The sequence below is a fragment of the Taudactylus pleione genome, unplaced genomic scaffold (assembly GCF_031769625.1).
Source record: "Taudactylus pleione unplaced genomic scaffold, aTauple2 ptg000557l, whole genome shotgun sequence".
In the NCBI taxonomy this organism is placed as follows: Eukaryota; Metazoa; Chordata; class Amphibia; order Anura; family Myobatrachidae; genus Taudactylus; species Taudactylus pleione.
The window spans coordinates 1,351,481-1,928,196 of NW_028284959.1; the positions used below are offsets into that span (position 1 = coordinate 1,351,481).

General features: G+C 45.7%; 1 protein-coding gene across 1 annotated transcript; it reads left to right on the forward strand.

Moving 5' to 3' along the window:
* Positions 1-60,943: 60,943 nt before the first annotated feature.
* On the forward strand, positions 60,944-304,789 carry KLHL4 (kelch like family member 4). The gene is made up of 11 exons (XM_088452902.1): positions 60,944-61,648; positions 217,348-217,521; positions 230,177-230,313; positions 245,954-246,150; positions 265,415-265,627; positions 274,985-275,171; positions 282,730-282,954; positions 289,694-289,856; positions 298,203-298,415; positions 301,183-301,354; positions 302,575-304,789. Exons 1-11 carry the CDS (start codon positions 61,236-61,238, stop codon positions 302,632-302,634), a joined length of 2,154 nt encoding a protein of 717 aa, XP_088309028.1. The 5' UTR covers positions 60,944-61,235; the 3' UTR covers positions 302,635-304,789.
* The last annotated feature ends 271,927 nt before the right edge of the window (positions 304,790-576,716 follow it).

Consider the following 576,716-nt stretch of genomic DNA (forward strand, 5'->3'; position numbering starts at 1 on the left):
GTGAGGAAGTGCTGTGTAATGTGATGTATTACAGGGTGTGAGGAAGCGCTGTGTAATGTGATGTAGTAGAGGGTGTGAGGAAGCGCTATGTAGTGTGATGTATTACAGGGTGTGAGGAAGCACTGTGTAATGTGATGTAGTAGAGGGTGTGAGGAAGCACTTTGTAATGTGATGTAGTAGAGGGTGTGAGGAAGCAGTGTGTAGTGTGATGTAGTACAGGATGTGAGGGAGTGATGTGTAGTGTGATGTAGTACAGGGTGTGTGGAAGCGCTGTGTAATGTGATGTAGAACAGGGTGTGAGGAAGTGCTGTGTAATGTGATGTAGTAGAGGGTGTGAGGAAGTGCTATGTAGTGTGATGTATTACAGGGTGTGAGGAAGCGCTGTGTAGTGTGATGTAGTACAGGAAGTGAGGGAGCGATGTGTAGTGTGATGTAGTACAGGTTTTGAGGAAGCGCTGTGTAGTGTGATGTAGTAGAGGGTGTGAGGAAGTGCAGTGTAGTGTGATGTAGTACAGGATGTGTGGAAGTGCTGTGTAGTGTGATGTAGTACAGGATGTGAGGAAGTGCTGTGTAGTGTGATGTAGTACAGGGTGTGAGGAAGCGCTGTGTAATGTGATGTAGTATAGGGGGTGAGGAAGCACTGTGTAGTGTGATGTAGTACAGGGTGTGAGGAAGCACTGTGTAGTGTGATGTAGTACAGGGTGTGAGGAAGCACTGTGTAGTGTGATGTAGTATAGGGTGTGAGGAAGATCTGTGCAGTGTGATGTAGTACAGGGTGTGAGGAAGCGCTGTGTAGTGTGATGTAGTATAGGGTGTCAGGAAGCACGATGTAGTGTGATGTAGTACAGGGTGTGAGGAAGAGCTGTGTAATGTGATGTAGTACAGGGTGTGAGGAAGTGCTGTGTAGTTTGATGTAGTACAGGGTGTGAGGAAGCGCTGTCTAATGTGATGTAGTAGAGGCTGTGAGGAAGTGCTGTGTAGTGTGATGTATTACAGGATGTGAGGGAGCGATGTGTAGTGTGATGTAGTACAGGGTGTGTGGAAGCGCTGTGTAATGTGATGTAGTACAGGGTGTGAGGAAGTGCTGTGTAATGTGATGTTGTACAGGGTGTGAGGAAGCGCTGTGTAATGTGATGTAGTAGAGGGTGTGAGGAAGCACTGTGTAATGTGATGTAGTAGAGGGTGTGAGGAAGCGCTGTGTAGTGTGATGTAGTATAGGGTGTCAGGAAGCACGATGTAGTGTGATGTAGTACAGGGTGTGAGGAAGAGCTGTGTAATGTGATGTAGTACAGGGTGTGAGGAAGTGCTGTGTAGTTTGATGTAGTACAGGGTGTGAGGAAGCGCTGTCTAATGTGATGTAGTAGAGGCTGTGAGGAAGTGCTGTGTAGTGTGATGTATTACAGGATGTGAGGGAGCGATGTGTATTGTGATGTAGTACAGGGTGTGTGGAAGCGCTGTGTAATGTGATGTAGTACAGGGTGTGAGGAAGTGCTGTGTAATGTGATGTTGTACAGGGTGTGAGGAAACACTGTGTAATGTGATGTAGTAGAGGGTGTGAGGAAGTGCAGTGTAGTGTGATGTAGTACAGGGTGTGTGGAAGTGCTGTGTAGTGTGATGTAGTACAGGATGTGAGGAAGTGCTGTGTAGTGTGATGTAGTACAGGTTTTGAGGAAGTGCTGTGTTGTATGATGTAGTACAGGGTGTGTGGAAATGCTGTGTAGTGTGATGTAGTACAGGATGTGAGGAAGCACTGTGTAGTGTGATGTAGTACAGGGTGTGTGGAAGTGCTGTGCAGTACGATGTAGTACAGGATGTGAGGAAGCGCTGTGTAGTGTGATGTAGTACAGGATGTGAGGAAGCGCTGTGTAGTGTGATGTAGTACAGCATGTGAGGAAGCGCTGTGTAGTGTGATGTAGTACTGGGTTGGAGGAAGTGCTGTGTTGTTTGATGTAGTACAGGGTGTGTGGAAGCGCTGTGTAGTGTGATGTAGTACAGGATGTGAGGAAGCGCTGTGTAGTGTGATGTAGTACAGGGTGTGAGGAAGCGCTGTGTAATGTGATGTAGTATAGGGTGTGAGGAAGCGCTGTGTAGTGTGATGTAGTACAGGGTGTGAGGAAGCACTGTGTAGTGTGATGTAGTACAGGGTGTGAGGAAGCACTGTGTAGTGTGATGTAGTATAGGGTGTGAGGAAGAGCTGTGTAGTGTGATGTAGTACAGGGTGTGAGGAAACGCTGTGTAATGTGATGTAGTATAGGGTGTGAGGAAGCACTGTGTAGTGTGATGTAGTACAGGGTGTGAGGAAGCACTGTGTAGTGTGATGTAGTACAGGGTGTGAGGAAGCACTGTGTAGTGTGATGTAGTACAGGGTGTGAGGAAGCACTGTGTAGTGTGATGTAGTACAGGGTGTGAGGAAGCACTGTGTAGTGTGATGTAGTACAGGGTGTGAGGAAGCACTGTGTAGTGTGATGTAGTACAGGGTGTGAGGAAGCACTGTGTAGTGTGATGTAGTACAGGGTGTGAGGAAGCACTGTGTAGTGTGATGTAGTACAGGGTGTGAGGAAGCACTGTGTAGTGTGATGTATTATAGGGTGTGAGGAAGCACTGTGTAGTGTGATGTATTATAGGGTGTGAGGAAGTGCTGTGTAGTGTGATGTAGTACAGGGTGTGAGGAAGCACTGTGTAATGTGATGTAGTAGAGGGTGTGAGGAAGCACTTTGTAATGTGATGTAGTAGAGGGTGTGAGGAAGCAGTGTGTAGTGTGATGTAGTACAGGATGTGAGGGAGCGATGTGTAGTGTGATGTAGTACAGGGTGTGTGGAAGCGCTGTGTAATGTGATGTAGTAGAGGGTGTGAGGAAGCAGTGTGTAGTGTGATGTAGTACAGGATGCGAGGGAGCGATGTGTAGTGTGATGTAGTACAGGATGTGAGGAAGCGCTGTGTAATGTGATGTAGTACAGGGTGTGAGGAAGCGCTGTGTAGTGTGATGTAGTACAGGATGTGAGGAAGCGCTGTGTAATGTGATGTAGTACAGGGTGTGAGGAAGTGCTGTGTAATGTGATGTAGTACAGGGTGTGAGGAAGCGCTGTGTAATGTGATGTAGTAGAGGGTGTGAGGAAGCACTGTGTATTGTGATGTAGTAGAGGGTGTGAGGAAGCAGTGTGTAGTGTGATGTAGTACAGGAAGTGAGGGAGCGATGTGTAGTGTGATGTAGTACAGGTTTTGAGGAAGTGCTGTGTTGTATGATGTAGTACAGGGTGTGTGGAAATGCTGTGTAGTGTGATGTAGTACTGGATGTGAGGAAGCACTGTGTAGTGTGATTTAGTACAGGATGTGAGGAAGCGCTGTGTAGTGTGATGTAGTACAGGATGTGAGGAAGCGCTGTGTAGTGTGATGTAGTACAGGATGTGAGGAAGCGCTGTGTAGTGTGATGTAGTACTGGGTTGGAGGAAGTGCAGTGTTGTATGATGTAGTACAGGGTGTGTGGAAGTGCTGTGTAGTGTGATGTAGTACAGGATGTGAGGAAGTGCTGTGTAGTGTGATGTAGTACAGGGTGTGAGGAAGCGCTGTGTAATGTGATGTAGTATAGGGTGTGAGGAAGCGCTGTGTAGTGTGATGTAGTACAGGGTGTGAGGAAGCACTGTGTAGTGTGATGTAGTACAGGGTGTGAGGAAGCACTGTGTAGTGTGATGTAGTATAGGGTGTGAGGAAGAGCTGTGTAGTGTGATGTAGTACAGGGTGTGAGGAAATGCTGTGTAATGTGATGTAGTATAGGGTGTGAGGAAGCACTGTGTAGTGTGATGTAGTACAGGGTGTGAGAAAGCACTGTGTAGTGTGATGTAGTACAGGGTGTGAGGAAGCACTGTGTAGTGTGATGTAGTACAGAGTGTGAGGAAGCACTGTGTAGTGTGATGTAGTACAGGGTGTGAGGAAGCACTGTGTAGTGTGATGTAGTATAGGGTGTGAGGAAGAGCTGTGTAGTGTGATGTAGTACAGGGTGTGAGGAAGCGCTGTGTAGTGTGATATAGTATAGGGTGTCAAGAAGCACGATGTAGTGTGATGTAGTACAGGGTGTGAGGAAGTGCTGTGTAATGTGATGTAGTACAGGGTGTGAGGAAGTGCTGTGTAGTGTGATGTAGTACAGGGTGTGAGGAAGCGCTGTGTAATGTGATGTAGTAGAGGGTGTGAGGAAGCACTTTGTAATGTGATGTAGTAGAGGGTGTGAGGAAGCAGTGTGTAGTGTGATGTAGTACAGGATGTGAGGGAGTGATGTGTAGTGTGATGTAGTACAGGGTGTGTGGAAGCGCTGTGTAATGTGATGTAGAACAGGGTGTGAGGAAGTGCTGTGTAATGTGATGTATTACAGGGTGTGAGGAAGCGCTGTGTAATGTGATGTAGTAGAGGGTGTGAGGAAGCGCTATGTAGTGTGATGTATTACAGGGTGTGAGGAAGCACTGTGTAATGTGATGTAGTAGAGGGTGTGAGGAAGCACTTTGTAATGTGATGTAGTAGAGGGTGTGAGGAAGCAGTGTGTAGTGTGATGTAGTACAGGATGTGAGGGAGTGATGTGTAGTGTGATGTAGTACAGCGTGTGTGGAAGCGCTGTGTAATGTGATGTAGAACAGGGAGTGAGGAAGTGCTGTGTAATGTGATGTATTACAGGGTGTGAGGAAGCGCTGTGTAATGTGATGTAGTAGAGGGTGTGAGGAAGCGCTATGTAGTGTGATGTATTACAGGGTGTGAGGAAGCAGTGTGTAGTGTGATGTAGTACAGGAAGTGAGGGAGCGATGTGTAGTGTGATGTAGTACAGGGTGTGAGGAAGCGCTGTGTAATGTGATGTAGTATAGGGTGTGAGGAAGCGCTGTGTAGTGTGATGTAGTACAGGGTGTGAGGAAGCACTGTGTAGTGTGATGTAGTACAGGGTGTGAGGAAGCACTGTGTAGTGTGATGTAGTATAGGGTGTGAGGAAGAGCTGTGTAGTATGATGTAGTACAGGGTGTGAGGAAACGCTGTGTAATGTGATGTAGTACAGGGTGTGAGGAAGCACTGTGTAGTGTGACGTAGTACAGGGTGTGAGGAAGCACTGTGTAGTGTGATGTAGTACAGGGTGTGAGGAAGCACTGTGTAGTGTGATGTAGTACAGAGTGTGAGGAAGCACTGTGTAGTGTGATGTAGTACAGGGTGTGAGGAAGCACTGTGTAGTGTGATGTAGTATAGGGTGTGAGGAAGAGCTGTGTAGTGTGATGTAGTACAGGGTGTGAGGAAGCGCTGTGTAGTGTGATGTAGTATAGGGTGTCAAGAAGCACGATGTAGTGTGATGTAGTACAGGGTGTGAGGAAGTGCTGTGTAATGTGATGTAGTACAGGGTGTGAGGAAGTGCTGTGTAGTGTGATGTAGTACAGGGTGTGAGGAAGCGCTGTGTAATGTGATGTAGTAGAGGGTGTGAGGAAGCACTTTGTAATGTGATGTAGTAGAGGGTGTGAGGAAGAAGTGTGTAGTGTGATGTAGTACAGGATGTGAGGGAGTGATGTGTAGTGTGATGTAGTACAGGGTGTGTGGAAGCGCTGTGTAATGTGATGTAGAACAGGGTGTGAGGAAGTGCTGTGTAATGTGATGTATTACAGGGTGTGAGGAAGCGCTGTGTAATGTGATGTAGTAGAGGGTGTGAGGAAGCGCTATGTAGTGTGATGTATTACAGGGTGTGAGGAAGCACTGTGTAATGTGATGTAGTAGAGGGTGTGAGGAAGCACTTTGTAATGTGATGTAGTAGAGGGTGTGAGGAAGCAGTGTGTAGTGTGATGTAGTACAGGATGTGAGGGAGTGATGTGTAGTGTGATGTAGTACAGGGTGTGTGGAAGCGCTGTGTAATGTGATGTAGAACAGGGTGTGAGGAAGTGCTGTGTAATGTGATGTAGTAGAGGGTGTGAGGAAGCGCTATATAGTGTGATGTATTACAGGGTGTGAGGAAGCAGTGTGTAGTGTGATGTAGTACAGGAAGTGATGGAGCGATGTGTAGTGTGATGTAGTACAGGGTGTGAGGAAGCGCTGTGTAATGTGATGTAGTATAGGGTGTGAGGAAGCGCTGTGTAGTGTGATGTAGTACAGGGTGTGAGGAAGCACTGTGTAATGTGATGTAGTACAGGGTGTGAGGAAGCACTGTGTAGTGTGATGTAGTATAGGGTGTGAGGAAGAGCTGTGTAGTATGATGTAGTACAGGGTGTGAGGAAACGCTGTGTAATGTGATGTAGTACAGGGTGTGAGGAAGCACTGTGTAGTGTGACGTAGTACAGGGTGTGAGGAAGCACTGTGTAGTGTGATGTAGTACAGGGTGTGAGGAAGCACTGTGTAGTGTGATGTAGTACAGAGTGTGAGGAAGCACTGTGTAGTGTGATGTAGTACAGGGTGTGAGGAAGCACTGTGTAGTGTGATGTAGTATAGGGTGTGAGGAAGAGCTGTGTAGTGTGATGTAGTACAGGGTGTGAGGAAGCGCTGTGTAGTGTGATGTAGTATAGGGTGTCAAGAAGCACGATGTAGTGTGATGTAGTACAGGGTGTGAGGAAGTGCTGTGTAATGTGATGTAGTACAGGGTGTGAGGAAGTGCTGTGTAGTGTGATGTAGTACAGGGTGTGAGGAAGCGCTGTGTAATGTGATGTAGTAGAGGGTGTGAGGAAGCACTTTGTAATGTGATGTAGTAGAGGGTGTGAGGAAGCAGTGTGTAGTGTGATGTAGTACAGGATGTGAGGGAGTGATGTGTAGTGTGATGTAGTACAGGGTGTGTGGAAGCGCTGTGTAATGTGATGTAGAACAGGGTGTGAGGAAGTGCTGTGTAATGTGATGTATTACAGGGTGTGAGGAAGCGCTGTGTAATGTGATGTAGTAGAGGGTGTGAGGAAGCGCTATGTAGTGTGATGTATTACAGGGTGTGAGGAAGCACTGTGTAATGTGATGTAGTAGAGGGTGTGAGGAAGCACTTTGTAATGTGATGTAGTAGAGGGTGTGAGGAAGCAGTGTGTAGTGTGATGTAGTACAGGATGTGAGGGAGTGATGTGTAGTGTGATGTAGTACAGGGTGTGTGGAAGCGCTGTGTAATGTGATGTAGAACAGGGTGTGAGGAAGTGCTGTGTAATGTGATGTAGTAGAGGGTGTGAGGAAGCGCTATGTAGTGTGATGTATTACAGGGTGTGAGGAAGCGCTGTGTAGTGTGATGTAGTACAGGAAGTGAGGGAGCGATGTGTAGTGTGATGTAGTACAGGTTTTGAGGAAGCGCTGTGTAGTGTGATGTAGTAGAGGGTGTGAGGAAGTGCAGTGTAGTGTGATGTAGTACAGGATGTGTGGAAGTGCTGTGTAGTGTGATGTAGTACAGGATGTGAGGAAGTGCTGTGTAGTGTGATGTAGTACAGGGTGTGAGGAAGCGCTGTGTAATGTGATGTAGTATAGGGGGTGAGGAAGCACTGTGTAGTGTGATGTAGTACAGGGTGTGAGGAAGCACTGTGTAGTGTGATGTAGTACAGGGTGTGAGGAAGCACTGTGTAGTGTGATGTAGTATAGGGTGTGAGGAAGATCTGTGCAGTGTGATGTAGTACAGGGTGTGAGGAAGCGCTGTGTAGTGTGATGTAGTATAGGGTGTCAGGAAGCACGATGTAGTGTGATGTAGTACAGGGTGTGAGGAAGAGCTGTGTAATGTGATGTAGTACAGGGTGTGAGGAAGTGCTGTGTAGTTTGATGTAGTACAGGGTGTGAGGAAGCGCTGTCTAATGTGATGTAGTAGAGGCTGTGAGGAAGTGCTGTGTAGTGTGATGTATTACAGGATGTGAGGGAGCGATGTGTAGTGTGATGTAGTACAGGGTGTGTGGAAGCGCTGTGTAATGTGATGTAGTACAGGGTGTGAGGAAGTGCTGTGTAATGTGATGTTGTACAGGGTGTGAGGAAGCGCTGTGTAATGTGATGTAGTAGAGGGTGTGAGGAAGCACTGTGTAATGTGATGTAGTAGAGGGTGTGAGGAAGCGCTGTGTAGTGTGATGTAGTATAGGGTGTCAGGAAGCACGATGTAGTGTGATGTAGTACAGGGTGTGAGGAAGAGCTGTGTAATGTGATGTAGTACAGGGTGTGAGGAAGTGCTGTGTAGTTTGATGTAGTACAGGGTGTGAGGAAGCGCTGTCTAATGTGATGTAGTAGAGGCTGTGAGGAAGTGCTGTGTAGTGTGATGTATTACAGGATGTGAGGGAGCGATGTGTATTGTGATGTAGTACAGGGTGTGTGGAAGCGCTGTGTAATGTGATGTAGTACAGGGTGTGAGGAAGTGCTGTGTAATGTGATGTTGTACAGGGTGTGAGGAAACACTGTGTAATGTGATGTAGTAGAGGGTGTGAGGAAGCAGTGTGTAGTGTGATTTAGTACAGGATGTGAGGGAGCGATGTGTAGTGTGATGTAGTACAGGATGTGAGGAAGCGCTGTGTAGTGTGATGTAGTAGAGGGTGTGAGGAAGTGCTGTGTAGTGTGATGTAGTACAGGGTGTGTGGAAGTGCTGTGTAGTGTGATGTAGTACAGGATGTGAGGAAGCGCTGTGTAGTGTGATGTAGTACAGGGTGTGTGGAAGTGCTGTGTAGTGTGATGTAGTACAGGATGTGAGGAAGCGCTGTGTAGTGTGATGTAGTACAGGGTGTGAGGAAGCGCTGTCTAATGTGATGTAGTAGAGGCTGTGAGGAAGTGCTGTGTAGTGTGATGTATTACAGGATGTGAGGGAGCGATGTGTAGTGTGATGTAGTACAGGGTGTGTGGAAGCGCTGTGTAATGTGATGTAGTACAGGGTGTGAGGAAGTGCTGTGTAATGTTATGTTGTACAGGGTGTGAGGAAGCGCTGTGTAATGTGATGTAGTAGAGGGTGTGAGGAAGCACTGTGTAATGTGATGTAGTAGAGGGTGTGAGGAAGCGCTGTGTAGTGTGATGTAGTATAGGGTGTCAGGAAGCACGATGTAGTGTGATGTAGTACAGGGTGTGAGGAAGAGCTGTGTAATGTGATGTAGTACAGGGTGTGAGGAAGTGCTGTGTAGTTTGATGTAGTACAGGGTGTGAGGAAGCGCTGTCTAATGTGATGTAGTAGAGGCTGTGAGGAAGTGCTTTGTAGTGTGATGTATTACAGGATGTGAGGGAGCGATGTGTAGTGTGATGTAGTACAGGGTGTGTGGAAGCGCTGTGTAATGTGATGTAGTACAGGGTGTGAGGAAGTGCTGTGTAATGTGATGTTGTACAGGGTGTGAGGAAACACTGTGTAATGTGATGTAGTAGAGGGTGTGAGGAAGCAGTGTGTAGTGTGATTTAGTACAGGATGTGAGGGAGCGATGTGTAGTGTGATGTAGTACAGGATGTGAGGAAGCGCTGTGTAGTGTGATGTAGTAGAGGGTGTGAGGAAGTGCTGTGTAGTGTGATGTAGTACAGGGTGTGTGGAAGTGCTGTGTAGTGTGATGTAGTACAGGATGTGAGGAAGCGCTGTGTAGTGTGATGTAGTACAGGGTGTGTGGAAGTGCTGTGTAGTGTGATGTAGTACAGGATGTGAGGAAGCGCTGTGTAGTGTGATGTAGTACAGGATGTGAGGAAGCGCTGTGTAGTGTGATGTAGTACAGGGTGTGTGGAAGTGCTGTGTAGTGTGATGTAGTACAGGATGTGAGGAAGCGCTGTGTAGTGTGATGTAGTACAGGATGTGTGGAAGCGCTGTGTAGTGTGATGTAGTATAGGATGTGAGGAAGCGCTGTGTAGTGTGATGTAGTACAGGGTGTGAGGAAGCGCTGTGTAGTGTGATGTAGTACAGGGTGTGAGGAAGCGCTATGTAGTGTGATGTTGTACAGGGTGTGAGGAAGTGCTGTGTTGTGTGATGTAGTACAGGGTGTGTGGAAGTTTTGTGCTCTTTGCTTTACTACTTGGCTGAGAAATCATCTTCTTTTATAAAACATTGGCAGACGAGTGTATAAGTCAGTAACTGTAATTCCTCTTTGTCTTTTTTGATCCTTTAAGCTTTTTATAATGCAGAATAAAGTGACATGAAATGACTTTATGGTCTATGACACATGTAACTGCTGAGGACTATCTCGCAGAAGAGCGTCTCCGGATGTGCGCTCTCTATACCTCCACCGTGTGCTCAGTGCAGCTTTATTAGTTTTCTTGTTTGTAGTGATTCTTGTCCCTGCCGGCTGTCACTTTTATTATGGAAAGAAACTTCTCTTATTAGGATGCTGTATCCCCACTGGAGCCAGGCTGTAACTTTTACTGTTTAATTGAGGAAAAAATTATCTGGATAGAGAAAGAGAACGAATGTGCCGGCCGCGTAGCTGTAACCAGAGACACCGCCAGCACCAGAAACAATATCCGTGTATCCGTCTAAAGTCAGAATTCTACCTCATTATCTCTGTTAATAGCCTGGGAATAAGGAGAGATGTCTGGTGCGTACTAAGTTGTATACATCTGAAGTAGCATAATGCTGTCAACTTCTTATAGTTTTGAAACTTCTTTAATGAATTCTGTTCTTAAATATGATGAAATACAGCGCTACGTACAGATAGTTCCTGTTTCTTATTCCATGTCTGCGTCTATTGGCGCTCGCCTTTCTGTAACTTTATGCAAATGTCTGTACAGAGCCCTTCCCTGCTGTATAGCCGTGTGTACCAATGTGTAAGGACTGAGACACCTATAACCAGGGGTGTGCGACCGGTGTTGCTGCTCAGTAGAGTGGGTGGTACGTCACCACCGCTCAGCCCCTGCTTCTGGCTAGCATGGTGCCTAGAACATCACTCTGCAGCTAGAATCACTGCTGCGCCGGTTGCTAGACGCTCCAGACAGGCACCCGGCAGTGTGTCCAGCAGATCTGAGACGTCCTCAGGATGCTCCAAGTCAGCACCTGCACATACTGGGGCGGGCACTTGGCACATTTAAATCCTGTTACGTCCCTGGCCACCATCAATCGCACCATCGAAAACCTGTACTACCCCTATGGCAGGTACATGGCCTCCTACTGTATGTGAGCGATTGAGCATCACTATGTGTAACTACTATCAGCGTCGCGCCTGCGATGGTCCCATAACACGCCTAAAAGACGGGCCATATCCATGCGTCCACTAAGCCACCTCCCTGTCACTGACCAGGAACACCGAAGACATTTCTGAGACTGCGCATCTCCCATGTGCCTCCATCGCAACGCCAGCTCTGTGCGCACATTATCTAGACAAACGCTCCACTGCACCCGACATCGGCAGTGCGTGCTACTCAGGATCGGGGTCATAAGGACTGACACTCCCCAGATGCTGGAATATATTCTGGTGATACTGTGATATTCCTGTTATCACTCGTTACTAATCTTACATGCTGCTCCAACCAAACAAAAATGGCAGCTGCTCAATCAATCTAGCAGTATTAATCAGGTGCATGAAAGGGAGGGGTCACACTAAGTAGAAAAAGAAGGAGGATTTAACCCCCTATTGTACCTCAGCACACTGAATAATACCTGCAACAATATATGAAGACTATATGGTCATAGAAATTCAGAGATATTAGTTGCATGCATTTGCAAATACATGGGAGGCTGCTGGGCCACGTCACGGCTTCTCTGTTACCAGCAGTCCCTAACACTAAGGGGTTCACGTCGGGGCGCAGTGCACCCCAAAAAACGTCCAGCCCAGAACCCCCCCAGGGCATCACACGAAAAATGGAAAAAGAGTGACAGTGCAGTGTAAAGTATAGCTGTGTGCTAGATTGATTGAACAGCTGCCATTTTTGTTTGTTTGTTATGAGTTGCATGAAGGAGCCAGCATTAGTAGGGCATGCTGGTTCTAGTAGTGCTAGTTGGAGTTCCCAGGGGTGACTCCCAGGTAAGCTGGCTCTCAATTTGGATGCATTTATGTATGTGCCTTTATCATGAGGCCTTACATTCGCCAAAATTATATATGTGCCTTTATCATGAGGCCTTATAATTGGTATATTTTACATTTGGGGTGAGTGTTTGGGCGTAGGGCCCCCGGGACTGGTCTGGCTGGGCCTCCTCAGGGCATCACCACTTAATACACATAGTTGCTTTTCACATCACCTTTTATGTTTGTTTATTATTCATGTATTTTTCCACATATATTTTAACCTCTCATTCCACACTTAATGATTACTCACACACAGCTATACTTTACACTGCACTGTCACTCTTTTTCCATTTTTCGTGTGATGCCCTGGGGGGGTTCTGGACTGGACGTTTTTTGGGGTGCACTGCACCCCGACGTGAACCCCTTAGTGTTAGGGACTGCTGGTAACAGAGAAGCCGTGACGTGGCCCAGCAGCCTCCCATGTATTTGCAAATGCATGCAACTAATATCTCTGAATTTCTATGACCATATAGTCTTCATATATTGTTGCAGGTATTATTCAGTGTGCTGAGGTACAATAGGGGGTTAAATCCTCCTTCTTTTTCTACTATGCTGCTCCAACCAATCAGCTCCTAACTGTCATTTTTCAAACACAATGTAAAATGACAGTTAGGAGCTGATTGGTTAGATCACCGTTTAATATTAGTAACAAGTGATAACAAGAATAATACTTGTTGATAAATGAGGACCTCAGTTTCTCCTAAAAGAGCGATCCACCTTTTGACAAGTCCCCCTTCTAATGCCCTGCTCCACTCACAGAGTAAATACAGTATGTTGGGGTCCCTGCACTGTGTCATTACCTGAAACTACTGTAGGGGTCACACATTACTTCTCATATGAAGGTAGAAATGAACATTAGCCCTGGCCGTGATGTACTGTACCAACTGTGTGGTGTACATCCTGCCAGTCACCACAAAAATACTAATGGCATGTGTACTAACATATGCGATTAGAATCGCAGAGGACAGCTCTTGCGATAAGAGCTGTCCTTAGCGAAGCTGCCGGTGAGGGGTCTCCATGGATCTCCTCCCCCTCCTAGCGTCGAGCGCTTCCTGCTGGTGACCTCTGCAGGAAGTCCCGGGCTCCTTCTCCTCCTACTTGCATCCAGAAGGAGGAGATGGGGGACACAGGAGGAGAACGGGGCCGGCAGGGAGGAGGCTGAGGTAAGGGGGTTCCGGCAGTGAGAGGTGCGGGGCGACAACAAGGAGGCGGGGAGCAGGATGCACTAAGAAACCCATAGGCTTATATAGGGTAATGCCAGAAAAACCTGGCGTTACCCTCCGCATTGAAAATCTGGCGGCCGGGGCTTAGTACGTAGAAAATGCGATAAAAACCCTGACAACAGGGTTTTTACTGCATTTTCCCCTTAGCACATCCCGGCTGCATTTTCCCCTTAATTTTATGTGATGTTCCTATGTACTAATAGCACAATGCAGGAGATTTCACAGAAATCTCCGGCAAAGTGCTAGTTAGCTCTGCAGATCGCAGTCCCCATTATTATCAATGGGGACTATGATCTGACCCCCTATGTACTAAACTCCAATAAGCAAAGCTTTTCTGAGTTTAGCACTTGTAGTTTATACTAGGGGTGAGCGGGTTCGGATTTCTGAAATCCGAACCCCCCTGAGCCCCCCCGATCCGAGTCCGATCCGAGTCAGGCTCGACTTTTCCCGCCAGACTCGGATCTGAAATCGAGGCAAAACGTCATCATCCCGCCTTCCGGGTCTCGCGGGTTTTGGATCCTATATAAGGTGGGTTTTGGATCCTATATAAGGTACCTGCGTCGGCACCATTTTCTCACTCGGCTGTGGACAGTGAAGAGGGAGGGAGGGAGTTAGGGCTGGCTGGGCTGCGTAGTGCAGTGTAGTGTAGTGCAGAGTAGTGTTGTGCTGTGCTGTGCTGTGCTTCGTTGTGCTGCTGTTGTCCACTACTTCAAAGTCCATAGGGGCTGGCTGTGTTGTGCTGTGCTGCTGTTGTTAATAGGGGCTGTGTCCACTACTTCAAAGTCCATAGGGGCTGGCTGGACTGTGTTATGCAGTCAGTTCTCCATAGGGGCTGTGACCACTCCAAAATCCTGTGCAGTGTCCCAGTCCTAAAGGGGTGCTGTAGTGTTGTCCAGGGGGTGCTCTGTCCATCAGGGGTGCTCCCCCCAAGTGCTAAAAAAATAATATTTTTTGTGTGTTTGTGAATTGTGTGCGCAGTAGCCGCACGTGGATCAACAAAGTAGTGCCAAGCGTGTGCCTGTGTCATAAGTAAAGGGCCGGCTGGCTTGACCGTTAAAGGGTGCTGTAACCCCCGAAAGTACACTCCAGTCCAAACCAAAAAAATATTTATTTTCTGTGTTTGTGAATTGTGTGCGCAGTAGCCGCACGTGCATCAACAAAGTAGTGCCAAGCGTGCGCCTGTGTCATAAGTAAAGCGCCGGCTGGCTTGACCGTTAAAGGGTGCTGTAACCCCCAAAGTACACTCCAGTCCAAACCAAAAAAAAAATTATTTTCTGTGTTTGTGAATTGTGTGCGCAGTAGCCGCACGTGCATCAACAAAGTAGTGCCAAGCGTGTGCCTGTGTCATAAGTAAAGGGCCGGCTGGCTTGACCGTTAAAGGGTGCTGTAACCCCCAAAGTACACTCCAGTCCAAACCAAAAAAAAAATAATTTTCTGTGTTTGTGAATTGTGTGCGCAGTAGCCGCACGTGCATCAACAAAGTAGTGCCAAGCGTGCGCCTGTGTCATAAGTAAAGGGCCGGCTTGCTTGACCGTTAAATGGTGCTGTAACCCCCAAAATACACTCCAGTCCAAACAAAAAAAAAATATATTTTCTGTGTTTGTGAATTGTGTGCGCAGTAGCCGCACGTGCATCAACAAAGTAGTGCCAAGCGTGCGCCTGTGTCATAAGTAAAGGGCCGGCTGGCTTGACCGTTAAAGGGTGCTGTAACCCCCAAAGTACACTCCAGTCCAAACCAAAAAAAAAATTATTTTCTGTGTTTGTGACTTGTGTGCACTGTGGCTGCACGTGCATCAACAAAGGAGCAGCGCCAAGCGTGCGCCTGTGTCCCATAAGTAAAGAGCCGGCTGGCTCATTTCTTAAAGGGTGGTGTAACCCACAAAGTGCACTACTCTCCAGCAAAAATAAAAAAATATTTTCTGTGTTTGTGTGCGCTTTAGCCGGACGTATATATCAATATAACATAAATGGAGGACCAAACTTTCTCCGATAAAAATAAAATAGGGATAGATCAAGAACCACTTCCTCCTAGTGCTGTTGCTGCTGCTGGGAGTTGTTCATCATCCCAGAGAGGAAGTAGGAACATCACTACTTTTACTAAACAATTGACCCTCCAACAGTCCCTAGCAATGAGGATGAAGTACGACAGCAGTCATCCTGAAGCAAAACGTATAACTGAGGCCTTGACTGCTATGTTGGTGTTAGACGTGCGTCCGGTATCCGCCATTAGTGCAGTGGGATATAGACAATTGATGGAGGTAGTGTGTCCCCGGTTCCAAATCTCGTCTAGATTCCACCTGCATCCTCAAAGCAGCAGCGACAAGCATGCATCTGTCTGTTAAAGGGTGGTGACACCCTCAAAGTGTGCTACACAAACAATAAAAATATTGTTCTTTTTTTTTCAGTCTTTGTGAAATGTGTGGGCTGTAGCCGCACCTGCATCCTTAAAGCAGCAGCGACAAGCGTACGTCTGTCTGTTAAAGGGTGGTGACACCCTCAAAGTGTGCTACACAAACAATAAAAATATTGTTCTTTTTTTTCCGGTCTTTGTGAATTGTGTGGGCTGTAGCCGCACTTGCATCCTCAAAGCAGCAGCGACAAGCGTGCATCTGTCTGTTAAAGGGTGGTGTAACCCTCAAAGTGCTCCAAAAAATAAAAAACTATTTTTTTAATGTGTTTGTGACTTGTGTGCGATGTAGCCGCACGTGCATCAACATAGTAGCAGCGCCAAGCGTGCACCTCTTTCATAAGTCAAGGGCTGGTTTGGACATCTGGTCCGGACTGAAGGACGTGCCATCAATTTCTGACAAGTCTACTGTCACTGCATATGATACTGTCCTCAAAGCAGCAGCGACAAGCGTGCGTCTGTCTGTTAAAGGGTGGTGTAACCCCCAAAGTGCGCTCCAACCAAAACAAAAAAATCTTTTTTTCTGTGTTTGTGTGTGAAATGTATGTGCAGTAGCTGCACCTGCATCCTCAAAGCAGCAGCGACAAGCGTGCGTCTGTCTGTTAAACGGTGGTGTAACCCTCAAAGCGCGCTCCACTTAAAATAAAAAATTCTTTTTTTTTCTGTCTTTGTGAATTGTGTGGGCTGTAGCCGCACTTGCATCCTCAAAGCAGCAGCGACAAGCGTGCGTCTGTCTGTTAAAGGATTACATCGGTGACAGCATCCAAGTAGGCATGTCAGACAGTCCGTACCTGTACTGGCAGGAAGAAGAAGCAATTTGGAGGTCCCTGTACAAACTGGCTCTATTTTACCTGAGTTGCCCCCCCCTCCAGTGTGTACTCCGAAAGAGTGTTTAGTGCAGCCGGGAACCTTGTCAGCGAAAGGCGTAGGAGGTTGCTTCCACAAAATGTGGAGAAGATGATGATCATAAAATTAATTATCAACTTTTCCAGGGAGACCAGCCTCCAGAACGTACAGAGGGACCTGTGGTTGTGGATTCCAGTGGGGACGAATTAATTCTCTGTGAGGATGAGGATGTACACAACACTGAAGAGGGTGAGGAATCGGTGGATGAGGAGGATGAGGACGACATCTTGCCTCCGTAGAGCCAGTTTGTGCAGGGACAGATTAATTGCTAGCTTGTTTTGTGGGGGCCCAAACGAACCAATCATTTCAGCCACAGTCGTGTGGCAGACCCTGGCGCTGAAATGATTGGTTTGTTAAAGTGTGCATGTCCTGTTTTTACAACATAAGGGTGGGTGGGAGGGCCCAAGGACAATTCCATCTTGCACCTCTTTTTTTTTCTTTGCATTATGTACTGTTTGGGGCCTAGTTTTTCAAACTGCCATCCTGTCTGCCACTACAGTGTCACTCCTAGATGGGTCACGTGTTTGTGCCGCCCACTCGTGTCGCTTAGCATAGTCATCCAGCTACCTCGGTGCAACCTTTTGGACATAAAAACACTATTGTGAGGTGTGTGGTGTTCAGAATAGACTGGAAATGAGTGGAAATTAAGGTTATTGAGGTTAATAGTAGCATAGGAGCAGAAAAACCCACAAATTCTGTGATTTTAGCTGTTTTTATGCTTTTTTTCAAAAAAATACAGATTCAAAACACAAAACCCAGAACCCAAAACACGGAAGGGTGGTTTTGGCAAAACCAATCCAGATCCAAAACACGAAGAAAGATCCAGATCCAAAACCAAAACACAAAACACGAAAAGTGGCCGGTGCACACCCCTAGTTTATACCATCTTAAGATGGTGTAAACTACCGTAAGCCTAGCTCCTGACTAGTTCTGGAAGCTGATGCTGTGCGCATGTGCAGCATCAGCTTCCCCCAGGTAATTGTAAAAGACGTCCCCTAAATGCCAGGGATATAACTCACGGGGGCATCAGTTTCGCTGTCCCTGGGAGTTCCCCGTAGTACATAGCCGGGTTATTTTTATTAAGAATTAAAATATCCCCGGCGAGTTAGGTACATAATATTCTCGACAGTAACGCGATTATTAGTACCTAGACCCCCTAAGAGCACTATTTATATATATATTTTTCAGTAGGTAGTGGTGGGCGCCATGTGCCTTCATGGCGAAAATTTAATTTCCCCGGTGAAAATCTGAAAAGACCTCTGTTGGACTTAGTAGGTCCCGGACTTTGTCTCAGTAGAGCCCATGTGCGGGCAGGAGAGTTTGCTAATGTGCACTTAACTGAGACACATGTTCCACGTTGGGCATATGCAATCCGATAAGGCCACGTATGTCCAGCAAACATTTCAGTTTTCATTGCGCATGTGCAAAATGGAAAGCGTACATGTGCAGTACGCGGATCGCGGACGGGTAAGTAGAGCATTATACCATGCTCAAATGGCATTATACTTTCACCTACATCTGCGGTAAGCAAAGCCGTGTACTTGTGTCGGGATAAGTGACCTTTGATGAAAATTGGGATATTGCAGAGGTATCTCACTACATGAATAGTGCACAGCTGTGAGAAAGCCTTTCTCTCACTGACAGAGGTCTTTTCACAGCTTTTCACCAGAGCCCTGAGTGGTGATGTGCACAGTTACATTGTCATAGAGCCAGGGGCATATGTATCAAAGCTTGATGTGAGATAAAATTGTGAAATATATATCACCAACCAATAAGCTTCTAACTTACATTTCTTAAACACAGCCTGCAAAATGTAAGTTAGAAGCTGATTGATTGGTGATATATATTTCACAATTTTATCACACATCAAGCTTTGATACATATGCCCCTTAGAGGGTTTCTAGCTATCTAGCGAATAAGTCCTTTGCATTTTTGAAGGGTGCTATAAGGAGTATGTCCTCTCTCTGAACTGTAATAAGTAATATTCCATCTACACCAACTCCCTTAATGTATTAATCTATTTTTAAATTGAGATTTTAATGGTCTTTATAAGAAATGTCTTCATTTACACTCTTCCATAACATGTTCGGGGGTTATTAGAACAAAGTCAAGTGAACTGGAAAATTATGAGCTGATACTTTAATTTAAAATGCTATCTATAATATCCACAAAACGTTCCATTTAACTACATCTATCTACCAATGGGCACGTGGTTCCCCTTTGTATCTACTGCAGATTTGCGGTGCCCCCTGTGTCATTGTCTACTGCTCAGAAACTGCCGGCTGGGACACAGTATTGTGCATAAGTCTGATGCCCCTGTCATAGTACACGTCTCTCCGATTCTCTAAGGGAAGAGAAGTGACCGTAACCTCTGCAGGGTACAAACCTAAAAATAACACATCTCTGCTCCTAATAATAATACACAACTTCTACACAGTTGTTGAATTTAACAGACGGAGAGTGAATGTGTGCACTGTAGAATCTATATACAGAAGAAAACTGTTAATAAATAGATAAATGTAGACTGTCAGCTCCCAAAATGTCATGGACCTGGTTCTAAGAGATATCAATCCTGTCCTTATAAGCAATCAATTAAACCTGCGTGAGTGTGATACAGAATGAATAAAAAAACACCTACTCTGAAGTGATTACACTCCCTGTTACAGTATCTCACATACTCACTTTACTTCCCAATCTTTGCCACCACTAAGGTTGTTTCTTAAGCTATTCACTTCGGGGAAATTATGGAGAATAGGGAGATTTAACTGCTTCTTGCAAAACTGCAATTAGACCTAATGGTCTTTAATGGTATTTAATGTGTGGGTTTATAAAAGTGGAGTTGTTGCGCTAAACAACCAATCAGATTTTGCTTATCATTTATCTAGCACCTTCTAGAAGATAGTAGCTAGAATCTGATTGGTTGCTATGGGCAACAACTCCACTTCTATAAACCCGCACTTCAGTGAATATACCCCTGTTAGTCCCAGTTATCAATACCCAAATCATAATAATAATAATAATAATAATAATAATAATAACAACAATTACCTGTAGTACAGATATATAGTGTTGATTAGCAGAATCCACAGTCACAGTGGATCTGATAAGAATCACAGATAACAAACTTTTTAAATGAAGTTTAATATAAGAAAATACATTGCTTTAGGTATATATATATATATATATATATATATATATATATACACACACACACACACACATATATATATATATATATATATATATATATATTCACACACACACCAAAAAAATTACATACAAGGATAGTTGTTAAGGGATACTTATATTCCCTTTAATTCCTTATACTGTTCCTTGCTTTATAAAACCTAGTCCCCACTATGTAAGTCCTATCACCACATGAAATTATGTAAAACACCTACAGTTCTCTGTATAATATTAGTTTATCAAAGTAGGATTACACAGTACATACATAACCATGTTACAATTAACTACAAAACAATATATTCAATTACACACATAAAAATACAATATAAGGATTAATACTCATGTTCTTGGAGATCATAGGCCTGGCTTAGATGTTGTTCAGGCAGTAGTCTCAACACATGTGTGCTCACAGCCTTTGTTCTTTACTTAAATGATTCTGGCTGTAACCTGATCCAGTCTATGGGGGAAGTAATCTCTATTCAAAAGCTGATAGTGTGTGAGAGTGGCTAGTCTTAATGGACACAAGTAAAACTGGTTTCTATTCACAAAATGACCAGTATCTGAGAGTCCTAAATGGTGAATAATATATTTCTCCTATAACAAGTCCCCCTGATGGCAGTTGCCTGTTCTCAACAGATAAACTGACATATGTATATTATGTCACCATCTTAGTGTTTATATAAACATATGATGAAAGAAGGTATATTATGACAATGTACTTTTTACAGATCAGAGTAAGAAGTAATGAAAGCGTTGAAAATCAGCGTTTCTCTCCTATGACATAGGTAGATGGATAAAAAAAACTTATCTTTTGTGTTTATGCAAGGACAAAAAAAATCTTCCTATGTAAGCAGCAGGCCCATTCCTAGTTTCCATCAACCTTTGAAACTAAGAATCTATAGCTGTTTCTTTGATGTCATAATCTTCATCAAATGAGGTGGGGGGAACTTCTGAGCAGGAGTGCTGAGAGGGGGGGCACTGATTACCCGGGCCCGGGCATGACAGGGGGCCAGGGCTGCAGCATACCAGTGGCCTTTTTCCCATGTTTTTTTTTCCAATAATGCTTACTACAACTCCACGGGCGGCTAGCAGCAGTCAGGAGGTGAGGTTCTCGGTTACCTCACTAAAGTTACCACACAGACACAGTGTGAGCATGTTGCAGACTGCACAGCTGCCGGCCGCTGCGGAGCTAATAGTCTTGCGAGATGATGACATCATCTTGTGAGGCTCACTGTCTGGCGATGGTCAGAGACTGGGAGGGACAACTGAACAGGAAGGCAGGCTGGGTTACCACGGGTGTGGGCAGGTTACTGAGAAGAAGGGAGTCAGTGACAGTGAGGAACAGTGAAGACTGAGGGAAGAGACGAGTGAACCAATGACTGCTGTAACTGTGAGTCTTTTACACTGTGGGGCTGAGCTGATTTCTGAAATCTGAACCCCCCCGAGCCCCCCCAATCTGGGGCCGATCCGAGTCAAGCTCAACTTTTCCCGCCTGACTCGAATCTGAAATCGAGGCAAAACGTCATCATCCCGCCTTCCGGGTCTCGCGGGTTTTGGATTCTATATAAGGTACCCGCGTTGGCCCCATTTTCTCACTCGGCTGAAGACAGTGAAGAGAGAGGGTGGGAGTTAGGGCTGGCTGGGCTGTGTAGTGCAGAGTAGTGTTGTGCTGTGCTGCTGTTGTCCATAGGGGCTGTGTCCACTCCTCCAAAGTCCATAGGGGCTGGCTGTGTTGTGCTGTGCTGCTGTTGTCCATAGGGGCTGTGTCCACTCCTCCAAAGTCCATAGGGGCTGGCTGGACTGTGTTGTGCAGTCAGTTGTCCATTGTCCACTCCAAAGTCCTGTGCAGTGTCCCAGTCCTAAAGGGATGCTGTGGTGTTGTCCAGGGGGTGCTCTGTCCATCAGGAATGCTCCCCCAAGTGCAAAAAAATGAATATTTTTTCTGTGTTTGTGAATTGTGTACGCAGTAGCCGCACGTGCATCAACAAAGTAGTGCCAAGCGTGCGCCTGTGTCATAGGTAAAGGGCCGGCTGGCTTGACCGTTAAAGGGTGCTGTAACCCCCAAAGTGCACTACAAACCAAATAAAAAAATATTTTCTGTTTGTGAATTGTGTGCACTGTGGCTGCACGTGCATCAACAAAGGAGCAGCGCCAAGCATGCGCCTGTGTCCCATAAGTAAAGGGCCAGCTGGCTTATCTGTTAAAGGGTGCTGTTAACCCCAAAGGGCACTCCAAACAAAATAAAAAAATATTTTCTGTCTTTGTGAATTGTGTGCACTGTAGCCGCACGTGCATCAACAAAGGAGCAGCACCAAGCGTGCGCCTGTGTCCCATAAGTAAAGGGTCGGCTGGCTCATTTCTTAAAGGGTGGTGTAACCCACAAAGTGCACTAGTCTCCAACAAAAATAAAAAATAATTTTCTGTGTTTGTGTGTGCCTTAGCCGCACGTATATATCAATATATCATAAATGGAGGACCAAACTTTCTCCGATAAAAATAAAATAGGGAAAGATCAAGAACCACTTCCTTCTAGTGCTGAAGCTGCTGCCACTAGTCATGACATAGACGATAACATGCCATCAACGTCGTCTGCCAAGGCCGATGCCCAATGTCATAGTAGAGGGCACATACAATCCCAAATGACAAAGTTCAGGAGAATTACCTTAAAAAAAACATTTAAAGCATCTGAGGAGAAACGTAAACTTGCCAATATGTCATTTACGATACGGAGTGGCAAGGAATGGCTAAGGTCTATCCCTATGTTCATGACTAGTGGTTCAGCTTCACATGACGATGGAAGCCCTCATCCCACTAAAAAAATCAAACGAGTTAAGTTGGCAAAAGCATAGCGAAGAACTGTGCGTTCTAAGAAGATATCACAACTCCCCAAGGAGAGTCCAAGTGTGGTGGCGGTTGCGATGCCTGACCTTCCCAGCACTGGATGGGATGAGGAGGCTCCACCATTTGCACGCACTCTGCAAGTGCTGAAAGGAGCACCCACAGTCCACTTGCTGATATGCAAATTGAAGATGTCACTGTTGAAGTACAACAGGATGAGGATACTGGTGTAGCTGGCACTGAGAAGGAAGTTGGCAAGGAGGATTCTGATGGTGATGTGGTTTGTTTAAATCAGGCTCCGGGGGAGACAGTTGTTGTCCGTGGGATGAAAAAGCCCATCACAGTCATGCCTGGGCAGAAGACCAAACATTCCACCTCTTTGGTCTGGCAATATTTCTATCCAAAGCCGGACAACAACTGTCTTGCCATGTGTACCATATGTAAAGGTGAAATAAGTAGGGGTAGGGACATTAACCACCGAGGAACATCCTCCCTTAAACGTCACCTGCAGCGCGTTCATAAAAAGTTACTGTCAAGTTCAGAAACTTTGGCTAAAACCGTAAGCAGTCCAGGGATACCTAAATCCCTTTTTCCTGTTGTATCCAAGCACCTGCAAACCACACCATCAACTCCCTCCTCATCAATTTCCTCCTTAGCCAGGATCGGAAGTAGTCCTGCAGGCCATGTCACTGGCATGACTGACTCTCCTATCCGGGATTCCTCCGGAGGATCCTGCATTGCTACGCCTACTGCTGCCGCTGCTGCTGTTGCTGCTGGGAGTCGTTCATCATCCCAGAGAGGAAGTAGGAACACCACTACTTTTACTAAACAATTGACCCTCCAACAGTCCTTAACGAGGAAGGATGAAGTATGACAGCAGTCATCCTGAAGCAAAACGTATAACTGAGACCTTGACTGCTATGTTGGTGTTAGACGTGCGTCCGGTATCCGCCATTAGTGCAGTGGGATTTAGATGTAGGTTTGATGTAGGTAGTGTGTCCCCAGTTCCAAATCCCGTCTAGATTCCACTTCACTAGGCAGGCGATACCGAGACTGTACAGAAACGTCAGAAAAAGTGTCCTCAGTGTCCTGAAAAATGCCGTTGTACCCAATGTCCACTTAACCACGGACATGTGGACAAGTGGAACAGGGCAGACTAAGGACTATATAACTGTGACAGCCCACTGGGTAGATGTATCACCTTACGCAGCAACAGCAGCAGCGTCACCAGTAGCAGCATCTCAGAAACGCCAGCTCGTTCCAAGGCAGGCTACGCTGTGTATCACCGGTTTCAGTAAGAGGCACACCACCGACAACCTCTTAGAGAAACTGAGGGAAATCATCGCCCTGTGGCTTACCCCACTTAGACTCTCCTGGGGATTTGTGATATCTGACAACGCCACCAATATTGTGCGGGCATTACATCTGGGCAAATTCCAGCATGTCCCATGTTTTGCTCACACAATAAACTTGGTGGTGCAGAATTTTCTGAAAAGCGACAGGGGTGTGCAGGAGACGCTTTGGGTGGCCTGAAAAATTTCTGGCCACTTTCGCCATTCAGCGACAGCGTGCCGAAGACTGGAGCGGCAGCAAACACTCTGGAACCTGCCCTGCATTCACCTGAAGCAAGAGGTTGTGACTGGAACTCAACCCTCTATAGGCTTCAGAGGATGAAGGAGCAGCAAAAGGCCATTCAAGCCTATACATCCACCTATGACATAAGCAAAGGAGGGGGTATGCACCTTACTCAAGTGCAGTGGAGAATGATTTCCGTGTTGTGCAAGGTTCTCCAGCCCTTCGAACTTGCCACACGTGAAGTCAGTTCAGATACTGCCAGTTTGAGTCAGGTCATTACCCTCATCAGGCTTTTGCAGAAGCAGCTGGAGAAAGTGAAGGAGGAGCTACGATGGAGCGATTCTGCTCGGCATGTGGGACTTGTGGATGAAGCCCTTCATTCGCTTTGCCAGGATTCCAGGGTGGTCAATCTGTTGAAATTAGACCACTACATTTTGGCCACCGTGCTCAATCCTAGGTTTAAAGCCTATGTGGTGTCTCTCTTTCTGGCCAACACAAGCCTGCAAAGGTGCAAAGACCTGCTGGTGAAAACACTGTCAGCTGAAGCGGAACGTGACACGTCAACAGCTCCTTCTTCATTTTCTCCCACAACTGGGGCTGCCAGGAAAAAACTTAGGTATCCTAAGCAACCCGCTGGCGGTGATGCAGGGCAGGCAAGACCAAGTTTGGACATCTGGTCTGGACTGAAGGACCTGGCAACAATTTCTGACATGTCTACTGTCACTGCATATGATACTGTCACCATTGACAGAATGGTGGAGGATTACATCGGTGACAGGATCCAAGTAGGCATGTCAGACAGTCCCTACCTGTACTGGCAGGAAAAAGATGCAATTTGGACGCACCTTACATACTGGCTCTATTTTACCTGAGTTGCCCCCCCTCCAGTGTGTACTCCGAAAGAGTGTTTAGTGCAGCCGGGAACCTTGTCAGTGAAAGGCGTAGGAGGTTGCTTCCACAAAATGTAGAGAAGATGATGTTCATAAAAATGAATTATCAACTCTTCCAGGGAGACCAGCCTCCAGAACATACAGAGGGACCTGTGGTGGTGGATTCCAGCAGGGACAAGTTAATACTCTGTGAGGATGAGGATGTACACAACACTGAAGAGGGTGAGGAATCGGCGGATGAGGAGGATGAGGACGACATCTTGCCTCCGTAGAGCCAGTTTGTGCAGGGACAGATTAATTGCCAGCTTGTTTTGTGGGGGTCCAAACGAACAAATCATTTTAGCTGCAAGTGTGCATGTCCTGTTTATACAACATAAGTGTGGGTGGGAGGGCCCAAGTACAATTCCATCTTGCACCTCTTTTTTTTCTTTGCATTATGTACTGTTTGGGGGCCTAGTTTTTCAAACTGCCATCCTGTCTGCCACTGCAGTGTCACTCCTAGATGGGCCACGTGTTTGTGCCGCCCACTCGTATCTCTTAGCATAGTCATCCAGCTACCTTGGTGCAACCTTTTTGACATAAAAACACTATTGTGAGGTGTGAGGTGTTCAGAATAGACTGGAAATGAGTGGAAATTAAGGTTATTGAGGTTAATAATAGCATAGGAGCAGAAAAACCCACAAATTCTGTGATTTTAGCTGTTTTTATGCTTTTTTAAAAAAAAAATACAGATCCAAAACACAAAACCCAGAACCCAAAACATGGAAGGGTGGTTTTGGGTTCTGGGCGCACACCCCTAATATATAGTATATGTATGTGTGTCATACATATATATATATATAGATATCTGTATATGTCTATATATATATGTATTTATATTTTGGCAGTATGGAATAGTCATACAAGATATCTTCTGAAAGACCGTGCAGCAAGGCCAACCTGAAGATTTCACATGCGACCACAGGACTGCACAAATCGGTCCTACACACTGCATGATATGCCCAATTTGTCGTTCTAATTTGGCCTTATCTGGCCAATATTGTGTAGATGTGTACCCAGCGTATTAATGAATACTTTTGGCCCAGCTGCTGGGAGCTATGTCATGCTCCTGTCCTGTAAGTGGGTGCTACTCACATACAAGACATGCCCCCAACATGCTGTGGCCACACCCCCTCCAGGGGGGCCCTAGGACATTCCTGTACCGGGGCCCAGGATTTCTCTTGGCAGCCCTGCTTCTGGGGTGTATTCATCTTGGACATCTGTTTTGGATCATCTATGTCTTGATCCTTCCTATCTGTGTTCTGTCCGATCATCTTAGGGTCCATGCAGTCATCTGCCATCTGCTATCTCATCTGTCTACAGCTGGGCCTCATCAGCATCTAAATAAGAAATTAGGAGATATTAGTACTTTTGAATGTCTCCACCTTTCCTATCAAATCCGGCGTCTTGTCTTCCATCTGATCCACCTGCAGCCTTCAAATATCCTGTTGTTGGCTTGATTTCCCTATATGGACGAAAAACAAATACTCCGAGCATTAGCTGTCCCTACCCACCCACAATGATAATTTATAACTGTCCGCTCCATATTAGAGTTACCAAAAATCACACATCATTAACCTTTGCGAGAGTTACAGACTGAACTTTACATTGTTTTCTCCACTGGGTGGCATTCAAGCTCTTACAATGCCTTTGCACTTCTAATTTTTTTACATTTCCAATAGAAAATCTCCAAATTATCCATAATCTGGGAAGATCTAAATTTTTGTCATTCAAATAGTCATATAACCCCCCCCCTTTTTCTCCTGTCAACAATCTGTGTACTAATTGGCAAGGAGAATCAGACGTCTTGGGCTCTTTGATCTACTTTAGCCTGCTTTTCGATGTATTGTGAAAATAGAAAAAAATGTTAGCATACATCAAACTAGGTGTACCCAATCAATTAGTCATCCTGTGCAACCTCTTTAAATATTAGACCATTTTTAAACAACCTGCTCTCATTGGCCTGTAGGAGAGAAAAAAAACCCCGAAAATATGATTATACAGATTTCTTTCAAAAACTTATATACAACAAAATAGCCCAAAAAAATGTTTCCTTGTTTTTTTTTCAATAAGGTATGTGAACTCTATTGAGTGGAAACAGCACATGTACCCAGAATACCTTGCACCTAATTCAAAATTATTTTTTTGTTGTCAATGGTCTTTGTACTTTTGGCATATTCTCACCCATGACTTCAAGAACTTGATATAGCCCTTCCTAGTTTGCATCCCAAGGACCTGCTTTATGGAAAACTGTAACCATTGCTAAATCACCTACAGAGGGCATAGGTGTCTCCCCCTGTAGATAGGGTTTATGCAGCCGCATACCTGCATAAGGGAAAAGTCCCTTGAGATTATCTTGCACCTGTTGCAGGAACATATCTCTCACAAAAGCATCTTTAATTGTATTTGACAATTGTGGCTCATAAGGGAAACAAAGTGGCATTTTATGACCTGTTATGAGCTCAAACGGAGTGATCCCTGTGGCGGATGCTTCCATAGCCCTAATACCCATGAGTATTGCGGGTAAGGCTGTTACCCAAGAAGAGCCCTTCTGTAAGAGTGCCTTGGCTAACCAGGCCTTGATGGTCCAATTAATTAATTCCACAATCCCTGCTGATTGGGGATGATAAGAAACATGGAAGCGCTGCTTTATGTCCAGATGTTCACAAAGGGCTTTCATGACATTGCCAGTGAAATGGCTCCCTCGATCAGATTCTATGATCCTAGGGATACCCCAGCATGACAAAATCTGTTCCCATAGAACCCGTGCTGTAGTGGCTGCTGAGTCATTCACTGTAGGAATGGCTTCTACCCACTTTGAGAAAACGTCAACTACTACCAAGGCATAGCTACAATTTCGGTTGCCAGCTGATAGTGGTCCTATGAAGTCTATTTGTAAGGTTGACCAGGGCCCCTCTGCAGGAGGCACATGCTGTAACATTGGCTTAAGAGTTGGTGCCCGAGGGTTGATTTGGGCATACACCAAACACTGTTAGGTGACATTTTCTACTGTTTTGAACATTCCTGGCCCGTATAATTTGCTGTTTAAAAGAGAGAAAATTTGATCCCGGCCAGGATGTCCAAGGAGCTGATGATTGAGCTTCGTCAATTCCACCTGAAGATGTGAGGGTACTGCAGAGAGAGGTTCTAATCCTTCTCCTGGTGAGTGGCACAGTATACCCTGTCTGATAGACCAGGGATCTTGTGGTGAATTTCTGTGAGTCATAAGAACAGAGGACCTCATTCAGAGTTGGTCGTTGCAGCCGCACGGTCGTAAGGGAAGAGGGGCTGGATATGCAAATGATGCACTCGCAAGTTGCGTCCTTAAGATCGGATCATTAGCTGGCCGACCAAGGGGAGGATGCGGCCATAAGACAAAAAATATGCCCCCTTCTCGTACGCATTACACGTCATCTCCGGCCACATAAGGATTAATCGAGACCATTGGTAACCATCGGAACTGGTCGTAGAGCTTAAGGTAGACCATACCCTCTCTTAAGGACTACGATCAGGTCAGTGTACAAACCACCCATGTCATGTGTGCCATGACACTACTTTGTTAATTATGCACTCGCATAAAACGCCGTTCACATAATTAGGCACGCCTGTGTTTGGATCTCCACTCCCCCGTTTTCAAGCACCTTCCCCTGTAACCACCCACAAATGCCTCATTCTGTCACTCAAACTACCAATCTGGCTGTGTTCAAGGAGAGAGAAATTTCTGATCGTAGCAGCTAGTTTGTGCACGCGCATTGCGAACTTTACACATGCGCAGTTTAGCGAACATCGGTGGCGTACGACCGTGCGGCCACAATGACCGACTCTGAATGAGGTCCAGAGTCTTTTGCCTGTTCCTCTTCACATGACACCGATCCTTCTTCAAGGCCTTTTCTACGTACTGCCACCTGGACTGAGGACAAAGTTTTAGCATCCAGATCCTGAAAGATCCAAGATACTGCTCCCATTGTTGCTGCTTCATCTGCTGCATTGTTACCCAAGATTAGGGGATCACTCCCTTTTTGGTATGCAGGCACTTTGATGATAGCTGCATCATCAGGATGGGTCTTACCCATTCCCAAAGTTCCTTTAAAACTGAAATATGCACCAGAGGTTTATTCTGGCTGTCCATGAATCCACATTTTTGCCATGTCTCATATAATGTGGGAGACCGTACTACATATGAGCTGTCACTATATATAGTGCGTCTCCCTGGGGGATGGAGGAAGAGTGCTTCCTTCACTGCCTCCAATTCAGCATGTGGGGCTGACCGGTGACCTGGGAGTCTAACCAGACTCTGAATTCCTATGGTCTCATCCAAGACCACATATCCTGTCACATATGACCCATCCAGATGAAAGCATGACCAATCAACAATGATGATTTTGTCATCAGGGTGCACTACCTGTCTAAAGAGTGTTATAAAGGAATGTGTTACCTGACCACAATCATGCTCTGTTGTGTTTAACAACTGGAAAAGGACATACTTAGCCTTGTGACAGATTTTGATATTCCATCCAATAAGGTCCATTATCCATCTCCCAAACCTCTGTTGAGAGACTCCAGGAAGCGTGTCCCGGAGTATGAGGGTTAAAGAAGAGTGAGGTGTTTGCACATTGAGCTGCCTGAACCCTACAATTTGCTCAATCACTTTGACAGCATAATGAATGGCTGCAAGTTGCATTGCACACTCATCAAGACCTCTTTAAACTGGTGAAATACCCTAGTGGTCTACTCACAGATCCTACTTGTTGTAGCAGGTCTGCTGATATAGACTCTGGGCCAGTATGGGCCTGAAGCCATTTCACCTTCTGGGTGTGGAGTGGCTACCACTGGGGCAGTAACCACAGTCATTTTTTCTTTGGGCCCATAGTTCTGGGTATTGGTATCTATTGTGAGAGATCTCTGGCCATTTGTGTACTAACATATTAGCAGTATCATCAATTGCATTTATGGGTGGTGCTAGGTGATGTTGCTTTATCACACAGACCTTTGAGCTTCTCGGGCCTCTCCATAACGCAATTGCTAAATGCATAATGCAATTCACTAAATCTAAGATCCATCCATTCTGTGTCATTACATCAGTTCCAATGATGTTATCAGAACCAGAGTAATACCACAGTGGGTTTATTAATGTGAGGTCATTGCTGATTTCTAAAGTGACTTCATCAATTCTATGGGCTCTCACCCCCCTTTGTTGGTGATCAAATCCAATCACCACACACTGAGGGCTGTCTGGATGTAAATCAAGTTCAACATTGGTGATTGAAATTTCTGCTCCAGTGTCAAGCATCAATTTCATTAATTTGTTTTTTATTCTGGCCATTATATGGGGTCTCACTGAGGAATCCAATATGAGATCACATATTGGAGTCAGATCCTTAGGGACCCCTAACCATCAATCTGGTTGCACCAGACTTCCAGTAGGGACATCTGATTTGCGAACTGCTATTGTTGCCTTTTGTACTGTGCAGTTATTCACATGCTTTAGGAATTTCTGTTTGTTCTTGTAGAGGTCCCGATGTATGTGGCTGCACACAGGTCAGTTGTTCTACTTGTCCTGTGTGCACACCCACCAGTGCAATGCATTTTTGCATCTGGTCTATGAGCTGCATCTGTGTTTGAGTATGTGGGTTAACATAAGTTTGGTCTTCTACCTGTCTGTTATAAAAAGGCTTCTGTTTTAATCCATTATTATTGCCCAGGTTGTTTACATACTCTCTGTGTGCCCCTTGTGGACAATTACATTGTATATGTCCATACTTTAAACATGCATGGCAACGAACCTTATCCCATTTCTCCTGAGGTGGAGCTGTAGGAGTAGGATGTGTTTGCCTGTATGTGTTACCATAAGTTGTGTATCGGCCATCTTCTGATCTGCCATTTACCACAACATGGTCCCTGATTTTCAGTGATCTTTTGTTTTTCAATAAATCTTGCCTGTATTCTTCTATAACCATTGCTGCATCTGCAAGCGTTAATTCTTTTACCGCACTTAAGCAAATTGCTGTGTCAATGTATGTAAATCTTTCCACAAACATGTGTATCATGCCTTGTGGGACTTCCGTACTGTGATCTTTTGTCACCCTTCTATACATGGCTTTAAACCTACCACATAGAGACAAAGGCTCATCATGTATGGTAGATTTAAAGTTAGATAGAATATCTGCGGTTACTTCCCAATGACCTGTTGCCAATTTCATGAGAGCAGAAAGTCCCTCTTCTTTATCATGAAATATACCATTTTTGGGAGTAGTGTTCCCAGTTGTGGCATACCTCTGGTTAAGGTGAGTGGGTAACCATAACTCCATGCAATATTCTGGGGCAACGTTAAATGTTTCGCAGTGTCCCTCAAAAATAGTGGTAAAGGGGTTTATGCTGGGGTCATACTTTGTGATTTCCTTATGAATTTTTAACAGGAAGTGCGTCTTCTCCATACTATAATTTCTATAGGGAGTGTGCAATCCAGTTCCGTTGCTATGACCTGTTTGGAGAATAGGAGCAGACTGTACCATTTGCCATCCATTTGAGTCTAAAAACAGGGTCATCAACATGTGCATGAACATTAGATCCACTCCCAGTGGGTGAAGGAGAATAATTTAATGTATGTGCTACAGGGAACCTGGGGTCACCCACTGGGGGTATTACAACCTCAGGGGTAAGTATGGGCATAGTATATCCCATGCTTCCCATCTCACTGCCTCTATTTTCAGTTACACAGACTAGTTTTGTAGACACCATGTTAGATAAATCATTTATAGTTTTGTGCATATTTGTTATCATTTGGGTTTTGTTGCTTAAATTATTCTTTAACTCCACTATTAAAGCTTCATTGGATTCTGCTTTATCTTTGAATTCATTAATCTCTGTATATAATACTGCTAACTCTTTACCAACATCCGCATAATATCTCTCTTTTTCTAACAATTGAGATTCGAGCATACAAATTTCCCATCCTCTATCAATATTGATCAAATCTTTCTCTTGTAACTGTGATTCTAGGGTACATACCTATTTCATTTTCTCAATACAGCACTATCAATGAGAATTTGCATCATTTATCTGTTTATTAGCCAACATCTCAACATGTTCTGGTCTCCAAATTGTGTCCTCAAATCCATGTACCAGTTTGGCTAACATCCCAAAATGTTTTTTTTTTTATATTGAACACACTGCGCTTATTTATACATAAAGTATCATGTGTAAAAACCTGCTCTAGCAGTGTGTTCCATAGCATCTCAGCTGAGGTGTATTTGTTGGGAATTACAGGGTTATGAAATTTTGCATAATTTCTCAATATTAAAAAAATTCATACTTACCTGTTTATTTGTAGAACTCATTGACTGTCTGTGATCTGCGTTATCTCCCACCATGGTAAATCTGACCCCCTTTAGTCACCAAGACTTAACTTGCTGCATGCAGAGATCTTCTTTAAATTTGGGAGGACAAAGAAATAAACAAGTATCCAAGGAATTCTTATCTAGGTTCGCTGTAATTAATTCTATTTCTTTCTAGTATTCAAGCAAAAGCTTGTTATCTGTCCAAATTTCTAGAAAAGACACTAGTAACATTTCCTTCTGTGTACTGTGTTACCTATCCTTTTCTACCAAATCTTTGGCCTAAAGATCAACCCTGTTTCACCACTGTATCCTAGTATAAAATAAAAATTTCAACAGTAGGACTGGCTCACCAATGTTAAGGGATACTTATATTCCCTTTACTTCCTTATACTACTTATTACTTACTTTTTGCAGTACACGTGCTACCATTGGGTGAAATAATCAGACGCTATGGCCTGGTTTACCACTGCTATACAGATGATACACAGCTGTACCTGTCCTTTGCTCCAGGTACAAAGGACCCCATAACAACCCTTAATGGCTGCCTAGCTGAGCTTCAGGAGTGGATGAGTGCTAGTTGGCTATGACTGAACCCTGATAAAACAGAGGTCCTTATGATAGGTCACAGGACAGGGCTACAGCATAGCCAACCAACAGGAGTTACGCATGGGGGATCAGAATTACTAAACACTGAACATGTGCGGAATCTTGGTGTTGTCCTGGATAGTGACTTGACACTTAAATATCAGGTATCAGCCACAATCAAAGCCTCATTCTTTCATCTGAGGAACAAGCACTTAATTCCCTCAGAAGATCTGCCTAAAGTCATACATGCATTTATATCATCACGTCTAGACTACTGCAGCGCCCTCTACCTGGGACTTCCAGCAAAAGAATTGCGCTGCTTGCAGATGATACAAAATGCAGTTGCCAGGCTATTAACCAACCAGCCCGTAACAGCCACATAGCACCCATTCTCTACTCCCTTCACTGGCTGCCTGTCAGATGGTGAATTGTTTTCAAGATTGGATACTAACTTACAAAGCCCTTCATGACCATGGCCCAGGGTACCTAAAGCAGCTTCTGATTCCGTACTGTCCCACACGAGTACTGCAATCCGCTGATGAAGGGCTATTAACAGTACCTAGAATCTCCCAGAATTCATCTGGGGGTGGAGCTTTCAGTTTTGGGGCTCCAACCTTATGGAACTCACTTACTCGCACAGTTCGAGAGACTCAAGACTCACCTCTTCACCCAGCATTTCACTAATGTCCCTTGTTTAAGCTTATTTTGTGTTTTGTACTGTAAAAGCAAATGTAAAGCACTTTGAGTCCTTTAGGAGAAAAGCGCTATATAAATAAAATTATTATTTATTATTATTATTATTATTATTATTATTATTATTATACAGGCCTATCTTAGATGTTGTTTGGGCAGTAGTCTCAACACCTGTGTGCTCACAGCCTTTGTTCCTTGACTTATATGATTCTGGCTGTAACCTGACTGAGGAAACGGGGAAAGTAATCTCTATTCAAAAGATGATAGTGTGTGAGAGTGGCTAGTCTTAATGGAAACAAGTAAAACTGGTCTCTATTCACAAAATTACCAGTATCTGAGAGTCCTAAAAGTTGATTAATATATTTCTGCTGTAACAATAGTCTTAGGCAAATAATTTTCTTATAAACAAAAAAGGAAAGAATTAAAAGAAAAGTCTCACTTACTGATGCTGTTTAGGAGGAGACACAAAGAGATATGTTAGATTGGCACCCAAGAATATTGGTTGTTATGGTCACCTCTCCACTTTATCTCTCTCCAATACTTGATACATCCCATCCTCAATGTTTGTTCATGCTTAACTTGTTTTCATGTGGATTTAGAGATGTTCTAAATCATTCATTTTTTGTAGCTGTAGGCACTTCAGGAACACATCTAAGGCATGTTTTGGATTGTTGTGTTGTCCATCTTCGTTTCAGCTTTGGCTAGTTTACTGACATTCTAGAATCTATTGATATTTACTTGAAATCCCCTCCCCCAAAATATATATCCTGTGACTCTATTTGTTTCATCTGTCTGCAGAACATCCAAAAACTTTATCTCTTAATTATTGTTTTACATTTGTTAGTTGACATTTTGGATAAGGTCGTTAGAAATGTCCCCAATTGAGATTTCCACCTTGCATAGTATTTTTGTATAACCAGCTCTTTACTGCGGACTTGTGCACCATTACCCCAGTATCAAATAAGCCTTCCTGCAGATCTTTTACAGTTTCATGTGTCCTTGGACATCTGACTAACTTCCAAGCAGTTCTGTCTGAGCTTGCTCTGGGTCTTCTTGGTCTAGCCTTGACGTCAACGGTTCCCTGTAGCCTCCAATTGCTTGCCACTTGCTGGCAAGGTCACATCCCATGCGACCTCATCCTCCCCCCTCTGACCCCAGGCTGGTGTCAGGCACCCGGTAGCCATATATTTTGTTTAACTAAAATATTATTTACAAAGTTTTTAAATTTACTGTATATTATTATTAACATTATTAATAATATATATATTATTATATTATTTAATGAATCAAAAATTAGTAATTCGAAGATATTTTTGTAAAAAAAAAATATTTGTCTGTTAAGTTAATGATGTTTCTGACAGTGGAGATCTGAGCTTAAAGCATCCAGATGCAATATATTTCATATCCTTTTCTCGCTTTCTTACAGTAATTTCTCTTTATTTTCAAGTGCTCGTCCAGCTGCTTAGAAAAGTCTATTGTTTTCGAGAGGGTGCACTGATTCAGGAGATAAAAGAATAGAAAAATAAAAGGCAACTAATTAGGCATTTAATTTATAACTAGCAAAATATGCTTGGAAAAAAGTGTTAAACTGAGAATCAGAAGGATATAGATATATGATTCACCAGCATTTAAATGCTTCCTGCAAAAAATAGAAAATCCAATCGCTTATAAAGTAGCAATTAAAATTCAAAAGCCTTGTTTGCATATGAGTATGTACAGTAAGCCATCCCCCCACTTTTTCTTATGGGATACATATAAATAGTGAGAATAGCAACACTGAGTCACAATTACAGTATTGATGATTTTTAAACTGAGCGGAGAACTCCCAACAGTCACCAGGAAAACACTATCCCATCAATGCCCATTCTAATGATTACTGGTGATTGTTATTGATGTCAAAAAGCATCGACCTTTACTAGATCCCACCTCCCTTATTTCCTGCACCTCTCAGTTACATATATCCCAATGTTTCAGGATACAGGGACACAAATAGAATACACCTTTAATTCTCTCGGCCACACTTCTAATATGCCCAGTCACACTCACATTTTAATAAAACATAATTTAGACTAACAAAATTTCTTTTTTGTTTTTGGTGGAAGGTTTGTTCTCTAGTATATAATCTAAAACTAAAGCAAAAAAACAGAAATGCAGAACTGACTTGAAATTTTCATTCCAAATTTAAAAAAGTGCTTAATAGAGCAGATAATTTGCGTAGTGCACATATTTTTTATTTTTAAATCAAAAATTCAGGTCAGTTCAGTTTTTTTCTTCCAGATTTTACAAAGAGGAAAATTAGAGAGAGAAACTAAAAAAAATTAATTTAATTTCATTTCATTTCTTGGTACAGGTGTTTTGCTCAGTATTTGGGTGTTGAGATAAGGGTCTCTGTAAAGTCTATTTGGGTTAAAACAAACAAAATGATGCTTTAATATTGTCAGCATACAGCAACAGAAAATAAGAAGCATCTAAGGGCATATTCAATTGGGCGCGAGGTTTAGCAAGGAAAAAACCTTATGCCCAATACCGGGGGTATGCGTGCTCCAGGTACCCACAATATCCATTTAAAATAATATTGGTCACAGGGTTTTCAGCTCTGAAAACCCTGCGCCGTGTAAAAAAAAAAAAAAGCACTCACCTGCCCTGTGGTCTCCGCGGCTCCAGGTGGCCTCGCCTTTATCTTCGAGAAGGGACTGCTGGGAGTCTCAGGGGCTGCTGGGAGGCACCAGGGGCTGATGGGAGGGGCAAGGGCTGCTGGGAGATGTAGTTCTCCCAGCGCCCATTCCGGGGGGGAGCACACAGACACTGGGGAGACACACACCGGGGGCCACACACACACACAACACTCATACACACACACACACTCACTCATACACACACACACACACACACACTTACAAACACACACACTGACATACTCACATTGCAGCAGAGGACCCGGCTTCCGACACTGCAGAAGGGAAGTAATTATTGACTAATTAAGCTAATTGGAAACTTCCAGTTGCTTAATTAGTCCTAAGTGGGGGTGCCGCCGGGGTCCCAGAGCAAGTCCCAGTGATTTTTCCTAAAAACAACGGTCATAGTTAGCAATTCATGAGTGAGGTCTGACCTGCCTTAACTGCTTGTATGGGTCCGATGTTACTCGATGTTACTGATTGTTTAACTATGTTGTCAAAGTATACATATGTGTGTAAGGGGAACTGGGCATCTTTATATCAGGCTGTGATCGCAATGTGAATGCAAATATTTACATATCACCACTGATATTAGCAACTACATTGTGTGTATAAGCAGAATAGCGATCCATATGATATTATCAACTGAATTCGCATTGCGAATTCAGGCAATATCACAGGGATTTACTACAAATCCCTTGCAGGGACAGAGCTTGTGGGAAAGCTCTGTCCCTGCGAATCCCCTCCGCACTCTAGTCACGATATTTTCGCAAAAAAATACTGTTACTAGTGTCCCGCGCATGCGTCGACCGGCTGCCACTGCATACTCCCGGCGCTAAGCCCCACCCCTGAACTAAGCCCCGCCCCATGATCGCGGACCCCCTGCGATCCCCCCTCCCTTAATAACACTTACCTGCAGTCATCGGTGCTCCGGTGATGTCTTCCTTGCTTCCGGTCAGCTGATATCCCATACTGCACTGGGACCCAATCACCTGATGACCGGGCCGCAGTGCAGCATGGGAGACCAGCTGACCAGAGGGGAGTCATCACTGGAGCCCCGACCACCGGTCCCTGTAGTCAGGTAAGTTAATTTTTTTTTGTCTATTCTTTTGCAGTGTATCAGCTTGCGGTCTGTTTAGACCACACAGCTGATCACTGGAACCGGCTTCGGGCTCTGCTCTGCCTTTTAGAGCAGAGTAGGAGTCCAGTAACTGGGGGAGACCCTGGATAACGCCACCTCCAGGTGGTGTTATTATCACAAGGCTTCCCTCTGTATTTTTTTACAATTTATGTTTAGTAACTTTGTTCAGATCACATTTCCCATTTCAATTATGGGAAATGCGATCTGCTTACTGAAAATAAGTGATACTTAGGGGTTGGAGTAGAATTTTGCAAATTCTACTCCAATTGCACTGTAATAACTATAGGTGATACTAAAATAAAGTGAAAAGGGTGTGAAAACACCCTTTCTAACTTGATTTTAGTAAAAATAATGTTAATAAATAGAGCCCAAAGTCTCCTGCAGGTATGTACACTGACTTCCTTAGCCTGCAGCTTAGCTGCTTCAACATCACATGTACAGTCTGAAAGATTTGTGGTCCTACCTGCCTTCTGCAGGTCTGGAGTCAGGTCCATGGCCCTAATAGCTTTGCTTGGCTTCACCAGGCTTTCTGACTGCCAAAGTCCAAATTAGACGGTCTCCTCTGGCAGCCTGACTGTTCTGCTTTCTCATCAGCTGTGTCCACATGGCAGCCCCTAGGTGTGGTCAAACTTAGTTTTTCTAACCTGTGCGGGTGGATTCCTCCAGCCCCACACAGAATCTATGGTTCACTATCGCCAACTTTGGTGCTGATCTTTATATTAAAGCACTGAAACGTTGACGAACATAGTGCCAGACTTAGCGTGAGTTCATTTACCTGGAGTGCTGCACCATTTATATATATATATATATATATATATATATTCTACAACAGGTACAGCGGCACTCAGGAGACTTCACAACCAACATGTATTTATTTCGACGTTTCGGGGTACGGAGAACCCGTCTTCAGGAACATACAGATCAAACCGTTGTAATTCCTACACCGTTCACCTGATTTGGATGTAATTACCCTCAAATTAAATGTGAAAGTCTGCAGGTAAAGCACATCTTGTTTGTTTCATTTCAAAGCCATTGTGGTGGTGAATAGAGGCCAAAATATGAAAATTCTGTCAATGTCCCAATATTTATGGACCTGACTGTATATCTATCTATCTATCTATCTATCTATCTATCTATCTATCTATCTATCTATCTATCTCTCTATATATACACCTCAAAAAAAAGGACACAACCTTCAGAGGACACAATTCACAATGCCAAAATTGTAAGTGTATTGGTCAACATTTTAGGGTACCAGCCCTTTTGTCAGGACACACTTTAATACAAAAATGAACAAAAGAGCACACTTACCCGCTCTAAATACCACACACCATACACTGTCCACCGCTGTCTTCCTCCAGCGCTTCCCAGACCGGATGTCAGTCGGCAACACACTTTAGAGAATCTGGAGACCAGCATTGCCTAGCAAACATTGCCATGAAATGTTGACCAATACACTTTAACTTTTGGCATTGTGGATTGTGCCCTCTGAATGCTATGTCCTTTTTGGGTTAAATATTGTTATTGATTGATTCAGGCATCGGGGCCAAGAGTATATGTGTTATTGAGTGCCAGCAAATTTTATATATATCTATATATATACTTCACCGAAAGATGCAGCACTCCTGGCACGGAATAATCACAAATGCGTCAATGTAATAGACAACGTTTTAGTGCCTTTTTATTAATATTTGTGGCACTTTCATCAGGCCACAAATATTAATAAAAAGGCACTGAAATGTTGTCTATTACGTTGACGCATTTGTGATTATTCTGTGCCAGGAGTGCTGCATATTTCGGTGAAGTATATTATTTATTTACTTGCGGGCACCCGGCCTATTCACGCTGTGAAAGGAGAGCCGGACCTCTGCATATGGTTTCTATCTATATATATATATATATATATTAGGGGTGTGCACCGGCCACTTTTCGTGTTTTGTGTTTTGGTTTTGGATCTGGATCTTTCTTCGTGTTTTGGATCTGGATTGGTTTTGCCAAAACCACCCTTCCGTGTTTTGGGTTCTGGGTTTTGTGTTTTGGATCTGTATTTTTTTGAAAAAAAGCATAAAAACAGCTAAAATCACAGAATTTGTAGGTTTTTCTGCTCCTATGCTATTATTAACCTCAATAACCTTAATTTCCACTCATTTCCAGTCTATTCTGAACACCTCACACCTCACAATAGTGTTTTTATGTCCAAAAGGTTGCACCGAGGTAGCTGGATGACTATGCTAAGCGACACGAGTGGGCGGCACAAACACGTGACCCATCTAGGAGTGACACTGCAGTGGCAGACAGGATGGCAGTTAGAAAAACTAGGCCCCAAACTGTACATAATGCAAAGAAAAAAAGAGGTGCAAGATGGAATTGTCCTTGGGCCCTCCCACCCACCCTTATGTTGTATAAACAGGACATGCACACTTTAACAAATCAATCATTTCAGCGCCAGGGTCTGCCACACAACTGTGGCTGAAATGATTGGTTCGTTTGGGCCCCCACAAAACAAGCTGGCAATTAATGTGTCCCTGCACAAACTGGCTCTACGGAGGCAAGATGTCATCCTCATCCTCCTCATCCACCGATTCCTCACCCTCTTCAGTGTGTACATCCTCATCCTCACAAAGTATTAACTCGTCCCCACTTGAATCCACCACCACAGGTCCCTCTGTACGTTCTGGAGGCTGGTCTCCCTGGAAGAGCTGATAATTCATTTTGATGAACATCATCTTCTCCACATTCTGTGGAAGCAACCTCCTACGCCTTTCGCTGACAAGGTTCCCGGCTGCACTAAACACTCTTTCGGAGTACACACTGGAGGGGGGGCAACTCAGGTAAAATAGAGCCAGTTTGTACAGGGGCCTCCAAATTGCCTCTTTTTCCTGCCAGTACAGGTATGGACTGTCTGACATGCCTACTTGGATGCTGTCACCGATGTAATCCTCCACCATTCTGTCAATGGTGACAGTATCATATGCAGTGACAGTAGACATGTCAGAAATTGTTGCCAGGTCCTTCAGTCCGGACCAGATGTCCAAACTTGGTCCTGCCTGCCCTGCATCACCGCCAGCGGGTTGCTTAGGATACCTAAGTTTTTTCCTGGCAGCCCCAGTTGCGGGAGAAAATGAAGAAGGAGCCGTTGACGTGTCACGTTCCGCTTCAGCTGACAGTGTGTTCACCAGCAGGTCTTTGCACCTCTGCAGGCTTGTGTCGGCCGGAAAGAGAGACACCACATAGGCTTTAAACCTAGGATCGAGCACGGTGGCCAAAATGTAGTGGTCTGATTTCAACAGATTGACCACCCTGGAATCCTGGCAAAGCGAATGAAGGGCTTCATCCACAAGTCCCACATGCCGAGCGGAATCGCTCCGTCTTAGCTCCTCCTTCACTTTCTCCAGCTGCTTCTGCAAAAGCCTGATGAGGGGAATGACCTGACTCAAGCTGGCAGTGTCTGAACTGACTTCACGTGTGGCAAGTTCGAAGGGCTGAAGAACCTTGCACAACACGGAAATCATTCTCCACTGCGCTTGAGTCAGGTGCATACCCCCTCCTTTGCCTATGTCATAGGTGGATGTATAGGCTTGTATGGCCTTTTGCTGCTCCTCCATCCTCTGAAGCATATAGAGGGTTGAGTTCCACCGCGTCACAACCTCTTGCTTCAGGTGATGCCGGGGCAGGTTCAAGAGTGTTTGCTGGCGCTCCAGTCTTCGGCACGCAGTCGCTGAATGGCGAAAGTGGCCAGAAATTTTTCGGGCCACCCAAAGCGTCTCCTGCACGCCCCTGTCGCTTTTCAGAAAATTCTGCACCACCAAGTTTATTGTGTGAGCAAAACATGGGACGTGCTGGAATTTGCCCAGATGTAATGCCCGCACAATATTGGTGGCGTTGTCAGATATCACAAATCCCCAGGAGAGTCTAAGTGGGGTAAGCCACTGGGCGATGATTTCCCTCAGTTTCTCTAAGAGGTTGTCGGCGGTGTGCCTCTTACTGAAACCGGTGATACACAGCGTAGCCTGCCTTGTAACGAGCTGGCGTTTCTGAGATGCTGCTACTGGTGACGCTGCTGCTGTTGCTGCGTAAGGTGATACATCTACCCAGTGGGCTGTCACAGTCATATAGTCCTTAGTCTGCCCTGTTCCACTTGTCCACATGTCCGTGGTTAAGTGGACATTGTGTACAACGGCATTTTTCAGGACACTGAGGACACTTTTTCTGACGTTTCTGTACAGTCTCGGTATCGCCTGCCTAGTGAAGTGGAATCTAGACGGGATTTGGAACCGGGGACACACTACCTCCATCAATTGTCTAAATCCCACTGCACTAATGGCGGATACCGGACGCACGTCTAACACCAACATAGCAGTCAAGGCCTCAGTTATACGTTTTGCTTCAGGATGACTGCTGTCGTACTTCATCCTCCTCGCTAAGGACTGTTGGAGGGTCAATTGTTTAGTAAAAGTAGTGGTGTTCCTACTTCCTCTCTGGGATGATGAACGACTCCCAGCAGCAGCAGCAACAGCAGCAGCGGCAGCAGTAGGCGTAGCAATGCAGGATCCTCCGGAGGAATCCCGGATAGGAGAGTCAGTCATGCCAGTGATATGGCCTGCAGGACTACTTCCGATCCTGACTAAGGAGGAAATTGACGAGGAGGGAGTTGACGGTGTGGTTTGCAGGCGCTTGGATACAACAGGACAACGGGATTTAGGTGTCCCTGGACTGCTTACGGTCTGAGCCAAAGTTTCTGAACTTGACAGTAACTTTTTATGAACGCGCTGCAGGTGCCGTATAAGGGAGGATGTTCCTAGGTGGTTGACGTCCCTACCCCTACTTATTTCACCTTTACATATGGTACATATGGCAAGACAGTTGTTGTCCGGATTTGGATAGAAATATTGCCAGACCAAAGAGGTGGAATGTTTGGTCTTCTGCCCAGGCATGACCGTGATGGGCTTTTTCATCCCACGGACAACAACTGTCTCCCCCGGAGCCTGATTTAAACAAACCACATCACCATCAGAATCCTCCTCGCCAACTTCCTCCTCAGCGCCAGCTACACCAGTATCCTCATCCTGTTGTACTTCAACAGTGACATCTTCAATTTGCATATCAGCAAGTGGACTGTGGGTGCTCCTTTCAGCACTTGCAGGGGGCGTGCAAATGGTGGAAAGAGCCACCTCTTCCCGTCCAGTGCTGGGAAGGTCAGGCATCGCAACCACCACCACACTTGGACTCTCTTTGGGGATTTGTGATATCTTCTTAGAAAGCACAGTTCTTCGCTGTGCTTTTGCCAGCTTAACTCTTTTGATTTTTTTAGTGGGAGGAGTGCTTCCATCGTCATGTGAAGCTGAACCACTAGTCATGAACATACTAGGGATCGACCTTAGCCGTTCCTTGCCACTCCGTGTCGTAAATGGCATATTGGCAAGTTTACGTTTCTCTTCAGCTGATTTAAATGTCTTTTTCAAGGTCATTTTCCTGAACTTTGCCATTTGGGATTGTATGTGCCCTCTACTATGACATTGGGCATCGGCCTTGGCAGACGACGTTGATGGCATGTTATCGTCTATGTCATGACTAGTGGCAGCAGCTTCAGCACTAGGAGGAAGTGGTTCTTGATCTTTCTCTATTTTATTTTTATCGGAGAAAGTTTGGTCCTCCATTTATGTTATATCGATTTGATATATACGTGCGGCTAAACACAGAAAATTAATTTTTTTTTGGTTCGGACTGGAGTGTACTTTGTGGGTTACAGCACCCTTTAACGGTCAAGCCAGCCAACCCTTTACTTATGACACAGGCGCACTCTTGGCACTACTTTGTTGATGCACGTGCGGCTACTGCGCACACAATTCACAAACACAGAAAATAATTTTTTTTTTGGTTTGGACTGGAGTGTACTTTCGGGGGTTACAGCACCCTTAACGGTCAAGCCAGCCGGCCCTTTACTTATGACACAGGCGCACGCTTGACACTACTTTGTTGATGCACGTGCGGCTACTGCGCACACAATTCACAAACACAGAAAATAATTTTTTTTTGGTTTGGACTGGAGTGTACTTTCAGGGGTTACAGCACCCTTTAACGGTCAAGCCAGCCGGCCCTTTACTTATGACACAGGCGCACGCTTGGCACTACTTTGTTGATGCACGTGCGGCTACTGCGCACACAATTCACAAACACAGAAAATAATTTTTTTTTGGTTTGGACTGGAGTGTACTTTCTGGGGTTACAGCACCCTTTAACGGTCAAGCCAGCCGGCCCTTTACTTATGACACAGGGGCACTCTTGGCACTACTTTGTTGATGCACGTGCGGCTACTGCGCACACAATTCACAAACACAGAAAATAATTTTTTTTTAGGTTTGGACTGGAGTGTACTTTCGGGGGTTACAGCACCCTTAACGGTCAAGCCAGCCGGCCCTTTACTTATGACACAGGCGCACGCTTGGCACTACTTTGTTGATGCACGTGCGGCTACTGCGCACACAATTCACAAACACAGAAAATAATTTTTTTTTGGTTTGGACTGGAGTGTACTTTCGGGGGTTACAGCACCCTTTAACGGTCAAGCCAGCCGGCCCTTTACTTATGACACAGGCGCACGCTTGGCACTACTTTGTTGATGCACGTGCGGCTACTGCGCACACAATTCACAAACACAGAAAATAATTTTTTTTTAGGTTTGGACTGGAGTGTACTTTCGGGGGTTACAGCACCCTTAACGGTCAAGCCAGCCGGCCCTTTACTTATGACACAGGCGCACGCTTGGCACTACTTTGTTGATGCACGTGCGGCTACTGCGCACACAATTCACAAACACAGAAAATAATTTTTTTTTTGGTTTGGACTGGAGTGTACTTTCGGGGGTTACAGCACCCTTAACGGTCAAGCCAGCCGGCCCTTTACTTATGACACAGGCGCACGCTTGGCACTACTTTGTTGATGCACGTGCGGCTACTGCGCACACAATTCACAAACACAGAAAATAATTTTTTTTTTGGTTTGGACTGGAGTGTACTTTCGGGGGTTACAGCACCCTTAACGGTCAAGCCAGCCGGCCCTTTACTTATGACACAGGCGAACGCTTGACACTACTTTGTTGATGCACGTGCGGCTACTGCGCACACAATTCACAAACACAGAAAATAATTTTTTTTTGGTTTGGACTGGAGTGTACTTTCAGGGGTTACAGCACCCTTTAACGGTCAAGCCAGCCGGCCCTTTACTTATGACACAGGCGCACGCTTGGCACTACTTTGTTGATGCACGTGCGGCTACTGCGCACACAATTCACAAACACAGAAAATAATTTTTTTTTGGTTTGGACTGGAGTGTACTTTCGGGGGTTACAGCACCCTTAACGGTCAAGCCAGCCGGCCCTTTACTTATGACACAGGCGCACGCTTGACACTACTTTGTTGATGCACGTGCGGCTACTGCGCACACAATTCACAAACACAGAAAATAATTTTTTTTTGGTTTGGACTGGAGTGTACTTTCAGGGGTTACAGCACCCTTTAACGGTCAAGCCAGCCGGCCCTTTACTTATGACACAGGCGCACGCTTGGCACTACTTTGTTGATGCACGTGCGGCTACTGCGCACACAATTCACAAACACAGAAAATAATTTTTTTTTGGTTTGGACTGGAGTGTACTTTCGGGGGTTACAGCACCCTTTAACGGTCAAGCCAGCCGGCCCTTTACTTATGACACAGGGGCACTCTTGGCACTACTTTGTTGATGCACGTGCGGCTACTGCGCACACAATTCACAAACACAGAAAATAATTTTTTTTTAGGTTTGGACTGGAGTGTACTTTCGGGGGTTACAGCACCCTTAACGGTCAAGCCAGCCGGCCCTTTACTTATGACACAGGCGCACGCTTGGCACTACTTTGTTGATGCACGTGCGGCTACTGCGCACACAATTCACAAACACAGAAAATAATTTTTTTTTGGTTTGGACTGGAGTGTACTTTCGGGGGTTACAGCACCCTTTAACGGTCAAGCCAGCCGGCCCTTTACTTATGACACAGGCGCACGCTTGGCACTACTTTGTTGATGCACGTGCGGCTACTGCGCACACAATTCACAAACACAGAAAATAATTTTTTTTTTGGTTTGGACTGGAGTGTACTTTGGGGGTTACAGCACCCTTTAACGATCAAGCCAGCCGGCCCTTTACTTATGACACAGGCGCACGCTTGGCACTACTTTGTTGATGCACGTGCGGCTACTGCGCACACAATTCACAAACACAGAAAATAATTTTTTTTTTGTTTGGACTGGAGTGTACTTTCGGGGGTTACAGCACCCTTAACGGTCAAGCCAGCCGGCCCTTTACTTATGACACAGGCGCACGCTTGGCACTACTTTGTTGATGCACGTGCGGCTACTGCGCACACAATTCACAAACACAGAAAATAATTTTTTTTTGGTTTGGACTGGATTGTACTTTCGGGGGTTACAGCACCCTTAACGGTCAAGCCAGCCGGCCCTTTACTTATGACACAGGCGCACGCTTGGCACTACTTTGTTGATGCACGTGCGGCTACTGCGCACACAATTCACAAACACAGAAAATAATTTTTTTTTGGTTTGGATTGGAGTGTACTTTCGGGGGTTACAGCACCCTTTAACGGTCAAGCCAGCCGGCCCTTTACTTATGACACAGGCGCACGCTTGGCACTACTTTGTTGATGCACGTGCGGCTACTGCGCACACAATTCACAAACACAGAAAATAATTTTTTTTTTGGTTTGGACTGGAGTGTACTTTCGGGGGTTACAGCACCCTTAACGGTCAAGCCAGCCGGCCCTTTACTTATGACACAGGCGCACGCTTGGCACTACTTTGTTGATGCACGTGCGGCTACTGCGCACACAATTCAGAAACACAGAAAATAATTTTTTTTTTGGTTTGGACTGGAGTGTACTTTCGGGGGTTACAGCACCCTTAACGGTCAAGCCAGCCGGCCCTTTACTTATGACACAGGCGCACGCTTGGCACTACTTTGTTGATGCACGTGCGGCTACTGCGCACACAATTCAGAAACACAGAAAATAATTTTTTTTTGGTTTGGATTGGAGTGTACTTTCGGGGGTTACAGCACCCTTTAACGGTCAAGCCAGCCGGCCCTTTACTTATGACACAGGCGCACGCTTGGCACTACTTTGTTGATGCACGTGCGGCTACTGCGCACACAATTCACAAACACAGAAAATATATTATTTTTTTAGCACTTGGGGGGAGCACCCCTGATCGACAGAGCACCCCCTGGACAACACTACAGCACCCCTTTAGGACTGGGACACTGCACAGGACTTTGGAGTGGACACAGCCCCTATGGAGAACTGACTGCACAACACAGTCCAGCCAGCCCCTATGGACTTTGAAGTAGTGGACACAGCCCCTATTAACAAAAGCAGCACAGCACAACACAGCCAGCCCCTATGGACTTTGAAGTAGTGGACAACAGCAGCACTACACTACACTACACTACACAGCCCTAACTCCCACCCTCCCTCTTCACTGTCCACAGCCGAGTGAGAAAATGGCGCCGACGCGGGTACCTTATATAGGATCCAAAACCCGCGAGACTCGGAAGGCGGGATGATGACGTTTTGCCTCGATTTCAGATCCGAATCAGGCGGGAAAAGTCGAGCCTGATTCGGATCGGACTCGGATTGGGGGGGCTCGGGGGGGTTCGGATTTCAGAAATCCGAACCTGCTCACCCCTAATATATATATATATATATATATATATATATATATTATATTATATACATATACAGTGGTGGCCAAAATTGCGGACACTTTTTGAAATTTGAATGTTTTTCAACTTCGAATGCTTATAAAAACTATTACACTTCACACAGTGCAATGATTCATATATCAAATGAAAGGAAATGTAATTCTGAATTCAACACAGTAAACAGAGGTCAAATATTTGCAATACAAGGAAAGTTATGCCGTGAAAACAACACTTAGGGAGAAAATCCCTGTGTACTTATGAGACAGCAGCACAGCGACGTGGCATTGAGTCAACCAATGTTTGGAGCTCTTCCTTCTTTATTAGGTGGTGCCATGAGACAATTATAGCCTCAATTAATTGTCTTTTATTGGATGGATGCCTCAGATGTACCAGTTTTTTCAAACGGAACCACAAATGTTCTATGGGGTTCAGGTATGGGCTGTCTCCTGGCCATCCCAGCACCTGTATGGCATTCTCCGTGAACCACTGTTGGCATATCCGTGCAGTGTGTCAGGGAGTTTAATCCTGCTGGAAAAAAATGGGGCATTAACTGGAAAAAGATCCCTGATAGAAGGTAGAAGTTTTGGTTGTAGGATGGTGTCAGTGTACTTTCTGCTGTTCAGTGTGCCATCTATGACATAAAGGCGGCCTACAGCATCTTCTGTCATACGTGCCCAGATCATAGCACTTGTAGGATTCTTTGTTGTCGCTTGAATGCAATCTGGATGTACCTCTTCCCCGATGCGACATCTCACATATTTTCTCCCATCACTACCAAATATGGATATCTTAGTTTTGTCACTCCATATCACTTGTTTCCACTGACCTTCTGTCCATGCAATGTGTTCTTTTGCCCACTGTATTTGTTTCAGCGTTAAATTTCCTTTCATTTGATACATGAATCATTGCACTGCATGAAGTGAAAGTTTTTAGAAGCATTCAAAGTTGAAAAACAGTGTAATTTCAAAATGTGTCCGCAATTTTGGCCACCAGTGTATGTATGCATGTATATATATATATATATATATATTAGGGATGTGCAGGCTCGGATAGGTTCGAGTTTGCACGTGGAGTTCGGATTTTTCCCTCCAAAAAAACGGAACTCAGAACGAGGCAAAACGTCATCTTACATGGACGAACATCATCATTCCTGGTCTTTTGTCCAGGAATGATGATGTTCGTCCATGTAAGATGACGTTTTGCCTCGTTCTGAGTTCCGTTTTTTTGGAGGGAAAAATCCGAACTCCACGTGCAAACTCGAACCTATCCGAGCCTGCACATCCCTAATATATATATATATATATATATATATATATATATTAGGTGTGTGCACCGGCCACTTTTCGTGTTTTGTGTTTTGGTTTTGGATCTGGATCTTTCTTCGTGTTTTGGATCTGGATTGGTTTTGCCAAAACCACCCTTCCGTGTTTTGGGTTCTGGGTTTTGTGTTTTGGATCTGTATTTTTTTGAAAAAAAGCATAAAAACAGCTAAAATCACCGAATTTGTGGGTTTTTCTGCTCCTATGCTATTATTAACCTCAATAACCTTAATTTCCACTCATTTCCAGTCTATTCTGAACACCTCACACCTCACAATAGTGTTTTTATGTCCAAAAGGTTGCACCGAGGTAGCTGGATGACTATGCTAAGCGACACGAGTGGGCGGCACAAACACGTGACCCATCTAGGAGTGACACTGTAGTGGCAGACAGGATGGCAGTTTGAAAAACTAGGCCCCAAACAGTACATAATGCAAAGAAAAAAGAGGTGCAAGATGGAATTGTCCTTGGGCCCTCCCACCCACCCTTATGTTGTATAAACAGGACATGCACACTTTAACAAAGCAATCATTTCAGCGCCAGGATCTGCCACACGACTGTGGCTGAAATGATTGCTTCATTTGGGCCCCCACAAAACAAGCTGGCAATTAATCTGTCCCTGCACAAACTGGCTCTACGGAGGCAAGATGTCGTCCTCATCCTCCTCATCCACCGATTCCTCACCCTCTTCAGTGTTGTGTACATCCTCATCCTCACAGAGTATTAACTCGTCCCCACTGGAATCAACCACCACAGGTCCCTCTGTACGTTCTGGAGGCTGGTCTCCCTCGAAGAGTTGATAATTCATTTTGATGAACATCATCTTCTCCACATTTTGTGGAAGCAACCTCCTACGCCTTTCGCTGACAAGGTTCCCGGCTGCACTAAACATTCGTTCGGAGTACACACTGGAGAGGGGGCAACTCAGGTAAAATAGAGCCAGTTTGTACAGGGGCCTCCAAATTGCCTCTTTTTCCTGCCAGTACAGGTATGGACTGTCTGACATGCCTACTTGGATGCTGTCACCAATGTAATCCTACACCATTATGTCAATGGTGACAGTATCATATGTAGTGACAGTAGACATGTCAACAGTAGAAATTGTTGCCAGGTCCTTCAGTCCGGACCAGATGTCCAAACTTGGTCCTGCCTGCCCTGCATCACCGCCAGCGGGTTGCTTAGGATAGCTGTTTTTTCCTGGCAGCCCCAGTTGCGGGAGAAAATGAAGAAGGAGCTGTTGACGTGTCACGTTCCGCTTCAGCTGACAGTGTGTTCACCAGCAGGTCTTTGCACCTCTGCAGGCTTGTGTCAGCCGGAAAGAGAGACACCACATAGGCTTTAAACCTAGGATCGAGCACGGTGGCCAAAATGTAGTGGTCTGATTTCAACAGATTGACCACCCTGGAATCCTGGCAAAGCGAATGAAGGGCTTCATCCACAAGTCCCACATGCCGAGCGGAATCGCTCCGTCTTAGCTCCTCCTTCACTTTCTCCTGCTGCTTCTGCAAATGCCTGATGAGGGGAATGACCTGACTCAAGCTGGCTGTGTCTGAACTGACTTCACGTGTGGCAAGTTCGAAGGGCTGGAGAACCTTGCACAACACGGAAATCATTCTCCACTGTGCTTGAGTCAGGTGCATACCCCCTCCTTTGCCTATGTCATAGGTGGTTGTATAGGCTTGAATGGCCTTTTGCTACTCCTCCATCCTCTGAAGCATATAGAGGGTTGAGTTCCACCGCGTCACAACCTCTTGCTTCAGGTGATGGTGGGGCAGGTTCAAGAGTGTTTGCTGCCGCTCCAGTCTTCGGCACGCAGTTGCTGAATGGCGAAAGTGGCCAGATATTTTTCGGGCCACCCAAAGCGTCTCCTGCACGCCCCTGTCGCTTTTCAGAAAATTCTGCACCACCAAGTTTATTGTGTGAGCAAAACATGGGACATGCTGGAATTTGCCCAGATGTAATGCCCGCACAATATTGGTGGCATTGACAGATATCACAAATCCCCAGGAGAGTCTAAGTGGGGTAAGCCACTGGGCGATGATTTCCCTCAGTTTCTCTAAGAGGTTGTCGGTGGTGTGCCTCTTACTGAAACCAGTGATACACGGTGTAGCCTGCCTTGGAACGAGCTGGCGTTTCTGAGATGCTGCTACTGGTGACGCTGCTGCTGTTGCTGCATAAAGTGATACATCTACCCAGTGGGCTGTCACAGTCATATAGTCCTTAGTCTGCCCTGTTCCACTTGTCCACATGTCCGTGGTTAAGTGGACATTGGGTACAACGGCATTTTTCAGGACACTGAGGACACTTTTTCTGATGTTTCTGTACAGTCTCGGTATCGCCTGCCTAGTGAAGTGGAATCTAGACGGGATTTGGAACCGGGGACACACTACCTCCATCAATTGTCTAAATCCCACTGCACTAATGGCAGATACCGGACGCACGTCTAACACCAACATAGCAGTCAAGGCCTCATTTATATGTTTTGCTTCAGGATGACTGCTGTCGTACTTAAAGGACTGTTGGAGGGTCAATTGTTTAGTAAAAGTAGTGGTGTTCCTACTTCCTCTCTGGGATGATGAACGACTCCCAGCAGCGGCAGCAGGAGGCGTAGCAATGCAGGATCCTCCGGAGGAATCCCGGATAGGAGAGTCAGTCATGCCAGTGACATGGCCTGCAGGACTACTTCCGATCCTGACTAAGGAGGAAATTGACGAGGAGGGAGTTGACGGTGTGGTTTGCAGGCACTGGGATACAACAGGACAACGGGATTTAGGTGTCCCTGGACTGCTTACGGTCTTAGCCAAAGTTTCTGAACTTGACAGTAACTTTTTATGAACGCGCTGCAGGTGCCATATAAGGGAGGATGTTCCTAGGTGGTTATCGTCCCTACCCCTACTTATTTCACCTTTACATATGGTACATATGGCAAGACAGTTGTTGTCAGGATTTGGATAGAAATATTGCCAGACCAAAGAGGTGGAATGTTTGGTCTTCTGCCCAGGCATGACCGTGATGGGCTTTTTCATCCCACGGACAACAACTGTCTCCCCCAGAGCCTGATTTAAACAAACCACATCACCATCAGAATCCTCCTCGCCAACTTCCTCCTCAGCGCCAGCTACACCAGTATCCTCATTCTGTTGTACTTCAACAGTGACATCTTCAATTTGCATATCAGCAAGTGGACTGTCGGTGCTCCTTTCAGCACTTGCAGGGGGCGTGCAAATGGTGGAAAGAGCCACCTCTTCCCCTCCAGTGCTGGGAAGGTCAGGCATCGCAACCACCACCACACTTGGACTCTCCTTGGGGATTTGTGATATCTTCTTAGAAGGCACAGTTCTTCGCTGTGCTTTTGCCAGCTTAACTCTTTTGATTTTTTTAGTGGGAGGAGGGCTTCCATCGTCATGTGAAGCTGAACCACTAGTCATGAACATAGGGAAAGACCTTAGCCATTCCTTTCCACTCCGTGTCGTAAATGGCATATTGGCAAGTTTACATTTCTCTTCAGATGATTTAAATGTTTTTTTCAAGGTCATTTTCCTGAACTTTGCCTTTTGGGATTGTATGTGCCCTCTACTATGACTTTGGGCATCGGCCTTGGCAGACGACGTTGATGGCATGTTATCGTCTATGTCATGACTAGTGGCAGCAGCTTCAGCACTAGGAGGAAGTGATTCTTGATCTTTCTCTATTTTATTTTTATCGGAGAAAGTTTGGTCCTCCATTTATGTTATATCGATTTGATATATACGTGCGGCTAAGGCGCACACAAACACAGAAAATATTTTTTTATTTTTGCTGGAGAGTAGTGCACTTTGTGGGTTACACCACCCTTTAAGAAATGAGCCAGTCGGCTCTTTACTTATGGGACACAGGTGCACGCTTGACGCTGCTCCTTTGCTGATGCACGTGTTGCTACTGCGCACACAATTCACAAACACAGAAAATATTTTTTTATTTGGTTTGGAGTGTACTTTGGGGGTTACAACACCCTTTAATGGTCAAGCCAGCCGGCCCTTTACTTATGACACAGGCGCACGCTTGGCACTACTTTGTTGATGCATGTGCGGCTACTGCGCACACAATTCACAAACACAGAAAATATTTTTTGATTTGGTTTGGAGTGTACTTTGGAGGTTACAGCACCCTTTAACGGTCAAGCCAGCCGGCCCTTTACTTATGACACAGGCGCACGCTTGGCACTACTTTGTTGATGCACGTGCGGCTACTGCGCACACAATTCACAAATACAGAAAATATTTTTTTATTTGGTTTGGAGTGTACTTTGGGGGTTACAGCACCCTTTAACGGTCAAGCCAGCCGGCCCTTTACTTATGACACAGGCGCACGCTTGGCACTACTTTGTTGATGCATGTGCGGCTACTGCGCACACAATTCGCAAACACAGAAAATATTTTTTTATTTGGTTTGTAGTATACCACTAGTCATGAACATAGGGAAAGACCTTAGCCATTCCTTGCCACTCCGTGTCGTAAATGGCATATTGGCAAGTTTACGTTTCTCTTCAGATGATTTAAATGTTTTTTTCAAGGTCATTTTCCTGAACTTTGCCATTTGGGATTGTATGTGCCCTCTGCTATGACATTGGGCATCGGCCTTGGCAGACGACGTTGATGGCATGTTATCGTCTATGTCATGACTTGTGGCAGCAGCTTCAGCACTAGGTGGAAGTGGTTCTTGATCTTTCTCTATTTTATTTTTATCGGAGAAAGTTTTGTCCTCCATTTATGTTATATCAATTTGATATATACGTGTGGCTAAGGCGCACACAAACACAGAAAATATTTTTTTATTTTTGCTGGAGAGTAGTGCACTTTGTGGGTTACACCACCCTTTAAGAAATGAGCCAGCCGGCTCTTTACTTATGGGACACAGGTGCACGCTTGGCGCTGCTCCTTTGCTGATGCACGTGTTGCTACTGCGCACACAATTCACAAACACAGAAAATATTTTTTTATTTGGTTTGGAGTGTACTTTGGGGGTTACAACACCCTTTAATGGTCAAGCCAGCCGGCCCTTTACTTATGACACAGGCGCACGCTTGGCACTACTTTGTTGATGCATGTGCGGCTACTGCGCACACAATTCACAAACACAGAAAATATTTTTTGATTTGGTTTGGAGTGTACTTTGGGGGTTACAGCACCCTTTAACGGTCAAGCCAGCCGGCCCTTTACTTATGACACAGGCGCACGCTTGGCACTACTTTGCTGCTGCACGTGCGGCTACTGCGCACACAATTCACAAACACAGAAAAAAAATTTTTTTTTAGCACTTGTGGGGAGCACCCCTGACGGACAGAGCACTCCCTGGACAACACTACAGCACCCCTTTTGGACTGGGACACTGCACAGGACTTTGGAGTGGACACAGCCCCTATGGACAACTGACTGCACAACACAGTCCAGCCAGCCCCTATGGACTTTGAAGTAGTGGACACAGCCCCTATGGACAACAGCAGCACAGCGCAGCACAGCACAGCACTACACAGCCCACTCTCCCTCTTCACTGTTCACAGCCGAGTGAGAAAATGGCGCCAATGCGGGTACCTTATATAGGATCCAAAACCCGCGAGATCCGGAAGGCGGGATGATGAACTCCGAGTCAGGCGGGAAAATTCGAGCCTGACTCGGATCGGCCTCGGATCGGGGGGGGTTCGGATTTCAGAAATCCGAACCCGCTCACCCCTAATATATATATATATATATATATTTATATATATATATACACACACACATATAATGAGGCTCATCTACAGTTTGGCAGATGAGGGAAAGATGCAAGATGCCTCCAGCTGTACAACACTAGCTAATGTCTGAGGTTTACGCCACTAGTAACAACGATGCATACGTACAGTATACCCAGCAATAACATGAACAGTGTGGAGATGGAACCTGACAGTCTCTGAAATAAAAGTCACAGTTCTGTTACTTTATTTGAACAAATTTTAAGAATGCAATGAAATGTCATATACCCAATGGAGAATAGCATCTTCACATTGCTTATACATGTGAAAGGCACAATTACCATATAAAATCTAATTAAATGCAAACACACATATAAGAAATATGAATAAAATTAAATACTAATACCTGTTGTTTTCCCCTCGGGTATCTTCTTTCCTGCCGCAGTCCAAATGGAAAAAGACAATTGAGTAATAGGAATAGACAGCTGCAGCCTGATATAATATAACCTACTAATGGATGTGCCTGTGTCTAGTCATCATTATGTGATCACGCCCTTACGTACGCGGCCTACACCCGCCTTCCCCTTCCTTCCTGAATTCTGACACTCTGGTCACAAAGAGCCATAGATATAAAATGGAGTAAAATCTGCCCATGAACTTACACAGCTCTACATGAGCCCCAATATTTTCAGAACACTCACTTTTTCATGGAGTTTTAACATTTTTCTGTTGCCTATAATTAGTTTGGCTGAATAGTGCCATGGTATACGGAATAGGCACACCACTATTGGCTGTATAGTGTCATAGCGTACGGAATAGGCACACCAATATTGGTAGAATAGTGTCATGGCATACGGAACAGTCACAACACTATTGGCTGTATAGTGTCATGGTGTACGGAATAGGCACACCACTATTGGCTGAATAGTGTCAAGGCATACGGAATAGTCACACCACTATTGGCTGTATAGTGCCATGGCATACGGAATAGGCACACCACTATTGGCTGAATAGTGTCATGGCGTACGGAATAGTCACACCACTATTGGCTGTATAGTGCCATGGCATACGGAATAGGCACACCACTATTGGCTGAATAGTGTCATGGTGTACGCAATAGTCACACCACTATTGGCTGTATAGTGCCATGGTGTACGGAATAGGCACACCACTATTGGCTGAATAGTGTCATGGTGTACGCAATAGGCACATCACTATTGGCTGAACAGTGTCATGGTGTGCAGAATAGTCACACCACTATTGGCTGAATAGTGTCATGGTGTACAGAATAGGCACACCACTATTGGCTGAATAGTGTCATGGCACACGGAATAGTCACACCACTATCGGCTGAATAGTGTCAAGGCGTATGGAAAAGGCACACCACTTATGGCTGAATAGTGTCATGGCGTACGCAATAGGCACACCACTATTGGCTGTATAGTGCCATGGCGTACGGAATAGGCACACCACTATTGGCTGAATAGTGTTATGGCGTACGGAATAAGCACACCACTATTGGCTGTATAGTGCCATGGCGTACGGAATAGGCACACCACTATTGGCGGAATAGTGTCATGGAGTACGGAATAGTCACACCACTATTGGCTGTATAGTGCCATGGTGTACGGAATAGGCACACAACTATTGGCTGAATAGTGTCATGGTGTACGCAATAGTCACACCACTATTGGCTGTATAGTGCCATGGTGTACAGAATAGGCACACCACTATTGGCTGAATAGTGTGATGGCATACGGAATAGGCACACCACTATTGGCTGAATAGTGTCATGGCGTACAGAATAGTCACACCAGTATTGGCTGACTAGTGTCATGGTGTACAGAATAGGCACACCACTATTGGCTGAATAGTGTCATGGCGTACAGAAAAAACACACCGCTATCAGCTGTATAGTGTCATGGTATACGGAAAAGGCACACCACTATCGTCTGTATAGTGTCATGGCGTACTGAATAGGCTCACCAGTATTGGCTGTATATTGTCATGGCATACAGAATAGGCACACCACTATTGGCTGAATAGTGTTATCGCGTACGGAATAGGCACACCACTATTGGCTGAATAGTGTTATCGCGTACGGAATAGGCACACCACTATGGGCTGAATAGTGTCATGGCGTACAGAATAGTCACACCACTATTGGCTGTATAGTGTCATGGTGTACGGAATAGGCACACCACTATTGGCTGAATAGTGTCATGGAATGCGGAATAGTCACACCACTATTGGCTGTATAGTGCCATGGCATACGGAATAGGCACACCACTATTGGCTGAATAGTGTCATGGCATACGGAATATTCACACCACTATTGGCTGTATAGTGCCATGGCATACGGAATAGGCACACCACTCTTGGCTGAAAAGTGTCATGGTGTACGCAATAGTCACACCACTATTGGCTGTATAGTGCCATGGTGTACGGAATAGGCACACCACTATTGGCTGAATAGTGTCATGGTGTACGCAACAGGCACACCACTTTTGGCTGAACAGTGTCATGGCGTACAGAATAGTCACACCACTATTGGCTGAATAGTGTCATGGTGTACAGAATAGGCACACCACTTTTGGCTAAATAGTGTCATGGCGTACGGAATAGGCACACCACTATCGGCTGTATAGTGTCATGGCGTATGGAATAGGCACACCACTATTGGCTGAATAGTGTCATGGCGTACAGAATAAACACACCACTATTGGCTGTATAGTGTTATCGCTTATGGAATAGTCACACCACTATTGGCTGAAAAGTGTCATGGTGTACGCAATAGGCAAACCACTATTGGTTGAATAGTGTCATGGCATAAAGAATAGTCAAACCACTGTTGGCTGAATAGTGTCATGATGTATGGAATAGGCACACCACTATTGGCAGAATAGTGTCATGGCGTACGGAATAGGCACACCACTATTGGCTGAATAGTGTCATGGTGTACGGAATAGGCTCACCACTATTGGCTGAATAGTGTCATGGTGTACAGAAAAGGCACACCACTATCGGCTGAACAGTGTCATGGCGTACGGAATAGGCACACCTCTATCGGCTGTATAGTGTCATGGCGTACGGAATAGGCACACCACTATTGGCTGTATAGTGTCATGGCATACGGAATAAGCACACCACTATTGGCTGAATAGTGTCATGGCGTACAGAATAGTCACACCACTATTGGCTGAATAGTGTCATGGTGTATGGAATAGGCACACCACTATTGACAGAATAGTGTCATGGCACATGGAATAGTCACACCACTATCGGCTGAATAGTGTCATGGCGTATGGAAAAGGCACACCACTTATGGCTGAATAGTGTCATGGCGTACGCAATAGGCACACCACTATCGGCTGTAGAGTGCCATGGCGTACGGAATAGGCACACCACTATTGGCTGTATAGTGCCATGGTGTACGGAATAGGCACACAACTATTGGCTTAATAGTGTCATGGTGTACGCAATAGTCACACCACTATTGGCTGTATAGTGCCATGGTGTACAGAATAGGCACACCACTATTGGCTGAATAGTGTCATGGCATACGGAATAGGCACACCACTATTGGCTGAATAGTGTCATGGCGTACAGAATAGTCACACCAGTATTGGCTGAATAGTGTCATTGTGTACAGTATAGGCACACCACTATTGGCTGAATAGTGTCATGGCATACTTAAAAGGCTCACCACTATTGGCTGTAAATTGTCATGGCGTACGGAATAGGCACACCACTATTGGCTGAATAGTGTTATCGCGTACGGAATAGGCACATCACTATTGGCTGAATAGTGTCATGGCGTACGGAATAGGCACACCACTATTGGCTGTATAGTGTCATGGCGTACTGAATAGGCACACCACTATTGGCTGTATATTGTCATGGCGTACGGAATAGGCACACCACTATTGGCTGAATAGTGTTATCGCGTATGGAATAGGTACACCACTATGGGCTTTATAGTGTCATGGCGTACAGAATAGGCACACCACTATTGGCTGTAAAGTGTCATGGCATACAGAATAGGCACACCACTATTGGCTGAATATTGTCATGGCGTACGGATTAGGCACACCACTATTGGCTGAATAGTGTCATGGTGTACGGAATAAGCACACCACTATTGGCTGAATAGTGTCATGGTGTACGGAATAGGCACACCACTATTGGCTGTATAGTGCCATGGCGTACGGAATAGGCACACCACTATTGGCTGAATAGTGTCATGGCGTACGGAATAGGCACACCACCTTTGGCTGTATAGTGTCATGGTGTACGGAATAGGCACACCACTAATTAGTGTCTCTTTTTGAGTCACATTTCTTGGGTGCAGATTACATTTTTCTGGTATCTGCAGTTGCAGGCAATTTCTCACCTTTACTTCCTTACTGAAGCTCCCTCTAGTAATCAGGGTTTGGCTGCTGTTAAAATAAACAATGGAACTCCTGTGATTGATTAAAGGTCCCCATACATCAATTGATTGCAGCAATCGTGCAATTTGCAATCGATTGTGTATAAAAATCTTTCCCTTTTTCAATCGATTGCAGATTGCAGAATTGCCACAATCGATTGAAAAAGGGAAAGATTTTTATACACAATCGATTGCAAATTGCACGATTGCTGTAATCAATTGCTGATGTATGGGGGCCTTAACACTATAGGCTGCCTCCTGTAGGTTCCTATAACAAGCCATAGCCTAGTCAGTGATATGGGCGCTTCAGTAAGCTGTTTGAGAAATTGTCTGCCTCATGCACATGGTCACAATTTTATACTTGGTCCCACAAATCCCTTTGTGGAGCCAGGTGCTGCGACTCTTGGTCACCCCACACCCTAAACCTAACCCTCCCCCCTTAGTGCCTAATACTAACCCTCCCCCTTGTGCCTAACCCTAACCCTAACTCTCCTGTAACTCCCAATACTTACCTTCGGGATGCCGGCGGTTGGTATACTGGAGTCGGGATCCCGACGCTGTCGGGATTTCAGTGCCGGTATTTAGACCATTGGCATTGCTGACTACATCCTGTCTGGGAGTGCTGGGCACGCAGAGTGATAAAACCGGGGTTGTGTTGTGAGACCATGCCCCTACCTTATGAGACCTTGCACCCTTTCCAGAGGCAGGGAGACTATTTGGCGCACTGGGTGACACCAACCTTAGGGATGCCACTGCTGATAGGCTTTCTCCTATAACCAGAATATACACAATCGAGATAAGCAGCATTTCCTAAACAATTCCTGATATTCTGCCTCACTCCACATTTGGCTGCAAAGTTTTGCATATTTTTTTTTCTTTTATTGAATTTGGCATTATTATTATTAATATTATTATTATTATAGATTCCCACCAAGGCCCAATCTTGTGGAGTTTGTACTGTATGTTATCCCTGTGTTACCTTCTACTATCCAAAAATATATTGGTAGGTTAATTAGATTGTGACATAAAAATAGCGTGTGTGCGTGTTTCCATGTGGTAGGGAATAAAGGGCCTGATTCAGACCCGGTCGCAAGCGCTGAGTGTTCGCAACCGGGTCGATGGTGGCCCACAGCGCATGCGCACGATGGAGCCGCCTCCGTCATGCGCATGCGTGAGACCCGGCTAGCGAATGGCAATCCGTCGCTCCAGGTCTCGCACCAAAGGGGGCGAGCTGTCAATGTTGAGTGACAGCTCACCCCCTTTGGTGGGCGGGCCGTGGGGGTGGCTGCCCAAACGGAGGCGTTCCCATGTGTACGCCTGCTGTTTGGGGTGGCCCCACTGACATCACGAGTGATGTCAGTGGTGAGATTTCAGCTCTGTTAGAGCCGAAATCTCTCTGGGGCTTGCGGCCACGAGACCCTACCACAAGGGTCTCGTCGCAAGCCCGATGGCCACGATGGTCTTGACCGTCGCGACCATCATCATGGCCACTCGCTATAGCTGTGGGTGGTCACCCACAGCTATGTGACCAGCCAGGAGGCCCCTCTAAAAAAAAAAAAAAAACGCCCTGATTCAGAGCGAGCGCTCTTTCAGAGCGTCCGGCTCTGAATCAGGGCCATAGATTGTAAGCTCCACCGGGGCAGGGACTCATGTAAATCACAAATATTCTCTGTGCAGTGCTGCAAGATATATGTGTGTGCTATATAAATAACGGGTAATAATATAAATAATATGTGTATAAAGAGTCAACAAAATGACACAGCACTGTAAATTGTGGGGCTCATTTTACAACTGATTTACAATAACATGAAAGAGAAGGAAAGAAAATGATCTTCTCTTTGAAATAAAAAGTTACAGTAATAAGTGTCTCCCATGATTCCTGCTAATATCCTGCCTGGAATTCATACACAGCAGCATAAAATGAAGCTTAGTTATCCCAAACTGGCATTGACAATAATCTCCTTTTCCAGATCAAACTCTCTGAAAACCTAGGGAATAAATGAGTAATTTCTCCTGACTCATCAGAAACAGCTGCAGCCCAGGATGTGACAGGCTCTGGTGGCTGGCAGCACCCCCCCCCCCATTCAGCCTGGCAGGTATGCAGCATCCCCCAGCCTGGCAGGTATGCAGCATCCACCCCCCACCCCCAGCATGGCAGGCAAGTAGCATCCACCCCCCCCCCCCAGCCTGGCAGGTATGCAGCATAAACCCCCCACCCCACCCCCAGCCTGGCAGGCTTGCAGCACCCCCATCCCCAGCCTGGCAGGCAAGTAGCATCCACCCCCCCCCCCAGCCTGGCAGGTATGCAGCAGCCCAGGCAGCTACAACCCCCTGATTTGCTGCCTTGCATTCTCAATTGCAACCTGGGCTCTCAGGAGATGCTGTGAGCTGGGCTGTGTGTAGATGTCTGTGTAACAGATCTGTGTGTGAGCAGATGGAGCTACTTTCCTCCTGCACTAAGCTGATTTACTTGTTTAAGGTCTGACCTCATCCTCCTGTCAGTATGGGATCCCACCTACACAGTTACAGGAGCAGAGCCCAGGCAGCATGAAACAAGGACTGAAGCTCCAGTGTTAGCGGCTCCCAGAAATCCTGCTGCCAGCTGCCGGGGTGCCAGGGCTCCTTTCCTGCAAGAAGAAGATGTCAGTGTCTGGGAAGAAAGAGTTTGATGTGAAGCAGATTCTCCGGCTGCGCTGGAGGTGGTTCAGTCACCCCTCTCAGGGCTCTCCGGGATCTGGGGGGTACCTACAGGAAGGATATGAGCACAGGGGGACTCCGGTCCACAATAGGCTGAAGAGCCATTCGCGGGACAGGAACGGACTGAAGAAGAACAACAGCCCCGTCCACAATATACTGGCACCAGTGCCAGGTCCCACTCCAGCCTACCAGCGGGCTATCCCTTCCTGGCACCAGCAAAACCTCATCCAGCACCTGCAGGCGGGCGAGGAGCTCCCCAAAGCCAGCACAGAGGAGAAGCTGGGGAAGGAGGAGGACTGCCGGGCACAGGAGGTGCAGATACCCCCCCAGGAGCACCCAGCGGCTGCTACTGACAGGTAAGAGTCTGGCTGGGATCCTGGCTGGGGGCTGATACTTTGTAACCACCGCGGATCTCAACGTTCTGTTTACAGATACAATGCAACACAATGTAACAACAATGCAACACAGTGTAACAACAATGCAACACAATGTAACAGCAATGCAACACAATGTAACAGCAATGCAACACAATGTAACAACAATGCACCACAATGTAACAACAATGTAACAACAATGCAACACAATGTAACACAATGCAACACAGTAACAACTGCAACACAATGTAACAACAATGCAACACAATGTAAAAACAATGTAACACAGTGCAACACAATGTAATGACAAGGACTAATTGTGCTAAATATGGGCGGCTGGGGAATAACTACAACCACATTCCCATGGATCTCTATCCATACCTAATTAATAGCGGGGCCATGACTAGTTACTGGGGGTGGCTACAAAATACAAAGGGGGAAGATGGAGGAGAAGCAGATTGTTTGCAGCGATCTGACCACCCATCATTTATCTAAGGAGCAATTAACCTTGAACCATGTAAATAATGGGAGAATCTCTACTTAATGTTTCTAATTAGGAATTGTGTGTGTGTATGAGAGAGAAAGAGAGACAGAGATGCAGGTCTATTGAAATCCTACTTATACGGTGTATATATATATATATATATATATATATATATATATATATGGTATATATGTGCAGCTGTCTTGATACAAATAGGGAGGTGAATGATAAGACAGGGTTCTGTGTTGAGCACATACAGTAGGTTGAACTTGTGATTCTGTTCCAAGGTTCTATAGAGGAATGAGGACAGTCCCCTCCTGGGCAGGTATACAGGATTTCCCAGTGTACTATGATGCAGGGATATGCTGTGCACAGTGGTTAGACTCTGCTGGGACAATGCTGCAATGTAATGTTTGTGTAGTGCTGGAGTGTACAGGATGCAGGGTCAGCCAGGAAGAGATCGCACAATGCCTTAAGTTATCAATTCTTCATTCCAGCCAGTCCCCCCTCCCTGGATTTCTTCCTGGGGTGATGCCTGACAAGATCCCAAACACCAGATAAGGCTGCAACAATATTTCATGTGAAATAAACAGGGCTGATGGTAAAAATAAGGTTGTGAAGCTGCAGGCAGGACATTTTCACTGTCATTATCACTTGTCTAAGGAACGCTTGGCTATTTGTGATTTTGCCAATATTGGACAATACAACAACCACAGACATTACAAGTGTAATGCATTGACCAAGTTCTCAATAAATAAACAACACAGTATAATTGGGAGCAATGCTATTGCCAATATCATTCCTACTAAAGAAAATACTTCTGCAGTTTATATTGTTTTATTGGACATAAAACCTATTTCTGCAATCAGAACATTATACTGTCATTGTTAACAAAAAGTTGTTGATTTTTGTTTTGTGTTTTTTTTTTTATGTAATGGGAAAATTAATTTTCTTTATAAGCATTATAGGTCAAAAGAGGCCAATGACAGGTGATTTATACTTGTTTTAAGAATAATAACTACATAACATTGTACAAGTGTTAAATACAGGTTCATAGAAAGTGGTACTCATAGTTGTACTGTAAACAGGGTGACATTGTATGGGAGAGCCTAATCTAATTATCACTTGTTCATTAAACAACATGATTGGATACTGTTATTGAACAAGACCAATAGAGTTATATGATCATTGAGGTAATTAGCACGGTACAGAGTGCATTGGGGAATACTTTCATGTGCACCCTGCTCTTCCTAATTGTAAATTATAGTACAGCAAAAGTGAGTGCTCACTCAGCCATACTTAATAGAGCAGGAGTTTCCCAACCACGGTCCTCAAGGCGCATTAACAGCCCAGGTTTTAAGGATAGCCATAATTGAGCACAGGTGATTAATTAGTACTTTAGTTATTTTGATTTAACCATCTGTTCTTAAGCATGGATATGACTAAAACCAGGACTGTTATACCCCTTTTCCTCCGGAGCTAAAACCCGAGTTTTTGAAGGGTTAACCCGGGCAGCTCCCTGGTGTAAAAGGGGAGAGAGTTGGATCGCCGGGTCGAGTGACCCGGCAATCCAACCCAGGTAACTAGCAGGGCTTAACACGGGCGTAGCCCGTGAAACCCTGCTATGAGAACAGCGCACGCCGGGTCACGATGACCTGGAGTGCGCTGCTAGCCGGCCGATTGGTCCGGCTTCAGTGGCACTTGGAGATGACGTCATCTCCAAGCGACCACTTTCACTCCGCAAAAGCCGGGTCTATGCAGACCCCACTGCGATGTGAGCGGCGCTGACTCGGGAATATCCTGAGTCGGCACCGGCAAAATTCCTGGTCTGATCCAGATAGGAACTTTGGGCCTGATTCAGAGCCGTTCGCTATTTGCGGTCGTTCGTTCAAAAACAAGGGGTGGCTATTCAAATGATCAGTTCGCAAATTGCAGTCTGTTCACACCTCTAAGTCTGAATGTGCGAGCAAAACATACGCTCGTTTATTTGTTAAAAACGCCCCCTGGCCGCACGCACCATACGTCATGTCCGCTATTTATTAGATTAATCGAGTACATCGACCAGCGTATGAACTGCTCGCTATTCTTGTGGTTGGTTTTTGCTACCACAATCTTGCGAGCAGTTCTGGCTATAAAATAAACCAGTGACGTGGTCAATGACGCTGCTGTATTAATTATGCACACCCATAAAACACCCGTTTTGACCTTTAAGCACGCCTGCGTTCGGATCTCCACTCCCCATTTTCAAGCTCCTTCCCCTGTTACCACCCACATACGCCTCATTCTGTCACTCAAAATAGCAGGCATTCGCTATATTGCGAGCACATGAATTTCGGCCGCACTGACTGGTTCGCGCATGCGTATAACGATCCGTACGCATGCGCAGATGTGCGAACATCGCTCGGAACGAGCGTACTGCCGCTAGCGAGTGGCTCTGAATGAGGGCCTTTGTTCCAACTCCGGGTCGGACCCGGAATTTAGGTGGAAAAGGGGTACAAGTGTGCCTTGAGGATGGAGGTTTGGAATCACTGTAATAGAGTATAAATAGATCAAATGTTGGGCTTCCTAGAACATTAAGCGGGTCTCTTCAGCCAGAGTTCGGCAACCAGTATCTTGCTGGGACTTTTAGCTACATAACAGCTGTAGACCTGGAAATGTCATTCATTTGATGATATTTTTCTTTCTTTTAGGCTGGCTTGCATCATATTGTTTTCTGTGTATGTGTGTAATAAATATATATATATGTGTGTCACTGTAGTTTTAGCAGTATAAATGTTCCTTAATTTAATTCTCCCTCCTACAAACGCTTTTATCCACCAGCCCATAATAACTGCAGCAGCGCAGCCAGGCTGGCAAGGAGACGAGCGTTCTGAGAATTTCTCATTTCACTAGAGCTGTGTATTTTTTTCGTACACAGGAAGGTGAAAACAGGAAGGGGCTGGTGACATTAAGATTAAAGAGTGAATGCTGCCTTTGCTGATGGGCCTGGGGAATAGAAGTTAGGAGGTCTAGTGATTATGTCAGGGAGGCTGGAGATAGCTTGGATACTGTTATGCTACAGCCAGATAGTAAATGTCTGGTGTGTGTCGATAAGGATGCAGAACATTACAGAGCAGCAGGTTCACATCAGTTAAGATATATACATAGATTCCGTATGTAGTAGGAGCAGGTAACAGAGCAGAGACCGGCGGGTGAATCTCCTCTGTAACACAGGAGATCGGATGACACAGGGCATTCATAGTGGCTTGCTAGGGAAAACAGAGGTCATTTATCTGAGATGGAAAAACATACAGAACAAACATCAGATTATAAATACATTGCGCTTGTCGCATCAATAGGAGGTTACTGAGAAAGGAGATGTGTGATCTAGGGGTCTATTTACTAAGCAGTGTTAGGAGACAGAGTGAAAAGTGACAAGGTGCCAGCCAATCAGCTCCTAACTGCCATCTCACAGGCTGTGTTTGAAAAATGACAGTTGGGAGCTGATTGGCTGGTACCTTATCACTTTTCACTCTGTCTCCTAACACTGCTTAGTAAATAGATCCCATAGTCTGAGACACGTTTTGCACCTTCTGACACATCTGTTCAATGCACATTATGTTGGATTTTTGATATTTTTGTTAACCTAACTCCCAGTGCAGTTCCAAGGCCCCTCAGCAACCTGGACGAGCCCCCACATTAGTGCCCGTGTCGTCACAAGTCCCACATAGAGGAGGAGTAGGAAGCTGGGCTCCTGGCACTTTTAAAGAATATGCTGGTGGTGCCTCTCCAAATCGGCAGGTGCCTGTCACGGCTCCCAACAATATGCACACATGTGCCACTGGGGCATCCCCCACCTCTGCTTTGTACCATGGCACCAGCCACACCATAGTTCAAATGACCCTGATTCATTATGGATTGTAGAGTTCATTTTCCTGTGTGTGCATCTTTTAGTGTGGGAGTTGTCTGAGAGGACTAATCTGTATTTTGGCTTGATACGGGTAAATATCCTATCTGGTGTTATTATGAAATAATTCATCTTCATGTTACTAGGAAATGTTGGGTATATTTCATTATGTTTCTTAATTTTGGCCTAAAGTAACTGTAATAATCCTTACAGGGGTTTAAGAAGCTGTATTCCTGGGACTCTGTCACAAAGTCAAGCGACAGGGTCACAAGTGGGGGGTGGGCAAATGGTTTGAAAGCCAGTAAGGTCGTTTCCAGCATCCCTAAGGGCCTCCTGCCCTGATCGGAAGATTCATGGTCAAGGCCAAAAATGGTTCTATCAATTCCAATCAGATCATTATCTGTCATCACAGTGATAATGGAGACAATTTCTCAATATCCGCTGTAGTCCTTCATAGTTGTGGCCAGCATTAGGTGAGGGTTTTGTCTGACTATAGGTGATTCCATACATTTAGTTGTTCCGCTATGAAGAGGAGGTGGTAATTATATTGTAAAGATCTGGACATTTAAATGAAAGCAGAATGGACGTAGAGACAGCAAATAAGCAGAAATAATAGTGATTATTTGTTCATGGGACTTTGGTCTATTTAGGGAATAAAGACCATTACAAAAGCATTGTCACCAGTCAGTGACCTTCCCTTCTGTCTCCATGACAAATATCAGGAAATAATAAGATTTGCCTCCCCAAAACCGGAATATCTTTATTACTGATACACAGATGAAATTTATTGATTTGTTTGGATTGGGAACAGTTATTTTCATAACTGCCTGCAGCTTGCTGCAATTGTCAGCTGAAGTTCTTGCTCGTTTCTGACCTTGTTAATCTGTATTATCTTTGTCTGCTACCTGCCTTGACCCCTGCTTGTTTACCATCGAGCCTGCAGGCCGCCCCGTCTTGAACTCTACTTGTTTATTGACCATTTTTGTCTGCTGCCCACCCTGAAAGCTGCTTGTATGTCTGCTATTCTTGTTTGCTGCCAGCCTTTGCTTGTTTACTGTCCACCCTGTCTGCCATCTGCCCTGATCTCACTACCGTTTTCAGCCACCTGTCCCCCTGATGTTTGGTCTTGTTGGCTGACCATTAGTTGCAGTCCTGATTCAGCTTCTCTGCTAGTCATCTCCAGCATACCTTCACATATTGTACACTGCTCTGAGGTTAGGCCCCTGGATATCATTTTCTGCACCAGTCCCAATGTAAACCTTTATTACTATACACATGCAACCTGGGTGCACCTTAATTCTGTTGAGTATATTTTGCTCAGTGGGAAAGGGGGAAGGACACTGGTTGCAGGTTCTAAAGGTTTCTTAGGAGGCTTGTATCAGACATTGAAAGATGTTCACTTATTTCTTTCTTTATTTTCTAAAGAAACTTTGCCCCTAACTCAACTTTTCATAATTCCAGTTTCCTCACAGATCCAGCATCTGATGTTTTGAGGATTTCTGTATGTGGGTACAGGGGAGGTAATTACTGTCCCAGCCATGTAGTATAAGTCAGCTGTGCATTACTATAGAAATAATGAAGCTGTTGAGGGTGGTGGAGGACTTGAGAAATACTGCTGTAATTGATGATTGTAATTGAGTTTTTTGCAGCCTTAAGCTGCCCGTAAACCAGACCAACTTTCCTCCAACTATCCAACTAGTTGGTTGGTTGGCATAAAAATCCGGTAATGCGTGGGAGCAAATGACAATCAGCAATTTGCTTCCAAACACCGGAAAATGGACGAAAGCTGTTGTCCAGCCAAGTTGGTTATATCTGTAAATCTGTTTGATTTAAACGACTTGTCTGAACCACAGCTTTCATCCATTCTCTGGTGTTTGGAAGCAAATAGCTGATTGTCATTTGCTCCCACGCATTACCAGATTTCATTCCAACCAACCGACTAGTTGAATAAAATAAGAATGAAACTTGTGGTCATCTCTGCAGCAATAAGGAACCCTATTTGTCAAAGGGGTGAAGAGCCCTCTTAGCGCTAAAGGGGCCAATATCACATTGCCAAACACATGCGAGCGGTTACTGGCACTTGCCTACTTTGTTGATCTGCCTCGCGGGTGATCCTGGAGCGGAGACCCAAGTGGCAAGTGCGACCGGCGGCGTGATTTGCATCACTGTGTCCCTACGTCTCCTGTCAATTGACATGATCCATGGTATCGCGCATGTGGGTTCAGGGCTGTAATGGTGCAATTCACTACATATCACACCAAGCCCCCCCACCTGCCCTATACTAGGGAAGTTGGTGGGTTGTGGAAGGGACCCCTACTCTCCTAGATGTCATGGAAGGCTGTAATATGACCCCGGTATTTGCAGAATAAAGCATTTTTTAAATGTAAACATTTTGTGAGGACATGATGATGTTTTGAGAGCGTGCAGCTGTGCCAGGGTATATAACTCATCCCATTACACATGGTTCCAGCTGGTAATCTGCAATCAGGACACCCATCGCCGCCCAGTGTCAGTGCAGTGTGCTGGAGTCACAGAGCTGGCTTGTTTCCCCGTAATTGCTTTGGCAGAGAGCATGGAGGAAGCAGCAGCTCTAATACAAACCACAGACACGACGTGCAGCGCAGCAATATGACCCTTCCACCGTGACGGCAATCTCTCACTACCCCTGAACCTGTAACTCACTTATAAGTCTGCAGCTCTATAATGTAAGTAGGTCAGGAAACAATCAATACTTATAGAGGAAATACCAAGCTGTGATCATAGAAGTGGATGGATAATATATTTTCTGTGTCTTTGTATTACATTGTTATAGGATCTGCTAATGAACTGGGCTCCTGATCACTAAAGACTGTAAGTCTGAGTCTGACTCAGGGGTGGAGGCTGCTGCATCCGCTCCATAGGCAAATGCAGGGGAGGGGGTTCCGGATGCCAGGAAACGCCCCTCCCCAGCCCACATCATGACCACAATAGAAATAGTCATATAATAGAATATAATTAATGCTGCATGTTCTTCTAGGTATTAAATAATTAGCACCACCTGTGGATCTTTTAACATGTGCCAGCCAGTAATATACACCTGTGCATCAACTAGGAGATCTAGAAAACATGCACTGTTAGGGGTACAATGCTATAGACCATCAATAGAGTTCATTATTAATACCATATAATAATACACTATCCAGTGCATAAGGAGGACTTGCTCCCATGCTCTGGAATGGAGACCAAATCTGAAACAAAAACAATCACCTCTGGCAGGATGGCCCTATTGCCGCATTTAATGGCTTACTGTGATCGCTGGTCCTGTATATGCTGGAATTATGACACACAATACACTATGTATGACACATATAATGGGTTACTGTGATCGCTGGTCCTGTATATGCTGGAATTATGACACACAATACACTATGTATGACACATATAATGGGTTACTGTGATCACTGGTCCTGTATATGCTGGAATTATTACACACAATACACTATGTATGACACATATAATTGGTTACTGTGATCGCTGGTCCTGTATATGCTGGAATGATGACACACAATACACTATGTATGACACATATAATGGGTTACTGTGATCGCTGGTCCTGTATATGCTGGAATTATGTCACACAATACACTATGTATGACACATATAATGGGTTACTGTGATCACTGGTCCTGTATATGCTGGGATTATGACACACAATACACTATGTATGACACATGTAATGGGTTACTGTGATCACTGGTCCTGTATATGCTGGAATTATGACACACAATACACTATGTATGACACATATAATGAGTTACTGTGATCGCTGGTCCTGTATATGCTGGAATTATGACACACAATACAGTATGTATGACACATATAATAGGTTACTGTGATCGCTGGTCCTGTATATGATGGAATGATGACACACAATACACTATGTATGACACATATAATGGGTTACTGTGATCACTGGTCCTGTATATGCTGGAATGATGACACACAATACACTATGTATGACACATATAATGAGTTACTGTGATCGCTGGTCCTGTATATGCTGGAATTATGACACACAATACACTATGTATGACACATATATTGGGTTACTGTGATCACTGGTCCTGTATATGCTGGAATGATGACACACAATACACTATGTATGACACATATAATGAGTTACTGTGATCGCTGGTCCTGTATATGCTGGAATTATGACACACAATACACTATGTATGACACATATAATGAGTTACTGTGATCGCTGGTCCTGTATATGCTGGAATTATGACACACAATACACTATGTATGACACATATATTGGGTTACTGTGATCGCTGCTCCTGTATATGCTGGAATTATGACACACAATACACTACAGTCAGGTGCATAAATATTGGGACATTGACAACATTTTCATATTTTGGCCTCTATTCACCACCACAATGGCTTTGAAATGAAACAAACAAGATGTGCTTTAACTGCAGACTTTCAAATTTAATTTGAGGGTAATTACATCCAAATCGGGTGAACGGTGTAGGAATTACAACGGTTTCTATATGTGCCTCCCACTTTTTAAGGGGCCAAAAGTAATGGGACAATCAACTCAAAAGCTATTTCATGGACAGGTGTGGGCTATTCCCTCGTTATTTCATTATCAATTAAGCAGGTAAAAGGTCTGGAGTCGATTGCATTTGGAATCAGTTGCTGTCGACTCTCGATATGAGATCCAAAGAGCTGTCACTATCAGTGAAGCAAGCCATCATTAGGCTGAGAAATCAAATCAAACCCATCAGAGAGATAGCAAAAACATTAGGTGTGGCCAAATCAACTGTTTGGAACATTCTTAAAAAGAAAGAACGCACCGGAGAGCTCAGCAACACCAAAAGACCTGGAAGACCACGGAAAACAACTGTGGTGGATGACAGAAGAATTATTTCTCTGGTGAAGAAAAACCCCTTCACAACAGTTGGCCAAATCAAGAACACTCTCCAGGAGGTAGGTGTATATGTGTCAAAGTCAACAATAAAGAGAAGACTACACAAGAGTGAATATAGAGAGTTCACCACAAGATGTAAACCATTGGTGAGCCACAAAAACAGGAAGACCAGATTACAGTTTGCCAAACAACATCTAAAAAAGCCATTACAGTTCTGGAACAACATCCTATGGATAGATGAGACAAAGATCAACTTGTACCAGAGTGATGGGAAGAGAAGAGTATGGAGAAGGAAGGGAACTGCTCATGATCCAAAACATACCACCTCATCAGTGAAGCATGGTGGTGGTAGTGTCATGGCGTGGGCATGTATGGCTGCCAGTGGAACTGGTTCCCTTGTATTTATTGATGATGTGACTGCTGACAAAAGCAGCAGAATGAATTCTGAAGTCTTTCGGGCAATATTATATGCTCATATTCAGTCAAATGCTTCAGAACTCATTGGACTTCGCTTCACAGTGCAGATGGACAATGACCCGAAGCATACTGCAAAAGCAACCAAAGAGTTTTTTTTAAGGCTAAAAAGTGGAATGTTATGCAATGGCCAAGTCAATCCCCTGACCTGAATCCGATTGAGCATTTCACTTGATGAAGGCAAAACTGAAGGGAAAATGCCCCAAGAACAAGCAGGAACTGAAGACATTTGCAGTAGAGGCCTGGCAGAGCATCACCAGGGATGAAACCCAGCGTCTGGTGATGTCTATGTGTTCCAGACTTCAGGCTGTAATTGCCTGCAAAGGATTTGCAACAAAGTATTCAAAAGTGAAAGTTAGATTTAGGATTGTTTAGTTTGTCCCATTACTTTTGGCCCCTTAAAAAGTGGGAGGCACATATAGAAACCGTTGTAATTCCTACACCGTTCACCTGATTTGGATGTAATTACCCTCAAATTAAATCTGAAAGTCTGCAGTTAAAGCACATCTTGTTTGTTTCTGGTCCTGTATATTCTGGAATAATTACACACAATACACTATGTATGACACATATAATGGGTTACTGTGATCACTGGTCCTGTATATGCTGGAATTATGACACACAATACACTATGTATGACACATATAATGGGTTACTGTGATCACTGGTCCTGTATATGCTGGAATTATGACACACAATACACTATGTATGACACATATAATGGGTTACTGTGATCGCTGGTCCTGTATATGCTGGAATTATGACACTCAAAAGTTCAAAAGACTTTGTATGATGCATAATAAAGCTGGATAAGTGGTAATTATACCCTCTTCATGGACTGGCCACACTCGTAAAATCAAGCCTTTGGAAACCCCCCTTTAGAAACCCTGCATTTGCCATTGCGTTCTTCAGGGCCGGATTATAGAGAGGGCGACAGGGGCGGTTGTCCCGGGGTCCCCACAGATAAGCCCCCCCCCACTCTGTCCTCAGCACCATCACCAAGCTTATTTTTTTTTTTTAAATCTTTTAACGGAGCCGCAGCCCGCTATTAAGGTCCGCCCCCTGCATTTGGCTCTGCCCCTTATTCTGCTGCTAGCCTGCTGCCACTGAAGTAAACAGCAGTAATGTATACATCTAACGTATATATGTACAAATGTAATGTTTGTATCTGCGTCTGTCTGTAAATATATATATATATATAATGACACACACATCAGGCAGCCCGATGTATGTTTGCGTGTGTGTATGTATATATGCACGTGTGTATGTATGCAAGAGTTGTCTGTGTGTGTGTGTATGTATATATATATATATATATATATATATATATATATATGAATGAATGATAAACTTTTATCGATAGGGGCCCCCACACATTTTTTGCCCAGGGGCCCCCACAGTCCTTAATCCGGCCCTGGCGCTCTTGCATCTGGAGCCGGTAGATATGCGGCTGTGATAATATGCTAATAGCGGCCTTCCCCTGGTATAGTAATCGATCAAAAACCCACAGATAAAACCTATCTGTATTAGGCGCAAAAATATGTAGAAAGCAGATGTTATCTGTACTGCAGCTCCCAATTAATATCCTGGAAATACTAATTATTATCAATCAAAGAAACCCAATATAAGTACAAATAAAGCACTTAGGGAATCCTTACATATTCATTTAATAAGGTATAATTAAACATACATATAGATATATAACACTATAATGAGAAAGCCACTTAATCAGGATAAATAGTTGAAACAAATACATAAATAGATAAATGTCTTAAATCGCAGAATAATGTCCACTTTAGCTACTGTGCTCCGTTACGATAGAGATAATCCTCTGTGCATTGAAGTACTGTATAAATGAATCCCAGTGTTTGAGCACTAATACCAATATATGCCTCCAAGTACTAGTGTTATGCTCTGGGTACTTTTGCAGAGAAAGAGCCTCTTTAAATGAACTGATAGAAAAGTTCCAACAGTAGAAAAATATATCAAAAATGCGTCTAAGTAAAGATGTTATACTTAGCCCCCCACCATCAATTTAGCTCAGCGACAGAGTAAAAAGTCAATCACACGTTCCAATCCTGGTGTAACAGCGATAGGATGGTAGTTCCTCAGTGAATTACACTCCCCGTAGATATAGTACGCACCCACCTGATGTGATAATGGGGCAACGTCCTTGGGAGCAACACTGCATTCAATCCCAGTTTAGTGGCAGTGAAATGGCCGTTCCACAGTGAATTACGCTCCTCGTGGATATAGTAAGCGCCCACTTGGTGTAATGGTAGAGCGGCGTCTGTGGGAGCAACACTGTATTTAGACGGGGGAAGTAGGAAGATTCGAGCTGGTGCTTGATTGTAAAGCTTAGTATTTAGATCCCAAGATCTGAACCAATCGCCAGGAGCTTGTAGCAATTTGTGGAAAAACCTGTCAGAGGTCCTGTAACGCGTTTCTCCATTGTAGCAGTGTAACGGTTTCATCAGAATAGTAGGCTGCATCTGAAGGTGCAGCACAGAGATGCCCGTTGTCAGTACTCTGCACACTTTAACGCTGCCAATGGTTCTTGCCAGTGTTGGACTGGAGCATGGAGGGCCCACCAGGGGATTGCAGTGGTAGGGGCCCATGCTTTGGGGTGTGGTCAGTTACCACAGGGGATGAGGCCAGCCCCCACAGAGGGTTGGGTAGCCATTAGAGACCATGTAACTGACCCTCTAATACAGTAACAATGTATAATTCAAGTGCAAACTCTGGAACCTGACATTAGAGCAAATGTTGGGGCCCTCTAACAGTGGGGCCCACCGGGGATTTCCCCTGTACCCCTGTGGGCCAGTCCAACCCTGGTTCTTGCCACCTCACCACAGGCGCACCAATGACACTTGCACCAGCGTTATGGCAGGTGTCATTTATCTGTCTGAACATGGTCTCTGTGGTTGCGGATCTGTTACACCAATGACTCCTTTTTTTCCATTCACTTCAGACCGCCTACCAGTCACCATCCAGAAACGTCCATCAATTTGCCGCCCATTTCTCGTACCGTCTGTCCCAAGTGCAACAGAATCATTTATGAGCACACTCTATATAACGCGTGCGTGGTAGGGGTTTTCAGGACTCTTGGCGCATGCGCAGTACAATATAATTGCTCAACTATGGAAACATTGACAGTGCGTTCGATTTGCGTGCCCTTTTAAATCAGGCCCAGTAAATGCTGTGGTAATTTGGGGTGCCATTTGCTAACACTTGGACACATGCATTCTGCACCCCACAAGTTGCTTGTCATTAGGCTTCTTGACTTATTAGAGTGACTTTTCCATCAACTTCTCAGTTATAGTAATACATTTTATATTCTGGCCCCAGTACCCACTAAATACCAGCAATATGACATCAGGGGGTCTATTTACTAAGCAGTGTTAGGAGACAGGGTGGAATTCAATTGTATTCGCGGCCCGCATCTCCCGTCTAAAGTGACAGGAGTTTGCGGGCCGCTATGCAATTGTTCCAGATTTACGTGCTGATCGCACCCCGTAAAGCAGCTAAACCCGACCAAAGTCCAGGGTGCGATCGCGAAAAGTGATGTTTGGGCGCCCAAACATGTAACTTTTCGCACATTTCAGCTCTCACCCCCCTGGGGCTGCGAGCTGAAATGTAGCGCTGTCAGCTGATCGTGCCCGACAGGAGCAAGAATTGAATAGCTCCGTTGGGTGCGATGGGGGCAGGAATCAATTGAATTCCACCCACAGAGTGAAAAGTGATAAGGTACCAGCCAATCAGCTCCCAACTGTCAACTCACAGGCTGTGTTTGAAAAATGACAGTTGGGAGCTGGTTGGCTGGCACCTTATCACAGACGTATCACTTTTCGCTCTGTCTCCTAACACTGCTTAGTACATAGACCCCCAGGTCTCTAAGCTGCAATATATAGTATAGCCTGACCAAATAGGTGAGGATACAATCATCCACCGTCACTTGCTGGTCACACGTGTTATTGCAGCAATTGAGTTGAGTTTCTGTACCAGGGTTATGATTCTGTTCACCTGTTACTTTCCACTTTAAACTGGAATTATTGGAACCATGGAGGGTGTTAGTGATCCCACAAAGCTGTTTCCGCATCAACATTAATCTTCTTTTGTATTTTACTGTGGAATTTTCCATGTTTCTTTCTGGAAGAATTTGTCCCCAAGCACGATGCATGGTATTCCCGATGTAGGTGCTATTCTGCTCGGAATTAACACCCCCCCCCCCCCACCCCCCCCAGCCAGCAAATCACTAAAAACATAGACAAACACACACCTGTGTTCCAAAAACAATTAAAAATAAAATAAATGATATATAAAATATGATAGATATATAAAAATCAGAATTAATTGTCATAGTCATCGCCCCAGCTTTAGTTATAAGCAATAAATTCAGCCAGATGTGGAATGTCCAAAACTTTGTGCAGAAAGGTGAATTGGAGGCTCAGAGACTAAGGCCCTCATTCAGAGCCACTCGCTAGCGGCAGTACACTCGTTCCGAGCGATGTTCGCACATCTGCGCATGCGTACGGTTTTTAGTACGCATGCGCGAACCCGCCAGTGCGGCCGAAAATCATTTGTACGCAATATAGCGAGTGCCTGCTATTTTGAGTGACAGAATGAGGCGTATGTGGGTGGTAACAGGGGAAGGTGCTTGAAAACGGGGAGTGGAGATCCGTTCGCAGGCGTGCTTAAAGGTCAAAACGGGCGTTTTATGGGTGTGCATAATTAATACAGCAGCGTCAATGACCACGTCACTTGGTTTTTTTTAACTCAGAACTGCTCGCAAAATAGCGGTTGAAAAAACCAACCACAAGAATAGCGAGCAGTTCTTATCCTGTTCGATGTACTCGATTAATCTAATAAATAGCGGACATGACGTATGGTGCGAGCGGCCAGGGGGCGTTTTTATCAAATAAACGAGCGTATGTTTTGCTCGCTCGTTCAGACTTAGAGGTGTGAACAGACTGCAATGTGCGAACGGATCATTTGCATAGCCACCCCTTGTTTTTGAACGAACGAACGCAAATAGCAAACGGCTCTGAATGAGGGCCTAAGGCCGGAGCTTTACACCAATACAACATGGTCTGTCTGGGTGACAAATTAAATCTGCGCAAAATCTTTTCTGTAATATTAGGGAACGTTTCCTGCAAGCGTATAATTCCCCTGTATTGTAAAAAAGAATAAAAACATATATTATTCTTGGTGAAGGCTGAATATTCCTCACATACTGTCTCACAGTTTTGTAATGTGCAAGTGCTGCAGATTAGGAGTAGCTGAATAAATACCTGGAGGCCCAACACATTACACCGTGCTCTGTGCCCTGTGCCCTGTGCCCTGTGCCCTGTGCTCTGTGCTCTGTACTATTGTAATAGAAATGCGGAATCAACATTTATTATCTGACAAATTTCTACCTAGAGCATTAGTCAGTCTGTGAGAATTAGGTAGATGTTTTTTGCCATCATTAATCTATCTATCTATCTATCTATCTATCTATCTATCTATCTGTCTGTCTATTTCATATCTATCTATCTATCTATCTATCTATCTCATATCTATCTATCTATCTATGGGCCTGATTCAGAGCCGCTCGTAAGCGGCCGCTCGTTCGCTCCGAGCGATGTTTGCCCAACTGCGCATGCGTACGGATCATTATACGCATGCGCGAACCAGTCAGTACGGCCGAAATTCATGTACTTGCAAAATAGCGAATGCCTGATAATTTGAGTGACAGAAAGAGGCATATGTGGGTGGTGACAGGGGAAGGTGCTTGAAAACGGGGAGTGGAGATCCGATCGCAGGCGTGCTTAAAGGTCAAAACGAGCGTTTTATGGGTGTGCATAATTAAAACAGCAGCGTCATTGAGCACGCCACTGGGTTATTTTATAGCCAGAACTGCTCGCAAAATTGTGGTAGCAAAAACCAACCACAAGAATAGCGAGCAGTTCATACCCTGGTCGATGTACTCGATTAATCTAATAAATAGCGGACATGACGTAGGATGCGAGCGGCCAGGGGGCGTAGTTTCCCAAAAAATAACCGCAAGTTTTGTTCGCTCGTTCAGACCTAGAGGCGTGAACAGACCGCAAAGAGCGAACGGTTCATTTGAATAGCCACCCCTTTTTTTTTGAACGAACGACCGTAAATAGCGACCGGCTCTGAATCAGGCCCTATATGCCTTTATTGTACAAGTTGGTATTGTTTCAGGCACAAATGTTACTGTATATGTAGGAACACTTGAACAGGCAGCACTCAAGATCAAGTCCAAATGTGGAGTGCATGGGACATAAGAAATGATCAAGTTCACCAAAAACCCAGCACTCTGATAAATGCAATCCGTCACTGGTATGTGCCATCAGGGGGGGCAACTCACTGTATAAATAAGTTAAGCCCAATTATCTATGGACTGATTTAGATTTGAAAGTAGAGTTAAGGTTGGTACACACTAGACGATGTCAGGAGCGACGGCGCGACTGCGGGGGTCATGCTGTACGGCCCCCACTGACGATATATATGACTTCATACATAAAGTCATACATAGCTGATGGCGGCGTCTTCCTCTTGTAAACAAATAGACACAGTAGACACCTTGTCAAATCCAACATTTCAGTTGTTTAATAGAAATTTCATCAGGGACAATAAATGTAAAAGACAGTTCTTTCCCCTAAATACCAACACCCAGATTCATACATTGGGTGATGGTATTTACTCTCCAAGACCACGGGTACCACCAGCAGCTTTGTATGGTATTTTAGCAGTTATTTGGAGGGCAGCTTGGTGATTTGCAACCTTTCTATGTGGCGGTCAGGCAGTTGGTGTATTTGTGTGTGTATTATGTTATGATTTGGTCTTTAACACATCTGTGGCTGTTTTGCTTTTGTGTTGGAAGAACATTAAATATTCCTCACAAACCTCTATCCAGCCCTGTAAATACTGTACAGCTTAGAGGCCCTGTATATACTATATATACTGAATACACTGTACAGCTTAGAGGCCCTGTATATACTATATATACTGTACAGCTTAGAGGCCCTGTATATACTGTACAGCTTAGTGGTGCTGTATATACTGTACAGCTTAGAGGCCCTGTATATACTGTATATACTGTACAGCTTAGTGGTGCTGTATATACTGTACAGCTTAGAGGCCCTGTATATACTGTACAGCTTAGTGGTGCTGTATATACTGTACAGCTTAGAGGCCCTGTATATACTGTATATACTGTACAGCTTAGAGGTGCTGTATATACTGAATACACTGTACAGCTTAGAGAGCCTGTATATACTGTACAGCTTAGAGGTGCTGCATATACTGTATATAGTGTACAGCTTAGAGGTGCTGTATATACTGAATACACTGTACAGCTTAGATGCGCTGTATATACTGTACAGCTTAGAGGTGCTGTATATACTGTACAGCTTAGAGGTGCAGTATATACTGTACAGCTTAGAGGCGCTGTATATACTGTATATACTGTACAGCTTAGAGGAGCTGTAATAATGAATGCACTGTACAGCTTAGAGACGCTGTATATACTGTACAGCTTAGAGGCCCTGTATATACTGTATATACTGTACAGCTTAGAGGTGCTGTATTTACTGAATACACTGTACAGCTTAGAGGCGCTGTATATACTGAATACACTGTACAGCTTAGAGGCGCTGTATATACTGAATATACTGTACAGCTTAGAGGTGCTGTATATACTGAATATACTGTACAGCTTAGAGGTGCTGTATATACTGAATACACTGTACAGCTTAGAGGCGCTGTATATACTGTATAGCTTAGAGGCGCTGTATAAACTGTATATACTGTACAGCTTAGAGCGCTGTATATACTGTACAGCTTAGAGGCGCTGTATACACTGAATACACTGTACAGCTTAGAGGCACTGTATATACTGTACAGCTTAGAGGCGCTGTATAAACTGTATATACTGTACAGCTTAGAGGCACTGTTACAGAAAGGTTACATTCATGTCTCATAAACTGAGTAACATAATTTGCAAGGAACTGTTATTAATGTTTCTGAATTATGGATGAAATGTAGCATGCTGTTTTCCTTACAGTGTCTGCTCTCTGCAGCAGGAAGGATTTAGAGCATTTTAGCTTGAATATGACAATTTAGAATGATAACAAGTATCTGTTTGTCTGTTACAAACACATTTGAGGTTTAAACTTCATTTCATATAGAGTTGTGACTGACACCACATTCTTCCTGCATCAGCATGACAGGAATCTCAAATCTGTACTCTGTGGTGTTCATGAATCTTTCTTCCACTATATAACTCTCAGTCTGTGGCTTCCTGCTGCCTCCATTCCCCTCCTCACATCATGTCACTGCCCCTGTCACATGCAGCCCTGTCCTCACTTACACATCACTCATCTCCTGATATACTCTGTGCTGGTGGGGGACCCTGCTCCTCCCACTGTATGACTCTCAGTCTGTGGCTTCCAGCTGCCTCCATTCCCCTGCTCACATCATGTCACTGCCCCTGTCACATGCAGCTCTGTCCTCACTAACACATTATACATCTCCTGATATACTCTGTGCTGCTGTGGACCCTGCTCCTCCAACTATATAACTCTCAGTCAGTGACTTCCTGCTGCCTCCGTTCCCCTCCTCACGTCAGGGCTGAAGCCCTGATTCAGAGCCGGATGCTTTTTCAGAGCGCTCGCTCTGAATCAGGGCAGCATTTTTTTTTTTCAGAGCCGGCCTCCTGGCCGCTCGCTAAGCTAGCAACTGGCCAGGTGATGGTCGCAATGGTCGCGACCATTGGGCTTGCGACGAGACCCTTCTGGTAGGGTCTTGTCCATCGCAAGCCCCAGTCAGCTTCCGGCTCTAATAGAGCCGAAAGCTCATTACTGAGGCTGCCCCCAAACAGCAGGCGTTTCTTCGGGAACATCTCCGTTTGGCCAGCCACCGCCCCTGCCCGCCTCCAAAACGGGGTGAGCTGTCAATCACAATCACCAGCCACCCCTTTTTGGTGCAAGACCGGTAGCAAAGGAGCATCCGTCGCTGGCCCGGTTTTCTCGCGCATGCACACGCCAGAGCCGGCCTGACATGCGCAGTACGGGACCATCGACCTGCTTGCGAGCGATATGCACTTGTGAGCGGGTCTGAATCAGGCCCTGAGTCTTTTGCATGGATGTAACTGGCGAGTCTTATACCATCCAGCATTGCCGATGCGTACTGACGCATTTTTATGTATCTCCCCTATTCCTATTCTGAGTTGGAAATTTTTTTCCAACTGGATGACGACGATGACATCACACAGAACTGTACTGTCTTGTAGTGGTGTCATGACAATGTCGTGGGCATGTAGTTAGGGGTCTGCGCTATTCTGAGTCCTGTGTACGGAGAGAGGGGTCTGTTTCCGAAGAATCACCTGCATCCAACATGGGGCTGGTGCACGTGGCGATATTAATGATGGCGGATGAGGCTGTGGTCGGAGCAGAATCCTGCTAGAAGCCGCACAGATCCTCGCCGTAGCCCTGCGGAAAATGGCATTAGCATTATGTCACTTACAGCCTAATACATTGCTAGCGCTGCCCGGCACGGTATAGGACACAGGCAAAGAAGAACAAGAAATGAAGGTGTATTTTTTTAGTAATGTCATAATTGTCTGTGAGGGTTAATTATCTATAATTTACCCCGGCTCGTTATAACTCTGACTGATCTAATTCGCCTTTGCATCTTATCTCGGGAACATCAGAATGTCAGTGTGACCGTGTGTCAGAGCAGCTTATAGAAGAGGGTCAGTGGGACCTGCTGCCTCTGTCTATGAAACATAACACGTAACAGTGTAACTCAGGCACTGCGGACTAGGGCGAGATTTAGTATGACCCGTCCCTGGGGTGGACCTGGGAGGGGATTTACATTATTTTTTAAATTGTGAAAATAATAATAAGGAAAAAGACTACAAATAATTTTGCATTTAACTATCACAGCTCATCACAGCGTACCACAGCGTATCACAGCGTATCACAGCATATTACAGCGCATCACAGCACATCACAGCGTATTACAGCATATCACAGCGTATCACAGCTCATCACAGCATATCACAGCATATTACAGCGCATCACAGCACATCACAGCACATCACAGCGTATCACAGCATATCACAGCATATTACAGCGCATCACAGCACATCACAGCGTATCACAGCACATCACAGCGTATCACAGCACATCACAGCGTATCACAGTGTATCACATCGTATCACAGCGTATCACAGCGTATCACAGCATATTACAGCGTATCACAGCACATCACAGCGTATCACAGCACATCACAGCGTATTACAGCTCATCACAGTGTATCACAGTGTATCACAGTGTATCACAGCGTATCAAAGCACATCACAGCACATTACAGCATATCGCAGCGTATCACAGCGTATCACAGCACATTACAGTGTATCACAGCGTATCACAGCACATCACAGCGAATCACAGCACATTACAGTGTATCACAGTGTATCACAGCACATCACAGCACATCACAGCGTATCACAGCGTATCACAGCGTATCACAGTGTATCACAGCACATCACAGCATATTACAGCGTATCACAGCACATCACAGCACATCACAGTGTATCACAGCGTATCACAGCATATTACAGCACATCACAGTGTATCACAGCGTATCACAGTATATTACAGCACATCACAGTGTATCACAGCACATCACAGTGTATCACAGAGCATCACAGCAAATCAGTGTATCACAATACATCACAGCGCATCACAACGCATCACAGCGTATTACAGCTCATCACAGTGTATCACAGCGTATCACAGCCCATCAAAGCGCATCACAGCATATTACAGCGTATCACAGCACATCACAGCGTATCACAGCGTATCACAGCGTATCACATCACATCACAGCGTATCACAGCGTATCACAGTGTATCACAGTATATCACAGCATATCACAGCGTATCACAGCGTATTACAGCATATTACAGCGTATCACAGCACATCACAGCGCATCACACCATATTACAGCGTATCACAGCACATCACAGCGTATCACAGCATATTACAACTCATCACAGTGTATCACAGCCCATCACAGCATATCACATCACAGCGCATCACAGCGTATCACAGTGCATCACAGCGTATCACAGTGCATCACAGCGTATCACAGCGTATCACAGCATATCACAGCATATCACAGCGTATCACTGTGTATCACAGCACATCACAGCGTATCACAGCGTATCACAGCATATCACAGCACATCACAGTGTATCACAGGGCATCACAGTGTATCACAGCATATCACTGCGCATCACAGCATATCACAGTGTATCACAGCACATCACAGCGCATCACAGCGCATCACAGCGCATCACAGCATATCACAGCGCATCACAGCATATCACAGCATATCACAGTGTATCACAACACATCACAGCGTATCACAGTGTATCACAGCGCTTCCCAGCGTATTACAGCATATCACAGCGTATCACAGCACATCACAGCGTATCACAGCGTATCACAGCGTATCACAGCATATTACAGCGTATCACAGTGTATCACAGCACATTACAGTGTATCACAGCGCATCACAGCATATCAGTGTATCACAGTGTATCACAGAATATTACAGCTCATCACATTGTATCACAGCATATCACAGTGTATCACATCCCATCACAGCGTATCACATCACAGCGCATCACAGCGTATCACAGCATATTACAGCACATCACAGCGTATCACAGTATATTACAGTGTATCACAGCACATCACAGCACATCACAGTGTATCACAGCGCATCACAGCATATAACAGCTTATCACAGCGTATCACAGCACATCACAGCGTATCACAGCGTATCACAGCACATCACAGCGTATCACAGCGTATCACAGCACATCACAGCGTATCACAGCGTATCACAGCGTATCACAGCATATCACAGCGTATCAGCGTATCACAGCGTATCACAGCACATCACAGCACATCACAGCATATCACAGCTCATCACAGCGTATCACAGCGTATCACAGCTCATCACAGCGTATCACAGCGTATCACAGCTCATCACAGCGTATCACAGCGTATCACAGCACATCACAGCGTATCACAGCGTATCACAGCATATCACAGCGTATCACAGCGTATCACAGCGTATTACAGCATATCACAGTGTATCACAGCGTATCACAGCACATCACAGCGTATCACAGCACATCACAGCACAGCACATCACAGCGTATCACAGCACATCACAGCGCATCACAGCGTATCACAGCGCATCACAGCATATCACAGCGCATCACAGCGTATCACAAGTGTATCGCAGCACATCACAGCACATCAAAGCGTATCACAGCGCATCACAGCGCATCACAGTGTATCACAGCACATCACAGCGTATCACAGCACATCAGTGTATCACAGCACATCACAGCGTATCACAGCTTATCACAGCACATCACAGCGTAGCACAGCGTATCACAGCGTATCACAGCACACAAGTGTATCACAGCACATCACAGCGTATCACAGAGTATCACAGCACATCACAGCTCATCACAGTGTATCACAGCGTATCACAGCGTATCACAGTGTATCACTGTGTATCACAGCACATCACAGCATATCACAGCACATCACAGCGTATCACAGCACATCAGTGTATCACAGCACATCACAGCGCATCACAGCATATCACAGTGCATCACAGTGTATCACAGCATATCACAGCTCATCACAGCACATCACAGCATATCACAGTGTATCACAGCTTATTACAGCTCATCACAGTGTATCACAGCACATCACAGCACATCACAGCACATCACAGTGTATCACAGCACATCACAGCATATCACAGCATATCACAGCATATCACAGTGTATCACAGCACATCACAGCACATCACAGCACATCACAGTGTATCACAGCACATCACAGCATATCACAGCACATCACTGCGCATCACAGCGCATCACAGCACATCACATCACAGCATATCACAGCGTATCACAGCATATTACAGCTCATCACAGTGTATCACAGTGTATCACAGCATATTACAGCTCATCACAGTGTATCACAGTGTATCACAGCATATTACAGCTCATCACAGTGTATCACAGTGTATCACAGCACATCACAGCATATCACAGCACATAACAGCGTATCACAGCACATCAGTGTATCACAGCACATCACAGCGCATCACAGCATATCACAGTGCATCACAGTGTATCACAGCGCTTCCCAGCGTATCACAGCATATCATAGCTCATCACAGCACAACACAGCATATCACAGTGTATCACAGCATATTACAGCTCATCACAGTGTATCACAGCGCTTCCCAGCGCATCACAGCACATCACAGCGTATCACAGCGCATCACAGCATATCACAGTGTATCACAGCACATCACAGCGTATCACAGCACATCAGTGTATCACAGCGCATCACAGTGTATCAGTGTATCACAGCGCATCACAGCATATCACAGTGTATCACAACACATCACAGCGCTTCCCAGCGTATCACAGCATATCACAGCGTATCACAGCGTATTACAGCACATCACAGTGTATCACAGCACATCACAGCGTATCGCAGCATATCACAGCACATCACAGTGTATCACAGCACATCACAGCGTATCACAGCACATCACAGTGTATCACAGCACATCACAGTGTATCACAGCACATCACAGCGCATCACAGCGTATCACAGCACATCACAGCGTATCACAGCGCATCACAGCACATCACAGTACATCACAGTGTATCACAGCACATCACTGCGCATCACAGCATATCACAGCACATCACAGTGTATCACAGCACATCATAGTATATCACAGCACATCACAGTGTATCACAGCACATCACAGCGCATCACAGTGTATCAGTGCATCACAGCATATCACAGCACATCACAGTGTATCACAGTTTATCACAGCTCATCACAGCGTATTACAGCATATCACAGCTCATCACAGCGTATCACAGCGCATCACAGCATATAACAGCACATCACAGTGTATCACGGCGTATCACAGCACATCACAGTATATCACAGCACATCACAGTGTATCACAGCATATCACAGCACATCACAGTGTATCACAGCATATCACAGCACATCACAGTGTATCACAACACATCACAGCGTATCACAGTGTATCACAGTGGATCACAGCGCTTCCCAGCGTATCACAGCATATCACAGCGTATCACAGCGTATTACAGCATATCACAGCACATCACAGCGTGTCACAGTGTATCACAGCATATCACAGCACATCACAGTGTATCACAGCATATCACAGCACATCACAGTGTATCACAGCACATCACAGTGTATCACAGCACATCACAGTGTATCACAGCATATCACAGCGTATCAGCGTATCACAGCGTATCACAGCACATCACAGCGTATCACAGCACATCACAGCACATCACAGCGTATCACAGCACATCACAGTGTATCACAGTTTATCACAGCTCATCACAGCGTATTACAGCATATCACAGCTCATCACAGCGTATCACAGCGCATCACAGCATATAACAGCACATCACAGTGTATCACAGCACATCACAGTGTATTACAGCGCATCACAGCATATAACAGCACAACACAGTGTATCACAGCACATCACAGTGTATCACAGTTTATCACAGCTCATCACAGCGTATTACAGCATATCACAGCTCATCACAGCGTATCACAGCACATCACAGTGTATCACAGTGTATCACAGCTCATCACAGCTCATCACAGCATATCACAGCGCTTCCCAGCACATCACAGCGTATCACAGCGTATCACAGTGTATCACAGCACATCACAGCGTATCACAGTGTATCACAGCACATCACAGCACATCACAGTGTATCACAGCACATCACAGCGCATCACAGCGTATCACAGTGTATCACAGTGTATCACAGCACATCACAGTGTATCACAGCACATCACAGCACATCACAGTGTATCAGTGTATCACAGCATATCACAGCGTATCACAGCACATCAGTGTATCACAGCGCATCACAGTGTATCAGTGCATCACAGCACATCACAGTGTATCACAGTTTATCACAGCTCATCACAGCGTATCACAGCTCATCACAGCGTATCACAGCGCATCACAGCATATAACAGCACATCACAGTGTATCACAGTGTATCACAGCATATCATATCACAGCACATCACAGTATATCACAGCACATCACAGTGTATCACAGCATATCACAGCACATCACAGTGTATCACAACACATCACAGCGTATCACAGTGTATCACAGTGGATCACAGCGCTTCCCAGCGTATCACAGCATATCACAGTGTATCACAGCGTATTACAGCATATCACAGCACATCACAGCACATCACAGCGTATCACAGCACATCACAGCATATTACAGCGTATCACAGTGTATCAAAGCACATCACAGTGTATCACAGCAAATAACAGCACATCACAGTGTATCACAGTGTATCACAGCATATCACAGCACATCACAGTGTATCACAGCATATCACAGCACATCACAGTGTATCACAGCACATCACAGTGTATCACAGCACATCACAGCGTATCACAGCATATCACAGCGTATCACAGCGCATCACAGCATATAACAGCACATCACAGTGTATCACAGCACATCACAGTGTATCACAGCGCATCACAGCATATAACAGCACATCAGTGTATCACAGCGTATCACAGTGTATCACAGCACATCACAGTGTATCACAGCTCATCACAGTGTATCACAGCGCATCACAGCACATCACAGTGCATCACAGCGCATCACAGCATATAACAGCACATTACAGTGTATCACAGTGTATCACAGCGTATCACACTGTGATGTGCTGTGATACACTGTGATACGCTGTGATACACTGTGATGTGCTGTGATACGCTGTGATGTGCTGTGAAACGCTGTGATGTGCTGTGAAACGCTGTGATGTGCTGTGATGTGCTGTGATACACTGTGATGTGCTGTGATTCACTGTGATATGCTGAGATACGCTGTGATACACTGTGATGAGCTGTGATGAGCTGTGATGAGCTGTGATACACTGTGATGTGCTGTGATGTGCTGTGATACGCTGTGATACACTGTGATGTGCTGTGATTCACTGTGATATGCTGAGATACGCTGTGATGCGCTGTGATACGCTGTGATGCACTGTGATATGCTGTGATGTGCTACACTGTGATATGCTGTGATGCGCTGTGATGTGCTGTGATACACTGTGATATGATGTGATACGCTGTGATACACTGTGATATGCTGTGATACGCTGTGATATGCTGTGATACACTGTGATATGCTGTGATGCGCTGTGATGTGCTGTGATACACTGTGATACACTGTGATACGCTCTGATACGCTGTGATATGCTGTGATGTGCTGTGATACACTGTGATGTGCTGTGATACGCTGGGAAGTGCTGTGATACACTATGATACGCTGTGATATGCTGTGATACACTGATACACTGTGATACGCTGTGATATGCTGTGATGCGCTGTGATGTGCTGAGATACACTGTGATACACTGTGATGTGCTGTGATACGCTGTGATACGCTGTGATACACTGTAATACGCTGTGATACACTGTGATGAGCTGTGATGAGCTGTGATACACTGTGATGTGCTGTGATGTGCTGTGATACGCTGTGATACACTGTGATGTGCTGTGATACATTGTGATACACTGTGATGTGCTGTGATACACTGTGATACACTGTGATACGCTGTGATGCGCTGTGATACACTGTGATACACTGTGATACGCTGTGATGTGCTGTGATACACTGTGATGTGCTGTGATGCGCTGTGATACACTGTGATACGTTGTGATGTGCTGTGATACACTGTGATACGCTGTGATACGCTGTGATACGCTGTGATACGCTGTGATGTGCTGGGAAGCGCTGTGATATGCTGTGATATGCTGTGATACACTGTGATGAGCTGTGATATACTGTGATACACTGTGATGTGCTGTGATACACTGTCTCACAGTGTATCACAGCTCATCACAGTGTATCACAGCATATCACAGCATATCACAGCGCTTCCCAGCACATCACAGCGTATCACAGTGTATCACAGCACATCACAGCGTATCATAGTGTATCACAGTGTATCACAGCGTATCACAGTGTATCACAGTGTATCACAGCACATCACAGTGTATCACAGCACATCACAGCACATCAGTGTATCACAGTGTATCACAGCACATCACAGTGTATCACAGCCTATCACAGCACATCACAGCACATCACAGTGTATCACAGCTCATCACAGCTCATCACAGTGTATCACAGCACATCACAGCGTATCACAGTGTATCACAGCGTATCACAGCACATCACAGTGTATCACAGTGTATCACAGCACATCACAGCGTATCACAGCACATCACAGCATATCACAGCGTATCACAGTGTATCAGTGTATCACTGCATATCAAAGCGTATCATAGTGTATCACAGCACTTCCCAGTGTATCACAGCACTTCCCAGCGTATCACAGCACATCACAGTATATCACAGCGTATCACAGCGTATCACAGCATATCACAGTGTATCACGGTGTATCACAGCACATCACAGCGCATCACAGCATATCACAGTGTATCACAGCGTATCACAGCATATCACAGTGTATCACAGCACATCACAGCGCATCACAGCATATCACAGTGTAGCACATCACAGCATATCACAGCGCATCACAGCGTATCTCAGCATATCACAGTGAATCACAGCACATCACAGCGTATCACAGCGTATCACAGTGTATCTCAGCACTTCACAGCGTATCACAGCTCATCACAGTGTATCACAGTGTATCACAGCATATTACAGCTCATCACAGTGTATCACAGTGTATCACAGCACATCACAGCATATCACAGCACATAACAGCGTATCACAGCACATCAGTGTATCACAGCACATCACAGCGCATCACAGCATATCACAGTGCATCACAGTGTATCACAGCGCTTCCCAGCGTATCACAGCATATCATAGCTCATCACAGCACAACACAGCATATCACAGTGTATCACAGCATATTACAGCTCATCACAGTGTATCACAGCGCTTCCCAGCGCATCACAGCACATCACAGCGTATCACAGCGCATCACAGCATATCACAGTGTATCACAGCACATCACAGCGTATCACAGCACATCAGTGTATCACAGCGCATCACAGTGTATCAGTGTATCACAGCGCATCACAGCATATCACAGTGTATCACAACACATCACAGCGCTTCCCAGCGTATCACAGCATATCACAGCGTATCACAGCGTATTACAGCACATCACAGTGTATCACAGCACATCACAGCGTATCGCAGCATATCACAGCACATCACAGTGTATCACAGCACATCACAGCGTATCACAGCACATCACAGTGTATCACAGCACATCACAGTGTATCACAGCACATCACAGCGCATCACAGCGTATCACAGCACATCACAGCGTATCACAGCGCATCACAGCACATCACAGTACATCACAGTGTATCACAGCACATCACTGCGCATCACAGCATATCACAGCACATCACAGTGTATCACAGCACATCATAGTATATCACAGCACATCACAGTGTATCACAGCACATCACAGCGCATCACAGTGTATCAGTGCATCACAGCATATCACAGCACATCACAGTGTATCACAGTTTATCACAGCTCATCACAGCGTATTACAGCATATCACAGCTCATCACAGCGTATCACAGCGCATCACAGCATATAACAGCACATCACAGTGTATCACGGCGTATCACAGCACATCACAGTATATCACAGCACATCACAGTGTATCACAGCATATCACAGCACATCACAGTGTATCACAGCATATCACAGCACATCACAGTGTATCACAACACATCACAGCGTATCACAGTGTATCACAGTGGATCACAGCGCTTCCCAGCGTATCACAGCATATCACAGCGTATCACAGCGTATTACAGCATATCACAGCACATCACAGCGTGTCACAGTGTATCACAGCATATCACAGCACATCACAGTGTATCACAGCATATCACAGCACATCACAGTGTATCACAGCACATCACAGTGTATCACAGCACATCACAGTGTATCACAGCATATCACAGCGTATCAGCGTATCACAGCGTATCACAGCACATCACAGCGTATCACAGCACATCACAGCGTATCACAGCACATCACAGTGTATCACAGTTTATCACAGCTCATCACAGCGTATTACAGCATATCACAGCTCATCACAGCGTATCACAGCGCATCACAGCATATAACAGCACATCACAGTGTATCACAGCACATCACAGTGTATTACAGCGCATCACAGCATATAACAGCACAACACAGTGTATCACAGCACATCACAGTGTATCACAGTTTATCACAGCTCATCACAGCGTATTACAGCATATCACAGCTCATCACAGCGTATCACAGCACATCACAGTGTATCACAGTGTATCACAGCTCATCACAGCTCATCACAGCATATCACAGCGCTTCCCAGCACATCACAGCGTATCACAGCGTATCACAGTGTATCACAGCACATCACAGCGTATCACAGTGTATCACAGCACATCACAGCACATCACAGTGTATCACAGCACATCACAGCGCATCACAGCGTATCACAGTGTATCACAGTGTATCACAGCACATCACAGTGTATCACAGCACATCACAGCACATCACAGTGTATCAGTGTATCACAGCATATCACAGCGTATCACAGCACATCAGTGTATCACAGCGCATCACAGTGTATCAGTGCATCACAGCACATCACAGTGTATCACAGTTTATCACAGCTCATCACAGCGTATCACAGCTCATCACAGCGTATCACAGCGCATCACAGCATATAACAGCACATCACAGTGTATCACAGTGTATCACAGCATATCATATCACAGCACATCACAGTATATCACAGCACATCACAGTGTATCACAGCATATCACAGCACATCACAGTGTATCACAACACATCACAGCGTATCACAGTGTATCACAGTGGATCACAGCGCTTCCCAGCGTATCACAGCATATCACAGTGTATCACAGCGTATTACAGCATATCACAGCACATCACAGCACATCACAGCGTATCACAGCACATCACAGCATATTACAGCGTATCACAGTGTATCAAAGCACATCACAGTGTATCACAGCAAATAACAGCACATCACAGTGTATCACAGTGTATCACAGCATATCACAGCACATCACAGTGTATCACAGCATATCACAGCACATCACAGTGTATCACAGCACATCACAGTGTATCACAGCACATCACAGCGTATCACAGCATATCACAGCGTATCACAGCGCATCACAGCATATAACAGCACATCACAGTGTATCACAGCACATCACAGTGTATCACAGCGCATCACAGCATATAACAGCACATCAGTGTATCACAGCGTATCACAGTGTATCACAGCACATCACAGTGTATCACAGCTCATCACAGTGTATCACAGCGCATCACAGCACATCACAGTGCATCACAGCGCATCACAGCATATAACAGCACATTACAGTGTATCACAGTGTATCACAGCGTATCACACTGTGATGTGCTGTGATACACTGTGATACGCTGTGATACACTGTGATGTGCTGTGATACGCTGTGATGTGCTGTGAAACGCTGTGATGTGCTGTGAAACGCTGTGATGTGCTGTGATGTGCTGTGATACACTGTGATGTGCTGTGATTCACTGTGATATGCTGAGATACGCTGTGATACACTGTGATGAGCTGTGATGAGCTGTGATGAGCTGTGATACACTGTGATGTGCTGTGATGTGCTGTGATACGCTGTGATACACTGTGATGTGCTGTGATTCACTGTGATATGCTGAGATACGCTGTGATGCGCTGTGATACGCTGTGATGCACTGTGATATGCTGTGATGTGCTACACTGTGATATGCTGTGATGCGCTGTGATGTGCTGTGATACACTGTGATATGATGTGATACGCTGTGATACACTGTGATATGCTGTGATACGCTGTGATATGCTGTGATACACTGTGATATGCTGTGATGCGCTGTGATGTGCTGTGATACACTGTGATACACTGTGATACGCTCTGATACGCTGTGATATGCTGTGATGTGCTGTGATACACTGTGATGTGCTGTGATACGCTGGGAAGTGCTGTGATACACTATGATACGCTGTGATATGCTGTGATACACTGATACACTGTGATACGCTGTGATATGCTGTGATGCGCTGTGATGTGCTGAGATACACTGTGATACACTGTGATGTGCTGTGATACGCTGTGATACGCTGTGATACACTGTAATACGCTGTGATACACTGTGATGAGCTGTGATGAGCTGTGATACACTGTGATGTGCTGTGATGTGCTGTGATACGCTGTGATACACTGTGATGTGCTGTGATACATTGTGATACACTGTGATGTGCTGTGATACACTGTGATACACTGTGATACGCTGTGATGCGCTGTGATACACTGTGATACACTGTGATACGCTGTGATGTGCTGTGATACACTGTGATGTGCTGTGATGCGCTGTGATACACTGTGATACGTTGTGATGTGCTGTGATACACTGTGATACGCTGTGATACGCTGTGATACGCTGTGATACGCTGTGATGTGCTGGGAAGCGCTGTGATATGCTGTGATATGCTGTGATACACTGTGATGAGCTGTGATATACTGTGATACACTGTGATGTGCTGTGATACACTGTCTCACAGTGTATCACAGCTCATCACAGTGTATCACAGCATATCACAGCATATCACAGCGCTTCCCAGCACATCACAGCGTATCACAGTGTATCACAGCACATCACAGCGTATCATAGTGTATCACAGTGTATCACAGCGTATCACAGTGTATCACAGTGTATCACAGCACATCACAGTGTATCACAGCACATCACAGCACATCAGTGTATCACAGTGTATCACAGCACATCACAGTGTATCACAGCCTATCACAGCACATCACAGCACATCACAGTGTATCACAGCTCATCACAGCTCATCACAGTGTATCACAGCACATCACAGCGTATCACAGTGTATCACAGCGTATCACAGCACATCACAGTGTATCACAGTGTATCACAGCACATCACAGCGTATCACAGCACATCACAGCATATCACAGCGTATCACAGTGTATCAGTGTATCACTGCATATCAAAGCGTATCATAGTGTATCACAGCACTTCCCAGTGTATCACAGCACTTCCCAGCGTATCACAGCACATCACAGTATATCACAGCGTATCACAGCGTATCACAGCATATCACAGTGTATCACGGTGTATCACAGCACATCACAGCGCATCACAGCATATCACAGTGTATCACAGCGTATCACAGCATATCACAGTGTATCACAGCACATCACAGCGCATCACAGCATATCACAGTGTAGCACATCACAGCATATCACAGCGCATCACAGCGTATCTCAGCATATCACAGTGAATCACAGCACATCACAGCGTATCACAGCGTATCACAGTGTATCTCAGCACTTCACAGCGTATCACAGCACATCACAGCGTATCACAGTGTATCACAGCTCATCACAGTGTATCACAGCACATCACAGCATATCACAGTGTATCACAGCACATCACAGTGTATCACAGTGTATCACAGCATATCACAGCACATCACAGTGTATCACTGCACATCACAGCACATCTCAGCGTATCACAGCACATCACAGCGTATCGCAGCACATCACAGCACATCACAGCGTATCACAGCACATCACAGCGTATCACAGCACATCACAGCACATCTCAGCGTATCACAGCACATCACAGCGTATCGCAGCACATCACAGCACATCACAGCGTATCACAGCACATCACAGCACATCACAGTGTATCACAGCACATCACAGCACATCACAGTGTATCACAGCACATCACAGTGTATCACAGCACATCACAGCACATCACAGCGTATCACAGTGTATCACAGCACATCACAGCACATCACAGCGCATCACAGCATATCACACTGTATCACAGCGCTTCCCAGCGTATCACAGCACATCACAGCATATCACAGCATATCACAGCGTATCACAGTGCATCACAGCGTATCACAGCACATCACAGTGTATCACTGTGTCTCACAGCGTATCACAGCATATCACAGTATATCACAGTGTATCACAGCACATCACAGCATATCACAGCGTATCACAGCGTATCACAGCATATCACAGCGTATCACAGCTCATCACAGTGTATCACAGCACATCACAGTGTATCACAGCACATCACAGCACATCACAGCGTATCACAGTGTATCACAGCACATCACAGTGTCTCACAGCATATCACAGCATATCCCAGTGTATCCCAGTGTATCACAGTGTATCACAGCTCATCACAGTGTATCACAGCACATCACAGTGTATCACAGCACATCACAGCACATCACAGCGTATCACAGTGTATCACAGCACATCACAGTGTCTCACAGCATATCACAGCATATCCCAGTGTATTTCAGCGTATCACAGCATATCACAGCTTATCACAGCATATCACAGCGTATCACAGCGTATCACAGCGTATCACAGCGTATCAGTGTATCACAGCACATCACAGCGTATCACAACATATCACAGTATATCACAGCGCATCACAGCATATCACAGTGTATCACAGCACATCACAGCGCATCACAGCGTATTACAGCATATCACAGCGTATTACAGCATATCACAGCGTATCACAGCGTATCACAGTGTATCACAGTGTATCACAGTGTATCAGAGCACATCACAGCATATCACAGCGTATCACAGCATATCACAGCGCATCACAGCATATCACAGCATATCACAGCGTATCACAGTGCATTACAGTGTATCACAGTGCATCACAGCACATCACAGCGTATCACAGTGCATCACAGCGTATCACAGTGCATCACAGCACATCACAGCGTATCACAGTGTATCACAGCGTATCACAGTGCATCACAGCGTATCACAGTGCATCACAGCACATCACAGCGTATCACAGTGTATCACAGCTCATCACAGTGTATCACAGCATATCACAGCATATCACAGCGCTTCCCAGCACATCACAGCGTATCACAGTGTATCACAGCACATCACAGCGTATCATAGTGTATCACAGTGTATCACAGCGTATCACAGTGTATCACAGTGTATCACAGCACATCACAGTGTATCACAGCACATCACAGCACATCAGTGTATCACAGTGTATCACAGCACATCACAGTGTATCACAGCCTATCACAGCACATCACAGCACATCACAGTGTATCACAGCTCATCACAGCTCATCACAGTGTATCACAGCACATCACAGCGTATCACAGTGTATCACAGCGTATCACAGCACATCACAGTGTATCACAGTGTATCACAGCACATCACAGCGTATCACAGCACATCACAGCATATCACAGCGTATCACAGTGTATCAGTGTATCACTGCATATCAAAGCGTATCATAGTGTATCACAGCACTTCCCAGTGTATCACAGCACTTCCCAGCGTATCACAGCACATCACAGTATATCACAGCGTATCACAGCGTATCACAGCATATCACAGTGTATCACGGTGTATCACAGCACATCACAGCGCATCACAGCATATCACAGTGTATCACAGCGTATCACAGCATATCACAGTGTATCACAGCACATCACAGTGTATCACAGCACATCACAGCACATCACAGCGTATCACAGTGTATCACAGCACATCACAGTGTCTCACAGCATATCACAGCATATCCCAGTGTATCCCAGTGTATCACAGTGTATCACAGCTCATCACAGTGTATCACAGCACATCACAGTGTATCACAGCACATCACAGCACATCACAGCGTATCACAGTGTATCACAGCACATCACAGTGTCTCACAGCATATCACAGCATATCCCAGTGTATTTCAGCGTATCACAGCATATCACAGCTTATCACAGCATATCACAGCGTATCACAGCGTATCACAGCGTATCACAGCGTATCAGTGTATCACAGCACATCACAGCGTATCACAACATATCACAGTATATCACAGCGCATCACAGCATATCACAGTGTATCACAGCACATCACAGCGCATCACAGCGTATTACAGCATATCACAGCGTATTACAGCATATCACAGCGTATCACAGCGTATCACAGTGTATCACAGTGTATCACAGTGTATCAGAGCACATCACAGCATATCACAGTGTATCACAGCATATCACAGCGCATCACAGCATATCACAGCATATCACAGCGTATCACAGTGCATTACAGTGTATCACAGTGCATCACAGCACATCACAGCGTATCACAGTGCATCACAGCGTATCACAGTGCATCACAGCACATCACAGCGTATCACAGTGTATCACAGCGTATCACAGTGCATCACAGCGTATCACAGTGCATCACAGCACATCACAGCATATCACAGTGTATCACAGCTCATCACAGTGTATCACAGCATATCACAGCATATCACAGCGCTTCCCAGCACATCACAGCGTATCACAGTGTATCACAGCACATCACAGCGTATCATAGTGTATCACAGTGTATCACAGCGTATCACAGTGTATCACAGTGTATCACAGCACATCACAGTGTATCACAGCACATCACAGCACATCAGTGTATCACAGTGTATCACAGCACATCACAGTGTATCACAGCCTATCACAGCACATCACAGCACATCACAGTGTATCACAGCTCATCACAGCTCATCACAGTGTATCACAGCACATCACAGCGTATCACAGTGTATCACAGCGTATCACAGCACATCACAGTGTATCACAGTGTATCACAGCACATCACAGCGTATCACAGCACATCACAGCATATCACAGCGTATCACAGTGTATCAGTGTATCACTGCATATCAAAGCGTATCATAGTGTATCACAGCACTTCCCAGTGTATCACAGCACTTCCCAGCGTATCACAGCACATCACAGTATATCACAGCGTATCACAGCGTATCACAGCATATCACAGTGTATCACGGTGTATCACAGCACATCACAGCGCATCACAGCATATCACAGTGTATCACAGCGTATCACAGCATATCACAGTGTATCACAGCACATCACAGCGCATCACAGCATATCACAGTGTAGCACATCACAGCATATCACAGCGCATCACAGCGTATCTCAGCATATCACAGTGAATCACAGCACATCACAGCGTATCACAGCGTATCACAGTGTATCTCAGCACTTCACAGCGTATCACAGCACATCACAGCGTATCACAGTGTATCACAGCTCATCACAGTGTATCACAGCACATCACAGCATATCACAGTGTATCACAGCACATCACAGTGTATCACAGTGTATCACAGCATATCACAGCACATCACAGTGTATCACAGCACATCACAGCACATCTCAGCGTATCACAGCACATCACAGCGTATCGCAGCACATCACAGCACATCACAGCGTATCACAGCACATCACAGCGTATCACAGCACATCACAGCACATCTCAGCGTATCACAGCACATCACAGCGTATCGCAGCACATCACAGCACATCACAGCGTATCACAGCACATCACAGCACATCACAGTGTATCACAGCACATCACAGCACATCACAGTGTATCACAGCACATCACAGTGTATCACAGCACATCACAGCACATCACAGCGTATCACAGTGTATCACAGCACATCACAGCACATCACAGCGCATCACAGCATATCACACTGTATCACAGCGCTTCCCAGCATATCACAGCACATCACAGCATATCACAGCATATCACAGCGTATCACAGTGCATCACAGCGTATCACAGCACATCACAGTGTATCACTGTGTCTCACAGCGTATCACAGCATATCACAGTATATCACAGTGTATCACAGCACATCACAGCATATCACAGCGTATCACAGCGTATCACAGCATATCACAGCGTATCACAGCTCATCACAGTGTATCACAGCACATCACAGTGTATCACAGCACATCACAGCACATCACAGCGTATCACAGTGTATCACAGCACATCACAGTGTCTCACAGCATATCACAGCATATCCCAGTGTATCCCAGTGTATCACAGTGTATCACAGCTCATCACAGTGTATCACAGCACATCACAGTGTATCACAGCACATCACAGCACATCACAGCGTATCACAGTGTATCACAGCACATCACAGTGTCTCACAGCATATCACAGCATATCCCAGTGTATTTCAGCGTATCACAGCATATCACAGCTTATCACAGCATATCACAGCGTATCACAGCGTATCACAGCGTATCACAGCGTATCAGTGTATCACAGCACATCACAGCGTATCACAACATATCACAGTATATCACAGCGCATCACAGCATATCACAGTGTATCACAGCACATCACAGCGCATCACAGCGTATTACAGCATATCACAGCGTATTACAGCATATCACAGCGTATCACAGCGTATCACAGTGTATCACAGTGTATCACAGTGTATCAGAGCACATCACAGCATATCACAGCGTATCACAGCATATCACAGCGCATCACAGCATATCACAGCATATCACAGCGTATCACAGTGCATTACAGTGTATCACAGTGCATCACAGCACATCACAGCGTATCACAGTGCATCACAGCGTATCACAGTGCATCACAGCACATCACAGCGTATCACAGTGTATCACAGCGTATCACAGTGCATCACAGCGTATCACAGTGCATCACAGCACATCACAGCGTATCACAGTGTATCACAGCTCATCACAGTGTATCACAGCACATCACAGTGCATCACAGCACATCACAGCACATCACAGTGTATCACAGCGTATCACAGTGTCTCACAGCATATCACAGCGCATCACAGCATATCACAGCGTATCACAGTGTATCACAGCGTATCACAGCATATCACAGCGTATCACAGCATATCACAGCGCATCACAGCGTATCACAGCGTATCACAGCATATCACATCGTACCACAGCATATCACAGCGCATCACAGCGCATCACAGCATATCCCAGCATATCACAGCGTATCACAGCACATCACAGCGTATCACAGCATATCACAGCGCATCACAGCATATCACAGCGTATCACAGCGCATCACAGCACATGACAGTGTATCACAGTGTATCACAGTGCATCACAGCACATCACAGTGTATCACAGCGTATCACAGTGCATCACAGCACATCACAGTGTATCACAGCGTATCACAGTGCATCACAGCACATCACAGTGTATCACAGCGTATCACAGCGTATCACAGCGTATCACAGCGTATCAGTGTATCACAGTGTATCACAGTGCATCACAGCACATCACAGTGTATCACAGCGTATCACAGCGTATCACAGTGCATCACAGCACATCACAGTGTATCACAGCGTATCACAGTGCATCACAGCACATCACAGTGTATCACAGCGTATCACAGCGTATCACAGCATATCACAGCGTATCACAGCGTATCAGTGTATCACAGCACATCACAGCGTATCACAGTGTATCACAGTGTATCACAGCGCATCACAGCATATCATAGCGTATCACAGCACATCACAGTGTTTCACAGTGTATCACAGCGAATCACAGTGTATCACAGCATATAACAGCACATCACAGTGTATCACAGTGTATCACAGTGTATCATATCACAGCGCATCACAGCATATCACAGTGTATCACAGTGTATCACAGCACATCACAGCGTATCACAGCACATCACAGCGTATCACAGCGTATCACAGCACATCACAGCGTATCACAGCGTATCACAGTGTATCACAGTGTATCACAGCACTTCCCAGCGTATCACAGCACATCACAGTGTATCACAGCATATCACAGCATATCACAGCGTATCACAGCGTATCACAGTGTATCACAGTGTATCACAGCGTATCTCTGCATATCACAGTGTATCACAGCGTATCACAGTGTATCACAGCACATCACAGCGTATCACACTGTATCACAGCGCTTCCCAGCGTATCACAGCACATCACAGCGTATCACAGTGTATCACAGCACATCACAGTGTATCACATCACATCACAGCGTATCACAGTGTATCACAGTGTATCACAGCACATCACAGCGTATCACAGCACATCACAGCGTATCACAGTGTATCACAGTACTTCCCAGCGTATCACAGCACATCACAGTGTATCACAGCACATCACAGCATATCACAGCGTATCACAGTGTATCACAGCGTATCACAGCGTATCACAGCATATCACAGTGTATCACAGCGTATCACAGCGTATCACAGTGTATCACAGCACATCACAGTGCATCACAGCGTATCACACTGTATCACAGCGTATCACACTGTATCACAGCGCTTCCCAGCGTATCACAGCACATCACAGCACATCACAGTGTATCACAGCACATCACAGCACATCACAGTGTATCACAGCACATCACATCACAGTGTATCACAGTATATCACAGTGTATCACAGCACATCACAGCACATCACAGCGTATCACAGCACATCACAGCATATCACAGTGTATCACAGCACATCACAGCACATCACAGCGCATCACAGCGCATCACAGCGTATCACACTGTATCACAGCGCTTCCCAGCGTATTACAGCACATCACAGCATATCACAGCATATCACAGCGTATCACAGTGCATCACAGCGTATCACAGCACATCCCAGTGTATCACTGTGTCTCACAGCGTATCACAGCATATCACAGTGTATCACAGTGTATCACAGCACATCACAGCATATCACAGCGTATCACAGCGTATCACAGTGTATCACAGCACATCACAGCGTATCAGTGTATCACAGCACATCACAGTGTATCACAGCACATCACAGCACATCACAGCGTATCACAGTGTATCACAGTGTATCACAGCACATCACAGTGTCTCACAGCATATCACAGCATATCCCAGTGTATCCCAGTGTATCACAGCGTATCACAGCGTATCACAGCACATCACAGCATATCACAGCGTATCACAGCATATCACAGCGCATCACAGCATATCACAGCATATCACAGCATATCACAGCGTATCACAGAGCATCACAGCGTATCACAGCACATCACAGTGTATCACAGTGTATCACAGCACATCACAGTGTATCACAATACATCACAGCGCATTACAGCACTTCACAGTGTATCACAGCATATCACAGTGTATCACAGCGTATCACAGTGTATCACAGCACATTACAGCGTATCACAGCATATCACAGCGTATCACAGCGTATCACAGCGTATCACAGCGTATCAGTGTATCACAGCACATCACAGCGTATCACAACATATCACAGTGTATCACAGCGCATCACAGCATATCACAGCATATCACAGCGTATCACAGCACATCACAGCGCATCACAGCGTATTACAGCATATCACAGAGTATCACAGCGAATCACAGCACATCACAGCATATCACAGCGTATCACAGCATATCACAGCGCATCACAGCATATCACAGCGTATCACAGTGCATCACAGTGTATCACAGCACATCACAGCGTATCACAGCGTATCACAGCATATCACAGCGTATCACAGCATATCACAGCATATCACAGCGTATCACAGTGCATCACAGTGTATCACAGCACATCACAGTGTATCACAGTGTATCACAGCACATCACAGTGTATCACAGCACATCACAGCATATCACAGCGTATCACAGTGCATCACAGTGTATCACAGCGCATCACAGCGTATCACAGCGTATCACAGCATATCACAGCGCATCACAGCATATCACAGCATATCACAGCGTATCACAGTGCATCACAGTGTATCACAGCAAATCACAGTGTATCACAGCACATCACAGCGTATCACAGCACTTCACAGCACATCATAGCGTATCACAGTGTATCACAGTGCATCACAGCGTATCACAGCATATCACAGTGTATCACAGCGTATCACAGTGCATCACAGTGTATCACAGCAAATCACAGTGTATCACAGCACATCACAGCACTTCACAGCACATCACAGCGTATCACAGTGTATCACAGTGCATCACAGCGTATCACAGCATATCACAGCATATCACAGCGTATCACAGTGTATCACAGCACATCACAGCACATCACAGCGTATCACAGCACATCACAGCACATCTCAGCGTATCACAGCACATCACAGCGTATCGCAGCACATCACAGCACATCACAGCGTATCACAGCACATCACAGCACATCACAGTGTATCACAGCACATCACAGCACATCACAGTGTATCACAGCACATCACAGTGTATCACAGCACATCACAGCACATCACAGCGTATCACAGTGTATCACAGCACATCACAGCACATCACAGCGCATCACAGCATATCACACTGTATCACAGCGCTTCCCAGCGTATCACAGCACATCACAGCATATCACAGCATATCACAGCGTATCACAGTGCATCACAGCGTATCACAGCACATCACAGTGTATCACTGTGTCTCACAGCGTATCACAGCATATCACAGTATATCACAGTGTATCACAGCACATCACAGCATATCACAGCGTATCACAGCATATCACAGCGTATCACAGTGCATCACAGTGTATCACTGAACATCACAGCGTATCAGTGTATCACAGCTCATCACAGTGTATCACAGCACATCACAGTGTATCACAGCACATCACAGCGCATCACAGCGTATTACAGCATATCACAGCGTATTACAGCATATAACAGCATATCACAGCATATCACAGTGTATCACAGTGTATCACAGTGTATCAGAGCACATCACAGCATATCACAGCGCTTCCCAGCGTATCACAGCACATCACAGCATATCACAGCATATCACAGCGTATCACAGTGCATCACAGCGTATCACAGCACATCACAGTGTATCACTGTGTCTCACAGCGTATCACAGCATATCACAGTATATCACAGTGTATCACAGCACATCACAGCATATCACAGCGTATCACAGCGTATCACAGCATATCACAGCGTATCACAGTGCATCACAGTGTATCACTGAACATCACAGCGTATCAGTGTATCACAGCTCATCACAGTGTATCACAGCACATCACAGTGTATCACAGCACATCACAGCACATCACAGCGTATCACAGTGTATCACAGCACATCACAGTGTCTCACAGCATATCACAGCATATCCCAGTGTATCCCAGTGTATCACAGTGTATCACAGCTCATCACAGTGTATCACAGCACATCACAGTGTATCCCAGCACATCACAGCACATCACAGCGTATCACAGTGTATCACAGCACATCACAGTGTCTCACAGCATATCACAGCATATCCCAGTGTATCCCAGCGTATCACAGCATATCACAGCTTATCACAGCATATCACAGCGTATCAGTGTATCACAGCACATCACAGCGTATCACAACATATCACAGTATATCACAGCGCATCACAGCATATCACAGTGTATCACAGCACAACACAGCGCATCACAGCGTATTACAGCATATCACAGCATATCACAGCATATCACAGTGTATCACAGTGTATCACAGTGTATCACAGTGTATCAGAGCACATCACAGCATATCACAGCGTATCACAGCGAATCACAGCATATCACAGCATATCACAGCGTATCACAGTGCATTACAGTGTATCACAGTGCATCACAGCACATCACAGCGTATCACAGTGTATCACAGCTCATCACAGTGTATCACAGCACATCACAGTGTATCACAGCACATCACAGCACATCACAGTGTATCACAGCGTATCACAGTGTCTCACAGCATATCACAGCGCATCACAGCATATCACAGCGTATCACAGTGTATCACAGTGTATCACAGTGTATCAGAGCACATCACAGCATATCACAGCGTATCACAGCATATCACAGCGCATCACAGCATATCACAGCATATCACAGCGTATCACAGTGCATCACAGCGTATCACAGTGCATCACAGCACATCACAGCGTATCACAGTGTATCACAGCATATCACAGTGCATCACAGCGTATCACAGTGCATCACAGCACATCACAGCGTATCACAGTGTATCACAGCTCATCACAGTGTATCACAGCACATCACAGTGCATCACAGCACATCACAGCACATCACAGTGTATCACAGCGTATCACAGTGTCTCACAGCATATCACAGCGCATCACAGCATATCACAGCGTATCACAGTGTATCACAGCGTATCACAGCATATCACAGCATATCACAGCGCATCACAGCGTATCACAGCATATCACATCGTACCACAGCATATCACAGCGCATCACAGCGCATCACAGCATATCCCAGCATATCACAGCGTATCACAGCACATCACAGCGTATCACAGCATTTCACAGCGCATCACAGCATATCACAGCGTATCACAGTGCATCACAGCGCATCACAGCACATCACAGTGTATCACAGTGTATCACAGTGCATCACAGCACATCACAGTGTATCACAGCGTATCACAGTGCATCACAGCACATCACAGTGTATCACAGCGTATCACAGTGCATCACAGCACATCACAGTGTATCACAGCGTATCACAGCGTATCACAGCGTATCACAGCGTATCAGTGTATCACAGTGTATCACAGTGCATCACAGCACATCACAGCGTATCACAGTGCATCACAGCACATCACAGTGTATCACAGCGTATCACAGTGCATCACAGCACATCACAGTGTATCACAGCGTATCACAGCGTATCACAGCATATCACAGCGTATCAGTGTATCACAGCACATCACAGCATATCACAGTGTATCACAGTGTATCACAGCGCATCACAGCATATCATAGCGTATCACAGCACATCACAGTGTTTCACAGTGTATCACAGCGAATCACAGTGTATCACAGCATATAACAGCACATCACAGTGTATCACAGTGTATCACAGTGTATCATATCACAGCGCATCACAGCATATCACAGTGTATCACAGTGTATCACAGCACATCACAGCGTATCACAGCACATCACAGCGTATCACAGCGTATCACAGCACATCACAGTGTTTCACAGTGTTTCACAGTGTATCACAGTGTATCACAGTGTATCATATCACAGCGCATCACAGCATATCACAGTGTATCACAGTGTATCACAGCACATCACAGCGTATCACAGCACATCACAGCGTATCACAGCACATCACAGCGTATCACAGCGTATCACAGTGTATCACAGTGTATCACAGCACTTCCCAGCGTATCACAGCACATCACAGTGTATCACAGCATATCACAGCGTATCACAGCGTATCACAGCGTATCACAGCGTATCACAGTGTATCACAGTGTATCACAGCGTATCTCTGCATATCACAGTGTATCACAGCGTATCACAGTGTATCACAGCACATCACAGCACATCACAGCGTATCACACTGTATCACAGCGCTTCCCAGCGTATCACAGCACATCACAGCGTATCACAGTGTATCACAGCACATCACAGTGTATCACAGCACATCACAGCGTATCACAATGTATCACAGTGTATCACAGCACATCACAGCGTATCACAGCACATCACAGCGTATCACAGTGTATCACAGCTCATCACAGTGTATCAAAGCACATCACAGTGTATCACAGCGTATCACAGTGCATCACAGCACATCACAGTGTATCACAGTGTATCACAGCGTATCACAGTGTATCACAGTGTATCACAGCACTTCCCAGCGAATCACAGCACATAACAGTGTATCACAGCACATAACAGCACTTCACAGTGTATCACAGTCTATCACAGTGTATCATATTACAGCGCATCACAGCATATCACAGTGTATCACAGTGTATCACAGCACATCACAGCGTATCACAGCACATCACAGCGTATCACAGTGTATCACAGTACTTCCCAGCGTATCACAGCACATCACAGTGTATCACAGCACATCACAGCATATCACAGCGTATCACAGTGTATCACAGCGTATCACAGCGTATCACAGCATATCACAGTGTATCACAGCGTATCACAGCGTATCACAGTGTATCACAGCACATCACAGCGCATCACAGCGTATCACACTGTATCACAGCGTATCACACTGTATCACAGCGCTTCCCAGCGTATCACAGCACATCACAGCACATCACAGTGTATCACAGCACATCACAGCACATCACAGTGTATCACAGCACATCACAGTGTATCACAGCACATCACAGCGTATCACAGCACATCACAGCATATCACAGTGTATCACAGCACATCACAGCACATCACACTGTATCACAGCGCTTCCCAGCGTATTACAGCACATCACAGCATATCACAGCATATCACAGCGTATCACAGTGCATCACAGCGTATCACAGTGCATCACAGCGCATCACAGCACATCACAGTGTATCACAGTGTATCACAGTGTATCACAGCACATCACAGTGTATCACAATACAACACAGCGCATCACAGCACATCAGTGTATCACAGTGTATCACAGTGCATCACAGCACATCACAGTGTATCACAATACATCACAGCGCATCACAGCACATCAGTGTATCACAGTGTATCACAGTGCATCACAGCACATAACAGTGTATCACAGTGCATCACAGCACATCACAGTGTATCACAGCGTATCACAGTGCATCACAGCACATCACAGTGTATCACAGCGTATCACAGCGTATCACAGCATATCACAGCGTATCACAGCGTATCACAGCGTATCAGTGTATCACAGCACATCACAGCGTATCACAGTGTATCACAGTGTATCACAGCGCATCACAGCATATCACAGCGTATCACAGCACATCACAGTGTTTCACAGTGTATCACAGCGAATCACAGTGTATCACAGCATATATCAGCACATCACAGCATATCACAGTGTATCACAGTGTATCACAGCACATCACAGCGTATCACAGCACATCACAGCGTATCACAGCGTATCACAGCACATCACAGCATATCACAGTGTATCACAGTACTTCCCAGCGTATCACAGCACATCACAGCGTATCACAGCATATAACAGCACATCACAGTGTATCACAGTGTATCACAGTGTATCATATCACAGCGCATCACAGCATATCACAGTGTATCACAGTGTATCACAGCACATCACAGTGTATCACAGCACATCACAGCGTATCACAGCGTATCACAGCGTATCACAGTGTATCACAGTGTATCACAGCACTTCCCAGCGTATCACAGCACATCACAGTGTATCACAGCATATCACAGCGTATCACAGCGTATCACAGCGTATCACAGCGTATCACAGTGTATCACAGTGTATCACAGCGTATCTCTGCATATCACAGTGTATCACAGCGTACCACAGTGTATCACAGCACATCACAGCACATCACAGCGTATCACACTGTATCACAGCGCTTCCCAGCGTATCACAGCACATCACAGCGTATCAGTGTATCACAGCACATCACAGTGTATCACAGCACATCACAGCGTATCACAGTGTATCACAGTGTATCACAGCACATCACAGCGTATCACAGCACATCACAGCGTATCACAGTGTATCACAGCTCATCACAGTGTATAAAAGCACATCACAGTGTATCACAGCGTATCACAGTGCATCACAGCACATCACAGTGTATCACAGTGTATCACAGCGTATCACAGTGTATCACAGTGTATCACAGCACTTCCCAGCGAATCACAGCACATAACAGTGTATCACAGCACATAACAGCACTTCACAGTGTATCACAGTCTTTCACAGTGTATCATATTACAGCGCATCACAGCATATCACAGTGTATCACAGTGTATCACAGCACATCACAGCGTATCACAGCACATCACAGCGTATCACAGTGTATCACAGTACTTCCCAGCGTATCACAGCACATCACAGTGTATCACAGCACATCACAGCATATCACAGCGTATCACAGTGTATCACAGCGTATCACAGCGTATCACAGCATATCACAGTGTATCACAGCGTATCACAGCGTATCACAGTGTATCACAGCACATCACAGCGCATCACAGCGTATCACACTGTATCACAGCGTATCACACTGTATCACAGCGCTTCCCAGCGTATCACAGCACATCACAGCACATCACAGTGTATCACAGCACATCACAGCACATCACAGTGTATCACAGCACATCACAGTGTATCACAGCACATCACAGTGTATCACAGCACATCACAGCGTATCACAGCACATCACAGCATATCACAGTGTATCACAGCACATCACAGCACATCACAGCGCATCACAGCGTATCACACTGTATCACAGCGCTTCCCAGCGTATTACAGCACATCACAGCATATCACAGCATATCACAGCGTATCACAGTGCATCACAGCGTATCACAGCACATCCCAGTGTATCACTGTGTCTCACAGTGTATCACAGCATATCACAGTGTATCACAGTGTATCACAGCACATCACAGCATATCACAGCGTATCACTGCATATCACAGCGTATCACAGTGCATCACAGTGTATCACAGCACATCACAGCGTATCAGTGTATCACAGCACATCACAGTGTATCACAGCACATCACAGCACATCACAGCGTATCACAGTGTATCACAGTGTATCACAGCACATCACAGTGTCTCACAGCATATCACAGCATATCCCAGTGTATCCCAGTGTATCACAGCGTATCACAGCGTATCACAGCACATCACAGCATATCACAGCGTATCACAGCATATCACAGCGCATCACAGCATATCACAGCATATCACAGCATATCACAGCGTATCACAGAGCATCACAGCGTATCACAGCACATCACAGTGTATCACAGTGTATCACAGCACATCACAGTGTATCACAATACATCACAGCGCATTACAGCACTTCACAGTGTATCACAGCACATCACAGTGTATCACAGCGTATCACAGTGTATCACAGCACATTACAGCGTATCACAGCATATCACAGCGTATCACAGCGTATCACAGCGTATCAGTGTATCACAGCACATCACAGCGTATCACAACATATCACAGTGTATCACAGCACATCACAGCATATCACAGCATATCACAGCGTATCACAGCACATCACAGCGCATCACAGCGTATTACAGCATATCACAGAGTATCACAGCGAATCACAGCACATCACAGCATATCACAGCGTATCACAGCATATCACAGCGCATCACAGCATATCACAGCATATCACAGCGTATCACAGTGCATCACAGTGTATCACAGCACATCACAGCGTATCACAGCGTATCACAGCATATCACAGCGTATCACAGCATATCACAGCATATCACAGCGTATCACAGTGCATCACAGTGTATCACAGCACATCACAGTGTATCACAGTGTATCACAGCACATCACAGTGTATCACAGCACATCACAGCATATCACAGCGTATCACAGTGCATCACAGTGTATCACAGCACATCACAGCGTATCACAGCGTATCACAGCATATCACAGCGCATCACAGCATATCACAGCATATCACAGCGTATCACAGTGCATCACAGTGTATCACAGCAAATCACAGTGTATCACAGCACATCACAGCGTATCACAGCACTTCACAGCACATCACAGCGTATCACAGTGTATCACAGCATATCACAGTGAATCACAGTGTATCACAGCACATCACAGCATATCACAGCGTATCACAGCGTATCACTGCATATCACAGCGTATCACAGTGCATCACAGTGTATCACAGCACATCACAGCGTATCAGTGTATCACAGCACATCACAGTGTATCACAGCACATCACAGCACATCACAGCGTATCACAGCGTATCACAGTGTATCACAGCACATCACAGTGTCTCACAGCATATCACAGCATATCCCAGTGTATCCCAGTGTATCACAGCGTATCACAGCGTATCACAGCACATCACAGCATATCACAGCGTATCACAGCATATCACAGCGCATCACAGCATATCACAGCATATCACAGCGTATCACAGAGCATCACAGCGTATCACAGCACATCACAGTGTATCACAGTGTATCACAGCACATCACAGTGTATCACAATACATCACAGCGCATCACAGCACTTCACAGTGTATCACAGCACATCACAGTGTATCACAGCGTATCACAGTGTATCACAGCACATTACAGCGTATCACAGCATATCACAGCGTATCACAGCGTATCAGTGTATCACAGCACATCACAGCGTATCACAACATATCACAGTGTATCACAGCGCATCACAGCATATCACAGCATATCACAGCGTATCACAGCACATCACAGCGCATCACAGCGCATCACAGCGTATTACAGCATATCACAGCGTATCACAGCATATCACAGCATATCACAGCATATCACAGCGTATCACAGCGTATCACAGCACATCACAGCATATCACAGCGTATCACAGCATATCACAGCGCATCACAGCATATCACAGCATATCACAGCGTATCACAGTGCATCACAGTGTATCACAGCACATCACAGCGTATCACAGTGTATCACAGCATATCACAGCGTATCACAGCATATCACAGCGTATCACAGTGTATCACAGCAGATCACAGTGTATCACAGTGTATCACAGTACATCACAGCACATCACAGCATATCACAGCGTATCACAGTGCATCACAGTGTATCACAGCACAACACAGCGTATCACAGTGTATCACAGCACATCACAGCACATCACAGCACATCACAGCATATCACAGCGTATCACAGTGCATCACAGTGTATCACAGCACATCACAGCGTATCACAGCGTATCACAGCATATCACAGCGCATCACAGCATAACACATCATATCACAGCGTATCACAGTGCATCACAGTGTATCACAGCAAATCACAGTGTATCACAGCACATCACAGCGTATCACAGCACTTCACAGCACATCACAGCGTATCACAGTGTATCACAGCACATCACAGTGTCTCACAGCATATCACAGCGCATCACAGCGTATCACAGCGTATCACAGCATATCACAGCGTATCACAGCATATCACAGCGCATCACAGTTTATCACAGCGTATCACAGCACATCACAGTGTATCACAGCATATCACAGCGCATCACAGCATATCACAGCATATCACAGCGTATCACAGCGCATAACAGCGCATCACAACATATCACAGCATATCACAGCGTATCACAGTGCATCACAGCGCATCACAGCACATCACAGTGTATCACAGTGTATCACAGTGTATCACAGCACATCACAGTGTATCACAATACAACACAGCGCATCACAGCACATCAGTGTATCACAGTGTATCACAGTGCATCACAGCACATCACAGTGTATCACAATACATCACAGCGCATCACAGCACATCAGTGTATCACAGTGTATCACAGTGCATCACAGCACATAACAGTGTATCACAGTGCATCACAGCACATCACAGTGTATCACAGCGTATCACAGTGCATCACAGCACATCACAGTGTATCACAGCGTATCACAGCGTATCACAGCATATCACAGCGTATCACTGCGTATCACAGCGTATCAGTGTATCACAGCACATCACAGCGTATCACAGTGTATCACAGTGTATCACAGCGCATCACAGCATATCACAGCGTATCACAGCACATCACAGTGTTTCACAGTGTATCACAGCGAATCACAGTGTATCACAGCATATATCAGCACATCACAGCATATCACAGTGTATCACAGTGTATCACAGCACATCACAGCGTATCACAGCGTATCACAGCACATCACAGCGTATCACAGTGTATCACAGTACTTCCCAGCGTATCACAGCACATCACAGTGTATCACAGCACATCACAGCATATCACAGCGTATCACAGCGTATCACAGCGTATCACAGGACATCACAGCGCATCACAGCGTATCACACTGTATCACAGCGTATAACACTGTATCACAGCGCTTCCCAGCGTATCACAGCACATCACAGTGTATCACAGTGTATCACAGCACATCACAGCGTATCACAGTGTATCACAGCTCATCACAGTGTATCACAGCACATCACAGCGTATCAGTGTATCACAGTGTATCACAGCACATCACAGCGTATCACAGTGTATCACAGTACATCACAGTGTCTCACAGCGTATCACAGCGTATCACAGCGCATCACAGCATATCACAGCCATCACAGCATACCACAGTGTATCACAGCACATCACAGCGCATCACAGCGTATTACAGCGTATCACAGTGTATCACAGCATATCACAGTATATCACAGTGTATCGCAGCACATCACAGCGTATCACAGGATATCACAGCGTATCACAGCATATCACAGCGTATCACAGCGTATCAGTGTATCACAGCACATCACAGCGTATCACAGCATATCACAGTGTATCACAGCACATCACAGCACATCACAGTGTATCACAGCGCATCACAGTGTATCACAGCATATAACAGCACATCACAGTGTATCACAGTGTATCACAGCATATCACAGTGTATCATAGCATATCACAGCATATCACAGTGTATCACAGCACATCACAGCACATCACAGTGTATCACAGCACATCACAGCGTATCACAGCACATCACAGCGTATCACAGCGTATCAGAGCATATCACAGTGTATCACAGCACTTCCCAGCGTATCACAGCACATCACAGTGTATCACAGCACATCACAGCATATCACAGCATATTACAGCGTATCACAGCGTATCACAGCACATCACAGCATATCACAGTGTATCACAGCGTATCACAGCATATTACTGCGTATCACAGCACATCACAGCACATCACAGCATATCACAGCATATCACAGTGTATCACAGCGCTTCCCAGCGTATCACAGCGCATCACAGCATATCACAGCATATCACAGTGTATCACAGCACATCACAGCGTATCACAGCATATCACAGCATATCACAGTGTATCTCAGCACATCACAGCTTATCACAGCATATCACTGCATATCACAGTGTATCACAGCATATCACAGCGTATCACAGCATATCACAGCGCATCACAGCACATCACAGCACATCACAGTGTATCACAGTGTATCACAGCACATCACAGCGTATCACAGTGTATCACAGCTCATCACAGTGTATCACAGCACATCACAGCACATCACAGCATATCACAGTGTATCACAGCGCTTCCCAGCATATCACAGCACATCACAGCACATCACAGTGTATAACAGTGTATCATATCACAGCGTATCACAGCACGTCAGTGTATCACAGCATATCACAGTGTATCACAGTGTATTACAGCACATCACAGCATATCACAGTTTATTCATCACAGCGTATCACAGCGAATCACAGCGTATCACAGCGTATCACAGCATATCACCGTGTATCACCGCATATCACAGTGTATCACAGCATATCACAGTGTATCACAGTGTATCACAGCGCATCACAGCATATCACAGTGTATCACAGCACATCACAGCGCATCACAGCATATCACAGTATATCACAGCATATCACACTGTATCACAGCGGATCACAGCGCATCACAGCATATCACAGTGTATCACAGCTTATCACAGCATATCACAGCAAACCACAGCGTATCACAGCATATCACAGTGTATCACAGCATATTGCAGTGCATCACAGCGTATCACAGTGTATCACAGCATATCACAGCACATCACAGCATATAACAGCGTATTACAGCGCATCACAGCATATCACAGTGTATCACAGTGCATCAGTGTATCACAGAATATCACAGTGTATCACAGCACATCACAGCACATCAGTGTATCACAGCACATCACAGCGTATCACAGCGTATCACAGCACATCACAGTGTCTCACTGCACATCACAGCGTATCACAGTGTATCACAGCACATCACAGCGTATCACAGCGTATCACAGCACATCACAGCGTATCACAGCATATCACAGTGTATCACAGTGTATCACAGCTCATCACAGTGTATCACAGCACATCACAGTGTATAACAGCGTATCACAGCACATCACAGTGTATCACAGCACATCACAGCATATCACAGCATATAACAGCTCATCACAGCTCATCACAGTGTATCACAGCACATCACAGCGTATCACATCGTATCACAGCGTATCACAGCACATCACAGCATATTACAGCACATCACAGCGTATCACAGCGTATCACAGCGTATCACAGCATATCACAGCGTATCAAAGCACATCACATCACAGCATATTACAGTGCATCACAGCGTATCACAGCGTATCACAGTGTATCACAACGCATCAAAGTGTATCACAGTGTATCACAGCACATCACAGTGTATCACAGTGTATTACAGCGTATCACAGCACATCACAGCGTATCACAGCATATCACAGCATATTACAGCACATCACAGTGTATCACAGCACATCACAGGGTATCACAGTGTATTACAGCTCATCACAGCGTATCACAGCACATCACAGCGTATCGCAGCACATCACAGCACATCACAGCATATTACAGCACATCACAGTGTATCACAGCACATCAGACTGTATCGCAGCACATCACAGCATATTACAGCACATCACAGTGTATCACAGCGCTTCAGAGTGTATCACAGTGTATCACAACACATCACAGTGTATCACAGTGTATCACAGCACATCACAGCATATTACAGCACATCACAGTGTATCACAGCGCATCAGAGTGTATCACAGTGTATCGCAGCGTATCAAAGTATATTACAGTGTATCACAGCGCATCACAGCGCATCACAGTGTATCACAGCACATCACAGTGTATCACAGCGCATCAACGCGTATCACAGTGTATCACAGCGCATCAGAGTGTATCACAGTGTATCGCAGCGTATCAAAGTATATTACAGTGTATCACAGCGCATCACAGCGCATCACAGTGTATCACAGCACATCACAGTGTATCACAGCGTATCACAGCGCATCAACGCGTATCACAGCGTATCACAGTGTATCACAACACATCACAGTGTATCACAGCGCATCAGAGTGTATCACAGTGTATCGCAGCATATCAAAGTATATTACAGTGTATCACAGCGCATCACAGCGCATCAGAGTGTATCACAGTGTATCACAGTGTATCTCAACGCATCACAGTGTATCACAGCACATCACAGTGTATCACAGCGTATCACAGCGCATCAACGCGTATCACAGTGTATCTCAACGCATCACAGTGTATCACAGCACATCACAGTGTATCACAGCATATTACAGCACATCACAGTGTATCACAGCGCATCAGAGTGTATCACAGTGTATCACAGTGTATCGCAGCATATCACAGCATATCACAGCGTATCACAGTGTATCACAGCGTATCACAGTGTATCACAGCGCATCAGAGTGTATCACAGTGTATTGCAGTGTATCACAATGCATCACAGCTTATCACAGCACATCACAGCATATCACAGTGTATCACAGCACATCACAGTGTATCACAGCGTATCACAGCGCATCAACGCGTATCACAGTATATCACAGCATATCACAGCGTTTCACGGCGCATCAACGCGTTTCACAGTATATCACAGCATATCACGGCGCATCGCAGCGTATCACAGCGTATCACAGCTCATCACAGTGTATCACAGCACAACACAGCATATCACAGTGTATCACAGCACATCACAGCGTATCACAGCATATCACAGCGCATCACAGCACATCACAGCACATCACAGTGTATCACAGTGTATCACAGCACATCACAGCGTATCACAGTGTATCACAGCTCATCACAGTGTATCAAAGCACATCACAGCACATCACAGCATATCACAGTGTATCACAGCGCTTCCCAGCATATCATAGCACATCACAGCACATCACAGTGTATAACAGTGTATCATATCACAGCGTATCACAGCACGTCAGTGTATCACAGCATATCACAGTGTATCACAGTGTATTACAGCACATCACAGCATATCACAGTTTATTCATCACAGCGTATCACAGCGAATCACAGCGTATCACAGCGTATCACAGCATATCACCGTGTATCACCGCATATCACAGTGTATCACAGCATATCACAGTGTATCACAGTGTATCACAGCGCATCACAGCATATCACAGTGTATCACAGCACATCACAGCGCATCACAGCATATCACAGTGTATCACAGCATATCACACTGTATCACAGCGTATCACAGCGCATCACAGCATATCACAGTGTATCACAGCTTATCACAGCATATCACAGCAAACCACAGCGTATCACAGCGTATCACAGCGTATCACAGTGTATCACAGCATATTGCAGTGCATCACAGCGTATCACAGTGTATCACAGCATATCACAGCACATCACAGCATATAACAGCGTATCACAGCGCATCACAGCATATCACAGTGTATCACAGTGCATCAGTGTATCACAGCATATCACAGTGTATCACAGCACATCACAGCACATCAGTGTATCACAGCACATCACAGCGTATCACAGCGTATCACAGCACATCACAGTGTCTCACTGCACATCACAGCGTATCACAGTGTATCACAGCACATCACAGCGTATCACAGCGTATCACAGCACATCACAGCGTATCACAGCATATCACAGTGTATCACAGTGTATCACAGCTCATCACAGTGTATCACAGCACATCACAGTGTATAACAGCGTATCACAGCACATCACAGTGTATCACAGCACATCACAGCATATCACAGAATATAACAGCTCATCACAGCTCATCACAGTGTATCACAGCACATCACAGCGTATCACATCGTATCACAGCGTATCACAGCACATCACAGCATATTACAGCACATCACAGCGTATCACAGCGTATCACAGCGTATCACAGCATATCACAGCGTATCAAAGCACATCACATCACAGCGTATTACAGTGCATCACAGTGTATCACAGTGTATCACAACGCATCACAGTGTATCACAGCACATCACAGTGTATCACAGTGTATTACAGCGTATCACAGCACATCACAGCGTATCACAGCACATCACAGGGTATCACAGTGTATTACAGCTCATCACAGCGTATCACAGCACATCACAGCGTATCGCAGCACATCACAGCACATCACAGCATATTACAGCACATCACAGTGTATCACAGCACATCACAGGGTATCACAGTGTATTACAGCTCATCACAGCGTATCACAGCACATCACAGCGTATCGCAGCACATCACAGCACATCACAGCATATTACAGCACATCACAGTGTATCACAGCACATCAGACTGTATCGCAGCACATCACAGCATATCACAGCATATTACAGCACATCACAGTGTATCACAGCGCTTCAGAGTGTATCACAGTGTATCACAACGCATCACAGTGTATCACAGTGTATCACAGCACATCACAGCATATTACAGCACATCACAGTGTATCACAGCGCATCAGAGTGTATCACAGTGTATCGCAGCATATCAAAGTATATTACAGTGTATCACAGCGCATCACAGCGCATCACAGTGTATCACAGCACATCACAGTGTATCACAGCGCATCAACGCGTATCACAGTGTATCACAGCACATCACAGTGTATCACAGCGCATCAGAGTGTATCACAGTGTATCGCAGCGTATCAAAGTATATTACAGTGTATCACAGCGCATCACAGCGCATCACAGTGTATCACAGCACATCACAGTGTATCACAGTGTATCACAGCGCATCAACGCGTATCACAGTGTATCACAGTGTATCACAGCACATCACAGTGTATCACAGCGCATCAGAGTGTATCACAGTGTATCGCAGCATATCAAAGTATATTACAGTGTATCACAGCGCATCACAGCGCATCAGAGTGTATCACAGTGTATCACAGTGTATCTCAACGCATCACAGTGTATCACAGCACATCACAGTGTATCACAGCGTATCACAGCGCATCAACGCGTATCACAGTGTATCACAGCATATTACAGCACATCACAGTGTATCACAGCGCATCAGAGTGTATCACAGTGTATCGCAGTGTATCACAATGCATCACAGCTTATCACAGCACATCACAGCATATCACAGTGTATCACAGCACATCACAGTGTATCACAGCGTATCACAGCGCATCAACGCGTATCACAGTATATCACAGCATATCACAGCGTTTCACGGCGCATCAACGCGTATCACAGTATATCACAGCATATCACGGCGCATCGCAGCGTATCACAGCGTATCACAGCTCATCACAGTGTATCACAGCACAACACAGCATATCACAGTGTATCACAGCACATCACAGTGTATCACAGCGTATCACAGCGCATCAACGCGTATCACAGTATATCACAGCATATCACAGCGTTTCACGGCGCATCAACGCGTATCACAGTATATCACAGCATATCACGGCGCATCGCAGCGTATCACAGCGTATCACAGCTCATCACAGTGTATCACAGCACAACACAGCATATCACAGTGTATCACAGCACATCACAGCGTATCACAGCTCATCACAGTGTATCACAGCACATCACAGCATATCACAGTGTATCACAGCACATCACAGTGTATCACAGCGCATTAACGCGTATCACAGTATATCACAGCATATCACAGCGTATCACGGCGCATCAACGCGTATCACAGTATATCACAGCATATCACAGCGTATCACGGCACATCGCAGCGTATCGCAGCGTATCACAGCGTATCACAGCTCATCACAGTGTATCACAGCACATCACAGTGCATCAACGCGTATCACAGTGTATCACAGCATATCACAGCGTATCACGGCGCATCGCAGCGTATCACGGCTCATCGCAGCATATTACAGTGTATCACAGCACATCACAGTGTATCACAGCACATCACAGTGTATCACAGCACATCACAGCACATCACAGCGTATCACAGCGCATCACAGTGCATCACAGCGTATCACAGCGTATCACGGCGCATCGCAGCGTATCACGGCGCATCGCAGCACATCACAGCACATCACAGCACATCACAGCGTATCACAGCGCATCACAGTGTATCACAGCTTCGGTCGTAGTGACTTTCTGCGTCCATTTGTAGTATGGGGGCAGGATGGAAACAGTCTGCGTCCCTGAAAACAGGGGAGTGTCAGCCCCGTTTTCTGGGAGAACCGATGTCAGGGTCTGCGTCTTGTGATGCAGAATTCCTGGCCCTGACGGAGGAGTTGCTGCGGCCATTCTCAGTAAGCTTAAACGTAGGTGGTGTATGGCTGCCCGGTGGCTATCCGATGCTGCGTCCTTAAAAGCAGCAGGGAAACATAGAAGCCGGCAGGAGGCATCTAATTACACTGCGCTGGTGCTACAGTACATTCAGGGACGCTGCAGCCATGCTAACAGCGCAGAACTCTGAAATCAGGCCCAATTTAAATTATTCCAAGAAGTTTGTAAACTGGGTTTTTGGGGGTTTTTTTTTGGTGATTGAGCTATGAATATCCAAGCAGACTTTTTCTTCCATTTGTATCTAGACCAGTTCAGGGAGCGAAATGCGGCTCTGAGCATCATGCGTTATAATATCGCCTGGGTATACGCGGAGCTGACACAGAGCCTTTATTCTGAGCGATTCACTCTTATGTCACACTGAATGAGAGGCAGCCAGGAAAATGGTTCCTGTAGAGAATGGATCTAATCCCAGTAACTCTCTATAGAATGGCGGTGAGGGAATTATTCTCACAAACTTCCTCCTATTCGGCATTAACACCTACTGTACGCGACACCTTCCAGCCTGATAAAATAAATACACTGCAAATGTCCCATTTATCCCCACACCCTTGTTGGTGTCAGTCACTGCCTTAAAACAGCACTTGTCAATTATGTTCATTCTCAGATACATCCTTTCAGGCTCTCAGGAACCCGAAATAGGGGCCTGACCTCAATCTACAAGACTTAGCTGAATGGGATCCTCAGCTGCAGAGATAAAGGGGGAGAGAATGACATGCAGAGAGGAAGAGAAGGGATATTGGACACGGCGCATCGTGAGGTGTTAGATGGCCTCTGCCGCGAGCCTCCGCATCAAACGTGCCAAATTCACTCAATTCATAGGTATAAATTCTCCCCTCTCCCCAGGGCTGGAGGTGTTTGTGTAACGCAGCATCCAGGCAGCCCTCCGGCTGGGTCTGTGCATGGCGGTCTTCCATCCCCATTTGTGCAGTCTCAGATCCTTTAAAAGTCCCTGACACATGCCTGCCTACTGGAATCACTTCATCCCAATCTTCATTTTCAGTTACCTGTAATGTTACATACACTATTTACCCTGAGTGGTGTCGGCACTGAGGCACGGCGTCTGAGAACGACACCAGAGCTGACTGGTAGTAACCGTTTATCTTCTCTCTTCTCGGTTACTTGTTTAAGGGATTTCGTGCGCCATTCTCATGGCTGTCACTGTGGCAGGAAAGTGCCGGTCAGAATATTTATTTTGCTTCTGACAGATTCCATGAATATATGTGTTCTTTTTTTTAGTTGAGGTTGTTGGACTGATAGAAAACCAAGCTTACCTTGCTGCGCCCGGCATTCGCTTCCAGCTCAATACAAGAATTTGTCTATCAAATTTATATCGTGCCAAGGACCAGAGGACAAGTGGTCACCAGCTGCGAATGGAACAGGCAGGCTCGCCATCAGCGGAGATAGGGCTCCTTACTACACGGTGGCAAATTCACTAACGGGATTGAAAAAGTGGATTAGATGCTTTTGTTTGCAAGAGGTGTTACCTGCAGCTATAATTGGTAGCGGACATTTGGGAGGTGACTGACCTGGGAATCTATCCAAGTTTGCCATTAATTTTACCTACTGTAACTACAATAACAAATCTATTCACAGAAACTGTCAGAAGCAAAATTCAGCAAAATAAATCTCCAGACCTGCACATTCCTGTCACAGTGACAGTGCTGAGAACAGAGCACAGGGGGAGATTTATCAAAGCTTGGAGAAGGATAAAGTGCTGTACCTACCAATCAGCTCCTAAGTGTCACTTTTCAAACACAGGAGTAGATATACTATAGTACCAACCAATCAGCTCCTGTCATTTTTCAAACAGTCTGTAAGCTGACGGTTAGGAGCTGACTGGTTGGTACTTTATCTCTCTCCATGGCTTAGTACATCTCGCCCATAGGCTGTAACATGACAGTGAGGAGCTGATTTTATTTCTTTTATCTCTCTCTAAGCCTTGATAAATCGACCCCATAGGGGTCTATTCATCATCACTTAATTTATACAAAAGCATGTGAAAATTTACATTTTCACTTACTTTTGTATAAATTACATTTAGGGACCATTCACTATAAAGGTAACGCAGGAGATATCACAGATTACCTTCCAACCCCGATGTGGCCCGCTGTCCCCATACACTAGTCCCCTTACAAAGAGCTAAGGATCATATAGGGTTGGGGTTACCAAAAGGTTAAAAATGGGCAGATTAGATGGGCCAAGTGGTCAGGACCGGTGCAAGGTTGTGGAATACACCACTTTTAAATCAGCATGAACAACCGGAGGATTTCTCCACTTTTCAGTCTCTGGAGACCACTAAATCTCTCATTGCTTTAAAAACATGGTGCAGGAGGAATAAGAAAAAAACATAGGCCCTGATTCCAGAGCCAGACGCTCTGACCAGAGCGCTTGTTCTGAATCAGGGCCCTCCTCCATTAAAATGGAGCGTCCTCCTGGACGCTCATATAGCTGTGGGTCACCACCCACAGCATATACGAGCGTCCAACAAGATGGCCGCGATGGTCTTGACCATCGCGACCATCGGACTTGCGAGTGAAACCCTGTGGTCGGGTTTCTCAACCACAAGCCCTGGAGTGATTTTGGCTCTATCAGAGCAAAAATCACTCCCACTGACATCACTAGTGATGTCAGTGGGGCCGGCTTCAGACGGTAGGCGTTCCCATGGGAACGCCTCCGTCTGGCAGGCACGCCCACCAAAGGGGGTGTGCTGTCAATCAACATCGACAGCATGCCCCCTTTGGTGCGAGACCCGGAGCGATGGAAAGTCCTTCGCTCGCCGGGTCTCGCGCATGCGCACGACGGAGCTCCCTCCATCGTGCGCATGCGCAGTGGGGACCATCGACCCACTTGCGAGCGTACTGCCGCTCGCGAGTGGGTCTGAATGACCCCCATAGTGTAATACTACACAAACAGATTTATTAACACTCAAAGCAAAATCAAATGCCCATACATAAAAAATAAGATATCAAAGCTTATCTGTAGATATATGTCGCTGGTAGAGGATTCCCCAGTCATAACATCAACCACCTCAACGCGTTTCGTCCATTTAGTTTATTATGGACTCCTGATGAAGTCAGTCATCACTGCAGCCTCGCCCACGCTCTCATTCACAGGCGGGCAAGGAAACTACTCACATCTTGCCCCGCCTCTGTGGGTGTGGTCTCCATCTCCAAGCTGAGAAATTCATGGGATTCGGCAATGTGTGGTGCGCATGCAGGAAACTTTGATAGTAGGCACCATCGATGGTATGACAATGCATAGTCTCACACCATCAATGGATCCTCTTGTTTTCCATAGATGGCAACCATTGATGGAAAATACACTGATGTCCATTCCTAGACATGACTGCAATGTGCTGCACCTCTGCCTCGGACTCCATATGTATGACATCACACACCCACGCCTGGCTCCGTGCAGGCAGAGCAGAGTCTGAGACATGACCAGAGAGGAGGCATATGACTAGGAAACACACAGCAGAAATAATCAAGTAAATAGTGCAGTGTAGCATATAATGTCTCCTGGGTTAACTATAGAAGGGCATATAATGTCTCCTGGGGCACTAAAGTGTCGCATATAAAATCTTCTATGGGCACTATAGTGGGACATAAAGTGTCACATGGTGGCATTATAATGGGGCATATAATGTCACATGGTGGCACTATAGTGGGGCATACAATGTTACATGGGAGCATTACAGTATGGCATATAAAATCTGGGGGCACTACAGTGTGGGATATAATATCTCCTTGAGGCACTACATTGTGGCATATAATATCTCCTGGGGACACTACAGTATGGCATAGAATATCTCCTGGGGGCACTACATTGTGGCATATAATATCTCCTGGGGGCACTACAGTATGGCATATAATATCTCCTGGGGGCACTACAGTGTGGCATATAATATCTCTTGGGGGCACTACAGTATGGCATATAATATCTCCTGGGGGCTCTACAGTGTGGCATATAATATCTCCTGGAGGCACTACAGTATGGCATATAATATCTCCTGGGGGCACTACAATGTGGCTTACTATTTTAGATGTGTGGTTCGGTTTTCCTGAAATACGAATCCACCTGAACTTAAGGGTTCTGAGTGGCAGTTCAAAATCACTTTGGGGTTCCAAATGGAACCAAGTCCCGGCTCAGGTCAGCTATCAGTTTGGAACTCGGATTTAAAAAATGAACTCGGGTTTTGGATTATATGTACACAGATCCAAATTACATGATTTTAGCTGTTTTAGAATTTTGATGAAACATGATGATGAATTAAAAAAAAAACATGGGGGTCGCTCTCATCTCTACATATGTTTCCTGGTGGCACTATAGTGTGGCATATATTTTTCTCTGGTCACATTATAGTGGTGCATATAATGCCTCATGGGGGCAATAAAGTGTGCCATATAATATCACCTGTGGGCATTGAAGTGTGACATATAATCAGAACTGGAGACACAGTGTGTCATATAATATGAATTGGAGACACTCTGTGACATATACTGTAAATTAGACATGCTTCCACAGCACTGACCACACCCACACAACAATGGTCACATCCATGCAGCAATGGCCACACCTACACAGCACTGACCACACCCACACAACAATGGTCACATCCATGCAGCAATGGCCACTCCTACACAGAACTGGTCACACCCACACAACACTGGTCACATCCATGCAGCAATGGCCACACCTACACAGCACTGACCACACCCACACAACAATGGTCACATCCATGCAGCAATGGCCACTCCTACACAGAACTGGTCACACCCACACAACACTGGTCACATCCATGCAACAATGGCCACACCCATGCAACAATGGCCACACCCACACAACATTGGTCACATCCATGCAACATTGGCCACATCCACACAGCACTGGCCACATCCACACAACACTGGCCACATCCACACAACACTGGCCACATCCATGCAAACAATGACCACACCCATGCAACACTGGCCACACCCATGCAACACTGGTCACATTCATACAACACTGGCCACATCCACACAGCACTGGTCACATCCACGCAACACTGGCCACATCCACACAATACTGGTCACATCCACACAACACTGGCCACATCCATGCAAACAATGATCACACCCATGCAACACTGGCCACACCCATGCAACACTGGTCACATCCATGCAACACTGGCCACATCCATGCAACAATGGCCACACCCACACAACACTGGTCACATCTATGCAACAATGGCCACACCCATGCAACACTGGTCACATCCACACAGCACTGGTCACATCCACACAACACTGGTCACATCCATGCAAACAATGACCACACCCACACAACACTGGCCACACCCATGCAACACTGGCCACATCCATGAAACACTTGTCACATCTATGCAACAATGGCCACACCCATGAAACACTGGTCACATCCATGCAACAATGGCCACACCCACACAACACTGGCCACATCCATGCAACAATGACCACACCTACACTACACTGGGCACACCCATGCAACAATGGCCACACCCACGCAACACTGGCCACACCCACGCAACACTGGCCACACCCACGCAACACTGATCACATCCATGCAACAATGGCCACACTCATACAACAGTGATCACATCGACACAACACTGGTCACATCGACACAACACTGGTCACATCCACACAACAATGGCCACATCCACGCAACACTGGTCACATCCATGCAACAATGGCCACACTCACTACAGTGGTCACATCGACACAACAATGGCCACATCCACACAACAATTGCCACATCCACACAACAATGACCACATCCATGCAACAATGGCCACATCCACAGAACACTGGCCACATCTATGCAACAATGGCCACACCCATGCAATACTGGTCACATCCATGGAATACTGGTCACATCCATGCAACACTGGCCACACCCATGCAACACTGGTCACATCCATGCAACAATGGCCACACCCACACAACACTGGTCACATCCATGCAACAATGGCCACACTCCCACCGCTTCTCACAATAAGCCTTTCTTAATTTTCAGACCCATGTGGTTATTATTATGTCACTGGGTGGACCAGTGTCTTTTTCCAACTTTAATAATTGTGTCATTAGATAACTTCCTCCATTGTAGATACATCTGTCACTGCCACACTCCTTGTACAGTTAGTGCAGGAGGACGCAGATATTGGTCAGCTTCTGCAGTGATCACTGTGAGCTTCCTCTTGCATTTTGTGTAATGGTGCATACACACGATCAGATTTTTCCTTCAGATATGGACGATAACTATTTAAAAATCGTTCAGTCGTTCATATCTGAAGGAAAATCGTTCATATCTGACATGCCTGAACGATGGACGATCAACGATGCGCGTTCCCGTTTGTCAGATAACGATATCTGACATCTGATGGGTTTGCAGTCTTATGGAGAAATGACAAAACACAATAAGTGTGGATGAAGTAAGCGTAAGAGAGTTTTGGTGGGTGGTAGAATCACGGGAATCTCATGCGCCAATTTCCCAGTGATTTCTGGTGTGCTGTTGAACAGGTAAATGTCAGCACTTTCTTTGAACTGACCATTTCTCGGCTGTAATGTAGAACTGTTCCAATTCATCGGCGCGCCATGGGATTGTGGTGGGCATGTAAGCTAACTTCGGTGCTCAATCGTATCACGCAGATGGAAACTGGATACTTGCTTCAGATGGATCTTTTGCACGGGGAGGGTGCAAGTCCTGATATTACATTGGTGACAGTTGCGACTGCATAAAAACAGTGGGTGGCAGCGACTTCCACATACAGACGCGCAAATATTTGCATATATGGGCAAATTCTCGCATCAGCATAGTAGCCTACCACGTCTGAATGGAAAATCGCCCACGGATAGAACCATCTCAGAACCAGGACTTCAGTGTCAACTAAGTAGTTCTTCATTCTGAATAATCCACTTTCTTATAACTCCCATCTGGCCAAATTCTGGGGGCTATCCAACCCTCCTGACGGTCAGGGCTCTAGTTCAGATTCCTGGGATGGTGTGTTCTGCTCAATGGGAATCAGCAACTGGTTCATGCATCTGTTTATGATAGACGAGGGGGGTTGGGGGTCTCCTGGTGCTTCTGAAACACTAGCTTACCCCTAAGTGACACGGCCATACATACATAATGAGGCCCCTTTTAGAGCATTGTCACAATTCCTACTCGAGCACTGCTAGAACTTGTAATACACTTGATAATAGACCGCTACAGTATATAATTTTCTAGTACCAGGAAATTCCCTCCAAAGACAGCTCAGGATCAGCGGGAATTAGCGGGGATAACAGAACCTTTAAAATTCTATACAAATAAACATGACAGCTAAACAAGAAATACTGGAAATGTGCTCAATCTGCTTCTTCTTCTTCACTTATTTCTGTATATAGAGATAATCCTATCATCAGATTATGGTGTTCAGAAGCTGCTGTCTCAGAGGAACCTATGTATTGAACTATGTGATGTGACCCCTATGATTTACCATTACTTATGCCCGCATATTGCAGCTATAAGCATACCTCCCAACATTTGCAGTCAAGGGGTCGGGACCTGCGTGTGCCTTAGGCGCGCGTGGCCTGATCGTAAAGGGGGCGTGGACTGATGACATGCCCCTGTTTACATCACTAATGGGGTGTGCCCAGCATCTCCGAGATGCTGGGCTGCCCCCGGGGGTTCACTCGTACTGTGAATAGATGCTATGCCCATGCCCATGCGCACAGCATCTATTCTCGCTCTGCATACACGCTGCTCTGCATAGCTTCCCCCAACTTCCCCCCCCACCGCGGGACACTGCGGCCCGCGGGCGGGACAGCGGGACAGTCCCGGAAAAATGGGACTGTCCCGATAAATGCGGGACAGTTGGCAGGTATGTGTAAGGAATGATTTTTTAATCAGCTAGAGTCTGGACAGCAGCTGGTGACAGGGCCGGCAACAGAAGTCATGGGGCCCGGTACACCCATTTATTTATTGTTTGGTCCCCAACCCCAGGTCCCTGGAAGGTACAGGCCAGTCATTTGAGACTCTTCCTTACTTATATGTGGTATCTCTGCAATGGGGAACCTCTGAAAACACTGGTGACTTCAGTCGCTATTCACAATAGAGATCACATAGTCTGGAAGATGCCTGTTTGTGTAGGAACCTAACCAGTGTCATTGTCATATAGCAGTGTCCTTTCAGCTCCCAGTATATCTCCAGCCCCTGCAGTGGCCCTCTAGCTCCCACAGTCTCTCTACAGCACCCACAGTGGCCCTCCAGCCCCCAAACGTAACTTCTTCTGTCTGCCTGGCCCGGCTCCTCTGCTCTGTTTCTACGGTGTAGGAAAGCAGCTACAGCGGCTCCCCGGATGGACCCCGTTGCCTGTATCCTGCTGATAACTGCAGGAGAGCAGGCAATGGTTAGATCTTGTTAATCTGTAGGTCTCCGAGGGCCCCTGGAACCTCTGGGCTCAGCACAGCTGTGCACCTAGGCCTCCCCCTGTCACCAGGCTTGGCTGGTGAGGAGCTTAACAGTGAAATAATAGCTATTGACTCACTGCAATTGCTGACACCATGCACGCGCGGCCGTTAGGTTAGGCAAGTGCGGCACCATTTTGCCAAAAATGGCTTTATCAGTGAATGGAATGTTCTTCAGAGGGGTTGCAAGATCTCTCTTCTAAATAGGCCGCTATATCTTCTCTTTTTTCTATCACATAGAAATAAGTAGAATAAAGACAGTGCATAATAAAACCTTCAGAGGAAGTCACTTTTGGAAGTCCCAAAGAGCTTACACTCTACCTCCTTTTCCTGACAGGTAGAATGGAGCTATTAGACCGCCATGTATCGCCTTTGACTGTCTCTGGGAGCTATATAGTAATGGGCTGTGAAAGAGGCCTCTCCAGGGATATAGGAGTCCAGTGTCTGAAGAGACTTGTGAAGCACTAATTGAGCTGGAACCGGCACATTCAGTTCCACCTCCAACCTTTAACATCTCTTCTCCCTTAGAAGCAGGATGTGGCGCAGAATAAATCTCTATCATCTGACATTAAGCACTTCATCAATATGGAGCTGAAAGCCAACGTCTCCCCGCAATAAAAGCCGACACTCCTGGCTGGGACTTTGCCAACCCTACCTTAGAGACCTAAGCCCCGGCACCTGCCTATCCCCGTAAATCCATGTGTGACTTATTAAAGTAACAAAGTTTCCGGAGTGGTAGAGTCTATTTTTGAGATGTTTCTGAGGATTTCTGTTTCCAGGGAAACCACATTTCTCACAGAATGTCTTTGCAGCAGCTGCTCATTTGGAACCTTTTGCTGATAATTTTCGTATTTCGCTACATTAACAAAAACTAAAGAGTAAAGGGAAATGGTTTAACCCTTTCCAGTCTATGGGTAGCTGTGGGCATGTAGAGTAAGTGAAAGATGATTATCGCGCTCAGAGGACAGATATGTGGCAAGTCATCGGGGCCACACGTCAGTTAAAAATAAAATTTGGTGTCATTTTTTGGGGGGCATGTTGTGCTGAGCATATTGTGGTGGAGGTGGTTGGCTGACTGATATATTCTCCTTATATATTATTACCCTTCAGAAATCCGCTATCCTGGAGAGGACAGTCCTCTTTCTGCATGACAAGCAACCGACTCTCCTTTCTCAGGGAGATGTACCAAGCCTAGGAAAGAGATGAAGTGGAGAAGTGGCCCAAAACAACTAATCCACTTTTAAATGCCATTTCATCGGAATGTGGTGAGCATCCCAACAAGTGGGAAGTCGTCTGCCGTTGCCGAGGCAACACCGGCGCTGAAATCAGGATCCCAGCAGATGGCATCCCGATCGTGAGGACTCCGCAGAAAGGTGAGTATCAGCCACGGGGGGAGACTTAGGCCCTCATTCAGAGCCGCACGTTAACAACAGTACGCTCGTTGCATTCCGATGTTGACTAACCGCGCATGCGTCGGTGTTACACCGCGCATGTGCGTACGGCAGATTGCGAGCTTTTTTTCTCTCGTTCCTAAAATAGCGTACAGGAAGTGACATGTCAAATGTGATTGACAGAACAGGGCGTTTTTGGGTGTTGACGGGGGTGGAGATGACAAAACGCAGGCGTGGCGAAGCGTTTTTGGGGCGTACATACATTAGCAGATGCGAACGTCAAATGTGTTCGGACCGTCTCATACGTCACTGGAACATCCGCTTTCCCTTCAAAATGCTCGCACAGCTTAGGGTCAGGATTACTCGACCACATTGGCGATGGCCTTCTCCTCCGTCCCGGGACTCCACGATGGTGCTGCGATTAATCGTGGCTGGTCAGTAAAGTAATTAGTGTTGGATTGAAATCCGGCTTGGTATGTGTTTGGAAAGCAGTTTATTGGGATAGCACAAAAGCGTACGCAGGTGGAAATCAGAGCTGCTAATGTCATGATTACATAATCAATTAGCGTACATTTTTGGGCTTTTATTTTGGCCACAATTTGGTGGTTATGGCCTATTGTAAAAATAATGTCATCATCTTTTAATTAGCTCCCCTTTTTTTTGGTTTACTGTGGAATTTGCATCGCTATGTGTTTTTTTAAACGTTCCTTAAAGAGGCCTTTTTTTTAACAAAAGAGGGTCAGTTTTTGCGTTTAAGGCCAGGATTAAATGTAACCCATTTGTACAATAATGTCACAATACAATGTCTGTTTTTTTTTTTAAATTTATTGTTTACACACAAACAAATTGGCATAATATTGTATTGCCTTTTTTTGTGGCCAAGATATTTGATCAAAAAAAAAACAAAACATAACTACTAACATAATCGTAAATACAAAATTTAAAAACATTTCACAAGAAAGGAGAGGGAAGTTTTGACCAGAAAGGAATATGAGCCAAGCACAGAAGGAAAGTGGGAAAAGTCGCCATTGCTGTCACCGTTTTCTCGCCCGTTTGGCGGGGTGAGGGTGGGCGCCAGACCGGGTCCGGGATGCCATCGGGCTGGCCTGTCCAGAGGCAGATGTTGTGGCCTCTGGACTAGGCACAGGGCTAGGCACATTTGGAGGATTGCCTGATGTTGTGCCAGAGGTGGAGGATCTGGATGTTCCGGCAGGAAGGGAGGTCGGCTCCACCATGTGCTGGCGAACGAGCTGCTCCAGGGCATCGGCGATGCGGATGTTGGCCCTGGTATTTTCCGCCAGGGCCTGAGCAATGGTCACGTTGGCCGCAGCATTTTGCTCCAGGGCCTCAGCCACCCGTATCAGACTGGCGTCCATCCTCTGCAGAATCTCCGTATGGCAATCCGATTTAAAATTGAGTTCTGTGAGGAGGCCCACTGCCTCCTCACATTAGAATCTACATATTGGCACAATAGCATTTCTGAGTTGGTGACATCACAAGACTTACCTTGGCCAACATGAGGAGCCGCAAAGTCTGGCATGTCCGTATCCATGTTGGACACGCCAAACACCTCCACAGCCTGCACACACCCCTGTGCCATCTCTTCTAAGTCTGTCAACTCCAATGACACAGGGGTGGGACCCCCACCTGTCCCCCTTGCATGCCTAGCCCTGTCGGCAAGTTTTTGTTTTAGACGATATTTGAAGTCTGCCCATCTGTGGAATGAATTTGGAACCATTATCCTTTTTTTTACAATGGGGTTTGTTTATAGGATGGGAAAGTGTTTACTTACCGCCGTTTGACATCCCGGGCTAGACGGACATAATCACCCACCCTATTGACAGCAACGGCGACCTCCTCCCACATTCTCCACTTCTGGCTTTGGCTCATATTCCTGGCTGCCTGGGGCAGGATGTCAACGCACTTCTGGATCAAAACCTCCATCTCCTTGCTTGTGAAATGTGGCTGCCTTTTTTTTTTTGCAGCTTTGGCGGGTTGACTGGGGCCAGCAGTCTCTTCCATGTCATCCTCCTCACCTATTTGGGTAAATATGCAGATTTAGCCACTTCACAACTTGCACAATATTATGTTTTAAAATACTCATTGACACAAAATGCATGAAGGCCTTACCGCCGCAATTTTGACCATTGTTTCCCTGGTTTGAAGCCATGTCTCTGCTTCCAGCATGAAATCATCCAGAAATTCTATGTGATTTCGTGACGTATTTATACATGCGTCGTTAGTTTGCGGCCGCATCATTGATTGTGCGTCCCTATGATTCATCCTTAATTTGTGCGGGAAAATAAACACTATTTATGGCTTGTTGTGTGTGGATTCGAGGTGGGGTTGTTGGAGTGTTGTCGGTTAAGTGGTTTGGATTTGGTTGGTTGGTTGCGTTTGGAGGATTTTGGAGAGTTGTTTTTTTGTTTGTTTTTGCTACATTTCTTTGGTTTTTCCGTTCGCATTTTTTTCATTTTTTCAACATCCTTTCCTGATTTGGTAAGTTTTGTGCATTCAAATTTGTGGCCAATTGGTGTCTACTTCTGTTTTGTGGTTAGTTAATTTGTTTAACACTCATTTCATCTTTTTTAGTTTTTTTTTGTTTTCGGACCCAAAGAAGTTTTTTGAGGACATCTTATATATTCGAGTTGGGTAAGTCCATTTTTTGTCTTGCATTTGCGAATGAATTACGGCATTTTTGACTGTTGGTGTAGTGACTTGCATTTGCGAATAATTTACCGCATTTTTGACTGTTGGTGTAGTGACTTGCATTTGCGAATAATTTACCGCATTTTTGACTGTTGGTGTAGTGACTTGCATTTGCGAATAATTTACTGCATTTTTGACTGTTGGTGTAGTGACTTGCATTTGCGAATAATTTACTGCATTTTTGACTGTTGGTGTAGTGACTTGCATTTGCGAATAATTTACCGCATTTTGGACGGCTTATTCATCATATAATCCAGTTTTGCTTTTCCCTTTTCCATTTTTTGGGTCCATTTGAACCCTATTTGACGTACGGTGTGCAATGTAGTTTTCATCGATGGCCAAATGTGTTTTTCCGTTATTTTCTGTGTTGGCTTGCAACAATTTTTTACCAAAAAAAAAACCCTTTAAATTTTTGACGTCTCATTGTTGCCTTTTTTACAGTTTATACATATCATGACAATACCCCGGCATGTAAGCAGCTATGGATGGTATCAGAAAGCTAAGTTGTTTTTTCTTACTTTTGGGGTGGGTCAAAAGCCTTACATTGTAAACTTTGAATTTCAGGTAGATCTGGGGCGAATTGTTCTGGCCCTGCTCCCGGAAGACGACCAACCTCAAACTCGTCCCAGGCGTAGGCATCGTAGGCATGCAAGGCCCCAGATATTTCGAACACGTGTCACCCTTTTTGGAATGCCCGATGATGAGGTTTTAAGACGCTACCGTCTACCTCCCAAAATCATCATAGACACTCTCTCATTAATAGAAAGTGATCTTGAGCGGCAAATTGACAGTCCAACAGCAATACCACCACTGACGCAATTTATGGCGGTGTTACATTTCTGTGCCTCAGGATCGTTTCAAACAACGGTCGGAATAGTGGCGGGCATCTCCCAATCCTCCTTTTCCCGGATCCTGAGGGCAGTGATGGAGGCACTTTTCAAGCACCTCCATCATTTTATTCAAATGCCTTTGGATATGGGTGCCCTTAGTGTGGCCAAGGCCAATTTTTACCAAATAGCTGGCTTCCCACACATCATAGGGGTTGTGGATGGTACTCACATACCACTTCAGCCTCCAGCACGGCTGGAGGCCATATTTAGAAACAGGAAACACTATCACTCCCTGAATGTAATGGTGGTATGTGATGCCTCCCTCCAGATCCTGTCCCTGAATGCTAAATTACCCGGAAGTGCTCATGACTCCTTCGTCATCCGGCAATCAGGGATATGGCAGAAATTAACCAACCTACAAGCTGGTGATGCGTGGCTTCTGGGTAAGTGGAGACCTTTAGTACATAACAATGTTAAGCTTGATACACAGTGTTCCTGATGTGGTCTATTTTTGTTCTCAGGAGACAGTGGATACCCTTGCATGTCCTGGCTGCTCACTCCTTATTTGGCTCCCACACCAGGGCCACAAAGTGCGTATAATTCCGCACTTACAGCCACCAGGCAAGTGGTGGAGCGCTGTATCGGCCTTTTAAAAGGCCGATTCAGATGCCTCCACCGCTCTGGTGGCGAGCTCATGTATGTGCCGGATATGGTGTCTAAAATTGTGGTCCTGTGTGGGATATTTCACAACATTGCCATAAGGAGTGGTGTCCCAATGCAGCCAGAGGATGCCTTACCTGAGGATGGCCCCCCCGAGGTTGGTCGAAGGTCAGTATGTGGGGGGGCCATACGCGATGATGTGGTGGCCAGATTTTTTAGGTAAGTTTGTTCAAAACTCCAGTGTTTATACCTAATGTGTTTGTTTTTTTTGGCAAACATCTAATTTATTTTTAATTTTCTCACCATCTTCTGTTTGTTCACATAATCTTTGGCACTCCAACGCTCACTACTTCCTGCTACCCTTACCAAACCTGGATCTGGTCCTTTTGGGCATATATTCTGGAACCCATATCGCAACGCCATGTTTGTGGAATCATGTTGGCATGGTCCTTCGTCAACCAGTTCTTGATTTTGTGTTTTTATTTATTTTTTTCTTGGTATGTGTTGTATTTGAATTTATCACTGTGTATTTTTTTTGGGAGTGACCACTTTGTTTTCTCTGTTATGTGGTGAATAAATGTTTGAAGAGTGAAATGGTCTTCCTTTTTTGGGACGTTAACAGCAAGTGTAACCAGGTTAACACAAGTTACATTTGACTAAGGGGTAAACCAGTACTGACGCCAGATGAGCAAAACTGAAATATGTTTTCAGCTTTCCAATCCACACCAAAAGGAAGCCTGGCCCAACCTTGGGATTTGTAAGATTGGCCTAAGCAGCTTGCGCACCAAGTAGGAACCTGGAAAATGTAGAAATCTGAAATTGACACTACACCCAAAAAGGGAAATTACATTGTTACTGTTATGTGTTTCTGGTGTCTGTTTGACATACAAAGACAAAACACAATCTAACTTTTAAAAAAGGGAAATCCTTGCAGGAACTTATGTCAGGCTAAACTATCTTGGTTTTGGTTTTTAAAAATGAGCCACAACGTATATTTGTCTTTAAAATTTTATTGGGAAAATACAACAACAAAAAAAAAACTAATGCCGAAGGAGGCCAGACAGCCGGTCGAGGGCCACCAGAAGGCCGATTACATGGTGGCGCATCTGCCCCACAACATCCGCCACCTCTTGCCGACGCCTCTGTTCCTCTGTGGGTGAGAAAAGTGTGTGGGTTAATACAACAATAGGGACTCCACAGAAAAACATTAATTAAAAAACAAATCACTCCTAAACCCAAAAACATAAATAAAAAGGGTGGGCTGGCAAAAATACAAGGCCTAGGTACAAATTCCCACAGGTATGATATGTGTATGCTTAAATCACCAGGAAGAGGTAAAGGCAAACCTTCACAATCAACAAAAGTCAAGCCACAAAAACACGAAGAAAGGCACGACACATGAGTACATACAAACAGTTTGTGCTTTAAAAAAAAATAATAAAAAACATACCGGGAAACAAATCGGGAGCTCCGGCAAAACCTCCATGATCCTCCTCGGAGGATCCGTCATTCCCCAAAGAATGGGGCGGAGTTATGCTGGACTCCGGGGAGGGGGTAATTGGAAGAGGGGTGGGTGGAGGAGAGGGGGAAGTGGGACGGAGGGGAAGGAGTCCCGACATTTCCGGGAGAGGGTCTGGGAAGGATGGGGAGGAGTGGGGAATAGGCGAAAGATTTAGGGTGGAGTGTTGGCTGGGGGTTGGGGAGAGTGGGCGGGAACGCCGACGTTGACGGCGGAGTCTTGGCTGTCCCCCTAAAATATGTCAAATAAATTGCGTTTAGTTTATGGACAAATCCGGCCAAACAAACAAAAAAAAAAAAACAAACAAAAAAAAATAGCAGTAGAATTAAAAATTCATAAAAAGAGGGAAAACATGCACACGCAGATATGAGTACAAATAATAAATAGAACAGACATGAAAACATGCAGACGCAGATATGAGTACAAATAATAAATAGAACAGACATGAAAACATGCAGACGCAGATATGAGTACAAATAATAAATAGAACAGACAGGAAAACATGCAGACGCAGATATGAGTACAAATAATAAATAGAACAGACAGGAAAACATGCACACGCAGATATGAGTACAAATAATAAATAGAACAGACAGGAAAACATGCACACGCAGATATGAGTACAAATAATAAATAGAACAGACAGGAAAACATGCACACGCAGATATGAGTACAAATAATAAATAGAACAGACAGGAAAACATGCACACGCAGTTTGCCCCACAAACACAAACATTAAAACCACAATACATAACACTTACTTGCCAGGATCTGCATGCGAAAGCATGCCAGCAAGCGGGGCGTTCGCCGTTGCAGGTCGGACCACCTGCGCTCCAGCTGCCCGATGTTGCGGCGTGATCCAAAGGACAGCAGGCGGGACCGTACCTCCGCATACGCGGAGCGCTTCTGCCGGTTGGTCATGGGTTCTGGCTGGCTGGTGATCCGGCGATCCATGACCTCCGTAAGCACCAGCAGCTCACGCCTGGTGAATGCGGAGGCTCTCATGATGGCAATGGTGTTTTTCTTAAAAATCATTTTTGATAAAGTGTGTAAAAATTTTCTGATTGGCTAATGTATTTTGGAAATTAACAGGAGCAATTTTATTGGTTAGTGTATGAGTCATGTGTTCGACAGGGCCAGAAATCTATGGAGAGTTAGGATAGGCTTGATGCAGTGACATGCGTAAGCAAATTTAAATAAAGAAATGAACCCAGGGAAATATGCGGGGATACACAGCAATAGTACAATTGTTTAATTGTGGTTCACATGTTTTTTAAACAATACAAGCGAATGTTTCATCCGTACGTATTCTGCGGGTAAACACAAACACAGACAAGAGTAAAGTTTCTTGCATTGTGTTGAAAAAAAACAAACAATTAAGCTAATTGATACATTGATTGGCATGATACGATTGATGGAGGTAGGCAGAATAAAGGAGCAGGTAATCGACATCTGACAAGGCCACTTCCTGTTTATACTTGTGCGTGCGTTCCTTTCAAGCCATTTCGGGGATGTACGCTCGCTATTTCGTACGCTCGTTAGTTAGAGGAGGGGTCGTCAGAGTTTAGGGAGGAATTTTAGATGCGAACGAAAATACGAGCGAGCCATTGAATTTAAATATTTTTGTACGTACGCCTAACGTACGTGCGCCCGCTTGCGAGTGGGTCTGAATGAGGGCCTTAGATTTAGGCGCCCCTGGGGGTGTTAGCGTTAGGCTGTGGGAGGGGGGAGGTTAGGGTTAGGCTCCGGGCAGGGGGATTAGGTTCAGGCACCACCTGGGGGGTTTAGGGTTAGGCACTAAGGGAGGGAGGGATAGGGTTAGGCTCTAAGGGGGGAGGGTTAGGTTTAGGCACTTACCAGAGGGGGTTAGGGTGTGGGGTAGGGAGGGTTAGTATTAGGGTACAGAAAAGGAGGGTTAGGTGGTAAGTAGAACTGGGGTACAGTACTCACCGTTCCCCTGTTGGGATTTTGACCTTCGGGATGACGCTGTCAGCATACTGACAGCCGACATCCCGTCCATCGATATTTCATACCGATTCCATTTTATTGACTGTGCTAGATAAATGACAGAAGCTGATTGGCTGTTTTGGGCAACTTCTACACTTTATCTCTCTCCAATGCTTGATACATATCAACCCTTTGACTACAATAAACCAGTCAGTGTTGTTAATCATACCAGGGGCGTAAATACAGGAGACAGTGAAAGACGGTCACCTCCGGGCACCAGTCCTGAAGGGGGCACACTGACCTCCTCCATTGCTCCCCCGAGCAGGAATTAAGTGGGTTAGTAGTGAATGCAGGGGAAGGAAAGTGTGTTCCTCGGTGCTGCTGGCGTTTTGGCAGTGAAGTGTGTGTCTGGGTGCTGCTGCAATGTTGGAAGTGAATGTGGAGGGGGAAGGGGTGTGTGTGTCTGAATACTGCTGGGTTATTGACAGTGAATGCAGGGAGAGTGTATGTCTGGGTGCTTCTGTGGTATTGGCAGTGAATGCAGGGGGAGGAGAGTATGTGTCTGGATGCTGTTGGGCTGTTGGCAGTGAATGTTGAGGGTGGAGGAGGGAGTGTGTGTCTGGGTGCTGCTGATGTGTTGGAAATGAATGCAGTGGGAGGATAATGTTGTGACTAGGTGCTGTAGGATGTGAATGCAGAGGGATGCGTGTGTGTTACTGAGTGCTGCTGGGGTTTTGGTAGTGAATGTGGAGTAGGGGGAGTGTGTATGTCTGGGTGCTTCTGTGGTATTGGCAGTGAATGCAGGGGGAGGAGAGTATGTGTCTGGATGCTGTTGGGGTGTTGGCAGTGAATGTTGAGGGTGGAAGAGGGAGTGTGTGTCTGGGTGCTGCTGGTGTGTTGGAAGTGAATGCAGTGGGAGGATAATGTGTGACTAGGTGCTGTTGGATGTGAATGCAAAGGGATGCGTGTGTGTTACTGAGTGCTGCTGGGGTTTTGGTAGTGAATGTGAAGTAGGGGGAGTGTGTGTGCTTGCTGCTGGGTCTGGAATGTTGGTACTTGTTAGTGAATGCTAATAGAGGAGATGGCTCCTGGCATGAACTTAGGCCCCTGGATCATACTGTATATACATAAAAGCAGAGAAGGGGAAATACTGAATTGTAGCCCAGTAGTCTGTAAGGAGGTAACTTGGACTGGAATCACACGCTTCCCACTATATTATAATCTAGCGCTTGCTCAGAGGATGGTTCTACAGTAGGAGATATACGGTAACAACCATCCTCGCTGAGGTCTTGGCTCTGTTACTGTGTCTAAGTCAATAAAACCTTATTGAATCACCTTAACACTGCTTTAAACTTCCTCTGGAGATGAATAAATTGGTAAATCAGCCCATTAATTTTTATAGTCCAGTAACTGTTTAAACGAGTTACGCCAGACACCTGGCTTAGACGGGCTTCGATGATGATAAGTAACTCATGTCAGTTTACTTCTTAGGAAAATATATTTTACTCACCTAATTCAAAGCTTTGAAGGGTTGGCTGCTGCCATTTCAGACACCAGTAAGATACATATGAAATATACTGAAGTTATACACGTTATTGTACGGAGCGTAATACAAAATTACTGCTAAACTTTTATATCTTTGCGACATGTATTTAGTGTAATTGATTAAATCCTTGTACCTAGGTTGCTGGATAAGACATAACAGAAAGCTATAATTAGGGCTCAGTGGATGTTATATAAAGGATACGTACAAGGTTTAATTGTATCATTTTACTTTTTTTTTTTCATACATATCTACAGTAACTCATTTCACTGCCATATCAGGTTAATATTTATGGTTATTTTTCTTTTTTTGTTTGTTTGTTTTTTTTGTTTAAATCTTAATGAAAATATTGGGGAATAAATTGTAAAAAAAAAAACAGATGAACTATCATTAGGATTGTCCTTTGTTTCTCATCTATATAATAATCCGCTAAAACAATAATAATAAGCAGCTCAGCCCCCAACCCCCACCTATGGCTCTCACTGACAGGACAGACTACAGTGGGGTGGGTGTCGAGTTGTTTATTACATTTTCAAAAATCTCAAAAAATCTTTTTATACGTTGTCATTATGGGGTATTGTGTGTAGAATTTTGAAATACTAATACAGACTCTGAATGTCACGACCCTGTCTAGTTGTCACCTTTTTGCCTTGGGACTTACCCCTGTCAGCTTCCCCATGGATCTGTGTGTAATTTGTCTGGAGGATTTGCTCTGATTATTGCACCTGGCCTCTCCTCTGTCTGTGAGCACTGCTAGCCCTGATTGGAGTCACAGGTGTGGTTCTGATTCTCAGAGCTGCAGAGATGAATACTCCCTCTGCATGTTGTGCCTTCCACCACTCAGAATGCTACTACCAGACCACCTGTCCGTATCCACCAATTGATGCCAGACCCATGGTATATATATCCTCTCCTGATAGCATTCTGGGCCTGAACATCTCGTCTTCCCGTGGTGTATGGTTCATGCATTCAAGTCTGTCCCTGTAACCTGCTACAGCAATCCCTGGCGCTATCCAGAAAACCTGTTTCAGCTGTACCTGGCAATCCAGTAAATCTGCTGGCAGCAACCCCCGGTGCTTCCAGAAAACCTGTTACAGCCAAGCCTGGCAATCCAGTAAGCCTGCTGACAGCAACCACTGGTGCATCCCGAAAACCTGCTACAGTAATACCTGGCATCCAGACATCCTGTTACAGCAATACCTGGCCTGTGCTCTGCTGCTAGTCCTACTCCTGGTTGGTCCCTGGCACTCTGTAAACCTGCATCGTGTTACCCTGCCTTGCTTCCTGCTGTGGATCAACTCCTGCCCCTGTTACCTACCTATTCCCTCCCTGAACCTAAAATTCCCAAACCTACCCATTCCTTCCTGAAACCTGTTATTTCCAATTATCCTGTCCAGCCTGCAAATTCCCAAACCTACCCATTCCTTCCTGAAACCTGTTATTTCCAATTATCCTGTCCAGCCTGCAAATTCCCAAACCTACCCATTCCTTCCTGAAACCTGTTATTTCCAATTATCCTGTCCAGCCTGCAAATTCCCAAACCTACCCAATCCTTCCAGAAACCTGTTATTTCCAATTATCCTGTCCAGCCTGCACCTGAGTTCTAGCCTTTGTCATAGTAATTCCAGATTACCCTGTTTAGCCCTCATCTCAGCATTACCTGACTTTCCTTCAGCCATTGTCACATTCCAGTCCTGAGTCAAGTTCCAAGCTCATCAGTTCAGTCCACGTTGTTCCAGTCCTGAGTCAAGTTCCAAGCTCATCAGTTCAGTCCACGTTGTTCCAGTCCAGAGTCAAGTTCCAAGCTCATCAGTTCAGTCCACGTTGTTCCAGTCCAGAGTCAAGTTCCAAGCTCATCAGTTCAATTCAACAAGTCTTCCTGCCGGTCCCAGTCCGGTCCCTCCAGTTCCTGTCATTTATCATCAAAGGCAGTTTTCACTGCTACCCAAGTCTTGTAAAGAGAGCTATTTACATTATCTGTGATTCCAGTCATGCCGGCCTCCGTTGAAACCCGATCACCACCTGAGACAGGTAACTCGCAGACACCAATCATGACAGAATGTTCAGGCCCAACGATGTTGGCGGATCAAGCACCTATTAAGGGACTAGATGCTTTCCGTAACCTGGTCATCCGCTTGGATTCACAGGAGGCCGTACAGCATCAAGTGCTAAAGCTTTTGCAAATCCTGAATAACCGGCTAGATGTTACCCAAACCTTACCTGAACCCCTAACTACCTTCCATCGACTGCTGGAACAGCTTCAGGCTCTACTCAGCAACATTTTTCAGATAATTCCTGAATTTCTTAGAGCTGCCTCTGTCTCGACTAAAACCTCTGCCTTGGAATCCCTAAGAAACAAGGATTCTTCTGAACCAAGTAATGTCAGACATCGTAGTTATCCACGCCCCAAGCTCTCTGTGGCCGAACGCCAGCGGCGCAAAGATTTACAGCTCTGCCTCTATTGTGGGAGTTCTGACCACTTCATTAAAGACTGTTTCCTTTGCAACTCCAGCAGTGGTTCCAAGTGTCAACGTCTCAGTGCCCGTTCCGGTCCCTGCCCGGATTCTGCCCGTTCCGGTCCCAGCCCGGATTCTGCTTGTCCCAGCAGGGGACTCCAGTCAGCAGCTCCAGGAGGGGTCTCCAGTCTTGTACCCCAGGAGGGGGTTTCAAGTCTCGTACCCCAGGAAGGGGTTTCAAATCTCGCATCCCGTTCCGGTCCCTGCCCAGATTCTGCCGGTTCCGGTCCCTGCCCGGATTCTGCCCGTTCCGGTCCCAGCCCGGATTCTGCTTGTCCCAGCAGGGGACTCCAGTCAGCAGCCCCAGGAGGGGTCTCGAGTTTCGCACCCCATGAGGGGGTTTCAAGTCCCATTCCCCAGAAGGGGATCTCAGGTCTGGCACCCCAGCAAGGGGTTTCTAGTCTCGTACCCCAGGAGGGGGTTTCAAGTCTCGTGCCCCAGGAGGGGGTTTCAAGTCTCGTGCCCCAGGAGGGGGTTTCAAGTCTCGTGCCCCAGGAGGGGGTTTCAAGTCTCGTGCCCCAGGAAGGGGCTTCAAGTCTCATGCCCCAGGAGGGGGTCTCAAGTCTCGTGCCCCAGGAGGGGGTCTCAAGTCTCGCGCCCCAGGAGGGGGTCTCAAGTCTCATGCCTCAGGAGGGGGTCTCAAGTTCCTGTTATCAGGGAGAAGTGTCTTGTGCTACAAAATCTGATTATGGTTCCTGTTCACCGTCTCCTGCATATATTGTTCCAGAAGATGACAATCTCTGTAGTCTGTTCTCAGCTTTGATTGTTGATGCTACTGTCTCTAGCTCCCCAGGACTCCTTCCAGTTCCATCAATTGGTCCGAATTCCGAACATCGGTCAGCTTCAGTTATTTCGACTCCTCATCAATCGGAGCATCCTCAAATTTCCTCCTGCCAGGCACCTGAAAGTGCTCCACAATCCTTGAACACACAGGATTCGTCAGATACTTCACCATGCATTTATTTTGATGGGGACTTAACTCAATACTATGCCTTATTGAAACAATTCTTCGGTATGATGAATTCTTCCCTGCCATGTGGAGTCAAGTCTACTAATATTGTAGAGTTTGTTATCTCATCTTTTCAAGGTAAAGCTTGGGACTGGGTTGCTCCTATTTACAACTCCAAAGATCCAATGCTTCAAAATATAAAGACTTTCAGTGAAGCTGTTGTCAAAGAATTTGGTCCTTACCCTGTAAACCAAAATTCTAGCGAAGTTCACAGTTCCAAAATATTGTCCAAGCACTCTGTTTGTGCTACCAAGAATTTGTCCTCCACTCCTCTGAAATCTGAACAAGGTCAAGTTTTCAAGGGCCAGCGTGCCGAATTCCAGGCATCCCAAGAGAGCAGTACTTTTGAATCTGTAACCCAGAACATGACTTGTGCACACACCTCCTTGTCCCCTTTCTGCTACTGTTCCTCCCAAAAATCTGATCCTGTCCTTCCCAGCCACATATTTCCACAGGAGTTGCCAAAGATTCCTGGTCCGTTGGTTGGCACAAAACGTTCTCGCAGCAAAAAGAAGAATCGTCGAAGGTCTTGAACTATCTTCTTTGTAGACTTTCCACTCCAAGTATCCCAAGAAATTGAGAATTGGGAAGATGTCTGAAAGTTTTTGTTTTGGTGTCCGGAGTCCACCCATAAAGAGGGGGGTACTGTCACGACCCTGTCTAGTTGTCACCTTTTTGCCTTGGGACTTACCCCTGTCAGCTTCCCCATGGATCTGTGTGTAATTTGTCTGGAGGATTTGCTTTGATTATTGCACCTGGCCTCTCCTCTGTCTGTGAGCACTGCTAGCCCTGATTGGAATCACAGGTGTGGTTCTGATTCTCAGAGCTGCAGAGATGAATACTCCCTCTGCATGTTGTGCCTTCCACCACTCAGAATGCTACTACCAGACCACCTGTCCGTATCCACCAATTGATGCCAGACCCATGGTATATATATCCTCTCCTGATAGCATTCTGGGCCTGAACATCTCGTCTTCCCGTGGTGTATGGTTCATGCATTCAAGTCTGTCCCTGTAACCTGCTACAGCAATCCCTGGCGCTATCCAGAAAACCTGTTTCAGCTGTACCTGGCAATCCAGTAAATCTGCTGGCAGCAACCCCCGGTGCTTCCAGAAAACCTGTTACAGCCAAGCCTGGCAATCCAGTAAGCCTGCTGACAGCAACCACTGGTGCATCCCGAAAACCTGCTACAGTAATACCTGGCATCCAGACATCCTGTTACAGCAATACCTGGCCTGTGCTCTGCTGCTAGTCCTACTCCTGGTTGGTCCCTGGTACTCTGTAAACCTGCATCGTGTTACCCTGCCTTGCTTCCTGCTGTGGATCAACTCCTGCCCCTGTTACCTACCTATTCCCTCCCTGAACCTAAAATTCCCAAACCTACCCATTCCTTCCTGAAACCTGTTATTTCCAATTATCCTGTCCAGCCTGCAAATTCCCAAACCTACCCATTCCTTCCTGAAACCTGTTATTTCCAATTATCCTGTCCAGCCTGCACCTGAGTTCTAGCCTTTGTCATAGTAATTCCAGATTACCCTGTTTAGCCCTCATCTCAGTATTACCTGACTTTCCTTCAGCCATTGTCACATTCCAGTCCTGAGTCAAGTTCCAAGCTCATCAGTTCAGTCCACGTTGTTCCAGTCCAGAGTCAAGTTCCAAGCTCATCAGTTCAATTCAACACGTCTTCCTGCCGGTCCCAGTCCGGTCCCTCCAGTTCCTGTCATTTATCATCAAAGGCAGTTTTCACTGCTACCCAAGTCTTGTAAAGAGAGCTATTTACATTATCTGTGATTCCAGTCATGCCGGCCTCCGTTGAAACCCGATCACCACCTGAGACAGGTAACTCGCAGACACCAATCATGACACTGAAATGCTAGAGACCTAAGCCATGGACTCCGTAGCCCTCTCCTTGGGATTATGTGAAGGCGCAATTGGTTCTTCTTCACCCTCCGAGTTCTTCTGTTTGGCCATGACGGGCATAAACTATACAGTGCTTAGATCTAGAAGGTGATGCACGAGAAAAGAGGCCATAACCTTGCTGGGCCTTTGTTAGACGATGGCGATTTTCATTCATTTTCTTGCCACGATTTATTTCATTCACTATTATATTTCCCTTAACGCTTGAAGTTTTTTTGTAGGGCACTATAGAAGAGTCTTCTCACTTAACCTTTACTAGTAGAAGTAATATTACTCCTGGTATGGTAGTCCAGTGCTCCTCTTCAATGGACTGATCCACAACAGTAAAGTGTAGAAGGAGCTTTCGCTGTCTGTAATAAAGGGGAGGTTAATTTTTATTGGATTCCATTAGTATACAGCCAATCAGCAAACTTCAATAAACATCTAATTACTAGAGCCTTATAAAAGGAGCTTGAAGACCCTGGGTCACTCATTCTACCTGTGTAAAATGATGGAGTGGGAGGAATGGGTAGTGTGTGTGGTTGATCTCATGACCATGGGGTATATTTATCACAGTTTGATTTTGCTTAATGGTTATGTACAAATTAATACTACACACTGTGGGTCCTATTCATTAAACCTAAAAATTCTTTGGAGATAATTAGCTTTAGAACTCTCATGGAGTTCTAGCTAATTATAGGTGGAATTCATCATTCCACCTCTCCATAAGTATCTATTCTGAAAAGCTGTCATTTTTGCGATGACAGCTTTTCGGGAAATAGATACATTTCCTGCCTACACTACCTTATCGCATCTGGAAACAGTGCTGCGCATGCGCTGTTACATCTGTAAAACCAGCGCAAGCGCAGCACTGCCTACAGATGCGTTAAGTTTCGTACCCCCCCACCACACTCCGCTCACCTACCCACCCGTTCACCTCCCCCCCCCCGACTTACCTGTCCGCGCAGCAGCCTCCGGCTCCGTCCTGCTGGTCTGTCATGTGGTTTCCCAGCAGATCACATGACAGATACAAAAAAAAAAATTATTCATTTTTTTATGTCTAAACTTTCTTGTGCTCTGCTGGGGAGCCACATGACAGACCAGCCTCCGGAGCCTGAGGACGGAGCAGAGCGCCGGAGGGACTCGTCGGGGGACCTACACAGGCGGCTACAGGTAAGTTTCACCTGCTATTCGCCACCTCACAGTGGCGAATTGTAACTGCATCAAATTCCGAAAATTCTTAATTTTCGGAATTTGATGAATACCATAATTTCCACATCCCAATACTAATGTACTAATGTACCCATACTAATGTACTAATATACTAATATCCCCATACTCATATACTAATGTACTAATACTAATGTATGGGGAGTGTGAAATTAACGCAGGGGAACTTAGCAAGGAGATATCTGTGATATCTCCTGTGCTAAGTGGCTACATGAATACCAAAATAACGTTATTTAAGGAAAATCTCCTTAAAAACGTTATTTTAGTGTTTATGAATAGGCCCCTGTGTGTGGTGTTTAGCTGCATCTACGATGAGAATAAGATGCAAACTTTAGAGAAAATTATGGTGCACTACAACTCGGTATTACGCACTGATTCCCACAAATAGATATTTTATCAGCACTGATTGTCTGTCTAAGGACATCAAGGTTAATAATTATTCAACTTCTCTACAGGCCATGATGGCAACTCCATGGTCACAATCAATGCGAGAAAACAATAGACCATGTAGAGTCACATATAGGAGTCACAGCTGGTCCACCCATGACGTTCGGCATACCGGAAATGGATACTCTTAGCTCGGAAATGGGCTCATACCGATTTTCCATTTGGGTTGTGTGGAATTTTAACAGACATTATTTCTTTTTAATCGAAAATGTAGATTTTCCCATATTATAATGTTCACATTATTAATATAAGCTGCTAATTATCATCATCTAATGCTCAACATTTCATGGAAATAAGTCTTCCAGCGCTGCTGACATATTAAAAGTACATAAGAGAACAAACCACCATTTTTCTGACCTTTTATTAGCTTTTGAAGTGTTAATCACTTCTGTCCACAGAGAAATTAGTCAAATCTCTACTAAATAAATGTATTCAAATGACTTTGCCACTTGGGACGTGAGCTGGTAATTATAGCAAAGTGCACAGCTTTTTCCAAACAGCTACAGTACGTCCAGAAATGTTAGATATCTTCAGAAAAGAACAACTCTGGAAAAATATAGACATTTACATCTTAATTTTATGAAATTGCAATTTGTTTAAAAATCGCTCACCTGCATTTCCACAAATACACCACATAGGGTTGCTGGAGGCAAGTGTGGGGGGCTCTGGGGGCGGTCCTCTCTTCATCTAGGGTCTATTGATCATCACTTAATTTCTACAAAAGCAAATTAACATTTCACCTGCAATCGTAGAAATGAAGTGTTCAGGGTTCACAGATATCTCCTGCTTACCTTCCTCTCCCGGAATGGCCCGCTGTCCCCATACACTAGTATCACAGATATCTCCTGCTTACCTTCCTCTCCCGGAATGGCCGCTGTCCCCATACACTAGTATCACAGATATCTCCTGCTTACCTTCCTCTCCCGGAATGGCCGCTGTCCCCATACACTAGTATCACAGATATCTCCTGCTTACCTTTCTCTCCCGGAATGGCCCGCTGTCCCCATACACAGTGGCGTCAGAAGGGGGGTGCGGGCCGCACCCGGGTATCACCCGCCGAGGGGAGACACGAAGGTGCAGGCTCCCCCTCGGTGACAGGAGGCGGGTGCTGCACTTTAACATCATGTGCAGCACTCGGCTCCTGTCACAGAGAGGGAGCCTGCACTGCCCGCACCTCCGGCACCCCCCATTGATAACTAAGTGCTGGCGGTCTCGGGACGCGAAGCCACGCCCCGTTCCCACAGCCACGCCCACTCCATCGAGGCCACGCCCCCTTTTGGCGGAGTGCGCGGCTCCGCCGCGCTCAAGGCATCCCTCCCCGCACCGGGTGTCACCGCGGGGAGGGACGCCACTGCCCATACACTAGTATCACAGATATCTCCTGCTTACCTTCCTCTCCCGGAATGACCTGCTGTCCTCATACACTAGTATCACAGATATCTCCTACTTACCTTCCTCTCCCGGAATGTCCCGCTGTCCTCATACACAGTATCACAGATATCTCCTGCTTACCTTCCTCTCCCGGAATGGCCGCTGTCCCCATACACTAGTATCACAGATATCTCCTGCTTACCTTCCTCTCCCGGAATGGCCCGCTGTCCCCATACACTAGTATCACAGATATCTCCTGCTTACCTTACTCTCCCGGAATGACCAGCTGTCCCCATACACTAGTATCACAGATATCTCCTGCTTACCTTCCTCTCCCGGAATGTCCCACTGTCTCCATACAGTAGTATCACAGATCTATTATCTGAATGATGAATTATCTACCACCATGTAGTTTTTCAAATCTTATTGCTGATTTCATTCTGAGTGCTGGAGGAATTCTTTTTGTTGTTTCTTGTATAGACTAACCCCTCCCTTACGTGCACCTGAGTGATATTACTGAAGTGATTGAGCAGCTTCCAACTTGTATTTCTGTATTGAGAGGCATAGATGGGACCAGCGTTAGGAGGGCGTGCTGGTTCTTGTAGTGCCATTAGGAGGACTTAGGGGTAACTCCAAGGTAAGCTAGCTCTCAATTCAGGTATATTTGTATGTGCCATTATCATGTAGCCTTATATTGGGCAATTATTACCCAAATTGGATATAGGCCCTGATTCAGACCCACTCGCGAGCTGCTGTCCGCTCGCAAGTGGGTTGATGTTCTGCACTGAGCATGCGCACGACGGAGGGAGCTCCGTCGGGCGCATGCGCCAGACGCGACGAGCGAAGGACTTTCCTTCGCTCGTTGTGTCTGATCAAAGGGGGCGTGCTGTCGATGTTGATTGACAGCACGCCCCCTTTGGTGGGCGTGCCGGGGTCGTGCCTCCCTGACGGGGGCGTTCCTAAGGGAACGCCTCCCGTCAGAAGCCGGCCCACTGACATCACTAGTGATGTCAGTGGGAGTGAGTTTGGCTCTGATAGAGCCAAAATCACTCCGGGCCTTGCGGTTGAAAACCTCAACCGCAGGCTCCGGCACGCAGTTTCGATGGTCGCGATGGTCAAGACCATCGCGGCCATCAAACTGCACGCTCGTATAGGCTGTGGGTGGTGACCCACAGCTATACGAGCGTCCAGGAGGACGCTCCATAGTTATGGAGGCCGGCCCTCATTCACAGCGTGCGCTCTGCTCAGAGCATACGGCTCTGAATGAGGGCCATAGTTATCAGTTTTGGGGATGAGTTTGGGGTGCGGTGCCCCTTGGGGTTGGTGTGGCTGGGCTGCTCTGGTGAGGCACACATTAACACTTTATTTAGCACTTTTACACTTTCCAATATATTTTGTGTGTATATATATTTTTCTTCGCTTTTTAATTACACCTTCACTTATTAACACATAGTTTTCCCTTTAATCCTATACTAACACTTTAGTCTCTCACTGGTGTGCTTCACTGGGGTGGCTGGCTATCGCCGGCTTATTTGGGGTTCTGCACCCCGGATTCTGACCAAGTGATAGGGACCTCCGGTATCAGAGATGCCGCGACGCGGCCCGGAGGCTTAGCCATATCTTTGCAAATATATGCAACTGAGATCTCTGAATTATCTACCACCATGTAGTTTTTCAAATCTTATTGCTGATTTCATTCTGAGTGCTGGGGGAATACTTTTTGTTGTTTCTTGTATAGACTAACCCCTCCCTTACATGCACCTGAGTGATATTACTGAAGTGATTGAGCAGCTTCCAACTTGTATTTCTGTATCACAGATCTCTCCTGCTTTCCTTCCTCTCCCGGAATGGCCGCTGTCCCCATACACTAGTATCACAGATATCCCCTGTTTACCTTCCTCTCCCGGAATGGCCGCTGTCCCCATACACTAGTATCACAGATATCTCCTGCTTACCTTCCTCTCCCGGAATGTCCCACTGTCTCCATACACTAGTATCACAGAAATCTCCTGCTTACCTTCCTCTCCCGGAATGTCCCGCTGTCCCCATACACTAGTATCACAGATATCTCCTGCTTACCTTCCTCTCCTGGAATGGCTCGCTGTCCCCATACACTAGTATCACAGATATCTCCTGCTTACCTTCATCTCCCGGAATGGCCCGCTGTCCCCATACACTAGTATCACAGATATCTCCTGCTTACCTTCATCTCCCGGAATGGCCCGCTGTCCCCATACATTAAAATGGGAAAAGAATTAATCACGCTCTGAAAATACAATATTTTTGGAGCTTGACTGCAGGAACATTCGCCATCTTCAGATGGCGTTTGCTCCCGTTCTCAGCTTTCAACCCGCTCCTTCCCTATGGGACAAAGTCCCGGGTTGCACCACTGTTCGGCTCTTTCCGCCAGATGTTGGGGCTCTTGTGCCGATACGTGACCCGTAGATCACGCATGCACACTTGTCTCACTGTTCCGAAAGGAGCAGTGAAGCTGCTCGCGAAGACAGCTGATTTTTGGATCAATTCATCATTGCTCCGGTGCTTGCGGCGAGTTAGTATGTTAACATAATGAATAGACCCCTTACTGTAGGGGTATGTTTATCAATCATCAGCTTTTAGACCCAATAATTGTAATTTCCTTTCGTTGCCAGTCGCGGGAATTATAAACATAATTTTGCCCAAATGTTCTAATAATGACATGTAGGGACAGGGGCCCTGGAAGGGTCCCGTCTCTGACATATGTAAGAATATAAATGATTGCTAATGCGTTCATTGGCGGAGGTTCTCAATCTGACTGCTGCCCGATCGCAGATGAGCGCCGATGACAGTACCCGGTGTTCGCCATCGTCCCTCACCGCCGCTGGCCCTAGGCTTGGGAATTGGGGATATCTCTAGGCAAAAAAAAAATAAAATGTATTCAATAAATATTTTTTTGTGGATGTCGCTTCTATTATACCATCCAAAGATATGCAGATGCACCCAGTTACATTGTGGCAGAGCGCAACACAAATGTGCGCACGCATCTCGTCACGCGATTCCCCGTGCCTGCATACCATACGGTATACTATGGCCCGCACTGTGATTGCACCATGCATTCCTATGAAGGCGCGGTCACATGTGCAGTTTGTGTATCCGTTCGAGAGCACGCGTCTCACGCTATGCATGGCACATTTGTTGGGCTAGCGGCAAGTATATAGCTGGGCATATTTGTAGCTAACAGAACCGATACTCCATAAATACTCTCACCCATGCAAAAGGTGAAACGAAATTTATATATATATTTTTATCCTTCCATAAATTCTCCCTTTCGTTCTTTATTTTACCTTTTGAAAGAACTTAGAGGCCTCTTTATTAAATAATATTTACTGGATATTACCCAAAAACATCTGTTTTCTGGAGCTACACACAAGTATTAAGTATCCCCCGAAAGTACCATGCTGTGGTCCCGCCATTTCCGCCAGCAGCCGCAACCAGGGCCCTAGAGAACCGGCCTGGGGGAGGGGCATGACCTAATCGTGGCGGGTGTAGCCACGCCCCCTTAGAAATGAAAATATCTAGGGGCACTGTGAGCCCTTTAGCCCGGCGCAAATCCAGGGGGTGGGCTGCGATCAGTGTGAACGCTCCCCCCCACAGACAGAGAGGAGACTGCTGCTTTTGCTCAGAAGCAGCAAGCAGTCGCCCACTGCAGCTGCTGACAGGTCTCTCTGCGCCCCTGGCCACAACCCCCAAGGGTTCCTATGCAATGCTGTCAGATTGACATCGCTAGGATAACACCAACTCCAGGTGGCGTTATCCTATACCCTACGGGCTCCTAATCCACAAATTAGCTTCCAGCTCACTCCCCTGGTGACGCAATGCGTTGGGGATGCCCACCAGGAGGCAGTGTGTTAGTGTTACGCTATCACACTGCCCCCAGCTCTTGGCCTGGAGGCTGGCTCTGACTCCTGGCAAGAGATTGTTAGCAAATTTGCGTAATAATATTAATTTTCACTTTGCAAATTTACTCAAATTTAGTTTTTTAACACATCTGCATTAAAATGCGGATTGTGATAAATACGCTCTATAATCAGGGACATACAGTATCTATAATGGGTGCAAGGTGTGCGGTGCACATGGGCCCCCACCTCTCTAAAGACGCCCCTGCCCATAATGTTTCAAGACCTGTGAATATCTGTCAAGCAAGTCTAAAAAATAAATAGTTTAGAGGTCATTGATTGCTGTGTGTAATAACAGTTTTCACCTTGGCGGCAGTAATTATGCCATTGCGACACACGGAAAAGGTTATGTTACAGAACGAGGGCGGGCTTATTTTTTCATGCTGGGTTCTGAACTTCATCAGGGAGCCTTCAATTTCCTCAGTTAATCACGTCCATTGAAATCATCCCAACTGGTGCAACTGATAGCAACAGCCGACAGACCCAGTGGGAGTTTGAAAGAAAAAGAACCTTTGAAGAAGATTATAAAAAAATACATCTTTAATTTTCTCATATTCTGTTTCAAAGTCTCTGCAGACAGTTACTACATTAAACAAGTTGTGTCCATTTAGTTTCCCCTTCGTTTTATCATAGAGAAAAGCTGCAATTCAACAGTTACTGTCTGGTTCCCAATGCCCAGCTCCTGACCTGCACGTTCTAGGGCTTATTCTAAGGGGTCAATTTACTAAGAATCGCGTTTGGGCGAGATTAAACTCAAACAGGTTCCCACAAACACGCATGCGTTTTCCCAGACTAAACTCGCATAGTTACCTGGAAATTAGTTTTGCAAAATCGTGTGTTCGATGGTGAATGCAAACGTGTTTTGTCGTGTGAGATTTAGGCAAAACGCCTGCGAGAATGTATGTGTTTATAAAACAACGTACGAGAATACATGCATCGTACCAGAAACAAGTTCTGATAGGTTGAAGTACACACTGGCCAAGCATATACAAAAAACGCCACAAACAACCCGACCTTTGAGGGCTGTGTTGGTTGGAGTTTGCAGAGGGACCATGAGGAGTGTGTTTTGTGGTGTAGGAGAGTTTTTGGAATCGATTGCTGCTTGGTGTGTGAAAGTTGTTTTGTGCTTATTTATTGTCTTGTTATTTATCTGTTTGTCTCATTTTCCTGTCTTTCTTGATTGTGTTTTGTATCTTTTGTCCTGTCAGTGTGTTATTGTGTGTGTGTGTTAGTTTGTCTTTTTTGTGTGTGTGTTTTGTGTTTGTATAGGGAGGGGGGTAGGAATATGTTCAGGGCAGAGTAGAGACAGTGAGGTGGAGGAGGTTGCTGCTCAGGAGCAGAGCTGTAACTAGACTTTTTGGTGCCCTGTGCCAGAAAGAGCATTGGCACCCCCCTCATTCTTCAAAGGGACATGGCCTCATGGGGAAGGGCCAGGGAAGAGATAGTGGAGGCCAGGAGATGCTGGGGATAAATAGGGACATAATATAGTGCACCTGAGAGAGGGCCATGGCCTCATGGGGAAGGGCCAGGGAAGAGATAGGGGAGGCCAGGAGATGCTGGGGATAAATAGGGACATAATATAGTGCACCTGAGAGAGGGCCATGGCCTCATGGGGAAGGGTCAGGGAAGAGATAGGGGAGGCCAGGAGATACTGGGGATAAATAGGGACATAATATAGTGCACCTGAGAGAGGGCCATGGCCTCATGGGGAAGGGTCAGGGAAGAGATAGGGGAGGCCAGGAGATGCTGGGGATAAATAGGGACATAATATAGTGCACCTGAGAGAGGGCCATGGCCTCATGGGGAAGGGTCAGGGAAGAGATAGGGGAGGCCAGGAGATGCTGGGGATAAATAGGGACATAATATAGTGCACCTGAGAGAGGGCCATGGCCTCATGGGGAAGGGTCAGGGAAGAGATAGGGGAGGCCAGGAGATGCTGGGGATAAATAGGGACATAATATAGTGCACCTGAGAGAGGGCCATGGCCTCATGGGGAAGGGTCAGGGAAGAGATAGGGGAGGCCAGGAGATGCTGGGGATAAATAGGGACATAATATAGTGCACCTGAGAGAGGGCCATGGCCTCATGGGGAAGGGTCAGGGAAGAGATAGGGGAGGCCAGGAGATACTGGGGATAAATAGGGACATAATATAGTGCACCTGAGAGAGGGCCATGGCCTCATGGGGAAGGGTCAGGGAAGAGATAGGGGAGGCCAGGAGATGCTGGGGATAAATAGGGACATAATATAGTGCACCTGAGAGAGGGCCATGGCCTCATGGGGAAGGGTCAGGGAAGAGATAGGGGAGGCCAGGAGATGCTGGGGATAAATAGGGACATAATATAGTGCACCTGAGAGAGGGCCATGGCCTCATGGGGAAGGGCCAGGGAAGAGATAGGGGAGGCCAGGAGATACTGGGGATAAATAGGGACATAATATAGTGCACCTGAGAGAGGGCCATGGCCTCATGGGGAAGGGCCAGGTAAGAGATAGGGGAGGCCAGGAGATACTGGGGATAAATAGGGACATAATATAGTGCACCTGAGAGAGGGCCATGGCCTCATGGGGAAGGGCCAGGGAAGAGATAGGGGAGGCCAGGAGATGCTGGGGATAAATAGGGACATAATATAGTGCACCTGAGAGAGGGCCATGGCCTCATGGGGAAGGGCCAGGGAAGAGATAGGGGGGGTCAGGAGATGCTGGGGTTGAAATAAGAGGAAGCTACAAGCAAGAATGATAATAAACAGAAATTTGACAGGCCCAAACAGCGCCCCCTGACCTGTGGTGCCCTGTGCCATGTGCCATGGCACCGGCCGCACTAACTACCCTAGCTATGGCCCTGGTCAGGAGCCCTATTGAACAGTACAAGCAGCAGTGATGAGGAGCCCAGGCAGAGGGGCAAGACCAAGACGGGAGGCAATGTGAAATTCTCTGTGGAAAAGAACATGGCCCTTGTGCTGGAGGTCATGAATTCCCATCACATGCTGTTTGGACGAAAGGCTGCCAGCACATTGACCTACTGCAAGAATGCTTCTGGCTAGGGAAGCAGATGCCACCATAACCATTAGAATGTTGACTGAGATATCCCGAGAACTCTACAGGTAGCCGGAAAGAGCAACACTGCCAGAGGCTTATGCAGGCCTGAGACAAGTGGGACCATGCCATGTCAAGGTCTAGGTCCTGTTTGACTTGGTCATACAGATGGAATATGTTGTTACAGTTCAGCCACAACATCTGTTAGATATCGGCCAATGCCCTCAGGTTCAAACGTTTCCTAAAAAAACGTGGCCTGCGCAGCCTTTGTGGTACCTGCATTACCTCATGAGGCTGCTCAGTTTCTTGCTCCTGGGTTCTTCCAGCCTGGTGGTAGAGCCTCTGAAATCCCAGCCACATGCATTGAATAGCACTGGTACTGTAGTATATTCTGCCATTTTTGCTTCAGACAAATAAAAGCAGCTGATTTAGCCCCTTTTATAGGAATCATCATTGTGTTCCCACTCATTGCAACTTGAAATCACCTGTGAACACATGCAAAGTCACGCAAACACTCACCGCAGGAGGTAGACTATTTAAAAAGTCTATTTTGGTGAGAGTTTGGTAATTTCCCGTGCGAGTTACAACATACTTGCCAACTAATGAATTCTCCTCCTCGAGAGAAGCCCGGGGAGGAGAAGCAGGTGGGCGGAGTTGGAGGCGGCACCAGTCAGGTTGCATAATTAAATCCCGCCCCCTTGTGTGCTGAATTTGCAACGACGATGCCTGTTTCAAATAGGGGCGGGGCTAAATTATGCAAATCTCATAGAATCGTGTCATTAGGCCCCTCCCCCTAACGCACGGACCCGCCAATCCCCGCTAATATTCTCCCCATTTCACTAGGAAGTGGGCAGAATGTGGGAGAAGTGCCTACCCTTCCGGGGGGTGCGGGGGGTTACCCGAAAAATCGGGAGCCTCCCACGAATTCCGACGGGTAGGCATGTATGAGTTTCAAAGCTAGATTCTTGGTAAATTTGCGTGTTGTATTGTTTCCTATGGAAAGTATTTGAGAGTTTGATGGTGTATTTGGATGTGTTTTTCAAGTCCGTACGAGTTTTTAATGTTCGTTCCCAGCAAGTTCCTACACATTTGCCCTTAGTACATTTGCGAGTCGGGAAAACTGGCTAAGCTCGCACGAGAATGCAATATCGCCCAAACACGATTCTTAGTAAATTTACCCCTCAGTTGGATGCAAAGCAAAAAAGAGCCAGTAACTGTGCACCTTGGTATAACCACGCTGCATTGCAGGTGGGGGCAGGTATAAAATGTGCAGAGAGAATTAGATTTGTAAGGGGCATGTCCAAGCTCTCAGATCTAAGCTGCAGTGTATATATAAAACGGGTCAACATCTGTAGGCTACATGTAAACGCAACCAGTATTTACTCTGTATGCAAAAAAAAAAGTATTTGCCCCCTCCCCCTTGCATTGTAAAATAATTTGTCCCAGATACAAAGTTACTTGTTTTTTTTCTTTGCTCCCATCTCTGAAGAAGAAAAAAATCTGCTTTTATTTAGATTAATTATGTTGGTATAAAAAAGTTTTTTTTTTAATGTATTCTTTAATTTTTATTTTTTTCTATCAAGTTTTTGATTATTTTTTTTCTGGATAAGTAAAACAGAAAGCTCACGACTGAGACACAAGCGGAGCACACTTGCCCATGTCCCCGGAGAATCGGTTGTCTAACTTGTACATTAACCCTATTCTCCCCAGGTCAGTGTCACCAAGGCGGTTGAGTTTCGCTCAGCTACATTGGCGAGAAGTAAAAAAAAACTAATAAAAGTGCTACATCTTCATCAATAGGCCCCAAAAGTGCGTTTCCTGAAATTCTCAAATAGAAAAAAGATTACATGCAATTTTTTTTTTATTACAACTTCTTTCAGAAATGACATTATTACCACCTCTCTGGGGTTGATTAAACACAATACAAAATGACAGGTAATAAAATACTAAGAACTGTTAGAAATTGTGATTGTGACCTGATGTCCACCCATTAAAAACCTAGCAAATTACCTCCATCACGGTATTTCAGCCCATTTAGCAAGAGAACAACCATTATCTCAAAGTCATTCCATCCAATATAATAAATATAAGAAAAGTTCAAACCCTATAAATGTACAAAATAAGAATTCTGCAAGATAGAACATTATGGATATAATGGTGAGAACACAAGCACATTAGTGTCTGTGTCCAAGTTATCACTGGTCGTTAGTGAAGAATAAGTTTTAAAAAAAAATGAATGAAGGGCGTTTTACACTCAAAAGCCCCAATTTATTCTTTAAACTGAGGCTTCTTCAACTGAAAGTGTCAAAGTTTTATCCAATAGAAATCCTCACTTTGAAGGGCCAGATGTACTAAGCTCTGAAAAGTGATAAACTGGAGAGTGATAAACCACCAGCCAATCAGCTCCTAACTGTCATTCTTCAAACACAGCCTGTAACATGACAGTTAGGAGCTGAGTGGCTGGTCCGTTATCACTCTCCACCGTATCACTTTTCAGAGCTTAGTACATCCCCAATCCGCTGTTCTGTGCTACCCTACCCAGTGGGCATTAAGACAATGATATGAGGATTATTAATTATATTTCCTAGATGGAACAGAGAACAGAAAGCGATCCATTAAAGTGAATCCGTCACCTTCAGAAAGAACTTAATAATAACACAACTTACCGCCTCTGAGCGCTGCCAAACATTGGGATCTATTTAGTGGATTCACTGAATGCCTTATAATGTTCGTCTAATGCTTCTCGGTAATTGTAAAATCTAAAGTCATGTATATTCTCCTTGTCTACGCCGAGTTACTCACATCAGGCACGTCTCCCCCTCTGCACGCAGGCTGTGAATTATAAGAAACAATTAGTAATTACATAACACTGCTGTCAGATGCATACACAGGGTTCATTATCTGAGGGTAATTTAGGAGTCGCAAAGCAAGAATACAAATTAGTTACAGAACAGAGAAAATTGGAGGCGGTGTGCAGAAATGATGACTGACCACAATATAGAGAGGAGGGGGATTGGGACTTATGGCGCTGGGCCAGGGGGCATTTTATGAAACTAGTGGACCAGTGTGCAAGGTCCTCAGGTGTCCTTCCCCCTCAGTGGACAAATGACCGTTCAGGCCAGCCCCTCACACCCATGTGTGTCGCATGGCTATGCTTATTACCCAGTTACTGAAAATGGTGCAGTGGCCATTTTTACAATGATTTTTCTACTGCGCAAGCACCTGCCTGATATTTGTGCAGCGCTGACACGGAATTCTGGAGATATAAATATTAAGGAACACATCTGTGCAGGGTGTGCGGTGTGCGCCCCCCTGGAATCAGGGGCCCATGTGCACTGCACACCCTGCAACCATTATAAATGCGCCGCCGGTTCTATACAAGATGTCGCCGCCCCTCCTAACAATAGAATGTAAAACCCCGTGACTGTGGGGTACATTGTTAATACTCCATTGTGTTATGCTGTCCTACACCGCATAGCAGCCATACTTCCCAGCATTTCAGAGCCATGAATCAGGACAGAGGGCCTGATTCAGAGCCGGACGCTCTTTAAGAGTGCTCGCTCTGAATCAGGGCGTTTTCTTTTTTTTTCTTGGTGCGGCCTCCTGGCTGCTCGCTAAGCTGTGGGTGACCACCCACAGCTTTTGCGGGTGGCCAGGTGATGGTTGCGATTGTTGCGACTATCGGGGCTTGCGACGAGACCCTTGTGGTAGGGTCTCGTCCGTCGCAAGCCCCAGAGAGCTTCCTGCTCTAACAGAGCAGGAAGCTCTCCATTGACTTCACTGGTGATGTCAGTGGTGCCTCCCACAAACGGCAGGCGTTCCTTCGGGAACGCCTCCGTTTGTGTAGCCACCCCCCCACCCCGCCTACAAAACGGGTCGAGCTGTCGATCAACATCGACAGCCGCCCCCTTTTGTAGTGAGTTCCGGAGCGAGAGAATTTCTCTCTCGCTCCGGGGCTTGCGCATGCGCGCGGTGCGCAGTACCCCACCATCGAACCGCTTGGCGCTCGCGAGTGGGTCTGAATCAGGCCCAGAGGCCATCGCTACATCATGGTTGGGAACGTGGAAACATCACAATGCTGAGTGACGTCACAAGTGGATGTACTGTACCTAGCACTCTAACAGCTTCTCAGACCCTTTTTCCACCCCCCATCCCACCCGAACACCCGTTTATTGCCGGAAACCAGTAACATCTGCTCAGCGGGTGGAGTGGGGGGACAGAGCCCTTAGATGACGACTTTCCCATCTAAATCAGGATAATTGTGTGCTATGAATGGGTCTAATGTAAGTTGATATAACCTGCCAAAAAATCCAGTATAATTGCACAAATAATTGTTTTATTAATTTAAATGAGAAATACAGTATGATATACAAATTATATTTGTGCATATCATATTTCTCATTTAAGTTTTAAACCTTTTAAGTAGAGATGTGCGCAGACCCCTGTGTGTTTTGGTTTTGGCAAAAATTCCCTCAAGTGTTTTGGCTCAGATTCGGTTTTGGTCTGGTTTTAGAATACCATAAAAATGAATAGAAAAAATTATAAAAAAACAGCTGTAAGCATGGAATTTGGGCCCTCATTCAGAGCCGTACGCTCTGAGCAGAGCGCACGCTCTGAATGAGGGCAGGGCTCCATTTTCATGGAGCGTCCTCCTGGACGCTCGTATAGCTGTGGGTCACCACCCACAGGCTATACGAGCGTGCATTGTGATGGCCGCGATGGTCGAGACCATCGCGACCATCGAAATTGCGAGCCGGAGCCTGCGGTTGAGGTTTTCAACCGCAAGCTCCGGAGTGATTTTGGCTCTATCAGAGCCAAAATCACTCCCACTGACATCACTAGTGATGTAAGTGGGCCGGCTTTTGACGGGAGGCGTTCCCGTGGGAACGCCCCCGTCAGGGAGGCACGCCCCCGGCACGCCCACCAAAGGGGGCGTGCTGTCAATCAACATTGACAGCACGCCCCCTTTGATCGGACACAACGAGCGAAGGACTTTCCTTCGCTCGTCGCGTCTGGCGCATGTGCACGACGGAGCTCCCTCCGTCGTGCGCATGCTCAGTCCATAACATCGACCCACTTGCGAGCGGACAGCCGCTCGCGAGTGGGTCTGAATCAGGCCCTTGGACCTGTTTACATGCAATCCAAAACCTGAGTTTGTTTTTTAAATCCAAGTTCCGAACTGACAGCAGCCCGAGATGGGACTCAAAGTGATTCCGCACTGCTTACTCAATTCGACTCGGAACCTCTACATTTCCGGTGTTTTCGTGTTTCAGGAAAACCGAATCGCACATTTCTACTTTTAGGTATTTATAAAACATTATTTGCACAATTATACTGGTCTCATAGAGATTTTTAGCAGGTTATATCAGCGCAGTTACAGTATATTTGTGTTTTTAAAGTGATTTATGTGAAGTCGGCAATACCTCTTCCTTTAACTGCAGCATAACTATATATCTTTATCTAAGTCAGGCACTTGGAGAAAAACAAAATTATCCAGGTTAAGTGACCCTCATTTTGGAAGTTTGACAGCAACAGCGATAATAGTTTGAAACACATTACAACTGTAACAGTAACTGCAATACCCAAGTACAATGGTATACAATCGGGAAGCTGGCTGCCGGAATCCCGACAGCCAGCTTCCCGACTGCTTTATCCTGGTGTAGGATAAATGACCGGCGTCTATATCTAGACGCCTCTCATTTCCCCGACGCCGGCAGACCGGCGCCCTGCATCCCGATCGAAGGGATGCTGGGCGCCGCGAGCGGCTTAGGGCACCCGAGGGGGACTTAGGGTTAGGCACCCCCCCGGGAGGGTTAGGGTTAGGCTAGGAGGAAGGAGGGTTAGGCACCCCCGGGGGGGACTTACGGTTAGGCAGCGGGGAAAGGGGGGTTAGGGTTAGGCACTTAGAGGGGGGATTAGGGTTAGGCACTTGGGGGGAGGTTAGGGTTAGGCACCCCTAAGGAGGGTTAGGGTTAGGGGGTTAGGTTAGGTTAGTTTATACTTACCTTAGTGATGATCGGGATTTTCTAGCGCTGCGGGCTTCCGCTGCCGGGAACTCCGCTTTTGTCGGCCAGGCGCTGCCGGGAATCATACTGATTCCAGTACAATAGATGATATATTAAGGTAATATACTGAGACGGACACATCCTACAATGCTTTTTCGTCTGGCTGCGGGTGCCTGCTTACTATATTATGGTAATGCGAGAATTCGACTGTGTATACTAAAAATCTGTGCGTCTGCACGTGGAAGCCCATTGCGCCCACTATATGCCAGGTGCAAAAGTTCCATCTGAAACCGAAGTCCCAATTCCTTACGCATGCCACAAGCACCAAATTCGACCCATGCGCCTGCGCCTCTCCCATGAGCCGGATTAGCTAAGTGGGATCACATGGTCGCTGCCCGGTCGCTGTCCTCAAATGCCTATCCCGCACATACTAGAGCATGGCCCATCATCGGTCCCATCAATATGTAGGAAATGGTGACCTCCATCTGTGAGCGTATATCTGTTGGCAGGTTTCTTTCTTTGTCACATGCTGTCATCTACGAGACCCGTGCGCACTGTGACTAGCGTCCGACTCCCTACCTTACCCTTTCCCATATTATTTATTTATATATATTTTACTTTTCTACACTTCCCTAATCTCCCACTATATCATTTTGGAGATCCTATAATTCAAGATAAAATAGACTAGAATATTCATACACTTAAATTGTTTAAGCTGTTCTTTATTTTGTCTTTATCATGTACAAGTGTATAAATTTATACGCCAGTCATGTTCTTATCTGACTATCTTGCAATAAAAATATTCTTAGAAAAAAATAAAGTATTTGATGCGATGCTGAAAAACCTCATTAAATTTGCTGGAACTCCAATGATGTTAAACGCGGATCACATCCCAGCACCTATATATATTAGGGGTGTGCACCGGCCACTTTTCGTGTTTTGTGTTTTGGTTTTGGATCTGGATCTTTCTTCGTGTTTTGGATCTGGATTGGTTTTGCCAAAACCACCCTTCCGTGTTTTGGGTTCTGGGTTTTGTGTTTTGGATCTTTATTTTTTTGAAAAAAAGCATAAAAACAGCTAAAATCACAGAATTTGTAGGTTTTTCTGCTCCTATGCTATTATTAACCTCAATAACCTTAATTTCCACTCATTTCCAGTCTATTCTGAATACCTCACACCTCACAATAGTGTTTTTATGTCCAAAAGGTTGCACCGAGGTAGCTGGATGACTATGCTAAGCGACACGAGTGGGCGGCACAAACACGTGACCCATCTAGGCGTGAAACTGCAGTGGCAGACAGGATGGCATTGAAAAACTAGGCCCCAAACTGTACATAATGCAAAGAAAAAAAAGAGGTGCAAGATGGAATTGTCCTTGGGCCCTCCCACCCACCCTTATGTTGTATAAACAGGATATGCACACTTTAACAAACCAATCATTTCAGCGCCAGGGTCTGCCACACAACTGTGGCTGAAATGATTGGTTCGTTTGGGCCCCCACAAAACAAGCTGGCAATTAATCTGTCCCTGCACAAACTAGCTCTACGGAGGCAAGAAGTCGTCCTCATCCTCCTCATCCACAGATTCCTCACCCTCTTCAGTGTTATGTACATCCTCATCCTCACAGAGTATTAATTCGTCCCTCCTGGAACCACAGGTCCCTCTGTACGTTCTGGAGGCTGGTCTCCCTGGAAGAGTTGATCATTCATTTTATGAACATCATCTTCTCCACATTTTGTGGAAGCAACCTCCTACGCCTTTCGCTAACAAGGTTCCCGGCTGCACTAAACACTCTTTCGGAGTACACACTGGAGGGGGGGCAACTCAGGTAACATAGAGCCAGTTTGTACAGGGACCTCCAAATTGCTTCTTTTTCCTGCCAGTACAGGTACGGACTGTCTGACATGCCTACTTGGATGCTGTCACCGATGTAATCCTTTAACAGACAGACGCACGCTTGTCGCTGCTGCTTTGAGGATTCAAGTGCGGCTACAGCCCACACAATTCACAAAGACAGAAAAAAAAAAAGAATATTTTTATTGTTTGTGGAGCACACTTTGAGGGTTACACCACCCTCTAACAGACAGACGCACGCTTGTCGCTGCTGCTTTGAGGATGCAAGTGTGGCTACATCGCACACAAGTCACAAACACATTAAAAAAAATTTTTTGATTTTTTGGAGCACTTTGAGAGTTACAACACCCTTTAACAGACAGACGCACGCTTGTCGCTGCTGCTTTAAGGATGCAGGTGCGGCTACAGCCCACACATTTCACAAAGACAGAAAAAAAAGAACAATATTTTAATTGTTTGTGTAGCACACTTTGAGGGTGTCACCACCCTTTAACAGACAGACGCACGCTTGTCGCTGCTGCTTTAAGGATGCAGGTGCGGCTACAGCCCACACATTTCACAAAGACAGAAAAAAAAAGAACAATATTTTAATTGTTTGTGTAGCACACTTTGAGGGTGTCACCACCCTTTAACAGACAGACGCACGCTTGTCGCTGCTGCTTTGAGGATGCAGGTGGAATCTAGACGGGATTTGGAACCGAGGACACACTACCTCCATCAATTGTCTAAATCCCACTGCACTAATGTCGGATACCGGACGCACGTCTAACACCAACATAGCAGTCAAGGCCTCAGTTATACGTTTTGCTTCAGGATGACTGCTGTCGTACTTCATCCTCATCGCTAGGGACTGTTGGAGGGTCAATTGTTTAGTAAAAGTAGTGATGTTCCTACTTCCTCTCTGGGATGATGAACAACTCCCAGCAGCAGCAACAGCACTAGTAGGAAGTGGTTCTTGATCTTTCCCTATTTTATTTTTATCAGAGAAAGTTTGGTCCTCCATTTATGTTATATTGATATATATACGTGCGGCTAAAGCGCACACAAACACAGAAAATATTTTTTTATTTTTGCTGGAGAGTAGTGCACTTTGTGGGTTACACCACCCTTTAAGAAATGAGCCAGCCGGCTCTTTACTTATGGGACACAGGCGCACGCTTGGCGCTGCTCCTTTGTTGATGCACGTGCAGCCACAGTGCACACAAGTCACAAACACAGAAAATATATATTTTTTTGGTTTGGAGTGTACTTTGGGGGTTACAGAACCCTTTAACGGTCAAGCCAGCCGGCCCTTTACTTATGACAGGCGCACGCTTGGCACTACTTTGTTGATGCACGTGCGGCTACTGCGCACACAATTCACAAACACAGAAAATAATTTTTTTTTGGTTTGGACTGGAGTGTACTTTCGGGGGTTACAGCACCCTTTAACGGTCAAGCCAGCCGGCCCTTTACTTATGACACAGGCGCACGCTTGGCACTACTTTGTTGATGCACGTGCGGCTACTGCGCACACAATTCACAAACACAGAAAATAAAATTTTTTTTGGTTTGGACTGGAGTGTACTTTGGGGGTTACAGCACCCTTTAACGGTCAAGCCAGCTGGCCCTTTACTTATGACACAGGCGCACGCTTGGCACTACTTTGTTGATGCACATGCTGCTACTGCGCACACAATTCACAAACACAGAAAATAATTTTTTTTTTGGTTTGGACTGGAGTGTACTTTGGGGGTTACAGCACCCTTTAACGGTCAAGCCAGCCGGCCCTTTACTTATGACACAGGCGCACGCTTGGCACTACTTTGTTGATGCACGTGCGGCTACTGCGCACACAATTCACAAACACAGAAAATAATTTTTTTTTTGGTTTGGACTGGAGTGTACTTTCGGGGGTTACAGCACCCTTAACGGTCAAGCCAGCCGGCCCTTTACTTATGACACAGGCGCACGCTTGGCACTACTTTGTTGATGCACGTGCGGCTACTGCGCACACAATTCACAAACACAGAAAATAATTTTTTTTTTGGTTTGGACTGGAGTGTACTTTCGGGGGTTACAGCACCCTTAACGGTCAAGCCAGCCGGCCCTTTACTTATGACACAGGCGCACGCTTGGCACTATTTTGTTGATGCACGTGCGGCTACTGCGCACACAATTCACCAACACAGAAAATAATTTTTTTTTTGGTTTGGACTGGAGTGTACTTTCGGGGGTTACAGCACCCTTAACGGTCAAGCCAGCCGGCCCTTTACTTATGACACAGGCGCACGCTTGGCACTACTTTGTTGATGCACGTGCGGCTACTGCGCACACAATTCACAAACACAGAAAATAATTTTTTTTTGGTTTGGACTGGAGTGTACTTTCGGGGGTTACAGCACCCTTTAACGGTCAAGCCAGCCGGCCCTTTACTTATGACACAGGCGCACGCTTGGCACTACTTTGTTGATGCACGTGCGGCTACTGCGCACACAATTCACAAACACAGAAAATATATTATTTTTTTAGTACTTGGGGGGAGCACCCCTGATGGACAGAGCACCCCCTGGACAACACTACAGCACCTCTTTAGGACTGGGACACTGCACAGGACTTTGGAGTGGACACAGCCCCTATGGAGAACTGACTGCACAACACAGTCCAGCCAGCCCCTATGGACTTTGAAGTAGTGGACACAGCCCCTATTAACAACAGCAGCACAGCACAACACAGCCAGCCCCTATGGACTTTGAAGTAGTGGACAACAGCAGCACTACACTACACTACACTACACAGCCCTAACTCCCACCCTCCCTCTTCACTGTCCACAGCCGAGTGAGAAAATGGCGCCGACGTGGGTACCTTATATAGGATCCAAAACCCGCGAGACTCGGAAGGCGGGAAGATGACGTTTTGCCTCGATTTCAGAATCCGAGTCAGGCGGGAAAAGTCGAGCCTGACTCGGATCGGACTCGGATCGGGGGGGCTCGGGGGGGTTCGGATTTCAGAAATCCGAAGCCGCTCACCCCTAATATATATATATATATATGTGAATACTGTGTGTGTGTGTGTGTATATATATATATATATATATATGTATATATATATATATATATATATATATATATATATACACTAAAGATAAAATAATAAAAAATATAAAGGTGTATGAATCAGATTACGCGCTGTGTAATAATTAAACAAATTTACCTAACAATAAGCTGATTTATATTTATAAAGCCTACCTGAAATGAATGCAGAAACAGGTGAATTTTTTTTAATGTAAAATAAAAAACACTATAGTTAACAGCATGATTTAAATATTTCAAAAATAAAGAATATTTTTTTTACTTAAAAGTAACCATACAATCATTACTATTTATTTGTGTCATACCCCTTTTCCACTAGCAGTAATAACATGGGTTATTGCACGTGAGCGCGGTGCAACCTGGGTTATTGCTCAGTGTGAAAAGGCAGGGTTGATATAAGCCGGGTCAAGTGACCTAGCATTTCAACCCTTGTCACGAGAAGGGAGGAACGCGCGTTCATCCCTGCTCGTGAAGCAGTGTGAACGGGTAACCCAGGTCGATGTGAAGGAAGAGCTGGCGCTTGGGGATTATCTCATAAAAGTAGAACTTTGTGGTCCTTCTTCTCTCCTCACTTCACTTCCTACTTAGAGGTAAAGGGAACACCAGACATCCCTTCCCCAGTGTATGGAACACTAGTGGTCACACATCAGGATGCTCATTAAGCTGCCTGGTGACCGTGGACACCAAAAATGGTAAGCAGGACTTCGGAGCAGCAGGGCTGGCAAAAGCACGGACCGATGGGAAAATGACGGCCCTGTAGCATTTTTTTTTTTTTTTTTTTTAAGTCACCATGTTTCTTATCATTGGTTGCATTAAATTTACCTGTTTTTTTTTTATACTCCATTATTAACTATTTTTATTTTTAAACATTTTCTCCTGGCTGAGGCCAGTGTAACGGAACACACAGGTATTAAAGTAACATAGCTAAGCAGTGTTTTTAGAAGAGACGACAGAACGTGTTTATTTTTTCATGTAGGCCTTTTTAAGCTGAAGAATCAACTGTCAAGTCATTTATATTTGTCTGACAGAGGCGCATTATATTGGATTTTATGACATTTCTTGTAATGAAAAACATCCGTCTGGTAAGATGACTGGTATATTAAGGCAAACATCTCTCCCTTTACTGGGAGAACCTCATAAGACCTCGAGCGGCATTACGGTGCGGTTGACGGCACGGGTACTTGTTAAAGTGCTTTAGAGGATAAATCATAGACAGGTGCTAACAAGGTTTAGTCGGAGCAGTCTGTAAGTGCCGAGCAGAATTGATTTTTCACAAAATGGCAACACCAACTCCGTGCTTCTAATTGACCAGATGGAATTTAATAGAAAAAGGATCAATCTGAAATATATGTTTCTAGCAGAGTGCTCAAACGTAGAAATATATGTTTATTTCTGTTATATTTATAAAGTCGTTCCCAACGCTCTAACAAGTCCCAGTGTCACACATGCCAACCAATATCTCATTCTTTTGTGTAACAAGTTTTGTTCTAACAGTCATCGCCTATTTTTTCTCTTGCTAAAAATAATCTCTCCTTCAAACTACAGTATTGCCATAATTTGCTACAAAAGTGAATTGTAACTGTAGATTGTTCAAATGCATTGCTAGCCGATGTTTAAATATAAGCCAACAGACAGACGTAAGCCAGGCTGGTACACAAGTGAGTCATCAGATATTAGCCAGGTTGGCATACGAGCATGTCAACAGTAAATAGTCAGGTCAGTACAGAAGCAGGTAGTCAGGAAGGTAGTCAGACATAACTGTGGTCAGTACAGAAGCAGGTAGTCAGGAAGGTAGTCAGACATAACTGTGGTCAGTACAGAAGCAGGTAGTCAGGAAGGTAGTCAGACATAACCATGGTCAGTGCAGACACAGGTAGTCAGGAAGGTAGTCAGACATAACCGGGGTCAGTACAGAAGCAGGTAGTCAGGAAGGTAGTCAGACATAACCATGGTCAGTACAGAAGCAGGTAGTTAGGAAGGTAGTCAGACATAACTGTGGTCAGTACAGAAGCAGGTAGTCAGGAAGGTAGTCAGACATAACCGGGGTCAGTACAGAAGCAGGTAGTCAGGAAGGTAGTCAGACATAACCGGGGCCAGTACAGAAGCAGGTAGTCAGGAAGGTAGTCAGACATAACTGGGGTCAGTACAGAAGCAGGTAGTCAGTAAGGTAGTCAGACATAACCGGGGTCAGTACAGAAGCAGGTAGTCAGGAAGGTAGTCAGACATAACCGGGGTCATTACAGAAGCAGGTAGTCAAGAAGGTAGTCAGACATAACCAGAGTCAGTACAGAAGCAGGTAGTCAGGAAGGTAGTCAGACATAACCGGGGCCTGTACAGAAGCAGGTAGTCAGGAAGGTAGTCAGACATAACCGGGGCCTGAACAGAAGCAGGTAGTCAGGAAGGTAGTCAGACATAACCATGGTCAGAGCAGACACAGGTAGTCAGGAAGGTAGTCAGACATAACTGTGGTCAGTACAGAAGAAGGTAGTCAGACATAACTGTGGTCAGTACAGAAGAAGGTAGTCAGGAAGGTAGTCAGACCTAACTGGGGTCAGTACAGAAGCAGGTAGTCAGGAAGGTAGCCAGACATAACCGGGGTCAGTACAGAAGCAGGTAGTCAGGAAGGTAGTCAGACATAACTGGGGTCAGTACAGAAGCAGGTAGTCAGGAAGGTAGCCAGACATAACCGGGGTCAGTACAGAAGCAGGTAGTCAGGAAGGTAGTCAGACATAACTGGGGTCATTACAGAAGCAGGTAGTCAAGAAGGTAGTCAGACATAACCAGGGTCAGTACAGAAGCAGGTAGTTGGGAAGGTAGTCAGACATAACCGGGGCCTGTACAGAAGCAGGTAGTCAGGAAGGTAGTCAGACATAACCAGGGTCAGTACAGAAGCAGGTAGTCAGGAAGGTAGTAAGACATAACCAGGGTCAGTACAGAAGCAGGTAGTCAGGAAGGTAGTCAGACATAACCGGGGTCAGTACAGAAGCAGGTAGTTAGGAAGGTAGTCAGACATAACTGGGGTCAGTACAGAAGCAGGTAGTCAGGAAAGTAGTCAGACATAACTGGGGTCAGTACAGAAGCAGGTAGTCAGGAAGGTAGTCAGACATAACTGGGGTCAGTACAGAAGCAGGTAGTCAGGAAGGTAGTCAGACATAACCGGGGTCAGTACAGAAGCAGGTAGTTAGGAAGGTAGTCAGACATAACCGGGGCTTGTACAGAAGCAGGTAGTCAGGAAGGTAGTCAGACATAACCGGGGCCTGTACAGAAGCAGGTAGTCAGGAAGGTAGTCAGACATCACCGGGGTCAGTACAGAAGCAGGTAGTTAGGAAGGTAGTCAGACATAACCGGGGTCAGTACAGAAGCAGGTAGTCAGGAAGGTAGTCAGACATAACCGGGGCCAGTACAGAAGCAGGTAGTCAGGAAGGTAGTCAGACATAACTGGGGTCAGTACAGAAGCAGGTAGTCAGGAAGGTAGTCAGACATAACCGGGGTCAGTACAGAAGCAGGTAGTCAGGAAGGTAGTCAGACATAACCGGGGTCATTACAGAAGCAGGTAGTCAAGAAGGTAGTCAGACATAACCAGAGTCAGTACAGAAGCAGGTAGTCAGGAAGGTAGTCAGACATAACCGGGGCCTGTACAGAAGCAGGTAGTCAGGAAGGTAGTCAGACATAACCGGCGCCTGTACAGAAGCAGGTAGTCAGGAAGGTAGTCAGACATAACCATTGTCAGAGCAGACACAGGTAGTCAGGAAGGTAGTCAGACATAACTGTGGTCAGTACAGAAGAAGGTAGTCAGACATAACTGTGGTCAGTACAGAAGAAGGTAGTCAGGAAGGTAGTCAGACCTAACTGGGGTCAGTACAGAAGCAGGTAGTCAGGAAGGTAGCCAGACATAACCGGGGTCAGTACAGAAGCAGGTAGTCAGGAAGGTAGTCAGACATAACTGGGGTCAGTACAGAAGCAGGTAGTCAGGAAGGTAGCCAGACATAACCGGGGTCAGTACTGAAGCAGGTAGTCAGGAAGGTAGTCAGACATAACTGGGGTCATTACAGAAGCAGGTAGTCAAGAAGGTAGTCAGACATAACCAGGGTCAGTACAGAAGCAGGTAGTCAGGAAGGTAGTCAGACATAACCGGGGCCTGTACAGAAGCAGGTAGTCAGGAAGGTAGTCAGACATAACCAGGGTCAGTACAGAAGCAGGTAGTCAGGAAGGTAGTCAGACATAACCAGGGTCAGTACAGAAGCAGGTAGTCAGGAAGGTAGTCAGACATAACTGGGGTCAGTACAGAAGCAGGTAGTTAGGAAGGTAGTCAGACATAACCGGGGTCAGTACAGAAGCAGGTAGTTAGGAAGGTAGTCAGACATAACTGGGGTCAGTACAGAAGCAGGTAGTCAGGAAAGTAGTCAGACATAACTGGGGTCAGTACAGAAGCAGGTAGTTAGGAAGGTGGTCAGACATAACTGGGGTCAGTACAGAAGCAGGTAGTCAGGAAGGTAGCCAGACATAACCGGGGTCAGTACAGAAGCAGGTAGTCAGGAAGGTAGTCAGACATAACTGGGGTCATTACAGAAACAGGTAGTCAAGAAGGTAGTCAGACATAACCAGGGTCAGTACAGAAGCAGGTAGTCAGGAAGGTAGTCAGACATAACCAGGGTCAGTACAGAAGCAGGTAGTCAGGAAGGTAGTCAGACATAACCGGGGTCAGTACAGAAGCAGGTAGTTAGGAAGGTAGTCAGACATAACTGGGGTCAGTACAGAAGCAGGTAGTCAGGAAAGTAGTCAGACATAACTGGGGTCAGTACAGAAGCAGGTAGTCAGGAAGGTAGTCAGACATCACCGGGGTCAGTACAGAAGCAGGTAGTCAGGAAGGTATTAATAAGAAAAAGGAAAAGAATATCAGTTTGGCACTGTCAAAAAGCAGCAAGTTCAGGCGGAGGTGTCAGCTCCTAATGATATAATGTAGGGAAGAGGTAGGTATGAACAGCGCTAGAGAACCTATCAGTATATGCAGATGATAACTGAAAACACATATGCAATAAATCAATACATCTACTGTATGACTCTATACGGCTTGATTGAAAAGGGTCATTTAATATATCCACAATATAGGAAACATATATTACATAGTGTCAATAAAAAGACAATCAATTGAACTAATAAGAATAATGAGAAAATACAATGACAAAAGTCATAAAATAAAAATAATATATATAAAAAATAACAGTCCATAAAAATGGAAGGTGAAATGTCCAATTAAAAAGAAAAGAGAAAAATGTCCATGAGAGAAATATAAATCGATCTTGCAAAATCATTGAATAGAAAATGTCTCATTCACATTATTGTTGAAAGTATTAAAAGAATAAAGCAACAGTCACTGGCCTACACAGGTGGATCCGGGATAATGTCCAGCTGATATATTTACCAGACTCTGTTAGATGTCCACAGCCTATAAGTGGTGCAGAGATTCTTGCACTGGCATGCTGATGTGTTGTGAAAAACAGGAGCTGGAGAGTGATGAGTAACGCTGGTCCGGAGAGTGTAATCCACATAGGAATCCAAGTGCTGTACAGTATATAGGGGTGTCAAACGCGTTTCGCTGTGGTAGATCCCACAGCTTCCTCAGTAGCATGATCCCCATGGTTCAAAGGTAGGGCTTTATATACCCATATCACAAATTGAGATGACAATCAGCTGTAGCTAGCAGCAAAAATTAATCAATCAAGCCATATAGAGAATCTTATATATTCCTATTACCAGTGTCATAAAGTAAATAAAACCGCTAGGTTCTCTCCTAACTAACATGAAAAGATATAAATATACAATTTAAGACATTAAAAGTTACCCGATCTAAATAAGTACAGAGATTGGCATCTGGTCACATGGTATCTCTACTAACACACGTGACTCCGTGCAGCCTATAAAGGCTTCCATTTCATTTTCGCATCAGATCGGGATACTTAATCATGTGATATAAACATACATCACGTGGTTGGATTACGTCACACTCACTAGCGTCTATTGCTAGGTTACAGTGTTGAAACATAGTGATTGGTCAAAAAGGTCTCTGTTGGTCTCCAGCATCAGATCGTAGTATCAATTCACGTGATGTAAATAAACACCACGCGACTTGCCTACATAACGCTCAAAGGGGATTATTTATTTTGAAACATAGTGATTGCTCATATATTGCAAGCATATCACACGCAACTATATTTGGAATTGCTCAGTATGCTTGGTTATATTTACTCCACATTATCTGATGTATTATAATCCATCTATTTTGTGGATGTCAATCCACTCCATGTACCCATTTGCATATACATAAAGCCTAAGTCTAGATGACTATGACTTGTTGATTAATATGAAATACACAAATCAATCTAAAAAAATAATAAAACAATCATTATACTAGGAGGTACTACCTCTACAATAATCCCTTAAACGATTCTATAAAAGTATCAAATAATATTATAGAAAATAAATCGTAAGTCATCTTATTTAATTTAGTCTTAAGTTGAAATAATATCATTCATTGTTCTTAATTGAAAAATTAATTGTGTTGGTAAGCTCATAGTAAGAGTCCATAAATAATACAAAAGGATCACAAATGTGGGTTATATCCACTTGGAAGGGGCGGTGTGCGTCATCACAATAATGGTAAAACATCAACAGGCCTCTATATCTACTAAGATTCCCAAATGATATTGTGTTCAATTAAAAACAAATAATATTTAGTGTTTGATGAGATATTATACACCTTCAAAACAGATATAGGTAGATCTATAGATCTAGGTCATTATCAATATATGTGAAAAAGACATGGATATAAGTACCTAGAGAAATATATATTCTATCCATCCCAATTATAGTGAGGAAACAGATGATGGGGACCCTATCTACCTATTCCCATCCACCACAATTATATGAATGAATTGAGTTCTATGGACTCATTGAGGCCGTCTGGATGTAAAGAGTTCAATTTAAACATCCAGAAGACCTCCTGACGACAAAGGGTTTTGAACCTATCTCCACCTCTTTGAGTCTTTGGAATATGCTCAAGTCCTATTATACTAAGTGACTGTGGATCACTATTATGTTCTCTCACGTAATGTGAGGATAAGCTATGTGTGGTAACTTTATTAATGATGTTCCGGCGGTGCTCCATAAAGCGTCTTTTTAGTGGTCTCGTAGTGCGACCTACATAGAGTAATCCACAGCCACATGTAAGTAATTAAATAACATAAGTGGAATCACAAATCATGAAATTGGTGATTATATATGGATCTCTCATGTCCTTAATCATTAAAGTAGTTGTTTTTTTGTTAGTATAAGAACACATAGTACACCTGGTCTTGCCACATCGATGGAAACCAGGTGGTCTATAGGGTAACCACTGTTCCGAAATGGCAGTTGTATTGTCAGCACTTGTTTGTAATTTTAGATGACAAGGCGCAAAGATTGATTTGAGAGATTAATTTTTTCTATAAATAACACGTGGTTTAGAGGGTAAAATGTTTCTCAGGATATTATCCTGTTGGAGAATATGATAGTTCTTGTAGATTATATCTCTGATTTGTCTATGGCAAGAACTATATTTGCAAATGAATGCGGTGTTACTATCCATAATTGAGTTAGGATCTTGTACTGGATTCTTTGTTTTGAGGAGAGTTGATCTATCTATGTTGTGAACTTCTCGTAAAGCTTTTTGGAGAATATATTCAGGATAGCCTCTCCTTCTAAAGGAGGAAAGCATGTCATTCACTTGAACACAGAAACTGTCCAAAGAAGAGCAGTTTCTGCGTAGTCTCATCAACTGCCCTTTGGGGATGTTTGCTTTCCAGGGATAGTGATGAGCACTTTTAAAGTGTAAATATGATTGAGTGTCCACATTCTTCTTATAATTAGAAGAATGTATGATACAATATCTTGCCTCCAGAGTCACATCGAGAAAGTCAATACAATTGGTGTTGTATTGATACATGAAAGTAAGATTGAAAGAATTCTGATTAAGTGAAGAAACAAACTGTGAAGCAGAGGATAGATCCCCATCCCAAATAAAAAATAGATCATCTATGTAACGGCCATAGAAGACCAGGTTCACGCCGAACTCGCCACCCCACACCCGGAGGTCCTTGAACTCCCCCATATATAGGTTCGCGTAGCTCTGTGCAAACCTGGTCCCCATGGCCGTCCCCATAGTTTGAAGATAAAGTGTTAAGAAACAAAAAATAATTGTGTGTAAGAATAAAATTAATTCAATCCAAAATAAATAACCTATGTTCCTGAGTGAGATCCCCATTTCGAGTTAGTCGGGAAGAGATACATTGTACACCCAATTGATGGGGAATGTTAGTATAAAGTGATGATACATCCATAGTAAGGAAGGTATATGAAGGTTTCCATACTATTGTCTCTATCTTTTGTAAAAAATGAGTAGTATCTTTCAAATGTGATCTCAAATCCGGAACATAGGGTCAGGAAGGTAGTCAGACATAACTGTCGTCAGTACAGAAGCAGGTAGTCAGACAGGTAGTCAGACATAACCCGGGTCAGTACAGAAGCAGGTAGTCAGGAAGGTAGTCAGACATAACTGTGGTCAGTACAGAAGCAGGTAGTCAGGAAGGTAGTGAGACATAACCGTGGTCAGTACAGGAGCAGGTAGTCAGGAAGGTAGTCAGACATAACCGGGGTCAGTACAGAAGCAGGTAATCAGGAAGTTAATCAGACATAACCGGGGTCAGTACAGTAGCAGGTAGTCAGGAGGGTAGTCAGACATAACTGAGGTCAGTACAGAAGCAGGTAGTCAAGAAGGTAGTCAGACATAACCATGGTCAGAGCAGAACCAGGTAGTCAGGAAGATAATCAGACATAACTGGAGTCAGTACAGAAGCAGGTAGTCAGGAAGGTAGATAGAAATAACCGGGGTCAGTACAGAAGCATGTAGTCAGGAAGGTAGTCAGATATAACCATGGTCAGTACAGAAGTAGTCAGGAAGTTAGTCAGACATAACCCGGGTCAGTACAGAAGCAGGTAGTCAGGAAGGTAGTCAGACATAACCAGGGTCAGTACAGAAGCAGGTAGTCAGAAAGGTAGTCAGTCATAACCCGGGTCAGTACAGAAGCAGGTAGTCAGGAAGGTAGTCAGACATCACCGGGGTCAGTACAGAAGCAGGTAGTTAGGAAGGTAGTCAGACATAACCGGGGTCAGTACAGAAGCAGGTAATCAGGAAGGTAGTCAGACATAACCGGGGTCAGAACAGAAGCAGGTAGTCAGGAAGGTAGTCCGACATAACCAGGGTCAGTACAGAAGCAGGTAGTCAGGAAGGTAGTCAGTCATAACCGGCGTCAGTACAGAAGCAGGTAGTCAGGAAGGTAGTCAGACATAACCGTGATCAGTACAGAAGCAAGTAGTCAGGAAGGTAGTCAGACATAACCGTGGTCAGTACAGAAGTAGTTAGGAAGGTAGTCAGACATAACCGGTGTCAGTACAGAAGCAGGTAGTCAGGAAGTTAGTCAGACATAACCGGGGTCAGTATAGAAGCAGGTAGTCAGAAAGGTAGTCAGACATAACCCGGGTCAGTACAGAAGCAGGTAGTCAGGAATGTTGTCGGACATAACCGGGGTCAGTACAGAAGCAGGTAGTCAGGAAGGTAGTCAGTCATAACCGGCGTCAGTACAGAAGCAGGTAGTCAGGAAGGTAGTCAGACATAACCGGGGTCAGTACAGAAGCAGGTAGTCAGGAAGGTAGTCAGACATAACCAGGGTCAGTACAGAAGCAGGTAGTCAGGAAGGTAGTCAGACATAACCGGGGTCAGTACAGAAGCAGGTAGTCAGGAAGGTAGTCAGTCATAACCGGCGTCAGTACAGAAGCAGGTAGTCAGGAAGGTAGTCAGACATAACCGTGATCAGTACAGAAGCAAGTAGTCAGGAAGGTAGTCAGACATAACCGTGGTCAGTACAGAAGTAGTTAGGAAGGTAGTCAGACATAACCGTGATCAGTACAGAAGCAGGTAGTCAGGAAGTTAGTCAGACATAACCGGGGTCAGTACAGAAGCAGGTAGTCAGGAATGTTGTCGGACATAACCGGGGTCAGTACAGAAGCAGGTAGTCAGGAAGGTAGTCAGACATAACCGGGGTCAGTACAGAAGCAGGTAGTCAGGAAGGTAGTCAGACATAACCGTGATCAGTACAGAAGCAAGTAGTCAGGAAGGTAGTCAGACATAACCGTGGTCAGTACAGAAGTAGTTAGGAAGGTAGTCAGACATAACCGTGATCAGTACAGAAGCAGGTAGTCAGGAAGTTAGTCAGACATAACCGGGGTCAGTACAGAAGCAGGTAGTCAGGAATGTAGTCAGACATAACCGGGGTCAGTACAGAAGCAGGTAGTCAGGAAGGTAGTCAGACATAACCGGGGTCAGTACAGAAGCAGGTAGTCAGGAAGGTAGTCAGACATAACCGTGATCAGTACAGAAGCAAGTAGTCAGGAAGGTAGTCAGACATAACCGTGGTCAGTACAGAAGTAGTTAGGAAGGTAGTCAGACATAACCGTGATCAGTACAGAAGCAGGTAGTCAGGAAGTTAGTCAGACATAACCGGGGTCAGTACAGAAGCAGGTAGTCAGGAATGTTGTCGGACATAACCGGGGTCAGTACAGAAGCAGGTAGTCAGGAAGGTAGTCAGTCATAACCGGGGTCAGTACAGAAGCAGGTAGTCAGGAAGGTAGTCAGTCATAACCGGCGTCAGTACAGAAGCAGGTAGTCAGGAAGGTAGTCAGACATAACCGTGGTCAGTACAGAAGTAGTTAGGAAGGTAGTCAGACATAACCGGGGTCAGTATAGAAGCAGGTAGTCAGGAATGTTGTCGGACATAACCGGGGTCAGTACAGAAGCAGGTAGTCCACTTGCATTGCAGCACTGTTTGTCCGAATGCATTTTTTTGCTTTGCTCAAAACTGAGAATCAGCCCCTTAAGGTGGGGATCTTTTTTTTTTTTAAAGTAAAAATTAGTCATTTGTGAAACTTATTTAAAAAAAAATATAAACTTTTTGGATTCAGTCTTTGCTTTAGGAGATATTGCTAATTTGCTATTGTTTTTTTCAAGTCATTTTCTATAAAAATTAAGCACTGGACTGGACCATAGTTTATAAAAGTACTCTAGTCAAATTAGTAGAATTATGTTGTTTAGTGACAGCGGGAAGGTAAATTTACTAAGAATTGTGTTGGTCAGAGATTGCAATCATGGGTGTGTGTCATCATTTTATAAAACTTGGAAATCTACTAGCGGCAAACACAGGTGAGATTTCATGATTCTCTCTGCAAAACGTGGGTGAACTCACAAACGGAAATACTGTAAATACACCATCGGCCAAACTCGCAAGTACTTTCAACAGACAAGAATACAACACGGGATTTTACCAAGAATCGTGATTAGAATCACAGGTGTAAATTAAGCAAACTTGGGCAAAAATAGATTTTTCAAATAGACTCCCTCCTGAGCATAATGTTCTGCACAATCATGACAAAAAAAACGTCCTGGGGTCCCCTTCTGAGCATAACTTCCTGGGGTCCCCTTCTGAGCATAACTTCCTGGGGTCCTCTTCCTGAGCATAACTTCCTGGGGTCCTCTTCCTGAGCATAACTTCCTGGGGTCCTCTTCCTGAGCATAACAGCTTGGGGTCCCCTTCCTGAGCATAGCCAGTATCGGGCTCTTTGATCAGGCGCTGGTTGTAAAAATATGGGGGAAAATACTACTATTGTAAGTGGCCGCTGATTGGTTGTCAGGCTGCTGATTGGCTAACAGACAGATCTGCAGCCAGAACTTCATAGAGGCCACCACAGGTTTGTGCACATACCAGCAGGTAATCCCGTCAAAATGTGGAAACACAATAAGCCAAAAAAGTGATCTTATCATTGTCTTATAACATCTGAATGATTTTATTGTAAGACAGAGATGTTACAGATAACTAGAGATGTGCGCTGCCGCTGACCCCCGTGTTTTGGTTTTGGATCTGGATCTACCCTGGTTTTGGATCTGGATTGGTTTATTTCTAATTTCCAACACGGATACAGGGCCTGATTCAGAGCCAGACGCAATTTGCGGACGGTCGTTCATGAAAAGGGGGTGGCTATTCAAATGAACCGTTCGCTCTTTGCGGTCTGTTCACGCCTCTATGTCTGAACGAGCGAACAAAACTTGCGGTCGTTTTTTGGATAACTACGCCCCCTGGCCGCTCGCATCCTACGTCATGTCCGCTATTTATTAGACTAATCGAGTACATCGAACAGGCTATGAACTGCTCGCCATTCTTGGGGTTGGTTTTTCCTACCACAATCTTGCGAGCAGTTCTGGCTATAAAATAACCCAGTGACGTGGTCAATGACGCTGCTGTATTAATTATGCACACCCATAAAACGCCTGTTTTGACCTTTAAGCACGCCTGCGTTCGGATCTTCACTCCCCGTTTTCAAGCACCTTCTCCTGTTACCACCCACATACGCCTCCTCCTGTCACTCATATTAGCAGGCATTCGCTATTTAGCGAACAAGCGATTTTCGGCCGCACTGACTGGTTCGCGCATACGTATTACGATCCGTACGCATGCGCAGTTGGGCAAACATCGCTCGGAACGAACGAGCGGCCGCTTACGAGCGGCTCTGAATCAGGGCAACAGTGTGTTATACAGTGTGGGTTGGATACACCAATAGTGCACTTACTGTGACAGCAGTGACGGCAGAGCGGGGTTGCTGACGGTGTCCTCAGTAAATGGAATGGCAGTGCTGTGGCGCTGGCAGTGTCCTTAGTGATGGGTACTGGTGATATCGGCAGTGCGGGGGTGCCAGCGGTGTCTTTAGTGCAGGTTTGCTGGCTGTGTCGGCAGTGTGGGGGTGCCAGCGGTGTCTTTAGTGCAGGTTTGCTGGCTGTGTCGGCAGTGCAGGGTTGCCAGCGGTGTCTTTAGTGCAGGTTTGCTGGCTGTATCGGCAGTGCAGGGGTGTTCTCAATGCAGGGTGCCGGCAGGGTCCGCAGAGCGGGGGTGCCAGTGGTTTCCTCAGTGCAGGTTTGCTGACTGTCTCGGCAGTGCAGGGGTGTTCACAATGCAGGGTGTCGGCAGAGCGGGGGTGCCAGCAGTGTCCTCAGTTTAGGTTTGCTGACTGTGTTGGCAGTACAGGGGTGCTGGTGGTGTCCTCAGTGTGGGAATGTCGGCAGTGTCAGCAGTGTGGGGGTCGCTGACTGTGTCCTCAGTACGTTGGGCAGCAGTGCAGGAGTGTCGGCAGCGGTGGTGTCGGCAGCAGGGGATGCTGCCAGTGTGGGTGCCGGCGGTGTCGGCAGCGGGGGTGCCGACACCGCTTCGCTCAGATCGCCCTAGATCCCCGAAATTCGGGTGGGTTCGGATCTCTGAGATCCGAACAAGCTCATCTGTACAGATAACAGAGAAAAGTGATTTTCTCTGCGTTATCTACTTTCATACATACAGATGTTCGTTATCCGTGTCAAATAGCGCTGGTTAAAACCCTCACAAGATTGCTGTAACCAATGCGGCCTTATTCCCAATATTACATTACTTCCAAGGTCTTATTATGTCCTGTTTGAGTATAGGTGATTAACAATCGCTAAATTATGGGCCTCATACAGAGTTGTACACTATTTGCACAGTGGTTGTGTGCAAATATGCCAATACAGGGGGCGTCCGAGGACAAGAGATAATCTGGTTGCTGCGTCTGAAGACTACCAAAGGACCTGTCATGATGGTTGCAGCTGTTGCCCATCTGAGTAAGCCCAAACTTACTCGCCACACCTACAAAACGGGGCGAAACATCCGCGTTTTGTAAAACAGTCAGCGCCACCTCCTCTGTCCCGCCCACAAATGGCCACAGCGCATTAATCATGCTGCAGCTTAGGGGGCACTGCGAGTGATCTCATGCGAATGGGCAGCCCCCCACCATAGGGGGTCATGTCAAAGGTTGAAGAACATTGACATCACAGACACCATTATATTTCTGTATAGATCAGGGATTCTTTACCGGTGGAGTTGTATGATTTTTTCTGTCAGAACTGTTGTGTACAACTAACCGCTCTTCTAATATCATCATAATATGTATCACAGTCCATTATTCTCCAAACCGTCAAACTTCCATGTGAATATTTTACTTACTCGCAGAACAATTACACAATTAAAAGAAAATGGCGTACACTGTTAATAGGAAAGACACCACAGGTCTCAGGCTGAACGTGATGAGAAATCTCAGCGCACATTGCCTGCGAAAAATAATAAATCGCATATCATGTCCAATTAGCACAAAATATATTGAGAAGTAAAATTTGCGCGGTCAAATGACAATACTGGATTCACCTGTTTACACCGCTAATTGGCTTGTAAATATAAAACATTTTGACTACACATTTGTCACTTTGTTGCAATGGAGAACAAAATGTCAAACACAAGTAAAGAAATTGCTACTGTAACTTTCCATAAAATATATATTAAATATAGTCCTAATTAGTAGAAGTAACACATAACATAAAGCTGGGAGCATGTTGGAAATAAATTCTAAGATGGAATATATACTCATATATCATATTAGTAATGATATATTAGTATATAGTAATCCTGTAGTGAATACAAGTATCCTAAATGCCCATATCAGCAATACGGGGCGCGAATGACTGCAGTGAGCGTGGAGATCGCCTATGCGGCAGATAAAAGAGACTTTTGCTGTATCGCTACATTGGCTTTCATCATTTATAACGTGTCACAAACAATAAACCAGCACTGCAGACTTCCCAGGTCCACCTAGACGTTTACTATAATCATAATACCGCTATGACTGCGGAGTTGTTAGCTGAAAATTACTTTCTTTGACAAAGTGTTAAGTAAATGGTGAAAAACAAAGAACCCGACATAAAATGCGCCATTTGCTGTAAATAATTTAAAAATAAAATCTGGTGAAAATTTAATAAGATTTATGAATTATGCAGGTGAGACAACAAGAGAGGCATTTATATTTTATCACAAGTCCCTCTCCGACTAGTAATATGGAATATTGCATTATTCCATATGATGAAGAGGGGAACCATTTAGTGCTAGTTGGCTTTTATTATTACTACAGTCTGTCTCATATAATCTGCTGTCTGTCTTCTGTTCCCAATCAGTCCCTAAATATTATTATCACCGTCTTAGCCCCATTTCATTCTAACTCTCACCAACTGGCGTTTTGTGATATAACATTTCGCATTTGTCAGCTGATTAACATCACCCATTTACGCTATAGGCTGCCTGCACAGATGTTCGCATAACTGCGCATGCGTACGGATTTTAATACGCGTTTTTTTCAAAATTACGTTCGCATGTTTTGTTCGCTCGTTCAGACATAGAGGCATGACAAAGACAAAGAGCGAACGTTTAATTTAAATAGCCAGCCCCTTTTTCTGGACGAGCGAGCGCAAATAGCGTCCGGCTCTGAATCAGGCCCAATGTGCGCACATGCAGAACATAATAATATAAATAGGGAAATATTCTTCTCTTGTTAAACTTACACTTCACATTCCAAAAAAAAGTGATAAGGATTCTTTAAAACCTGCAGTAGACAGTGAGTGTAAGTTCAGCAAATCTCCCTCAGAACACTTTAAGTATTTCCTTGTAGAGCTAATGTTCTATATACTATGTATACAGCATGTGACTATGCAGAGGAATATTATCAGGGGCTTATTTATAATGGGTGCAGGGTGCGCGGTGCACATGGGCCCCTGGGTGAGGGGAGGGCCCACACTGCACGCCCTGCACCCATATGTTTTAATACTTACCCCTCCGAACGCCCACGTCAGGTTGTAGCGCTGGACCTAACACCTGAAAAATGGCTGCCGCGGCCATTTTCCTGCATTGTGCGCATGCGCACGAGAGAAATCACCAGGAAAATGGCAGCCGTGCCCAGAGTTTACTGCTGCGGTGATGCGGCCGGCCGCCGGGGAGAGAGGTGGTGGCCCTGGATGGGGAATGCACACCGGCCCCCTCTTCTCTTAAGACGCCTCGGAATATTATATATTATTTATATAGTATTTGGGAGCTGCTAGTGAGATAGTGAGATACACATCGATATAATAATTTAATATACTGTAGTTGATATTATACCATGACAAGTATTAGAACCTGCTTTTTAGTTAGCCAACAACAATACAGCTATTGAGAAACTGTTTTATCATTATTATCATTTATTTATAGCATACCTTAAATCTATTTACTGGGCCATACAAGAAGTAAAATGAAAATGAAAAACATTGCAAAATAACAGAGCATAAATATAATATATAACGTACAGCCAAGTACATAATAAAAAAAAAAGGAAACATTAGTATAACACCAGTGGCGTAGCTAGCAGGAATATGGTACCTATGCAGCATCAGACACAAGGGCAGATTAATAATGGGGCAGTTGGGGCTAGCTACAGTTCTGGGGCGCTCCTTCGAAATGCACTCAGGGCATAACACTGAAGGCGACGACTGCATGTTTTTGTGGAGCCATAATGGCAACTATATGAAAATGCTTGTTTCAGCCTCTCCATTGTGCACTAGCGTGCACTGGAATGTGTAAGGCCAGAGATGCCCACTTCCAGTGCCAGTGCATGCTGCAACATTGTTCTCGTCAATCTACCATCAGTTCACCATTGAGTGCACCTTATGGCAGGTGCAGTGTCTTTCTCTGTACATGGCCTCTGTGGCTGTGGCTCTGTGTCTGAGAACGGAGCTGCTTTCACTGACACATCCATGACACTCCCATAACACGTCAACAAAATTGACTTTTATGCCTTTACTTAAGGCCACCACCCAGTCACCACCCAGGAAAGCCGATGGGTTTCTCTCGCCATCTCTGATACTAGTATACAGTACACACAGGGAAATGCTGGCAACCTAGGGGTTTTCAGAATACAGTATGTTGTGCATGCAAGGTAGCAGATAATCACTCAACTATGTAACCATCAGCATGCATGTGTGGTACCCTGGGTGTTGTAGTGGGCACAGATAAGCTAGGTGTAGATAGTACCTTACAGTTGAGATTGGCAGCTCCAGCGGATCTTCCTTCTCATTTGGCAGTGACTCCACAAGATTTATCCACGTCAGACTGTAGAAGAGAGGTTAGTCCCATACATAAATGTGATGGCCTTGGTAAATAGAATAAACATGTAGATTTAATAAAGGAAGTAAAAGGACATAGGAGATCTAGTACAGCTCATTGTATTAAATTAATGATCACAATATAAATGACATGAGATTACAGCATAAAAAAGAATATAGCAATTTCAAGAAGGTGGTTACAAAACAGTAGTTAAAACGCAATGGACAATAACTCTTTCCAATAGTAAAACAGGCTTTTCTATATATTTGCTGCTGCAGCACCTCTTTGGCTATAACTAGGGAAAGGGCAATTTCTTGATTGTCTCAACATACAATGCTTTCAACACACATTAACCTTTGCAAAACACAGATTTAACATAATAGTAACATGGATTATTACAAAAACCTCAAAACTGTTCAATATTTAAAGTGCACACAAATATCTGTCACTGAAGTACTATGTTGCTGGACAATCCCTGACTTATAACATGCATGTGTTTGTAATCCACAATTGGTAATAGTAATAAGCTTAGCATCTTATGCTGTTCTTTCCTAACTCCAGAGAGCAATAGCTGTGGTTTTCCAATGACAAGGCACAATGAACACAGTTCCATTTGAAATACACTATTTTTCATAATTGTCTTAAGCACTGCTCTTTAGCTCAGATCAGTATTCACACAAAATGGAGTCCTCTCTTCACACTAACAAACTCAGGCACTGTTTCTCTAGTAGCTCAAACAAGATTAATTTCACATTGTTTAAGCAAACCCAGGACCTGGTTCCAAGATTTACGCTAATGCAATCACAACTGCATTCTCTCAGGGATCGCATCTGCTAAACTATGCTAATGCCTTCCAAAGCATAGCCGAGCTGCTTTCTCATATCCATCCAAAGAAGTGCAACAGCTTAAACCTCAGTAACATGAGTCCACAGCAGGCAGTCATATAGCATGTAAGTCAAGTCTGACCAGCCACAACAGTGCAGCTGTCCTTACATACTGAGAGCTCTCATGCTTTATAGGCTTTGAAGGACATTGCAATGGCTAATTTATGCATGCCCATGAAACAGCATTTAAACGGTCAGACTTTCTTGAGGTTTTCTAACCACACCCCAGTTACCACTCCCAAATGCTGACTACCTGTCACTCAGTTTGCAAGTGGTTCCTCTATATGAACATAATTGCAAGGCAGAATGTGCGCAGTGCAGCTTTTGCACATGGGCAATGGCGAACAAGTGCTCGATCTTTGTAAATATCAGCTTTGTGAAAATCTCTGAATTAGACCTTCACAGTCTCTTGCGCAAGTCAGGATTTCACAGTGCTTGAAATTTAGCAGATCTCAGTATCTCTTAGTAATTCCCAGTATCTGTAGATAATTCCCTGTATCTCTCATACCCCCTCGTAATAGCCCTGTATCACTTCTCAGTAGCTCTCAAATAGTAGGAACATCTCCCATTTACAGCTCTTTTACTAACTCACTGCTCCCAGTACTGACATACTGTCTGGCTCTCAGTCTCATGGGGAGATGCATCAAACCTTGGAGAAAGATAAAGTACCAACCAATCAGCTTCTAGCTGCCATTTTACAGGCTGTGTTTACAAAAATTAAGGTTAGAAGTTTATTGATTGGTAGTTTATCTCTTTCCACTTTATCTTGCTCCAAGGCTTGATACATCTTCCATCAGTATCAGCTAGCGCTTTTGCAGCAGTCACTCAGCGGGTATTTAGTGGCTAAAATCTAAATCTCTCTGTACATTTTAAATCTGCCCCACCTGCAGTGCAGCATGGTTTTGCCCAGATGCACAGTTACTTGCAATATTGTACTGTGAGGGTGATTCAGCTTGGGACGGAATTGCAAAGCTGCACGCAGGCTATAGATATGATGTATGCACGCAGGCTATAGATATATGATGTATGCCTGCAGGCTATAGATATGATGTATACATGCAGGCTATAGATATGATGTATACACGAGGCTATAGCTATATGATGTATACATGCAGGCTACAGATATGATGTATACATGCAGGCTATAGATATGTATACATGCAGGCTATAGATATGATGTATACACGCAGGCTATAGCTATATGATGTATGCATGCAGGCTATAGATATGATGTATAGATGCAGGCTATAGATATGATGTATACACGCAGGCTATAGCTATATGATGTATACATGCAGGCTATAGATATGATGTATACATGCAGGCTATAGATATGATGTATACATGCAGGCTATATAGATATCATGCATGCGTGCAGGCTATAGATATTCTGTATGATGTATGCACGCAGGCTATAGATATGTATACATGCAGGCTATAGATATGATGTATACATGCAGGCTATAGGTATATGATGTATACACGCAAGCTATAGATATGATGTATGCACGCAGGCTATAGATATACTGTATGATGTATGCACGCAGGCTATAGATATGATGTATACATGCAGGCTATAGATATGATGTATACATGCAGGCTATAGATATATGATGTATACACGAAAGCTATAGATATGATGTATACACGCAGGCTATAGATATGATGTATGCACGCAGGCTATAGATATACTGTATGATGTATGCACGCAGGCAGCTTTGCAATTCCTTCTTTGCAAATATGCAAATGCAACAGGAGGTGTATGACCCCCTTTATGACACCCCCTGTATGACACCCCCTGTTGCATTTGTGATCCCAACCGAGGTCACAGGCTGGGATCACCATCATGACCATCAGTCGCGATGGTAGATGGTGCCGGGCCGCCATACCAGCTGAATAAGACGCAGCTTACCCAGGCTGGCCAGCTTGCGAGGCCAGGAAACTGCATCCGTGGAAGCAGCCCCTGGCCTTGCCGCTCCCAGAAAATGGGGTCGACACGCCCCAGTTTCCAGGATAGCTGGCTGACCCTACCCCCACACTTCCCCTTAAATGCCTTTGACTGTCAATCAGGCAGGGGCATAGAAGCAGGCTTGCCGACTTTCTAGCTGCCCCTTCCTGGAGGGAGCAGCCAGATTGGCATGACAGGGGGCAGGGCCGGCTGGGCTGTGAGTATTTGTGGGTAGGGGCGGAGCCACGTGATCATGTCATTTTGGCCCCGCCCCCGGCTACACAATGCCGATATTATAGGCATTGTGAAGCAGGAGGCGGGGCCAAAACGACGCGATTCAACGTAAATTGCATCACCGGCCCCCCTGTGGGGGATTCAGAAGTATTTGTGGGGGGGGGGATAGGAGGGGTTGGCGGCAGCCGGGAGGATTGCCTGCCTTCCTGGGAGGTCGGGAGCGGCACCCAATTTTCGGGACGTTCCCGACCAAATCGGGAGGGTAGGCAAGTTTGCATAGAAGGGGCTGTGGGCAATCACGCAGGACCCATTCTGCACAAGGGTCCTGCCCACTCGCAGATGCCTGATAATCTGGAATCTGCGTTCAGCATTGCACTTTAGCCCCTGTATTCCCGAAGCTGAATCAGGCTCAGAATTTTGAGCATTGCTGTCAATGTCATTAGCTGTTGTGGATGAGCCGCTGGAAAGCTCTTATTATCATATCTGTGTGCGCAATTAATACACAAACCTCTTTATCTTTTTTATTCACTGTGAATTGCGTAGTAATTTTCTATTGTGGGTCTTATAGTTGAATGAAAGATCTCAGTGTGTAATATAATGCCTCCGCACCGAATGGCGATGGATAGAATGAAATGTTAGAAGGGCCACATTAATAGCACAAATCCTGCTGTGGATGGTGAATTGCAAATAATTGTCTGACAACGCCAGCTTCAATGAAGAAAAAAGCCTATTGCTGCTTCTTTGGATCATTGAATGGAATCTAACTACAATTAGCTTCACTAGATGACTTCCCCTTTTAAATGGCAATTGAGGCCACACATGGCGAGCTTAGCTGCGCTCAATTATCAAAGTGATGAAATGTGTGGCAAAAGATACATCTCTATACATCAGCTCTAAATTGGGCAGAACGGTGGCACAGTGGTTAGCTTTGCTGACTTACAGTGCTAGGGTCACCCACAGCTTAGCGAGCGGCCAGGAGGCCGTCTTTAAAAAAAAACAGGGACGCCCTGATTCAGAGCGTGCGCTCTGAAAGAGTGTGCAGCTCTGAATCAGGCCCAGTGTTTGTTGTCCAGGGAATATAGAGTGTAAGCTCCACTGGGCAAGGGACTGATGTGCAGTTTCAACTATTCTCTGTATAGCGCTGCTTAATAGGTTGATATTTGACCTTTGAAGCACCTGGGCCTGGGGTTCATATTATTCCATCTTCACTCCCCCTCGCTGGCTATATTATGTCACAGTATAACGCCACAGACTCGCTATAGCTAAGAGGAGATCGCAGTGGCGAGTGGCGGATTGGCATAAGTTCAGCACTTGGAGACCCTTTACCCAACACCACAGTGAGCAAACCATGTCAGAGTCGCTGAATAGGAAAACGGAGACACTGGGGCCAATGTATCAACACAGATTTGCGCCAGAGCCTCAGAAAACTGCGGAGCAGAGTAGTACCCGGGGGTATCTGCTTATATTATGGTCCTGTTTTTACAGAAGTAAGACAGAAGGCTGTCAATTTAAGCCTAAGGGACATTTAACCACGAGTGTTTTGAGTGTTGCCAGTTTAATAACGTATTGGATATTGCCCCTTTAAGTTTAGCTGGTCTTATGCAGCCAATGAATGTTTCATGGGGAGTGGTCTAAGAGTATATAACGGAATGATGTTTGTAAAGCTGCCTCTTTGTTCCAGTTTTTCCCACCCTCCCTCCCTCTTTTTTGTTTTGTTTGTTGACTATCTGATGGTGTTTGGTTGTGCGGGAAAGAACAACACTTGGAGTTACTTTATGGTAATAACTAGGCTTAGTGGGTGCGCTCTCATTAAAGTGGAGTAAGGCGACAGCCAATTGTCCTGGATGGGAAATGGCTCTACCACCTGGACCGGTGGTTGAAAGTAAAGGAGAGTTGATCACCAATGCTTGGCTTATGTGTGTGTGTTTGTTTGAGCTGTTTGGTTGTTATTGTCCTGTGCGCTCTTTTTGTGCCGTCACCATTATTAGTAATAACTTATAGTCTAAAAATTTATTTTAATGACTTGTCAAAAATAAATTTGACAAAATATTTAAACGCCAGCACTGTTGTCTGTGTCTTTATTTTTGAAGATAAGTTTAATTGTATTTAAGAAGATATTGGGCTCTATTTACTACAATCCGCATATTGAATGCGGATTGTAGTGTGATATTACCGAGTGAATTCGCATTGCGAATTCAGGCAATATCACAGGGATTTACTATAAATCCCTTGCAGGGACAGAGCTTGCGATAAAGCTCTGTCCCTGCGGATCCCCTCCGCACTCTAGTCGCGGTATTTTCGGAAAAAATACCGCGACTAAGAGCCCCCGCATGCGCCGACTGACCACCGCTACTACCCCCCCCCACCGACGCTAAGCCCCGCCCCGGTGCTAAGCCCCGCCCCCTGCAATCGCGGACCCCCGCTACCCCCCCCTCCCCCCCCCCGCGACCCCCCCTCCCTTCATTACACTTACCTGCATCCTCCTGGCCTCCGGTGATCTTCTCCGGGCTTCCCGATCAGGAGATCTCCCATACTGCACTGGGACCCGATCACCTGATGACCGGGCCCCAGTGCACTGTGGGAGACCAGCTGACCGGAGAGGAGCCATCACCGGAGGCCCGATCACCGGTCCCTGGATTCAGGTAAGTGAAAAAAAAATGTTTAATTTTTTTTTCTTTTTTTTACAGTAATCAGCTTGCGGTCTACTTAGACCACATAGCTGATTACTGGTACCGGCTCCCGCCTCTGCTCTCTCCGTTAGAGCAGAGTGGGAGCCCGGTAACCGGGGGAGACCCTGGATAACGCCACCTCCAGGTGGCGTTATTATCACAGGGCTTCCCCCGGTATTTTTTTACAATTTATTTTTAGTAACTTGCACACAGATCACATTTCCCATTACAATTATGGGAAATGCGATCTGCTTTACTAAAAATAAGTGATACTGGGGGTTGGAGTAGAATTTTACTAATTCTACTCCAATTGCCCTGTAATAAATACAGGTGAAACTAAAATAATGTGAAAAGGGTGTGAAAACACCCTTTTTCACTTTATTTTAGTAAAAATAATGGCCCTCATTCAGAGCCACTCGCTAGCGGCAGTACGCTCGTTCCGAGCGATGTTCGCACATCTGCGCATGCGTACGGATCGTTATACGCATGCGCGAACCAGTCAGTGCGGCCGAAATTCATGTGCTCGCAATATAGCGAGTGCCTGCTATTTTGAGTGACAGAATGAGGCGTATGTGGGTGGTAACAGGGGAAGGTGCTTGAAAACGGGGAGTGGAGATCCGAACGCAGGCGTGCTTAAAGGTCAAAACGGGCTTTTTATGGGTGTGCATAATTAATACAGCAGCGTCATTGACCACGTCACTGGGTTATTTTATAGCCAGAACTGCTCGCAAGATTGTGGTAGCAAAAACCAACCACAAGAATAGCGAGCAACTCATACCCTGGTCGATGTACTCGATTAATCTAATAAATAGCGGACATGACGTATGGTGCGTGCGGCCAGGGGGCGTTTTTAACAAATAAACGAGCGTATGTTTTGCTCGCTCATTCAGACTTAGAGGTGTGAACAGACTGCAATTTGCGAACTGATCATTTGAATAGCCACCCCTTGTTTTTGAACGAACGACCGCAAATAGCGAACGGCTCTGAATCAGGCCCAATGTTAATAAATAGAGCCCTTATATGGTAACATGATAATACATGTTAGTGAGTTTATAGAAGAGCCGCCAGATAAAATATATGGGTCTTTCTACTGTAAAGCTGCTTTTATTACCCAGCAATGCAGATTACCAGTAGTTTATGTTAGACATAAACTGTGTCAGCGTCTGGACTCATTATGTCCATTTGATCAAATATTTAATTATTGTGATTTATCTTTAGTAATTGCTCATTTGCAGTAGTGTCAGGTCGCGGGATCCACACGTCAGGCCTCTTGTTACATTGTTTCTCATACGTCCTCCGTGCTGTGGTGTTATAGCCAGGCCCTGGTGGGTCAGTGCCCGGCCGGTGCCTCTAAGGACTGCTAATGAGTATAACTGGAGACGTTTCCCCAGAGCAACCAATCGGCTTCTAGATATCATTTATCTGTTGTCATTCTATGAGGTGATAGCTGGATTCTGATTGGTTGCCATGACAGAATTGTCCTCTTTATATCATACATCCCCCCAAGTATCACAGCATGTAAAAATGCAACTTATTCATCTATAAAGCTCAGTGGGTTTCCGATGCGGAGGGTAACGGCGGCTTTTCCTGGCGTTACCCTATAGAAGCTTATGGGCTTCTACGGCATCGCGCTGCTACGAGGGATCCGTCGCAGCATGCTCTGCGGCCGCCGCGTCACTCTGCGCAGATTGACTCTCAGGGCATAATCCCAGAAGTCCACGGCACAGCGCACGTCGCAAAGGACAGATGTCATCGGAAGAGCTGTCCTTTGCGCTACTGATCGCATATGTTAGTGCATATGCGATCAGTAGGAATGTGAAGCATGGCGGGATGTACGCCGCAAGATTAGTACATCCCGCCCTTACTGTATAATATAACTCTTATATTGTGACTGCTGCGAGCAACATTAAAATTCTGCAAAGTAAATCAAATTGTGTGTGTGTGTAGCCCCATTTACCTACATATAATGTGCTATTGGGCTGTCATTGTTAAAGCACATTTACCAGACCTCTCTTGTGTGCGATCAGTATATATCGCTGATTTCAGCGCGTTTTTTTAGGCTTCTTAGTGCAATTATAAATGGAAAAGTCACAGATATGTAACACAGCGTTCCGGGAAATGTTACTGTTGCGCACATATAGGGCCTGGTTCCGAGTCGAAACCGTACAATATGTTGATGTTGATGTACTGTATGTACATCAGTCACACTGCGCACGCAGTCTCAGGAGCTCGCAGAAGCATTGTGAGTTGCATTGGGCGTTTCCTGGGCAAAAGATGCAGCCCCATAACACCAATGGTCTGGTGACGCCAGAGCGAATCATTTCTCGGGTCAGTTTATACTCTCTCTGTATATCTTTTACAAATCTCAAAAAATAGTATTTTAGCAAAACTTTTCTCCTTGTGTTTTATTGGACGCAAATGTACAAAAAAAAAAAACTCTCCTTTTATTTATTATATCTCTTTCATGTGTGCTCCTTCAGACACCAAGGTCCCTGCCAAATTTTACTGAAAGGACAATTGTCTGTTATGGACAATATATATCGGTGGCAGCCATTAAGCTCTGTAATAAATCCGTCTGTGTGCAGATATCTATACAATACAGCGTTTATCTTTTCCTGTCCTGTACGTCTTACCATCTATCAGACCCCAGGACAAAGAGGAATCACTATGCATACTGACGCTGTATGTGACACAGCCGATGGCTTGAAGAATGAGTCACTTGTCTAATATAATCCCCCACCTGAATCATCGCCTTTTGTTATTGTACGAATAGACAATGAGACAGAAGGGTTTTTGGAATCTTCCCGAGTAAGCGTTGTAATGCCTCTATTTTACATGGCTGAGAAGTGCGCTATTAGTCCGTGCGCTATTAGTCCCAGCGTATTGTACAAAATCATTCTTGGCAGGGATCAGTGAGTATTTGTATTACATTCCTATTGTCGGCGTTGAATATAGAAACACGCGGAGCAAACCGTGCCGGGTATCTGTTACGTAACCGCTGATTTCATTGTTCAAAAACTTCAGACAAGTGCAGAACAACTTGCTGATAAGATGTAACTGGAACATCTGACCATTACAGATGAGGGACGTTGCAGTGAGATTCATCGTGAATTGAGTTTTGCAGTTGAACGCAGAGATCCTGCCGATAAGCATGGACGTGCGGTCAGGGGAGGCAGGGGAGGCTCTGTCTCCCCTGTCATACTCTCTCCCCTATCATACTCCCTGTCTTGCTCCAGAGTTTTGATATAAAAACTGTTTTCTTATACATGTGTGCCTCCCCAGCCATTGACCTCACCGCACCTCACTGCCAGTGCCGATATGACCTTTTCCTTCGCCATTCCATGAAATGCTATTACGCACTTTGCGTCTGATTCTGAGGGGTAGATTTAGTAAGAACCGTGTTGGTCTGAGATTGTAATCACGGGTGTGTTTGGCCATTTTTTCAAACATGGAAATTTACTAAATGCAAACACGGGTGTAAAATCATGATTCTCTCTGCAAAACATATGTGAAAAGAAGGCACAAAATGAAATAAATACACCATCGGTCAAACTCGCAAGTACTTTCCATAGACAGGAATAAAATACAGGCATTTACCAAGAGTCGTAATTGCAAACACGGGTGTAAATTAAGCAAACTCGGGCCAAAACAGACGTTCGAAACATACCCCTCCTGTGCGGCGTGGTTAGCAGAACCATGTACAGATCAGTGTGATCCGTGCATGTTTCTGATTTTGGTAAGTCTCGGTTCGGGAGGTCAGAGGAGATGTGGAGGCTGCGATGGGGGCAGGGCGCTGGGAATAACGCCATCGTAGCCCTGACCCTGTGATGTTTTGCTGGGATTTCAAAATTTGCGTAGGTGGGACGGGAGGGGGGGCCACGATTGCATTATAGCAGCTCCTCCGACCTTGGTGACATTTTGCTGGGTATTCCCACCTTTGCGACATTGGGGATGGGGCGGATATAGTGTGATTAATAATAACCAATTGCGTTAATAAGCCTGCGTCCTGCTAACTTCACGGTCAGCCAACAGGATGCAGGAGATTTGTATTCTCTCTTCCAAATTCAGGAGCCTCACTGATGTTTCGGGAGAGCATTTTAGTATGTTCCACAAGCAGGCGCTGGATGCTCGGCATACAAGGGCAGATTATCACATTAGCACAGTGTAGAGGTAGGCTGCCACGGCCGTACAGAAATGCCATTGCAGAAGCCTTCTACCCTGAATACGCCCCTGTATTTGTAAATTTGATTTTGTGGAACAATTTAGAAAGTTTTTCTCATCTTTATTAAATAGGTAAATGTAATTGTTTTCTCTAAATACTTAAGCTGCATACACACACAACGATTTTTTTAATGAACGATTTGAGTAAACGATTTTTTCCCTTGAAAAAATTTACTAAAATCGTTTACTAAAGTTGTTCATTTACTAAATGTCATGAACAATTTTTATGAACTACAAACGATTTTTGCATATTCCCTTTAATGAAAATCGTTGAGTTGACAAGTCTGACTGAACGACAAACTACAAACGACAAACTACAAAGGTGAACGCGCATGAACGATAATCGTTCATCGTTTCACTCAGAAAGTGAACGATTTTTGTCATCAATTATCGTTAAACGATATCGTTTAATGATAATCATTAAAAAAATCGTTGTGTGTGTATGCAGCTTTATAACTTTTATCTGAGAGTGCACAACTGAGCTATCAACTATAGACCTGACATTTGAAAGTTTGCAGGAGAAAAGACAAGTGTGCGCAATCTTTGCCACCATTAAACTCATTGCAAATAACTAGAGATGTGCACAGACCTCCGTGTTTTATTTTTGATTCTGGATCTGTATTTATCTTCGTGTTTTGATTTTGGTTTTGGTTTTGCAAAGTGTTTTGGTTTTGGATTCAGGTAAAAATCGATTAAAAAAAATTCATAAAAATCCATAAAAACAGCTAAAATGTCCAAATCCAAAACACAAGTTTGTTTTTTAAATCCGAGTTCCGAACTGGCTACAGAATCTGTTCGAACCGGGTGACAAAAATGAATCCGAACCTTGACCCGGTTGTACTCGGAACCCCTAAATTTAACAGAATTGGACAGTAATCCTCCAAAAACAAAATGCTCAAAACTTCCAAATGTTTTGTAAACCTGTAGGACAAGAGATGCCCAGAGCCGGCACAAGGCAGAAGCAGGGGGTTGGGTACAGGTTGCCGGTGGTCAGAATCCGACAGAATTTTGTACGTTTTCCAACCCTTACCCTAGCCCTCTCCCTAACCCACCATTCCTGCAGCCTAACCCTCCCCTCCCGCAGCATAACCCTACTCCGCCCCCGCTCCCCCACCTGGATGCTGACTACATCCTGAAATGGGAACCTCTGCAATTTAGAGTACAGTGTAATAATTACAATCATAAATTCCCATCTGGCCTCTGGACACACTTTTAAAATTCACAGCCCACCGTCTGTATGTTACAAATGCAATTGGCTGTCATTTCACCCAGCAACAGCAATTCCACAGCCACCTTTCATTACTAAGCAACAAGGCATCTGGCTTACTATGATCCTATGGCGGAACCCAGGACAACTGTTGCTTAGAACAACCTGTTCGCCTGGAGCACTTGTCCTGTCTGCGCTCTGCTGGGCGTCGGCTTCATCTCTCCCCTGTGCAGTGTCTGCTCTATTCCCATAGGTTGGGCTGATGAGCAGTGGGCCTTATTCAGTGTTGTTCGCTAACCCTATGGTTTTCATACAACACCAATTGAGAGAAACCTGCGCAGGATCTGTACTGCACATGTGCAGGTCCCCCTGTGTGAGATGGCGCGTAGTTCCCACAAGCTGCAGCCTGAGTGGTTGGCTGCGTCTATTCGGGGGCGGGGAGCGGGTGGCGTTGACCTCCGTTCACAAAAAATGGAAGCGTGTTACCCCAGTTTTCTGGAAGCTCCGAAGCTAGGGTGGAAGACGTCGACTTCCTGGCCTCTGCTAAGGAGCTGAGGGCAGGGGCGTATTTATAATGGGCGCAGTGTGTGCGGTGTCCAGGGGCAGCCCAAATCGCACACCTTTCCGCCATATTATACTTACCTCTCTGGAGTCCCACGTTGGTGCCGGCGTCCGCACTGTAAAAATGCCTGGAAAATGTCCGCCGCGCCCATTTACCATGCGGTCAGGAGGCGTATATTTACACCAGATGCATCCAGCTGCATTAGCATATTAGCTGTACCAAACGGCCGCACAGTGTTTTGTCCAAAAACTCTATATGGTATAAACAGCAGCCAAACCAACAAAATAAGAACGCCAGTCCTCCTGCTATAGGCCAAACAATACAAAAATGTGGTGGTGCTAGAAATAAATACAGTAAAAGTAACAGAGTCTCATAAAATATAAATCATTTAATAGTTATTAAAGTTGTAACTCTCAGTAGTGAGGAATAATAAACAACGCACAATAAGCCGCAATGAAAGTAAAGCTGCATGTAATGTAAATAGCAGTCAGAAAATTGCTGCCGATATACAGTAAGGGCCATATTCAATTAGAGGCGAAAAGTCCATTATTGGCAATAATTTATCGCCGATGATGTCATTTTCGCCTGTTTCACTTATCCCCATATTCAATTACAAAGACTTTTCGCAGGTGTGAAAAGTCTTTGTAAAAAAACGGGGATAAGTTTCACCACTGTTTAGGTGGCGAAAAAAAATGCAGAATTGGGGTTTTGGGGTTCAGAATAAAAAAAATACCCTGCAGTCTTTAGAATGTCCCCTTGATGTAATGTGTGTCAACATTTTTTAATAAATGTCCTCTAGACACTCCAAAAAAAGTACTTTAATTTTGGGGGCGATAAAAAAAAAATGGGGGACAAACTTCTAAACTAGCTAAATTGATTCCAGAGGAGTTCCCATATATGCGGCAGGTGTTTTGTAGAATGCGGGTGGTTGCGGCAGGTGCATTTTTGAAGAATTAAAAAAAAACAATTTAGGGACTTAGCTTATTTTTTTTGAAAAAAAAATATTTTTAAGCGCTATTCTTCACCACTTCTTTCAAAGCCACATTTATACACCTGCCGCGGCTGTTTAAAAACCCCAGTTATCTTTAGTAGGCAAAATCGGTGTACCCAAAGTGATTCCCCCATGTCAGACCATCTTTTGGGAGTTGACAGCATGATTTCCCCAAAAACTGACAGGACTTTACGATACTTACCTTTCCGCCGGGTCAAGTTTTCGCCAGATCCTAATTGAATACGGGGATAAGCGGGCACGCGCCCGATACTTTATCCCTGAAAAAAACGGCGATGTTGGCGAAAAGTCCGACCTCGCACTTTTCGCCTGAAATTGAATATGGCCCATAGTAATTGTACATAACCAAGTGCTGAAAGTAAATAAATATCCAGCAGATAAAGTCCTATAAACAGTAATAAATGGGGAACAACCTCCTAGAGACAAATGATGTAATAGTCGGAGAAGCAGCTCACCGCATGAAGGTAATACCACTAGTGGCTCCAGACTTCACCTCCTGCGGGCGCGTGCTCATAGCCGAGGGACCGTACTGCTCCACATCTGCGTGATAAAGCTGCCTAGTGTGGTGAAACGCGTTGAAGTGACGGACTGCACTTTCTAGTCCAGCTCTTCTACATATATACTGTACAAGGTTCTTGGGTTTTGTGTATGTGGAGAAACCCTGTACATTGTTTAGTAGTGCTCCTCACAGTAACTATATTTATTTTATATATTTATTAACATTTATTTAGATAGTGTGGAGCTTACAATCTATATTTTCTAATAAAGGGACACATTTACACACTAGGGGTAAATATTTCTGTCAGAAGCTAATTAACCTACTATTTTTCGAGTAAGGGAGGAAATCGGTGTGCTAAGAGGAGGACCAAACATGGGGAGAACATGCAAACTCCACACAGAGTGTCTAGGTCAGGAATTTCACTCAGGGCTATGAGGCAGCACTGCTAACCACTTTTATAGCAGTGCTGCCCTCACTGTAAGAGAAGCAGCTCAGGGATTACATCTTTGTGCTCCTTATAGTGATCCTATATGTTATTATATACCATATCCCCCTCCTCATTGCCTTGTATTGCAGTGCTCCTAATAGTGACTATAGGATGAGCTCAGTAATCATGTCTGTGTGTCTGTGTATGATATTCTTATTACCTTCTGTAGCAGTGCTCCTGATAGTGACTGTAGGGGGAGAAGAATAGTGATTATGTCAATATATATGATATGTTCCTTATATTTACCTTGTATAGAAAAGCTATTCACAGTGATTGTTGGAGGAGATCAGTGCTTATGTCTGAGTGCACAACATCACCCTATTAAATTGTTTAGCAGTGCTCATTGGGCATTGTATTCTTCATTAGCTTGTGTAGCAGTGCTCCTCACCAGTGACTCTAATGGAAGGAGCCCAGTGATTATATCTTTCTATGACATCACCCTCATTAGATTGTGTAGCAGTGCTCCTCATAGTGACTGTAGCAGTAGGAGCTCAGTGATGTATACTTTGGGTATGATGTCATACTCATTACCTTGTGTAGCAGTGCTCCTCATAGTGACTGTAGGGGAAGGAGCCCAGTGATTTATTCTTTGGGTAGGATGTCATACTTATTACCGTATGTAGCAGGACTCCTCATAGTGTCTGTAGGAGGAGCTCGGTGTGTATGGTATTCCCTGGCTAATTGCTTATGTAGTAGAGCTCCTCACAGTGCCTGTAACAGGAGGAGCTCAGTGATTATGTCTGTGTGAACTCGTTGACTGCAAAGCAGAAATAATTCTCTTTATAGCCCTTTGAAGTTTCTGTGTGATGGGTTTCCGGGTAACAGACCCCTTAAACTGCACTGTACTTTTGCAAGATGACCCTTTTTTATGACCTCTTATTTTCGTGGCTTTCTTTCCTTTGTACTGGTCTGTAATTCATTTTAAACTCAAGAAAAATATATCTACACAACTGCAACAGTAAATATGTAACAGATTTGTATTTGTAATTCGTAACGTGAATGAATTGATGTATAAAAAAAATCAGTTTATCCCCCATTTTACCAGACAAATGGAAAACGTGATAATATGATCTAGGTGTTGATTATTCATTATAGAGGCTCTTCACCCAAATACCCCATTGCTAGATGTACTAAGGACGACCTAGGCTGGGGTCATGTGAGTACAATGCAGTACAAAGTGACTAACTCGCCCCCACATCCCCGCACATTACGTCAGCGTCACTTACTGAGGACAGACCGAGCTCCGCACACTCCTATTGTGGGGAAACAGTCTTATCAGATATAAGCAGAGATAGTTTGTGTTTCATAAACAGATTATATATAAGCCACAAGAATGTGTCATGCGTTTGTCTGTCTGATATACTTTTAATTAAATTGTTTTATTTTTTTAATAATAAAAGTCTATTACTACTGTACTTAGGGGGTCATTCAGACCCGCTCGCGAGGGAAGTTCGCTCGCAAGTGGTTCGATGTTTGGCGAATGCGCATGCGCACGACGGAGGGAGCTCCGTCGTGCACATGCGCAAGACCTGGCGAGCGACGAGAAATACGTCGCTCGGGGTCTCGCACCAAAGGGGGCGTGCTGTCGATGGTGACTGACAACACGCCCCCTTTGGTGGGCGTGCCGGCCAGACGGAGGAACGCCTACCGTCTGAGTCCGGCCCCACTGATATCAGTAATGATGTCAGTGGGAGTGACTTTGGGACCTGGGTTTGCGGCAGCGAAACCCTACCGCAGGGTCTCGTCGCAAGCCCGATGGTCGCGATGGTCTTTGACCATCGCGACCATCATCATGGACGCTCGCATAAGCTGTGGGTGGTAACCCACAGCTATGCGAGCGTCCATGAGGACGCTACAAAAACAGGTAGGAGGGCCCTGATTCAGAGCGAGCTCTCTGGTCAGAGCGTTCAGCTCTGAATCAGGCCCTTAGAGCCTCATTTAGAGCTGGGCATAGGTAATAATGTATTGTACATATATGTAATAAAACTGGTCTGTCTCTTCATTTGTGCATAACTTAAGCCGTGTGTCCACTAGCAGATATTAATGAGCGATTGCACAATTACGACATCGTAATCGTGCAATCGCTCATTATCGGGCATGAAAATGTCGAAAACGACCAGCGATGAGCGCTCCCGCTGGTCATTTTCGACATCAATCATCGCCTGAACATGCCGGTCAATCTGCCGATAACGACAGAATGACCATGTTCAGTGATGAGGAAAGTGCCTACACTGAGCGACATATCGGTCAGTGTAGGCTCTGCAGGGGAAGAGGAACGACTGTACGATTACGATGTTGTAATCGTACTGTCGTTCCACTATCTGCTAGTGGATACGCATCTTCTGACTAGCGGCCCTTATGCCTCAACTGCTGAACCTGGGGTGGGCATTTGCAGATTGAGAACAGAAAGGGCATCTTCACACCCCCTGATGATACAGCATAACCAGGCACAGCCTCATTCGTAGTCTCTTGGAAAAAGTATGATTTTAGAATGTAAGCTATTGCATGCAGGGCCCTTCTCCTCATAGAATAAACAGAGAAGTCCGCACTAGTGGTGCGAGAAATAATAGTGAATAATGCCTAATACAATTAGTTCAGGTCAAAAATGAAAAAACCAACGTAATGATCTATCACACATTTTATCAAGAAATTCTGGATGACTGTAATGTTGGTGGTGCACCCATAGGATTTGTGCAATACACATATAATAAATAGTTATGCAAAGAGCAAAAACTAGAAAAAAGACAAATAAGCCTTTGTTGGGGCACTCTTAGAAAGGAAATGTAATGAAAATTAATGAACAGAATTATATGAAATTAAAACTTAACTTTTAATAGTGAACTTAGTAAGATAAAATCTCTTCAGTTAGGTAACTCACATGTAAAACAAATACATATAGTGAACAAACGTAAAGCAACATAAATGTTGCAATCAGCATACTGTAAGAAAACAATTGTTGGTATATATAATATAATATATGAGAGTGATTTACCTTGTATCACAAGTCATTGATTGAATGCCAGCAGGAAACAAGATTATTTAGACCCTATATGTACCAAGTACATCAATCAGTGTAAATCCGCTGCCAGTAAGAATGATGTATAAACATGGCCAAAGAGCACAGATGTTACAATCAAGACTAAGGAAAGCACTCTGTTTATATACACTAGGATAAATTCTCTTCAGTTAGGTTACTCATTTTCCCTTTCTCCTCATGTCTTGCACATTCTGTGGGTAGTAATTAAGTATTTATGTTTATCGTCTGTATCTGTCTGTATAGATCACTGCATACCTATGTAATCCTGTATGTTGTTGCCTATGGGGCTTATTAAGAGCTGGATGCTATAGCACAGCAGCAGCGTCTGGCTTCTCTGATCCCCTGTAGGATGTAACGCTCAGGCCCAATGATTGGCTATTGCAGTGCGCCTCTATAAGAGACTCATTCCGGGTGTCGCTCCTCCTGCAGTTGTGTGGAATCGGAGCCAGTGAGGTACTGTATGTCACTGCCATGTTACTATAGTAATACCAATAACAATCATTTTTAATATAATATCTTCAGTGTGGCACATCTATGGTAATGGCAGGAGCCTGGTATGTGCGGCTACATGAGCTGCGGGAGGTCAGGGAGGGGCATAGCTCACCCACTTTGTGTCATGACCTCTTGTAGGACTACCGTGGCCGTGGGTGCAACTACTGCAGGTCTCAGACGTGAGGGGGCCTCTACCCAAGTTTTGCTAAGTGGCAGTTTAAGCCATGGGGGTGTGTACAATTTTTAGAGATTAGATATCCTTTAATTGTAGTTCTCCTGGCACACAATATATTTTATTTCTACTGTATTTGGAACACAAGAACAAAAGAGCTGGCAGTTTAGAGACTGGATCAGTGGCAGAATTACTGGCTGCGCAGCGGTTGCACCGCAGTGATGAAAGGGCCCGCAGCCTGGTGGCCTTGGCTGGTCTGCAGACAGCTAGGCAGCCCAGGTTGGGGGGAGCCCAGCCTGATGTGGTTTTGGTTACCAGTGGTAATCCTAGCTGGGATTCTGCCAGACAGTGCTGTCTGCCCGGGATTCCCATGGTGGGGTGTCTGTCCGGGATTCCCATGGTGGCACCTGTGATGTCGCAGTCAGTGCGTCCAGGGCTGGTCCTCAACTGCTTCAGCCTGTCTGAGGTGTCCATGTCACCTCTCCTGTTTCTCTGTAATCTGATGCAGAGATTGTAGAAAGGCCTGCAGGACTCATGTGACAGGAACTAAGATGAGGGGTGGTGCGCACCCCTTTACCTTTTTATGGACTGTTTTTTAAAGCTTCTATATAATCTGACAGCCATCAGTTCAGCATCCCATTCTGACACTCCCAGCCATGCCCCCTGCTCCAGCATCTCAATTTGTGATGCCCCCAGCCACCTCTCCAGCACCCCATTCTATAACTCCTCCAGCCATCTGTTCAACACCCCATTTTGACACTTCCAGCCATCTCTCCTGCACCTTGTTCTGACTCCCCTAGCAATCTCTCCAGAAGCCCATTCTCTGACACCCCAGCCATCTCTCCAGCACTCCATTCCCTGACATCCCCAGCCATCTCTCCAGCACATAATTCTCCGACTCCCTCCCACCATCACTCAGCACTTTATTTTGACACCTCAATCATCTCTCCAGCACCCCATTCTAGCACTCCCAGTCATCTCTCCAGCACCTGATTCTGTGACCCCCACCATCACTAAGCACTCCATTCTGACACCCCCAGTCATCTCTCCAGCACCCCATCCTAACACTCCCAGCCATCTCACCACAACCCATTCTATGACCTCCCAAGCCATTTCTCCTGTACCTCATTCTCTGATGCCCCCAGTCATCTCTCCAGAATCCCATTCTCTGACTCCCCCATCCATTTCTCCAGTACCTCATTCTCTGATGCCACCAGCCATCTCCCCAGCATCCTATTCTCTTACACCCAGCCATCTCTCAAGCACCCTTTGACACTCCCCAGCCATCTCTCCAGACCCCCAAACTCTTATGCCCCCAACAACACTCCAGGACCCCATTCTGACTCCCAAGCAATCTCTCCAGCACCCCATTCTTTGCCACCCCTGCCACCTTTCAGCACCCCATTCTATTACACCCCAGCCATCTCTCCAGCACTCCAGTCTCTGATGCCCCACCACACTCCATTCTGACTCCCTAGCCATCTCTTCAGCATCCCATTCCCTGGCACCCCAGCCATCCCTCCAGCACTCCATTCTCTGACATCACCAACCATGTCTCCAGCACCCCATTCTCTGATGCCCCATGCCATCTCTCCTGCACCCCATTCTGACATTTCTATCCATCTCTCCAGCATCCCATTCTCTAACACCCCCAGCCATCTTTTATGCACCTCATTTTCTTACACCCCAGCAATCTCTCCAGCACCCCTTTCTCTGACACCCCCAGCCGTCTATCCAGCATGCACCACAATGTGCCAGACCTACTCCGGTTTCCTTCCACAATCCAAATATATAATGGTATGTTAATAGGCACCTGACAAAAAACATTATCCCTCGTACGTATGTGTGTGAATGTGATAGAGAATATAGACTGCAATCTCCACGGGGGCAGATGCTAATGTGAATGACTGAAGTTTTCTCTATAAAGTTATGCATAATATGCATATTTGCAGAAGTTAGTACCCACTTTTGATGGAGGGACTCAGGGAGGGTAAGCCTTTGGGGGCCCCAAAGCACATTTTTGCCCCCGGTCCATAACTTGCTAGTTCCACCACTGGTCCCATTTAATCCAAGTGACATTTACATTTATAACTGGAGCATTTTCTTAAGACGCGTTCAGCACATTATAACTGAACTTTAATGTATTGTTAAATCTCTCATTGAAATTAAACTATTAATAAGTAATTAGTATGTGTGGCTGACGCACGTGCTTCTGAAAGAAATGCAAATGTTACAATTCTTATTGCATATGGAAAAATGACCTACTAAGCAAATGGTGTTGGAAGCAGTTTGCATACTAGGCGCGATTAGGATTCATACATGAATTACAGTTAACTTGCAAATATCTGTTCGTCCATACATCCCGTGTGTCGGTGGAAGAGGCACTTGTGGAACGAAGACATTATGTAAATTTAGATGCTATTTTTAAATTTCCTCAACACAAATCCAACATATGTGGAGCCTGCTATCGTCACATTTAATAGTATGTGTCAAAAAATAAAATGGGAGAGAAATTGCATTTAATTTAATTTAGAGCATATACAGCGAAGCGGAGCGGACTTATATATGAAACAGGAACGAGGATGGGAAAGAAGAATTGATTTACTGACTTGTGTCATGTCTTATGATAGTCAGTGTAGAAGTAGACTCTCACGTTTATCTGTTGTAGATGGCAGAGTTTCAGGCGAACAGGACGTAGACCTCCAGCGACACAATCTTCCAGTTTTGCTTTGGCGATGCCGTTTGCACTCTGGGCTTGATTCAGACCCAGTCGCAAGCGCTGAGCGCTCGCAACCGGGTCGATGGTGTCCCAGAGCACATGCGCATGACGGAGCCGGCTCCGTCGTGCGCATGCGCGAGACCCGGATAGCGACGGGCAATCCGTCGCTCCGGGTTTCGCACCAAAGGGGGCGTGCTGTCGATGTTGAGTGAGTGTTGGGGGTGTGGCTGCCCAGATGGAGGCGTTCCCATGAGAATGCCTACCGTTCGGGGGCGGCCCCACTGACATCACAAGTGATGTCAGTGGGAGAGCTTTCGGCTCTGTTTGAGCCGAAAGCTCTCTGGGGCTTGCGGCCACGAGACCCTACCGCAAGGGTCTTGTTGCAAAACCCGATGGTAGCGATGGTCTTGACCATCGCGACCATCATCCTGGCCGCTCACAGCAATGCGAGTGGCCAGGAGGCCGCCCCATAAAAAAAAAAAAAAAAAAAAAAGACTCCCTGATTCAGAGCGAGCTTTCTGTCAGAGCGTCCGGCTCTGAATCAGGGCCTCTATTTGTTATTACCACATTTTGAACAAAAATGATAGAAGAAATCAGGCTTTAACTAAATATTTACAGGGGAATTCCAGGCAGGTCACAAATGATAGGGAAATTCTGAGCGAATTCAAAATGATAACGGAATTCTGTCTGCAGGTGTCACAGACTGCTGAGCAAACACATCTTAAAATACTTAGAGAAATTCTGATTTGTACACAGGGGTCGATGCATCCCCGGATGCTAAGCGGCGCTCTCATGCAGCCAAAAGGGGCCGAGTATGCAAATGCCGTGATCGCACTGTCTGGTGGAAGGACGGCCTCTATGTCTTAGAGAGCGACGGCAGAGCGAACGCACGCCAATATAAAGACGCCCACCTTTCTTTCTTAACACACGTCATCTCCACGAAGTGTGTGATTAATTGGTTACATTGAGAGCCATCGGGGCTGCGCGCAGCGCATGAGTTAGACCTTACCCCACCGCAAGTACTGCGATCACTGCAGCTGAAATACAACCAAGTGACATGTACAATGACGCCTCAATGCTAATTATGCACACCCATAAAATGCCATTTAGACGCCCAGACATGCCTGCGTTCGCACATCCACTCCCCCCTTCACAAGCAGCTTCCCCTGTTACCACCCACAAATTACGCTATCTGTCAGTCAAATTAGCGTCCAGTCTGTGTACTACGAGCGCACAATTCCCGAGCACAGTGAGTGACTCGCGCATGCGCATATTGATGCATACGCATGCGCAAATGTGCGATTATCGCCCATACCGTGCATTCGCGGTTTGGCGTCTTGGTCTGAATTAGGCCCACAGCTCGGTAACGTCTCACTTGCGGCTGGATGGACAATACTCAGTCTCAGCAGTGTTGAAACAGGGCATTTATATGTAGAGATGTGCGCCGACCCCCGTGTTTTGGTTTTGGATCTGGATCTCCCTTGGTTTTGGATCTGAATCTGGTTTTGGATTTTTTTCCTTGGTGTTTTGTTTTTCGGTTTTGGTTTTAGTTTTGGATCTGTATTTTTAAAAAAAAAATTATATAAACAGCTAAAACCACATAATTTGGGCCTGTTTTTGTTCCTACAGTATTATTAACCTTAACAATGATTTTCAGGCATTTCTAGGCATTTTTAACCACCTCACAGGTCACAATATTGATTTCACTATTTTTCACCAATACAGGCCAAAGGCTGCAGCGAGCTGGCTGGCTAAAGTAAGCAACAGAGAAGCAGCGGCACAAACGCACGGCAGTCTAAAAAAATATCAGACATCTATGAAGCATTGCCACACAGCAGTGGCAGACAGGATGGCAGTTTAATAAACTATAATAATGTCAGTCGGCAATGCCCCAAATTGTGCCAAATGTAAAGGAAAAAGGTGCAAGATGGAATTGTCCCTCCCACCCACTCTTATGTGGGATATTAAAAAGGACATGCACAGTTTAACAAACCAAGCTACTAGGACTGACACTTTTGTGCCTGAACTCCTTGTTTTGTTTGGGCCCCACAAAACATTTTTTGGAAGGACTACCTTCCATTATTAAGGAGGAGGTTGATGATGAGGGTGCTGATGGTGGAGATTGCATGTACTGGTCCAAACTGCTGGTAGCTAATACTGGACTGCTTGTTATTAATTTACAAATTATAATTTTGTTAAACAAATTGCATGAACTCGCTGCAAATGATGTAACAGGTAGGAGGTGCCTAGATGGTTAACGTCCCTTCCTCTGCTAACTTTGGCTTTACAAATGGCACAGATGCCTTCACAACTGTTGTCAGAATTTAGATTAAAATAATTCCACACCCAAGACGTGGCTTTTCTGGCTTTCTTTTTATCATTAGCAAGAACTGCTGCCACTTGTGGCTGATTTACGCAAACCACATCCTTGTCATCAACATCCACATTAGCGTCAGATAGGACACAAATTTCCCCCTCGTCCTCCTTTTGCACTTCCTCCACACTATCAGCCTCATTTTTTATTATTTCACCATCTAATACTAGCATAGCCGTTATAGCGTCAGTGATCCGCTGTGAAACTGGGTGATAGCTGTTATACTTACTTCCTCTATCAAAGGACTGTTTAATAGTCAATTGTTTTTTGAAATTACTTCCGATCACGAAAGAGGATGTTGATGATGATGCAGGTGTTGGTGTTGGAGATCGAATACGCTTGGATCCCACAGAGAGGGAGCAGGTAGGTGACACTGGTCTTGTTACATTGTGAGTTTTGGAACTTGGCAACATACACTTTGATATTTGATGAATGCGCTCCAAGTGACATAACAAGGAGGAGGTTCCTATGTGGTTTAGGTCCCTCCCTCTACTCACTCTTGCTTTGCAATGGTTACATATGGCTTGACAACTGTTGTCCGGATTGGGGTGGAAATAATTCACACGTGAGAAGTGGATTTTTTGTCTTTTGCCCCAGCATGACAACAATGGGCTTTGGCTTTTTTCCATCCATGGACATCAGCTGTTGCCTTACTTACACAAAGGACATCCTCGGCATCAACATCCTCATCACCAACATCTTCATCATCAACATCCTCATCATCCTTAGCACCTTCAACTACCAAAATATCCTCCTCCTCCATGTGCAATTCCACAGAAGCATCCTCACTGACTACGTCTGCAAGATGTTGACTGCCGTTCCCCACATTTACAGAGGGCACACAAATGTTGGAACTTGGAGGATCCTCCAGTATACTAGTATTTAGGTCTGGCTAACACGTGGCAACCGTGGACACACTTGCACTCTCCTCTGGTATTTGTGATTTCGATTTCTCAGGGCACACTGTTGTTTTTTCCGAAGGGCTATCAGAATCAGAACCAGCAGTCTTCATAAAGAAAGGCCAAGGCCTTATCCTTTCCTTGCCACTTTGTGTAGTGAATGCAATATTGCCAATTTTTTGTTTATCTAAAGGCAAATTTCCTTTAAATTTTTTTTTCTTAACTTCAGTAGTAGCTTTACCATATCGATGGCGTGACTTAACCCCTGATGTGGAAGTTGACGGCCTTGCACTGCTGGCGGCAGCTACAACATGTGGTTCTTGGCCTTGCTCTCCTGTCATGTGACAGCCCTCCATATTTTCTGCAATATTGAAGCAGTTGCGTTGCCGACTTGCTAGATCTTGTGCAGCTAAGCATAACACGCACAGACAATTATTTGAAAAATAAGACAAAAAGCCCAGAATGGATCATCACCAGCCCAGGACACAGCAGACAGCACAGTGACAGCAGTAGTACCAGCCCTGATGGATCAGCACCAGCCCAGGACACAGCAGACAGAACAGGACACAGTAGACAGAACAGCACATCACCTCTCCCCAGCCCTACACTACCCACCCTCCCTGTTGAGTCTCCACAGCCAGAGTGAAATGGCGCCCGCCGCATCCCTTATATATAGAGATGAAAGCTCTCAAGCCGCAAGATTTCGTCTCTATGGTTTTGCCTCAAATTGAGAGATCCGAGCAAGGCAGGAACATCCGAGTCGGCTTGGATCCGACTCGGATCTACAAAATTCGGGTGGGTTCGGATCTCTGAAAACCGAACCCATTCATCTCTATTTATATGTAGAATAAATGTGCATCCTGTGGGCATGTACATATAGTTACACCCTATTCTGATCTGTGCATATGCAATGTATCATCCAATTGCAGCTGGATCTCACGCACCATGGTTGGGGCTCGTGCAAATGCCGACGATGATTGTTCTCATGAGCGGAGGGCTGGGAGTGTTGCGGTTCCTTAGATATGTCCAATTGCCTGCGAATGCTTTCACAGGAACTCTGGTCGCAAAAGAGAGGCTGGGTTTGTGACCGTACTGGGGCTGATTCATTGGTGCTTCCACTCTTGAGTCTGTTGCGGAGTCGCGGTTGCAGTGATAATTCTGATACCGTCTGTCCTGATCGCAGCAGAATCTTTGAGTGGACACTGTGTGTGACGCACGGATATGCATTGTGGAAGCTTTTAGAACTTTTCACACATGCGCAGTAGCAAATAATCGCTCAACTACGGGAACAGCGGCAATGTGTCCGAATTGCGTGCACCACTGGATCAGGACCATTATGTGGAAATCAGAATCCGGCACATAGAATGTAATATACGGCAGACTTTATTTAATTTTCTTTTCCCTGTAAAGGGTGTAACAAGACTCCTAGAGATTCTAGTCAGGCTTCTGGCTTGCTTTCAGTTCTCAGAGTTTGGGACTTCTGTCTGGAATCCTCCCACATTTGTGGATCTTTATCTGGCTGGCAGCCTTAAGTCTCTCTAGACACTCTGTTGTAATTAATTGACAGATTGCAATGAGTCTACCTAATTCAATGTGAATACGCAATACTTTTCCTACCTTACAGTACTGCTCACTACTATGCTTTCCCAGCTCTTAGAAGGGGGTTTGGGTACGGGGGATGCTGGCACTCGGGATCCCAACGGTCAAAATCCTGATGCCCGCAGTCTGACAGGGTTAGGATAAGACACCTGTCGGTAGGTATCCTTACCCTCCCCCTCTCATTACCTTAACCCTGACCCTCTCCAGTGCCTGAACCTAACCTCCCCCCTAGTGCCTAATCCTAACCCTCCCCCCAACCCCACTACGTACTTTCGGGCTGCCAGCGATCAGAATGGGGATTCTGACAGGTGTCGGGATTCTAGCACCCGTATTCTAAGCTCTGGCATCCCCTGGGTGGGGATATTGAATGGATCCCTCTACATTGAATGGCTTATGCTAGCCACAAATGTTGGTAACTGTCAGCCCTTTGCAGCGTCTGTAGCCCAAAATGATGTCTTATTAATAATCTAATTGAAATCAATTAATGCATATGTTGGTATGTTAGTAAATTATGTAAGAAGTATTCGCAATGGACCTGTGTGTATTATCTTCTTTAGACCACACTCACTGCTTCCCATGATAGCAAATGTAACCCAGATGTATAGCCAAGGGGGCTGAACAGACAGATCTCATCTTCTTTGGCCACCCATGAGACGTGAAGGTGTAGTGACCTCCTGTCAGTATACTTAGCCTTTAGTTGTTGCTATATTCCCCCACCATTTCTCAACAGCTGTTAAACCCATTTTCTCTTAGTAACTTTTGATTTTTTTTCCCCAAGGTAGAAGCGTTGTACTAACCATTCTTTTCATTATTGCACTTGCCTTGTATGAGGGGGTATAGGTGATTATCCTCTGTCTTGGACTATATACTCTCATACTTGGTGCCCAACACTACAATGAAGTCAATTTGTTCATATGATGTATTGGTGGTCTGTATGGTGTTGGATTTCTCCTTTGTGCATATACCGTATCTAGCAAGACCACTGCATCATCCCTTCGGTGTTCAACAAAAGTCATGATTGCTTTCATCAGGTATACACAGGGCAGTGCAAGGTTTCTAAGTCTACTGCCTCTCAACACCAATACACACTTCAGTTTGTAAAATAAAAATAATTGCTCTTACTTCCTATGGCTGGTTGGCAAGGCTGCAGTCCAAAAGCACTAATGCAGAGCACTATCCAGGCTCTACTGCTGGCCAGGGACAAATGCAGGTTTTCTAGAAGAGGGTTCCAAATGTTGGCTTTGACAACAAAGCAAAAATAAATCTTGTCCAAATAAAGTGGCAAGAGACACTGTTTTATGATGATTTGCTTGAACCTTTGTCTATACTGTATATTATGCATGAGTAAAGAACAGATGTGCAGTTGGGTTTTCCTGAAAACTGTGCACACCCGAACTTTGGGGTTCTCAGTCAAATCAAGACTTGGTTTGCATCACTTTTAGGGTTCCGAGTAGAACTGTGTCCCGGCTCGGGTCTGCTGTAAGTTCGAAAACTCGGATTTAAAAAACAAAAAGAAAACCAAAACCGAACCAAAACACTTGAGGGTGGTTTTGCCAAACCCATAACATTTGAGTGTGGCTTTGCCAAAACACATGGGTCTGGGCACATCTCTAGTCTTTTTAGAAAATGTTTTTATGAGTGGGCATGCTAGCACCAGGGTATACAGTATCAGTGGTCCTGCTTACACTTTATGTCCTCACCCACTGACCAGAGTGTCACTACTATCCTTTCCTTTGTCAAGTCTAATTTGGTAAAGTTTACTTATCGGAAACAGCTGTTTAAATTGGATATTGCATCCAGCTTCTGTAATACATCATCCCATACCCTTCACAATAATCTCATATTTATGTAAATTAACTAGTTAACTTCAACTAATAATCTTCTGAGTTTCTAATTTCATTCTTGATTATTAACATCTGATCTGTCTGTAGTAATAACCCCCCTCAAGTCAAATTTATTTATTAATTAACATTTAATTATATAACCCAGTATATTCCATTGGGCATATTCCCTTGTGCATATTTATTTGTGCATTTTGCTTGTACTTTCAATTGGGATTCAAACAGTAATAAAACAAGATTTGATAATAACAGACAGACAAAGAGGTAAGAGGGCCTTGCTAGCAAGTTTACAATCTAGACTCACGTCATATCTAGATAGCAGCATCTCAACCTTTAAACAGTAAACTGCTGGTAATTTTATTTTCTGTTTTCTTTTTTGCTCCCTGTGAAATACAGTGCTGAGTTACTCACATGCACTTAGCAGGTGTCACTATTAGATTGCTTGTATACTCCTGTTGTGCTGTGCTTGGGCCTGTAACCTGATACAAAATATGCCTTCTTGTTCAAGCATCAAGCAGGGAAAGTTTTCAGATATAACATTTAACAGGTAAATTCTTCATAACATAGCAACAAGATTGTAGAACGGCCACAACTTAAAGAAAAAACATTCCACCTACTGCTATATTCCAACACAATTAGCAGTCATACCCACAAGGGACATAATTATGGGGGTCTCATGTTTTAACACCCTGAAGATTAAATCACCCTTGCCACCATTGTTAACTATTCATGTTTTAAATGTACACAATGCTTTTGTAAGGTTTTCACAATGCTTATTGGACGAGTCACAGCGGCAATATTACAAGCAGTATTTTGTAAAATATATAAAGCTAGTACTAAAATATGCTTTCACTTTGTGGGGTCTATGTACTGAGCCTTAGAGAGAGATGAAGTACCAACCAATCAGCTCCTGTCATTTTTTAAACACCGCCTGTAACATGACTTTTAGGAACTGATTGGTTGGTACTTTAATTCTACACACTTTATCTCGCTCCAAGGCTTAGTACATCTACCCCTGTGTGCTTTCCTCTAAGATTCCTCTCTTCAGATTTCTAAATAACCTCCTGCAACTTTTTCATTACTTTTACTTACTTTCGCCCTTCTGGGCATGATTCTGTGTCGATGTTGGACGTAGTTGAGCGTTTTATTTTACAGCGCATGCTTTTAAGTCACATCACGCACGTATTCCGATTGTGACTGTACAGAGTTGCAGTGGCAATTTCAGACTCACGCATGGAGAAGTATATAGACAATGTATTGGCCATTCCGTGGCGGAGACTGGGAGGTGACCATTCCGACCTGCGGAGATGGGCAGTCACATGGGGGTGTTATGTGAGTGTCGCTGGTGTGTTATCGCTCTCGCCTAACATAGGAATGGTGAAAATGTCAATTTGCGACCAATGCTGGTGTCTAAAGACGCTCAAAGTGGGCGTGTCGGTCCTTGCACATTTATAGGCACAGATGTACACTAGCGAAGGACTTGTAGCGGTATTTGCATGAAATCGCAGACTTGCAACCGGCAAAATACGCACACGGACGCGGCCGCATCCGATCAGACCCTCTGTGTTTTTCAGCCATTTATATTTTGTTTTTAGCAGAGAGATCATATGTTTATATTACAAATCTGCATAGTGATTTTATAATTAATCAAATTTATGTTATAAATAAATTCTAGTCAGTAAAAGTCTTAGCAGCGCACATGCCAGCTAATAAATGAAATACTACTTAACTTGTACAATTACTGTAACTGAGAGGGACAAAATGTAAATTATAATTATAGATACTGGTTTCTAACACCACAAACCGGTGAATTTATTTTTTTCAAAAAAAGATACTTTAATAGATCAATAAATAAACTTACCCTGAGCCAGATAAATATTTATTGATGTGCGCACTGTGATCCCTTCTCTAAAGAATAATGTTGAAGCATAGCGGAACGCAACCCGCTTGCGGCCGTGGTGGAGAAATAATTAGTGTACTGTGCGATATGCTTATTGCTTTTTATTTGAAATGAGATCGCCTTTAGGAAAACCATTAAGAGTAACAAGAGCTCCCACTTTAATAACCTATCTAATGATTTCTCCTTCAATAGGGATTATTGCTTTGAAAAGAAGACTCAGCAATCAGTGTATCATATAGTGACCTAAGGGAGAGTAAGGGAGTGCGGACAGACACGGGCGCGGTGGGCACTGTTTTATTAAGAATATGATCTGCTCTTCCCTCAAGCCTAAACTTTCAAGTCCACTAAAAAAAAATAGATTGATCGGACCAAATGATTTTTCTTTCCCTATTTCCAAAGCCTAACTTTAAAATCAAATATAATTATGTCTTTGCCTCTAGCCAATAATAACTGGACTGTTTTTTTTATCAACCGCTTACAGGTTAAATCGGAGAAAACACATTCAACGGCCTTATCACTCGAGTAAACAAAGTGTAACATGTCTTCCGCTGTGTCCTAAACACAATATTACAGGAACACTGAAAAACTTGTATTATAAAATCCAGATTGAATATTTTCTCTGTAGGGCTGATTTAGGAAGCCTGCAGATATCCAGTAATTGTGGAACTTCAACACTCTGAGGGGTCTATTTACTAAGCAGTGTTAGGAGACAGAGTGAAAAGTGATAAGGTGCCAGCCAAACAGCTCCTAACTGTCATTTTTCAAACACAGCCTGTGAGATGACAGTTGGGAGCTGATTGGCTGGCACCTTATCACTTTTCACTCTGTCTCCTAACACTGCTTAGTAAATAGACCCCTCTGTCACTTATGCAGTGTTTTAGGTGACCCCAAGCCAAGGGTGTCCTTGGCAACCACCTTGGGTTGCCTAATGGTACTGCCAATTAGTGCCCACACCAGCCAAAGAACCGTAGGCTGCCTAAGCACCCTGTAAGCTAAGAATCCTATTCATCACTGGCGCAGTAAAAATGAGCAAAATCGCAGCAACATGTCTCGTGAATGGAGTTTGAAGTGAAAAGTTCCGCCAATGCAGCATTCCGGGGCAGGGGGTGGCCTGTAGCTAGTCCGAGGGATGTAACTAGAGGTTGAATGACATCTGAGGCTGGTGGGAAGGTGGGGGGATGTACTGTGGACTTGTTGCAAGTGTTAACTGAGATGCTCTAATGCTCTTCAGCCACCAGCCTGGCCAACCTCTCATTATGTCCCTGTTTTTAGTGATGAACATACAATACAGGGAGTATTCCAGTGACCAATGTACAATACAGGGAGCATTCTAGTGACCAGTGTACAATACAGGGAGTATTCCAGTGACCAATGTACAATACAGGGAGCATTCTAGTGACCAGTGTACAATACAGGGAGTATTCCATTGACCAATGTACAATATATGGAATATTCTACTGTGATAGGCTATTAATCAGATTAAATTCCAATATTCATATAAACATCTAGGGACACATGCTAATATTTTTTTCAAAAAAAACCAATGATTTAAGCATACTCTAGTCTAGATAGATTGGCATGACCGGTATCTCGCCCTAACCATGCTAGGAGAGTGTCCCTGGCAGAACATTTTCTGGCCCAGCTGATACTGTTATGTAGATAATGTTTCAGTTGATCATTAGAATCATATCGCTGTCTTTATTCAGTCTGTATTCACCAGATTAATGTTTATATAGATGGGATAATGTATAAATAAACATTAATATATTCAATTAATGTGGGTGACTTCAGAGAGATGAAAGACATAGATTACGGCAGAAAGCAGACCCCAGGCGAAATTATTATTATTATTATTATTATTATTATTATTTATTAACTGTTATTTATATAGCGTGTACATATTATGCAGCGCTTACAGTGTATATTAATCATTCACAACAGTCCCTGCCCCCTGTAATTACCATTGTCCTCAACCTAGATGCTGGATGTAACAATTACAGACATCTGCCCCACATTGAGTAATACAGCCATCCCCCCACACCCCCCACATGATATCTTCTGTCATATCTAAGGAAAATAATCTACCCCTCCCAATGCTGTTCTTTTATTAAATGTGTAATAAAATTCATACTCCAGATCTAAACCCATCATCGTTAATGAGAAATCAGACCCAAAATCTGATACCCCCCAAATATAAACCAGATCTCATATCTATGGTGGAGACCTAATTAAATAACTCATCCCCCTAAGGTCCCTACTGTCCCTCTGCACGCCTACAGCTTCCTGCACTCTGGGGGAGATGTGCTAATCTCTGAAAAGTGATGAATTGAAAAATGATAAACCAGCCATTCAGCGCCTAACTGCCATGTTACAGTCAGTGTTTTAAAAATGACATTTAGGAACTGATTGGTTGGTAGTTTATCACTTTTTAATGGATCACTTTTCCAGAGTTTAGTACATCTGCCTCTCTGATTGGTATTAGTTCCAGTCCTGCAGTGATTGGAGGATGGTCAGCGCTATCCACCAATGTGCTGACAGCCATGTACTAGGTATGATAGAGTCCTGATACCCATGACCTGTGGGTCACTGGCAGGTGGGAGGCAGACAGAGGCTGTATCCTGGCCAGGGCTGCCAAGAGCCAGACCGGGTCCAGGTGAAGGGGGCGTGACCTCATTGTGGGGGCGTGGTCACATCCCTTAAGAAAAAAACATTGTTGCAGTGCACTGGGTTAATTAGTACCCTCTCCCCCCCTCTCGGGGCCCCTGATCCTGGCCACATACTATATTTATTTTAAAAAACATAATCAACCTTAATTGTTTTCTGGCTCCCAGCCAGTTCCGTGCAACATGGGACTGCACATTGTACAGCAGCTCCCCCCCTGGCCCAGACCGGTCCCCCTGACAGTTGCCGTATCCTCAGTCCACAGAACAGCCCATGCCATAACCTAATTTACAAAATGACCGAGGTTATACAGCAGAAAGCACACGGCAGAGGGGGACGGGCAACATTTTGTAGCAATTTTTCTGAAGAATGGTATTGTGTAAATAAATATACATTGCAATTCTAATTACACCAGGGCTAAACTACTAATATTTGTATATCGGTTTTAATCATCTTTCCTGAATTCTCTGTAAGCTCAGTGCGTTCTGCTACAGTCTAATTTATCTCTAACATTGTAGAGGAAAAACAATGTAGAAATAGATGGAGTGTAACAATTATGGGGAAAGCCATATACTGACATTCCGCAAAAATAAACAGCCTGTATTGCAGAATTATACCAGCCGGCAACTGTTTATTTTATTAGGGGAGGTTAATGATGTAAAATACTGCTCTGTGCTTTCATGCATTAGTTGGATTATCACAAAGAGCAAACTCATTGACATTCAGAATAATACTTTATTATAATTGCCTCCGAATGTGACATTGTACAGAGATCATCTGTTTTGATGCTTAGATTTCAGATACAGAACATCTGACAATAATGTGTCTAATTGCAGCAATTTGCCAACCACAAAGTTTGGGTGAATAAAGTTACTTTTTTTTATATTTATCCAAATGAATAAACTGGAAATTTATGTGAATATTGCTCACTTTTAGTTACCAGTGACCTTATATAAAGTAGGATCCATTCTCTTGTATCCTTATTCCCCGTGCTCAAAGTGGTTCTAGAGAAGTGGTGGAACTCACCCCCTGTCTGTCCTTTTTTTCGTAAAAGGGACAGCGCACGCCTTAAGCACGCTTCTAAAAATGAGGCGTGGTCTCAAAAGAAAGGGGCGTGGTCATGCAATAGTATTCCCAATTCAAATGACACCACACAGTAGCACAAACTTATTCACATTAAACCACACATAGTGCCTGATTCAGACCCGCTCGCAAGCGCACAGCGCTCACAGGTCCCCCACTGCACATGCGCACGCCGGAGTCAGCTCCAGCGTGCTGCGCATATGTATGCGCAAGCCCTGGAGCGAGAGAGAAATTCTCTAACTCCAGGACTCACTACAAAAGGGGCGGCTGTCGATGTTGATCGACAGCTCGCCCCGTTTTGTAGGCGGGGCGGGGGGGTGGCTACGCAAATGGAGGCATTCCCGAAGGAACGCCTGCCGTTTGTGGGCGGCCCCACTGACATCACCAGTGATGTCAGTGGAGAGCTTCCTGCTCTGTTAGAGCAGGAAGCTCTCTGGGGCTTGCGACGGATGGGACCCTACCACAAGGGTCTCGTCGCAAGCCCCGATGGTCGCGGACCACCACCATCACCTGGCCACTCGCTAAAGATGTGGGTGGTCACCCACAGCTTAGCGAGCGGCCAGAAGGCCGGCTCAAAAAAAAACCAAAACGCTGACCTGATTCAGAGCGAGCGCTCTGACCGAGCGTCTGGCTCTGAATCAGGGCCAGAGTGCCCTTGATTCACATTACACCACACAGTAGTGTCCCTTATTTATGTTATGACACACAGCAGTGACCCTTTTACACAATGCCCACATTTGTGCCCCTTATAAACAATGCCCACAGTAGTAGTGCCCCTTACACATAATGCCTACAGCAGTGTGCCCCTTATAAACAATGCCCACAGTAGTAGTGCCCCTTACACATAATGCCTACAGCAGTAGAGCCCATTATGCAATGCCCACAGAAGTAGTGCCCCTTACACGTAATGCCTACAGCAGTAGTGCCCTTTATGCAATGCCCACAGCAGTAGTGTCCCTGACACATAATGCCTACAGCAGTAGTGCCCATTATGCAACGCCCACAGCAGTAGTGCCCCTGATACATAATGCCTACAATAGTAGTGTCCATTATGCAATGCCCACAGCAGTAGTGCCCTTTATACATAATGCCTACAGCAGTAGTGCCCATTATGCAATGCCCACAGCAGTAGTGCCCTTTATACATAATGCCTACAGCAGTAGTGCCCTTTATGCAATGCCCACAGCAGTAGTGCCCCATATACATAATGCCTACAGCAGTAGTGTCCATTATGCAATGCCCACTGTAGAGGTGCACCTTATGCAGTGTCTGCAGTAGTAGTGCCCATTATGCAGTACCGAAAGTGGTAGTGCTGCTTATGTAGTGCCCACAGTGGTAGTGCTCCATGCAGAGCCCACTGTAGTAGTTCCCCTTATGCAGTGCCCCAGGAGTGGTGCCCATTATGCAGTGCTCCCTATGCAATACTCCTGTAACAATGCCTCCTGCAGTAATGTTCCCTGTAGTAGTGCCCCTTGTAGTAGTATTAATGCCCCAATAGATATGTCCCATGTAGTAGTGCCCCAAGTGGTAATGCCCCAATAGTAATGCCCACTTTAGAAGTAATGCCCCCTGCCGTAATGTCCCAAATTGTAATGCCCCCTGTAGAAGATATGCCCCCTGAATAGTGTCCCCAAAACTAATGCCCCCTGTAGGAGTGAGCTCCAGCCTCTGGACGCCACTGTCACTGTGGGAAAGAAGCCTGTTGTCCGGTAAATGGAGCCGCCCTGCGACGCCGGTCCGAGGTGGGCCGGAGGAGGGGGAACTGGTTCCGTCTCCAAATAGAAGTGACGGAACGCAGCCCATTCCGGACCACTTTGACTCCTGCTTGTACCTCCAGTAATGCACATTTATTACTGCCACACATATAGTTACATACAGAGCTTGTGTAAGTGTGCATGAGGCTGCGATAGTACTCCATGTTACCGATGGTTTCACAGTCTTGATAAACATTACTGATGTGTGTAAGGTTAGGTGGGCGTCCTTATGTTGTGCTGCGAAGGCTGGATTAGCATATCATTGTGGTGAGACTGCGTGCATAATCACAGCCATGATAGCGGTTGCGATCTTTGCAGAAACAGACCCATGGCAGAATAAATTAGTGCTTTTCATACAGGTAAACTAGCAAAATTCTGTCACTGTGGAGGTGTGACGCTTCACCTGTGGTAGGGACCATAACGTCCTTAGTGCAAGGCATCCATTCACCACCCCTCTCCCACCCTACCCTGACTGCAAAACAGGCCCCATGGTGAGCGAGGAGGTTCCACCCACCGTCATACTTGTCTGGACAGACATGCCGGCTTGCAGGATGGTGGGACAATAGTCAAGTCACTGCCATTCCATACTGCCCCTAATTAATCTGCATAGCGCCAACGTTTCTGCCTCCACCAGTAGAGAAGATGATAAATATAGAAATAATCTGATATACCATATGGCTGGCTTGTGTATCTATACACTGACATAGCTCATTGTGTTGTGGTCTTCTTTCTTCCAGACTTCCGGATACAAGTGCTTCTCCCAGTAGAATGAACTCCGGTGGTTCTGATGAGTACTTCCAAAGTATGAACCATGCAGAACAGACCTTCCGCAAGATGGAAATCTACCTCCAGCAGAAACAGCTGTGCGACGTTCTGCTAATAGCTGGGAACTACAAGATACCAGCGCACAGGTAGCGTGTCAGCAGTTGTGTGTGGTCTGTGCGTGAATAGTCACATGTTTGCAGTGTAATCCATGAGATGATGCATTCTACTGTAAATTATATGGAATATTAGGAGTCACCAAGTAGTTCCATGACCACATAAAGGCTTCAGGATTCAGGTTCCCGTGGATGCAACACCACGGTGACAACTCAAAGTTCTCATACTACACAAATGTCTGTAATGATTGGTGATGTGACCCTTTTACTCTGCACTGTTCATAAGTACATAAGAATGGATGGAGCAGGCTAATGGGAATCAGAAACTTTGCTAGGTGATTGTCCCCCTATAACCATACTGCCCTCACATATAAATATTATGGCATAGATATGTATACTGTGTATATATATATATATATATATATATCATAATATTTCTATGTGAGGGCAGTAGGGGCCAATCACCTAGCAAAGTTACCGATTCCCATTCACCTGCTCCATCCATTCTTATGTACTTATATACAGTATATATATATATACATATATATATATATATATATATATATATAGTGACACAGTTAGGTTAGGGGGTCCCTCTCCTGGGTAGAGGACTCCTTCCTTTCACACACAGCAGCTGGGAAACAGTACGCCAGACTGGATGCAAGTACAAGCTGGTCGGCGCCAGTCTTTATTGTGCAATATCAGAAATAACACAAAGAAAACATAAACGTAAATCCTAGCCCTGTCGGGGCACTAACTTCGCAGGTAGTTCCCTCACTACCAGAACCTGGCAGGGCCTAATGCCCTCACCAGCAACAAAAGCACAGCACAACACTTACAGTTAGGTTTTCAAGTGTCTCTGAGCAAACTCCCTGTCTGCTCTCCCAGGTGAGACAATCAGCCCTCAACACACTAGGCTTATATTGGCCACTCTCAGGTGGAAACCTTAACAAGCCTGTTACCAGGCTGCGAGAACCAAAACCTGGAGTGGCCGTGGGTGGAGCCCTCCCTCTCCTCTCACCCACAACCCCCAGGTCCCAAACCGGCTTTTCAAAAAGCCGAAACTCAAGCCTGCTACACTGCAGACTTTCTCCTGGGGGTTTAAACACATAGGACAGGAATCTGGGAAAAATGTCCCTGCCACAGACCACTTTACCAGTGATCCTATCACAATATATATATATATATATATATATACACACACACACTTACTGTACATACTGGAGTGGAAGATCTCTCTACTGCTTGTAAGCCTCCATTTTCACCATCTGGGGTTTGTCCCCATTAGGTGTAAACTAGGGGTTAGCGGGTTCGGATTTCTGAAATCCGAGCCCCCCCGATCCGAGGCCGATCCGAGTCAGGCTCCACTTTTCCAGCCTGACTCGGATCTGAAATCGAGGCAAAACGTCATCATCCCGCCTTCCGGGTCTCGCGGGTTTTGGATCCTATATTAGGTACCCGCGTCGGCGCCATTTTCTCACTCGGCTGTGGACAGTGAAGAGGGAGGGTGGGAGTTAGGGCTGGCTGGGCTGTGTAGTGTAGTGTAGTGTAGTGTAGTGTAGTGTAGTGTAGTGCAGTGTAGTGTTGTGCTGTGCTGTGCTGTGCTGCCCTGTGCTGCTGTTGTCCATAGGGGCTGTGTCCACTACTTCAAAGTCCATAGGGGCTGGCTGGACTGTGTTGTGCAGTCAGTTGTCCATAGGGGCTGTGTCCACTCCAAAGTCCTGTGCAGTGTCCCAGTCCTAAAGGGGAGCTGTAGTGTTGTCCAGGGGGTGCTCTGTCCATCAGGGGTGCTCCCCCCAAGTGCTAAAAAAAAAAATTATGTGTTTGTGAATTGTGTGCGCAGTAGCCGCACGTGCATCAACAAAGTAGTGCCAAGCGTGCGCTTGTGTCCCATAAATAAAGGGCCGGCTGGATTGACCGCTAAAGGGTGCTGTAACCCCAAAAGGGCACTCCAAACAAAATTAAAAAATATTTTCTGTGTTTGTGAATTGTGTGCGCAGTAGCCGCACGTGCATCAACAAAGTAGTGCCAAGCGTGCGCCTGTGTCCCATAAGTAAAAGGCCGGTTGGCTTGTCCGTTAAAGGGTGCTGTAACCCCCAAAGGGCACTCCAAACAAAATTAAAAAATATTTTCTATGTTTGTGAATTGTGTGCGCAGTAGCCGCACGTGCATCAACAAAGTAGTGCCAAGCGTGCGCCTGTGTCATAAGTAAAGGGCCGGCTGGCTTGTCCGTTAAAGGGTGCTGTAACCCCCAAAGTACAGTCCAAACAAAATTAAAAAATATTTTCTGTGTTTGTGAATTGTGTGCGCAGTAGCCGCACGTGCATCAACAAAGTAGTGCCAAGTGTGCGCCTGTGTCCCATAAACAAAGGGCCGGCTGGATTGACCACTAAAGGGTGCTGTAACCCCCAAAGTACACTCAAAACAAAATAAAAAAATATTTTCTGTGTTTGTGAATTGTGTGCGCAGTAGCCGCACGTGCATCAACAAAGTAGTGCCAAGCGTGCGCCTGTGTCCCATAAATAAAGGGCCGGCTGGATTGACTGCTAAAGGGTGCTGTAACCCCCAAAGGGCACTCCAAACAAAATAATTAAATATATTTTTTTGTGTTTGTTAATTGTGTGCACTGTGGCTGCACGTGCATCAACGAAGGAGCAGCGCCAAGCGTGCGCCTGTGTCCCATAAGTAAAAGGCCGGCTGGCTTGTCCGTTAAAGGGTGCATAACCCCCAAAGGGCACTCCAAACAAAATAAAAAAATATATTTTTCTGTGTTTGTGAATTGTGTGCACTGTGGCTGCACGTGCATCAACGAAGGAGCAGCGCGAAGCGTGCGCCTGTGTCCCATAAGTAAAAGGCCGGCTGGCTTGTCCGTTAAAGGGTGCTGTAACCTCCAAAGGGCACTCCAAACAAAATAAAAAAATATATTTTTCTGTGTTTTTGAATTGTGTGCACTGTGGCTGCACGTGCATCAACAAAGGAGCAGCGCCAAGCGTGCGCCTGTGTCCCATAAGTAAAGGGCCGGCTGGCTCATTTCTTAAAGGGTGGTGTAACCCACAAAGTGCACTAGTCTCCAACAAAAATAAAAAATTATTTTCTGTGTTTCTGTGCGCCTTAGCCGCACGTATATATCAATATAACATAAATGGAGGACCAAACTTTCTCCGACAAAAATAAAATAGGGAAAGATCAAGAACCACTTCCTCCTAGTGCTGAAGCTGCTGCCACTAGTCATGACATAGACGATAACATGCCATCAACGTCGTCTGCCAAGGCCGATGCCCAATGTCATAGTAGAGGGCACATACAATCCCAAATGACAAAGTTCAGGAAAATGACCTTAAAAAAACATTTAAATCATCTGAAGAGAAACGTAAACTTGCCAATATACCATTTATGACACGGAGTGGCAAGGAACGGCTAAGGTCTTTCCCTATGTTCATGACTAGTGGTTCAGCTTCAAATGACGATGGAAGCCCTCCTCCCGCTAAAAAAATCAAAAGTTAAGCTGGCAAAAGTACAGCGAAGAACTGTGCGTTCTAAGAAGATATCACAAATACCCAAGGAGAGTCCAAGTGTGGTGGCGGTTGCGATACCTGACCTTCCCAGCACTGGACGGGAAGAGGTGGCTCTTTCCACCATTTGCACGCCCCCTGCAAGTGCTGAAAGGAGCACCCACAGTCCACTTGCTGATATGCAAATTGAAGATGTCACTGTTGAAGTACAACAGGATGAGGATACTGGTGTAGCTGGCGCTGAGGAGGAAGTTGGCGAGGAGGATTCTGATGGTGATGTGGTTTGTTTAAATCAGGCTTCGGGGGAGACAGTTGTTGTCCGTGGGATGAAAAAGCCCATCACGGTCATGCCTGGGCAGAAGACCAAACATTCCACCTCTTTGGTCTGGCAATATTTCTATCCAAATCCGGACAACAACTGTCTTGCCATATGTACCATATGTAAAGGTGAAATAAGTAGGGGTAGGGACGTTAACCACCTAGGAACATCCTCCCTTATACGGCACCTGCAGCGCGTTCATAAAAAGTTACTGTCAAGTTCAGAAACTTTGGCTAAGACCGTAAGCAGTCCAGGGACACCTAAATCCCTTTTTTCCTGTTTTATCCAAGGAATCGGTGGATGAGGACGACATCTTGCCTCCGTAGAGCCAGTTTGTGCAGGGACACATAAATTGCCAGCTTGTTTTGTGGGGGCCCAAACGAACCAATCATTTCAGCCACAGTCATGTGGCAGACCCTGGCGCTGAAATGATTGGTTTGTTAAAGTGTGCATGTCCTATTTATACAACATAAGGGTGGGTGGGAGGACCCAAGGACAATTCCATCTTGCACCTCTTTTTTATTCTTTGCATTATGTACTGTTTGGGGCCTAGTTTTTCAAACTGCCATCCTGTCTGCCACTGCAGTGCCACTCCTAGATGGGCAACGTGTTTGTGCCGCCCACTCGTGTCGCTTAGCATAGTCATCCAGCTACCTCGGTGCAACCTTTTGGCCATAAAAACAATATTGTGATGTGTTAGGTGTTCAGAATAGACTGGAAATGAGTGGAAATGAAGGTTATTGAGGTTAATAATTGAATAGAAGCATAAAAACCCACAAATTCTGTCATTTTAGCTGTTTTTATGCTTTTTTTCAAAAAAATACAGATCCAAAACACAAAACTCAGAACCCAAAACACGGAAGGGTGGTTTTGGCAAAACCAATCCAGATCCAAAACACGAAGAAAGATCCAGATCCAAAACCAAAACACAAAACACGAAAAGTGGCCGATGCACACCCCTAGTGTAAACTATTGGGGCCAAACTTCAAATATGTTGCTTTTTGGAGTTTGGTGCATAGGGATAAGATTGTAGTCCCCATTAATAATGGGGACTGTGATCTGCAGCGCTAATTAGCACTCTGTCAGAGATTTCTGTAACATCTCCTGTATTGTGCTATTAGTAAATAGGAACAAGTCATAACATTATGCAGAAACTGCAGCCTCTACACACTTTTATGGAAAAAAAGGTTAACAAATAGGCCCCCAAAGAGCTCCGGCATCTCAATGAGTTAAAAAAGATTGTCTAACTTATTTATTTCCGTCCATGGTACAGGCTACGAATGCAGCTATTTTGCTATTATTCAGGATGTGTTTCTAATGTTTTTTCAGTGCTCATTATATCCAACAATTCCTATTTAGCAAATTTCAAAATTGGTGCTCTAACTTGCAGAAACCCGCAATCCAAACGGCAGTTTGCTATCGATTTTTTGACGAGACTTTCTTTATTACATACAGTGATTTGCAATTCACCTAAAACTGTAGAAAACAGTCAAACAGAATTAGCATTAATTCCACATTTCTTCATTCACAGTATCTATCATGCTGAAAGCAATCACCTGGCATTCAGGAGCTGTAATTTAGGCATTTCTGCGGCCTCAGTGGGGGACCCACTGCTATACAGGCGGGCACTACTTACAGCACGGGTCCTCAGTGTGATGGACGTTGTGACACACTTGCGTGTAATTATTGTATTAAATGACAAATGAAAACGGCAAGACATAAAACTATGATGATAAAAATTCTACTACATTTAAAAACAAAAGCATAGGGGTTCCCGATTCCTGGTTCAGCTCCATACAGCTGTTGATACAACAATTTATCTGGTCACATAAGAGACCCAGACTTAAACGATTATTAATGACACGTTCCACACATAGGGGAGGGTTTCAACTTCCTGACATCAGAAATAACTATAATGCAATTCATTTAAACAGGGTGTTAGATTGGACCAGGAGCCGAGAGACCAAGCAGTGGATGGAGCAAGAAGGGATTTACGTTCAGCAATATCCCGAAATTTTCCCATGGCTTCCGGCTCTACCAAAGCTCCATCATTCTCACCTAAACATTACCCCGACCCTTTCGGTTTGGAAATTATTGCGTCGTATACCTGATGTCTCTTCGGTGTTCGGTGTTCGGTCCCTTAACCTCCTTTTTGGCCAATGTTGATTTTTCTCCTGGTTTGATTTTATCACATTTCTAGGGCTGGGTGATTGAAGGGATATTTATAGGGGTATTTAATATGGGTGCGATAACATAGTTTTTTGCGTTAATATCGCACTTTTTAAAGTTTTTGCGTTAATATCACTTGTTTTAGTTTTACACCGTATTCAATTTCAAAGACTTATCGCAGTTTTGAAAAGTCTTTGATAAAAAACGGGGATAACTTTTCACCATTGAATAGGTGTCGAAAAAAAGTGCAGAATTGGGGTTTAGGGGTGCAGGCTTAAAAAAAATAGCCTGCACCCCTGAGATTGACATTTAAAAAAAGAACTGTGTCAAAAAAAGTTTAAAAAAAAATAGGGACACCCCAAAAAATGTATTTAAAAATTGGGGTGCAAAAAAAAAAAAAAGGGAAAAAATTGTTAAACAATAGGGAAATAGGTTCAGGGCTATTCTGCAAGTATGCGGCAGGTGTTTTCTAGAATAGAATTATAGCGGCAGGTGCACAAATGCAGAATTTTTAAAAACTGACTTTAGGGACTTAAAAATATGCTAGTACCCATTTTCATGTACCCCAAATTTGATGGGACCTTTAAAAAAACGAAAAAAATAACCTAAGTGCTCTTCTGCATCACTTCTTCAATGTCGGGAAAAAAACACCTGCCGTGGCTATTTAAATCCCCGACTTTCAATTAAAGGCTAAAACGGGGGTACCCATAGTGATCCCCCATGTTTTTACAACTTTAGGGGGGTCTTACAATTATTTTTAGGAAAAATTCATAACTTTACGCAAATCCAACTTCGGAGTTTCCCGTTTTCGTTAATTTTATTTTGAATACGGGGATAAGTGGGAGCGCGCACCATACCTTTACGCAGGAAAAAACTCCGATATGAAACGTTAACTTCGCCAGGGAAGTTAACCTTTCATATTGAATACCCCTCTTAGAGTTGGACAACTGGTCACTTTCAGCGGTGTGAAACAATTTTCAGACATTAAGAATAAATGGAATATCCCACAAAAAGACTTCTGGAAGTTTTTACAGATCAGACACTTTCTCCAATCGAAGTCTAGGATTGCGTTAGCTTCTAGGGAGATGACACAGTTTGAGAAGATTTACGATATCCACTATATACAAATTATTACAAGAACAAGGTTCCCGGACCCCCACCACTTTACTTTAGCTTGGGAAAGAGAACTTAATTTAAAACTAACAGAGAAAGATTGGGAAAAAATATTCCTTTTAAGCACATAGCAGCTCTGTGTTCAAACCAGAGAGACCCAATATAAGATACTAATGCTCTGATACAGACACCCTCTACTATTACACACAATGTACCCTTCAATATCATCTAAATGCTGGAGATGTCTTGATTCAGAGGGATCTATGTTACATATTTGGTGGTCCTGCCCTCTTATAGAACCTTTCTGGAAAGATGTCATTGCAATTTCCAATAACATACTTGCGATATCTGTCCCCACAGATCCAGCCTTCTGGCTATTAAATCACTCTCACACTTCATTGTCACAATATAAAAATTCACTGTTGCGTCATTTGGGTAACGCTGCACGAGCATTGATACCCATTCTTTGGAAATCATCTACCCCCCTACTCGCAAGACATGGTTTTCCAGACTAGAGTATTATATATCAATGGAGGAACTTCTATCTTCCATAAATAAACAGTCTGTTTTTACTTCCACCTGGAACCCTCGGGTTGAGTACAAATCATCGAGTACATATACCAATTGGGAGGCAATCGGGAAGCCGACTGCCTAAATACCGGCAGCCGGCTTCCCGACTGTCTTATCCCGGCAAGGGTGAAATACCGGGCGTCTAGATGTAGACGCCCGCATTTCCCTGATGTCGGGAGACCGGCACCCGGCATCACGATCGTAGTGATGCCGGGCGCCGCGAGCGGACAGCCGCGGGGGGGGAAGGTTAGGTTTAGGGCTCCCGGGGGGGACTTAGGGTTAGGCACCCCCCGGGAGGGTTAGGCTAGGGGGAGGGAGGGTTAGGGTTAGGGTTAGGCACCACCGGGGGGGACTTAGGGCTAGGCACCCCCCAGGGGACTTAGGTTTTGGCAGCGGGAAAGGGGGTGGTTAGGGTTAGGCACTTAGAGAGGGGATTAGGGTTTGGCACTTAGGGGGGAAGTTAGGGTTAGGCACCCCTAAGGAGGGTTAGGGTTAGGGGGGTTAGGTTAGTGGATACTTACCTATCCATGATTGGGATTTCCAGCGCTGTCGGGCTTCCGCTGCGTCGCACTCTGCTCCTGTCGGGCTGCCGCTGATGGGAATCGAACCGCCGGCCATGTGGCTGGCGGTATTTCATACCAATCCCATACCAATTAAATTTCTACATGTGTTGATGCAAACTGATTCATTGTGAACAAAAAGTCCGCTTCCTTTCATTATGTAAATGTTTATTATAAGGGTCAAAATATCCCTCTATACCCCCTTTTATTTCCCCCTTTTCTCTCCCTCTCTTTTTATTTTAACCTTTTTCATTTCTCAATTCAGAAAATTGAAGTGAATATTGTACTAAATGTCTCTTCGTTGTCATATTGTTGATATATAGTAATGTTAAAGTTTTTGTTTTTGCGCTGTGTCGAGACATGTAACAATGTTTTGTGAACAGAATGTTTTACAAGATTGAATGGAAACTGTTTACTTTATTACTTCAATAAAAACAGAATATATAAAAAAATAAATAAAAACAAATGCAAATCATAAAGTAATTTATGCTTCACATATAATCCAGATTACACAACTCCGTATGCAAAGCCATGGCAGCCTATGGACTAAGATATGCTAATTAAACAATCTGTCCGTCTATGTGCGTATTTGGTTGATGCATAGTTGCCTACCTTTAATACTCTCTTCCCGGGAGAAGCCCGGGTAAGAGAAGCAGCATGGGGCCGGCGGGGGCGGGGCTTGACAATTTGCGTCATTAAGCCCCGCCCCCTCACGGTAAACTTCTCAAGTGGGTACAATTTACATAGGGGGCAGGGCCAAATGCTGTGATTATGCAGAATCACGGCTTAAGCCCCGCCCCCTTCACGGAGACCCGCGATCGCCACGGGTATTCTCCTCATTCTGCCCACTTCACTAGGAAGTGGGCAGAATGCGGGAGAAATGCCTGCCCTTTCGGGGGTGCGGGGGGTTACTAGAAAAATGGGGAGCCTCCCGCGAAAACCGGGAGGGTAGGCATGTATGGGTTGATGTCATGTGTCCTGGTCGCACTGCCGGCTGTTTTTTTAATTTTCTTTCATGCTACAGCAGCCATCATCAGTTGGGGGTGTTGAGAGAGCCATGTTGGGCCTGGGGAAGGGGTCCTGGCTAATCGCGGGGTGCGTGGGCCACGCTTCTTTAGGATAAAAAAAACAATTTTGCTGCACCGCGTAGCGTCGCTGTGCGCTCAGCCCGGCATAAAGCTGGGGAGGCGCGATCAGTGTGATCGCTCCCCCCCCAGGCATAGGAGACTGCTTCTCAGCAGCCACGAGCAGTCTTCCACTGCAGCCCAGCACACAGCATCGTGGCTGGAGCGGGTGTCCCAGCGCCAGACCCGAGCCACTAGAGCATGCAGGGGGGGTTTCTGTGTACCCGAAAACCCCCTCCCCTGACAGACTTAAGAGTAGACACCATCTTCTTAAGCCCGGCTCCCTTGCGGTAAAATGCTGCGATTCACAGGTCACTCAGAAGGAGGCGATGACAATATGACGTGTGACTTTGGAGGCATCGGGTCCGCGTGCTTCATCGCAGCCCAGTCGCAATAGCGATCCGTAATTATTCAGGCCCTGTGTTTGAATAATTACAGTTAGGAGCCGATTGGTTGGTACTTTATCCACTTTATCACTCTGCAAGGCTTAGCACATGGGCTAAGAATAGCTAATTTATTTATTTTAAGTCATTAAGATCTTGATACGTAGCATGAGTGATAGAAAATGTTAAACGATAGATAACATACTGTACATGTATCACAGAAAAGACAACTGCCATCCATAGAATAAAGGGCCCGATTCAGACCCGGACGCTAAGCCGCGGACGCACGCTATGGGTTATTGTCGCCCGTCTGCGCATGTGTATGTGAGTAAGGGGAAGTGGGCGTCCTTCTGTCAGGCTGCGATCGCAATGCGAATGCAAACATTTACATGTTACCGCTGATATTAGCAACTGCGTTGCGTGCGTATAAGCAGAATAACGATCCGTAGTGAATCAGGCCCACAGCTGGCCACAAGCGCAGTTTAAATCCATTGGTTTTTTTCAAAGTGTCTATACATGAGAGAAGTATATACTTAGAGGCTATAGGCATTTGTATGCAGCCCCAAATTATAAAGAATATTTATTTTGGCAAAAAACAAATGTTTTGTATCATTATTCCCTGTTTTGGAAACAAGCATAAAACAGCCATTTGAAACATTTTAAGAACCCCAAATACTTTTATTAAGGCCACGAATACACATTTATACTTATAATTATAGCGGGTACTGTATAGGCATGAGCGGGTTCGGATTTTAGAAATCCGAACCCTGAAATGAGCCCCCCCGATCCGAGCCGGGAACCGAGTCCGGCTCGGGTTTTTCCGCCAGACTCGGTTCCCGCAATGAGGCAAAACGCCATCCTCGCTCTGTCGGATTCTCGCGGGTTTTGGATTCTATAAAAGGTCCCCGCGCCATTTTTCACTCCGGCTGTGGACAGTGAAGAGGGAGGGTGGGGGTTGCTGTGCTGGTGCTGCTGTTGTCCATAGGGGCTGGCTGGGCTGTGTTGTGCAATGCTGTTGTCCCTTAAAGGTTGTGTTGTCCATAGGAGCCTTGTGCAGACAGAAGAGAGGGGCTTCAGTGGCTCCTGTGTCACTGTAGTCCTAAAGGGGTGCTGTAGTGTTGTCCAGGGGGTGCTCTGTCCATCAGGGGTACTCCCCCCAAGTGCAAAAAAAATTATTATTGTTTTTCTGTGTTTGTGTACACGTCAAGGGCCGGCTGGTCTGTTGAAGGGCTGTGTAACCCCCAAAGTGCCCCAAAAATTAAAACATTTAAAAAGTGTTTATTTTTCTGTGTTTGTGTGCGCGTCAGCCGCACATGCATGAACAAAGTAGCAGCGCCAAGCGTGCTCCTGTGTCATAAGTCAAGGGCCGGCTGGTCTGTTGAAGGGCGGTGTAACCCCCAAAGTGCCCCAAAAAATGTAAACATTTAAAAAGTGTTTATTTTTCTGTGCTTGTGTGCGCGTCAGCCGCACGTGCATCAACAAAGGATGAGGATGACAGCTTGCCTCTGTAGAGCCATTTTGTGCAGGGACGGATTAATTGCCAGCTTGTTTTGTGGGGGCCCAAACGAACCAATCATTTCAGCCACAGTCATGTGGCAGACCCTGGTGCTGAAATGATTAGTTTGCTAAAGTGTGCATGTCCTGTTTATACAACATAAGGGTGGGTGGGAGGGCCCAAGGACAATTCCATCTTGCACCTCTTTTTTTTCATTGCATTATGTACTGTTAGGATGGCAGTTTGAAAAACTACGCCCCAGTCTGCCACTGCAGTGTCACTCCGAGATGGACCACGTGTTTGTGCCGCCCACTCGTGTCGCTTAGCATAGTCATCCAGCTACCTCGGTGCAACCTTTTGGCCATAAAAACAATATTGTGAGGTGTGAGGTGTTCAGAATAGACTGGAAATGAGTGGAAAATAATGTTATTGAGGTTAATAATAGCGTAGGAGCAGAAAAACCCACAGAATCTGTGATTTGTGCTGTTTTTATGCTTTTTTCCAAAAAAATTCAGATCCAAAACACAAAACCCAGAACCCAAAACACGGAAGGGTGGTTTTGGCAAAATCAATCCAGATCCAAAACACGAAGAAAGATCCAGATCCAAAACCAAAACACAAAACACGAAAAGTGGCCGGTGCACACCCCTAGTACTGTACCTCTGTGAAAAAATGATCGTGTGAATGCCGCCTTGTGCCTTTTGCAATAAGATTGCATGGACGCTATAAGGGAAAATAATAACTAACAAAGGGTGCGATAACTTAATGCGCTTTAAGTTATCACGGGTAATTGAATTCCCCCCCATAAAGCTTATCTGATAACTCAAAAACAACTTCATGGATAGTTTTATATACTGTATGCATAATCTTCTTTAATAGAGCTCATAGACAAGACATAAAAAGGACATAGTGTAATACCATTAACATATGCAATAGCATTCATAAAAGAGGGATCACAATAATAAAAAAATATATTATAGGCTCTTCCCAATAACTGGAAAACATCAGCCAATCCCCCAGCAGTTTCCAACGCGTTTCATTTTGACACAAAAACAATGGTGTCACTTATTTTTTAGAACAGATACCAATTAGTTTTTTAAATTAGATACAAAAACACTTTGACACCTTAAACCTCTCCTGGAACTTCCTGGTCTAATGGGTTTGGTCGTACAGAAATCTTTTAACGCTACAAATAATCACAAATTCACTGTTTGGAATTAAACTGAATAAGTCAGGAGACCTGAAGAAATATATCGCTCCATATACCGCCGATGCGGGACACAAGATAACTCTTAAAGATGATTCCCTAAGATCGCATAAAATTAGCCAAGTACTGTACAGTGTTTCCATTTCCAGGAAACAAAAATGCTTTGTAAATGAATAGACTGATGCTTGTTACCCTGGAGATTTCACACAAGCTCACGGTCACATTTCTCTTCCTAGGTTGGTCCTCAGCGCCGTTTCGGACTACTTTGCTGCGATGTTTACCAGCGACGTACGTGAAGCTAAAGAAGAGGAGATAAAGATGGAAGGAGTGGATCCTGATGCACTTAAAGCTCTTATACATTATGCTTATACAGGTAATGGACAATGTAATTTACCAACAGAATATACTTCAGCTCATACAGAGCTGGACCTATTATTTGCACCAAAAGCGCAGGTATATATTGTGCTGAAGAAAACAAGAGGTCTTGCAGAGCTGGCAGCTGGGTACGATGTAGGATACTTCCATCTCTGGGTCTGATTCATAGATGAACTCAATGGCAATGACGTACACAGATCAAGCATTTGTTTTCCATCGCGCATGCGTATAAGCCGCACTGCGATTACGGACACACATAGGAATTAATTGCAAGGTGAGTGACAGTTTGTCAGCGTTTGGAGGTGGTGATGGGGGCGGAAAAAAAATTGCAGGCGTGTCTGACCGTTTAAACACCATTACATGGGCGTGCAACAGGAGAGCCCTGTGCATGTCAGGAGAGCTGCCGAGTCTGCAGCAGGCCAGACCTGAGACAAGGGCAAGATGGCCGCTCAGTGTGCGCTGAAGTTACTGATATTTACGCAGGTAAGTGACGTTGTACTGCTGCATATGGAAGGCAGCAGTGAGCGTCCTTATGCTGGGGTAAGCTTTGGAACTATTTGCATTTTTTGCAGCTGCGTTTTGTGCAAAATCGCAGCTGTGATTGCATTAGCGCCCATCTCTAAATCTGTGTGGGCAGCATATTTGCCAGATTTACTCCAATAGAGAGCAGATGTATATGACACCAAGAGATGTTTCTGGGTGGGGGAGGATCCAGAAGCTGCATCATACAACTTACTGGGTGGAGGAGGACCAAGAGGCTGCGTCATATGACCTACTGTGTGGGGGAGGATCCAGAGGCTGCATCATATGACCTACTGGATGGGGAATGATCCGTAGGATTTATCATATGACCTACTGGATGGGGGAGGATCCAGAGGCCGCATCATACGACCTACTGAGTGACAAAAGATCCAGAGGCCACATCATACGACCCACTGGATCCAGAGGCCACATCATATGACATACTGGATCCAGAGGCCACATCGTATGACCTACTGGGTGGGGGATGTTCCAGAGGCCGAATCATATGACCTATTGGGTGGGGGAGGATTCAGAAGCCACATCATATGACCTACTGGATCCAGAGGCCACATCATATGACCTACTGGGTGGGGAATGTTCCAGAGGCCGAATAATATGACCTACTGGGTGGGGGATGTTTCAGAGGCCGAATCATATGACCTATTGAGTGGGGGAGGATCCAGAGGCCACATAATACGACCTACTGGATCCAGAGGCCGCATGATATGACCTACTGGGTGGAGGAGGATCCAGAGGCTGAATAATATGACCTATTGGGTGGGGGAGGATCCAGAGACCGCATCATATGACCTGCTGGGTGGGGGAGTTTCCAGAGGCCGCATCATATGACCTACTGGGTGGGGGAGGATCCAGAGACCGCATCATACGACTTACTGGATCCAGAGGCCACATCATACGACCTGCTGGCTTCAAATGCTCCTGCTGACCAATGACCACTGTCACATGCAAAAATTTATGTAACAAACTACAAAAAGAAGCTATATTTCTTTATGGCGTTGATGTTAGTGGCTCAGTTCTATGATACAGAAGGGGAAATAGGATCAGCCAAGAGCTGTCCTTTGTGAGTGAGGGACGTCCGGGTCTATGCCGCCAAAAGTCCCTCTGGTGTCATTCTGCGCATACACAGCGGGAAGTGCTGGGAGAGATCTGAATGGATCCCTCTCACATTACTCTGTGAAGAGAAGCACATAGGCTTCTATACGGTAATGCCACTGCATCCAATCCCCAAGAATGACTTCTTTAATATCTGGTGAACCTAAGTGTGATCTATACTGTCATTTATAATGAGAAAAAGCAAAATATATATATATTTTTTTTATAAAGAAACCACAGATACATTGTATTCACAATATTTGTTTTCTTTATGATATGTAGTATTGCCCTTAGGGTACACATAGGAATGTCTGTAATTATATGTTTATTATAAGTTTGGGGGTGGTTGCAGGGTGTTAGGGATATGCAGGGGCGCCGAGAGGGGGGGGGAGCAGGTACAGATTGCCCGGGCTTCCTGAGGGGCCCGGCGGGGGCCCGGGTCCAACGACGCCCCCCCTCCCTCACAGCAGCCCAGCACATAGCGTGTGCTGAGCTGCAGTTGGAGACTGCTCCTGGCTGCTGCGCAGCAGCCACAGCAGTCTCCTATGCCTGTGCGGGGGAGCGATCACACTGATTGCGCCCCCCCTGGCTTTGCGCCGGGCTGAGGGTGCTCAGAGCGCCCCCCTCCCCGGCGCGCAGCGCTGCAAATCTTTTTTATTTAGTTTTTCCCACCAAGAGGGCGTGGCCAAGCCTCCCGAGATTAGGCCACGTCCCCTATTACCGGGGCCCGCCTTGGCTCTTGGCGGCCCTGGGGATATGAACCCAAACATTTGGTTGACCTGACCCTGAGTTAGAAAAATTTGGTTTTGACTCATTCATTTTATGACTCCTGAGCTGAGATAACTAAAAATTTTGAGTTAAAAAATGGAAGTTTGAGTTAGACGTTGGCATCTTGAATTTAAAAGATGTTAAAATAAACTATAAATAAAAGAAATTTATGGGTTAGACCTTTTCTATTTTTTTTTATTTGATCAGCGGACATTACTGGGAATCAGTGAGGTGTTTGAATTCTCTGTTCACATGGAAACCAATTAAATACACTACACATTGTGCCATTGAAGATCAAACAAGTTCAACCATAGTTGAACTTTATGCGCCTTGCTTAAATTTAACTCCAATATTTAAATATATATATAGTTCAAGAATTTATTGCATTTTAAAGTTTAGAAACGTGTTGTTAACCAGACTAGAGAACCAATTTGAAATAACTTTGAGGTATTCTAGACCTGGAGGAACACTTGTGAGGAATGATGAGCAGCGGATTAGCATACTATGGGGGAGATATATCAAGGCTTGAAGAGAAATATAATAACCAATCGGCTTCTAACTGACTTTTATCTAGCACAGTCTCTGAAATGACAGAAGCTGATTGGTTTCTTTGGGCAACTTCTTCACTGCATCTCTCTTAAAGCCTTGAAACATCCCCCCTTGGGCCTGTTATTCCAAGGACCCCCCCAGGATGTACCAACTTGTGACGGGTAAAGGAACCTTCTCGTCTATGACCATTGTCATCCTTATGTGATTTCTTCACAGTGGAATTTTTTTATTTGACTGCCGCTAGTGCATATTAAATCAGTACACCTAGTGCTTACATTATTAGAGGAACTTTTCTCAGACTTTCAAAAGTTTTAATCTAAAATCATAAATAAAAGATAACCCAATTCGTCTCTTCCTCCTTTGTAATATCTGCAGTGTAGCGGGATTACCGAGTGTTACAGCTACTCTTTTTGAATCAAAAATATCTTATCCAATTGTCAACATCAAAGAATTCAAGTAAGAGTTTAGAACAACTCTCTCTGGAACAGAACCTTTGTGGAGTTCTATCAGCAGTATAAAGGAAAACACCTGCCTATTAATCTTTACACAGAGATTAAAGGAAGGCCCTCAGGAAAGCATGCTGACTCTCAAACAAAGAGCAGGAGGATTAGTGTTTAAAACAAAATGTATATACCCAACGCTTCAATTTATGCTAATGAACCCTGCAAAATAGAGAGAGTGCTGATTGTAATGCAGTAATTGCCAGTTCAGCATAAATTATTACAGACAGTTTAACAAAGTCAATAAATCTTAAACCCATTGATGTCTAGAAAGAGATCGTTCCCTCAGACTCGATCAATGACGATAAATTAGTAAATCCTGTTCCAATCCCTGCAAAGCTTTGTGCTGGCGTGCTGTACATTGTAGCGTTAGAATGTCACCTACCATAAGAATCTGATTGGTTCAGAGCACTGAGCACTATTCACCAAGCGCGATTTTGTTAGCAATAAATAATTCCAGCCAAAATTAAATATTTCCTCTTGAGTAGGATTAATGAAGATAAAATAAAATAGAAAAATCTCATTTACAGTACTAGGGGCTCCATTTATGTAGCTGTTAATTACCAAAAGTTGCCTGTCCGGCAAGGTCCAGCACTCTCTTCCTCCTTTGCGGTGTCCCCTCCTATGTTGCTGGCAGTCTAACTTTGCTGGCGTCAGTTTATTGACTGGTGCGCTCGCGCAAATGCTGTTTGCGCCCTCTCATTGTGCTTCAAACCGGAAGGGACTCGGCAAAGTCTGCAAGGCTTCGCCGAGGACAGAAAGGATTTGCTGGATACCCATTGCTGGCAATAAGAACAATACCATTTATGCCATCTATAGTTGTAAGCAGTACTGTCATAAACAGCTAAGCTTACCGTTGTTTGATAAATACAGAACAGATGTCGTAACCGCTTTAGTGAGTGCCAAAGAGGTTATGACCCATTCTTAAATGGAGCCCAAATAAGTGAAGGTATCTTCTGCAGTGGAAGCGGATACCAGTATCCTCAAAGTTACTTTGTACAGAGGTGTTTTGTTATAGCTGTTGCCCATAGCTACAGTATGACGAGGGAGAGCTGAATCTGGTACGTCTGCATTGAGAATGTGTGGCCTGCTGGCTGAAGAAAATATACACGCTTACCACGGGAAAATTCAGAACCAGAAATGGTGATCACCACTAACCATCAGTAATGAAAGTATTAGGTAGAGAGATACAATGACAGCAGGACGCACCCTGGAGCACTATTATACTTAGCTAAAAAATATAATTGTAGAAATTGTGACTTCACAGGCTGCATATTTTCAGGAAATGATGTGAAATACCAGATTGGTGTTATTGCTAACTAAAGTTCAACCTATGTTATATCACTCTCAGAGGTATATTTACTAAAGTGAGAGTTTTTAGACATGAAGATGTTGCCCATAGCAACCAATCACATACTACTTAACATTTAACTAACACCTTTTAGAAGATAATAGCTAGAATCTGATTAGTTGCCATTGGCAACATCTCCACTTCAAAAAACTCTCACTTTAGTGAATATACCAAGTCTGTTTGTAATATGTGCTGTCTACTCTCTATTGCACAACAAAAATGTGGTCAATGATTGTGCCAAGGGTCAGGTCCTGCCTATCCCCACTCACTGAGTGAATCTAGTCTCCAAAAGGCTACTTATCCTCCATTCTCATGCTCCATTCTCTTCATCCTCCATTCTAATACTCCACTCTCTTCATCCTCCTTTCTCATGCTCCATTCTCTTCATCCTCCATTCTCATACTCCATTGTCTTCATCCTCCACTCTCATGTTCCATTCTCTTCATCCTCCACTCTCATGCTCTATTCTCTTCATCCTCCTTTCTCATGCTCCATTCTCTTCATCCTCCTTTCTCATGCTCCATTCTCTTCATACTACATTCTCATGCTCCATTCTCTTCATCCTCCACTCTCATGCTCCATTCTCTTCATCCTACATTCTCATGCTCCATTCTCTTCATCCTCCACTCTCATGCTCCATTCTCTTCATCCTCCTTTCTCATACTCCATTCTCTTCAACCTCCTTTTTTATTCTCCATTCTCTTCATCCTCCATTCTCATGCTCCATTCTCTTCATCCTCCTTACTCATGCTCCATTCTCTTCATCCTCCATTCTCATGCTCCATTCTCTTCATCCTCATTTCTCATGCTCCATTCTCTTCATCCTCCTTTCTCATGCTCCATTCTCTTCATCCTCCTTTCTCATGCTCCATTCTCTTCATCCTCCTTTCTCATGCTCCATTCTCTTCATCCTCTTTTCTCATGCTCCATTCTCTTCATCATACATTCTCATGCTCCATTCTCTTCATCCTCCACTCTCATGCTCCATTCTCTTCATCCTCCACTCTCATGCTCCATTCTCTTCATCCTCCATTCTCCTGCTCCATTCTCTTCATCCTCCTTTCTCATGCACTATTCTCTCTGGAGAGAGCTAAAGTGCAGATAGATAAAGTACCAACCAATCAGCTTCTACTGTCATTTTTCAAACACAGGGGATTCCTTTCATTAAGCATTGGAGAGAGATAAAATGGAGAAAGATAAGTCCCAGCCAATCAGCTCCTAACTGTCAGTTTACAAGCTGTGATGGAAAAATGACAGTTAGGAACTGAGTGGCTGTTACTTATCTTTATCAATTTGTTTTCTCTCCAAGGCTTAGGGGGAGATGTACTAAGCCTTGTAAAGAGATAAAGCAGAGAGTGATCAAGTACCAAGCAATCAGCTCCTAACGGTCACTTTTAAGGCCGTGTTTAAAAAATGACAGTTAGGAGCTGATTGGTTGGTACTTTATCACTCTCCACTTTATCACTTTTCATAGTTTAGTTCATCTCCCCCTTCGTGAATAGACCCCAGGGGGAGATGTACTAAGCCTTGTAGAGAGATAAAGTGGAGATAGATAAAGTACAAACCAATCAGCTCCTAGCTGTTATTTTTTAAACACAGTCTCGTAATGTGACAGGAGCTGATTGGTTGGTACTTTGGGGTCTATGTACTAAGCCTTGGATAGTAATAAAGTGGAAAGAGGTAAAGTATCAATCAATCAATCAGTTGTCCATGACCCGGTGGAGGGGGAACGCTACAGATTACTCAGCATAGGCGGACAAATCATCTGCAAGCGGCCGCTATTGTACGCTAATCCCCGGGTTCCTGAAACGCCAGTGTCAAGAAATTGATTTATAGAATTTATTAGACTATTGTTCATGTCTGTAATAAGATATAGCTGAATTTCATGCCATTATATCGCTTTTAGTCTTATCACCTTTTACCTTGTTACAGAGACCCAAAATAAAAGACATAAAACCAATAATCCCAGATATCAACACATCATTTATATTTAATACAAGTGTTTAATCCCCCTGGTGGGTTTTGAAAGATTTTCTTCCTTCTACCTGGAAAATAATATATAGCGGCTTCCTGCTCAGCTGAGCCCCTACAGAGACGATCAACACGTTCTGAAGACTTCGCACGTCTTCCCCTTGTGTGACAAAGTACTTCTCTAACACCTATAAACTGCTGACTCCTGTCTCCGCCGCTGAACTGATCTGTATGAGAAAAAAACGCAAAACTTTCCTGCAGCACAAAAAGACAATTTTTTTTTTTTCTAATCACAAATAATATTAATAATTCACAGTACTGGGAAAAAAATATAGATATATATATATATTGGGCAGAATGTACTAAAGTGAAAAATGCGGTTTTACAGCATTTGCCATATGTACTAAGAACCGGAATTGCTGTGCTTCGTGTCGGTTGGTAACGCCATCTTCAGGTGGCGTCACCCAATAGAAGCCTATGGGCTTATTTTCAGAACACTCCCCATGAGAGGCATCCAATCGGATCCCTCTCATTAAGCCCCGCAGCCTTTTGCGCAAGCGCAGAAGGATTTCTGAGTGTTAAATTTGGAAGTACCTTTATCCGAGTGTAAGGACAGCTCTTATAGGGAGAACTTTCCTTTGTGATTTTCATTGCATTTCTGATACATACCATGGTAATCAATCACGGTATGTACCTGATAAGAGGCGGGATGTACCTGATAAGAGGCGGTATGTACTTGAGGCGGTAAGAGGCGGGATGTACCCGGTAAGAGGCGGGATGTACCCGGTAAGAGGCGGGATGTACCTGATAAGAGGCGGGATGTACCCGGTAAGAGGCGGGATGTACCTGATAAGAGGCGGGATGTACCCGGAAAGAGGCGGGATGTACCTGATAAGAGGCGGGATGTACCTGATAAGAGGCGGGATGTGCCCGGTAAGAGGCGGGATGTACCCGGAAAGAGGCGGGATGTACCCGATAAGAGGCGGGATGTACCCGGTAAGAGGCGGGATGTACCCGGTAAGAGGCGGGATGTACCCGGAAAGAGGCGGGATGTACCCGGTAAGAGGCGGGATGTACCCGGTAAGAGGCGGGATGTACCCGGTAAGAGGCGGGATGTACCCGGTAAGAGGCGGGATGTACCCGGTAAGAGGCGGGATGTACCCGGTAAGAGGCGGGATGTACCCGGTAAGAGGCGGGATGTACCCGATAAGAGGCGGGATGTACCCGGTAAGAGGCGGGATGTACCCGGTAAGAGGCGGGATGTACCCGGTAAGAGGCGGGATGTACCCGGTAAGAGGCGGGATGTACCCGGTAAGAGGCGGGATGTACCCGGAAAGAGGCGGGATGTACCCGATAAGAGGCGGGATGTACCCGGTAAGAGGCGGGATGTACCCGGAAAGAGGCGGGATGTACCCGATAAGAGGCGGGATGTACCCGGTAAGAGGCGGGATGTACCCGGTAAGAGGCGGGATGTACCCGGTAAGAGGCGGGATGTACCCGGTAAGAGGCGGGATGTACCCGGTAAGAGGCGGGATGTACCCGGTAAGAGGCGGGATGTACCGGGTAAGAGGCGGGATGTACCGGGTAAGAGGCGGGATGTACCGGGTAAGAGGCGGGATGTACCCGGTAAGAGGCGGGATGTACCCGGAAAGAGGCGGGATGTACCCGATAAGAGGCGGGATGTACCCGGTAAGAGGCGGGATGTACCCGGTAAGAGGCGGGATGTACCCGGTAAGAGGCGGGATGTACCCGGTAAGAGGCGGGATGTACCCGGTAAGAGGCGGGATGTACCCGGAAAGAGGCGGGATGTACCCGATAAGAGGCGGGATGTACCCGGTAAGAGGCGGGATGTACCCGGTAAGAGGCGGGATGTACCCGGTAAGAGGCGGGATGTACCCGGTAAGAGGCGGGATGTACCCGGAAAGAGGCGGGATGTACCCGATAAGAGGCGGGATGTACCCGGTAAGAGGCGGGATGTACCCGGTAAGAGGCGGGATGTACCCGGTAAGAGGCGGGATGTACCCGGTAAGAGGCGGGATGGTCCTGGTAAGAGGCGGGATGTACCCGGTAAGAGGCGGGATGTACCCGGTAAGAGGCGGGATGTACCACGTCGTGGATGCAATGCTTAGTACTGTACGTCCCGCCCAAGAACATTTCCACATGATTTGCTCCAGGTGCTAAGTTACTGCTTTTATTGCTTTGTTCCCAAATCAGAATGAGCCCCAGCAGAGGCGTTTCTTGAGACGAGGGGGCCCGTGTGCAGTCTCCGTCACAGGCTCCCTCCTCCCCATCCGGCGGCCGGCAACGCACTTATAGACTCTGGGCACTAGAGTGTGCCCAGAGGCTATAGCGCATGCGCAGGTCACCGGGAAAATAGCCGCAGAGGCCATTTTCCCTGTACTGTGCATGCGCAAACAACGGGAAAATGGCCATGTTGGCCATTTTCCAGCCATTTTTTTTACAGCGCAGAGACCGACGTGGGACTCTAAAGAGGTAAGTATAATACGGGTGAATGGTTTGCAGAGCGCGTCCCCCCTGGACCCAGGGGCCCGTGTGCCCTGCACGCCCTACACGCATTATATATACACCCCTGAGCCCCAGTATATCTACTAAGACTCTATAGCAGGGATTCCCAACCCATAGTTGCAGCTTGTGAGGTCCGCACCACACGCCCTGCATCCAAAGTAAAATTCCCTGGCTCTGGAGCTGCCATCTTCCCGAATATCACTGGGAAGATGTCGCTGCGACATGGACCTGCTTGCTGGAGTGAGGTAAGATGCCTGGGGCAGGGGGGGAGGGGGGGGGAGGATGTCTGCTGCACATGGGTCCTCCCAAGCGTTAAATACGTCCCTTTCTCAGCCACTATCCTCAAGTACTACTAACAGGTCATGTTTTAAGGATTGCTGTCTGTGGAAGCAGGTGGGGTAATTACTGACCCAGCAACAAAGACTCACTTGTCCATGATTAAAGAAAACCTCTAAACACGGCCTGTTGGTGGTACTTAGAGAACCTCCGCTCTATAGCAACGTCTGTAAAATGAGGAAGCAAATCGAAGGAGAGATGTATCAAAGCTTGGAGAGAGAAAAAGTGGAGAGAGATAACGTGCTGACCTATCAGCTCCTAACTGTCATGTGGCTGTGTTTGAAAAATGACAGTTAGGAGCTGATTGGTTGGTACTTTATCTCTCTCCACTTTATTTCTCTCCAAGCATTGATACATCTGCCCCAGACTGTGAGCAAAGATTCACTTTGTGCAGATACAGTATTATATAGTGTAGTCCTGAGCATTATATATATAATGGAAATAATTTTCTCACAGGAGTCAGTGCTTCCAGATGTGGGAGTGGGGGTATAATGTATCCTCTATTCATTATTCATTAGTGGCTTCCCCTCACTAGTCAGTGCAGCTACTGTGCACCGCTGTGCAAGGAGAGTCCTGCATTCCTTTCATTGCTGTTACATCTGTGAGTTACAATGCAAGCAAGGGATAAAACCCATTCACTAGGAAATGGCTAATGTAAAGGCTTCCGACTGCAAATAAAAGTACGTGAGTGAATACAGGTTCAGTGGATGAATTGAGCACATTAGGCTGTTCTTTCACTCATTGGATATAAAGGAGTAATTTAGATTAGCCCACTCAAAAACCGGCTACTTAAGACGCCAACCTGGTTCATTGTCAATAATCTCAGTTGTACATTAGGCTGGCGGTATATAATAGCATATTGATGTAAATATTCAGACAGAGAATCAAGAGGCATTATTATTTGTCACAGATGCACTAAACTTCATCGGGCTCTAGGGGGCAGCACATCTCCTTTATGACGTGACTAACACAGGACCGTAACTAGGGTTGTGCGAGCGGGGGCTCTGTGGGTGGCACCGTCGCTGAGCCGCGGCCCTGGCTTCTAGCTGCAGGGTGCCCGAAAAGTTGTGATCATCGCCCCCTTTATCCGCCTGCATAGCGGCATTGTAGATCGCCGTTATGCCGGAATGCCTTCTTCACATGACAGCTCTTCCGATGCAGAGCCATCCTGGCGATGCCTAGACTACTGGATTTATGACCTGTAGGGTAAAATACATGTGCAAGGCCATTGGCCTGCCCGTGCGCAAGCCGCAAGTAATGGAGAAGGGTCTCCAGGGATTTTCGCACATATCAATCTTATTCCATGCGAAGGGTGCGATGTGCCAATGCAACGGCGTAAAAACGCAGGCAACGGACCCGCACATTGCACCCTTCGCAGCCTGACTCGACCCCGAATTCGACAAACTTTGCTCGCTGCCCTACGGGGCGGCGAGAAAAATTTGGCGAGTCAGGGCTGCCGTAAAGTGCGGCCACTGCTGCGATGACACACTAACGAGATTATCGCGCGGAATAGGAGTGACCTATAGCCAATGGCATCTAATGATGGCGTTAGTTAGCGGGCTTTCTGGGGCTTGATGCATGCGGCCACATTGAAGCTCTATGGGGACAGCGGTGCTGCGCGGCCACCGCAGTTATCTCCGATATGGCTCCGTCCCTTTCATATGTGAAAAATTACTTTTCAGAGTATTTACAAGAATTTCCTCTTTGATATATTACGCCCATAATGTCCATGCCAGGAATATGCCTGATATGAGGCTGAATGGGAATTTCGGTCACCTCAGAGCCTAGATTCACAGAGCCAGATGATCCCAGAGATTTGTGAATTTCACCTGCAGAGACTCGGGGGCAGTGATCAGCATTACTGCCTCATAGTGCTGATGCCACGGGTTTTCATTTTGAGCAGTGTCCAATCTGTGTGGAGTTTGTATGTTATCCCATGTTTAGGTGGGTTTAGCTAAGTACTCTGATTTCCTTCCATGGTTCAAAGACTTTGGAGTAAATTTACTAAGAATCGAGTCTGGGAAAGTTTGCTTCTTTTTTCAACTCGATTAGCTTCACCGAAACTTGGGTGATTTGAGGCTCCTGAGACTCCCAAATTTACCAAGAAGTGAGTTTAGCTGAGAGTGAGTTGGCCGATGGTGAAGCAGAACGAGATTTCTCCCCTGAGTAGCAGATTTTACAGGAGATTACTCACCCGAGATTGCAGTGTTTCTCTCTGCAAGCAGCCTGCATATAGCAGTGAGATCTGTGTAAGCTGCTTGTATATTACCTGTAAAAAATGAGTTCATTTAAAAAAAAAAATGATGTGAGGTCCCCCCAAAAAGACTAACTAGCCCGGACTTGCCAGCCAGTCCTGGTTCTTAAAATTACAGGGAAAAAAAATGTGTAGAGTTCCACTGTAATTTAAGAACCAGCACCAGGCAGCAGGGACAGAGCTGGTTTTAAATATAGGGAGAAAAAAAATTGGTGCCAAGGTTACTTGAGGTTACATTGATGATACAATGTAGCGGTTCGCACCATAGACTTCAATGGAGATTTCTCTCTATTGAAGTCTATGGGGGAGACAGACTGACCGCACACAACAGCCAATCAGCGAGCTGCTGATTGGCTGGCGGCTCCTTCAATAACGGGGTACATTCGTGGAAACACCTTTACTCTGTCCGGCTTGGATTCGGGAGCGCCCATTTTTTATTTTTAAACCCATGGATGCTTTCTTGGAGAAGAGGACGTGAACTACGCATAGGTGAGGCGAGTATGGATTTTTTTTATAGGTACCCCTATGGATACTAGGTGAGTATGTGTGATGGTGAGTGTGAGTGTGCATGTATGTTATAATAAAATTTGACTTTCACGGTGTATGTTGTGTTTTTTTTTTTCGGATTGCTTTGGTTGTAATGCCCCGCATGCTGGTATTTGTGGTTCTCCAAATACCAGCATGCAGGGGAGGATTGCTGGTAGTTCCACAACGAATGACAATATTTAACCATTTATTTTACACTACACAGTAACATTATCAACCCGGCACCCACTGCCCTAGTGCCCTGGAGAGGGGGATCCCTTTATTGGAGGGGTCCCAAACTCCCCTGGGATCCCTGGCCTGGGCTGACTAGTGGTCAGGGCTGACGCTGTGTCTGGCGGGCCCGGTGAAAGGGCACCCCTGGCTGTGGCATCAGTCCCCCGCTAGAAAGAGTCTGGAGCTGGTTTTATATATAGGGGTAACCTTATGACAATTTTTTTTCTCCATATATTTAAAATCAGCTTTGTCCCTGCTGCCTGGTGCTGGTTCTTACATTACAGTGGAACCCTACACATTTTTTTCCCTGTAATTTTAAGAACCAGGACTGGCTGGCAAGTCCGGGGCTAGTTAGTCTTTTCAATATCAGTTTCGTACTAGTACCCACTGTTGTATGGGGCAAAAAAAGTAAAATCCTTGATTTGTTCTCCTTTAGTACATACATACAGTACCTTAAGGTACTCATACGTCAGCAATCACAAAAAAAAATAGATTCACAGATTCTGTAATTGTTTCCCCCAATTTATATATTCCCCAATCCACCAATCGGCGCCCCACACATTACAGATATTGATCAGTGATTTGCAGATCATTTTCAGGAAAGACAGATTTGACAATCTTGAAAGACTCATCATTTTACTATAAACGGTCGGCAAATTGTCTGATTGTTACCATAAACTAGCAATCTACAGCCCCGATTGGATAATATAAATTACTCATACCCGCTGCTTTACATCTTAAGTGTCAAAAAACGTCTAGAAAGTCTGGTGCCCTGGACGCCACAGAATATGAACAACATCACTCTCCTTCTGGAGGTCATCAGTAATTTATATGCTCACCTCCTGCAGTTGGGAGTCATCCTACAACTTCCTTAGGGCCGAATTTAATTAGCCCCTTTAATTTAACAGGGTTGAAAAGGATGGTAGCCTAGGGCTTTAACGCCTGGGGCTATTCAGTTCCAGACCCTTTTTCACCCGAGACCCATGCGATAACAGGGCCTCTTCACCCTATATCATGCTACTTATCAGGGATTTCCTTTTTTTTTTTGGGGTCTGATCCAGTAAAACAATCCCCCATTGGAGGCTAATTGAATAGCCCCGGGGGGATCAGCTAACATGCGGTAAATTACTGCGGCTAAATTAATTCACCCCTTAAGTTGTCTAGGCCAGGAAAAAAGGATGTAAGCATTAATCCCAGGTATATGGCCTGTTACATAAAATGTTACTGCATGGACATAGCACTTAGCACAGGAAAACTAGCTTATAGGAATATAGGCACTTATTAACACATTAACAATACAAATTTTAAATTCACTTTTTTAAATCTGCCATATCTGCTTCTAGCCTTAAAAGGGATCTCTGAGCATCAGTTGGACAATTTATAACACTGTGCTGGTGACACATTGCTGCTGTCAGTTACTGTAAGTGTCACTGACTGACCTTCCATAGCTAAATCTGTCATCGTAAGAAACAGAAACTTTGTGCTGCACAGATTATTTTGCTGCTGTAACTGTGAGTAGTGTCGGTGACCGCAGCACAGGGCCTAGGGGGTGGTGCTGTCGCTGCTCCGTGGAACGTGTTTTTGACATGCAGGGTGATTGGAATGGCGCCCTGCACCCTCTGCAAAGCCGCTGCCAGGAGAATCCTTAAGCTGATCAATGCGATTAACCTTTCATTAGTCCTGGTGGCATGCCAGCAAAGAGTCGCCACTGAGCGATCCATAGCGCCATTAGGACACCTCGGGCGCTCTTAACTTCTGCCTGGTCCAGAATTACAGCCCTGCTACGGTCCTGGGTTATTTGCGTGGCTGCAGAATTTAGTACAGAAGGTCACTTACAGTCTGTCATAATGAAATCCGTGTGTTTCTGAACTTTCCAGAGGTGATTTCAAGCAGAAGTCATTTTGCAATAAGCTGGAGTTGTCCTGGATCGTAAAAGCACCAACATCATTTTTTAGTTTCTCTATAATTTTTTTGAAAATCCCCTCCCCACCCAAAAAAAATGTATTTAGAACAGTGGTTCTCAAACTCGGTCCTCTGGACCCCACACAGTTCACGTTTTCCAGGTCATCCAGCAGGTGCACAGGTGTGTTCATTACTCACTGACACATTTTAAAAGATCCACATGAGGAGCTAATTATTTCACTTGCGTTTCTGTGAGGAGACCTGGAAAACATGCACTGTTTGGGGTCCTGACCGAGTTTGAGAACCTGTGATTTAGAAGATTATGGGCCTGATTCAGAGCCGCTCGTAAGCGGCCGCTCGTTCGCTCCGAGCGATGTTTGCCCAACTGCGCATGCGTACGGATCGTTATACGCATGCGCGAACCAGTCAGTGCGGTCGAAATTCATGTGCTCGCAAAATAGCGAATGCCTGAAAATTTGAGTGACAGAAAGAGGCGTATGTGGGTGGTAACAGGGGAAGGTGCTTGAAAACGGGGAGTGGAGATTCGAACGCAGGCGTGCTTAAAGGTCAAAACGGGCGTTTTATGGGTGTGCATAATTAATACAGCAGCGTCATTGACCACGTCACTGAGTTATTTTATAGCCAGAACTGCTCGCAAGATTGTGGTAGCAAAAACCAACCACAAGAATAGCGAGCAGTTCATACGCTGGTCGATTTACTCGATTAATCTACTAAATAGCGGACATGACGTAGGATGCGAGCGGCCAGGGGGCGTACTTTTAAAAAAAACGTCCGCAAGTTTTGTTCGCTCATTCAGACCTAGAGGCGGCAACAGACCGCAAAGAGCGAACAGTTCATTTGAATAGCCACCCCTATTTTCTGGACGAGCGAGCGCTAATTGCGTCCGGCTCTGAATCAGGCCCTATACGTATACAGTATGTGTTGTTTTTGTTCTTGCTTGTTTGCTAAGCATTAGGGATAACAGTATAACTATATGCAGTAAAGATGCATTAAACATTCTTGCACCTCATATAGAAAACAAATATATATATATGTATTTTCATTTTTGTCTGACATTTTTTTTTAGGCATTTTAGAGCTGAAAGAAGACACCATAGAGAGTCTGCTGGCCGCCGCCTGTCTCCTGCAGCTCTCACAGGTTATAGAAGTTTGCTGCAATTTTCTTATGAAGCAGCTTCATCCGTCCAACTGCTTAGGCATCCGGTCATTCGGAGACGCACAAGGCTGCCTGGAGCTCCTGCGGGTGGCCCATAACTACACCATGGTAAGTCGCTCAGCTTTTCTTCTGTCCAAATACATTTTACAGGGATCTTCACACAGATACAGAGACGAGATTCCTGCTGTTTTTATACCCAGTCATCATTACCCACAGTGGGAATTCAATTAAAGCAGTTTATGCAGAACGTATCGGTGTTTATTATAATTGCTGTTTAATTTTATCTGGAGTTACAATAAGCTCACTACATTCTTATATATATATATATGTATTATTCTTTGAGGCCTCGACGTTGGATGTGATTGTAGATATAGGACGTTGGATGTGATTGTAGATATAGGACGTTGGATGTGATTGTAGATATAGGACGTTAGATGTGATTGTAGATATAGGACGTTGGATGCGATTGTAGATATAGGACGTTGGATGCGATTGTAGATATAGGACGTTGGATATGATTGTAGATATAGGACATTGGATGCGATTGTAGATATAGGACTTTGGATGTGATTGTAGATATAGGACGTTGGATGTGATTGTAGATATAGGACGTTAGATGTGATTGTAGATATAGGACGTTGGATGCGATTGTAGATATAGGACGTTGGATGCGATTGTAGATATAGGACGTTGGATATGATTGTAGATATAGGACGTTGGATGCGATTGTAGATATAGGACTTTGGATGTGATTGTACAGTTGATATAGCTTTGGAAAAAAAAAATATAAAATACATATTTACTAACCTGACTTGTGCAGGATATTGTACAGGGGGATTTAACTTTAATATTGGCTGCTTATGATTGTAGGTGCAAATAAAATTCTGGATATCGATTATTTGCAAAACTAAGGAGGATAACTATGAAATAATGTCAATCCAAAATAGGCCTAAAATACGCTTCATGTTGTATGGGATAGATCGGTGTATGCATTATCCTTAGGGCTCTATTACATAATTATCACTTTAGTAATGCCCCTGTAGTGCCAATATGGTAATGCCCCTGTAGTAGTGCCCATATAGTAATGCCCCTGTAGTGCCCATATAGACATGCCCCTGTAGTGCCCATATGGTAATGCCCCTGTAGCAGTGCCCATATAGTAATACCCCTGTAGTGCCCATATAGTAATATCCCTGTAGTAGAGCCCATATAGTAATGCCCCTGTAGTGCCCATATAGTAATGTCCCTGTAGTGCCCATATGGTAATGCCCCTGTAGTGCCCATATGGTAATGCCCCTGTAGTAGTGCTCATATAGTAATGTCCCTGTAGTGCCCATATGGTAATGCCCCTGTAGTAGTGCCCATATAGTAATGCCCCTGTAGTAGTGCCCATATAGTAATGTCCCTGTAGTGCCCATATGGTAATGCCCCTGTAGTGCCCATATAGACATGCCCCTGTTGTAGTGCCCATATGGTAATGCCCCTGTAGTAGTGCCCATATAGTAATGTCCCTGTAGTGCCCATATGGTAATGCCCCTGTAGTGCCCATATAGTAATGCCCCTGTAGTAGTGCCCATATACAGGCAGCAATCTCCTATGCCTGAAGGGGGGAGCGATCACACTGATCGCGCCCCCAACTGGCTTTGCGCCGGGCTGAGGGGCTCACAGCGCCCCTCCCCGGCGCGCAGTGCCGCTTCGCGGCGCTGCAAAACTCTTTTTTTTTCAAGGGGGCGTGGCCGCGTCTTCTGAAATTAGGCCATGCCCCCTCTTTACCGGGGCCCCGTGTGGCTCTCTACGCCCCTGCCCATATAGTAGTGTCCCTGTAGTGCCCATATGGTAATGCCCCTGTAGTGCCCATATAGATATGCCCCTGTAGTGCCCATATGGTAATGCCCCTGTATTAGTGCCCATATGGTAATGCCCCTGTAGTGCCCATATGGTAATGCCCCTGTATTAGTGCCCATATGGTAATGCCCCTGTAGTAGTGCCCATATGGTAATGCCCCTGTAGTGCCCCTATGGTAATGCCCCTGTAGTGCCCCTATGGTAATGCCCCTGTTGTAGTGCCCATATAGTAATGCCCCTGTAGTGCCCATATAGAAATGCCCCTGTAGTGCTGCTTACAGAAAAAAAAAAAAACACATTACTTACCTTAAACCCTGCTCCGCCGTCCGCCGATGTCTTGTCCTCCCGGCTTCTCCTCGGAACTATGGGAGAGGCATCATGACGTCTCTTCCATAGTGCCCATGGGGAGAGCCGGAAGGTGGAGTTCAGGAGAGAACTCCAGCCTCCGGCTACCGCGGCGCTGCAGGGAAGGAGCCAGGCGCCCGCTGGTAATCACATCTCAGCGGACGTCCGACTTGGAGCCTCCCTGCTGCGCCGGTCTAGAGGACACTGGCAGCGGGTGCATCGGTGCACGTGCACCTGCAGCCCCCCCTAGTTGTGGCCCTAGATAATGCCACATTGGCATCATTACTCTAGGACGGGCACCTGGCGGCACCAGAGCATTCTGGGGTTTGGAGTCTTGCAGTGGCAATAACAGGTGGGTACTGACACGGTGTATATTCCTGCTGCAGACACAGAATAAATACTGTATTGTTTCTATACCCTGATCCGCATATAAATAGAGAGGGTCTTACAGGGCACTTCCTGTGCTCTTTGTAGACCGATGTTAGGAAGTGAAATCCTTTTAGGAGGATGCAAAGACTTGTCTGCCAGAGAGCGCAGGGCCTGCCTGGGAGAGATAGCAGACAGGAAGCTGTTAGTGCATCCTTACATGGGAGACAGCTCAGAGAGATTTGTTTATCACTGTTTGCGAGTTTCCATTAAACAGCTATTCAGCAAAAACAAGGAACGTTTTCTGCTGGGAATGTCAGAGAGGCTGCAGATGAGACATTCAGACTACTGTGTGACACAATAATTCTCCTTCTAAGTGACATATTATGGAATCTTCAGGGTCAGTCCTGGCTTATTCTGTGAGTCTGAGTAGGAGGGATGATTTTCCCAATACAGATTGCCGGTAAATGTTAATGAAAAAAATACATTAGTGTAAATAAATACCTACAGTACAGGTTTTTACTTTTGTTTGTTTTTACTAAATTTGGCAGCAGTGACAGAGCAGAGGGCGGCATGTTGGCACTAAGCGCCAGATTCTGAGACGCACACAGTGGGCCTGATTCAGAGCCAGATGCTATTTGCGCTCGCTCTTTCAGAAAAAGGGGCCGGCTATTTAAATAGAGCGCTCGCTCTTTGCGGTCTGTTGACGCCTCTATGTCTGAAAGAGCGAACGAAACATGCGCTCGCTATTTTTTTAAAAACGCCGCCTGGCCGCTCGCATCCTGCGTCATCTCCGCTATTTATTAGATTAATCGAGTACATCGAAAGGCGTCTGAACTGCTCGCAGTGCTTGTGGTTGGATTTTCCTACCGCAATCATGCGAACAGTTCAGGCTAAGAGACAACCAAGTGACGTGGTCGATGACGCTGCTTTGTTAATTATACACACCGTTCGGATCTCCACTCCCCGTTTTCAAGCACCTTCCCCTGTTACCACCCACAAACGCCTCATTCTGTCACTGAAATTAGCAGGCACTCGCTATTTTGCGAGCACACAATTTCCGACCGCAATGACTGGTTCACGCATGCGTATTACAACAACCCATACGCATGCGCAGTTGTGCGAACATTGCTCGGAGCGAACGAGCAGCCACTTACGAGCGGCTCTGAATCAAGCCCAGTGTCTGCAATGCGGAGTCTCAGCTTCGGCAACTCAGAATCAGGCCTTAAATGTCATTGTGGGAGTCTTATATTTATCTATCTATCTATCTATCTATCTATCTATCTATCTATCTATCTATTTATCTATCTATAAATCTATCTATCTCATATCTATCTATCTATTTATCTATCTCTAATCTATCTATCTATCTCATATCTATCTATCTATCTATCTATCTATCTATCTATCTATCTATCTATCTATCTATCTCATATCTCTCTATCTATCTATCTATTTATATATCTCTAATCTATCTATCTATCTATCTATCTATCTATCTATCTATCTATCTCATATCTCTCTATCTATCTATCTATTTATATATCTCTAATCTATCTATCTATCTATCTATCTATCTATCTATCTATCTCATATCTATCTATCTATCTATTTATCTATCTCTAATCTATCTATCTATTTATCTATCTATCTCATATCTATCTATCTATCTATCTATCTATCTATCTATCTATCTATCTATCTATCTATCTATCTCATATCTCTCTATCTATCTATTTATCTATCTCTAATCTATCTATCTATCTATCTATCTATCTATCTATCTATCTCATATCTATCTATCTATTTATCTATCTCTAATCTATTTATCTATCTATCTCATATCTATCTATCTATCTATCTATCTCATATCTATCTATTTATCTATCTCTAATCTATCTATCTATCTATCTCATATCTCTCTATCTATCTATCTATCTATCTCATATCTATCTATTTATCTATCTCTAATCTATCTATCTCATATCTATCTATCTATTTATCTATCTCTAATCTATCTATTTATCTATCTATCTCATATCTATCTATCTATCTATCTATCTATCTCATATCTCTCTATCTATCTATCTATCTATCTCTAATCTATCTATCTATCTCATATCTATCTATTTATCTATCTCTAATCTATCTATCTCATATCTCTCTCTCTATCTATCTATCTATCTCATATCTATTTATCTATCTCTAATCTATCTATCTCATATCTATCTATCTATTTATCACATATCTATCTATCTATATTTTGTGATGACACAGGGGTATTTTAGCTCGGTAGAGGGGTGAATTTGTACCGTGTCTAAGGTGCTCAATCAGGATCCAGTACAGCTTTTAGGTAAGTAAATGGAAATGGTGCTTTACTTTCAGCATAATCAGGTGCAACACAAATGGACAGAAAATAATAAACGCCTAGCCCCCATTCACAGCAGCTAACTCACTTTTTCACCCCTAACTATCATTGTGCAGCTAATCTGCATACACAGTCTCTCAGAGTCACAGTCCCAGTCTTGTCTCTGACAGGTATTCCCACAGGCTCCTGTCTGGCATTGGCTGTCACAGCTGCTTACAGATGCAGCCTCACAATCTGCTCTGCTTGCGGTCTTACACTCTGCTCCCTGCAGAGTAACATACACAGTCTGTGGAGTTTTAGGGTTCTCCCTACCTCCTGTAGGTCTGAACCAGGCTTCCTAGCCACCAGTGGCTTCCCAGCACACACTGGTCTCCAACTGAAGTCGCACCTGGATGGGACACTCAGACCCCAGCCTGTCCTGACTGCAGCGTCTTGCAGACTGACTCTCTCTCACTTCAGCAATTAGGCCATACCTGACTTTTCTCCAATGTGTGGGTGGATCCCTCCTATTAAACACAGAACACCTGTGTCAGCAATGCAATTTGCCTTCACACTGCCATGAAGAAAAAATATATACATACAGTATATATATATAATATATATATATATATATATATATACTGTGTATATATATATATATACACAGTATATCATATACATGCCTACCCTCCTGGAATTCGCCCCGGGAAGGGTAGGCACTTCTCCTGCATTCTGCCCATTTCCTTGTGAAGTGGGCAGATTGGTGAGAATTTCCTCGGCGATCGCGGGTCCCCGTGTAGGGGGCAGGGCTTAATGGCGCGGTTCTTCAAGGATCGCATCATATTGACCCGCCCCTATTTCAATTTGCACCAATCGCGACAATTTACCACGAAGGGGGTGGGTCTTAATTATGCGAACCATCAGGCTCCGCCCTCGTCACAACCCACTTCTCTTTCCCGGGCTTCTCCCGGGGAGGAGTAAAAAAAGGTAGGCAGCAATGATATACAGTATATATACAGCTTATAATAATACTTTTATATATTAAAAGACAAAGGGAGATTCTCTTTGAAACCATTGAACCAAGACCCCTGTGAATATTAAGAATAACTAAAGATATATATGTTCTCGTTGCCGGTGGACACCACTGTGTTGTGAGAACATCTCCACTTGCTGAGAACATAAGAGCTAGCACTCAATAGTTATGCCCATTGTGGACCAGAAGATACTTTGGAAACGTTCCTATACTGGGGCCTGTTGCAGGAATTCTGGGCCTTCTGCTACAGTATAAGCAGCTTATAAGACGCAGACTCATTAATAGACGGATCACAGCAAATTCAGGTATTGAATCTCTCTGCCCCTAAAACTTTAAGCCGAGCTTCTTTGGTGTACATTGTATGTTGTGTCTGGATGGTTGGTGACATAGTGAAAGTCTCTCCACGTAAGTAAAGAAACACGTTTGATCTGTGGACTTGTGGAGCAAGTTACTCCTGGCAGATATAATGGAGATCCACCATTATGCTTCCTTTGTAGTACCTTGGTGAAAGTCTCCACATTCGCTTAAAGCACAAACTGGCCGAGCTCTCTAGAATCCAAGTTCTTTCTTGATAGTCCTGATTGAGATCCTAGCTTGATTCCCAACCTTGGCTCCCACTAACCAGGTCCAGCAGGGCTGGTCGGCATAGGGTAGTGGGCGGGGAGTCCCAGGTGCCCACTGCTAGTGTCCCAGCTCCCTGCGTGTGCTCTCTCCCTCCTCGGCAGCTGTAGTGCAGACAGCCGTGGCTCACCTAGGGGTGTGCGCACTGACCTGCAAGGAATTTAAAGAGACAGAAGCGCCAAACATGACGTCACGTTTGGCGCGAGAATTTAACTCCTCCCTATAAAAGGAAGACCCAGGGCACTAGGCACTGCAGGTCCCAGAGTATAGGCTCCAAAGCCATACTCTAGCGTTCCCAGTGATTAGTATTTCTGACCTTGGCTACGCTTGTGGCCTGATTACGTCTCCTCCCTGGTACTGCACTTGGTATTCTTGGTATTCCGGTTTCGACCTTGGCTTTCCTTCTTGGCCTGTCTGCTACCTGGTACCATCTTGTCCGTTTCTGGGCAACCATGGTGGGGGTTCTGCTTAGTCTCAACTTTCAAGTTACCTCGGCCGTTGCACACTGCTTGCTGATGATGACATATCAAAAGAAAAAGTCTTTCGAAGTACGTACATAATCAACTAACTCTGGGCCTGATTCAGACCCACTCGCGAGCGCTGAGCGCTCACAAGCAGGTCGATGTTGCCTAAGTGCGCATGTGCACGACAGAGGTGGCTCCGTCGTGCGCATGCGCGAGACCCGAGTAATGACGGCCAAGCCGTCGTTATGGGTCTCGCACCAAAGGGGGTGTGCTGTCAATGGTGATTGACAGCACGCCCCCTTTGGTGGGCGAGCAGGGGGCGTGGCTGCCCAGACGGAGGTGTTCCCATGGGAACGCCTACCGTCTGGGGCCGGCCCCACTGACATAACTAGTGATGTCAGTGAGAGTGCTTTTGGCTCTGATAGAGCCAAAAGCACTCCAGGGCTTGCGGCAACGAGACCCTACCGCAAGGTCTCGTCGCAAGCCCGATGGTCGCTATGGTCTTGACCATAGTGACCATCATTTTGGCCGCTCGCTATAGCTGTGGGTGGTCACCCACAGCTATGCTAGCGGCCAGGAGGCCGCTCCAAAAAGTAAGAGGGCCGGCCCTGATTCAGAGAGAGTGCTCTGTCAGAGTGTCCGGCTCTGAATCAGGGCCTCTGGGCCTGATTCTGACCCGCTCGCAAGCACTGAGCGCACGCAAGCGGGTCGATGGTGCCCTAGTGCGCATGCGCACGATGGAGGGAGCTCCGTCGTGCGCATGCGCGAGACCCGAAGGGGGCGTGCTGTCGATGTTGATTGACAGCACGCCCCCTTTGGTGGGCATGCCGGGGGCATTGCTGCCCAGACGGAGGCGTTCCCATGGGAACGCCTACCATCTGGGGCCGGCCCCACTGACATCACTAGTGATGTCAGTGGGAGTGCTTTTGGCTCTGATAGAGCCAAAAGCACTCCTGGGCTTGCGGCAGCGAGACCCTACCGTCGGTCACCCACAGCTATGCGAGCGGCCAGGAGGCCGCTCCAATATTAAGTAGGAGGGCCCTGATTCAGACCGAGCGCTCTTGTCAGAGCGTCTGGCTCTGAATCATGCCCTCTGTGCACAGGTGGATCAGTCCTCTGATGGCAATTGTCCTTGGTTTAAATTGTAAATCTCCATTTACGCTTGTGATGGTTAAAGTTCTGAATCTGCAGGCAGGAAATTTTTTAGTACATTGCATGTTGCACCAGGCTTACTAATGTCATTGAGGAAGCATTTTCCACTTACATAATACATAAGCTGGCTCAGCGGACTAGGTGTTCTGCAGGCATTGATGTAAAAGCCCAGGCCTTTGTGCATATCCCCTGGCATGTATGTTTCAGCGTGGACTAGTGCTCAGGTGAAACACTTGGAGCCACATTCAGACCCGCTTGCAAGTGCCTATGCTCTCGCAAGCGGGTCGATGGTGGGGCACTGCGCACGCGCCGTAAGCTTCTCTCACTCCAGGGCTCGCTACAAAATGGGCGGCTGTCGATGTTGATCGACAGCTCGCCCCGTTTTGTAGGTGTGGTGGGGGGTGGCCAGACAAACGGAGGCGTTCCTGAAGGAAAGCCTGCCGTTTGTAGGCGGCCCTACTGACATCACCAGTGATGTCAGTAGGGAGCTTCTTGCTCCGTCAGAGAAGCTGCCTGGGGCTTGCGGTAGACGGGACTCTACCGCAAGGGTCTCCTCGCAAGCCCCGATGGTCGCGATGGTCTTGACCATCGCGACCATCAACCTGGCCGCTCGCCAAAGCAAGCGGCCAGGAGGCCGTCTCTTTACAGAGAAGAGGCCGCTCTCATTCAGAGCGAGCACTTGCATTTGGCGAGCGGCTCTGAATGACGTCCTTGTGGTCTGGCTGTGATAGTGATGGACGAGGCTTAAATCTCCAAGCAGATTTTTCTTCTGATTGTTACACCAGCCTGATTTGTGACATTGAGAAACCTCTGTGCACCAGCCCAAACCATGGGAGGTCTCATTGAACCAATAGTCAGGGGCAGTGAAAAGACACAGCCAAAAAGGTTATATCCTTGCACCCCAACTCCTAGTGGAATGGACCCAATGGGTCTATTGGAGGAAGACGGAGGGGGCACACTTTTAAAAAAAAAATTTTTAATCCCTCAAAGCTACTGGCCAGATTGCTGTGACTGCAACTCGAGTGGCCAGACGGATGTCTGTCTTTTCGACTTAAAATGGCAGCTTTCTGGCGAGTTGTCCTCTATTACTGTACATTAGGCGATTTGCGTAGGGCCTGATTCAGGTTGGTTCGCAAGTCTACGTTCGCACGCAGCCGGCCCATGTTTGCATTCTGCGCATGCTTCGGAAATCGATCGCAGTGAGCACGCAGTCCCATTACACAGTGATTGACAGGAAGTGACCATTTGGGGGTGGTCTGATGAACGCAGGAGTTACTGTGCGTTTGAACACCGTTACAGTGGTGTGCATAAATAAGCCCCTGCGACTATATACGTAGCCAGAGATCTAGTTGGTGACAGGAAGTTTAGCAGCTTGTGCAGCTGGTTATGGTCGACCACAACTGTGCGAATGGTCCGATGTTACCGATGTTTTGGCTGACTTGCGGATGCATGTCATGGGCGGTTTTATACATGGGCGTCTTGGTATAGTGCTGCGGTTGCCATGCGATTGCATTCGCTAGCATATTTTTGCAGCAAGTGGGTGCGTGAGAACGCAGCCTTGCGAACCAACCTGAATCAGGCCCTTAATTTGGAATAATAATATAATAATAATAATAATAATAATAATAATAATAATAATAATAATAATAAGCTAACGTTTAATTTTTACCATCTGAAAAATAATATTTATGTTAGAGATGTGCGCCGACCCCCGTGTTTTGGTTTTGGATCTAGATTCATCTTCATCTTTTGATTGGTTTTGCAAAACCACCCTCAAGTGTTTTTGTTTTGGATCTGGATTTAAAAAAAAAAAAAAAAATAGTGATAAAAAGTTTTTTAAAACAGCTAAATATCATGTCGTTTTTGCGATCCAAAAACCGAAATTCAGATTTAAAATTTGAATTCCGAACCGCTGAAAAATCAGAACCGCGACTCGTTTTTTTCCGGATCTCCTCAGGAGATTAGAACCGTGACTCTTATCTGTCTGGATTCTCGAAATTCGGGTAGATTTGGATTCCTGGAGACCCGAACCGCACATCTGTAATTGATGTAAAGGTATTGTAATTATTGCTCTTTATTTAATATGCCACTTGCAGTAGAAACATCAGACACAGAACCTAAACCACAAGTTGAACACTACAGAATAACGAATGCAGTAGCTGAAGTACTTACACACCTGACAATGACTGTGATGAATGGCATTGCTGCGACAGTGTGTGATGAATCTGGGCTCACACGTATGTATCATCTATATGACATGACATTAGGCACCTGTCATGCAGTCCTCTACAGATAAACTGACTGGCATCTTGGCTATGGATGGAGATCGCGGCGATGAGAAGGAAGTGACAATGACATTATTCAGCGACTTTCATAATAATAGCAGCAGAGTGACTCTACGTATATCCTTTGTTTATTATGTGCACAAAGCTTTTGCTTTTATGATGAAAGTGCTGTCAGATGCAGCCATAATAGTCTCTGTAAGGAAGGAGGGAGGCCCTGTTTCGTCTGCAGAGCTTTTAGTTATTGATAGACACCAGTGGTGTAACTAGGGGGGGCTGAGTAGGGCACGTGCCCTGGGCACCGTCGGACCGCTGGCGCGTTTTTTTTTTTGCCACCAGGCGCAGTCCAGGACAGTGGTTTCAAGTTAATGTAGTGTGGAGCGCACAGAGTGTGGTCCGCACTACGCAGTTACAAACACATGGCCGCCGGCACCGGGTAGTGCACTCGTACTACCCGGCAATGGTGTGTTTGTTTTAGCAGCCAATGAGAGTCAGACAGACTCTCATTGGCTGCTGTGCCCGCTGCCGGAGCCGGGCTGGAGCTCATGAGTGCCGCCTTCCATCTCCCGCAGTGGTTGATGGGAGAGACATCATGAAGTCTTTCCCACAGTGCCGAGCGGGAGGACAGAGGAGCGGATGGCGGCGGGTGCAGGAGCAGGGATTCAGGTGTGTAGTTTTTCTTTTTATGTGTGTCTTTGTATTATATATGTAAGTGGAAATGCATAGGGGGGACCAAAAATGGGGGTACTGTATAAGGGGCACTACTGGGGGCACTGCATAGTGGGTACCACTACTGGGGGCACTGTATTAGGGGCACTACTGGGGACACTGCATAGGGTGGACCACTACTGGGGGCAATGCATGGGAGCACTACTACTGGGGGCACTGTATTAGGGGCACTACCGAGGGCACTGTATAAAGGGTGCACTACTGGGGGCACTGCATAAGGGGTGCTGCTGGGGGCACTGTATAATGGTGCACTACTGGTGGCACTGTAAAAGGGTGCACTACTGGGGGCATGGCATAAGGGGCACTGTATAAGGGTGCACTACTGGGGCACTGCATAAGGGGCACTGTGTAAGTGGCACTACTGGGGCACTGTATAAAGGTGCTCTACTGAGGGCACTGTATAAGAGTGCACTACTGGGGGCACTGTATAAGGGGCACTACTACAGGGGGTACTGCATAAGAGGCACTGCTACTGGGGACATTGCATAAGGGGCACTACTACAGTGAGTTTTGCAAGAGGGACACTACTACTTGGGGTATTAAGGTGCATATTTAATGGAAGGGAATTTTCCCAGAGTGATGAGAAACAGTGGCCACGCCCACATTTTTGTCGCACTTCTTCTGTGCGTGCACAAACTTGGGGGGGACAGGGGGGGGCCCTGGGCTCCAAATACCCTAGTTACGCCAATGATAGACGCCACTTTCTATTGAACTTGTCAGTAGCAGGAGTCTCAGGATCTTCCGTACAGGTGCTGTTCCTATTATTGATGGCATTTATAAAAGTAATAGAATTGTATTTGCAATGTGACCCTGGCATGTACTGACCTCCTGCATGCGTGCTCACTCGCTGGCACTTCACGTGCTTCAGTCTTGTGTCCCTGGAAATTATATTGGAGAAAAGATTTTTTTTTTTTTTTTGCCACGGCAAAGAGAACATTCTGTGCTCACCTTCTCCATTTGGAGATAAAATCATCACCTACAATTCTATAAGAATGTTAGCGGAGTGTTATGTTTAGGGGTGAGCGGGTTAGGATTTCTGAAATCAGAACCCCCCCGAGCACCCCCGATCCGAGGCCGATCCGAGTCAACCTCGACTTTTCCCACCTGACTCGGATCTGAAATCGAGGCAAAACGTCATCATCCCGCCTTCCGGGTCTCGCGGGTTTTGGATCCTATATAAGGTACCCGCGTCGGCGCCATTTTCTCACTCGGCTGTGGACAGTGAAGAGGGAGGGTGGGAGTTAGGGCTGGCTGGGCTGTGTAGTGTAGTGTAGTGCAGAGAAGTGTTGTGCTGTGCTGTGTTGTGTAGTGTAGTGTAGTGCAGTGCAGTGTAGTGTTGTGCTGTGCTGTGTTGTGCTGTGCTGCTGTTGTCCATAGGGGCTGAGTCCACTACTTCAAAGTCCATAGGGGCTGGCTGGACTGTGTTGTGCAGTCAGTTGTCCATAGGGGCTGTATCCACTCCAAAGTCCTGTGCAGTGTCCCAGTCCTAAAGGGGCGCTGTAGTGTTGTCCAGGGGGTGCTCTGTCCGTCAGGGGTGCTCCCCCCAAGTGCTAAAAAAATATATATTTTTTCTGTGTTTGTGAATTGTGTGCGCAGTAGCCGCACGTGCATCAACAAAGTAGTGCCAAGCGTGTGCGCCTGTGTCATAAGTAAAGGGCCAGCTGGCTTGACCGTTAAAGGGTGCTGTAACCCTCAAAGTACACTCCAAACCAAATAAAAAAATATTTTCTGTGTTTGTGAATTGTGTGCGCAGTAGCCGCATGTGCATCAACAAAGTAGTGCCAAGCGTGCGCCTGTGTCATAAGTAAAGGGCCGGCTGGCTTGACCGTTAAAGGGTGCTGTAACCCCCAAAGTACACTCCAAACCAAATAAAAAAATATTTTCTGTGTTTGTGAATTGTGTGCACTGTGGCTGCACGTGCATCAACAAAGGAGCAGCGCCAAGCGTGCGCCTGTGTCCCATAAGTAAAGAGCCTGCTGGCTCATTTCTTAAAGGGTGGTGTAACCCACAAAGTGCACTACTCTCCATCAAAAATAAAAAAATATTTTCTGTGTTTGTGTGCGCCTTAGCCGCACGTATATATCAATATAGCATAAATGGAGGACCAAACTTTCTCCGATTAAAAATAAAATAGGGAAAGATCAAGAACCACTTCCTCCTAGTGCTGTTGCTGCTGCTGGGAGTTGTTCATCATCCCAGAGAGGAAGTAGGAACATCACTACTTTTACTAAACAATTGACCCTCCTACAGTCCCTAGCGATGAGGATGAAGTACGACAGCAGTCATCCTGAAGCAAAACGTATAACTGAGGCCTTGACTGCTATGTTGGTGTTAGACGTGCGTCTGGTATCCGCCATTAGTGCAGTGGGATTTAGACAATTGATGGAGGTAGTGTGTCCCCGGTTCCAAATCCCGTCTAGATTCCACCTGCATCCTCAAAGCAGCAGCGACAAGCGTGCGTCTGTCTGTTAAAGGGTGGTGTAACCCTCAAAGTGCACTCCACAAACAATAAAAAAATTCTTATTTTTCTTTCTGTCTTTGTGAAATGTGTGGGCTGTAGCCACACCTGCATCCTTAAAGCAGCAACGACAAGCGTGCGTCTGTCTGTTAAAGGATTACATCGGTGACAGCATCCAAGTAGGCATGTCAGACAGTCCGTACCTGTACTGGCAGGAAAAAGAAGCAATTTGGAGGTCCCTGTACAAACTGGCTCTATTTTACCTGAGTTGCCCCCCGTCCAGTGTGTACTCCGAAAGAGTGTTTTGTGCAGCCGGGAACCTTGTCAGCGAAAGGCGGAGGAGGTTGCTTCCACAAAATGTGGAGAAGATGATGTTCATAAAATGAATTATCAACTCTTCCAGGGAGACCAGCCTCCAGAACGTACAGAGGGACCTGTGGTTGTGGATTCCAGCGGGGACGAATTAATACTCTGTGAGGATGAGGATGTACACAACACTGAAGAGGGTGAGGAATCGGTGGATGAGGAGGATGAGGACGACATCTTGCCTCCGTAGAGCCAGTTTGTGCAGGGACAGATTAATTGCCAGCTTGTTTTGTGGGGGCCCAAACGAACCAATCATTTCAGCCACAGTCGTGTGGCAGACCCTGGCGCTGAAATGTTTGGTTTGTTAAAGTGTGCATGTCCTGTTTATACAACATAAGGGTGGGTGGGAGGGCCCAAGGACAATTCCATCTTGCACCTCTTTTTTTTCTTTGAATTATGTACTGTTTGGGGCCTAGTTTTTCAAACTGCCATCCTGTCTGCCACTGCAGTGTCACTCCTAGATGGGCCACGTGTCTGTGCCGCCCACTCGTATCTCTTAGCATAGTCATCCAGCTACCTCGGTGCAACCTTTTGGACTAAAAACACTATTGTGAGGTGTTCAGTGTTCAGAATAGACTGGAAATGAGTGGAAATTAAGGTTATTGAGGTTAATAATAGCATAGGAGCAGAAAAACACACAAATTCTGTGATTTTAGCTGTTTTTATGCTTTTAAAAAAAAAAATACAGATCCAAAACACAAAACCCAGAACCCAAAACACGGAAGGGTGGTTTTGGCAAAAGCAATCCAGATCCAAAACATGAAGAAAGATCCAGATCCAAAACCAAAACACAAAACACGAAAAGTGGCCGGTGCACACCCCTAGTTATGTTATTGTCTAATGTGTATTATACAGTATACGGTGCACTTCTGGGAGCACTGTATAAAGGGCACTACTGGGGCACTACTGGGGGCACTGTATAAGGGGCACTACTGGGGGCACTGTATAAGGGTGCACTACTGAGGGCACTGTATAAGATTGCACTACTGGGGGCAACTGCATAAGGGGCACTGTATAAGGGTGCATTACTGGGACACTATATAAGGGGCACTGCATAAGGGGCACTACTGGTGGCACTGTGTATGGGTGCACTACTAGGGGCACTGTATATGGGTGCACTGCTAAGGGCACTGAATATGGGTGCACTACTAGGGGCACTGTATAAGTGTGCACTACTGGGGGCACTGTATAATGGTGCCCCATCGTAGGCACTGTATAAAGGGCACTGCATAAAGGGCACTGTATAAGGGTGCACTACTGGGGGTACTGTGTTAGGAGCACTGCATAAGGCTCACTGTATTTGGGTGGACTACTGGGGCACTCTATGTGGGGCACTGCATAAGGGGCACTGTATAAGTGGCACTACTGAGGCACTATATAAGGGTGCCCTGCTGGGGGCACTGTATAAGGGTGCATTACTGGGGACACTGTATAAGGGTGCACTACTGAGGGCACTGTATAAGGGTGCACTACTGGGGGCACTGTATAAAGGGCACTGTATAAAGGGCACTGCATAAAGGGCACTGTATAAGGGTGCACTACTGGGGGGACTGTGTTAGGAGCACTGCACAAAGGGCACTACTGAGGCACTATATAAGGGTGCTCTTCTGGGGGCACTGTATAAGGGTGCATTACTGGGGACACTGTATAAGGGGCACTGCTACTGGGGACACTGCATAAGGGGCACTACTACTGGGGCTATTAAGGTCCATATGGAATGGAAAAGAAATGTTCCCAGAGTGACGAGAAACGGTGGAGTGTCATGTTGACACGCCCCCATTTTTCAGTGGCCACGCCCACATTTTTGTTGCACGCCTTCTACGTGCGCACATACTTGGGGGGGACAGGGGGGGCTACATTATTTAACCTGCCCTGGGCTCCAAATACCCTAGTTACGCCACTGATAGACGCCGTTTTCTGTTGAACTTGTCAGTAGCTGGAGTCTCAGGATCTTCCGTACAGGTGCTGTTCCTATTATTGACAACATTTATAAAAGTAATAGAATTGTATTTGCAATGTGACCCTGGCATGTACTGACCTCCTGCATGCGTGCTCACTCGCTGGCACTTCACGTGCTTCAGTCTTGTGTCCCTGGAAATTATATTGGAGAAAAGAGATTTTTTTTTTTTTTGCCAAGGCAAAGAGAACATTCTGTGCTCACCTTCTCCATCTGGAGATAAAACCCCCACCTACAATTCTATAATAATGTTAGCGGAGTGTTAGGTCATTGTCTAATGTGTATTATACAGTATACGGTGCTTTTCCTATGATGGCAGCATACTTGCCTACTTTTGAAAAAGCATTTCAGGGAGATTGTGAAAGCAGCACCTATGAGCGCGGCGGTAAAGTGGGCGTGTACTACTACATCTGAGAGGCGTGTCATAAATCTAACTTACTGGTGTAGCTACACTCATCTATCCCGCGATGCGAGCATATTGCGGCATGGATGACATGTCTAGCGTGCCCGCATCTATGGCATGCACATGCGGTTGCACGCACACCCTATAGACTACAATAGGGGTAATTGCCGACTGAGAGTGCTCGCAGCCTGGCGAATGCTGCACTTTGCCGGAATGCGCAAAGATGAGACTGGCTACATCTGTACATCCAAATGTAAATTAGCCCCAAAGCAATTAGTAAGATCTACTTGGTGATGAAAACACACTGATACTTTTCAGAAAATACATGTAGGGATCATTGTGCCTTATACCCAATGCATGTAGCCATAGGGATCATTGTGCCTTATACACAATGCATGTAGCCATAGGGATCATTGTGCCTTATACCCAATGCATGTAGCCATAGGGATCATTGTGCCTTATACCCAATGCATGTAACCATAGGGATCATTGTGCCTTATACCCAATGCAAGGAAATGATACTAATGATCCCAGTTGAATGTATATAGCTCTGTTGGTTTTTTATAACAGCTTCATAATGGGGGAAAGGTGCAAGGGAGATTATTGGACTCTTCAGGGAGACAGGGAGATTGCTACTATTTCAGGGAGTCTCCCCGACAATCAGGGAGAGGTGACCAGTACTGTATGGATGGGACTCATCGGCACACAGTTGTGGCATTGCCCTTTCTGAGTGAAATGTTAAATTCTTATGACTAGTTCTAGAAACAGAAACAAATCTGTGTAATAATTTCACAAATGAATAAAATACAAAACTTGTCCAGAGTGTGTCCAGAGTATGGAAGCTGTTAGAAATGTTGTATCAACCTGTAACTTTAGGGGAATTACTGGGACTTTTTTCTTGGAATCGGTAACATTTTTGATAGACCTCACATGAGCGGGAGAGGACAGTACCTTTTGCCGACTGTAGCCCATCAATGGCTAGCGCCATTTAGAGATGGTGCTTGCTACCAAAGCCAAGCTCCATGATAAATTCGTCAGATAAGCAGATCCCATAGGTGTCTATGGAGCCTGCCTTTTCAATCAAATATCTGCTGCTGCCCCCTTCCATAGGTACCAACCAGTCAGCTCCTAACTGTCACTTTACAGGCTGTGGGGCAGATGTACTAAGCCTTGTAGAGTGATAAACTGCCAACCAATCAGCTCCTGTTCATTTTCAAACACAGCTTGTAACACGGAAGTTAGGAGCTGATTGGCTGGTACGTTATCTCTCTCTCCAATGTATCACTTTCCAATGTGCTTAGTACATCTTCCCCTGTGAGCTGATAGGTTGTATTCAGTTTCTAAGGATGCGAAAACGGGACCCGGCGATACTGGAACAGGCGAAAAGTCCTGTCAATTTTCGGGAAATCATCCTTGCACCCAACTAAAGATGCCCAGACATGGGGGATCACTATGGGTACCGCCTATTTTGCCTGCTGAAGGGAAGTCGGGTTTTTAAACAGGGGAAGCAATCGGGAAGCCGACTGCCTAAATACCGGCAGTCAGCTTCCCGACTGTCATATCCCGGCAAGGGTGAAATGCCGGGCATCTAGATGTAGACGCCCGCATTTCCCCGAAGCCGGGAGACCGGCGCCCGGCATCCCGATCTTAGTGATGCCGGGCGCCTCGAGCGGACAGCCGCGGGGGGGGAGGGTTAGGTTTGGGGCTCCCGGGGGGACTTAGGGTTAGGCACCCCCCGGGAGGGTTAGGGTTAGGCTAGGGGGGGAGGGTTAGGTTTGGGGCACCCGTGGGGGACTTAGGGTTAGGCACCCCCTGGGAGGGTTAGGCTAGGGGGAGGGAGGGTTAGGGTTAGGCACCCCCGGGGGGGACTTAGGGTTAGGCAACCCCCCCGGGGGACTTAGGTTTAGGCAGCGGGGAAGGGGGTGGTTAGGGTTAGGCACTTAGAGGGGGGATTAGGGTTAGGCACTTGGGGGGGAAGTTAGGGTTAAGCACCCCTAAGGAGGGTTAGGGTTAGGGGGGTTAGGTTAGTAGATACTTACCTATCCACGATCGGGATTTCCAGCGCTGTCGGGCTTCCGCTGCTTCTAACTATGCTCTTGTCGGGCTGCCGCTGACGGGAATCGAATTCATACCCATTCCTTAAACAGCCATGGCAGGTGCATAAATGCGGCTTTGGAGAAGGTGGTGAAGAATAGTACTTTTGGCAAAAATAACTGCCCATCAAATTTGGGGTACATGAAAATGGGTACAAGCATATTTTAAAGTCCCTAAAGCAATTTTTAAAAATTCTTAAAATATGCACCTGAATGAAGAAAACACCTGCCGCATACTTGGGAACCCCTCTGGAATTAATTGCACTACTTTAGAAGTTTGTCCACCATTTTTTTTCTACCCCCAAAATTAAAGTACATTCTTTGGGGTGTCCCGATTTTTGTTTTTAAAACTTTTCTTGACACACATTACTTTTAGGGGACATTCCCAGGGATGCAGGCTATTTTTTTTAAGCCTGCACCCCTAAACCTCAATTCTGCATTTTTTTTTCGCCATCTGTTCTGTGGAGAAAACTTATCCCCATTTTTTTTTACAAAGACTTTTCGCACCGGCGAAAAGTCTTTGTAATTGAATACGGGGATAATTGAAATAGGCGAAAATGACGTCAACTGACTTTTCGCCTCAAACTGAATACGGGCCTTAGTATTTACAGGAATCCAGCAAATATAAATTGATAAATAGGCCCCTAAATGTGCTTACAAATAACAGGCATTTCTATAATATGCTTTAACACTGTATTTTTTGGGAAAGGATTTAATATTGATGTTCTTTTCTTGTTCCCCATTTATTGACATTTTAATTTTAGTTTTAATCCTGCATATTTTTTAAGCGGCGTGGCACCGATACACCGCCCTTGTGGCATACGGGAACATAGTAATACAGTTTCATGGAACAGTTAAAAGTTAAAACCCTATTTTTATTCTGTGCGCTGATACAACTTCTCTTTCTCCCAGGAACATTTTATTGAAGTTATACGCAATCAGGAATTTCTTCTCCTGCCTGCGAATGAAATTGCGAAGCTGCTGTCTAGTGATGACATTAACGTCCCCGATGAAGAAACTATTTTCCAAGCATTGATGCAATGGGTGAGACACGATGTGCAATCACGGCAGAGGGACCTAGGCATGCTTCTCACTTACATACGGCTTCCTCTCCTCCCGCCACAGGTAAGATGGTTTTTAAACGACTGACATTTATTGGCACTTTGCGCAAGTGATTCTCAGAGTCATCAGGCGCAGCAGCGCAGGAAGATCGATTGTCGGCTTTTAGATTTAATATTTCCAATATTATTTGGATTTCTGATCTCCCAGGTGTCACTAGAAGCTGAACCCCGTACAGGCAATTATGCAGCTGACGTAGATTTATGGACTTAAATTTGTTGTGCAAATTTAAAGGGACCTTATGGAATTGAGCATAATAATGTAGGACGCTCGCAAGCGGGTCGATGGTGCAGAATTGTGCATGCGCACGACGGAGGGAGCTCCGTCGTGCGCATGCGCGAGACCCGAATAACGACGGCCAAGCCGTCGTTATGGGTCTCGCACCAAAGGGGGTGTGCTGTCGATGGTGAGTGACAGCACGCCCCCTTTGGTGGGCGTGCCGGGGGCGTGGCTGCCAGACAGAGGCGTTCCCATGGGAACACCTACCGTCTGAGTCCGGCCCCACTGACATCACTAGTGATGTCAGTGGGAGTGATTTTGGCTCTGATAGAGCCAAAATCACTCCAGGGCTTGCGGTCACCGAGAGCCTACCGCAGGGTCTCGTCGCATGCCCGATGGTCGCGATGGTCTTGACCATCGCGACCATCATCATGGACCCCACTGCCAGCAATGATAAATAAGTCACTAGGGGGGGGCTATTCACGAAAGCTTGGAGTGTGATAAAATTGTGAAAGATATAGTACCAACCTATCAGCTCCTAACTGTCATTTTTCAAACACAGCCTTTAAGGTGACAGGAGCTGATTGGTTTGTACTTTATCTCACAATTTTATCTCTCTGCTAAAGGTTTGGTCATGTTGTGGTAAGTTTACTTTCCTATCCTGGTACATTTGGTATGGAGGCACTATTCCAATAAATAACCACACTTTTGTTTTCAGTCTTTAAACTACTCACTACAACCAGAACAATAGCACACAGCTCAGCATGAGTCCATGGCCTCTGAATGAAACATTCTGCCCAATCAGTATAATTAGTGTAAGCTAGAAGCCCATAAAATGAAAAAAAATCACTATATGCTTATAGGGGGAGATTTCTCAAATCCCAGAGAGAGATAAAGGTGGAGATGTACTAAGCCCTGGAGAGAGATAGAGTGCCAAACAATCTGCTCCTAACTGTCTTGTTACAGGCTGTGTTTAAAAAATGACAATTAGGAGCTTATTGGTTGGTCCTTTATCTCCATCCACTTTATCTCTCTCCTAGTCTTAGTACATAGACCGCTTTATCCCTCTTCGCTTTATCCCTCTTCGCTTTATCCCTCTTCGCTTTATCCCTCTTCGCTTTATCTCTCTTCGCTTTATCTCTCTCCAATTTATCTCTCTCCGCTTTATCTCTCTCCGCTTTATCTCTCTCCGCTTTATCTCTCTGCCCTTTATCTCTCTGCACTTTATCTCTCTGCACTTTATCTCTTTTTGCTTTATCTCTCTGCGCTTTATCTCTCTGCGCTTTATCTCTCTCCCCTTTATCTTTCTCCGCTTTATCTCTTTGCACTTTATCTGTCTTTGCTTTATCTCTCTTTGCTTTATCTCTCTTTGCTTTATCTCTCTTTGCTTTATCTCTCTTTGCTTTATCTCTCTGCGCTTTATCTCTTTGCTTTATCTCTCTTCACTGTATCTCTCTGCACCTTACCTCTCTTCACTTTATCTTTCTTCACTTTATCTCTCTCCACTTTATCTCTCTTGAATCTTTGATACATCTCCCTCTTGATAAATAAATTGTTATGTATTGAATAAGGAGACAGATCACACTGATAATTCTCTAACAGGGGAAATACTATAATATTAACATTATTGCTCAATTTAATAGAGAGCAATATTATTTATTAATTATAATGAAGGGGCAATACTAAGTCATTTTTAAAATTGGTATATTACATTATAGTTAATGAGAGGTTCAGGAACTGAGGGCCTGATTCAGAGCCGCTCGCTAGATGTGTATGCAAAGTGCGGAGGCAGTGCTAATGCGCAGCAATGCAATAGCCCACCCAGTAATTCTTACAGCGCGATCACATAGTGTATGGAGACACCTACCAGCCTGTTTTAAGATGATAATTTTAGTGAAGCAAGTCACAGAAGAAAAATTTTGGCAAGGGTGCTGGCCAGGGTGCTGAAATAGCAACAAAGCATTTGAAACAGAGGCTTGGTGTTGTGCTGTGTGTGACTGCTGTTGCAGGGTAGAGGGCTGTGCTTTGATTGGCTCTCTGAGACAGTGAGAGCCAATAAGAGATTGCATTTGCCCTGTTGCTTAACAGCAGTCTAGAGAGGGGAAGGAGTAAAAGACTGAGCATGGTCACGTCTGAGGCAAACAGAGAATGATTAAAGGCCTCCAACAAACCCATAAAGATGCTTTGATGCAGGTACAGTAGCCAGGAAGGAGCCAGGGGAGGCATAGCTATCAGAAATTAAAAAGACAAACAAACAACTATCGGAACACCATCAAGTGATTTCCATTCGATGGTGGCAAACAGCAGACCACCACCATCAAATAGTAAAAATACTACCATAAGAACAAAACATCAATGTTTAGTAACCATCGGATTCTGATGTGGATACCTACGTTAAACCTGCAGGCAGACTCCGGCCACCACTCCTCCATCGTGAAGTGCTCCCCCACCAGTGTGATATTCATGCTCAGCCACATGCCCTCGGTGAACAGGAGACACCTCCTATGGAAGTCAGCGCTGTTCTCAGGCAGAGGCACCCCAGCAAGGAAGCTCAACAGCAAGTCCAGCAAACATAGGGTACATTGTGCAAAGAGGACATTGCTCATCGCCATGTTTGGCAGCTGGGGAGGGTGCACATTGGAGGCTGCAGAAATATGCACAGGTGACCCAGCCCCTAGCTGCAATACAAATCTCTTATCCATGAGCAGCAGTAGATGCAGGGGCAGGAGTGAGAAGCAGGGGTTGTGGGGAGAGACTGTGGTGACATGGTGTAGGTTATTATGAGATGCAGGGGACTGTGGTGACATGGTGTAGGTTGTTATGAGATGCAGGGGACTGTGGTGACATGGTGTAGGTTGTTATGAGATGCAGGGTACTGTGGTGACATTGTGTAGGTTGTTATGAGATGCAGGGGGCTGTGGTGACATATCGTAGGTTGTTATGAGATGGAGGGGGCTGTGGACACATGGTGTAGGATGTTATGAGATGCAGGGGGTTGTGGTGACATGGTCTAGGTTGTTATGAGATGCAAGGGGCTGCTGTGAAATGGCGTAAGATGGTATGAGATGCAGCAGGCTGTGGTGACATGGTGTAGGTTGTTATGAGATGCAGGGGGTGTGGTGACATGGTGGAGGTTGTTATGAGATGCAGGGGGCTGGGGTGACATGGTGTAGGTTGTTATGAGATGCAAGGGGCTGTGGGGACATGGTGTAGGTTGTTATGAGATGCAGGGGGCTGTGGTGACATGGTGTAGGTTGTTATGAGATGCAGGGGGCTGTGGTGACATGGCCTAGGTTGTTATGAGATGCAGGGGACTGTGGTGACATGGCGTAGGTTGTTATGAGATGCAGGGGACTGTGGTGACACGGTGTAGGTTGTTATGAAATGCAGGGGCTGTGGTGACATGGCGTAGGTTGTTATGAAATGCAGGGGACTGTGGTGACATGGCGTAGGTTGGTATGAGATGCAGGGGACTGTGGTGACATGGTGTAGGATGTTATGAGATGCAGGGGACTGTGGTGGCATGGTGTAGATTGTGATGAGATGCAGGGGGTTGTGGTGACATGGCATAGGTTGTGATGAGATGCAGGGGGCTGTGGTGACATGGTGAAGGTTGTTATGAGATGCAGAGGCTGTGGTGACATGGTGTAGGATGTTAGGAGATGCAGGGGGCTGTGGTGACATGGTGAAGGTTGTTATGAGATGCAGAGGCTGTGGTGACATGGTGTAGGATGTTAGGAGATGCAGGGGGCTGTGGTGACATCGTGTAGGTTGTTAGGAGATGCAGGGGACTTTGGTGACATGGTGTAGGTTGTTAGGAGATGCAGGGGGCTGTGGTGACATGGTGTAGGTTGTTATGAGATACTGGAGACTGTAGTGGCATAGCATAGGTTGTTATGAGATGCAGGGGACTGTGGTGACATGGCGTAGATTGTTATGAGATGCAGGGGGCTGTGGTGAAATGGTGTAGGATGCTATGAGATGCTGGGGTGACATGGTGTAGGTTGTTATGAGATACAGGAGACTGTGGTGACATAGCATAGGTTGTTATGAGATGGAGGGGACTGTGGTGACATGGCGTACATTGTGATGAGATGCATGGGGCTGTGGTGACATGGCGTAGGTTGTTATGAGATGCAGGGGACTGTGGTGACATGGCATAGGTTGTTATGAGATGCAGGGGACTGTGGTGACATGGCGTAGGTTGTTATGAGATGCAGGGGACTGTGGTGACATGGTGTAGGTTGTTATGAAATGCAGTGGACTGTGGTGACATGGCGTAGATTGTGATGAGATGCAGGGGGCTGTGGTGAAATGGTGTAGGATGCTATGAGATGCAGGGGGCTGGGGTGACATGGTGTAGGTTGTTATGAGATACAGGAGACTGAGGTGACACAGCATAGGTTGTTATGAGATGCAGGGGACTGTGGTGACATGGCGTAGATTGTGATGAGATGCAGGGGGCTGTGGTGACATGGCGTAGGTTGTTAGAAGATGCAGGGGGCTGTGGTGACATGGTGTAGGTTGTTTTGAGATGCAGGGGACTGTGGTGACATGGCGTAGGTTATTTTGAGATGCAGGAGGCTGTGTTTTTACATGGCTTAGGTTGTTTTGAGATGGAGGGGGCTGTGGTGACATGGTGTAGGTTGTTTTGAGATGCAGCGGACTTTGGTGACATGCCGTAGGTTGTTTTGAGATGCAGGGGGATATGTTTTTACATGGCGTAGGTTGTTTTGAGATGCAGGGGACTTTGGTGACATGGCGTAGGTTGTTTTGAGATGCAGGGGGCTGTGTTTTTACATGGCGTAGGTTGTTTTGAGATGGAGGGGGCTGTGGTGACATGGTTTAGGATGTTTTGAGATGCAGGGGAGTTTGGTGACATGGCGTAGGTTGTTTTGAGATGCAGGGGGCTGTGTTTTTACATGGCGTAGGTTGTTTTGAGATGGAGGGGGCTGTGGTGACATGGTGTAGGTTGTTTTGAAATCTAGGGGGCTGTGGTGAAATGGTGTAGGATGCTATGAGATGCTGGGGTGACATGGTGTAGCTTGTTATGAGATACAGGAGACTGTGGTGACATAGCATAGGTTGTTATGAGATGCAAAGGACTGTGGTGACATGGCGTAGGTTGTTATGAGATGCAGGGGACTGTGGTGACATGGTGTAGGTTGTTATGAGATGCAGGGGACTGTGGTGACATGTTGTAGGTTGTTATGAAATGCAGGGGCTGTGGTGACATGGCATAGGTTGTTATGAAATGCAGGGGGCTGTGTTGACATGGTGTAGGTTGTTATGAGATACAGGAGACTGTGGTGAAATAGCATAGGTTGTTATGAGATGCAGTGGACTGTGGTGACATGGCGTAGATTGTGATGAGATGCAGGGGGCTGTGGTGAAATGGTGTAGGATGCTATGAGATGCAGGGGGCTGGGGTGACATGGTGTAGGTTGTTATGAGATACAGGAGACTGTGGTGACACAGCATAGGTTGTTTTGAGATGCAGGAGGCTGTGTTTTTACATGGCATAGGTTGTTTAGAGATGGAGGGGGCTGTGGTGACATGGTGTAGGTTGTTTTGAGATGCAGCGGACTTTGGTGACATGGCGTAGGTTGTTTTGAGGCTGTGGTGACATGTCATAGGTTGTTATGAGATGCAGGGGGCTGTGGTGACATGGTTTAGGATGGTATGAGATGCAGGGGGCTGTGGTGACATGGCGTAGGTTGTTGTGAGATGCAGGGGGCTGTGGTGACATGGAGTAGGTTGTTATGAGATGCAGGGGGCTGTGGTGACATGGTGTAGGTTGTTATGAGATGCAGGGTGCTGTGGTGACATGGCGTAGGTTGTTATGAGATGCAGGGTGCTGTGGTGACATGGCGTAGGTTGTTATGAGATGCAAGGGGCTGTGGTGACATGGTGTAGGTTGTTATGAGATGCAGGGGGCTGTGGTGACATGGCGTAGGTTGTTATGAGATGCAGGGGGCTGTGGTGACATGGTGTAGGTTGTTATGAGATGCAGGGGGCTGTGGTGACATGGTGTAGGTTGTTATGAGATACAGGAGGCTGTGGTGACATGTCATAGGTTGTTATGAGATGCAGGGGGCTGTGGTGACATGGTTTAGGATGGTATGAGATGCAGGGGGCTGTGGTGACATGGCGTAGGTTGTTATGAGATGCAGGGGGCTGTGGTGACATTGGGTAGGTTGTTATGAGATGCAGGGGGCTGTGGTGACATGGCGTAGGTTGTTATGAGATGCAGGGGACTGTGGTGACATGGCGTAGGTTGTTATGAGATGCAGGGGGCTGTGGTGACATGATGTAGGTTGTTTTGAGGTGCAGGGGCTGTGGTGACATGGTTTAGGATGGTATGAGATGCAGGGGGCTGTGGTGACATGGTGTCCCATCATAAAAACCCATCATAAAAACATATTTAAATACCAATTAGCAATTAATTTATATAAATTGTCCTAGTAATATATTAATACAATAGTATTTCCCTCATAAGAAAATTATCAGTGTTAAAGCTAATTGGCAACGTCACCACTTGTCCCCTTCTCCAGAATGTGTAATACATTTCCCCCCAGGCACCTGTAACAGCAGAGGTACAGTAGGTAGATATACTGTATGTTGCAATGTGATGAGTAGTATATAGTACTTACTGTTGGAGGGTGAGTGCCCTTAATATTTGCAACTGACACTAATTATGTGCTATACATCATGGCATTCTGCAGAGGGGTTCACTTACGCACCCCCAACCTTTTTAAAGTATTAACTGTGATTGTCCTCAGTCTTGTAAACTTTCCTATTTACTTTTAAGACCTCAGAGTCAGTAATCGGCCCAGTTTCTGCTATTACGAGGCTTCAGCAGTAAAACGTAGAAACATCTAACGATTAGCGCCAGTGACAGGAAAGACAGGAAGTACAGTCTCTCCCACTGACCTGCAGGTCTACAGTACGTCTAGCGTGATTGGCGTCTGTGTGTCTGTCTTCCTTCCGGATTCATTCAGGAACCAAAATGTTACCGTGATATTAGGCAAAACCAGTCACAGGATCACATGGAAAAACAATAGTTTTTACTTCCACAACTAAAAAAAAAAAAAAAGCACAAATAACAAAAGTAACTTGCAATGATTTACAAAACAAGGTTTTCTACTGGGTGGTGTAGTGCACTACTTATTAATAAAATGTGGGGGGGGTTAAGCAAATGTTACAGGGCTTATGCAGCAGTTATAGACACTGGTGGGTTCCCCGTTACCACTAAAAAGAGATTATACAGTGGATATGGATGCGTGTCTATTTAATAGCGCAACAAGTGATTAATTTATGGATATACAATAATATATCATCAGAAAAAAGGACGCCTGCGCTAGAAGTGGTGTATATGAAAGGGATATCAAAAATATGCGGCACACCTATACGAGAAGCTTTGCCAGACTTCTCACCAACAGCACAAAAACGTTGTATAAGGTGGCGCTTTATAGACACACAACTATAATAATTCAATATCCTGCTTTTAATCACAATATCACAATAAATAAAATATAATCTAAAAATTATACATGTACATATATAGCTTCTGGGCAATAAAAAGTCTCATCTAAGACCTGAAGGATGTCTATATTCCACAAATTCTGAGCAATCGACACTAATGTATCAAGATGGTATTAGCTACAGTCCTTAGGATTAAGGTTTGACTCATGTGTAACCGCAATGCAATGTAATTAGAACGATCAATGTTGCAATAATGTTGTTACACATCCATTTTAAAGTAGCAGTAAAACGAGCCTGAAATACATGTGTACTATGGAGCTGATTCAGACCCGGACGCTAAGCTGCGCTCTCTCGCAGCTAAAAGCGGCCGGGTATGCAAATTCCGCGATCGCACTGTCTGGTGTAAGGACACCCTCTATGTCTTAGAGAGCGATGGCAGAGCGAACGCACGCCGGTATAAAGACGCCCACTTTTCTTTCTTAACACACGTCATCTCCAGCAAGTGTATGAACCATCGAGAACCATCGGAGCTGTTCGCAGCCCTTGTGGTCGACCCTACTGTTTCTACACTAGGGCATCCTCCTCTATCTTGTATCACTCTGAAAGTGTCTGGGCAGCGCTTGTGGCCAAATAATGAATATCCCCGACACAGTATGGAGATCACATATTCTATACATACAGTATGTGCACATACACACATTTACACACTGTCATACACACATTTACACACCATCATACACACATTTACACACCATCATACGCACTTATACACACCGTCATACACACATTTACACACCATCATACGCACATTTACACACCATCATACGCACATTTACACACCGTCAAATGCACATTTACACACCGTCATATGCACATTTACACACCGTCATACGCACATTTAAACACCGTCATACGCACATTTAAACACCGTCATACGCACATTTACACACCGTCATACGCACACACAGTGAAATATGAGGGGACATACTATGCTTCCCTGTGTATGTTAGTATAAAATATTGTTTTCCAAAGCATGGAGAGTAAATGTACTGTATGTTCCTTACTTAAATTAATATAACACAATTAATAATGAAATTAAACATACTGTAGGTGCATCACTATATTTTGTTTTCTTCAGCATTTATTTGATGCAAACATGTAGAATATTACTGTACAAATGGATCTCTGGGGACCAGACAGCCATTTCATTTGTTGTCCCGGAAATGCTGTAAGAAGACCCACTATTTCATCAAAGCCTTCCAGCTCTCTTCCTAACCCACTATACCACATGCTCCTTCCTCCCTGGTACCCCATCTGTGTCACCCTGTCTGTCTGCACCTCCCCTTTAGAATGTAAGCTCTCACGAGCAGGGCCCTCTTCCCTCATGTGCTTCTCCTTCCCTTACTCATACGATTGTCTACTCCTAACTCCCCACAAGGGCACCTAACACTTTGTTACTTACCTCCTGTTGCTTATTTTGAGTGTTATTATCACTTATGCAGCAATGTGTATAAACCATGTCCTTGTCCTGCACTGTATTGTGGTTTCTTGTTCACATATTTGTTTTTGTACTGTGTAAGGCGCTGCGGAACACTTGTGGCGCCACATTAACAAATGATGATAATAATTGTTGTGTATCTGACTAAAGTTGCGGTTCAGTTACTTGCAGATCTGGAAAACAGTCCGATGTTCGCCAACGACCTGGAGTGTCAGAAGTTCCTAATGGAAGCCATGAAATACCACCTATTACCCGAGCGAAGGTCGATGATGCAGAGTCCGAGGACTAAACCCAGGAAGTCTACCGTGGGGGCTCTTTATGCTGTGGGTGGAATGGACTCTACAAAAGGTACTTTATAATGTACGGGATGACCATTGCACATAAAGACATTTGTTATCCTAGAGGGACATTGGAACTTGTTGTGGTTCACGTACTGTAGGCCAGTATGCTCCAGGAGTTTGTCAATTTTATTTGTTTTTACTAAACAATTTGGGCTTCTGCCGAATGTGTGGGAAGCTCAACTGTCATTGTAACAGTGTAAAAGACTTTCACTCCAATCACTCATCCGATTTTCAGTTCTATTTGTCAAGTTTAGAAAGTGTTGCCCGGCTTTAATAGCAGAACGTATGCAAGATCCAAATAGTATCAGGTATATTGGAGTATTTACTAGGACATGGCAATAAGGTTGTTTTTCTAGAATAATATGGATGTATATACTCAGCTGCATTTGCCGATAATGACCTGGACTGATGAGACTTGCCGCTTCCCTTGGCCAGTCACAGGAGATATCTGCATGCAATACCGGGCCAGTCATTTCATGGGCGACTAGTAGAACTAAGAGCATAAAATTGGGCTTTTAGTTCTTCCAAGTCGTAAAAAATAAAACAGTCAAATTTCAATACTGATTTGAAAACAATTTAGAAAAATAATTGAAAAAAATTTTTTCATTGATTCTCTACTGTTATTACTAGAAGATTTATTGGGGCAGTATATGTACCGATGTAATCCATGATAAAGCTACCACCAGATAATCCTTGCGAATCTTATCCGTGTGGGTGGTACTGCACTTGCCGTTGTTACCTCCCCACCCACTTTCCTGCTGAAAAAAAGTATATCTCTGGAAAAAATACAAATTTTTGCAGGAGATGGGGATTTTCTTCTTTTGATGATTAGACCCAACAATAATGTGCCAAGTAAAGAGAAAATAAGATAATTGTTTACATTGCAAAACAATACAGGCTAAATAACACAATAAATATATAATAATGATTAAATGACAATAAAAGCAATGCAATTGACCTGAGGAGGTAACACCTGATAATGACCATCCCAAATCTCCCACATTGGGCCCAGCATGCAGACTCCTATTTCCACTTTTCATATCACTATTATCGAAAACATCAAGTTATTTGATTTAGTAATTTGGTACATTGTGTATTCTGCTAAGCAAAACAAGTTTCCTGATTTGGAATGCAATTGAAATATCCCGATAGAGGAAGCCTGACAGGAGGAGATTCCAACGCCAGCTGGTAAGTATCCTAACCCTCCTCTCCCCCCAACCTAACCCTCCCTTAGTGGTGCCTAACCCTAAAACTCCTGGAGTGGTCCCTAACCCTAAGTCCCTCGGGGGTGCCTAAAATTAACCCCCCCTTCCCGCACCCTAAACCCAACCCTTCCGGGGTTGCCTAACCCTAACCTCCCTCTAGTGGTGCCTAACCCAAACCCCACTTTCCCTAGCCTAACCTAATCCTCTCAGAGGGGGGGTTTCCTAACCCTGTCCCCTCTGGTGGTGCCTAAACCTAACCTCCCCCCCCCCCCCTGTGGCTAACTCCTAAAACACCCTAGACTTACCTCATTCGGGTTGGCGTCTGTCAGGATTATGGCATTGGGATTAAGATGGGGGGTCGGTATTTGGATGTCTATCTTAAGTCCTGTGTCGCACTTGAACCATCGGCATTTAGACCGGTGGCATCTCATTCAGCGGTCTAATAACTACATCCCCCTGATTCAATGTATAGTATAACATCTATAGAGTAACATTACACAGTGACTGTAATAGGAATTCACCCCATTATGCTGATTGGACTGAAGCCACCTTGAAAAAAAGAACGGGCAATAATTGCAGTGTCAAAATATTTTTTAATCTATTTAAACATCTTTTTCAACTAAAATTGTTTGTTTGAACTAAAAAAGAGTGTAAAAATGGAACGTTTGCCCCAGTATAGTGAATATATGGGTCATCCCTTCCTAGAAGGAATTATTCCACAACCAGCAATTTTATCCTTATTTATGCTGCTGAATAATAAAGTAATGATCAAAGAGACCGTCCAAAGATTGGTAATGCAAAACTGGGCACTAAGAAAACTATTATTATTGAATTATAGGTAACAGTGGGCCTGATTCAGAGCCAGACGCTCTGACCACAGCGCTCGCTCTGAATCAGGGCCCTCCTACCTAAAAATGGAGCGGCCTCTTGGATGCTCACATAGCTGTGGGTTACCACCCACAGCTTATGCGAGCGTCCATGATGATGGTCGCGATGGTGAAGACCATCGCGACCATTGGGCTTGCGACGAGACCCTGCGGTAGGGTCTCGTGGCCTCAAGCCCTGGAGTGATTTTGGCTCTATCACTAGTGATGTCAGTGGGACCGGACCCAGACGGTAGGCGTTCCCATGGGAACGCCTCCGTCTGGCAGCCACGCCCCCGGCACGCCCACCAAAGGGGGCGTGCTGTCAGTCACCATTGACAGCACGCCCCCTTTGGTGCGAGACCCGGAGTGACAGCTTGGCTGTCGCAATGCAGGTCTCGCGCATGCGCACGACGGAGCTCCCTCCGTCGTGCGCATGCGCATTAGGGCACCATCGACCCGCTTGCGAGCGTCCTACGCTCGCGAGCGGGTCTGAATTAGGCCCAGTATTCTATAACAGTATTCTCTAACCTGTGTGGGGGGTTTTGTGTTTAGTTTTATTTTAACTGTTTCTGTTATAGAGTAGGGAAGGAGCATGTAGTCATTTTTTTTTGCACAACGTATTATTAAGGACAAGGTCTATAACAGTCCATGCTGTAAAAGACAAGGGAAGAACTCTGGCAAATGTGCTTACTGAGGTCCTAACATTGACTCCCAGCCTGAATCATTTTCCCCACTGGTGTCACCTTCATTCAATGTGACAGACAGACAAAAACAATCAAAATGACACTTAGGAGCTTTCTGCTGCAGTTGGCACCTTACCCTTTACTAGTTACAATGAGATATATATATATATAAATGTCACCTCAGTCAACCAAAAATAGAATCTTTTCATGACACTGTACAGAGACCTTTAAAAAAACTCTTTGATGTAAGAAAACAATTTTCAATTCCCAAATATCAGCAGAGGATGAAGTGTTAAAAAAAAAAGATGCAAAAAAAAAAAAAATCATTTGAGAAACGGACCCTTAATCCCGTTACTAAAGAAAGCAAAATGCACAAAACATCAATGTTAATGGCTCTTTTAGGTACAACTTTAAAAGCTCTTGTTCTTCCACAGTATAACAAGTGTGCGGGCGACTATAATTAGCCTCGGATCTTACGACGAGCGCTCGCTCCGCGCATGTTGAACAGGATGAATATTAATACTGTAATCCTCATTCCAGCAGAATTTTCATCTCAAGCAAAATGTAAAACAGAAAGAATAGTTCTGATGTATCCTTTGCTGAATGGCTTATTTATAAAGAATTCCAATATTTCAATCTACGCGGCAAAACACGTCTCTCTTTCGGACAATTTTTCCAAAGAGTGAAGATCAACAGGGCTGGGTTTTTTTTTGTTTCTTCCTATAGATTAAGGGGTCCAACTATCAATAACTTTTTGCGGCTTTTTCCCCGAACACACCCGTATTTAGGGGGGTAACTGCAAATATTTAGTATCCCCCAAATGTATGACAGAGGGACAGCAGCAGATATCTCTGATACATGTTGCAATCCCTCCTGTCATGCTGGCAGCCGTATGTTGGTAAGGGGGATGCGATGCTACCGTATTTACCGACTTCCACAATGCAATGCATTCCAGAGATTGGCCCCCGCAGCTACCACCATCTGAAGATGGCAGTAGCCCGCTGTAGCCTACAGGGTACACATCCCCTGGAACCCTCCCAATCAATGGCCGCCTCGCATGTGCAGTCAGCCGGAGTGCACATGTGCTTTAGCCCTGGCTGCACTCCGGGAATAACGCAGAGCCCCTGCAGGTGGCGGATAATGCATTCCTGCGCAATGATCGCATCTTGAAATGCAATCTTAGGCACTAATATCATGTAAAGATCGCATTACAAATGGACACTCGCAGGGGGGAGGGGGAGCTGGATTGTCGTACACCCGTGCGGGGGGGGGTTGTCGGACCCCCGCGGAAAGTGTGGCGGATTGTCATACACCCACGGAGGGGCCGGATTGTGCACTCGTGGGGGGAGGGGGGGCAGTGAAGTCCACAGCGTAGCTTGAGGCAGTGGAAAGATTCTCACTTACAAGAAACTGCTTCGTAAATACAGCAGTTTTTCGGAAGTGATAGTTTAGGGCAGGGGGCATTATGTTTGAACTCACAGCGGAGATACCTGCTGTGGTCTCTCCTTCATACATCTGAGGTAAACTTAATATTTGTGGTTAACCCACGAAAACCAGTGTTTTCATAAAGTAAGCTGCCAATATACAATGATAAAGAGTTTAATCTCAGCTTTGAGTAGAGCTGAGCAAAATAACACCCACATAGTTTTTGTGGCAGAACAGAGAATTGTGTCACGAGTATTACTCAGTCAGAAAGGCCTGTGCGCTAACTACAGCTGACAATGATAGTATACCTGCTCATGCAGGCGCATTTACAGAGGGCGGATAAAGTCTTTCTTCATTATTTCCTTAGAGAACAAACATACAGTAGGTACTGTCACAATATTAAGAAACAAAATGACAAATCTTGGCGTAAAGGTTATCAAGCTGCTAAATTCTAGTCTGGGTTAACACCCCGCAACCCTAACAAGTTCAACACAATATAAAATGACTTGAAATGTAGCCACTAATCCTGTTCTATGACACCTTCACATCGTGTCAGGAGAGGAAACCATCCAATTACGGGAAGTTTTACTTATATCCTACTTTCTCTTTCTTTTTAACAACATCTTATACCATGGAACGGGATTAGCGCCTAAGGGCCATATGCAATTTGAAGCGAAAAGTCTGAGGCTGGACTTTTCGCCATCATCGGAGGTTTTAGCAGTGAAAAAGTATTGTGCGCGCCCACGCGTATCCCCGTATTCAATTTGAAATCGGCGAAAACGGGACCCTGGCGAAACTGAAACCAGCGAAAAGTTCTGTCATTTTGGGGGAAATCAGCCTGACACCTCCCAAAAGATGCTCTGACATGGGGGATCACTCTGAATACCCCCGAATAGCCCTGCTGAAGGTATTTGGGGTTTTTAAATGGTCTCAATCGGAGCTATATAGCGTTTTTAAGAAGGTGGTGAAGAATAGCTTTTAGGACGATTGTTTTTGCAAAATAACTCGTTCAATCAAATTTGGGGTACATGAAAATGGGTACTAGCATATTTTAACATTGCTAATATGAAGTTTAAACAATGTGAAAAATCCACCTGACGGAACTACTTGCAATAAAAAAAACACCTGGGGCATACTTGGGGACCCCCATGGAGTCTATTTTGCTAGTTTTTAAGTTTGTCCCACCACTTTGGTTTTTTTCGCCCTCAAAACAAAGGTACTTTTTAAAAATAATTTGAACACAGATTACAGTACCTTTAGGGGTCTGTACAAGGGTGCATGGTGAATTTTGGAAGTCTGCACCCCAAACCCCCAATTCTGCACTTTTTCTCGCCACCTATTCCTTGGTGATACTTTTTCGCCGGTTCTGATGCATTGACTTTTCGCACCGGCGAAAAGTCGGCCAAATTGAATACGGGGAAAAGTGGAATCAGCGAAAATGACGTCATCAGCAAAAAAGTTTTGCCGAAACTGACTTTTCGCTCCAAATTGAATATGGCCCTAAGTTTCAAGTAGGCACTGTCAGTTTAACATGTTTATTAGCACATAGAGGGATTTATGCTGTTACTTAGGAAACATTGTTGCATGAAGGAGAAATTTTTCAATGTTCATGAACATTTCTGTAAGAATGTATTACCGCAGTTACCTCCGATATTTTTGAAATTAAACAAATTGTATGAAAACCAGTGAGGTTGCCATTTTGAATGTAATATAAAGATTGACATTCAGCTACATTGTAGGGCACGTCGCTTTCACTCACACAGTAACATCTTACACACTGGACAACATTTCCACAGCGCTTTGTGGACGCCAATTTCTACACTGCGGAGAGACGGTCCCCTTATCTGAACGCCGACACACATCCACCGGCTAATTTCTAACAGCTCTTTGGAGAGGCAGTAAACGGACCTCCTGCTTGGAATAGTAATTCTTCTATTGACATCTCACCCCCGAAAGTATTATTCTCCAGTAACCTGTATTACACTCTATATATAATGACATTTATTATGATCAATCAGCAATATTGCCATAATATATTGTGGACTAATTTATGTTCAACAGTGCAGCTAATCACTGACTTGCATTTTTAGTTTTATTTTTTAATACCATTTTATATTATTATATTGGTTCAATTTATTGCGGATCACTACACTAATAGCATATTTTACCAGTGATCTGTATTCCAAACCATCCTGTAAGAATTTATCGCTCTGACATATTTTTAATGATTTTTATATATGTCTACGTAAGTTCTTAGTAATTGACACAGTCTACATAATCACATCTTGTTATATTTATCCTTATGCTATTATAGGAATACAATGTATTAATAAATTATTTACTGATTTCTACACAACGCTTCACTTCTCCTCTTTTTCTGTTTGTTGCATATTTGTGGGCTGCAGAGCTCACTGTGACAGTTGCCGAATTGAATTCAGGGTATTAATTGGTTAAAACACCAGCGCACCCCCTGTCCATACTGCTGGAATATACGGAGGAGGGATTTTCTTTCTATGCATTCCAGACAGATTCAGCCACCAAGTACATAGAGTACAGCTTGGGTACACAGGGCCTGATTCAGGCCTGTACGCTATTTGCGGACGCTCGTTCTTAAAAAGGGGCCGGATATTTAAATTGAGCGCTCGCTCTTTGCGGTGTGTTGACGCCTCTATGACTGAGCGAGCGAACGAAAAATGCGCTCGCTATTTTCTAAAGACGCCCCTTTGCCGTTTGCATCACACGTCATCTCCGCTATTTATTTGATTAATCGGGAACATCGAAAGGCATCTGAACTTCTCGCAGTGCTTGTGGTAGGATTTACTTCCCGCTATCACTGCGAGCAGTTCAGGCTAAAAGACAACCAAATGACGTGGTCGATGACGCTCCTTTACTAATTATGCACTCCCATTAAACGCCCTTTTGACAGTTAGGCACGCCTGCGTTCGGATCTCCACTCCCCCGTTTTCAAGCACCTTCCCCTGTTACCACCCACAAACGGTACATTCTGTCAATCAAATTAGCAGCCCCTCGCTGTTTTACGAGAGCACGATTTCCGACCGCAATGACTGGTTTCTGCATGCACATTGCGAACCATATGCATGCGCAGTTGTGCGAACATCGCTGAGAGCGAACGAGCGGCCGCTTACGAGCGACTCTGAATCAGGCCCACAGTCCATTATTTGCTGTAACATGACTACAACTATATTAGTAACAGTGCGCAGGGAGGTCTCGGGGCTGATGATTAGCCTCACGCCACCCATGACAGACCAGCTAATCTCGTCTTCAGCCTCTGCTACTGTAGGTTTAGAGCATTTATTTTGTTAGCGTGAAACGTCATGTGCGACTGATGGAAACGGCTCTTTGATGTGATTTTCTGTGCATTGCAGGTGCCACGACTATTGAGAAGTATGACTTGAGGACTAACAGCTGGATACAAATTAGCACCATGAATAGCAGGCGCCTGCAGTTCGGAGTAGCTGTCATCGACAATAAGCTTTACGTGGTCGGAGGGCGAGATGGGCTGAAAACCTCGAACACTGTGGAGTGTTTTAACCCGATCACTAAAGTGTGGTCTATAATGCCTCCAATGTCCACTCACAGGCATGGACTGGGTAAGGAAGTTACATATTCTATAAGTCCCCTAGGAAATGATGGGGGCTGATTCACAGTTGCAGGCAATGGCGATGTTTGCGTAGATTTTATGTTACTGCACGTGCGCAAAAACCCCTAAAAACACTGCCTGTGCGGTAATACAGCGAGATGGGCGACTACTAAAAAATTCAGCCGTCTCTTCGCCGAGCTCAGAATCAAGCCCCATATGTTTGCCCTGCAGTGACAGGCTCAAAGTAGTTAACGATATTGAGCATCCAAACTAAACAATATCTTTAACGGTATCGTTCAGTGACATCACCCTCCCTCATCCACGCACTTACAGAACCTGACGATATTGTCAGGTTGCCCAGCAAGTACGGGCGATGAAAGAGATCGTCAACGACCAGCGGGAGCGCACATCGTTGGTCGTGGACGGCACACCCACTAAACGATATTGCGGACGATGAACGTTAACGATATTGTTATCGTTTAAATTGTCCAATCTGTCGTCTAGTGTATACGTGGCATAAGAAAGACTCAGTAACTGAGCACCTTGGTAACACCGTGCAGCACTGCAGGTGGGGAGATGTAACATGTGCAGAGAGACTTATGGTCCCCATACATCAGCAATCGATTGTGGCAATTCTGCAATTTGCAGATGATTGTGTATAAAAATCTGCAATGTATGGGGATCACAGATTGCAACCAAAAAGAGATTGGAATTGTTAAATCAGATTGTCCAACATGTTGGATGTCACAGATGGATTGGGGCTGTAGATTGCTAGTGTATGGATGGACATGATCAGCAGATTTGCAGACCGTTACTAATAAAATGATGGAGCCTTTCATGATTGGCAGATCTGTGTTTGCTGAAAATGATCTGCGAATCACTGAAAAAGATCTGTAATGTAATGTATGGGTGCAGATTGCTAGATTGGGAAATCCTAATATCGGGCAATAAATCTTCAAATTGTTCAATTGTGGTTTTCAGATTTCTGGTGTATGGGGGCCTATAGATTTGGGAGGGACGTGTCCAAACTGACATCTAAATTGCAATGTAACAATAAAGCTGTCCAGCATTTGTGGGCTACATGCAAAAGAGGCCAGTATTTACCCTGCATGCTAAAATAATGTATGCATTTACACCCCTTGCAACATGGTTTGTTCATGTGCATCGTCACTTGCTATATCTTAGTCTACTCCCAAATCAGGCCCATTGTTCAGAAATATAGACTACTAATATAGATTACTACCAATCGTTGTAAGACATTTAATTTGTTGCCGCTATGAATGTAATGGAACTCTGAAAATGATAAAATATTTATATGTTATAATTTTGTTCTGAAACTTCTTTACTTTAGTAGAACATGATCAGATGTCTAATACACAATCACCCCAAACTTATCTTATACACCGATTATTCTCTTATTACCGCACTGCTTGGCTTTGTGGGGGCACAGTGATATATCCCCTGTGTTGTTGCTTCTATTTGCCCCTTTAAGCTTTTTCCCTGTTCGTTCTTTAGCAATGCAGTCCATCGTCCCACAGCGCCGCTCTGCTCTGGTGTGTGTGCTCAGGCAAATGTAATATATCAAAGGCTGCGTCAGAATCACCTCCAGGCCCTGAAGCTGCTGCACCACCTGGGATGGTGCTAGTTGCGGCCATCGCTTTTGTCCCTTCATTGCTTCCTCCATAGTCACGTTTGTGTATTTTTCATTCCTCTTTCATATTCAATTCTGCTTCCTCCGTCCATCATACTTACCTACATAGGAAAATTAATTTCAAATAAACCTGAATCTGACAGGATGTATCCCGCTCTGCCCAAAGTGGTACAGAGACTGTGGGCCTCATTCAGACCCGCTCGCAAGCGGGTTGATGGTAGGGCACTGCGTACGTGCAGCGTGCGCATGGCGCATGCGCAAGCCCCAGAGAGAGAGAGAAATTCTCTCACTCCGGGGCTCGCTATGTCGATGTTGATCAACCGCTCGCCCCGTTTTGTAGGCGGGGTGGGGGGGTGGCTAGACAAACTGAGGCGTTCCTGAAGGAACGCCGGCCGTTTGTAGGTGGCCCTACTGACATCACCAGTGATGTCAGAAGGGAGCTTCCTGCTCTGTTAGAGCAGGAAGCTGCCTGGGGCTTGCGGTAGACGAGACCCAACCGCAAGGGTCTCGTCGAAGACCCCGATGGTCGCGATAGTCTCGACCATCGCGACCATCACCTAGTCACTCGCTAAAGCTGTGGGTGGTAACCCACAGCTTAGCGAGCGGCCAGGAGGTCGTCTTTCAAAAGAAAGCGGCTCTGAGTGAGGTCCCTTGTGTGTATGTACACAGTGTTTCACACCTCCCAATATTTCAAGGGGTCTATTTACTAAGCCTTGGATGGAGATAAAGTCCCAACCAACCAGCTCCTAACTGCTAGGTTACAGACTGTGTTTGAAAAATGACAGTTAGGAACTGATTGGTTGGCACTTTATCTCTCTCCACTTAATCTCCATCCAAAGCTTAGTAAATAGACCTCCAAATGGGAAAACAATGACAGTTGGCATACATGGAGGAGCGGGTCTGCATCATGGAGGGCCTGTGACCATGTCCCGGAGTCATGCTGCCCCTTATCCCCCTCCTGCCCAGTCCATTGACACTACAGCTTGCACCAGTGTTAAATGTGTGCGGCTCCCATTTATCCGTACCTTCCCATCCTCCCTATTCTATTGTGATAGTCCCCAGTTTGGACGCCATCACATTTGGAACATATGCGTCTGTGTCATACTTGTTAACTCTCCTGGAACAACCCAAAGGCTCCCGGATTTTTGGGGAAGCCCACAGGTTTCCGGAACAGAAGGGCAGCCTAGTACATCCCGCCCACTTCCTAATGAAAGGGGTGGACAGGGGGGGCCTGTTGAATTGTAAAGATATATAACAGAAAGCAGCGCTAGGAATAGGAATATGTAGATAAGTATACGATTTAATGGCACATTTAATAATAAAAACAATCAAATACATAAAATTGATAATAGGTACATAAAACTGTCATTGTTAGCTTGCATGCTTATAATTCATATTCATGGGATAACGTAAGGACCTTGAAAAATCTGCGCTGGTATAGTGAAACGCGTTGGTGAACACCGTGACTCTTTGGCAATAAGCACTTTTAAGACAAGCAACCTTACACTGTACGGGACGGCATCTGGATTCTGGACTCTGCAGCCTTAACACCAGTAACAGCGGCGAATTGGGATTAATTCTATGCGTTTAGGACAATCAGCTTTAAGACCATCATTAAACCAAAGGATACCGCTGGATTATTCCTTAGCACGTAATATATAATAGTAACTAGACTGATGCTTCCCTAAAAAGGACTTTGCGTCTTGTACCCCTTTTTAAAAAGTGCCCTCAGGGTTCTCTATTTATCCAATGAATATGAATTATATACATGCTAGCAATGACAGTTGTATGTATTTGATTGTTTTTATTATTAAATGTGCCATTAAATCGTATACTTATTGTATACTTACCATTGTATTGGACTGACTATCTACTTTTCAGCAGCTGCTTGGAGAGACAACTCCTGTCAGCGCCATTAATATGTTCTAGTTTTCTCTTCGGCCTGTTGAATTGTGTTTTCCTGGCTCCAGCCCTCTGTGTGTGATGCTGCAATGTCAAAAGTGGCTGCTTCCATCTATGAGACATTTCTTTTAGGAGAATTAACATATTGTATATTGTCAAGTATGGTCTCTGGGCCTGATTCAGACCCGCTCGCAAGCGGGTCGATGGTGGGGCACTGCGCACGCAAGCCCCAGAGCGAGTGAGAAATTCACTCGCTCCAGGGCTTGCTACAAACGAGGCGGCTGTCGATGTTGATCAACAGCTCGCCCCGTATTGTAGGCGCGGAGGGGGGGGTGGTCACATGGAGGCGTTCCTGAAGGAACGCCTGCCATTTGTGGGCGGCCCTACTGATATCACTCGTGATGTCAGTAGTGAGCTTCCGGCTCCATTAGAGCAGGAAGCTCACTGGGACTTGCGGAAGATGAGACCCTACCACAAGGGTCTCGTCGCAAGCCCGATGGTCGCGATGGTTGCGACCATCGCAACCATCACCTGACCGCTCGCAAAAGCTGTGGGTGGTCACCCACAGCTTAGCGAGTGGCCAGGAGGCCGGCTAAAAAAAAAAAAAGCAGCAGCCCTCATTCAGAATAGCGAGCGCTCGCTTTTTGCGAGCGGCTCTGAATGAAGTCCTCTGTCCCACTCTGCATGTGTTTCGCAATTGTGCAAAAATTCCCTTACTGTTCTTGGGCTATGGTGTGGTACCTCGCCAATCTCACCGTAGGCTGGTGTCTGTGCCCTGTTCTGTTCTATACTGTACTTTACAATGAGATAGATGCTTTCAATGATTGGCAGATGTGTGGTGATTTTTTAGTTATGGAAGCTTTTAAAAGTCTAGATTCATTTGGGAATTTGCCTTTAGTTAATAAGATAATTTATTATATAGTGCCAATCCTGTAAGAGATCCATTGGCTTTTTACCTCTTCACCTTGATCAACCTTTGTAACTTAACTTAAACAGACACCAAAACAGCTTGGCTAAAAGGTCACAGCTTTTTATTAATAATTAGTTAATTAAGTAACCTAACCAGGGTGGGAAAGAGATGCTGCAAGCTCAGTTCTAGCTTTTCGTATATCACATGACATGGGGAACGACTGAAACGTCCCCCCTCAAGACGCACTTACGATGTGAGGGTCTCTCTTCCCTCCTGGGCCAATCCAAAACGCTTCCATACAAAAGCGTCTGGGTCCCCTCACACGGAGAAGGACAAATTTGCCATGCACATCGAGGGCAAGCACCCCCACAACGCTTTCCTTAATAGAGGGAGAGGAAAGTTAGAGCACAACAAAACAAACAGACAAGGGTGGGATGGGGGGTTTCAGAGGTCCTGCAAAAGAGGCTGACCCTATGTAAAATCCTCCTTTTAATACTAAAAGCACCAGAAACACCTACAAGATTCCTATTGGCCCAAACTACACACCTGACCAAATGACACAAACTAAATTACCCGGCAACAAGGCTGTCATAACTACCAATCAGCAAAAAAACAGTCTTCTTATTTATTCTCAAGCTGAAACAGCTTTCGCCTACTATTATGCAGTGCTGTACAGAAAATATGTAATCATTCACAGTGACGTCCCTCCCCGAGGTGTCACCCGGTGCAGGGAGGGCTGATATGCACGCGGCTGAGTCAGGGACGCCCCAAAGGGGGCATGGTCACATGGGAAAGGGGCATGGCCTCACGGCCATACCCCTGTGGTTCCATTGCTACTGGGGGGCAAGTGGGGTGCCAGAGTTGCGGACTGCCCTGTGTGCAATGCCAGCCGGCTCCCTCACACTTGTCAGGAACCGAGTGCTGCACTTATAATACAGTGCAGCACCCGGCTCCTGTCACTGAGAGGTAATCTGCATCTTGGTGTCACCCCTCGATGGGTGACATCCGGGTGCGAACCGCACCTCTGCGCCCCCCTTGTGACGCCACTGATCATTCATCAGTCCTTGACCCATTGGAAATTACACTCTAGATTCCCTGCCACACACATAGGACCATTTTGTCAGCAGCCAAGTAATCTATCAGTCTTTGGACTGTTGGCGGAAAATATTGCCCATGCAAACAGAGAGAACATACAAGCTGCACATACATAGGCCAGTTATTTGATTTGAACCCATGAAGTCAGCGCCGTGAGGCACCAGCACTATCCACTGTGCCACTGGTCACTAAGAATATAGAAGGTTTGGTCAAAACCAACCAATAATAGAGCTCCCATGAAGGAGGTTTTTTTACTAAAACTGTTTTTATCGCTGCAATAAAAACCCGGATTTGTTTAAAACAATTTATTGCAGCTGCCCTCACAGTACAGACCAGTAGTGATAATAGTTAAATCACTGCATCCCTGTGTCAGTCCCTGTGTCAGTCCCTGTGTCAGTCCCTGTGTCAGTCTCCGGTACGCTGCGCATTTTTGTTTTTTTTTATTGCACGAATGACTAAACATGTCACTATGTGTCCAGATTTCACTGTCTTTAAATAAAGAGAAAGTGACCAGCTCTGATTTAGTGCCATTCAATTAACCCTTTCCTCTCCTAAGAATATATTTTTATTTTTCTATATGTAACATGCACCTTCTAGCACATCCTACGGTTTTTAGTTTGTTACTACTTTCAGCAGGTTACTTTTTTGTTTTTTTCTTAAAATTTTCATTTGCAAATAAAGAAAAGGAACTGAGCAGTTTGTATCCACCAGAAACTCTCATTGGATACAAGAAAGAAAATTCCAAATCAGCAGATTTTTGGCTGTTTGGCTTAAGTGCCAATTTACTGCTACAGGAAATCCGTAGCTCACGCAACCTCTCGGATACAGGGCGCAAACCCTATCTGTCAGCACATGACACTGGTTTCCTCTGCAAGCCACTAATTAGGAAAGTGTATAAATAATACATAGACTGAGGCTCTTCAGAGAACTTAAGTACATTTCATTGTGATAGAGGAATCAAAGCACGCTCAAAACACTCAACTCCTAAATTAATAATGCTCGTTCCAAACGAAAATGATTAAATATGCATTGTTCTATGAGTCTACAGAGAAAGAATAGCTGTAATTTACTGTTCTTTAATTAGTGGTGATGAGATCACTGGTAACTTTGATTTATGAATATTGTACAAATATCTGAAGGCTTTGTTTCTCCTAATGAGTGAATGAGATTTGTTTGTTACTGTGTGTGAAGGCGTGGCGGTCCTCGAGGGGCCAATGTATGCCGTGGGAGGGCATGACGGATGGAGCTATCTGGATACGGTGGAGAGATGGGATCCTCAGGCGCGCCAATGGAATTATGTCGCCAGTATGTCGACTCCCCGGAGCACGGTTGGAGTAGCAGCTCTGAATAACAAGTGAGTGTATACATTATCTTTTATGTAGAAGGTTCCGTACAGTTTTTTCTATATTGTAAAATAAAACAGCCAGATACATTGCCAAATGTTCTATCATTCTAACATATACATAAATATACATATATTATATATTACACTTATTTACTTTTTTTCTACTGGAATTTCCTGACTGATGTCGGTGTCGTCACAGGCAAAGGGCAGACGGTAGCGTGAACCCTGGTCCTCATTGTGTGCCCTCTCTAAGGTTCTGCAGTATCCTTCTTATTACTTTGCGCTGAGCGGATGTAGGGCGGCACCTTCTCCTCTTGATAGTGTGACATCATGCTGTGACATCATAGCCCAGCACTAAACTGGGTCAAATAATGTGGAGATTACCACACTACCAAAATGGAGGAGCAATAACAGACGGCAGATTCATAGGCAAGAAACTGTTGCCTGATTCCCCTTCATGTCAGAGCTGGTGCAAGGTGATAGGCTGATAGGGTGTGGCATGGACAGTAAAGACACATTGGGCCACATGTAATGGGGTGACAGATTAGAATATGTGAGAGTTTAGCAGTAACCTCTCAGATTGGTCGAGTTTTATCTTCAAAATGGGAAAACATCTGGATGAGACTTTAAATCGTGAGTTTTTTTAGTCTGAAAACAGGCGAGTTTCCATGTTCTCTGACTCTATTACATTGGGCGAGTTTCCAAGTTCTCTGACTCTATTACATTGGGCGAGTTTCCATGTTCTCTGACTCTATTACATTGGGCGAGTTTCCATGTTCTGTGACTCTAATACATTGGGCGAGTTTCCATGTTCTGTGACTCTATTACACTGGGCGAGTTTCCATGTTGTCTGGCTCTATTACATTGGGCGAGTTTCCATGTTCTCTGACTCTATTACATTGGGCGAGTTTCCATGTTCTCTGACTCTATTACATTGGGTGAGTTTCCATATTCTCTGACTCTATTACATTGGGTGAGTTTCCCTGTTCTCTGACTCTATTACATTGGCCGATTTTCCATGTTCTCTGACTCTATTACACTGGGCGAGTTTCCATGTTCTCTGACTCTATTACATTGGGCGAGTTTCCATGTTCTCTGTCTCTAATACATTGGCTGAGTTTCCATGTTCTCTGACTCTATTACATTGGCCGAGTTTCCATGTTCTCTGACTCTATTACATTGGCCGAGTTTCCATGTTCTCTGACTCTATTACATTGGGCGGGTTTCCATGTTCTCTGACTCTATTACATTGGGCGAGTTTAAAAAGTGTCAGAGGATGCTGCTAAATTCTCACATTATCTAAACTCTCGCCCTAATACATTTGGCCCATTATTTCTCTCATAGGGGAGATGTACTAAGCCTCGAAAAGTGATAACATGGAGAGTGATAAACTACCAACCAATGGTAACATGGAGAGTGGTACCAACCAATCAGCTCCTGAGACTTACCAGCTGATTGGTTGGTACTTTATCTCTCTCCACTTTATCTCTCCTCAGGGCTTAGGTCAAGGTCAGCCTAGTGGCAATGTCAGCCCTGGCAAAGGGGAACAAACAGACAAATCAAGAATTAAATAGCGTCCATGGTATTTGCGGAGAGGAAAAATCACTGCAGCGATTAGATACTCTTTCTGTCACTGATTTATGTTATAAATACACTGCTGCTTTATGCGGGGGTGACCAGCTCTCTTTAGGTTTTACAGAGTAATAAATTTGGATAAAGAGAAGTTATCAGATGCAGCCATGTTATGTATACACACAGCATGCGTACAGGGTGAGATAAGGGACAGGAGGCCAGGAATCAGTCACCAGATGAGGATGAATACCTGGAACAATAAGTCTTGTGACTCACAAAACCCATAGAGAGAAAATGGAAGGAGCGCTGGCTCTAGATATGGCATCTTTTATCGTCACCTAAAGGTGTGCTGAGAATGTGAACATGTTATACTTCCGATGTGCTTTATGCTAGGTAGACAAATGAAACCCCACTAAGATGGAAATCTCTCTCTACTGTATGTGCAGCAGCCAGAACTGGCTCCCGTTTACTGTCACTGAACATTTAAATAATAGGTCCCAAAAATGTGACACCCAGGAGAGCATGCATGGTATCAATTTCATTGGCCGCACACACAGGACGATCAGATATCCTTGTCTGATCGTCCTGCATGTGCTGGATGTTCGATATTGAACATTCAGCAACATGCACCAACCCCCAAACGACGTAATGATTTAGTAAACAGGCTAACCTGATTGATATCGACCAGGTCAGCCTGCATGCACGGTCGATGGTCAATATCGATATCGACCATCCGTGCCAGCTCATCGACCATCGTCTGGTCGCTGGAGGGGTTTAAAAAAAGGACGATATAAACGATCAAACGATAAATGATGTCGTTATTGTTTATATCGTCCTTTTTATCTGACTGTGTGTTTGCCCCATAACAACTCAAACTTTACCCACTTCTGTTTTTGGCTTGATGCAGTGACTACTACTGGTGCCACTGGGAACAGAGGGCCTGATTCAGACACTGCGCGTGCGCGAGCCCCGGACTGAGCGCAAAAAGCACTCGCTCCTGGACTCACTACAAAAGGGGCAGCTGTCGATGTTGATAGACAGCTCGCCCCATTTTGTAGGCCCATGCGAACGCCTGCCGTTCGTGGGCAGCCCCACTGACATCACCAGTGATGTCAGTTGGAAAGCTTCCGGCTCTTTTTGAGCCAGAAGCTCTCTGGGGCTTGCGGCCATGAGACCCTACCACAAGGGTCTCGTCACAAGCCCGATGACTATCATCATGGCCGCTCGCAATAGCCGTGGGTGGTAACCCACAGCTATGCGAGCGGCCAAGAGGCCGCAACTAAAAAAACATGCGCCCGCCCTGATTCAGAGCGAGCGCTTGCTTTTTGCAAGCACCTCTGAATCAGGCCCAGAGTCCAACCAGCAAGGGCTGAGACCATGGAAGAGAGAGCCAGCGCCCATCAGCTACAAAACATCATTCATCATAACTTGCGGTAGTGATCGGATGTGAGTTGGGGTGGCAGGTACTGTAGCATTATAGCATTATTACTAGTGCAGGGGAGACATTATTGAATTCCTTCTACATTGTCCCCATCACGCTCCCATAGAGCACGGCCGCTATGCATGATACTGGTACATGTTACATACATGTTGAAGTGCTTTCTTCCCATCAGATAAGGTTAATGGCCTTGTGGTGAAGTCGGGTAAAGAAAGCCTCCTCCTAGGGTGGACGGTGACACGTTGTAGTAAAGCAGCATTTGAGACCTTGCAGTTAGATTTTAGGCAGGATACAAATAACACAAATTGATCCTAAGCCTGTACAGCTAAACATACTATGGGGTCTATGTACTAAGCCTTGGACAGAGAGAAAGTGAACAGAGATAAAGTCCCCACCAATCAGCTCCTACAGTATCTGTCATTTTTCAAACACAGCCCATGACATCATGACATCATGACATGGCAGTTAGGAGCTGATTGGCTGGTACTTTATCTCCGTTAACTTGATCTCCATCCGAGGCTTAGTAAATAGACCCAAGACTTTAGTTTGGGGTGGGGGGGGGGGACGACCCACAAAATAACAATCACAATTACAAACTTACAGAGCAGAGGTGACTTCCCCAATTTTCCCCAGACACTGAAACGCAGCAGGTAGACTGCTCCCCCTTCTGTCTCTGCAGCAGCTCTGCAGTCTGTTAGTCCGAGATTTGGGCGGCCAGAAAACTGACCTGAAACTGACCTGAACGGTCTTCAGGCCCGTACACTGAAGCTGATGATAGACCACTTCTGATTGGCTGCCTGTCCATTAAGTAGGCAGACTTATCGGAATGAACTCACTTTGCATCGGGAGCTTTATTTTCTATGTACTGTTTGGTTTACATCAGATTAGAAGAATAAGAAGATTTGCTATTACTTCTCCACTATTAAACATCTTTGGCAGAATAGGATGATAAATGTTTGTTCTTTAGATGCGGCACACTGATGTCATATATAATTATAGAGGGTCAACACTTGTGGTGCTAAGAGAGCGGATATTGTATTTTAAAATGATTACTCTGAAACAATACCCACTAGCCATGGGTACCAGGAGGGGCTTAATGCCACCAGCCATTAAAGTTTCCCTACTGCTAATACCCTATCGCCTAACCCTTACGCTAACCTAAACCCCAATGCTAATGCTGACATTTTCTCTATGTCGACATATATGTCCACATTTTGGCCAAGTTGACATTTTGCATATGTCAACATTATAAGCATGTCTACATCATAACTGTCGACATTCTGGTGGTGTTGAGAAAGTTATGATGATTGTAAATACATTGAGAGCACACGGTCTCTCTCCTCTCCTAACCCAATCACTGAAATGGCGCATTTGGCCCAGTTGCACTAAGTCTATGAATGACCCTACTGAGCTGATATGGTTGTTAGTGAATGACAGGAATAGAGAGCACCTAATGCAATCACTCAGAGGCTGAACATACTGTACAGTTATCCGCTGAGGACATTTCCCGACCTGAAAAACGAGGCTAAATATATGACAGTTTTGAGGTTATTTAAAAATCAGTGAAGCGTTTCGGCACTAAGCAGTTTTCCTGAAATGCGATTACAGCACTTTTTTTTTTTCTCAGCTTGTTTTCTCCGAGCCGCAGCTGAGCTGTCTTTCATATGTCCTTCATGTATACTTATAGCATGCGCAATTCCGAGCCCGCATTCCGCCTGCACCGTGACAGTAATAGTGTCACAGACACGTCATTTATCCCAGGGACATAAGCTATTCATTAAAAGGTCGCCTGACTCACTTCAGTACTTGATGATACGGAAATACTGAAATATAGGAAATTTCCACCTTGGGACTCTAATACGCACGCAATCGGCCGATTGTTTCGCACTAAGCATGCTCGAACCAAACCCATCGCAGAGTGATTGACAGGAAGAGCTGTTTGTGGGTGGTAACAGGGGGGTGTTCGGGCAAACGCAGGCGTGCTAGAGCGTTTCAACTAGGGATGTGCGCCGACCTCCGTGTTTTGGTTTTGGATCTGTATCTCCTTCAAGGTTTTGGATCTGGATTTGGTTTGGCAAACCACCCTCAAGTGTTTTAGGTTTTTTTAAATAAAAAATAGATAAAGAGTTTTAAAAACAAGTAAAATCATGTACTTTATGCAATCCAAAACCTGAAATTCGGATTTAAAATCCGAATTCCAAACCGCAAAAAGATCAGAACCGCGACCCGGATTTACACGGATCTCCTCAGGCGATTAGAACCGCGACTCGGATTTACCCGGATTCACGAAATTCGGGTGGATTCAGATTTCTGGAGAACCGAACCACACATCTCTAGTTTCAACGGCGTTGCTGGGGTGTGCATAAATTAGCCACTGCGATACCACATGCAGCCTGAGGCCTCATAGCGTGCGCTGAAGTTAGCAGTTCCTGAGTGAGGTCTGACCTGCCTTACCTGTGTGTATGGGTCCGATGTTACTCTGTGTTACTGATTATTTTGCTATATTGTTAAAGTATATGGATGTGAGTAAGGGGGAGTGGGCATCCTTATGTTAGGCTGCGAACACCATGAGAATGCAATCATTTGCATATCACCGTTGATGCGTGCGTATTAGCAGAATAGCGATCCTTGCTGAATCAGGCCCTTTGTGTACAGGAGTTTGGAAAGTCAGCAAATCCAATAGATGGTATTTAGACTGAAACTATACATAATCCCCGTTAATGTACAGCAGGTCTGTGCACTTGCCTGATTTCCAAAGTTAATTGCGCTATGGCTGTAACCTTCCCTGACTAAACCCAGAAATTATTTACATAATTCCATTTTTTTACATTATTTACAAATACACCATGTTTGCTTACACAGAGCCCCATTTACTAGTGAGTTTGATAACCAAAACGAGTGATAAATGTCACTGTGTATGATAATGGTGCTCCAGCCAATCACCTCCCAACTGTCACTGTGTATGATAAATGGTGCTCCAGCCAATCACCTCCCAACTGTCACTGTGTATGATAATGGTGCTCCAGCCAATCACCTCCCAACTATCACTGTGTATGATAAATGGTGCTCCAGCCAAACACCTCCCAACTGTCACTGTGTATGATAAATGGTGCTCCAGCCAATCACCTCCCAACTGTCACTGTGTATGGTAATAGTGCTCCAGCCAATCAGCTCCCAACTATCACTGTGTATGATAAATGGTGCTCCAGCCAATCAGCTCCCAACTGTCACTGTGTATGATAAATGGTGCTCCAGCAAATCAGCTCCCTACTGTCACTGTGTATGATAATGGTGCTCCAGCCAATCACCTCCCAACTGTCACTGTGTATGATAATGGTGCTCCAGCCAATCACCTCCCAACTATCACTGTGTATGATAAATGGTGCTCCAGCCAAACACCTCCCAACTGTCACTGTGTATGATAAATGGTGCTCCAGCCAATCACCTCCCAACTGTCACTGTGTATGGTAATGGTGCTCCAGCCAATCAGCTCCCAACTATCACTGTGTATGATAAATGGTGCTCCAGCCAATCAGCTCCCAACTGTCACTGTGTATGATAAATGGTGCTCCAGCAAATCAGCTCCCTACTGTCACTGTGTATGATAATGGTGCTCCAGCCAAACACCTCCCAACTGTCACTGTGTATGATAAATGGTGCTCCAACCAATCACCACCCAACTGTCACTGTGTATGATAAATGGTTCTCTTTCCAATCACCTCCCAACTGTCACTGTGTATGATAAATGGTGCTCCAGCCAATCACCTCCCTACTGTCACTGTGTATGATAAATGGTGCTCCAGCCAATCAGCTCCCATCTGTCACTGTGTATGATAAATGGTGCTCCAGCCAATCAGCTCCCAACTGTCACTGTGTATGATAAATAGTGCTCCAGCCAATCACCTCCCAACTGTCACTGTGTATGATAAATGGTGCTCCAGCCAATCAACTCCCAACTGTCACTGTGTATGATATATGGTGCTCCAGCCAATCACCTCCCAACTGTCACTGTGTATGATAAATGGTGCTCCAGCCAATCAGCTCCCAACTGTCACTGTGTATGATAAATGGTGCTCCAGCCAATCAGCCCCCAACTGTCACTGTGTATGATAATGGTGCTCCAGCCAATCAGCTCCCAACTGTCACTGTGTATGATAAATGGTGCTCCAGCCAATCAGCTCCCAACTGTCACTGTGTATGATAATGGTGCTCCAGCCAATCAGCTCCCAACTGTCACTGTGTATGATAAATGGTGCTCGAGCCAATCAGCTCCCAACTGTCATTTTTCTAACAGTTGACAATTGGGAGGTGATTGGCTGGAGCACCATTGTATACACAGTGACAGTTGGGAGCTGATTGGCTGGAGCACCATTATTTACACAGTGACAGTTGGTAGCTGATTGGCTGGAGCACCATTAATCATACACAGTGACATCTATTACTCGTTTTGGTGATAAAACTCATTAGTAAATGAGGCCCACAGTCTGTGACTAATCACATTGAACTTTTAAACAAAGTCTAGCAGGATCCTTTATACTACTAAAGACCTTTACGCCAATGTATCTATAGAATTGTTCTATTCTATGTAGACAGTTATCCGTTTGTGCTGGCAGCCAGGAGCGGCTATTAGCTCATGTTCAGTATGGCGGAAATTGCTGATCAACACCGCCTGTCATACCCAATCGTGGTGCCAGTGGCATTTTCCTATCTTCAGGGGGTACCCACCTAATGTTGCTGTTAAATTAACTGCTCTCTGTTTTCTTCATCACACTCAGAATACCGGCACCGGAATCCAGGCAGCAGTATCAGGATTCGGACTGTCGAAATGCAGCTGTCTGTATTCTGACCACTGGCATCCTGACCACCTTGATTGGGTACCCAAACCCCTGTACACATGGCAAGGTGCCTGCTTGTAGCATCCTTAGAACACTACAGATGGCACTGCCACAGCAAATACTGGCTGCAAGGTACTGTTCCAGGCACCCTGCTATCCAGAAGCAAGGGCAGTGCCGTGTTAGCCGTGCTGCCCACGGATCCCTGCGTGAACACCCCTAGGTATAGCCCTGTATAGGTGTCTCGCTGTTTTACCTCTTTCGTTTATGCAGTAGTTTAGGTTGAAGAGCATTAAAGATATAAGAACGTAACTCAAAATTGCACATTTTATTTGACCTTTTTAAATTGTATAACTCACCTACATAATACCTTTATAGCTGAGTAATTCATATCGAGCGATTAATGCACCATTGTACAGTGGTGAATAACGTGACCTAATGTATCTATTGGTACATTACTGAACTAATGTTTTTCTAGTCTTTGATGTCATGTAAATGTGTTTTATTCCTCAGATTATATGCCGTAGGGGGGAGAGATGGCAGCTCTTGTTTAAAATCCATAGAGTGTTTTGATCCGCACACGAACAAATGGAGCATTTGTGCCCCCATGTCAAAAAGGAGGGGAGGCGTAGGAGTCGCAACATACAATGGATTTCTGTACGCTGTCGGGGGCCACGATGCACCAGCATCAAACCATTGTTCCAGGCTGTCGGACTGCGTGGAGAGGTGAGAGGCTTTATTGCTGGCGGAGGGATGAACTGATCTCTGCTTCCTGCTAGGATGAATGAAACAGAAGCAGGAAAGTCTCAGATCTACAAAGTACAGTATTGCTACATTCAGGGTAATTGTATTATCTGAGACTGGTACTGAACATTTAGTTATAATGATAATAACAATAATGAAGAGTTTACCTTCAAAACAATCCCCTGTCCAATACTTATTGGGATATTACACATCTGCAGTAAGATGGAGGGACCACAATTTGTAGTGCTGACGGGCGTAAGTGGCAGAAATGCCCAAATCTGCGTGCAGTAGGTGCATATGTGCGCAGGTGCTTTTTGAGAAACTGCAGGGTAAAAGCGCACAACCTACTCTACACAAACTGGCGCTGGACTCGTTCTATGGGTCCTATTCATTAAACATAAAAATTCTCTGGAGATAATTAGCTTTAGAGCTCTCATGGAGTTCTAGCTAATTATAGGTGGAATTCATCATTCCACCTCTCCATAAATATCTATTCCGAAAAGCTGTCATTTTTGCGATGACAGCTTTTCGGGAAATAGATACTTTTTTCTCTCTACACTACCTTATCGCGTCTGGAAACAGTGCTGCGCATGTGCTGTTACATCTGTAAAACCAGCGCATGCGCAGCACTGCCTACAGATGCGTTAAGTTTCGTACCCCCCCGATCCCCTCCACCCCCCTCCGCTCACCTTCCCCCCCCCCCGACTTACCTGTCCGCGCAGCAGCCTCTGGCTCCGTCCTGCTGGTCTGTCATGTGGTTTCCCAGCAGACCACATGACAGATTAGCAAAAAAAAACAACATTTTTTTTCTTTTTCTAAACTTTCTTGTGCTCTGCTGGGGAGCTACATGACAGACCAGCCTCCGGAGCCTGAGGACGGAGCAGAGCGCCGGAGGGACTCGTCGGGGGACCTGCACACGCTGATACAGGTAAGTGGATTCTGCTATTCGCCACCTCACAGTGGCGAATAGTAACTGCATCAAATTCTGAAACTTGATAATTTTTGGAATTTGATGAATACCATAATTTCCACATCCCCATACTAATGTACTAATGTATGGGGAGTGTGGAAATTAACGCAGGGGAACTTAGCAAGGAGATATCTGTGAGATCTCCTGTGTTAAGTCTGTTCATGAATATCAAAATAACGTTATTTAAGAAAAATGTTCTTAAAAACGTTATTTTAGTGTTGATGAATAGGCCCCTATATCAGAGACAGATAGGGCTGAGCCCGTAACTTTCAGATAGAAGTAGCCTGCATCTATGATTAAATGTCATCCATCACATAGAAAGATACAGTAGTACAGTTACTTTTTTTCATTTTGTTTTCCAGGAGACATTTGTAGAGAGGGGGTGGTTCCCAGTTGCGCAAAATGCGTTTGCAATTCTGGCCACTCCCTGCATCTCATGCAAACCTCTGCCGGTGTTCAGATTTGGACACACCTCTGAGACCGTATTGTCGGACTGGTCCACAGGGGTACAGGGGAAAATCCTGGTGGGCCCCACCTCCTCCTCTAGTGTCAGGTTTCAGAGAGTGCACTTGAATGAAACATTATTACTCTATTGTGGAGTCAGTTACCTGATAGAGCAGGAACATGGATGAACAGACCATGCACTGTAGTGTTCATGTTGTCTGCAGGCTATATCCTCTATAATGATTAGCCAAGTGTCTGGAGGCTGGCCACACCCTCTAACCATGGGCCTCTACCACTGACTTCCCCTGGTGGGCCCTTCATGCCCCCAGTCCAACACTGCCCACAACCATCTGCTCACGAGAGCAGGCGCTGTCACTATCGTCAGAATTTGCACCAGGCCCATCCATCCGATGGATATCGAACTGATATCTGCTTACACACAACTCAGGATCAGACACAACTTTGTGTAAGCACTGATTAACATGTCCCCAACACATTTATTCTGTGTAACCGGCACCCAGTTACACCTCTCCAGTCAGTGGAAAGCAGCCGATATGCATAGGATATGATATAACTTTATTCAGGGACACATACTGTATTAATTGCACAGGTTCTGTGGCGGGCTGACTTCAGATGTTAGCGTACGTGTTTGTGGGTCTGCGCAGGTGCAGGACACTTAGTGCACATGTACAGAACGGGTCCTGCATGCAGGCCCTCCTTATCTGCAGCATGACTGACATGCTGTGGCATTTTGGGGGCATCGACCGGAAACGTTCTCCAAAACGGGGGCATGACTAGCCTAGGGTCTGCATCGACGGACACAGACTTCCTGGATCCGGCTGTCCATGTCCATCGGCCAGTCTGAGTAGGTCTCAGTTTATGCAGCAGCTTGGCCGGCCACCAAAGCAGCAACCATCGCACCTGATGGTTGCGATGGCGATCTGAAGCAGCGTTTATGGATGCTGCGCTCGGATCGCAAATGCAATGCGGGAGGTGTCTGTTTCCTCTAGATATCTGCTGCATTTACATGTTGTTAGACGGTATTGCACAGCCATTTCCTTGCAACTGCACAATACCATCCATCACTGAATGAGGCCCTTTGTGTTTGTAAACTGCATTTAGTTGAAGGTTCTTACAACACACTTTGATACATAACCTCTGACTCAGCTAACACTTGGTAGCTCAAATCTAATGGATTACCCATTCTTAATACAGAGGAAATATACCTGTAGGATTTTGCAGGATAAAAGGTGAATAAATGTTGTAATATTATGAGCTTAAATATACAATACATTTTTTTAAAAGACATTGGTAACAAAATACTGTTGTTTAAAGGTATGATCCTAAAACTGATAACTGGACGACAGTAGCCCCTCTGAGCGTCCCTCGTGATGCAGTTGGAGTTTGCGCACTTGGGGACAGATTGTACGCTGTGGGCGGATATGATGGACAAACTTATCTTAGCACTGTGGAGTCTTATGACACACAAACCAATGAGTGGACACAGGTATGTAAAACGCATTCACCTCTCTCGGCCCATTTCCACATGATAAAATGCGCATCTCTAATAATGCTTGTCTATTTTGTTAAGTATTTTGAACACTACAAATAAATACAAAATATCCCCCAGCTTGCTTGCAAAATCACCCAAAGGAAATGCTGCATCCATTTACATAAAATAGATCAAAGAAAATTAGGACCCAGTTGACAATACTAAAACAAATGATTAAAATACAATAAAACCAGAAGCTGTATAACAGGGGCTGCAAAACCACCCAAAACACCAGAGAACAAAGAATAAAATGCTGAAAACATTTATTCATCATTCATTTGTAGCCGAGAGCTGTTTAACCATTTTTAAGCATTGTGTCACTCGGGATGAGCAAAAAATTGAAATAAATGTATGGGGTTTTTTCCTGTGGTATTTGACCTTAAGCGATTTCCAGTCTTACCTTAACCCACCCATACTTTAGAATAAATGGACTGTCCAGTATCCCTGCTCCACTCATAAGGTCTAAATGCAGAATTAAAAATACTGTACAAAAAGCCCAAACATTATGTATCCGTAATGCCTCATACCTGCAAAGTAACTGACTTGCAAGATTTATGCAAAATTTTGCTGCAACATTCGCTCACCTGTGCTTTTCTGATACTGATAGGCACCTCTCTCTGACAATTAGTGTCTGAGTTCCTCAACCGCCTCTCCCCACAGACACATCATATCCGATGTCAGAAGCGTTGACCTGCCACTGTGAATCTATTCATTCTAGCAATTTGAATTCTCCATCAGATGAATTACAACTAAAGCTGACAGCAGAAATAGGATTTGTGTTACCAGATGAAATCCCCTGACAATAAATACCCTTATTATTAATAATAATAACCAACATTATAATTATTAAGTTCCGAGCAGTAAATGAATCAATGTTACAAATGGGCATTTCATATTAATCAAGACTTACATGTTAGTTAGAATTTTGCATCTTGTGAATCTGTCACTATTGAACATTTGAAATCATTTGACTGGTTCTCGCTGTTCCAAATGTTTATATCTGGCGCCCTCTTATGGTAAAGTTGAGGATTGTTTCAATGTAACATTTTGTTTGCAAAGTGAGCATTCAAATAAAATCTTAAAAATATGTTTTAACTATATTTTTATATGTGTCAGCCACTTTGTAATATATGAAGCATGTAGCACTTTTACTATTTGCTGCCTTTGTTTTACAGGACGTCTCACTGAATATTGGACGGGCTGGATCTTGTATTGTTGTGATAAAACTGCCATAAGATGTTTTAGTTATGTAGCTGGAAACAACAGCAGAAAATGGACAAAGGCCATTAGTGGGACTAAATCTGCATTATTGACAGAATTAACGGGATCTCTCCTGCTTTTCTTCACGGACTTCAGTTTCATCGCCACCACGTGGTGTGGCCATATTGGCATCTAGAAACTTTTCTGGAAATGTGCAAATTACTACAACTGCCATTTTATATGCTGTAAACTCTGAGTTACACTAAAAATGCATAAGAAAAAAACTAAGAAACCAAGTGATAGCAGATCACTACATTTCACATTTACAGAATACCAAAAGTTTGTCTTTTAAATATATTTTATGTACCATCTGAAAAGATATGCCTACAATTGAAGGCAACTTATATTTTAATATATCTCGTTGTGTAAAATGTGAACTAGAAGGGGGGTATTTTTTATTAGAAACAGAAAGTATATAAAAATTACATCAGTCAATACAGGCGATAAGATTTGAATGTTGATATTCTTCTTTTGATATGTTGGCACTACTGATTTATAGCACAAGAGGGACATGTTTTTTTCTGGACTGGGAAAAAATAATGTGATTTTGTTTTATAAATTTGTTTTTAATTATGCTCCAGTAAAAAGTATTCTATTACAGAAAATAACAAGAAATCGCTCAGCAAAGAGCATTTAAAAAAAACAAAAAACTTTTGCATCAGCAAAAAACTTCAAATTAATTAATCTGAGTTTGAAATATAAAAATGTATCTCTGTTATATGTGCTTTCAAATGGCCTGCGTTAATTACACTGAAGTCCAGTTAGAAAAATAGTATGGTGCTTATATGGAGACAAATGTCTGACAGAACTGGAAGTGACAAAAAGACAGAAGATAATTTTTCAGCAGATGTATAATTTCACAATTTACTGAAAATAAAACAAAAAAAATGTAAAAGAAAAAAGCAGACAAAGATTTTGCAAAGCAATGTTACTAGTTATTTCTAAATTCCAATTTAACCAAAATGTTATCTAATTAATGGTTTTGTATTATTCTAATTTTTTTATTTTACCTGGTCAGCACAAATAGTGAATGTCTTTTTTTACAGCCAGTTAATGTGAAATACATTCCCTTTAGTATTGTGACATTTGTTTTATGTCTCATCATTTATAACAATAACTAATTATAGGGTTTACATTTGCAATATGAATTTATCTTATACAAAACAACCATTTATAGTGACATAAAATCTAAATAGAAGATACAGTATGTATAAATCTACTGAGAAACTTAGTAAAATAAGGTAAGGATTAAACCTTTAGTAGAAAAAAATGTGTTTTCCACTTTTTATTCAATTTTAATTATATTTATTGATTTATTAAGACTCCTCTTTTCTTCAGTGTAGGGTTCACCTTTGAGTTACCAAATAAGTTATCTCTGTAAAAACATCTTTAATTTTAACCAATAAAACATGACTTCAACTTGCTTATCCTTTGTATAATATATTTTCCAGCAATTTAAGAAAAAATTATTTAAGAAGTATCAAGAATTTTAAAAAGTGTAATTTTAAAAATAAAAAAAATGTGAAAAAAGCAACCTAGAGAAATAGGTACAAATTTCCCATAGTTTCAATTCATAGAACTGTCTGCGATAATAAGGTAAATGGATTAAGAGAAAAAGCATTGAGACTTTTTGGGAGGTAAGAGGATTTATGTAAAAATGTGCTACTTTCAACTGCTTGAATTTTTTTATTAAAAAAATTGTTACATTTTAATCGACAACTTTTTAACATCATAATATGTAGAATTATTCCTTATAAATTCAGCTTACCGTATATACTCGAGTATAAGTCGACCTGAATATAAGCCGAGGTACCTAATTTTACCACGAAAAACTGGGAAAACTTATTGACTCGAGTGTAAGCCTAGGGTGGGAAATGCAGCAGCTACTGGTAGTAATCCCCCCCTGGTACTGTCCCCAGTAGTAATCCCCCCCTGGTAGTGCCCCCAGTAGTAATCCCCCCCTGGTAGTGCCCCCAGTAGTAATATGCCCCCCTGGTAGTGCCCCCAGTAGTAATACCCCCCCTGGTAGTGCCCCAGTAGCAATATCCCCCCTGGTAGTGCCCCCAGTATTAATCCCCCCCCTGGTAGTGCCCCCAGTAGCAATATCCCCCCCTGGTAGAGCCCCCAGTATTAACCCCCCCTGGTAGTGCCCCCAGTAGCAACATCCCCCCTGGTAGTGCCCCCAGTATTCCCCCCCTCCCTGGTAGTGCCACCAGTAGCAACATCCCCCCCCTGGTAGTTCCCCCATTATTAATCCCCCCCCTCTGGTAGTGTCCCCAGTAGCGATATCCCCCCCTGGTAGTACCCCCCGGTAGTAGCCCCCCCCAGTAGAAAGAAATGTAAAAAAAACAAACACTTACCTGTAACCCCGCTCCTGGTCCCGACGCTGCTACAGGCTCCTCCGCCGCTTTGCATAATGGGAGAGACGTCGTCATGACGACGTCTCTCCCATTACCCACTGCGGGAGCCGGAAGGTGGCACCCGCAGTGGGAGCAGCAGTAGCCGCTGAGAGTCTGCCAGACTCTCAGCGGCTGCTGATTATACCAAACACATAGCTGCCGGCTACGGCGGCTGTGTGTTTGGCAGTGTGTAGTGCTGACCGAACTCCGTCCGGTCAGCGCTACACACGCGGTGCAGGCTGTGTCACAGTGGCACAGTCTGGCCCGCATGGTACGCTACTCAGCAGCGTACCATGCGGCCATGACTCGAGTATAAGCCGAGGGGGTGCTTTTTCAGCACAAAAAATGTGCTGAAAAACTCGGCTTATACTCGAGTATATACGGTATTTAATTAGTTTTGTTTGTTATTCTCAAACCAAGCAAAACAAAAAGTCCTAACTGTAAAATATGTTGATAATTAGTTCACAAATTACACACTGACACTTTAAAAACCTACAGACAAATAAAATAAAACCACCCCACATAAAAACACCAACAGAAATATTCAAATGTAGGCAGCTAGAATATCATAATGTAATACTCTGATATTCCAATAGCACTTATTGTTGATATGTGATCATTTATGACCTAAGTCTGACCATGTTGAAATACATTGCCTCACTGAGTTTAAATTTGTGTACTGTGAACCATACAACAATATTACCAACGCATGTTTCCATTCTACCAGCAACTTGAACACATGAATAAAAGCAAAAACTCACATTGATAGTCAATAAAAAATAAATCCACCTGTAACTGCATGGAGTTTACATAATGATGGATCATTATACAGCACTGTATACATTCTTTATTTTATAAATTCGTGTCTTTTATTTTTCATTGTCTACTGAGCTATTTTAAACAACTGACCAGTTAATTTGTCAAGAATTTTGGCACTGTTTGTATAACCTAGCTCTCTCATGTTTGCATTCCTCAATATGTCAATGACATTCGGGCATGGTTTTAAGAAATAAATGCATTTTAAGAAATTGGATTAGAGTTCGTTTTCTTTATGATTAGATAAAGAGGTTTATTATTGTATCTAAAAATACAATAATAAACCTCTTATTATTAATCTTATTATTGTATTGAAAACAAAACCAAACTAATTTTATTGGATAACTTGATGCTCAGAAATTTGATAAATATTCCAACCGATGCCTCATGAACATCCCCACACCATTATGGAACCACTGCCACCCTGCATGGTTCCTTGTTGACATCTACGGTCCATGGAGTCTGTGCCACACCCAAACCCTACCAACAGCCTGAAACAACTGAAACTGTGACTCATCGGACTACACCACATGTTGCCAGTTCTCCAGGCTCCAATTAATGATGTCACAAGCCCAGGTGAGGTGCTGTGTCCTATGTCATAGTGTTAACAGGGGCACCCTGGTGGGTCTTCAGCTCCCATAACCCATGGAAGCTAAAGAACGCTGCACTGGCCTGATGGATATCTGGATGTGTCTGGATGTCTGGTACCTCCTGCATTGAATGTGGATGTGATTTAAGCCAGTGTCGCTTGTCTGTTACCATGGACAATTCTGTAAAGATGCCGCTGGTCAAGATCCTTAAGCACCCAAGGTTGGCCACTGTGCTATTCCTTAGTGGAAGGTAATGCCTTCCATGAGGTATTCCTGGTACACATGTGCCACCGTAGATCGAGGAATGTTGAATATCCGCACAACTGGAAAATGGAATGCCCCATCCATCGGGCACCCACTATACTGCCCCTTTGAACGCCGATAATTCACGTCACCTTGCCATGAGCAGCCTAGTCGTTGTTTAACTGCCTTACGATTTGTTAGATTAAAACTGATGCAGGTCTAGCCATTTTCAAGATGTCACAGTACGATGACGCCACCTACCATTACCTTTACAAATGACTATCCCACTTTTGGCACATCAGTGTACTGTAAATAATTTTGATACTGGTTAAATACAAAATACAAAGACACTGTTTAGATCCTCATTGAGTGGATGCTTGGCAGTTGCTCAGTGCAAGCATCACTACACTGATAAAATGTCAGCAGAATTAGACTGTCATCAAAACGTTCTTGGTAGTTCAGTGGTGACATTCCCGATTAATCAGGTTTGGCAGTTCCAGCCATGTCTCCCGACTCTTCCTGTGGTTGTATCAGTAGTGAGTATCACTAACACTCCCATCCCGCAGCCTAACCCTAACTGTCAACATTCTGAGAATGTCGGCATGTCACACCTTATCACATATACAGTAGAAAGGATCAACAAGTGTCACTACCAGGTTCGAACCCTTTTCATTATCATTTATTTAATATATATTGCAACATTAGCGACCATAACACCCAGATAAGCAACAGAGCATAAGCAACCAAGTGTTAGGTGCCCTAGTGGTGAGTAAGAAGTAGATGAAACTAAAGTAGGGAGAGGGCAAGAGGGTAGAGGGCCCTGCTCGTAAGAGCTTACATTTTAAAAGGGAGGGGAAGACAAACAGGTTTGACACAAATGGGGTAGATTGGGAGAAAGGAGCATGGAGCAGCGGGTTAGGATGAGAGCTGGAAGGCTGTGATGAAGTAGTGGGTCTTGAGAGCCCGTTTGAAGGATTGTAAAGAGGTGGAGAGTCTGATGGGGAGTGGGAGAGACTTCCAGAGGTGGGGAGCAGTCGGGCAAAGTCTTGGAGGCGGGAGTGGGAGGAAGTTTTCAGCTGGCATGAAAGGAGGCGTGCATTAGTTGAACGAAGAGGGCTTTCACACTAAGCCATGACACAGATTGAACCAGATACAATGCGGCCTGACATCCAACCCGGGTCATGCTAAAAGGAGCTGATTGGACTAGGATAAGTTGAGCTCAGAGATTATGTCATCTCCAAGTGGCAGCAAAGCAGTCATCATGGCTAACCGGCAGGGGACAGAAGTGAAGCAGCAAATAATGGCGTTGAATGTTAGCCCTTCTCTTCCTGAAATACTGTAACATTGGATATGGTCAGTGGCATCCCTCCCCGCACTGACACCTGGTGAGGGGAAGGCTAGTGCCCAAGGGTGGTGGTGGTGGGTGCGGACTGCCCTGTGTGCTGTGCCGACTCCCTCACTGTGGCAGGAGCCGAGTGCTGCACCTAATGCTACAGTGCAGCACCTGACTCCTGTCACTGAGGGGGAGTCAGCACCTCGGTGGGTGACACCCGGGTGCAGCCCGCACCCCCCTTGTGACGGCACTGGACACAGTAGCGCAGTGTAACAAGTTGCCTCATGCTCTTATATGCTGTTTAAAACAGCAGTAATCCGCAGTAACTCAGGAACTCTGGGCTACACATTGGTAACTTGTGGGCCATGATTAATGCAATGCAGTGAGCAGACACCACCCACTTTTTCTGTCCTCATGTTTATGAGCCTGAAAATGTCCATTTCTAATGACAAACACAAGTTTTTCAAGGCAAACACAGGGTGCAGTGTGAACAGGGACGACCCGGGAACAACATACGATCGGTACGCCGGGCATCAGGACTTCGGCGTGGGGCTGATAATAGGTGTCTGTATTTAGACGCCTATTATCTCATGCTGGGATTTCACAGTCGGGAAGCCAGCGGTCGGCATTTCGACCGCCGGCTTCCTAACTACATACCTCTCACACCATATGGTGCAAAAAGGATAGGTGAATGACTACGCATCTGTATGCCCTAGGAATTAATATGCCTCTCTCTGTACATTCATGATTGTGATGTTACATTTGTATATTCATTTGTTGTAAATGAATTGTAAACAACAGCAATGTTTCAAAATTACTTACACTGAATGTTTATGTGTTCATTCTCTTTCAACCACACAACCAGGGAATCCGGCGCTGGAGATGGCAGAATCAATTGCAGCATTTTAACAAACACAACCTGAGTTTATGATCATACGAGCAAGGCCAAACAACTTACATTCTGCCACTAATGCACATTGAACAACTTATCAAACTGAGTCACAAATTTATGGTGACCTAGAATCAATGAACAGGCCAAGATAGGGATCTGAATAATAATATAATATCTTACTCAGCCCAAATTGCTGCTCGGATACAAGTGGCAACACCATCACAATCAGCCATCAGCACCCCCCCCCCCTCCAAGCTCTCTACCTTCTACTCCACCCAGACATGGTGCACACACAAGAGGTGGTCGCCCCAGAGGTCTCCCCGTTGATAGGTTCCGTGCTTCTGTCTCAAAAATGAAGACATAATCTGTTTTTGGATTGTGTGTGCTGATGTGCGTGTTTTTATGTTCCTTATTTATGGTTACAGTATTGTCAGCTAATTTCATGCATCTTTATTATTGTGATGTATTTACAATGTTCACACATTATCACATTTGCTGGCAAAATGCTGTTAACTTACTATTGTTGGATATGGTGCGCTCTGGTGCTGCCTTAATCCATAGACAAGCAGTCAGGTTGATCCGGCGGTCTATAGCATCTGCCAGAGTGCAGCCAGCAAGCCTGATCTATGCGCTACTGTAAATGCTCGGCACCTCCGCATGTCTTTCTTCCTGGCATCCATACCGTGTGGATGAAACACGGAGACTCTCCTGCAGTTACTAGCAGTACTAGGCTACTGCATGTACACTATATTACCACTGCTGTATTAGGGAGCATTACTGCTACCATTCATTGGCATCCATTACAGGCAGATATACAGTGCACTAAAAAGCCTAGTAATACGCCAAAGGATTCCAGGCTGCTACTACTCTATTGCAACTCTGCCTGTTATATCTCAGTGTTATTTGCTACCTGCTATTTCTACCAGGTTCAATAGACCTACAGTAGGAACTGTTTAAGTTATATCAAATGTGAACTAACTGCCACCAAACAATACATACCATCACATATCATACTTGCCAACACTCCGCTCTAGCCTTCCGGGAGGGAGCTGATTGTCGGCTAACAGCAGGGGACGGTGCCGACCATTGACGGTACATTGGGGCGGAGCCAGGGCCGGCCATTGGCATCACATTGGGGGCGGAGCTGCACAATCACATCATCATGGCCCCACCCCCTCTTCACAATGCCGTTATTTTCGGAATTGTGAAGCAGGGGGTGGGGCCATGATGACGCGATTCAGTGCAAATCGCGTCACCGGCCCCCCAGCTGCGGGGGTCTCTCGTTTTTTCTGGGGGGAGGTCCGGAGGGTCGCAGGCTTCCGGGAGGCTTGCCTGCCTTTCCGGGGAGCCGGGAGCAGCACCCGAAAATCGGAAGGCTCCCGGCCAAATCGGGAGGGTAGGCAAGCCTGTCACATATACTATATGTGTATCACCAACCTGGTTTACCAAGCTTTCTGGGACGAACATATTATCCACCATAGTCAGTTGCACAAATTGCATCGCTACTGTGCTAACACACTCTGTAAATAGGATAAGGGTCTAGTGCCTGTCTGGAGAGCTGCAGAGTACAGATGAGGGAAGGCAGGCTAGACTGACTCCATACACCCCTCCTGCCGACCCCCCCTTCCCCTTCTGTTCTGAGGAAATCACTGATGGTACCAAGATTCCTGCAGGATCTCTGTGTACTACAATATCTAAGGGACAGGTTAGTTTAAGGCCAGAATATGTAGTAGATGGAAGGTGCCACAATATCAGAGGCCTTTGCTGGGTGGAACAGTGGCACACCACCAGACTTACAACACCTGAAAGAAATATGCCCATGCTCAGCTGTACACATATTATACAGATATATACTTATATACTATTGCTGCGGTTGTGCCAAACAGGCCTTCTCGGTGTGCCAGGTCCCAACTTCCGCTGAACGTCTTTTTATAATCTTTTTCACCCAATTTTGCATTTTATTCTCAAACGGACGCAACAAACCACTTCACAGGATTGCACTGATTAATATTAATATGCAGCATTTGTATATCTGTGCGCAACTGTGTCTGACTCTGTATATGAACTAAGGCCCTCATTCAGAGCCACTCGCAAACAGCAGTATGCTCGTTGCGTTCCGATGTTGACTAACCACGCATGCGTCGGTGTTACACTGCGCATGTGCGTACGGCAGATTGCGAGCTTTTTTTCTCTCGTTCCTAAAATAGCGTACAGGAAGTGACATGTCAAATGTGATTGACAGAACAGGGCGTTTTTGGGTGTTGACGGGGGTGGAGATGGAAAAACGCAGGCGTGGCGAGGCGTTTTTGGGGCGTACATACATTAGCAGATGCGAACGTCAAATGTGTTCGGACCGTCACATACGTCACTGGAACATCCTCTTTCCCTTCAAAATGCTCGCACAGTTTAGGGTCTGGATTACTCGACCACATTGGCGATGGCCTTCTCCTCCGTCCCGGGACTCCATGATGTTGCAGCGATTAATCGCGGGTGGTCACAAAAGCAATTAGTGTTGTATTGAAAACCGGCTCGGTATGTGTTTGGAAAGCAGTTTATTGGGATAGCACAAAACCGTACGCAGGTGGAAATCATACCTGCTAATGTCAGGATTACACAATCAATTGGCGTACATTTTTTGGGGTTTTTTTTGGCCTCAATTTGTTGTTTATGGCCTATTGTGACAATAATGTCATCATGTTTTAATTAGCTCCCCTTTTTTTATCAATGTGGAATTTGCATCGTTATGTGATTTTTTAAACGTTCCTTCAAGAGGCCTTTTTTTTTTAAAAATGAAATGGTTTTTGGTGTCCTTTTTTGCCTTTAGGGCCAGGATTAAATGTAACCCATTTGTACAATAATGTCACAATACAATGTCAGATTTTTAACATAAATTTATTGGTTAAACACAAACCAATTGGCCTAATATTTTGTTTTGTTTTTTTCTGGCAAAGATACTTTTTATCAAAAATAAATAATCAATAACTGATAACATAAACGTACAAAAATAAATTAAAAACATTTCACAAGAAAGGAGAGGGAAGTTTTGACCAGAAAGGAATATGAGCCAAGCACAGAAGGAGTGTGGGAAAAGTCGCCATTGCTGTCACCGTTTTTTCGCCCGTTTGGATGGGGGAGGGTGGGCGCCAGACCGGGTCCGGGATGCCATCGGGCTGGCCTGTCCAGAGGCAGATGTTGTGGCCTCTGGACTAGGCACAGGGCTAGGCACATTTGGAGGATTGGCTGATGTTGTGCCAGAGGTGGAGGATCCTGATGTTCCGGCAGGAAGGGAGGTCGGCTCCACCATGTGTTGGCGAACGAGCTGCTCCAGGGCATCGGCGATGCGGATGTTGGCCCTGGTATTTTCCGCCAGGGCCTGACCAATGGTCACGTTGGCCGCAGCATTTTGCTCCAGGGCCTCAGCCACCCGTATCAGACTGGCGTCCATCCTCTGCAGAATCTCCGTATGGAAATCCGATTTGAAATTGAGTTCTGTGAGGAGGCACACTGCCTGCGAGGGGGTACGCCCTGGACCGGCTTCTGCAGGGTCCTCAGCCGGATGTACTGGTTCCTCCCCTGCAGAGCCAGCAGAAATTCTGCGGCCAAGGCTTCCCTCTGGAGCAGACTCATCCGCCTGTGTCTCTGTTGGAAAAATGAGAAAAGAGTCACATTAGAATCTACATATTGGCACAATAGCATTTCAGAGTTGGTGACATCACAATACTTACCTGGGCCAACATGAGGAGCCGCAAAGTCTGGCATGTCCGTATCCATGTTGGACACGCCAAACACCTCCACAGGCTGCACACACCCCTGTGCCAGCTCTTCTAAATCCGTCAACTCCAATTACACAGGGGTGGGACCCCCACCTGTCCCCCTTGCATGCCTAGCCCTGTCCGCGAGTTTTTGCTTTAGGCGATATTTGAAGTCGCCCCATCTGTGGGGAAAAATGGAAGCCATTATCCTTTGGTTTAAAATGGGGTTTGTTTTTAGGGGGGGCAAGGGTTTACTTACCGCCGTTTGACATCCCGGGCTAGACGGACATAATCACCCACTCTATTGACAGCAACGGCTACCTCTTCCCACATTCTCCACTTCTGGCTTAGACTCATATTCCTGTCTGCCTGTGGCAGGATGTCCACACACTTCTGGATCAAAACCTCCATCTCCTTTCTTGTGAAATGTGGCTGCCTTTTTTTTTTGGCCGCTTTGGCCGGAATACTGGGCCCAGCAGCCTCTTCCATGTCATCCTCCTCACCTATTTGTGTAAATTTACAGAATTCACAAAATCACAACTTACCTAATCTTATGTTTCAAATTAATCGTTGATAGAAAATGCATGAAAGACTTACCGCCTGACTCTTGGCCATTTTTTCCCTGGTCTGTCGCCATGTCTGAGGTCCAAACAAGAAATACACCAGAATTTGAATGTGTTTTCGTGACGTATTTATACATGCGTCCTTATTTTGCGGCCGCATCATTGATTGTGCGGCCCTATGATCCCTCCTTAATTTGTGCGGGAAACGAAACACTATTTATGGCTTGGTGTGTCTCAAGTCGAGGTGGCGTTTTTGGATTGTTGGAGGTTATCTTGGCTGGAGTTTATTGATTGCGTAGAAAGGAGTTGGAGGTTGGAGATTCGTTTGTTGGTTAGATTTGCGTTTTTTTTTCCGTTATCTTTGTTGGTTTATATTTTTGGGACCTCGTTTGTTGATTTGGTAAGTTTTGTGAAGTCTAACTTTTGTTCAATTGTTGTTTCATTGTGTTTCGTATATTTTGTAATTTTTGGATACCTAATTTATTCTATTTTAGATTTTGTTTATTTTCGACCCCAAAGACCTTTTGATTTTGCATCTTAGATATTTGCTCTTGGTAAGTCCATTTTTTATCTTGTATTAGCGAACTAATTAGCGCATTTTTAGTAGTTACTCTTGTGACTTGTATTAGCGAACTAATTAGCGCATTTTTAGTAGTTACTCTTGTGACTTGTATTAGCGAACTAATTAGCACATTTTTAGTAGTTACTCTTGTGACTTGTATTAGCGAACTAATTAGCGCATTTTTAGTAGTTACTCTTGTGACTTGTATTAGCGAACTAATTAGCACATTTTTAGTAGTTACTCTTGTGACTTGTATTAGCGAACTAATTAGCGCATTTTTAGTAGTTACTCTTGTGACTTGTATTAGCGAACTAATTAGCACATTTTTAGTAGTTACTCTTGTGACTTGTATTAGCGAACTAATTAGCGCATTTTTAGTAGTTACTCTTGTGACTTGTATTAGCGAACTAATTAGCACATTTTTAGTAGTTACTCTTGTGACTTGTATTAGCGAACTAATTAGCGCATTTTTAGTAGTTACTCTTGTGACTTGTATTAGCGAACTAATTAGCGCATTTTAAACAGCTTAATAATCATTCTAACTTTTTGATGGTTTAGCTTTCGCTTTTTGAGCCAACATTTCGACCCGTTTTGATGTACTGTGTTAAATGTCGCTTTGCGGTTTTGCTAAATGGGTGTTTGGCATATTTGAACTTTGGTCTAGCACAAAATGTATCAACAAAAATGCACAGAGTGAAATGTGTCAAGTAATTTTGTTGTTTATTTTCAGTTTGGACGTATCATGACAATACCCCGGCATGTAAGCAGCAATGGATGGTATCATCAAGCTAAGTTCTTTTAATATAGTTTTGGGGTGGGTCAAAAGCCTTACTTTGAAATTTTTGAATTTCAGGTTGATCTGGGGCGGATTGTTCTGGCCATGCTCCCGGAAGCCGACCAACCTCAATCTCATCCCAGGCGTAGGCATCGTAGGCATGCAAGGCCCCAGATATTTCGAACACGTGTCACCCTTTTTGGAATGCCCGATGATGAGGTTTTAAGACGCTACCGTCTACCTCCCAAAATCATCATAGACACTCTCTCATTAATAGAAAGTGATCTTGAGCGTCAAATTGACAGTCCAACAGCAATACCACCACTGACGCAATTTATGGCGGTGTTACATTTCTGTGCCTCAGGATCGTTTCAAACAACGGTGGGAATAGTGGCGGGCATCTCCCAATCCTCCTTTTCCCGGATCCTGAGGGCAGTGATGGAGGCACTTTTCAAGCACCTCCATCATTTTATTCAAATGCCTTTGGATATGGGTGCCCTTAGTGTGGCCATGGCCAATTTTTACCAAATAGCTGGCTTCCCACACATCATAGGGGTTGTGGATGGTACTCACATACCACTTCAGCCTCCAGCACAGCTGGAGGCAATATTTAGAAACAGGAAACACTATCACTCCCTGAATGTAATGGTGGTATGTGATGCCTCCCTCCAGATCCTGTCCCTGAATGCTAAGTTACCTGGAAGTGCACATGACTCCGTCATCCGGCAATCAGGGATATGGCAGAAATTAACCAACCTACAAGCTGGTGATGCGTGGCTTCTGGGTAAGTGGAGACCTTTAGTACATAACAATGTTAAGCTTGATACACAGTGTTCCTGATGTTGTCTCTTATTTTTCACAGGAGACAGTGGATACCCTTGCATGTCCTGGCTGCTCACTCCTTATTTGGCTCCCACACCAGGCCCACAAAGTGAGTATAATTCCGCACTTACAGCCACCAGGCAAGTGGTGGAGCGCTGTATCGGCCTTTTAAAAGGCCGATTCAGATGCCTCCACCGCTCTGGTGGCGAGCTCATGTATTTGCCGGATATGGTGTCGAAAATTGTGGTCCTGTGTGGGATATTTCACAACATCGCCATAAGGAGTGGTGTCCCAATGCAGCCAGAGGATGCCTTACCCGAGGATGGCCCCCCCGAGGTTGGTCGGAGGTCAGTATGTGGGGGGGCCATACGCGATGATGTGGTGGCCAGATTTTTTAGGTAAGTTTGACCCAAACTACAGTGTTTATACCTAATGTGTTTGTGTTTGTTTGCGAACATCTAATTTATTTTTTTTTTTTCACCATCTTCTGTTTGTTCACATAATCTTTGCCACTCCAACGCTCACTACTTCCTGCTACCCTTACCAAACCTGGATCTGGTGATTTTGTCCATATATTCTGGAACCCATATCGCAACGCCATGTTTGTGGAATCATGTTGGCATGGTCCTTCGTCAACCAGTTCTTGATTGTTTTTTTAAATTAAATATTTTATTTGTATGTGTTGTATTTGAGATTATCACTGTTTTTTTTTTTGGGGACTGACCACTTTGATTTCTCATTTATGTTGTGAATAAATGTTTGGAGAGTGAAATGGTCTTCCTTTTTTTGGACGTTAACAGCAAGTGTAACCAGGTTAACACACCTTACATTTGACTAAGGGGTAATCCAGTACTGACACCAGTTGATGTAAACTGAAATATGTTTGCAGGTTCCCAACCCACACCAAAAGGAAGCCTGTCCAAACCTTTGGATTTTGAAGATTGGCCTAAGCAGCTTGCACACCAACTAGGAACCTGTAAAATGGCGAAATATCTAATTGACACTACACCCAAAAAGGGAAATGACATTGTTACTGTTATGTGTTTCTTGTGGCTGTTTAACATACAAATACAAAATACAATCTAAATTTTAAAAAAGGGAAAACCTTGCAGGAACAGTCTACTTATGTCAGGGAAAACTATTTTTGTTTTTGAAAAAAAGAATGAGCCAGAACGTATATTAGAACTACAAAATTTATTTACAAAACGAAAATAAACAAAAAAAACTACTGGCGAAGGATGCCAGACAGCCGGTCAAGGGCCACAAGAATGCAAATGACATGTTGGCGCATCTGGCCAACACAATCCTCCACCTCTTGTCGACGCCTCTGTTCCTCTGTGGGTGAGAAAAGTGTGTGGATTAATAAAACAATAGGGAATCCACATTAAAAAAACAAAAACACAACGAAATCACTCCTAAACCGAAAAAAGAAAAACCAAAACAAAAAGGGGGTGCTGCCAAAAATACAAGGCCTATGTACAAATTCACACAGGTGTGATATGTGTATGTTGAAATCAGCAGGAAGAGGTAAAGGCAAACTGCTAAATCACCAAAAGTAAACCAAACAAGCACGAATAAAGGCACGACACATGATTACATACAAACAGTTTGTGGTTAAAAAAATGAGAAAGAAAAACATACCGGGAGCCAAAACGGGAGCTCCGGAAGTCCCTCCATGTTCCTCCTCGGAGGAGCCTTCATTCTCCAAAGAACGGGGAGGGGTAATGATGGACTCCGGGGAGGGGGTAATTGGAAGAGGGGTGGGTGGAGGAGAGGGGGAAGTGGGACGGAGGGGAAGGAGGCCCAACAGTTCCGGGAGAGGGTCTGGGAAGGCTGGGGAGGAGTGGGGTATAGGGGAAATATTTGGGGTGGAGTGTTGGCTGGGGGTTGGGGATAGTGGCCGGGAACGCCGTCTGGCCGGACGGTGACGGCGTAGTCTTGGCTGTCCTCCTAAAATATGTCAAACAAATTGAGGTTAGTTTCTGGGCAAATCCGGGGCCCAAATAAAAAAAAAAAAACCAGCAACAAAAAACATGCAAAAAGGAGTCGAATGAAAAAAACAGAAATAGAGGGTAAACAAGCACACGCTGATATGAGGACAAATAATTAATAGGACAGACAGGAAAACATGCACACGCAGATATGAGGACAAATAATTAATAGGACAGACAGGAAAACATGCACACGCAGATATGAGGACAAATAATTAATAGGACATGCAGGAAAACATGCACACGCAGATATGAGGACAAATAATTAATAGGACAGACAGGAAAACATGCACACGCAGATATGAGGACAAATAATTAATAGGACAGACAGGAAAACATGCACACGCAGATATGAGGACAAATAATTAATAGGACAGACAGGAAAACATGCACACGCAGTTTGCCCCACAAACACAAACATGAAAACCACAATACATAACACTTACTTTCAAGGATCTGCATGCGAAAGCATGCCAGCAAGCGGGGCGTTCGCCGTTGCAGGTCTGACCACCTGCGCTCAAGCTGCCCGATGTTGCGGCGTGAACCCAACGACCGCAGGCGGGACCGTGCCTCCGCATACGCGGAGCGCTTCTGCCGGTTGGTGATGGGTGGAGGCTGGCTGGTGATCCGCCTATCCATCACCTCCGTAAGCACCAGCAGCTCGCGCCTGGTGAATGCGGAGGCTCTCATGATGGCAATGGAGTTTTTCATACAAAACATTTTTGATAAAGTGTGGCAAAAATTTCAGATTGGCTAATGTATTTTGGAAATTAACAGGAGCAATTTTATTGGTTAGTGTATGAGTCATGTGTTCAACAGGGCCAGAAATCTCTGGAGAGTTATGATAGGCTTGATGCAGTGACATGCGTTTGCAAATTTAAATAAAGAAATGAACCCCGGAAAATATGCGGGGATCCACAGCAATAGAACAATTGTTTAATTGTGGTTCACATGTTTTTTGAACAATAAAAGCGAATGTTCCATCCGTACGTATTCTGCGGGTAAACACAAACACGGACAAGAGTAAAGTTTCTTGCATTGTGTTGAAAAAAAAAAAAAATTAAGCTAATTGATACATTGATTGGCATGATACGATTGAGGGAGGTAGGCAGAATAAAGGAGCAGGTAATCGACATCTGACAAGGCCACTTCCGGTTTCACTTGTGCGTGCGTTCCCTTCAAGCCATTTCGGGGATGTACGCTCGCTATTTCGCACGCTCGTTGGTTAGAGGAGGGGTCGCCTGAGTTTAGGGAGGAATTTTAGATGCGAACGAAAATACGAGCGAGCCATTGAATTTAAATAATTTTGTACGTACGCCTAACGTACGTGCGCCCGCTTGCGAGTGGGTCTGAATGAGGGCCTAAGTTCTATGATGCAGCAGCCGGGGCTTTTATCCACTGCAAGCTCCATTGTGCTTCGTATATAGATCCAGCTGTACACAGATTTACAAGTGTCACATACCACATTAATCAGTGCAGTCTCGTGAAGAAATTTGTTGCATCTGTATGTGACTAGGGGCCTGATTCACTACGGATCGCTATTACAATTGCATCTGCAATTACACATGCAGTTCAACTTCGATAGTAGTCCATTGCGATCACTATGCCACCGCAGCACTACATAAGGACACCCACTTTACCTTACACACATCAGTAATGTTTAGCAATACTGCAAAAGCATCAGTAACATGGAGTACCATCGCAGCCTCACACACATTACACAGGCTCTGACCTTACTCAGGAATTACTAACCTCATTACACACAGTGATTACACAAGACTGAGACACCATCAGTAACATAGAGTACCATCTCAGCCTCACACACACTTACACAGGCTCTGACCTTACTCAGGAATTACTAACCTCATCACACACAGTGACTACACAAGACAGAGATACCATCAGTAACATGGAGTACCATCACATCCTCACACACACTTACACAGGCTCTGACCTTACTCAGGAATTACTAACCTCATCACACGCAGTGACTACACAAGACTGAGATACCATCAGTAACATGGAGTACCATCACAGCCTCACACACACTTACACAGTCTCTGACCTTACTCAGGAATTACTAACCTCATCACATGCAGTTATCGATTCCTGCCTATACCTTCTAACAATTGATTCCTGCCTATACCTTCTAAAATTGTCGCTATTAAGCGTTATGAGTCGCACCAGAAATAATAAATGCTTTCAGACTTTGTGTGTGGTTCCAAAGCACAAAAAGATATTATTCAATGTAAAAACAGATGGTTACACGCTTAGGTCTAAACACAATTAGCGCAAGTAAATCATACAGACCCAAGGTACAGTTGTTACATACACACGCGCTCTGGACCCAGATACCGGCATCAGCAATAGAACCCTCCGTCAACAACACAGCAAGAAGACTCCTCGACTGGGGTCAGAGAGCACACATATATACTCTTACAGGGATAGGCAATACAATAGAACAGATTGGCATGATTCCATTTATTCTCCGTCATGATTCTTCTGTTACAGGATAGTTCATAGGTCAATTCAAATGGACACAAGTCAGCCTCCGACAGCCCTTTGTGTCCTTTTTCCCACTGCATGCTAATCTAAGCTGCTATCATTACAGAGTACATTTTAATGTTTTAACTCTCTATAGTCCATAATTTGCAGACACATGTTCCGATCTTCTAACCGATGATACATGAAATCTGACGAGACGCAGTGGATCAGTACAACACCAAACACAGTCTGCTTATCATGTACTAAACCTTAGATATCAAATAACCTTTATTTCACAACAGTAATCATTGCTGAATAAACCTTGAATATTACACTTCAATGTTAAGGAACATTTTATGTAAGTGTGCAGCGTGTAAGTATTGGGGAAATGGGAAAAGACGCTAGTTAGCGCTGTGCGACTATGTGTTTTGTGGAGTACACTATGGTATGTGTTTTGCAGGGTTAATCATTTTATATGTCTTAATGACTGTCTGTATTTGTATGGTGAGGACTTTTAACTTCTTTCTATTGCATGGGAATCGCACAACGCTAAATAATAGCATCGCCGTATGTATTTATAATGGCAAGTTTTACTAAAATGGCGCTGGGCGGCAAGTCGCAAAATGGCGTCGCCCGATCTAATTTTAAACCGATCCTGTCTCAGCCAATTTTCCGGCTTCGACACAGTGATCACAGAAGACTGAGAGACCATCAGTAACATGGAGTACCATCACAACCTCACACACACTTATACAAGCTCTGACCTTACTCAGGAATTACTAACCTCATCACACGCAGTGATTACACAAGACTGAGAAACCATCAGTAACATGGAGTACCATCACAGCCTCACACACACGTCCACAGGCTCTGACCTTACTCAGAAATTACTAACCTCATCACACACAGTGATTACACAGGACTGAGATACCATCAGTAACATGGAGTACCATCACATCCTCACACACACTTACACAGGCTCTGACCTTACTCAGGAATTACTAACCTCATCATACACAGTGATTACACAAGACTGAGATACCATCAGTAACATGGAGTAAGATCACATCCTCACACCCACTTACACAGGCTCTGACCTTACTCAGGAATTACTAACCTCATCACACGCAGTGACTACACAAGACTGAGAAACCATCAGTAACATGGAGTACCATCACAGCCTCACACACACTTACACAGGCTCTGACCTTACTCAGGAATTACTAACCTCATCACACACAGTGATTACACAAGACTGAGATACCATCAGTAACATGGAGTACCATCACATCCTCACACACACTTACACAGGCTCTGACCTTACTCAGGAATTACTAACCTCATCACACACAGTGATTACACAAGACTGAGATACCATCAGTAACATGGAGTACCATCACATCCTCACACACACTTACACAGGCTCTGACCTTACTCAGGAATTACTAACCTCATCACACACAGTGATTACACAAGACTGAGATACCATCAGTAACATGGAGTACCATCACACCCTCACACACACTTACACAGGCTCTGACCTTACTCAGGAATTACTAACCTCATCACACACAGTGATTACACAAGACTGAGATACCATCAGTAACATGGAGTACCATCACACCCTCACACACACTTACACAGGCTCTGACCTTACTCAGGAATTACTAACCTCATCACACAAAGTGACTACACAAGACTGAGATACCATCAGTAACATGGAGTACCATCACAGCCTCACACACACTTACACAGGCTCTGACCTTACTCAGGAATTACTAACCTTGTCGCAAGCTATGAGTACTCAGGCTGCGTAAGGCTTTGCAGTGGACAATTTATGGTCACCCCTGCAATAGTGGTAAAACGCACTGACACGCCTGCATTTCCCCGACCATCCCCCATCACCACCCACAAACGGCACTTCCTGTCAATCACTCTGCGATGGGTCTGCGTAGTCACTGTGATTGCAGTGGAGTACTTGCGCACACTCACTGCGATGCATACGCATGTGCACAATGCAACAATCCACCAACTGCATGCGTATGAGCAAATGGGATCCTTGCTGAATCCGGCCCTAAGAACCAATTTCAAGCAAAAAAGATGCCGAGTGCAAGCTGTGCCAGCTGGGACCTGGCGGCTCACTCTTGCCAGGCATCTCACGCCGCATGGTGAATATAGGCTAGGTGTATGAGGACACATCTGTACATGGTACCATCTGCATAGCAATATTAATGACAAAATAGAGTACAAAACATAGATAGAAATTGTTGCTGGTGCTTTTACCAATAACTAAAAAATAAAAGCCAGGGGATTTTGATCAGATTTTGAACAAAACTCTTAAGCTTGCACCCCCTTTCAAGGCTTCCCCAATCGATGCCAACATACACTCCCCACTAATAAACATTACAAAGGGTAACTTGTAGGCAGGAGCTGGTGTGAGAACCACACCACAATAGACTCTGTATAGCCCTTATTGACAGCAGCCATGACAAGATGGCAAAACAAATTTGAAACATAAACATGAAAAAATATGCCCACACTTTGCCTACGGAGCCAAATCCCTGTAAATTGTGTGGTATATAGCCTATAGGGTACAATGGCTAACGCCCTCTAAAGATGGTGGTAGCTACTGGGTATTCTGACTCAATAACCAGGCTGTAAGTGTACGGCCCCTAAGATAATTCCTCTGTGTATATCTGTATTGAACCAGTACTTACACCAAGAGACTTTGTCAGTGTAAACTCAACTAGTAAGGCATGTACTGTATGAAGAATCCAGATGAGGGTTTATTTCAAGCTGATATTCTTGTAATTATTCATAACATAGTAGGTGAATAGATGAGCTAGATACAGAGGGCTGATGACATCAGATCCTAGCTACAGAGAGTCAGGAAGGACAAAATTAACAAGATGCAAAGCCTTGCAATAGTAACATGACTAAACAGCTTATGAAACACATATATCGTGGGACATGACACCGGGGTCAAAACTCTGGAATGCTTCCATAGATGTATTTATACTGGTACAAGGTGTGTGGTGCAGGAGCTCTCAAAATGCACACCCTACACCCAGATCATACTTAACTAGAGCTAGTAAGTGCTCCCCCTCCTACACGATGCCATTGTTCCAGGGATGTCTTCTGAATGAAGTCAGTATGCAGTGATATTAGACTCTAGCACTGTGCAAGAGCCTTTCTTGCCTTGTGAATTTGTGTCATATTTTCGAATATCACTTGCAGGGAGGACCCACTTGGCGGAGACTGTAGGGTGTGTGGGTTTGGCGCTGCCCGGACTTGGGGGGCAAGCACTGCACACATTCATATGCTAATGATTCACTCTTTACTAGAGATGAGTGGGTTCGGTTCCCTGAGAATCAAACCCACCTGAACTTCGGGGATCCAAGGCAGAACCGAGTCGACTCAGGTTTTCCCGCCTGACTCAGATCTGACAACGAGGCAAAACGTCATCATCCCACTGTCGGATTCTCGCAGGTTTTGGATTCTATAAAGGTCCCGCAATCGCCATCATTCCGGCTGTGGAGAGTGAAGAGGAAGGGAGCTGAGAGCTATGCTGTGCTGCTGTGCATAGAGGCTGGCTACAGTTGTTTTGCTTAATGTCCATAGGGGCTGGCTGGCAACTTTTAGCCTGGGGGGCAAATGCATGCAGGCGGCCTTGGCAGAGGAGTAGCGTGTGTGTCCGAAGACTATGCGTGCTACGGCGCCCCCCTCCAGTGTTCCAGGGAGGAGGCGGGTCCATATGGGATTAATGTAAGGTAAAAATAAAGATTAGGGCAGCCCCCTGTCGTAGTGCCCATATGCAGTGCCCCCGTGTGCCACAGGAGAGAACACCCTTATGCAGGCCCCCAGTAGTAGTCACCCCCCTTGTAGTGCCCCCAGTAGTAGTAGTCCCCCCCTTTGCAGTGCCCCCAGTAGTAGTAGTCCCCCCCTTTGTAGTGCCCCCATTAGTAGTAGTCCCCCCCTTGTAGTGCCCCCAGTAGTAGTAGTCCCCCCCTGTAGTGCCCCCAGTAGAAGTACCCCCCTTGTAGTGTCCCCAGTAGTAGTAGTAGTCCCCCCCTTGTAGTGTCCCCAGTAGTAGTAGTCCCCAGTAGTAGTAGTCCCCCACCCCCCTTGTAGTGCCCCCAATAGTAGTAGTAGTCCCCTTATAGTGCCCGCAATAGTAGTAGTCCCCAGTAGTAGTAGTCCCCTCCCCCTTGTAGTGCCCCCAGCAGTAGTCCCCCCTTGTAGTGCCCCCAGTAGTTGTAGTTCCCAACCCCCCTTGTAATGCCCCCAGTAGTAGTATTCCTCCCTTTGTAGTGCCCCCAGTAGTGCCAGACACCCCCCCCAGTAGACACATGTAATATAAAAAACAAAATAAAAAAACCCACTTACCTGAATCCCCGCTCCCGCCGCCATCTGCTCCTCCGTCTGTCCTCCCGGGACGGGCCTCTCTGCATTATGGGAGAGACGTCATATGACATCATGACGTCTCTCCCATTGCCCACTGCAGGAGCCGGAAGATGGAGTGGCTCCCGCAGTGGGCGGAGCAGCAGCTAATGAGAGTCTGACAGACTCTCAATGGTGGCTGCTTACAACAAACACACAGCTGCCGGAGCCGGCGGCTGTGTGTTTGTCAGTGTAGCGCTGACCGAACTCCGTCCGGTCAGCACTACACCCATGGTGCAGTCTGTGTCACAGTGACACAGACTGCACCAGCCCGTGGCTCGCATGACGCTGCGGCCCAGGGGGCACATGGCACCCTGCCCCCCGGCCCAGCCCGCCACTGGGCTGGCTGTTGTCCATATAGGGGCTTGATGGCTGTAGTTGTGGGTCACTGAGGTTGTCCTGTCCTTCCATATGGGCAGGCTCTTGTCCATATATAGGAGCTGGATGGCTTGTCCTGTCCATAGGGGCTGGCTGTAGTCCATAGGGGCTGGCTGGCTGTGGTGCTGTGTTGTCCAGGGGGTGCTCTGTCCTTCAGGGGTACTCTTCACTCACCCCCAGTGTGAAAAATTTTAAAAAATAGTGTTAGCCACACTTGTCATCAGTGCAGGGGTGCTGTGCTGCTGTCTGTTAAGGGGCTGCTGCCTCTTTCAGGGGTCCACCCCAGTGTTTAAAAAATAAAAAAGAATGAATTTTTTGTGTGTGGCATGTTAGCAACACCTGTCATCGGCGTAGGTGCGCAGGGGTGCTGTGCTACTGTCTGTCAAAGGGCTGCTGCCCAAAAAATGAATATTTTTTTGTGTGTGCTTGTTAGCCACACCTGTCATTGGCATAGGTGCACAGGGGTGCTGTGCTGCTGTCTGTCAAGGGGCTGCTGGCCCCCCCAAAAAAACATTTTTATTGTGTGCGTGTTAGCCACACCTGTCACTGGCGTAGGTGCGCAGGGGTGCTTTGCTCCTGTCTGTCAAAGGGCTACTGCCCAAAAAATAAATAAACAATTTTTTTATGTGCATGTTAGCCAAACCTGTCATTGGCATAGGTGCGTGTAGGTGCTGTGCGCCTGTCTGTCAAAGGACTGCTGCCCCCCCCATTTTTTTTTGTGTGGCGTGTTAGCCACACCTGTCATCAGCATAGCTGTGCAGGGGTGCTGTGCTCCTGGCTGTCAAAGAGCTGCTGCCCAAAAAAGAAATAAACAATATTTTTTGTGTGCATGTTAGCCACACCTGTCATCAGCATAGCTGTGCAAGGGTGTTGTGCTCCTCTCTGTCAAAGTGCTGCTGCCCAAAAAATAAATAAAATTTTTTTTGAGCGCGTGTTAGCCACACCTGTCATTGGCGTATCTGCGCAGGTGTGCTGTAATCCTGTCTATCAAAGGGCTGCTGCCCAAAAAATAAATAAACCATTTTTTTCATGTGCATGTTAGCCACACCAGTCATCGGAGTAGGTGCGCAGGGGTGCTGTGCCCCTGTTTGTCAAGGGGCTGCTGCTGTGTGGTTGTGTGCGTAGTGATTAAGGAGGACAGTCTCATGACTGGAGAGCAGGATCCACATACCAGCCTTGTAGCTGCCAGCAGCAGTCATGATGATGATGCAAGGCTGTCAACGTAATCTATGAAGGCCAATGTACCAGGGCTTAAGTCAGGCCAAAAAGTCTGGCTAAAAAATCTACTTTTACCCTGTTAAAGGAAAAAAAATGTAAAGCTAATGTAGCTTTAGAGAAACAAAATATCGGCATATTGCCATTCACTATATAAAGTGGATAAGGATAAGGCATTGGCATGTATTTATGATGACTGATGGCTCTAGTGATAATTTAAGCCCCTCTGCTAGTAGGAGAGGTACAAAAGAAATTAAATTGTTAAGACAAGTAAGACACCAGAACCAACAGTGTGCACTGAAAAATCATAAATCCCCGAGGAGAGTCCAAGTGTGTCCACTTTTGCCATGTGTGAGTCTGACCCAGTTTCTATTAATACTGTACTTGAAGAGGATCCTCCTTCCACCATTTGTGGGCCTTCTGATGTAGAAATCGAGGATGGTGCTGTTGAATTGCATGAGGAGGATGAGGAGGATATTTATCTAGTTGGCAATAACAACAAGGATGATGAGGATGTTATTGATGATGATGAGGATGTTGATGGTGAGTATGTTTGTGTAAAAACTGTAAATCAGGCAACAGTTGTTGTGCCCATGGTGGGAAAAATCCCATTGTTGCCATGCCTGGGCAAAGGACCAAAAAATCCACTTCTCATATGTGGAATTATTTTCACCTAAATCCGGACAACCTTTTCCAAGTTATTTGTAACCATTGCCAAGTAACAGTGAGTAGAGGTAAGGACCGTAACCATCTAGGAACTGCCTCCCTGTTACCTCACTTGCAGCACATTTATCAAATTGAAAAGGGTATTTAAAATTCAGAAACTTTGGGGACAACAAAACCTAACAACAATCATTCCAGTGTCACCTAGCTGCTCCCTTCTATCTGGAACCAAGCACCTGCAATCTCCAACACCAACACCTGTATCATCATCAACATCCTCAATCGTGATCAGAAGTAGTCCTGCATTCAATTTCAAAAGCATGACAGACTCCTCTCCTATCCGTGATTCCTCAGAAGGATCCTTGAGTGCTATATCTGTTGCTGCTGCTGCTGGGGGTCGATCTTCATCCCAGAAAGAGACCAAGAAGTATATTACTAGTAGTAAGTTAAAAAAACAATTGACTATTAAACAGTCCTTTGATAGAGGAAGTAAGTATAACAGCTGTCACCCAGTTTCACAGCGGATCACTGATGCCATGATGGCTGTACTAGTATTAGATGGTGAAATAATAGAAAATAAGGATGATAGTGTGAAGGAAGTGCAAAAGGAGGACAATGGGGAAATTAGTGTCCTATCTGATGCTAGTGAGGATGTTGATGATGAGGATGTTTGTGTAAATTAGCCACCAGTAGCAGCAGTTCTTGCTCGTGATAAAAAGAATGCCAGAAAAGCCACATCTTGGGTGTAGAATTATTTAAATTTGAATTCTGACAATAGTTGTGAATGTATCTGTTCCATTTGTAAAGCCAAAGTTAGCAGAGGAAGGGACATTAACCACCTAGGCACCTCCTCCCTGTTACGTTATTTGCAGCAAGACCATGCAATTTGTTTAACAAAATTATAATAGTGTGTAAATTAATAACAAGCAGTCCAGTATCAGCTACCAGCAGTTTGGACAAGCACATCTCCACCAGCAGCACCCTCATCATCAAGTGCCTCCTTAATAACTGAAGGTAGTCCTTCCAAAAATTTTTTTGTAGGGGCCAAACAAACCAAGGAGTTCAGCCACGAAAGTGTCAGTTCTAGTTGCTAAAGTGCTTGGTTTGTTAAACTGTGCATGTCCTTTATAATATCCCACATAAGAGTGGGTGGGAGGGACAATTCCATCTTGCACCTCCTTCCTTTACATTTTGCACAATTTGGGGCATTGCCGACTGACATTATTATAGTTTATTAAACTGCCATCCTGTCTGCCACTACTGTGTGGCAATGTCTCATAGATGTTCTATATATTTTTAAATTGGCGTGTGTTTGTGCCGCTGCTCTGTTGCTTACTTTAGCCAGCTCGCTGCAGCCTTTGGCCTATATTGGTGAAAAGTAGTTAAATCAATACTGTGAGTTGTGAGGTGGTTACAAATGCCTGGAAATGCCTGAAAATGATTGTTATTAAGGTTAATAATACTGTAGGAACAAAAGCAGGCCCAAATTATGTGGTTTAAGCTGATTATATCATTATTTGGAAAAAATACAGATCCAAAACCAAAAACAAAAAAAATATGCAGCAGCTGACCAGGGTCACAGTGCAGGAGCCCGGAGACCAGCTGACCGGATCCAAAGAGGACGTCACTGGAGTCAGGGGCATAATTGAACCTAGGGGGGCCCCATAGCATAATTTTTATAAATCCCATAGGTCGCCAGTTCCCTCTCCAACCAAGGTCCCTCTCCAACCAAGGTCCCTCTCCATTCGTAGACCCCCCCTCCGCACTTCCCTCTCCTTGATTTAACTGATCCATGGTTGCGCTGTGCAGACAGGCACACCTCCACTCTCAGTCGGCTCCATCTCTCCTCCGAACTGACTGATGCTGGGAGGAGGTGGCCACGCCTCCTCCCAGTATCAGTCAATGAGGAGAGCCGGAGGCAGAGCCGACCGGGAGGTTGCAACTACGGAGGGGGAGGATGCAACCACAGAGGGGAAGGTGCTACCATGGAGCAGGTAAGTTGAGGAGAAGGGAGTGAGGAGGGTGCGGGGGAGTGCAGAGGGGGGGGGGCACGGACCGAGGCCTGGCAACATAGGTGCAGGAGGAGGGCCGGGCCCCAGGTTGGTCTGGGACCCATAGCAGTTGCACCCCCTCCACCTATGACAGTTATGCCACTGACCAAAGCACTTATCTGTTATCCTTGTATGCAGGTAAGATTCTTTTTTTTAACTATATTTTTTCCAGTGATGGGCTTGTAGTCTATTTATACCACACAGCTGATCACTGGGGCTGGCTCCAGGCTCTGCTCTGCCTGGTAGAGCAGAGCAGGAGCCAGGGTCTGGGGAAAGGCCCAAATAATGGCATCTGCAGGTGGCGTTATTATCACACGCTACCCCCGTTATTTTTTCACATTTTACTTTTAGTAAATCTGGGCAGAACCCATTTCCCATTACAATTATGGGAAATGCGATCTGCTTACTAAAAATACGATATGTGATAATTAGGATTTGGAGTAGAAAGCCGCTGCATGTGACTATGGTAATGTACTTTGATGTATGTGCACTGCAACTTAGATGCATGCGCAGTTTACTGATAATTGAGGAGATAGGTATCCAGCCTGAAACCAGCACACCCAGAAATGCAACAAAAAGGCACTTTATGTTACTAGGCATATATAACCAGACACATTTACTGCCACCAATAAACAGGGTACAGACAAGATTAAATAATCAAATTGCAGCACCCCAGCCAGAGAGTCTTCACTGCCAAAATTGACACAATTATATTATAGATGGTAACAAATTATCAACAGGGGGGCACACAGATCAATATGTATATATATATATATATATGTATATATATATAAATTAGGGGTGTGCACCGGCCACTTTTCGTGTTTTGTGTTTTGGTTTTGGATCTGGATCTTTCTTCGTGTTTTGGATCTGGATTGGTTTTGCCAAAACCACCCTTCCGTGTTTTGGGTTCTGGGTTTTGTGTTTTGGATCTGTATTTTTTTGAAAAAAAGCATAAAAACAGCTAAAATCACAGAATTTGTAGGTTTTTCTGCTCCTATGCTATTATTAACCTCAATAACCTTAATTTCCACTCATTTCCAGTCTATTCTGAACACCTCACACCTCACAATAGTGTTTTTATGTCCAAAAGGTTGCACCGAGGTAGCTGGATGACTATGCTAAGCGACACGAGTGGGCGGCACAAACACGTGACCCATCTATGCGTGAAACTGCAGTGGCAGACAGGATGGCAGTTTGAAAAACTAGGCCCCAAACTGTACATAATGCAAAGAAAAAAAAGAGGTGCAAGATGGAATTGTCCTTGGGCCCTCCCACCCACTCTTATGTTGTATAAACAGGACATGCACACTTTAACAAACCAATCATTTCAGCGCCAGGGTCTGCCACACAACTGTGGCTGAAATGATTGGTTCGTTTGGGCCCCCACAAAACAAGCTGGCAATTAATCTGTCCCTGCACAAACTGGCTCTACGGAGGCAAGATGTCATCCTCATCCTCCTCATCCACCGATTCCTCACCCTCTTCAGTGTGTACCTCCTCATCCTCACAGAGTATTAATTCATCCCCGCTGGAACCACAGGTCCCTCTGTACGTTCTGGAGGCTGGTCTCCCTGGAAGAGTTGATAATTCATTTTATGAACATCATCTTCTCCACATTTTGTGGAAGCAACCTCCTACGCCTTTCGCTGACAAGGTTCCCGGCTGCACTAAACACTCTTTCGGAGTACACACTGGAGGGGGGGCAACTCAGGTAAAATAGAGCCAGTTTGTACAGGGACCTCCAAATTGCTTCTTTTTCCTGCCAGTACAGGTATGGACTGTCTGACATGCCTACTTGGATGCTGTCACCGATGTAATCCTTTAAAAGACAGACGCACGCTTGTCGCTGCTGCTTTGAAGATGCAAGTGCCGCTACAGCCCACACAATTCACAAAGACAGAAAAAAGAAGAAGAATATTTTTATTGTTTGTGTAGCACACTTTGAGGGTGTCACCACCCTTTAACAGACAGACGCACGCTTGTCGCTGCTGCTTTAAGGATGCAGGTGCGGCTACAGCCCACACATTTCACAAAGACCGAAAAAAAAGAACAATATTTTAATTGTTTGTGTAGCACACTTTGAGGGTGTCACCACCCTTTAACAGACAGACGCACGCTTGTCGCTGCTGCTTTAAGGATGCAGGTGCGGCTACAGCCCACACAATTCACAAAGACAGAAAAAAGAAGAAGAATATTTTTATTGTTTGTGTAGCACACTTTGAGGGTGTCACCACCCTTTAACAGACAGACGCACGCTTGTCGCTGCTGCTTTAAGGATGCAGGTGCGGCTACAGCCCACACATTTCACAAAGACCGAAAAAAAAGAACAATATTTTAATTGTTTGTGTAGCACACTTTGAGGGTGTCACCACCCTTTAACAGACAGACGCACGCTTGTCGCTGCTGCTTTAAGGAAGCAGGTGCGGCTACAGCCCACACAATTCACAAAGACAGAAAAAAGAAGAAGAATATTTTTATTGTTTGTGTAGCACACTTTGAGGGTGTCACCACCCTTTAACAGACAGACGCACGCTTGTCGCTGCTGCTTTAATGATGCAGGTGCGGCTACAGCCCACACATTTCACAAAGACCGAAAAAAAAAGAACAATATTTTTATTGTTTGTGTACCACACTTTGAGGGTGTCACCACCCTTTAACAGACAGACGCACGCTTGTCGCTGCTGCATTGAGGATGCAGGTGGAATCTAGACGGGATTTGGAACCGGGGACACACTACCTCCATCAATTGTCTAAATCCCACTTCACTAATGGCGGATACCGGACGCACGTCTAACACCAACATAGCAGTCAAGGCGTCAGTTATACGTTTTGCTTCAGGATGACTGCTGTCGTACTTCATCCTCATAGCTAGGGACTGTTGGAGGGTCAATTGTTTAGTAAAAGTAGTGATGTTCCTACTTCCTCTCTGGGATGATGAACAACTCCCAGCAGCAGCAATAGCACTAGGAGGAAGTGGTTCTTGATCTTTCCCTATTTTATTTTTATCGGAGAAAGTTTGGTCCTCCATTTATGTTATATTGATATATACGTGCGGCTAAAGCGCACACAAACACAGAAAATATTTTTTTATTTTTGCTGGAGAGTAGTGCACTTTGTGGATTACACCACCCTTTAAGAAATGAGCCAGCCGGCTCTTTACTTATGGGACACAGGGGCATGCTTGGCGCTGCTCCTTTGTTGATGCACGTGCGGCTACTGCGCACACAATTCACAAACACAGAAAATAATTTTTTTTTTGGTTTGGACTGGAGTGTACTTTGGGGGTTACAGCACCCTTTAACGGTCAAGCCAGCCGGCCCTTTACTTATGACACAGGCGCACGCTTGGCACTACTTTGTTGCTGCATGTGCGGCTACTGCGCACACAATTCAAAAACACAGAAAATTATTATTTTTTTGGTTTGGACTGGAGTGTACTTTGGGGGTTACAGCACCCTTTAACGGTCAAGCCAGCCGGCCCTTTACTTATGACACAGGCGCACGCTTGGCACTACTTTGTTGATGCACGTGCGGCTACTGCGCACACAATTCACAAACACAGAAAATATTTTTTTTTTTGGTTTGGACTGGAGTGTACTTTGGGGGTTACAGCACCCATTAACGGTCAAGCCAGCCGGCCCTTTACTTATGACACAGGCGCACACTTGGCACTACTTTGTTGATGCACGTGCGGCTACTGCGCACACAATTCACAAACACAGAAAATAATTTTTTTTTTGGTTTGGACTGGAGTGTACTTTGGGGGTTACAGCACCCATTAACGGTCAAGCCAGCCGGCCCTTTACTTATGACACAGGCGCACGCTTGGCACTACTTTGTTGATGCACGTGCTGCTACTGCGCACATAATTCACAAACACAGAAAATATATTATTTTACTTGGGGGGAGAACCCCTGATGGACAGAGCACCCCCTGGACAACACTACAGCACCCCTTTAGGACTGGGACACTGCACAGGACTTTGGAGTGGACACAGCCCCTATGGAGAACTGACTGCACAACACAGTCCAGCCAGCCCCTATGGACTTTGAAGTAGTGGACACAGCCCCTATTAACAACAGCAGCACAGCACAACACAGCCAGCCCCTATGGACTTTGAAGTAGTGGACAACAGCAGCACAGCGCAGCACAGCACAGCACAGCACAACACTACTCTGCACTACACTACACTACACTACACAGCCCAGCCAGCCCTAACTCCCACCCTCCCTCTTCACTGTCCACAGCCGAGTGAGAAAATGGCGCCGACGCGGGTACCTTATATAGGATCCAAAACCCGCGAGACTCGGAAGGCGGGATGATGACATTTTGCCTCGATTTCAGATCCGAGTCAGGCGGGAAAAGTCGAGCCTGACTCGGATCTGCCTTGGATCGGGGGGGCTCGGGGGGGTTCGGATTTCAGAAATCCGAACCCGCTCACCCCTAATATAAATTCATAAAAATTGATTAAATTATACATATAAACATATCGCATCCACAGTACAAGATAAAAGCCTCACTTTCATCAATAATAGGTAATAAACATTTTCATATAATTATAAATTATAAAACAGTCCATCCAATGAGTGTCCCCACTCCAATGAGATATTTATTAAAGCAATTTATTGGTATCCACTTGTGTGATTTTAATAATAAGTGCCAGTTATTGCAATTTATTAATTACTGGTAGAGTGTCTCTGTTTTGCTGTCATAGATATCACTTGCAGTGGATACCGAAGGTTAATAGTGGGGTGGGGGGGAGGGTTAGGGTTAGGGGTTAGGCATTGGGAGACTGTTAGGGTTAGACACTAGGGGGCACTAGGGGGAGGGTTAGGCACTAAGAGGGGAGGGTTAGGTTTAGATTGCGGGGAGGGGGAGGTAAGGTTCATTCACTAAGAGGAAGGTTAGGGTTAGGCACCAAGCAGGAAGGGTTAGTGTAGAGAGAGGGGGAGGGTTAGCATACCAAACAACAAGTGTCACTATGCTAGCCCTGTTGGGAGGCCGGTGTCAGGATTCTGACAGCCAGGATACCGATTGCCAGCATCCCATACGCAACCCCACTTACACACCTGATTGTCAGTTATATGCATAAAGAGGAGGGCACAGAGAGAATTCCAATCAAATATGCTGCATTATGCTTCAACCCTTATCGATGTTATCCCCTTGAACCAGGGGCATGGGGAGAGTGTAAGCTGCTGGTGATGTTTGGCTTAGTGCTATGCTCAACCCCAGGTCCTCTGGAAATCCCAATGCTGTCACAATACACTGGGGACGAGTGCTAGCCACTGTTTGTATTTGGCTTAGTGCCTCACAGCCTCCAGTGATCTCCTGTCCAGGGCACCAGTAAGTGCAGTATGAGGGCTGCTTATTGCTTTCTTACCCACTTGAAGTGATGTATCCCAGGCACTTGGTACTAATTCAGATGACAGCTCCAGTTTATAGTTAATGCGTCAGCAAGCAGTCACCTTATAGAGTGAAAAATAGGGTGGGCTTCCAAATAAAGTCTTTGCAGCTACCCTAACTTGTTTCTCTGTCCCTGTATGACACTGTGCATGACAGAATATGAAAGATTATACATCTGAACCAGCCTGGCAATAATCTGTATATAGGCAGGAGTCTGTTTAACATCTGGGTGCAGGTAATATTATACTGTACGTTTATTACCTGCAGTTGGTTGTTAAACAGACTCCCACCTACAGACACCTATATACAAGATATTGCCAACTTTCTTGGCCATCTGAAAACCAGAGATGACATTCCTGTGATGCACTATTAATGAAGTGTTTCCAGGTTGCATACAAACATACCACATGATCAGGGCAAGCAGCAGTAAGGCAATCCATCTGTGAGGGTCTTCTGGTTGATTAGTTATTGTTATTAATTGATGTAATATAATATTACATAATAATTATTTCTTGTTTGAACATCAGGTTTATGTCCAGCTCCAGGGGACAGCGATGGGGTCAAATATGGCCCCATCTTATGCAAATTTGTAAATACATTAATATGTAACTAACATTCACTTATCACACAACATTTTGTTTTACAGTATGTAAGGTTTATAGATAACCTTTTCATTATTTGGACAGGGGGATGGAGACTCACTGCTTTTGTAGATTATCTGAAAAATTTAGATTTACTGTAAACTTTAGTATCAAATGCCTATGTTTTTTGGATGTATTGATTAAACGCCTGGATGAGGGTCTGGTGACACCAATATTTAGAAAGCATACAGACAAAAACACCCATGGATAGCTTCCATCCAAAACTTTTAAAGAAAGAACTTCCACACTCCCAAATGCAAAGGGTCTTACAATTAACCTCGGATATTACTTTGAAAGAGATGGGGGATCATTTATTGGAAAGAGGATATGATCCCAATCAATAAGTCCTTCTCAGATTGCTTGGGAAAGAGTACATCACAAGGTCATTTTCAGAAAAAGAAAAAACTGGGAGCACACGTATGACTTTTGTTAACACCTTTTCCTTTCTGTCTGGTTATATTAAATGGGTTTATTATGCGACATTGGAACATAATAACACCAGACCCCACATTGAGGAAAGAATTCAATGAACTACCCTTATTTTGCTATAAAAGAAGCAATAGTTTGAAAGATGTTTTACTGCAAAATGACATCACAATGTAAGATAAGATGCACCCTCTTACCTCTAAACCTGTTGTCTATAAAGGCAGGGGCTGTATAAATTGGCAATTTATTGGGACAGTGTGACTGATCCAGGATCAGGACAGGGTATCAAAATCAAACTGCGAATGTCATGTGAGACACCATATGTCTTTTATATTATCTTATGCCCATGCCAGCAATTGCTCTACACTGGAGCTCCATTAAAAGAGCTGAGAGTGGCATTGATTACGAAACTCCTCTGGTTGCGAGACACTTGATTGAAAAAGACATAACATATGTTACTTTGTGTGTGCCTATAGAACATGTACCCTCACAACGCTATGGTGGTGATAGAATAAGGATACAAACAGAGCTAGCTGTATCCAATGGTTTAGGTTTCACTTGTTACTTGTATAGTTTTTCTAAATATATCATGGCTAATTTAGTCGTGTAATTAATTTGATTGCTGGGTGTAGTAAATGTATAAAAATAACCTTATATGCTGTCAGTATCTATACAACTATGGTACAGCCTGATTCAGATGAGCAATCTTTTAATTTCTGTGATTTCAAACAAAATTACTTTTTACTGTTGGTTTAGAGCTGGACACCTATCTAATTGTGGTAAGGATGAAATCTGTTTAAACTATGCACCTTGTTGCTTAGGAGATGTCAGTGTGTGTATTTATCCTTTATATATATATATTTAATACAAGCAGCCAGCTTTGCACATATACACACACACACACACACACACATAAAGCAACATTACTTGCGCAGGGTTTTATGTAAAAGTTCACAGTATAACCCAATGTAGACACTGGAGACCGACACTGCTGCACTCTAGGAAAAAATGTTTATTGAGATATCAAAAAAAAGTACAAAATGGAAAAGTTACTTATCATTGAGGCCATCACTTCCATATTCCCAATCTTGCTTTGTTCCATAGAAATGATAATCAGCTCATGGCATTACTGGGCAATGGAGAGGGACAGAGACAGAAATAACTGGCAGGATGTATAGTCACCCTCTGATGAAACCGCCATCACCTGTAGCAGAGAAACGTGTAAGGGTCTCCCCTACATGCTACAAGCTGGTCTCTACACAAAAGTTTGTGTCCAATACCGGAGAGCCACACATGGGAGTGTAACCACAAAGAGAGAGCAAGCTCCGTGAGTGCTAGATTTTGAGCTCCGTCCAATTCCAACAGATGGACTGTGACATCCTTCTCAAGCAGCCGGCTGGTGGTAAGCAGTCACACTTACTGACTATCCCATGAGAGCCAGTTCCTAATTCTGTGCTTGGACAGTGTCACTAAACACCATGGTGAAAGTGTTTATCACAGAACCAGTGTTATGGACATGCAAACAGGCTAACTAATTACCTGTTACAGCTTGATTGATGAGAATCAGATGTGTGGTCACTTAGTAACAAACACCATATAAAGAACTTTTTTTGGTGTGTATACTCTAAGCCGTACAAACATCGGCAATACTTATCCGGAGGACTGAAAATATTATTATATATTTCTTTTTTGGCATCCAAGTAACCGATGGTTATATACTACATATCATCACAGGAGACACCTTCTGCAGGGGTGGATCTCCTATATATAGATATGGGTCATTAAGACTATCCAGTGCCGGCTTGTATTTTATTCATGTATGTGTATGTATTATTTATTTTTATTTTTAGTTAAATTCCATTGTCTTCTTCTTTTATTGTATTAATAAATTGTCAACCTTTTATACTAAGCGCTCGTTTGTCTGGTTGAATCTAAAATAAAACACTGTTGGCTTATTAAGGTGTATAATATCAATATTCTTTATCCAGGCTATTTTTGTATCTTGTAAATTAGGTGCATATTGCCGAATCACACGATTAGGAGCTGCTTAAATATATATATATGCACCTGAATTATATATACTAATTGTATATATTATCTGAGGATGTATAGTGACCCATTTATTGTCAGACTTACTGTAAGAGCAATGACAATATGTATATCTTGTTTTTTGAAAAAGATACAGGAAAAATATTTACCTAAATCTTCACCTAACTAAGTAATTTATGGATAGAATTAGAATTTTCCATATATAACATTTAAAACAAATCACTGTCAAATTACTTATATTTAATATTGCAATACAGCTGTGTATCTATGTACATATCTAGCTGCTCAAGGGAGCGTTTCAGAGAGGAGGGGGCCCGTGTGCAGTCTCTGCCTGGGGCCCCCTCCTCTCTCTCTCCGGCGGCAAGCTGTGCACAGAGTCTACAGTGCAGCAGCCATTTTTGACAGCACTGATACTGGCACCGACGTGGGATTCTGGCGGTGGATTGGTAAGTATTAAAAATATGGGTGCCCTGCACCCATTATAGAAATGCCCCTGCAGCTGCTTAAGAAAGACCCAGGACAGAAGTATTTGTTTATGGGCTATTATTATGCCAAACAGTCCAATAATTGTCCTTTCTCAACTGTTGCTCATTGATATTGATATTTTATCTTGGACATTGATCAGATCAGCAAACTACTTGCAGTCAGGGGCGTACTTATAGTGGGTGCGGGGCACTCAGGCCGCCAGGTCCAGGGGGGCCCGCATCACACACCCTGCACCCATAATACTTTCCTCTCCAGAGTCCCACGTCAACTCCGGTGAATGCGCCTGTAAAAACGGCTGAAAAAAGTGCCCAGAGTCTATAAGTGTGGCGCTGGCTGCGCACTGGTCAGAGAGGAGGGGGCCCATGTCGGAGACTGTACACGAGCCCCCTCCTTTCTAGAAATGCCCCTGCTTGCAGTATTTGTAATACTATCTTATAGGGAAGATAAAACATATTTCTTTCTTTATTGTAGAAAAGTAAAATACATTTTGCAATTAATTTGAGGAGATATAAAATCATATAACCCTCCATTTACTTTTTGCTTTAACAAAACATCTTTCCAATACAATCTTTCCCCAAATAGTTTATAAACCTATATTGAAAAGAAATGGCATTTTTATTGTTATATAACTTCCAACTGGGCTTTATTCAGATATACAGTTATTTCTCTACAGTGAGCAAACACACAGGACAATCACTAACCAGCAACACAGGACAATTGCTGAGCAACAACACAGGAGAATCTCTGAGCGGTAACTCAGGGCAATCGCTGAGCGGCAACACAGGACAATCACTGAGCGGCAACTCAGGACAATCACTAACCAGCAACACAGGACAATTGCTGAGCAACAACACAGGAGAATCTCTGAGCGGTAACTCAGGGCAATCGCTGAGCGGCAACACAGGACAATCACTGAGCGGCAACTCAGGACAATCACTAACCAGCAACACAGGACAATTGCTGAGCAACAACACAGGAGAATCTCTGAGCGGTAACTCAGGGCAATCGCTGAGCGGCAACACAGGACAATCACTGAGCGGCAACTCAGGACAATCACTAACCAGCAACACAGGACAATTGCTGAGCAACAACACAGGACAATCGCTGAGCAGTAACACAGGAAAATCTCTGAGCGGCAAAACAGGAGAATCTCTGAGCAGCAACTCAGGGCAATCGCTAACCAGCAACACAGGACAATTGCTGAGCGACAACACAGGACAATCGCTGAGCAGTAACACAGGAGAATCTCTGAGCGGCAAAACAGGAGAATCTCTGAGCGGTAACTCAGGGCAATCGCTGAGCAGCAACACAGGGCAATTGCTGAGCGGCAACACAGGAGAATTGTTCAGTGGTAACACAGGATAATCTCTGAGCGGTAACACAGGATAATCTCTAAGCGGTAACACAGGATAATCTCTGAGCGGTAACACAGGATAATCTCTGAGCAGTAACACAGGAGAATCTCTGAGCAGTAACACAGGATAATCTCTGAGCGGTAACACAGGAGAATCTCTAAGCAGTAACACAGGAAAATCTCTAAGTGGTAACACAGGAGAATCTCTAAGCAGTAACACAGGAGAATCTCTAAGCGGTAACACAGGAGAATCTCTAAGCGGTAACAGAGGAGAATCTCTGAGCGGTAACACAGGAGAATCTCTAAGCGGTAACACAGGAGAATCTCTGAGCGGTAACTCAGGAGAATCTCTGAGCGGTAACACAGGATAATCTCTGAGCGGTAACACAGGATAATCTCTGAGCAGTAACACAGGAAAATCTCTGAGCAGTAACACAGGATAATCTCTGAGCGGTAACACAGGAGAATCTCTAAGCAGTAACACAGGAAAATCTCTAAGTGGTAACACAGGAGAATCTCTAAGCAGTAACACAGGAGAATCTCTAAGCGGTAACACAGGAGAATCTCTAAGCGGTAACAGAGGAGAATCTCTGAGCGGTAACACAGGAGAATCTCTAAGCGGTAACACAGAGAATCTCTGAGTGGTAACACAAGAGAATCTCTGAGCGGTAACACAGGAGAATCTCTGAGCGGTAACTCAGGAGAATCTCTGAGCGGTAACAGAGGAGAATCTCTGAGCGGTAACACAGGAGAAATGCTTAGCGGTAACAGAGGACAATCACTGAGCAGTAACACAGGAGAATCTCTGAGCGGTAACACAGGAGAATCTCTGAGCGGTAACACAGGAGAATCTCTAAGCGGTAACACAGAAGAATCTCTGAGCGGTAACACAGGAGAATCTCTGAGCGGTAACACAGGAGAATCTCTAAGCGGTAACACAGAAGAATCTCTGAGCGGTAACACAGGATAATCTCTGAGCAGTAACACAGGAGAATCTCTAAGCGGTAACACAGGAGAATCTCTGAGGGGTAACACAGGAGAAATGCTTAGCGGTAACAGAGGAGAATCTCTAAGCGGTAACACAGGAGAATCTCTAAGCGGTAACAGAGGAGAATCTCTGAGCGGTAACACAGGAAAATCTCTAAGCGGTAACACAGGAGAATCTCTAAGCGGTAACAGAGGAGAATCTCTGAGCGGTAACACAGGAGAATCTCTAAGCGGTAACACAGAGAATCTCTGAGGTGAAACACAAGAGAATCTCTGAGCGGTAACATAGGAGAATCTCTGAGCGGTAACTCAGGAGAATCTCTGAGCGGTAACAGAGGAGAATCTCTGAGCGGTAACACAGGAGAAATGCTTAGCGGTAACAGAGGACAATCACTGAGCAGTAACACAGGAGAATCTCTGAGCGGTAACACAGGAGAATCTCTAAGCGGTAACACAGGAGAATCTCTAAGCGGTAACACAGAAGAATCTCTGAGCGGTAACACAGGAGAATCTCTGAGCGGTAACACAGGAGAATCTCTAAGCGGTAACACAGAAGAATCTCTGAGCGGTAACACAGGAAAATCTCTGAGCAGTAACACAGGAGAATCTCTAAGCGGTAACACAGGAGAATCTCTGAGGGGTAACACAGGAGAAATGCTTAGCGGTAACAGAGGAGAATATCTGAGGGGTAACACAGGAGAATCTCTGAGCAGTAACGCAGGAGAATCTCTAAGCGGTAACAGAGGAGAATCTCTGAGCGGTAACACAGGAAAATCTCTAAGCGGTAACACAGGAGAATCTCTAAGCGGTAACAGAGGAGAATCTCTGAGCGGTAACACAGGAGAATCTCTAAGCGGTAACACAGAGAATCTCTGAGTGGAAACACAAGAGAATCTCTGAGCGGTAACATAGGAGAATCTCTGAGCGGTAACTCAGGAGAATCTCTGAGCGGTAACAGAGGAGAATCTCTGAGCGGTAACACAGGAGAAATGCTTAGCGGTAACAGAGGACAATCACTGAGCAGTAACACAGGAGAATCTCTGAGCGGTAACACAGGAGAATCTCTAAGCGGTAACACAGGAGAATCTCTAAGCGGTAACACAGAAGAATCTCTGAGCGGTAACACAGGAGAATCTCTGAGCGGTAACACAGGAGAATCTCTAAGCGGTAACACAGAAGAATCTCTGAGCGGTAACACAGGAAAATCTCTGAGCAGTAACACAGGAGAATCTCTAAGCGGTAACACAGGAGAATCTCTGAGGGGTAACACAGGAGAAATGCTTAGCGGTAACAGAGGAGAATATCTGAGGGGTAACACAGGAGAATCTCTGAGCAGTAACGCAGGAGAATCTCTGAGCGGTAACACAGGAGAATCTCTAAGCGGTAACACAGGAGAATCTCTGAGGGGTAACACAGGAGAAATGCTTAGCGGTAACAGAGGAGAATATCTGAGGGGTAACACAGGAGAATCTCTGAGCTGTAACGCAGGAGAATCTCTGAGCGGTAACACAGGAGAATCTGTGGCCCCCACTGTAAAAAAGTAACAATCAAATTGTTTTTTTGAACAAAAACAAACAAAAAAAACAATTGAACACAGAGTTCTGTGAGCAGGATAGAACAGTTTGACATCAGGCAGGTTAGGGATAGTATAGTTACTTACCTTGTCATGATCTTCACTCTTCTGTCTTCCGGCATCGGCATTACAGTACATCCCCCGGGCTCACGTCCAGCGGTATGTCATACCGATACCGTACATACACCAGCCTCAGATACCAAGTATCTGAAATGTGTTGGCTGTACCTCACCTCACATCAACAAAACCAGCCAACACTGAACATCTTCAGCCTTTAACACTGAGACCTCCCACTTAACTTTCCAAAATATCACTAGAATGGCCGCAGCCTCCATTCCATAGGCACAAGACAAGTTCCACGAGCTAACAAACAGCTGCAATCCCCAGCCCAAGCCAGCTCTGTATTGTGACCAGGACAAAAGGCAACAACCATCGCGACAGAGAGAGTATTTATCTTTATTTATTAACAGTTTCTTAGATAGCGCAGCATATTCCGTTGTGCTTTACAATTGGAACATTAATAGAACAAAACTGGGTAATAACAGACAGATATATAGGTAGGAAGGCCCTGCTCGCAAGCTTACACTCTATAGGGAAATAGGCACTGATACACAAGGATAGGTGCTATATATTGCAATTTGGTCCAGCCAGAATGCAGAGTTTCTTGGTTGGCTGCATGATCCAGTCACACAGGAATGTCGGCCAAATGTCAGGAGGATGTGAAAGAAAGACAATGTGTGAGATTGTGTGTGGACTGTGAAAGGGGATGTAATTAGACATGGAAGCTATGAATGTTATGTGGGTGGTTCTGGAATCTGATAAGCTTGCCTGAAGAGGTGGGTTTTCAGGGAACACTTGAAGGATTGGAGACTAGATATAAGTCTTATTGTGCATGGTAAGGCATTGCATAGAGTGGGTGCTGCCCGAAGAAAGTCATGTAACCGTGAATGGGAGCAAGTAATGCGTGGGGATGAGAGACGCAGATCTTGTGCTGAGCGGAGAGGTCGGGTTGGGAGATATTTTGAGATGAGTGAAGAGATGTATGTTGGTGTGGTTTGGTTAATAGCCTTATGTGTAAGTGAAAGTATTTTGTATTGAATACGGTTGAAAACCGGTAACCAATGGAGGGACTGACAGAGTGGGGCAGCAGACGATGAACGTTTGGCAAGGAAGATAAGACTTGCAGCTGCATTAATAATGGATTGTAATGGCGATAGCCTGTTTTTGGGAAGACCAGTAAGGAGACTATTGCAATAGTCAATGCGGGAAATAATAAGTGCATGGATTAGAGTTTTTGCAGTGTCTTGTTTGAGATATGGTCGAATTTTGGATATGTTTGTTAGATGTATGTAACATGATTTTGAGACAGATTGAATGGAAGGAACAAAAGACACTTCAGAGTCAAGGATGACACCTATGCAGCGAGTTTGTGGAGGAGGATGGATTGTCGAGTTATCAACTGTGAGCGAGAGATCAGGTTGGTAACTGTTATTGGCCGGTGGAAATATAATTAATTCTGTTTTAGAAATACATACATAGATACATAGAATTTGATAAGAACCTCTTGGTCCATCTAGTCTGCCCATTTTTTTAACCTTTGGTAACCTCAGCCTTATGTAATCCTATGTTCTTTGTAAGGATATTCTTAGACCTATCCCAAGCATGTTTAAATTGCTCTACTGTCTTAGACTCTACCACCTCTGATGGGATGCTATTCCACTTATCCACTACCCTTTCCATGAGGGAATCTTCCGTAAAATTTCCCCTGAGTCTCCCTTCATTTTTAACGAATGTCCTGGTGTTCTGATACTTCTCTTCCTATGTAGAATGTTTTCCTTCTGCATCTTATTAAAACCCTGGATATATATGAACATTTCTCTATCATGTCCCTCCTTTCTCTTCTCTGCTCCAAACTAGACTATACATATTAAGATCTTGTAGTCTTACCTGGTAAGTTTTGTGATGTAGGCCATGCCCTTCTTTGTACAGTCTTTAATTTACTTATATTCATTAAGCATTAAGGAAGGGCAGTGCGGGATACCACACTACCCAGCAACTTAATCATTAATCATGAACAGTGCACAACTCCACAGACTGTCCTGTCAGGGATGCAGATGAGGTGCCGGGAGACGGGATGCTGTCCGTCTAAATACCAACGCCATAATTCAGCCAGCTGGCAAAATGCAGATGGCAATATCCCGAAGGGGATCAGGATACCGGCGCCGGCATACCGAACCGCTGGACTGCCATACGCCCAGGGCAGGGTAAGTATGAGCTGCTTCCCGGGAAGGAGGGGTTAGGTTTAGGCACCCCAGGGGGGAAATTTGGAATAGGCACCCCCCAGGAGTGTTAGGGTACGGTGCGGGATGGGGGAGTTTGAGTTAGGCACCACCGGGGGGAGGTTAGGTTTAGGTACCCCCCCTGGAGACTTAGGTTTAGGGTGCGTGGAGGGGTGTTAGGGTTAGACACCACTGGAAAGAGGTTAGGGTTAGGCACCACAAAGGGAGGGTTAGGGGGGCAGAGGGGAGGGATAGGGGACTTACCTGTCCGCGTCTGTCGGGCTTCCAGTGTCGGATATATCTTCAGCCGCTGGTATTTCATACCCATTCCGTCCTGTCATACCCCACTGGATTTAAACTGAGTAGAGAGCCACACACTACAGGGTATATTTTAGGGGTGTGCACCGGCCACTTTTCGTGTTTTGTGTTTTGGTTTTGGATCTGGATCTTTCTTCGTGTTTTGGATCTGGATTGGTTTTGCCAAAACCACCCTTCCGTGTTTTGGGTTCTGGGTTTTGTGTTTTGGATCTGTATTTTTTTTTTAAAAAGCATAAAAACAGCTAAAATCACAGAATGTGTTGGTTTTTCTGCTCCTATGCTATTATTAACCTCAATAACCTTAATTTCCACTCATTTCCAGTCTATTCTGAACACTGAACACCTCACACCTCACAATAGTGTTTTTATGTCCAAAATCTTGCTCCGAGGTAGCTGGATGACTATGCTAAGCGATACGACTGGGCAGCATAAACACGTGGCCCATCTAGGAGTGACACTGCAGTGGCAGACAGGATGGCAGTTTGAAAAACTAGGCCCCAAACTGTACATAATGCAAAGAAAAAAACGAGGTGCAAGATGGAATTGTCCTTGGGCCCTCCCACCCAACCTTATGTTGTATAAACAGAACATGCACACTTTAACAAACCAATAATTTCAGCGCCAGGGTCTGCCACACGACTGTGGCTGAAATGATTGGTTCGTTTGGGCACCTACAAAACAAGCTGGCAATTAATCTGTCCCTGCACAAACTGGCTCTACGGAGGCAAGATGTCATCCTCCTCATCCACCGATTCCTCACCCTCTTCAGTGTTGTGTACATTCTCATCTTCACAGACTATTAACTCGTCCCAGCTGGAATCCACCACCACAGGTCCCTCTGTACATTCTGGAGGCTGGTCTCCCTGGAAGAGTTGATAATTCATTTTTATGAACATGATCTTCTCCACATTTTGTGGAAGCAACCTCCTACGCCTTTCACTGACAAGGTTCCCGGCTGCACTAAACACTCTTTCAGAGTACACACTAGAGGGGGGGCAACTCAGGTAAAATAGAGCCAGTTTGTACAGGGGCCTCCAAATTGCCGCTTTTTCCTGCCAGTACAGTTACGGACTGTCTGACATGCCTACTTGGATGCTGTCACCGATGTAATCCTTTAACAGACAGACGCACGCTTGTCGCTGCTGCTTTGAGGATGCAGGTGCGGCTACTGCGCATACATTTCACACACAAACACAGAAAAAAAGAAGATTGTTTTATTTTGTTTGGAGCGCACTTTGGGGGTTACACCACCCTTTAACAGACAGACGCACGCTAGTCGCTGCTGCTTTGAGGATACAGATGCGGCTACAGCCCACACATTTCACAAAGACAGAAAAAAAGAATTTTTTATTTTTTGTGGAGCGCACTTTGGGGGTTACACCACCCTTTGACAGACAGAGGCACGCTTGTCGCTGCTGCTTTGAGGATGTAGGTGCGGCTACAGCCCACATAATTCACAAAGACAGACAAAAAAAGAAGAATTTTTTTATAGTTTTTGTAGCGCACTTTGAGGGTTACACCACCCTTTAACAGACAGACGCACACTTGTCACTGCTGCTTTGAGGATGTAGGTGCAGCTACTGCGCATACATTTCACACAGAAACATAGAAAAAAAGAAGATTATTTTATTTTGGTTGGAGCGCACTTTGGGGGTTACACCACCCTTTAACAGACAGACGCACGCTTGGTGCTGCTGCTTTGAGGATGCAGGTGCAGCTATTGCGCATACATTTCACACACAAACACAGAAAAAAAGATTATTTTATTTTGTTTGAGCGCACTTTGGGGGTAACACCACCCTTTAACAGACAGACGCACGCTTGGCGCTGCTACTTTAAGGATGCAGGTGTGGCAACTGCGCATACATTTCACACACAAACACAGAAAAAAAGAAGATTATTTTATTTTGTTGGAGCGCACCTTGGGGGTAACACCACCCTTTAACTGACAGACTCACGAGTGTCGCTGCTGCTTTGAGGACAGTATCATATGCAGTGACAGTAGACTTGTCAGAAATTGTTGGCACGTCCTTCAGTCTGGACCTGATGTCCAAACTGGCCCTTGACTTATGACACAGGCGCACGCTTGTCGCTGCTACTGTGTTGATGCACGTGCGGTTACATCGCACACAAGTCACAAACACATAAAGAAAACAGTTTTTTATTTTTTGGAGCACTTTGAGGGTTACACCACCCTTTAACAGACAGACGCACGCTTGTCGCTGCTGCTTTGAGGATGCAGGTGCGGCTACAGCCCACACAATTCACAAAGACAGAAAAAAAAGGAATCATTTCTTTATTGTTTGTGTAGCGCACTTTGAGGGTTACACCACCCTTTAACAGACAGATGCATGCTTGTCGCTGCTGCTTTGAGGATGCAGGTGGAATCTAGACGGGATTTGGAACGGGGGACACACTACCTCCATCAATTGTCTAAATCCCACTGCACTAATGGCGGATACCGGACGCATGTCTAAAACCAACATAGCAGTCAAGGCCTCAGTTATACGTTTTGCTTCAGGATGACTGCTGTCGTACTTCATCCTCCTCGCTAGGGACTGTTGGAGGGTCAATTGTTTAGTAAAAGTAGTGGTGTTCCTACTTCCTCTCTGGGATGATGAACAACTCCCAGCAGCAGCAACAGCACTAGGAGGAAGTGGTTCTTGATCTTTCCCTATTTTATTTTTATCGGAGAAAGTTTGGTCCTCCATTTATGTTATATTGATATATACGTGTGGCTAAGGCGCACACAAACACAGAATTTTTTTTTTTGTTGGACACTAGTGCACTTTGTGGGTTACACCATCCTTTAAGAAAAGAGCAAGCCGGCCCTTTACTTATGGGACACAGGCGCACGCTTGGCGCAGCTCCTTTGTTGATGCACGTGCAGCCACAGTGCACACAATTCACAAACACAGAAAATATTTTTTTTATTTGGTTTGGAGTGCCCTTTGGTGGTTACAGCACCCTTTAACAGACAAGCCAGCCGGCTCTTTACTTATGACACAGGTGCACGCTTGGCACTACTTTGTTGATGCACGTGCTACTACTGTGCACACAATTCACAAACACAAAAAAATATCTTTTTTTATTTTGTTTGGAGTGCCCTTTGGGGGTTACAGCACCCTTTAACGGACAAGCCAGCCGGTCCTTTACTTATGGGACACAGGCGCACGCTTGGTGCTGCTCCTTTGTTGATGCACGTGCAGCCACAGTGCACACAATTCACAAACACAGAAAATATTATTTTATTTTGTTTGGAGTGCACTTTGGGGGTTACAGCACCCTTTAACGGTCAAGCCAGCCGGCCCTTTACTTATGACACAGGCGCATGCTTGGCAGTACTTTGTTGATATACGTGCTGCTACTGCGCAAACAATTCACAAACACAAAAAAATATATTTTTTTATATTTTTTGGAGTGCACTTTGGGTTTTCAGCACCCTTTAATGGTCAAGCCAGCCGGCCCATTACCTATGACACAGGCGCACGCTTGGTGCTACTTTGTTGATGCACGTGCGGCTACTGCGCACACAATTCACAAACAGAATTTTTTTATTATTATTTTGTTTGGAGTGCGATTTGGGGGTTACAGCACCCTTTAACGGACAAGCCAGCTGACCCTTTACTTATGGGACACAGGCGCACGCTTAGCGCTGCTCCTTTGTTGATGGACGAGCAGCCACAGTGCACACAATTCACAAACACAGAAAATATTTTTTTATTTTGTTTGGAGTGCACTTTGGGGGTTACAGCACCCTTTAACGGTCAAGCCAGCTGGCCCTTTACTTATGACACAGGCGCACACGCTTTGCACTACTTTGTTGAAGCACATGCAGCTACTGCGCGCACAATTCACAAACACAGAAAAAATATTTAATTTTTTTTGCACTTGGGGGGAGCACCTATGATGGACAGAGCACCCCCTGGGCAACACTACAGCACCCCTTTAGGACTGGGACACTGCACAGGACTTTGGAGTGGACACAGCCCCTATGGACAACTGACTGCACAACACAGTCCAGCCAGCCCCTATGGACTTTGGAGGAGTGGACACAGCCCCTATGGACAACAGCAGCACAGCACAACACAGCTAGCCCCTATGGACTTTGGACGAGTGGACACAGCCCCTATGGACAACAGCAGCACAGCGCAGCACAGCACAGCACAACACTACACTACACAGCCCAGCCAGCCCTGACTCCCACCCTCCCTCTTCACTGTCCACAGCCGAGTGAGAAAATGGCGCCGACGCGGGTACCTTATATAGGATCCAAAACCCGCGAGACCCGGAAGGCGGGATGATGACGTTTTGCCTCGATTTCAGATCCGAGTCAGGCGGGAAAAGTCGAGCCTGACTCAGTTCGGCCTCGGATCGGGGGGCTCGGGGGGTTTCGGATTTCAGAAATCCGAACCCGCTCACCCCTAGTATATTTACAAAAGGACAATTTTAATTTTAATTGATTGATTTAATATATATCAAAATGGATCAAATCGACCTGTCCTTAAGTAAATGTACCCCTATATGTGTCCTGCAGCTAGAAAATACATAACTTTTATTTATTGTGCAGGAGCTCTATGTAATTCTATGTAGCTCCAAGTATATGCTTGGCAATTATATGTTTAAATTAGGATTAACACATTACGTGATTATATCATACTCGCCTTCTTTTGAAAAAGCATTTCAGGGAGATTGTGAAAGAAACAGCGATGAGCGCGGCGGTAAAGTGGGCGTGTACTGCTACATCTGAGAGGAGTGTCCTAAACCTGACCTATATCCAAATGTAAATGAGCCCCAAAGCAGTTAGTAAGATCTATTTTTTGATGAAAACACACTGATACATTACAGAAAATGCATGTAGCCATAGGGATCATTGTGTCCAATGCAGGGAAATGTTACTATTGATCCAATTTGAATGTAAATATCTCTGTTTATTTTATATAATAACATATTCATAATGGGGGTAAGGTAGAATCAGGGAGATTGCTCGGCTTTCGGGGAGATAGGGAGATTGCTACTGTTTCAGGGGCTTTCCCCGACAATCAGGGAGAGTTGGCAAGTATGGATTATATCTAGTGAAGTATTTTAATTTATCCAGTACCTCTGTATTTTATCTCATTCAACATTGTGGTACATAAGGTTAGCACTGGAAAGGTGAAAACATTACACACCCAATAGACACACTAGGCAAAACATTCACTAACACTATGATGGCTATTAAGTTGAATTATTTGCAGTTGTTGTAAAACGCTGCATTGAAGAATATACATTTAAATACCATTGAGCTTTCACAGCAAACCTGTAGTACTCACTTTGGTCAGTAGATGGTGCCATCTGCTCGTTGCTAACTAATATATCTGCTAACTGTTCTTTTCTATCAGTAATGTAGTTTATTATTTTAAATACAGGATTCCTACAAACAGCAAGCTGGGAACAGGTGTGTCGCCAACAATATAAACACTTTTTGTTCAAAGTTGGAAATATATTTTTCTAAAAAAATACAGAGTTTATTTATTTACCTATCTGGAATAGGTTCTTTAGAATTGTTCCCACTTACAAACACATTGGAGCCTCCACTAAAAGGAGAAACAAATTCTGTAGCCAGAAACGGTGGAAATAATTATTTCTGATTTGCAGCTTTACGCAACCTAAGATGATTCATAGAATGAAGGGATGCACATTGAAATTAGGGTGCAGGATGGAAAATACTGCGAGGTCACGTTATGAAGAATAATTTTATAGAAAGGGGCAATAGATCCATTTAATAGTCGTGGTAGCGAGTGATACTGTAAAGGTGTGCACACACTGGGCGATAAAGCGGACGACTGAACGATAACGATATCGTTATCGTTCAGTCGTTCACTATATCGTCCATTTTTTACACCAAAACGATGAACGATAACGACGATGCGCATTCCGTGGGTCGTTCGTCATTGTCGTTCATCGGGCAAACATGCAGGCTAACCTGACGGTATTGTTAGGTTGCTGCATGTTGGGGAATGAGGGAGAGAGCCCGGCGCTGAGCGATATCGTTAATTATATCATTCAGCGGGTGTGCTCAATGTCATGAATGACATTGAGCACACCCTGCCAGGGACACACTAGACGATATCGCTGAGGGAGCATATCGTCTACTGTGTATGCTCCTCAAAGCTGCATACGCACACAACGATTTTGTTACCAACAATTTTCTGAACGATTTTCTGAACGATTTTCTGAACGATTTTCTGTCAGATTATCTGTCAGATTTTTTAAAGTGTAATGAACGATTTTTTGAACTACAAACGATTTTTGTAACTTCCCTTAATGAAAATCGTTCAGTTGGTCAGTCAGAATGAACTACAAACTACAAATGGGAACGCGCATGAACGATAATCGTTCATTGTTATAACTCAGATTTTTTCAATGATTGAACGATAACGATGTCGTTATAGTTAAATCGTTCAAAAAAATTGTTACGTGTCTGTGCACCTTCAAGATTTACAAGAATGCATGGGGCTAACACATTGCCATTATAATTAGGGATGTGCGCCGACCCCCGTGTTTTGATTTTGGATCTGTATCTCCTTCAAGGTTTTGGATCTGGATTTGGTTTTGCAAACCACCCTCAAGTGTTTTGGTTATGCATCTGGATTTTTTAAATAAAAATAGATAAAAAGTTATAAAAACAGGTAAAATCATGCAATTTATGCCAACCAAAACCCGAAATTCAGATTTAAAATCCGAATTCCGAACCGCAAAAAAAATCAGAACCGCGACCCGGGTTTACCCGGATCTCCTCCGGAGTTTAGAACCGCGACTCGGATTTACCAGGATCCACGAAATTCGGGTGGATTCGGATTTCTGGATAACTGAACCACACATCTCTAATTATAATACTTACAAAATACAGTATTAAGGAATAAGGGGCACTATTCCTAACGGCACAACAATAACTCACAGCAAAGGGCGGAAAAGATGACCTGTATTTTGTTTTCTGCCATCAAATTCTATGTTTCTTTCAAGCCTTTGCAGCTTTCCACACGCACAGCTGTCCGCAGAATTCCCTGCCGTGGCGCCAGATGTCATTGAATTTTAAAGAGGGGAACTTTAAAAAAAAAAAATAACTACAGATCTGGAAATAGCAATCATCCCCAGGAGCCGGAACAGAGGAGGCTATCTGTCACTTTCATACCGTCGCTGGTGTCAAGGACGGCGGCCATTTCAGGGCTCCGATAACTATGATTTTATTTGTTGAACTGCGGAGAGGGGGAGGGGTGACCATTACCATGGTCTCTGGCAATTTCCTCCCCACCGGTAACAGTTTGCTCATTGTTTCAGGGAAGGGTTAAAGCAAATTAGAACGCAGGCCGCGTGAAGGCGCCATTTGTTATGGAATATGAAATGCATTAGCATACAAAAGGACACCATGGGGGATTCATTTTCAAAGCAATCACATATATTAAATCTCTGAGGAAAGCAGAAGTGAATCGGCGACCGAAGAACAGAATTGTTTCCCGAGGTTGGCTCTCTTTGTGCCTCTTACAAGCAATAAAACACCATTATCCAGTGTGACACTGTTTGACTTTTTCACTCCAGAATCCATTAAAACAGAAACTCTGAGAGCAGAACATATTCTTCCGGAAAGAAAGTGGCGTGGTCGTACAGAACTTTTACCGCTACTCGCTTTTTTAATGAATGTCAACAAAACAATACAGTACTTTCCAGCAAACGGGCTTCTTCCTCTTCTCCTTCTTCATCAGCTGACCCGTGTGAGCATAAACAATAAACGTGATGTGGTTATGTAGAACCAATGCTGCTTCCTGCCTAGGTGCACGCTACCATAATGGTTACACGGTAGTTATGCCTTATAATGCGATACCGAATGATTCCCTTCTGAGTACATAGTTGCACAGCGAGACGCCAGTTTGCAGACCATGGGGGTCATTCAGACCCGGTCGCAAGCGTTGATAGCTCGCAACTGGGTCGATGTTCCCCCACTGGGCATGCGCACGTCGGAGCCGGCTCCGACGTGCGCATGCGCGAGACCCGGCTAGCGTCGGGCGCTCCGTCGCTAGGGGTCTCGCACCAAAGGGGGCGAGCTGTCGATGGTGAGGCATTCCCGAAAGAATGCCTGCCATTTGGGGGCAGCCAGAAATGACATCAGCGGTGATGTCAGTGGGGAGCTTCCAGCTCGATCAGAGCAGGAAGCTCCCTGGGGCTTGCGAGTGCCGAGACCCAACCTTAGGGTCACGTCGCAAGCCCCGATGGTCATGATGGTCTTGACCATCTGACCATCACCCTGGTCGGTTGCTAGAGCTGTGGGTGGTAACCCACATCTTAGTGGTCGACCAAGAGGCGGCACTACAAGATGCAAGCAGCCGCCCTCATTCAGAGCGACTGCTTGCATCTAACGACCGCCTCTGAATGATGTCCCATATCCTATGTGATTTTGCAGCATTCTCTTAATTAATTGCACAACAGTGACAGTAGACTGAGCATCTCCTCATGCGAGCAGAATTGACCCAAAGATAATTAAATGATATTATCCGATAATGGATTGAGCTACATATATGACTGTATGATTTTACTTTTCACTATGTACAGTAGGGGTGTGCACCGGCCACTTTTCGTGTTTTGTGTTTTGGTTTTGGATCTTTCTTCATGTTTTGGATCTGGATTGGTTTTGCCAAAACCACCCTTCCGTGTTTTGGGTTCTGGGTTTTGTGTTTTGGATCTGTATTTTTTTTAAAAAAAGCATAAAAACAGCTAAAATCACAGAATGTGTTGATTTTTCTGCTCCTTTGCTATTATTAACCTCAAAAACCTTAATTTCCACTCATTTCCAGTCTATTCTGAACACCTCACACCTCAAAATAGTGTTTTTATGTCCAAAAGGTTGCACCGAGGTAGATGGATGACTATGCTAAGCGACACGAGTGGACGGCACAAACACGTGGCCCATCTAGGAGTGACACTGCAGTGGCAGACAGGATGGCAGTTTGAAAAACTAGGCCCCAAACAGTACATAATGCAAAGAAAAAAAAGAGGTGCAAGATGGAATTGTCCTTGGGCCCTCCCACCCACCCTTATGTTGTATAAACAGGACATGCACACTTTAACAAACCAATCATTTCAGCGCCAGGGTCAGCCACACAACTGTGGCAGAAATGATTGATTCGTTTGGGCCCCCACAAAACAAGCTGGCAATTAATCTGTCCCTGCACAAACTGGCTCTACGGAGGCAAGATGTCGTCCTCATCCTCCTCATTCACCAATTCCTCACCCTCTTCAGTGTTGTGTACATCCTCATCCTCACAGAGTATTAATTCGTCCCCGCTGGAATCAACCACCACAGGTCCCTCTGTACATTCTGGAGGCTGGTCTCCCTGGAAGAGTTGATAATTCATTTTTATGAACATCATCTTCTCCACATTTTGTGGAAGGAACCTCCTATGCCTTTCGCTGACAAGGTTCCCAGCTGCACTAAACACTCTTTCGTAGTACAAACTGGAGGGGGGGCAACTCAGATAAAATAGAGCCAGTTTGTACAGGGGCCTCCAAATTGCCTTTTTTTCCTGCCAGTACATATACGGACTGTCTGACATGTCTACTTGGATGCTGTCACCAATGTAATCCTTTAACAGACAGACGCACGCCTGTCGCTGCTGCTTTGAGGATGCAGGTGCGGCTACAGCCCACACATTTCACAAAGACAGAAAAAATAATAATTTTTTATTTTTTGCGGAGCGCACTTTGGGGGTTACACCACCCTTTAACAGTCAGACGCACGCTTGTTGCTGCTGCTTTGAGGATGCAGGTGCGGCTACAGCCCACAACTTTCACAAAGACAGAAAAAAAAATAATTTTTTATTTTTAGTGGAGCGCACTTTGAGGGTTACACCACCATTTAACAGATAGACGCATGCTTGTCACTGCTGCTTTGAGGTTGCAGATGCGGCTACAGCCCACACTTTTCACAAAGACAGAAAAAAAAATTATTTTTTATTTTTTGTGGTGCGCACTTTGAGGGTTACACCACCCTTTAACAGACAGACGCACGCTTGTCGCAGCTGCTTTGAGGATGCAGGTGTGGCTACTGTGCATACATTTCACACACAAACACAGAAAAGAAGAAAATTATTTTATTTTGGTTGGAGAGCACTTTGGGGGATACACCACCCTTTAACAGACAGATGCACACTTGTTGCTGCTGCTTTGAGGATGCAGGTACAGCTACAGCCCACACAATTCACAAAGACAGAAAAAAAAAGAATAATTTTTTTATTGTTTGTGGAGCGCACTTTGAGGGTTACACGACCCTTTAACAGACAGATGCACGCTTGTCACTGCTGCTTTGAGGATGCAGGTCCAGCTACAGCCCACACAATTCACAAAGACAGAAAAAAAAAGAATAATTTTTTTATTGTTTGTGGAGTGCACTTTTAGGGTTACACCACTGTTTAAGAGACAGACGCACACTTGTCGCTGCTGCTTTGAGGATGCAGGTGCGGCTACAGCCCACACAATTCACAAAGACAGAAAAAAAAAGAAGAATTTTTTTATTGTTTTTGGAGCACACTTTGAGGGTTACACCACCCTTTAACAGACAGACAGACGCTTGTCGCTGCTGCTTTGAGGATGCAGGTCCGGGTACAGCCCACACAATTCACAAAGACAGAAAAAAAAGAATAATTTTTTTATTGTTTGTGGAGTGCACTTTGAGGGTTACACCACCCTTTAATAGACAGACGCACGCTTGTCTCTGCTGCTTTGAGGATGCAGGTGGATTCTAGATGCGATTTGGAACCGGGGACAATTGTTTGTCTAAATCCCACTGCACTAATGGCGGATACCGGATGCACGGCTAACACCAACATAGCAGTCAAGGCGACAGTTATACGTTTTGCTTCAGGATGAATGCTGTCGTACTTCATACTCCTCGCTAAGGACTGTTGGAGGGTCAATTATTTGGTAAAAGTAGTGGTGTTCCTACTTCCTCTCTGGGATGAAGAAAAACTCCAAGCAGCAGCAACAGCACTACGAGGAAGTGGTTCTTGATCTTTCCCTATTTTATTTTTATCGGAGAAAGTTTGGACCTCCATTTATGTTATATTGATATATATGTGCGGCTAAGGTGCACACAAATACAGAAAATATTTTTTTATTTTTGTTAGAGATTAGTGCACTTTGTGGGCTACACCACCCTTTAAGAAATGAGCCAGCCGGCCCTTTACTTATGGGAAACAGGCACACGCTTGGCGCAGCTCCTTTGTTGATGCACGTGCAGCCACAGTGCACACAATTCACAAACACAGAAAATATTTTTTTATTTTGTTTGGAGTGCCCTTTGGGGGTTACAGCACCGTTTAACAGTCAAGCCAGCCGGCCCTTTACATATGACACACGCGCACGCTTGGCGCTACTTTGTTGATGCACATGCGGCTACTGCACACACAATTCACAAACACAGAAAATATTTTTTTATTTGGTGTGGAGTGCACTTTGGGGGTTACAGCACCCTTTGACAGACAATCCAGCCGGACCTTTACTTATGGGACACAGGAGCACTCTTGGCGCTGCTCCTTTGTTGATCCACGTGCAGCCACAGTGCACACAATTCACAAACACAGAAAATATTTTTTTATTTTGTTTGGAGTGCCCTTTGGGGTTACAGCACCCTTTAACGGACAAGCCAGCTGGCCCTTTACTTATGACACAGGCGCACGCTTGGCACTACTTTGTTGATGCACATGCTGCTACTGCGCACACAATTCACAAACACAAAAAAATATATTTTTTTATTTTGTTTGGAGTGCCCTTTGCGGGTTTCAGCAACCTTTAATGGACAAGCCAGCCAGCCCTTTACTTATGGGACACAGGCGCACGCTTGGTGCTGCTCCTTTGTTGATGCACGTGCAGCCACAGTGCACACAATTCACAAACACAGAAAATATTTTTTTATTTGGTTTGGAGTGCACTTTGGGGGTTACAGCAACCTTTAATGGTCAAGCCAGCCGGCCCTTTACTTATGTCACTGGCGCACGCTTGGTGTTACTTTGTTGATGCACGTGCGGCTAATGCGCACACAAATCACAAACACAAAAAAATATATATTTTTATTTTTTTGGGAGTGCACTTTGGGGGTTACAGCACCCTTTAATGGTCAAGACAGCCGACCCTTTACCTATGACACAGGGATACGCTTGGCGCTACTTTGTTGATGCACGTGCGGCTACTGTGCACACAATTCACAAACACAAAAAAAAATATTTATTTTTTTGTGGAGTGCACTTTGGGGGTTACAGCATCCTTTAACGGTCAAGCCAGCCGGCCCTTTACCTATGGGACACAGGCACATGCTTGGCGCTGCTCCTTTGTTGATGCACGTGCAGCCACAGTGCACACAATTCACAAACACAGAAAATGTTTTATAATTTTGTTTGGAGTGATATTTTGGGGGTTACAGCACCCTTTAATGGACAAGCCAGCCAGCCCTTTACTTATGGGACACAGGCGCATGCTTGGTGCTGCTCCTTTGTTGATTCACGTGCAGCCACAGTGCACACAATTCACAAACACAGAAAATATTTTTTTATTTTGTTTTGAGTGCCCTTTTTGGGTTACAGCACCCTTTAATGGACAAGCCTGCTGGCCCTTTACTTATGACACAGGCGTACGCTTGGCACTACTTTGTTGATGCACGTGCTGCTACTGCGCACACAATTCACAAACACAAAAAAATATATATTTTTATTTTGTTTGGAGTGCCCTTTGGGGGTTACAGCACCCTTTAACGGACAAGCCAGCCAGCCCTTTTCCTTATGGGACACAGGCGCACACTTGGTGCTGCTCCTTTGTTGATGCACGTGCAGCCACAGTGCACACAATTCACAAACACAGAAAATATTTTTTAATTTTGTTTGCAGTGCCCTTTGGGTTTTACAGCACCCTTTATTGGACAAGCCAGCCGGCCCTTTACTTATGGGACACAGGCGCACGCTTGGCGCTGCTCCTTTGTTGATGCACGTGCAGCCACAGTGCACACAATTCACAAACAGAGAAAATATTTTTTTATTTGGTTTGGAGTGCACTTTGGGGGTTACAGCAACCTTTAACGGTCAAGCCAGCCGGCCCTATACTTATGTCACAGGCACACGCTTGGTGTTACTTTGTTGATGCACGTGCGGCTAATGCGCACACAATTCATAAACAAAAAAAAATATATATTTTTATTTTTTTGGGAGTGCACTTTGGGGGGTACAGCACCCTTTAACGGTCAAGACAGCCGACCTTTTACCTATGACACAGGGATACGCTTGGCGCTACTTTGTTGATGCACGTGCTGCTACTGTGCACACAATTCACAAACACAAAAAAAAAAAAATTTTTTACTTTTTTTTGGAGTTCACTTTGGGGGTTACAGCACCCTTTAACTGTCAAGCCAGCCGACCCTTTACTTATGACACAGGGATATGCTTGGTGCTACTTTGTTGATGCACGTGCGTCTACTGCGCAAACAATTCACAAACACAAAAAAGTTTTATTTTTTATTTTTTGTGGAGTATACTTTGGGGGTTACAGCTTCCTTTAATGGTCAAGCCAGCCAGCCCTTTACCTGTGGGACACAGGCACATGCTTGGCGCTGCTCCTTTGTTGATGCACGTGCAGCCACAGTGCACACAATCCACAAACACAGAAAATATTTTTTAATTTTGTTTGGAGTGATCTTTTGAGGGTTACAGCACCCTTTAATGGACAAGCCAGCCAGCCCTTTACTTATGGGACACAGGCGCATGCTTGGCACTGCTCCTTTGTTGATGCACGTGCAGCCACAGTGCACACAATTCACAAACACAGAAAATATTTTTTTATTTTGTTTGGAGTGCAATTTGGGGGTTACAGCAACCTTTAATGGTCAAGCCAGCCAACCCTTTTCCTATGACACAGGGATACACTTGGCGCTACTTTGTTGATGCACGTGCGGCTACTGCGCACACAATTCCCAAATACAAAAAAATATTTTTTTTTATTTTTTTTGGAGTGTACTTTGGGGGTTACAACACCCTTTAATGGTCAAGCCAGCTGGACCTTTACCTATGGGACACAGGCGCATGCTTGGTGCTGCTCCATTATTGATGCACGTGCAGCCACAGTGCACACAATTCACAAACACAGAAAATATATTTTTATTTTGTTTGGAGTGCCCTTTGGGGGTTACAGCACCCTTTAACGGACAAGCCAGCCGGCCCTTTACTTATGGGACACAGGCGCATGCTTGGCGCTGCTCCTTTGTTGATGCACGTGCAGCCACAGTGCCCACAATTCACAAACACAGAAAATATTTTTTTAGTTGGTTTGGAGTGCACTTTGGGGGTTACAGCACTCTTCAAGCCAGCCAGCCCTTTACTTATGACACAGGCGCACGCTTGGCACTACTTTGTTGATGCACGTGCGGCTACTACGCACACAATTCACAAACACAGAAAAAATATTTATTTTTTTGCACTTTGGGGGAGCACCCGTGATGGACAGAGCACCCCCTGGACAACACTACAGCACCCCTTTAGGACTGGGACACTGCACAGGACTTTGGAGTGGACACAGCCCCTATGGACAACTGACTGCACAACACAGTCCAGCCAGCCCCTATGGACTTTGGAGGAGTGAACACAGCCCCTATGGACAACAGCAGCGCAGCACAACACAGCCAGCCCCTATGGACTTTGGAGGAGTGGACACAGCCCCTATGGACAACAGCAGCACAGCACAACACTACACTGCACTTCACTACACTACACTACACAGCCCAGCCAGCCCTAACTCCCACCCTCCCTCTTCACTGTCCACAGCCAAGTGAGAAAATGGTGCTGAAGCGGGTACCTTATATAGAATCCAAAACCTGCGAGACCCGGAAGACGGGATGATGACGATTTGCCTCGATTTCAGATCCGAGTCAGGCGGGAAAAGTCGAGCCTGACTCAGATCTGCCTCGGATCGGTGGGGCTCGGGGGGGTTTGATTTCAGAAACCCGAACCCGCTCAACCCTTTATGTACAGTATTAATTAATTGCAAATCACCCATGTTGAACAGTGGAGAATGGCCGAACTTTATAGCTAAGGTGTATATTTATTACAATCCGTATTTTAAATGTGGATGTAATAAGAATTTGACACCTAAATTCGCAAAGTGAAAATTTTAATTTTCTTGTAAGTTTAGCATTGTGCTCCTGCCGATGGCTGGCGCATGCTTTAGTGAGAGGACATGGGGAGGGATCTGGAGATCCCTTTCCGAAAAAAATATGTAGAACCCCATAGGCAGTGGTTCTCAAACTCTGGGTCTCATTCAGACCCGCTCGCTCGCGAGCACTCGCAAACATGTAGATGTTTCCCAAATGCGCATGCACACGACGGAGCGCCGGTCATAGCGGGTCTCGATCCAAAGGGGGCGAGCTGTCGATGTTGATTGATGTCAGTGGATGTCAGTAGTGATGTCAGTGGAGAGCTTCCGGCTCAGACAGAGCCGAAAGCTCTCTGGGGCTTACGACAAGGGAGACCCTACCCTAGGGACTCGTCGTAAGCCCCGATGGTCGCGATGGTCTTGACTATTGCGACCATCACCTTTGGCGGTCGTAAGGCTGTGGGTCTTAACCCACAGCCTTACCACCACAAAGGAGGACGTCTTGAAAATTCAAGAGGTCCTCCCCTCATTCAGACTGACCGAACGCTCTGTGCGACCGGCTCTGAATGAGGTCCACAGAATCTGCTGCAGTCCCTCCATGGTAAATCCAGGGGATGCTTAATATTTGCGTATACCCACCCAAAAACACCTACAAATAGACATTTATAAAAAGGTCCCTGTGTTTTTTACTAATTTGGGAATTGTCTGAAAGTATTACATTATATACTATTTTTTTCCCCTTTATAGGTCTAGGAGAAAGGTGATTTCTGCAATATGTTGACACTCCCCAAATTCAGGTGAGCAGAACCTCAGTGATTTATACTGTGGAAGTTACTGTAAATGTAGTACACTATTTCTTTACTGATGACAGCCTGAGGGATTCCCTGTATTAGCTATTTCCATTGGGGACTAGAGGATCCATACACTCCCTATTTCCAGGCTGCACGGAGACTTTTCTCCTGGTCCATGAGTGCTGTGGCACCTGTCTTTCAATTTATATTATTGATTGCAAATTATGTCTATTGGAACCAATAAGGATTCTGTGCTGGAGGAGCGAGGTGTTGAAGTACTGTGCAGGAGGACATTGTAAGAGATGAGCGGTTCAGCTGAAAACCGAACACGCCCGAACTTTAGGGTTTCCAGTTGAACGGAGTCCTGACTCAGGGCCTGATCCAGAGATTTACGTAATTGCGATATTTATGTTGAGCGAGCGATTGTTTGTCGGTGCGCATGAGTATAAGCCACTCTAAAAGTGAGTGACAGGTAGTCTGCATTTGGAGGAGGTAACTTCGGTCAATAAAATGCAGGCGTGGCTGACCGTATAAACGTCATTACATGGGCGCGCATAAATTAGATATTAATAATAGTATAAGAAGAAAAACAGGTCAAAATTACATAATTTTAGCTGTTTTTAAAAGAAATCCAAAACAAAAACGGAGCCAAAGCACTAGGGTAGTTTTGCCGAAACCAAAACACGGGGGTCCACGCACATCTCTAGACATTGGCAAAGCTGTACCTGCAACCATTATGATCTAGCGCTCTTTGGCCCTCATTCAGACCCGGACGCAAGTGGCCGTTCGTACGTTGGGCGAACGTAAAGAAATATTTAAATTCAGGCACACGCTCGTATTTTCGTTCGCATCAAAACATCCTCCCCAAACTCAGGCGACCCCTCCTCTAACTAACAAGCGTGCCAAATAGCGAGCGTACATCCCCGAAGTGGTTTGAAGGGAACGCACGCACTAGTACTACCCGGAAGTTGGCCTGAGACATTTCGATTAACTGCTCGTTTATTCTGCCTACCTCCCTCAATCGTAACATGCCAATCAATATATCAATTAGCTTAATTGTTTTTTTTTTTTTTTTACACAATGCAATAAACTTTATTTATGTCCGTGTTTTTGTTTACCCACAGAATACATACGGCTTAAACATTCGCTTTTATTTGTCAAAATACATGTTAACCCCTATTAAATAATTGGTCTATTTGTTTTTAGCCCCGCATATTTCATGGAGTTCATTTTTTAATGTAAATTTGCTTACGCATGTCACTGCATTAAGCCTATCATAAGTCTCCTCAGATTTCTGGCCCTGTCGAACACATGACTCATACACTAACCAATAGAATTGCTCCTGTTAATATCCTAAATACATTAGCCAATCAGAAAATTTTTGAGCACTTTATCAAAAATGATTTTTTGGAAAAACTCCATTGCCATCATGAGAGCCTCCGCATTCACCAGGCGCGAGCTGCTGGTGCTTACGGAGGTGATGGATCGGCGGATAACCAGCCAGCCTCCACCCATCATCAACCGGGAGAAGGGATCCGCATATGCGGAGGTTCGGGCCCGCCTGCGCTCCTTCAGCTCACGCCGCCATATCGGGCAGCTGGAGCGCAGGTGGTCGGACCTGCAACGGCGGACGCCCCGCTTGCTGGCATGCTTTCGCATGCAGATCGCTGCGAGTAAGTTTAATGGATTGTGGTTTTCATGTTTGTCTTTGTGGCCCTAACTGCATGGCCATGTTTTCCATGTCTTTCATATTTATTCATTCTCCTCCTATCTGCATGGCCATGTTTTCCGTGTCTTTCATATTTATTCATTCTCCTCCTATCTGCATGGCCATGTTTTCCGTGTCTTTCATATTTATTCATTCTCCTCCTATCTGCATGGCCATGTTTTCCGTGTCTTTCATATTTATTCATTCTCCTCCTATCTGCATGGCCATGTTTTCCGTGTCTTTCATATTTATTCATTCTCCTCATATCTGCATGGCCATGTTTTCCCTGTCTTTCATATTTATTCATTCTAATCTTTTTTTTTGGGGGGGGGGTTTGGGGGTGCATTTGAAATTGATTTTGTTTGCGGATTTGTGTTGGAACTAACCACAATTTGTTTACCATCTTTTAGGGGCCCAGCGAAGACTACGCCATCAGCGTCCCACCAGACGGCGAGCACGGCCACTCTCCCCCACCCCCAGCCAACACTCCAACTCCACTCCTTCCCCTATTCCCCCCTCCTACCCAGCCTTCCTACACCCTCAGCCAGATTTTTCTGGACTCCTTCCCCTCCGTCCCAATTCCCCCTCTCCTCCAACCACCCCTCTTCGAATGACCCCCTCCCCGGAGTCGGTCATTACACCGCCCCGATCTTTGGGGAATGGACCCACCTCCGAGGAGGACGATGGAGGGCCTTCTGTAGCTGGCGTTGGGTCTTCCGGTATGTTTTTTTTTGCTGTTTATTTTCTACACAAACTGTTTGTTTTTTGTTTATAATTTTATGTTTTTTGTTTGTTTAACCCAAAAATAAGTGGTTTTGGTCGATTGCCGTAACCTGTTACTGCTGTTTTCAACATACACATAGCACACCTGTCTGAATTTGGACATAGGCCTTGTATTTTTGCCCTACACCATTTTAGAGTGATGAATTTTAATGCAATTTTTTTTTTTTGTTTTGTTTTAATTGTTTTTTTATGTGGTTTCACTATTGTTGTATTAATCCCCAATTTTTTCTCACCCACAGAGGAACAGAGGCTTCGGGCAAATTTAGCCGGATGTGTGGCCCAGATGCACAGCCAAACCATCGGGGTGCTGGTGGTCCTTGACCGTATGTCGGTCCTCCTTAGGGAGTAGTTTTTTTTTTGTTCAACATTCTGTAAATAAATTGTTTTTTTTGAAGTTACGTTCTGGCTCATTCGTTTTGTCCCAACCACATATTGTTTACCCTGACATAAGTAGAGTGTTAATGCAAGGATTTCACATTTGGCCCAATAAGAGTGTGTGTTGTATTTTTGGGTCAAACATCCTCAAGAAACACCTAACAGTACAAATCTGATTTACCTTTTTTAGTGTAGTCACAATTAGATATTTCAACATTTTCCAGGTTCCTAGTTGGTGTGCAAGCAGCTTAGGGCAATATAACGAAGCAAAAGGATTGTACAGGCTTCCTTTTGGTGTTGGTTTGGACCCAGAATAAAGGAATCATTTTTGCTCAAATGGCGTCAGTACTGGATTACCCCTTAGTCAAATGTTACGTGTGTGAACCTGGTTACACTTGGTGGTAACGTTACAAAAAAGGGACAACATTTCACTCTAAAAACATTTATTACCAACATAACAGAAATTTCAAAGTGGTCACTTACAAACAAAACACACAGTGATAATCTCAAATACAACACATACCAAAAAACAAACATAAAAAAAAACAATCAAGAACTGGTTGACGAAGGACCATGCCAACATGATTCCACATATATGGCGTGGCAATAAGTGTTCCAGAATATAGCCACAAAATATCCACATACAGGTTTTGTAAGGGTAGCAGGAAGTAGTCATCGTTGGAGTGCCAAACATTATGTCAAAAAACAGAAGAGGGAGAAACAAATTAGCAAAAAATTAGATGCTCTCAAACAAACCCAACCACATTAGGTATCAACACTGGTTTTTTGCAAATAATTACCTAAAAAATCTGGCCACCACATCATCGCGTTTGGCCCCCCCACATACTGACCTCCGACCAATCTCGGGGGGGGCATCCTCAGGTAAGGCATCCTCTGGCTGCATTGGGACACTACTTCTTATGGCGATGTTGTGAAATATCCCACACAGGACCACAATTTTCGAAACCATATCCGGCAAATACATGAGTTCGCCACCAGAGTGGTGGAGGCATCTGAATCGGCCTTTTAAAAGGCCGATACAGCGCTCCACCACTTGCCTGGTGGCAGTAAGTGCGGAATTATACTCACTTTGTGGCCCTGGTGTGGGAGCCAAATAAGGAGTGAGCAGCCAGGGCGTGCAAGGGTAGCCACTGTCTCCTGTGAAAACGAAAAGACAACATCAGGCTCACTCTGTATGAAGCTTAACATTGTTATGTACTAAAGGTCTCCACTTACCCAGAAGCCATGCATCACCAGCTTGTAGGTTGGTTAATTTGTGCCATATCCATGATTGCCGGATGACGAAGGAGTCATGTGCACTTCCTGGTAATTTTGCATTCAGGGACAGGATCTGGAGGGAGGCATCACATACCACCATTACATTCAGGGAGTGATAGTGTTTACGGTTTCTAAATATTGCCTCCAGCCGTGCTGGAGGCTGAAGTGGTATGTGAGTACCATCCACAACCCCTATGATGTGTGGGAAGCCAGCTATTTGGTAAAAATTGGCCTTGGCCACACTAAGGGCACCCATATCCAAAGGCATTTCAATAAAATGATGGAGATGCTTGAAAAGTGCCTCCATCACTGCCCTCAGGATCCGGGAAAAGGAAGATTGTGAGATGCCCGCCATTATTCCCACCGTTGTTTGGAACGATCCTGAGGCACAGAAATGTAACACCGCCATTAATTGCGTAAGTGGTGGAATTGCTGTAGGACTGTCAATTTGCCGCTCAAGATCACTCTCTATTAATGAGAGAGTGTCTATGATGATTTTTGGAGGAAGGCGGTATCATCTTAAAACCTCATCATCTGGCATTCCAAAAAGGGTGACACGTGTTCGAAATATCTGGGGCCTTGCACGCCTACGATGCCTACGCCTGGGACGAGATTGAGGTTGGTCGGCTTCCGGGAGCAGGGCCAGAACAATGCGACCCAAATCAACCTGAAATGACAACATTGGAAGGTCAGCCTTTTTACAACACCCAATAAAAATATATGTAACTTTGCTTTCAAATACCATCCAGTGATGCTTACATGCCGGGGTATTGTCATGATATGTTGCAACTGCAAATAATAACATCAAAAATATACATCATTTTATGCTGGCCATGTCATTATCACAAATTTAAGCAACACAAAACATAAAAGGGGACACACACACATTTGGCCCAAGAGCAAAACGACGTTACGCACACTACGCCAAATAGAGGCCAAATGTAATCAACCAATGCTCCAGGCGACAAAAAACATTATTAAGGGATGAATACACATTTCACAATGCGCTAATTAGTTCGCAAATACAGGGCACAATAGCAAGTAGTAAAAATGCGCTAATTAGTTCGCAAATACAGGGCACAATAGCAAGTAGTAAAAATGCGCTAATTAGTTCGCAAATACAGGGCACAATAGCAAGTAGTAAAAATGCGCTAATTAGTTCGCAAATACAGGGCACAATAGCAAGTAGTAAAAATGCGCTAATTAGTTCGCAAATACAGGGCACAATAGCAAGTAGTAAAAATGCGCTAATTAGTTCGCAAATACAGGGCACAATAGCAAGTATTAAAAATGCGCTAATTAGTTTGCAAATACAGGGCACAATAGCAAGTAGTAAAAATAGGCTAATTAGTTCGCAAATAAAGGGCACAATAACGCCGCAAAAAAAATTTAACAAAAAACACAGAGTTCGATTTGGCAAAAAACAACATCACATGTGGAAGGCCAACCAAAGTTGCGTACAGACAAACAAGAACATTCCCTAAACAATTTAACACATGAACTTACCAAGAGCTAATATCTAAGAAACCGGACCAAAATGTCTTTGGGGCAGAGCCAAAAAAAAACCTAAGAGAGATGAAATGACGGAAAAAATAAATTAGAAAAATCAACACCACAATGAGAGACAAATTGCCCCGAAGTTATACTTCCCCAAACTTACCAAAACTGGAAACGAGCCAAAAAACCAAAAGTGGAAAAAAAGGAACTGAAAACCAAGAAAAACCGCTAACCCCCCCAAAAAAACAATAAACGCAATCTCCTAAACCAGCCAACAATCAACTCCAACCAATGTAACCTCCAACATTCAATAAACGCCACCTCGAGTCGAAACGCCACAACCCATAAATAGTGTTTAGTTTCCCGCCCAAATTAAGGAAGGATCAGAGGAACGCACAATCAATGATGCGGCCGCAAAATAAGGACGCATGTATAAATACGTCACGAGACAAAAACACAATTCTGGTGTATTTCTAGTTGGAACAACACACATGGATACAGAACAGGAAAACAATGGACAACAGTCCCGCGGTAAGTATTTCATGCATTTTGACTCAATGATTAATTCTAAACATATTATTGTGCAAGTTGGGAAGTTGAGATTTCTTCAAATTACCCCAAATAGGTGAGGAGGATGACATGGAAGAGGCTGCTGGGCCCAGCAATCCGGGCAAAGCTGCCAAAAAGAAAAGGCAGCCACAATTCACAAGAAAGGAGATGGAGGTTTTGATTCAGAAGTGTGTGGACATCCTGCCACAGGCAGACAGGAATATGAGTGCAAGCCAGAAGTGGAGAATGTGGGAAGAGGTAGCCGTGGAGGTCAATAGGGTGGGGGATTATGTCCGTCTAGCCCGGGATGTCAAACGGCGGTAAGTAAACACTTGACCACCCTAAAACCAACAACCCAATCAAATAAAAAGTAATGGTTCCAATTTAACCCACAGATGGCAAGACTTCAAATATCGGCTGAAACAAAAAATGGCACACAGGGCTAGGCATGCAAGGGGGACAGGTGGAGGTCCCACCCCTGTGTCATTGGAGTTTACAGATTTAGAAGAGCTGGCACAGGGGTGTGTGCAGCCTGTGGAGGTGTTTGGCGTGTCCAACATGGATACGGACATGCCAGACTTTGCGGCTCCTCATGTTGTCCCAGGTAAATGTTGTGATGTCACCAACTGTGAAATGTTATTGTGCCAATATGTAGATTCTAATGTGAGTCTTTTCTCATTTTTCCAACAGAGACAGAGGCGGTTGAGTCTGCTCCAGAGGGGAGCCTTGGCCGCAGAATTTCTGCTGGCTCTGCAGGGGAGGAACCAGTACATCCGGCTGAGGACCCTGCAGAAGCCAGTCCAGGGCAATCCCCCTCGCAGGCAGTGTCCCTCCTCACAGAACTCAATTTAAAATCGGATTTCCATACGGAGATTCTGCAGAGGATGGACGCCAGTCTGCTACGGGTGGCTGAGGCCCTGGAGCAAAATGCTGCGGCCAACGTGACCATTGGTCAGGCCCTGGCGGAAAATACCAGGGCCAACATCCGCATCGCCACTGCCCTGGAGCAGCTCGTTCGCCAGCACATGGTGGAGCCGACCTCCCTTCCTGCCGGAACATCAGGATCCTCCACCTCTGGCACAACATCAGCCAATCCTCCAAATGTGCCTAGCCCTGTGCCTAGTCCAGAGGCCACAACATCTGCCTCTGGACAGGCCAGCCCGATGACATCCCGGACCCGGTCTGGCGCCCTCCCTCCCCCAGCCAAACGGGCGAAAAAAACGGTGACACCATTGGGTACTTTTCCCACACTCCTTCTGTGCTTGCCTCATATTCTTTTCTGGCCAAAACTTCCCTCTCCTTTCTTGTGAATTGTTTTTAATTTTTACAGTTACGTTTAATCAAAAATTATTGTTTGAACAATTAATAAATATTGTGGAACACTGCCCAAAATGTTGTAGTTCAATATGTTTTTTTTTTATGGGTGGATACAAATAAATTTCCTAGAAATGTACGACTTTGTATTCTGACATTCTTTACAAAATGGGTTACTTTTAATCCGGGCCCACAAGCCAACAACGTTCAAAAACACAAATTACACATTGTAAAAAAAGTGCTCGTTAAGGAACGTTTTAAACATTACCTAAGGAGGAAAAAACACCTTGCAAACACAAAATGAGGGACCAAACCTAAACATGATGACATTATTGTTACAATAGTCCAAAAACGAACACATTGCGGCCAAAATACACCCCCACAAATGTACGCTAATTGATTGTGTAATCCTGACATTAGCAGCTATGATTTCCACCTGCGTTCAGTTTTGTGCTATCCAAAAAAACTGCTTTCCAAACACATACCAAGCCGGTTTTCAATCCAACACTAATTGAGTTTCTGACAAGCCGTGATTAATCGATGCAACATTGTGGAGTGCCGGGACGGAGGAGAAGGCCATCGCCACTGTGGTCGAGTTATCCAGCCCCTAAGCTGTGCGAGCATTTTGAAGGGAAAGAGGATCATCCAGTGATGTATGAGTTGGTACGAACACATTGGACGTTCGCATTTGTTAATGTATGTACGCCCCAAAAACGCCTCGCCACGCCTGCGTTTTTCCATCTCCACCCCCGTCAACGCCCAAAAACGGCCTGTTCTGTCAATCACATTTGACATGTCACTTCCTGTACGCTATTTGACGAACCAGACAAAAAAAACTCGCAATCAGCCGTACACACATGCGCAGTGTAACACCGACGCATGCGCGGTTAGTCAACATCGGAACAAAACGAGCGTACTGCCTCTAACGAACGGCTCTGAATCAGGCCCTTTGTCTGACAATTCAATATCTTTATTTATCAACACTGACTCTCAGTGATGAGATGTTTACAAATTGACGGTACATTCAGATTTACATACATTATGATTAATGAGTAAGAAGTGTAAATTAAGTTTATTTTTCTTTACGACTACGAGATGGTCTGGCGTCCAAAATGCATTTGATTGCACAGCACCCGTTATCGGGAATCACAATGTCAGTGCCATAATGTCAACAAGTATGATGTCGGGAGGGGATGGTTAAGGGTTGGCCGGGGGCATATCTATAATGAGTGCAGGATGTGCGGTAAACACACCGCACAACCCTGCACCCTTATAGCTTTATACCTACCTGACCGTTGTCTCCAGAGTTACTGGGCCAGTGCTGCAGAGCAGCAAAAATCACTGGCGTCCATTTTCCCGGAGACCTGCGTATGCACAGTAGATTCTGGCTCTTAGCCAGAATCTACTACATTTGCGGCCACCACGGCAACGCTACAGAGAGGAGGGGCCCGCACTAAGGGCCTGATTCAGAAGTGTTCGCTACAGCTTTAGCGAGCGGCCTGGCGATGGTCTTGATTATCGCGACCATCGGGCTTGCGACGAGACCCTTGTGGTAGAGTCTCAGGTCTCCCAAGCCCGAGGGAACTTCCTGCTCTAATAGAGCAGGAAGTTCACAACTGACATCACGAATTATGTCAGTAGGGTCATCCACAAACGGCAGGCGTTCCTTCGGGAACGCCTCTGTATGTCAAGCCACCCCCCCTCCCCGCCTACAAAACGGGGCGAGCTGTCGATCAACATCAACAGCCGTCCCGTTTTTTTAGTGAGCCCCGGAGTGAGTGAATTTCTCACTCGCTCCGGGGCTCGCGCGTGCAAACTGGCCGACCATTGACCCGCTTGCGAGCACTATGCGCTCGCGAGCGGGTCTGAATCAGGCCCTGAGTCTGCACATGGACCCCCTCCTCTCTTAAAATGCCCCTGGGCTTGGCAGTAGGAAAGGGTCAGACTTAGGCTGTGGGAGGGTAGGGTTAGGCACCAGGTGTTTGACTCTGGGAGGGGAGGTTTGGCACTAGGGGAAGGGTTAGGGGTTAGAGTTGGGGCTTAGGGATATTCACTGCCGGTACCGCTGCAGGAACAGCTGGAAGTCACCGCTGGATCAGGTAAGTCACCACTTGACCACCAGGAATGTTTTGTCAGCATTCTGACATTACGACCATGTCGACATCACACCATGTCGATATTGTGACAATCATAATATTATGTCGACAAAGTATACACAAACCCCCAGTAACAAGCAGGTGCCCCCATCACCAGGTACTATGCGAGTATTCGGGTCCCTTCTGGCCGCAGATGCTATACCCAGGCCACAGTGGGTGCAGCAGTGAGCCAATGTGAGGGGATCTACCACATGACTACACCCAAGTACCTCAAGTAAGTTTAACACAAAACCAGTAGGATCCACATATCTGCTGCGCTGTAACGGGAAATAAACAGCTACAGTACCGTCCATTATATGAATTGATGTTTCATTTCCACTCTATCTCTAATAATAAATTCACACGATCTCAGTAGCTGTAACTTTGTCCAATACACAAGCATGAAGTGGTACAGAATTAGATTACAGAACGCTGAACACACACAGACTGAGAATGAGACAGTGATGAATGGGGCGTCTGACCACCAGCAACGTCCCAGTGAGGCAGAACAGAGACCCCTTTATACGTGTCTGAAAGACAATTACTAAATGCAGCATGACAGAGCAAATCTCACACGTAGATCATAATACATGTGTTATTAGCCCCAGCTCTAGCCAATGGGATTTATTTGGGTGAATAATTACCAGTTGTAGTGATATTATTTGGGGTATAACAAATAATGTGATGAATTCCAGCTACTGTACAAGTGGGCTGCAGCTGTATCTAGTGTGAGGTCCTGGACCGGCATAGAACTGAATTATAGAGCGCGGTACACAGAAAGACGGAGAATGAGACGGTGATGGATGAGGGGTCTGACCACAAGAAACTCACATCTGCTACTGACTACTATAAACTCCCTTTATAAGTTTGTGACAAACAATTGCCAAATGCAACAGGACAGAGCCATTCTTGCACTGATCAATAAGTGTGTTACCTAAATTGGCCAGTTCTGCTAATAAGTCTGGCACAGCTCAGGTACAGTACAGAGAGGGCCTGATTCTATAACGGACGCATATATGCATCCTCACGCAGATTCCAAACTGTAGGGAATCTGCGCATTATCAGGACTCGTTCTGAATCTGTGTACAAAGCATTATAATGCAGCGGCCGCGACGTTTTCTCATGCCAAGTGCCGTCATGCTTCACCTGCGATTTTGTACGTATTTGAAATGTATTCCTGTGCGGGTAAAGGCCCAGCCCAGCATCTCTGGTACACTGTGGAGCTCATTCAGACCCACTCGCTGGCCAAAAGGGGCTGGATATTGTAATGAAGTGCTCCCACTGCGTCGCGTAAGGATGCCCACTATGTTTTAGCGAGCTACGGCAAAGTGCGCTTGCAAGTGTATAAAGATGCCCCCTTGCCACTCGCAACAGACATCATCTCCGGGAAATGAAGGATTAATCAGGACCATCGAGAGCCATCGGAGCTGCTCGCAGCCCTTGTAGTTATCTTTCCCCGCACAAGCACTGCGATCAGCGCTGGATGAAATACATGCAGGTGACGTGTACCATGATGCCACTTTGCTAATTATGCACGCCCTTTAAATGGCGTTTGGGCGACCTTACACACCTGTGTTCGCAGCACCACTCCTCCGTTCACAAGCACCTTCCCCTGTTACCACCCACAAATGGCGCTGTGTCGCGTAAGGATGCCCACTATGTTTTAGCGAGCTACGGCAAAGTGTGTTCGCAAGTGTCTAAAGACGCCCCCTTGCCTCTCGCAACAGACGTCATCTCTGTAAGAAATGTAAGATTAATCAGGACCATCGAGAGCCATCGGAGCTGCTCGCAGCCCTTGAGGTTGCCTTAGCCTGCTGCAAGCACTGCAATCAGCGCTGGCTGAAATACATTCAGGTGACGTGCACCATGACGCTACTTTGTTAATTATGCACGCCCTTTAAACAGCGTTTGGGCTGCCTAACACGCTTGCGTTCGCACATCCACACCCCCATTCAGAAACACCTTCCCCTGTTACCACCCACAAACGGCGAATCTGTCACTCAAAGGAGCGACGTGATAGTGGCTTACGAGCTACAAAAATCTGATCGCTACGTATGACTTGCGCATGCGCACTGCGAATTATACACATGCGCAGACGGGCGAAAATCGCTCCCAGCGAGCGAGCGTGCCTTAGCGAGCGGGTTTGAATCAGGTCCTGTGATTCGTGTTTTGCTGCATCTGCGATGTAAATAATACGCAGGTGAATTTTCACGGATTTAAAAGGACCAGACAGAACAGGAGGGGGCTTTGGAGCTGAGTACTGTGTAACATCTTCTGGGGAATGGAGCTAAGTCTGCAGGAGAGTGGAGTTTTCTCTATTACTCTATTTGGATTGTATTACAGGATTCTACAGTGAGAAGAGGTCCAGGCCTTGAAGTTGTGAAGCTGCAGGACTAGGGAGGTCCAACATTGCACAGGCAAGTTGTGTCTCTCGATTGGTATACTGGAGATGTTTGCTGTTGTACAGTACCTGGGTCCAACGGAGGTCCCAGGCATAACAGTGAGTCAGGATCCAGAGGAATCTCTACCGCCAATGTGGCCCAGCACTCTGGATTGCTGCAGAGTTCGGCAGTGTCAGTGGGTTCAGTGGCAGTGTATTGCCAGCATCGCCACACATGCACAATGGCAGTACGGCCTGTTTCAAAAATGATGCCGCATGTGAGCCAATCATGGCTTGTGGCGCAAATTCAAGATAGACATGTTAATCATGGTTCGCCATGAAATGAGGCAGTCCAGCGGCTGAGAGGTAGTGCAGGAGAGCTTTTGAAGATAGAAGACTCCGGAAGAAGATGGCCAAAGTACTGGAGGGTGGCAGCCATTACTAGGAGCTAAAAACAGGCCACCACCAACCAGGTGAAGACAAAAGAGCCGGAACCAGTTGGGGCTGGACTGGTGAAGACGGCGTTAGTCCAGGGACAGCAGTGATCTATAATAAAGAGCTTACTCTGGTCACTGCTCCCTGGGGGAAGGCTGCAGGAAGCCCGGGGGTCATGGAGGGTGCCGCACGATAGGTGAGAAGTTAGCAATGGCTTCTGCCCCTCAGGAGAAGACAGTTAGAAGCTCTGAGGTGGTGGGGGAACCTCAGGTGAACACAGCGTGGCTGTCCATGGCTGAGCAAGGATTAGCTTAGCCAAAGACTACATGACTGGTAGTTCCAATGTTTGGAGATCCCCTAGACTACTAGGGTGCTGGCACCAGGTCTGTGGGCATCAGCAGGCTCTAAGCCTGGAGTGCAACAGGCAGACATTAGGCCCAGGGAGGCATAATGGGGCATTAGGTCCAGTAGCTTTGTTCAAGGCTTTTGTGAGGTGGTCAGTAGGCCAGATGTGCAGAAGGCATTAGGTCCTATCTAGTCCCAGCAACCCCCATTGATAGCAATAAGTCCAAGAAGCAGAGGGTATTAGGCACTGTAAGGCATAGATTAGCCCCTAATTAGGCAGGTACTAGGCCTGAAGCAGCAGGAGGCCAAAAGGCACTGTAGAGTTTAGTTAAAGCAGATTGTTTAGGTGAGTGTTAGGCCCTATATATTATTGTTAGTTCATGGTTAGGAGGATGATAGACATGACTCACAGAAGGCACCAGGCTCTACTTAATTCTGCATTAGCCCCATGGTAATTAGCTGTAGGCCCCATTAATGGGATATGCCCCGTATAGGAAATCTGGTCACTAAGTCATTGCATCTAAGTCACAATGCGATACAACTAGGATGCACCAGTAGACTGTGCTGATTAATGTGATATGTGCACTTGTATATCTATGTGTGACTAAATCTCTGAATCATCATGCGATGTGCTACGATGCAGCAGCTGCGGCTTTCTTCACTCCTAATTCTGTTAACATTGTCAGTCGCACACAGATATACAAGTGTCACGTAGCAAATGAATCAGCACAGCAGAGTTGCACAGGACCTGGAGGCTCACTCACGCCAGGCGTATCACGCTGCATGGTGTATTGAGACTAGATGAGCAAGGACACATCTGCAGTGTCCGGGACATATAATTGAGTAAACAGTAGATAAGACATTGGTAGCATAAAATGAGACAATTCTCTAAAAGTTGTTTTGTTGGAAACATAACTGATATACATAGGCTCTAATTTAGTTTCAAAAGTTTCTTGTATTAGTTTAAGCATTAATTTAAGAATGAGAGTTCATTGTTATAGTAACTTATTAATAAGTTTTGATATTCTTGGATTTTAATTTTGTGAAGCACAATATATGTTAGGGGTGAGCGGGTTCGGATTTCTGAAATCCGAACCCCCCCGAGCCCCCCCGATCCGAGTCAGGCTCGACTTTTCCCGCCTGACTCGGATCTGAAATCGAGGCAAAACGTCATCATCCCGCCTTCAGAGTCTCGCGGGTTTTGGATCCTATATAAGGTACCCGCGTCGGCGCCATTTTCTCACTCGGCTGTGGACAGTGAAGAGGGAGGGTGGGAGTTAGGGCTGTGTAGTGTAGTGTAGTGTAGTGCTGCTGTTGTCCACTACTTCAAAGTCCATAGGGGCTGGCTGTGTTGTGCTGTGCTGCTGTTGTTAATAGGGGCTGTGTCCACTACTTCAAAGTCCATAGGGGCTGGCTGGACTGTGTTGTGCAGTCAGTTCTCCATAGGGGCTGTGTCCACTCCAAAGTCCTGTGCAGTGTCCCAGTCCTAAAGGAGTGCTGCAGTGTTGTCCAGGGGGTGCTCTGTCCATCAGGGGTGCTCCCCCCAAGTGCTAAAAAAAATAATATATTTTCTGTGTTTGTGAATTGTGTGCGCAGTAGCCGCACGTGCATCAACAAAGTAGTGCCAAGCGTGCGCCTGTGTCATAAGTAAAGGGCCGGCTGGCTTGACCGTTAAGGGTGCTGTAACCCCCCGAAAGTACACTCCAGTCCAAACCAAAAAAAAAATTATTTTCTGTATTTGTGAATTGTGTGCGCAGTAGCCGCACGTGCATCAACAAAGTAGTGCCAAGCGTGCGCCTGTGTCATAAGTAAAGGGCCGGCTGGCTTGACCGTTAAGGGTGCTGTAACCCCTGAAAGTACACTCCAGTCCAAACCAAAAAAAAAATTATTTTCTGTGTTTGTGAATTGTGTGCGCAGTAGCCGCACGTGCATCAACAAAATAGTGCCAAGCGTGCGCCTGTGTCATAAGTAAAGGGCCGGCTGGCTTGACCGTTAAGGGTGCTGTAACCCCCGAAAGTACACTCCAGTCCAAACCAAAAAAAAAATTATTTTCTGTGTTTGTGAATTGTGTGCGCAGTAGCAGCACGTGCATCAACAAAGTAGTGCCAAGCGTGCGCCTGTGTCATAAGTAAAGGGCCGGCTGGCTTGACCATTAAAGGATGCTGTAACCCCTGAAAGTACACTCCAGTCCAAACCAAAAAAAAATTATTTTCTGTGTTTGTGAATTGTGTGCGCAGTAGCCGCACGTGCATCAACAAAGTAGTGCCAAGCGTGCGCCTGTGTCATAAGTAAAGGGCCGGCTGGCTTGACCGTTAAGGGTGCTGTAACCCCCGAGAGTACACTCCTGTCCAAACCAAAAAAAAAATTATTTTCTGTGTTTGTGAATTGTGTGCGCAGTAGCCGCACGTGCATCAACAAAGTAGTGCCAAGCGTGCGCCTGTGTCATAAGTAAAGGGCCGGCTGGCTTGACCGTTAAGGGTGCTGTAACCCCCGAAAGTACACTCCAGTCCAAACCAAAAAAAAAATTATTTTCTGTGTTTGTGAATTGTGTGCGCAGTAGCCACACGTGCATCAACAAAGTAGTGCCAAGCGTGCGCCTGTGTCATAAGTAAAGGGCCGGCTGGCTTGACCGTTAAAGGGTGCTGTAACCCCCAAAGTACACTCCAGTCCAAACCAAAAAAAAAAATATTTTCTGTGTTTGTGAATTGTGTGCGCAGTAGCCGCACGTGCATCAACAAAGTAGTGCCAAGCGTGCGCCTGTGTCATAAGTAAAGGGCCGGCTGGCTTGACCGTTAAGGGTGCTGTAACCCCCGAAAGTACACTCCAGTCCAAACCAAAAAAAAAATTATTTTCTGTGTTTGTGAATTGTGTGCGCAGTAGCCGCACGTGTATCAACAAAGTAGTGCCAAGCGTGCGCCTGTGTCATAAGTAAAGGGCCGGCTGGCTTGACCGTTAAAGGGTGCTGTAACCCCCAAAGTACACTCCAGTCCAAACCAAAAAAAAAATTATTTTCTGTGTTTGTGAATTGTGTGCGCAGTAGCCGCACGTGCATCAACAAAGTAGTTCCAAGCGTGCGCCTGTGTCATAAGTAAAGGGCCGGCTGGCTTGACCGTTAAAGGGTGCTGTAACCCCCGAGAGTACACTCCAGTCCAAACCAAAAAAAAAATTATTTTCTGTGTTTGTGAATTGTGTGCGCAGTAGCCGCACGTGCATCAACAAAGTAGTGCCAAGCGTGCGCCTGTATCATAAGTAAAGGGCCGGCTGGCTTGACCGTTAAAGGGTGCTGTAACCCCCAAAGTACACTCCAGTCCAAACCAAAAAAAAAATAATTTTCTGTGTTTGTGAATTGTGTGCGCAGTAGCCGCACGTGCATCAACAAAGTAGTGCCAAGCGTGCGCCTGTGTCATAAGTAAAGGGCCGGCTGGCTTGACCGTTAAGGGTGCTGTAACCCCCGAGAGTACACTCCAGTCCAAACCAAAAAAAAAATTATTTTCTGTGTTTGTGAATTGTGTGCGCAGTAGCCGCACGTGCATCAACAAAGTAGTGCCAAGCGTGCGCCTGTGTCATAAGTAAAGGGCCGGCTGGCTTGACCGTTAAGGGTGCTGTAACCCCCGAAAGTACACTCCAGTCCAAACCAAAAAAAAAATTATTTTCTGTGTTTGTGAATTGTGTGCGCAGTAGCCGCACGTGCATCAACAAAGTAGTGCCAAGCGTGCGCCTGTGTCATAAGTAAAGGGCCGGCTGGCTTGACCGTTAAAGGGTGCTGTAACCCCCAAAGTACACTCCAGTCCAAACCAAAAAAAAAATTATTTTCTGTGTTTGTGAATTGTGTGCGCAGTAGCCGCACGTGCATCAACAAAGTAGTGCCAAGCGTGCGCCTGTGTCATAAGTAAAGGGCCGGCTGGCTTGACCGTTAAGGGTGCTGTAACCCCCGAGAGTACACTCCAGTCCAAACCAAAAAAAAAATTATTTTCTGTGTTTGTGAATTGTGTGCGCAGTAGCCGCACGTGCATCAACAAAGTAGTGCCAAGCGTGCGCCTGTGTCATAAGTAATGGGCCGGCTGGCTTGACCGTTAAGGGTGCTGTAACCCCCGAGAGTACACTCCAGTCCAAACCAAAAAAAAAATTATTTTCTGTGTTTGTGAATTGTGTGCGCAGTAGCCGCACGTGCATCAACAAAGTAGTGCCAAGCGTGCGCCTGTGTCATAAGTAAAGGGCCGGCTGGCTTGACCGTTAAGGGTGCTGTAACCCCCGAGAGTACACTCCAGTCCAAACCAAAAAAAAAATTATTTTCTGTGTTTGTGAATTGTGTGCGCAGTAGCCGCACGTGCATCAACAAAGTAGTGCCAAGCGTGCGCCTGTGTCATAAGTAAAGGGCCGGCTGGCTTGACCGTTAAGGGTGCTGTAACCCCCGAGAGTACACTCCAGTCCAAACCAAAAAAAAAATTATTTTCTGTGTTTGTGAATTGTGTGCGCAGTAGCCGCACGTGCATCAACAAAGTAGTGCCAAGCGTGCGCCTGTGTCATAAGTAAAGGGCCGGCTGGCTTGACCGTTAAAGGGTGCTGTAACTCCCAAAGTACACTCCAGTCCAAACCAAAAAAAAAATTATTTTCTGTGTTTGTGAATTGTGTGCGCAGTAGCCGCACGTGCATCAACAAAGTAGTGCCAAGCGTGCGCCTGTGTCATAAGTAAAGGGCCGGCTGGCTTGACCGTTAAGGGTGCTGTAACCCCCGAAAGTACACTCCAGTCCAAACCAAAAAAAAATTTATTTTCTGTGTTTGTGAATTGTGTGCGCAGTAGCCGCACGTGCATCAACAAAGTAGTGCCAAGCGTGCGCCTGTGTCATAAGTAAAGGGCCGGCTGGCTTGACCGTTAAAGGGTGCTGTAAACCCCAAAGTACACTCCAGTCCAAACCAAAAAAAAAATTATTTTCTGTGTTTGTGAATTGTGTGCGCAGTAGCCGCACGTGCATCAACAAAGTAGTGCCAAGCGTGCGCCTGTATCATAAGTAAAGGGCCGGCTGGCTTGACCGTTAAAGGGTGCTGTAACCCCCAAAGTACACTCCAGTCCAAACCAAAAAAAAAATAATTTTCTGTGTTTGTGAATTGTGTGCGCAGTAGCCGCACGTGCATCAACAAAGTAGTGCCAAGCGTGCGCCTGTGTCATAAGTAAAGGGCCGGCTGGCTTGACCGTTAAGGGTGCTGTAACCCCCGAGAGTACACTCCAGTCCAAACCAAAAAAAAAATTATTTTCTGTGTTTGTGAATTGTGTGCGCAGTAGCCGCACGTGCATCAACAAAGTAGTGCCAAGCGTGCGCCTGTGTCATAAGTAAAGGGCCGGCTGGCTTGACCGTTAAGGGTGCTGTAACCCCCGAAAGTACACTCCAGTCCAAACCAAAAAAAAAATTATTTTCTGTGTTTGTGAATTGTGTGCGCAGTAGCCGCACGTGCATCAACAAAGTAGTGCCAAGCGTGCGCCTGTGTCATAAGTAAAGGGCCGGCTGGCTTGACCGTTAAAGGGTGCTGTAACCCCCAAAGTACACTCCAGTCCAAACCAAAAAAAAAATTATTTTCTGTGTTTGTGAATTGTGTGCGCAGTAGCCGCACGTGCATCAACAAAGTAGTGCCAAGCGTGCGCCTGTGTCATAAGTAAAGGGCCGGCTGGCTTGACCGTTAAGGGTGCTGTAACCCCCGAGAGTACACTCCAGTCCAAACCAAAAAAAAAATTATTTTCTGTGTTTGTGAATTGTGTGCGCAGTAGCCGCACGTGCATCAACAAAGTAGTGCCAAGCGTGCGCCTGTGTCATAAGTAATGGGCCGGCTGGCTTGACCGTTAAGGGTGCTGTAACCCCCGAGAGTACACTCCAGTCCAAACCAAAAAAAAAATTATTTTCTGTGTTTGTGAATTGTGTGCGCAGTAGCCGCACGTGCATCAACAAAGTAGTGCCAAGCGTGCGCCTGTGTCATAAGTAAAGGGCCGGCTGGCTTGACCGTTAAGGGTGCTGTAACCCCCGAGAGTACACTCCAGTCCAAACCAAAAAAAAAATTATTTTCTGTGTTTGTGAATTGTGTGCGCAGTAGCCGCACGTGCATCAACAAAGTAGTGCCAAGCGTGCGCCTGTGTCATAAGTAAAGGGCCGGCTGGCTTGACCGTTAAGGGTGCTGTAACCCCCGAGAGTACACTCCAGTCCAAACCAAAAAAAAAATTATTTTCTGTGTTTGTGAATTGTGTGCGCAGTAGCCGCACGTGCATCAACAAAGTAGTGCCAAGCGTGCGCCTGTGTCATAAGTAAAGGGCCGGCTGGCTTGACCGTTAAAGGGTGCTGTAACTCCCAAAGTACACTCCAGTCCAAACCAAAAAAAAAATTATTTTCTGTGTTTGTGAATTGTGTGCGCAGTAGCCGCACGTGCATCAACAAAGTAGTGCCAAGCGTGCGCCTGTGTCATAAGTAAAGGGCCGGCTGGCTTGACCGTTAAGGGTGCTGTAACCCCCGAAAGTACACTCCAGTCCAAACCAAAAAAAAATTTATTTTCTGTGTTTGTGAATTGTGTGCGCAGTAGCCGCACGTGCATCAACAAAGTAGTGCCAAGCGTGCGCCTGTGTCATAAGTAAAGGGCCGGCTGGCTTGACCGTTAAAGGGTGCTGTAAACCCCAAAGTACACTCCAGTCCAAACCAAAAAAAAAATTATTTTCTGTGTTTAGCCGCACGTATATATCAAATCGATATAACATAAATGGAGGACCAAACTTTCTCCGATAAAAATAAAATAGAGAAAGATCAAGAACCACTTCCTCCTAGTGCTGAAGCTGCTGCCACTAGTCATGACATAGACGATAACATGCCAAAGTAGTGCCAAGCATGCGCCTGTGTCCCATAAATAAAGGGCCGGCTGGATTGACCGCTAAAGGGTGCTGTAACCCCCAAAGGGCACTCCAAACAAAATAAAATAATATTTTCTGTGTTTGTGAATTGTGTGTACGCAGTAGCCGCACGTGCATCAACGAAGTAGTGCCAAGCGTGCGCCTGTGTCATAAATAAAGGGCCGGCTGGATTGACCGCTAAAGGTTGCTATAACCCCCAAAGGGCACTCCAAACAAAATAAAAATATATATTTCTGTGTTTGTGTATTGTGTGCACTGTGGCTGCACCTACATCAACAAAGGAGCAGCGCCAAGCGTGCACCTGTGTCCCATAAGTAAAGGGCCGGCTGGCTCATTTCTTAAAGGGTGGTGTAACCCACAAAGTGCACTTGTCTCCACCAAAAATAAAAAAATATTTTCTGTGTTTGTGTGCGCCTTAGCTGCACGTATATATCAATATAACATAAATGGAGGACCAAACTTTCTCCGATAAAAATAAAATAGGGAAAGATCAAGAACCACTTCCTCCTAGTGCTGAAGCTGCTGCCACTAGTCATGACATAGACGATAACATGCCATCAACGTCGTCTGCCAAGGCCGATGCCCAATGTCATAGTAGAGGGCACATACAATCCCAAATGGCAAAGTTCAGGAAAATGACCTTGAAAAAGACATTTAAATCAGCTGAAGAGAAACGTAAACTTGCCAATATGCCATTTACGACACGGAGTGGCAAGGAACGGCTAAGGTCGATCCCTAGTATGTTCATGACTAGTGGTTCAGCTTCACATGACGATGGAAGCCCTCCTCCCACTAAAAAAATCAAAAGAGTTAAGCTGGCAAAAGCACAGCGAAGAACTGTGCTTTCTAAGAAGATATCACAAATCCCCAAGGAGAGTACAAGTGTGGTGGTGGTTGCGATGCCTGACCTTCCCAGCACTGGACGGGAAGAGGTGGCTCTTTCCACCATTTGCACGCCCCCTGCAAGTGCTGAAAGGAGCACCCACAGTCCACTTGCTGATATGCAAATTGAAGATGTCACTGTTGAAGTACAACAGGATGAGGATACTGGTGTAGCTGGCGCTGAGGAGGAAGTTGGCGAGGAGGATTCTGATGGTGATGTGGTTTGTTTAAATCAGGCTCCGGGGGAGACAGTTGTTGTCCGTGGGATGAAAAAGCCCATCACGGTCATGCCTGGGCAGAAGACCAAACATTCCACCTCTTTGGTCTGGCAATATTTCTATCCAAATCCGGACAACTACTGTCTTGCCATATGTACCATATGTAAAGGTGAAATAAGTAGGGGTAGGGACGTCAACCACCTAGGAACATCCTCCCTTATACGGCACCTGCAGCGCGTTCATAAAAAGTTACTGTCAAGTTCAGAAACTTTGGCTAAGACCGTAAGCAGTCCAGGGACACCTAAATCCCGTTGTCCTGTTGTATCCAAGCGCCTGCAAACCACACCGTCAACTCCCTCCTCGTCAATTTCCTCCTTAGTCAGGATCGGAAGTAGTCCTGCAGGCCATGTCACTGGCATGACTGACTCTCCTATCCGGGATTCCTCTGGAGGATCCTGCATTGCTACGCCTACTGCTGCCGCTGCTGCTGTTGCTGCTGCTGGGAGTCGTTCATCATCCCAGAGAGGAAGTAGGAACACCACTACTTTTACTAAACAATTGACCCTCCAACAGTCCTTAGCGAGGAGGATGAAGTACGACAGCAGTCATCCTGAAGCAAAACGTATAACTGAGGCCTTGACTGCTATGTTGGTGTTAGACGTGCGTCCGGTATCCGCCATTAGTGCAGTGGGATTTAGACAATTGATGGAGGTAGTGTGTCCCCGGTTCCAAATCCCGTCTAGATTCCACTTCACTAGGCAGGCGATACCGAGACTGTACAGAAACGTCAGAAAAAGTGTCCTCAGTGTCCTGAAAAATGCCGTTGTACACAATGTCCACTTAACCACGGACATGTGGACAAGTGGAACAGGGCAGACTAAGGACTATATGACTGTGACAGCCCACTGGGTAGATGTATCACCTTACGCAGCAACAGCAGCAGCGTCACCAGTAGCAGCATCTCAGAAACGCCAGCTCGTTACAAGGCAGGCTACGCTGTGTATCACCGGTTTCAGTAAGAGGCACACCGCCGACAACCTCTTAGAGAAACTGAGGGAAATCATCGCCCAGTGGCTTACCCCACTTAGACTCTCCTGGGGATTTGTGATATCTGACAACGCCACCAATATTGTGCGGGCATTACATCTGGGCAAATTCCAGCACGTCCCATGTTTTGCTCACACAATAAACTTGGTGGTGCAGAATTTTCTGAAAAGCGACAGGGGCGTGCAGGAGACGCTTTGGGTGGCCCGAAAAATTTCTGGCCACTTTCGCCATTCAGCGACTGCGTGCCGAAGACTGGAGCGCCAGCAAACACTCTTGAACCTGCCCCACCATCACCTGAAGCAAGAGGTTGTGACGCGGTGGAACTCAACCCTCTATATGCTTCAGAGGATGGAGGAGCAGCAAAAGGCCATACAAGCCTATACATCCACCTATGACATAGGCAAAGGAGGGGGTATGCACCTGACTCAAGCGCAGTGGAGAATGATTTCCGTGTTGTGCAAGGTTCTCCAGCCCTTCGAACTTGCCACACGTGAAGTCAGTTCAGACACAGCCAGCTTGAGTCAGGTCATTCCCCTCATCAGGCTTTTGCAGAAGCAGCTGGAGAAAGTGAAGGAGGAGCTAAGACGGAGCGATTCCGCTCGGCATGTGGGACTTGTGGATGAAGCCCTTCATTCGCTTTGCCAGGATTCCAGGGTGGTCAATCTGTTGAAATCAGACCACTACATTTTGGCCACCGTGCTTGATCCTAGGTTTAAAGCCTATGTGGTGTCTCTCTTTCCGGCGGACACAAGCCTGCAGAGGTGCAAAGACCTGCTGGTGAACACACTGTCAGCTGAAGCGGAACGTGACACGTCAACGGCTCCTTCTTCATTTTCTCCCGCAACTGGGCTGCCAGGAAAAAACTTAGGTATCCTAAGCAACCCGCTGGCGGTGATGCAGGGCAGGCAGGACCAAGTTTGGACATCTGGTCCGGACTGAAGGACCTGGCAACAATTTCTGACATGTCTACTGTCACTGCATATGATACTGTCACCATTGACAGAATGGTGGAGGATTACATCGGTGACAGCATCCAAGTAGGCATGTCAGACAGTCCATACCTGTACTGGCAGGAAAAAGAGGCAATTTGGAGGCCCCTGTACAAGCTGGCTCTATTTTACCTGAGTTGCCCCCCCTCCAGTGTGTACTCCGAAAGAGTGTTTAGTGCAGCCGGGAACCTTGTCAGCGAAAGGCGTAGGAGGTTGCTTCCACAGAATGTGGAGAAGATGATGTTCATCAAAATGAATTATCAGCTCTTCCAGGGAGACCAGCCTCCAGAAGGTACAGAGGGACCTGTGGTGGTGGATTCAAGTGGGGACAAGTTAATACTTTGTGAGGATGAGGATGTACACACTGAAGAGGGTGAGGAATCGGTGGATGAGGAGGATGAGGATGACATCTTGCCTCCGTAGAGCCAGTTTGTGCAGGGACACATTAATTGCCAGCTTGTTTTGTGGGGGCCCAAACGAACCAATCATTTCAGCCACAGTTGTGTGGCAGACCCTGGCACTGAAATGATTGATTTGTTAAAGTGTGCATGTCCTGTTTATACAACATAAGGGTGGGTGGGAGGGCCCAAGGACAATTCCATCTTGCACTTCTTTTTTTTCTTTGCATTATGTACAGTTTGGGGCCTAGTTTTTCTAACTGCCATCCTGTCTGCCACTGCAGTGTCACTCCTAGATGGGTCACGTGTTTGTGCCGCCCACTCGTGTCGCTTAGCATAGTCATCCAGCTACCTCGGTGCAACCTTTTGGACATGAAAACACTATTGTGAGGTGTGAGGTGTTCAGAATAGACTGGAAATGAGTGGAAATTAAGGTTATTGAGGTTAATAATAGCATAGGTGCAGAGAAACCAACAAATTCTGTGATTTTAGCTGTTTTTATGCTTTTTAAAAAAAAAATATAGATCCAAAACACAAAACCCAGAACCCAAAACACGGAAGGGTGGTTTTGGCAAAACCAATCCAGATCCAAAACACGAAGAAAGATCCAGATCCAAAACCAAAACACAAAACACGAAAAGTGGCCGGTGCACACCCCTAATATATGTGTATATTTACTTTGTAAATTGTGGTACGACTTGGACAGTACCACTAAAGGAAAAAGGAAATATTGAGGTTATTTATTTGAGAGGCTTAACATATCTTTAACAAAATCCTAACAGGTTATTTTGATCAGAAATAAAGGAAACTTTGCACAAATGGTTGTAAAATAGCTGTGTATGGGGGCCCTTGCCTCTCTGCTGGTGCGTGGTATAGTGAAGAGCTGCCACTGAAGGAAGAATACCCCCATCAAGGTAACTCTGGCCTGTACCCACACCACAACTTTTACACCCTTAGCATGCCAGGGTATTACCCATAGATGTGCTAATGAAGGGGTGATGACTTAGTTTTCCCTGGCAGCCATTGGGGGCACCATTCTGCAATGTGCTCTCCCTGCGTTTTGCTATATAAATGGAGTAAGCAGATAACTGTGGGCCTGATTCAGAGCCGCTCGTAAGCGGCCGCTCGTTCGCTATGAGCGATGTTCACACAACTGCGCATGCGTATGGGTCATAATGCGCATGCGCAAACCAGTCATTGCGGTTGGAAATCATGCACTCGCAAAACAGCGAGGGGCTGCTAATTTGAGTGACAGAATGTACTGTTTGTGGGTGGTAACAGAGGAAGGTGCTTGAAAACGGGGGAGTGGAGATCCGAACGCAGGCGTGCCTAACGGTAAAAAGGGCGTTTAATGGGAGTGCATAATTAGTAAAGGAGCGTCATCGACCACGTCACTTGGTTGTCTTTTATCCTGAACTGCTCGCAGTATTAGGGGAAAGAAAAACCTACAACAAGCACTGCGAGCAGTTCAGATGCCTTTCGATGTACCCGATTAATCTAATAAATACCGGAGATGATGTGTGATGCGAACGGCAAAGGGGCGTCTTTACTAAATAGCTTGCGCATTTTTCGTTCGCTCGCTCAGACATAGAGGCGTCAACAAACCGCAAAGAGCGAGCGCTCAATTTAAATATCCGGCCCTTTTTTTGGAACGACCGTCCACAAATAGAGTCCGGCTCTGAATCAGGTCCTGAGACCTCACTTCAGGGATTTTACAATGTGCAGTATGGGACATGCTTAGAGCAGAGCTATGTCCTAGGTTTACATGCTGTGCCCGGGCTCTACACAAATTACCCTGCTGGGGCCAAACTCTGTTTTCTGGCTTATGCTGTGTTTCACAATGACATAATCCTCCTGCTTCTATTTCTCTTACACATATAATGATGAGCTTTAGACTGGACATGGAGACACCACTCGTTTATATATATCCAAGGGGGGTTTATAGGGATTCTCTGCATGTGTAAATGATGGGATGTAAAGGTCAGGAGATTGTTTTATACATAAGCAGGATGCCATGTGATGATGTGGCATAAGATACAGGCTACATGAAAGAAAACGATTCCACAGCGACGTGGAGATTACGGCGTCCTCAGATATTTGGTGTATAGTGCTTCATGCTGTCTTCATCTCAATAATTCTAAACTAATATCTACACTAAAGTGCATGACAAATTCCTCTTCTATGAAAGACATATGTATTATAGCAGGGAGGTTATAAGATAGGAGGAGGCCTGTGTCCAGTTTCCATGCAGATCACCTCCTCTCTCTGTGGAACAGCTGTGACAAGTCTCCGGTAACATGGCGTCCGCACCACGTTCCCAACTGCGTCATGTTCCCGGAGATTTATCTATTGCACTGCGCAAATCTCTGGGAAAATGGCTGTCACGCCATTTTCCCTGTGATTTGTACAGTGCTGAGGCAGGACTCCGGTGAAGTTAGTATAATGTAATGGTAGCAGGCTGTGTAGTGTAGGACCCCTGGTCCCAGGGACCCATGTGAACTGCAAGCACCCTGCACCCATTACATATATACCACTTTATCACACCAACGTATCACACCACTGTATCACACCACTGCATCACAACACTGTATCACACCACTGCATCACACCACTGCATCACACCACTGTATCACATCACTGCATCACAACACTGTATCACATCACTGCATCACAACACTGTATAACACCACTTCATCACACCACTGTATCACACCACTGCATCACAACACTGTATAACACCACTGCATCACACCACTGTATCACACCACTGCATCACACCACTGTATCACACCACTGCATCACACCACTGCATCACACCACTGTATCACATCACTGCATCACAACACTGTATAACACCACTTCATCACACCACTGTATCACACCACTGCATCACAACACTGTATAACACCACTGCATCACACCACTGTATCACACCACTGTATCACACCACTGTATCACACTACTGCATCCATCACACCACTGTATCACACCACTGTATCACACCACTGCATCTATCACACCACTGTATCACACCACTGCATCACAACACTGTGTCACACCACTGCATCACACCACTGCATCACACCACTGTATCACACCACTGCATCACAACACTATATCACACCACTGCATCACACCACTGTATCACACCACTGTATCACACCACTGCATCACACCACTGCATGACACCACTTTATCAACCACTGCATCCATTACACCACTGTATCACACCACTGTATCACACCACTGCATCCATCACACCACTGTATCACACCACTGTATTACACCACTGCATCCATCACACCACTGTATCACACCACTGTATCACATCACTGCATCACACCACTGCATCCATCACACCACTGCATCACACCATTGCATCACACCACTGTATCACACCACTGCATCCATCAAACCACTATATCACACCACTGCAGCACACCACTGCATGACACCACTTTATCACACCACTGCATCCATTACACCACTGTATCACACCACTGCATCACACCACTGCATCACAACACTGTATCACATCACTGCATCACAACACTGTATAACACCACTTCATCACACCACTGTATCACACCACTGCATCACAACACTGTATAACACCACTGCATCACACCACTGTATCACACCACTGTATCACACCACTGTATCACACTACTGCATCCATCACACCACTGTATCACACCACTGTATCACACCACTGCATCTATCACACCACTGTATCACACCACTGCATCACAACACTGTGTCACACCACTGCATCACACCACTGCATCACACCACTGTATCACACCACTGCATCACAACACTATATCACACCACTGCATCACACCACTGTATCACACCACTGTATCACACCACTGCATCACACCACTGCATGACACCACTTTATCAACCACTGCATCCATTACACCACTGTATCACACCACTGTATCACACCACTGCATCCATCACACCACTGTATCACACCACTGTATTACACCACTGCATCCATCACACCACTGTATCACACCACTGTATCACATCACTGCATCACACCACTGCATCCATCACACCACTGCATCACACCATTGCATCACACCACTGTATCACACCACTGCATCCATCAAACCACTATATCACACCACTGCAGCACACCACTGCATGACACCACTTTATCACACCACTGCATCCATTACACCACTGTATCACACCACTGTATCACACCACTGCATCCATCACACCACTGTATCACACCACTGTATTACACCACTGCATCCATCACACCACTGTATCACACCACTGTATCACATCACTGCATCACACCACTGCATCCATCACACCACTGCATCACACCATTGCATCACACCACTGTATCCCACCACTGCATCACACCACTGCATCCATCACACCACTGTATCACACCACTGTATCACATCACTGCATCACACCACTGTATCCATCACACCACTGCATCCATCACACCACTGCATCACACCATTGCATCACACCACTGTATCACACCACTGCATCACACCACTGCATCCATCACACCACTATATCACACCACTGCAGCACACCACTGCATCACACCACTGCATCCCACCACTGTATCACACCACTGTATCCATCACACCACTGTATCACACCACTGTATTAAAGTGATTACTGGGATCATTGTTACTATGTAGCATGTTAGATGAAGTATACATGCAGGATACTAATTATAGCTTTGCACTTTGCAGGTAGACTTCTGCCTGAGTGCAGCTCTTTTGTAGGAGCGACCGTTTTCCATACATGGGGCTTGATTGTAAGTCTCACACAGTTGGCCGCTGTTTTAAGTCTGCGCATGTAACTGAGTCGGACTGCGCATGCATTTTGATTGTTAGCACTTGGAGACGCAAATCAGAATCAGATACATAGTCAGTGGATTTCGGTGGGCGTTCCTGGGAGTTTATATATAGAGTGGCTAAGCAGATGTGTGCGCATTACTGTAAGCGACTGCATCCAGAGACACACAATGTAAGTTTCAATGGCGCGTCTAAAAATGCATCAAGACAGATTTGCCCTGCCGCAAGATGCTGCAAGTGGGCATCTCAGTATGCTCAAAATCGCCCGCGTCTGCGTCCGTGTCTGCTTCTTTATGCTAATGCTGTGTCTGGATCAGTCCCGCAGTCCTATAAGAACCTGGTGCTGTCTACATTGTGTTTGTGCAGCGAATCTGTATTTGGGGGTTTCCTGTGCCCGTGACAACTACTACAGTGCAGATGGGATGGGTATAGCTGCAGACAGATCGCAATCGTGCGCTGGTTATTTTATTCCATTTATATTTTCACACCCCAGGTTTTAGTTTTTGGAGTCTTGTTTATATTGGGGTAATTTTACTTGTTAGCGCCAATCGGTGGCGAGAAAATGAAAGTTCGACAATAGAAAAATAATAATGATCTATTATTTTCCATTAAGGTCTCCAATTAGATTATGGAAAGAAATGTGGACATTTGATAAGCTGTATCCTGATGCTGGGATAACCAATATACTGTAGGGTGTGACCTTCAAAGCATAAAAGGTCAGTCATACAAAATGTATTTTCCTTTATATTTTAAGCTGAGATTGGTTTTCAGTCCTCCGGGTAGATTTACTATTCTGGGGTTTGTCAAAGCTGCTGATCAATACTTTTAAAACGGCAACAGAAATGAATGCTAAGCCAGGCTCATTTACTGCAGAACTCATTCCTGTTGCCGTTTTAAAACTTTCGGTCAAAGCCTCCGATGATCATCAGCTTTGACAAACCACGACGTAGTAAATCTATACCCCTGTGACTCCATGTTGCAATATTAATAATAATAATTAATAACCATGTTCACTAAAGTTGGTTATGTGTGATAATAAGCTAAGCTCGACCTAATTCAGACCCGCTTGCTAGGATGCTTTCACATGCAGCCATCAGCTGACAAAGTATGCAAATCTCGCGATCGCCCACTATGTCTTGCCGTGCGATCGCGGTATGTATTTAGACGGCCACCAGCCTGTCACAAGAGGCCCACTTTCCTTAGCAACACACGTCATCTCCAGGAAGTGTATGGAACATTCGGTAACATCGAGTAACATCGGACCCATATGCAGCACTTGTGGCCACCATACTCTACCACAAGCACTGCGAGTGCTGCTGTGTGTAATTCAGCCATGTGACGTGTATGCTGACGCTGCGTCTTAATTATGCACGCCTCTGAAACGGCATTCAGACGCACAGACACGCCTGCGTTCGCACCATCGCACCCAAGTTTCCATCGACCTCCCCCTGTCACCACCCACAAATGGCACGTCCTGTCACTCATTCTAGTGGGCCGTCAGTGTACAGGGTGAGAGCGCTTTGCGATCGCATGGACTGGTTCGTGCACGCGCACTTTGACTTATATGCATTCGCAGATTGCAAACATCGGCAGGCTACGTGCGAACGCATCCTAGCGAGCGGGTCTGATTCGGGCCCTAAGTTCTGAGCTGGGGCCTTTTAGGCTCTGAGGGTCACGGATGACCTTATCCGATTTTTATATTTTATTTTCTTTTAAAATTGGTGTTAGGGAGGAGGAGGGGAGTATGGGCCTGATTCAGAGCGGCTCATAAGCGGCAGTACGCTCGTTCCGAGCGATGTTCGCACTTCTGCGCATGCGTACGGTTTATAATACGCATGTGCGAACCAGTCAGTGCGGCCGAAAATCGTTTGTTCGCTATATAGCGAATGCCTGCTACTTTGAGTGACAGGAGGAGGCGTATGTGGATGGTAACAGGGGAAGGTGCTTTAAAACGGGGAGTGGAATTAAGAACGCAGGCGTGCTTAAAGGTCAAAACGGGCGTTTTATGGGTGTGCATAATTAAAACAGCAGCGTCATTGACCACGTCACCTGGTTGTTTTATAGTCAAAACTGCTCGCAATATAGTGGTAGGAAAAACCAACCACAAGAATAGCGAGCAGTTCATACGCTGATCGATGTACTCGATTAATCTAATAAATAGCGGACATGACGTATGATGCGAGCGGCCAGGGGGCGTATTTTTCAAATAAACGTCCGCAAGTTTTGTTCGCTCGTTAAGACATGGAGGCGTCAACAGACCGCAAAGAGCGAACGGTTCATTTGAATAGCCACCCCCTTTTTCTGAACGAGCGAGCGCTTATTGCGTCTGGCTCTGCATCAGGCCCTATGTTCCCTAGTACCCTGCGAGCTTAATCTGAATCTGCCTATTAGATGTGCTCTGTGTCCAAAGCGCAAATGAAGTGTTAGAAGAGATGGATTTGTCATATAAAAGGTATCATGTAAATATTATATAAATTATTACAGTACAGCAAAAATAACACTTTTTTTCTGATGGGCTCCTATGTGTTCCACTTTTTCAAGGGTAATCTCTCTTTTTTATCTAAAATCTAACTTAGAATAAATATTTCCCATAGTTGAAATTCTTGATGTTCCCAAAGTACAAGTTGAAGTAGACTTCTATAACTTTCTCTGTCTCTGGGACATAAATTGAAGTTTTGAGTAACTTTTTTTGACCTCGGCAAACTTCAGTCACCCATTTTTTCTGTTTAAAACGAGCGGATCCTTATTTTTGGGATCGCTAGTTTAATCATATGCACAGACCTATGACTCCTGACCCCACTTAGCATTCTCCATTGAATTATTAATTTTCCTTCATATTCTTATCGACTGACGCTGAAGTCTTTGGACTGTACGTCTCTCCCAGTCCCATTTGGGATGTCTTTAGTTGTCATCTCATCTAAACTAGGGGTGTGCACCGGCCACTTTTCGTGTTTTGTGTTTTGGTTTTGGATCTGGATCTTTCTTCGTGTTTTGGATCTGGATTGGTTTTGCCAAAACCACCCTTCCGTGTTTTGGGTTCTGGGTTTTGTGTTTTGGATCTGTATTTTTTTTTAAAAAAGCATAAAAACAGCTAAAATCACAGAATTTGTAGGTTTTTCTGCTCCTATGCTATTATTAACCTCAATAACCTTAATTTCCACTCATTTCCAGTCTATTCTGAACACCTCACACCTCACAATAGTGTTTTTATGTCCAAAACGTTGCACCGAGGTAGCTGGATGACTATGCTAAGCGACACGAGTGGGCGGCACAAACACGTGACCCATCTAGGCGTGAAACTGCAGTGGCAGACAGGATGGCAGTTTGAAAAACTAGGCCCCAAACTGTACATAATGCAAAGAAAAAAAAGAGGTGCAAGATGGAATTGTCCTTGGGCCCTCCCACCCACCCTTATGTTGTATAAACAGGACATGCACACTTTAACAAACCAATCATTTCAGCGCCAGGGTCTGCCACACAACTGTGGCTGAAATGATTGGTTCGTTTGGGCCCCCACAAAACAAGCTGGCAATTAATGTGTCCCTGCACAAACTGGCTCTATGGAGGCAAGATGTCATCCTCATCCTCCTCATCCACCGATTCCTCACCCTCTTCAGTGTGTTCATCCTCATCCTCACAAAGTATTAACTCGTCCCCACTTGAATCCACCACCACAGGTCCCTCTGTACCTTCTGGAGGCTGGTCTCCCTGGAAGAGCTGATAATTCATTTTGATGAACATCATCTTCTCCACATTCTGTGGAAGCAACCTCCTACGCCTTTCGCTGACAAGGTTCCCGGCTGCACTAAACACTCTTTCGGAGTACACACTGGAGGGGGGGCAACTCAGGTAAAATAGAGCCAGTTTGTACAGGGGCCTCCAAATTGCCTCTTTTTCCTGCCAGTACAGGTATGGACTGTCTGCCATGCCTACTTGGATGCTGTCACCGATGTAACCCTCCACCATTCTGTCAATGGTGACAGTATCATATGCAGTGACAGTAGACATGTCAGAAATTGTTGCCAGGTCCTTCAGTCCGGACCAGATGTCCAAACTTGGTCCTGCCTGCCCTGCATCACCGCCAGCGGGTTGCTTAGGATACCTAAGTTTTTTCCTGGCAGCCCCAGTTGCAGGAGAAAATGAAGAAGGAGCCGTTGACGTGTCACGTTCCGCTTCAGCTGACAGTGTGTTCACCAGCAGGTCTTTGCACCTCTGCAGGCTTGTGTCGGCCGGAAAGAGAGACACCACATAGGCTTTAAACCTAGGATCGAGCACGGTGGCCAAAACGTAGTGGTCTGATTTCAACAGATTGACCACCCTGGAATCCTGGCAAAGCGAATGAAGGGCTTCATCCACAAATCCCACATGCCGAGCGGAATCGCTCCGTCTTAGCTCCTCCTTCACTTTCTCCAGCTGCTTCTGCAAAAGCCTGATGAGGGGAATGACCTGACTCAAGCTGGCAGTGTCTGAACTGACTTCACGTGTGGCAAGTTCGAAGGGCTGGAGAACCTTGCACAACACGGAAATCATTCTCCACTGCGCTTGAGTCAGGTGCATACCCCCTCCTTTGCCTATGTCATAGGTGGATGTATAGGCTTGTATGGCCTTTTGCTGCTCCTCCATCCTCTGAAGCATATAGAGGGTTGAGTTCCACCGCGTCACAACCTCTTGCTTCAGGTGATGGTGGGGCAGGTTCAAGAGTGTTTGCTGGCGCTCCAGTCTTCGGCACGCAGTCGCTGAATGGCGAAAGTGGCCAGAAATTTTTCGGGCCACCCAAAGCGTCTCCTGCACGCCCCTGTCGCTTTTCAGAAAATTCTGCACCACCAAGTTTATTGTGTGAGCAAAACATGGGACGTGCTGGAATTTGCCCAGATGTAATGCCCGCACAATATTGGTGGCGTTGTCAGATATCACAAATCCCCAGGAGAGTCTAAGTGGGGTAAGCCACTGGGCGATGATTTCCCTCAGTTTCTCTAAGAGGTTGTCGGCGGTGTGCCTCTTACTGAAACCGGTGATACACAGCGTAGCCTGCCTTGTAACGAGCTGGCATTTCTGAGATGCTGCTACTGGTGACGCTGCTGCTGTTGCTGCGTAAGGTGATACATCTACCCAGTGGGCTGTCACAGTCATATAGTCCTTAGTCTGCCCTGTTCCACTTGTCCACATGTCCGTGGTTAAGTGGACATTGTGTACAACGGCATTTTTCAGGACACTGAGGACACTTTTTCTGACGTTTCTGTACAGTCTCGGTATCGCCTGCCTAGTGAAGTGGAATCTAGACGGGATTTGGAACCGGGGACACACTACCTCCATCAATTGTCTAAATCCCACTGCACTAATGGCGGATACCGGATGCACGTCTAACACCAACATAGCAGTCAAGGCCTCAGTTATACGTTTTGCTTCAGGATGACTGCTGTCGTACTTCATCCTCCTCGCTAAGGACTGTTGGAGGGTCAATTGTTTAGTAAAAGTAGTGGTGTTCCTACTTCCTCTCTGGGATGATGAACGACTCCCAGCAGCAGCAACAGCAGCAGCGGCAGCAGTAGGCGTAGCAATGCAGGATCCTCCGGAGGAATCCCGGATAGGAGAGTCAGTCATGCCAGTGACATGGCCTGCAGGACTACTTCCGATCCTAACTAAGGAGGAAATTGACGAGGAGGGAGTTGACGGTGTGGTTTGCAGGCGCTTGGATACAACAGGACAACGGGATTTAGGTGTCCCTGGACTGCTTACGGTCTTAGCCAAAGTTTCTGAACTTGACAGTAACTTTTTATGAACGCGCTGCAGGTGCCGTATAAGGGAGGATGTTCCTAGGTGGTTGACGTCCCTACCCCTACTTTTTTCACCTTTACATATGGTACATATGGCAAGACAGTTGTTGTCCGGATTTGGATAGAAATATTGCCAGACCAAAGAGGTGGAATGTTTGGTCTTCTGCCCAGGCATGACCGTGATGGGCTTTTTCATCCCACGGACAACAACTGTCTCCCCCGGAGCCTGATTTAAACAAACCACATCACCATCAGAATCCTCCTCGCCAACTTCCTCCTCAGCGCCAGCTACACCAGTATCCTCATCCTGTTGTACTTCAACAGTGACATCTTCAATTTGCATATCAGCAAGTGGACTGTGGGTGCTCCTTTCAGCACTTGCAGGGGGCGTGCAAATGGTGGAAAGAGCCACCTCTTCCCGTCCAGTGCTGGGAAGGTCAGGCATCGCAATCACCACCACACTTGGACTCTCCTTGGGGATTTGTGATATCTTCTTAGAAAGCACAGTTCTTCGCTGTGCTTTTGCCAGCTTAACTCTTTTGATTTTTTTAGTGGGAGGAGGGCTTCCATCGTCATGTGAAGCTGAACCACTAGTCATGAACATACTAGGGATCGACCTTAGCCGTTCCTTGCCACTCCGTGTCGTAAATGGCATATTGGCAAGTTTACGTTTCTCTTCAGCTGATTTAAATGTCTTTTTCAAGGTCATTTTCCTGAACTTTGCCATTTGGGATTGTATGTGCCCTCTACTATGACATTGGGCATCGGCCTTGGCAGACGACGTTGATGGCATGTTATCGTCTATGTCATGACTAGTGGCAGCAGCTTCAGCACTAGGAGGAAGTGGTTCTTGATCTTTCTCTATTTTATTTTTATCGGAGAAAGTTTGGTCCTCCATTTATGTTATATCGATTTGATATATACGTGCGGCTAAACACAGAAAATAATTTTTTTTGGGGTTTGGACTGGAGTGTACTTTGTGGGTTACAGCACCCTTAACGGTCAAGCCAGCCGGCCCTTTACTTATGACACAGGCGCACTCTTGGCACTACTTTGTTGATGCACGTGCGGCTACTGCGCACACAATTCACAAACACAGAAAATAATTTTTTTTTGGTTTGGACTGGAGTGTACTTTCGGGGGTTACAGCACCCTTAACGGTCAAGCCAGCCGGCCCTTTACTTATGACACAGGCGCACGCTTGGCACTACTTTGTTGATGCACGTGCGGCTACTGCGCACACAATTCACAAACACAGAAAATAATTTTTTTTTGGTTTGGACTTGAGTGTACTTTCGGGGGTTACAGCACCCTTTAACGGTCAAGCCAGCCGGCCCTTTACTTATGACACAGGCGCACGCTTGGCACTACTTTGTTGATGCACGTGCGGCTACTGCGCACACAATTCACAAACACAGAAAATAATTTTTTTTTGGTTTGGACTGGAGTGTACTTTCGGGGGTTACAGCACCCTTTAACGGTCAAGCCAGACGGCCCTTTACTTATGACACAGGCGCACGCTTGGCACTACTTTGTTGATGCACGTGCGGCTACTGCGCACACAATTCACAAACACAGAAAATAATATTTTTTTTGGTTTGGACTGGAGTGTACTTTGGGGGTTACAGCACCCTTTAACGGTCAAGCCAGCCGGCCCTTTACTTATGACACAGGCGCACGCTTGGCACTACTTTGTTGATGCACGTGCGGCTACTGCGCACACAATTCACAAACACAGAAAATAATTTTTTTTTGGTTTGGACTGGAGTGTACTTTCGGGGGTTACAGCACCCTTTAATGGTCAAGCCAGCCGGCCCTTTACTTATGACACAGGCGCACGCTTGGCACTACTTTGTTGATGCACGTGCGGCTACTGCGCACACAATTCACAAACACAGAAAATAATTTTTTTTTTGGTTTGGACTGGAGTGTACTTTGGGGGTTACAGCACCCTTTAACGGTCAAGCCAGCCGGCCCTTTACTTATGACACAGGCGCACGCTTGGCACTACTTTGTTGATGCACGTGCGGCTACTGCGCACACAATTCACACAGAAAATAATATTTTTTTTGGTTTGGACTGGAGTGTACTTTGGGGGTTACAGCACCCTTTAACGGTCAAGCCAGCCGGCCCTTTACTTATGACACAGGCGCACGCTTGGCACTACTTTGTTGATGCACGTGCGGCTACTGCGCACACAATTCACAAACACAGAAAATAATTTTTTTTTGGTTTGGACTGGAGTGTACTTTCGGGGGTTACAGCACCCTTTAACGGTCAAGCCAGCCGGCCCTTTACTTATGACACAGGCGCACGCTTGGCACTACTTTGTTGATGCACGTGCGGCTACTGCGCACACAATTCACAAACACAGAAAATTATTTTTTTTTTGGTTTGGACTGGAGTGTACTTTGGGGGTTACAGCACCCTTTAACGGTCAAGCCAGCCGGCCCTTTACTTATGACACAGGCGCACGCTTGGCACTACTTTGTTGATGCACGTGCGGCTACTGCGCACACAATTCACAAACACAGAAAATAATTTTTTTTTGGTTTGGACTGGAGTGTACTTTGGGGGTTACAGCACCCTTTAACGGTCAAGCCAGCCGGCCCTTTACTTATGACACAGGCGCACGCTTGGCACTACTTTGTTGATGCACGTGTGGCTACTGCGCACACAATTCACAAACACAGAAAATAATTTTTTTTTTGGTTTGGACTTGAGTGTACTTTGGGGGTTACAGCACCCTTTAACGGTCAAGCCAGCCGGCCCTTTACTTATGACACAGGCGCACGCTTGGCACTACTTTGTTGATGCACGTGCGGCTACTGCGCACACAATTCACAAACACAGAAAATAATTTTTTTTTGGTTTGGACTGGAGTGTACTTTCGGGGGTTACAGCACCCTTTAATGGTCAAGCCAGCCGGCCCTTTACTTATGACACAGGCGCACGCTTGGCACTACTTTGTTGATGCACGTGCGGCTACTGCGCACACAATTCACAAACACAGAAAATAATTTTTTTTTTGGTTTGTACTGGAGTGTACTTTGGGGGTTACAGCACCCTTTAACGGTCAAGCCAGCCGGCCCTTTACTTATGACACAGGCGCACGCTTGGCACTACTTTGTTGATGCACGTGCGGCTACTGCGCACACAATTCACAAACACAGAAAATAATTTTTTTTTGGTTTGGACTGGAGTGTACTTTCGGGGGTTACAGCACCCTTAACGGTCAAGCCAGCCGGCCCTTTACTTATGACACAGGCGCACGCTTGGCACTACTTTGTTGATGCACGTGCGGCTACTGCGCACACAATTCACAAACACAGAAAATAATTTTTTTTTGGTTTGGACTGGAGTGTACTTTCGGGGGTTACAGCACCCTTTAACGGTCAAGCCAGCCGGCCCTTTACTTATGACACAGGCGCACGCTTGGCACTACTTTGTTGATGCACGTGCGGCTACTGCGCACACAATTCACAAACACAGAAAATATATTATTTTTTTAGCACTTGGGGGGAGCGCCCCTGATGGACAGAGCACCCCCTGGACAACACTACAGCTCTCCTTTAGGACTGGGACACTGCACAGGACTTTGGAGTGGACACAGCCCCTATGGAGAACTGACTGCACAACACAGTCCAGCCAGCCCCTATGGACTTTGAAGTAGTGGACACAGCCCCTATTAACAACAGCAGCACAGCACAACACAGCCAGCCCCTATGGACTTTGAAGTAGTGGACAACAGCAGCACTACACTACACTACACTACACAGCCCTAACTCCCACCCTCCCTCTTCACTGTCCACAGCCGAGTGAGAAAATGGCGCCGACGCGGGTACCTTATATAGGATCCAAAACCCGCGAGACTCGGAAGGCGGGATGATGACGTTTTGCCTCGATTTCAGATCCGAGTCAGGCGGGAAAAGTCGAGCCTGACTCGGATCGGACTCGGATCGGGGGGGCTCGGGGGGGTTCGGATTTTAGAAATCCGAACCCGCTCACCCCTAATCTAAACCAATAGAAAAGTGTCCATGAAGTCTAGGTGGTATGCTGCCTAGAGAAGCTTTTATTTGTTTTAACCTTCAGTGCCTGGGAAACATGTCTTGGGTAAACGGCTGAGCCCTCTCCAAGGAGTCTGCAGGATGGAGGCGAAAAAGAGAGACACAGCCGAGAGAAGAAAAAATAAAGTACAGAAATTGTTTTGTCAAGCTGAGAAAAATGCTTTTATCTAGTTGCTCAGCAACTGCAGAGCTGATTATCATTGTAAAAGCCCCCCCCCAAAAAAAGCCGCCTTAGGCATGACCGTTGAAAGTCGCGGCTAAGCGGGAAGTTGATCAGACTCACCTCATGTTGTTTACACTTAGCTTCTCACAAACACCAAAAAATAAAATCTTCACCACATCTCGGAGGAAGGAGCCAACCGTATAACGGAGGAGTCTGCTGACGTGAGACAACCAGTGGCACTTTCTTTTCACTTAACTAACTTTAATGGATGTCATTAAAAGTGCTGTAAGATGAAAGGGAGCAGCTCGAGGAGTAACGAGAAAAACAGCAGCTTTCAGTTCCATCCAAACCACTCTGAGTGTTTTCAATGATTAATGATTAAGAGCTGATTTTATGCCATACCTAATGCCTGGGTGCATAACACCTTAACTTGGCATTATCCCAGTACACACGGAGCATTTTCACACTGAATATACTTTACCGTCCTTTTTTCACAGCCATTTTTTCCAGGATCAATTTATTATACCTCTTATACATGGAAAGGAATTAAGGGCCTGATTCAGAGCCGGACGCTATTTGCGAACAGTCGTTCAGAAAAAGGGGCCGGCTATTTAAATTGAGCGCTCGCTCTTTGCGGTCTGTTGACGCTTCTATGTCTGAGCAAGTGAACGAAACATGCGCTCGCTATCTTGTAAAGACGCCCCCTGGCCGTTAGCATCATACGTCATCTCCGCTATTTATTAGATTAATCGATTACATTGAAAGGCGTCTGAACTGCTCGCAGTGCTTGTGGTAGGTTGTACTTCCCGCAATCACTGCGAGCAGTTCAGGCTAAAAGACAACCAAGTGACGTGGTCGATGACGCCGCTTTGTTAATTATGCACTCCCATTAAACTCCCGATTTGACCTTTTGGCACGCCTGCGTTCGGATCTCCACTCCCCGTTTTCAAGCACCTTCCCCTGTTACCATCCACAAACGCCTCAGTCTGTCACTCAAATAAGCAGGCCCTCGCTGTTTTGCGAGCACACGGTTTCCGACCGCAATGACTGGTTGGCACATGTGCATTACGACCCATACGCATGCGCAGATGTGCGAACATCGCTCGGAGCGAACGAGCGGCCGCTTACGAGCGGCTCTGAATCAGGCCCTAAGTTCCTGTACTGTGCATAGCTGAATCTATCGCCATTCCCAAGTGAAGACGATAAATTACTTTTAAAACTGATGATTTCATTATGGATGTTGTAAGAAGGTCAAGCAGGGATCCTACAGAATTTACAAGAGATCCAGGATTTAGGTCAAAGACCTCTCACAAGTTTGCAGCAATAATTATGATTCCCACACCTGATTTTAGTTGGAACGTTCATCCATAGTTTTTTATTGCTTTTTGTTTTAGTTTAGGACAACAGCTAAACCTGTTGTGGCTGGACGGCCTCACCCTCCACTCCCGATCACAAATTGGGTTGATCCCCACTGGGTCTTTGGTTATCAGGGATTACCGCTTACTGTCATTAACCACCTGTTACTGACTCCGCCCACTGCACAGTGGATGTATAAACATGCTGTCACCCAGGGTTGTCTTAACAGCAGTGTGGGCCCTGGCAAAGCAAACCACTGGGGCCCCTACCCAGCCATCAACGGGAAACCCACCTGCATGCCCATCAGACCTCCCACACATGCAGAGATCTGAAGCAGGCAGATGAAGTGAAACTGGGACTGAGGTGAGTACTCGTCATGGGGGGGGGGAATGGGTGGGGGAGGTTAGATCAGAATACAGTGCACCGGTGGCTGGCTTATAAAAATATCACAAATTTACCAACTGGCCGTGGCTGCAGGGGGGTGGGTTGGTGGGCCCCTACAAGCTTCGAGCCCTTGAGCAACTGCCCAACAAGCCCAATGGAAGAGATGGCCCTGCAGCCAACAACAAACTCTACCAGCATCTGGAACCACTTCTGCTGCGTATGCGTCGACTAGCTGCGGCCACACCTCCTAATGGGTGTCAGCTGATTCCTCCTGATCCCTCGCAATGGACAAGGCTCTACACAGTAGCTGGCAGAGGGCTTTAGCTTTGGAGATGCTTGGCTCAATCAAGAACAGCCAGAGAACAGAATAGTGTTTTGTGTAATCTTGTTGGTCGCAGGATGCAGATGCAGTCGTAAGGCAAAGATATTTATTGCTCAATGGTCTTAAAAAAGACCCTTCCCCTTAGCTTCAAGGGGTTACAGCATACAGAGATCTTACAGCAGTCTTGCTCTTCACTCTGTATTAGCTACGACAGAATGCGGCCGTCATGCACAGATCCACCCATTTGGCTGTAAGCCTCTAGAGATAGCCATGACTAGCAAGAAGTGTTAAGTATCCTGTGAGGGTGGAGATGAAAGCAGCGTGTTTTTGGCAGTTAATTTTTTGTATATGCTAGTAGAAATTATCCGTCAATTATAGCGACAGAACATCCAAAAAATGTATTTCATGGGGTCAACTGACCCCATTGATACCTGTAACAGTGTTAAGGCAATCAACAAATTGGGTGAGCTGCTACTATATGGTTTGATGACTTTATTCTGGTTGATTGCACAATAAAAGTGCACATTTTATAGTAGTATGCTGGTGGCTCTGGCTCATTGCAAGTATAGACTATGGTACTTTATGACCTGGCACCCTCTTTTTGCTATCTTTGACTGGTGGGCGCATGTCTCCTGTGGGTCTTTATATATATATATATAGTGTTGTACACATTAATTTTTCTTCCAGCCCAAATGAACACCAGATCCTTACAGTGGGACCCAATGAACTGAAAGCGACGATCATTCCCACTCGATCAAACAGCTAATTGTGATATGCAAGTAAAATCCTATATATGGCATCTTGCTCATAAAAATGTTTCCTGCCGCTGCATTCCGAAGCAGAAGCTGTAATTTCACCATGGGGGGGTTTTTGCAACATATGCATTTTTTACAGTCAATGTTTCTCTCATTAGTTTTATTTGTATATATTAAAATATTTTACTTTTATTTTGAATACAAGCGTAATATATACTTAGTATTAAATTTTTAATAGCCTCCCGCAGTTACAGTAAATGAGAAGTTACAATTATTTACATTTTTGGGCTATTTTTGTGCTTTGAGAGGGTATTGAGAAGTTCACTTTTAATTTCTGCCTAATTTATAGTGGATAAAACTGTCAGCAAAATGATTCTATAAATTAAGAGATATTAGCTACTGTATATGTTAATTTCGAGAAATAATGGTTTATATATCTATATTATCACACATGACAATTAGCACTGTATATTTTTTTTTTCATAGAGGTAAAATGTAAACATACATGCTGCAATAATGGGATAATTGCAATTTACCCAATTAAGTATATTAATTTAGAATTACCCAGAAAAACCCAGTTACAGAGCACTCAGGGAAGGGGGTGTTACTGGCCTGCGTATACATACTGTAGGTTGATATCAGAGTTCCCCAGTAAATGCTTTTACAAAAAAATAACTCAATTGTGAGCGTGTGCAAAGCTATAAATACTGCAAGATATGCAGCATGTGTGCTCGGGTTATGCCGGTCATTCCTCATGTACACTACGACCATGGTTTTAATCACTTGCAAAATACATATCTACAAAGCCGGATAGTGCTCACTCTGCATCAGTCCATTGTTGGCAACTTTTTTTAAACCATCTCTAGGATCCCCTGATGAATGCGGAGCATTGTGCTGCATTTTCATATCCATGGCCACCCCCCATCTCCGCTGTTTATTCAGCACTATAGAGCAGGGGAGGGGCTAGGATGATGTCATACAACCTCCCGACCACCCACTTAGACAGGAAGTGGTTGTTACTGGAAGACTGAGTAACTCTGTTGGCAATCTAGGAGAGCACCCCAAATTTGGGACTCTCCCGGATCTTCCAGGAGAGTTGGCAAGTACGCATCAATAAAAGAATATATTTGCTTATAAATACACTGTTCAATGCTATCCTGCCATTCCACTGCGGCTCTGTTGCAAAGTAACGTATTCCCTGGTCTCTCTATTATAGGCACTCTACTATCCGTGCCCATTCTTAACGCATGTCCTGCTAATACTTGATACTGGTTGAATGCAGCTACATGTGTGTATAAGGAATACATCACTGCCCCTGCCCCTGTGTATTAACCCATTCATTTACACTTAGGGGCTCTTGAAAAAAAGAGTCCACTACAACAGTTGTCAGAGCACAAATTGTGTAAAATTAAACTGTGCTCAAATGCCTTTCTCACAGTTGATCCATGGAGTTAAGATTAAATCTGATCCATACACTTTAGCCCAACTACACTACAATGAATGGAAAATTATGTTTTTAGTATGTGGCTACAATAAAAAGGAGGTTGATAAAACGATACATAAAGGCCTCACCCTCGATAGAGAGGCTTTCTTTGTCCCTAAGAAGGACAAACAAACAACTAACTCTTTGATCTTAGTCAGCACTTTTTCAAACTTTTTCAAACTCTTCTAGAAAACTGAGACAAGCCATCCTTCACCATTGGCACATACTACAAACTGAGCCTATCATGGGCCAAGATTGCCAACAAACTCCAATGTTCTGCTGCAATCAAAGAAAGAATATTACAGATCTTGTTAAATTTTTTGATATTAGCACAAAGGCTGAGAATAGTGGATGGTTATCGCCAAATCCTTGTGCCTATAAATGTATGACTGCCGACATGCTTGTTGGGGATTTCTTCACTCATCCAGCCACTGAGACCATATACAGGTTGAAACATCAGATGACCCATAAGAGTAAATTTGTTGTTTATCTAATTATGTGACCGTACAAATGTGTCTACAGAGATAAAATCATCCATATGTTGCCAGATCATCCATTAAAAAACTATGATACCAGTTGGTCATAGTACTGCACTAGTAGCTGAACACTAAAGTGAAAAAGGACATACCTTGTTGGATTTCCCTTTCATGCCATTGGATCAGTTTCCGCCTCTTTGGGGGGGAGGTGAACAGAATAAAATCCTTTTACAAAAGGAATGTCAATGGATCTATAGTATGAACTTAAAAGTCTCTCATCTTGAGGGGAGTGGCCTAAGCACCTAAGATGGCAGATGCTCTTTTCCGGAGCTCTGCATCATTCTGATCCTACCTAGCCTAGGTCCTTCTTTTTTTATCAACCCAAGAAACTGATTGTCACCATGTGCAGTCACTCAAATTTGATAGCTGCCAGCTGAGCATTCCACAAGGCTCTGCCTTGTTCCTACTCCAGGAATGGAGCTCCACATGAACCCACCAGCACCATCTGGGTGTTAGAATAAACATTACTCTCAATGGACATATGCAGAACCACTTAATGATGGGATCACATTATTCAATATATATAGCCAACAAACTATATATTGTTAAGTGTGTTGGCTCGTGTGTACGCAAAATATATCTGTGAACCAGAGATATATCGCGTTTACTGTGCAACACAACAGATGCAAAATCCTGCAGATACACTGGCTGCAGGAAACGCCCACGCTGACATCACAAACTGGACGGGCAGATTTAAATGCCCATCCAGTTGTGATGTCTGAGCAGACATATTGTGTGGCCAATTAGAAAGTGTGGATGCTCACCAAAATCTTCTGCACGGCTGTAGGTCTGTCACCCGATAGGGCTATAAGGGTAGTGGGTAGCACGCGTACATTACTGAGATTGTGATATTTGGGAATTAGCCTAGATAATGGTCTATAGGACAGTGGGCCTCAGAGAGGGACATATCTGTAACTGAGTACAATGCTGCTAGGAGTCAGAGCCCACCAGTCACCAAGGCTGGGATATGGTGTTGTGCCTTAACCACAAAGTGCACAAGCCTTTAGATAGAAGATGCAGATACAAGTACTTTCGGTGGGGGAACAAGCCCAGTAGACTTCTGGTTCAAGCCATGAGGAACAGCACTCTGCTCTCTTCATCCCATGTTTGAAGACGGATCAGGGAACTCTTGTACAATCCTCAGAAGAGCTTGCCTCATTGTTCCACCAAATTAGCAATGACAGCATTAAGAATCATTTAAAGAGTGGTTAACATTTTTTATATTTAGCTATTTTTCATTTTTTATTACGTGCTGTTGGCAAATTAAAGCAATGTTCTCTAATATGCTTCATATAGAATGGTCTAGGTGTCCCTAGTAATCAATAACATTAATTTTGGTACTCAAAAAACTTGTGCATCCCCCCAAAATAAAGTGGTCAATCAGGGACTATTGTTGTGCTCATCCTAAACTCCAGACATTTATTGCATCAAACCGTATAAATATCCAACAGCAGCTGCTGCATCAGACAGGCAGGGGAGAGATGGGACCGTTATGCTGAATAACTCAGGATGTTATCATGCCGAATCCTCCTCCTCACTTTTGCAGGGATTATAGGGAGTGATGATGATGTATCTAATGAAGCAAAATAAAAAGGAATGCAGAATTAATTGTATTTTGGAACAATATTGCCTAGAATACAAGGCTAATTTCATGCTTTGTAAGTTCGACTGAATTATGTTTAGTATTAAAATTTTACATTACGGACAGCCAATATGAAGAAACGCACGCACCTACACGACACACGTGTAGGTTTGATTAAGAGGTTAAAAAAGTCATCATTTTATACTAAAACATAATTCCTACAATGAAACAATAGCCCAATTTACTGCTTGCTCTAACTTTGTAAAAAAAAAATGTATAACCTCTGCACCCAAGTAGTTGGATCCACTATAAGTGTCCTGTAGCCTTGCGGAGTCTAGATGAAATGACAGTTGAGGTGGGACCTTGGGAGTTGTAACCACAAAGGCGCTGACAAGTGGGCTACCCCTGTGGTACCCAGGGCTCAGTAATTGCACCTCATCTAACACTAAAGGTTCCTGTTACTTGTGCTTCTATGTTCTGACTGACATATATGTTACAATAATCACTCTAAGCATGTATAGTGTATAACACAATCTTACTATTGCACCCAACTCTTCATATTGTGTATCTAAAAATATGGAACTGAATTGATGAAACATTTTATCGATCGTCAAAAAGTGAATCATGTTTATTTGACCCATTAAACAGAGTGGACATTGCTGATTGGAAATGCAACGGTAAAACCTAATTTCATCAATTTATCACAAACTCGTTATGGAATTATTCAATATACTGGTTTTAATGAAGTCTCAACATGAAGTGTGAATTCCAATATTAACATTAATTATGACTACTTTACTTAATTAGCAGTGTGTTGCCTCCAGCACAAGGTCAAGAACTGCATGTAAATGAGCATTAATATGGTGTGGGGGAGTTATTAGTAAATTATGGTGATACGGCTCTCCATCTGCTGTGTTATTAACACTAGGTTTTCTCACCTAATCCCTATTTCTGCATATTTCAAATTGTCTTCATTTTCACCTTTCTTTTTACCACTTTGGAACAAGTTGGCATCCTAAAATCTTTCACACGTTTGAATGACAAGTATTGTACTTTCAGAAGGAAACACCAATGAGCCATTATTTCAGAATACTAGTGTTAATGTACAGGTCAGGGGATGAATCTGGGTATAATCTGGGGAAAGATGGGCTCACTTTAACCCTTGCTCTGAATTAGCAGATCTACTAACAATGGGGCAGCTGTCTTCTCATTTCTATGGATTTATAAAACATTACAACTATGGCGGCATACAGTAGCTTGCAGGCTACAAAGAATGGAAGCAAAGACAATGGGTTATAGACTGTTCGACTCAAGGCAGGAATACTGTAAGTACTCAACACGGAGTTGCTAGAAAAACGACCAATACTTGTGAATACGGATAAGTGCGCAAAGTCATTGTGCTGGAATGTCCTCTGAAAACATAAAAGGAAACCATGGGTTTTGTCTGGTAATGGATGGAGTAAGGCACTGAGGGACTGATTCAGACTCGCTCGCAAGCGCTATGCGCTCGCAAGCGTGACGATGGTGGCCCAGTGCACATGCGCACGACAGCCGGCTCCGTCGTATGCATGCGATGAGACTTTGGATAGCGACGGGCAAACCGTCGCTCCATGTCTCGTACCAAAGGGGGCGTGCTGTCGATGTTGAGTGACAGCACGCCCCCTTTGTTGGGCAGGCCAGGGGCGTGGCTGCCCAGACGGAGGCGTTCCCATGGAAATGCCTACCATCTGGGGCCGGCCCCACTGACATCACAAGTGATGTCAGTGGGAGTGCTTTCGGCTCTGTTTGAGCCGAAAGCACTCTTGGGCTTGCGGCAACGAGACCCTACCACAAGGGTCTCGTCGCAAGCCCGATGGTCGCGATGGTCTTGACCATCGCAACCATCATCGTGGCTGCTCGCTATAGCTGTGGGTGGTCACCCACAGCTATGTGAGTGGCCAGGAGGCCGTTCTGCAAAACCAGAGGGCCGGCCCTGATTCAGAGCGAGCGCTCTGTCAGAGCGTCCGGCTCTGAATCAGGTCCTGAATTACCAGTTCATATAAAATGTTCGGTAGTATAAAATCCATTCTATTGGTGGTGCCACTGAGGGGCCTATTTATTAAGCTAAATATTGCAGCCAATCCCTGAAAATGCCTCTATTCCGAGGATTGTCGCACTTTATAGTTTTTGAAGCAATTTAACAAAGGGGGCACTGTATCTGTCAATGACACCTGTGTCAGTCCCATAGCTTAATGTAGGCACTGCAAAAATGCTCAATAACCTAATTCCAGCTATAAATTAGCCATTGCAGCCTATAAGTTACAGCATTGCATCCTTTGGAGCACTCCCCAACACACTACATTTGCACATGAGCAAAGCAATAGGCACATGTGTATAAAGCAAGTCAGGTGCAAACCAAGCACTCTGGTGATAGCGCATGCTATCACTTTACTACTTTAAGATATACTGTCTACTCTTCCGAGAGGGTTGGGTATGAGATCCCGACTGCCAGGAAGCCAATGGTCAGAATATCAACATGCGGCATCCCAACAGTCAGAATCCCGACAGAGCTCTGTAAGGATTATAACCCTTACCTTAACCCACCCATCACGCAGCATAACCTTAATCCACCTGTCCTGCAGTCTAACCCTAACCCTTTCCCTAGTGCCTAACTCTTATCCTCCCCCTAGTACCTAACCCTAATGCTCTCCCTAGTGCCTAACCCTAATGCTCCTCCTGATCTTAATACTCACCTCCACAATCTGTTGGTATTGTGACCTTCGGCATCCTGACTGTCGGGATGCTGATTACTGAGGAAGTAGTTATGATCTGGACTTGAATCTCGGCTTGGAAACACGAAGCTCGGGTGGGTCCGGTTCCCAGAGAGCCGGACCCGCTCATCTCTATAAATAAGTCAGATGTTGCTAGTAGTTTAGAACTAAGCCAGGTGCTGCTAATAGTTTATAAATAAGCCAGGTGTTGCTACTAGTTTATAAATAAGCCAGGGGTTGCTAGAAGTTTTCAAATAACTCAGATGTTTTGCCAGTAGTTTATAAATAAGCCAGGTGTTGCTACTAGTTACAAATAAACCAGGGGTTGCTAGAAGTTTTCAAATAAGTCAGATGTTTTGCCAGTAGTTTATAAATAAGCCAGATGTTGCTACTAGTTTATAAATAAGCCAGGGTTTGCTACTACGGCCCAGGATACCTGAAGCAGCTTCTGATTCCTTACTGTCCCACTCGATTATTGCGATCCATTGACGAAGGACTATTAACAGTACCTAGAATCTCACGAAATTCGTCTGGGGGTCGAGCTTTCAGTTTTGTGGCTCCAACTTTTTGGAACTCCCTTCCCCGCACAGTTCGAGAGGCCTCCACTCTAGAATCCTTCAAAAATAGACTCAAGACTCACATATTCACCCAAGCATTTAACTAATGTCCCTTGTTTAAGCTTATTTTGTATTTTGTACTGTAAATGTAAAGCACTTTGAGTCCTTTAGGAGAAAAGCGCTATATAAATAAAATTATTATTATTATTATTACTAGTTTGTAAATAAGCCAGGTGTTGCTAATAGTTTATAAATAAGCCAGATTTTGCAACTAGTTTATAAATAAGCCAGGTTTTGCTACTAGTTCATAAATAAGCCAGGTGTTGCTACTAGTTTTTAAATAAGCCAGGTGTTGCTACTAGTTTATAAATAAGCCAGGTGTTGCTACTAGTTTATAAATAAGCCTGGTGTTGCTACTAGTTTATAAATAAGCCAGGTGTTGCTACTAGTTTATAAATAAGCTAGATGTTGCTAATAATTTATAAATAAGCCAAGTGTTGCTACTAGTTTCTAAATAAGCCAGGTGTTGCTACTAGTTTCTAAATAAGCCAGGTGTTGCTACTAGTTTATAAATCAGACAGGGGTTGCTGGAAGTTTTCAAATAAGTCAGATGTTTTGCCAGTAGTTTATAAATAAGCTAGATGTTGCTAATAGCTTTTAAATAAGCCAGGTGTTGCTACTAGTTTATAAATAAGCCAGATGATGCTACTAGTTTATAAATAAGCCAGGTGTTGCTACCAGTTTATAAATAAGCCAGGTTTTGCTACTAGTTTATACAGTGAATAAGCCAGGTGTTGCTACTTGCTTATAAATAAGCCAGATTTTGCTACTAGTTTATAAATAAGCCAGGTTTTGCTACTAGTTCATAAATAAGCCAGGTGTTGCTACTAGTTTTTAAATAAGCCAGGTGTTGCTACTAGTTTATAAATAAGACAGGTGTTGCTACTAGTTTATAAATAAGACAGGTTGTGCTACTAGTTTATAAATAAGCCAGGGGTTGCTAGAAGTTTTCAAATACGTCAGATGTTTTGCCAGTAGTTTATAAATAAGCCAGATGTTACTAATAGTTTATAAATAAGCCAGGTGTTGCTACTAGTTTATAAATAAGACAGGTTTTGCTACGAGTTCATAAATAAGCCAGGTGTTGCTACTAGTTTATAAATAAGCCAGGTGTTGCTACTAGTTTATAAATAAGCCAGGTGTTGCTTCTAGTTTATGTATAAGCCAGGGGTTGCTAGCAGTGAGTAAATAAGTGTTCTAAATTTTAGACACAAAAATGGCAAGAGGCCGATGTTCCATCTGGGGCCGTTGTAATGTTTCGGTTGTCCGGTTGGTCGGTTATCTCCGTCAGTTGAGGTGCTGCTAACTTACTGGTGTGAGCACAGACCAATTGTCTATTACTAAAGATCACAAGCAAAAGTGCTAGCGCTGCGAGATAGAACTGTGATCTAGTGGACGGCTAGATGTTATTACTTAATGGATAATTAAGTAATAACATCTAGCCGTCCACTAGATCACAGTTCTATCTCGCAGCGCTAGCACCTTTGCTTGTGATTACTAGTATACAATTGTATGAGGTTGGGATACCTCTTTTGAGTATAGCAGCTAGAGATAGGATAATTATCCTGTAGCGCAGACCACTATAGAGTACTATTACTAAAGATAGCTTAATGAACAAGTTCCAGTTTTCAGTCTGAGTGATTGAATACCCCCGTTACCTCACACTGATTACCTAATATTCAACCTCAGTGATGTGACCCCTGCTGACGCTTCCTAATATCCTCACTATATACAGATGAGCAACATTTTCAAAACTATTACACAGAATATTCTAAATATATTATAAAAGCTAAACACCTAAAAATACATATCTTTAATATATTTTTAGGCCTCCTATGAATACATATCTATCTATCTATCTATCTATCTATTTATCTGTCTATCTCATATCTATCTATCTATCTATCTATCTATCTATCTATCTATCTATCTATCTATCTATCTATCTATGTATCTATCTGTCTGTCTGTCTGTCTGTCTGTCTATCTATCTATTTATCTATCTGTCTATCTCATATCTATCTATCTATCTATCCATCTATCTATCTATCAATCTATCTCATATCTGTCTGTCTGTCTGTCTGTCTGTCTGTCTGTCTGTCTATCTATCTTATATATGAGAACAAGTGGTTGTTTGTTTTTCTGATTGTGATAAACTCTGCAACCACTGAACTGATTGTAATGTGTTTTTCACCATTGTGTAGGTAAGTTTCCCAGTAAGGTTTTAGGATAAGGATCATCATGATCAGTCGTTAGAGGGTGGTGGGCAGGGCTATGTGGGGAGGGTGCCCTGCTATCGGCAAGTCTAAATTAATTTCAACCCTTTGCTCAGTGAGAGCAGTCCAGAGCCTTCAGTACAGAGGGCAGCTGCTACCTGAGGAGCCCATGACACAAGTGGTGGTGTGCCTGCTGTTCAAGGACCGGTTATGTGCGGTGATCGGTGGAGGTCCTTGTCATCTGGGGAGGCTGCAGCACTGTCCTCAGTAATGAGAATACCAGAGGGCAGTCACTGAGGAGAAACGAGGCGCCGGCTCAGTACAATTCCCTAGAGGTGGTTCCTGTGCAGGAGGTGCGGCTCAGTACAAGTCCCTAGAGATGGTTCCTGTGCAGGAGGCGTGGCCCAGTAAAAGTCCCTAGAGGTGGTTCCTGTGCAGGAGGCGCAGCTCAGTACAAGTCCCTAGAGGTGGCTCCTGTGCAGGAGGTGCGGCTCAGTAAAAGTCCCTAGAGGTGTCTCCTGTGCAGGAGGTGCGGCTCAGTAAAAGTCCCTAGAGGTGGTTCCTGTGCAGGAGGCGCGGCTCAGTACAAGTCCCTAGAGGTGGTTCCTGTGCAGGAGGCGCAGCTCAGTACAAGTCCCTAGAGGTGGTTCCTGTGCTGGAGGCGTGGCTCAGTACAAGTCCCTAGAGGTGGTTCCTGTGCAGGAGGCACGGCTCAGTACAAGTCCCTAGAGGTGGTTCCAGTGCAGGAGGTGTGGCTCAGTACAAGTCTCAAGAGGTGGTTCCTGTGCAGGAGGCGTGGCTCAGTACAGGTCCCTAAAGGTGGTTCCTGTGCAGGAGGCGTGGCTCTGTACAAGTCCCTAGAGCTGGTTCCTATGCAGGAGGCACGGCTCAGTACATGTCCCTAGAGGTGGTTCCAGTGCAGGAGGCGTGGCTCAGTAAAAGTCCCTAGAGGTGGTTCCTGTGCAGGAGGCACAGCTCAGTACAAGTCCCTAGAGGTGGTTCCAGTGCAGGAGGCGCGGCTCAGTACAAGTCCCTAGAGGTGGCTCCTGTGCAGAAGGTGTGGCTCAGTACAAGTCCCTAGAGGTGGTTCCTGTACAGAAGGTGTGGCTCAGTACAAGTCCCTAGAGGTGGTTCCTGTGCAGGAGCCGTGGCTCAGTACAAGTTCCAAGAGGTGGTTCCAGTGCAGGAGGTGTGACTCAGTATAAGTCCCTAGAGATGGTTCCTGTGCAGGAGGCGCAGCTCAATAAAAGTCCCTAGACGTGGTTCCTGTGCAGGAGGTGCAGCTCAGTACAAGTCCCTAGAGGTGGTTCCTGTGCAGTAGTCACGGCTCAGTACAAGTCCATAGAGGTGGTTCCTGTGCAGGAGGCGCAGCTCAGTACAAGTCCCTAGAGGTGGTTCCTGTACAGGAGGCGTGGCTCAGTACAAGTCCCTAGAGGTGGTTCCTGTGCAGGAGGCGTGGCTCAGTACAAGTCCCCAGAGGTGGCTCCTGTGCAGGAGGTGTGGCTCAGTACAAGTATCTAGAGGTGGTTCCTGTGCAGGAGGCGTGGCTCAGTACAAGTCCCTAGAGGTGGTTCCTGTGCAGGAGGCGTGGCTCAGTACAAGTCCCCAGAGGTGGTTCCTGTGCAGGAGGCGTGGCTCAGTACAAGTCCCCAGAGGTGATTCCTGTGCAGGAGGTGCGGCTCAGTACATGTCCCTAGAGGTGGTTCCTGTGCAGGAGGCATGGCTCAGTACAAGTCCCTAGAGGTGGTTCCTGTGCTGGAGGCACGGCTCAGTACAAGTCCCTAGAGGTGGTTCCTGTGCAGGATGCGCAGCTCAGTACAAGTCCCTAGAGGTGGTTCCTGTGCAGGAGGCGCAGCTCAGTACAAGTCCCTAGAGGTGGTTCCTCTGCAGGAGGCGCGGCTCAGTACAAGTCCCTAGAGGTGGTTCCTGTGCAGGAGGCGCAGCTCAGTACAAGTCCCTAGAGGTGGTTCCTGTGCAGGAGGCGCAGCTCAGTACAAGTCCCTAGAGGTGGTTCCTCTGCAGGAGGCGCGGCTCAGTACAAGTCCCTAGAGGTGGTTCCTGTGCAGGAGGCGCAGCTAAGTACAAGTCCCCAGAGGTGGTTCCTGTGCAGGAGGCGCGGCTCAGTACAAGTCCCTAGAGGTGGTTCCTGTGCAGGAGGCGCGGCTCAGTACAAGTCCCCAGAGGTGGTTCCTGTGCAGGAGGTGTGGCTCAGTACAAGTCCCTAGAGGTTGTTCCTGTGCAGGAGGCACGGCTCAGTACAAGTCCCTAGAGGTGGTTCCTGTGCATGAGGTGCAGTTCAGTACAAGTCCCTAGAGGTGGTTCCTGTGCAGGAGGCGTGGCTCAGTACAAGTACCTAGAGGTGTTTCCTGTGCAGGAGGCGTGGCTCAGTACATGTCCCTAGAGGTGGTTCCTGTGCAGGAGGCGCGGCTCAGTACAAGTCCCTAGAGGTGGTTCCTGTGCAGGAGGCGCGGCTCTGTACAAGCCCCTTGAGGTGGTTCCTGTGCAGGAGGCATGGCTCAGTACAAGTCCCTAGAGGCGGTTCCTGTGCAGGAGGTGCGGCTCAGTACATGTCCCTAGAGGTGGTTCCTGTGCAGGAGGCGCGGCTCAGTACAAGTACCTAGAGGTGGTTCCTGTGCAGGAGGCGCGGTTCAGTACAAGTCCCTAGAGGTGGTTCCTGTGCAGGAGGTGGCTCAGTACATGTCCCTAGAGGTGGTTCCTGTGCAGGAGGTGTGGCTTAGTACATATCCCTAGAGGTGGTTCCTGTGCAGGAGGTGTGGCTCAGTACAAGTCTCTAGAGGTGGTTCCTGTGCAGGAGGCGTGGCTCAGTACAAGTCCCCAGAGGTGGCTCCTGTGCAGGAGGTGTGGCTCAGTACAAGTCCCTAGAGGTGGTTCCTGTGCTGGAGGCGTGGCTCAGCACAAGTCCCTAGAGGTGGTTCCTGTGCAGGAGGCGTGGCTCAGTACAAGTCCCCAGAGGTGGCTCCTGTGCAAGAGGTGTGGCTCAGTACAAGTCCCTAGAGGTGGTTCCTGTGCAGGAGGCGTGGCTCAGTACAGGTCCCCAGAGGTGGTTCCTGTGCAGGAGGCGTGGCTCAGTACAAGTCCCCAGAGGTGATTCCTGTGCAGGAGGTGCGGCTCAGTACATGTCCCTAGAGGTGGTTCCTGTGCAGGAGGCATGGCTCAGTACAAGTCCCTAGAGGTGGTTCCTGTGCAGGAGGCACGGCTCAGTACAAGTCCCTAGAGGTGGTTCCTGTGCAGGAGGCGCAGCTCAGTACAAGTCCCTAGAGGTGGTTCCTGTGCAGGAGGCGCAGCTCAGTACAAGTCCCTAGAGGTGGTTCCTGTGCAGGAGGCGCAGCTTAGTACAAGTCCCCAGAGGTGGTTCCTGTGCAGGAGGCGCGGCTCAGTACAAGTCCCTAGAGGTGGTTCCTGTGCAGGAGGCACGGCTCAGTACAAGTCCCCAGAGGTGGTTCCTGTGCAGGAGGTGAGGCTCAGTACAAGTCCCTAGAGGTGGTTCCTGTGCAGGAGGCACGGCTCAGTACAAGTCCCTAGAGGTGGTTCCTGTGCAGGAGGTGCAGTTCAGTACAAGTCCCTAGAGGTGGTTCCTGTGCAGGAGGCGCGGCTCTGTACAAGTCCCTAGAGGTGGTTCCTGTGCAGGAGGTGGCTCAGTACAAGTCCCTAGAGGTGGTTACTGTGCAGGAGGTGTGGCTTAGTACATGTCCCTAGAGGTGGTTCCTGTGCAGGAGGTGTGGCTCAGTACAAGTCTCAAGAGGTGGTTCCTGTGCAGGAGGCGTGGCTCAGTACAGGTCCCTAAAGGTGGTTCCTGTGCAGGAGGCGTGGCTCTGTACAAGTCCCTAGAGCTGGTTCCTATGCAGGAGGCACGGCTCAGTACATGTCCCTAGAGGTGGTTCCAGTGCAGGAGGCGTGGCTCAGTAAAAGTCCCTAGAGGTGGTTCCTGTGCAGGAGGCACAGCTCAGTACAAGTCCCTAGAGGTGGTTCCAGTGCAGGAGGCGCGGCTCAGTACAAGTCCCTAGAGGTGGCTCCTGTGCAGAAGGTGTGGCTCAGTACAAGTCCCTAGAGGTGGTTCCTGTACAGAAGGTGTGGCTCAGTACAAGTCCCTAGAGGTGGTTCCTGTGCAGGAGCCGTGGCTCAGTACAAGTTCCAAGAGGTGGTTCCAGTGCAGGAGGTGTGACTCAGTATAAGTCCCTAGAGATGGTTCCTGTGCAGGAGGCGCAGCTCAATAAAAGTCCCTAGACGTGGTTCCTGTGCAGGAGGTGCAGCTCAGTACAAGTCCCTAGAGGTGGTTCCTGTGCAGTAGTCACGGCTCAGTACAAGTCCATAGAGGTGGTTCCTGTGCAGGAGGCGCAGCTCAGTACAAGTCCCTAGAGGTGGTTCCTGTACAGGAGGCGTAGCTCAGTACAAGTCCCTAGAGGTGGTTCCTGTGCAGGAGGCGTGGCTCAGTACAAGTCCCCAGAGGTGGCTCCTGTGCAGGAGGTGTGGCTCAGTACAAGTATCTAGAGGTGGTTCCTGTGCAGGAGGCGTGGCTCAGTACAAGTCCCTAGAGGTGGTTCCTGTGCAGGAGGCGTGGCTCAGTACAAGTCCCCAGAGGTGGTTCCTGTGCAGGAGGCGTGGCTCAGTACAAGTCCCCAGAGGTGATTCCTGTGCAGGAGGTGCGGCTCAGTACATGTCCCTAGAGGTGGTTCCTGTGCAGGAGGCATGGCTCAGTACAAGTCCCTAGAGGTGGTTCCTGTGCAGGAGGCACGGCTCAATACAAGTCCCTAGAGGTGGTTCCTGTGCAGGATGCGCAGCTCAGTACAAGTCCCTAGAGGTGGTTCCTGTGCAGGAGGCGCAGCTCAGTACAAGTCCCTAGAGGTGGTTCCTCTGCAGGAGGCGCGGCTCAGTACAATCCCTAGAGGTGGTTCCTGTGCATGAGGTGCAGTTCAGTACAAGTCCCTAGAGGTGGTTCCTGTGCAGGAGGCGTGACTCAGTACAAGTACCTAGAGGTGTTTCCTGTGCAGGAGGCGTGGCTCAGTACATGTCCCTAGAGGTGGTTCCTGTGCAGGAGGCGCGGCTCAGTACAAGTCCCTAGAGGTGGTTCCTGTGCAGGAGGCGCGGCTCTGTACAAGCCCCTTGAGGTGGTTCCTGTGCAGGAGGCATGGCTCAGTACAAGTCCCTAGAGGCGGTTCCTGTGCAGGAGGTGCGGCTCAGTACATGTCCCAAGAGGTGGTTCCTTTGCAGGAGGCGCGGCTCAGTACAAGTCCCTAGAGGTGGTTCCTGTGCAGGAGGCGCGGTTCAGTACAAGTCCCTAGAGGTGGTTCCTGTGCAGGAGGTGGCTCAGTACATGTCCGTAGAGGTGGTTCCTGTGCAGGAGGTGTGGCTTAGTACATGTCCCTAGAGGTGGTTCCTGTGCAGGAGGTGTGGCTCAGTACAAGTCTCTAGAGGTGGTTCCTGTGCAGGAGGCGTGGCTCAGTACAAGTCCCCAGAGGTGGCTCCTGTGCAGGAGGTGTGGCTCAGTACAAGTCCCTAGAGGTGGTTCCTGTGCTGGAGGCGTGGCTCAGTACAAGTCCCTAGAGGTGGTTCCTGTGCAGGAGGCGTGGCTCAGTACAAGTCCCCAGAGGTGGCTCCTGTGCAAGAGGTGTGGCTCAGTACAAGTCCCTAGAGGTGGTTCCTGTGCAGGAGGCGTGGCTCTGTACAGGTCCCCAGAGGTGGTTCCTGTGCAGGAGGCGTGGCTCAGTACAAGTCCCCAGAGGTGATTCCTGTGCAGGAGGTGCGGCTCAGTACATGTCCCTAGAGGTGGTTCCTGTGCAGGAGGCATGGCTCAGTACAAGTCCCTAGAGGTGGTTCCTGTGCAGGAGGCACGGCTCAGTACAAGTCCCTAGAGGTGGTTCCTGTGCAGGAGGCGCAGCTCAGTACAAGTCCCTAGAGGTGGTTCCTGTGCAGGAGGCGCAGCTCAGTACAAGTCCCTAGAGGTGGTTCCTGTGCAGGAGGCGCAGCTCAGTACAAGTCCCCAGAGGTGGTTCCTGTGCAGGAGGCGCGGCACAGTACAAGTCCCTAGAGGTGGTTCCTGTGCAGGAGGCGCGGCTCAGTACAAGTCCCCAGAGGTGGTTCCTGTGCAGGAGGTGTGGCTCAGTACAAGTCCCTAGAGGTGGTTCCTGTGCAGGAGGCACGGCTCAGTACAAGTCCCTAGAGGTGGTTCCTGTGCAGGAGGTGCAGTTCAGTACAAGTCCCTAGAGGTGGTTCCTGTGCAGGAGGCGCGGCTCAGTACAAGTCCCTAGAGGTGGTTCCTGTGCAGGAGGCGCGGTTCAGTACAAGTCCCTAGAGGTGGTTCCTGTGCAGGAGGTGGCTCAGTACAAGTCCCTAGAGGTGGTTACTGTGCAGGAGGTGTGGCTTAGTACATGTCCCTAGAGGTGGTTCCTGTGCAGGAGGTGTGGCTCAGTACAAGTCTCTAGAGGTGGTTCCTGTGCAGGAGGCGTGGCTCAGTACAGGTCCCTAAAGGTGGTTCCTGTGCAGGAGGCGTGGCTCTGTACAAGTCCCTAGAGCTGGTTCCTATGCAGGAGGCACTGCTCAGTACATGTCCCTAGAGGTGGTTCCTGTGCAGGAGGCGTGGCTCAGTAAAAGTCCCTAGAGGTGGTTCCTGTGCAGGAGGCACAGCTCAGTACAAGTCCCTAGAGGTGGTTCCAGTGCAGGAGGCGCGGCTCAGTACAAGTCCCTAGAGGTGGCTCCTGTGCAGAAGGTGTGGCTCAGTACAAGTCCCTAGAGGTGGTTCCTGTACAGAAGGTGTGGCTCAGTACAAGTCCCTAGAGGTGGTTCCTGTGCAGGAGCCGTGGCTCAGTACAAGTTCCTAGAGGTGGTTCCAGTGCAGGAGGTGTGACTCAGTATAAGTCCCTAGAGATGGTTCCTGTGCAGGAGGCGCAGCTCAATAAAAGTCCCTGGACGTGGTTCCTGTGCAGGAGGTGCAGCTCAGTACAAGTCCCTAGAGGTGGTTCCTGTGCAGTAGTCACGGCTCAGTACAAGTCCATAGAGGTGGTTCCTGTGCAGGAGGCGCAGCTCAGTACAAGTCCCTAGAGGTGGTTCCTGTGCAGGAGGTGCAGTTCAGTACAAGTCCCTAGAGGTGGTTCCTGTGCAGGAGGCACGGCTCAGTACAAGTCCCTAGAGGTGGTTCCTGTGCATGAGGTGCAGTTCAGTACAAGCCCCTTGAGGTGGTTCCTGTGCAGGAGGCATGGCTCAGTACAAGTACCTAGAGGTGTTTCCTGTGCAGGAGGTGCGGCTCAGTACATGTCCCTAGAGGTGGTTCCTGTGCAGGAGGCGTGGCTCAGTACAAGTCCCTAGAGGTGGTTCCTGTGCAGGAGGCGCGGTTCAGTACAAGTCCCTAGAGGTGGTTCCTGTGCAGGAGGTGGCTCAGTACAAGTCCCTAGAGGTGGTTACTGTGCAGGAGGTGTGGCTTAGTACATGTCCCTAGAGGTGGTTCCTGTGCAGGAGGTGTGGCTCAGTACAAGTCTCAAGAGGTGGTTCCTGTGCAGGAGGCGTGGCTCAGTACAGGTCCCTAAAGGTGGTTCCTGTGCAGGAGGCGTGGCTCTGTACAAGTCCCTAGAGCTGGTTCCTATGCAGGAGGCACGGCTCAGTACATGTCCCTAGAGGTGGTTCCAGTGCAGGAGGCGTGGCTCAGTAAAAGTCCCTAGAGGTGGTTCCTGTGCAGGAGGCACAGCTCAGTACAAGTCCCTAGAGGTGGTTCCAGTGCAGGAGGCGCGGCTCAGTACAAGTCCATAGAGGTGGCTCCTGTGCAGAAGGTGTGGCTCAGTACAAGTCCCTAGAGGTGGTTCCTGTACAGAAGGTGTGGCTCAGTACAAGTCCCTAGAGGTGGTTCCTGTGCAGGAGCCGTGGCTCAGTACAAGTTCCAAGAGGTGGTTCCAGTGCAGGAGGTGTGACTCAGTATAAGTCCCTAGAGATGGTTCCTGTGCAGGAGGCGCAGCTCAATAAAAGTCCCTAGACGTGGTTCCTGTGCAGGAGGTGCAGCTCAGTACAAGTCCCTAGAGGTGGTTCCTGTGCAGTAGTCACGGCTCAGTACAAGTCCATAGAGGTGGTTCCTGTGCAGGAGGCGCAGCTCAGTACAAGTCCCTAGAGGTGGTTCCTGTGCAGGAGGCGTGGCTCAGTACAAGTCCCTAGAGGTGGTTCCTGTGCAGGAGGTGTGGCTCAGTACAAGTCCCCAGAGGTGGCTCCTGTGCAGGAGGTGTGGCTCAGTACAAGTATCTAGAGGTGGTTCCTGTGCAGGAGGCGTGGCTCAGTACAAGTCCCTAGAGGTGGTTCCTGTGCAGGAGGCGTGGCTCAGTACAAGTCCCCAGAGGTGGTTCCTGTGCAGGAGGCGTGGCTCAGTACAAGTCCCCAGAGGTGATTCCTGTGCAGGAGGTGCGGCTCAGTACATGTCCCTAGAGGTGGTTCCTGTGCAGGAGGCATGGCTCAGTACAAGTCCCTAGAGGTGGTTCCTGTGCAGTAGTCACGGCTCAGTACAAGTCCATAGAGGTGGTTCCTGTGCAGGAGGCGCAGCTCAGTACAAGTCCCTAGAGGTGGTTCCTGTGCAGGAGGCGTGGCTCAGTACAAGTCCCTAGAGGTGGTTCCTGTGCAGGAGGTGTGGCTCAGTACAAGTCCCCAGAGGTGGCTCCTGTGCAGGAGGTGTGGCTCAGTACAAGTATCTAGAGGTGGTTCCTGTGCAGGAGGCGTGGCTCAGTACAAGTCCCTAGAGGTGGTTCCTGTGCAGGAGGCGTGGCTCAGTACAAGTCCCCAGAGGTGGTTCCTGTGCAGGAGGCGTGGCTCAGTACAGGTCCCTAAAGGTGGTTCCTGTGCAGGAGGCGTGGCTCTGTACAAGTCCCTAGAGCTGGTTCCTATGCAGGAGGCACGGCTCAGTACATGTCCCTAGAGGTGGTTCCAGTGCAGGAGGCGTGGCTCAGTAAAAGTCCCTAGAGGTGGTTCCTGTGCAGGAGGCACAGCTCAGTACAAGTCCCTAGAGGTGGTTCCAGTGCAGGAGGCGCGGCTCAGTACAAGTCCATAGAGGTGGCTCCTGTGCAGAAGGTGTGGCTCAGTACAAGTCCCTAGAGGTGGTTCCTGTACAGAAGGTGTGGCTCAGTACAAGTCCCTAGAGGTGGTTCCTGTGCAGGAGCCGTGGCTCAGTACAAGTTCCAAGAGGTGGTTCCAGTGCAGGAGGTGTGACTCAGTATAAGTCCCTAGAGATGGTTCCTGTGCAGGAGGCGCAGCTCAATAAAAGTCCCTAGACGTGGTTCCTGTGCAGGAGGTGCAGCTCAGTACAAGTCCCTAGAGGTGGTTCCTGTGCAGTAGTCACGGCTCAGTACAAGTCCATAGAGGTGGTTCCTGTGCAGGAGGCGCAGCTCAGTACAAGTCCCTAGAGGTGGTTCCTGTGCAGGAGGCGTGGCTCAGTACAAGTCCCTAGAGGTGGTTCCTGTGCAGGAGGTGTGGCTCAGTACAAGTCCCCAGAGGTGGCTCCTGTGCAGGAGGTGTGGCTCAGTACAAGTATCTAGAGGTGGTTCCTGTGCAGGAGGCGTGGCTCAGTACAAGTCCCTAGAGGTGGTTCCTGTGCAGGAGGCGTGGCTCAGTACAAGTCCCCAGAGGTGGTTCCTGTGCAGGAGGCGTGGCTCAGTACAAGTCCCCAGAGGTGATTCCTGTGCAGGAGGTGCGGCTCAGTACATGTCCCTAGAGGTGGTTCCTGTGCAGGAGGCATGGCTCAGTACAAGTCCCTAGAGGTGGTTCCTGTGCAGGAGTCACGGCTCAGTACAAGTCCCTAGAGGTGGTTCCTGTGCAGGAGGCGCAGCTCAGTACAAGTCCCTAGAGGTGGTTCCTGTGCAGGAGGCGCAGCTCAGTACAAGTCCCTAGAGGTGGTTCCTCTGCAGGAGGCGCAGCTCAGTACAAGTCCCTAGAGGTGGTTCCTGTGCAGGAGGCGCAGCTAAGTACAAGTCCCCAGAGGTGGTTCCTGTGCAGGAGGCGCGGCTCAGTACAAGTCCCTAGAGGTGGTTCCTGTGCAGGAGGCGCGGCTCAGTACAAGTCCCCAGAGGTGGTTCCTGTGCAGGAGGCACGGCTCAGTACAAGTCCCTAGAGGTGGTTCCTGTGCATGAGGTGCAGTTCAGTACAAGTCCCTAGAGGTGGTTCCTGTGCAGGAGGCGTGGCTCAGTACAAGTCCCCAGAGGTGATTCCTGTGCAGGAGGTGCGGCTCAGTACATGTCCCTAGAGGTGGTTCCTGTGCAGGAGGCATGGCTCAGTACAAGTCCCTAGAGGTGGTTCCTGTGCAGGAGGCACGGCTCAGTACAAGTCCCTAGAGGTGGTTCCTGTGCAGGAGGCGCAGCTCAGTACAAGTCCCTAGAGGTGGTTCCTGTGCAGGAGGCGCAGCTCAGTACAAGTCCCTAGAGGTGGTTCCTCTGCAGGAGGCGCAGCTCAGTACAAGTCCCTAGAGGTGGTTCCTGTGCAGGAGGCGCAGCTAAGTACAAGTCCCCAGAGGTGGTTCCTGTGCAGGAGGCGCGGCTCAGTACAAGTCCCTAGAGGTGGTTCCTGTGCAGGAGGCGCGGTTCAGTACAAGTCCCTAGAGGTGGTTCCTGTGCAGGAGGTGGCTCAGTACAAGTCCCTAGAGGTGGTTACTGTGCAGGAGGTGTGGCTTAGTACATGTCCCTAGAGGTGGTTCCTGTGCAGGAGGTGTGGCTCAGTACAAGTCTCTAGAGGTGGTTCCTGTGCAGGAGGCGTGGCTCAGTACAGGTCCCTAAAGGTGGTTCCTGTGCAGGAGGCGTGGCTCTGTACAAGTCCCTAGAGCTGGTTCCTATGCAGGAGGCACTGCTCAGTACATGTCCCTAGAGGTGGTTCCTGTGCAGGAGGCGTGGCTCAGTAAAAGTCCCTAGAGGTGGTTCCTGTGCAGGAGGCACAGCTCAGTACAAGTCCCTAGAGGTGGTTCCAGTGCAGGAGGCGCGGCTCAGTACAAGTCCCTAGAGGTGGCTCCTGTGCAGAAGGTGTGGCTCAGTACAAGTCCCTAGAGGTGGTTCCTGTACAGAAGGTGTGGCTCAGTACAAGTCCCTAGAGGTGGTTCCTGTGCAGGAGCCGTGGCTCAGTACAAGTTCCTAGAGGTGGTTCCAGTGCAGGAGGTGTGACTCAGTATAAGTCCCTAGAGATGGTTCCTGTGCAGGAGGCGCAGCTCAATAAAAGTCCCTGGACGTGGTTCCTGTGCAGGAGGTGCAGCTCAGTACAAGTCCCTAGAGGTGGTTCCTGTGCAGTAGTCACGGCTCAGTACAAGTCCATAGAGGTGGTTCCTGTGCAGGAGGCGCAGCTCAGTACAAGTCCCTAGAGGTGGTTCCTGTGCAGGAGGTGCAGTTCAGTACAAGTCCCTAGAGGTGGTTCCTGTGCAGGAGGCACGGCTCAGTACAAGTCCCTAGAGGTGGTTCCTGTGCATGAGGTGCAGTTCAGTACAAGCCCCTTGAGGTGGTTCCTGTGCAGGAGGCATGGCTCAGTACAAGTACCTAGAGGTGTTTCCTGTGCAGGAGGTGCGGCTCAGTACATGTCCCTAGAGGTGGTTCCTGTGCAGGAGGCGTGGCTCAGTACAAGTCCCTAGAGGTGGTTCCTGTGCAGGAGGCGCGGTTCAGTACAAGTCCCTAGAGGTGGTTCCTGTGCAGGAGGTGGCTCAGTACAAGTCCCTAGAGGTGGTTACTGTGCAGGAGGTGTGGCTTAGTACATGTCCCTAGAGGTGGTTCCTGTGCAGGAGGTGTGGCTCAGTACAAGTCTCAAGAGGTGGTTCCTGTGCAGGAGGCGTGGCTCAGTACAGGTCCCTAAAGGTGGTTCCTGTGCAGGAGGCGTGGCTCTGTACAAGTCCCTAGAGCTGGTTCCTATGCAGGAGGCACGGCTCAGTACATGTCCCTAGAGGTGGTTCCAGTGCAGGAGGCGTGGCTCAGTAAAAGTCCCTAGAGGTGGTTCCTGTGCAGGAGGCACAGCTCAGTACAAGTCCCTAGAGGTGGTTCCAGTGCAGGAGGCGCGGCTCAGTACAAGTCCATAGAGGTGGCTCCTGTGCAGAAGATGTGGCTCAGTACAAGTCCCTAGAGGTGGTTCCTGTACAGAAGGTGTGGCTCAGTACAAGTCCCTAGAGGTGGTTCCTGTGCAGGAGCCGTGGCTCAGTACAAGTTCCAAGAGGTGGTTCCAGTGCAGGAGGTGTGACTCAGTATAAGTCCCTAGAGATGGTTCCTGTGCAGGAGGCGCAGCTCAATAAAAGTCCCTAGACGTGGTTCCTGTGCAGGAGGTGCAGCTCAGTACAAGTCCCTAGAGGTGGTTCCTGTGCAGTAGTCACGGCTCAGTACAAGTCCATAGAGGTGGTTCCTGTGCAGGAGGCGCAGCTCAGTACAAGTCCCTAGAGGTGGTTCCTGTGCAGGAGGCGTGGCTCAGTACAAGTCCCTAGAGGTGGTTCCTGTGCAGGAGGTGTGGCTCAGTACAAGTCCCCAGAGGTGGCTCCTGTGCAGGAGGTGTGGCTCAGTACAAGTATCTAGAGGTGGTTCCTGTGCAGGAGGCGTGGCTCAGTACAAGTCCCTAGAGGTGGTTCCTGTGCAGGAGGCGTGGCTCAGTACAAGTCCCCAGAGGTGGTTCCTGTGCAGGAGGCGTGGCTCAGTACAAGTCCCCAGAGGTGATTCCTGTGCAGGAGGTGCGGCTCAGTACATGTCCCTAGAGGTGGTTCCTGTGCAGGAGGCATGGCTCAGTACAAGTCCCTAGAGGTGGTTCCTGTGCAGTAGTCACGGCTCAGTACAAGTCCATAGAGGTGGTTCCTGTGCAGGAGGCGCAGCTCAGTACAAGTCCCTAGAGGTGGTTCCTGTGCAGGAGGCGTGGCTCAGTACAAGTCCCTAGAGGTGGTTCCTGTGCAGGAGGTGTGGCTCAGTACAAGTCCCCAGAGGTGGCTCCTGTGCAGGAGGTGTGGCTCAGTACAAGTATCTAGAGGTGGTTCCTGTGCAGGAGGCGTGGCTCAGTACAAGTCCCTAGAGGTGGTTCCTGTGCAGGAGGCGTGGCTCAGTACAAGTCCCCAGAGGTGGTTCCTGTGCAGGAGGCGTGGCTCAGTACAGGTCCCTAAAGGTGGTTCCTGTGCAGGAGGCGTGGCTCTGTACAAGTCCCTAGAGCTGGTTCCTATGCAGGAGGCACGGCTCAGTACATGTCCCTAGAGGTGGTTCCAGTGCAGGAGGCGTGGCTCAGTAAAAGTCCCTAGAGGTGGTTCCTGTGCAGGAGGCACAGCTCAGTACAAGTCCCTAGAGGTGGTTCCAGTGCAGGAGGCGCGGCTCAGTACAAGTCCATAGAGGTGGCTCCTGTGCAGAAGGTGTGGCTCAGTACAAGTCCCTAGAGGTGGTTCCTGTACAGAAGGTGTGGCTCAGTACAAGTCCCTAGAGGTGGTTCCTGTGCAGGAGCCGTGGCTCAGTACAAGTTCCAAGAGGTGGTTCCAGTGCAGGAGGTGTGACTCAGTATAAGTCCCTAGAGATGGTTCCTGTGCAGGAGGCGCAGCTCAATAAAAGTCCCTAGACGTGGTTCCTGTGCAGGAGGTGCAGCTCAGTACAAGTCCCTAGAGGTGGTTCCTGTGCAGTAGTCACGGCTCAGTACAAGTCCATAGAGGTGGTTCCTGTGCAGGAGGCGCAGCTCAGTACAAGTCCCTAGAGGTGGTTCCTGTGCAGGAGGCGTGGCTCAGTACAAGTCCCTAGAGGTGGTTCCTGTGCAGGAGGTGTGGCTCAGTACAAGTCCCCAGAGGTGGCTCCTGTGCAGGAGGTGTGGCTCAGTACAAGTATCTAGAGGTGGTTCCTGTGCAGGAGGCGTGGCTCAGTACAAGTCCCTAGAGGTGGTTCCTGTGCAGGAGGCGTGGCTCAGTACAAGTCCCCAGAGGTGGTTCCTGTGCAGGAGGCGTGGCTCAGTACAAGTCCCCAGAGGTGATTCCTGTGCAGGAGGTGCGGCTCAGTACATGTCCCTAGAGGTGGTTCCTGTGCAGGAGGCATGGCTCAGTACAAGTCCCTAGAGGTGGTTCCTGTGCAGGAGTCACGGCTCAGTACAAGTCCCTAGAGGTGGTTCCTGTGCAGGAGGCGCAGCTCAGTACAAGTCCCTAGAGGTGGTTCCTGTGCAGGAGGCGCAGCTCAGTACAAGTCCCTAGAGGTGGTTCCTCTGCAGGAGGCGCAGCTCAGTACAAGTCCCTAGAGGTGGTTCCTGTGCAGGAGGCGCAGCTAAGTACAAGTCCCCAGAGGTGGTTCCTGTGCAGGAGGCGCGGCTCAGTACAAGTCCCTAGAGGTGGTTCCTGTGCAGGAGGCGCGGCTCAGTACAAGTCCCCAGAGGTGGTTCCTGTGCAGGAGGCACGGCTCAGTACAAGTCCCTAGAGGTGGTTCCTGTGCATGAGGTGCAGTTCAGTACAAGTCCCTAGAGGTGGTTCCTGTGCAGGAGGCGTGGCTCAGTACAAGTCCCCAGAGGTGATTCCTGTGCAGGAGGTGCGGCTCAGTACATGTCCCTAGAGGTGGTTCCTGTGCAGGAGGCATGGCTCAGTACAAGTCCCTAGAGGTGGTTCCTGTGCAGGAGGCACGGCTCAGTACAAGTCCCTAGAGGTGGTTCCTGTGCAGGAGGCGCAGCTCAGTACAAGTCCCTAGAGGTGGTTCCTGTGCAGGAGGCGCAGCTCAGTACAAGTCCCTAGAGGTGGTTCCTCTGCAGGAGGCGCAGCTCAGTACAAGTCCCTAGAGGTGGTTCCTGTGCAGGAGGCGCAGCTAAGTACAAGTCCCCAGAGGTGGTTCCTGTGCAGGAGGCGCGGCTCAGTACAAGTCCCTAGAGGTGGTTCCTGTGCAGGAGGCGCGGCTCAGTACAAGTCCCCAGAGGTGGTTCCTGTGCAGGAGGTATGGGTCAGTACAAGTCCCTAGAGGTTGTTCCTGTGCAGGAGGCACGGCTCAGTACAAGTCCCTAGAGGTGGTTCCTGTGCATGAGGTGCAGTTCAGTACAAGTCCCTAGAGGTGGTTCCTGTGCAGGAGGCGTGGCTCAGTACAAGTACCTAGAGGTGTTTCCTGTGCAGGAGGCGTGGCTCAGTACATGTCCCTAGAGGTGGTTCCTGTGCAGGAGGCGCGGCTCAGTACAAGTCCCTAGAGGTGGTTCCTGTGCAGGAGGCGTGGCTCTGTACAAGCCCCTTGAGGTGGTTCCTGTGCAGGAGGCATGGCTCAGTACAAGTCCCTAGAGGCGGTTCCTGTGCAGGAGGTGCGGCTCAGTACATGTCCCAAGAGGTGGTTCCTGTGCAGGAGGCGCGGCTCAGTACAAGTCCCTAGAGGTGGTTCCTGTGCAGGAGGCGCGGTTCAGTACAAGTCCCTAGAGGTGGTTCCTGTGCAGGAGGTGGCTCAGTACATGTCCCTAGAGGTGGTTCCTGTTCAGGAGGTGTGGCTTAGTACATGTCCCTAGAGGTGGTTCCTGTGCAGGAGGTGTGGCTCAGTACAAGTCTCTAGAGGTGGTTCCTGTGCAGGAGGCGTGGCTCAGTACAAGTCCCCAGAGGTGGCTCCTGTGCAGGAGGTGTGGCTCAGTACAAGTCCCTAGAGGTGGTTCCTGTGCTGGAGGCGTGGCTCAGTACAAGTCCCTAGAGGTGGTTCCTGTGCAGGAGGCGTGGCTCAGTACAAGTCCCCAGAGGTGGCTCCTGTGCAAGAGGTGTGGCTCACTACAAGTCCCTAGAGGTGGTTCCTGTGCAGGAGGCGTGGCTCTGTACAGGTCCCCAGAGGTGGTTCCTGTGCAGGAGGCGTGGCTCAGTACAAGTCCCCAGAGGTGATTCCTGTGCAGGAGGTGCGGCTCAGTACATGTCCCTAGAGGTGGTTCCTGTGCAGGAGGCATGGCTCAGTACAAGTCCCTAGAGGTGGTTCCTGTGCAGGAGGCACGGCTCAGTACAAGTCCCTAGAGGTGGTTCCTGTGCAGGAGGCGCAGCTCAGTACAAGTCCCTAGAGGTGGTTCCTGTGCAGGAGGCGCAGCTCAGTACAAGTCCCTAGAGGTGGTTCCTGTGCAGGAGGCGCAGCTCAGTACAAGTCCCCAGAGGTGGTTCCTGTGCAGGAGGCGCGGCTCAGTACAAGTCCCTAGATGTGGTTCCTGTGCAGGAGGCGCGGCTCAGTACAAGTCCCCAGAGGTGGTTCCTGTGCAGGAGGTGTGGCTCAGTACAAGTCCCTAGAGGTGGTTCCTGTGCAGGAGGCACGGCTCAGTACCAGTCCCTAGAGGTGGTTCCTGTGCAGGAGGTGCAGTTCAGTACAAGTCCCTAGAGGTGGTTCCTGTGCAGGAGGCGCGGCTCAGTACAAGTCCCTAGAGGTGGTTCCTGTGCAGGAGGCGCGGTTCAGTACAAGTCCCTAGAGGTGGTTCCTGTGCAGGAGGTGGCTCAGTACAAGTCCCTAGAGGTGGTTACTGTGCAGGAGGTGTGGCTTAGTACATGTCCCTAGAGGTGGTTCCTGTGCAGGAGGTGTGGCTCAGTACAAGTCTCTAGAGGTGATTCCTGTGCAGGAGGCGTGGCTCAGTACAGGTCCCTAAAGGTGGTTCCTGTGCAGGAGGCATGGCTCTGTACAAGTCCCTAGAGCTGGTTCCTATGCAGGAGGCACGGCTCAGTACATGTCCCTAGAGGTGGTTCCTGTGCAGGAGGCGTGGCTCAGTAAAAGTCCCTAGAGGTGGTTCCTGTGCAGGAGGCACAGCTCAGTACAAGTCCCTAGAGGTGGTTCCAGTGCAGGAGGCGCGGCTCAGTACAAGTCCCTAGAGGTGGCTCCTGTGCAGAAGGTGTGGCTCAGTACAAGTCCCTAGAGGTGGTTCCTGTACAGAAGGTGTGGCTCAGTACAAGTCCCTAGAGGTGGTTCCTGTGCAGGAGCCGTGGCTCAGTACAAGTTCCTAGAGGTGGTTCCAGTGCAGGAGGTGTGACTCAGTATAAGTCCCTAGAGATGGTTCCTGTGCAGGAGGCGCAGCTCAATAAAAGTCCCTGGACGTGGTTCCTGTGCAGCAGGTGCAGCTCAGTACAAGTCCCTAGAGATGGTTCCTGTGCAGTAGTCACGGCTCAGTACAAGTCCATAGAGGTGGTTCCTGTGCAGGAGGCGCAGCTCAGTACAAGTCCCTAGAGGTGGTTCCTGTGCAGGAGGTGCAGTTCAGTACAAGTCCCTAGAGGTGGTTCCTGTGCAGGAGGCACGGCTCAGTACAAGTCCCTAGAGGTGGTTCCTGTGCATGAGGTGCAGTTCAGTACAAGCCCCTTGAGGTGGTTCCTGTGCAGGAGGCATGGCTCAGTACAAGTACCTAGAGGTGTTTCCTGTGCAGGAGGTGCGGCTCAGTACATGTCCCTAGAGGTGGTTCCTGTGCAGGAGGCGCGGCTCAGTACAAGTCCCTAGAGGTGGTTCCTGTGCAGGAGGCGCGGTTCAGTACAAGTCCCTAGAGGTGGTTCCTGTGCAGGAGGTGGCTCAGTACATGTCCCTAGAGGTGGTTCCTGTGCAGGAGGTGTGGCTTAGTACATGTCCCTAGAGGTGGTTCCTGTGCAGGAGGCGTGGCTCAGTACAAGTCTCTAGAGGTGGTTCCTGTGCAGGAGGCGTGGCTCAGTACAAGTCCCCAGAGGTGGCTCCTGTGCAGGAGGTGTGGCTCAGTACAAGTCCCTAGAGGTGGTTCCTGTGCTGGAGGCGTGGCTCAGTACAAGTCCCTAGAGGTGGTTCCTGTGCAGGAGGCGTGGCTCAGTACAAGTCCCCAGAGGTGGCTCCTGTGCAAGAGGTGTGGCTCAGTACAAGTCCCTAGAGGTGGTTCCTGTGCAGGAGGCGTGGCTCAGTACAGGTCCCCAGAGGTGGTTCCTGTGCAGGAGGCGTGGCTCAGTACAAGTCCCCAGAGGTGATTCCTGTGCAGGAGGTGCGGCTCAGTACATGTCCCTAGAGGTGGTTCCTGTGCAGGAGGCATGGCTCAGTACAAGTCCCTAGAGGTGGTTCCTGTGCAGGAGGCACGGCTCAGTACAAGTTCCTAGAGGTGGTTCCTGTGCAGGAGGCGCAGCTCAGTACAAGTCCCTAGAGGTGGTTCCTGTGCAGGAGGCGCAGCTCAGTACAAGTCCCTAGAGGTGGTTCCTGTGCAGGAGGCGCAGCTCAGTACAAGTCCCCAGAGGTGGTTCCTGTGCAGGAGGCGCGGCTCAGTACAAGTCCCTAGAGGTGGTTCCTGTGCAGGAGTCGCGGCTCAGTACAAGTCCCCAGAGGTGGTTCCTGTGCAGGAGGTGTGGCTCAGTACAAGTCCCTAGAGGTGGTTCCTGTGCAGGAGGCACGGCTCAGTACAAGTCCCTAGAGGTGGTTCCTGTGCAGGAGGTGCAGTTCAGTACAAGTCCCTAGAGGTGGTTCCTGTGCAGGAGGCGCGGCTCAGTACAAGTCCCTAGAGGTGGTTCCTGTGCAGGAGGCGTGGATCAGTACAAGTCCCTAGAGGTGGTTCCTGTGCAGGAGGTGGCTCAGTACAAGTCCCTAGAGGTGGTTACTGTGCAGGAGGTGTGGCTTAGTACATGTCCCAAGAGGTGGTTCCTGTGCAGGAGGTGTGGCTCAGTACAAGTCTCTAGAGGTGGTTCCTGTGCAGGAGGCGTGGCTCAGTACAGGTCCCTAAAGGTGGTTCCTGTGCAGGAGGCGTGGCTCTGTACAAGTCCCTAGAGCTGGATCCTATGCAGGAGGCACGGCTCAGTACATGTCCCTAGAGGTGGTTCCTGTGCAGGAGGCGTGGCTCAGTAAAAGTCCCTAGAGGTGGTTCCTGTGCAGGAGGCACAGCTCAGTACAAGTCCCTAGAGGTGGTTCCAGTGCAGGAGGCGCGGCTCAGTACAAGTCCCTAGAGGTGGCTCCTGTGCAGAAGGTGTGGCTCAGTTCAAGTCCCTAGAGGTGGTTCCTGTACAGAAGGTGTGGCTCAGTACAAGTCCCTAGAGGTGGTTCCTGTGCAGGAGCCGTGGCTCAGTACAAGTTCCTAGAGGTGGTTCCAGTGCAGGAGGTGTGACTCAGTATAAGTCCCTAGAGATGGTTCCTGTGCAGGAGGCGCAGCTCAATAAAAGTCCCTAGACGTGGTTCCTGTGCAGGAGGTGCAGCTCAGTACAAGTCCCTAGAGGTGGTTCCTGTGCAGTAGTCACGGCTCAGTACAATTCCATAGAGGTGGTTCCTGTGCAGGAGGCGCAGCTCAGTACAAGTCCCTAGAGGTGGTTCCTGTGCAGGAGATGTGGCTCAGTACAAGTCCCTAGAGGTGGTTCCTGTGCAGGAGGCACGGCTCAGTACAAGTCCCTAGAGGAGGTTCCTATGCTGGAGGCACAGCTCAGTACAAGTCCCTAGAGGTGGTTCCTGTGCAGGAGGCGTGGCTCTGTACAAGTCCCTAGAGGTGGTTCCAGTGCAGGAGGCGTGGCTCAGTACAAGTACCTAGAGGTGGTTCCTGTGCAGGAGGTATGGCTCAGTACAAGTCCTTAGAGGTGGTTACTGTGCAGTAGGCATGGCTCAGTACAAGTCCCTAGAGGTGGTTCCTCTGCAGGAGGTGGCTCTGTTCAAGTCCCTAGAGGTGGTTCCTGTGCAGGAGCCATGGCTCAGTACAAGTCCCTAGAGGTGGTTCCTGTGCAGGAGGCGTGGCTCAGTTCAAGTCCCTAGAGGTGGTTCCTGTGCAGGACGCGTGGCTCAGTACAAGTCCCTAGAGGTGGTTACTGTGCAGGAGGCGTGGCTTAGTACAAGTCCCTAGAGGTGGTTCCTGTGCAGGAGGCGTGGCTCAGTTCAAGTCCCTAGAGGTGGTTCCTGTGCAGGACGCGTGGCTCAGTACAAGTCCCTAGAGGTGGTTCCTGTGCAGGAGGCGTGGCTTAGTACAAGTCCCTAGAGGTGGTTCCTGTGCAGGACGCGTGGCTCAGTTCAAGTCCCTAGAGGTGGTTACTGTGCAGGAGGTATGGCTTAGTACAAGTCCTTAGAGGTGGTTCCTGTGCAGGAGGCGTGGCTCAGTTCAAGTCCCTAGAGGTGGTTCCTGTGCAGGACGCGTGGCTCAGTACAAGTCCCTAGAGGTGGTTCCTGTGCAGGAGGCGTGGCTTAGTACAAGTCCCTAGAGGTGGTTCCTGTGCAGGACGGGTTGCTCAGTTCAAGTCCCTAGAGGTGGTTACTGTGCAGGAGGTATGGCTTAGTACAAGTCCCTAGAGGTGGTTACTGTGCAGGAGGTATGGCTTAGTACAAGTCCCTAGAGGTGGTTCCTCTGCAGGTGGCGTGGCTTAGTACAAGAGTGCAGCCCACTGAGTGGGGATCCAGTTGCCTGGGGAGAGACAGATCACCAACTTCCATCTGAGCAGCTATTTATTATGTATATTTTTAAAATACCATAATTATATCATTAGTACAGTATTAAATCAATAGTCAGCTTTAATTTTAATAAAATACCCCCGGTATCTTACTAGTGGACCCCATGATGAAATTGGGGGTTCAGTAATTGCTGCATCAGCTCCTCTTCAGCCCAGTGATATCATAAGGTTAAATTGTGTGAAAGAAGTTTTGTTTAAAAACAAAGAAACATGGGAACTCTACTTAGGATAAAACTACCATTATATTCACAATATATATTTACAAATATTAAAATATAATAAATTGCGAATGTACAGCAAAAACTTACAATAGCTAAAAGTTTTGAAGTTCTGCAGAACATGTCTCTTATTGCAAGTTTAGTGCTCGAGGGCAGAAACCAGTCGCATCCACTATAGAAAACAATTTTGCATAAGATTTACAGTACTGTATCCTTCCAAGAACACATTGGGAATTAGTACTTTGCATTTCTGCTATAAATTATTAAGGTTATGATATGTCTGCCGCGTCCCACATGTGACCTTCCTACGGTCCATGTAATAGACCTCAATTAATTGTCTGTGTCACCATAAATAACCCTTTCTGCAAAGGCAGGACTGCAATAAGCTCTTTCTGTGCAGATGAAGGATGAAATACAACGATGATCCTTGGCCTCACAAAAGCCTGGCTAATGGCAATTAAGAATGTAGATAAAAGGTTCTGCAGGATGACACCATTTCGCTGTCAAGAGAGGTAACCAGGTATTCATTACATTTTGACACTATCTTTCATTACTTCTGGGAGCCAATTAAAACCAGGCAGCCTCAGTCTCGGTAATGATGTACGGTAACGGCGTGTGCGCCTATGATACTCAAGCAACATGGGGTATGTTTTGTATGGAAATGATCTAAATCTAATTCCAGAAGAAGTCTCAGATGGCTCCATTCTTCAGCTCAGTGGGATACACAATACATTAGTGAGTGACATGTTTCCCTCTTCCCATAGGACATAAACAGATTAATTAATAAGTAAAGACACTGTTTTTTATTATTGTTGTAAATAGGGCCATGAAATGACTGTGTTTACATGTAAATATGCAAACCGTGTTCTCTCACCCTCTGCAGAGGTCGCCATGTTAGGGGGTAGGTATTTCTGCAGCAGGTTGCCATGTTAGGGGGTAGGTACTTCGGCAGCAGGATGCCATGTGAGGGGGTAGGTACTTCGGCAGCAGGATGTCATGTGAGGGGGTAGGTACTTCTGCAGCAGGATGCCATGTTAGGGGGTAGGTACTTCTGCAGCAGGTTGCCAGGTTAGGGGGTAGGTACTTCGGCAGCAGGATGCCATGTTAGGGGGTAGGTACTTCTGCAGCAGGATGCCATGTTAGGGGGTAGGTACTTCTGCAGCAGGTTGCCAGGTTAGGGGGTAGGTACTTCTGCAGCAGGATGCCATGTGAGGGGGTAGGTACTTCTGCAGCAGGTTGCCAGGTTAGGGGGTAGGTACTTCTGCAGCAGGATGCCATGTGAGGGTGTAGGTACTTCGGCAGCAGGATGCCATGTGAGGGGGTAGGTACTTCTGCAGCAGGATGCCATGTTAGGGGGTAGGTACTTCTGCAGCAGGATGCCATGTTAGGGGGTAGGTACTTCTGCAGCAGGTTGCCAGGTTAGGGGGTAGGTACTTCGGCAGCAGGATGCCATGTGAGGGGGTAGGTACTTCTGCAGTAGGTTGCCAGGTTAGGGGGTATGTACTTCTGCAGCAGGTTGCCAGGTTAGGGGGTAGGTACTTCTGCAGCAGGATGCCATGTTAGGGGGTAGGTACTTCTGCAGCAGGTTGCCAGGTTAGGGGGTAGGTACTTCTGCAGCAGGATGCCATGTGAGGGGGTAGGTACTTCTGCAGCAGGTTGCCAGGTTAGGGGGTAGGTACTTCTGCAGCAGAATGCCATGTGAGGGGGTAGGTACTTCTGCAGCAGGATGCCATGTTAGGGGGTAGGTACTTCTGCAGCAGGTTGCCAGGTTAGGGGGTAGGTACTTCGGCAGCAGGATGCCATGTGAGGGGGTAGGTACTTCTGCAGCAGGTTGCCAGGTTAGGGGGTAGGTACTTCGGCAGCAGGATGCCATGTGAGGGGGTAGGAACTTCTGCAGCAGGATGCCATGTTAGGGGGTAGGTACTTCGGCAGCAGGATGCCATGTGAGGGGGTAGGTACTTCTGCAGCAGGTTGCCAGGTTAGGGGGTAGGTACTTCTGCAGCAGGATGCCATGTGAGGGGGTAGGTACTTCGGCAGCAGGATGCCATGTGAGGGGGTAGGTACTTCGGCAGCAGGATGCCATGTGAGGGGGTAGGTACTTCTGCAGCAGGATGCCATGTTAGGGGGTAGGTACTTCTGCAGCAGGTTGCCAGGTTAGGGGGTAGGTACTTCGGCAGCAGGATGCCATGTGAGGGGGTAGGTACTTCTGCAGTAGGTTGCCATGTGAGGGGGTATGTACTTCTGCAGCAGGTTGCCAGGTTAGGGGGTAGTTACTTCTGCAGCAGGATGCCATGTTAGGGGGTAGGTACTTCTGCAGCAGGTTGCCAGGTTAGGGGGTAGGTACTTCTGCAGCAGGATGCCATGTGAGGGGGTAGGTACTTCTGCAGCAGGTTCCCATGTGAGGGGGTAGGTACTTCTGCAGGAGACCATACAGAGTGTGACTGAATGACACATGGGGCCACATTTAGAGTTAGGAGTGCATCTAGATATATGTCAGCTGGAGGGATCAATACAGCCAATGAATGTACAGTATAGATACTTAGATGGGCACTGCTGCTCATGCCTTCAGTTACTATAATAGTAATGACGTATCTGCAAATACCTCCACATGTAACTATGCTGCAATTACTGTACATGAACACTCCCTGTACATGTAATCAACCTACAAGTGTCCGTCCCTGCCTACCCTCATTCTGCCTCTATAGGGGCACAAGTCAACGATATGCCATAATCTATATACAATACATGCACATTCTTTGTACTCACGCATAGTACGGAAATGCCAAACAAACAAAACAGACGTATGTCCAACTCAATGAGCCAATTGTGAGAGCTCATTGAATCTTTAATATTGGCAGTTCTCACAAGCTATCTCAGTGTCTGCAGTCTCAGCCATTTGCCCTGCATAAGCTTCCACAACCTCCCAGCACTCAAACTGTGTAAGGGGCTTCAGCTGTAAGTAATTGTTACACCTACACACGTGTGTTTTCCTCCCGTTATAGGTGATAGGGACACATGATGCTAAACTACTGGCTTACCTGGATCGCTCTCTTCTAGGCGGTGCCCCCAACAAAGGCTTCTTCTTTTTCCAAGAAAATGGGGTCACCAAGGGTCAGCTTTGGGATACCCCATGAATTACAGAGTAGGTGCTGTGAACCTTGGGCCTGATTCAGAGCCGGTCGCTATTTGCGCTCGCTCGTCCTGAAAATAGGGGTGGCTATTCAAATGAACCGTTCGCTGTTTGCGGTCTGTTAACGCCTCTAGGTCTGAACGAGCTAACAAACCTTGCGGTCGTTTTTTGGGAAACTACGCCCCCTGGCCGCTCGCATCCTACGTCATGTCCGCTATTTATTAGATTAATCGAGTATATCGAACAGGGTATGAGCTGCTCGCTATTCTTGTGGTCGGTTTTTGCTACCACAATTTTGCGAGCAGTCCTGGCTAAAAAAAAACCAGTGACGTGGTCAATGACGCTGCTGTTTTAATTATGCACACCCATAAAACGCCCGTTTTGACCTTTAAGCACGCCTGCGATAGGATCTCCACTCCCTGTTTTCAAGCACCTTCCCCTGTTACCACCCACATACGCCTCATTCTGTCACTCAAAATAGCAGGCATTCGCTATTTTGCGAGCACATGAATTTCAGCCGCACTGACTGGTTCGCGCATGCGTATAACGATCCGCACACATGCGCAGATGAGCGAACATCGGTCAGAAGGAACGAATGGCCGCTTACGAGTGGCTCTGAATCAGGCCCCTTGTTTCCTACGTCACCGAATAATATAACGAATAGTACACAAAGTTAAGAAAGAATACCCCACTGTCGATGATGAAAATCGACCCGGTCAATGTTGACATTGCAAGCATGACAGCATTATGGCCATGTTGTCTCTCATGTTGACATGAACGTCAGCATGGTGAATGTTGACACATTATAATACGCCCGAGGTATAATAAGAGAGAAGTATGACTGGGACGAAAATGAGAAGGGGAGAGGACAAAAAACAAGAATGCCCATTTTCCTCACCAGCCTTAGGGGTCGCTTTATGAAGCTGCCATCTCTGCTTCCTCCTATTGAACATGACCTGGATACATTGTATTTTTATGTATTTTCTTGAACATATTAACCAAATCCCCACTATCCAGAAGCTGGTTATCCTGGAGGAGGGCCATATATATTGTCACATTTGTATCCCCTAGGGCAGTGGTTCCATTGGTGTATCTCTAATGTGTGCATGGTGTGCGGTGCACACGGGCCCCCGGGTGCACATCCTGCACCCATATTATATTTTACTTACCACTCAGGAGTCCTGCATTGGCCGGCGTTGCAGTCAGAAATCAACGGCGCGGCGCAGAATGCTAGAGTCTACTGCCGGAGAGAAGGCTGCCCACACTAAGGCTGCGCACGGACCCCGTCCTCTCTTACATCGCTCCTGAGTGGTTCCCAAACTTTCTCGAATTACGGCTTCTTATAGTATCAGTAAGCTTTTCATGGCACCCCCAATTATACTCATGTGTCATCCTTAGGATCAGTTATATGATGGTGGACAGGACTGCGCTTCTGTATATCCACATATTTTATGGCAGCCGCCAGCATTGGATTTACCTCTCACATTGACCATAAATTATTCATATTTGGTCCTGGACCATCAACCCATGGTGCCCCTGCCAGTGCCCCACAGCACCTCGTGGTGCCACGGCACCCAGTTTGGGAACCACTGCCCTAGGGAATACAGCTTTGTGCTGACTGTCCTACAGCTAGTTGTCACTATGGCAAAGGGGTCTCACACTCCTGTTCTCCATGCCATACTGTTGCCAGTACTGGTAGAGTGTGTGGGGGGTGTAGTGGGGTGAGACCCCAGCTTTTTGTCTCCAGAATAGATGCATTTATTTTCTTAGGGGGGGCGGGGGGCATGGTCTCTTTTTTTAAACTATTTGTGTATATATTTATTTTTGCAGCAAATGCCGGACATGTACTGTTGATCATCATCAGTACATTTCTTCATCAGATGGGGGCGGGCGCGTCAGTTACGCTGGCGCACACGCAGCTGTTTTCTCTCTGCATAATAGCAGGAAGCGGCCTGGAGCATCCTTAGGACCGTCTGTGAGGCTCTACTGGCTGCAGGATGTGTTTCAGGCACCCTGAAAGCCAATACAGGTATCATCGGGTAGCCACAGCACTACTCGCACCTACAGTAGTTAGTTAGTTACAGCCATGCCTTACAGTACTCAGACTATGCCAGCCCACCCCTCTTTCCCCCTCTCCATGTTCCCTTACTGATACAAGCGCCGGCTGCATATCCTCATACTTGCCAACATTCCTCTGCAGCTTTCTGGGAGCAGCACGAGGGGACCTGCTGCTCTCAGGTGGGCGGGGCCAGACAATAGATGTCATTAGGCCCCACCCACTTTACAGAAAACCCCCACAATTTGCAGGTCTGTGAGGAGGGGGCGGGGATAAATTAATTTGCACCGTTTAACTCCACCCCTTCCCTACTGACCTGAAAATTCCAGGTAAAATCTCCCCATCCTGCCCACTCTACTAGGAAGTGGGCGTGTGTGGGAGATATGCCTACTCGTCTGGCAATTCCCGGGAAAGTAGGCATGTATGCAATAAGCCCACAGACTACAGACCTAGAATCAGAGTGATGGCAATAAGCTATCACTGTGCTTCCAGCAATTCGCAGGGACGAGCTCTTATTAGAGCTTCCCGTCATTTACATGAAAAATATTACTCACATGCGCATTAAAAATGTGGATTGTGATAAATATGTCCCATGGTCACCTCATACCTTAGAGAATAAAGCAAAGGGTTTGTTCTCTGTGCATAGAGCTAAAAACATATCTAAACAGGAGTTGTGTTACTTCGGTGCATCACACACTACTGGCTATAGCGTGCACCTTGATTTATCCTAGACACAACTCTATATTCTGTACAGACAGACTCCGGCCAATTCTCTGTTTATTAAATGTTGATCTACCTTTTAATGAATATGTTTAACACTATTCTAATGGAGCATTCACTCTATTACACATAGCAGATGATACTCTAAACAGCAATGCTGAATTAAATCAGCAATATACACTGTAAGCCGCCATGCTTCATTTCATGGTTACATATAAATGGAATCTCGCTAAGCCAATTCAAACACTTTTTAATGCAAATTGCATTTACTTCTACAGCCTCATCCAATTTTTTTTTTTTTGTTGGGTAACTACTTGGCGTTATGGCACTTTTCAAAAGAACCCCTTCCGAACAATAGTAGCTATTATTACTAGGGGTGTGCACCCGGCCACTTTTTTGCGTTTGTGTTTTGGGTTTGGATCTGGATCTTTCTTCGTGTTTTGGATCTGGATTGGGTTAGCCAAAACCACCCTTCCGTGTTCTGGGTTCTGGGTTTTGTGTTTTGGATCTGTATTTTTTTTTTTAAAAAGCATAAAAACAGCTAAAATCACAGAATTTGTGGGTTTTTCTGCTCCTATGCTACTATTAACCTCAATAACCTTAATTTCCACTAATTTCCAGTCTATTCTGAACACCTCACACCTCACAATATTGTTTTTATGGCCAAAAGGTCTGCACCGAGGTAGCTGGATGACTATGCTAAGCGACACGACCGTGGGCGGCACAAACACGTGGCCCATCTAGGAGTGATACTGCAGTGGCAGAACAGGATGGCAGTTTGAAAAACTAGGCCCCAAACTGTACATACTGCAAAGAAAAAAAAGAGGTGCAAGATGGAATTGTCCTTGGGCCCTCCCACCCACCCTTATGTTGTATAAACAGGACCATGCACACTTTAACAAACCAATCATTTCAGCGCCAGGGTCTGCCACACGACCTGTGGCTGAAATGATTGGTTCGGTTTGGGCCCCCCACAAAACAAGCTGGCAAATAATCTGTCCCCTGCACAAACTGCTCTCTACGGAGGCAAGATGTCGTCCTCATCCTCCTCATCCACCGATTCCTCACCCTCTTCAGTGTTGTGTACATCCTCATCCTCACAGAGTATTAATTCGTCCCCTGCTGGAATCCACAACCACAGGTCCCTCTGTACGTTCTGGAGGCTGGTCTCCCTGGAAGAGTTGATAATTAATTTTATGAACATCATCTTCTCCACATTTTGTGGAAGCAACCTCCTACGCCTTGTCGCTGACAAGGTTTCCCGGCTGCCACTAAACACTCTTTCAGAGTACACACTGGAGGGGGGGGAAACTCAGGGTAAAATAGAGCCCAGCTTGTACAGGGGACCCTCCAAATTGCCTCTTTTTCCTGCCAGTACAGGTACGGACTGTCTGAAATGCCTACTTGGATGCTGTCACCGATGTAATCCTTTAACAGACAGACGCACGCTTGTCGCTGCTGCTTCTAAGGATGCAGGTGCGGCTACAGCCCACACATTTCACAAAGACAGAAAAAAAAAGAAGAATTTTTTTATTGTTTGTGGAGCGCACTTTGAGGGTTACACCACCCTTTAACAGACAGACGCACGCTTGTCGCTGCTGCTTTGAGGACAGTATCATATGCAGTGACAGTAGACTTGTCAGAAATTGTTGGCACGTCCTTCAGTCCGGACCAGATGTCCAAACCGGGCCCTTGACTTATGATACAGGCGCACGCTTGGCACTACTTTGTTGATGCATGTGTGGCTACTGCGCACACAATTCACAAACAGAAAATATTTTTTTTATTTGTTTGGACTGGAGTGTACTTTGGGGGTTACAGGCACCCTTTAATGGTCAAGCCAGCCGGCCCCTTTACTTATGACACAGGCGCACGCTTGGCACTAATTTGTTGATTCACGTGCGGCTACTGCGCACACAATTCACAAAGACAGAAAAATATTTTGTTATTTGGTTTGGAGTGTACTTTGGGGGTTACAGCACCCTTTAAACGGTCAAGCCAGCCGGGCCCTTTACTTAGGACACAGGGCGCACGCTTGGCACTACTTTGGTTGATGCACGTGCGGCTACCTGCGCACACAATTCACAAACACAGAAAAATATTTTGTTATTTGGTTTGGAGTGTACTTTGGGGGTTACAGGACCCTTTAACGGTCAAGCCAGCCGGCCCTTTACATATGACACAGGCACACGCTTGGCACTACTTTGTTGATGCACATGCGGCTACTGCGCACAACAATTCACAAACACAGAAAAAATAAAAAAAAAAAATTTGCACTTGGGGGGAGCACCCCTGACGGACAGAGCACCCCCTGGACAACACTACAGCACCCCTTTAGGACTGGGACTCTGCACAGGACTTTGGAGTGGACACAGCCCCTATGGACAACTGACTGCACAACACAGTCCAGCCAGCCCGTATGGACTTTGAAGTAGTGGACACAGCCCCTATTAACAACAGCAGCACAGCACAGCCAGCCCCTATGGACTTTGAAGTAGTGGACACAGCCCCTATGGACAACAGCAGCACAGCACAGCACAGCACAACACTACTCTGCACTACACTACACTACACTACACTACACAGCCCTAACTCTCACTCTCCCTCTTCACTGTCCCACAGCCGAGTGAGAAAATGGCGCCGACGCGGGTACCTTATATAGGATCCAAAAACCCGCGAGACGCGGAAGGCGGGATGATGACATTTTGCCTCGATTTCAGAATTCGAGTCAGGCGGGAAAAGTCGAGCCTGACTCGGATCTGCCTCGGATCGGGGGGGCTCGGGGGGGTTCGGATTTCAGAAATCCGAACCCGCTCCCCCCCCAATTATTACCTTTGGTCTAGGAGTAGACAGTGTAATAATAACAGATAGTAAGTGACGTTTACAACAATGATGTTTTTTTCTTTTGCAAGTTCAAACCTCTTCGCCCTCAGTTCAGAACATAACAAAAATAACATCTTTAGTTACAGTCAACCTCAGACAAAACTGAACCCTTTCACAATATTTATCTATTCAAATGTATTTATTATATAGTGCTGAAATAATTCAAAGTGCTTTACAGAGGATATGTAATGTAATCCCCAATGGAGTTTACAATCTATGGGACTGATTCATTACGGATCACAACTGCGATAATATGCTAATCCATTGCGATCGCTATGCCGCTGCAGCACAACATAAGGACGCCCACTTTACCTTGCACACACCCGTAATCCTTAGCAAGACTGCAAAACCATCGGTACCATGGAGTTACCATCGCAGCCTCACCCACACTTGTACAAGCTCTGACCTTACTCAGGAATTGCTAACCTCATCGCACGCAATTACTCAGGCTGCGTATGGGATCATAGTGGATAATTTATGCATGCCCCTGCAATGGCGTTCAAATGCACTGACACGCCTGTGTTACGCCGACCACCCTCCGTCACCACTTAATGGCACTTCCTGTCAATCACTCTGTGATTGGTCTGCACGGTCACTGCAATCGCAGTCCCGAAGCATATGCTTGCGCAGAACGCCAGGGCTGCCATCAGAAATTGTGGGGCCCAGTACAAATGAAAAAGGCAGGGTCCCCCCCCCCACCTCCTTGGTTCCTCCTCTCAAAGGCCTGGTGCAGCGTTGAGCTCTGGCACCTGAAGCAAGTGCATGCAATGAGCTCCCACCATGGTACTGACGTGCCACACATGCCCATCAGACTCACACATACACACACCAAACAAGAGTCCATCCACAAATATAAAATAGGCAGCACTATTCTACATGGGCGTGACACAGCTTAGATATGGGTATGAACTTTACTAATATAAATGTATCTGATTACATAGAAAGAGAGTGCTGCTGAGTCTAGGTTTATGAATGGACTCTGCTATATGGACTATATATAAAATAAACAAATTAAGACATTTGACTTTAAAGATTAGAAAGGAATAAAGGATTTTATAAAAGTGAAAAAAGCCTAATGATTTAATAACAGAAGACTGTGGGGCTGATTCAGAGCCGAACGCTCTGACCAGTGCGCTCGCAGAGCATATACGAGCGGCCAAAAAGATGGTCGCGATGGTCAAGACCATCGCGAACATCGGGCTTGCGACGAGACCCTGCGGTAGGGTCTCGCTGCCGCAAGCCCAGGAGTGATTTTGGCTCTATCAGAGCCAAAATCACTCCCACTGACATCATTACTGATGTCAGTGGGGCCGGCTTCAGACGGTAGGCATTCCCATGGGAACGCCTCCATCTGGCAGCCACGCCCCCGGCACGCCCACCAAAGGGGGCGTGCTGTCACTCACCATCGACAGCACGCCCCCTTTGGTGCGAGACCCCGAGCGACGTATTCCTCGTCGCTCGCCGGGTCTCGTGCATGCGCATGACGGAGCTCCCTCCGTCGTGCGCATTCGCACAACATCGACCCGCTTGCGAGTGTCCTTTGTTCGTGAGCGGGTCTGAATGACACCCACTGCTTTCCTGCCATCCTTACATTCGTATACTATATGTGGCGTTGAACACAGCACAGAAATGGCAAGGGGGCAGAGGCACACGTGGGGAGACGTACACCTTGGTAAAAGGGGCAGAGGTTCAAATTGGCAGAGGCACACTTGGGTAAAGGACACAGAGATAGATAGGAAGGGAGCAAAGTCACAGGTGGGGAGAGGTCTGAGGCATAGATATGGTGAGGGGGCAAAGGCACAGGTATGGGGGAACAGGGGCATAGATATGGGGGAGCAGAGACACATATGGGAAGGGTGCAGAGTTACAGATTTTGGGAGGGAGGGTCAGGGGCAGGATTCTGCAATAGTAAATGGGACAGTGGGGAAGATTGTATAGGGGGGAGAGGGCAGAGGCAGGGTTCAGGAATAATACAGAGGACAGTGGGGAAGATTGTATAGGGGTGGAGGGGTGCAGAGGCAGGATTTAGGAATAGTAAAGGAGTCACCTCTGTGTTGTGCCCTGCAGTCACTCTCACACATTTTCGTCAGTCAGTCAGTGCACGCAGTTTCTGTCCAATGAGAGCAGGGGGAGGAGAGTAGGAGAGCTGAGGGTGGAGCACTATGGAGGCAGCAGAGGTGAAGAAGAAACTTATGTGGTGGGGTCCTGAGAGGGGAACCTGTCTGTGAGAGGGGGCCCAGTGCTCCTAACTTTATTATAATCCTGACTTCCTGCAGGGGCTTCTGACTCTCAGTATCAGTACCAGGACATCGGTGGCGGTAGGTGGGTGCTTATGCTTAAGCAGTGCTGGCTGGAGAGTTAATGACGGACTCATCACATCGCACACAGCGGAGCTCTGACTCATTCGTATCTCCGGACAGCTCAGCCTGTGTGAGGGTGAATAATTAACAATTAATTAACTCTGCCGGCTGCCGGGCCCCTCAGCTGTCCGGGCCCAGTACAGGAGAACTGGCTGTCCCCCCCCCTGATGGCGGCCCTGCAGAACGCAACAATCGCCCGATCGCGTGCATAATTGCAGTTGTGATCGGTAGTGAATTGAAAACTCAAAGTCTCAGGTTAAACTTGTCAGATGTTTGATACACCTTCCAGTATGGCCAATATGGACTGAGGGAGAAAAGCAAAGTGCCAAAAAATACAGAGGGACTACGTGTGGAGAAAAGTAGCAGCCTGTGATTATCTGGAGCCAGCGCAATTCCGGCGAGACAGGATTTAGACTTAGAGCGACAATTAGATTTAAGGCAAAACTAGGTTGGTTTTGCCATTAAACTAATTCCCGCATTAAATATAAGACTGTCTGTTTGGAATCGCACCAGCTCCCACAAAACATGGCCTATTACATTTGGCCCTCCATCCTCACACTGATAGGGTCTTGTGCTCATGGAATCGTTGACCCTAGTGCTGTGTGGCAGCAATGCTAACCACTTTGCCACCATTCTACTATCAACGTAGTCTAATTGGGTCTACCTGGGAACCCCATGACGTGAAATGTATTGAAAGCTGGAGAGCGCTACTGCTAAGTCTCCATGATACTCGTTTAGGGAAGCATTATGTAACCAAGATGGGCGCCATTTGGTCTCCTGCACATGTGCGGCGCCATCTTGTCAGCAGTGCCCGGCAGACAAGCACGCAGGGGGGGTTTCTGAGTACCCAGTAACCCCCCCTGATGGACCCAATTTGTTTTATAGAGAGATGGAGACAGCCTTGTCTCCGTCTCTGCACTTGCCGCAGGCCACTCCGCCAGCGCGATTGACAGTCGCTCCTCAGACAGAGAGCTCTGCACAGGATACACCGGGGGAGCTGAGCGCCGCATACATGACCTCAGTGGCAAGCGTCCTCCTGAGCCGGGAGCCCTCATTTTTGTAAGTGTGTGTGGTGCTGTGAGTGTATATATTCTTATATGTGTGTGTGTACGTAACACCTGAAGTGCACCACTCCACAGAAATGACATCACAATCAGTCATACACAGTTTGCATTAGCTGGATGGATCATAAAGATAATCATTCTCCCATTTGATGAGTTATTAATTAAAAAAAAACATTTTGTGTATACTACACCTGTGAAATATTACCAGAGTGAGCAGACTTACATACCAATGTTTATATGTATACATGTATGTATACATATATATATATATATATATATATATATATATATATATGATGTGCGCCGACCATCGTGTTTTGGTTTTGGATCTACCCTGGTTTTGGATCTGGATTGGTTTTGCCAAAACCTCACCTCCGTGTTTTGTTTTCGTGTTTTGGTTTTGGATCTGGATTTTTTTTTAAAAATCATAAAAACAGCTAACATCACATAAAATGGGCCTGTTTTTTTTCCCTACATTATAATTAACCTCAATAACATTTATTTCCAGTAATTTCCAATCAATTTTGACCACCTCACAATATTATTTGCTTCATCTAGTTAAGGCCAAAAGGTTGCGTCCAGTTAGCTGGCTGACTAAGCTAAGTGACACAGCGGGCGGCACTAACATGTGGCAATTCAGCTTCTAATTTCCAACACGGATACAGTGTGTTATACAGTGTGGGTTGGATACACCAATAGTGCACTTACTGTGACAGTAGTGTCAGCAGAGCGGGGTTACTGACGGTGTCCTCAGTACTTTGAATGGCAGTGCTGTATCCTCATTGATGGGTACCTGTGATGTCGGCAGTGCGGGGGTGCCAGCGGTGTCTTTAGTGCAGGTTTGCTGGCTGTGTCGGCAGTGTGGGGGTTGCTGGCGTTGTCCTCAGTACATGGAATGGCAGTACTGCGGTGCTGGCAGTGTTCTCAGTGAAGGGTACCGGCGGTGTCGGCAGAGTGGAGGTGCCAGCAGTGTCCTCAGTGCAAATTTCCTGACTGTGTCGGCAGTGCAGGGGTGTTCTCAATGCAGGATGCCGGTGGTGCGGCAGAGTACGGGTGCCAATGGTGACCTCAGTGCAGGTTTGCTGACTGTGTCAGCAGTGCAGGGGTGTTCTCAATGCAGGGTACTGGCGGTGTCGGCAGAGCAGGGGTGCCAGCGGTGTCCTCATTGCATGTGTGTTGACAGTGTCGGCAGTGCAGGGGTGCTGGTGGTGTCCTCAGTGTGGGAGTGTCGGCAGTGTGGGGGTCGCTGACGGTGTACAAAAGTTTGACAGGGTCAAAAGTTCGACATGAAAATAGTCGACACAAAAATGGTCGACAATTTTTTTATTTTATTTTTAGGGTTAGGTTTAGGGTTAGGAGTAGGCACTTACTGGACGGTTAGGGTTAGGCACTAAACCCCATGGATAGGGATAGGCACCAGGAGGAAGGGCTAAGGTTAGGCACAAAGGGGAGGGTTAGGGCGAAGATTAGGGCTTAAAATTTTTTAAAACTGTCGACCATTTTTGTGTCGACCATTTTCATGTTGAACTTTTGACCCTGTCGACCTTTTGTACCGGTCAACCTTTTTACATGTCTAACTTTAGTGTGTCTGACTTTTGTCCCTGTCGATCTTTTGTCCCTGTCTAATTATTGACTGTCTAACATCTGGGGGTAAATTTATTAAGGGTCGATTCGACTTTTCGTTTTAGGTCGATTTAGCTCACCTCAAACCGACTCAAATTGAAAGTTCAAATCTCTCTTCAAATCTCTCATTTACTAATATTCCATTTGAGAAGCATTTCTCAAATCGAATTCGATTTGGTTCGGTTTTGAACAGTGATTTGCTGTTAGATTTGACATGTTCATGCACAAATCGAACTGCAAATCACACTTCAAAATGAACTGCAAATCCCCGACAGCCTAGAACCGCTTCATGCTTTCACTTTCAGCATGAGCGTTCATTTCACACAGATACATGTGTACGCATTGTTTTCCCTGTAATTCCAGAACCCGGACTGGTGCCCAGAGCCCAGTGCTGGTTGTATTAAGTACAGTGGAACTCTACATATTTTTTTCCCTGTACTGGCTTGGCAAAGTCCGGGGCTGGTTCTGTTTTGGGGGGTACCTAACGTCATTTTTTTTCTACATTTAACTCTTTTGCTTTTTACAGTCAGATACATGCAGGCACCTCACTGATGTATACATGTATCTGTGTCAATCCGACCTGCTCATGCTCAAATTGAAAGCATGAAGCAGGTTTATTCATTTGGGGATTTGAAGTTCGATTTTGTGTTCGATTTTGTGTTCGATTTCAAATCGAATGATAGTAAATAAGGCATTTGTGTGTTGGTCTATGTAAAAGTACTGATGTTTTTTCGATGTTCGATTTGAGGTTGATTTGACTAAAATTCGATTTGAAATTCGATTTTACAATCGATTTGGCCTTTAGTAAATACCCAAATGCAAAACTGAATATAAATCAAATGCAAATCAGATGCCACATCACTCAAAATGCAAAATCGAACCTTAGTAAAATTACCCCCGGTGTCTATCTAGACATTGTCTCTTATATCAGACCTATAAAATCTGTTCTTTGTTTGCAGGCTTGGTGCGGGCACTGGAAATAAATTCTGCATCATGAAGATTTGAAAATATTGGAGCATTTTGTCTCCCGAACCATCACAAGGGGAAGGTACTATGGCCCTCATTCAGACCCAGTCGCAAGCGCTGAGCGCTCGCAACCAGGTCGATATTAAGGCCCTGCGCACGCGCAGCGGCCGCAATGCGCGTGCACAAGCCCCAGTGCCAGAGAGAAATTCTGTCGCTCCAGAGCTCACTACAAAAGGGGTGGCTGTCGATGTTGATCGACAGCTCGCCCTGTTTTGTAGGCGGGGCGGGGGGGCTGGCTACACAAACGGAGGCGTTCCTAATGGAACGCCTGCCATTTTGTGGGTGGCCGCACTGACATCAGCAGTGATGTCAGTGGGGAGTTTCCTGCTCGATCAGAGAAGGAAGCTCCCTGGGGTTTGCGGTTGCCGAGACCCAACCTTAGGGTCTCGTCGCAAGCCCCGATGGTCGGTCGCTAAAGATAGTGACCAGGAGGCCGCACTAAAACATACAAGCAGCCGCCCTCATTCAGAACGAGCGCTCGCTTCTTGCGAGCACCTCTGAATGAGGACCTATGTCCTTGTTTCAGGTAATGTTACATGCAATTTACAAATTGTCCACAAAAGGTCGACATATCCTTAGATTACTATTTTCTCATAATTACTGTACTTGTGCAGGAAAGAACCTTGGCCTCTAACATTTCCTCCCTTGTACAATTATAATTAAACTGAATTATAATTTATACATCTATTACAGAAACCCACGGAAGGTAATGTCATCATTAAACATGTAGGGAATAATTCTGAGATGAAAGAAAAGCAAGTAACGTTGTACCTGGATAAACCATATTGCAATTGAATGGCTGCAAATACATGTATTATTTTGCATGCAGGGTAAATACTGGATGCTTTTGCATGCGGCCCACACACACTGGACAGCTTTATTCTCCCAAATGTAAATCTCTTTGCACATTTTGCTTCTGCCTCACCTGTAGCGCAACATGGATTTACCAAGGTGCCAAATTACCTACTTTTCTTTTTTGCTTGGCTCCCAACTCAGAATTAGCCTTGTAATGTCACCTATGGTCAACATGGAATAAGGAGCAAAGGTGGCCCCAAAAAAGTTACAAAAAAATACAAAGGTGGCACAAAAAAGTTGTACAGTATGTTTAAATATTTAAACTTTTTGAACTGAAGTTTGCATTTTAGACGAAAATCACTCAGGGGTCTAGTTACTAAGCAGTGTTAGGAGACAGAGTGAAAAGTGATAAGGTGCCAGCCAATCAGCTCCCAACTGTCAATTTTCAAACACAGCCTGTGAGATGGCAGTTGGGAGCTGATTGGTTGGCACCTTATCACTTTTCACTCTGTTTCTTAACACTGCTTAGTAAATAGACCCCTCAATTCCAAATGGTGGAATCCGCCATTTTGTCAGCCATACAGTCAGGGCCGCCATCAGGGGGGGACTACAGGGACTCTAGTACCGGGCCCGGAGACAGAGGGGGGGCCCGGCTGACAGCGGCAAAAGAATGCACACAGCGGCTGGCAGGGGGCAGGGAGAAAGCATCAGCGTTGATGGCTGTGGAATTTCAACGCAGTATCCACTGGAGCCGTCCGTGAGCTGTGATTGGCTCGCAGAACGGCAGCCAATCAGGAGCAGCAGCTCCTTATCAGCCAATCAGGAGCGGCCGCTCCTGATTGGCTGCCGCTCCGCGAGCTGTGATTGGCTCGCGGCCGGCTGCGTAGTTCAGATGCTGCAGTGGCGCGGATGCTGGTGGACGGCTCCAGTCCGACTCCATAGTTGAATTTCACAAAGCTGATGCTTTCTCCCTGGCACCTGCCAGCCGCCCTGTGCATTCCTCGCCGCAGCTAGCCGGGCACAATCTCTCAGGAGAACGCTGGTATGTTGACCCTGCCCTGTGCCCCCCCTTCTCTAGTCCAGCCAGCGCTGTTCCCCCCCAGTCCAGCCCCCCGTTCAGCAAGCCAGCCTTCCCTGCCTTGCTCCTCCCCCAGTCCAGCTAGTCTTTCCTGCGCCCCCCCCCTCCTAGTCCAGCCAACCAGCCTGTCTACCCTGTGCCCCCTCCCCATGTTCAGCCAGCCTTTCCTGTGCCCCCCCCCCCCGGTCCAGCCAGCCTGCCTTCCCTGTGCCCCCTACCCATATCCAGCCAGCCTTTCCTGCACTCCCCCCAGTTCAGCCAGCCTGCCTTCCCTGTGCCCCCTACCCATAACCAGCCAGCCTTTCCTGTGCCCCTCACTGTTCAGCCATCCTGTCTTCCCTGTGCCCCCTCCCCATATTCAGGGGCCCTGCCTATTGTGTTGGTACCGGGCCCCAGAATTTCTGATGGCAGCCCTGCATACAGTTATTCTGATAACGATGCCAAAACCAAAGTGGCTTCCTCATCTGTGTGACAGCACTGGTACAGTGGACCTTATTCAGAGTCGGTCACGAGCGCTGAGCGCTCACAACCGACTCGATGTTGGTGCACAGGGCATGCGCATGATGGAAACGGCTCCGTCGTGTGCATGCGCGAGCCCCCGCTAACGACGGATCACCCGTCGTTAGCGTGGGATCACCCGTCGTTAGCGGGCTCCAAACAGACGGAGCGAGCTGTCGATGTTGATTGACAGCTCGCTCCGTTTGCTGGACGGCCAGGGGGCGTGCCTGGCCAAACGGAGGCATTCCTTTCAGAACGCTTGCCGTTTTGTGGGCGTCCCCACTGACATCATCAGTTATGTCAGTGGGGAGATTCCTGCTCAAACAGAGCAGGAAGCTCCCTGGGGCTTAAGGTTGACGAGACCCTACCCTAGGGTCTCGTCGTAAGCCCCGATGGTTGCGATGGTCTTGACCATCGCAACCATCTCCCTTAGCGGTCGTTAACACCCACAGCCTAACGACTGACATGGAGGCGGCCGTTCAGGATGCAAGCGGCCGCCCTGTTTCTGAGCGACCGCTTGCATCCTACGACCGCCTCTGAATGAGGCCCACTATGCTGATTGGAAACACCTAGGTGAGGAAACAGGTGCTTAGTAATATTATATATGCATATTTATGACATCATGGAATTGCCACTTTGGACATATTTGCAAAACATTCAAGAAAACATTTACGGTTGTTAAGAAGAGCTTCATGCGGAGATAACCTTTGAACGTCATATGTTACACTGGAATCTTTTCATTTAAACCTAAAATTTATATTTTTTGAACTGAAAGTTCCCTACAATTGTGGAATGGGGAACAATTGGGAGTTTTTTACTGTGTTATGCTGTAGAAGGCTAAAATGTTTTGTTTTTTTTTCGCCATAATTTAGCTTTCTTTCAATATAATCTCCATTTATATAGATTATATTATAATAATATAATAATATAATCTGTTCTGCTGTAATCAGATTTCTAATAGTTTTGGAGTCTCATATATAGAAAACCCTGTAAGGACTCATTATCATTGGAATTTATAAGCATTTTAGAAGTGCTTCAACCACGTCCCATTAAGATGGATTCACCATGATATCAAAGTGTTCGCTGCCAGCTGCGTGTGGCGTGATTTTCCGCGTACTACCTCCATGCCGGCTACAGCTGAGTTTTGCATGGTGGCACAAAACAGATAACATACTATAAATGTGCGATATAGTAGGAAGAGTCACAGAAACATTCTTCAAAACATTCTTCAAAACAGGAACATACTCAATATTCTAATTCAGCCACTAGATGGTAACATAAGCCAATAAATGGCACAATGGGTGCATTCCAATAAAAAGGCTTTCTAAATTATTTTTTAGGAGATGTAATATTAATGTGTTCTCCCTTAGGGCACATTTCTAAATTATATCCTGTGACAGGTACATGAGAATTTTTTTAATAGTTATTTTTTGTCTCCCCGAGCAGCTATAAGTTAGCACTGCGGTTTTCGGTAATGTTCCCAGCTTTGTGTTTGTGTCACAGACAGACGTTACCGCTGGACTAGTTAAGCGCCATGCCGAAGATGTACTTTATCTGTTCCGAATTCAAGTCGTCACGTTTGGAATTTTGAGCTTATAAACTTGAAGAAACAAATATTTTGAAAGAAAAAGAAAGAGAACAAAAAGAAACTGTAAAGAAATTTCAATTCCTTGTTGTAAATGTTAAGTAGACATCCTCCTGGAGACATGGACATGTTCCCTGAGCTGTGTGATCCTATCCAGGTGGGCTTGCATTCTATTATTAAATATAAAACAAGAGAGTGCAGCTGGTATGTTATAAACATACATAAGGCTCAGTGACTGCAAATAGCACATGCCGATAAGCTATTCCGGACTTCCATTGTCTCTGATGATTATTATAAGTCTCACTGAACTGTTATTGCAGCTGCTGCAATCTTCTACATGCGGTTGCTGAATGCCGAATATGTTCAGAAATATTACGGGCCACAGCCAGCATCTCCTGCACGGAACGGTCATATTTGAAAGAAATTTTGAACCACCAAGTTTATCTTGTACGCAAAACATGGCACGTGTTTAAATTAGGGATGTGCGCCGATCCCCGTGCTTTGGTTTTGGTTTGGAATCTGTATCTCCCTCAAGGTTTTGGATCTGGATTTGGATTTGCAAACCACCACAGTGTTTTGGTTTTGGGTTTGGCTCTGGATTTTTTTAAATAAAAAATAGCTAAAAAGTTTTAAAAACAGCTAAAATCATGTAATCTATGCAATCCAAAACCCGATATTCGAATTTAAAATCCGAATTGCTAAAAGATCAGAACCGTGACCCGGATTTACTCGGATCTCCTCAGGAGATTACAACCGCGACTTGGATTTACCCAGATTCACGAAATTTAGGTGGATTCTGATTTCTGGAGAACCAAACCGCACATCTCTAGTTTAAATTGGGGTGAGCGGGTTCGGATTTCTGAAATCCGAACCCCTCCGAGCCCCCCCGATCCGAGGCCGATCCGAGTCAGACTCGACTTTTCCCGCCTGACTCGGATCTGAAATCGAGGCAAAACGTCATCATCCCACTGTCGGATCTCGCAGGTTTTGGATCCTATATAAGGTACCCGCGTCTGCGCCATTTTCTCACACGGCTGTGGACAGTGAAGAGGGAGGGTGGGAGTTAGGGCTGGCTGGGCTGTGTAGTGTAGTGTAGTGTAGTGCAGAGTAGTGTTGTGCTGTGCTGTGCTGTGCTGCTGTTGTCCATAGGGGCTGTGTCCACTACTTCAAAGTCCATAGGGGCTGGCTGTGTTGTGCAGTCAGTTGTCCTAGGGGCTGTGTCCACTCCAAAGTCCTGTGCAGTGTCCCAGTACTAAAGGGGTGCTGTAGTGTTGTCCAGGGGGTGCTCTGTCCGTCAGGGGTTCTCCCCCCAAGTGCTAAAAAAAAAAAAAAAATTTCTGTGTTTGTGAATTGTGTGCGCAGTAGCCGCACCTGCATCAACAAAGTAGTGCCAAGCGTGCGCCTGTGTCATAAGTAAATGGCCGGCTGGCTTGACCGTTAAAGGGTGCTGTAACCCCCAAAGTACACTCCAAACCAAATAAAAAAATATTTTCTGTGTTTGTGAGTTGTGTGCACTGTGGCCGCACGTGCATCAACAAAGTAGTGCCAAGCGTGCGCCTGTGTCCCATAAATAAAGGGCCGGCTGGATTGACCGCTAAAGGGTGCTGTAACCCCCGAAGGGCACTCCAAACAAAATAAAATAATATTTTCTGTGTTTGTGAATTGTGTGTACGCAGTAGCCGCACGTGCATCAACAAAGTAGTGCCAAGCGTGCGCCTGTGTCATAAATAAAGGGCCGGCTGGATTGACCGCTAAAGGTTGCTATAACCCCCAAAGGGCACTCCAAACAAAATAAAAATATATATTTCTGTGTTTGTGTATTGTGTGCACTGTGGCTGCACCTACATCAACAAAGGAGCAGCGCCAAGCGTGCACCTGTGTCCCATAAGTAAAGGGCCGGCTGGCTCATTTCTTAAAGGGTGGTGTAACCCACAAAGTGCACTAGTCTCCACCAAAAATAAAAAAATATTTTCTGTGTTTGTGTGCGCCTTAGCTGCACGTATATATCAATATAACATAAATGGAGGACCAAACTTTCTCCGATAAAAATAAAATAGGGAAAGATCAAGAACCACTTCCTCCTAGTGCTGAAGCTGCTGCCACTAGTCATGACATAGACGATAACATGCCATCAACGTCGTCTGCCAAGGCCGATGCCCAATGTCATAGTAGAGGGCACATACAATCCCAAATGACAATGTTCAGGAAAATGACCTTGAAAAAAACATTTAAATCATCTGAAGAGAAACGCAAACTTGCCAATATGCCATTTACGACACGGAGTGGCAAGGAACGGCTAAGGTCGATCCCTATGTTCATGACTAGTGGTTCAGCTTCACATGATGATGGAAGCCCTCCTCCCACTAAAAAAATCAAAAGAGTTAAGCTGGCAAAAGCACAGCGAAGAACTGTGCTTTCTAAGAAGATATCACAAATCCCCAAGGAGAGTCCAAGTGTGGTAGTGGTTGCGATGACTGACCTTCCCAGCACTGGACGGGAAGAGGTGGCTCTTTCCACCATTTGCACGCCCCCTGCAAGTGCTGAAAGGAGCACCCACAGTCCACTTGCTGATATGCAAATTGAAGATGTCACTGTTGAAGTACAACAGGATGAGGATACTGGTGTAGCTGGCGCTGAGGAGGAAGTTGGCGAGGAGGATTCTGATGGTGATGTGGTTTGTTTAAATCAGGCTCCGGGGGAGACAGTTGTTCTCCGTGGGATGAAAAAGCCCATCACGGTCATGCCTGGGCAGAAGACCAAACATTCCACTTCTTTGGTCTGGCAATATTTCTATCCAAATCCGGACAACAACTGTCTTGCCATATGTACCATATGTAAAGGTGAAATAAGTAGGGGTAGGGACGTTAACCACCTAGGAACATCCTCCCTTATACGGCACCTGCAGTGCATTCATAAAAAGTTACTGTCAAGTTCAGAAACTTTGGCTAAGACCGTAAGCAGTCCAGGGACACCTAAATCCCGTTGTCCTGTTGTATCCAAGCACCTGCAAACCACTCCGTCAACTCCCTCCTCGTCAATTTCCCCCTTAGTCAGGATCGGAAGTAGTCCTGCAGGCCATGTCACTGGCATGACTGACTCTCCTATCTGGGATTCCTCCGGAGGATCCTGCATTGCTACGCCTCCTGCTGCCGCTGCTGCTGTTGCTGCTGCTGGGAGTCGTTCATCATCCCAGAGAGGAAGTAGGAACACCACTACTTTTACTAAACAATTGACCCTCCAACAGTCCTTAGCGAGGAAGATGAAGTACGACAGCAGTCATCCTGAAGCAAAACGTATAACTGAGGCCTTGACTGCTATGTTGGTGTTAGACGTGCATCCGGTATCCGCCATTAGTGCAGTGGGATTTAGACAATTGATGGAGGTAGTGTGTCCCTGGTTCCAAATCCCGTCTAGATTCCACTTCACTAGGCAGGCGATACCGAGACTGTACAGAAACGTCAGAAAAAGTGTCCTCAGTGTCCTGAAAAATGCGGTTGTACCCAATGTCCACTTAACCACGGACATGTGGACAAGTGGAACAGGGCAGACTAAGGACTATATGACTGTGACAGCCCACTGGGTAGATGTATCACCTTACGCAGCAACAGCAGCGTCACCAGTAGCAGCATCTCAGAAACGCCAGCTCGTTCCAAGGCAGGCTACACTGTGTATCACCGGTTTCAGTAAGAGGCACACTGCCGACAACCTCTTAGAGAAACTGAGGGAAATCATCGCCCAGTGGCTTACCCCACTTAGACTCTCCTGGGGATTTGTGATATTTGACAATGCCACCAATATTGTGCAGGCATTACATCTGGGCAAATTCCAGCACGTCCCATGTTTTGCTCACACAATAAACATGGTAGTGCAGAATTTTCTGAAAAGCGACAGGGGCGTGCAGGAGATGCTTTGGGTGGCCCGAAAAATTTCTGGCAACTTTCGCCATTCAGCGACTGCGTGCCAAAGACTGGAGCGCCAGCAAACACTCTTGAACCTGCCCCGCCATCACCTGAAGCAAGAGGTTGTGACGCGGTGGAACTCAACCTTCTATATGCTTCAGAGGATGGAGGAGCAGCAAATGGCCATTCAAGCCTATACATCCACCTATGACATAGGCAAAGGAGGGGGTATGCACCTGACTCAAGTGCAGTGGAGAATGATTTCCGTGTTGTGCAAGGTTCTCCAGCCCTTCGAACTTGCCACACGTGAAGTCAGTTCAGACACTGCCAGCTTGAGTCAGGTCATTCCCCTCATCAGGCTTTTGCAGAAGCAGCTGGAGAAAGTGAAGGAGGAGCTAAGACAGAGCGATTCCGCTCGGCATGAGGGACTTGTGGATGAAGCCCTTCATTCGCTTTGCCAGGATTCCAGGGTGGTCAATCTGTTGAAATCAGACCACTACATTTTGGCCACCGTGCTCGATCCTAGGTTTAAAGCCTATGTGGTGTCTCTCTTTCCGGCCGACACAAGCCTGCAGAGGTGCAAAGACCTGTTAGTGAAAACACTGTCAGCTGAAGCAGAACGTGACACGTCAACAGCTCCTTCTTCATTTTCTCCCGCAACTGGGGCTTCCAGGAAAAAACTTAGGTATCCTAAGCAACCCGCTGGCGGTGATGCAGGGCAGGCAGGACCAAGTTTGGACATCTGGTCCGGACTGAAGGACCTGGCAACAATTTCTGACATGTCTACTGTCACTGTATATGATACTGTCGCCATTGACAGAATGGTGGAGGATTACATCGGTGACAGCATCCAAGTAGGCATGTCAGACAGTCCATAACTGTACTGGCAGGAAAAAGAGGCAATTTGGAGGCCCCTGTACAAACTGGCACTATTTTACCAGAGTGGCCCCCCTCCAGTGTGTAATCCGAAAGAGTGTTTAGTGCAGCCGGGAATCTTGTCAGCGAAAGGCGTAGGAGGTTGCTTCCACAGAATGTGGAGAAGATGTTCATCAAAATGAATTCTCAGCTCTTCCAGGGAGACCAGCCTCCAGAACGTACAGAGGGACCTGTCGTGGTGGATTCCAGTGGGGACGAGTTAATACTCTATGAGGGTGAGGATGTACACAACACTGAAGAGGGTGAGGAATCGGTGGATGAGGAGGATGAGGATGACATCTTGCCTTCGTAGAGCCAGTTTGTGCAGGGACAGATTAATTGCCAGCTTGTTTTGTGGGGGCCCAAACGAACCAATCATTTCAGCCACAGTTGTGTGGCAGACCCTGGTGCTGAAATTATTGGTTTGTTAAAGTGTGCATGTCCTGTTTATACAACATAAGGGTGGGTGGGAGGTCCCAAGGACAATTCCATCTTGCACCTCTTTTTTTTCTTTGCATTATGTACAGTTTGGGGCCTAGTTTTTCAAACTGCAATCCTGTCTGCCACTGCAGTTTCACGCCTAGATGGGTCACGTGTTTGTGCCGCCCACTCGTGTCGCTTAGCATAGTCATCCAGCTACCTCGGTGCAACCTTTTGGACATAAAAACACTATTGTGAGGTGTTCAGAATAGACTGGAAATGAGTGGAAATTAAGGTTATTGAGGTTAATAATGGCATAGGAGCAGAACAAACTACAAATTCTGTGATTTTAGCTGTTTTTATGCTTTTTTTCAAAAAAATACAGATCCAAAACACAAAACCCAGAGCCCAAAACACGGAAGGGTGGTTTTGGCAAAACCAATCCAGATCCAAAACACGAAGAAAGATCCAGATCCAAAACCAAAACACAAAACACGAAAAGTGGCCGGTGCACACCGGCCGGTTTAAATTCACCCAGTTGTAATTCTAGAACATTGTTACTTACATTATCGGAGATTACAAATCTTGAGGAAAGTCTTAGCTATTTTGTTATCACATCTCTGAGTTTTTCCAGCATATTGAAACCAGTATGTAGGGAAGCCAGTGATCCAGAGAGTATACAGTACATATCTTTAATTAAGTGGATAATCGGTACAATGGCATTTTCTAGGCAAATAATAACCTTTTATTTAACATCCTGATACCTGGTACCGGTGAAGAATTGCTATTTTGGCAAAGTTGCATGGACACATGACCTCAACTAATCACCTAAAACCAGTTACATTGATGGGGGATATGAGATACAGATCTAATTCAAACATACAGTAGCAGTCATGGCTTCAGCAGGTTGGCGACTGTCATACATGGTTTCTCTTGCAAATAATTGCTTCATAGACAGGTGTGTGAAATTAATAGTCTACTTATTGGTCCCCTTCTGTGATAATAATTCACCCCCAGCAGCAGCAGCCGTAGTGCACAAGGATTTTTTTTGTGAATCGCGGATAGGGGAATCAGTTTGCCTTTGCAAATTGGATAGAGGACTTCCTGTCCTGTATCCAATCATTAATGAGGAGGCTGAGGGTGAAGGTGTTGGTGTTAGAGATTGTATGTGATGCTGAACTTCTTGTTATTATTTTATACGATTTTCCAGATTTTGATCAATAATTTTAATGCTCTCTTTTTAAATGACATAACAGGAAGGACTTGTCTAGATGTTTACCGTCCCCACCTCTACTTACTTTGGCACTACATATAAAACGGTTGCTTTGACAAATGTCAGTTTTTCGGTAAAAATAATGCCACACAGAAGAGGTGGCTTTTTTTGTTTTTTTTGCACAGGCATGAAAATGGCTTTCTTATCAAGAATTGCTTCCACTGGTGCCTGAAATACTTTGACACAAACAACATCATGCTCCTGAATTTTATTAACTTGTTCTTGTCCAACATGTTCATCAACACCATCCTCATTAGTCTGAGATACACAATTATTCCCCTCATCCTGTCTCACTTTCAAAGTTGCATCTTCAATTTCTATGTCAACACCATCATCATCATTACTAATATTCATCCTCACATTTGCAGTCAGTTCTGAAATGGTGGAAGGAGGCTTCTACAGGAATACAGTGTCAGAATGGTCAGACTCACACATAGCACTTGTGGATACCCTTAGACTCTCCTCAAGAATATGTGAAGTTTGTGAATACACAGTTTCTTCTTCAGCCTTAGGGGTATATTTACTAAAGTGAGAGTTTTTAGAAGTGGAGATGTTGCCCATAGCAACCAATAAAATTCTACTTAACATTTCACTAGCACCTTCTAGAAGATAATAGCTAGAATAAGATTTGTTGCTATTGGCAACATCTCCACTTCTAAAAACTCTCGCTTTAGTAAATATTCCCCTTAGTGTACTTTTTGTGCCCTGATTTGCATGTATCAGAGGTGACACATCTAGACTCAGAGCGAGAAGGTGTTGCATGCAGGGTTACAGAAAATGCCTGACTATGTTTGGCCCTGGCTTTTGTAATTGGCATAGTAGTCCATGAAAGAGAAGTAGCCTGCAAATAAAGAAATAAAGGCCATAACCTGAGCCTTTCCTTGCTCTGCCAGTGTGACACCCACTGAGTGTACAGTTATAAGTGTGGTGTGTTGGAGTGTTTCCTTACCAAGTAACACTGCCTCTGGATCACCTTGGGTTCTTCCGGAGTGTTACCAAATAGATACAGGCAATAAATTGAACAATTGGGTACATTTATTGAACAATATTTGTCTAACCAAGAAGAAATCGTCACAAAAGCATTACAATACATCAATTACAATACGATTTCTTCAACACATTTTAAGCCAATAAATGACACTTGGATCCGCACATTTTATTATAACTGGAACCCTGGATTCTCGATCAGACTGCAGAAAAATAGGTTAAATGCAGGCATACATATAGCATCACATTCACATATAATAGTAAGAATGAAAGAGCTAAAACACTCATAGTTACTTCATGCACCAGAAAGCAAAATACAATAGTCTCTAGTTCTTTCTCTGCATGCAAGAGATCATCTAAAAAGTATTCAGTGTTTGCAAACGTTGCCCGGGTTGAAGAAGAATTTCTGTGATAAAAATAAATATATTTTATTTCTAGCTCCTACACTGCTCCTGTTTGCACAATTCCAGCTATGTGTTTCTGGTATTATATATAAAGCACACTATAGTTCTCTCTGGACTTCCTTACTGAAGAATGCTGACAACTTTCCTGGATGTAATGTGCTGGGCAACACTCGCAACTTTGCTGTCACTTTTATTGTAGCTAATTGTTTACATAAGGCATTGAAGTCATTTGCACAATTTAGTTGCGCTTTCTATAATTACCTTTTTATATTTCCACTTAATCGACAAGGTGTTTTAAATGCTGCTGATGAATATACTGGCGTTGCCCGGGTTACATTGCTGTAGTGATAAAATGGCTTTTGTGATAGTATATAGGAGTATATTTAATGACAGCAGCTGTTAGTCTCTCTCTCTCTCTCTCTCTCTCTCTCTCCCTCTGCTCCTATGTTACAGAGCCAAACTAAGGGCCTGATTCAGAGCTGTTCGCTAAATGTGATCGCTCGCACGATGTGTATGCAAAATGCATAGGCAGTGCTATCGCACAGCAATGCATTAGCGCGCCCGGTATTTCTTAGAGCGCGATCACATAGTGTATGCAGACACCCACCAGCCTGTCTTAAGACGCCCACTTGTGCACGTCAAGTCCAGGAAGTGTATGCAACCATCGGTACATCGGATGCTATCGCAGCGCTCGAGGTTGACCATACCCTGCTGCAAGCACTGTGAGAACGTCAGTGTAGAAACAAGCCAGGTGACGTGTACTATGATGCTGTCTTATAATTATGCACGCCTCTAAAACGCATGCATACCATCGGCAGCAGCGAGAGTATGCATCTTAGCGAGCGGGTCTGAATGAGATTCTGAGTCCTGCGCCCTTATTAGTGGGGGCACATAGTCTTCTGATGTGATTAACAGAAGTCCCTATAGCTGATAGCTACACCGCTTGCTACCCTCTGGAACTAGCGATCCATTAGTGCTGCAGTTAGGGGTAAACTGTGGTGCAGTGCTGTGATGAGTGTGTTACTGCAGACCTCACTCTGACGCTGGCCTCTCCCTGCTGTAAGCGGCTCCCCTAGATGCACTTGCCTCTCCTAGCTGTCACTCACTGCCTGCTACAAACTGACCGGGACCTGCATTGCCGCCAGCCTCCAGAGGAGAAGTCCGCCTTGTGCCGCCTCTCTGCCCACCTCCGGGCCGCCTACATCCACCACTTTATAAGGAGGGATAGTGTCCATCAGGTCTTTTGCAGCCTCGTGCTGCCGACGTCACTCCCAGCAAGGCCACACCTCTGTATCCCGATAGATGGATCAATGCTACAACCAGCTTGACACCTCCAGGGGCCGGCAATCACTTCCTTAGCCTCTCTGATACTTGCTGACGCCCACAGCCCACCTCAGCCTCCCAGCTGTCAGTCACTTCCTCCCGGCAGTGTCTTCACAGCTCTCTGGCTGCTCCGCACAGCGCCGTCCGGTCAGTCCCACTCTCCTCCTCACTCAGGCAGCTCTCTGTCCCAGCAGCAGCGCCACAGATGTCCCTGAGGTATGGGATGCTTTAAACAGGAGCTCCACTTCACTGCCCGTAGGCGAAATCCCAACGGCCCCCGCGGGTTCTCATTATATAGCAGTGGTCGCATGTGGGTCCTCTTTCCACCTCCCACACACGCCGCCTAGCCCACTGGACATATTAGGCTTCCCTTTTGGATATCACCACCCTCTCCTGTGGCTATATTTGCAGTGTTCCATGCCTCGTGCCTCTCAGCTCCCACAGGCCTGCTCCAATGTCCCCTCCATGAGGGGGGTTGTATTTATAAATAAAACTGGCATTCTTTTATACTAAACCTGTGTACATAAATTAATTTATACATAGCTGGAAGGGGCTGTATGAATGGGAAAATATCCCCTAACAGCCCAGCCTTATATACTGGGGTATCACACATGTGGTATATGGCATGCTGTACGTTTTTTGGCAGTAACTTTTCCCTTCATAGTTTGAGGTGATGCTTTCTTAAAGATGATCAAACATTGGTTAGATTTGGAGTGCCCTTTCTTATACCTTCTTCTTACTACTGGACTTTCTTTAAAAGTAGATGTTGTAAATGGCAGGGACATGATTACACCCAGTTAGTACAGTAATATACGCTGCCTCTCAAAAACCCACTCTTGAAATATGATTTAAATTGATTCTAAAATATTTTTTTTACATCAGAAAAAAACTGCTTTTTTTGCACTTTTATTGTTTGGGAGTTCAGCTAGCAGGGATGATCACACCCAGTAAGTAAGGTAATATAAGATCCCTCTCAAAAACCCACACTCTTGAAATATGATTTAAATTGAATTATAAAAGACTTGAGCTTTTTCTTTGACAACAGGAAAAAAAGGTTTTTTTGCACTTGTATTATTTTGGGATGCAGCTGATGGGGACATGACCACACCCAGTAAGTACAGTAACATACCTCTCCAAAACACACACATGCTTGAAATATGAATTAAATTGAATTATAAAAGGCTTGAAATATTTTTGACACCAGAAAAAGTACAGTGATATACACTGGCTCTCAAAAACACACAATCTTCCCTTGAAATATGATTTACATTGAATTATAAAAGACTTGAGTTTAAAATAAAAACTGGAAAATATGTCTTAGGAGTGCAGCCAACTCAGACACAACACAGTATTTTTGGACAACTAAGTTTGAAATCATACTGTCTCTGCCCTCAGATACAAGTGACAATATATATTGCAGTGTAGATACTGTAGATATCCTTGTGAAAAACGAGAGCCTGTTTGCACTGGATTACAGATGCTTCTAGTGTCTGACAAACAAATACACACCAATAGTTTAAGTAGCCTGTTTGCAGTTTGCTCTGATTTGCAGTTTCTAGCTAACAAACACATACTGTACACAGTGACAAAGATGCCTACAGTACACCCTTCCCACCGTGTTGGGTATGAAATCCTGGCTGTCGGGATGGTGATGGTCTGAATACCGACAGTGACATCCTGACAGCCAGAATCCCACAGAGAACAGTGGTAAGTATTTTTCTAACCCCTGCCCTAACCCTCCCTCCCCTGTGCCTATCCCTAACCTCCCCCTGCCTGCAGCCTAAACCTAACACCCCTTCCCCGATGCCTAAACCTAACCTCCCCCCTAGTACCTAAACATAACCTCCCCAGAGCCTAAACCTTACTTCCCCCTGTGTCGAACCCAAACCTCCCCGTACCCACAGCCTAAACCTACTATCGCCTCCCTGGTGCCTAAACCTAAATTCCCCCCTAGTGCCTAAACCTAACCCCCCCATGCCTAACCCTAACCTCCCCCTACCCGCAGCCTAAACCTAACACCCCTTCCCCAGTGCCTAAACCTAACCTCCCCACTAGTACCTAAACCTAACCTCCCCGCAGCCTAAACCTAACTCCACTCCACCCCCCCGGTCCCTAACCCTAACCTCCCCCTACCCACAGCCTAAACTTAACACCCCCTCCCCAATGCCTAACCCTAACACTACCTCCCCAGTGTCTAACCCTAACCTCCCCCTACCCGCAGTCTAAACCTAACTACCCCCCCCAGGTGCCTAACCCTAACCTCCCCCACTAGTGCCTAAACCTAACCTCCCCCTCCCCGCACCCTAATCCTAACTACCTCCCTGGTGCCTAACCCTAACCCTCCCCCTAATGCCTAACCCCACTACCTTACTCTAACCTCCCCCTAACACCCCGATACTTACCTTCAGGCTGCTAGCGGTCGGGATACTGAAGCCGGGATCTTGACCTGTTGGGATTTCGTCACCGGTCTTCTGACCGTCGGCATCCTGCATGCCGGGATGCCGACTACATCCCCTTCCAACCTACTCCATCTACCTACAACTCTATCTATGGAAGCACAACTGCAGCCCACACCCTCTCCATACACTCCCTTGTGTAAAGTGGGCCCTGAAATCACGAGGGGGGGGCTTATACACAATCCAAAACTCGAAAGATCACCGATTTCCTAGAAAATAACATTTTGGTTAGTTTTGAGATCCAAACTTGGTGGGAAGACCCGAGCCAGGACTCTAGTTTGGGTTGTTCGGTTTTATGTATAGCTGAACCACCCATCTCTAGTGTTAAATAAGCTAGTTCTCATAGTTGTAAACGCACATGTACATGTATAGTATTACAGTGCAGTTCAGGCATGACTATCCACCGACTAACTTCAGGATGATAAGAACCAAAGTAAGCAATAGACTGTGGGTTTCCTCCGGGTACTCCGGGTTCCACCCACACTCCAAAAATATACTGTTAAGTTAATTGGCTCCCAACAAAAATGAACCCTAGTGTGCATGTGTTTGCGTGAACATGTGGTAAGGAATATAGATTGTAAGGTCCACTGGGGCAGTGACTGATGTGAATGGCCAGATCTTCTCTGTAAAGCGCTGCGGAATATGTGTGCGCTATATAAATAATTGATAATACTAATAATAATAACACTTAGAGGAGGAACACTGAATTGCATGTTACAAAATATTGTGAATAGTTCAGAGCTGTCATTCCAGCTTCCCAGGCTTTAATTTTGCTTAGAACAGAGGGCCTGATTCAGAGCCGGACGCTCTGACCAGAGCGCTCGCTCTGAATCAGGGCCCTCCCATCTAAACCTGGAGCGGCCTCCTGGCTGCTCGCATAGCTGTGGGTGACCACCCACAGCATATGCGAGTGGCCAAAAAGATGGTCGCGATGGTCAAGACCATCGCGACCATCGGGCTTGCGATGAGACCCTGTGGTAGGGTCTCGGTGACCGCAAGCCCTGGAGTGATTTTGGCTCTATCAGAGCCAAAATCACTCCCACTGACATCACTAGTGATGTCAGTGGGGCCGGACCCAGACGGTAGGCGTTCCCATGGGAACGCCTCCATCTGGCAGGAACGCCCACCAAAGGGGGCGTGCTGTCAATCAACATCGACAGCACGCCCCCTTTGGTGCGAGACCCGGAGCGACAGCTTCCCCGTCGCTAGCCGGGTCTTGCGCATTCAGGCCCAGAGCAAGATCCATTTCTGAGCATGTGCTGGAAAGCCTCGGACTGGCTCATGAGAGACCCACTCTGTTCCCTGGGATGGTACCAATACACATAGGGAGAACATAGCATTGCTGAGCTCTGTAGCTAAAATTGGGGCTTGGAGGTTTCACTCTAACCAAGTGCAACCCTTTCAACTCGAGGCACACTACACAAGATTTTAAAACTGCCAAGGCACTCCGTCCGGCTATGTGGTGTGAGCGACCAATGAAAAAACATAAACATTGGCCTCCACAGGAATAAAACATACTACATTGGCCTCCACAGGAATAAAACTCACTACATTGGCCTCCATAGGAATAAAACATACTACATTGGCCTCCACAGGAATAAAGTACACTACATTGGCCTCCACAGGAATAAAACATACTACATTTGCCTCCACAGGAATAAATCATACTACATTGACCTCCTCAGGAATAAAACACACTACATTTGCCTCCACAGGAATAAATCATACTACATTGGCCTCCTCAGGAATAAAACATACTACACTGGCCTTCTCCGGAATAAAACATACTACATTGGCCTCCACAGGAATAAAACATACTACATTGGCCTCCACAGGAATAAAACATACTACATTGGCCTCCTCAGGAATAAAACACACTACATTTGCCTCCACAGCAATAAAACTTACTACATTGGCCTCCTCAGGAATAAAACATACTACATTGGCCTCCACAGGAATAAAACACACTACATTGGCCTCCTCAGGAATAAAACATACTACATCGGCCTCCACAGGAATAAAACACACTACATTTGCTCCACAGGAATAAAACATACTACATTAGCCTCCACAGGAATAAAACATACTACATTGGCCTCCACAGGAATAAAACATACTACATTGGCCTCCTCAGAAATAAAACAAAAAATAGATTATTGCTGGACTCACACAAATGGGCCTACTTAGTGATAGCACAGCAGTCATAATCATAACACACCAAGCTTCGCCAAAGGTGTAAGATATCATTGGGCATTAAGTGGTTATAGCAGGTCCCGTCTCTTTATAACTCACATCTAGATAAACATTTATTTAATGTTTTAAGAGTATCAATGAGATTTAACTTGGCAATGACAAGTCCACTATGAAACCGATGTGTTTGTCTTAACGCGATCAGAGTAACTGTATCATTGATACAATCTTCACTTTTTAAAACTGATTTAAGACCCTCTCACTTAGGAAGATATATAATTTGTTCATCAACAGCTTCATAGAACATGTTAAGACTTTTCATTGAAGATGCTGCATATTCTTTAAGCCCCATTTATTTATCACTTTGTAGAAATGTTTACAACGCTATTTCTCACAGTCAAATAAGTCTGTGTAATAAAGGGACGATTTATGCTGATGAATCCAAGAGTTGAACTTGATTTTCTGAAAATTAAGCTTTTTCGTAATAAACAGTGATGTAGGTAGTGAAAATTATTTATGCAATACAATTAAACGAATAAATATTGTATAAATCTTATCGGCTTATGATATTCTGCCAGAACAGCTAGTGAGAGAGATATTCTACACAAAGACATTACTTCTTTAACTCTAGTTTGTGTTTACGGGGTAGTAAAATTCTATGACCTGTCCATGACAACTTGTCTATTCCTGTGAAAAGGTTTTAGTGGTCAAAATAACCGTGAAAAGGCTCAAGAAACAGATTGGACTTGTAAAAAGTTCTGGGTGTCAGCGTACATATTTCATGAATTTCTTTCATATTCCGTTTTAGGTGACGAGATGATTCTTGAGCTATATAAATAGAAGCTAGCTGTCTGTGACCGTCTGTTGTGGAAAAGAAGTCAGCTTTCTAGAGCTAAAATAAAATGCAATATACTGTAGTCGCTGGAGCCAACATTTTAAGATAAGCTCCTTGCATCTTAGCTGGCTTGTTTGTCTAAACGTGCCTATCCACTAGACGATTAAAATGAGCGATTGAATGATAACGATATCAATATCGTTCGATCGTTTGATAATGGTTCGATAATCATTTGAAAATCGTTTGTAGATTGTACTAAAAAATGGTCTTGGGTACAACTAGCTGATTGGTTGGAATTAAAATCTGGTAACGTATGGGAATAACTGATGATCAGTAATTTGCTCTTAAATGCCAGAAAACAGATGAAAATGGTCGTTCAGACAAGTTTGTTAAATGTTTGATCTAAACAATTTGTTCAAACTACAGTTTTTTGTCCATTTTCCGGCATTTGGGAGCAAATTGCTGATTGTCATTTTCTTATATACCTTACCAGATTTTCATTCCAACCAATATACTATTTGGATGGTTGGACAGAAAATCTTTAGGTATGTACCTAGACATCTATCATCGTGCAAATATGCTGATCAACCTGATGATAATGTCAGGTTCAGCATGTTTGCTGATGACTGCTCGTTCAGTGTAGGCACAGGTCAGACTGACAAACGACTGCACAATTACAATGTCGTAATGTGCAGTCTTTTGCCTGTCTTTTAGTGGATAGGCACCCTTAAGGATCGCAGAAATCCAACATGTTGGATTTTCCCAATTTGATGAGCGCGATCAAAAAATGATCGTGATTGTCTAATCGGGGACATTTAACATGTCGAAATTCAGCGATCCTGCGATAGATCGCTGAACATTGATGGTGGGCGGTTGGCGTTTCCACCCGGAAATGCCGGCATTTCCCATCGCAGCGCTGGATTGTGACAACCAGTCACTGATGTATGGGTAGCTATAGACTATAGACTAAACTTGGGACTATGCTTGAACTCTAGCCTCCATAATCATAACTTAGTTTACTGTACCAAACTATGCCAAGGAAAACAAGACTAGATTTTCTCTTTATATATCTATGCAGGAATGTGCAAAATAAAGATCATCTACATTTTTGTAGAAATTTCAAGTCTGTATCATCAGTCCTAAATCTGAATTTACCCAGAGTTCACCTATAGAGGTAACATCAGCCAAAGCCCTGTAACAAGTATTGGGGTCCACTATGGCAATCTTGGGTTCACTTGTCCACTTATAAGGCCTCAGTTATCTCTCTAGCTCAGTTAAATCTATGATGATATCACAGACAATCTAATGTGCAATAAAGTCATAAACTCAGCATTTTTCATCCTTTTCCCCTACATCTGCTCCAGGAAGAAGTTGCTAAGAATATGCTTCTCTAACACAATACAAATGCAAAAGTTATAGATTACTTATGTGTATACACAATTTCATTAAATAACTAAATACTCACATGTATCATATTTTGGAATAGCAGTATTCAGAATATTTATTTGTTCTCTCAGAGCTCGAGAACAGGACACCTGACCTCTCAGAGACTGATCTATCAGAGCCAGACACCAGGACACCTGACCTCTCAGAGACTGATCTATCAGAGCCAGACACCAGGACACCTGACCTCAGAGTACAATACCAGGACACCTGACCTCTCAGAGACTGATCTATCAGAGCCAGACACCAGGACACCTGACCTCAGAGTACCTGACCTCTCAGAGCTTGACACTAGGACAACTGATCTCAGTTCCAAAACATGGATCCTTGATCTCACAGAGCCTGACACCAGGACACCAGATATCTCAGAGCCAGACACCAGGACAATGGACTTCAAAGCCCGATACCAGGAAACCTGACCTCTTGGAGCCTGACACAAGGATGCCTGATCTCATAGCCTGAATCCAGAACACCAGATCTCTCAAAGCCTGACAAAGTACATAACCAGAACACCAGATCTCTCAGAGCCCAACATACCTGATTTCTCAGTGCTTCACACCCGGACACCTGCCTCTCAGAGCCTGACACCAGGACACAAGAAATCTCAGAGCCAGACACCAGGACTACTGACCTCAAATCCCAATACCAGGACACCTGATCTCTAGGAGCCTGAATCCAGAACACCAGATCTCTCAAAGCCTGACAAAGTACAACTGACCTCAGAGCCCAAAGCCAGAATACCTGATTTCTAAGAGCCTCACACCATGAAACCTGACCTCCCAGAGACTGACACCAGGACACCAGATATCTCAGAGCAAGACACCTGGAAAACTGACCTAAGAGCCCGATACTAGCACAACTAAACTCTCAGAGCCTGACACAAGGACACATGATCTCAGAGCCCAATGCCAGGATATCTTATTTCTCAGAGCCTCACACCAGGATACCTGACCTCTCAGAGCCTAACACCAGGATATCTGACCTCTCACAGCCTAACACCAGGACATCTGACCCCTCAGAGTCTGACACCAGGACACCTGACCTCTCAGAGCCTGACACCAGGACACCTGACCTCTCAGAGCCTGACACCAGGACACCTGACCTCCTAGAGCCAGACACAAGGACAAATGATCTCATAGAGCCTGACACAAAGATAACTGAGCCCTCAGAGCCTGACACCAGGACACTTGACCTTTCAGAGCTTGACACCAGGACACCTGTCCTCTCAGAGCCTCACATCAGGATACATGACCTCTCAGAGCCTGACACCGGGACACCTGTCCTCAGAGCCTGACACCAGGACACCTGATCTCTCAGAGCCTCACACCAGGGCACCTGATCTCTAATAGCCTGACACCAGAACACCTGCCCTCAGAGCCTGACATCAGGACACCTGACCTCTCAGAGCCTTACAACAAAACAACTTATCTCATAGAGCCTGACACTAGGACAACTGACCTCTCAGAGCCTGACACCAGAACACCTGACCTCTCAGAGCCTGACACCAGGACACCTGACCTCTCAGAAGCTGACACCAGGACACCTCACCTCTCAGAGCCTGACACCAGGACAACTGACCTCTCAGAGCCTGACACCAGGACAACTGACCTCATAACACCTGGCACCAGGACACCTTATCTCTTAGAGCCTGACACCAAGACACCTGACCTCTCAGAGCCCAATACCAGGACACCTGACCCTCTCAGAGCCTGACATCAAGATAACTGATCTCATAGAAGCTGGCACCAGTACACCTGATCTCTTAGAGCCCAACTCCAGGACACCTGACTTCTCAGAGCCTGACACCAGGACACCTTATCTGAGAGCCTGATGTCATGGCCAGGGTATTTCAGCATGGCGCTAGGCGGGTGTTACCTGTGAGGTCGTTGTGGCGAGGGCTGTCTGGTGGTGGAGCTGGTGTCTGGCGGGGGGCTTTGGCTGCGCGCGTTGTTGTGCGGCCCTGTTGTCACTCTGCGATGGTGAGGCCTGGCGGTGTCTCCGTTCTGTTTGGCATGGGCGCCGCCATCTTGCCTTCTGGCCATGTGATGTGGCTGGCCAATCCTGGTGAGTCACATGTTCCCTCCGGCCAGTAACAGCACGGCATGGGGTATTTAGGAAGGGTCAGTGCCTTCCTTCTTTGCCAGTGCAATGTGTATCTCAGCCTAGCTGAGAGGGAGTTCTCTGTGCTTTCCTGTTCCTGTGAATTTGCTGTCTGCCAGTCTGCCTGTCAGCTCCTAGCTCCCACTGGACTACCCCGCTTCCTCCTTCACCCTTGCCCATACCTGAGTGCCTGAGCCTGCTGACATCCTGCGCTTCAGTTCACTACTTGTATACCTGGCTTGTTTATTTTCAGCTCACTACAAACCTGGCTTGATTATTTTCAGTTTCACTACCTGCACACCTGGACAGCTTTAATTGTATCTACTTGGACATTAACCCTTTTACTCCCACCACAGAACTCTTGTGCACATTATATATTCCTGGACTTTTATTTACTGCCATTATCTGTCTACTCAAGCACTTATTAAAAATTCTAGTTTTATTTTTAAATCTGCTTCTGTGATCACTCCTGCTACCACCCCGGGTCCACAAACAACCCAGAACATCACAGTTTGCACTGGCCACATGGAGCCGGCCACGGATCAGGAGTCAGGAGTGGATTTGTTCAGGTGCATTTCTGGTCGTTTAGAAAATCTGGAAAACATGCAGCATCAGATGGCTCAATTTCTGCAAGAGATGTCCAAGCGACAGGATAGTTTGCAAACTTCCTTTTCTACCCCTGGAGTACCAGCATCTACATCCGCTTTAGCGTCTGGGAATACAGGAGGCAGATCATCTCCCCGCTTACATCTTCCTTTACCAAGTAAATTTGATGGCAACCCTAAACTCTGCCGAGGATTCCTAAATCAGTGTGACATACATTTTACCCTGCAGCCTGACAACTTTCTAACTGCAAGAACTAAAGTGGCTTATATAGTCTCTCTGTTATCCGGCCAGGCCTTGGAATGGGCATCCCCACTCTGGGAGCGCTCAGATCCGCTGCTGGATAATTACGCAGGCTTTGTGTCATCCTTCAGGAGGATTTTCGATGAACCTGGGCGTACTGTATCAGCATCATCAAACATCATGACACTGAGACAAGGGGTCCGTCCTGTCAGTCAATATGCCGTGCAATTTCAAATTTTAGCATCAGAGCTCAAATGGAATGAGGAAGCCCTCACCTCGACCTTCTGGCATGGGTTGTCAGACCGACTAAAGGATGATCTAGTCACTCGAGAGCTTCCTACTAATCTGAATGACATGATTTCGTTGTGTATCAAAGTTGACCTACGCTTCAGGGAACGTCAGGCTGAAAAAAACAGAACTGACCGGCAAAGGTCATTTACCCCCTCCATTTCTACCCATCCCATTCCTTCCCCTACTGAAGAGGAGCCTATGCAGGTGAATCATACACACCTCTCTAAAGAAGAATGTCAGAGAAGAATGCAAAAGAACCTCTGTCTGTACTGCGGAGAGTCCGGTCACCTGCTGATCATCTGCCCCCGTAAACCGGGAAATGCCAAATCCTAACTGACCCTGGAGACATCAAGTTAGGAGTTATGAACCCATCTCCAAAGATTAAAGATTTCACGATTACCCTAGCCTTGGATCTTAAACCCAAATCTGTCTTTGCTACTGCTCTACTCGACTCGGGAGCAGCCGGAAATTTCATAACGTCTAGTTTCATAGATAAATTTCAGATTCCTTGCTTGTCTCTCAACCATGCCATCTCTCTGACCTCTATAGACGGACGCCCTCTAACTAACGGGATAGTCACCAAAGAGACTCAACCAGTATTGGTCCGAATTGGGGCACTTCATTCTGAGTCCCTAAAATTCCTGGTGATATGAGAGGCCTCTCAAGAAATTGTTCTTGGTCTACCCTGGTTACGTCAACATAATCCCAGGATTGATTGGAGTTCTATGCAGATTCTGTCATGGGGTATGGACTGTCAGAAATCCTGTCTTCCAAAAATTCGACCTGTGAGAAAGACAGTTCCATTAGTTTCTTCTGCCATTCCCAAGGAATATCAGATGTTCGCCGACATTTTCTCTGAACAACAAGCAAATATCTTACCCCCTCATAGGGAATGGGACTGTCCAATTGAATTGATACCTGATAAGATACCACCTCGCGGTCGTACCTATCCGCTGTCCTTGCCTGAGACTCAAGCCATGACCGAATACATCCGGGACAACCTGGCAAAGGGGTTCATTCGCCCCTCTACTTCACCTGCCGGAGCTGGGTTTTTCTTCGTTGGCAAGAAGGACGGTGGTCTAAGACCATGTATCGATTATCGAGGCCTTAATGACATTACCATAAAGAATCGATACCCTCTAACCCTGATTACTGAGTTGTTTGATAGGGTCAAGGGCTCTGTCATTTTTTCGAAATTAGATCTAAGAAGGGCTTACAACCTCATTCGTATCCGAGCTGGCGATGAATGGAAGACCGCTTTTAATACCAGAGATGGACATTTCGAGTATTTAGTAATGCCTTTTGGATTGTGTAACGCCCCTGCTGTCTTTCAAAGTTTCGTTAATGAGATTTTCCGGGATCTGTTATATGTTTCTGTTGTTGTCTATCTGGATGACATACTGATTTTTTCACCCTCTGTGGCTAAACATCAAGAACATGTTAAAGAAGTTCTGACCCGTTTGAGAGAAAACCACCTTTACTGCAAACTGGAGAAATGCGTCTTTGGAGTCCCCAGTGTACCTTTTCTCGGCTATGTAATATCTGGCTTCAGTTTAGAAATGGACCCCAAGAAGATACAGGCAATTCTGGATTGGACCCAACCTCAGACACTGAAGGCCATCCAGAGATTGTTGGGCTTCGCAAATTATTATAGACGCTTCATTAAGGGATTTTCTACACTGCTGGCTCCCATTACAGCCTTGACCCGCAAAGGTGCTAATCCTGCCCAATGGTCACCTGAGGCAGAGTCTGCCTTTCATCTTCTAAAACAGGCCTTTATCTCAGCACCAGTTGTTCAACAACCCGATCTGGACAGGCCTTTTTTGATGGAGGTAGACGCATCATCTGAAGCTGTGGGAGCAGTCTTGTCTCAACGTTATGAGGACAACCGAGTCCATCCGTGTGGGTTCTTTTCTAAAAAATTCTCTCCTGCCGAAAGGAACTACGCCATAGGTGAGCAAGAACTACTAGCTGTAAAGTTGGCGTTGAAGGAATGGAGATATTTGCTAGAAGGCGCCAAGTTTCCATTTACTGTATTTACGGACCATAGAAATCTCCTATTTCTCAAAAACCTCCAATGTGTGAGTCCTCGTTTGGCCCGCTGGGCAATATTCTTTGCCAGGTTTCAGTTCACCCTGACCTTCCGGTCTGGAGCACTTAATCAGAAGGCTGATGTCCTATCGAGATCTCTCCTCTGTGATGATCAATCTGAAAATCAAAGCAATACCCATGTCTTGGAATCAAGAGTTTTTCGCCGCATTACAACTTCAGCCTCCTTCAGGAAAATCATTTGTGGCCCCGGAATTAAGGAAGCAGCTTCTCACTTGGGCACATTCCTCTCGCTTCACAGGGCACTCAGGCACTCGGAAGACCTTGGAGTTCCTGAGAAGACACTATTGGTGGCCTTCTATGAAGGCAGATGTAATGGAGTTTATCTCTTCCTGCTCCTCCTGTGCCCAGCATAAATCATCACGACAAGCTCCAGCTGGGGAATTGCTTCCATTACCTGCTCCATCACGTCCATGGACTCATCTCTCCATGGATTTCGTCACAGACCTGCCAGTCTCTCAAGGTTTCAACACTATCTGGGTTGTAATTGACCGATTTTCTAAGATGGTCCACTATATACCGTTGAAGAAGTTACCTTCTGCCCCTGACCTGGCACAGTTGTTTGTCCAACACATATTTCGTCTACATGGCCTTCCTGCTGAAATTGTCTCTGACCGTGGTGTGCAGTTTACTGCAAAATTCTGGAGGGCTTTGTGTTCTGTTCTTCAAGTGAAGTTAAACTTTTCCACGGCCTACCATCCGCAAAGCAACGGCTCCACCGAGAGAGTTAATCAAGATCTAGAGACTTTCTTAAGAATTTTTATGTCATCTTCCCAGTACAATTGGGCTGCCTTGCTGCCGTGGGCTGAGTTTGCACATAATGCTTCCTACCACTCGTCAACTAACCAAACGCCATTTCAGGTTGTATATGGCCTTCATCCTCGTGTTCCCGAATTCCGAAGCCTGCCTGTTTTCGATGTTCCGGCCGTGGAGGACACGGTGCGGAATTTTGCTGCCATCTGGACTCAAGTACGGTCTGATTTGTTGAAGGCATCCTCTCGCTATAAGACCCAGGCCGATAAGAAGCGGAGAATAGTCCCACGCATGCAAGTAGGAAACCAGGTCTGGTTGTCTACTCGGAACCTTCGTCTAAGAGTTCCGTCTATGAAATTCACACCCCGCTTCATCGGTCCCTTCACCATAACAGAAGTCATTAATCCAGTGGCCTACCGTTTACAGTTGCCCCCATACCTAAAAATTCCCAATTCCTTCCATGTTTCCTTATTAAAGCCCCTAGTCCAGAATAAGTTCCATAATGCTCTACCTGCTTCTCCTCGAGTCCAGACAGAGAGAGGAGTTGAGTTTGAAGTCACCCAGATCTTGGACTCTCGTCTGCGCAGAGGTCATCTTCAGTATATGTTGGACTGGAAAGGTTACGGTCCAGAGGAACATTGCTGGCCGATGCTCGTGATGTCCACGCTCCCACGCTCATCAGGAGATTCCATTCTGCCCATCCGGAGAAGCCTGGTGAGTGTCCTGAGGCCACCCCAAAAGGGGGGGGTACTGTCACGGCCAGGGTATTTCAGCATGGCGCTAGGCGGGTGTTACCTGTGAGGTCATTGTGGTGCGGGCTGTCTGGTGGCGGAGCTGGTGTCTGGTGGGGGGCTTTGGCTGCGCGCGTTGTTGTGCGGCCCTGTTGTCACTCTGCGATGGTGAGGCCTGGCGGTGTCTCCGTTCCGTTTGGCATTGGCGCCGCCATCTTGCCTTCTGGCCATGTGATGTGGCTGGCCAATCCTGGTGAGTCACATGTTCCCTCCGGCCAGTAACAGCATGGCATGGGGTATTTAAGAAGGGTCAGTGCCTTCCTTCATTGCCAGTGCAACGTGCATCTCAGCCTAGCTGAGAGGGAGTTCTCTGTGCTTTCCTGTTCCTGTGAATTTGCTGTCTGCCAGTCTGCCTGTCAGCTCCTAGCTCCCACTGGACTACCCCACTTCCTCCATCACCCTTGCCCATACCTGAGTGCCTGAGCCTGCTGATATCCTGCGCTTCAGTTCACTACTTGTATACCTGGCTTGTTTATTTTCTGCTCACTACAAACCTGTCTTGATTATTTTCAGTTTCACTACCTGCACACCTGGACAGCTTTAATTGCATCTACTTGGACATTAACCCTTTTACTCCCACCACAGAACTCTTGTGCACATTATATATTCCTGGACTTTTATTTACTGCCATTATCTGTCTACTCAAGCACTTATTAAAAATTCTAGTTTTATTTTTAAATCTGCTTCTGTGATCACTCCTGCTACCACCCCGGGTCCACAAACAACCCAGAACATCACACCTGACACATGGACACCTGACTTCTCAGAGCCTGATACCAGGACACCTGAACTCTCAGAGCCTGACACCAGGCCACCTGATCTCTCAGAGCCTGAAACCAGGACACCTTATCTCAGATCCTGACACCAGGACACCTTATCTCAGAGCCATGACAGCAAGACACCTAACCTCTCAGAGCCTAACACCAGGGCACCTAATCTCTGGGAGAATGTCACCAAGACACCTGAAACCTCAGAGACCAGCAACAGAATAACTGATCTCTCAAAACTCGACACATGCTACTCGATTTCTCAGAATTTGGCAACAGGCTGATCTCTCAAAGCTTTGGACCTGGATATTCAATTTCTCAGAGGAGAGCACAAGGATACATGATCTCTGAATTGTAGATCAGGATATTTGATCTCTTAGAAATCAGAGACTGGCACCAGGATAACTAATCACTTAGAACACAATGTTGGACAGTAAAAAGAAAGAAAAGAACCGCAAATATTCTATTATAGTATTCAAAGTATTATGGGTCAATATGGACCAGTGGCGGCTCCAGAGGTGAGGCTGCAGCACAGTCCAAATTCAAATAGGGGAGCTGCACCAACTGCCAACCCAAATGCTGCCAAACATTACCGCCCGGGATTCAATGGCAGTTGGTGTGGCTCCCCTATTTGAATTTTGGACTGCACTGAAGCCCCACCTCTGGAGCCGATACTGATATAGACTTATAATTCCAGCCACTTAGCTGTAGAAGATGCTATTCTTAGGCCTGCTAATACACTATACAGGAAGAAAAAGTAGGCTTGTATACTAACAACAAACAATAATGTGTTGTAAAATAAATAGATTAATATCTAACTTTTAATGCTAATCTTGCTATAATAATAATATTTTTACTTAAAAGAAATATAAGGGAAAAAGAAAATAGTGGTCTCAGGGCCTGATTCAGCACGAGTCATAAGTCTGAAATCGCGCGCACCCGCTCGCTGCGAAAATATGCAAATGAATGCAACCACCACAGCACTATACCAAGACGCTCGCCACTGTAGAAATCCGCCCACTTCCCATTACATGCATCCGCAAGTCAGCGAAAACATCGGTAACATCGGAACCATACGCACAGTTGTAGTTGAGCTGACCCTGACTCACAGACTGCAAAACTTCTTACTGTCATCTAGACCTCTGGCTGCGTATGCCATCGCAGGGGCTTAATTATACACGCTCCTATAACGGCGTTCAAACGCACAGGCATGCCTGCTTTCCTTCAACAACCTCACCCTCTCCACCCCCAAACAGTGCTTCCTGTCAATCATTTCTTTATGCCGCTGCATGTTCACTGCATACCCGTTCGCAGTGGCTGGCGTACGCACGCGCACTGCGATGCATCCGCAGAACGCAAACATTGACGGGTTGCGTGCTTGTGATCCAACTTGAATCAGGCCCTAAACCCACAGTATGTCTCCTCTATCTTACTATTTGAATAGTATTAATTCTATTACAATGGAATATATATAATTCAATCTGACTTTTAGTGTAAGACATCAACACCAAGTTAATTATTTCTCATACAATTGATAATGGATGGACAGCATATACGGCTGGGTATCCCTCGATAATTGGGCAGCACAGATGATGTACTGCAGAGGTGGCCATCCCGCGGCTCTCGAGCTGCATGCAGCTTCTTTGTTTTTAAAATGCGGCTCCCTCCACTGGAACTGGGATCGCTGGTCTCTGAAGCAATTATATAATTATATACTAAAGAAGCCTCTAATCACTTCAGAGGCCAGCGTTGCCAGTGATGCATTGCGTGGGTGATATCATGACATCACCCGTAGTGTGAGAAGCTTGCCCTGCGCGCCTGCTGGATCTAGTTAGGCAGGGGCAGAACTATGGGAGACAATGGAGGCATCTGACGCCGGGCTTCAGCACTGAAGGGGCACCTCCTCCATTGTCCACAATATATTCACCCCACTTAGGGCTGTAGCTATGTACCCGGAGTGTACCATCATGGCTGCCCAATACATGGCACCTCTTCCCAGCACCTGACAAGCCACCATACACTAGTGGAGAGCTCCATGTCAGACCATCAGCTGCTGGCTCTGTCTGTCTATAATCTAATTAGTGTCGCCACTCCTCATCAGTTTCTTTTATCAGTGTGACACGTCCAGTGCCCTCCTCACCCACAACTCCCTGTCTCACTCCTCCCTGGCGGCTGTATCTGCATGCAAAATGCTACATTACAGTGTCAGGGGCTGTGACAGGGGGCAAAAATTATAACTTGCCTCCGGGCATCTGGGATGAACTTACACCACTGTAGTTAGATCCAGTCAGAGTGAGGCAGCATCAGCGGGAGCTAGAGCCAGCATGATCAAGCAAGTACTGGGCTGGGGGCACTACTTTAGGGGGCACTGCTTAAAGGGGCACTCGTTTTGGGGGCACAAAGACAGGGGTCACTGCTTAAGGGGCACAAATACAGGGGGCACTGCATAAGGGCCAAAACTATAGGGGGCACTGCATAAGGGTTACAAATACTGGAGGCATTGCATAATTGGCATATCTACAGGGGGCATTGCATAATGGGCACAGTTACAGGGGACATTGCAGAAGATGCCCAACTACTGGGGGCATTTCTTGATGGGCACAACTATAGGGGGCATTGCAGAAGGGGCACAACTACTGGGGGCATTGCATAATGGACACAGCTACAGGGGGCATTGCATAAGGGCCAAAACTACTAGGGGCATTGCTTAATGGGCACAACTATAGGGGGCATTGTATATGGGCAAAACTACAGGAGGCATTGCATAAGAGCCACAACTACTAGGGGCATTGCTTAATGGGGAAAACTACAGGGGGCATTGCAGAAGGGCCACAACTACTGAGGACATTGCTTAATGGGCACAACTACAGGGGGCATTGCAGAAGGGCCGCAACTACTGAGGACAATGCATAATGGGCACAACTACAGGGGGGCACAGCATAATGTGCACTGGCTTTCTCATTGTATTTTCTGTGGTTCTAGATTTCAATATGTATTTTATGTGGATGTGTATTTAAAATGTTTTTTATGCAGATCTGGCTTGTTTCTGTGTAATTTATGTGGATCTTACTATTTCAATGTTTTCTCTATTGCTCTGGCTTTTTCTTTCATTTCAACAATGAAAACATTATATTGGGAAGTTAATTTAAATTGTGTATTTTCAATGTGCTGGGCTCGCCACCAGCATGACTAAAAATGGAGGTGAGACACAAGTCATGCTCCTGCGAATGTCCTATCAAAGGCGTGCAACAAAAATGGGGCGTGGACTTATGACAGCTAGGACACGCCCCATTTTTTAGCGCTGCGCCAATGGCGCGCACATGCGATCGGCTCTTCAACTTGACCACAGATATTTTTGGTCTTTTTGCCTCTGACTGGTTTGCCACCCCTGATGTAATGGTTAGCATCATTGCCTCACAGCACTGAGGTTGTGGGTTCGATTCCCAGTACAGCCCTGTGTGAAGTTTGTACATTCTCCCTGTGCTTTCGTGGGCTTCCTCCGGGTGCTCCGGTTTACTGCCACATTCCAAAAATATACTGGTAGGTTGATTGGCTCCCAACAAGAAATTGACCCTAGTGTGTATGTGTGTGAGCATTTGGTAGGGAATATAGAGTGTAAGCTCCACTGGGGGCAGGGACTGATGTGAATGGCCAAATATTGTCTGTAAAGCGCTGCGGAATATGTGTGCGCTATATAAATAATGGGTAATAAATAAATAAGTATTCACCAAAATTGCTCCGTTGCGGAGACAGCTGATATGAAGACCAGATGTTGCCTTCAATCATTTCAGGCTCGGCAGTGCTACTGCGCCTTCATGCCTGAGCGAGTTCTGGTGGAAGGAGCTGAGCAGTGGTGGAAGCATTCGAATGGATCTCTCTTCGTGACTTGGACTTCCACCCATATGTAAACAGCTGGAACAAACGCCATCTGCAGAATGATGACGAGTGTTCCCGTAGTCAAGCTCTGGAAATATTATATTTTCTGAGCTTGATGAATTAAGGTCCCCATAATAGTGTATAGGGACAGCAAGCCACACCAGGGCTGAAGGGTAAGCAGGAGATATCCATGATATCTCCTGCGGAACATTTATAATGAATAGCTCTGACAATTTATACAAAAGTAGGTGAAAATGCTTCTGTATTAATTAAGTACTGATGAATAGGCCCCTTATATAGAGCTGTATGGAAATAATTAGGGATGTGCACCGACCCCCGTGTTTTGGTTTTGGATCTGTATCTCCTTCGAGGTTTTGGATCTGGATTTGGTTTTGAAAAACCACCATGGCGTGTTTTGGTTTTGGTTTTGGATCTGGATTTTTTCTAAAAAAATTATAAAAGCAGCTGAAATCACATAATTTGGGCCTGTTTTTGTTCCTACAGTATTATTAACCTCAATAACATTTATTTCCAGTCCTTTCCAGTAAATTTTGACCACCTCACAGCTCACAATATTGATTTCATCAAGTTTAGTCCAAAAGGTTGCATCGAGCTAGCTGGCTGAATAAGCTAAGCGACAGTAGTGGGCGGCACTAACATGTGGCAGTTCAGCTTCCAACATGACACAGAGTGGCACTGCAGTGGCAGACAGGATGGCAGTTTACAAAAACAATAAAATTAAAAATGTCAGGCAGCAATGCCCCAAACAGCACATAATGCAAAAAAAGAGGTGCAAGATGGAATTGTCTTTGGGCCCTTACACCCACAATTATGTTGTATATAGTAAACAGGACATGCACAGTTTAACAAACCAATCACTTCGTCGACAGGGACTGCCATTTGGGGCTGAAGTGATTAGTTTGTTTTGGCCCCCACAAAACAAGCTACAGTACCAATGGACAGCTGACATTGCTGGCAATGATCTCTCCATGCACAACCTGGCTTTACATAGGCAAGATGTTGTCACCATCATCCGATTCCTCACCCTCATCTGTGTGTACATCATCTTCAAACAATATTAATTTGTCCCCGCTGGAATCCATCATTACAGCCTTAGGTGCCTCTGTAATTTTTGTATGTTTAATGGTGGTAAAGGTCTTCCTCGTGAAATTTGTAGTTCATTTTGATGAACATCCTCTTTTCCACATTTTGAGGAATTGGCCTCCTATGCCGATCACTGACAAGGTTCCCGGCTGTGCTGAAAACTCTTGCTGAGTATACACTGGAGGGTGGGCAGATCAAGTAAAGCAAAGCCAGTTTGTGCAAAGGCCTCCAAATTACCTTTTTTTCCAGACAGTGGTGAAATGGACTGTCTGACATGCATATTTGGATGCTATCATTAAAATAGTCTTCAACCATTCTTTGAATGGTGACTATATCAGATGGAGTCATGGTAGAGGTCTCATTGTTGTAGGCAATGTTTTTTGACCCGACCACATGTCAAAACTTGGTTGTTTTGATTCATCTACATCACCAGTGGGCCTTTCTTTTGGGAAAGTTTAGATTTTTCCTGGCAGCACTTGCTAGAGAAACTGAAGGAGGAGCCATCGTTACAACATGTGCCGCTTGAGCTGACAATTTCTTTACCAACAGCTCTTTGCATCTCTTTCAGATCTGTGTCCACTGGGAAGAAAGACACGACATATGACTTAAACCTAGGATCCAGCACGGTCGCCAAAATGTATTGATCCGATTGCAAGATCCTGACAACCCTTGGATCCTGGCAAAGCAAATAAAGGACTTTTCCCATGCATGGAGGCCACAGAGCGCATCCCAGACTACCATACCCCACAGCAGCGATTTGACACCCGCTTTACACAGGGGATGGTCACTCACCACCTGACACCTAGCTGCTCACCATCAGCGAGCTACTGCACCCACCTCCGGATCCAACCTCGCTGACAAATATTCTGCAACACCTGGGTTCCAGCCATCAAAACCAGCAGACACAGTCAAAACAAAGAGGAAGGATATGTACCCACATCTATTCCCTGGCCGCAATGTGCACCACAAGAGCAACCTACCGGTTGGTATACCTGAGAGCCTGAGACTCTGCATCTAGTAACCACCGTGCGGGATGCCGCTGACATGAACTTCCTACTACAGATCCATACTTACCCAGTCACCGACTCTCTCAGATGGCTCCTTAAGACAGTAGACCAAAGGTCCAGCAGGGATAACGTGCTGGTCCAGAACCGCATGGCAAGGAGCCACCAGAGCTCAGCCTATCACACCTCTCCCACCAGATACCATTCTCTACCCCCACTTCACCCCCCCCTGGATCTTATCGGAGCAGCATTGTGCCTCTCAATAAACTATTTGGCCCCAGCTTTTTGTTGTTTGTCATCCTTCATGGTACTACATACCACACTATATACCACCACCTCCCCACACAAACACCACCCCCAACTCACCACACCTCACCACCCAGCCAACCCATCATCTGCCAGAAGAGCGCACCTGACCAACATTTATGAATAAAGGACTTATTCTACAAGTCCGACATGCTTAGTGGAATCGCTTTGGTTCAGCTCATCCTTCAGTTTAGCTGCTTTTCCAACAGTCTAATTAAGGGAATTACCTGATTCAAGCTGGCAGTATCTGAACTAACTTCACAGGTGACTACTTTGAAGGGTTTCAGCACTTTGCAAAACACGGAAAGTATATTCCACTGTGCTTGAGTAAGGCACATCCCCCCTCCTCTTCCTACGTTATAGTTCGTTGTGTAGCTTTGGATAGCCTTTTTCTGTTCTTCCATCCGCTGAAGCATATAAAGGGTGGAGTTCCACCTTGTAACTACCTCTTGCTTCAGCTGGTGACAGGGCAAATTCAACAGTTGTTGCTGGTTCTGCAATCTTCTACATGCACCTGCTAAATGGCAAAAATTTCCAAAAATTTTCTGGGCCACGGAGAGCATCTCTTGCACAGCCCTGTCATTAAAAAAAAAATTTGCACCACCAAGTTGATTGTGTGAGCAAAACATTGGACGTGTTGGAATTCACCCAGCTGTAATGCTCTCACAATATTGCTGGCATTTTCAGAGGTTGTCAGTGGTATGCCTTATTGAAACTGTGATACATAGAGTAGCCTACCTTTGAATGAGCTGCTGTTTCTTAGATGCTGCTGTTGCTTTTGGTGGCACTGAAGGCAATACACCCACCCAGTGTGCTGTTACAGTCATGTAATCTTGTATTTGTCCTGTTCCACTTGTCCACATATCTGTGGTTAAGTGGAAAGTGAGTACAACAGCATTTTGGAGGACACTAATTAAGTTCTTTTTAATGTCCCTGTACAGGCTGTGAATTGCTTTTCTAGTGAAGTGGAACATAGATGGGATTTGGTAGCCTGGACACAGTACCTCAGTTAACTGTCTAAAACCCACTGCATTATTGGCGGATATTGGACGCACATCTAATACCAGCATACATGTTATTGTTTCAGTGATGCGCTGTGCAACTGGGTGACTGCTGTCATACTTGCTCCCCATTGCAAAGGATTATTTAACAGGCAATTGCTTTTTAGAACTACTACTAGTAGTCTTCCTGGTCCCCTTCTGAGATGAAGATCCACTCCATGCAGCAGGAATAGTGCTCAAGGATTATTCTGAGGAATCCAGGATAGGTGAGAACTGAGTTAGCCTTATCAAATTGGATGCAGGACTACTTCTGATCATGATTGAGGATATTTTTGATGATTGTGTTGGTGGTGAAGATGCCATGTGCTTGGAAATAGCAGAGAGAAGTGTGGTGGCTGATACTGGACTGCTTGTTACTTTTTTTTGCCAAAGTTTCTAAATTTTGCAAACAGTTTTGATGGATGCTCTGTAGATTGTGTAACAGGGAGGAGGTTCCTAGATGGTTAGGTTCCCTATCTCTACTTACTCTGGCATGACAAGGAGTACAGATGGCTTGATAATTGTTGTCTGGATTTGGGTAGAAATGATTCCACACATAAGAAGGGAATTTTTTTGGTTTTATGCCCAGGGATGACAATGGTCTTTTCCTTATCATGGGGAACAACTGTTTCCACTGTGGCCTTATTTACACAAACAACATCCTCCTCAACAACATCATCATCATCAGCATCCACATCATCAACTTCCTTATTAGCGTCAGCTACATAAATATGCTCCTCATCCTGGTGCACTTCCACAGAAGCATCCTCAATTTCTATGTCAGCATATTGACTTGTGCTTCTCATCCCCACATTTGCAGAGGATGCACAAATGGGGAAGGAGGCTCCTCTTCGAGTACAGTATTGGAAAGGTCAGGCTCACACATGACACCTGCCAACACACCTCAGGGATTTGTGACATTTCTGAGGTCACAGTTGGTTCCAGTGCCTTAATAATTTTAATTTTTTTGAAGACAGAAGGGCTTACATGATCACAAGAGGCAGAACCACATCATGTAGTGAAAGACATATTGACAATTTTATGTCTTTCTGCAGTTGTCTTTCCCTTTGATGTTTTTTTCTTTACCACTGTAGAAAATTGGTTCCTTGATTTTAGATACCCTGAGTTAAGCCCTCTATGCCCTCGGGCATTGGCTTTAGTAAATGATGTAGACGGACTAGGGGCTAGTATCATCATGACTGGGGGCAGTGGCAGCAGCTCCAGCAGTAGTATGCAGTTCCTGCTCTCCTCTCAACTGATCTTTCTCCATAACAACAACAATGAATGAAGTGGGATACAGTACACATGTTAATTTGTACCAATTTTAAATATTACACTGCAGTATGAATGACATACAGTGTTACAGTATTTTTTATGAATTAGAAAAGAATAACACACTGTGCTACCACTTACAGTGTCAGAAGATTTTTTAAGCATAAAACACTACGCTACCACTTACTGTGTTCCAAGCTTTTTAAAAGTAAAACACTGCACTATCACTTACAGTGTCACAAGATTTTTTAAGAGTAAAACACTGTGCTACCACTTACAGTGTCACAATATTTTTTATGAATACTCTGCACTACCACTTACAGTGACTCACAATATGTGTTAAATATTACACTGCGTTTCCATTTACAGTGTCTCAATAATTTTTATGAATACACTTCGCTATCCCTTACAGTGTCACAATATGTGTTGAATATTACACTGTTTCTACACTTAGGACATCATTCAGAGTCTCTCGCTAGATGCGATCGCTCACCCCCAGCGTATGCAAATTTATCAAAGTGACGTCATGGGAAGCGATCACTCACCAAGGCATAAGAACACCCAACATGTCTTAGCGAGTGGCCAGCGTATGCCCATTCGCACAGGCAGAGCCGCCCAGCAGCACACGTCATCTCCAGGAAATGTATTAAAACATTGGTACATTGAGGACAATCGGAAGCGATCGCAGCGCTTGTGGTTGCCTTACCCTACCGCAAGCATTGCGAGGACTTCAGTGTAAAAAACAAGCATGTGACGTGTACTATAATGCTGCTTGTTAATTATGCACGCCTCTAAAACAACGTTGAAACACTCAAGCATGCCTGTGTTCGCACCTCCACTCCCCCGTTATTAGTGTCCTGCCCCTGTTACCACCCACAAACGGTCTCTCCTGTCACTCATTTCACTGGGCTGTCTTTGCTGGGCGAGCGAGCAGCACACACCGAACAAAGCATGCGCATGCGCGTACACAAACTATCGGACCGCTTGCGAGCACACAGCGCTAGCGAGAAACTCTGAATGAGGTTCTTAGTGTCACAATATGTGTATATATACTGTATATATATATATATATATATATATATATTACACTGCGGTTACACTTAGTGTCACAATATTTCTTATGAGTACACTGCACTACCACTTACAGTGTCAAAATATGTGTTGAATATTACACTGAGTTCCCACTTACAGTGTCTCAATAATTTTTATGAATACACTGTGCCATCCTTTACAGTGTCACAATACTGTACGTGTTGATTATTACACTGCGTTTTCAATTAGTGTCACAATATGTGTATATTATACTGTGGTTACACTTACAGTGTCACAATATGTGTATGAATATTACACTGTGCTACGACTTGTAGTGTCACAATACGTGTATGAATATTACACTGTGCTACAACGTATAGTGTCACATAATACATGTATGAATATTACACTGCGGTCTGACCGGTGGTGACACAGTAAAAAAAAATATAATATACTGTAGTACACTGGGTATAGCACTAAAAAATATTTATATTATTTATATTTTATTAACTTTTACTTTTTTACACTGGGCACCCTTGGATGGACAGAGCAACCCTGAATGGACACAGCAGCCCCTGCCCCTGAATGGACACAGCAGCCCCTGGATGGACACAGCAGCCCCTGGATAGGCACAGATGCCCTTGCCCCTGGATGGACACAGCAGTTCCCGTCCAGGATGGATGCAGCAGCCACTGACCCTGGAAGGACACAGCAACCCCTTATGGACACAGCAGCCAGTGGCGTAACTACTGCCCCCGCAGCCCCCATGGTGGCTTGGAGGCGCTGGGTAGCTTGGGGGCGATGGGGGCAGTAGTAGTAACTATGGAGAGTGCAGGGGGTGCGGTCGCAACCACTGCACCCTCCATCTGCCGGGCACTCGCTGAGTGTATTACCAGCGGGCGCCCGGCTCCTATTCAAACCCCTGGCGGCAGCCGGAGGACGAAGCTCCCTCCGTCTTCCGGGTCCCACAGGGCACTATGGGAGTGATGTAATGACGCCACTCCCATAGTGCCGAGGAGCGGACGCCGGGGACGGAGCTCATGACTGAGCTCCGTCTTCCGGGTCCCGCAGAGCACTATGGGAGTGACGTAATGACATCACTCCCATAGTGCCGAGGAGCGGACGCCGGGGTATGGATGGCAGCAGCACTGGAGCGGGGATAAAGGTGTTTGTGTTTTTTCTTTTGTGTGTGTGTTTGTTTTGTGTGCGCATGGAGGGGGTGAGCAACTACAGGGGGCTAACTACAGGTGGCTAACTACAGGTGGCTAACTACAGGGGGCTAACTACAGGGGGCTAACTACAGGCGGCTAACTACTGGTGGCTAACTACAGGGGGCTAACTACAGGGGGCTAACTACAGGCGGCTAACTACAGGTGGCTAACTACAGGGGGATAACTACAGGAGGCTAACTACAGGGGGCTAACTACAGATGGCTAACTACAGGTGGCTAACTACAGGCAGCTAACTACAGGTGGCTAACTACTAGAAGGGGCACTACAGGGGGCTAATTACTAGAAGGGGCACTACAGGGGGCCCTGCATAATGGGCACTACTACAGGGGGGAACTACTTTAATGGGCACTACTACAGGGGCCCTGCATAATGGGCACTACTACAGGGGGCCCTGCATAATGGGCACTACTACAGGGGGCATTGCATAAGGGGCACTACTACAGGGGGCATTCCATAAGGGGCACTAGTATAGGAGGCACTGCATTTTGGGGCACAACTACAGGGGGCACTGTATAAGGGGCACTAATTTGATACACAGTTTACAGGTTATAAACTATGTTCCCAATAATCTGGTTCTACACGGACATAAAAACTGTGCAACCTGTCTTGAGCTGAGGTGACGGACTGGCAGGAGCAGAAAGGAGGGTTGGTGAAGTAGATCTGTCAGGGTGGGATGTAATGGGCATTACTGTTTGGCATAATGTGTATTTGGCATTACTGTGTGCACAATGTGCTATTAGGGGCATTACTGTGTGGCATAATGTGTAAGGGGCATTACTGTGTGGCATAATGTGTTGTATGTGGCATTACAGTGTGGCATAATGTGAAATAGGGGCATTACAGCATGGCATAAATTTGTTATAAGCGCTTTACTGTATGTCATTATGTGTTATATGTGGCATTATTGTGTGGAATGTGTAAGGGACATTGCTGTGTGGCATAATGTGTTGTAAGGGGCACTCCAGTGTGGCATAATGTGTTGTAAGGGGCATTCCGGTGTGGCACACTGTGTTATAAGTGGCATTACTTAGTGTGTCATAATGTGTAAGGCACGTTGCTGTATCATGTAACCACATACCTTAAACGTAGTCTTTGGGTGTGTTTGATCTTTGGGTGGGGGGGGCGCCTGAAACTTTTTTGGCATGGGGGAGCAAAATTTATAGTTAAGCCACTGACAGTAGCCCCTGCCCTGGATGGACACAGCAGCCCTGGACAGACACAACACCACTGGACAGACACAGAACATCTGCTCACTTCACTCTCCACAACCGGAGTGGAAAGTAAGTGGAGTATCAAAAACTCACGAGAATCCAACAGCGGGAGGATGGCGTTTTGCCTCATTTTGGGATCCGAATTAGGTAGAAAAACCCGAGCCGGACTTGGATCCTGGCCCGGATCGCAGAGTTTGCACAAATCAAATTTAGCATGAATCAAATTTTTCAACAGGACAGGAGGTCTCATAGAGGGGCAAAGTTCTGGAAATACAATCTGAATTTTCCCTTAAATTTAATATTCCCCATAATTTCTAACATGTTTTCCCATTGTAATTTAGCCTTAAGTGGTACCAGTTCTAACCTAACTACACCACATTGACGTTTGAGCACCGCGTAAGTGTATGCATCGCACTGCGCGCGTGCAAACTAGACAGTGCGATTGGGTTAGGGTACGCAAACTACACGCAGTGTGTACGCAGACCCCTCCGATATTGATTGACAGGAAGTGCCATTTGTAGGTGGTGACGGGGGGTGGTCAGGCGAACGCAGGCATTATAATGCCGTTAAATTGGCGTGCATAATTAAGGCAGTGTGGTGGCATATGCAGCCATACCGTAAGCTGAAAACAGGAAGCGGCCAAAATCCTGCGGCAGGTCAGGTCATCCATTATAATGCTAATGGGTCCGATGGTTCTCGATGTTACCGATGTTTATGCAATCTTGTGTGCTGATCAGGGTGTGAGTAAAAGGAGATGGGCGGCTTAGTATGGGGCTGGGGGTCTGCGTCTTGTACTGCGGTCTCCGTGCGTATACATTGATTAGCATATTCTAACAGCGGACGGGTGCGTGCGTCTGCTAGCGTGTGTTTCTTGCTGAATCAGACCCTATAACCACAGCCAGATCCCAGTACTCTCTACAGCGCAATGCATTCCATGATATATAAAGTAGTAGCATTAGTACATAATAAGTTATGGGGTTGACTGAAATATGTAACAATGTGATGTCAATATTAATTGAAAATAAGTAAAATGAAATACTAACTTAAGACAACAGCATTGTATCTAAATACATTATATAAAGGTAGGACTGCAGTGGTATTGCTCCTCAAACTGATATGACATTACAAATGGTTCAGAGATTTTAGCTAATGCAAATGCACCGACATATTTTCACAGATCACAGTCGCTCAAATATGCTTATACTCACTAACGTGTATTATCGTGTTACCATATAATACCTTCTTAAATACAATGTAACTTATCTTCTAAAATAATGACACAGACAACAGTGTTGGCGTTTAAATATTTTGTCAAATTTATTTTTGACAAGTCATTAATTTTTAGACTATAAGTTATTACTAATAATGGTGACGGCACAAAAAGAGCGCACAGGACAATAACAACCAAACAGCTCAAACACACACACACACACACACACACACACAAGCCAAGCATTGGTGATCACACAAACAAGCCAAGCATTGGTGATCAACTCTCCATTACCTTCAACCACCGGTCCAGGTGGTATAGCCATTTCCCGTCCAGGACAATTGGCTGTCTCCTTACTCCACTTTAATGGGAACGCAGCCACTAAGCCTAATTATTAACATAAATTAACTCCAAGTGTCGTTCAGTTTCGCAACCAACAAAAAAACCATCATACATTCAACAAACGAAAAACAAAAAGAGGGAGGGAGGGAGGGTGGGAAAAAACTGTAACAAAGAGGCAGATTTGCATACATCACTCCATTATATACTCTTAGACCACTCCCCATGAAACATTCATTGGCTGCATAAGACCAGCAAAACTTAAAAGGGCAATAGCCAAAACGTTATTAAACTGGCAACACTCAAAACACTCATGGTTTAATGTCCCTTAGGCTTTAATTGACAGCCTTCGGTCTTACAATGTATTCCAAAGCACAGCCCAACATAGGGACGCCCACTGCTGCCTTCTCATATCCATCCAATAACGTACAACAGCGTAAACATCTGTAACTTTGAAGCAGATCGGGCAGTCACATAGCATGTAAGTCACGTCCGACCACACGCAAACACTGCAGCTCTCATGACATGCAGAGCGTTCTCAGGCTGCCTAGGAGATAGCAGCGGCAAATTTATGCACACCCGTGAAACAGCATCTAAGTGGTCAGACACGCCTGCGTTTACTTAGCCACCCCCCGTTACCTCCTACAAATGCTGGCCACATGACACTTTGTGAATGGATCCTCTGTGTAGGCGTAATCGCAAAACAATCACTGCACATATGCAGCTTACATGCGTGTGCAATGACAAACAGTCGCTCGATATACGTCAAAATCGCCATTGCCGCAGTCTTCGAATCAGTCCCAAAGATAGCTAAGCCAAGCACAACAGCAGGTGTCTTATCAAAGGGTCCTTGAAGTTCCCCCAAACTCTCATCTCTCTGGAGTCAAGGGATACAGCAAAGAGCTCGTTCACAGAATATATATCTAAAATAATGCTTACACTGGAATTTATTCTGCAATTATGCTGCATCCAGGGAAATGCAGCCTTGAGGCAGATGCATAACTTCTCTACAATGCAACTGGTAACCCTTCGCTTGCCTCATCAGGCTACAGTATATGGTGCACAAACTCAGACATACAGCGCGGAATGTACCTGTGTGGAACAGCAAAGGTAAAAAGACTGTATATCACTGAAACGTAGACACGGCGAGCAGCTGTTCCTGCTGTGAAAGGTAAAATATACTCTGACTAAAATGCAAATTGCTTATTTTAATTAATTAATCATAATATGCCCGCGCTCGGGTTTTACCCATATTATACATGGTACCAGCAGCGTGGCAATATTAATGCCATATATGTATACAAAACAGAACTTTTGCTATCAGCGCTAACAATAATGTACTGCAAATCTGTGTGTGCAGCAAATGAAACCAAGGGGAGGTTGTCATGATTGCAGTTAATTGTACTCACCTACCAGATACAGAGGGACACATATATACAGGGGCTGGCTTGTGAGCCTTTTATAGCTTTAATTGAAAACTGCCATGATAGCACAAGGCAAATGTAATAGTGTGTTGGGCATATATGCTAGTGCTGCAGGCTTAAATGCTTTGATGAAATCCCCTTGGTATTATGTGCTGCACACACAGATTCGCGCAGGGGCGGATTGGGCCGCTGGGACACAGGGCCAGTTCCCGCTGGGCCGGTGCCTTTAGTGGCCGGCGGCCGCTCAGCCTGCCCTTCCCTAACTGACCCCCCTCCCCGGGCTTGTGCTGCCGCGATCGGCGCTTCAGCTGCTGATGGCCGCTCAGCTCACCCTTCACTAACTTAGACTGCCCCTCCCCGCGTCGATCTGCTACCGCGATCAGGGTCGGCCTGCTGCACAGCTTATTTACAATGAAAGTGCACAGCAGACCTTTAAGCTTAATTTTAAAATATGGCAGACGGAGCCTTTGCTCCGCCTCCAGCACCCTCCGCGGCCGCCTCCAACCTCCCACAGATGTCACACCACACCGTGAGCAGGCAGCAGATGTGATGCAACTTGCAGCACTGTGCCAGGCTGCTGGCACCCAGCGAACTGGCCATGGTTGCTGTTATTATTGTGTGCTGCAGCAGCTGAATAATAAAGAAAATGAATATATAACATATTAAAGTTTATATACATGATTTATACATGATATATACATATGACTTATATAACATGTATATTATATATACACAGTATATAAATATGTATATATATATATATATATATATATATATATATTATATATACAGTATATATACATATGCATGTTTACATATATATACATACATATTAATATACTGTATGTATATGTATGTTATATATACATATGCATATATACATATATATAATACATATACATACATATTAATATACTGTATATATATATATATATATATATATATATATATATATATATATATATATATATATATTAGGGGTGTGCACCGGCCACTTTTCGTGTTTTGTGTTTTGGTTTTGGATCTGGATCTTTCTTCGTGTTTTGGATCTGGATTGGTTTTGCCAAAACCACCCTTCCGTGTTTTGGGTTCTAGGTTTTGTGTTTTGGATCTGTATTTTTTTGAAAAAAAGCATAAAAACAGCTAAAATCACAGAATTTGTAGGTTTTTCTGCTCCTATGCTATTATTAACCTCAATAACCTTAATTTCCACTCATTTCCAGTCTATTCTGAACACCTCACACCTCACAATAGTGTTTTTATGTCCAAAAGGTTGCACCGAGGTAGCTGGATGACTATGCTAAGCGACACGAGTGGGCGGCACAAACACGTGACCCATCTAGGCGTGATACTGCAGTGGCAGACAGGATGGCAGTTTGAAAAACTAGGCCCCAAACTGTACATAGTGCAAAGAAAAAAAAGAGGTGCAAGATGGAATTGTCCTTGGGCCCTCCCACCCACCCTTATGTTGTATAAACAGGACATGCACACTTTAACAAACCAATCATTTCAGCGCCATGGTCTGCCACACAACTGTGGCTGAAATGATTGGTTCGTTTGGGCCCCCACAAAACAAGCTGGCAATTAATGTGTCCCTGCACAAACTGGCCCTACGGAGGCAAGATGTCATCCTCATCCTCCTCATCCACCGATTCCTCACCCTCTTCAGTGTGTACATCCTCATCCTCACAAAGTATTAACTTGTCCCCACTTGAATCCACCACCACAGGTCCCTCTGTACGTTCTGGAGGCTGGTCTCCCTGGAAGAGCTGATAATTCATTTTGATGAACATTCTGTGGAAGCAACCTCCTACGCCTTTCGCTGACAAGGTTCCCGGCTGCACTAAACACTCTTTCGGAGTACACACTGGAGGGGGGGCAACTCAGGTAAAACAGAGCCAGTTTGTACAGGGGCCTCCAAATTGCCTCTTTTTCCTGCCAGTACAGGTATGGACTGTCTGACATGCCTACTTGGATGCTGTCACCGATGTAATCCTCCACCATTCTGTCAATGGCGACAGTATCATATGCAGTGACAGTAGACATGTCAGAAATTGTTGCCAGGTCCTTCAGTCCGGACCAGATGTCCAAACTTGGTCCTGCCTGCCCTGCATCACCGCCAGCGGGTTGCTTAGGATAGCTAAGTTTTTTCCTGGCAGCCCCAGTTGCGGGAGACAATGAAGAAGGAGCTGTTGACGTGTCACGTTCTGCTTCAGCTGACAGTGTGTTCACCAGCAGGTCTTTGCACCTCTGCAGGCTTGTGTCGGCCAGAAAGAGAGACACCACATAGGCTTTAAACCTAGGATCGAGCACGGTGGCCAAAATGTAGTGGGCTGATTTCAACAGATTGACCACCCTGGAATCCTGGCAAAGCAAATGAAGGGCTTCATCCACAAGTCCCACATGCCAAGCGGAATCGCTCCGTCTTAGCTCCTCCTTCACTTTCTCCAGCTGCTTCTGCAAAAGCCTGATGAGGGGAATGACCTGACTCAAGCTGGCAGTGTCTGAATTGACTTCACGTGTGGCAAGTTCGAAGGGCTGGAGAACCTTGCACAACACGAAAATCATTCTCCACTGCGCTTGTGTCAGGTGCATACCCCCTCCTTTGCCTATGTCATAGGTGGATGTATAGGCTTGTATGGCCTTTTGCTGCTCCTCCATCCTCTGAAGCATATAGAGGATGGTTCCACCGCGTCACAACCTCTTGCTTCAGGTGATGGCGGGGCAGGTTCAAGAGTGTTTGCTGGTGCTCCAGTCTTCGGCACGCAGTCGCTGAATGGCGAAAGTGGCCTGAAATTTTTCGGGCCACCCAAAGCGTCTCCTGCACGCCCCTGTCGCTTTTCAGAAAATTCTGCACCACCAAGTATATTGTGTGAGCAAAACATGGGACGTGCTGGAATTTGCCCAGATGTAATCCCCGCACAATATTGGTGGTGTTGTCAGATATCACAAATCCCCTGGAGAGTCTAAGTGGGGTAAGCCACTGGGCGATGATTTCCCTCAGTTTCTCTAAGAGGTTGTCGGTGGTGTGCCTCTTACTGAAACCGGTGATACACAGCGTAGCCTGCCTTGTAACGAGCTGGCGTTTCTGAGATGCTGCTACTGGTGACGCTGCTGCTGTTGCTGCGTAAGGTGATATATCTACCCAGTGGACTGTCACAGTCATATAGTCCTTAGTCTGCCCTGTTCCACTTGTCCACATGTCCGTGGTTAAGTGGACATTGTGTACAACGGCATTTTTCAGGACACTGAGGACACTTTTTCTGACGTTTCTGTACAGTCTCGGTATCGCCTGCCTAGTGAAGTGGAATCTAGACGGGATTTGGAACCGGGGACACACTACCTCCATCAATTGTCTAAATCCCACTGCACTAATGGCGGATACCGGATGCACGTCTAACACCAACATAGCAGTCAAGGCCTCAGTTATACGTTTTGCTTCAGGATGACTGCTGTCGTACTTCATCCTCCTCGCTAAGGACTGTTGGAGGGTCAATTGTTTTGTAAAAGTAGTGGTGTTCCTACTTCCTCTCTGGGATGATGAACGACTCCCAGCAGCAGCAACAGCAGCAGCGGCAGCAGTAGGCGTAGCAATGCAGGATCCTCCGGAGGAATCCCGGATAGGAGAGTCAGTCATGCCAGTGACATGGCCTGCAGGACTACTTCCAATCCTGACTAAGGAGGAAATTGACGAGGAGGGAGTTGACGGTGTGGTTTGCAGGCGCTTGGATACAACAGGACAACGGGATTTAGGTGTCCCTGGACTGCTTATGGTCTTAGCCAAAGTTTCTGAACTTGACAGTAACTTTTTATGAACGCGTTGCAGGTGCCGTATAAGGGAGGATGTTCCTAGGTGGTTGACGTCCCTACCCCTACTTATTTCACCTTTACATATGGTACATATGGCAAGACAGTTGTTGTCCGGATTTGGATAGAAATATTGCCAGACCAAAGAAGTGGAATGTTTGGTCTTCTGCCCAGGCATGACCGTGATGGGCTTTTTCATCCCACGGACAACAACTGTCTCCCCCGGAGCCTGATTTAAACAAACCACATCGCCATCAGAATCCTCCTCACCAACTTCCTCCTCAGCGCCAGCTACACCTGTATCCTCATCCTGTTTTACTTCAACAGTGACATCTTCAATTTGCATATCAGCAAGTGGACTGTGGGTGCTCTCTTCAGCACTTGCAGGGGGCGTGCAAATGGTGGAAAGAGCCACCTCTTCCCGTCCAGTGCTGGGAAGGTCAGGCATCGCAACCACCACCACACTTGGACTCTCCTTGGGGATTTGTGATATCTTCTTAGAAAGCACAGTTCTTCGCTGTGCTTTTGCCAGCTTAACTCTTTTGATTTTTTTAGTGGGAGGAGGGCTTCCATCGTCATGTGAAGCTGAACCACTAGTCATGAACATACTAGGGATCGACCTTAGCCGTTCCTTGCCACTCCGTGTCGTAAATGGTATATTGGCAAGTTTACGTTTCTCTTCAGCTGATTTAAATGTTTTTTTCAAGGTCATTTTCCTGAACTTTGTCATTTGGGATTGTATGTGCCCTCTATTACGACATTGGGTATCGGCCTTGGCAGACGACGTTGATGGCATGTTATCGTCTATGTCATGACTAGTGGCAGCAGCTTCAGCACTAGGAGGAAGTGGTTCTTGATCTTTCTCTATTTTATTTTTATCGGAGAAAGTTTGGTCCTCCATTTATGTTATATCGATTTGATATATACGTGCGGCTAAACACAGAAAATATTTCTTTATTTTTGCTGGAGAATAGTGCACTTTGTGGGTTACACCAGCCTTTAAGAAATGAGCCAGCCGGCTCTTTACTTATGGGACACAGGCGCACGCTTGGCGCTGCTCCTTTGTTGATGCACGTGCGGCTACTGCGCACACAATTCACAAACACAGAAAATAATATTTTTTTTGGTTTGGACTGGAGTGTACTTTGGGGGTTAAAGCACCCTTTAAGGGTCAAGCCTGCCGGCCCTTTACTTATGACACAGGCGCATGCTTGGCACTACTTTGTTGATGCACATGCGGCTACAGCGCACACAATTCACAAACACAGAAAATAATATTTTTTTTGGTTTGGACTGGAGTGTACTTTGGGGGTAACAGCACCCTTTAACGGTCAAGCCAGCCGGCCCTTTACTTATGACACAGGCGCACGCTTGGCACTACTTTGTTGATGCACGTGCGGCTACTGCGCACACAATTCACAAACACAGAAAATAATTTTTTTTTTGGTTTGGACTGGAGTGTACTTTGGGGGTAACAGCACCCTTTAACGGTCAAGCCAGCTGGCCCTTTACTTATGACACAAGCGCACGCTTGGCACTACTTTGTTGATGCACGTGCGGCTACTGCGCACACAATTCACAAACACAGAAAATAATTTATTTTTTGGTTTGGACAGGAGTGTACTTTGGGGGTTACAGCACCCTTTAACGGTCAAGCCAGCCGGCCCTTTACTTATGACACAGGCGCACGCTTGGCACTACTTTGTTGATGCACGTGCGGCTACTGCGCACACAATTCACAAACACAGAAAATAATTTATTTTTTGGTTTGGACTGGAGTGTACTTTGGGGGTTAAAGCACCCTTTAAGGGTCAAGCCTGCCGGCCCTTTACTTATGACACAGGCGCACGCTTGGCACTACTTTGTTGATGCACATGCGGCTACTGCGCACACAATTCACAAACACAGAAAATAAATTATTTTTTGGTTTGGACTGGAGTGTACTTTGGGGGTTACAGCACCCTTTAATGGTCAAGCCAGCCGGTCCTTTACTTATGACACAGGCGCACGCTTGGCACTACTTTGTTGATGCACGTGCGGCTACTGCGCACACAATTCACAAACACAGAAAATAATTTTTTTTTTGGTTTGGACTGGAGTATACTTTCGGGGGTTACTGCACCCTTTAACGGTCAAGCCAGCCGGCCCTTTACTTATGACACAGGCGCACGCTTGGCACTATTTTGTTGATGCACGTGCGGCTACTGCGCACACAATTCACAAACACAGAAAATTTTTTTTTTTTTGGTTTGGACTGGAGTGTACTTTCGGGGGTTACAGCACCCTTTAACGGTCAAGCCAGCCGGCCCTTTACTTATGACACAGGCGCACGCATGGCACTAATTTGTTGATGCACGTGCGGCTACTGCGCACACAATTCACAAACACAGAAAATAATTTTTTTTTTGGTTTGGACAGGAGTGTACTTTGGGGGTTACAGCACCCTTTAACGGTCAAGCCAGCCGGCCCTTTACTTATGACACAGGCGCACGCTTGGCACTACTTTGTTGATGCACGTTCGGCTACTGTGCACACAATTCACAAACACAGAAAATTATTTATTTTTTGGTTTGGACTGGAGTGTACTTTTGGGGGTTACAGCACCCTTAACGGTCAAGCCAGCCGGCCCTTTACTTATGACACAGGCGCACGCTTGGCACTACTTTGTTGATGCACGTGCGGCTACTGCGCACACAATTCACAAACACAGAAAATAATTTTTTTTTTGGTTTGGACTGGAGTGTACTTTCGGGGGTTACAGCACCCTTTAATGGTCAAGCCAGCCGGCCCTTTACTTATGACACAGGCGCACGCTTGGCACTACTTTGTTGATGCACGTGCGGCTACTGCGCACACAATTCACAAACACAGAAAATAATTTTTTTTTTGGTTTGGACTGGAGTGTACTTTGGGGGTTACAGAACCCTTTAACGGTCAAGCCAGCCGGCCCTTTACTTATGACACAGGTGCACGCTTGGCACTACTTTGTTGATGCACGTGCAGCTACTGTCCACACATTTCACAAACATAGAAAATATATTATTTTTTTAGCACTTGGGGGGAGCACCCCTGATGGATAGAGCACCCCCTGGACAACACTACAGCACCCCTTTAGGACTGGGACACTGCACAGGACTTTGGAGTGGACACAGCCCCTATGGAGAACTGACTGCACAACACAGTCCAGCCAGCCCCTATGGACTTTGAAGTAGTGGACACAGCCCCTATTAACAACAGCAGCACAGCACAACACAGCCAGCCCCTATGGACTTTGAAGTAATGGACAACAGCAGCACTACACTACACTACACTACACAGCCCTAACTCCCACCCTCCCTCTTCACTGTCCACAGCCGAGTGAGAAAATGGCGCCGACGCGGGTACCTTATATATGATCCAAAACCCGCAAGACTCGGAAGGCGGGATGATGACGTTTTGCCTCGATTTCAGATCCGAGTCAGGCGGGAAAAGTCGAGCCTGACTCGGATCGGACTCGGATCAGGGGGGCTCGGGGGGGTTCGGATTTCAGAAATCCGAACCCGCTCACCCCTAATATATATATGGATATTATATATACATATGCATATTTATATATATATATATATATATATATATATACATATTAATATACTGATATATATATACCCAAGAAATATTTCTGTACAAGTCCTGGAGTGCCACCCCCTGCTTGGATTTATTCATACTTTGTTTGTGGCTGGACACCCGGGCCCGTTGTGTTGCTAGTATGGTGAGTTCTGGATCTGTGTTTCCAAATATATATATATATATATATATATACAGTCAGGTCCATAAATATTGGGACATTGACAGAATTTTCAGATTTTGGCCTCTATTCACCACCACAATGGTTTTGAAATGAAACAAACAAGATGTGCTTTAACTGCAGACTTTCAGATTTAATTTGAGGGTAATTACATCCAATTCGGGTGAACGGTGTAGGAATTACTACAGTTTCAATATGTGCCTCCCACTTTTTATGGGGCCAAAAGTAATGGGACAAACTAAACAATCCTAAATCTAACTTTCACTCAGAATCAGGCCCTATGAGTAGGGATCCTGTCCCTCTCGACGACCCCACTCCCTCAACAGACCCCGCCCCCATCAGGGCTGCTTCTATCAGTTTCCCGGGCTGGTTTTCCATCCCAATCCGCCCCTGGATTTGCAGTATATTATTGTTAGTGTCGATAGCAAAAGTTTTCTGTTTTGTCTATAATCATAACCCCATAACCCTATCCTTAAAACTGCTTGTTGGTCCCTGGCAATATATTTCAGTTGTTATGTAAATTGTAGTAAAGGGAACCAGCATATGTCAGGTCACCTCACTGTCTGAACACTGCTCAGCTTCGCCCCCCTCTGTCCTCTGCGCTTTCCCACTCACTCGCTTTCTGCCTGCTGCTCTGTCCTCTACACTTTCCCACTCACTACCCTCTCTGCCTACTGCTCTGTCCTCTGCTCTTTCCCACACACTCCCTTTCTGCCTGCTGCTCTGTCCTCTGCTCTTGCCACTCACCACAGTCTCTTCCTGCTGCTCTGTCCTTCTCTGTCCTCTATTCTTTCCCATTCACCCTATCTCTGCCTGCTGCTCTGTGGTCTGCACTTTCCCACTCACCACAATCTTTTCCTGCTGCTCTGTCCTCTGCACTTTCCCACTCACTCCCTCTCTGCCTGCTGCTCTGTCCTCTGCTCTTTCCCACTCACTCCCCTCTCTGCCTACTGCTCTGTCCTCTGCTCTTTCCCACACACTCCCTTTCTGCCTGCTGCTCTGTCCTCTGCTCTTGCCACTCACCACAGTCTCTTCCTGCTGCTCTGTCCTTCACTGTCCTCTATTCTTTCCCATTCACCCTATCTCTGCCTGCTGCTCTGTCCTCTGCACTTTCCCACTCACCACAATCTCTTCCTGCTGCTCTGTCTTCTGCACTTTCCCACTCACTCCCTCTCTGCCTGCTGCTATGTCCTCTGCTCTTTCCCACTAACTCCCTTTCTGCCTGCTGCTCTGTCCTCTGCACTTTCCCACTCACTCCCTCTCTGCCTGCTGCTCTGTCCTCTGCTCTTTCCCACTCACTCCCTCTCTGCCTGCTTCTCTGTCCTCTGCTCTTTCCCACTCACTCCCTCTCTGCCTGCTTCTCTGTCCTCTGCTCTTTCCCACTCACTCCCTCTCTGCCTGCTGCACTGTCCTCTGCTCTTTACCACTCACCACCCTCTCTGCCTGCTGCTCTGTTCTCTGCACTTTCCCACTCACTCCCTCTCTGCCTGCTGCACTGTCCTCTGCTCTTTACCACTCACCACCCTCTCTGCCTGCCGCTCTGTCCGGCCGTTTGCCCCCCCTCCTTTCATCCCCAGTGTCTTCCTCTTTCTATACCAATGGCCAGGAAGAGCAATGGAAATACATGTGTCAATTGTTGAAATTATGTCTGCACCTTCATGTGATCTCATCGTACACTGTGCATATATGGTAGTGACATGCTTGCATAAAGAAGCTGTTTTTACCATTATAAACAATTGTAAAACAATTAAAAAAATTGTATTTTTAAAACAATACTTGTACTGTTGTAGGAAGCCTAATTAGTGACTTAAGGGTTGTACGATGCAGAATTTACAATATTTTATGAATGAAACCAGTGAGAGTGCATATGAATTAGCTGCATACTTTAACCTTGTGTAAATCTCTCTTGTATCAGTATAACACTACATAATAGGCCCATTACTGAAACATCACTTCTGTATTATTGCAGTTAAACACTGTGCAGCTTGGTAGCCTATTTCAAATTCAATATACAGAGTCTACACATACGGCATTATAGAAGACAAGTAGAGGTAATAATAGTTAGTGTAAATAATGTATATATGTGCCAGAAACGCAAAACACTTAATTTCATTTTAATCTCTAAATTATTAGTGGTACCATTTCCAGCGTAATTATTGTCATTAGATTTGATGGTAGAATACAGCGAGTGCCTGTGACAAGAGTCGGGATATTCCATTACAGTGATAATTGCTTTAACAGCTGTGGACTGTAAGTTAATAATGAGCTCACTGCCCAGAGTCTGGGTCGTCTGATCCAGGGAGAATCCATGTTTATTTTGGTTGCTCACTTTCACATCCTGCAGTGTCTCATAATTCATATCAATGAGATTCGCAAGCAAATCCCAAACAATGAATCATTATTAAATAATTAGGGCTGATCACACAGTGGTTCAAAGACCTAAACAAAGTGCAAACGATAATAGTCAACAAGTTTACTGTCCTTTGCAATATATTTTAGAGAAGAATTCAACTGTGCAGAAATGTGAATGTAAAAGATTATTAACATGGATGAGCTGTTCTAATGTTGTATCAGAGCACCTCCTGAATGCATTGCTGGATTGGAAAATTAATCACCCTTAAAGACATCGTAGGCAATGGTCATCTGTTAAGCCAATGAGAGCTGCACAAACGTGCGGTATAAAGGGAATGGGATATACAAGTAATTATTGCCCTTTACGGTTAATAAACAGAATTTAGAAAACACTTATTGTATAGAATTCCACTACAGTATCTAAGACTATTATTACCAAGTCAGCTGAGATTAATGAATAGTTAAAATTAAAGGTTTGGATTTTGTTAAACAGGATATAACAGGATTTTGGGGAAAGGAGTAAATTCTGGGTCTGACAATGAGGCAAAGCGCAATTCCTGGAAATTTAGGATCATGTTTGGGTTAGACTTAGATTGCATACATAGGGTCTCATTCAGACCTGCTTGCAAGAGGGTCGATGGTTGTGCATTGCGCATGTGCGCATGTGCAATACACGTGCGCAAGCCCCATAGCGAGTGAGAAATTCACTCGCTCCGGGGCTCGCTACAAACAGTCGATGTTGATCGATTGCTTGCCCCGTTTTGTAGGCGGTTGGGGGGGTGGCTGGACAAATGGAGGCGTACCTGAAGGAACACCTGCCATTTTTGGGCAGCCCTACTGACATCAAGAGTGATGTCAGTAGTGAGCTTACGGCTCTATTAGAGCCGGAAGCTCACTGGGGCTTGCGGCAGATGAGACGGTGGGTCTCGTCGCAAGCCCGATGCCGGTGGGTCTCGTCGCAAGCCCACAAGGGTCTCGTCGCAAGCCCGATGGTCGCAATGGTCATGACCATCAACTGGCCACTCGCAAAAGCTGTGGGTTAGCGAGCGGCCAGGTGGCCGGCTTTTAAAAAAATGTGGCCGCCCTCATTCAGAGTGAGCACTCGCTTTATGCGATCGCCTCTGAATGAGGTCCACTGTACAGTAAATCGCTACTACCTGCATTCAGCTGCCATTTTACACTAACATTGGTAGAGGTACTGTCATTAGGTGCAGTGAGTTACAGAGATGGTGACACAGGACGAGAGAGACTGCTTGTTTCACTGTTTCAGCAGGACGCTCCTCCCAAACAATACACAAAAAACCCCATAACCCCCCCTCCAACAAATGACATAATTTATGTATAGACTGGCAGCAGATCCTGGCAATACCCCAGTGAGCCTTTCCAACTCTGCTCTGACCTCTTATCAATTTATCCATAAATAAACATTTAACCTGGATGGACATTCGGGTAGAGGGGGGGCAGCGTAGATGCCAATGTGGTGGGGGTAGGAGTTAGTATATACTATGTGTATATTCCTCTTACACCTCTCAGAGACATAAATTCTCCCATCAATGCTGCTAAAGTGAGGAAACCTTTGTAAATGTTTCAATCCTATTTCCAGTTACATCCCAATGGTGTTAGTGTATTTTCACTTGTTTTGCTATTCTTCAGAACTTGTTATAATTAGGGATGTGCGCCAGACCATTTTTGCTGGAATTGGATTTGGATTTGGCTCTGATTTGTCATTCGGCTTTGGATTTGGATCTTTTTTTTTAATTTACAAAAAAAGCTAAAATCACATAATTGGGGGCTTTCTTTTGTTCCTTGTGTATTATTAACCACAATAACATTAATTTCTAGTCATTGGGCCCTCCCACCCACCATTATGTTGGATACTAAAAAGGACATGCACACTTTAACAAATCAAGCACTTCAGCGACATGGACTGCCACTTTTGTGGCTGAAGTGCTTGGTTTATTTGGGCCCCCACTATACAAGCTACCGATCGACTTAAGGCAACAGCTCTACAGTGGCAAGATGTCATCATCATTGCCATCCTCATCAGTGTTTACAGCATCATCACACAATATTAATTCATCCCCGCTGGGATCCACCAGTACAAAACACTCTGTACTGTGACGTAATTGCTGGGAGAGGTCTTCCTCGTGGAATTTCCAGTTCATTTTCATGAACATTATCTTTTCCACATTTGAGGAAGTAGCCTCCTACGCCGTTCGCTCACAAGGTTACCAGCTGTGTTGAAAACTCTCTCTGAGTACACACTGGAAGTTAGGCAGCTTAAGTAATGCAAAGCCAGTTCATACAAGGGCCTCCAAATAGATTTTTTCCTTCCAGTACTCGAAGGGACTCTGTGACATGTCTATTTTTATGGTGTCATGAAAGTAATACTCCACCATTCTTTCGATGGTGATCGTATCAGATGGAGTTACGGTAGAGGTGTCACTAATGTTGGGCAATTCTTTTAGACCTGACCAGATGTCAAAATTTTGGTTTGGCTTATCTTCATCAACACTGGGTCTTTTGGAAAAGACAATTTATTTTCTGGCTGCTGCTGAAGAAATTGAAGGAGGAGATGTCGTAGTGCTTGTGACACTTGCCAACTTGATCACCAGTAGCTCTTTGCATCTTTTAAAATCTGGGTCAGTTGGAAAGAAGACACAGCATATGACTTAAACAAAGGACCAAGGCCCTCATTCAGAGCCGTACGCTCTGAGCAGAGCGCACGCTCTGAATGAGGGCCGGGCTCCATTTTCATGGAGCGTCCTCCTGGACACTCATATAGCTGTGGGTCACCACCCACAGGCTATACGAGCGTGCATTGTGATGGCCGCGATGGTCGAGACTATCGCGACCATCGAAATTGCGAGCCGGAGCCTGCGGTTGAGGTTTTCAACCGCAAGCTCCGGAGTGATTTTGGCTCTATCAGAGCCAAAATCACTCCCACTGACATCGCTAGTGATGTCAGTGGGCCGGCTTCTGATGGGAGGCGTTCCCGTGGGAACGCCCCCGTCAGGGAGGCACGCCCCCAGCATGCCCACCAAAGGGGGCATGCTGTCAATCAACATTGACAGCACGCCCCCTTTGATCGGACACAACGAGCAAAGGACTTTCCTTCGCTCGTCGCGTCTGGCGCATGCGCACAACGGAGCTCCCTCTGTCGTGCGCATGCTCAGTCCATAACATCGACCCACTTGCGAGCGGACAGCCGCTCGCGAGTGGGTCTGAATCAGGCCCCAAGCACGGTTGCTAAAATGTAGTGATTAGATTATAGCTACCCGTGGATCCTGGCCGAGCGAATAAAGGACTTGATCTACAAGTCCGGCATACTTTGCAGATTCGCTTTGTTTAATCTCCTCCTTCAATATCTCCAGCTGATTTTCCAAAAGCCTAATTAGGGGAATCACCTTACTCAAGCTAGCAATGTCAGCACTCACTTCACATGTGGCTACTTCAAATGGTTTGAGCACCTTGCCCAAGACAAAGGTACATTCCCCCTCCTCTCCCAATGTCATGACTTGTTGTACAGCTATGGATGGCTTTTTACTGCTCCTCCATCCGCTGAAGCATATAAAGGGTGGAGTTCCACCTTGTTAGCACCTCTTGCTTCAGTAGATGGCAGGGCAAATTAAACTGTTCTTGCAGGTGCTGCAGTCTCCTGCATGCTGTTTTCGGGTCACAGATAGCATCTCCTGCACCAAGCTGTCATTTTTAAAAAAAACCTGCACCACTTAAGTTGATTGTGTGAGAAAAACAGGGGATGTGTTGAAATTCACCCAGCTATAATGCTTTCACAATATTTGTTGCATTATCAGAATCACAAATCCTGAGGAGAGTCCAAGTGGGGTAAGCCATGTTTCTATGACATCTCTTAGTTTTTCTAAGGTTGGCAGCATTATGCCTTTTATTGAATCCGGTGATACACAGAGTAGCCTGCCTCAGAATGAGCTGGTGTTGTTTGTTAGATACTGCTTCTGTTGAAGGCGATTCACCCACCCAGTTGGCTGTCACAGTCATGTAATCTTTAGTTTGCCCACTACCGCTTGTCCACATATCTGTGGTTAAGTGGGCAGTTGTTACAATGGCATTTTGTAGGGCAATAATTAGGTTCTTTTTAACGTCCTGGTACAGCCGAGTAACGGCTGTTGGGATAAAATGAAATCAAGATGGAATTTGGTACCGTGGACACAGGACCTCAATTAACTTTGTAAAACCCACTGCATTAATTGCGGATATTGGATGCAGATCTAATACCAGCATAGCTGTCATGGCATCAGTGATCCACTGTGCGACTGGTTAAGAGCTGTCATACTTGCTTCCCCTTGCAAGAGATTCTTTAACAGTCAATTGTTTTGTTAATCTATTACTAGTAGTCTTCTTGGTCCACTTCTGGGATGAAGATCCACCACCAGCAGCAAGAGCAGCAGCAGGCCTAGCGCTCAAAGATTCTTTTGAGGAGTCCTGGAAAGGGGATGAGTCACCTAGCAAATTGGATGCTGGACTACCTCTCATCATTACTGAGGATATTGTGAATGAGGGTGTTGGCGGAGGAGATTGCAGATGCTTGGATCTAGTATAGAGAAGGGAGCAAGCTGATGCTGGACTGCTTGTTATTAATTTTTAGCACCAGTTTCTGATTCTGATGTTATAAAATACTTGTCAGGATGAGCTGACTGCAGATGACATAATAGCATGGAGGTTCCTAGATGCTTAGCGTACCTATCTCTACTTACTATGGTTCCACAACGGCTACAAATGGCTTGACAAATGTTGTTAGGATTTGGGTAAAAATAATTCCAGACATAAGAGGTGGATTTGTTGATCCAATTTAGAACCAGGCATGACAATGGACTTCTTCTTATCATGGCCAAGAACTGCTTCCACCGGTACCTGACTTACACAAACAACATCCTCAATATCCTCATTAGTGCCAGCATCAGCTTCAGAAATGTCCCCCTCATCCTCTTGCAATTTTACTTTGGCATCCTCAATTTCTATGTCATCAGCAATACTTATGCTGCTCATCCCCACAAATACAGAGGGAGCAGAAACTGTGGAAGGCGGCTTCTCTGAAAGGTCAGGCTCACACATAGCACTCATGGGCACACTTAGACTCTCCTCAGGGATTTCTGACATTTGTGTTTCTGAATGCACAGTTTGATCTACTGCCCTAGTTGTTTTAGTTTTTTTTTACACTTCTTCTAAAAGGTCTTTCATTGTCTTCATGAGAGGCAGAATATGCTTCACTGACAGGTGCAGAACCACCACTAAGAAAGGCCTGGGCCTTTCCTTGCCACTGCGTGTGGTGAATGGTATATTGCTAATTTTATGTCTTTCTGTTTTTTGTGTTACCCGTGTGAAATCTCAATTTTTTTATTTTAGATACCCTAATTTTTTAAAGTCTCTATGCCCTTGAGCATCAGCTTTAGATGATAGTGAATGATTAGTATCGTCATCATGACTGGTTCCAGCAGCTGCACTGATAGCATTTCCTTGCTGCTTCTGCTCTACACTCAGTTGGTTGTCATGATCCATATTGATGAAAATTGAAAACACACTGCGGGCTACTGGACAATTATACACAGTGCTTACACACAATGAGGGCTGCTGCCCAATTATACACAGTGCTTACACACACTGAGGGCTACTGCCCAATTATTCACGGTGCTTACACACAAAGAGGGCTACAGCCCAAGGAGTTACGGTGTTACGGTGCTTGTATACATAGAGGGCTATGGCCCTAGGAGTCACTATGCTTGTATACACAGAGGGCTACTGCCCAATTATTCACAGTACTTGTATACACAGAGGGCTACTGCCACAGAATCAGAACCGTTCATCCCTAGTTACAATTCGCTTCACTCTCAAGTCTCTTTTTTAAGTTAAACATTTAAAATGGCAATTGAAAGTACGTGATGTCCATATAAGGACAGGTCCTGTGTTTACATTGAAAGTTCAAGTTATTCATGTTAGCACAGTCGGTGTATGGGGACTATAATCTATTAAATTAAGGCTGCTGGTTTGTGCCATTTTTTCCTAAAACCTATTGTCAGAGTAGCCTAGAAATGTGAAGTGTAACAAATGATGGTAGATCTATTTTTTATCCAGACAGATTGCCAACCAGGATGAAATACACTTGGCCATAGTACAGTATATGTGACGTTAGATGTGTTTGTGCAATTGTTTGGTGCTGGCGGCAGTTAGTAGACATATGTGTGGTACCACCATAGTTATGGGGTTACCCCTTTAGCCAGTTAGGGGACTTAAATACCCTGCAGACTCCTGTCAGTTTCTTTTATATAAGTTTATACAGCACCATTGGCCCCATAGGCATGTATAGTGAACTTTGACTGACCCTGCTCTCCATGAACACCACTGAGCATGTGCAAACAGAGAGGTAGAAAGTGCCCCTTGGTCAGTGACACATTTTTGGAGGGAATATCCTGCCCCATTGATTGGTAGCCTGGGTGTCCAGGCAGAGATCCCTGTAGGCGGCCTGTTGCTGAGGGCCCTTTGTCCATTCATAGATCCCAGACCGATAGGGAGGGGAGTATATAAGAGCTTCTAAAGCACCCTCCCCAGGGCTGTCAGTGCTGAGTCAGGGAGGATTTGCCTGTGGAGTGCCCAGAGTCTGGTCATACAATAGGGGAGAGTATTCCCCTATGTTGCCCTGGATTACAAATATTGCACCTGGTGTGCTGTCTGTAAGGAGTTGCTGTGGAGTGCTCTTGGATCTGTAAAACAGGGGTGCAGTATCCCCTATGTTTGCCCTGGATTACAATTACCAGACTTCACATTAACCCGGAAGGCTACCTATTCAACCTTCCAGGAGAGGTGCTCTGATGCTAGATGTGAGTCCCAGAAGGAAGCTTTCCTAGGGACTTGCATAGAGCACCCTGCTTTGGAAGAAGCCTCTTGAATACGGGACTGCCTTTCTAAGTGCCTGTTACCGGAGGCGCTGCATGTGGAAGTCTGCGCATGCTGGGAGAGAAGAGGAGCTGCCTGGGAAGCAGGTCTCATCGCTCCATCATCGCGGATGAAGCCCCAGCTGAGGAAAAGGTCCCGCCAGTGACGAAAACCCTGCTGGCACCCACATGGGCAGAAGAAAAGACAGACCCAGAGGAAGAGTGCTTCAGGACCCCTCCTGCTGCTGTGTTTGTTTGCTGGACAGAGCCACTGTGGAAAGAGATTTTGCACCTGTTGCCCCTTGTAAAATACCTGCCTGAGGTCTGCAGCTGGGAGCTCCGGTGTGGTGCCTAGCATCCTGGAGTTTCCCTTGACATCATGGGGTGCTGAACAGCCACAGCCAAGGGTAAGAACACCTCTGCTTTGCTCTTGTCTCCTCTTTTCCCCTGAGTGCAGCTCTTGCCTTTTATAATATCACCCAGCCGGGACACCCCCTCACCCTTTTCCCTTAGTGCCTTCTAGTGGGTCCCCAGCCTTTTTTAGTGGGTCCCTTCTCCCCTCCTAGGATCTGCCGCCATGCAGTTGTGCCCAGTACCTACTATTAGGCCCACACAGGGGGTTTATCAGTTTATACTAGCCTCCCATATAAACTCTCATTGACAGTGTCTTTAAATTAGGTAAAGTGTTGAAATAGGGGGAAGTGAAACATAGGTTACCTCTTCTGTCCCCCAAGAGTTGTATTGGTGGTTGTTTTCTCTCCTGTGAACCTCCAGCTCATGTCCGGGAGGGGACATGGGTTACTTGTGTCGGCTCATGTCTGACGCAATCTAATGGGATGTCAAATGACGCTTCAATCTAATGTAATCTGTATTTATTCTTGCTGAAATTTGTTATTCAAATGCTGTTCTCTCTCGGGCATTGTGCCTTGTTGCTGTGTTATTGTTGTCAATGCTGATTATTATTTTGCTTGCCATGAAATGTTTGAATATTTGCTGGTATTGGTGTTAACGTAAATTGTCTTTTATACACTGCTTGTTGCCGGTATCCATTTCAAAGTCCATTCATACTGATGTAATGTATATTATTTGCTGTCATCTCTTAGCACAAGGTGTATGGTTGCTGTGAATCTTTTACATTGTCATTTTCTGTGGTGTAATGTACATTAATTGTTTATTTAGCCCTGTGTAACCCCGGCTGGCAATTCTGGTAGTCAAAGTTGCATTATTGTGCTTGGGCCATTTACTCTGCATTGACTGTTAGCCGTTACAGCTGGAGAACTACAAGTACCAGCCTAACTTGCATGTGCTTTATTGAGCTTGGGCCATTTACTCTGCATGAACTGTTAGCTGTTACAGCTGATGAACTACAAGTACCAGCCTAACTTGCATGTGCTTTATTGAGCTTGGGCCTTTACTCTGCATGAACTGTTATCCATTACATCTGGAGAACTACAAGTACCTGCCTAACTTGCATGTGCTTTATTGAGCTTGGGCCATTTACTCTGCATGAACTGTTAGCCATTACAGCTGGAGAACTACAAGTACTAGCTTAACGATCATGTGCAATATTATGATCGGGCCACCTACTCTGCATAGACTGTTAGCCGTTACAGCTGGAGAACTACAAGTACCTGCCTAACTTGCATGTGCTTTATTGAGCTTGGGCCATTTACTCTGCATGAACTGTTAGCCGTTACAGCTGGAGAACTACAAGTACCAGCTTAACCTGCATGTGCAATATTGTGATCGGGCCACTTACTCTGCATAGACTGCCAGCCGTTACAGTTTAAGAACTACAAGTACCAGCTTAACCTGCATGTGCAATATTGAGCTTGGGCCATTTACTCTGCATAGACTGTTAGCCATTACAGCTGGAGAACTACAAGTACCAGCCTAACTTGCATGTGCTTCATTATGCTTGGGCCATTTACTCTGCACGAACTGTTAGATGTTACAGCTGGAGAACTACAAGTACCTGCCTAACTTGCATGTGCTTTATTGATTATGGTCCATTTACTCTGCATGAACTGTTAGCCGTTACAGCTGGAGAACTACAAGAACAAGCTTGGCCTGCATGTGTTTTCCCCACATTTTCTTAGCAAAAGTTGAAGCATTAGCACAGACTGTTCATCAAAGCTATAACCTGCTGGTGCACTACTGATATAAGCTCGTTTCATGTTCTGTTCTCTCATTGGCTTTTAGTGAAAGTAAAAGTTCTGCAGTAATTGTGGTTCTTGTTGGTGACACTTGCTTGCCAGCTGGGGTCACCGGTAGATGACGGGGAGGTAATAAATAAATACCTTGACATTGAAAAGTGTAATTTATTTAATTTAATCTGTGAATGGTAACATTTCCTGTGTCAGTTGTTATTCTTTGATTGGTTACAATAAAATTGCATTGCACCTTTCCCTCCTGACTGGTCATTGTGTCTGCAAAAGGGGAATACCGGCTTACCTCTCTGTCCCGGTGTGTCCTACCTTAGCTACGGGGAAATCGGCCACCGAAGCAATCCGTACACACCTGAACATGGTGATAGTGGTGCAGCTTCATCAGCTCTGAGGTTTATTGACCAGATAGAACAACAAGAAGCATAAGACACAGGGATATAACAGGTATGACAGCAGTGAAGAAGCGTCCTGGAGCTCTGGGTATTGCTGGGCATTGTAGTGCACTGGGTGTATCTTAGCACTATGGCCCTGATTCAGACCCACTCGCGAGCGGCTGTCCGCTCGCAAGTGGGTCGATGGTCTGCACTGCGCATGCGCACGACGGAGGGAGCTCCGTCGTGCGCATGCGCGAGACGCGACGAGCGAAGGACTTTCCTTCGCTCGTAGTGTCTGATCAAAGGGGGCGTGCTGTCGATGTTGATTGACAGCACGCCCCCTTTGGTGGGCGTGCCTGCCAGACGGAGGCGTTCCCAAGGGAACGCCTACCGTCAGAAGCCGGTTCCACTGACATCACTAGTGATGTCAGTGGGAGTGATTTTGGCTCTGATAGAGCCAAAATCACTCCTGGGCTTGCAGTTGAGAAACTCAACCGCAGGCTTCTGCTCGCAGTGGCGATGGTCGCGATGGTCAAGACCATCGCGACCATCATCCTGCACGCTCGTATATGCTGTGGGCAGTGACCCCCAGCTATACGAGCGTCCAGGAGGACGCTCCATATTTATGGAGGACGGCCCTCATTCAGAGCGTGCGCTCTGGGCAGAGCGTCTGGCTCTGAATCAGGGCCTATGCCCCCTCACTATAGCAGTGGTGATGTACTGTACCTGCAGCAGCTTTACAGGCTCCGCACATAGCAAACAGATGGAGGGTCTCAGGATTGTGTCTGTCCATGAGGAACGCCAGTTAAAGAGACGCGCGGAGACGCCGCACTTGCACAACAGGGCAGGTCAGAGGCCGGACCTCTTCCTGAGCTGCGGCAGGTCCTTGAGACCACTGGCTCAATTAACTTTCTGCAGCATGAATGGAGGCACAAGCCATAACTACAGTCTACTGCTAAATCATACCTCCTAACTGTCCCGCATTCATCGGGATAGTCCCGTTTTTCTGGGACTGTCCCGCTGTCCCTCCAGCGAGCTGCAGTGTCCCGCGGTGGGGGGGAAGTTGGGGGAAGCATATACCGCTGCTCTGCATAGCAGAGCAGCGTGCATGCAGAGCAAGAATAGATGCTGTGTGCATACGCACAGCATCTATTCACAGTACGGGGGGAAGCACGGGGTCAGCCCAGCATCTCGGCAATGCTGGGCACGCCCCTTAGTGATGTAACTGGGAGCGTGCCAGCAGACCACCCCCACTTTACTATCAGGCCATGCCCCCTTTCCCCCCTTTTCGGGCACGCGTGCCTCTGACGCGCAGAAGTGACGAATCATCTGGGACAAATGTTGGGAGGTATGGCTAAATGATAGAAGACTACAACTAAATTAATCCTAAACTAAAAATGCACGAACATAGAAAATAAATATTCACGCAAACATTTTCCGAATCCATGTTTTAAACGGATATCTAAACAGGCCTTAACCCATCACATAAAATGTTTATTACTCCTAAGGATAACAATATAAGGACATTATAAGGTGGGGGGGGACTCACTTTAAAATCTGTACATGTTTAATTATTAATAACCACAGATATAAAAATTATCAGCTAAAAGATTTGTTGAGTGTAATTTGACACCAGCTAAATTATTAAACAGAAACCATTGCTATATGGCGCGTATAGTAACATGAAATCATTCCACAGGGAAAGCGACTTGTCCGGTGGGGCCAATAACTGCCCCTACTGGAGTCTTCTAAGCATACTTGAAGTCATTACTGCAAATATTATGCTAAATATGTAATCTAAGCATGTTCTATATAAAGCAAAGTAATGAGCTCATTTGAAGGAAGCGGTTTATTTGCAGTTGAGGAGAGCTGGAATTGCATTGTAGAAAAAGTAGCCAGCCCATTAAAACATCCTTAATGCAATACATTAAAGCAGATTAGAATGCAGAGATTAAGTAGTGGTTGTTTGGGACTGTGCAATGACCCATTTTATTAAACGTGTATGCCAATACAGTCACGTGGGGCCATCAGGCGATTGTCGTACACCACAATGTTATTGTAAGGTGTTTAAAGCCGCGGTCAGCGACGGTGGGTGCAAATAGGCTGTTAGCTCATTCTTGTTGAAGGAAGGAATAAATGAGGCAAAACTTCATGTTGGCTTAAAATACAATTAAACTGTGTCATAGAAGGACAAACTCACTATAGTTGCAAATGGAGATCTACATATCTATTATCACATATATAATATACCGTACATATTGATAGACAGAGGTTTTGGGGATTAAGTTATTTTATTTAATAATAGAGTTTTCGGGGTGTAACTGCAAATATTAAGGATCACCTGAATGTAACATGGAGGGACGGCAGCAGTTATCTCCGTATCCACCGCACTCCTTGCATTTCCGACGTCAGCCACAGCCGCCATAGCTGCACAGCTGTCAGATTTAACAAGCCCTGGAATGCGCTGATTTCTGGAGCTTGGCCTCGGTAGCTAGATGGCGTTAGCCCGTTGTAACCTAGGGGCTACATTCGCAGAATTTATCGCACGTTTGCACATAACCCGCCAGGCGTCGGCACATGCTCAGTAGCGCAGCAGCTGGCAGAAGTACACAAGTAGAAAGTAAAATGACCGTGGATGTGATCCCTTTATTTAGTCTGATCACTGGGACGGACTTCTATCAGAGTCTCTATTCCAGGGACCCAGTAATAATATATGCAGGCAAATAAAGATTCCTGATCGCTGCGAATGGCGGCAATAAGAAATCCTTGGTATTGGGGACTGGCCGCATGTATATCAATAAATAGTCCTCAAAATTAGTAAAGTAGGATGGAGTTTAATGTAATGTGTTTACTAGAGAATGTGCAGGTTCGGTTCCCAGACAACCGAGATCAACTGAAATTAGGGGTTTCCGAGTAAATCCAGTCCGATTCGGAATCACAGGGGTCGGCGCACATCTCTAGTTTTTACTGTTCCCACCCTGCGGACTCTCTGTAGTGTCCGTTAACTGCAAAAACTACAGGTGCAGATTTATTTTAAAGGATAAGTAGAATTGAATGAATGAATGAATGAATGAATGAATGAATGAATGAATGAATGAGGGCTAAGATGGATTCTTTATACCCTTTAAAACTCCTAAATTGCATTCACTCATTTGAAATACTGTATTTACATAATTTGTAATTTGGAGATTAATTAGTGATCTGTATCCATCAGTTTCACCAGAATGGTGTCATTACATGTGACACCACTTAAGGGGTCTATCAATTAGCAGAAAAACTTGAATGATGAACGATTTATCGTTCAGTCGTTCAATTTATCTGCTAATGGATAGGCTCTGAACGTTCAAAATGCGCACTTCCACGGCCAACAAATATTGTCTTTTGTCTCTCCAACATGTTGGTCAATTATCGCTTATCGCTGACAGATATTAGAAATATCTGTCGCGGTAATCGACAAACGATGAACGACTAACGATATTTTTAAAGAAAATTAATAGAAACATAAAAAAAATCCACTCCCTGAATGATGTCATGCAATATTGTTCACCGTTTGCAAAAATCTGTCATGTACATACAGTCAGGTCCATAAATATTGGGACATTGACAGAATTTTCATATTTTGTCCTCTATTCACCACCACAATGGCTTTGAAATGAAACAAACAAGATGTGCTTTAACTGCAGACTTTCAGATTTAATTTGAGGGTAAGTACATCCAAATCAGGTGAACGGTGTTGGAATTACAACGGTTTCTATATGTGCCTCACACTTTTTAAGGGGCCAAAAGTAATGGGACAAACTAAACAATCCTAAATCTAACTTTCACTTTTTAATACTTTGTTGCAATCCTTTGCAGGCAATTACAGCCTGAAGTCTGGAACACATAGATATCACCAGACGTTGGGTTTCATCCCTGGTGATGCTCTGCCAGGCCTCTACTGCAAATGTCTTCAGTTCCTGCTTGTTCTTGGGGCATTTTCCCTTCAGTTTTGCCTTCATCAAGTGAAATGCATGCTCAATCGGATTCAGGTCAGGGGATTGACTTGGCCGTTACATAACATTCCACTTTTTAGCCTTAAAAAACTCTTTGGTTGCTTTTGCAGTATGCTTCGGGTCATTGTCCATCTGCATTGTGAAGCGCTGTCCAATGAGTTCTGAAGCATTTGACTGAATATGATCATATAGTATTGCCCGAAGTACTTCAGAATTCATTCTGCTGCTTCTGTCAGCAGTCACATCATCAATAAATACAAGGGAACCAGTTCCATTGGCAGCCATACATGCCCACGCCATGACACTAGCACCACCATGCTTCACTGATGAGGTGGTATGTTTTGGATCATGAGCAGTTCCTTTTCTTCTCTTCTCTTCCCATCACTCTGGTACAAGTTGATCTTTGTCTCATCTGTAAATAGGATGTTGTTCCAGAACTGTAATGGCTTTTTTAGATGTTGTTTGGCAAACTCTAATCTGTTCTTCCTGTTTTTGTGGCTCACCAATGGTTTGCATCTTGTGGTGAACCCTCTATATTCACTCTTGTGAAGTCTTCTCTTGATTGTTGACTTTGACACATATACATCTACCTCCTGGAGAGTGTTCTTGATTTGGCCAACTGTTGCGAAGGGGTTTTTCTTCACCAGGGAAATAATTCTTTTGTCATCCACCACAGTTGTTTTCCGTGGTCTTCTGGGTCTTTTGGTGTTGCTGAGCTCTCCGATGCGTTCTTTCTTTTTAAGAATGTTCCAAACAGTTGATTTGGCCACACCTAATGTTTTTGCTATCTCTCTGATGGGTTTGTTTTGATTTTTCAGCCTAATGATGGCTTGCTTCACTGATAGTGACAGCTCTTTGATCTCATATTGAGAGTTGACAGCAACTGATTCCAAATGCAAATGTCACACATAGAATCAACTCTAGACCTTCAACCTGCTTAACTGATAATGAAATAACGAGGGAATAGCCCACACGTGTCCATGAAATAGCTTTTGAGTTGATAGTCCCATTACTTTTGGCCCCTTAAAAAGTGGGAGGCACATATAGAAACCGTTGTAATTCCTACACCGTTCACCCGATTTGGATGTAATTACCCTCAAACTAAATCTGAAAGTCTGCAGTTAAAGCACATCTTGTTTGTTTCATTTCAAAACCATTGTGGTGGTGAATAGAGACCAATATCTGAAAATTCTGTCAATGTCCCAATACTTATGGACCTTACTGTAACAGATATCTGTCACTGCAGCCCCAGGAATTTTCAAGGGATAATCTTTTGTCTTTTGAAAAAGATCTGCTAATGGATAGGCCCCTTAACACAGACATTCTAATTCCATACAGTAAAACAGCTGATACAGAGCTTATAATGCTGATAATATGAATATTATAGCAAATGGGTTGATGCCACTAGTTCTAATTCAATTTATGGATTGAGCATTGTGTTGAACTACGAGTAGCAGAAGAAATTGTCTGCTTGTCTAGAAGTGATCCTGACAGAAATATGGTCAGACCCAGGTCAGAGCAATACTACAATCAGGCAATGTATAGAGACAGACACATCTATAATCAGTCTGCTGAGAAGCCAATGCAGAGGTCACTAACCTCACATATACTGTATAAACAGGGCTAGATAATGTATATTCTCTCTCTCTCTCTCTCTCTCTCTCTCTCTCTATATATATATATATATATATATATACATACAGTATATACACACACACATTTATAAATTAGTTTGATTAAATGCAAACACTTTCTTGTAATCGATAGAAAATTGAGTCATCAGTAAAATTAGTATTACCAGGCCAGGTTATTTAAATTTTGGAGAAATATCTATATTTTATTCTGAATAAAACCCTTACAGCAAAGTTTGGTAATTTCAACTTTGTTGCAGGAAATGTCAGAACAGAATGGAGAGTTAATCGATTTTGGAGGCAGAGTGGGTACAAGGAATGAGCTGGGAGAGGATGCCTGTGGCTCAGAGAAAATTCTTGACAGCCCAGTAAATTATTCGCTGACATTATACTGGATTGAAGCGCGTCTATAATTTAGTAGAACCAAAAAATATATTAAAAATGCATTTCTCTATTAAAATAAAGTCCAAAAAACACCATTGCTTGTCATTATGTATTGTTCAGCTAAATGCTCAGCGATGGTTCTGTACGGTGATTCTCAACCTCACTGTGATTTCATGGCTGACAAATAAATGGATACGTTCATTTCAGATGGAGCTGTGTTCCCGCTGCATCCCGGGAACTGGGGAGTTTACTGATAAAATGACCAGTGAACGCTTCCAGGTATGAGTTGTGTTAATAGGTTCAATTGTTCAAGGAAATAGAGATTTCTAACGTGAGGATTCATTTTTACATCCATGCATATACATACAGTAGGGGGAATAAGTGTTACATAGATACAGTACGTGGAGTGAGAGCAGTAAGAGCATAGCATAGACGTAATACAGGATGAACTACACAAGCTACACTGAACATTGGGGTGGCGCAGAAGCAGCCGTGCCTACATCTTTTGGTGGTCGTCTGTCTGTGACTCCGGGCCTGATTCAGAGCCGCTCGTAAGCGGCCGCTCGTTCGTTCCGAGCGATGTTCGCACATCTGCGCATGCATATGGGTTGTAATACGCATGCGCGAACCAGTCAGTGCGGTCGAAATTCGTGCACTCGTAAAACAGTGAATGCCTGCTAATTTGAGTGACAGAATGAGGAGTTTGTGGGTGGTAACAGGGGAAGGTGCTTGAAAACGGGGAGTGGAGATCCGAACGCAGGCGTGCCAAAAGGTCAAAACGGGCGTTTTAAGGGTGGGCATAATTAAGAAAGCAGCGTCATCGACCACGTCACTTGGTTGTCTTTTAGTCTGAACTGCTCGCATGATTGCGGTAGGAAAAGCCTACCACAAGAATAGCGAGCAGTTTATACGCCGTTCGAATACTAGATTAATCAAATAAATAGCGGAGATGACGTATGATGCGAGCGGCCAGGGGGCGTCTTTTTAAAAATAGCGAGCGCATGTTTTGTTCGCTCATTCAGACATAGAGGTGTCAACAGACCGCAAAGAGCGAACGGTCAATTTAAATAGCCAGCCCCTTTTTCTGAACGAGCGAGCGCAAATAGCATCCGGCTCTGAATCAGACCCTCTGTACGCAAGTACTGCCAAAGAGTCCTTCCCTGGTGCACATCTGTACATATGAATTAGGGGTGTGCACCGGCCACTTTTCGTGTTTTGTGTTTTGGTTTTGGATCTGGATCTTTCTTTGTGTTTTGGATCTGGATTGGTTTTGCCAAAACCACCCTTCCGTGTTTTGGGTTCTGGGTTTTGTGTTATGGATCTGTATTTTTTTGGAAAAAAGCATAAAAACAGCTAAAATCACAGAATTAGTCTTTTTTTGTTCCTACGCTATTATTAACCACAAAACATTCATTTCCACTCATTTCCAGTCTATTCTGAACACTGAACATCTCACGATAGTGTTTTTATGTCCAAAAGGTTGCACCGAGGTAGCTGGATGACTATGCTAAGCGACACGAGTGGGCGGCACAAACACGTGGTCCATCTAGGAGTGACACTGCAGTGGCAGACAGGATGGCAGTTTGAAAAACTAGGACCCAAACAGTACATAATGCAAAGAAAAAAAAGAAGTGCAAGATGGAATTGTCCTTGGGCCCTCCCACCCACCTTTATGATGTATAAACAGGACATGCACACTTTAACAAACCAATCATTTCAGCGCCAGGGTCTGCCACACGACTGTGGCTGAAATGATTGGTTCGTTTGGGCACCCACAAAACAAGCTGGCAATTAATCTGTACCTGCACAAACTGACTCTATGGAGGCAAGATGTCGTCCTCATCCTCCTCATCCACGGATTCCTCACCCTCTTCAGTGTTGTGAACATCCTCATCCTCACAAAGTATTAATTCGTCCCCGCTGGAATCCACCACCACAGGTCCCTTTGTATGTTCTGGAGGCTGGTCTCCTTGGATGAGTTGATAATTCATTTTTATGAACATCATCTTCTCCACATTTTGTGGATGCAACCTCCTACGCCTTTCACTGACAAAGTTCCCGGCTGCACTAAACACTCTTTAAGAGAACACACTGGAGAGGGGGCAACTCAGGTAAAATAGAGCCAGTTTGTACAGGGGCCTACAAATTGCCTCTTTTTCCTGCCAGTACAGGTACGGACTGTCTGACATCCCTACTTGGATGCTGTCACCGATGTAATCCTCCACCATTCTGTCAATGGTGACAGTATCATATGCAGTGACAGTAGACATGTCAGAAATTGTTGCCAACAGTTTCAGTCTGGACCAGATGTCCAAACTTGGTCCTACTTGCCCTGCATCACCGCCAGCGGGTTGCTTAGGATACCTAAGTTTTTTCCTGGCAGCCCCAGTTGCGGGAGAAAATGAAGAAGGAGCTGTTGACGTTTCACGTTCCGCTTCAGCTGACAGTGTTTTCACCATCAGGTCTTTGCACCTCTGCAGGCTTGTGTCGGCCGGAAAGAGAGACCCCACATAGGCTTTAAACCTAGGGTTGAGCACGGTGGCCAAAATGTAGTGGTCTGATTTCAACAGATTGACCACCCTCAAATCCTGGCAAAGCGACTGAATGGCTTCATCCACAAGTCCCGCATGCTGAGCGGAATCACTCCGTCTTAGCTCCTCCTTCACTTTTTCCAGCTGCTTCTGCAAAAGCCTGATGAGGGGAATGACCTGACTCAAGCTGGCAGCATCTGAACTGACTTCACGTGTGGCAAGTTTGAAGGGCTGGAGAACCTTGCACAACACGGAAATCATTCTTCACTGCTCTTGAGTCAGGTGCATACCCCCTCCTTTGCCTAATTCATAGATGGATGTATAGGCTTGAGTGGCCTTTTGCTGATCCTCCATCCTCTGAAGCATATAGAGAGATGAGTTCCACTGCGTCACAACCTCTTGCTCCAGTCTTTGGCACGCAGTCGCTGAATGGTGAAAGTAGCCAGAAATTTTTTGGGCCACCCAAAGCGTTTCCTGCATGTCCCTGTCGCTTTTCAGAAAATTCTGCACCACCAAGTTTATTGTGTGAGCAAAACATGGGACGTGCTGGAATATGCCCAGATGTAATGCCCGCACAATATTGGTGGCGTTGTCAGATATCACAAATCCCCAGGAGAGTCTAAGTGGGGTAAGCCACTGGGCGATGATTTCCCTCAGTTTCTCTAAGAGGTTGTCGGCGGTGTGCCTCTTACTGAAACCGGTGATACACAGCGTAGCCTACCTTGGAACGAGCTGGAGTTTCTGAGATGCTGCTACTGGTGAAGCTGCTGTTGTTGCTGCGTAAGGTGATACATCTACCCAGTGGGCTGTCACAGTCATATAGTCCTTAGTCTGCCCTGTTCCACTTGTCCACATGTCCGTGGCTAAGTGGACATTGGATACAACCGCATTTTTCAGGACACTGAGGACACTTTTTCTGACGTTTCTGTACAGTCCCGGTATCACCTGCCTAGTGAAGTGGAATCTAGATGGGATTTGGAACCGGGGACCTCCATCAACTGTCTAAATCCCACTGCACTAATGGCGGATACCGGATGCACGTCTAACACCAACATAGCAGTCAAGGCCTCAGTTATACGTTTTGCTTCAGGATGGCTGCTGTCGTACTTCTTCCTCCTCGCTAAGGACTGTTGGAGGGTCAATCGTTTAGTAAAAGTAGTGGTGTTCCTACTCTCTGGGATGATGAACGACTCCCAGCAGCAGCAACAGCAGCAGCGGCAGCAGGAGGCGTAGCAATGCAGGATCCTCCGGAGGAATCCCAGATAGGAGAGTCAGTCATGCCAGTGACATGGCCTGCAGGACTACTTCCGATCCTGACTAAGGAGGAAAGTGACGGTGTGGTTTGCAGGTGCTTGGATACAACAGGACAAAGTGATTTAGGTGTCCCTGGACTGCTTACAGTCTTACTAGACAGTAACTTTTTATGAACGCGCTGCAGGTTACGTATAAGGGAGGATGTTCCTAGATGGTTAAAGTCTCTACCCCTACTTATTTCACCTTTACATATGGTACATATGGCAAGACAGTTGTTGTCCGGATTTGGATAGAAATATTGCCAGACCAAAGTGGTGGAATGTTTGGTGTTCTGCCCAGGCATGACTGTGATGGGCTTTTTCATCCCACAGACAACTGTCTCCCCCAGAGCCTGATTTAAACAAACGACATCATCATCAGAATCCTCCTCGCCAACTTCCTCCTCAGCGCCAGCTACACCAGTATCCTCATCCTGTTGTACTTCAACAGTGACATCTTCAATTTGCATATCAGCAAGTGGACTGTGGGTGCTCCTTTCAGCACTTGCAGGGGGCGTGCAAATGGTGGAAAGAGCCACCTCTTCCAGTCCAGTGCTGGGAAGGTCAGGCATCGCAACCGCCACCACACTTGGACTCTCCTTGGGGATTTGTGATATCTTCGTAGAACGCACAGTTCTTCGCTGTGCTTTTGCCAGCTTAACTCGTTTGATTTTTTTAGCAGGAGGAGGGCTTCCATCATCATGTGAAGCTGAACCACTAGTCATGAACATAGGGATAGACCTTAGCCATCCGTGTCGTAAGTGGCATATTGGCAAGTTTACATTTCTCCTCAGATGATTTAAATGTTTTTTTTAAAGTCATTTTCCTGAACTTTGTCATTTGGGATTGTATGTGCCCTCTACTATGACATTGGGCATCGTTCTTGGCAGACGACATTGATGGCATGTTATCGTCTATGTCATGACTAGTGGCAGCAGCTTCAGCACTAGGAGGAAGTGGTTCTTGATCTTTCCCTATTTTATTTTTATCGGAGAAAGTTTGGTCCTTATATTGATATATACGTGCGGCTAAGGTGCACACAAACACAGAAAATAATTTTTTATTTTTGTTGGAGACTAGTGCACTTTGTGGGTTACACCACCCTTTAAGAAATGAGCCAGCCAGCTCTTTACTTATGGGACACAGGCGCACTCTTGGCGCTGCTCCATTGTTGATGCACATGCAGCTACAGTGCACACAATTCACAAAGACAGAAAAAAAATAATTATTTTTTATTTTTTGTGGAGCACACTTTGAGGGTTACACCACCCTTTAACAGACAGACGCACACTTGGTGCTGCTGCTTTGAGGATGCACGTACAGTGCAGACAATTCACAAACACAGAAAAAAAAAAAATTTTGGAGTGCACTTTGGGGGTTACAGCACCCTTTAATGGACGAGCCAACCGGCCCTTTACTTATGACCCAGGCGCACACTGGGCGCTACTTTGTTGATTCATCTGCTACTACTGCGCGCACAATTCACAAACACAAAAAATATATTTTTATTTTGTTTGGAGTGCACTTTGGGGGTTACAGCACCCTTTAACGGTCAAGCCAGCTGGCCCTTCACTTATGACACAGGCGCATGCTTGACACTACTTTGTTGATGCACGTGCGGCTACTGTGCACACAAAAAAAAAAAAAAAATTTTTGGAGTGTACTTTTGGGAGCACCCCTGATGCACAGATCACCCCCTGGGCAACACTACAGCACCCCTCTAGGACTACAGCCTTTATGGGACACTGCACAACACAGTCCAGCCAGCCCCTATAGACTTTGGAGTGGACACAGCCCCTATGGACAACTGACTGCACAACACAGCCCAGCCAGCCCCTATGACAGCAGCACAACATAGCCCAGCCAGCCCCTATGGACAACAGCAGCACAACACTGCCCAGCTAGCCCCTATGGACAACAGCAGCACAACACAGCCCAGCCAGCCCTAGCTCCCACCCTCCCTCTTCATTGTCCACAGCCGCACCCGTGCACACAGGGGGGGTTTCCGAGTCCCTGGAAACCCCCCCTGTTCGACCCGGCGAGCAGCGCTGCTTAAAACATTTTTTTTTTTTTTCAGGAAGACTGTGACACTGCCTGGGCTGGCTGTAGGGGGAGCTGCAGCGCGCAAGCCCCTCCTAGCCAGTTCCCAGGCAGGCACCGTGACTCCACTCAGCGCAGCTGTGGACTGTCTGCCGCGACTCTGTACCTGCAGAGTTCGGCGCCGGGCGGCGGCCGTAAGATGTAAGTTGCCCGGCCGCCGAATTGTTGATCCTGCGGCCAGTATGTGTCGGGGGAGCGCCGGGGATCTTGCGGGCGGGCTGGCGGTGGGGGCTTGGAGTCCAAGTATTAATCGGACTCCCAGCCCCTGCCGCCCGTTCCCCCCCTGGCACTGCCATATAATTACACTGCCAGACTGTCTGCTATACTGCTGCTGTGGGGGGTGGGAGGCGGGCTGGGAGTCCCAGTATTTTTTTTTTGTGACTGCAGCCGCTGCCAGGTGCTATCTATTGCTGGGTGGGGGGGTAGGGTAAGCACTGCCATATTCCACTGCCGGTCTGCTATACTGCTGCTGTGGGGGGGTGGGGGGCGGGCTGGGAGTCCCAGTTTTTTTTTTTTTGGGGTCTGCAGCCAGGTGCCATATTATTCTACTGCTGGGGGGGGATAGGTAGGGTGACGGGGGCTGGGAGTCTCAGTATTTTTTTTTTTTAATGCAGCCAGGTGCCATATTATTCTACTGCTGGGGGGGGGGCGGGCGATTATTTGGAAACCCCCTTTTCAAAATCCTGCGTTTGCCACTGAGCCGGAGTGAGAAATGGCGCCGACACCGGGACCTTTTATAGAGTTCAAAACCCGCGAGATCCGGAAGGCGGGATGATGACATTTTGCCTCGATTTCAGTTCCGAGTCAGGCGGGAAAAGTCGAGCCTGACTCGGATACAACTCAGGGTGTGGCTGATTCCCAAAATACCAAACTACATCTTAGATTCCATTCATCAGTAATAAATATTTAGAATAGACAAATGGATATTTTATAGGTTGGTTTGGGACTAATGGATTTCAAAATGTTTTCCTTTTTTCCAAGCAGAAATAAAAAATATCTAGCAATTTAAAGTCATGGCAAAACATTGCTCTTAGTGTCCATTTGTGAAGTTTGTATTCTTGTTTTACAAAGTTTATACTACACATTTTACAAAGTCAGCTTCTCAAAAAGTTCACTCGTCTATAATACAACGTTCTCCCTCACAGGATCTGTGCCTCCGGCATTGCCAGAACAGAAGAACAAGGGAGGTTTTATCAACTTGTGAATTTGCAAAGGGTAAATGGATAAGAGGAAATTAAGGATAAAAAAATCAGAAGTATCACATTACTGGCCTAAGGCATCTTACAAAATCCAATCTGAACCTCAGTTCTGAAACAAAGACATTTTACACTGGTTCTATCTATCTATCTATCTATCTATCTATCTATCTATCTATCTATCTATCTATCTATCTATCTATCTATCAATCTATCTCATATGTATTTATCTATCTCATATATATCTATATTGTTACGAATCGTGGTCTTAGTTGCCCATACAGAGTTTTACACATTCATTCATTGCTGTGTCTAAAACCTCCAACAGACCATCCCAGTGATTACCGCTCACCTGGTCAGCCTGACCAATTACCTGTTACCACAGCCTATATATTTCCAGGCATAGGAAAGACTCATTGGGTAATATTCAATTTGAGGCATAAAGTCCATTTTTGCCTGTTTCAATTATCCCCACATTCAATTTTAAGACGTTTCGCCGGTGCGAAAAGTCTCTGTTAAAAAACGGGGATAACTTTTATCCATGTAATACATGTCGAAAAAACTTCAGAATTGGGGTTTAGGGGTGCAGGCTTAAAAAAAATACCCTGCAGCCCTGAGAGTGTCCCTTAAAAGTAATATGTGTCAAAATTGTTTAAAAAAATACTCAGGACACCCCAAAAAATGTACTTTAATTTTTGGGGGTGAAAAAAAAATATTTGGTAACAAAGTTTTAAAGTAGCAAACTTGATTCAGGGGGTGTTCCCATGTATGTGGCAGGTGTTTTCTAGAATGTGGCTGGTAGCGGCGGATGCATTTTTGAAGAATTTAAAAAAATTACTTTAGGGTCTTAAAAATATGCTTGCACCCATTTTCATGTACCCCAAATTTCATTGGCATAGTTTTTTTTTTTCAAAGATAAATGCTATTCTTCACCCCTTCTTCACAGGCGCATTTATGCACCTTCCGCGGCTATTTAAAAACCCGACTTACCTTCCCTAGGCCAAAACTGGGGTACCCATAGTGATCCCCCTTGTAAGCCCATCTTTAGGGGGGTGCCAGGATGATATCTTGAAAATTGCCAACTCTTTTCCATACTTACCTTTCCGCCGTGTCCCATTTTAGTCGGATCAAAATTGAATACGGGGGTTAGCGGGCATGCGCCTGATATTTTATCCCTGGAAAAACCTCAGATGATTGCAAAAAGTCAGAGCTCAGAGTTTTCACCTCAAATTGAATATGGGCCATTGCCTGAACAACTGTGTTCCTTCCTGAGGATCGTTCCAGGCTCAATGTATCCTGTGTTTCTAGAGCTTTCTCCTGTGGATACTCTCATTGCTGAAACTCAACCATTACCCACTTGTACCATCTGCTGTTTGCCTATCAGCGCAGCGGCTTCCACGCCGCATACATATAACCACCGGGACTGTTTACCATCGCCGCTGTATACCATCTCAGCGCAGCGGCTTCCACGCCGCATACATATAACCAACGGGACTGTTTACCATCGCCGCTGTATACCATCTCAGCGCAGCGGCTTCCACGCCGCATACATATAACCAACGGGACTGTTTACCATCGCCGCTATATACCATCTCAGCGCAGCGGCTTCCACGCCGCATACATATAACCAACGGGACTGTTTACCATCGCCGCTGTATACCATCTCAGCGCAGCGGCTTCCACGCCGCATACATATAACCAACGGGACTGTTTACCATCGCCGCTATATACCATCTCAGCGCAGCGGCTTCCACGCCGCATACATATAACCAACGGGACTGTTTACCATCGCCACTGTATACCATCTCAGCGCAGCGGCTTCCACGCCGCATACATATAACCATCGGGACTGTTTACCTTCGCCGCTGTATACCATCTCAGCGCAGCGGCTTCCACACCGCACACAGACCTCCTACTGTTGTCTGCAATCCATCTACCGCTGTGTATTATCTCTCAGCACCGCAGCTTCCACGCCGCACACAGACTGATCATCATTGTCTGCATCATACCGCTGTGTATCATCTCTCAGCACCGCAGCTTCCACGCCATACAGACTGATCATCTTTGTCTGCATCATACCGCTGTGTATCATCTCTCAGCACCACAGCTTCCACATCACACACAGACTGAACATCATTGTCTGCATCATACATCTGTGTATCATATCTCAGCACCGCAGCTTCCACGCCGCACACAGACTGATCATTGTTATCTGCATCCTACCGCTGTGTATCAGCTCTCAGCACCGCAGCTTCCACGCCGCACACAGACTGATCATCATTGTCTGCATCCTACCGCTGTGTATCATCTCTCAGCACCGCAGCTTCCACGGTGCACACAGACTGATCATCATTGTCTGCATCCTACCGCTGTGTATCATCTCTCAGCACCGCAGCTTCCATGTCACACACAGACTGATCATCATTGTCTGCATCATACCGCTGTGCATCATCTCTCAGCAACGCAGCTTCCACATCACACAGACTGATCATCATTGTCTGCATCATACCGCTGTGTATCATCTCTCAGCACCACAGCTTCCACATCACACACAGACTGATCATTGCTATCTGCACCCTACCGCTGTGTATTATCTCTCAGCACCGCAGCTTCCATGCCGCACACAGACTGATCATCATTATCTGCATCATATCTCTGTGTATCATCTCTCAGCACCACAACTTCCATGCCGCACACAGACTGATCACCATTGTCTGCATCCTACAGCTGTGTATCATCTCTCAGCACCACAGCTTCCACACCACACACAGACTGATCATCATTGTCTGCATTATACAGCTGTGTATCATCTCTCAGCACCACAGCTTCCACATCACACACAGACTGATCATTGCTATCTGCACCCTACCGCTGTGTATCATCTCTCAGCACCGCAGCTTCCAAATCACACACAGACTGATCATCATTGTCTGCATCATACAGCTGTGTATCATCTCTCAGCACCGCAGCTTCCAAATCACACACAGACTGATCATCATTGTCTGCATCCTACCGCTGTGTATCATCTCAGCACCGCAGCTTCCACACCACACACAGACTGATCATCATTGTCTGCATCATACCGCAGTGTATCATCTCTCAGCACCGCAGCTTCCACACCACACAAAGACTGATCATCATTATCTGCATCCTACAGCTGTGTATCATCTCTCAGCACCACAACTTCCATGCCGCACACAGACTGATCATCATTGTCTGCATCATACCGTTGTGTATCATCTCTCAGCACCGCAGCTTCCACACCACACACAGACTGATCATCATTGTCTGCATCCTACCTCTGTGTATCATCTCTCAGCACAGCAGCTTCCACACCACACACAGACTGATCATCATTGTCTGCATCATAACGCTGTGTATCATCTCTCAGCACCGTGGCTTACACGCCGCACACAGACTGATCGTCATTGTCTGCATCATACCGCTGTGTATCATCTCTCAGCACCGCGGCTTCCACGCCGCACACAGACTGATCATCATTGTCAGCATCATAACGCTGTGTATCATCTCTCTGCACCGTGGCTTCCACGCCGCACACACAGACTGATCATCATTGTCTGCATCATACCGCTGTGTATCATCTCTCAGGGCCGCAGCTTCCACGCCGCACACAGACTTATCATCATTGTCTGCATCATACCGCTGTGTATCATCTCCCAGGGCTGCAGCTTCCACGCCGCACACAGACTGATCATCATTGTCTGCATCATTCCGCTGTGTATCATCTCTCAGCACCGCAGCTTCTATGCTGCACACAGACTGATAATCATTGTCTGCATCATACCGCTGTGTATCATCTATCAGCACCGCAGCTTCCATGCCGCACACAGACTGATTATCATTGTCTGCATCCTACCGCTGTGTATCATCTCTCAGCACCGCAGCTTCTATGCTGCACACAGACTGATAATCATTGTCTGCATCATACCGCTGTGTATCATCACTCAGCACCGCAGCTTCCATGCCTCACACAGACTGATCATCGTTATCTGCATCCTACAGCTGTGTATCATCTCTCAGCACCGCAGGTTCCACGTCACACACAGACTGATCATCATTGTCTGCATCATACCGCTGTGTATCATCTCTCAGCACCGCAGCTTCCACGCTGCCCACAGACTGATCATCATTGTCTGCATCATACCGCTGTGTATCATCTCTCAGCACCGCAGCTTCCACGCCGCACACAGACTGATCATCATTGTCTGCATCATACTGCTGTGAATATTCTCTCAGCACCGCAGCTTCCACACCACACACAGACTGTATCATCTATCAGCGCAGTGGGTCCCACCCTGCACACAGACAGCTTCCAACTCCGGCTCCAGATGTGCCAGTGTACTTGCGGTGCATACCATCGGCTGTTGCCATACATCTTATCACCTGCGTGGATTGCACTCTGCGTTGTGGGGCATCATATGGACTGTGTTGCAAGTATCACTACATTCTGTGGATATTGTGAGTTACTGCATAATCTAGAGTGACTATTTTGGTTATCCTGTACTGTGTGCTTGTGTCAGAGCTGTACCAGGGATATAGCTTCATTAATTCTTCCCTAGTTACTGTACATAAGACTCAGATTCCTGGCTTGGTTCCTTGGTCCAGACTGTCAGTACTTTACTGTTTTGAGTTCAGGTTCTTCTTGTCACTGGAGTAGTTCTCTGGCCTGATTGGTTCTCGGAACATTAGGTGAGAGACTGCCTGGTGGTTTAGGTTCCTGTTCCAATTCTAGTATCCTTGCATTGCTCTGGCGCGTGATTCCTAGTGTCTCTAGCCTGCCAGTGCCTGTATTACCTATAAGTTGTGGTATCTTTAAGCCTCCCCGTTTCCTGCACTCCTCAGTTAATTACCCTGGACCACGTGCCAGATCTGCAGAATTCCAGAACCGTGACAAATATTAGTTGCATCACTAATGTGATAAAAGTACAATGCATAAGTACCAGGGATACAGGCGCTGGCATCACATGCAGCTGCACTGTGCAACTCAGACCCTAAGCTGGATGAAAAGGCAAAAGACTCTTAATACCAACTCCATTGTGACAGACATCCTAATTCTAAGTGCCTAGGACAGAGTTTCCCAAGCACGGTCCTCAAGGCTCCCCAACAGTTCAGGTTTTAGAGCTATCCATGGTTGAGCACAGGTGACTTAATTAGTACCTCCGTCAATTTGATTTAGCCACCTGTGCTTAACCATGGATATCTCTAAAGCCTGAACTGTTGGGGAGCCTTGAGGACCACGTTTGGGAACCTCTATAAGCGACGACTTACGATGCAGCTACCAAGTGACACAGAAGCTGAATAAAAAATAAGTGTCCTCTCAAGCCATATGGTGCGAAAAGTATTGGTGAATGAGGACACGTCTGTAGTGTTTGTACCAAAATGCCTGAGGAACAAAGAGACAGCTGCATAATATGCTCAGATTGTCCTATGTACAATTAAGATTCTGAATACTTGTATAAGTTTGAGGAAAGATAAGCAGCCTGTTTATTAAGAGTTTTGCTTGTTGGTTCAGTTAAGGGGTTAAAGGATAGAGAGGGCGTCAGGGTTGGACTGGCCCACGGGGTACAGGGGGAACCCCCGGTGGGCCCCACTGTCCAAGGGCCCATTCCCTCCTCTAGGGATCAGGTTCTAGACTGTGCACTTGAATTATACATTATACATGCAGTATGTTACATTATACTGCACAGGACTATGGTGTATATTCAACAATGCATTGCTGTTATTAATCTATTATATATTGTATGCACTAGCACTAGCAAGGGGCCCAGGTCATGCTCTCTGTAATGGTTAGCTAAGCCTCTGTGGAAGCTGGCCACACCCCTTCTGTATGCTGACCACACCCCTAAATAAGGGCCCCAACACTGCATTCCCCCAGTGGGCCCTTCATGCTCCAGTCCGACACTGGAGGGCGTAGCTAGTGAGTTGTCTATCAAATTATAAGCCTATAGCAGTGTTGGCAGGAGGCAAGGCCTCTGCTAATCCCATAAATAGCCAGGGTCGAGGAGCCATCTTCCTCTATGCAGTTTTGCAAGCTCACCCGACATATATGGTTTGTATATTGTATTGTGTTTGTTGGATTGTGCAAATTTCATGTTTTCCTTCCAACAGGTGGAGGAACAGCCTGGCGATGAGCAGTGCTCCTGGGCAGCCTATTATGGCGTTAAGAGTGTCTGGGTGGCATTTTCCTTTTAATAGTGGTAAGTATATCATTCTCCTAAAGGGGGAACTAGGCCATCATCTTAGGGAGGGGTCAAAACTGTGCCAATTAGAGGAGAATGGTACCACTTCAGGCCAGTTTACATTAGGGTGTGGATCCGTCCTCTTTATTAAGTCAAATTCTTTTTCGGGCTGTGGCCCCGGAGTACTGCTTTTTACTGCCACCGATCTTCCAATTACTAATTCTAATTTGATAATTACATTTATGGCTGTGTCCTCTTTAAATTCCACATATGCCTCCGAGTGTTTAGTTATTTGTAAGTTCGTAGCAAAACGTATTATTAAAATAATGGGTGACTTATAGGATCTTTACAAGCTATGCAAGCCATAAGTCTCATACGGAAAGAATTTAAATATGTTCACATGTATTGTAACATTCTTACAGTAATTTAAATGAATTAAGTTCCAACATGTCACAGAAAAGTTTTCATGCACATTTGTGACTATGTTGCAGTTTAAGATGCGAGCACTTTGCACTTTAGATTTCGTTGTCCTCAGCAGAAAGTTCCCAGGGAGCGGACCCTTTGCGCTGCTATCTGACAGGGTGACTATTTCACCTCCATAGAACGTACAATAAAAATATTACTAAAAATGCATTTTCTCCAAACAATTATAAGAGAACTGATTCCTTCCTAATAGAGATTACAGTAGCCCCAAATATTGTCTTGTCCTCTTGACCCTTAAGGACTATATCCATTATTCTCTGTACCAACCATAACTCCAGACATTCCATCTTTCTGTGACATGATGAACGATCTCCGATTAGGAGCAGCCACAACAAGCAAAGCCACTAATGTGTTTTATACAGTCACTGATCAGTTACTGACATGTAATATTTCATTTGCTTTAGGGCATTAGGAAATGTTGTGTACCTAAAAACAACAGATTGTGCAAAAGTACATCCATCATTACATGCATCATAAAAAGAGAGGCACATAAATTTGTTTCTGCCTGTTAAAATCTAATTACCTGTAAAATCATTACCTGGCACTTTAACAAATTGACACAGTCGGGTTAATGATGCTTTTCGTATTTAAAAATGCAGTCGCTTGCCCAGGTTTTAGCTATTGTTCTGTGCTCCAGATGACATCATAAAGTGGATTGTCTAAAAGGTGACAAAACCAATGATCCTTTGGATCTGGCCGTTTCCATTTCCACTGCGGTGCCAAAGCTGAAGCAAAAATACTTTGAAGTTTGGAATTTAAAGTTTGTATGTTTTTGAAGAATATTGTCTTTTTTTTTTTTTTTTGTTAAAATGTCTCCGGGCTGAACAAAGAGAACAAGGGCCAGACCCAATCTGTAACAGTAAAGATTATTATACACATAGTACATATCTAGCTCCACAACAACTGATATCAGTTCAGAAGGATAACACTGGCGGTAGGCCATGTTTATCTTGGAACAAGATCCACATTCAAATAAATGTTTAGAAAACAGTAAATAACTTCATTATATTTACAAAGTTTACTTGGTGATAACTTCATTATATTTACAAAGTTTATTTGGTGATAACTTCATTATATTTGCAAAGTTTACTTGGTGATAACTTCATTATATTTACAAAGTTTACTTGGTGATAACTTCATTATATTTGCAAAGTTTACTTGGTGATAACTTCATTATATTTACAAAGTTTATTTGGTGATAACTTCATTATATTTACAAAGTTTATTTGGTGATAACTTCATTATATTTACAAAGTTTACTTGGTGAACTTTTCTGTTATACAAGTCAGCATTTAGTTGTTGCAGCTTTCTTTTAAAGAGACACATTCAACATGTGACAGTGTGCGCTCCTTGCGTCAGGGAGGAATGCGTTAGTACCGGAAACATGCATATAAGTGTAAATGGCGGCCTACTTTCTGCAGTCTGCATTCTCTGCTCACTGTGATACATTAAGGTTGTTTAATATGTCAAAAATATAAGAGAAGTATTAACAGACACCATGGGCCAAATGTAATAGGGTGAGAGTTTCTGACACTTTTTAAACTTTGCCAATTTAATAGAGTCCAAAAACAAAGTAACAGAGCGAACATGTATGTTTTTTTAGACTTAAAAAACTCTCAAGATTTAAAGATGATTTCCCATTTTGAAGATAAAACTCAACCAATGTGAGAGGTTACTGCTAAACTCTCACATTTTCTAAACTCTCCCCCTATTACATTTGGCCCCATATGTGAAAAAATTATTTTTAATCTTTCAATTTTAACATTATACAATGTATCAATAAATACATCAATAATATATATATATATATATATATATATATATATATATATATCACAGAAGCTCTGACTAATAAACATTGCAATTGCTATCACATTCGTGTTAAACATATGACATTTAGGCCCTCATTCAGAGCCGTTCGCTATTTGCGTTCGTTCGTTCAAAAACAAGGGGTGGCTATGCAAATGATCCGTTCGCACATTGCAGTCTGCTCACACCTCTAAGTCTGAACGAGCGAGCAAAACATACGCTCTTTTATTTGATAAAAACGCCCCCTGGCCGCTCGCACCATACGTCATGTCCGCTATTTATTAGATTAATCGAGTACATCGAACAGGATATGAACTGCTCGCTATTCTTGTGGTTGGTTTTTTCAACCGCTATTTTGCGAGCAGTTCTGAGTTAAAAAAAACCAAGTGACGTGGTCATTGACGCTGCTGTATTAATTATGCACACCCATAAAACGCCCGTTTTGACCTTTTGGCACGCCTGCGTTCGGATCTCCACTCCCCCGTTTTCAAGGACCTTCCCCTGTTACCACCCACATACGCCTCATTCTGTCACTCAAAATAGCAGGCACTCGCTATATTGCGTACAAATGATTTTCGGCCGCACTGACTGGTTCGCGCAAGCGTACTAAAAACCGTACGCATGCGCAGATGTGCGAACATCGCTCGGAACGAGCGTACTGCCGCTAGCGAGTGGCTCTGAATGAGGGCCTTAGTTCACTCTAAAGAGTGTCAATTCTATTAGCTGCGTAGTGAAAACAGCATCAATGGCACCGCAACTTCCACCCCCCAGCCCAAACCCGCAGATTTTTGTACTCAGCGCTACAGTGCGGCAAACTAAAATTAGCACATTCGGAGGTACTGTACGCACCATACAGTATATAGCCACACTTACTGGTGCTACGATGTGGCTTACAAATTAAAGCCCTTACATATATGTTTCGGTTAATTATATATCTTCTTACAAGTAAACAGTAAGTAACATTATCTTTTATTTAAATATGTCCTCACTTCTGACTGACAGTGCTCAAGCTGCCCCTCCAGTCATCTGAATATCACAAGTTTGAATCTTACAAAGCAGAATATTTATAAATGCTAGTAAATTAGAACTCAGTGATTTTGGCAGATGTCCTTTTGGATTAAATATACTGTATTAATTCATGGGCAATGCAAAAGGGGGTGAGCTCCATATGTATATGTGAAGAAAGCATAACATTTAATTATATTTAAGTGTAATGCCAGTTTTGGCATTATTACTGTAAGTCTTTTTGAACTTTGCCTATGTGAAAACGTCCCTGTCACGACCAGCCGGCCGATTCTCCTGATACCTCAATCTGAGAATCGCCACCAGTGACTTATGGTTGCCTCAGCACGTGCGGTTAGTATAACACGGTACTGCCACCACCAACGAAGTTCACGGGAGTCGTTAGGATCTCCCCTCAAATCTCAATATGCACACTCACTTACATACAGGTACGTAGCTTTGACCTCACAGGCTCGTGAATTCGACAAGAACACGGAGAAGACACTGGATTAAGAATGTTTAATACGAAAAATATTTCCAAGGTTATTGATTACAGAAAAAGCTAATACAAATATGGACAATACAAAAATATCACAAATAAGTTTCAGAAAATAAAAGGAATTAAAATAATAGAAAACCCAGAGTCTATACACTTCTTAGACCCTGTGTGAAGGAGACACATGGAGTATTGGGGACGGGCCAGTCGTCAGGACTCTCCTTAGGCACAAGAACCCTTATCATTGAGTGAGAAGCACAGTAATACCCCCTCAGCTGCATTAGTCCCCACCTTTGGGTTTTTCACTCTTTCATTGCTGTACACTGGGCAATAGGAAATCGGTCACACCCTTCCATATTATCTATAGGAAGTAAGGGGTCTTGAAACAGGGTGGTTTGGGTCTTAGAAACCAGCAATCAGGTAACATACCCTACATTCCTGTAATCTCCCTCCTATAGAATTGTATATCCCATGACCTGGCTTGACCAGGTCTGACCATCTGCATTAAGGATGTATCTCTCCTCAAACTTTATGGCCTGTAGAGATAAGAGATAGTGATCTGGATGCCTGGTTCCAGGGAGACAAATCTCCCCCAAGCCTTGTATTCCTACAGGTCAAATACAGGACACTGCATAGAAACCATTTTGATACACACACATATATATATATATATATATATATATATTTACATTCACATGACATAATTTCTGGCAATTATTCTTGCCCAGTTACACCCCTTCAGTCGGATCTGTAACTGAAACTTGTATGATTCTGCTTCGCTTGTGCTTGGGCACGCTTATTTCTGGAGTGTCACAAGCTGCCACACTGCAAACGCAGTGCAAAATGAATGCTAGACTCCTCCTATCTCCTGTCCATCATTCCGGGAGAACTCTGGATTGGCTCCTGCATCTACTTCTTCCTGGTGCGAATGCTGCTCCGATGCCGGTGATAGAGAATTCGTGTTTCTGGTTCTAGCATTGCCTCCTTTTATCCAGTTGAGCTCCAATTATCCTGTTTGAGATTGTTATACTGTCGTTTGTGTCATCCAGGCGGCACAGTTCTCATTCCACTTACCTGCCACTTACTTGTGTCATCTAGGTGGCATGGACAGCACTCAGTGTCCGAAGGTGCGCAGTCCTGCATATGCCACTTGTGTCAACTTGGTGGCACAGGCCGCACTCCAGCCTCAGCTGCTCATATCAACCCAAAGGGCACAGGCCGCACAACAGTGTCCAAGAGTGTGCAGTCTTTGCATATGCAACTTGTGTCAACTCGGCAGCACAGGCCACACTACTGCATCTGCTGCATCCTGCCAAGGCTACCAGCCCTCAAGGCTGCTACTCAACCCAAGGACTGCTACATGGGCCTAAGGCCTAAGGCCTTATCCAGCCAAGTCTACTGGCCCTCAAGGCTGCTACTCAGCCCAAAGGCTGCTACACGGCCCAGAGGTCACATCCAGCCAAGTCTACCAGCCCTCAAGGCTGTTACTCAGCTCAAAGGCTGCTACACGGCCTAGAGGCCACATCCAACCAAGTCTACTGGCCCTCAAGGCTGCTACTCAGCTCAAAGGCTGCTACACGGCCCAGAGGCCACATTTAGCGAAATCTACCGACCCTCAAGGCTGTTATTCAGCCAAGAGGATGCTACACGACCCGGTGGCCGCATCCTGCCAAGTAATTCTAGCTTCCCTAAACTGCTCCATGGCCGCAATAAGCCAAGCTTTACCAGCCCTCAAGGCTGTTGCTGGACTACTACCTCAGATAATACCTCAGCCTTAACATGGAGCATGCTCAGTATGAAGACATGTATGATACACTCTGCAAACAGGTGTGCATTCAAATCTGCATCAGCCCCACAGCGCAAAGTGACATAACCAAGCCGAGACTCTCACATTTTAGCATCGGAACTGCACGCCTGTGCAAAATGGTCTTAAAATGTCCCTCTTCTCTGTAATGAATGGTACAAATGTTTTCATACTCCATCAAATTGCCTGTTGTTAAGGTTCCTTTCAAATAACTGAAACACTTCCTATAAGATTAGTTTAATTATGGATATTTTCTTCTACCCGAGCTCTTTTTTAGATTCTGCTGGAGTATCCACTTATCAGAGTATAAAACACATCCCGCAACACAGAAGTGCTGTAATAAACATTAGCATCTGGTTTCATTAGTGTTGGACACAGTTTCAAGAGTCATAAATAAAATGCGCGGCGGAAAAATGTGACAGGAGAGAAAACAGTTCAGTCCAGGGTCTCTCATTCTGTCTATAGCTCCGATACCCCCAGCTGTTAGAGTGGCAGATAAATGGTCTTCCTACTCTCTATTAAGACATTTAATAGTTTAGATGATAAATACTAAAGTTTTTTTACACCCCCTAAAATGTCTCACTGCAATATAACAACGCGATTTCTTTGTTTGCAAAAGTAAAGTAATGCTCCGTCTATTTATTTGTATTGATATGAAGAAAATGACAGCAGATGCATTATAATGTCTCATCTAGCAATGGCAAAAGATACATGTTTTATAATATTATTAATGCACAGCTTATTTTTATGGCTGGATCCTTGGGCCTCATTCAGAGGCGGTCGGAGGATGCAAGCGGTCGCTCAGAAACTGGGCGGCCACTTGCATCCTGACCGCCCACCTCTGTTGCGGTCGTTAGGCTGTGGGTTAACACCCACAGCTCTAACGACCTCTGCGGTGATGGTCGCGATGGTCAGAGACGCCCCCAGCTGCCACCCCCCCGGCCCGCCTTCCAAACAGGGCGAGCTGTCAATCAACATCGACAGCTCGCCCCCTTTGGATCAAGACCCGCTATGACTGGCACTGTCGGTCGTAGCAGGTCTCACGCATGCACACGACGGCGCCGGCGCCGTCGTGCGCATGCTCTGTGGGGGGCCATCGACCCGGTCCAAGTGCATCGGCGCTAACGACTGGGTCAGAATGACCCCCTTTATCTTTTACTCTAGCATGGGTAATTAGGGCAAACTGGCCACAAGTTATTAACATACAAAACCCTCTTAGAGATCATAGGATGGACAAAATCATCCTTTATATGCGACAACGGCTGCAGTGCCCTCCAAGTCGCGGCTTGACTGTCATACTGCAGCTTTGGGGGCGGGGACTTTATGGCGACAACCAGCTTCCCAGAGAATAAGGGTGTGTCTGGACAATGCTATGCTTACAACTTTGTGGCAACAGTTTAGGGAAAGGTCTTTTCTATTCCAACATGACTCTATCCCAGTGCACAAAGCAAGGACTACAATGACATGGTTTGATGAGTTTGGTGTGGAAGAACTTCACTGGTCTGCATAGAGCTCTGACCCCATTGAGCACCTTTGGGATGAATGGGGATTGCGAGCCAGACCTTCTCGTCCAACATCAGCGCTTGACCTCATAAATGCTCTACAGAATGAATGGGCACAAATTCCCACAGAAACACTCCAAAATCTTGGGGTAAGCCTTCCAATTAGAATGGAAGCATCAAAAGGGGGGGACCAACTCTATATTAAAGTGTATGTATTTGAGTACAATGTCATTACAGTCCCTGTTGGTGTAATGGTCAGGCGACTGAATACTTCTGTCCATATAATGTTCCTTCTGCAACGTTAGCATATTGTACGCCGCGGCTGTGCTGCAGCGTCCCGCCCTTAATCAGGCTCATTGTACGATGTGGTTTGTTTCATGTGTAAGAAACTGTTTTGCTGATAGGGCCTTGAGAAGAAGATACCACAGGAGTCGCAGACCATCGCACCTGCTAGATGTGCTGACATTGCTAGTAAGTAATAGTGACAGGGAGGATGTACGTGAGGTTTCTCAGGCTCTGAGTACTCAATGATCATGTGTTGAGATGCACAGAAAGTTGTTGTTATGCATAATCAGCTGATGTGGCCTTGGTGCTTGTGTAACTAGATCAAGAGTTGATGTGTTATTTTTGTAACCAAATTTAGTATAAATATCCTGGGAACCACTGCACTATTGTGGGTATAAAAGTTAGCTAAATATAGGTACGCAGTAGCCTCACCTGGCACCAAGGAGACGTCACGGTGTCCAGACTATCGACGTGGGGGTCTGATGATTACATGGGGCTCCCTGGACCATAATCCATTTTGTTGCTGTTGCTGGAACTGGAAGCTCCAGTAAGTGAATAATACATAGTATTTTCTTACTATTGTTGCTCTCTGTTCATTTGCTGCGATACTGTACATTACATTAACTTGGAAACTAAAGTACAATAGTTAATGTGACCACTGGTAGCATACGGGATTAGCCGTTTACCTTTTGTTCATTTACCTTGTGTTATATTATGTCACTTTATCGCTATTTCTGTTGCTGTTATTGAACACTGCTTGCTGTTAGAGAATGTATCAGATGCAGATGAAATTGCAACATACTGTTACTGTATCACACAATAGCACTATGGTGCCACTAAAACACACACATCACTCATACAGTATAGTCTAGCTCAGCTTCCCCACTGGAGGCATTGTGGCCCAGAGGTTGGTACTGGTGCCTCATTGTGTTAGGACCTTTAATTGTCTTGGGTTCAAATCTAACCAGTGTAGAGTTATTACATGTTTTACTTTACATTAGTAGCACAGTTAAAAAACACATTTTGTACTGTAGGGTTCTGAGTCTGACATTATACTGCTATTCACGTAAACAGCTGATGTTATTTCCCTGCACATGTCTGAGTTGCACTGTGCTAGCATCCCAATTTTGTTTGTACAGAGTCTAAGTACAGATTTGGATGCACAGTAGCAGAAATATAAGGGGCGTTCCTGGACGGTGGCTGGGAGATAACCAGGGTTGCAGAGATGTTGCATCCTATGGGCGTGTTGCAGTTGTCTCGCTGAAAGCTGTCACATACTTGTCGAAACCGGATAATTGGGTAAGACAGAATCTGTTTGCAATTAGGAAAACCTGCACGACGCCATCTTGTGAATGGCAGCAAGACTCCATTTTAGAAAAGAAAGCTTACACAAGCGCTATTTTGTCAAAAATACATAGTACACAAACCACAGTGCAAAGTTGCTAAAAGTAGCACGAACAACTTTTTAACAATCTTCCCCAAACACATACCGACAGTGTTCAGAATACATAAAATAACTTTCCAACACATTAAAATCACCACAGACTTATATTTGAGCAACAGCAAAGCAGTGGTGTTTTCCACGCATACATACATTTAAAAGCAATGGTCCCGTAACGCAAAAAGGATAATTATTACTTGGTTTAAACGCAATGTCAGTATATAAAGAAATGAATGTTTTCTGTAACTATGGCTTAGTAAATGACAATTGGACTGTGTTTGGAAAAGTACTGATCTACTCTGTTTCCACAGCGTTCCGGTGACATCAATATGAAGATCAGAACATGCGGCTATGAAATATGAATGTTAGAGAGAATAACTATTTGAAATGTTGTAAGCCATAGCAGCTTAGATTTGCATGTGGGGGATGCAAAGGGAGGTTGGAGACCTTTTGTATCCATTTGAAATTGTCCAATAAATGCCCTGTAACAGATTTCTAACCCTTACCAAAAGACAATGACATTGTGTAGGCTTGTTTACATTTTTGTCCAAAGGACTGGTTATTCCAGTCTAATCAATAGAGATAGCTAACTGGGACTAGAACCTAATTAACAGTAGTTTCAAGAAACCAAAAGGATACTCCCTTTCTGATGACCTCACTGGTGAAAGGGGGCGGAAACATAGCATGCACATTCTGAGAACACACAAGCCAGCACACACACTTGCAGATTTTGGAAGAGAGAAGTTCCCTCCCTCACAAGACAACGGAAAATGGGTATCAGTTCCCCTGGGTTATAGCTAAGTATAAATTGTGCAATATTTAGCCTATTTGGGTGTCTGTAGCTATTTTTGGTGTTAATCTGTTATTAGCTTAGCATGGTTTGTGGATTGTAGTTTGCTAAGGATATTCATGAGTCTGTGTTAGCATACAGTGGATGATATGTTATCTAATCTGTACTTTTCATCTACACTGTAGGGTACAATAGTCTGTTATCAGCATGCAGGAAAGGGATTGATTATGGAGTTTTTGTAATATTTGTAAATGATTGATGCTGATTGATTGAGATCCTCTGGTGAGCTGTGTTAGGGCCTTCCCATGTGCTCTGTGTTAGGGCCTTCCCATGTGCTCTGTGTTAGGGCCTTCCCATGTGCTCTGTGTTAGGGCCTTCCCATGTGCTTGAACAATATCTCTCCTTGGGAGAGATAGGCTTGGTATGTGTTGTATACTCATGAATGTAATCATAGGGTGGTATCAGTGTTATATTATGGAAGTTGAATTAATAACAGCTTTGAATGGTCTTAAGTGATTGCTGTATGGGTCAGATAGGTATATTGTCTGCAGTTTATTAGAGATGGCTACTTCCTTGTGGGGTGAACAAAGGAAATTATAATTCTACCCAGTTATGGTGTTGTATGGGTCAGATAGGTATATTGTCTTTATTATAATTATGATCATTAATGGATATATGATTTACAGAAGTGACAACATTATGCAAGATTTCTTACTTTCAAAATGGAGTGTATTATGGGAGTTTTCAATGTGAGTTTTCAAATTGGAGTTTGCCTAGGGATCATGAGGCTTGCAAACAAAGGAAGAGCATGTGCTTCAGCCCTTCCCCCTCCCCACGGTCTAGTGGGTACTGGATGAGGTCTGTTGTAGGATGGTATTGTTGTATATTGGAATCAGCTTGTGTTGTACATGTTGGAATATTAAATGGTGCAGTGTTTGCCTGATGTGTTGGCATATGATATTCAGCTTGCATAATTAATTAACTATGGCATTAAGGGACATTTCAATGATGTAGCTTCATAATGGAGTTTGTTTGTAGACCATGCGGTTTGGACAATAGGGGAGGAAGCATTTCCCCCCCCTCTCTCTCTCTCTCACACACACACACACACACACACACACCATCACCAGCCATCTTGAACATGTGCTCTCAGCAGACATTGATATCTCTCTCATTGTATTTTGATGTGTCTCTCTTTCTCTCTCTCTCTGTCTCTCTGTCTCATATTGCTCATTGTATTTTGATCTTTAATAACCGTTTCATGTATATTAACTGTACCTTATGACCTAATGTTTGTACAATTTATTTGTGCTCATTATTAGATCATAGCGTTGTAACATCTGTACTTTTACCTGAATAATAATCTTTAGCGCGTTGGACCGCTATTCAACTGTCTCAGTATTTTATTAATGGTATAATCATACACAGCGCTAATTAGCGACATCTTGTGGTTTTAGAAGGTATAGGCAATTTTGTCTTAGAGTTTCTAGGCAGGTGAATCTTAGAGGTTTATAGGCAGGAATGTATTAAAAGATTCAATTTTAAAATTCAACATACTGTATGGTAGGAAGTCATACTCAGACAGAGAAACTACACCTGCCATTGGGCTAGTGCAAGTTTTGATGGTGCATCCGATGGTGCAACCGATAGTGCCTCTAAAGATGCACCAAGTGTTATTTCAGCATCTACAGATACTGACTGTGGGATTCTCATTAAAATGCATGGCTGTACACCTGGGATGGGATTTTTAGTGGCATTAGCATAAACATGCAAATGCATAGATTATAAACTCTCACTATAGATTGTAAACTCTCACTATAGATTGTAAATTCTCACTATAGATTGTAAATTCTCACCATAGATTGTAAACTTTCACTATAGATTGTAAACTTTTGCTAGAGAGGCCTATGTATCAACGCTGGGAGAGAGATGAAATTGTAACAAATAAATTAGCAACCAATCAGTTCCTAACTATCATTTTTTAAACACAGCCTGCAAAATGTAAATTGGAATAAACAACAGATATAGCCCAGGAGCAGCGCAGGAGGAGACCCAATGCGACAGATGCATCTCCTGGACCCTGAAGTGGAGAGGAGAGGGGGCACTACCAAACACTATCAGATCTGAGAATTCTTATTCACCTTCAAAAAGGCGTCAGAAGGATGCTGAAATGCCTGTCAGGCACTGGTTCCTCACCTGGTCCCCAGATCCACAGCTGGAAGCTCTCTTGCATTATTAGGAACAGACGCTCTCCATCACCTTCGAGCCTTCACTGACCAGTTACAGCGTTCCTCTCTCTGCATCATAACGGAACATGGAGCTCTCTGACATTCACCTGCTCACCACGGAACTTTGGTGTGGCCGCACCAACCTCTTTCCTGCAATCTCCCCGCTAGTCTGATCGAGCGCCCACGGCCAGCCACTCGTGCATGCAGGCTAGAGCTGTCACCTTCACCCATATAGAGAACGGAGCTCTCTGATTCTTACCTGCCAGACACGGAGTTCTGGAGCGGCCAAGTCACTCCCCTCTGCACGTTCACTGACAGTTAGGTTGAGTTCTGGAGGCCAGCCATCCTTGGTTGCGGCTTCCCCCACTACTACAACTGGATCACCGCAACAACTTGTGCGTTTGATCCGCCAGCTTGGACGGTAACATTGTATCAGCTGTCATTTGACTATTTGCTATTCGCTCTCTATGTCCAATTGCCGGATGATGCACAGAGTTCAATTCTCTAAATAATTGTTATACAAATAAGCAAGGTGCTTCCAAAAGGGCATATTAGCCACTGACTTTTTAATGTTTTCGGTTCGGGACTTTTTATTAGTTTTAGATTGCCTTACTCTCATGATCTTTATCATATAGTATCATATTTGTTACATAAGTTTTGACTGCCTCATTTACTGATATTTGTATTGGTGTACTAATTGTAATAAACATATAGGGCCAAATGTAATAGGTAGTCTGTTTTGGTAAATTGTGAGTTTGGTGCTAAACTCGCAATTTTTCACAACTCTCCAATGTAATAGGGTGTCTGTTCACTAAAAACTCGCATTTTTCAGAGTTAATAAAACTCTCCATTCTCAAACTCGCATACAGATGTTTTCACATTGAAAACAATCAACTCGCCCAATGTAATAGAGGGTCTGTTTCAGACTCGCAAAAAAAAGATTACCAAAAGTCCCCAAATAATAGACCTGCTTCAGGCTAGCGAGTACATCCTGAGCAGGTCAGATTAAAACAGGAACATGCACATATCCATGAGATATGTAGATATTTCTGTGTGTACTTATGTAAAATGTTTTTAAATAAAAAATAATGATGTGCACCCCCTCCCCAAAAGCATAACCAGCCCCGGGCTTTATAAAGCCTGTTCTGTTTCAAAAAATATAGGGCCAAAATGCGTAGAGGGCCCCTGTATATTAAGAACCAGCACAGGGCTTTGCAGAGCTGGTCTTGGTTCTGGAAAATCAAGGGACAAAATGAGTAGGGGTCCAATGAAAATTCCAGAACCAGTACCGAACTCTGTCTAGCGGGGGGATAATGCCACAGCCAGGGAAAACCTTTCACCGGTTTCCCCGGCCAAAGCATTATCCCTGACCGCTAGTCAGTCCAGGCCGGGCATCCCTGGGGAGTTGAGGACCCCCCCAATAAAGGGGACCCCCTCTCCAGGGCACCCCAGGCCTAGACTGATAGCCCGGGGCTATCCCCGACACCCTAGGGCGGTGGGTGCCGGGTTGATAGTGTTAGTGTAAAGTGTAAAATTAAAGTTTCCATATTGTCTTTAGTTGTAGAACCATAAGTACCAGCAAGCCTCCCCTGCATGCTGGTATTTGGAGAACCACAAATACCAGCATGCGGGGCATTACGGGCCCGCTGACACTTGTAGTTCCACAACTAAAGAAATACGGAAATAAACAAACATACACCGTGAAAGTATAATTTTATTAAAACATACATGCACACTCACACTCACACATACTCACCTAGTATCCAAAAGTAATCCATAGGGATGTACCTGAAAAAAAAATCCATACTCACCTCTCCTATGCGTCGATCACGTCCACTTGTTCAAGTAGGCAATCCAGGGGTTAAAATAAAAAAACGCCAAAAACCCGATCCATACGGACTGAGAAGACACTGCAATCTCGGGTGAGTAATCTCCTTCAAAACTTGCTACTCGGGTGAGAAATCTCGTTCTGCTTCCCCATCGACCAACTCACTCTCAGCTAAACTCACTTCTTACTAAATTTGTGAGTTTCAGGAGCCTCAAATCACCTGAGTTTCAGTGAGTTAAGTCAAGTTTTAAAATGGCAAGACTCAACCAAACTGGAATCTTAGTAAATGTACCCTATAGAGTTTACTCTACAGTATATTGTGGACTCTCACAGCAAGTGGAGGAAAACAATGTTGCTTGATGGTTGACAGATTTATTTTATGCATTTTTATGTAAAATAAAAAGTTAAGGGACTGTGATATACTAGTTTATCTTTTTGTAGATCAGGTAAACCTGCAAGTTTTAGAGTCTTTATAATATTGTGTCTACAATAGTAGCTAGAATCTAGAATTGCCTACAAAACTCAAGTTGCTGCATACAAGACAAAAGTAATTTACTTCAATATTAAGACATTATTTCAAAACAACTTATTTGGCGTCAACGCTCAGCCAAAAATACCTACTGTGTAGAGCTCTAGCAGGCGTCTAAAATCTTAAAAAGATGCTCCCAGTGTCAACGTGTCTTTAAACTGGCAATTTGTAAGTCTTGTCTGCAGAATGTTAGGGAGGATTATTCACAGAAGATGCCCTGAAGGCCGCTTTGAAAGTAAAAACATTAAATATGATACAAAACTGCTTCATAAATTGCCACAGTTCAATATTTATATTGCAACAATAAGAAAACATTGAGCATATCAATTACTGAGCAGAATACAAACATTCGTCATCCTGACAAGCACTTTTCACAGGGAGCTTGTTATAAAAAAATAAAAAACAACTCTAGAAGGATTTTTTTTTAAACTATATTTTTAACTTTAAATTTGAAAACTTTTCCTTTCATATTAATACTGTAGACTGGCAATGTAGCAATTTTCACTGGACAAAGGGCCTGATTCAACAAGGATCTCTGATGCGAAAGTGAATGCAATCGCGCACGCAGTTCTGCTGTGAATGTATGTTACTATTTGCACTCGCAAAGCACTCGCACGGTCACCTTGCAGACGATCACTTCCTCTCCCGCACATCCATAATACCTTGTAATCCAGCCAAAACATCGGTAACATAGAAGCACATCGCAGCCTCTCGCACATTTACGGCCGGTCTGACCCTACCATTACATTGCTAACTTTCCTACCGCAGTGAGAGCTCAAGCTGCGTATGCCATTGATGTGGCTAATTTATGAACGCCCCTGCAACGGCTTCAAGCGCACTAGCACACCTGCGTTTCTCTGACCCCCCCCCCCTGTCACTCTCCCAAATGGTACTTCCTGTCAATCACTCTATGATGGGTCTGCGTACGCATTGCAATCGCAGTCCAAATTGCGGTCCCGTTCGCAGTCAGGCATTCGCGCATGTCCACTGCAATGCACCCGCAGTACGCAACAATCGACCATCTGCGCACGCTTTAGCTGGTGCGATCCTGGCTGAATCAGGCTCAAAGTTATTTAAAGAGTTGGAGTAGGAGCTTTCCTAAAACAACAGCTGACCTTATCCAATCAGATGCCGCCTTTATCGGACCTAAATGCTCTCTGCCCTCTCATAGGCAGGAATTTGTCACTTCCTGTGGGTGGACCATAATGCCATTTGGGATTACTATAGCTTCCAGAGCTTCCACTTCAACCTGATCCCGGCACTGAGGATCCCGGTGCTCAGAATCCCAATGCCGACATTCTGACATGGTTAGGATACCGACACCTGCGGGTAAGTATCCTAAACCTAACCCTACCCCTAAGCCCAACCCATCCACCCTGCACCATAACCCTCCCCCTAATCCCAATACTTACCTTGGGGGTGACGGTGGTTGGGTTGCTGGCACCGGGATTTTGACTGGTGTCAGGATTCCGGTGCTGGTATTCTGAGCGCCGACAGCCGGTATATGAATGACATCTCCTACAGTATATAGGAATGCAGGACTGAATCAGGCAGAGGCAACATATTGCATTGATAGGGACAAGGTCCCTGTTCGCCTGCTACTGGTCAATCTAATTGAATCACTGTGTTTGTCTCCAATTGTAAAGTGCTGTGGTTTATGCTTCCGCTATATAAATGAATCTGAAATAATGAATGAACTTCATGGTATAAAGAAAATAGAACACACCCAGCAGGGCTCAGAAATTGAAGCCAGCAGATGTTAAAACATTTATTTATTAAAAGTATAGCGCACATATATTCTGCAGCACTTTACAGAGAATATTTGGCCATTCGCATTTGTCCCTGCCGCAGTGCAGCTTACACTCTATATTCCATACCACATGCTCACACACAGACACACTAGGGTTAATTTGTGTTAGGAGTCAATAAACCTACCAGTAAAATTTTGGAGTGTGGGAGGAAACCGGAGTAAACCCACGCAAGAACAGGGAGAATATACAAACTCCACATAGGTAGGGCTGTAGTGGGAATCAAACCTATGTCCTCAGTGCTGTGAGGCAGTAATGCTAACCATTACACCGTCTGTGCTGTGAGGCAGTAATGGTAGCCATCATACCGTCTGTGCTGTGAGGCAGTAATGCTAACCATTACACGATCTGTGCTGTGAGGCAGTAACGCTAACAATTACACGGTCTGTGCTGTGAGGAAGTAATGCTAACAATTACACCATCTCTACTGTGAGGCACTGATGCTATCCATTACACCGTCTGTGCTGTGAGGCAGTAATGCTAACCATTACACCGCCTGTGCTGTGAGGCAGTAATGCTATCCATTACACCGTCTGTGCTGTGAGGCAGTAATGCTAACCATTACACCGCCTGTGCTGTGAGGCAGTAATGCTATCCATTACACCGTCTGTGCTGTGAGGCAGTAATGCTAACCATAACACCGCCTGTGCTGTGAGGCAGTAATGCTATCCATTACACCGTCTGTGTTGTGAGGCAGTAATGCTGCTAACCATTACACCATCTGTGCTGTGAGGCAGTAATGCTAACCATTACACCGTCTGTGCTGTGAGGCAGTAATGCTAACCATCACACCATCTGTGCTGTGAGGCAGTAATGGTAACCATCACACCATCTGTACTGTGAGGCAGTAATGCTAACCATTACACCATCTGTGCTGTGAGGCAGTAATGCTAACCATTACACCGTCTGTGCTGTGAGGCAGTAATGCTAACCATCACACCATCTGTACTGTGAGGCAGTAATGCTAACCATCACACCATCTGTGCTGTGAGGCAGTAACGCTAACCGTTACACCATCTGTACTGTCAGGCAGTAATGCTAACAAATACACCATCTGTGCTGTGAGGCAGTAATGCTAACCATTACACCGTCTGTGCTGTGAGGCAGTAATGCTATCCATTACACCGTCTATGCTGTGAGGCAGTAATGCTATCCATTACACCGTCTGTGCTGTGAGGCAGTAATGCTAACCATTACACCGTCTATGCTGTGAGGCAGTAATGCTAACCATCACACCATCTGTGCTGTGAGGCAGTAATGGTAACCATCACACCATCTGTGCTGTGAGGCAGTAATGCTAAAGATGACACCATCTGTGCTGTGAGGCAGCAATGCTAACCATTGCACCATCTGTGCTGTGAGGCAGTAATGCTAACCATCACACCATCTGTACTGTGAGGCAGTAATGCTAACCATCACACCATCTGTACTGTGAGGCAGTAATGCTAACCATTACACCATCTGTACTGTGAGGCAGTAATGCTATCCATTACATCGTCTGTACTGTGAGGCAGTAATGCTAACCTATACACCATCTGTGCTGTGAGGCAGTAATGCTAACCATCACACCATCTGTGCTGTGAGGCAGTAATGCTAACCCTTACACCATCTGTGCTGTGAGGCAGTAATGGTAACCATCACACCATCTGTACTGTGAGGCAGTAATGCTAACCGTCACACCGTCTGTACTGTGAGGCAGTAATGCTGACCGTTACACCATCTATGCTGTGAGGCAGTAATGCTATCCATCACACCATCTGTGCTGTGAGGCAGTAATGCTAGCCATTACACCATCTGTGCTGTGAGGCTGGAATGCTAACCATTACACCGTCTGTGCTGTGAGGCAGTAATGCTAACAATCACACCATCTCTACTGTGAGGCACTAATGCTTTCCATTACACCATCTGTGCTGTGAGGCAGTAATGGTAACCATCACACTGTCTGTGCTGTGAGGCAGTAATGCTAACCATTACACCGTCTGTGCTGTGAGGCAGTAATGGTAACCATCACACCGTCTGTGCTGTGAGGCAGTAATGCTAACCATCACACCATCTGTGCTGTGAGGCAGTAATGCTAACCATTACACCATCTGTGCTGTGAGGCAGTAATGCTATCCATTACACCATCTGTGCTGTGAGGCAGTAATGGTAACCATTACACCATCTGTGCTGTGAGGCAGAAATGCTAACCATTACACCATCTGTGCTGTGAGGCAGTAATGCTAACCATTACACCATCTGTGCAGTGAGGCAGTAATGCTATCCATCACACCGTCTGTGCTGTGAGGCAGTAATGCTAACCATCACACTATCTGTACTGAGAGGCAGTAATGCTATCCATCACACCGTCTGTGCTGTGAGGCAGTAATGCTAACCATCACACCGTCTGTGCTGTGAGGCAGTTATGCTAACCATCACACCGTCTGTGCTGTGAGGCAGTAATGCTAACCATCATACCGTCTGTGCTGTGAGGCAGTAATGGTAACCATCACAACGTCTGTGCTGTGAGGCAGTAATGGTAACCATCACAACGTCTGTGCTGTGAGGCAGTAATGCTAACCGTTACACCGTCTGTGCTGTGAGGCAGTAATGCTAACCGTTACACCGTCTGTGCTGTGAGGCAGTAATGCTAACCGTTACACCGTCTGTGCTGTGAGGCAGTAATGCTAACCGTTACACCGTCTGTGTTGTGAGGCAGTAACGCTAACCGTTACACCGTCTGTGCTGTGAGGCAGTAACGCTAACCGTTACACCGTCTGTGCTGTGAGGCAGTAATGCTAACCATTACACCATCTGTACTGTGAGGCAGTAATGCTAACCATCACACCATCTGTACTGTGAGGCAGTAATGCTAACCGTCACACCGTCTGTGCTGTGAGGCAGTAATGCTAACCGTTACACCGTCTGTGCTGTGAGGCAGTAATGCTATCCATCACACCGTCTGTGCTGTGAGGCAGTATTGCTAACCATCACACCATCTGTACTGAGAGGCAGTAATGGTATCCATCACACCGTCTGTGCTGTGAGGCAGTAATGCTAACCATCACACCGTCTGTGCTGTGAGGCAGTTATGCTAACCATCACACTGTCTGTGCTGTGAGGCAGTAATGCTAACCATCACACCGTCTGTGATGTGAGGCAGTAATGGTAACCATCACAACGTCTGTGCTGTGAGGCAGTAATGATAACCATCACAACGTCTGTGCTGTGAGGCAGTAATGCTAACCATCACACCGTCTGTGCTGTGAGGCAGTAATGCTATCCATCACACCGTCTGTGCTGTGAGGCAGTAATGGTAACCATTACACCGCCTGTGCTGTGAGGCAGTAATGCTATCCATCTCACCGTCTATGCTGTGAGGCAGTAATGCTAACCATTACACCGTCTGTGCTGTGAGGCAGTAATGCTAACCATCACACCGTCTGTGCTGTGAGGCAGTAATTGTAACCATCACACCATCTGTGCTGTGAGGCAGTAATGCTAAAGATTACACCATCTGTGCTGTGAGGCAGCAATACTAACCATTGCACCATCTGTGCTGTGAGGCAGTAATGCTAACCATCGCACCATCTGTACTGTGAGGCAGTAATGCTAACCATCACACCATCTGTACTGTGAGGCAGTAATGCTAACCATTACACCATCTGTACTGTGAGGCAGTAATGCTATCCATTACACCGTCTGTACTGTGAGGCAGTAATGCTAACCTATACACCATCTGTGCTGTGAGGCTGTAATGCTAACCATCACACCATCTGTGCTGTGAGGCAGTAATGCTAACCATTACACCATCTGTGCTGTGAGGCAGTAATGGTAACCATCACACCATCTGTACTGTGAGGCAGTAATGCTAACCGTCACACCATCTGTACTGTGAGGCAGTAATGCTGACCGTTACACCATCTATACTGTGAGGCAGTAATGCTATCCATCACACCATCTGTGCTGTGAGGCAGTAATGCTAGCCATTACACCATCTGTGCTGTGAGGCAGTAATGCTAACCATTACACCGTCTGTGCTGTGAGACAGTAATGCTAACAATTACACCATCTCTACTGTGAGGCACTAATGCTATCCATTACACCATCTGTGCTGTGAGGCAGTAATGGTAACCATCACACCGTCTGTGCTGTGAGGCAGTAATGCTAACCATTACACCGTCTGTGCTGTGAGGCAGTAATGGTAACCATCACACCGTCTGTGCTGTGAGGCAGTAATGCTAACCATCACACCATCTGTGCTGTGAGGCAGTAATGCTAACCATTACACCGTCTGTGCTGTGAGGCAGTAATGCTAACCATCACACCTTCTGTACTGTGAGGCAGTAATGCTAACCATTACACCGTTTGTGCTGTGAGGCAGTAATGCTAACCATTACACCATCTGTGCTGTGAGGCAGTAATGCTAACCATTACACCATCTGTGCTGTGATGTAGTAATGCTAACCATTACACCGTCTGTCCTGTGAGGCAGTAATGCTAACCATTACAAAGTCTGTGCTGTGATGTAGTAATGCTAACCATCACACCGTCTGTGCTGTGAGGCAGTAATGCTAACCATCACACCATCTGTGCTGTGAGGCAGTAATGCTATCCATTACACCGTCTGTGCTGTGAGGCAGTAATGCTAACCATCACACCGTGTGTGCTCTGAGGCAGTAATGCTAACCATCAAACCGTCTGTAGTGTGATGTAGTAATGCTAACCATTACACCGTATGTGCTGTGATGTAGTAATGCTAACCATTACACCGTCTGTGCTGTGATGCTGTAATGCTAACCATTACACCGTCTGTGCTGTGATGCTGTAATGCTAACCATTACACCATCTGTGCTGTGAGGCAGTAATGCTAACCATTACACCGCCTGTGCTGTGAGGCAGTAATGCTAACCATCACACCATCTGTGCTGTGAGGCAGTAATGCTAACCATCACACCATCTGTGCTGTGAGGCTGTAATGCTAACCATTACACCGCCTGTGCTGTGAGGCAGTAATGCTATCCATTACACCGTCTGTGCTGTGAGGCAGTAATGCTAACCATTACACCGTCTGTGCTGTGAGGCAGTAATGCTAACCATCACACCGTCTGTGCTGTGAGGCAGTAATGCTAACCATTACACCGTCTGTGCTGTGAGGCAGTAATGCTAACCATCACACCTTCTGTACTGTGAGGCAGTAATGCTAACCATTACACCGTCTGTGCTGTGAGGCAGTAATGCTAACCATTACACCGTCTGTGCTGTGAGGCAGTAATGCTAACCATTACACCGTCTGTGCTGTGAGGCAGTAATGCTAACCATTACACCGTCTGTGCTGTGATGTAGTAATGCTAACCATTACACCGCCTGTGCTGTGAGGCAGTAATGCTAACCATCACACCATCTGTACTGTGAGGCAGTAATGCTAACCATCACACCATCTGTACTGTGAGGCAGTAATGCTAACCGTCACACCGTCTGTGCTGTGAGGCAGTAATGCTAACCGTTACACCGTCTGTGCTGTGAGGCAGTAATGCTATCCATCACACCGTCTGTGCTGTGAGGCAGTAATGCTAACCATTACACCATCTGTGCTGTGATGTAGTAATGCTAACCATTACACCGCCTGTGCTGTGAGGCAGTAATGCTAACCATCACACCATCTGTACTGTGAGGCAGTAATGCTAACCATCACACCATCTGTACTGTGAGGCAGTAATGCTAACCGTTACACCGTCTGTGCTGTGAGGCAGTAATGCTATCCATCACACCGTCTGTGCTGTGAGGCAGTAATGCTAACCATCACACCATCTGTGCTGTGAGGCAGTTATGCTAACCATCACACCGTCTGTGCTGTGAGGCAGTAATGCTAACCATCACACCGTCTGTGCTGTGAGGCAGTTATGCTAACCATCACACCGTCTGTGCTGTGAGGCAGTAATGCTAAACATCACACCGTCTGTGCTGTGAGGCAGTAATGGTAACCATCACAACGTCTGTGCTGTGAGGCAGTAATGGTAACCATCACAATGTCTGTGCTGTGAGGCAGCCATTACACCGTCTGTACTGTGAGGCAGTAACGCTAACCATTACACCGTCTGTGCTGTGAGGCAGTAACGCTAACCATTACACCGCCTGCGCTGTGAGGCAGTAATGCTATCCATTACACCATCTGTGCTGTGAGGCAGTAATGCTAACCGTCACACCGTCTGTGCTGTGAGGCAGTAATGCTAACCGTTACACCGTCTGTGCTGTGAGGCAGTAATGCTATCCGTTACACCATCTGTGCTGTGAGGCAGTAATGCTAACCATTACACCGTCTGTGCTGTGAGGCAGTAATGCTAACCGTTTCACCGTCTGTGCTGTGAGGCAGTAATGCTAACCGTTTCACCGTCTGTGCTGTGAGGCAGTAACGCTAACCGTTACACCGTCTGTGCTGTGAGGCAGTAATGCTAACCGTTACACCGTCTGTGCTGTGAGGCAGTAACGCTAACCGTTACACCGTCTGTGCTGTGAGGCAGTAATGCTAACCATCACACCGTCTTTACTGTGAGGCAGTAATGCTAACCATCACACCATCTGTACTGTGAGGCAGTAATGTTAACCGTCACACCGTCTGTGCTGTGAGGCAGTAATGCTAACCATTACACCGTCTGTGCTGTGAGGCAGTAATGCTATCCATCACACCGTCTGTGCTGTGAGGCAGTAATGCTAACCATCACACTATCTGTACTGAGAGGCAGTAATGCTATCCATCACACCGTCTGTGCTGTGAGGCAGTAATGCTAACCATCACACCGTCTGTGCTGTGAGGCAGTTATGCTAACCATCACACCGTCTGTGCTGTGAGGCAGTAATGCTAACCATCACACCGTCTGTGCTGTGAGGCAGTAATGGTAACCATCACAACGTCTGTGCTGTGAGGCAGTAATGGTAACCATCACAACGTCTGTGCTGTGAGGCAGCCATTACACCATCTGTACTGTGAGGCAGTAACGCTAACCGTTACACCATCTGTGCTGTGAGGCAGTAACGCTAACCATTACACCGCTTGTGCTGTAAGGCAGTAATGCTATCCATTACACCATCTGTGCTGTGAGGCAGTAATGCTAACCGTCACACCATCTGTGCTGTGAGGCAGTAATGCTAAACGTTACACCGTCTGTGCTGTGAGGCAGTAATGCTATCTGTTACACCGTCTGTGCTGTGAGGCAGTAATGCTAACCATTACACCGTCTGTGCTGTGAGGCAGTAATGCTAACCGTTACACCGTCTGTGCTGTGAGGCAGTAACGCTAACCGTTACACCGTCTGTGCTGTGAGGCAGTAACGCTAACCGTTACACCGTCTGTGCTGTGAGGCAGTAACGCTAACCGTTACACCGTCTGTGCTGTGAGGCAGTAACGCTAACCGTTACACCCTCTGTGCTGTGAGGCAGTAATTCTAACCATTACACCATCTGTACTGTGAGGCAGTAAAGCTAACCGTCACACCGTCTGTGCTGTGAGGCAGTAATGCTAACCGTTACACCGTCTGTGCTGTGAGGCAGTAATGCTATCCATCACACCGTCTGTGCTGTGAGGCAGTTTCCTAACCATCACACCGTCTGTGCTGTGAGGCAGTAATGCTAACCATCACACCGTCTGTGCTGTGAGGCAGTAATGGCAACCATCACAGCGTCTGTGCTGTGAGGCAGTAATGGTAACCATCACAACGTCTGTGCTGTGAGGCAGTAATGCTAACCATCACACCGTCTGTGCTGTGAGGCAGTAATGCTATCCATCACACCGTCTGTGCTGTGAGGCAGTAATGGTAACCATCACACCATCTGTACTGTGAGGCAGTAATGCTAACCATTACACCATCTGTGCTGTGAGGCAGTAATGGTAACCATTACACCATCTGTGCTGTGAAGCAGTAATGCTAACCATTACACCATCTGTGCTGTGAGGCAGTAATGGTAACCATTACACCATCTGTGCTGTGAGGCAGTAATGGTAACCATTACACCGTCTGTGCTGTGAGGCAGTAATGGTAACCATTACACCGTCTGTGCTGTGAGGCAGTAATGGTAACCATCACACCGTCTGTACTATGAGGCAGTAATGCTAACCATTACACGATCTGTACTGTGAGGCAGTAATGCTATCCATTACACCATCTGTGCTGTGAGGCAGTAATGGTAACCATTACACCATCTGTGCTGTGAGGCAGTAATGCTAACCATTACACCATCTGTGCTGTGAGGCAGTAATGCTAACCATTACACCATCTGTGCTGTGAGGCAGTAATGCTATCCATTACACCATCTGTGCTGTGAGGCAGTAATGGTAACCATCACACCATCTGTGCTGTGAGGCAGTAATGGTAACCATCACACCATCTGTACTGTGAGGCAGTAATGCTAACCATTACACGATCTGTACTGTGAGGCAGTAATGATAACCATTACACCATCTGTACTGTGAGGCAGTAAAGCTATCTATTTCACCATCTGTACTGTGAGGCAGTAATGCTAACCATTACACCATCTGTACTGTCAGGCAGTAATGCTAACCATTACACCATCTGTGCTGTGAGGCAGTAATGCTATCCGTTACACCATCTGTGCTGTGAGGCAGTAATCCTAATCATTACACCATCTGTGCTGTGAGGCAGTAATCCTAATCATTACACCATCTGTGCTGTGAGGCAGTAATGTTAACCATTACACGATCTGTACTGTGAGGCAGTAATGCTAACCATTACACCATCTGTGCTGTGAGGCAGTAATGCTATCCATTACACCATCTGTGCTGTGAGGCAGTAATGGTAACCATTAGACCATCTGTGCTGTGAGGCAGTAATGCTAACCATTACACCATCTGTGCTGTGAGGCAGTAATGCTAACCATTACACCATCTGTGCTGTGAGGCAGTAATGCTATCCATTACACCATCTGTGCTGTGAGGCAGTAATGGTAACCATCACACCATCTGTGCTGTGAGGCAGTAATGGTAACCATCACACCATCTGTACTGTGAGGCAGTAATGCTAACCATTACACGATCTGTACTGTGAGGCAGTAATGATAACCATTACACCATCTGTACTGTGAGGCAGTAAAGCTAACTATTTCACCATCTGTACTGTGAGGCAGTAATGCTAACCATTACACCATCTGTACTGTCAGGCAGTAATGCTAACCATTACACCATCTGTGCTGTGAGGCAGTAATGCTATCCGTTACACCATCTGTGCTGTGAGGCAGTAATCCTAATCATTACACCATCTGTGCTGTGAGGCAGTAATCCTAATCATTACACCATCTGTGCTGTGAGGCAGTAATGTTAACCATTACACGATCTGTACTGTGAGGCAGTAATGCTAACCATTACACCATCTGTGCTGTGAGGCAGTAATGCTATCCATTACACCATCTGTGCTGTGAGGCAGTAATGGTAACCATTACACCATCTGTGCTGTGAGGCAGTAATGCTAACCATTACACCATCTGTGCTGTGAGGCAGTAATGCTAACCATTACACCATCTGTGCTGTGAGGCAGTAATGCTATCCATTAACACCATCTGTGCTGTGAGGCAGTAATGGTAACCATTACACCATCTGTGCTGTGAGGCAGTAATGGTAACCATCACACCATCTGTACTGTGAGGCAGTAATGCTAACCATTACACGATCTGTACTGTGAGGCAGTAATGCTAACCATTACACCATCTGTACTGTGAGGCAGTAAAGCTAACTATTTCACCATCTGTACTGTGAGGCAGTAATGCTAACCATTACACCATCTGTACTGTCAGGCAGTAATGCTAACCATTACACCATCTGTGCTGTGTGGCAGTAATGCTAACCATTACACCATCTGTGCTGTGAGGCAGTAATGCTGTCTGTTACACCATCTGTGCTGTGAGGCAGTAATGGTAACCATCACACCGTCTGTGCTGTGAGGCAGTAATCCTAATCATTACACCATCTGTGCTGTGAGGCAGTAATGCTAACCATTACACGATCTGTACTGTGAGGCAGTAATGCTAACCATCACACCATCTGTACTGTGAGGCAGTAATGCTAACCATCACACCGTCTGTGCTGTGAGGCAGTAATGCTAACCGTTACACCGTCTGTGCTGTGAGGCAGTAATGCTATCCATCACACCGTCTGTGCTGTGAGGCAGTAATGCTAACCATCACACCATCTGTACTGAGAGGTAGTAATGCTATCCATCACACCATCTGTGCTGTGAGGCAGTAATGCTAACCATCACACCGTCTGTGCTGTGAGGCAGCTATGCTAACTATCACACCGTCTGTGCTGTGAGGCAGTAATGCTAACCATCACACCATCTGTACTGAGAGGCAGTAATGCTATCCATCACACCGTCTGTGCTGTGAGGCAGTATTGCTAACCATCACACCATCTGTACTGAGAGACAGTAATGCTATCCATCACACCGTCTGTGCTGTGAGGCAGTAATGCTAACCATCACACCGTCTGTGCTGTGAGGCAGTTATGCTAACCATCACACCGTCTGTGCTGTGAGGCAGTAATGCTAACCATCACACCGTCTGTGCTGTGAGGCAGTTATGCTAACCATCACACCGTCTGTGCTGTGAGGCAGTAATGCTAACCATCACACCGTCTGTGCTGTGAGGCAGTAATGGTAACCATCACAACATCTGTGCTGTGAGGCAGTAATGGAAACCATCACAACGTCTGTGCTGTGAGGCAGTAATGCTAACCATCACACCGTCTGTGCTGTGAGGCAGTAATGCTATCCATCACACCGTCTGTGCTGTGAGGCAGTAATGGTAACCATCACAACGTCTGTACTGTGAGGCAGTAATGCTAACCATTACACCATCTGTGCTGTGAGGCAGTAATGGTAACCATTACACCATCTGTGCTGTGAGGCAGTAATGCTAACCATTACACCATCTGTGCTGTGAGGCAGTAATGGTAACCATTACACCATCTGTGCTGTGAGGCAGTAATGGTAACCATCACACCGTCTGTGCTGTGAGGCAGTAATGGTAACCATCACACCGTCTGTACTATGAGGCAGTAATGCTAACCATTACACGATCTGTACTTTGAGGCAGTAATGCTAACCATTACACCGTCTGTGCTGTGAGGCAGTAATGCTATCCATTACACCATCTGTGCTGTGAGGCAGTAATGGTAACCATTACACCATCTGTGCTGTGAGGCATTAATGCTAACCATTACACCATCTGTGCTGTGAGGCAGTAATGCTAACCATTACACCATCTGTGCTGTGAGGCAGTAATGCTATCCATTACACCATCTGTGCTGTTAGGCACTAATGGTAACCATCACACCATCTGTACTGTGAGGCAGTAATGCTAACCATTACACCATCTGTACTGTGAGGCAGTAAAGCTAACTATTTCACCATCTGTACTGTGAGGCAGTAATGCTAACCATTACACCATCTGTACTGTCAGGCAGTAATGCTAACCGTTACACCATCTGTGCTGTGAGGCAGTAATCCTAATCATTACACCGTCTGTGCTGTGAGGCAGTAATGCTAACCATTAAACGATCTGTACTGTGAGGCAGTAATGCTAACCATCACACCATCTGTGCTGTGAGGCAGTAATGCTAACCATTACACCGTCTGTGATGTGAGGCAGTAATGGTAGCCATCACACCGTCTGTACTGTGAGGCAGTAATGCTAACCATTACACCATCTGTGCTGTGAGGCAGTAATGCTAACCATTACACCGTCTGTGCTGTGAGGCAGTAATGCTAACCATTGCACCATCTGTACTGTGAGGCAGTAATGCTAACCATTACACCATCTGTGCTGTGAGGCAGTAATGCTAACCATTACACCATCTGTGCTGTGAGGCAGTAATGCTAACCATTACACCATCTGTGCTGTGAGGCAGTAATGCTAACCATTACACCATCTGTGCTGTGAGGCAGTAATGCTAACCATTACACCATCTGTGCTGTGAGGCAGTAATGCTATCCGTAACACCGTCTGTGCTGTGAGGCAGTAATGGTAACCATCACACCGTCTGTGCTGTGAGGCAGTAATGCTAACCATTACACCATCTGTACTGTGAGGCAGTAATGCTAACCATCACACCATCTGTACTGTGAGGCAGTAATGCTAACCATTACACCATCTGTACTGTGAGGCAGTAATGCTAACCATTACACCATCTGTACTGTCAGGCAGTAATGCTAACCATTACAACATCTGTGCTGTGAGGCAGTAATGCTAACCATTACACCGTCTGTGCTGTGAGGCAGTAATGCTAACCATTACACCTTCTGTTCTGTGAGGCAGTAATGCTAACCATTACATGATCTGTACTGTGAGGCAGTAATGCTAACCATCACACCATCTGTACTGTGAGGCAGTAATGCTAACCATTACACCATCTGTACTGTGAGGCAGTAATGCTAACCATTACACCGTCTGTACTGTGAGGCAGTAATGCTAACCATTACACCATCTGTGCTTTGAGGCAGTAATGCTAACCATTACACCGTCTGTGCTGTGAGGCAGTAATGGTAACCATCACACTGTCTGTGTTGTGATGTAGTAATGCTAACCATTACACCATCTGTGCTGCGAGGCAGTAATGCTAACCATTACACCATCTGTACTGTGATGTAGTAACACTAACCATTACACCGTCTGTACTGTGAGGCAGTAACGCTAACCATTACACCGTCTGTGCTGTGAGGCAGTAACGCTAACCATTACACCGTCTGTGCTGTGAGGCAGTAATGCTAACCATCACACCGTCTGTACTGTGAGGCAGTAATGCTAACCATTTCACCATCTGTACTGTGAGGCAGTAATGCTAACCATTACACCGTCTGTGCTGTGAGGCAGTAACGCTAACCATTACACCATCTGTGCTGTGAGGCAGTAATGCTAACCATTACACCATCTGTGCTGTGAGGCAGTAATGCTAACCATCACACCGTCTGTACTGTGAGACAGTAATGCTAACCTTCACACCGTCTGTGCTGTGATGTAGTAATGCTATCCATTACATCGTCTGTACTGTGAGGCAGTAATGCTAACCAGTACACCGTCTGTGCTGTGATGTAGTAATGCTATCCATTTCACCGTCTGTGCTGTGGGGCAGTAATGCTGCTAACCATTACACCATCTGTGCTGTGAGGCAGTTATGCTATCCATTTCACCATCTGTACTGTGAGGCAGTAATGCTAACCATTACACCGTCTGTGCTGTGAGGCAGTAACGCTAACCATTACACCATCTGTGCAGTGAGGCAGTAATGCTATCCATCACACCGTCTGTGCTGTGAGGCAGTAATGCTAACCATCACACTATCTGTACTGAGAGGCAGTAATGCTATCCATCACACCGTCTGTGCTGTGAGGCAGTAATGCTAACCATCACACCGTCTGTGCTGTGAGGCAGTTATGCTAACCATCACACCGTCTGTGCTGTGAGGCAGTAATGCTAACCATCACACCGTCTGTGCTGTGAGGCAGTAATGGTAACCATCACAACGTCTGTGCTGTGAGGCAGTAATGGTAACCATCACAACGTCTGTGCTGTGAGGCAGTAATGCTAACCGTTACACCGTCTGTGCTGTGAGGCAGTAATGCTAACCGTTACACCGTCTGTGCTGTGAGGCAGTAATGCTAACCGTTACACCGTCTGTGCTGTGAGGCAGTAAAGCTAACCGTTACACCGTCTGTGTTGTGAGTCAGTAACGCTAACCGTTACACCGTCTGTGCTGTGAGGCAGTAACGCTAACCGTTACACCGTCTGTGCTGTGAGGCAGTAATGCTAACCATTACACCATCTGTACTGTGAGGCAGTAATGCTAACCATCACACCATCTGTACTGTGAGGCAGTAATGCTAACCGTCACACCGTCTGTGCTGTGAGGCAGTAATGCTAACCGTTACACCGTCTGTGCTGTGAGGCAGTAATGCTATCCATCACACCGTCTGTGCTGTGAGGCAGTATTGCTAACCATCACACCATCTGTACTGAGAGGCAGTAATGGTATCCATCACACCGTCTGTGCTGTGAGGCAGTAATGCTAACCATCACACCGTCTGTGCTGTGAGGCAGTTATGCTAACCATCACACTGTCTGTGCTGTGAGGCAGTAATGCTAACCATCACACCGTCTGTGATGTGAGGCAGTAATGGTAACCATCACAACGTCTGTGCTGTGAGGCAGTAATGATAACCATCACAACGTCTGTGCTGTGAGGCAGTAATGCTAACCATCACACCGTCTGTGCTGTGAGGCAGTAATGCTATCCATCACACCGTCTGTGCTGTGAGGCAGTAATGGTAACCATTACACCGCCTGTGCTGTGAGGCAGTAATGCTATCCATTACACCGTCTATGCTGTGAGGCAGTAATGCTAACCATTACACCGTCTGTGCTGTGAGGCAGTAATGCTAACCATCACACCGTCTGTGCTGTGAGGCAGTAATTGTAACCATCACACCATCTGTGCTGTGAGGCAGTAATGCTAAAGATTACACCATCTGTGCTGTGAGGCAGCAATACTAACCATTGCACCATCTGTGCTGTGAGGCAGTAATGCTAACCATCGCACCATCTGTACTGTGAGGCAGTAATGCTAACCATCACACCATCTGTACTGTGAGGCAGTAATGCTAACCATTACACCATTTGTACTGTGAGGCAGTAATGCTATCCATTACACCGTCTGTACTGTGAGGCAGTAATGCTAACCTATACACCATCTGTGCTGTGAGGCTGTAATGCTAACCATCACACCATCTGTGCTGTGAGGCAGTAATGCTAACCATTACACCATCTGTGCTGTGAGGCAGTAATGGTAACCATCACACCATCTGTACTGTGAGGCAGTAATGCTAACCGTCACACCATCTGTACTGTGAGGCAGTAATGCTGACCGTTACACCATCTATACTGTGAGGCAGTAATGCTATCCATCACACCATCTGTGCTGTGAGGCAGTAATGCTAGCCATTACACCATCTGTGCTGTGAGGCAGTAATGCTAACCATTACACCGTCTGTGCTGTGAGACAGTAATGCTAACAATTACACCATCTCTACTGTGAGGCACTAATGCTATCCATTACACCATCTGTGCTGTGAGGCAGTAATGGTAACCATCACACCGTCTGTGCTGTGAGGCAGTAATGCTAACCATTACACCGTCTGTGCTGTGAGGCAGTAATGGTAACCATCACACCGTCTGTGCTGTGAGGCAGTAATGCTAACCATCACACCATCTGTGCTGTGAGGCAGTAATGCTAACCATTACACCGTCTGTGCTGTGAGGCAGTAATGCTAACCATCACACCTTCTGTACTGTGAGGCAGTAATGCTAACCATTACACCGTTTGTGCTGTGAGGCAGTAATGCTAACCATTACACCATCTGTGCTGTGAGGCAGTAATGCTAACCATTACACCATCTGTGCTGTGATGTAGTAATGCTAACCATTACACCGTCTGTCCTGTGAGGCAGTAATGCTAACCATTACAAAGTCTTTGCTGTGATGTAGTAATGCTAACCATCACACCGTCTGTGCTGTGAGGCAGTAATGCTAACCATCACACCATCTGTGCTGTGAGGCAGTAATGCTATCCATTACACCGTCTGTGCTGTGAGGCAGTAATGCTAACCATCACACCGTGTGTGCTCTGAGGCAGTAATGCTAACCATCAAACCGTCTGTAGTGTGATGTAGTAATGCTAACCATTACACCGTATGTGCTGTGATGTAGTAATGCTAACCATTACACCGTCTGTGCTGTGATGCTGTAATGCTAACCATTACACCGTCTGTGCTGTGATGCTGTAATGCTAACCATTACACCATCTGTGCTGTGAGGCAGTAATGCTAACCATTACACCGCCTGTGCTGTGAGGCAGTAATGCTAACCATCACACCATCTGTGCTGTGAGGCAGTAATGCTAACCATCACACCATCTGTGCTGTGAGGCTGTAATGCTAACCATTACACCGCCTGTGCTGTGAGGCAGTAATGCTATCCATTACACCGTCTGTGCTGTGAGGCAGTAATGCTAACCATTACACCGTCTGTGCTGTGAGGCAGTAATGCTAACCATCACACCGTCTGTGCTGTGAGGCAGTAATGCTAACCATTACACCGTCTGTGCTGTGAGGCAGTAATGCTAACCATCACACCTTCTGTACTGTGAGGCAGTAATGCTAACCATTACACCGTCTGTGCTGTGAGGCAGTAATGCTAACCATTACACCGTCTGTGCTGTGAGGCAGTAATGCTAACCATTACACCGTCTGTGCTGTGAGGCAGTAATGCTAACCATTACACCGTCTGTGCTGTGATGTAGTAATGCTAACCATTACACCGCCTGTGCTGTGAGGCAGTAATGCTAACCATCACACCATCTGTACTGTGAGGCAGTAATGCTAACCATCACACCATCTGTACTGTGAGGCAGTAATGCTAACCGTCACACCGTCTGTGCTGTGAGGCAGTAATGCTAACCGTTACACCGTCTGTGCTGTGAGGCAGTAATGCAATCCATCACACCGTCTGTGCTGTGAGGCAGTAATGCTAACCATTACACCATCTGTGCTGTGATGTAGTAATGCTAACCATTACACCGCCTGTGCTGTGAGGCAGTAATGCTAACCATCACACCATCTGTACTGTGAGGCAGTAATGCTAACCATCACACCATCTGTACTGTGAGGCAGTAATGCTAACCGTCACACCGTCTGTGCTGTGAGGCAGTAATGCTAACCGTTACACCGTCTGTGCTGTGAGGCAGTAATGCTATCCATCACACCGTCTGTGCTGTGAGGCAGTAATGCTAACCATCACACCATCTGTGCTGTGAGGCAGTTATGCTAACCATCACACCGTCTGTGCTGTGAGGCAGTAATGCTAACCATCACACCGTCTGTGCTGTGAGGCAGTTATGCTAACCATCACACCGTCTGTGCTGTGAGGCAGTAATGCTAACCATCACACCGTCTGTGCTGTGAGGCAGTAATGGTAACCATCACAACGTCTGTGCTGTGAGGCAGTAATGGTAACCATCACAATGTCTGTGCTGTGAGGCAGCCATTACACCGTCTGTACTGTGAGGCAGTAACGCTAACCATTACACCGTCTGTGCTGTGAGGCAGTAACGCTAACCATTACACCGCCTGCGCTGTGAGGCAGTAATGCTATCCATTACACCATCTGTGCTGTGAGGCAGTAATGCTAACCGTCACACCGTCTGTGCTGTGAGGCAGTAATGCTAACCGTTACACCGTCTGTGCTGTGAGGCAGTAATGCTATCTGTTACACCATCTGTGCTGTGAGGCAGTAATGCTAACCATTACACCGTCTGTGCTGTGAGGCAGTAATGCTAACCGTTTCACCGTCTGTGCTGTGAGGTAGTAATGCTAACCGTTTCACCGTCTGTGCTGTGAGGCAGTAACGCTAACCGTTACACCGTCTGTGCTGTGAGGCAGTAATGCTAACCGTTACACCGTCTGTGCTGTGAGGCAGTAACGCTAACCGTTACACCGTCTGTGCTGTGAGGCAGTAACGCTAACCGTTAAACCGTCTGTGCTGTGAGGCAGTAATGCTAACCATCACACCGTCTGTACTGTGAGGCAGTAATGCTAACCATCACACCATCTGTACTGTGAGGCAGTAATGTTAACCGTCACACCGTCTGTGCTGTGAGGCAGTAATGCTAACCATTACACCGTCTGTGCTGTGAGGCAGTAATGCTATCCATCACACCGTCTGTGCTGTGAGGCAGTAATGCTAACCATCACACTATCTGTACTGAGAGGCAGTAATGCTATCCATCACACCGTCTGTGCTGTGAGGCAGTAATGCTAACCATCACAACGTCTGTGCTGTGAGGCAGTTATGCTAACCATCACACCGTCTGTGCTGTGAGGCAGTAATGCTAACCATCACACCGTCTGTGCTGTGAGGCAGTAATGGTAACCATCACAACGTCTGTGCTGTGAGGCAGTAATGGTAACCATCACAACGTCTGTGCTGTGAGGCAGCCATTACACCATCTGTACTGTGAGGCAGTAACGCTAACCGTTACACCATCTGTGCTGTGAGGCAGTAACGCTAACCATTACACCGCTTGTGCTGTAAGGCAGTAATGCTATCCATTACACCATCTGTGCTGTGAGGCAGTAATGCTAACCGTCACACCATCTGTGCTGTGAGGCAGTAATGCTAAACGTTACACCGTCTGTGCTGTGAGGCAGTAATGCTATCTGTTACACCGTCTGTGCTGTGAGGCAGTAATGCTAACCATTACACCGTCTGTGCTGTGAGGCAGTAATGCTAACCGTTACACCGTCTGTGCTGTGAGGCAGTAACGCTAACCGTTACACCGTCTGTGCTGTGAGGCAGTAACGCTAACCGTTACACCGTCTGTGCTGTGAGGCAGTAACGCTAACCGTTACACCGTCTGTGCTGTGAGGCAGTAACGCTAACCGTTACACCCTCTGTGCTGTGAGGCAGTAATTCTAACCATTACACCATCTGTACTGTGAGGCAGTAAAGCTAACCGTCACACCGTCTGTGCTGTGAGGCAGTAATGCTAACCGTTACACCGTCTGTGCTGTGAGGCAGTAATGCTATCCATCACACCGTCTGTGCTGTGAGGCAGTTTCCTAACCATCACACCGTCTGTACTGAGAGGCAGTAATGCTATCCATCACACCGTCTGTGCTGTGAGGCAGTAATGCTAACCATCACACCGTCTGTGCTGTGAGGCAGTTATGCTAACCATCACACCGTCTGTGCTGTGAGGCAGTAATGCTAACCATCACACCGTCTGTGCTGTGAGGCAGTTATGCTAACCATCACACCGTCTGTGCTGTGAGGCAGTAATGCTAACCATCACACCGTCTGTGCTGTGAGGCAGTAATGCTAACCATCACACCGTCTGTGCTGTGAGGCAGTAATGGCAACCATCACAGCGTCTGTGCTGTGAGGCAGTAATGGTAACCATCACAACGTCTGTGCTGTGAGGCAGTAATGCTAACCATCACACCGTCTGTGCTGTGAGGCAGTAATGCTATCCATCACACCGTCTGTGCTGTGAGGCAGTAATGGTAACCATCACACCATTTGTACTGTGAGGCAGTAATGCTAACCATTACACCATCTGTGCTGTGAGGCAGTAATGGTAACCATTACACCATCTGTGCTGTGAAGCAGTAATGCTAACCATTACACCATCTGTGCTGTGAGGCAGTAATGGTAACCATTACACCATCTGTGCTGTGAGGCAGTAATGGTAACCATTACACCGTCTGTGCTGTGAGGCAGTAATGGTAACCATTACACCGTCTGTGCTGTGAGGCAGTAATGGTAACCATCACACCGTCTGTACTATGAGGCAGTAATGCTAACCATTACACGATCTGTACTGTGAGGCAGTAATGCTATCCATTACACCATCTGTGCTGTGAGGCAGTAATGGTAACCATTACACCATCTGTGCTGTGAGGCAGTAATGCTAACCATTACACCATCTGTGCTGTGAGGCAGTAATGCTAACCATTACACCATCTGTGCTGTGAGGCAGTAATGCTATCCATTACACCATCTGTGCTGTGAGGCAGTAATGGTAACCATCACACCATCTGTGCTGTGAGGCAGTAATGGTAACCATCACACCATCTGTACTCTGAGGCAGTAATGCTAACCATTACACGATCTGTACTGTGAGGCAGTAATGATAACCATTACACCATCTGTACTGTGAGGCAGTAAAGCTATCTATTTCACCATCTGTACTGTGAGGCAGTAATGCTAACCATTACACCATCTGTACTGTCAGGCAGTAATGCTAACCATTACACCATCTGTGCTGTGAGGCAGTAATGCTATCCGTTACACCATCTGTGCTGTGAGGCAGTAATCCTAATCATTACACCATCTGTGCTGTGAGGCAGTAATCCTAATCATTACACCATCTGTGCTGTGAGGCAGTAATGTTAACCATTACACGATCTGTACTGTGAGGCAGTAATGCTAACCATTACACCATCTGTGCTGTGAGGCAGTAATGCTATCCATTACACCATCTGTGCTGTGAGGCAGTAATGGTAACCATTAGACCATCTGTGCTGTGAGGCAGTAATGCTAACCATTACACCATCTGTGCTGTGAGGCAGTAATGCTAACCATTACACCATCTGTGCTGTGAGGCAGTAATGCTATCCATTACACCATCTGTGCTGTGAGGCAGTAATGGTAACCATCACACCATCTGTGCTGTGAGGCAGTAATGGTAACCATCACACCATCTGTACTGTGAGGCAGTAATGCTAACCATTACACGATCTGTACTGTGAGGCAGTAATGATAACCATTACACCATCTGTACTGTGAGGCAGTAAAGCTAACTATTTCACCATCTGTACTGTGAGGCAGTAATGCTAACCATTACACCATCTGTACTGTCAGGCAGTAATGCTAACCATTACACCATCTGTGCTGTGAGGCAGTAATGCTATCCGTTACACCATCTGTGCTGTGAGGCAGTAATCCTAATCATTACACCATCTGTGCTGTGAGGCAGTAATCCTAATCATTACACCATCTGTGCTGTGAGGCAGTAATGTTAACCATTACACGATCTGTACTGTGAGGCAGTAATGCTAACCATTACACCATCTGTGCTGTGAGGCAGTAATGCTATCCATTACACCATCTGTGCTGTGAGGCAGTAATGGTAACCATTACACCATCTGTGCTGTGAGGCAGTAATGCTAACCATTACACCATCTGTGCTGTGAGGCAGTAATGCTAACCATTACACCATCTGTGCTGTGAGGCAGTAATGCTATCCATTAACACCATCTGTGCTGTGAGGCAGTAATGGTAACCATTACACCATCTGTGCTGTGAGGCAGTAATGGTAACCATCACACCATCTGTACTCTGAGGCAGTAATGCTAACCATTACACGATCTGTACTGTGAGGCAGTAATGCTAACCATTACACCATCTGTACTGTGAGGCAGTAAAGCTAACTATTTCACCATCTGTACTGTGAGGCAGTAATGCTAACCATTACACCATCTGTACTGTCAGGCAGTAATGCTAACCATTACACCATCTGTGCTGTGTGGCAGTAATGCTAACCATTACACCATCTGTGCTGTGAGGCAGTAATGCTGTCTGTTACACCATCTGTGCTGTGAGGCAGTAATGGTAACCATCACACCGTCTGTGCTGTGAGGCAGTAATCCTAATCATTACACCATCTGTGCTGTGAGGCAGTAATGCTAACCATTACACGATCTGTACTGTGAGGCAGTAATGCTAACCATCACACCATCTGTACTGTGAGGCAGTAATGCTAACCATCACACCGTCTGTGCTGTGAGGCAGTAATGCTAACCGTTACACCGTCTGTGCTGTGAGGCAGTAATGCTATCCATCACACCGTCTGTGCTGTGAGGCAGTAATGCTAACCATCACACCATCTGTACTGAGAGGTAGTAATGCTATCCATCACACCGTCTGTGCTGTGAGGCAGTAATGCTAACCATCACACCGTCTGTGCTGTGAGGCAGCTATGCTAACTATCACACCGTCTGTGCTGTGAGGCAGTAATGCTAACCATCACACCATCTGTACTGAGAGGCAGTAATGCTATCCATCACACCGTCTGTGCTGTGAGGCAGTATTGCTAACCATCACACCATCTGTACTGAGAGGCAGTAATGCTATCCATCACACCGTCTGTGCTGTGAGGCAGTAATGCTAACCATCACACCGTCTGTGCTGTGAGGCAGTTATGCTAACCATCACACCGTCTGTGCTGTGAGGCAGTAATGCTAACCATCACACCGTCTGTGCTGTGAGGCAGTTATGCTAACCTTCACACCGTCTGTGCTGTGAGGCAGTAATGCTAACCATCACACCGTCTGTGCTGTGAGGCAGTAATGGTAACCATCACAACATCTGTGCTGTGAGGCAGTAATGGAAACCATCACAACGTCTGTGCTGTGAGGCAGTAATGCTAACCATCACACCGTCTGTGCTGTGAGGCAGTAATGCTGTCCATCACACCATCTGTGCTGTGAGGCAGTAATGGTAACCATCACAACGTCTGTACTGTGAGGCAGTAATGCTAACCATTACACCATCTGTGCTGTGAGGCAGTAATGGTAACCATTACACCATCTGTGCTGTGAGGCAGTAATGCTAACCATTACACCATCTGTGCTGTGAGGCAGTAATGGTAACCATTACACCATCTGTGCTGTGAGGCAGTAATGGTAACCATTACACCGTCTGTGCTGTGAGGCAGTAATGGTAACCATCACACCGTCTGTGCTGTGAGGCAGTAATGGTAACCATCACACCGTCTGTACTATGAGGCAGTAATGCTAACCATTACACGATCTGTACTTTGAGGCAGTAATGCTAACCATTACACCGTCTGTGCTGTGAGGCAGTAATGCTATCCATTACACCATCTGTGCTGTGAGGCAGTAATGGTAACCATTACACCATCTGTGCTGTGAGGCATTAATGCTAACCATTACACCATCTGTGCTGTGAGGCAGTAATGCTAACCATTACACCATCTGTGCTGTGAGGCAGTAATGCTATCCATTACACCATCTGTGCTGTTAGGCACTAATGGTAACCATCACACCATCTGTACTGTGAGGCAGTAATGCTAACCATTACACCATCTGTACTGTGAGGCAGTAAAGCTAACTATTTCACCATCTGTACTGTGAGGCAGTAATGCTAACCATTACACCATCTGTACTGTCAGGCAGTAATGCTAACCGTTACACCATCTGTGCTGTGAGGCAGTAATCCTAATCATTACACCGTCTGTGCTGTGAGGCAGTAATGCTAACCATTAAACGATCTGTACTGTGAGGCAGTAATGCTAACCATCACACCATCTGTGCTGTGAGGCAGTAATGCTAACCATTACACCGTCTGTGATGTGAGGCAGTAATGGTAGCCATCACACCGTCTGTACTGTGAGGCAGTAATGCTAACCATTACACCATCTGTGCTGTGAGGCAGTAATGCTAACCATTACACCGTCTGTGCTGTGAGGCAGTAATGCTAACCATTGCACCATCTGTACTGTGAGGCAGTAATGCTAACCATTACACCATCTGTGCTGTGAGGCAGTAATGCTAACCATTACACCATCTGTGCTGTGAGGCAGTAATGCTAACCATTACACCATCTGTGCTGTGAGGCAGTAATGCTAACCATTACACCATCTGTGCTGTGAGGCAGTAATGCTAACCATTACACCATCTGTGCTGTGAGGCAGTAATGCTATCCGTAACACCGTCTGTGCTGTGAGGCAGTAATGGTAACCATCACACCGTCTGTGATGTGAGGCAGTAATGCTAACCATTACACCATCTGTACTGTGAGGCAGTAATGCTAACCATCACACCATCTGTACTGTGAGGCAGTAATGCTAACCATTACACCATCTGTACTGTGAGGCAGTAATGCTAACCATTACACCATCTGTACTGTCAGGCAGTAATGCTAACCATTACACCATCTGTGCTGTGAGGCAGTAATGCTAACCATTACACCGTCTGTGCTGTGAGGCAGTAATGCTAACCATTACACCTTCTGTTCTGTGAGGCAGTAATGCTAACCATTACATGATCTGTACTGTGAGGCAGTAATGCTAACCATCACACCATCTGTACTGTGAGGCAGTAATGCTAACCATTACACCATCTGTACTGTGAGGCAGTAATGCTAACCATTACACCGTCTGTACTGTGAGGCAGTAATGCTAACCATTACACCATCTGTGCTTTGAGGCAGTAATGCTAACCATTACACCGTCTGTGCTGTGAGGCAGTAATGGTAACCATCACACTGTCTGTGTTGTGATGTAGTAATGCTAACCATTACACCATCTGTGCTGCGAGGCAGTAATGCTAACCATTACACCATCTGTACTGTGATGTAGTAACACTAACCATTACACCGTCTGTACTGTGAGGCAGTAACGCTAACCATTACACCGTCTGTGCTGTGAGGCAGTAACGCTAACCATTACACCGTCTGTGCTGTGAGGCAGTAATGCTAACCATCACACCGTCTGTACTGTGAGGCAGTAATGCTAACCATTTCACCATCTGTACTGTGAGGCAGTAATGCTAACCATTACACCGTCTGTGCTGTGAGGCAGTAACGCTAACCATTACACCATCTGTGCTGTGAGGCAGTAATGCTAACCATTACACCATCTGTGCTGTGAGGCAGTAATGCTAACCATCACACCGTCTGTACTGTGAGACAGTAATGCTAACCTTCACACCGTCTGTGCTGTGATGTTGTAATGCTATCCATTACATCGTCTGTACTGTGAGGCAGTAATGCTAACCAGTACACCGTCTGTGCTGTGATGTAGTAATGCTATCCATTTCACCGTCTGTGCTGTGGGGCAGTAATGCTGCTAACCATTACACCATCTGTGCTGTGAGGCAGTTATGCTATCCATTACACCGCCTGTGCTGTGAGGCAGTAACGCTAACCATTACACCATCTGTGCTGTGAGGCAGTAATGCTAACCATCACACCGTCTGTGCTGTGAGGCAGTAATGGTAACCATTACACCATCTGTACCGTGAGGCAGTAATGGTAACCATTACACCGTCTGTGCTGTGAGGCAGTAATGCTAACCATTACACCGTCTGTGCTGTGAGGCAGTAATGCTAACCATTACACCATCTGTACTGTGATGTAGTAATGCTAACCATTACACAGTCTGTGCTGTGAGGCAGTAATGCTAACCATTACACCTTCTGTACTGTGATGTAGTAATGCTAACCATTACACCGTCTGTGCTGTGAGGCAGTAACGCTAACCATTACACCATCTGTGCTGTGAGGCAGTAATTCTATCCATTACACCGCCTGTGCTGTGAGGCAGTAACGCTAACCATTACACCATCTGTGCTGTGAGGCAGTAATGCTAACCATCACACCGTCTGTGCTGTGAGGCAGTAATGGTAACCATTACACCGTCTGTACCGTGAGGCAGTAATGGTAACCATTACACCGTCTGTGCTGTGAGGCAGTAATGCTAACCATTACACCGTCTGTGCTGTGAGGCAGTAATGCTAACCATTACACCATCTGTACTGTGATGTAGTCATGCTAACCATTACACCGTCTGTGCTGTGAGGCAGTAATGCTAACCATCACACCGTCTGTACTGTGATGTAGTAATGCTAACCATTACACCGTCTGTGCTGTGAGGCAGTAATGCTAACCATTACACAGTCTGTGCTGTGAGGCAGTAATGCTAACCATTACACCTTCTGTACTGTGATGTAGTAATGCTAACCATTACACCGTCTGTGCTGTGAGGCAGTAACGCTAACCATTACACCATCTGTGCTGTGAGGCAGTAATGCTATCCATTACACCATCTGTGCTGTGAGTCAGTAATGCTAACCATTACACCGTCTGTGCTGTGAGTCAGTAATGCTAACCATTACACCATCTGTACTGTGAGGCAGTAATGCTAACCATTACACCGTCTGTGCTGTGAGGCAGTAATGCTAACCATTACACTGTCTGTGCTGTGATGTAGTAATGCTATCCATTACACCGTCTGTACTGTGAGGCAGTAATGCTAACCATTACACCGTCTGTGGTGTGATGTAGTAATGCTATCCATCACACCATCTGTACTGTGAGGCAGTAATGCTAACCATTACACCGCCTATGCTGTGGGGCAGTAATGCTAACCATTACACCGTTTGTGCTGTGAGGCAGTAATGCTAACCATTACACCGTCTGTGCTGTGAGGCAGTAATGCTAACCATCACACCATCTGTGCTGTGAGGCAGTAATGCTAACCATCACACCATCTGAACTGTGAGGCAGTAATGCTAACCATCACACCATCTGTGCTGTGAGGCAGTAATGCTAACCATCACACCATCTGTGCTGTGAGGCAGTAATGCTAGTCATTACACCGTCTGTGCTGCTCAAAACATGACATTTGGTAGATGCAAGGGGATGACGACCATATCTGATCAGGTAGACAATTATTGCCTGATCGCAATACATGTAGATCAGTCAGATCTAATCTTTCATCTACTGTATGCACACGTATGGGGAAACCTGACGGAGATCTGTCCACTCAATGGCCAGCAAAGCTGGATCACGCAGTGTATGGCCGGTTTATGCTCTGTAAATCAATTTTATAAAAACAGAACAGTGCAGTGCATGGCAGATACAATTACAGATTTGGCACATGCAAATCGCCCTCTTTTACCACTGGAGGTGCTATGTGTGCTAGTACTCCCATTTTTGCCATCTTAACCTAAATGGTTCCTTCACTAGTACTCCTCCCTGTAAGGTTCTGGTTTTGTTGTGGGCCAGGGGTGGTAATAGGAGCAGACACTGAACAGATTTAAAAGTAAATGTGGAGTTTTTAATGAGTGGCTTAACAGAAAGTCCGGGCTTAGCACTAAAGTGCACTTGGGAAACTGTAGTGAAGCAATGGGAAAAAGTCCAGATAGTGAAAACAGAAGGCAGTCCATTATTCCAGGTCTTGTGAGGCTGAAATGAATTGTGGCTGAAGAAATAATGGGCCTGATTCAGAGCCGTTCGCTATTTGCGGTCGTTCGTTCAAAAACAAGGGGTGGCTATTCAAATGATCCGTTCGCAAATTGCAGTCTGTTCACACCTCTAAGTCTGAACGAGCGAGCAAAACATACGCTCGTTATTTGTTAAAAACGCCCCCTGGCCGCTCGCACCATACGTCATGTCCGCTATTTATTAGATTAATCGAGTACATCGACCAGCGTATGAACTGCTCGCTATTCTTGTGGTTGGTTTTTGCTACCACAACCTTGCGAGCAGTTCTGGCTATAAAATAACCCAGTGACGTGGTCAATGACGCTGCTCTATTAATTATGCACACCCATAAAACGCCCGTTTTGACCTTTAAGCACGCCTGCGTTCGGATCTCCACTCCCCATTTTCAAGCACCTTCCCCTGTTACCACCCACATACGCCTCATTCTGTCACTCAAAATAGCAGGCATTCGCTATATTGCGAGCACATGAATTTCGGCCGCACTATAGCGATCCGTACGCATGCGCAGATGTGCGAACATCGCTCGGAACGAGCGTACTGCCGCTAGCAAGTGGCTCTGAATGAGGGCCAATGTCCAGAGGTGTAGGGTAACAGCTGACACGGGTACTCAGGCAATGGGGAAGGCAAAAGGAGGAGGTAGTGGGAGGAGGCAGTGGAAGTCCAGCAGGGTAAGGAGCAGGTCAGGTGAAGCAGGCTTAGGCAGAGATCCAACGGGCAGGCGGACAAGCTCAGGAACTCCCTCTCAGCTTGCGCTGAGAAACACATTGCACTGGCAATGCAAGGGAGCTCTGAACTCCCTTTTATACCCAGCGCCCAGCCGTGAGTGGTCAGAGAGTGAGCATGTGACATGCCAGGATTGGGGAACTAGGTCACATGGCCAAAAGCAAGATGGCGGCGCCCATACCGGAGCAGAACGGAAACACTGCCAGGCCTACCCAGCACAGAGTGACAATATGTCCACACAGGACCGCGCACAGCCAATGCTCCCTGCCAGGCACCAGCACCAACACCAGATGCCCCCCGTCATAACATCCGCACAGGTAACACCCGCCGACCACCATGCCGAGAAACCCTGGTCGTGACACTCCCATTATTACTAAGTAATTTAAACTAGATGATTGATTTCTGCTCCCCAGGCTCATGCCATCCTTTGAGCCTTGTGTAGCTGAAAGACTTCTGCTCTACTGGTTATTTTGCCCCAATTCAGTTGCGTATAAGCCAATGTGTAGCTGTATTCCTGTCCAAGGTCTAGCAACACTTTTGTGAGCTGGGTGCAGTCATCAGCAGACCCCGCTGTTAATTACAGTTCTCTAGACAAAAGTATAATAGCTGAAACAGGACGGAATTCCCTTATTTTACAGAGACCAACTACAGATCTAAAGGTATGTCAGAACACGTTGTGTGAGTTATTGTTCTTATTAAGACATCCTTTTTGTGTACCCATTGTTTACTGCTGATGGAAAGCTGTATATAAGTGCTGTTGCTGTTTCGAAGCTGTTTTTTCATAGTTCTCTGGCTCCTGAAAATAAGAAAATAGACGTATATATACTTTAACATGTCTTGATATTTACAAAGCTTTTCCATCCAACATAACTCGATCTCTCTCTCTCTCTCTCCCTCCCTCTCCCTCTCTCTCTCTCCCTCTCTCTCTCTCTCCCTCCCTCTCCCTCTCTCTCTCTCCCTCTCCCTCTCTCTCCCTCTCTCTCTCTCCCTCTCCCTCTCTCTCTCTCCCTCTCCCTCTCTCTCTCTCTCTCTCTCTCTCTCTCCCTCTCCCTCTCTCTCTCTCTCTCTCTCTCTCTCTCTCTCTCCCTCTCTCTCTCTCCCTCTCTCTCCCTCTCCCTCTCTCTCTCTCTCTCTCTCTCTCTCTCTCTCTCCCTCTCCCTCTCTCTCTCTCTCTCTCTCCCTCTCCCTCTCTCTCTCTCTCCCTCTCCCTCTCCCTCTCTCTCTCTCCCTCTCCCTCTCTCTCTCTCTCTCTCTCTCTCCCTCCCTCTCCCTCTCTCCCTCTCCCTCTCTCTCTCTCTCTCTCTCTCTCTCCCTCTCCCTCTCTCTCTCCCTCTCTCTCTCTCTCTCTCTCCCTCTCTCCCTCTCTCCCTCTCTCTCTCTCTCTCTCCCTCTCTCTCTCTCTCCCTCTCCCTCTCTCTCTCTCTCTCTCTCTCTCCCTCTCCCTCTCTCTCTCTCTCCCTCTCCCTCTCTCTCCCTCTCTCCCTCTCTCTCTCTCTCTCTCTCTCTCTCTCCCTCTCTCTCGTGTCCCCCATGTTTAGCTGTCTCTCCTCTAAAATTGCTTTTTAGTTTTCTGAGTACACCATCTTACTGTCAGTCTGAGAACTTTACAGAACTCAATATGCAATTTACTTTACTGCTAATAATAAGGGAAATGTCACCTAGTACAACATAACTACCACACTTTGTCATTTACCTGATATTATATTTGACACCAGTCCCCTTGGGTGTTCCCCCCCGGCTTTCATGCCTCTAAAATATCAATGCTTTTGAACAGAGAAGCTACCTCTGGGTTTTGGAGCTGACAATCGATTGTTAGTTCCATTGAGATGGATACAGGGCCTGATACAGACTTGGGAATAGAGTGAGATATCTCTCTTAACTGATCATCTTGGTGACACCAGGCTGCACTGCAGGGAGGCAGATTTAAAATGTGCAGAGATAGGTAGATTTGGGAGGTGTGTGTCCAAACTGACATCTAAATTGTAGAGCAATAATAAAGCTGTGCAGTATTTGTGGGTTACATGTAAAAGCAGCCAGTATTTACCCTACATGCAAAAAAAAAATGATGTATTTATATTTACACACCTTGCATTGCAACATGGTTTGTCCAGGTTCACAGTTAAGTGCTATGTATCTCTCTATTCCCAACTCTGAATCAGGCCAACAGTGTGTAGGAATTTGAAGAACATTCATTTTAAATTATTTTTCCGTGATTAATATTTACACAGTTCTAATGTTTGTGTTACAAAAAGGCACAAGTCCATCACATTCATCCTCATATAAATTCCAGATTACAGTATGTTGGAGAAAGTTAATAAAGTAATATATCAAATCAGCAAATATCATAATGTTTTGTGTCGAATTAATTGTGATCAATATCATCTCTATCATAAACAGCAACACTACAGAATTATCAATATACAGCTGGGAAAATAAATATTTACTAAGGTCAGCAAAGAAAGTCATGGCTAAAGTCTCCATCGTATTGACTGCCAGGAAAGCACAATTTGTTTTGTTTAAAATAACTAATATAATCTGTATTTTACCATTTAACAGAGGTTGCACATTAAACCTTGTAATTGACATACGCTTTGTCCTCTGCATATATTCAAGGAGAAGTCAACTCATTAAAACTTTTCTCACCATATTCTTCAGATACAAAGGAAATGAATGGACTGATTAAAAAGAACTACTAAGGACTTGTGTCCCCTTTGTCATGCTATCACGTGACAAATCATGCCTAAAATTGGAAGCATACAGGGCCTGATTCAAGGTTGGGCGCTAATGCAAACACATTTGCGAAATTTGCTGCTTAGCAATTGCTAAAATATGCTAATGTATCAGCCGGCGGAATTTGTATTGAGTCGTCTTCCGGAACCCTCATAGCTACCCGCAAATGCAGATCCTAAAAACATCGACTCCTTGAGTGAGTCTATGGTCACTGAGAACGGGCGTGGTAACTGAGACACTGGAGCTTTGTTCTCTGCGTCCGCGATCGCAGGCGCTGGCTAGTACATGCCCAGGATAGGGCTCCAACATTTTCTAAATAATGGACCAAAGCTGCGATGTTCAGGATTGTGTCCCAGATAAAGGGCCTGATTCATCGTTGCACCCTATGCCAATGTTTTTGCAGTTGAGCGATAATCGACAATCTGCACATGTGTCTAATTCACACGGCTGATGTGTCAAGATACTTTACCGTATTCGCTCACAGAGACTATTTACTCATAGTGTGATTGACAGTCAGGGAGCGTTTAGAGGAGGTAACGGGGAGTGGTGGCTAAGAATGCAAAAGGTGTTATTACCGGTTTGGGGGCGTTTCACACCCTGCAACTGCAATTCCATACATTACAGGGGCATCGGAATGATGTTATGTTGGGGGGGGGGGCAACATAAAATCGTTCCAGCACTTGGCTGCCCGCTCATCCCCCTTCCTTCCTTCCGTCCCCTCCATCCCTCTCCCCTCTCTTACCTGAGCCGCTGAGCTTCAGCTGCAGATGGTTAGACTCATAATAGGCTGCACCGATCCTGCACCACACGGAGGAGGAAGTGTGATGTGCTGTGTTTTAACTTAAAGACCGCACATTACACCTCCTCCTATATGTGGTGCAGGGGACATACAGCCTATTACTATACAGCACAGCCCCTGGCCATCCCCGTGGATGCCGCTCCTTCCACATGTTTGAGGGGGGGAGGGGGCAGGCTGATAAATTGATAAAAACAGCTAACATCACATAATTTGGGCCTTGTTCCTACAGTATTAGTAACCTCAATAACATTAATTTCCACTTGTTTCCAGTCAATTTTGACCACCTCACAGCTCACAATATTTTCATCCGGTTTAAGCCAAAACTTTGCAACAAGCTAGCTTGCTGACTAAGCTAAGCGGCAGCAGTGGCCAGCACAAACACATGGTGGCAGTTCAAGTTCCAACATGGCACATAAGGAAACATGTTTTAATTAATCAAGAGGCCTGAGGAAGTTGGAGTATGTATGTTGTTGAAGGCAGGGAAATGAAGGGTTGATCGGTAGTATACGTCATTTAATTTTTTTATTCTGATTAAATTTATGAGGGAGGAGGGGAGAGCATGGGTGAACAATATGTCCCATGTTTTGCACACAAAATCAACTTGATGGTGCAGAATATTGGCACATGCAGGAGATGCTGTTTATGGCCATAAACATTTCTGGACATTTTTGGCATTCAGCAACCACATGTTGAAGATTGCAGCAACTGTGGCAGTTCAACTTCCAACATGGCACATCAGGAAACAAATGTTTTTATTATTCAAGAGGCCTGAGGGAGTTGGAGTATGTATGAGGTTGAAGGCAGGGAAAGGACAGTTTGATTAGTAGTAAATTGCATTTAATTTTTTGATTCTGAAGCTAATTTATAAGGAAGGGGGGAGAAGGGGAGGCATTTACTAAAAATATTTAGATCATTCACATCAGTCCTTGCCCCAGGAGAATCCTTGCTTGAGTGCTATGCCTGCTGCTGCAGGGAGTGGAATTTATTAAAAATTGTTCAAACGATATCGTTCAAAAGAAAAATCTGACCATGTGTATGCTCCATTACTCATAAAAATTAGTATGACACTGTAAGTGGTAGCGCAGTGTTTTACTCATACAATTTTTTGTTACACTGTAAGTGGTAGCGCAGTCTAATATTCAACTTTTCACTTTTTTCTCAATTGTAAATTAGTCTACATGCCGACTACAAGACCACAACAAAGTGCTAAATAACATGTGTTGGAACGAAAACTGGAGATGATAATACTGAATGAATGAGCAGAATCGGATTGGGACCGATGTTGCTGGATTGAGAGCTGGATCGTTTTGAGATGGATGTTAATGATTTGGAGAACTTAATTGATATGAGTCTGATATTAATTAATTGATGAACTTGATCAGTTGGGACTGATGTTGATGAATTGAAGAACTAAGTGATAAACGTCCGAAGTTGAAGAATTGATGAACTTGATCGGTTCAGAACGATGTTGATGAATTAAAGAACTTAATTGATAAAAGTCCGATGTTGGAAGCATCGGATGAGACTGATGGTTGGAGATACAGTATCGGCTGGAACCAATAGTGGCTGTAAGATCAAGTCTGGTAAAAAACAGACTGGTGTGCAAGATGGTATAGGAGACTTGTTTACCAGATATAGGAACTGGATATAATGGACTGGGACCGTTCAGGTACAGATTACCTGGGAGCTCAGTACTGAGCTGTAACTATAGCAAGAAGCAACATTGTACTGGCAACAGAGGGCAGTCTGGAAATTATATTTTTAGGGGAGGATCTCCAGGGATTGGATGCTGCGATCAGCGCTAGGTGACAGAGGGCCTGATTCAGAGCCAGACGCTCTGACCAGAGTGCTCACTCTGAATCAGGGCCCTCCTACCTAAAATTGGAGCGGCCTCCTGGCCGCTCGCATAGCTATGGGTGACCACCCACAGCTTATGTGAGCGGCCAAAAAGATGGTTGTGATGGTCAAGACCATCGCGACCATCGGGCTTGCAACAAGACCGTGTAGTAAGGTCTCGCTGCCGCAAGCCCAGGAGTGCTTTTGGCTCTATCAGAGCCAAAAGCACTCCCACTGACATCACTAGTGATGTCAGTGGGGCCGGCCCCAGATGGTAGGCGTTCCCATGGGAACGCCTACCGTCTGGGCAGCAACGCCCCCGGCACACCCACCAAAGGGGGCGTATTGTCACTCACCATCGACAGCACGCCCCGTTTGGTGCGAGACCCATAGCGATGGTTTTAATATTCCAAAGCATGACTATTGTCTTCTGTGGGATATGAGTCTTCTCCCATATCTGTATGAATAATGTGAGGACAATTTCAGTATCTCCTGACAGTGCTCGGCGATGTGCCTGTTACTCAAGAGCGAGACAATGAACTTCTAACATTGATGGTCTTCAAAATTTGGGGGTGGCCTATAGCAAAGGATCTGAAAATACATGGAGTGAGTGGAATAAAGGTCTCAGAACATAATATAGATGTAATACAGGATGGACCCCACAAGGTGCACTGAGCATTGGGCCTGAGTTAGGGGTGGATTCAGGAGCAGCGGCGGCTGTGTCTATTTGCGAGCGACTGCCTTTGACTTTGTTTAAATGATGCTACAAAGTCCTTTCCTGATTTACATCTGTGCATATAATTATGAACAGACTGGGGGCCTGATTCAGACCCACTCGCGAGAGCATAGCGCTCGCAAGCGGGTCGATGGTCGGGCAGTGCGCACGAGAGCCCCGGAGCGAGTGAGAACTTCGCTCGGTGCTCGCAGCAAAACGGGGTGGCCGTCGATGTTGATCGACAGCTCGCCCTGTTT

Excerpts from the sequence above, each read along its gene's own strand:
- KLHL4 (XM_088452902.1), top strand. The coding sequence starts at position 61,236 with ATGTCAGTGTCTGGGAAGAAAGAGTTTGATGTGAAGCAGATTCTCCGG. Across the intron at positions 246,151-265,414 it reads TGGCCCATAACTACACCATG|GAACATTTTATTGAAGTTAT; the intron begins GTAAGTCGCTCA and ends TCTTTCTCCCAG. Across the intron at positions 275,172-282,729 it reads TGGAATGGACTCTACAAAAG|GTGCCACGACTATTGAGAAG; the intron begins GTACTTTATAAT and ends TGTGCATTGCAG.